The sequence below is a fragment of the Pelodiscus sinensis genome, chromosome 2 (assembly GCF_052426305.1).
Source record: "Pelodiscus sinensis isolate ZL-2025 chromosome 2, ASM5242630v1, whole genome shotgun sequence".
In the NCBI taxonomy this organism is placed as follows: domain Eukaryota; kingdom Metazoa; phylum Chordata; order Testudines; family Trionychidae; genus Pelodiscus; species Pelodiscus sinensis.
The window spans coordinates 178,731,073-179,267,884 of NC_143053.1; the positions used below are offsets into that span (position 1 = coordinate 178,731,073).

At 42.6% G+C, this 536,812-nt stretch overlaps 2 protein-coding genes across 5 annotated transcripts; both read left to right on the forward strand.

Annotated features, from left to right (window-relative positions):
• The first annotated feature begins 80,554 nt into the window (after positions 1–80,554).
• On the forward strand, positions 80,555–421,317 carry MYRIP (myosin VIIA and Rab interacting protein). 4 transcript variants are annotated; one of them, XM_006131818.4, is made up of 17 exons: positions 80,555–81,191; positions 96,591–96,738; positions 249,313–249,534; positions 338,824–338,960; positions 341,797–341,880; positions 344,175–344,272; positions 345,736–345,816; positions 348,923–349,072; positions 362,757–362,934; positions 367,938–368,593; positions 382,768–383,007; positions 402,895–403,089; positions 412,364–412,525; positions 414,495–414,599; positions 414,695–414,755; positions 416,076–416,194; positions 418,379–421,317. In XM_006131818.4, the coding sequence occupies exons 2-17, from the start codon at positions 96,629–96,631 to the stop codon at positions 418,409–418,411; spliced, it is 2,631 nt and encodes an 876-aa protein (XP_006131880.3). In that variant the 5' UTR covers positions 80,555–81,191; positions 96,591–96,628; the 3' UTR covers positions 418,412–421,317. The 4 variants fall into 4 exon arrangements, with proteins under 4 accessions (XP_006131880.3, XP_014433403.3, XP_006131882.3 ...); XM_014577917.3 differs by having other exon boundaries at positions 341,803–341,880; XM_006131820.4 differs by lacking the exon at positions 416,076–416,194 and having other exon boundaries at positions 80,556–81,191.
• A 38,737-nt stretch (positions 421,318–460,054) lies between these two features.
• Positions 460,055–464,967, forward strand: EIF1B (eukaryotic translation initiation factor 1B). Its single transcript, XM_075921854.2, has 4 exons — positions 460,055–460,277; positions 462,189–462,352; positions 463,829–463,930; positions 464,608–464,967. The coding sequence occupies exons 1-4, from the start codon at positions 460,247–460,249 to the stop codon at positions 464,650–464,652; spliced, it is 342 nt and encodes a 113-aa protein (XP_075777969.1). The 5' UTR covers positions 460,055–460,246; the 3' UTR covers positions 464,653–464,967.
• Positions 464,968–536,812: the final 71,845 nt, after the last annotated feature.

A 536,812-nucleotide genomic window follows, 5' to 3' on the forward strand; every position in this document is an offset into this window, starting at 1 on the left:
TTAATAATGGACTTTCTTACATGAGCAAGAATTAACTGGTTCTGGCACAGCCATTTATGACTATGATCTACTGGACTTAAAAAAAATCTCAGTACTTCAGCGAGGGCTTATCCCCAGGCATTTTATAGGCTGAAGCAGGCTATACCCTGCCAGCTTCTTTCTTGTGCTCTTTTCCTTTCTTCACTCTCCCATTAATGTGGCAGTGTTGCTTAGCATTCAATCTATTTAGTGTGAATTGGTACTTACAACAGCTTATTGAGAAGCAAGACCATTATTGGTCATTATTGCCAACTAAGCCACAAATTGGCTGCCTAACCTTGAGAGTCACTTCCTGTTACTAGTTTTAGTCCTCCATGAAATGATTGATATCTGAAGAATTCTGTGTAGCATAAAAGCTTCTCTCTTTCGCCAACAGAAGTTGTTGTAATAAGAGATATTACCTCACCCACCTTGTCTCTCTAATGCTACTGATCTATTTTATATAGATGTTATAAGGTTTCATTTAATTAATGTTTGTAAAAGGTTTTAAAATCTCCATCTGAAAGGCTTTATGAATGTGTATGGCATTATGAATAGGATTTTCAAAAATAGAAGAACTGCAGTTTAGTACAGTTGGTTAAAACCTGTGCAAACCTGGACTGAAGCATCTATAACTCCCGCAGAAGCTGACGGGAGCTGTGAATACTCTGAACTTCTGAAAAAATCTAGCTCCTAAAATCTAATCCAAGGAGTTATAGCTGCCCTGCCTCTCTTGGGATTAAGCCCTTGATTGCTGCATACAATGCTGAGCACCAAACTGTGCGCTCTTGAACATAAAATCCAGCAAAACTCATTAACCCTTACATAAAAAAACCATTGCTAAACCTTAAGCATTCAAAAGTCATGAGTCAGTGCCCAGATGATTTAAAAATTAGATTTTTAATAGAGCGCGAGAGAGAGTTGTGCATTTACACCCATAGAAACAAAAAACTTTTAGGGTTGGATTATGGTGCCACCGCCTGGGAGCTGAAGGGGCCATGCTACTGAAGAAGCCTCCACAAAGAATTCTCTCTAATTATTTTGTTGCTCCCAAGGAATGCATGCATATGGACTATGTGTTTCCCGGTATGCCTGGCCAGCTCTGTGTAGGGTTTGGGGGGGAGGGGCGGGTGAGAGGAGAGAGGCATCCCCTCGATTCCTTCCCCTTTTGGGGTAACTAACATTATGGGATGTGCTCACAGAGATCAATAGCTGTATTCTATCATTGGACTTATAAATGCTATTCAGTAAAAATTAACAGTCACAAGCACCTTGAACTAAGAATTTTCAAACTTTATCCCATCTGTTTAGCTTTAATATCCTTTCCTATTCTTCTCTGCAAATGCTTTCCCCAGACTCCCTTTCCAGCCCTTGAGAGCTTTGAAGAGCCTCATGAATTACTGCTGTACAGTGCTTGCAGAGGAGGCTGCGACAGCAACTTCCTGCATAATCTTTGCTTCTGGTAGAGCATGCCATAGAGGACACGATTTGGCTCAGAGTTTGCAATATTTTTTTATATATCTTGTATGTTCTGTAAGCGCCTTTGGGGAAATAACCTTCCTAACAGAGGGCAGAGACTTGTTTATTCCTTCTCAACTCTCTAAGCCTGTTAACACAGTACAATGTTTGGGGAAAACCTAAGAGCAGGAACACTGATGGAGGGGTGTGAAAGTGGCAGCACGATTATTTCGGAATAAGCTATTCCGGACGAAACGCTGTAAAATAGCTTATTTCGAAATAGCGCGTCTACACACTGAATTCCCATAAAAATAGCGCTGAGCTGTTTCAAAATAGAGCGTCCACACTCACTGGATGCTGAATCGCATTTCAGGTCACCCAGGACCACTTCAGGCAGGGCATCGGGACAGCACTCATTTCCTGTAGCTGCTTCCTGAGGCTATATGAGGCTTGTGCTTAATGGGACTCCCCCCCGTACAGCAGTGTCTCAGGCTCTACCTCCTTGAGGGACAGCAAAGCTTTTTCTTTTACAGACACCTCAGCTATCTAGCCATGGAACAGGAGCTGCCTCTGGGCACCCGACAGCTACTGCAGCTTATGCTGCACCTCATGCAGCAGTTTTTGCAGGCTGCCTCCCGGACTCTGCAGGAACCCAAAGCCTGCTGCGCTGGGAGACCATCATCAGCTCTTTGTGGGCACCACTCATGCTGCTGGGTCCTATTCACCCTCCCCTGTGCACCATGCACCACCACTTCTGGCATCTGGACACCAGTTCAGCAGGTGGGACCGGCTCGTCATGGAGCGGTGGGGTGATCAGCAGTGGCTCCAGAATTTCTGGATGAAGAAGGACACCTTTCTGGAGCTGTGTACTCACCCCTGCTCTCAGGTAGAGGAACACTCACATGCTACCAGCCATCCCCCTCCAGAAACGTGTCTCTATTGCCCTGTGGAAGTTTGCCATGCCAGACAGCTACCGATCTGTCGGGAACTAGGTCAGCGTGGGGAGATTGACCCTTAGGGCCCTGGTCATACAGATATGGCACTCTCAGGCTACTGTCCCAAGAGGATGGTGGACTGCTGGAATGGGGTTCCCTAAGGAAAGGGGGGGGGGAGAGGTGGTTATTGGTGGTGGTGGTAGAAGCCCCCTTCCTTGGAGTGCCACCCTCACAAAGCCCTGCCGGGATGTAAGGTTAGTGGGGGGTTGCTCCTGCTCGAGGAGGGTGAAATCGGGGACCTCCCAAGGGCTCTGGCAACCCTGCAATTCTCTGTTTGTTTGTTTGTCTCCTTCTACAGGTGGTGCAGGCCATCAACACCATGTGGCTGTGCAGGGTCATCAACCTTGGCAACATGGGTGCCAGCTTTGCTGATTTGGCTTCCCCAACTGCAGAGGGTCTATTGACAGCATCCAAATCCCCATCTGGGCCCCCCTGACCACTGGGCATCTGTGTACATCAACAGGAAGGGATACTTTTTGATGCTCGAGCAGGCCATCACGGACTACCACAGCCAGTTCACGGACATCTATGTCAGGTGGTTGGGGAAGACACATGATGCTCACATCATCCACAACTCCAGCATGTTCCTGAAGCTGCATGCTGGCACTTTTTTCCCCGACCGCAACATCAGGGTCAGGGATGTTGACATGCCACTCTGTATTGTGGGGGGACACGGCCTACCTTCTGTTGCCCCGGTTAATGAAGCCCTACACCAGCCACCTTGACCACTCCAAGGAATGGTTCAATTGCCATGCTTAGCAGGGCCCGCATGGTGGTAGAGGGCGCCTTCCAGCATCTGAAGGTACAGTTCCATTGCCTCATCACCCAGCTGGATGTTGGGGAGCAGAACATCCCATACATGGTGGCCACATACTGGCTGTGTCTTCACTGGGCCACTTATTCCGGAATAAGCTGCGAGCTGTCTACACTGGCCCTTGAATTTCCGGAAAAGCAACGATGCTCTAATGTACAAAATCAGCCGCTATTCCGTAAAAACTATTCTGCTCCCGCTCGGGCATAAGTCCTTATTCCGGAACACTGTTCCGGAAAAGGGCCAGTGTAGACAGCCCAGTAGTCTTTTCCGGAAAAGCGCGTCTACATTGGCCACAGGCGCTTTTCCGGAAAAAGGGCTTTTCCGGAAAAGCAGCCTGCCAATGTAGACGCTCCTTTTCCGGAAAAACTGAAAACGGAATAGTATTCCGTTTTAAGCATTTCCGGAAATTCATGCCAGTGTAGACACAGCCACTGTGTCTGTCACAGTATTTGTGAGAGGTAGGCGGAGGCATTCCTCCCTGGGTGGAGGCAGAGGCTGATGGGCTCGGCAAGGCCTTCAAGCAGCCACACACAGCTACCATCTGGCAGGCCCATCAGGGGCTGTGTACATCCAGGAGGCCCTGAGGGAGAGTTTCTCACAAGGACCCCAGTGACACACTCCCCTGGACCTCACCACTAGGGGCCTGTGCATCGCCCCTCTGTGCTTTTCCTCACACACCCCATTCCTTCCCCCCTCCCCTGCAGGGAAAATAAACCACACTTTTTGTTTTGGAAAAAATAAACTCTTTGCTTTTTTATTTGGAGTCAAAGTAACTAGAGAGGGACTGGGGAAACAACCAGGGAGGGAGAAGGGGTGATGGCGTGGGGGAAGAGAGGCTTAGGGCTGAGGCTGGGAGCAGCGCCTGGCTCTGGTGATCCCACTGCCACGAGTGGAGGGAAGTTGGGAAAGAAGTGGGAGGGGCAGGCGCAGGAGAGAGAGAAGTGGGAGGGGCAGGAGCAGGCAGCATGCTGGCAATCAGGGACTGAACTGCCGCACACATGGTGCAACCCTGCTCCAGCATTTCCTGCCAGGTGTCTCACCGCAGCTAAATGTCTTCCTGCCGTCTTGGGTCCAGGGTCTGCTCCAGGGATTGGAGTGCTGCGAAGTGCTCCCGCTGGAATCCGTCCATGGATCTCCTGCGCCGGCTGGTCCCTTGGGGACAGGAGGCTGCGTCAGGTGGTGTTGACCACCCCTGTCTCACAGCTGGTCTGGCTGTGGAGAACAGAGAGACAGTCATCCCTGGAGGCACTGTACCTAAAGCCTTGCCCTCATCTCTGAGGCAAGACCGAAAGGTGTCAGTTGAGATGAAGGCGATGTGCTTGGAGCAAGGTCATGTGGGGTCTAGAGGGCCCTTTCCTGTAGGGGTCCAGATGTCCCAGGGGAGAGTTTCACTACCCCCACATCCTGGGGACAAGCAGGCATGTGAAGGTGCTGGCCAGACTGGGATCCTGCAGGCGTGAGGGGTGCCATGGGGAGCTGGCCTTCTCTCTGTGCCACGCACATGCCAGGTCTGGTAGTGGCAGTGTCCCCGCAGGGAGAAAACTTGTATGCCCAACCACTTGGGGGCGGGTGTTGAGGGGAGGTGTGTATGGGGGCAGACACTCCCATGCCTTGCCACGCTGACCCTGGGAGGGAGGGAGAAAGGATGCCTGTGTATGGCACTGCTGTGTGTGTGTGTGTGTGTGTGTGTGTGTGTGTGTGTGTGTGTGTGTGTGTGTGTGTGTGTGTGTGTGTGTGTCCCCAACCTCTTTCTAGTGATGGAACTTGTTAACTTTCATCCTCACCTGCTCCTGGATGTGGACATGCCCTTTGGTGGCCAGGCTGTCAGCCATGCAGCCATAGACATCAGCATGACAGCGTCTGGTGCGGAAACCTGGAGGTTGGTGTCATCACCCCAAACCTCAATAAGGTCCAGGATCTCCGCACCAGACCAGGAAGGCACCTGTCTTTTCCTCCCCAGGCAGGGTCCTGGGAACTGGCAGATTGCTTCCTGGGAGCAGGGAAGGGCTGGATGGGAACAGCAGAGTCATTCATTTTGAGTTAAGTCGCAGCAGTAGCAACTGCTGGATGGCTCAGATCTGTCAGGGCCTGCTATCTGGAATGATCCCTTTCCCCAGAGGCTGCAACTTTAAGGGATCCAGGGGAAGGGGAGACTACAGTGTTTTGATGAGTGTAGACAGATTGGCAAGCAGAGCACTATGGGAAGGGCTGGAGGCCAATTATTTTGAAATAACTCCAGCCGCTCTGTCTACACGGGCACCGAGGGTGAAAGCGTCACATATTTGTGTAGGCAAGCACAGCCCTCTCTGTGTATCATGGCGTATCATGGCATTGTTCCTCATGGAATGATGTTTACAAACGTCGAAATAAGCCGCCCGTTATTTAAAATTATTTAAAAATAATGGCCTAGCTGTGTAGACACTCACATAGTTATTTCATAATAACAAATGTTATTCTGAAGTAAGGCTGCTGTGTAGACATACCCTTACAAACACATGTTAATACAAGATAGATAGGTCTTTTCTCATGGGGATTAAATTAGTACTTTAATTTCTTGCTCATTCAAATTTGCTCCAGTAGTAACTGATCATGTCATATTTCCAAACCAGCTTCACTAATACAGCACTGCGCCTTGACTTTTTCAGTGCATTTTTCTCTCTTTAGTCTGCCAGTTTTCTTTTGGTAAGTGTAAAGAGCTTTTATGTTGTCTAATAGTACAACGTGTCCTATCAGCACTTCTCTGATCTGTTTATGGAATATTTCAATATTTTATCCTTTTCACAATATTTTGCTGTAGGGCTATCAGGTAATAAGCAGTGAAATTGTACTAGAAGATATAACAAAAAATAGCTTTAAATGGAGGATACTTTAAATGGAGGATACGTTCTTTGATATAAGCATGAATGGAATATTATGTTCTGTTTCATCTCATTACAGCCCCTCTCTGGGCTGGGCTGTGTATATAAATATTATACACACAATTATATAGATATGTTTCCTGCACTAGTTTGTGTGTACCTCTTCTGGGGGGGAGGGGTCACTTCAATGGGGTGATAATATGGGAAATACATTAGCATCTCCCTGCTATTAGAGAAGGTACATATCATCAGCACCCTCCCTAGGGAGGTATAGAGCCCAGAACAACCCCTCCCCTTTCCCCAGGCTCTGCCTCTTCCCACCTCCTGTTGCATCCCTTTTCCCAGCTCCCCTCCCCTCTTCTCCTGAGCGATGCAACCCAGGGAATTACTGGGGATGGGAAGAGCTGGGGCCAGCAGCAGGGGTCAGCCCTCTTCCCTGTACTCACTGTAGCAGCAATAAGCAAAATGACCTGGCTTCACCCTGCTGCACTCTGTGAGCTTGGTTCCCAACCACCTGTCTCGGAGGAGCAGAGCGTGTTGAGGCTGGGGTGCTCTGCTTCCCACTGCCGTGGTGAAGTGGAGTTACCCAGCCGGGAGAAAGTGGAGCAGAGCAGGCTGCCGGGTTGCTACTCTTCCCATGGCTCCTTGCCACTGCTGGTAAGTGTGGGGATGGGCCTGATTCCTGCTGTCAGTGCCAGCTCCTGCCGCTCCCCAGTAATTCCATGGACCTCCCTCAGCCCTGCAGCTCAGGGTCTTAGGCAGCTGCTTCGAATCATCCTATGGACCGGATGGCTCTGCATGTAATCCCCCCATAATACACACAATTGCATTTTTAATGCTATGGATCCCAGCAAGGTTTAACTTAGTTTGGGAAAGCTCCACTCAAGTTGTAAACTTTTAGTTATTGCCGACCTGTATCTGAATTGATCTAGTAACCATGCTGAAAAGCCCTACATCATCATCATATCAATCCTGTGCCATTAGCTCGTTCTCCCTCTTCCTCCCCCAAAAATGTTTAATCACACTTACAAAATTATCTTCAAATACCTATCTTCATTTAAAAACCCAAGTGACCTAAAGTAATTACTGAAGTCATTTTAAGCCTATTGATAATGTGGGAAGAGCAGCTGTCTTAACTTAATAATTTACTGTTGCTTCTGACATAAGCCTTTTGCTTGAGATCAGTTTCAGAGCTTCCTTCATTGTCATTTTTGAAAGATTGATGGCTCATCAGTTGCCTTCCAATCCTACTCTTCTAAGTCAAAGGTTCTTAAACAAGACATTATTTTAGCCTTCAGTTTCTACTTCCTGAACTGCTCTAATATACACCTGGCTGCCCACAGTCACAAGAGACCTTGCCTGCAGCTACTTGACCAGTGAAATCTGAGTGTCCAGTTTGGTTTCACTCCTTGTGGCTGATGTAAAAAATCTGCTGTAGACTGGCCTTTCTCTTACAATTTCAGTCTGTTCCAGTTGTAGAAACAAATGGCTGGATTTACAAGGGCACATGTGCCTGTCACTCTCCATTTACTCACCCATCCCACACTTAGGCATTGTGTTGTGTGTACTTTTCAAACTCAAGCTGGAAAATCACAAGTCTTCTACAAAAGCGGCGAGGAGTCCTGTGGCACCTTGCTGCTTTTGCAGATTCAGACTAACCCAGCTACCCCTCTAAGTCTTCTACAGAAATTCAAGATGACCAAACTGAGATTCACAAGCAGTGATTTATTTTAACCAGTGAATTTATTAGTATCTGATATTTTAAAGAGTGTGGGTTTTTAAAGCGCGTCTTCAAAGTAGCATGTGAGGGATGAGAATTACAGAATAGTCAGTTAAAGGGTCTGGAATCTTTCTGGGGACATTGTCCCACTGATGTGCCATTTTTAATCATTAACGTTTCCAGACCATTTGAAATAGTGCAATCATAGAAATAAAAAAAAAATTGCATGAGTTTGATTGTCTCCCGGATTTCAACATTAGGATTAAATCATAAAGTTTTGCGTCTAGCTTCTGCACATTTTTTACTTTGTGGGACTTCCTGAAATGTAGTACATTGAGCAATGACGTGTGTCTCTTACTGTTATGTAAAACTCCTCTGTGATTTTTTTTTCAGACAGCATAGGAAAAGTAAAATGCTCTCTGAATAGCAATTTGTTTGGATTATAAGGAGAGGGAGAAGTGTAGGCTCTGAGCTACTGCTTGAAAGCAAAGCTAAAATGTATTCAGTGATTTAAATTGCATTGTTTTGTTATAGATCATTACAGGTGAGCGTACCTAGACAATTGTAGTAGGGTAACATCCATGGGCTTGTGGCTGGATGAGAATCAATGTCATGTGATTTTGTATAGCTGCCAGAATCTGGGATTGGATGGCAGGGGGTGGATCACTCAGTCACCCTGTTCTGCTCATTGCCCCGGAAGAAGCTGGCACTTGCCACTGATGGAAGGCAGGATACTGGGCTAGCTGGACCATGTGCCTCTGGTCCAGTGTAGCCATTCTTGAGTATGGAAACCAGCTCTTTGGAATGGAGAAATACTAATTTGCCTTTAACTGAACTGACTGTATGGCTGTAGCTAGGATTTTCAATGTAGTATTGTTTTGTAAACCTTTCAGAATCCTTCACTCTTACATACTCATTTCACTAGAAGTGTGGATTCAGTCATATTTACTAGGGCTTTATTCTACTGTCAGCTGGGATGGGAAGTCAGGATCTGGCACTTGTAAAACTCCCACTGAAATTAACAAGAGATGTTTTCATCCATTCCGAAGGAATGTAAGAAGGAATTCATAGGTGCCAGCAGGGATTCATCACTTCCACACAAACACAAATACCTCAGTCTATTTGAGCTCCTCCTAGACCCTCAAAATGAATTTATTATAGAACTGCTAGGATCTTTGGTTGATTTTTCTGAAGAAGAATCTCAGTTGAAATGCAGGGCATAGATGTATGAAAACCTACCTCCTTATTTAAAAAAAATAACTCAGGGAATCTTGTAATTACTCCAGTTGCCCTCATTCCTTCCTTGTGATTTGGCTTCTCCTAAGCTACGTTACACAGACCTTAGATAAATGATCCCTCTCTTCCTCTGATCTTCTCCTGCCTTCTTTACATTTTATAAGTGTCACTATATTCATAAATCAGTCTCTTACTGACTTTTCCTTGCACCGGATGCCAATAGTTGCCCAGACTGGGTTTGTGTGTGAAGACATGTAGCAGTATTATGAGTGCTGGTATTTTAAATGTTCCTGAGAGCTAGAAACCCACTGAATGAAGCAGAGATATGGTAGTAAAAAATAACTCCTGTGGGTATGAAGAGGACTGCAGCAATGACAAGGCCAAGAACAAGGATTTTTGTATTGCTGCATCCAAAGGAATCTAGGCTGTCCCAACAGCTGAGAAAAAGGCTGATACCTTTCTTAAAAAAAGAAAAATAAGATGCAATTCTCCTTTAAAAAAGAAGGAGACCTTAAAGTTTGGTGACCGTCAAAAAGCTTGCAGGACTTCACCTGATCATTATGATGCATTGATCATCTCAAGAAATTCTGCTAATGACTCCAAAATCAATATCTTGTAATATTTATTGTATCTTCCTTTTCATCTAAAGAACCGAAGATTACGTGCTGTCTGCTGCTGGCAAAGGAGAAGATTGATCTTTTAAACTAGTAAGGAGAGGAAAAAGGCAGAAATTCATAAGTAATGTGCCTCTATGGAATCGAAACTTTTAAAACAAACAAAGTACATTCCTTTCTATAGCATTCTTGAGTCCCATAAGAGCTTTAGGCAAAATATCCATAGCGCTGTTTTACAAATGCAGAAGCTGAAAGATAGAGGTGAAGGGATTTGCTCAAGGGTCCACAAAGTAGCAAGGCTAGTGACCATGGAACTAGTTATAACCCCCTTTTTTCTCCCCGGGTTACGCGGGAGCAGGTCACACTCACAGGTGTGCCTGGGTGCTTGATGGTCTTGACATAAAAGGAAATTCTGAGTACCCCAGTGGTGATGTTGTTTGGTTGGGGAAAACCTATCTACTCCCTTGCTGCTGTCCCTTGCTCATAAAGAATGTACAATGATGGTGCTTCCACCTGGCTGGCCCTGTACACACTTACTGATGTGCTTTGGGAATCTCCAGGAATAAACTTATTCCAGCAATAAACTGGATCTAACTCCAGAACAACAATTACAAATCATAAATTATATACATCTAATAGATTGCATTAGAATGAATAACCTATACTTAACTTAAAGAAACAGGATTTAACAAATTAACAGTGAATAACATCAATTAACGAAGTACACAGACGTAAGAGGAACTTATCTAGGTTGCCATTTGCACTGCCAATATTTATCCCACCCCAGAGTGTGCACACCCCTGGACTCAGAGTCCCAGACTCTTGCTTGCATGGGTGCGCTTGAAGAACTGCAGCTGTAATGGAGATTCTCTGTAGGTAGTGTGTATGTGGGTCCAAGCTATGCAGCAGCTCTGGTTCACCAGGTTGGCCTCTCTTTGAACCTAGAGTTAATCTGTATCTCTGAGGTCTGTCCCAGGCAGCGGTTTTCCAAAGATGGCCAGGATGCAGAGTAGCTTCTAGTCTCAAGTACAGCCAAAGGGCCTCCCCTCTAGGGCAACTCCTCCACAGCAGCCTGGCTCCCTTTTGTTCCAAAAAACAAAGGGAAGAGTTCATAGGCTGCTGAGTCTTCCTCCACACATGTGGAGAGACTCAGATCTCCAAAACAAAAGTCACTTCCTTCCTGTTTTCCTCCAGGGCTCATGGGAATTGTAGTCTGTGGAGCTAGATTGCAGCACACAGGGTCTTCCCAGAAAATAAGAAGAGGCACCTTCAGTAAGTAGTCTAAAAACGTTCATAAAAAATGGTAGCCATTTCACAGGGTTCAAAAAATTTCTATTTTTTCCAAATTTTTCATAATCACTTTTTCAATAGAAATGTTGACCTTTCTCCCTTTCTGCTCACCCCCCACTTACTTAGCCACCATCATTGTGTTACAATTGTGGTAGTCACTTTCATTTATATTTTTTTTCCTTTTGCTGCTCTGTAATTTTCCAAAGCTGAAGAAACTTTGAAAAGTTAGAGTGGTAGAGTTAATCTCATTTTTCTTTTTGCCATTTTCATAGTTAAAGACATTTACAAAGCTCACAGAGTAAAGAAAGGAAAAATTTGAATGAGAAAAATGAAAAAAAAAAAACCCAAATCAAACTGATACCACTATTGTACTCAGTGGTATAAAGGTTGTCGTTTTCTTTTATTTTCTGTTTTGAGGAATAAATCAGAAAATTAAATATATATTTGGGAGTCTTTTAACTTTAAAAAAGAACCAATTTTTCATATTTTAAGATATGGTTTGGATGGAAAAATTATGGCCATCTCTAAGTACTGAGGTGTGAGTCCTATCCAAGGCTACATGCATTGAACTATGCTGCACAGCATAAAGGCTAGAGTTGAGGGTGAGAGTAGAAACCATTGTTCTGTGAACTGATAAAGCAAACTGGTACAAAATATAACTATGGCATTATAATAAAAAAGAAGACAGGCTGAAGCGAAAGGGAGGGAACATAGTCTCCTATCAAGGTCACATTTTCACTGCATTAATTTCTTTTAACCTTTTACAGACAGTGTTGGAAGGAGGAGAGTAAGAAACAGAGGGGGCTCGTCTACACTGGCCCCTTTTCCGGAAGGGGCATGTAAATTTCACGAGTCGTCGTAGGGAAATCCGCGGGGGATTTAAATATCCCCCGCGGCATTTAAATAAAAATGTCCGCCGCTTTTTTCCGGCTTTTAAAAAAGCCGGAAAAGAGCGTCTACACTGGCCCCGATCCTCCGGAAAAAGCGCCCTTTTCCGGAGGCTCTTATTCCTACTTCAAAGTAGGAATAAGAGCCTCCGGAAAAGGGCGCTTTTTCCAGAGGATCGGGGCCAGTGTAGACGCTCTTTTCCGGCTTTTTTAAAAGCCGGAAAAAAGCGGCGGACATTTTTATTTAAATGCCGCGGGGGATATTTAAATCCCCCGCGGATTTCCCTACTACGATAGGTGAAATTAACATGCCCCTTCCGGAAAAGGGGCCAGTGTAGACGTAGCCAGGGAATACAAGATGTTTGAGAGATCCACATTCAAAATGTTACCCTCTTCTCTGTTCCTCTACTCTTCTGGCTGATTTCTAATCCTTTCGCTTATTGCTACTTCCACAAGTATTCTCTTGCTGTGCATGGGATGAGAGCTTGTAGGCCTTGCAAGGCGTAAACTATTGTCCCTGCTACAAAACCCCTTTGCTGTCCGTAGGACTTCTTATCACTCTGATACAGCAGCACCCAAAGAAGTTGCTCAACACAAGCTGGGCATTGAGTAAATACGAATCTTGAAAAAGGGAGAGGACACCCTACTTCTTACCAGGTCCATGAGATGAGCATTGCATACATCCAGAGAGCCTCTGTGGGCCCTGTCCTCTTAAGTGAAGAGTGCTATCAAATAACATTGACTCCGATGTGGGCTAAGAGTGCTCAGTAACAGTACAACGGTGCATCTCTGGGATAAAACCCACTTCATCAGATAAATTGGAGTGGAAGTTACACAAGCAGGGGTATATATATAAAGAAGAAGTTGCTTGTGTTAATTACACAAGAGCTGGGTTGGAGTTTGGGGAAGGGGTGGGGTGGGGTGCAGGCAGGGCCTGGGCAGGCCCTGCAAGGGGAGGGGTTGTCCCGGGCCCTGCATCTGGGGCACTGGTGGAGAGGGTTGCCTTGGACCAGCACTCTCCATGGCACAACCCTGACAGCCAGGCTCTGCTCAGGTGAGTAAAAACATACATAAACACTGTGGCTGCACTGCTATTTTTAGTGTATCATATCCAATAGCTGCCTCCCTTTTGCTGGAGACTTTTCCCATCACAGGCACTGGGGAAAGGCTCTGATGGTTTTTCACTGACATATGTTGTTACACACCACAGAGTGGACATAGCCTGTTTTTCACTGTGGTGTGTAGTTACATATACCCTACATATTGCTGCACCTTGGTATGCATGGTAGACATAGTTTGAATTAGATATCTGAGAAGATTGCAGCCTAAAGTTATACAGCTATCAACCAAATAAGAGTCAATAATGTAATTATGTTGCAAAAGAGCTATATTACTAGAGGACTGGCCTAAAGTTAATGAGGCAGGAATCCAACTCTACTCAGGACGGTATAGCTTTCTAATGGACAAAGCCATTCCCTTTGGTAAGCCATATTTTATGAAACAGACACAAAGTTCAGAGAGAGAGAGAGAGAGAGAGAGAAAGAGAGCGGAAGCACGTGTGTGCACATGAACAAAAGAAGCAGGAACAACAAAATGATAGAAAGTTTAGAACACGTTAAAATTCTCTTCATTTCCACATGGCAAGTCTTGCCTCTAGCATACAGATATTTATCATATGGAAAGAGAATCATTACAGTCAAAAGCCACAGTGCATCCCTGAGAGGAGAATTGTACCCCTTATCTCTTACAAAAGGTTAAGTGAAATAGTTGTCTTTATAATAGAAAAAAAGTCTGAAAGGAGATATGTGATAACTATCTATAAGTATGTAATGGGTTGTCATGAAAAAGATGGATCAATTTTCATTAGTCAAAGAAGAAAGAAAATAATAATGGGCTTAAGCTTCCTGAGAGAAATACATGAGCTGTATTAGGACAATTTTACACCTAAAAAAGAGCACTTGGACAATAGAACAGATTGCCCACGACAATTTGTGGAATAATTTTCATGGGAAATATTCATCAATAGACTAGCAGGTCACACACTTTATTGCTTATGCAGGGCAAAGTGTACACCCAGCCTGACCCCTCCCCTTCCACATCTCTATCCACAGCAGAGTTCTGCAAATGACTGATTTTTTGATAGGTTGGCTAGTTTAATTTTAAAAAATAAATTTTGGTTCAACAAATTTAGTCTTGGGGGACTCGTTAAACAATTTTTTAAAAATAAAATTGAAGTAATTTCAAAACAAAGTTGCTTCAAAGTGAAAACTGTAGGCTTTGGGGGCAATGTGGGTGTGGTGGGGATGGCTTTGTGTACCTGGAAGGAATGGAACCATGGGTGTAAGGGGCGGGGCCAAGGGCAGTCAGCCATTAGCACTGCCCACACTGCAGTGCCTGCTGCCCAGCCCACAGAGCCATGTGGAGCGTCAGAGCGGCACTCTGGCAGCAATTCAAAGGGGCTTGGGGCTCCCGCTGCTACCACAGTAGCTATGGTGCTGGTGGCCAGAAGCTCCAGATTCCATTGAATCTCCAGGACTTGGGGCAATTGCCTCCTTTGCCCACCCTGTCAGTGGGCCTGGTGCCCACCTCTAATCCTAAGGGTCCCTTTGGCCCATCAAACTGATTGTATGGCTTAGTTTTGCTCGGCCAATTAATGGTCTAATTTGCAGGCTAGATTAGTGGTTCTCAACCTTTACAGACTATTATACCCCTTTCAGGAGTCTGATTTCATCTCACTTAAAAATATAATTACTCACTTCCTCATGATGGTGGTTGTTCTTTGAGATGTGTTGTGCATGTCCATTATAAATATCCATTTTCAGACATTCTGCTCAACTAGAAGGACACATTTACCAGCCAATCTTGAAAGATTATTCATGAACTAAATATTAATTACACTTGTAAAGACAGCATTAAAATTACACCGATTTGATTGTAATGTTACTAAATCATTCTAATGTTACTTGGTTATGTTATTTAGTGCTAAAGCTTTAAAAAAAGCAACTTTAGTGATTGTTTGATAGCTGAAACTGTAAGGATTAAGGGAAACTTGATTGCTTATATCCGTGGTCCCCAACCCGGGCCCTTTACGTGCGCCCGCGGAGAAATCTGGGCTGGCCCCGCCCCGGGTGCATGGCTGGCCCCGGCTGCACCGCGCGTGCCGGTGCCGACCCTGACCCCTGCCCCCGGGGGCGCCGCGTATGCCCTTGCCGGCCCTGGCCCTGCCCCCGCCCCTGCCGGCGCCGCGGGCACCCTTGCCGGCCCTGGAGCTGGCCCCAGCCCCGGCGGCGCCGCGCGGAACCTGGGCAGCCCCTGCCCGGGATCGCAGCACATGCCGGTGCCGACCTCGGGCGTGTGGCGCATGCTTGGCCCCGCCCCCAGTCACGTGGCCTGTGAGCGGCCCCGCCCCCGCCCCCAGGCGCCCGGCAGCCCCAAAACGTTGGGGACCACTGGCTTATATTAATACATTACAGCTGTAGCAAGTTATTAGGATGTCCTTTATATGTCTTAAAAAACAACAAATAGACTAGTAGCATCATAAAGACTAACAAAACATGTAGATGATATCATGAGCTTTCGTGGGCACAACCCACTTTGTCAGATGACAAGAGTGTTAGAAGTCCAGATCCAAGAATAAATAGGGGAAGGGGCTGGGGGAGGAAAAAAAGAAAGAAAAGGAGAAAAAAAGTAGGGGAGGAAGAAAAAAAAGAGACCATGAGTAGATAAGCTTCAGAGGGGTAGCCTAGTTAGTCTGTATCAGGAAAAACTTAAACAACAACAAATAGTCTAGTAGCACCTTAAAGACTAAATAATTAAAAGAGGCTGATAAGAACCATTAGCATCTCCATTGCTTGGTTGGTAGATTAAGTATGGAAGGTAGCGTGCGAGCTAGCCAATGTCTTTGTTCTTTTTTCTTTCTCCCCTCCTTTCTTTCCCTCCTTTTCTTTCTTTTTTTCACTCTTCTCCCCCCTCTCCTCCCTTCTTCCCTTATTTATTCTTGGATCTGGACTTCTAACACTCGGGTCATCTGAAGAAGTGGGCTGTTCCCACGAAAGCTCATGATATCCTCTACACATTTTGTTAGTCTTTAAGTTGCTACTAGTCTGTTCGTTGTTTTTTAAGTTTTTCCTATTACAGACTAACTCGGCTACCACTCTGAAGCTTTATATGTCTGTTACTGAAGTTAGTTCAGAGGTTTTCCATGTTCTTCAAACTGCACTTTCTCTTCCAAGAAATTTTAAAGATGTCACAGTGCACTATAGTTCCCATCCACTTATATATGCAATGCTCAGTTTGCCAATGCCCTCAAAGTAATTGTGTATAGTATGTTGAAGCACAATTATGTGAATTTTTAGTATACAGACCTTTGGTCTCTTCTTACTTTAAAGTTGCCATAGAAAAACAAGTTCAATTCAGTGATTTCTCTGACTGAGAATCTAGCCAAACTGTAGCCTTTCCTCACAGATCACCCAGAAGTAAAACTGCTTACAGTTGCATTTCCCAGCAAACTGTACATTTCTGATAAAAGGAGAACTAACTCCTTTTATCCTCAGCCAAAGCAATATCTCCTAGAAATAAAAGGAAGAACAGATTTTTAAAGGGCGCCACACACACCTAGTTTACATTATGATTCAAAATAAATACTGTGGATATTCAAAGATTAACTAGAAGTAGGTGGACCATTTAGCAAATGTGAAAAATTCACTTTTAATGAAATTCCCTTCCATATATATTAGTTCCCATGTAGTCCAGTATATACCTTTATTGGCCACCATGAAAGAAAAAAACACACATTGGACTTCATGATCTCTTGAGGTCCTTTCCAGTTCTAATATTCTATAAGAACGGCCATACTGGATCACACCAAAGGTCCATCTAGTCCAGTATCCTGTTTGTCGACAGTGACCAATATCAGATGCCCCAGAGGGAAGGATCACAACAGATAATCCTTACATGATCCCTCTCCTGTCACCCACTTCCAGAGAAACAGAGGCTAGGAATACCATCCCTACCCATCCTGGCTAATAGCCATTGATGGACCTAACCTCCATGAATCTCTCTAGCTCTTTTTTGAATCCTGTTAAAGTTCTAGCCTTCAGCACATCCTCTGGCCAGGAATTCCACAGTTGACTGTGTGCTGAGTGAAGAAAAACTTCCTTTTGTTTTAAACTTGCTGCCTATTCATTTCATTTGGTGACCCCTAGTTTTTATATTGTGGGAATATGATTATTACTCCAGTGGTACCAGAATGTTTTGTGAGAAAGTGGAACAAGAGAGTTTCTTTTTACATGTGTGATGAGAATGACAAAGAACAGAGGAATAGTGATGAAGAATCCTAGATGGTTTGGTTCTTATTACAAAGTGCAATTGCCAGTAGAGCCTTTGGTGCATTTGGAACTCTGTGTACAAAATCAAAGAGACTATGCAGTCAGTAATTTCTTGGGGAATACGTCCAACACAAAAGACTGGGAGCCACAGCTGTATTTTTAATCTTGATCTTTTGGGGAGATATCAGCATGACCGTCTAAAATATGATTGCATAGATTGAGGTGACTCTGTAACCAATTGTCTGAACCTAGAGTGGTAAATACAGTATAGCGTGCACAATGTTGGGAATAAGAATTGATTGGCATTGTGGGGGGAACAAAGAGGAATCGAAGGGCCACTTGTGTAATTGATTTAATATAGTCTGCTTTAAAATATTGCATCCAATGTGCATATATCTTTAAAACCACTGGTCTCAAGTAACAAAGAATTTTGCTATTCTTTTCTTTCCTCTTAACTGCAGAGGAAGTGGTAATTAAAGTAGGAGGCTGAAAGAGCAACAGGACTGTTTTCCCTAGTCAATCCTATTTTTTAAAAGAAAAAAATAGAGGGGAGCTCAGCTATTGAAGTTATCACATCGTAATGTCATTCAGAAAATGATGGGCCTTCAAAGTTACCATTTAGTGAGCAAGAAGTTTTATCTTGACACCTGCAGGATATCTCTGTTTAGAGCAGGAACAATTTTCACTGATATCTGCTCTGTTTATAGTTTTCCAACTAACGGTTGCTTTCTTTTGGCTTAGATGTTTAAGTGCTCTCTGAAGATGTGGGTAGCACAGAACACTTCATACACTGTTCCACAAGCAGCAATGGAATTTGGCAACTCAATCAATTAAAATCCTAGTGGGAAATGTTCAAGCAGTGCTAGACCCTCTTGGTTCTTAGAAAGAAATTCCACAAAATATCATGTGGTGTGTGGGTGTATTTAACATCTGTTTTGGTAAATTTCTGTGATATATGCCATCAAGTGCCAGCAATGTCCCTCTGCCATGTATACTGGACAAATTGGACAGTCTCTATGAAAAGGATTAATGGATACAAAGCAGATACTCAAAATGGTAACATGCAGACTCTGTTAGGGAATATTTTAACTTGCCTGGGCACTCATTCATGGATTTAAAGGTGGATATTCTCTTGGGGTTTATCTACACAGCAGCGATATTTCAGAATAACTAACGTTATTCTTAAATAACAGAGAGTGTGTCTACAGTACAAGCCATTATTTCAAAATAATATTGAGCTGGAGGACTTCTTGCTCTGACTCCCATAACCCTCATTTCACAAGGAGTAAGGGAAATGGAAGAAAGAGTGTTCTTCCTTCATCTTCCTCTTGTGTAGACAGTGCCAAAAACCGAAATAAACTATTTAGACTTAATCTACGCAATTGGTGTAGCTGAAGTTGTGTAGCTTATTCCAACTTTAGCTCTGCTGTGTAGACGTACCCCTACAAAGCAATTTCAGGAATCAACTAGAAAGAGAGTCCGCAGAATGGACCTTCCCAGGCAAATATGATACTATCTCACACTGGTTGAACAAAGACATGAACTGGATGAGCTGTTATATTCAACACCAAAATAACATCAAAAGCTAAGTATCGGGCACTTACAGCTTACTCTGTTAGCCTCATTTAGCACAGACACTTTAATTGACCTTTTTACTCCTCCTCCTCCTCCCCCATCTTTTTCTGCTTTATAATTCAACCTCTGTGCCTCTTGCTCCATATTTGTCATCTGAAGAAGTGAGTTGTGTCCACAAAAGCTCATGATGCCATCTATATATTTTTTAGTTAGTCTCAAAGGTGCTACTGTATCATCGTTATTTAAGTTTTTTTAGTTACAGACTAACACGGCTACTCTTCTGAGTTCCCAGAGAGTAGTTATCAATGGTTCACAGTCATGCTGGAAGGGCATAACAAGTGGGATTCCTCAAGGATCAGTTTTGGGACCCGTTCTGTTCAATATCTTCATCAACGATTTAGATAATGTCATTGAGAGTATGCTTATAAAGTTTGTGGATGATACCAATATGAGAGGGGTTGCAAATGCTTTGGAGGATAGGATTATAATTCAGAATCATCTGGATAAACTGGAGAAATGTTCTGAGATAAATAGGATGAAGTTTAATAAGGACAAATGCAAAGTACTCCACTTAGGAAGGCACAACCAGTTTCACACATACAGAATGGGAAGTGACTGTCTAGGAAGGAGTACAGGCAATCCCCGTGTTACGTACAAGATAGGGACTGTAGGTTTGTTCTTATGTTGAATCTGTATGTAAGTCGGAACTGGCGTCCAGATTCAGCCGCTGCTGAAACTGACCGCTAGTTCTGACTTACATACAGATTCAACTTAAGAACCCCAAGCTCCCCAAGTCAGCTGCTGCTGAAACTGATCAGCGGCTGATTCCAGGAAGCCTGGGGCAGAGCAACTCTGCCTCGGGCTTCCTGTAGTCAGCGCTGGTCAGTTTCAGCAGTGGCTGACTTGGGGACGCCTGGGGCAGAGCAGCTGGGGTGCTGCTGGGTTGCTCCAGTAGCGCCGCTCCTGGGTGCTACTGGACCAACCTAGCAGCACCCCATCTGCTCTGCCCCAGTCCTGATTCAGCCGCTGCTGAAACTGACCAGCAGCGGCTGAATCAGGACGCCTGGGGCAGAGCAGCTGGGGTGCTGCCGGGTTGGTCCAGTAGTGCCCAGAGCGGTGCTGCAGGACCAATCGGCAGCGCCCCAGCTGCTCTGCCCCAGGGTCCACAACAAAAGCCTGGTCTGCTGGGGGGGGGGCACACTAGCTGCGCCCCCTCCCCAGCAGACCAGGGACACGGGGAGCAGAGCCGCAGCGGCAGCAGGGTGCCGCGCCTCTGAGGCTTTGCTCTGGCAAAGTCTCAGAGGCGAGGGACCCTGCCACGGCTGCGGCTTCAGTCCCGGTGCCCCTGGTCTGCTGGAGACGGTCTCCAGCAGACCAGGGGCACCGGGAGCAGCTTACGAATGGGGCTTTCTCGCCCCGGAGCTCGCAGGCAGCAATCCGCCACCTCGACCTCCGGGGCGAGAAATCCCCGTTCGTAAGTGCGGATCCGACATAAGTCGGATCCGCGAAAGTCGGGGACTGCCTGTACTGCAGAAAGGGATTTAAAGGTCATAGTGGACCACAAGCTAAATATGAGTCCAGAGTGTCACACTGTTGCAAAAAAGCAAACATGATTCTGGGATGCATTAACAGGATTGTTGCAAGCAAGACAAGAGAAGTCATTCTTCCGTACTACTCTGCACTAATTAGGCCTCAATTAGAGTATTGTGTCCAGTTCTGGACACCACATTTCAGGAAAGATGTGGAGAAATTGGAGAAGGTCCAGAGAAGAGCAACAAAAAAACATTAAAGGTCTAGAAAACATGGCCTATAAGGGAATATTGAAAGAACTGGATTTGTTTAGTTTGGAAAAGAAAAAAACTGAGAGGGGATATGATAGTCTTTTTCAAGTACCTAAAAGAGTGTTACAGGGAAGAGAGAGAAAAAAATGTTCCTTACCCTCTGATGATAGGACAAGAAGCAATGGGCTTGAATTGTAGCATGGGAGATTAAAGTTGGATATTAGGAAAATACTTCCTAACTGTTATAGTGGCTAAGCACTGCAATAAATTGCAGACTGCAATAAATTGCATAATTGGAGATATTTAAAGACAGGTTAGACAAACATCTGCCTGGGATGATCTAGATGGTGCTTGGTCCTGCCGTGAAGGCAAGGGACTGGACTTGATGATCTCTCAAGGTCTCTTCCAATTCTAGTATTCTATGATTCAACTTATGTGAATTGAGTGGGGCAGGGGAAAAGAAAGAGAAGACTTTGAAAAGGGCAGTGAGTATTTTCCCTCTAGGGAATATTTTTTGAAAATATCTTGATGTTTGGTCCAGCCTTATCCAGTCCATAAACAAAAGACTTGCTCTTCACGTGTATTTATGTGAGCTTCAGCCCTGGTGCATCACTCTGCTAAGAACCAGCTGGGGTGCTCTGTTTCAGGGGGAGGTGGGACACCCCTGCATGCTGCTGCACTAAGGAGCAGGCAGGTGAAAGGGGCTGTCTAGGTGCATACCTCACACTGGTCAGGGACTGCCCCAATCCTGACTCCCCTCCCACCACTCACTTTTACTGATATTGCTTGTTGCTTTCCCTTGTGTCGCTGTTTGGGAGTGAAAGAAAAGCACACAGTGTCCCTGCACTCCTCTCCCACCTGCTGATGTGGGGAGGGGACAGAGAAAGTGAGTGACTTGATAATGAGTGACAGAAGGGAAATAGCTCTCCAGGCCTTTGTCCTGAGTCCTACACCCCCCAAATCCCCACCCCCTGCCCTGAGCCCACCCCATACCCATGCATACCCCAACCCTCTGCTCTGAGCCCCCTGCATTTGACCCCTCACTTAAATTTCATACAGGTATGTCATAATGCACACACACTCAACTAACTGCCCTGAGCCCCACGGGGGAGGAGGAGCAATACCACAGTACCTGTAAGAGATATAAGTTACTTTCACCTCTTGTTCCAGCTGACGTTATTGCTGCACAGATCAGTACATTCTATCAAGCAAGAGAGGACATGACTTTATCAAAGGCAGGAAAATCATCCCAATTTTTCCTTTCTTTTTGGTGATGCCAACCCCAAATGGTTCCCATGAGCGGCTATGTCTTTCCAGCATATTGCTGTCATTTAAGAGAAAGATAAGGCACATATTAGTGTTGATCAGTTCTAAGTGGGTTCTAAAATATCTAATAAAAGAAGCTGCTTAGGTAAAGCAGTAATTTTAATGTCAGATGACATAATGTCTTATTTGTAAGTAATTTTTTATGGTATCAAAAGGTTTCCCTAGGTGGAGAACAACAGATGAGTGCTAGTGAATGAATACATATTTACATTGTCAGATACTGTGAAGAATGGTGGAGTCATAAGTAGTGACATATTCATGGAGAAATGGTCTGAAATATAATTTTCTGAAAAATGACAGTCGTGTTTCTGGTTAGTATTATAGTAAAAATTTGAGGAAAATACTTACTAGAATAATCATTCTAATTTAATCCAAGGATTTTAAAGCTCCTTATAAACACTTGCTATAAAGGACTTGCAATACTCCTTTGGGTCAGGTTACTATTATCTATCTTTTTACAGAAAGAAATGGAGGAATAGATTGTACAAAGTAGCACAGCTAAGATTAAAATTCAGAAGCTTTTCCACCAAGTCACATGCCCTAATCACTTCTCAGTATAGCAGAGAGAGGAATCAGTTTTACAAATCTAAACCCAGCCTGGTCATGCTTTGTGTTGATCTTTGTGATCCTAGTGATGATGTGTCTAGTTCTGAATGCTTCCTGGTAAAATTTCAGATTTGGGAGTGTGAAGATGATCTTCACAAAGGAGATTTTAGACATCCATACTTTGGATAAAATCTTCTAGATTCTTATTGAATTCTGAACATTATTTGAGTAAATTAGAAAATGAAAATAGTCTTACATGTTATTATACTTATCAACGGCATCCAGAAGATTTTTACATTGTGACATAATCCATTACAGAGGGCCAGTCCACTGTGGTCCATCTCATCTGCTTCCATTCTGGCATTGTACCCAACCCTCACCCCTCACTTTGGGAATGGATGCTATGTGGATAGCCTAGCCACCAGATGCCTGTCTAACACCACACCAAGAACTATTTGCAAAGGCAGGTCCAGAATCTCTAATCCATGAGAGGGTTATGCGTGCTAAATGCTTTCCAAACAGAGAGAGTAACAGTCTCTGCCTGGTGAATTATATATGTCTTATAACGTGAAGCAGTTGCTGCACTGCAGTATGTTATTAATTGTGACTTATTTTACAGTTCTCCCACTCTCTCTTATATTAAATTTTCAATCAGGAAAACAGAGCTACTGTCTATCCATCAAAATTGGATAGGATATCCTTTCAGTCCACTTCAGGGAATAAGAAAAGGTTGTTCAGGCTGACTACAATAAAAGTATGGGGTAGGATTCTGCTCCTAACTCACAGAAGGCTTAGATCAGGGCTACTCAACTTTGGAAGCCCCGGGGGCCACAATGATACTCACAGCACATGCTGAGGGCTGCAACTTAAGTGAGGTTGCATATACATGCAAATATATATGCAAATATATGCAAATAGCTTCTTTCACACTGACAGGCATGAATACAAAGATTAAGGCAAGACTACACAGCACACAGGCCCCATTTAAGTCAGTTCTGCTGCTATTAATAACATGCAATATTTACCCAATTTTCACCCATATGACAGCACTTTTAATGAGCAATGGCAGTCCAGGAATGTAACTACTAAAACGCATATCAACAGAAGACAATTATATTAACTACTTTTTTATTTTGGCTCCCACCTGCGGGCTGTGTTTTGAGCTCCACGTAAATCCAAACTGCATCGCAGGCCACAAACAAATGGACTGCATGTGGCCCACGGGCTGCGTGTTGAGTAGCCCTGTCTTAGATTCTGCCACCTTTATTCGCCTGAGTGGTACCTTACTCCTTCACTTTACACTAGAGCAGCTTGCCAATAGGGACAAATTCCAACCAGAGGGCAAACACTTGCTCTCATGCAGGGAGGTGTGTTGAGCCTCTTTTTTTTTTGTTTTCATCCAGTGCACGGGATTGTTGGCAGGAACCTGCTCCCTGTCAAGAATCTACTTGTTAGTCTATTTCTTGTATAATTAAGGCCCTATCAAATTCATGTCCATGGCAAACATGTCATGGACCATTAAATCTGGACTTTTGTGTACTTTTACTCTGCATTATAGAGTAAAAGAATACAAAAGTACACCCTTATTTCTGTGCTGCTATGGATGAGAGCACAGTCTTCAGAAATGGGCACCCAGCCAGCAGATGCTGCTTTCTGGTCACTCAGCTCTGAAGACAGGTGAAAAGATATTGTGACCTCCCCCGCCCTACACACACACATACAATACGTTTATGATCCCCTTTTGGCTAAGGACCTCCAGTGTGAGAAATGCTGAGTCTTAAGGGCTTTAAAAGTTTGTTAATGTTTTTAAATACAGGCAGTCCCCGAGTTACGCGGATCCGACTTATGTCGGATCCGCAGTTACGAACGGGGATTTTCTCGCCCCGGAGGACTGGAGCGGCGGGACGCTTGGTCCCGCTGCCCGCCTCCTCTGGGGTGAGAAAAGCTGCTCCCCGTCTCCCTGGTCTTCTGGGGGAGCCAGCAGACCAGGGAGACGGGGAGCAAAGCGGCGGAGGACCCGGGTGATCTGGAAGAGCCGCGGGGAGCAAAGCGGCGGAGGACCCGGCTGATCTGGAAGCGCCGCGGTCCGGCCCGGGTCCTCCGCCGCTTTGTTCCGCAGCTCCCTGGTCTTCTGGGGGGGGACGCAGCTAGTGCCCCCCCCCAGCAGATCAGGGAGACGTGGAGCAAAGCCCGGGACCTGTGGTAGAGCAGGTGTGGCGCTGCCGGTTGGTCCCACAGCACCGCTCCTTGGTGCTACTGGACCAACCCGGCAGCACCCCAGCTGCTCTGCCCCAGGCGTCCTGATTCGGCCGCTGCTTATCAGCAGCGGCCGAATCAGGACGCCTGGGGCAGAGCAGCTGGGGTGCTGCTGGGTTGGTCCAGTAGCACCGAGGAGCGGCCGCGCTACTGGACCAACCCAGCAGCACCCGAGCTGCTCTGCCCCAGGCGTCCCCAAGTCAGCCGCTGCTGAAACTGACCAGCGGCTGACTACAGGAAGCCCGAGGCAGAGTTGCTCTGTCCCGGGCTTCCTGGAATCAGCTGCTGATCAGTTTCAGCAGCAGCTGACTTGGGGATGCCTGGGGTTCTTAAGTTGAATCTGTATGTAAGTTGGAACTGGCATCCAGATTCAGCAGCTGTTGAAACTGATCAGTTTCAGCAGTGGCTGAATCTAGATGCCAGTTCCGACTTACATACAGATTCAACTTAAGAACAAACCTACAGTCCCTATCTTGTACGTAACCCGGGGACTGCCTGTACTTATTCACTTTTATTACAACATTATGAAATTTAGAATGTAAATAGCTGAAACCATGAAATTCAAGATTTTTAAAATGTGTGACTGTGAAATTTATGAAAATGGACTGTGAATTTAGTAGAACCATAGCTATAATAACAACCTCCATAACATTGAGGTACTAACCATCTTAAGCCCTGACCTTTTGATAAAGGAGCTTGTAGGTTTAAAGGCAAGCACAGTGTAAGTAGCTTTTGTTTTATGAACTATCTAAATGGTCTGAAACCACTATGTATCAGCTTCATATCTATATTGTGCATATGTTCTTCATCCAGGTTCCAAATTTCTTAGCTTACTTCTCCTTAGTTTTTTTTGTAGTTTATGTCAGCAAAGAGTATTAAAGGGTTCCCGCAACCTTACGTGTATTATCCTCTGGCTGACTTCTCTATTTCACAGCACGGGACAATAAAGATAGGGACCACGCTGCCTAGCTGATCCTATAGTCCCACTGAAAAACAACATTGGGGAGAAAAAATATCTCTACAAATAACTGCTGATCAGGGGAGCCTTCTGTAATAGCAATATATTGCACTGATATCTTTCATGCAAGAATTTCAAAGCGCGTCATAAAAGTATGTTGCGTTGGGAATGTACAATTATTTTAACTCTCTCTGGAATAAAGTATAAGGAGTGAAGTGAAAGAGATCCCCACCTGAATTCAGGAACAGTAGACACAACAGGCGGCAGCAGTGCTTTTCGGGGGGAGGGATAGCTCAATGGTTTGAGCCTTGCCCCCCCTAAATCTAGGGTTGTGAGTTCACTCCTTGAGGAGGCCATTTAGGGATTTGGGGCAAAAAAACTGTCAGGGATGGTATTTGGTCCTGCTGTGAAGGGAGGGGACTGGACTTGAGAACCTTTCAAGGTCCCTTCCAGTCCTAGGAGATAGGCAATCTCCATTAATTAAACAACAGCTGGTATAGACTACAGCCCAATAGGAACAACTACCACAGTTAGATATGGTAGAAAACAGAGCAAACACTTCCAGGAGTAGGTGTTGCAGAGGCTCATTAACTAATGGACACCAAACAGCATAGCGATGAGTATCTGTCTTTCACCATCCAAGATGGGTTAGATCTTGACTTAGTCACCTTTCAGCTGGTAGCTGCTGCTCAGTCAAAGATATAGTGCTGGTCATCTGGGCCATGCCAATACTATCAGGGTACAGCATTATTTTGGAATAACTGACATTATTCTGAAATAACATAGTGCGCATCTATACCACAAGCCTTTATTTCGAAATTATGTCGAGCTAGAGGACTTCTTACTCCAACTCCTGTAATCCTCATTCCACAAAGAGAAAGGGACGTTGAAGGGAGAGTGTTCTTCCTTCGACTTCCTGCTGTGTAGACAGCACCAAAAGCCAAGTTAAACTATTTCAACTTGAGCTACACAATTGACATAGCTGAGGTTGCATATCTGAATTGAACTTTTGCCCTGCTGTGTAGACATACCTCTACTTATACTGGAAAAATATATGTCACTCCGTGGTGTGAAAAAAACAAACTCCAGAACAACATAAATTATGCTAGCATAAGTGGTAGTGTGCACAGTACTTGTTGGCAGGAGATCTGCTCCTGCTGACATAGCTATGGCTGCTCGATGAGGGTGATTTAATTATGCTGACAAGAGATCTCTCTCCCATCAGCGTCAAGCAGCTAATCTTACAGCAGCACAACTACAGCCGAATAGCTCTGCTGAGCTCGCTAGTATAGACATTAGGAATGTAAAAAAGAGTTTAAATAGTTACCCGATCAAACAAGTAAAAATTTAACCTTTAACTGGTGAACCACCTGCTCAGTCACTGATACTCTGATACGGCTTGGGGGGAAGGCGGTGTCCTGCCGGTCTGCCCGGGCAGAGTCTGAGTACCAGGGGTTGGGGTTGGCCATCTTAACTGGCTGGGGCCAGAACACCAGCAGGACCCATCTGGTAAGAATGCCTCCAGGGCTGGGAAGCCACGAGGCTGCTCCCATGCAGCCTGGCCACTTCCACATAGCCAGGGCCAGGATACCATGGGGGCAGGGATGCTGCCAGGCCAAAGACCCGTGCAGCTGTAGCCGGGATGCCACTGGGATACGGCTGGGGATGGAGTCTTGCATGGCCGGGGCCAGGACACTGCTGGACCACAGCTGGACTCCTACCAGTCTGTGGCCAGGATGCCCCTGGAGCCAAGTCACTGCTGGGATGCCCCACAATGAGTCGGAGCAGCTGGGGCCTCACCTGCCGCCCCCATGCAGGCAGGGTCCTGCTGGCCAATGCAAGCACAACCCTGTCTGCTGACCCACCTCTATAGCAGTCTGGACTCAGCCAGGGCTGCTTCAGCCTGCTGTGGTTGGCTGGGAAGCCAGTTACCCAATAAGCATTGTGATAAGCCTAATGCTTCCTAGGTGACTGGTTAAATGGTTAACCTTTTACATCCCTAGTAGCCCTGGGCAGTTCCTTTTTTAATTGAAGTCATCTAAGTTGCTTATCTGTCCTGGGTAAGAGTGCTTCCTCTCAACTATGAGGCCATCAAAGCTGCTCTCCTGGCCTTGTTGGGAATGTGGTTTGTTGACAGTGGTTCCAGGGAAAGCCCCTTTTTTCCTCAGTGCTGCAGCTCTACACCAGCAACTATCCCACCTGGGCAATGTGGTAGCTGAAGCCCAAATCTCAGAGAGTGGAGGACTGATGGATTTGATTAGTCTAAAGCAGACTCAGACAGCAGTGACCTGGGGTCAGTCGAATGTGGGTGGGATGCCGGCATTAGCTTTCTGTTCAGGAAGAGTAAACAGAGGCTGAGTCACTGGAGAGTAAAACATAACTGAAAGAGTCTGAATGCATCAGCGAGCAAACTGAAGGGGTGTCAGTATTTCAGAGGGAACATACAAAGGATGCTTGCCAAGACTGTAGGGGAAAGAGGCCAACCCTTCCTATGCTATGTTCTTCTTGTGAGGGATGCAGCATATGGATGAAATGTGACTTTAGGGAAATCTATATGCTCACCAAGGCCATGCCCAAATTGTTTACCCAGACTCGAAGCAGAAGCCACTAGCCCCTTGTGTTATCTATTCTGTACATGGGGACATGAAGGCATTAACAAAAGTTCTGTCTCTTTCATGGTGTAATGCTGAGGAGATGTGGGGTTGCTGAGGCCATGGGATGGAACCTGAAGGAAGAACAGAAGCTCGATGGTGGACTCGAGTTGAACCTTGGTTTGTGTTGTAGGTTTTGATACAATCCCCGTGGCTCTGTCAGCAGAGACCAGGCAGGTCATCTGTTTTCATGTAGACTCCTGAATCTAGCCTTTGCTGTAATTCCCCTTCAAGCAAGAGACCAACGACTACTCTGCCTAGGAAGAGCTAAAGCAAAATGCAGGACAATGTAGCACTTTAAAGACTAACAAGATGGTTTATTAGATGATTTTTTTTAAAAAGAGCTTTCGTGGGCCAGACCCACTTCCTCAGATCAAATAATGGAAGAAAACAGTCACAACCATATATACCAAAGGATACAATTTAAAAAAATGAACACACATGAAAAGGACAAATCACATTACAGAACAGAAGGGGGATGTGGGGGGGGGGGGGAAAGGAAGGTGAATGCCAGTGAGTTAATGATATTAGAGGTGGGGAAGGGGAAATGTCTGTGAGTTAATAGTATTAGAGGTGATAATTGGGGAAGCTATCTTTGTAATGTGTAAGATAGTTGGGGTCTTTGTTAAGTCCGGTGCGGAGGGTGTCGAATTTTAGCATGAATGCCAGTTCAGAGGATTCCCTTTCAAGTGCAGATTTGAATGTCTTCTGAAGTAGGATGCAGGTTAGCAGGTCATTGAGACTGTGTCCTTTCTGCTTGAAATGACAAGAAACTGTTTTCTCTTTGTGATCTTGTCTGATATCTGTTTTGTGGGCATTAATCCTTAGGAAGAGCTACTTATTGTTTTGGTTTACTGTCAGACTCTCTCTTGGGTTCCCAGTGGGACATTAGTTAGGGTCATAGCTGTTGAACAGGAAACCATTGGTCTTCCAGCCCAAGCTATGCCGCAGACAGAAAAAAGAACATGCCTTGGTCCAACAAAGTCCATGCTTAAGATGCACTTTTTATTAATTTCTCTGAGCTAGATCGTGGCATTTATCCACAGCCCAGAGCAGGGGATAGTGCTGGAACCACACTGCCCAGAATGAGCACTGGGGACAATGTGCTTCAGGCAGACTGTTCTCTGGTGCTGCAACCTGCTCTTTGGATATATACATTTTGCACAGCCCATTAGGCTGCTGCAGAATGCTGCCTCCTTCCCCAACTCTGGGCTACAGCTCTATCCCACAGGCAGGTGCAAGAGGGAAATAGGACTTCTTCTGAGTCACCTTACTCTCTGGGAAGAGCAGGAGTGAGCCATCCCTGCATTTAATGGGTGGGGAGAAGCAGTGACTCCCTGAAAGGTCCCCTGCTCCTGCACAGCTGAGAGAGGGCAACACCCAGCTCAGGGTTGGGAGGGAGTTTTTGGTTCTGCCCAAGGTGAGGACTTGGTATTAGAACAAGATGGGAAAGGCTCCTGCTCATGTTGGCGCCTGTCACAGTATTTGCAGCATGTCTCATTCATTTTAAGAGTCAGTATGAGAAAAAGCGACAAGCTGACTAGCAACCGCTTTGTGAATCTTGTTCCCAGTGTACAATGCCTCGGACATTATTGTACTCTATGTTGGCTAGTCTGCCATCACTTATAACATTACTCTTAACATGGAGACTGTGCAGGCATATTGTTCTAAGTGACAGTGCAAAGGAAACCCTGGGGACAGTCACCCCTCCTGTATTTATGCTGCGCTGTTACAGCTGCAATAGTGAACACCTTGTTAAAAATTAAAAGAAGCGTTTGTTTCTGCCACTTCATTTCAATACGGTGCACTGGCCCCATGTGTTAACGCTCTCCCAGGATGTTGTTTCTGTTTCTTAATAGTTAATTTACCTTGGCGCCTCATCCTTTGTGTCACAGTCAGGATGTCCTTAAAACAAGGTGACAGAGGCATGACAATGCATGTCGAACCAGAGAAGGCCCCCTTTCACACAGTTAGGTTTCACTGACTGATCTGAATTTGAATGTATTCACAGGTGATCCAGATTTGGAAGAGCTTCCACAATGTTTAGGGTACTTGAAGGGGTTTCAGTCTTGTGTTTGGGTTTGGACTCAGCTCTTGTAAGATTTTACTTTTTAAAAAAAGAGTGAGGGGTGTTCATCCTACACCAGTGCTGAAGGTAGGTTAAATGAGCCAATTAACTGCATAAGCTGTACCAGGAGAAGAGATGGGGGGCTCCACAATGCTTAATTAAGGATGAAGCTCACCTGGGCAGGAACAGGTTGGGATTCTGTAAAGCTAAGAACAGACTGGGACTGCAGGGGCAAGTAATTTGTAGTCCTACCTTTGTAAGGGCTGTGTGAGCTCATGTAAGGTGTGGTAAGGAAAAACAGAAGAGTGGTAAACCAGAGTTGCCAGAGATTAGAAGGAAGGGGTAAGACAGAGCCCAGGGCAGTAAAAAACAAGACCATAGTTGTGTGGCATAGGGTCCCTGGTTCCCCTACCAGGTACTGGGCAAGTGGCATAGCCTGTAATTGGAGAATGGAGGAGAGACTTTGATAGACCCCAGAATGGGAGGACTATAGTGACCTGGTTAGAGGGCCAAGTCACAAAGAGGGAACAGCCGAGTCCCAAAGAAGAAGGCTATCTTGACTGGAGGTGAAATTAAGGCAATGGGCCAAGTGACTGCAGGAAGGGTATCTGACCAGTGACAAGCTAATACTCAGATGAGCCGGGGGGGGAAGCATGCCAATGGTGAGGAGTGAAACCCATTGCAATATGATAATGACTCTTTCCCTTTGCTTTACAAGCAGAACTATTATTGCACAAATTCTATTCTAACCTTTGCTGCAGCCCAGTTTAAATCTTTAATATTAAACAGTCTGGTTTAAGCCAATGACAGGCAGAGAATTCAAACCTAAGGCTGTATGAGGAGAGGAAGAATGATCTTGTTGCTAAGGAATTGGGCTGGTACTCAAGAGGCATGGGTCTATGTCCTGATTCTATCACAGCCTGTGTGACTTTTGGGAAGTCATTTAATCTCTGTGCTTCAGTTTCCCATCTGGTAAAACAGGGATAGTACCTGCTCTCTCCCACTCTTCATTTTGTTACAATGTAAATTCTGTCTCTTCAGGTGTGTAGGTACAGCACTTAGCACATTCTAATCTCGAATTCAATTGGGGCCTATAAGTACTACTGTAACTGAAGTAATAAACATATAATGAGGACCTTTACCACACATTGTCAGTAAGCAAAGAGTCTGAGACCCTCTGATTTTTTTTACACCCTCCCATGGTGGTTCAACTTATTTCAGCTATAAAGCACATGTATCACTTGATCTAGATGTATGATGCCTAGCCACTGAAGGAAAAGGATGTTTAAAAGTTCACTGGTGTAAGTGAAGAATAAACTACCAGCCTTACCTTTAAATGTAGTGCTTGGACAAATCAAAGCTGAATAGACAGTGATGCTGAACTACCAGCCCACCAATATGTGAGCTCTTTTCTCCAGGTCAGATTTGAGGCATGGTGCTGAGGCAGTATCAGGAAGCTTTTCACTACAGCTTGCCGGGTGCTGTGTAAAGGACTGTCAGAGTTATTGATGACACAGCATCGTTCCTGACCCTTACATTGACTTCTTAAAGAAAATTAATATCTTGGGCTTCATCATCCTCTCCCTTGAGGAAAAAACTCGTTAGAGAAGCAAAATTAAGTGAAAATCCCTGTGCATAGATCCTGGGAGTTCATGAAGTATCCTCGTATCTGACTGGTGGGATTTTTGTGCACAGTTGTCCCCAAATCAGCAAGATCAGTCCATGGAGCTCAGACTGTTTTGTAGAGGGTCCTATTCATTCACCTTCCCTCCTCCCTAGCAGCACATCTCCCTCTTGGCCTCTTCCCACTAGTGCCCTTGGGCATGTCTACACAGCTGGGCTAAAGCTGAAACCTTATGCAACTTGAGCTACATCAATTGCATAGCTTCAGTCAAAATAGCTTATTTTGGCTCTTGGCACTGTCTGAGCAGCAGGAAGTCTGAGAGAACACTCTTCCTCAGATTTCCCTTCCTCCTTGTGAAATGAGGGTTACAAGTATCAGAGTAAGCAGTCCTCTAGCTCAACATTATTTTGACTTTAAGTCAAAATAACGGCTTGCTGTGTGGACACGGACTATGTTATTTCAGATTAACACCAGTTATTCTGAAATAATGCCTCTGTGTAGACATAGCCCTTCTGAGCAGTAAAGAGTGTAGAGTGGAGCTCTGCAGATGTGTGCTGACGGGGTCAGAATCTATGGCTGTGGATTGTATACAGAACAGCTGTCCCCAACTGTGCCCACTCTGACCAGGTTTCATTCATCCCGAGGTGCTGTTTTGTGGTTCTTCTGCAAAGTGGCTCCATTATTTTGCAAAGGATTAGGGAAGATGGTGACACTTTAGATCTTCTCTTTACTGTCACTGCTTTCAGGCTATTGGAGGAAGGTTTCTCATTTTTTGCTATACCATAGTCACGAGGGATTATATGACCCATTGTATCTGTGTTGTTGTATCTGTTTTGGTCCCAAGACAATAGACACACAAGTGGGTGAGGTAATATCTTTTATTGGGCAAACTTCAGAGAGAGAAATTTATGAACTACACAGAGCTCTTCTTCAGGTAAACTTGAAAGCTTTTCTCTCTCCCCAATAGAAGTTGCAGAGGGGTAGCCATGTTAGTCTGCAACTTTAAAAAAACAAGTAGCTTTGAAGTGCTTTAGAGACTAACAAAAACATAGAGAGACGGAGAGAGTATCATCAGCTTTTTGAGGACAAAACCAACTTCGTCAGATGAGCAGAGTGGAGAAAAAAGGGGAAACCTCAACAAAAGTTGGTCCAATAATAGATATTACCTCACCCACCTGCTGTTTCCTTTGTCAGTTTAGGCTAGGTAATTTTAAGACTGACAGCTGGTTTGACACACATTGATTATCTAATACTTCTTCGGAACCTTGTAGCCAGGTAATAATATGCTCAAGTCTCATGCTGGGAACCTGGCCAATATGCCATTAGAAACGTTCCTCCAGGAAATTAAAAATGATATGCCATGATAAACAGAGAGGGCTGTGCTTGCCTACACAAATATGTGATGCTTGTACCCTCAGAGCATCAGAATCGAGAATTCTAGATGTTGACAATTAACTGGCTGCTGTACCTATTAAGAAACTGTAAATAACTGACAATTAGACTGAGGAATAAGCCCCTGCTTTAGGACAGAGACACCTAGCAGGACAGTCTAGCCTGGACTTGAAAAGTAAGGTCCATGACTATCGTCTACACACTATAGCAAGTATAGTAGAATGAGTCAGTGGGGCAAAGGAAGGCAAGACTACCCTATGCCACTTGCTCAGACAGGGTTCTCTGTTTTGGAGGAGGTTGAGAAAATTATGAGGACCGTGACAAGAACAAAGATTAAGAAGATTTCCATGAACTGTTTGTTATTTCTGTGAGGTACTGTAAATCTCAGTGTGAGAGTCCCTACCTAAATAGCATCAGCCACAAACGGACCACCAGCAGCAGACTAGTGCTCCTGCAGAAAAAATAAACTGGTGGGGGGTGGGCAGCTAAAGGTAAGCTTCTGAGACAGAATGACAAGGGGAAAGAAAAATTTATAAAGATGTGACTGCAGAGAAAGCTAAAAAGGAAGTATGCTCTTGCAGCAAAAATAAACTACAAACAGCTTAAATCTGAGATTTATGTGCACACATTTCAGGAAAAGTATGTTCGGTAACATTTGATTATTAAAATGTCATTGTGCAACTGCAAGAAGTTTATCATAGCAAAGCAGGAGGCAAATGCATCTAGATAAAATGTGCTGCTAAAAGCACATAGTCTAAGAAGTATTGATAGAAAAGGATTTTTTAAATGCTTATGTAAAACAGATAACTAGCATGCTTGAATCAGATCTTGGCTACTTTTGAGCAAAGAATGATGTCCAGTATTTTGTTTTGGAAACAAAAAAAGACCAGGCTGAGGCTACCACATTAATTCTTAGTCTTACTTGTGTCCTAGGCCTATATTCAAACTGAAGTCTCCAGAGGTAAACTAACACATTTCACCATTTCATTTACTTCAATGAGACCAGGATTTTATCCCTTATCCTCACTTCAGATTTCAGCTCTGAGGCTTTGGTTTGGACCCATCTCTAGTAAAGCTATGCCAGAGATCTGTACAATAATATTCATCCGTCTGAGGGCTAAGAACCAAAACAAATCAATATCAGATGAATCATTCTTTCCTTTCATCTGCAGTAGCTGTCACTCCCCAGCACCTCTTATGACTTTGTGGAAGCCAACTAACAGAGAATATTCAGTGTATTTTGTGTAGAGAAGGGAGTTTCATTTTTTTCCTTTCATTTTCCCCAGGTTTGGGCATAAAACTTGCTAAAAAAATTTGAATCTCCTTAAGAAGCCAGTCCTAGGCTTTAAGAAAATACTTGCATATAAAATTCATACTGGCATGAGACCAACAAGCAACTTTAATGGGTCTTTTCCAGAATTATATTGCCTAGAAAGGGTCAGATTCTCATCTGACTTAACCAGTGTGATTCCATCAGCTTCCATGGAGTTATACCTGACTGTGACAGTGTGAGATCGGAATCCAGCCCTTATATTGCACTTTTAGAGGCTGTCACTTTTCTTTCTTTCTTTCTTTCTTTCTTTCTTTCTTTCTTTCTTTCTTTCTTTCTTTCTTTTAAAAGATGTTGTTGAAGATTTGGGATCAAAATTCAATGCAGAGGTTCTAGCTAGAATTCAGTCATACTAACCTCTTCTGGAATATAAAATTAACTCCGTGTTTGAACACAGAAATTGTATTGATGTGTAAGCTCAGTGGTTTGAAGCCCTAAAGCAAGGAACTCACTAGTCAGGCCAGTTGACGAACAGGGTGAAGACCAGCCTAGAGTTGCTTGAGAACTCCAGATGGACATACGCTTCATAAGTGAGCTCTCAGCCAGCGTTGATCGGTGAGAGCCAGAGGAACAACTGAATAGGCCAGCTTCATTTGCATTTGTGACAATCTGGGGTAAAATACAGTTGAATTTAAGTCTGGCAAGGTTATTACACTTGGAGCCTCTGCTCCAGGTTCTGTATGAGGCAATTTTTGTGAATGGAAGGTGCTGCGGTTTGCCAAAGCTGCTGCAGCACAGCTGAAGAATTCCAGGGAGAGCCCTTCCCCACATAGCTAGCAATCAGTAAAAGCTGTAATCACTGCAGCTGAGTTACATGGTAGAGCCCTGGGAGCAGACCAGGGAGCACTCCTCTTTAGGCTCTCAGGATGGACTTGCCTGAACTCTAGCCTCCACAAGCCATGCACAGTAAACCAGGAGTGGGGGTGCAATAGAGGAAGGAAGTGGCTATTGCAGGAATAGGTTGCCTCATTGGATGCTAATGTCTGTAAGTGAATATCTCAGTATTGCTGTGATGCACTAGGAGAGCATGGGAGCTTTGCTTTGTAGATGTAGCCCAATTAATATACTGGCTTTCCCCTCACTCCCCAGTACAATATATGTTGTTTGCACAATGGACTTGGTACTCGCATAGGGGAAATATTGCCTGTGGAGGGTAGAGTGACTAGATAGCAAGGGGGTGAGGTAACAGGGTTCTAGCAAAGACAAAGCCCCTAATATTGGGACAGTCTTGATTAGATGTCAGGTACCCTAGGGAAGGGCTCCCAGGAAACTGTATAGTTCTTCCAGGTTTCTGGGTTGGGACTCAAGCTGGTATGTGTTAGGCTTTCAGAGTGAACCTCAAAATCATTGAACCTGGCCCTTTTTATGGCTGACAACAGCTGGCAGGAGAGTTACATTGATTACTTTCTGACTTCAGACACTCAGTCCTCCTCATTTATTTGCAGTCTGATGGGCCTGATTATCTGAGCTTACTAACAATATGTTCCAGGTTTATTATAATAAAAAATGGCAGCTTTATACACACAAACCTGAAACTGTTGAAACAAAACCAACAAATCACTACCACTTTAGCCTGACTGAGCACTACAGTACAATTTCTTTTTCCTGAAAGTCATTTCAAAGGCACTTCAGCCCTGAAAAATGAATCTGAGGATCTCCACAGTGCATGTTCTGGATCACGTTTTTAAATTATTATAGCTGTTATATTTTTAATTCCTTAATATATATGTCTTCTTAAAGTCACACTGCTTTCAGAGTGGAAATCAGCAGTGAGCGCTAATATTTACAGTTTCCACTGGTTGGGGAAGTGTGTAGAAAGAGAGTGGGTTTTTTTTTTTTTTTTTTTGGTTGGGTTAAAATAAGGAGGTTTATGTGGTTTTTCGAAAAAGGGGGAGGTAACAAAAAAAAGTCCAGACTACTTTCACTTTCGAAAAACCCGCTTTTGAAAAAGCGATCGGAAGAAGAAATTCAAATTAGCACCAAATTTGCATATCTCCTTTTGAAAAAAACCCCCATAATCTAGACATACCCTAATAGGCCAGAAGGCCGGAATTGGTCTGCTACCCACAGGAGCTAGTGCACCAGACTCATTTGCTATAGCTCCTGCCTGGGAGCTAATTCTCCCCCTGCACCTGTCCCAGAACTACTAGCCTACACAGAAAGCTAACTGTTGGCTGCTGCCCTACCCTGACTGAGATTGCAGTTAAACTCCTTAGTGCTCAGCCCTGCCACAGGTTAGAGCCCAGTGTCTCCTCATTGATCACCCTGGACTGAATCACTCTAAGAAGCACTGGAGCAAAGAAGCATAGTCTTCTACCCTGCCAGACAGGGAAAGATTCACAAACCTCCTAGAGTGTTCTTTAATTGTAAAACAAAATGTCTAAGTAAAATGCTGATGCAAGTCTTAAAAAAAGTTTCTATTGAATTTCTGTCACCACATTCTTCCTTTTCTTAAACCCAATAAGATTTAATTTGCTTGTACAGACTTCTACTATCCTTGATAAAAACTTAATTAAATGGATATCATCTCTGAATAATTGTGTGCAGCTCTTTATGGTAGACAGAGAAGAGTGTATATAATTTTTTTCAACTACTTTTAGAGAGAATTGTTACTTGCATTTAACAGCAACTGTCTTTGTGACACTGATCATATTATTCAATATAAGTCTGTGGAAAAAATTTGCATTAAAATTGCTGCTAAGCAAAACTGCTTTTAGAAAACAACACATAATGCATAAATTCTTTAATTGCACGGCTGGGCTTTGTTGGAATGGGTTCTGTAGCTATGCACTGTTTTAGGAATGAGACAATAAAAATATCAGCGCAGTAGTTATTATAAAAGTTCCTCAGAGGATTAGAAGGATGATCCAAGGGGAAAAAAATCAATGCAGTTAGAGTGTTGAATGTTCACTCTCACAGCTCTACAGTAGCTGCAGATCTTAATCTGTCATATGTCAAACTGATCTGTAGTAACTGAGGGTATGTTAATCATTTCTATGCAAATATGTCAAAAAATTGGTGTAAATGATTAAGGCAAAAGTTGCATGGTTAAAAAGAAACATTGGAAAAAGGGATTGGATAATCATCCCAAAACATGAAATCCTTGTATTTTGACAAGTCTATAGCAGTGTGCTTAGCCTATTTAAACACAGGCAGTAAATTTTACTATGATGCTACCAGAATTCTAAATATTTATAAAGGCTGCATTCACTGCTGGAGAGGTTAAAAAAAAATCTGTGAACCTATCTATACCTTTTATAGCATACCTATTTTTAAATTCTCTCAGGACTTTCCCTTGCTGTCATTTAGAGCTTGTACATGTCACATGCTTGTCACTTTTTTTTCTTCTTACCAGAATTTTTAGAGGAAATTCAAGGTGTAAGTAGACAGCAGAGATAATAGATGCACTGTCTTCATATTTTTACAGGAAACAGTTTAAGCCATGCTCTGAATTGGATGTTTTTAATTGTTTAACTTATAACTAGAATTGTATTTTTGAAATTTCACTAATACTATACAGATCAGAGGGAATTCAGAGATGTGCAACAAAAAATTATGAAGATTATGCTGCAAGGATTGGCTTATGAGAAAAGCACATAAGGATTTAATACTGTTGGCCAAATGTTCATCTCCTATAAATCAGTGGTACATAATAGCTGAGAATCTCATCTTGTAAGTGTCTTATCTGAACACGAAACCATTGCACATTAATATGCACAGGTGCAAAATGTACTTGATTCAACACTTTGTTATTCCAGTTTCACACCAGTGCAACTTCACTGAAATCATCATAAAATTATACCCTTATAAAATGTAGGCAACAGTAGTGATTCAGACTTAATATTATTTAAATTCTTGTTTTTTTATGTATAACCAGAAAAACAAGAATCAAAACTAGAATTGGCAAATAGAATGTAAACTGGCAAGTAAAATCCTATTTTTTTATTAAGATAGATGACTATGTGACAGTCAAATTGTGTGTGTTTTATCATGTGTCAGGTTAATAAGCTTCTCAATGGCCAGAATGGCCTATCTCTTACTGACACAACATCTCAGAAAGGGTTGACCTGCAGCAACGTAAAAGTGAACACCTCTCAGAAGGAATCTAATGATCTTTCATTCCATTTTAGATACACTACCATCTCTTAGTTGTTTATAATATTGAATCAAAGATATTTCACATTGAGAAACTGAAATGTTCTATTCCATATATGTCCAGCTGGAACATTTCAAAGGAATGAAAATTCTTTGTGTTGGATTTTTTTCCCCAAAAATGAAAATTTGTTGCAATTGATACACTTCTATAAAACGTTTCACTTGTAACAAATAGGCATTTTCTGACAGACAAACATTCTGCCAAGACAGCTCTAATATAAAGGCAGGATAAATGTAGCCTGGAAGTTCAGAAGAGAGAAATGAGTGTTGCTTCAAAAGCCCTTGGGAGGCAGTTTGACTTAGTGGATAGTGCACAGGACTGGGATGCAAGATATATTTCTCTGTAGCTTCTTTACAAAGAATGTATGAAGTTCTGTTTCCCTGAACACAGTAGAAACAAACAATAGCAAGTGGTTTCCTGAAAAAGACAGAGAATAACAGAAGTTTCCCTGATACTGATATTTTTCTTGAGTGAGTTCTTAGTCGATGTCATGCAGCCTGGTGCCTTGTGGTGCGTCTTCCATTTCCAGCTCTCACTATGTAAAAAGAGCTTAATTTCTCCTCCCATTTAGCCCTGATGAAGGGTGCTTTAGCCCATCTGTCAACTTTAATGACGTCTGTGATTGTCTAGAGAGCAAAGTTACTCACTTGATGGCAACCAATAAATGTGTCATTCTCTCTGGTAAAATAATCTGTTACTGGTGCATTCCTCATAGCAGATTACTCCCTTTTCTGATTGGCTGTCAGTGTGGATCTGTACATACTGCTTCTCTTCTCCCACTACATCCCATCATACAGAGAATGGTGATCTGGGGAGATCACGCATGGTGGTGGAAAGCAGAAGCGTAAAAGCTCCCCTTATATCCTAAGCAACCTATCAGGAGATTAATAATCTTGCTTATAATAGTGAAAATAAAATTAGATTTTTTTTAAAAAAAAATGCTTACAATTATATTAATATATATTGATTTTGACCATTGCTAAGTACATCTCCATGTGTGTTGATGAGGGTGAAAACTTGACCCCCATAGAAATCGATAAATGTTTTGCCATTCATGAATTGCTAGACCCTCCATTGATTTTTGTGGATTTCACCCAGGATGGCTTGATTAATGCCATAACAATTGGTTGGTTTCTCATTAGGGTTTTAGATTTTAAAATTGTGCAGAGTTGTCCTTTGTGCCCATTTTCACAATGAAGCTGAAAATATGAATCCAAAGAGCACTGAAAAGCACTAGTGCTTAGAATATTGGCATTATGTAATTCCAGACTCCGTGTTCACCCATCATTTTAGATGAAAAAAACGCACTATTAAGTAAGAAAGAAATAGTGGAGAGATGATGTTGAGATTTGCTCCACTTCAAGAAAAGCATCTCTCTTCAAACTACCTCCTCCAAAACAAATACACTGCATATAAGTATGGTAGCTGGCATGAACCTAAAAAATGAAAGCTAGATTTTGATCTCAGTACTGTTGACATAAATTCCTCCAACTCAATGGATTTACTCACGATTTATGCTGATGTAGCTGAGATCAGAATCTGGCCTGAAGATTAGAAACCTTTTTAAACTGTATGTGTTTCTTTTTAAAAGCCAGGAGAGCTCAGAATAAAAAACTTGAACTCTGGTTAATAAGCTCTGCTTTATTTTACCTTATTTTGCTGTTCATATGGCTGCTTCAACAGGCTTTGTATTTAAAAAATGTTGGTGTTCTTTGTCTCTTCTCCCACCCTACACGTGCATGTATGCCCACACCACTTTTAATACCTGTCCAAACTTAGATTAGCTTTAAGCATTTGCATAGCCAGTCTTGAAACATAGCGTGGCTTGTTTTTTTCTGTCTTAACAGTCTCTTCCTCTTTAAGGCTATGTCTACATTGGCCCCTTTTCCGGAAGGGGCATGCTAATTTTTCAGATCGTAATAGGAAAATCCGCGGGGGATTTAAATATCCCCCGCGGCATTTAAATAAAAATGTCCGCCGCTTTTTTCCGGCTTTTAGAAAAGCCGGAAAAGAGCGTCTACACTGGCCCCGATCCGGCCCGATCCTCCGGAAAAAAACCCTTTTCCAGAGGATCTCTTATTCCTACTATAAGAGATCCTCCGGAAAAGGGCTTTTTTCCGGAGGATCGGGCCGGATCGGGGCCAGTGTAGACGCTCTTTTCCGGCTTTTCTAAAAGCCGGAAAAAAGCGGCGGACATTTTTATTTAAATGCCGCGGGGGATATTTAAATCCCCCGCGGATTTTCCTATTACGATCTGAAAAATTAGCATGCCCCTTCCGGAAAAGGGGCCAATGTAGACGAGCCCTAACAGTGTTGTTATATCCTTTCATATCATAGAATCATAGAATAATAGAACTGGAAGGGACCTCAAGAGGTCATCGAGTCCAGCCCCCCGCCCTCAAGGCAGGACCAAGCTCCGTCTACACCATCCCTGACAGATGTCTATCTAACCTGTTCTTAAATATCTCCAGAGAGGGAGATTCCACCACTTCCCTTGGCAATTTATTCCAATATTTGACCACCCTGACAGTTAGGAATTTTTTCCTAATGTCCAATCTAAACCTCCCCTGCTGCACTTTAAGCCCATTACTCCTTGTCCTGTCCTCAGAAACCAAGAGGAACAAATTTTCTCCTTCCTCCTTGTGACACCCTTTTAGATATTTGAAAACCGCTATCATGTCCCCCCTTAATCTTCTTTTTTCCAAACTAAACAAGCCCAGTTCATGAAGCCTGGCTTCATAGGTCATGTTCTCTAAACCTTTAATCATTCTTGTCGCTCTTCTCTGTACCCTTTCCAATTTCTCCACATCTTTCTTGAAATGTGGCGCCCAGAACTGGACACAGTACTCCAGCTGAGGCCTAACTAGTGCAGAGTAGAGCGGCAGAATGACTTCACGAGTTTTGCTTACAACACACCTGTTGATACAACCTAGAATCATATTTGCTTTTTTTGCAACAGCGTCACACTGTTGACTCATATTCAACTTGTGGTCCACTATGACCCCTAGATCCCTTTCCGCCATGCTCCTTCCTAGACAGTCGCTTCCCATCTTGTATGTATGGAACTGATTGTTCCTTCCTAAGTGGAGCACTTTGCATTTCTCTTTATTAAACCTCATCCTGTTTACCTCTGACCATTTCTCTAACTTGCTAAGGTCATTTTGAATTATGTCCCTATCCTCCAAAGAAGTTGCAACCCCACCCAGTTTGGTATCATCTGCAAACTTAATAAGCGTACTCTCTATCCCAATATCTACATCATTGATGAAGATATTGAACAGTACGGGTCCCAAAACAGACCCTTGAGGAACTCCACTTGTTATCCCTTTCCAGCAGGATTTAGAACTGTTAACAACAACTCTCTGACTACGGTTATCCAGCCAATTATGCACCCACCTTATCGTGGCCCTATCTAAGTTATATTTGCCTAGTTTATCAATAAGAATATCATGCGAGACCGTATCAAATGCCTTACTAAAGTCTAGGTATATGACATCCACCGCTTCTCCCTTATCCACAAGGCTCGTTATCCTATCAAAGAAAGCTATAAGATTAGTTTGGCATGACTTGTTCTTCACAAACCCATGCTGGCTATTCCCTATCACTTTATTACCTTCCAAGTGTTTGCATATGATTTCCTTAATTACCTGCTCCATTATCTTCCCTGGGACAGACGTTAAACTGACCGGTCTGTAGTTTCCTGGGTTGTTTTTATTCCCCTTTTTATAGATGGGCACAATATTTGCCCTTTTCCAGTCTTCTGGAATCTCCCCTGTCTGCCATGATTTTTCAAAGATCATAGCTAAAGGCTCAGATACCTCTTCTATCAGCTCCTTGAGTATCCTGGGATGCATTTCATCAGGACCTGGTGACTTGCTGACATCTAACTTTCCTAAGTAATTTTTAACTTGTTCTTTGTGTATCCTATCTTCTAAACTTACCCTCTCTCTGCTTGTATTCACTACGTTAGGCACACCTCCAGACTTCTCGGTGAAGACCGAAACAAAGAAGTCATTGAGCATCTCCGCCATTTCCAAGTTTCCTGCTACTGCTTCTCCCTCCTCACTAAGCAGTGGGCCTACCCTGTCCTTGGTCGTCTTCTTGCTTTTAATGTATTTATAAAAGGTCTTCTTGTTTCCCTTTATGCCTGTAGCTAGTTTGATCTCATTTTGTGCCTTTGCCTTTCTAATCTTGCCCCTGCATTCCCATGTTGCTTGCCTATATTCATCCTTTGTTATTTGTCCTAGTTTCCATTTTTTATATGACTCCTTTTTTATTTTGAGATCATGCAAGATCTCCTTGTTAAACCAAGCTGGTCTTTTGCCATATTTTCTATCTTTCCTACACAGCGGAATTGTTTGCTTTTGGGCCCTTAACAACGTCCCTTTGAAATACTTCCAACTCTCCTCAGTTGTTTTTCCCTTCAGTCTTGCTTCCCATGGGACCTTACCTACAAGTTCTCTGAGTTTATCAAAATCTGCCTTCCTGAAATCCATAACCTCAATTGTGCTGGTCTCCCTTCTACCTTTCCTTAAGATCATGAACTCTATTATTTCGTGATCACTGTCCCCTATACTGTCTTCCACTTTCAAGTTCTCAACTAGTTCCTCCCTATTTGTTAAAACCAAATCCAGAACAGCTTCTCCTCTGGTAGCTCCTCTGGATATACTATTCACTAGTTATTTGTTCTCTCTCCTTCCCTTTAACACATGGATTTTCATTAAAATAGTTTATCTTGCCATCAAACATAGTAGTGGCATTCTTTTGTTCCCCTTTAGTCAGCAGTCCCTTAGACTATTTCTCTGGTTCTAGAATATTTTGTCTTCCAAAATGGTTATGCGTCATTACATTTCTTTAAGATTCTTTTTCCTGGTGATCCTTTTTCTACATTGGGTCAAAGCTGCAAATTCCTTGTCTGTGGTTAAAGACTGCTGTTAATTTTTAGTGGCTCTGAATGATTGGGCTCTTGTATAATGCACCAGATTTGTACCAATAAAAGCAAAGTAAATCTAATCTTCAGTGTGAAAATGAATACAAGTTCAAGCATACCTTCAAAGTGCCTGAACCTTATGAACTCTCTACAGTACTGCTGCTGTTCTCACAATCCATGGATGTGCTGCTTATGCAAATATGTGCTTAGACCAAGCAGATCTGTGTTCAAAGATGGGACAAAAAGCTCAGCAGGTTTGCACAATGCAATTGCATATCAGCACTGTAACCATGCATAGGAGTCTGTGTACAGTAGCAACAGGCCACCAAGGAGACTGAAGAGTTCAGTGCTGAAAGAAATCATCTAATTATATAGGCAGTCCCCGGGTTACGTACAAGATAGGGACTGTAGGTTTGTTCTTAAGTTGAATCTGTATGTAAGTCGGAACTGGCGTCCAGATTCAGCCGCTGCTGAAACTGACCGCCAGTTCTGACTTACATACAGAATCAACTTAAGAACCCCAAGCGTCCCCAAGTCAGCTGCTGCTGAAACTGATCAGCAGCTGATTCCAGGAAGCCTGGGGCAGAGCAACTCTGCCTCAGGCTTCCTGTAGTCAGCGCTGGTCAGTTTCAGCAGAAGCTGACTTGGGGACGCCTGGGGCAGAGCAGCTGGGGTGCTGCTGGGTTGCTCCAGTAGCGCCGCTCCTCGGCACTACTAGAGCAACCCAGCAGCACCCCATCTGCTCTGCCCCAGGTGTCCTGATTCAGCCGCTGCTGAAACTGACCAGCAGCGGCTGAATCAGGACCAGAGCAGCTGGGGTGCTGCTGGGTTGCACCAGTAGCGCCCAGAGCGGCGCTGCGGGACCAACCGGCAGCACCCCAGCTGCTCTGCCACAGGCATCCGGAGAAAAGCCTAGTCTGCTGGGGGAGGGGGGGCGTACTAGCTGCGCCCCCCACCCCCACCCCAGCAGACCAGGAAGACTCGGGTGGCGGACCGAGATGCTGCGCGGTCCCGCCACCTGGGTCCTCCGCGGCTTTGCTCCCGGTCTCCCTGGTCTGCTGGAGACCAGCAGACCAGGGAGACAGGGAGCGCCTCTGAGGACGCCGGCAGCGGAGCAGCCCAGGCGCGCCTGGGGTGCCCCGCTGCCCGTGCCCCCCCCCCCCCCCCGCGGCTTTTCAAAGCCTCGGGGAAGCCGGCGGCGGGGCAGTCCAGGCGCGCCTGGGGTGCCTCGCTGCCCGAGCCCCACCCGTGGCTTTGCTCTGCGTCTTCCTGGTCTGCAGACCAGGGAGACGCAGAGCAAAGCCCCAGAGTACATGGGCGGCAGGACTGCGAGGTCCCGCAGTCCGTGTACTCTGGAGCAGCCCCGTTCGTAACTGCGGATCCGACATAAGTCGGATCCGCGTAAGTCGGGGACTGCCTGTAGTTCTGTTGTCAGATAAGGTTCACAGTGTGAGCTTTACTGGGTGCAAATATTGAAGTACAACCTTGGAAACAGTCTCCATGAAGGATGTTAAAAATGAGTATTTTTATGCATTGGAGGTGATAGCCAGCAAGAGGAAGAATCTTTGTATTATATTCCACATGAAACATTGTATATGTACAGAGCCCTGCAAGCTGCTGAAACTAACGTCCCTGATACACACAGCATTTAAATGTGTGTGTGTGTGTGTATTGACACTGATTAGAATATAATTACTCTTGTGCTTAATGTTAAGATTCTGCTTAACTCTTTTGCTGGGCTGAGGACAGATTGTTTGGTATTTTATGGGATTGAGCCATAGGAAATGATATTCTGAATGAAATATAGGCTGTGTTTAGAAAAATGGGAAAACTTGTATGGTTTTTACTTTTTTAAAAAAAGGCAGATAACCCAGGATTTGTTCTTTATATGCAGTGTTCTCCACTTTGCATAGAAACAGTTCAAACAATAATTGCATTCACCACTCTGTGACCACAAACAATTAAACATGGATTTACGATTAAGTCTCCTGCCATAAAGTGACTAATCAAGCTAAAATCCTTGTACAATGGAAGTATATTGAGGAGGAATAAATGTGAACATGGTCACATCAACAAAGATGTGAATTTGCTTTTGGCATTTGTTCATGAATTATGATAGCATGTGATGCATAAATACTGCAAAGAATGTGCACATGGGGATCATGTTATCCTTGCTGTTTACAAATACAAAGGTCATTTTTTTAATAAGAAAAGCCCTGAGATCTCTTATGTGGAAAGTGATTTATCGTTCTGTATCAGACCAGTAGAGGAAGAAGGTGGATGTACTAAAAGTGGTTCTCACAAGCCCAAATTGAAAAAATATATTCCAAATATCATTAAATCAATCCATGTATTCCTTGCTGAAGATTGTAATTCCCTCCTTTAAGTTAAAGTTCTCATGTATGTTTTTACAAGAAAATTTGGAATTAAATTTGAAAAAAAACCAAAACTTTTTCATTGTGCTTGAGGAACAGAGCTGTCAGCTACATCCACATTATGGTGTTTTAGGTAATCCCTAAATACCCTGAAGATAAGGACTGAGTCCTTGGATTTGGCTCATATGCTATGGTCAAACCAACATAAGGAAGAGTGTACAGGACAGAGATGTGCTTTCAGTAGGCTGTGTTGTTGGGGAGTTGCCCTACACAGCATTATGTATTAGACAAATTTCCTAAGGGTTGAAGGCATCATGCCCAGGTATACTGCACTGCTGTCATTTAGATGGGAGGTGAGAGAGGCATGTACAATTCAGGGCAGATCATTTTACAACAAGATGGCTTGTGGTCTTCTAGGCAACCACAGATGTGGATGTTGCTGTGTGAGATCTTAACGTCAGTGAGGAATCCAGAAGCATTCCTAAACTACAGCCTGAACTGATCATATGTGGAAGCGTATCTTCAATCAAAGAAGACGGCAACATAGCTGCAACATGCTTTCCTCTGCTCACTAGCATCACTTCTATCTGGCTTAGCCTCATTATTAGCCAACTGTTCGTCATCTATGAACTGATCTCATGCAAGCACTGGGCCATCTTGGTGCTAGTGGTATATTTGTGTATAGTGAAGGTTGGGTAGAACTGTGTCATCTGGCACTTCGGTTTATGACATCTTAGTAGGTCACTTACTGGCTGCGTGCAGATGTTAAAAAGGTCTAGAGAATTGAACCTGGTGGAACTTTACAAGTGGGGGATCTAATGGAGAAGGTACAGTTTTCCTCTACTATCTTTTTTGGTGTTTACCTCCAGGAAAAGACTTAATTTTAGCACATGTCTCTGGACCCTCACGGTGTCTCTCTCAGGTGGACAATATGTACAGTCAACAGCACTGAATGATGGCAAGGTCCAGGATAGGATTCATCCATTGACATCAGGCGATCATCCATCAAAACCACTAACGTGTGTTTTGAACCATGTCCCGACCTGAATCCAGACTGTGCTGGCTCTTAGGCTGCTTTGGAGAGAGAAACTTGTGTGGCAAGGGCCCCTTCTTCCCTTGCCAGCCTCTGCACTTCTCCCCTCAGCAGGTAGTTGGGCTTGTAGCCTCTCCCTGGGTAGGGAGCCCAGCTTCTCCTGGAGCGCCTCACTCTCCTGCTGTCTCTTAGGTGAGTAGCTGTTGTTTTTTTCTGCATACCTGTCTCTTCTCTCCCCTCCTCCCAACAGGGGAGGCTTTAAAAGGTCTCAGGCAGGCCTGAAGTGGAATCAGTTGACTCTAATAGGCCCAAAATAGCCCTGTCCCAACTGATCCTAATCTGCCTGAGACAATCCTTTGTCCACTGCTCTTGCTTGACCTGTAGTAACCCACTTCTGCTTAACAGGGGAGTTGGCTTTTTGCCCTTCTAAGGCTGCTTTTCCCCCCTCCATTGCAGCCCCCTGGTTTGATTTTTGCTACAGTTGTTATTAGGTCTTTGCCTACGTCCTCTGTGAGCTCGTTTGTGAATGAAAAATTAGATACTGGGTAGTGTTTGACAAGAACAATTGGGAACATAGGTTGGAATCGTTTCTTTCGCTATTTTAGTTCCCCCTCTCCGCCCACACACGTCTGTAGCTACAATCCCTAACTGCTGTTTTCCTACTCCTTATCTATATTTTCTTCATCCTCTCTCAACCCTGGACACGGGGTCCTCCCTGAACATTCCTTTTCGAGAGTATTTTCCTTTCCCTGGGAAGGCCCTATATTCCATCAAGTAATGTGAAAATCAGAAAAGTGCCTCTTAAATATAGAGGGACTCCTGGGGCTTCGGAGGCAAAGCGTAGCCTCTGGCTCCTAGATGTGGGTTCCACTCTCAGAACTGTGGGAATGGTGGGCCCTAATAATTTAATCTGTACCCAGTTAAGGGAAGGGGGCTCCCAATATTTCAGAATTCCATCATCTTTTTGGGCTTATCTTCATTTGCCAGCCATTGGGGACCCTCCTTCTGTGGCTTTTTCCCCCCGTTGGCTCCCTGGTGTCCAGGGGTCTTACTGGGCCTATGACAGGTCTGTGCTCACTGCCAGTCAAGCTCTTTCAAAGATGGGATAGAAAGGGTCTAGGGTCACTCTATATTCTCTCATAAATTATATGTCTAAGCATAGTAAAAAACTTGTCCTTTTGTGTTAATAATTCAGCTAGATTATCTAAGTGTCTGTCTCTTAATGTACCAGGAGCTGCTTCTTAGTGCTCACGTACTAGCTCAGTTACTATTTTTGTTATTTTTAGGGAATCTTTGTGTAGGTGATAATTACATTAAACTATTAAGAAGCTACATTAAATGTAAAGGAAGCAAGAAAAATGAAAATCAAAGTCACTGGAACTGCAAAAACTAAGGTTTCTACAGAGATGTTAGTTTGGGCCAAAGTTTTATTTTTCTCTGGTTCACCTTCACAAGAGGTATATCTTGTACTATGGCTGTTTATATGAATGAAGCAAATAGGATTTGGCCTAAAGCATGTAGATTAAACTGCTTCTATTAACAGAAAATATGTTAAAAGTACCAAGGTCACATGGCAATATGCAGGATGGGCATTTTCATGACATTAATAGACATGAAAGAAATCTTATCATTTGTATTCCTGCCTTTTTTCTTTTAACTTTGCAATCTTAATACTATATGATCAGATTTTTAAATGGCTAAACAAACTCCTATTTTTAAAAGAAAAAGAAATTGCCTGGGTGACTCCTTAAATTTTGTTGCTGCCCTTTGGCACCAACCTTGGGATAAAGAAAACTGTGTTCAGTTCCTGGTTCTGCTGTTTGCTCTTTGCCTGTCCTCTGGTAAATATCAGCCACATTTTCAGATGCATGTGCCTAAAGTAACACAAATTAAGGGTCCATTTCTGGCCACCTAAAGGAAAGTGACTTGCAGTGTGAGTTGCGGATGTCCCAGCCCTCTGGAAACTAAAACACTTTCATTTGAATTAGGAATGGAAAGTTTCTGCCCAAAGCTTTAATAGCCAGCAAAAGTTATCATAAAATGTATTATAACATTGATGGACAAAACACAATATACAGGCAGTCCCCGGGTTACGTACAAGATAGGGACTGCAGGTTTGTTCTTAAGTTGAATTTGTATGTAAGTCGGAACTGGTACATATTGTTGGGGAAACTCTAGCCAAACATTTCTCCAGAGCTCAGTTTTATTCTCCCACACCTCACTTCCCTCAGTCTTTTATTCTCAAGCTGAGGTGTCTGCTGAGAAAAGCCACTCTGCGTCTCCCTGGTCTGCTGGGGGGGGGGGCGCTAGCTTCGCGTCTCCCTGGTCTGCTGGGGGGAAGCAACTAGTGCAGGCATGCCTCACCCTGTTTGTAAGTAGGGATCTGATGTAAGTCGGATCCATGTAACCCGGGGACTGCCTGTAGTTAATACAGAGTTATATGGTCTAAGATAGAAATACTTCCATTTATGGTATTTCTGATGCTGGAGTGCATGAGATTTTCTTTTGAGACATTTGATCATATTGTATGCTCAGGCTATGTCTACACTGGAATAAAAATCGGTGGCACAGCTGTGGCTGGTCCAGGTCACTGACTCAGACTTGCAGGACAAGGGCTTTGGGACTAAAAATTGCCACAAAGATGTTCAAGCGTGGTCTGGAGCCTGGGCTCTTAGACCTCTTCCCCCTTCCCTCCTCCACTCAGGATGCCAGAGTCTGGACTAAAGGCCACCAGCAGATCTATACAGCAATTTTACTGCCCCGCAGCCTGAGCACTGCAAACCCAGATCAGCTGACCCAGACCAGCTGCAGTGTTTAATTGTTGTAGGAATGTACCCTCGGTATCAAATGCTTTTCTCATCCTTGGCAGCTGCAGATAATGCACTCACCCTGCAGGAGGATGGAAGGGGATATTTTGTAGTGAAAAATGTCTTCACTTTCTATTTTTCTGAACAAAAATTCACCCATAAGTGGCTGTGTCTAGACTGCATCCCTTTTTCGTAAAAGGGATGCAAATTAGACATATCGCAATTGCAAATGAAGCAGGGATTTAAATCCCCCCCACTTCATTAGCATAAAAATGGCTGCCGCTTTTTTCCGACTCGGAGCTTTGCCGGAAAAAAGCGCCAGTCTAGATGCGGGATAAGGGATCTTTTGGAAAAGGCTTTATTCTGGCGTCTAGACTGGCGCTTTTTTCTGGCAAAGCTCCGAGCCGGAAAAAAGCGGCAGCCATTTTTATGCTAATAAAGCGGGGGGGATTTAAATCCCCACTTCATTTGCAATTGCAATATGTCTACTTTGCATCCCTTTTACGAAAAAGGGATGCAGTCAAGACACAGCCTGAATGTTTGTGAAAAACAGAAAAAAGGTGCTGAGAACAGGAGAAGAATGTTTTTATGGTTAAAACACAGAACTAGGAATCTGGAGATCTGTGTTCAGTTCCTGGCTGTGCCACAGTCTCTGTGTAACTTGCCACAAATCTATACAGTGAGGCTAATTAAACTTCTTTATTCCCATCCTTTGCGTGCCTTACCTATTTAGACTATGAACTTTGAGGCAGGGACTACTAGGTGTATGCAAAGTGGAGCTTTGCTCTTGGTCGGAATAGCTAGATACTATCATTGTACAAATAAACAGTTTTAAAAAATTATCCAACCTGATATTCAAAAATACTTTTTTACTATATTAGCCCAGCTTTAGTTATGACTGAGAACTATAAAAAAGATACCAGAAGTAGGTAATATAATTGGTTGCACATAAAATAACACTGGTCTACAATTTTTTAGAGATAAAATGTGCTATTTATTATGTATTTTGATGTGCTGAATTCAAATATGACAATTAAAACAACTGATTGGCTACTGTTTCCAAGATATTTAAGTTTTTACATTTTACGTCTATGTATATTGTGTAGATAATAGAGTTTTAATCATAAATTGTAAACCTAGGTCTTTTCATGTGTTTATGGTTGCTTTACATGATAATATTTCACCTGTCCTGTTTATGTAACACTTTAAAAATCAGCAAAAGGGTTATATAAATAAAATTTATTATGAAACAAAAGGTAAAAAACTATTATGTACATAGTTTAGTTCTATTCAGTGTCTACTCGGCGCTTCTTGGCTTGTCTCTTGTATTCATTAAATGGAGCATCTCTTGTCACAGTCCAGCAATAGTCTGCAAGCATTGATGGGCTCCATTTGCCCTGAGAGCGTTTCTCCATTGTTGCAATGTCCTGGTGAAATCGCTCGCTGTGCCTGTCGCTCACTGCTCCGCAGTTCGGTGGAAAAAAATCTAGATGAGAGTGCAAAAAATGTATCTTTAGTGACATATTGCAACCAAGGCTTTTATATGCCTTGAGGAGGTTTTCCACCAACAGCCTGTAGTTGTCTGCCTTGTTGTTTCTGAGAAAATGTATTGCCACTAACTGGAAGGCCACGCAGTGCATGGTCAAATGCATCATCTCGAAGAAGTTCATGAATCTGAGGACCAACAAAGACACCTTCCTTTATCTTAGTTTCACTTAACCTTGGAAATTTTCCACGGAGGTACTTGAAAGCTGCTTGTGTTTTGTCCATGGCCTTGACAAAGTTCTTCATCAGACCCAGTTTGATGTGTAAGGGTGGTAACAAAATCTTCCTTGATTCAATAAGTGGTGGATGCTGAACACTTTTCTTCCCAGGCTCCAATGACTGTCGGAGTGACCAATCTATCTTGATGTAGTGGGAATCTCTTGCACGACTATCCCATTTGCAGAGAAAACAGCAGTACAGTAAACTTCCGATAATCCGGCACCTTTAGGACCCAGGGGGTGCCGGATTATCAGATATGCCGGACGCTGATATATATAATATGCCGGGAAACGCTGATATATATAATAGCCCAATGTCTGTGAGTCTGTAATGCTGATGTACATGGTCCCGCCCCCTGGCCATGTATGTCACTGCCCCACCCCGTCCCGCCCCCCTTTCTCTCCCACCATGGCTCTCGGCTGAGTGCTGCGCCCCTCAGCCAGGCCGCTGCAAGGGAACCAGCGGTGCAAGCGGCCATTTGGGCTCCCCCATGGCAGCCCGGCTGAGGGGCACAGCACTCAGCTGAGCGCCACTGAGGGAGGGCAAGGGGGCTGGGCGGTGACGTACATGGCCAGGGGGCGGGGCCTGGCCATGTACGTCACCACTCCGCCCCCTCCTTCTCCTTCCACCGTGGCACTCGGCTGAGTTCTGCGCCGCTCAGCTGGGCCCCCGCGGGGGAGCCCAAACGGCCACTTGCTCTGCTGGCTCCCCGGCTGAGCGGTGCAGAACTCAGCCAAGCACCACAGTGGGAGGTGAAGGGAGGCGGGGTGGTGATGTACATGGCCCCGCCCCGGCCACGTATGTCACAAGGGTAGGGTAAAAAAAAAGCACCAGACACCCTTGATCGGGGGCCGGAGGGGGGAGGGACCGGCCGGGAGAGGAGTGGGGCTGGCTGGGAGGAGGGGGATGAGGGCGGGAAGCAGAGCTGGGGGGGGTGGGGATCGGAGGCCACGGGACTGGTGGGAAGCAAAGCTGGTTGGGGTGGGAGTCGGGGGCAGCGAGGCTGGCTGTGGGAAATTGGGAGGAGGAACAGGCTGGCTGGGAGAGGGAATCGGCCAGAGGGGAGCCGGACTCACCTGAGCGTGTGCATCCCCAACGGAGACAGAGGAGAGAGAATGAAAGGCAGGAGGAGAAGAAGAGAAAGAAAGAGACGGAGAGAGAGGCAGAAAGCAGAGGAGAGCGGAGAGAGAGAAGGGGAGGCAGTAGGAGGAAAAGAGAGAGAGAGAGAGAGAGACGGAGGGAGAGACCGGAGGCTCAGGAGAGAAGACCGATGTGGAGCAGAGACCTGAAAATCCCATCTTATGATGGGCTAATTGGCTAGTTTCTAAATAGTCTTTTTTGAAATTTGGCACTGCCAACATAGCACCAAATTTTGAAATAGACCACTATTCCGACAAGTCCCTTAATCCTCATGGAACGAGGTTTACTGGGATGTTGGAATAATAAGCCCATTATTTCAAATATATTTTGAAATAACAGGTTTGTTGCTAAAATGCAGAAAATGCTATTTCAGAATACCGGACGTATCCCGAAATAGCAGTGCTGTCTAGATGTACCCTTGGCAACAAGCCCGTTATTTCAAAATATATTCAAAACAACAGGCTTGCTATTCTGACATCCCGGTAATCCTCGTTCCACGAGGATTAAGGGTCTTGTTGGAATAGCAGTTTATGTCGAAATAATCTATGTAATTTGCATAGCTCGAATTGCATAACTTATTTTGAGCTGTGAGGCACTGTATAGATGTACCCCAATCCTAATATGGGATTAAACAAAGTCAAATTGAGGTGAAAAAACTGTAGTGTTGTATTCTCCCTAGATACGGAATCACTAAAACAGATAAATGCTTGTTTTCTCAGACATGTATCTGTGAATGTAAAAAATCCCAATGCAAATATTAGCACACAAGAACATTATGTGGAATTTGGAAAATCCTTGGAGGATTTGAATTCCATAAAGCCACAAAATCGTTTTAGCACCTTGTTGTGACAGTTATAATCTTGCTCCAATTTACTGCATGTTGTTTCAGATTTTTGGGATGAGGTAACAGTTTTTCTTTCCGTTGTGATAACACAGTGGAAAGAACTGATTATACAAAACGTGAGAGGGGAATTACGGTATTTTGTGTTGCAAATGCTTTGGGAGAGATACAATGTCCCTGGTATGTTTTTGTACAGACCTCAGCTCAATGGGGCTCTGATCCTAACTGGAGTGTTTGGGACTTGCTGTATTATAAATATTAAACAAAAATAATGTGAGCACAATTCAATGCATCTCCATGTTCTACTAATTGTAATAACCAACAGTTCTTCCTTTTGGAAGCTTTCTTTTTGGCAGGAAAACTGACTCAATGGGAAAGTCATCAGTGGACTGGCCATTTGAGATGTTTTAAAAATTGTCTGGTAGATTCCATTTGGACATAATCTTTGATATTATCTGTTATGACTACAACTGAGGAAACTATTTTCAGGGATCAATTTAATCAACTAATTTCAGTCTTCTGCCGTTTATGATATACATGAATAGACTTTAGCTTTTATTAATTTCATCATTGGTTTACATATGTGAACATATTTCTGCTTACAACTTACTTTCAAACTGCATGTATTAAATGGTTCAGAGTTTTCACTATTCATAATACTCTTCTTACACTGTGGTTTATATCACCATATCAGACCTATTCTGCTTCTTCATGGATAATATACAAACCTGTATGGTGCTTCAAGATGGCTGCATAAACTCAATGAATACATATTTACATGAATATTCCCATGCAACTATGCGACTATGTATTTGTAAGCATATGTAGCACATATTTCACTTTAAAAGTAAAACCCAGCCCTGGAAGAGGGCTGAGAGCAAAGCCCCACAGCTGAGGCAGGTACTAGCCAATTAGGGCCCAGCTGAGTGGAATATAAATAAAGTCTCCAAGAGGGGAGGAGAGACTGACTGACTCTTGCTCTGGTTGGGGAGCAAGAGGGTCATGGCTGCTACGGAAACTAGAGGCTTCCTGATACAGAGTAGTGCTGGGTAGAGGCAGGCAGAGCTGGGGAGCTCTGGCCTGACTTCATTCCCAGGCTGTAGGACAAGGTCTGAGTATACTAGGGAAAAGGCAGGCAAAGCTGGGGAAGTTCTCATCAGGCAAGCTCCCAGGCTGCAGGGCCTGAAGCAAGGCCTGAGGGTATAAAGGCTGCAGAAGGGCAGCCAGGGGAGGCAAAGGCAGAGGTCCACACCTCCTCGCCAATGATGCGTGGCCATTTCAGACTGCAGTTTGCCCTTTTGGCAGGGGCTAGATGAAGACTGGCAGTGGGTTACTGAGGCAAGATGGACACAGGGGGTTGAGGCTTCCCAGAGGGGGAGGACCCCAGAGTGTGGGGTCACTACTGTGATGGGGCAGGACCCAGAGGTGGAGAAAATACGTTCTCCTGGGCCAAAAAGCTCATTTCCAGGGTGTCCAGCAGGAGGTGCCCGTGGTGGTGAGGTGCACCCGGTTATACCCTGTTATCAGTTGCTTATTGCTTTACCAAACTGCAAGGCTATGTCTACACTCGCGGCTTCTTGCACCAGAAATATGCAAATGAGGCTAAGCGTGGAATATCACCGAGCCTCATTTGCATACCTAATGAGCCACCGTTTTTGCAGAAGAGGCTCTTGCGCCAGAAGGAGCTGTCTACACTGCCCCTTCTTGCGCAAGAAAACCCCTCTTGTGCAATGCCATTACACCAATTATTTTCAGGAGTAACTACATTGCACAATAGGGGTTTTCTTGCACAAGAAGGGGCAGTGTAGACAGCTCCTTCTGGCGCAAGAGCCTCTTCTGCAAAAATGGCGGCTCATTAAGTATGCAAATGAGGCTCACTGATATTCCACGCTTAGCCTCATTTGCATATTTCTGGTGCAAGAAGCCACGAGTGTAGACATAGCCCAACTGTTTATGCTAAAATAAAACATGCTCAGAGTTTCTCTCAGGCTATGTTATTTTTTTTAAAGCTTCAGTAAAACCAGTCCAGCTATCTTCAAGTAGAATGGTTAGGAAATATACATTGTGTTGCCGATGTTAAGTTCTCTCAACCATTTCACTGAAAATTTCTAGTGCCACCATGCTCTAGAATAAGTTCTTGAAATTTGGCAAGGTGCCCTTTTCAGCAGGTGCCCTTGGTTGTCTCTGTGAAAATCCACCCATTGGATCAAGCCATTAAATTACTATTTGTATATGCTTAACTGAGGTGTGTTAGAAGCTGGCAGTTAAATGCTCGAAAGTTTAGGGAGATGGGGTTTGATGGGAGGGGAGCAGAATATGGGTAGTACAGGAAGGAGAGGGCAGCAACTCAGAACATTGTTTTGCTACACCTAATTCTTCATTTCTGAAAGGACTTTATGCTCATGGCATAAAACTAGATATGTCCCTGTGCATCTCTATTTCATGCTACAGCTAAGTGGTTAAGGATGGTCTGGTCATATTTAAACATGCCTCAGCATAGTGGGTGGATTAGATGACCCCTTGAGGTCCTTTCCAACCCTACATCTCTATGTACAGGTAGTCCCAACTGTCTTATTGCAGCTCTCTTCTTGAAAGTGGGTCACATCCCTTCTGATTGAATTGGCCTGGTTAACACTGGTCCTCCCCATAGTAATGTAAACACTTCCATCTTTACATATGTATACATCCCTGCCAAACTTATGTTTCCACTTGATCTGACAAAGCTCCAGCCCAGGAAAGCTTATGCCCCAATACATTTGGTAGTCTTTAAGGTGCCACAAGACTTCTCATTGTTTTTGCTCTTACCTATTCATTGTACACGCTAGAGTCCAGGCTCTGTTCTTTGTGCATGTGGTTTCCATAGTCTCTCTAATTAGGAAGGCAACTGCAGCTTGGGTTACATAACCTTATGTGACCACTGTTCAGCTTCATCAAAGATTTTACCAAGGTCAACCAGCAACAACAGGTTGAAGCCCCAATATCTCAAATATAAAAATCAAACAGATAAATCTCTTACATTGACAGTGTATTTAATACATAATAAAGAAACAGTAAAGATGAGAAATGTTGGATCATGCTGCCTGTATTTAATTAAGCCAGGATTATTTTGAATACCTGGAGTCCCTAACTTTCACTTTCTGAAGTGATTCCTCCCCTTCACCATACCCTCTGTTCCCCAAAAGATTCAGTGTTATAGCTGGCCACATTGCTTTTTGACCTGTGTGTCTCCTGGATCAACAGTGCTCCTTTCCTCAATTGAATAAATTATTTTTTCTTTCCCTCTCCTATTGAAACCGTTACATAGGATATGTCTACACTAAAGCTGAAGTCAACTTTTTATTAGGTCAACTTACAGCCACCAGAGTAATTACTTTAGTGGTGCATGTCCACACTGCTCTCCTGGCGGAGGTGTGTTGTCCTCAACAGAAGTACTTCCACTGACCTAAGAGGTGCAGTGTGGGGAGCTGAGAGGCCAGGCTCTCAGTTCTGCTGATAGCTCTGTGCTGAGAGCCCATCTACCCCACAGGCTCCAGGTGTCCTAGTGGGATGGCCCGTCTCCACTCCCTATTTTCTGCTGGCAGGGAGGACGAAGCCACCTGGGGGCTTCTTACCTTGCCAGGAGTGGAGGGAGAGGGAAATGCCCAGATCTTCAGAAGAGCCAGGGATAGCCACGCTCTAGCTGCCCAGCTTTCTTGTCAGTCTCACAGCTCTGCTTGAGCCATTAAATCAACAGGAGAGCTAACAGCTAATGTAAGTAACATAATGTCTACACGGACACTGCTCTAACTGCACTGACATACGTTCTTCACATCTCTCATGAAGGTCGAATTATATTGGTGTAGTGGGGCACTTACATTGGTGGGACAAGCTGTAGTGTAGACACTGACATAATTAGTGATAGAGATGCAGCAGTGTTAGTCTGGTGTAGCTGAAACAAAAGACAGGACTATGTAGCACTTTAAAGACTAACAAGATGGTTTATTAGGTGATGAGCTTTCATTGGCCAGACCCACTTCTTCAGATCAATATGTGGAAAAAAATCGGCACAACCATATTTTCTTCCACATATTGATCTGAGGAAGTGGGTCTGGCCCACGAAAGCTCATCACCTAATAAACCATCTTGTTATTCTTTAAAGTCCTACATAGTTCTGTCTTTTGTTTCAACTGAGATAATTAGGATGACATAAGGCAGCTTAACTGTTAAGTGTAGAGCAGGCCTAAGTGTGATGATGAGAGGAAGGCTAATACACAGTTAGGGCACTAGCTCAGGATTTGAATCATCTGGGTTTCTGTCCCTGTTTTGCCACAATGCCACTTCCTATCTGACACTTAGCCACTATGTTCCTAAAGTTCCTCATCCATAAAATGGGGATAATAGCATTTCCCTACCTCATAGGGTTATTGCGAGGGAATCGGGAGTGTACAGGGAAACAATTAACAACATTAATTGCATTCTTTAAAGTCTCATAAAAAGATGTTAAAATATAAGAAATGCAAGCTAACATTGTAAAGTTTATTTAAAATGGAAGAAAAATATAGTTTGAGTACAGCTTGACTTACTGGTAAAATTAAATGGGTGTTGCATCAAAGTTTAGAAAGTCAGAACCTAGAGAAACTGGAGATAGCAGTCTTCCAATACTTGAGGCTGCTGTAAAGATGGAGAAAAGCTGTTTGCTCTTGCCACAGAAGTCAGGACAAGAGGCAATGAGTTCAAATTACAGCACAGCAGATGTAAATTAAATCTCAGGAAAAAACTTCCTAACTGTAAGAACAGCAGAACAATGGGGCAGACTGCATAGAGAGGCAGTGGAAGCTCCTTCACCGGAAGTTTTCAAAAGGAGTCTATCTTGGATGGTTTAGACATGACACATCCTGCATTTTAGTGGGGGATTAGACTAGATAACCTTCAGGTCCCTTTTAACCTTTTGGTTCTATGATTCTATAGTGGAAGTAGACATGTAGGTCTTGAGCTACATGTTTTGAAATGTATTTCAATGAGAGAGAGGTTGAACCCATGAAATCCTGTTGTAATTACAGGGGCTAGTTGGAATGACTATTCTCAAACTAGGTTTGTCTTTTGGTGACAGGAAAAAAATAGTAAAGGGTATGTCTACACTACCCCGCTAGTTCGAACTAGCGGGGTAATGTATGCATACCGCACTTGCTAATGAAGCCCGGGATTTGAATTTCCCGGGCTTCATTAGCATAAGCGGGGAGCCGCCATTTTTAAATCCCCGCTGCTTCGAACGAGGTGTACCGGTAGTTCGGAATAGGCACCCTAGTCCGAACTACCTAGTTCGAGCCCCGTGTAGCCGCGCTACACGGGGTTTGAAGCAGCGGGGATTTAAAAATGGCGGCTCCCCGCTTATGCTAATGAAGCCCGGGAAATTCAAATCCCGGGCTTCATTAGCAAGTGCGGTATGCATACATTACCCTCCTAGTTCGAACTAGGAGGGTAGTGTAGACATACCCAAATACAGGAGACCCTCATGATTCATGGAATCACTGTTTTACAATTCTGCATATTTGCGGGTCTTCTGTCCCAGCTGGGGGGCTGGTGGTGAGGCCAGGAGTTGCAGGGAACTCACCATAACTGAACTGTCGCAGCAGCTGAGGTGAGATGCAACTCCTAGTGTTTGCGAATTTCAGCATTCATAGTGGATCCGGGAGTGCCTTTGCAGGAATGCCGAGGGTTTCCTGGAGTTAAATTTTTGTAATTTGGAGATTATACGGTTTATTAAGTGGATGTTGGGTTAATTGTACAAATTGCTAGAATGTTGCTCTGTGACTACTACAATTAATCTTCGTTGGTCCCGTATGAAAATTACCGAGCTTTCTTCATGATGCTAGCTTCTTCTAATTGAATAAAGCTACCATGGATATTCTTGATCATGGTGTTTGTTTTGCATCCCTAAATTATGGGATTAGAACAACTATTATTCTTGTTGCCAGTCAGCTATTATCTGGTTTTAAACTGCTGTCTCTTAACATCTTTTATATGCAAACTTCCTAAGCAATTGAAAAGATGCTGTAGGTTTTGTCATCTCTATGTATCACAGAGAACCTGAATAGTTACTACATGCACCTAGTGTATTTATATACATATAGGTCCAAACTCTTCCATGTCTTCAATTCATGCTGATTTATACATAGTGTGACCCTGGTGAAGTGACATACATTATGCTTACACTAATAATATTTATTATAACATTATTAGCAGTTTTCTTCCTGGACATGGAGCATAATCCTCCTCCCCATTTCTCTCAAAAAGTGAGTAAAGACCTTTTTAAAACACAAAAATGTCCTTTTGGAGGATGGAGTTAGGGTGAAAAGTGTTTTAAAATGATTTTCAAAAGCAGCTATACTTCGATTATTCCACAGAACCCAAGCCAGTTAAGTCAAGATTTAGCTGAGCAACCAATTAACTACATAGTTGCTCCAGAAACAACTGCTGTAAGAACATATTTTAGAGCCTTCTTGTTTAGATTCCTTTTTCTGTTTTGCACCAATTTATGATATGCAGTGATAGATTCTGATGAAGAAAACAGTAAGAAGATATAACTGCAAAACGAGAAAATACAGTGCTAAATTGTCCGTGAATTCAATTTATTTACTGAAGTCCCGGCGGATTTCTGTGAAATATTTTCATGACTGGTTGGAGAATTACACATTCTTTCTTTCTCTCCTACAATGCAGCTATTTATAGGGATTGTTTGGCTTTGTATTTTTAAAGAAAAGAACAGTATTTGACACCCCTTGTCTTTACAGGGAAACTGCAGAAATACAGTTATAAAAGAAAACTTCTTAGTAGCCCACACAGACCTTTCTGGATGTGATTGAGAAAAAAACTACTGTATACAGAGGTATAAGTATAACTAATTTCATTTTTGCAATGCGTGTCAACATTTTGAGGAAAATTATTGACATGAAAAGAAACCAAAGACACTGCCTTCTTTCTTGTTTCTCAGCCATTTACAACCACACGAGTAATGTCTATAAAACATAATACACATTTCAGGGCAAGTTTGCAGCTAAGCATCTGTCTTTTAAAATGTTCCTTTTACATGACTACATATGAGTTGAATTTTGGCATGGCCCACGTGCATTAGGGTTAAGGAGAGGGCACAAAGATCTCCTTCCTCCCCCGGCAGTTTCTCCCTCAAACGCCTTCATGCTTTCACCTATATTGCCCCTTATGCGTGAGAACTCCCCAGTAAAATTGAGGAAGGCAACACCTCATTCTCACTGAAATCCCTGCTTAAGACACACTTCTGCTCTGATGCCTATCTTGTTAATCGTGGCGAGGCTGGTGACAAGCTGCTGTTGTCCCTCTGTTTATGATGCATATTACTGTAGCACCTAGGTGCCCTGGGCATGGACCAGGATGCTAGTGTGTTAGGTGCTGGACAAACACTGAACAAAAAAATGGTCCTTACCACAAAGAGTTCTACCCTTTTCTTTTATCCTACACCTTTTATTGCTACATAAGAACAGCCATCGCGGGTCAGATCAGTGGTGCATCCAGCCTGGTATTCTGTTTTGTGACAATGGCCAGTGCCACATGCTTCGGAGGGAATGAACAGATTCCATGCACTGTCACCCAGTCCCAGCAACAGGCAATCAGAAGCACCCAGACCCTGGGGCTGCATCCCTGATCATATTGGTATGATTGTCTCTGGAGCCTTTTTGAAAAATCACATTATATTGGCTAGTCATATGATAACTCCCATTCTTCCTGTTCTTGCCCTTCACCCAACCTCTACCTCCAATTTTTATTTTTATTTTTACAGTAAAGTCAGCAACCACGGGTACTGAAACAATTTCTATCATGGGTATGATGGACCTCCCCATGCTTTATGAAATGGACTTATGGACACAATTATACATAACTCGAAAATGCTTTGGACAAAATATCTCACGTAGCCTATCAATCTTGATGTCGTAATCCACTGGATCTGTATATCATATTTTGGTGTATGTATCGTTCTTGGGTGTAAAGTTAGGTATATGGAGTATGGTTTTAGAAGTGCAAATGCAAGCCATCAAGGGTATTTATAGGTGGTTACTCAGACACAGAGGGAAACAGCCTATTTTGTCCTTTGAGTCCACTCAGTGCTTGATCTTAGAAAGTCACACAGCCACCCCAACCAAGCTATTGTCCATGTAAAGCTGGAATGTAGAAACAGAATTCCTGTCCAAAATGGAACCCATAAACAATGGGGAGCGAGCAGTTTCTTTGTCTTTGGCTGATATGGCACACCCAAGAGGGTAACTAAAGACCCCAGGGAAAAGGAGACTTCCCTTGTTTGGAGGCTTAGCTGGAATAATAACAATTTTAGGTTGAATTTGTAATAAGCTTGAGTGTTATGTTAGAAGTAGCTAACTGTTTTTTGGTATTTTAAACTTGTAATCTACTTTGCTCTCCCTGTTCTCACTTGTAATCATTTTAAATCCGACTGCTTGTACTTAATAAAATCACTTTTTTATTTACCATCAAGCCCAGTGTAAATAATTGTTACCTGGGGAAGGAATCAGTGTGTACATCTGCCTTTCATTGCTAAATGGGGTTTACCTAAATAATTCATTTGGAGTTCTGATCCCATTTGGGGAGTGATATCTCTGGAAGCTGGGCCCAAAACTGTAATTTCCTCAGACCTGAAGTATTTCAGTGTCTGTCTTGCTCTTTGGGGCAGGGGAGGGAGAGGGGAAGGATGATCTCAGCTCTGTGCCTTTGCTGGAAGCAGACCAGATGAGCTAACCCAGTAGGACAGGGTAGTATGAAGCCCCAGAAACCAAGGAGGTGAGTGTCAGTGGCTTTGTCAGCACTCAGGGAAGCACCCCTATGGGGGGTCTGCTGTGACCTCACCCCGTCACAATGGGATGTTTAGAGTCATGGAACAAACTGTAATTCCTATATATAATGGAAGCCACTTCAAGCCGGGGGTGGCGGCAGCAGGCCTAGCTCCAGCACCTATGCCAGACATGACAAAACACATGACAAAAATACACCATTTCTTCCCCATGTTTGTTTGCTTGCATGTTAGACCTCCATTTGTGTTTTTTAAATGTAAGCTCTCTTTAAGCAGGTCTAACTACAGGTTAAAGTCGACCTAAGTTATGCAACTCCACTTGCATGAATAATGTAGCTGGAGTTGATGTACCTTACGTTGACTTATTGTGGTGTCTACACCTCACTGGGTTGAGACTCTCCCATTGACTTACCTTAAGCTTCTTGTTCTGGTGGAGTATCTGAGTTGATGGGAGTGTTTTTGGCAGTCAATTTAGCAGAACTTCACTAGGTCCACTAAATTTACCCACGGTGGATTGACTGCTGCAGCATCAATCCACTGATAGTGTAGATGTACCCTTTCTGTCTCTACTTAAGAGCAAGAATGTATGTGATTGTCTGTTATACAAAAACATATTCACTTTTTTATTTCACTCTAATCTCTAACTTCTGCCTTATCTTTTTTCACATTTAATGTTTATCTAATGTATATTGTGAACTCCTTGGGGGCAGGGACCAACTCTTTTGAAATCTTTACAAAGTGCCATCTCAAATTAATAATTTAAATAACAGTACATTAATAATAATTGTATTCCCAGCACTGATTTACTATTTGCCCTTGAGTCTTGACTTAACTGTTTCATTTTAATTATCGCAACACCCTATATCACATGGGTATTTTGAAGCTTAATTTAATGAAGTCTTTTGAGGAAAGGTTGCTCTGAATTGAAAATTATTATTTAATTATTCTCTGTTTCACTATAAGAAATATTTTTAGTTACACAATTACAGAATACTTATTACTTGATATATTTCTATTGCAAGCAACAAAGATTTATTTACTTATGCCTTGTTTTTTTTATTTTTTGCTCACAGCTAACAATCCTCTGAAGATATGAACATTGATACAAGGCTTGTATGGCAGGAACCAGGAGCTCTGTGAATCCTTCTTTAATGGGGACTATGCAAACTTAAATATCTCAGTTCCTTTATATTGATTGGAAGAGGCAATATGTCTTACATGACGGATTGGGGGCATTTGGAAACTGAGTTCTGGGCAGTTAGTTATTACCTGCTGAAGTTCACTCTTCTAGAAAATAATAAGTAATAATTTGAAGTCTGATGGTATGGAGCCTGATTTACATCTCACTTCTAGGAGGCCAACAGACTTGCCGAATCCCTGTGCCAGGTATGTGTGGGGGGTGGCTCTGCATTCTAGAAAAGGGCAGGACCTGAGGCAGAAGGGGCAGGGCTAGGGAAGTCAGCTTCAGTGCTGACCAGCCCCTGCCCACGCCCCCTCCTCCAGCAGCATTCAGTCACCTATAACATGCTTTGCGACACTCCAGTGGCAATTTAAAGTGCCAAAAACAAATATTACAAATCTCCAGTAAATATTTTTGTACTGCGGGATAAAAGCCTCAGTACCTCCTGTGGGACCTCAAAGCATAGAACACTAGAACTGGAAGGGACCTCAAGAAATCAAGTCAAGTTTCCCGCCCTAACAGCAGGAGCAAGCACCATCTAGATTATCCCTGATAGAACAGGTTAGATAGGCATCTTAAATATCTCCAGAGATGGGGATTCCACAACCTCCCTCGGCAATTTACTTCAGTGTTTAACCACCCTGATAGGTAGGAAGTTTTTCCTAATGTCCAACCTAAACTTTTCTTGCTGCAATTTAAGCCCACTGCTTCTTGTCTTATCCTCAGAGGCGAGGGAGAAAAATTGTTTTCCCGCCTCCCTGTAACACCCATTTAGATATTTGAAAAATGCCATCGTGTCCCCTCTCAGTCTTCTCTTTTTTCTAAACTAAACAAGACCAGTTCTTTCACTCTTCCCTCATAGGTCACATTTTCTAGATCTTCAATCATTTTTGTTGCTCTTCTCTGGACCTTCTCCAATTTCTCCACATCTTTCTTAAAATGTCATGCCCAGAACTGGACACAATACTCCACTTAGGACCTAATCAGCCCAGAGTAGAGCAAAAGAATTACTCCTTGTGTCTTACTCACAGCACTCCTGTTAATGCATCCCAGAATCATGTTTGCTTTTTTTGCAACAGCGTCACACTGTTGACTCATGTTTAACTTGTGCTCCATAATGACCCCTAAATCCCTTTCTGCAGTACTCCTTTCTAGCCAGTCACTTCCCATTCTGTATGTGTGAAACTGGTTGTTCCTTACTAAGTGGAGTACTTTGCATTTGTCCTTATTAAACTTCATCCTATTTACCTCAGACCAGTGTTTCTTAAATTGTGTCCCGGGGTACATCGGTGTGCCACGAGGCAGTCAGATGTGTGCCGTAGAGAACAACAGAATTCAAAATAGCCACCCTTAAAGGGGCAATTTTTTCTCAATAACTTCCCCCAACCCCACTCTTTTTTTTCCTCAATAACTTTCCCCCCGACCCTTTTTTTTCCTCATAAAAAATATTATTGTTTGGTGTTCCGTGGTCTTAAAAAGTTTAAGAAACACCGGCTCAGGCTATTTCTCCAGTTTGTTCAGATCATTTTGTATAATGACCCCATCCTCCAAAGCACTTGCAATTCCCCCTTACCTTGGTATCATCTGCAAACTTAATAAGTGTACTCTCTATGCCATCATGTAAATTATTGATGAAAATATTGAACAGAACTGGTCCCAAAACTAATCTTTGAGGAGCCCCACTTGTTATGCCCTTCTAGCATGACTGTGAACCATAAAGCTATCAGATTGGTTTGACATGATTTGTTCTTTACAAATCCATGTTGGCTGTTACCTATCACCTTCTTATCTTCCAGATGTTTGCAGATGAATTCCTTAATTACTTGCTCCATTATCTTTCCTGGCACAGAAGTTAAACTGACTGGTCTGTAGTTTTTCTGGGTTGTTCTTATTTCCCTTTCTATAGATGGGCACTATATTTGTCCTTTTCCAGTCTTCTGGAATCCCTCCCAACTTCCATGATTTTTCAAAGATGATAGCTAAAGGCTCAGATACCTCCTCTATCAGCTCCTTGAGTATTCTAGGATGCATTTCAACAGGCCCTGGTGACTTGAAGTCATCTAACTTTTCTAACTAATTTTAACTTATTTTTAACTTTAACTTCTAAACCTACCCCATTTCCAGCATCTATTCCCCAATGTATAAGTTGCACTCATTTTGCACATCCTCAAATGATGGATGCCAATTTGGGACAAACTACTTTCCCACTTAAGTTCATTTACATTTAAATTATGATCAACCTTACAGTTTGTCCATGTGTAACTTTTATTGCTTTTTTGTCACATCCGAGGGCCAAATTCAGTGGTATCTATAAAACGTTGGAAACTGCAGGTGGCTTTTGGTTTTGTTTTCTTTAACCCTACTTTTGCCATGATTAGCTGAAATATTTTTGAACCAGTACCGTTATCCATCAAACAAATACTTTAAAACATTTCACTGGAACAGATTTTGACTTTCTCATTTAGTTTGTCAAACATTCTGTCTAAAGTTTACTATGTACATTAGTTTCATTTTGAGTTATATATTGAAATAGTTAATTATACTATAGCGAGAGTATATTTAACAGTTTAATATAACAATGGAAAAACTTTTCATTGAAGCATCATGGATTAGCTACTATTGGAGATGGGTGGGGATATATAAACTCCCAGGTTTCTATACCTTCTGCTCCTATTGTTCTCCCATGATCTTTTTTCTCTAGACCTTCTCTTAGTTATATACCTTTGGCTGCTAAGGGTAGCTTCAAGTGTGGTCTGAGTTAATACCCTTTCCCACTGTGTAATCTTTCCTAGTAAAACTCACATATATTAACATACTGGATTGGAACAAAAGAGTCTCTACCGCAGTTTTCCATTCCAGCAGTGGTCAATACAAAGTGTTACAGAAGAAAGCATAAAACTTTCATAATGCATCAAATGGTGCAACATTGTAACATAGGATACAATGTATTCCTGAATTCAGCTAACTGATCTTCAAGTGTCTTACAGACCAATTCCACAAGCCAAATACACAGGGAAGAAGTGGAACTATAATTCATTCACAAGTTTGATACTCATGCTAATGGTTTAAATAAGATACTGTATGGCTGGGACATTATCATTACCAAACAATGAAGATACCAATGGTTCTTTGTCTGTATTGTATCTGGTGTTAGTACTCTTCCTCTCTAATTGCCTATTAATGGTTCTTATCTGCCTCTTTTGACTATCCAGTCTTTAGGTGCTTATAGACTATTTGTTTTTCCTGTTACATTCCAGTTCTGCTTTCCCCTTGATATTTTTATACCCACTGCCTCTTCTTGTTTCCCCTCCCTCCCGTTTTTTCCTTCTCTCTCCCCCCCCCCCCCACCCTATTTATTTTAATTCGGGACATCCAACACTCTGGTCATCTGAAGAAGTGAGCTGTGCCCACAAAAGCTCAAGATACCATCTATATGTGGTGTTAGTCTTTAAAGTACTACCAGACTATTTGTTGTTTTTTAAGTTTATCCTGTATAGACTAACTCGGCTACTCCCTGAATCTTTTCTCATGGTTCAGCACTCATACTCTTACATTTTTGGCCAAAGCTAGTGTGATTGTATATGTTATTTGTAGTTCATATGAATGACTAATCTTTAAAAAATATATATTTTAATCACATTAAAGATGTTGGGTAGATGTTATTGATTACTGTAGTAATATAGGCAATGAGTGACCTTTATTTTTATCTCGTGAGTTATTTTCTTCAAACTAATTTGTTACTATGTCATGTTGCACTTGAATAATGCTGCTGAGAGAAATTGTTTTTGTAAGTTTTATCTAAAGTGACTTTTTTACTGTTAGTGAGATGATGTTTGCAGAAGAACTGCATCCAAAAGATTTGTTTTTTTAAAGACACTTTTGAAATTATGTATATGTCATAGACTGGCACCTAGTTTATTAACTCAGACACATGGATTTATTAATACTCTGTCACAGAACATGGTGCTTCTCTTGTGGCTGTGCCTCTACCATGTGCTTTTTGGTCTTGTGTTCCCTTCACCAAAACAGTCTTTGTGCAACAGCCTATTTACAATATTCATCTAGGTTTTGGCTTTCTTCCAGGACCTGGGGCTAACAGAACACTCCCTGTTCTGAGCCTCTGTCTGCTAGGCTCAGAAGCCCTGATCTTCCTTTCCCCTTGCACTTCGCTGGGCTGATGGAGTAATTGGCTCATCCAGGCAACCTGGGTAATTATCCCCATCAGCTGCCTACTGGGGGGACTAATTTAGAGTGATCAGAGTGAGATCCCACCCAGCACTCTGTCACACATTTATAACTATTTGATGTATTGTTTTCTTTCACATGTGATATAATATGAATGTAAATGGAAATATTATCCTAGATAATCTGCCAAGATTTATTGAACACAAAGTATTTTAGCTGAAATCAAACAAATGTACCCTTCCAGTGAACAGCTGCAGCTACTTCAAACTGAAGTTAAACAAGCAAGAAAAGAAGTATGAAAATAACTTTACTGAAAAAACTAATTAGCCTAATACACTACATTCTGCAATGACATCAGAAGTATAAAGAGCATGGTCTGATTACAGCAATGACTCACTGATTGTTGGAAATGACTGACTGGGCCACAACTTGATTAGGATAACAGTACATTCATCCCATATGGTAGGAAGTCTTGGTAGTCTGTACCATCTGGTCCCCTCTCTCTCTCCCCTCCTTTATTTTTTTTTTGAATGTGTACAGCTATTCACCTTTTATTGGCACATCATCTGACATAATGTGCTTGAAATAGGGGTCTGTAGGATACAGCAGCACCTCCAGACTTGAAGTGGTTTCCATTAGACACAGGGTTTATGGTTTGCACTCCCACTATAAAATTGTTCCAGCACCCTGTAGAACTAATCTTGTTGGGACAGATGGGAGGTGGTGAGTAAAACATAATTTGTGAATTTATCATGTACGTAATCTACCAGTTACAGGGTTGAGCTGCCCCACCAACAGCATAACTATCAGCATTATATATCATTGAGGACTTACTCTGTACCAGTTGATGTTAATAAAAACATCAACAATTTGATCTTTATCTTCAATGGAGGAAAAAGATCAGTGGCATAGACTAAGAAGATTGTTTGCATTTTAGGAAGGTGTTACATAATAAACTTTACATATTTATAGGCACAGTAACTTCAACAGCAATCAGGTGATACAGCAAATTAACTTTGACCCTTGTAATTACAACCATATTAGGCTCTGAGATAAAATGTATATGTAATAAATCATACTATAAGCAGCACAGATAACTCACAACCTACTTTGACAAGGTAAGTAACAAAAATACATTCAAACAGTCCAGAAAGATTTTGGTAATTATTTTCTGTATTCTCTCTCACATGCTTCCAAAGTAGCACTTTAAAGACTAACAAGATGGTTTATTAGATGATGAGCTTTCGTGGGCCAGACCCACTTCCTCAGATCAAATAGTGGAAGAAAGTAGTCACAACCATATATACCAAAGGATACAATTTAAAAAAATGAACAAATATGAAAAGGACAAATCACATTGCAGAACAGGAGGAGGATGCGGGGGGGTGGGAAGGGGGAGGAAGGAAGGTAAGTGTCTGTGAATTGCTGATATTAAAGGTAGGGAGAGTGGGATGTTTGTGAGTTAATGGTATTACAGGTGATAATTGGGGAAACTGTCTTGATAATGGGTGAGAAAGTTCAAAGACTTGTTAAGTCCCTGGTGGTAAGTGTCGAATTTTAACATGAATGACAGTTCAGAGGATTCCCTTTCAAGTGCAGATGTAAAAGGTCTTTGTAGCAGAATGCAGGTGGCTAAGTCATTTAGAGAGTGTCCTTTCTGGTTAAAGTGGCAAGAAACTGTTTTCTCTTTGTGATCTTGTCTAATATCTGTTTTGTGGGCATTAATCCTTTGGCGAAGTGTCTGAGATGTTTGTCCAATGTACATAGCAGACGGACACTTTCGGCACATGATAGCGTAGATTATATTTCTGGATGCGCAGGAATATGTGTTCTTGATCTTATAACTCACTTGGTTAGGTCCAATAATGGTATCAGCAGAATGAATATGTGGACAAAGCTGGCAACGGGGTTTGTTGCAAGGGAAGGTACCAGGGTTGGTATTAGTGTGGTATGTCCTGTGGTGGTTGGTAAGAATCATCTTGAGGTTAGGTGGTTGTCTATAGGAGACTATGGGTCTGTCTCCCAGAGCCTCTTTGAGTATGGTATCCTGTTCCAATATAGGCTGTAGTTTCTTGATAATGTGTTGGACAGGTTTAAGTTGGGGGTTGTAGGTGATGACAAGTGGTGTTCTATTGTTGGTTTTCTTGGGTCTGTCTTGAAGTAGATGGTTTCTAGGTATTCGTCTGGCTCTTTCAATTTGCTTTTTTGTTTCTCTGGGTGGGTAGTTGAGATTTATAAATGCTTGGTAGAGATCCTGAAGCTTCTGGTCTCTGTCAGTGGGGTTAGAGCAGATGCGGTTGTATCGAAGGGCTTGGCTATAGACGATGGATCGTGTGGTGTGTTCTGGATGGGAGCTGGATGCATGTAGGTAACTGTATGAGTCAGTGGGTTTTCTGTAGAGAGTGGTGTCTAATTTTCCATTGTTGATTTGTACGGTGGTGTCCAGGAAGTGGATCTCTCGTGTAGAATGGTCCAGGCTGAGGTTGATGGTGGGGTGTAGGTTGTTGAAATCTCTGTGGAATATCTCCAGTGTTTCTTGGCCATGTGTCCAGATCATAAAGATGTCATCGATGTACCGTAGGTAGAGGAGGGGTGAAAGGGGACGGGAGTTGAGGAAACGTTGTTCTAGGTCAGCCATAAAGATGTTAGCATACTGTGGGGCCATGCGTGTACCCATGGCTGTGCCGCTGATCTGGAGGTATAAGTTGTTCTCAAACCGGAAATAATTGTGGGTGAGAACAAAGTTACATAGGTCTGCTATCAGGTTGGCAGTAGTGTCCTCTGGGATAGTGTTTCTAATTGCTTGTAATCCGTCTTCATGTGGGATGTTGGTATATAGAGCTTCTACATCCATGGTGGCAAGGATGGTATTATTGGGGAGGTTATCGATGTTTTGTAATTTCCTTAGGAAGTCAGTAGTGTCTCGGAGATAGCTGGGGGTATTGGTTACGAAGGGTTTGAGAAGAGTGTCTACATAGCTGGATAGACCAGTAGTGAGCGTGCCAATACCAGAGATGATGGGACGTCCGGGGTGCCCAGGTTTATGGATCTTGGGAAGTAGATAGAACAATCCTGGTCGGGGGTCAGAAGGTGATTCTGTGAGGATTTGTTCCCGAGTAGCTGTGGGGAGGCTTTTAAGGAGACAGTGTAGTTTCTTTTGGTAGTCCAAGGTGGGATCAGAGGGGAGAGGTTTGTAAAATGTGGTGTTCGAGAGTTGTCTGGTTGCCTCCTGGTTATAGTCGGCCTTATTCATAATGACCACAGCACCCCCTTTGTCAGCTGGTTTGATTACAATGTCCAGGTTGTTTTTGAGACTCTGGATGGCATGGTGTTCAGCGCGGCTAAGATTGTGTGTCGCTTGTTGTCGTTTGTGAATAATGTCAGTCTGTGCGTTGTTGCGGAAGCTGTGTATATAGAAATCCAGATTGTAATTCCGACCGTCAGGGGGAGTCCATATAGAATTATTTTTCCTTTGGTGTTGGTAGGGGGGATCTGGTAGATCAGATTGATGTTCAGTGGTGGTTTGGAAATATTCTCGGAGACGGAGGCGGCGAAAAAAAGCCTCAAGGTCACCACAAAATTGTATCCAGTTTGTGGGGGACGTGGGGCAGAAAGAGAGACCCCGGGACAAGACAGACTCTTCTGCTGGATTGAGTTTGTAGCTGGATTGGACCTAACCAAGTGAGTTATAAGATCAAGAACACATATTCCTGCGCATCCAGAAATATAATCTACGCTATCATGTGCCGAAAGTGTCCGTCTGCTATGTACATTGGACAAACATCTCAGACACTTCGCCAAAGGATTAATGCCCACAAAACAGATATTAGACAAGATCACAAAGAGAAAACAGTTTCTTGCCACTTTAACCAGAAAGGACACTCTCTAAATGACTTAGCCACCTGCATTCTGCTACAAAGACCTTTTACATCTGCACTTGAAAGGGAATCCTCTGAACTGTCATTCATGTTAAAATTCGACACTTACCACCAGGGACTTAACAAGTCTTTGAACTTTCTCACCCATTATCAAGACAGTTTCCCCAATTATCACCTGTAATACCATTAACTCACAAACATCCCACTCTCCCTACCTTTAATATCAGCAATTCACAGACACTTACCTTCCTTCCTCCCCCTTCCCACCCCCCCCGCATCCTCCTCCTGTTCTGCAATGTGATTTGTCCTTTTCATATTTGTTCATTTTTTTAAATTGTATCCTTTGGTATATATGGTTGTGACTACTTTCTTCCACTATTTGATCTGAGGAAGTGGGTCTGGCCCACGAAAGCTCATCATCTAATAAACCATCTTGTTAGTCTTTAAAGTGCTACATTGTCCTGCATTTTGCTTCAACTACCCCAGACTAACACGGCTACATTTCTATCACTATTCTACATGCAAGGCACTACATTTAGCCGTTTGGAATGGAAATCCATCAACCATATGAAGAAACTCGCACAGATACAGACAGACATCATCTTTCTATCCAAGTGCAAGAAAATGGACATCGTACCCAAAGGACTGAAAGTGAACAATCCACTAAGATCAACATACTTCACTGACTACAGTGAAAGACTCTGCCTCACACTATCCAAGAAATTAAGAAACCACCTGATAAGTATTTTATACAAGAAACAGAAAACCATCAAGAATGACATTTCTAACTTAGATCGTCTCATCTCAAGACAAACATCCACACCGACTGACACCTTGCAAGACTTTTGTTCCACCAGACAAGAAATCTACTATACACACTTCTATTCCCTACAACAAAGAAAAGACAATAAATTTTCTAACCTGCTCCATACCACTGGCTACAACAGCAACTGCCTCAACCCACCGAATAATATTGTTAACCTCTCCAGCTACAAACTCAATCCAGCAGAAGAGTCTGTCTTGTCCCGGGGTCTCTCTTTCTGCCCCACGTCCCCCACAAACTGGATACAATTTTGTGGTGACCTTGAGGCTTTTTTTCGCCGCCTCCGTCTCCGAGAATATTTCCAAACCACCACTGAACATCAATCTGATCTACCAGATCCCCCCTACCAACACCAAAGGAAAAATAATTCTATATGGACTCCCCCTGACGGTCGGAATTACAATCTGGATTTCTATATACACAGCTTCCGCAACAACGCACAGACTGACATTATTCACAAACGACAACAAGCGACACACAATCTTAGCCGCGCTGAACACCATGCCATCCAGAGTCTCAAAAACAACCTGGACATTGTAATCAAACCAGCTGACAAAGGGGGTGCTGTGGTCATTATGAATAAGGCCGACTATAACCAGGAGGCAACCAGACAACTCTCGAACACCACATTTTACAAACCTCTCCCCTCTGATCCCACCTTGGACTACCAAAAGAAACTACACTGTCTCCTTAAAAGCCTCCCCACAGCTACTCGGGAACAAATCCTCACAGAATCACCTTCTGACCCCCGACCAGGATTGTTCTATCTACTTCCCAAGATCCATAAACCTGGGCACCCCGGACGTCCCATCATCTCTGGTATTGGCACGCTCACTACTGGTCTATCCAGCTATGTAGACACTCTTCTCAAACCCTTCGTAACCAATACCCCCAGCTATCTCCGAGACACTACTGACTTCCTAAGGAAATTACAAAACATCGATAACCTCCCCAATAATACCATCCTTGCCACCATGGATGTAGAAGCTCTATATACCAACATCCCACATGAAGACGGATTACAAGCAATTAGAAACACTATCCCAGAGGACACTACTGCCAACCTGATAGCAGACCTATGTAACTTTGTTCTCACCCACAATTATTTCCGGTTTGAGAACAACTTATACCTCCAGATCAGCGGCACAGCCATGGGTACACGCATGGCCCCACAGTATGCTAACATCTTTATGGCTGACCTAGAACAACGTTTCCTCAACTCCCGTCCCCTTTCACCCCTCCTCTACCTACGGTACATCGATGACATCTTTATGATCTGGACACATGGCCAAGAAACACTGGAGATATTCCACAGAGATTTCAACAACCTACACCCCACCATCAACCTCAGCCTGGACCATTCTACACGAGAGATCCACTTCCTGGACACCACCGTACAAATCAACAATGGAAAATTAGACACCACTCTCTACAGAAAACCCACTGACTCATACAGTTACCTACATGCATCCAGCTCCCATCCAGAACACACCACACGATCCATCGTCTATAGCCAAGCCCTTCGATACAACCGCATCTGCTCTAACCCCACTGACAGAGACCAGAAGCTTCAGGATCTCTACCAAGCATTTATAAATCTCAACTACCCACCCAGAGAAACAAAAAAGCAAATTGAAAGAGCCAGACGAATACCTAGAAACCATCTACTTCAAGACAGACCCAAGAAAACCAACAATAGAACACCACTTGTCATCACCTACAACCCCCAACTTAAACCTGTCCAACACATTATCAAGAAACTACAGCCTATATTGGAACAGGATACCATACTCAAAGAGGCTCTGGGAGACAGACCCATAGTCTCCTATAGACAACCACCTAACCTCAAGATGATTCTTACCAACCACCACAGGACATACCACACTAATACCAACCCTGGTACCTTCCCTTGCAACAAACCCCGTTGCCAGCTTTGTCCACATATTCATTCTGCTGATACCATTATTGGACCTAACCAAGTGAGTTATAAGATCAAGAACACATATTCCTGCGCATCCAGAAATATAATCTACGCTATCATGTGCCGAAAGTGTCCGTCTGCTATGTACATTGGACAAACATCTCAGACACTTCGCCAAAGGATTAATGCCCACAAAACAGATATTAGACAAGATCACAAAGAGAAAACAGTTTCTTGCCACTTTAACCAGAAAGGACACTCTCTAAATGACTTAGCCACCTGCATTCTGCTACAAAGACCTTTTACATCTGCACTTGAAAGGGAATCCTCTGAACTGTCATTCATGTTAAAATTCGACACTTACCACCAGGGACTTAACAAGTCTTTGAACTTTCTCACCCATTATCAAGACAGTTTCCCCAATTATCACCTGTAATACCATTAACTCACAAACATCCCACTCTCCCTACCTTTAATATCAGCAATTCACAGACACTTACCTTCCTTCCTCCCCCTTCCCACCCCCCCGCATCCTCCTCCTGTTCTGCAATGTGATTTGTCCTTTTCATATTTGTTCATTTTTTTAAATTGTATCCTTTGGTATATATGGTTGTGACTACTTTCTTCCACTATTTGATCTGAGGAAGTGGGTCTGGCCCACGAAAGCTCATCATCTAATAAACCATCTTGTTAGTCTTTAAAGTGCTACATTGTCCTGCATTTTGCTTCAACTACCCCAGACTAACACGGCTACATTTCTATCACTATGCTTCCAAAGAACTTTTCAATACTACTTGGCTACGTCTAGACTACATCCCTTTTTCGGAAAAGGGATATAAATTAGACATATCGCAATTGCTAATGAAGCAGGGATTTAAATCTCCCGCGCTTCATTAGCATAAAAATAGCTGCCCCTTTTTTCGGCACGGAGCTTTGTCGGAGGAAAGCGCCAGTTTAGACGCTGATCTTTAAAAAAATAAAGCCTTTTCCAAAGATCCCTTATCCCTCTTGAAATAAGGGATAAGGAATCTTTCGGAAAAGGCTTTTTTTTTTCAAAAGATCAGCGTCTAGACTGGAGCTTTTCTCCAACAAAGCTCCGTGCCGAAAAAAAGCAGCAGCCATTTTTATGCTAATGAAGCGCAAGAGATTTAAATCCCCGCTTCGTTAGCAATTGCTATACGTCTAATTTACATACCTTTTCCGAAAAAGGGATGTAGTCTAGACGTAGCCCTTATGTAACTAATAGTGGTAAAAAGATATATTCAAGTTGAATCTGTAGCTCACTACCCCAGAAAGAAAAAGGACACCATTATAATAAATATAAAATCTGATCTTGTTTCAGAGGCAATTGCACGGAGAGAAAATGAAAATTTGTAAGCAGCAAATTTGTTAGGGTTTTCTCGTAAATCAGGTCTTTGTTAAGCTAAATTATTCTCTCTCTCACACACACACACAATTTCAGAAACTTTGTGTCTGTGTGTCCATCCATCTGTTTGTCAGAGTCTATTTGTTCAATAATTCCTCCTAAACAGTAAGAGCTAAGACCAGCTAATTTGTTATGCAGCTTCCTCTTTTCATAACTTAAAAGCAAGATCAGGGTTTGGTTGTGGTAGGACAATGGGATGTGCTTGGAATGTGATTGTTTCTCATAAAATAGAAAGGGAAGGATCTGGTAGGAGGGACAGTTATACTATAGAATGACCACGGGGGGGGGAGAGGGGCAGCAAGAGGCCAGAGATGGGAACCAGGACAGCTATAACCCCATTGAGCCAGCAGTGGGGCGGGGTGGCAAAAGGGACAGCTATCTACTATATATTTCAGAGTGTTTGTGTGTGTGTGCCTGACTGTCCCCTGCTGTGCCCAGAGCAGCTGCAGTGGCTACGGACAAGTGCTTCTCTCCTGGCCCCAAGCTGCTGCAGTGAGAGAGGGCTGGGGTTGTCCTCTCTCCCCAGGAGAGCCTGCATACTGAATCCTTGATCTCCTGCCCCCATCACAGAAAAACGATTTACATGAAGAAAAACAAAACTTATTTGAGTTAAGGACTCAAGCAAGGCTGAGTAAATCTTCTAGTGAGTATGTAAATGTGTGTGTGTGAATTATATAAAATAATATGAATGCTACAGCTCCAGAGATTACTGTTTTGTCTGATCATGTCATCCTGAAGGCACGATGTATTGTAAGACTCTTTACAGCAGAGAATGGGACATGGTGTTTTCTGACCAGTCAAAATGCCAAACAAATCCCCCTTCTGTTCTGAAACTTGATTTGTCCTTTTCATATCTGTTCATTTTTTTAAATTGTATCCTTTGGTATAAATGGTTGTGACAATTTTCTTCCACTATTTGATCTGAGGAAGTGGGTCTGGCCCACGAAAGCTCATCACCTAATAAACCATCTTGTTAGTCTTTAAAGTGCTACATAGTCCTGTTTTTTGTTTCAGCTACACCAGACTAACACGGCAACATTTCTATCACAAAACATTAAAAAGTGAGCTTTGAAGGCAAACATTGAAAATATATAGTTGCTCTGACCAGTGTTCCCTGTAAGCTGAGCACTGGGCGGCCGCTTGGGAGAGATTTAAATGCCTCCCCGGGTGATTAGCAGAGCACCTGCAGCCAGCAGCATGCATTTCTATTGATGGTGCATATCTGCACATTTCTTTGTGCACATAACAAAATGTTCTGGAGAAGAGAAAGCCTCACACCAGGGAAAAGAGGGAAGATTCTTTCTGCTTCCCTTCCTTCCACCCCCATTTGAGTGCCACTCTTAAAAGACATAATAGGCCCAAAAAAAGAGATATTGGTAGAAGCAAAGATAAAAGGGGTTTTACCATCAAGTAATGAAAATCTGCTCTGTACAGGTCTTCATAAGATGATAGTGACAAATATTTGAGTTTGCACTGTTTTTGGCCATTGCTGTAATACAGCACTATATTTTTCTAGTGTAGAGGTGGCCAGAGAGTCTGACTTTGATCCATGAAGGGACTTAAGCTTTGTGATGCAGAATGTTGCAACCCCTAACTCTTAAGAAATTCATAAAAACAACACTGTACTCTGTAAAGCATGGATCAGGTGCCTAGGCTCCTTATACCAAGTGTCACAAAATCCTGGCTGTGGGCCATCCCCAGCTGGGGTGATTGCACAAGCTGGCCTGGGACTCCTGGTGGGCTGGGGGAGGGGGGGGGAGGTGGCTGTATGTTATGGCCCCAGACTCTGCCCCTTCCTGCCATTGCCCCATCCTCTTCCTCCCTCCCCCCCATGGTATCCTGTTCCCTAGGACGCAGCTTCAGGGATCATGGGAGGTGGGGAGCTGGCATCATGTGGTGGCAGCAGCTGTGCCCCTCTGTGCTCCCTGCTGAGGCAGGAGCCACAGGGAAACAGAGTGAGGGCACTTGCCCAGCATGCTCCACTTCCCCGTGGCTCCTGCCACCATGGGGAACACGGGGGAGGAGGGGAGTAATGTTGCTGCCGCTGTGCACCAGCCTCCCCTCGCCAGTGACCTGCAGAAGATGGGGCCATGGCAGTGGAGGGTGAGGTGGTGGAGGGAAAGGGTGGGGCTTGGGGCCAGTAATGGACAGCTCCCCTTCCCAGCCCATTGCGAGTCCCATGCTAGACTGTACAATTCTTTCAGCCGGGGATGGCCTGTGGGATGAGAGTTTGAGACCCCTATCTTATACAATGATCAGACAGGACTAGGTGCCTAAGAATGGGGGAACCTCATAAGCCAATATGCCACACAGGGAGCTGTCCAAGCTAGCCAATGGGAAATGCTGAGGAGAGGGATGTGCGCCTGAAATCGGCATCTGTTTCTGCTTGTGTTCCACAAATGGGAACGATTAGAAACCAAATTATTTTTGTGAGAATGAGTTAGATGCCTGTCTCACTCCATAAAGGAGAGCTGCTGCTTCTTTTATAACTTTTAATTCAGATAGTAGAACATTTAGCTGGCTTGTGGAAGAAATAGCAGGGCTAACGTGCCATTTCTGATAGGTAGAAGGGATTTGAACAGGAGTCTCCCACATTTCTCAGAAACATGTACTAATCACGGAGCTATAGGATGTTCTGCTGTTAAGTTCCCTCAGTCTCTGCAGCTGAAGCTGTTGTAGTCTGGAAAAATAGTGGGAGAGATTGGAGAAAGGAGGGCTGCACCCTGGGTCTTCCATCTCTCATGTGGGTATACTGACCATCAAGCTACAAACTTATTCTCTCTTTCTGGCTCAAGGACTATTTAAGTGTTTTATCTACAATGGAACTACTTCAACATGGAAGAGAGACAGGCACTCCCATGTCAGAATATCACAGTCCAATGGTTAGAGTATTTGACTGAAAAATGGGCTGCCTCTTGATCAAATTCTTTGTCTTTCTGAGGGGAAAATTGAATGTGTGTGTCCTAAAACCCAAGCAAGTGCTGTATCAGTGGTCTCAAGTTCTTAGGTGGGAAGCACCATTCCCCTCCCCACAGGTTTTGAATAGGGCCCTCTGCACAAGGAAGCCTCTGAACATAATCTTTCAGTAGAGCCATCCTGTCCATTGGATGGTCTGGAACAGCTGCCTCCAGGGCTTTGCACTTTGGGGGCTCCACAGGGCCAAGGGCAGGGTTTCTGGGGACCTGGTGCCAAAAGCAGCTGGTTGGTCTGCCTCTGCATTCACCAGCAGCCGCAGGAGCCACAGGAAGTGAAGTGGCTCAGCCCCAGCCTGCTCTGCTCCTCTCTTTATCATGGTAGCAGGAAACATAGGAGCACGTCTGGGAGCTGGGCTTGGGAGAGCAGTGTGAACGGTTTGATCTGCTTCCCACTGCTGCTGTGAGCAGTGTGGGGAGGGGTGGGTTGACTCCTGCTGTCAGTGCTAGGGCCCTGGCAGTCTCCCAGGTTGTGTCATTTGTGGGACGGGGCTTAAGGGAAGGGGTGAAATGGAGGCAGGGAGGAGCATAGCGGGAGTGCAGCAGGGACAGGGCTTGGGCAATAGGGTGAGGTGGAGCAGGAAGAGTTGGGGCATGGGTGGGGTCTAGGGCAGAGGGGAGGTTATCTTGTGCTCCACCCCCCCCCCCAAAACTGGCCTTTCCATAGGTCCTAGTATTCAGGGTGCTGCTGCCCCTGTTTTGAGGTGGTTTTCATCATGAACACAGCTTTCAGTTTGGGTTCAATGGCTCCAGCACCGCACAAATTGTTCCAGCACCACTGGGCCTGTCTTCCTCCAGTTTCATAACTGAGACAAGTCTCGAGGTACCAGAGGGAGGCAGCTATGTGCCTGCTTGGAAGCAGAAATTTACATGCATAGGGGACTTTTAAGGCAGAAACGTAGGTGCCCAGTAACGGTAGGTGCCTCCTGGATTAAGTGGCAGGCGAGCAGGCATTTTGCTTAAAACGGGGATCCAGGTGCCTAAGCACCTTTGTGAACCTGCAGTGTCCGTCCTTTTCCTAACACCTGCCCATCTCCCCCCTGCCGACCCCTCCAGCTCTCCCACCGCACCTGCACCGAATTCATCATCTTTGCTTTGAGCTAATCCGTGTCCTCGCTCCGTGGGTTCCTTCCACGCATTTCCCGCGTTGGCAGCCCACCGCTGTCTATTATATCCTGCAGGAGTGGGGTGAGATGGGGGAGGAGGCAGTGGGAGAGCGATGGTGTCAGTCTTGACGGCAGCTTTAACACAAGGGAGTATTTCCCCCCCCCCCCCTCCGGGGTGGGAACTGACAGCCCGTGTAACCCCCGTGCCCCGGGGCGCGCTGTGCACCACGCAGCGCCTTCCCTGCTGACTGCAATTGCTTCCCCCGTCCGCCCCCTTGCGCGCTGCAGCGGCATGTGCCGCGGCTTAGCTGAGGCGCGCGCCAGCCCCAGGCTTCGCGTGGTTCCAGCGCGCGCGCTGTGTTCCTCATCGCTCCCCCAGCCACCCCCGCCCTTGGGAGAGGCAGCTTGGTCCGCGCGCGCGCGCCCTGGCTTAGTTCCTCCTTTGCTGCCCCCCCCCCTCCTCCTTCCAGAGCAGGGGCCGGCGCTCTGCCCTGATTGGCTGGCTGGGCTCGGCCAGGTGTCAGGCTGAGCGGCGCGGAGAGGCCGGGTAGGGCGCGCGGAGGGGGGTGGCTGGAGCCGCCTGCAGCCGCAGCGCCTTGCACTGCAATCCCAGCCCCGAGGGACGCGGGGCCGGAGCCAGGGGGAGCCCAGCGCTGTCCCCTTCTCCCGGCGCGCCCCAGGCGGCGGAGGCAAGCAGCGCCCTGCTCCCCAGCCCTGCGCTCTGCCCTGCTGGGTGGCTGGCTGCAGCTGGGGGCACGTCTCCCGGGCTCCTGCAGAGTTCCCTGCGGCGTGTGAGGGCCGGCAGCGCTGGAGGGGAGCCCAGCGGCACCGGCTAGGGGAGGGTTTCTTCGCATGGCAGTTCTGGGGCTGATCGCTTCTTAAACCAAAGCAGCGGACCAGCCCCTTCCCCCCCAGCTCTACAGTGCGGCCAGAGGGGGGAGGCACTGAAGGACTTGTAGACCCGGCAGGATCAGCTGCAGCGGGAATCGGTGTGTTTTTGCTGGCGCCTGTGAGAATTGATCAGTGAAGTTACGGCTCTGCTTCCATCTTGCATCGTTGTGAGTGTGAGCACTGACAACTGTCCAGCTCTCTGCCTGCAAGCCCCACCGTTCGCCTGTGTACGTAATGCAGCGGGAGAGGAGATGTGTCTTGTGTCGGGATTGGTATTTTGATGCAATTGCTCACTTGGAAGCTGCTGAGCATGGCTTGCATGCAAGCAGCTCCTCCGGTTCCCAACTGGGGACTGGAATGATGTACAGTAGTTTTCACTAACTAATATGACACGGGGCGCCTAGAAGGGAAGGGCTGGGATGACTGGGGAAGGGGAAACGTGTGACATAATCCCTGTTTTCTCCCAATTCGTGTATCTCTTCCCCTTGTCTTGCCTGTGGCAGTACTGTTCAGCCTGAAATTTTTTGAGCTTTCCTTTTAAAATAACTATTGCAGGTGAGTCCTTAATTAGTGACACTCAATTGGGATGGCAATGGAAGAGGATGTAGTCTGAGATGTTATCCCCTGGGACAGAGAAAGAGAGACTGAGAAATGCTTTGCCGTTATCTGGTCTAAGAAGAGGAGGGAGGCTGGGATTCTTCTAAAGATTTGAACTTATTTTGCACTTATCCTAAAGGGCAAAACCAGACTCTAGCCATCCTCATTCATGTATGTAGGACTCTAGCTATGCATTATTTGTGTATCTATCAGTTTTCTCTGGTTCTTGGATCTTTCTTTATCCAACAGCATAGAGATCCTGCTCTTTCCCACCTTTATGAAAACATCATTAGCTGATTGAACAGATCATGTCTTCTCTGTGATTTAATTTATTTTCATTAAAATGTTAAGATTTATTTGATTAATGGCCAGATGTGTGAATAGCAGGGCAGCTTTTTAGTGACATTGTTCAAACACTGCCATTGCAGTTATTAAAAATAAACAGAATATTTTACTTTTGATCTAACTTATGAGGCCAGTCTGTACTGTATGATTGTAAGATATGTAGCTCTCTCTCACTGCATCCTTTTTGCCAGTATACCATATAGCACCATTTTTTTTTAAAGCTGAAGAGCACACATTTTCCTAGTATCAAGGTCAGAATATTGTGACTACTGGGGGAAAATACCATATGGCTTAGGTTAACTTGTCTTGGAGAATCTAATTAAATAATATTGAGTTTTGGGTTTTTATTTTAGAATAATGTAACCAAGTTAGAACATAATATGAAGTAAAATACCTTAAAGTGTGGGTGTCTCACTAAGAATATTCTCATAGATGTAAACAGTGCTCAGAGATTTGTATGGAGAAATACCTGGGTTTATTTTTCTTTTCATAACCACATTTTCAAAAAAGGAGGTGAAGTGTCATCTTGACAGTTCTGGAGCCTGGAATCTTTTACTATTACTATAAATATACAATATAGGGACTGGTAGTAAAAGGTCTCCTTTGCCTTCTTGACAATATGTCTCAACTGTATTCTGGAAGAACTGCCCATAAGTGTTAGTTCAGTTTCTATAGCCACACAAATCTTTGTGGTTCTTTTGAGACTGTCAGCAGGTTTGTCAATTAATGACAGTTTGGTGTCTTTGTTTTTGGTGATGTAGCTATCAGTCCTCTTTCTAGCGGTCTGATGAGTCAACCCATTCATTTCCTATAGCGCACTGTGCAGTCATCCATCATTTAGTAAAGACACACAACTTGTAAGTGAAAGGTTCTGTGTCCTGTTACAAGTCCATTGAAGGGTACCAGTGCCCTGTTTACAGATTTTTTTAATGTATGTAATTATATCAGGGAATGTGTATTGATGGCTCATGTCCTTACAACATCCAAAATATGCAGCCATTTACCAATCTTCTTGTGGAGTCTGACTTATGGTGTGTTAGAATGCAGACTTCAAGTGTGCACATGAAAACTATTTTTTAAAGGTGGGCAGTACTATGCAATACATACAATACAGTGTGCTTAAAAAAAATAGCTACCTCCTGGAGCAGGTGGATGGATCTTCTTTGCGTTCCTGTGAAGTCCTTTTTTAAAGCTGTCTTTTTAGACTCTAATGTTCCTTATGAACTGTTTCCATTATAACCTGCACTGCATGGAAGTAGAAAAGGGCCACGGAACATGCCAAAATGAGGATAACTAATAATGCTTTGTTTCCTTCCTCCCCAGGCTTCCCTCTCCCATCTCTACGACAAATTAAAATATGATTAAAAATAATAGTGACGTTTACCAAGTTTTTTGAAAAAATATTTTTTATAGAACTTTACCACATCTGAAATAAAAGAAAATTTTAGTTTAATGTGCTCAAATCAGGGAGCCGAGGTAATTTCCACCCCAGAATACTGAAAGAGCTGGCACCTGAAACTGCTAGTCCAGTTGTAAGGATTGTAAATAAATGTGTCTACTTAGGGATAGTCCATAAGTCTGGAAAATAGCTAATTTTACCTGTGTTTAAGAAAGGGGGACAAGTGACCCACGCAATTACAGAGTTGTTATCCTACTGTATGCCTCAGTAGTATGCAGGGCTTTAGAACAAATTGAGAAAGGAAAAAAAACTAATTCATAAAAGTAAAGGGGGAAATAGCACAACATGTGTTTATTAAAGGTAGATCATGCCAGTCTAATGTGAGTTCTTTCTTCCTTTGAGAAAACTGGTTTTTGTTAATAAAAAAAAAAGAGAAGTGTAGTAGATGTATTATATTTGAACTTCAGTAAAGTATTTGACATGGTACCACAAGGGAAATTCTTAGTTAAACTAGGTAAGATGGGGATTACCGTAGACAGTGTAAAGTGGATAAGAAATTGGCTAAAGGGAAGAAGGCAACAGGTTCTGCTGAAAGGCAAATATATCACACTGGGGTGAGGTTACTAGGCAAGTTCCTCAAGGACTATTTCTGAGATCAATCTTATTCAATATTTGTATTAATGATCTTGGCACAAAAAGTAGGAGTGTGCTAATGAAATCAGCTGCTGATACAAAATTGGGAGGCATCTTCAATACAGAGGAAGATTGGAATTTTATACGGGAACATCTGATTGACCTTGAAGACTGGAGTGACAGAAATGAGATGAAATTCAATAGTATAAAGTGCAAGACATGCATTTATAGTCTAATAATAAGAATTTCTTCTGCAGGCTGGGGGCTTACCAGTAGGAAGTGACAGACGAGAGACCTGGGGGTGTGAGTCAATCAATGTGATTCAGCTGTGAAAAAGACAAATGCAATCCTAGAATGTTTCAGGCGATGTATTTCCAATAGCTAGAGAAGTATTAATTACATTATAGAAGAGACTAATTTGGAATACTGTATACAATTCTGGCTAGCCATGTTCAAGAAAGAAGAATTTAAATGGGAACAGGTGCAGAGAAGAGCTGCTAGGATGCTTGGGAGAATGGAGTGCCTTTTTATGAGATGAGCTTAGCTTGTTTAGTCCTGTTCTATAAATAAATACCAGGGAGAGCCAAGAGCTATTTAAGGTAAAGGACAATGGTTGCAATAGGAAAAAATTCAGGTTGGAAATTAGAAGCAGGTTTCTATTTATCAGACAAGTAAAGTTCTGGAGCAGAGTCCCAATAGGAATTGTGAGAGCACATTACTTACCCCTGGTCTATAGTAGGGGATAAGTTTGAATTAAGAGGCAACTTCAGCTATGTTAATTGGGTATCTTAAGTCAAAGTATCTTAACTCAAATTTTAGTGCCATCCACACTGCGGAAAGTTGAAGGGAGCACACTCTCCCTTCAGCTTCCCTTACTCCTTGTAGAAGCAGGACTACCGGCATCAGTGGGAGCACCCTCTCAGTCTGAATTTGTGTGTCTTTATTAGACCTGCTAATTTGAACCCTGGAAGATCTACTGCAGCTGCTTTGATCTCATCTGTAGTGTAGACATGGCCGTAGTGTTAAGGGAGCGCAGGATAAATTTGAGTAGGATTATACCATGATGTTGCTTTTCAGTCTCAGGGCAGGCTCAGTAGCTTTAGAGCTTATTTCTGGTTTGTTTCATGTTCCTACAAGTTCAGGGTTTCAGCTGGCCAACTGTAGAGGTCAGGAAGGGATTCTCCCCACCCCCAGTGCATTTTGGAAACTCTGTTTTTGTTTTGTTGTTTTTGCTTTTAAAATCTCCTTCCACTGACACCTCAGGGACAGCCAATGCTGGAGGTTGATCAGGGAGAGCCAGGACTCTAAGGTGGCATTGAGCATTCTCTTCCCCAGGTGCTTGGTTGACTTGTTCTTGCTCTTGTGCTCAGGGTCTAACTGATGACCATATGTAGGGTTGGGAAGGAATTTTCCCATAGCTCAGACTGAGTGACCTTGGGGTTTTTCCATCTTCTGTAATGTGGGTGCAGGTTGCTTGCCTGGATTATCAGGGCATATCTTTCAATCATTTGGGTGGCCTCAGGCAGTTGTGCACCTTAGCTGTGCCTATTCTCTACCTGAGGCACATAATACCCTAATCTTTGTGGGCTGTAATACTCTGGTCTAATTTTGGTTGTTGGATGTGCTTTGTGGCTGTTGAGTGGTGTGAGTGTCCTGTGATTTACAGAAGGTCAGTAGAAGATTTGGTGATCTGTTCTGACCCTGTGACTGCCTTGGGGAGGAGGGGAAGGAGCTAAATGAATGCCAATTGCAAAGGGCTCCATTGTTATCACCCTGGAATCTTGTAAGTGGAACAATAGCTACAAGAAATAGAATGTTTGAAAGAGTTTTTTTTAAGTGCCCAGCTGATGCTGAAGAAAATCTGTGCGCCCAATACATAACTGCTCATAAGCAATTCAGCCAAGTAAAAATATGACTCCTGTATTCCTGCCAAAATCAGCAAGACCTATTGTGATATGATGAGTAACTGCTGGCTGAACAATTAAAGCTACTTTAACAAGCACACCCAATTCCCTGGGCGTTTCAGAAATGTGAAGGGTCAAATTCATGCTTTGGACAAATGCACACAAGTCCCTTTTGTAATTTCTTGGCAGAATAGCTTCCTTGAAGAGGAGAAAGTGTGGATTAATTTGCTTGAGGAGCCTAAATAAGTCTCCCAATCTTTCCTTAAGATAGATTCTACACCTGTCATTAGAACACAGAGAACCTACCTTTGTTTACTTGGTATATTTCTGTAGACTTTTGATAAGCGTAGTCCATTCACAAGTAAAGGCTATTGGCTTACATGTGCACTACTAGCAACCTGAAGATGATTATGTTCAGGCTGCATAACTAATCCATCCATGTTTTTTGTCACAAAGATGGTTTCAAAAGGAGTTCATTGAACGCTAGGAAGAGGAAGACAAATTGGGCAATCTGAAAGAGAGAGAAGTGTACTACCACTTTGTTCAAACCATTTGAGAAACTGAGATCAGTCTGAGCAGTGCAGAAAAAACAGATGCAGGGAGAGTTGTGGTATGCTCTAACCTTGCATAACCCTCAGTTGCAGGGGTGGGCAATAATTTTTGATGGCGGTCCACTCCAACATTTTGGTAAGTGGTCAAGGGCTGCACTTTTCTATGGAGGGAGTGTAGGCTCTGAGATGGAGATGGGTACAGAAGGGAGCTCAGGGTTGGAGACTAGGGTTCAGGAGGGGTGTGGAGTCTGAGAGGGAGTTCGGGTAGAGGAGGGAATAGTGATCTGGGGCAGGAGTTTGGGGTGCATGGTCTGGGAGGAGGTATGGGTATAGGAGAGGATTTTGGCCTGGGGGAGGGCTGTAGGATGGGATGCCGGATCTGGGTGGGAGTTGTAACCTGCAGCAGGCAGTGAGGCGTGGGAGAGGGTGGTGTGCTAGGTGCAGGCTCTGGCTGGTAGGGGCTTACCTAGGTGGCTCCCAGCCAGCAGCCCAGTGGGACACTCACTCGGGCTCCCTGCCTGCTGCAGCCCCAGGCTCAGAGTGGCTGGCTGTTCCATGTGGCTATCTGTGCTGTGTGCCAGGGTCGGGAGAGATGGCAGGGGCAGCACACCAAGCCTCCCTCCCTCTACTACATGCGTGATGCAGAGAGGCACATTGAGTAGCCAGCCACTTGGAGTGGCCTGGGGCTGTTCCCTGCCTGAAAATCCTGGGGGGGTGGGGTGGGCCAGATTCAGCCCATGGGCTATCTCTTGCCCACCCCTGCTCTTTTGGGAAGGACACACATGCACAGACAAATTTTTTTCAGTTGATTTGTACAGCTCTAACAGGTGGCTTAATGTTGCCCACTATTTATGGATGAGATATGATACAGATCTATAATTGTGAGCCCATATTTATCTTTATTGAGTAAACTTCACTCTCAGCATAATAGATTAAGGTATTGTATTCTTTGAAGAATGTTTGTTATGATACTTGGATGCAATTCTTATCCAAAGTTCAAATGAATGAGCAGCATCTTAAATACTTGATACTCTGAAAATGTGTTTTGTAAACTGGCTTAGTTTGCTACCTAAAAGCTGTAGCCGAAGACAAATAAGTTATTTTTTTTAGAAGACTACATTAGCATCTGACAGGTTAAGCCAATATCAGCAATATTTTAATGATAGGCTTTTAGATTTCTCAGAAATGATTCTCGAAAAGGGAATACATTAGATTTCTGGGCCACCATCATTTCAGTAGCAAATGTGTGTTTCTGATGTCCTATTCGCAAAGGGCTTGTTTGTGCAGATCTTTACTCATGGGAGTAGACTGCAAGTTAGTTAAAAAGAAATGAGATCGCTTTACCTTTTGTTATTGATATACTTTACTTATTGCTACTCATTTAAATTAAGCTGTTATTGTTATAACTTATAGTGCAAAGCCTGCTGTTTCTGCCCCCCCTCCTGGGGAGTTGGGCATGCAACTACAACAGAAACTGAGAAGCATCAGCTTTATGGATTTTTTTTTAAACCGTTTAAACAGTTACACTTTTACATCCCTATTCTGGATAAATCCTTGCTGGACACCACTTGATATGCCCTTCTAGCTTCATTATGAACCATTGATAACTACACTGAGTACTCATTTCTAACCAGTTGTGTTTGGGAAGACCATTGGAAACCATAGCAAAAGCCTTACTAAAGTCAAGATAGATCACATGTACCACTTCCCCCTATCAACACAGCTATTTATCCTGTCAAAGAAGGATATTAGGTTGGTTTGACATTGTTTACTATTAACAAATTTGTGATGACTCAAACTTTAAGGACCATCATGATAGTCTAGTCTGACCATCTGTACATGTCATACCACAGAACCTCACCCACACCTTTTAGTAACTGACCCATAACCTCTGGCTGAGTTAGTGAAGTTCTCAAATGATGATTTAAAAGACTTCAAGTTACAGAGAACCATTTACTCTAGTTGAAACCAGCACTTACCTTATTTTCTTCTAGGTACTAACAAATTGCTTGACTATCTTTCCAGGGACTGAAATTAAAATGACTGGTTTATAATTCTCTGGGTTATCCTTATTCCCCTTCTTGTAGATAGGTACTGTAATTTTCCTTTTCTAGTTCTCTGGGATCTCGGCTATCTTCCATGAGTTCTCATAGATAATTTCTAATTACTCAGATCTCTTCAGCTACTTCCTTATGTATTCTAGGATGTATTTCATCCAGCCCTGCCATCCTGAAAACATTTAATTTGCCCAAGTACTTTTAAATTTGTTCTTTTCCTATTTGAGCCTCAGATCCTACCTCATTTACATTGATGTCCACTGTGTTAGTTGTCCAGTCGCTGCTAAGTTTCTTGATGCAAATGGAAACAAACACGGTATTTAATTCTTTGGCCAACATTGAATTTGTGTTTTCTGGAATAATACATTAATATTTGAAATTATGACATTACCAGAAAAAAGTGTTATAGAACTGCAAAGTACAGTTATTATCTGGAAAGCTGTTGTTCTTTGCAGGTTGACAGAATGTGGGCAGGTCATAGTTTATGTATGGACTCTGACATAAATCTAATTTGGTTGTAAGTTTCCAAAAACAGTGCAATGAATTTTGGAAGATAAAATTTGGCACCAAAAAGGCAAATAAATAAATTAAATAAATTGACAGCTGTCTGCTTTTTCTAAAGCAGTGAAAGTTAGTTTGATTTCTAGCTGTTGCGGTGATTGCCTGAAAACATCACAGGCTGTAACACAGAGGCTCTTCCTAGCATTTGCTGAAATTGTTTTGATTATAGCTTTATTTCCTTTTTGGACGATGTCATGCCCTTCCCCAGAGGGGGAAAAAAGGAAGTAAAATATTTATTGGGAAATTCAGTAGGTCTTATTGTGGGAAGTTTCTGATTTCTCATTAGAGAGAAGGAGGGGGGGGGGTTAATCTGTTTGTTTTCAGGCCTTCAGAATGCAGGTATTTATTTTGGGGGGTTCAAGTTGCATTAGGTATGTTCAACTTCAGTTCTCATTCAAACCACCAAAAAAAAGTTTCAGCTGTCTTTTTTTTAATTTAAAATTGGAGCTATTTTGATTTTGACCATTTTTAATTTGAGTTTGCCCTGTATTTCTGTTGTCAAACATGAATTTTTTGAATAATTTGTTTGAGTGAAGTAAAGTAATATCTTCTAAAATGTATTGTCATATTGGACCTCTGTGATGAAAGGATAAAGTTTTCTCTGATCCCACTGAGGCGCACCAAAAGAAACTACATCATCTACTCAATAAACTACTGGAAGAAGGATAGGAACAGATTCCCACAGACACACCCCTAGAGCCCAGACAAGGGAAATCTGGGTTGACCTATCATCTCAGGCATTGGTGTCCTTACAGGACTGTCTGGCTATATTGACTCCCTCCTCAGGCCCTATGCTATCAATGCTCCCAGCTGTCTTTGAGACACCACTGACTTTCTGAGAAAACGAGAATCCATTGGTGATCTTCCTGAAAAAGCCACCCTAACTACTATAGATATAGAAACTCTACACCAACATTCCACACAAGCCATCAGAAACTGTATCTCCGATGATGCCACGGCAAAACAGGTTACTGAACTTTGTGCCTTTGTTCTCACCTGCAACCATTTCAGATTTGGGGATGATTTAGATCTTCAAGTCAGAGGCACTGCTATGGGTACCAGCATGGCCCCACAGTGCACCAGTATTTTTATGGCTGACATAGAATAGCCTTTCCTCATCTCCTGTCCCCAAGTACCCTTCTTCTATTTACACTACATCAATGACATCTTCGTCATCTGGATCCCTGGGAAGAAGGCCCTTGAAGAATTCCACCGGGATTTCAATAGTTTCCACTCCACCATCAATCTCCACTTGCACCAGTCCACAGAGGAGATTCACTTCCTAGACACTACAGTACAAATACCTGATGGTCGCATAAATACCACTTTATACTGAAAACCTACTGAAATGCACCTAGACCCCATACCAGAGATATTGTGTCTGCTGTACATACCTACATGCCTCCAGCTAGCCTCCAAAACACATTGCATGATCCATTGTCTACAGCCAAACCCTAAAATAAATCACATTTACTCCAATGCCTAAGATAGAGACAGCACTTACAGGGTCTATATCAAGAATTCTTAAAACTACAATACCGACCTGGAGAAGTGAAGAAACTGATTGATAAAGCCAGGAGGTTACCCAGAAATCATTCAATACAGGACAGACCCAACAAAGAGAGCAACAAAACACCACTAGCCATTTCCTTCAGTCATCAGCTAAAACCTCTCCTACACATCGTCAAGGATCTACAACCTATCATAGGTCTCACTCTCTCAGACCTTGGGAGCCAGTCCAGTCCTTGCTTATAGACAGCCCCCCAACCAGAGGCAAATACTCACCACCAACTTCACATCTCACAACAGAAATGCTAATACAGGAACCTGTCCCTGCAACAAACTCTGTTATCAACTCTGTCCACACATCTACCCTAGTGACACCATTGCAGGACCTAACCACATTAGCTATACCATCAAAGGCCCATTCACCTGCACTTCTACTAATATTATATATGCCATTGTGTGTTTAGGCCTAAAAATGTAGATTCAATACACTTTTGTGTTGTTGAAACTGCTAGTACAATTTGTGACTGTTGATATAGCTCGCTTATGACCTCTTTATGACATTCCCAGCAGTTTTATATGTTTTCTTTATTTCTGAGACACGGCTTATCAGCAAGTAGACTGGTCCAATCCTTATTTGAGGTTTCACTCATTCAGGTATATTTGTGTTTGGAGATTTCATGAGCTATAAGATGATGTTCCAATTAATCATCCAATCTTTCAATTTCAGAGGTGTCTGAGGTTGATTCTTGACATCATTAATGTTTATTTATCAATGAAGCACTTCCTATTTTTGTCTGCATTTTAGGTTACCTTTATCCCTTTCTAGCATTGGGAGTTGATGTCTAGGATCAAGCTATGATACATACAAGACAGATATAATTTTCAAAGATTTTTTTTTTTAATTTTCATGGAAGTCAGTAAGGATTCAGTAATTGGTTAAGAAATGTTTGTTTCCAATTGGCATTTTAATTAGGCACCATAAAAGTCACATCTGGCAGGACAGTATAAGACTGCATTTTTTAATTTAAATTTTAATGTCTACCAATATTGTTTGGCTTCTCATTTTTACAGAAATATTGTTCTTTGTAAATTATGCCAGAGACTGTACATTATTTAAGTAAGTTTTTAAATGCAGACTGCAAGGTGTGGATAGAATACTAAACTCCTTTCATTGTTACACCTAGGTATATTTAGTCTAGCTGCTTCAGCCATAGGAATGAAATCATTCCAATCTTGCTTCATACCTTCTTGAACTTCTTCCCCAAATTATTCTTAAGCTGTTGGTATGTATAGAATCGCCCCTAAGCATATGTTTACTTTACATACCAACAGTTCAAGAATAATTGATTTTAAATAGTCAAGAGGTGCATCTTTCCTTGATTTCTCTCAGAGATAGAGTTTGAAGAACAGTTTGTCTTGCAACAATATGCTGAATCATTGGACTGGAAAGGACGTTAAGAGGCCATCTAGTCCAGTTCCTTACACTCATGGCATGACTAACTATTATCTCTAGACCAGTGGTTCCCAAGCCTTTTGATACCGGGGACAGGCAAACCCATTCACAAACTTTTGGTGGACTGGCAACATTTTATTTGCATATTCCTCCCCCCAGTGCCAGCCCTAACCCTTAGAATGCCTCACCCCTGTACTATCCCCCAGCGCTAGCCTTGGACCCTGGAGTCCCCTGCACCCAACCCTCTCCCACCCATTACCAGCCCCCCCATCCCAAATGCTTCAGTGCCATCCCCCCCATCCCAGAGAGTCCCCCACACCACTAGACCCCCCCAAGTACCAGCCTTCTGTTTCCAAAGCCCCAGTGCAACCAATCCCCCCGAGTCTCCCCCAGTGCCAGCCCTGCCCCCATAGCCCTCCCCACTAGTAATACAGGCTCTAGAGCCCCCAGCATTAACCTCATTCCTGGAACCCCCAGTTCCTGCCCTGCCCCCCTCACCTAGCTCTGTGCTGCTGCCTGCGTGTTTGCGGCTCTGGGGGAGGGGGTACACCGCCCAGCGCCTCCCCTCCTGCCATGGCTATTGGGAGCGGCATGCCCTGCCCCACCTCTCAGCCAGTCAGTGCTGGACAGGGGCTGGGTCTGCTCCTGGCCGCAGAACAGCAGTTCACTGTGCGGCAGGAGGGCAATGTGGGAAGTGCTCTTCTATGGCTGGGAGGAGACCCTGCCCGGCACTGGTTGGCTGACAGGTGGGGCAGGAGACGCCTCTCCCATCAACTGGAGTGAGAGCAGTGTACCCTAGCCCAGGGCCCCAGAGCTGCCACGGCCCAGCAGCCAGAGGTCTCGGCCTGGCAGCGGGCTGCAGTCTGGCAGTTGGGAACCGCTGCTCTAGACCATGCCTAATAGTTGTTTGTCTTGCTTACTCTTAAAAATCTCCAATGATGGAGATTCTACAGCCTCTCTAAGGATGTAAAATCCTATTTAAAATGTTAATTGGTTAAACTATTGTTTAACTGGTGCTCTGGCCAGGGCTGGGCCACTGGTTAACCAGTTACCCTTTTACATTCCTACTCTCTAGGCAATTTATTCCAGTGCTTTACTACTCTGACAGTTAAGAAATTTGTCCCAATGTCCATCTTAAACCTTCATTGCTGCAATTGAAGCCCATTGCTGCTTGTCCTCTCCTCAGAGGTTAAGAGTAATTTTCTCCCCCCTCCTTGTTACAATGGTTTTCAAGTACCTAAAAGGTTATGTCTCCTCTCAGTCTTCTCCTTTCCAGATAAAACAAGCCTGTTTTTTTCAGTCTTGCCTCATGCATCATGTTTTCTAGACATTTAATCATTTTTTCTTCTTCTCACAATGTTCTCCAATTTGTCCACATCTTTCTGGACACAATTACCAGTGCGAAGGAGAGTGGAAGAATTACTTCTTGTGTGTTACTTACAACACTCCTGCCAATGCATCCCAGAATGATGTTAGCTTTCTTACACTATGGACTCATAGTTAGCTTATGGTCCACTATGATTCTAAAGTCCATTTCCACACAATTTCTTCCTTAGCAATCATTTCCTATTTTGTGTATGTGCAACTGATTGCAAAGTACTCTGGAAGAACATTTGTACATATTGAATTTCATCCTGTTTACTTCAGATCATTTCTCCAGTTTGTTCAGATCATTTTGAATTTTAATCCTGTCCTCCAAAGCACTTCCAAAGTTTGTGGACAATACCAAACTGGAAAAATTTGCAAGTGTACTTTCTCTGCCACTATATAAATCATTGAAGATATTAAACAGAACTGGACCCATACCTGATCCCCGTGGGACCTCACTTGTTATGCTCGGCCATTATGACTGTGAACCATAACTGTGGAAATAGTTTTCCAGACAGTTACACACTCACCTCCATTTAGGTTATAATGTTATGCTAAATTGTGTAGTAGTGCAATCCGCTTTCACAGAAATTAGTCTTTAACTTGTTTTGTGATCCTCTCTTGAACAGTGGCTGCTACAGTAGTAATTTCGTCTCATTTATTTTTAGCATTTCAGTGTAGGTTTCATCCCTAACCCTTCCAGAATGGAGTCAACAATTTTGCAAAATCCTGAACCCTCCATTAGCTTCAGTAGTCTTCCATTTACAGTGACTGACTGTAGGTGAGCATCCAGTAAGGTTGCTTAATCAACTGTTCTAATTGCCTAAGGGTATGTCTACACTACCCTCCTAGTTCGAACTAGGAGGGTAATGTAGGCATACCGCACTTGCAAATGAAGCCCGGGATTTGAATTTCCCGGGCTTCATTTGCATAAACTGGGCACCGCCATTTTTAAATCCCTGCTCGTTCGAACCCCGTGCCGCACGGCTACACGCGGCACGAACTAGGTAGTTCGGACTAGGCTTCCTAGTCTGAACTACCGTTACTCCTCGTGGAATGAGGAGTAACGGAAGTTCGGACTAGGAAGCCTAGTCCGAACTACCTAGTTCATGCCGCGTGTAGCCGTGCGGCACGGGGTTCGAACGAGCAGGGATTTAAAAATGGCGGCGCCCAGTTTATGCAAATGAAGCCCGGGAAATTCAAATCCCGGGCTTCATTTGCAAGTGCGGTATGCCTACATTACCCCGCTAGTTCGAACTAGGCGGGTAGTGTAGACATACCCATAGTTGTGAATGTGGAATCCAATGTATCTTGTGTTGTGAGCTTCTTGGATATGGGTGGTTCAAGATAATTGTGATCCATCTATATCATTTTTTCCCCTTAAGAACTTGCAGATTATTCCTCAGGGCACCTTTTGAATGTGCCTTTCCAGGTTGGCAGCATAGTTCCCAGACATGATGCTGGTTTCTGAACTTGACAAATAGGTATCTTACTTACACGGTCATATTTTGAAGAAAATTCTATGGGATTTTGTTGGTTTCTCCTTATGATTAACTCTCAATTGCTGTAATGCATTACAATAGAAATATAATTACTATAAATAAATCAAAGACAATAACATATCCCAGTTATGTATTTCCAGAATTTAATTAAGTATGGTTGTGTGTTAGCTGCGAAACAGTTTGGAGAGAGGTGATCTTGAGTCTTTACTGATCCATGTAAAATAGTGATAGAAATGTAGCCGTGTTATTCTGGTGTAGCTGAAACAAAAAACAGGACTATGTAGCACTTTAAAGACTAACAAGATGGTTTATTAGGTGATCCATGTAAGTTTGTTGCTTAACTTTCAAGTTCTTGCGGAGCTTGTTTTGACTCCTCTTTTCCGAATTCTAAGCTGTGGCTCCCACCTTTCTCCCCCCCCCCCATGTGTAGACGTATAACAGCTAAAGTTTCAAGTGATTACACATTTACACAAATGCCCAACAGTTAACATCCCTAGTATACTGTGGAGCTGTTTAGGCAATTTAAAAAAATCTCCTTTTCTCTATGTAGATATCCTAATCCTTGATGAAAGAGATCCTTTTCTTTCCTTCTGTGGATTTTTGTTTGAGTGAGACCATGTCCAGAATCTTTTGTTGATGATCCTAGAAGCTGTAGAGTATTATAGTCTTGCTCCTCTTCGTATGCCAGCAAATCTGTTGTTTACACTTCCTGTTTTTAATTTGAATCTGTTTGTACTTCTGTTACAAATTTAATGCTTGTTTGTTGCTATTCAATTGAAAAGTTCTCATATCCAGGCCTCAAATATTTTATTGAATTTTCCTGTTTTTATGTTCTCTTGGTCCCATTATTTGGGTATTTTCTCAACTCTTTTGCTTTTCTGTGTCTTTTAAATTGTAGTTCTATTTCTCGCTAGAGCTCATTAACTTGTCTGGCATTATCCTCTAACTCAGATGTTTGTCTCTGTTCCTTTGTTTCTATAGATATAGTGATGAGTTATTTGTTCAACACTTCATCTTTGTTTTCCAATCTTCATAATTTTACATTTAAGGCTAAATTTAAATTAGTAATTATTTACTGCATTGGTTTGTGGTGAATGTTCTACTCTGCGTATTTTCTTTTTTTCCCCACCTATTTTTTTATGCAGATTTGTTCAGGGTATACCAAATTTCTCTTAGGAATGTTACTGAAGGCCAGTTTTATGAAAAACATTTCTAGAGGGATTAAGACCAACCTGGTAACTTGAGGTATTCACTCTAATAGGGCAAGGCATTCAACAAGCATGGATCTCATTTCTCCATAAGGATCTCTATCAGAATTTTTTAAAAAATCCTATGATTTTCTTGGAAATAAAATTTTATTTTATTGGTTTCCAAAGTCTACATGTAGTTGATTTGATTTTGAACTCTTGGATTTTCTAAATATCTTTCTGATCATAGTATCATATTACTTGTGGGTAAAGTAGCATCTCAATATTGCCATTTACTAAGTGAAGAAGTGATAATTGATCATTTTTAAAAATAACATTTGAGTTTCAATTTGAAATCGAGTTGGAATGAAGGAAATTAACGGTGGTGCACAATCCCCCATAACGTTTGTGCAGGTTAGAGGGTTAAAAAAACTGCATATAGAGAATCGCTTGTCCTCTGATGTTATGGCCGTAATAGTCCTTTATTTTATGCAATCACTGAAGTCTAGTCAATGCTTTCAAGTTGTTCACTAGGTACTTTGCTGCCTTTTTTATTTCAGGTACCGCTTTATTGTTCATATCTAGGATAGAGAAAATAATGGGGAGGAAACTGGATCTGTCTGGTTTGACTGATGATGAAGCAGAGCATGTCCTTCAGGTGGTTCAACGAGATTTCAGCCTTCGCAAGAAAGAGGAAGAGAGGTTGAGGTAAGAGATTTTTATTAAAATATATTTTCATGTTGGTTGTTCTATCTGGATAGTGAAGAAGATATTTATTGAACAAACTGAAGGAACTTGACCTTTCAGCATCCACAAGAAATATTTTTCACATTATGCAACTAGATGTATTGAGCACACAAGATTTATTCTGGCTTATAATTTGTCGTCAGAAGCAGTTATCTGATTAAATTCTATGACTGATTTCTTTTTAAAAAATGTTTGAATACATTTTTCATGTCCTAGCAGGAATGTGAGTTGGTTGATGCAATAGCTTTCCCAGACTTTTAGCTTCTGTAGAAAACATGACTTGCTTATTCTCAAGAAGAAACTGAAGTGCCTATCTATACTTTTTGCATGCAATTTCTTTTGCCCTAATACCAGTACGACAAGAGGATACTGTTAGGGTTGTCAGGTGTCCAGTATTCACCCCGATAGTCCAGTATTTGCAGGCTCCATCCAGTTAAAAAAAACGGGAAATACTGGACATGTGAAATGTCCGGTATTTCCTGTTTTCCTCGGACTGAAGCCTGGCAGTGACAATTTTCCCCTGCCACGTCTGGTGGGGGTGGGGGAGTGAGGAGCGCGGCAGAGTCGTAGTGAAGGGGAGCAGGAGGAGGCACTTGCCGGGCACCACGCTAGGGGGATGCCGGGTTGGGGAGAGAGCAGAGTGCATGCTGCTCTGGCCCACGTGACCAGCAGAGACCCAGGACTGGCCATGTGATGCCTCCCTCAACACCAGCCGTGGCCAACCCGTGGCTCGCAGCTCCCTCCAAAAGTGTGGCTCATGAAGCCACTCCTGTGTGCCTCCCCCCGAACGTCCCTCCACCAGCTCCCCCCCTCCCCCAGCTTCCCTGTGCTAACTGGGTCAGAGCTGTGGGGTTTTAAAAATGGCACCCAAGATGGTGGCCATCTTATAGGGACAGCCTCCTTTTAATTTTGTTTTGCTCGACAATTCTGTTCTGGGGGCTCTTTTTGTTTTTGTTTTTTGGCTTAACAACTTTGGTCTCCCCCTTTCCTCCCCTTGACAGAATTTTTTCCCAGTGTTTTTTTTGGGGGGGGGGGGGAGAGGGGAATTTTGGTATTTTTTGTTAAACCATCTGGCAACCCTAGATACCATTATTTATCCCCTAGCATCTCAATGGACTTAGAAGAGCAGGAAGTTGCTTACGAAAGATATGAAACCCAGCCTGTATGTTATATAAATGGAAAAAGAAATCCTTCTTTTGATTGTGATTTTATTTCCTCTGCTATTCTCTGAAATAATTATTACTTTGGAACAGTTGGAAGAAGGAGGAAATACATCATCATACTATCAGAGTTCATTTTGAGTGCACTAGCACTCATGGATCTAATGGATTAGAAACTTGATTGAAATTTCAAAGTGTTAAACAGTTTTAGGATAAAGGGGGATGAATAGAGCAATAGACCCCTTCTTTTACTGAGTGCCCCTTCGTTCATTGGTCAGACGCAAGATGATTGGCTCTTGCTTTGTACAGTCTGTTAATTATACCTAGCCTGGTGTATATCAGACCTCTTTCCCCATTTTTAGTCACTTGAGGCTGGTTTCCAATGTAGGGATGATAAACCCAGGCTTATTGGTTACTCCAAATGACTATACGCAATATCCCCTTCCCCTTCCCTGTGGGATGCTCAAGCTCATCTCATTTGATGAAGTGGGTTTTGTGAGTGTGAGGGTATGTCTACACTACCCCGCTAGTTCGAACTAGCGGGGTACTGTATGCATACCGCACTTGCTAATGAAGCCCGGGATTTGAATTTCCCGGGCTTCATTAGCATAAGCGGGGAGCCGCCATTTTTAAATCCCCGCTGCTTCGAACCCCGTGCAGCGCGGCTACACGGGGCTCGAACTAGGTAGTTCAGACTAGGGTGCCTATTCCGAACTACCGGTACACCTCGTTTCACGAGGAGTAACGGTAGTTCGGAATAGGAAGTTAGTCCGAACTACCTAGTTCGAGCCCCGTGTAGCCGCGCTGCACGGGGTTCGAAGCAGCGGGGATTTAAAAATGGTGGCTCCCCGCTTATGCTAATGAAGCCCGGGAAATTCAAATCCCGGGCTTCATTAGCAAGTGCGGTATGCATACATTACCCCGCTAGTTCGAACTAGCGGGGTAGTGTAGACATACCCTTAGTTATTTATTAAAATTATTTGCAAAAAAGCTTTTTTCCTTTTTTCCAATATCATTTCATCATCCATTATGTAGGAACGGTGTAAACCTTGACTGGCTGGAAAACTTATCTTGTTTCACTGAAGCATCTTAAATATCTTTTGGATTCTTTGCTGTAACCCTCTTTTTTAACTATTTGTAGCAGTCTCCTAATTAGTGATTCTCAAACATTTCATCATCTCCTCTCAAATTTCCAAACCTGTTCTTACACCTTCTAGTGAGTGATTAAATGAAAAAGTAATAACTGAACAATGTTTAAGGTGACCAGATGAAAATAATCTCACTTTGTGCTGTGTATACAGTATATGGTTGGCTACTTCCACTCCTTTTGTATCTGTGCAGTTTATTTTCTCATGATCTAAAACTTAGGACCTGTGGTATGAATAATTATTATCAGCTATTCCTGCAGGTCAGATCTCCCCAGCTCATTTTGTAGTTTCTTTTCTTGTATGTTGGTGGAATATTTTTTTTGGTTTAATTTGGCTACCCTACTTCTCTTTTAGACTCATCAGCACATTTCATCATCGTGGCTTATAACAACATCAAAGAAATAGCCAACAAACAGACTTGTTAGTAACTAGCTTTGTTTTCTGTGAAACAATGTAAACAGGCATAGATGTACAAAAGGAACTGTAGGAGGAGTCTGTTTTGTGTGCATTGATTCTTTGGCGAAGAATTGATTCAGACACTTCGCCAAAGAATCAATGCACACAAAACAGACATAAGACTCTCACAGAGAGAAAGCTGTTGCTTGCCACTTCAGCCAGACTGGTCATACCCTCAATGACCTTAAAACATGCATATTGCTTCAAAGAGACTTTACCTCCAGACTTCAACGAGAAGCTTCAGAACTGTCATTCATGCTTAAATTTTACACTTTATGTATGGGTTTAAAAAAAGACTCTAATTATCTCACCCATTACAAAGATAGCTTCCCCAGTTATCACCCCTAATGTCATTACCTCACAGACACTAACCTTTCCCCTCACCCCCACTCTGTTCTAAAATTTGATTTGTCAATTTCACATGCGTTCATTTTTTTGATTGTATCACTTTGGTATATATGGTTGTGCCGATTTTCTTCCACATGTTGATCTGAGGAAATGAGTCTCGCCCACGAAAGCTCATCACCTAATAAACCATCTTGTTAGTCTTTAAAGTGCGATATAGTTCTATCTTTTGTTTCAGCTAGACCAGACTAACACGGCTGCATCTCTATCACTCTTCAGATCATTGGCATACACGAGACCCATTGTTCTAAATAACTTACACAGATAAACTAACTGTTGTTTCCAGTGGGAATTTTTGGCAGTTTCCTCTGTGTGGTTTACAATTAGTGCTGCTGCAGACATACTAGCAATAGGAAAAGTCCTAATTTTTATCAGTTTGCCATATACCATCTTTCCATAGTGTCCACAGTGAGGGTGGTGGGGGTGGACAACCAGAGGTTCTTACAAGCGCCTGATTATTATGTACGTTAGGCTGTTTACATTGCCAGAGTATAAATGAAACTCAGATCCTGTATAAACAATGAAGAAATCATATGCTTCCAAGATGCTGTGTACTGACTGGGCGGGTGTTCCAGTTAAATGGAATTTGTCTGTATGAAGAAGTTATTAAATGAAATGTATCCTCCATTTCTAAGTACTCTATTACAGTTTTTCAACTGTGACTAAAAGTGCTGAAGCCAGTTTTCCCTATCACTGCCAATTTTATTTTTACACTTCTGAACAGAGGAATTATTAATCTCAGTGTAGAAAGGGCTAATACTCTTAAGAGTTTTCTGACTACTCTTCTTGCTCTACCTGACAAATAGCCATACACATGGTTAGTGAAAGGCTTTGATAATGCTGACAGTTTTCAGAAAGTTGGCCGAGGTGCGTGGAAATGCTAAGGTAGATGGGGCAGGGGCGACTAATAGGAGAAAGGGGGGAGGCACCAACTAAAGAGGAGGCAGGGCATCTTTATTACCCATGTGGCATGCATTTCAAGGACAGCTACATTATTCAGTTGTCTGTCCCATTGGTGACTGGAGGTAATTTTTTAAGTCTTTTGAAGCTGGAGAGTGATTTCAGGATGGCATGGGCACTGTATGAAGGATTCTTATGCAAATAACTCCACGAGCTCTTTTCTTGATGTGTAAGCTTGTATGTATTGTTGGGATTATATTTTGCCATGTACATTACTTTGCATTTAACATTGAATTTCATCTTCCATTTTGTTGCCAGGTCCCCCAAGTTTTGTGAGATCCCTTTGTAACTCTTTGCAGTCTGTTTTGGACTTAACTATCTTGATTAATTTTATAACCTCTGCAGACTTTGCCACCTCACTGTTGACTCCTTTTTGCAGATCATTTACAAATATTTGGAACTCATCCTAGACCAGTACCTGGGCACCCTACTATTCAATTCTCTGCATTCTGAAAATGGGCCATTTATTCCTATCCTTTTGTTTTCCTTATCTTTTGCCTGAGAATGCTTTCAGGATCTTCTAACACTCCTCCTCTATGTATAAACAAATTCCCTGCCCCAGGGGTGGGAGTTGTTACCAGCACAGATACTCACCACATTCCCCACTCACGCCTCTGACTCCTGGGTGTTGCTGGGTCCTTTCTCCCCTCTCCAAGACTAATAGGGGTATGTGACCTTTGGGGGGGGCCCTCTCATGCATCTCCCACTTTTACCAGTGTTAGGTCATGGAATTTGTATTTCCCACTATCATGCAATGTGCAGGATTCTGGGTCAAGCTCAGTGGTGCAAGTGGGCTGTATGGTCCAGTATGCCGTACTGGCAAGTTATTTGTATGTAGTACAGTGTACCAGCAAGACACTCTGCTGGCCGTCTCCACTGGCTGCCATGTCTTTGTGTACAAGGCTGAAGCCTGGGGGTGAAGCTGGGAGCCGCTGACATTCAGCTCCTTTCCCCTCTGCCCTTCCCAGCAGGGAAAGGAGCCGAAATCCCAGCCTGTCCCCATCTCCCCAAAGCCCTGTACACAGACAAGGCAACTCTGTAGAAAGGGAGAGGAAGGTGCTGGGAGTTTTGCTCCTTTCCCTGTTGGGAAGAACCATGGGATAAGGAGCAGAACTGTCCCCAGTCTCTTCTCCCCCCAAGTAATGTGGGATAGGGAAGAGAGGGGTAGACCATGAGGGCACTGGGCTGGGGGCAGGGTGAAGTCATGCGTGAGGTCATGTGGCCCCACCCTCCCCCCCTCCCCCCGGCTAGTGTACCATCCCCTTCCTGTGCCAGTAAGAACTTCTCTTTGCTTACACCACTGGTCAAGCTAGACCATAAAAATCAAAATAAAAACCAAACAACCACATTCTCTTATCTCATCATGTTACAAGAGGGTTTGGTATATGTACTGTATGTGTCACAGGTCTTGGGAATAAAATTAAAGTCTTGTTAACCTGTGTTTACAAAGCATCTTCTGTGTAATTCATTTCCTCTATTGACAAAATGCCAAGTCAAACACACTGGCAACTAACTGTCTGCTGAATCAGTAGAGGTGTATCCATATAGCTCGTTCCTACAACAGCTTTGCTTCAAGCAGCTTTTAACAATATAGATTTTCAAGCTCCTTTCCGGTTTCCAGCCTGGCTGTGTCTGTGGGTGTTAGAATTCCAGAAGATGACTTGGATTTCTGAATACTGAACTTTGTTTCCTTAAGTAGTTTAATATAATCAGCATCTATTCAGTCCTTACATGGATGAGCAGGGTGGGAGGGCACAAAGAGGACTCTTTACACAGATTTTACAAGCATCAGGTATGATTCCAGTCCCTGAGGTCAAAAGTGCCTAGGAATTGCTCCCTTGCTAAGTACTCTGGGTATGCAGAGAAGGAAGGTGAGACAAAAACTGGCTTTGCTTGCCCTCCTTCAATGCACTAGTCCTCAAAGCAGCACCTGTGTACCGAGCCAAGAAGGACAGCGGGTCGTTTTAGATGGCTGCATTCTGCATGATGGGGGCGCTTTAATTAATCCTCACACCAGTCTTATGAAACAGGTAAATAGCCCTCCCGCCCCAACAGAGAAGTCAAACTGCACCTAAGGCAAAGAGGTGAAATGACCACATGACAAAACTATAGAAAACTGCAGTCCACACACAAGCATCAACAAGTTACAAGCTCCTGTTACGTAGGTTTCAAACAGGCAAACACAATGTGTATTACAAGAGTAAGATTAACAGTTGTCAGTAATTTAATTTGCATATTAAATTTACTACTTTATGCCATTGTTTTATAGCCCTGTCTCAAGAGCAAAGCTTAATATTTTAACTGAAATCCCCATAAGGTTTTCTCACATTGAAGTTGCTTGTTAAAAAGTAATTAGTGATCTGGATACATTCTGCCTACGAGCTGGACAGCTAATGGCAGTTCTGGCAACAGAGTCAGTAAGGTCAGACTCTAAAGTGCTTTTAGGAACTGTTATTTGTCATTAATTGCAGGATATGCTGTTTTGAAAGTGTGCTGCTTGCAAATAATACTGTGGGATTAGACAAAATTGTAGATATTTCGCTGATGATATTAACATATGTACACACCAGCAATACATCTGTATGCTAATTCATATTCAACTTATTTCCAGCCTTCTACAATACACTCTAACCTGTCAATAGGTTTGATTCTGCCGAGGAAGCAGTATATGGATTCAACTGATTAATTATTGCAGTGGGCTCATTATCCTCCCTAGACATCAGAGAGGTGATGGTCGCTTTGTACAGAGAGCGGGGGCTAAAGTGTGGGTTGGACAGTTCTTTATTAACTTCTTTGGCAATGAACCCAAACCCAAGGAAGAGGGTAGAGTTTTGACTTAAGTTTATGGACATAAAAGTTTTGGAAAAGCATCTTCTTATGGGTGTTGATCTTGCAGACTCATAGTCTACCTGAGTAGTCCCCATGGTTTAAGTTCAATGAAGTCAAACAGTTAATTGTTCTCACCTTTTTAAAGATCAAACATTTAGGATGAAACATTTTTGGATACACAGTGGTATCATTTTATTATTTTGCATTTCAGTCTAGCTGGAGAAGTCAATTAGTAAATTAGCACTTATTGCTTCATTTCCAATGGGAAAAATATCAACTTTATTTTAATAAGTGGGTTGTGCCCATAAAATGATACTATCTATATATTTTTTTGTTAATCTCCAGTGTGCTACAGGACCATTTGTTGTTTAAGTTTTTTAGTTACAGACTAACACAGCTACCCCTCTGAGACTTTATTTTAATGTGTGCCTTAGTTCTATTGGCTGGACTGTTACCTGGACTAACTGTAAACAACTATGCAGGGAAGTAAGACACTGGTAACCCCTTCATGGCTCTGTGGCTGTGTCTACATTGGCACCCTTTTCCGGAAAAGGGATGCTAATGAGACAAGTCGGAATTGCAAATGCCGCAGGGGATTTAAATATACCCCGCGGCATTTGCATGAACATGGCTGCCGCTTTTTTCCGGCTCGGGGCTTTGCTGGAGAAAAGCGCCAGTCTAGACAGGATCTTTCGGAGAATAAAGCCTTAAAATTAGGAATAAGGGATCTTCCAGAAAAGGCTTTATTTTCCGAAAGATCCCGTCTAGACTGGCGCTTTTCTCCGGCAAAGCCGCGAGCCGGAAAAAAGCGGCAGCCATGTTCATGCAAATGCCGCGGGGGATATTTAAATCCCCTGCGGCATTTGCAATTCCGACTTGTCTCATTAGCATCCCTTTTCCGGAAAAGGGTGCCAATGTAGACGCAGCCTGTAAGTATTCCCCTCAGTACAGATCCAGACATAGGAGGAAACATGGGCATGCAATTACTACCTCCTATTCCCACTTCCAGCAGATGGTGAGGAGAAAGTGGGGCAGGGAGAGAGTGGAGACTTGGCTGTACTCCTCCAGTGTTGCAGCAACCAAAGCTAAGGGGGAAGTAGATTAAAGCTGGCAAATGAATGCCAATGAGTCCCCTATCCAAGATGACCCATCCCTGGAACTGGCTGGAACTGTGACCCCCTGATGAAATATAATTATTTCCAGTGTGCTCATGGAGCAGCACAGCTGTAAGGCATCCCTAAGGGCTGCCTAAAGGCTCAATCTAGCCCTCAGTAGTAGTGATGACAATGTCCATTACACAGTAAATAAAAGGAATTTAAACACCCTTTGAGGTAAATTTTTCAAAAGGTGCATTGGAAGGGTAAAACTGGCAATTGACATCTAAGTGGCACATGTGATCACTTTACCTTTCTCAAGAGGTTGATACAAGAGCAAATGAACTCTTAGCCCCTCAAGTAGCTTCTGTAGCGTGTCTTCGGGTGGGTAATGTGGACTGGTGATTGCGTTTTGAGTTCAGCAAGTAATTTTCAGCATAATTAAATGCCTAATGGTGTCTCTGTACTTCAGTGCAGTACAGTATTTGCATATGTAAGTCACCATGATAATTGCATTTAAAAGATATTTGAGCCAAATCCTGTGCCCATTGAAGCCAGTGAGAGGATTGACATTCATTTGAAAGGTGCTGGAGGAGGACCGTTCTTTGTCATGTTCTGTTTCCTACAGATCATATTAGGAAAGAACACTAGGGTGTGTTTTGAAATAATTTTAAAGTGGCTTCCTGATTTGTTTACTTGATTTTGAATTAATATTTACAAAGTTTGCTAATATTGGGGGCTAAATTATAAAATATTTCACTGTATCCACTAAAAGAAAGCACTTATTCAGATGAATAACTTGCTCTTATTTTGAGAGAGAGCTCAGTAGTCAAAACTATATCTCACAGCCCAAATGGAAAAATAAAAAGTATAAGCAGCCACATTTGTCTCTCTAAACCCCAGCAATCTCTTTTGTGCACAAGGAAAGTGGGAGGGGATGGGGGGGAGGGAGGGAATAAAGGTGTTAACGCTGCTATATGGCAAGAAGGATTTTAATATTTCATCTTAGATATTTTCTCTGTGTAGAGCCGGATCTCACTAACCTGACTGATAGAACTAATCCTCATTCACATGCATAGCTCTGCAGATGGGACTACTTATGAGTAAGGTATGCTCTTTTGAGTAAGGCTTTGTAGTATCCAAGTCTACAGAATTTGAGCACATTGACAGGTGTTATTGCAGATATTTTGAATATAGAGTGCCGTTTAGTAAGACAATATTTTACTTTATCAAAATACATAATCCAGAGTGCCAGCCATAAACACTCTGACTGGAAACCTTACTCGGTATTACTTTATCCAAACTTTTTTACTTGAAATTTAGTGCAATTAAGAAAAGTCTTTTATTTTATACATTAAAATGTTTACAAACCTGCAGAGAGACAAGGTCGGTGAGGTCATATCCTTTTACAAATCTTGATGATTATCTTTTAATTCACAACAGCTAAGATTTTGTCCCCATAATGTTTGAGGCAGAATGGGGGGTACCATAGTGTTACAGTGCCATTAAAATTATAGTAAAGGCTAAACTTAACTGTTTCTATAGCAAGACTGCACACCCTGGCTAGCAAAAGCTTTGGCTTGTTTGGAGGGCCATGCTTTTAACTAGTTTACTCGACCATCAAGTCTAGGTCATCTGATTTACAGTTGCCATATACAAAATCTAACTTGTAAGTAATGGTATCCCTGTTCATGTTTTTTTGTTTTACTGTTTGTATTACTGCCACAGATTTAAGTAAAGCATGCCAAACAGGTGCAACATAACAATAAAAAGAGTCAATTATAGTAGACTTCTACCAATGTGCAGTATTAGGACATTTTATATGCTATGCTGTAAGGAAATACTAATTGTAAATGATACTTGTCAAGGCTGTCAATATTGGTAGCATGGTGTTGTATTTAAAATTTGTTTTTGGTGCTAGAAGGGAATTATCAAATTTTCTCAGTTTCTATAGCAACACGATAAATGTTGCTATAGAATTCTCTTTGGTTGCCTTGATCTGTTTGTGGGTCTGCTTGGAGTGATACGACTGTATCCTAAATGTGCTCGTCTTTGACACTTTCTTGGAAAATTAAGGTCATTATTCAACCTTTGGAAGTTTGTTGATTTCAAAACTACCTTGGTGATTACAATGAAGCTTTTTCATCTGGCTCGATTTCATAACAATTTCATTATAAATGTTTACAGAGAAATATTTATATAATAGACAATAAGGTCTTAAAAACAAGCCATTATGTTCAGCTGTTGCCTTCCTTATACAAAAGACATTAAACGAAACAAGCAGCCCCAGAAATATGCCAAAGGAAATAAACAGAAAGGTACATTACAGTGATATTGATGTGAAGCCGAACTCAGTGCTGTCAATTGTTTTAATTAAAACTGTAAATCAGGCTGAGTAAGTTGCTAGTCTTTGGCTGTAGTTTTAAAAAATAAATCTAGGTTTAGTTACTTTGGGGACCCTCATATGGAGAAGTCCCAGGCCTTTGTGAAGTTGGTTTCTAATCATCAGCAGGGGCAGGGCCAACAGCAGTACTAAGGTGCAGTGCACTGAAAGATGGACAATTAGAGACAGATTGTAGGAACGATCAGCTGGCTTGCACTGCTGTCTGTTTATATACATGTAACCCCCTTTTTTCCTCCCTGGGTTACTCGGGAGCAGGTCATACTCACAAGTGTGCCTGGGCTCCTGATGGTTTTAACATAAAAAGAGATCCTGAGTACCCCAGGGGTGATGTTGTTTAGTTGGGGAAACCCTATCCACCCCCCTTGCTGCTGTCCCTTGCTCATAAAGAACTTATAATGGTGGTGCCTCCACCTGGCTGGCCCTGTACACACTTAGTGGTGTGCCTTGGGAGCCTCCAGGAATAAAATTATTCCAGAAATAATCTGGATCATCTTGCTCCAGAACAACAATTACAAATCATAAATGGTATACATCTGATAGATGACAGTAGAAAGAACAACCTTTACTTAACTTAAAGAAACAGAGTTTAACAGATTCACAGTGCATAACACTAACAAAGTACAGGCAGTCCCCGACTTACGCGGATCTGACTTACGTCGGATCCGCACTTACGAACGGGGCTCTCGCCCCGGAGGTCGAGGTAGCGGATTGCTACCTGCGAGCTCCGGGGCGAGAAAGCCCCGTTCGTAAGCTGCTCCGGTGCCCCTGGTCTGCTGGAGAACGTCTCCAGCAGACCAGGGGCACCGGGCGGGTTCCTGCGCTTCTGAGGCTTTGCCAGAGCAAAGCTTCAGGAACGCGGGAACCGCCGCTGCTGCCGCTTGAGACCGGGTGCCTGTGGTCTGCTGGGGACCGTCCCCAGCAGACCACAGGCTCCGGGACTCAAGCGGCAGCAGCGGGCGGGTTCCCGCGCTTCTGAGACTTTGCCAGAGCAAAGCCTCAGAAGCGCGGGATCCGCCGCTGCTGCCGCTTGAGACCGGGTGCCTGTGGTCTGCTGGGGACGGTCCCCAGCAGACCACAGGCACCAGGACTGAAGCCGCAGCCGCGGGGGGGGGGGTCCCGAGCCTCTGAGACTTTGCCAGAGCAAAGCCTCAGAGGCGCGGCACCCCGCTGCCGCTCTGCTCCCCGTGTCCCTGGTCTGCTGGGGGGGGGGCCGCGGATAGTGTGCACGGATAGGTTTTGTCTGAAGTCATAAGAGTGTGAAGTATAGAGGCGCACTAAGGCATTGCCCTCTAGAAACATAGCTGTGCTCACAACAGCATGTCTGGTGAAGGCACTCTATACAGGCAGTCCCCGACTTACGCGGATCCGACTTACGTCGGATCCGCACTTACGAACGGGGCTCTCGCCCCGGAGGTCGAGGTAGCGGATTGCTACCTGCGAGCTCCGGGGCGAGAAAGCCCCGTTCGTAAGCTGCTCCGGTGCCCCTGGTCTGCTGGAGACCGTCTCCAGCAGACCAGGGGCACCGGGCGGGTTCCCGCGCTTCTGAGGCTTTGCTCTGGCAAAGCCTCAGAAGCGCGGGAACCCGCCCGCTGCTGCCGCTTGAGTCCGGGTGCCTGTGGTCTGCTGGGGACGGTCCCCAGCAGACCACAGGCACCAGGACTGAAGCCGCAGCCGCGGGGGGGGGGGGGTCCCGCGCCTCTGAGACTTTGCCAGAGCAAAGCCTCAGAGGCGCGGCACCCCGCTGCCGCTGCTGCTCTGCTCCCCGTGTCCCTGGTCTGCTGGGGGGGGGGCCGCGGATAGTGTGCCGCCCCCCCCCCCAGCAGACCAGGCTTTTGTTTTGGACCCTGGAGCAGAGCAGCTGGGGCGCTGCGGATTGGTCCTGCAGCACCCGCTCTGGGCACTACTGGACCAACCCTGCAGCACCCCAGCTGCTCTGCCCCAGGCGTCCTGATTCAGCCACTGCTGGTCAGTTTCAGCAGTGGCTGAATCAGGACGCCTGGGGCAGAGCAGCTGGGGTGCTGCTGGGTTGGTCCAGTAGCGCCGAGGAGCGGTGCTACTGGAGCAACCCAGCAGCACCCCAGCTGCTCTGCCCCAGGCGTCCCCAAGTCAGCCGCTGCTGAAACTGACCAGCGCTGACTACAGGAAGCCTGAGGCAGAGTTGCTCTGCCCCAGGCTTCCTGGAATCAGCGCTGATCAGTTTCAGCAGCAGCTGACTTGGGGAAGCTTGGGTTCTTAAGTTGAATCTGTATGTAAGTCAGAACTGGCGGTCAGTTTCAGCAGCGGCTGAATCTGGACGCCAGTTCCGACTTACATACAGATTCAACTTAAGAACAAACCTACAGTCCCTATCCTGTACGTAACCCGGGGACTGCCTGTACACAGAAATAATAGGAACGTATCTAGCTAGCATTTGTACTGTGACTGTTTATCACATCCCAGAGTACGCACTCCTCAGGGCTCACAGTACCATACACTTGCTTGTGTGGGTGCGCTTGAAGATTTTGCAGCTGGAGTGGATGATTCTAGCCTCCTTCTGTGTGCTGGGTGCAGAGTAGTACTTCTAGCCACAGGTACAGCCAAAGGGCAATTGGAAGCAGACTGCTAGATTCCAGTGCCAAAGGCTCTGAATCCAAGTCTGTAGCTGCAACCTAACAGCTCCTGGACTGGCTAAAATTCCTCCACAGCAGTCTGGCTCCTTTTTTCCAAAAACAAAGGGAAGAGTCCACAGACTGCTGAGAGTCTCTTTCCACACACATGGAGAGACCCAGACCCCAAACAAAGAGAAAACTTCCTTCCTGGTTTCCTCAAGGGCTCATGGGAATTGTAGTCTCTGGGACTAGATTGTAGAATCTTCCCAGAGAATAAGCAGAGGCACCTTTAGTAAGGGGACTACATACATTTAAATATATATCTAAATTCTTTCTGAAACCAGGAACTAGAGTAATAAATAGTGGAAGGAAATAGTATTTTATTATTAATAATCAGTTAACTTTTGCCTGATTTCCCACTTGTTTGCCCTGCCAGTGAGTGGAGGGTGGGAAACTGCCCAAAACATGCTGCAAGAGCAGTCAGAAAACCACGAGAGGATAGTATTATGAATTCTATAAAAAGATAAGAAGGAGATGGGTATCTGCCCAAAGGCTGAGGATGATGGGATATAGATCATGAGATAGGACAAGGAAGAGAATCTGGAAGAGAATCTGAAAAGAGCAATTGCAATAGATTGGAGAGGGTAGAAGTCAGAAAAAAGTGGATCTACGATAAAGTTATTAGATTTGGAAACTGACTCCCTAACATATTCCTGCAAAATTTGCCTATGTACTATGACAGGGTCAGAACAGAAGGCTATAAAAAGTATTGGAAGGGAGATCTATAAGCCTCAGACTGAGGAGATCTCTGTTCCCAGAGTAACAGGGAGGGGCTGGTTTAGAACCAGCAGAAGCAATCAGGGACAGTGGAACACCTGGGGCTAATTGACCAGGCCCGCAAAATCAGGCCAGTCTAGGCTAATTAGGACACCTAGGGCGTAATTAAGAAAACCAGTTCAGAATGGCTATAAAAAAAGCTTTGCCTACAGTTGTGGTGTGTGTGTAGCTGGGAGGATGGAAGAAAGCGCCGCTGGGAATAGGAGGAAAGGAGACAACAACTAAACACTAGAGCTACGGCTATGCTGTGAGATCTTCCAGCAAAAAATATGCTAATGAGGGACTCATTTGCATGAGTCATGATCTCATTAGTATATTTTCTGCCATTTCTTTTTGCGCAAGGGGTTTTTGTGCAAAAAGAAGCAGCGTGGACTTTTTTTTGTGTGCAAAAACCACGTTTTGCCCAAGATCTTTATGCCTCTCCCGGGCATATGGCAGATGGATCTTGCGCAAAACAAGGTTTTTGCACAAAACACCCTGGTCCACACTGCATCTTTTTGCGCAAAAACCCCTTGCACAAAAAGAAACAGAAAAAATATGCTAATGAGATTGCGACTCATGCAAATGAGTCCCTCATTAGCATATTTTTTGCCGAAGATCTCTCAGTGTAGACAAAGCCTAGGAGGATGAACTGGAGAGAAGGAAGGTTCTGGGGAAGGTATGGGGAAATAGCCCTAAGGGTCTTGGAACTGAGGATTGCAGGTGTTGGGGATTCACACAGGCAGCTACTATTACAGGGCCCTGGGCTGGAATCAGAAGTAGAGGTTGGGCCCGGGTGCCGCCCTCCCTCCCCCCCAACAACCACCTCCCTGTTTCCACTCTGGGAAAAGGATTGTGGAGTTTATTCTCCGTTTTATCATATGCTGGCCAATGATGAAAAGAGCTCAACAAACAACGAACTAAAACCCTAGGTGTGGTGCCTAAAACTGTGGACCGCTGTGAGCCTTTGAGGCAAGCAAAATCTGCCAGGAAGTGCAGGACCCACTGAGTTTTCATAAGAGCTTTGTCATAGTATCTATTACATGCATAGAACCAGTAACTGCCAACATTGATTTCCCTTTTATGGTTGCCAGTTGAGAAACTTTGGTTCAAAATGTGGTCATGAAAGTCTTGATACAGGAACATACTTAAGATCATGCTTAAATTAGTCCCTAGTCAGGATACCAATTAAGTAAAATTTTAAGGCCCATAGACAGGCCATGGATCCTTTCTTGAATTGGGGCCAAAGGTTTGCTTTGACTTAGAGAAATTTGTGGGATAAGCTCTACACATATCTGGTAGAACAAGTCAGTCTATGTCCTATTGGCAGTAGGGATGTGAATGTATAACTGGTTACCTAGTAAGTATCACCTATACCAGGTGATGCTCACTGGGGACTGGTTAACCATTACCCGGGAGCAGCTCCTTGCCTGTGGCCTGCCATGGGCAGAGGGCTGCTCTAGCCCCATGGGGGTTGAGAGTCGGCTGCCCCACGTTTGGGGGCATTGGGGAGTGGGAGCAGAAGCTGGTAGCCCCATGGCCTGGGGGTTATTCCACCTAGGCTGGAGCAGTCCCTGCTGGGATCCCTAAGGTTTAACTGGCTAGCTGAGATTAACCTGGATTTTTACATTCCTAATTGGCAGTTACTGTGCATTTGTCTGTGCATCTGAGATTAGAATAGGCCCTTGCATGTTTCTGTGAACTGAACAATAGACGGTTATGTGATAAAATGACTTTAATATATCATGTAGCAGCCTGCCTTCTCATGGTTGAAATGAATTACACTAAATCAATAGGATATTCAAATGTCTCTTTTTATTGCTTTAAGCCCTGGACTCTTATGGTTGTTACTATATGGAAGAGCAGCATGACTCAAACATATTTTTATGGTAGTATTAATTTAAAATTAGAATTCAGAAAATATTTGAACCTGATTTGTTGACCAGTGTTTAAGCTCCATGATAAATATGGAAAATTCTCTCCATCTCTCATTGAAAAAGTTCTATGAACAATTAATCTCCGACTAGAGCTGTGTATCAGTAAAGAGCTCAAATACAGTGAGCTTGGTCCTTCATGGAGGTCCACTGGGTTTATTTTGGGGAGACTCACTGGACTTAAATTGCCATAGAATTGTCGTAACTCTATGGATAATCGACTTCAGTGCTTTTTGGTTATTTCACTTAGAAGCCTGTGATAAATATTGGACAATATCAGTTGCTGTTAGAGTTGGCTCTCTCAGTACGTTTGCCTACAAGGGAAGGCTGGAGACAGCCTGACTGGCTAATAACTTGGATGATTGTTCATCCTTTGCTTTCTCTAAAAAAAAACAAACAGACCAGGAGACCAAAGCATAATTAAGGGTTGTTGGTAGCATGTATTCTCTTCCGGAGATATACATTAATCCAAGTAAATAAAGATAAGAGAAATTCTTACTTGGCTTTCATCATACATGAAGGGTATAGGGTCCATCTTGTTGGAGCCCCCTGTGCATGCAAACCCTTTGATGAAACTGGATGAAAATCAGGAAAAGTGAGCATTTGCTACTTTCTGCCATGATACTGTGCACCTGGAACCAGAGAAAGGATCACAAATCTCCGCCATTGTATCTGAAAAGATGATTAAAGTCTCTTTGAATGAGGAACCATTGAGATATTAAAGCCTTCACAAGGTGGCCTGTATTTCTTTGGCAAAACAACCCAGACAAGATTATTTGGGACTTTACAGAGGTGGTATTCCAGAGGAAAAGCAAGACATCTCAGTCTCGCTCAGAGCCATTGCATAAGAATGAGAAAAGCTTAATATAATATTGTTTGATAGATATGATATTTTCCTCCAATATTTTGGGAGATCTTAGTAGTTTATGTATCACTATGGGCTGGGGATTGTATGTAATTCCAACAGGTAGTGGTACCGCAGCCCTTCAGGAACTAAGAACAGGGAGGGGTGACTGGCAGATTCATTCAGGCTATCGCAACTCCCGAGAAACATCACCTACTGGAGAAGCATGTACTGGTTCATCCTGGATTCACTGGAACATGGAGAGCAAATACAGGTGCAGTTGCCATGAACTGTTACTTCTCCTTCTAACCTGCTGTGTGTTGGCACCTGAACACTTCATTGTGAGTGGGCTGCTCTAAAGGCAAACTATTTGAATGTGGGGGATCATCTAGATAGAAAACTATTCAGTGGTTCGTCATGTTATGTCCTTTTTTTCTTTTAGTCCTAGCAACAACTTTATATGTTCCCTAAAATTACAGCAAATTGAGTTTAAGAAACCAAACTCAACGTCCTGTGTACAAAAACAAAAGTGCGCATTCTAGAAATAAGAAATGTAATCAGGAGTTGATTAAAAGCTTTCTTGTTGCTGTTTGCATCCATCCAATTAGTAATGTAGATGTAATCTAATAAACACCTATAGCATTTTTTAAAGTTAAAGAACAGCCTTGAATTAGTATAATTTGAGTGACCTCTGGTATGTAAAGAGTAATTGCATCTCCTGCTAATTTAATGTATTTGATTTTTGAGTTCATAGACTCCTTACAGAAAACTGGACAACTTCTTCTGTTACACACATTTAACTCCACTGCAGTTATGAGATCAGAGTCTGTCTCAGTGTATTCCCACAGGAGAGTTTTTGTTCACTTTTGTGGAAAATCACTTAAAAATCTAGATGCGTCTTATACATTATCTGTAAGTTACTGAATTAATTCAGAAAGGCAGAAAGTAACATCCATGTTTCAGAATAGTTCGTTCAAATATATTCTATTGAACTCACAGTTCCTGAGACAGATTTTTTTTCACATGTTCCCCTTTCCTAGTCTACTCATTTCAGTTCTGACAACATCTATGCACACATTCTGTACCTTTATATCCATTGGTCCTGGGCTGGTAGATTGCATTTTGTGTCTGGATAGACAGCACCAATAGACACCACGAATTTTTTTGTCACCATCTGGACCTTCATTCCTTTTTCTCAGACTCTTGTTGATAGTGATATAAATAAATTCCTCTAATCAGCACAACCACATTCTGAGTGTGCCTAAGTGGGTGAAGAATCTGGAGGATGATGGCTTTTGGAATTAGATAATCACAGGAAATCTGGTAACAAACATTTTTCCCTCTGGTTATTCTCCCTTTAAAGTGGGATTGACTTGAGCCTCCCAAGAACACCAGCTTCACAATCTTGACAACCTAGTACATAGTCCAAGAATGACCTAATTTTAAAGAGATATTTAGATTTAATATGGTTAAAATAGTATTTGTGAGAAATAAGATTCAGAATTGAGTCAGTGAAGAGGAGATTCTGGCTGTCAGTCCTGACTAAATGGGCAAGATGTGTACCTGCATCTGGTAAAAAAAAAAAAAGTGTGTCCCTTAATGTCCCTGGGATTAGGGTCAGAAGGTAAGACCCTTCTATTCTGTGCATTTACCCCTCCTGAATTAGCCATTTCTTTCAAACTGGTGTTGTTTGTTCTGCTGTTTTTAATAGACATGACAGCACTAAAGACAGTAGCCTTGAGAAGTGAAGACCTGAAGCAAAATGCAGGACAATGTAGCACTTTAAAGACTAACAAGATGGTTTATTAAATGATGAGCTTTCGTGGGCCAGACCCACTTCCTCAGATCAAATAGTGGAAGAAAATAGTCACAACCATATATACCAAAGGATACAATTAAAAAAAAAGTGAACACATATGAAAAGGACAAATCACATTTCAGAACAGGAGGGAGATGCGGGGGGGGGGGAGGGGGAAGGAAGGAAGGTAAGTGTCTGTGAATTGATGATATTAGAGGTGGGGAGAGTGGGATGTCTGTGAGCTAATGGTATTAGAGGTGATAATTGGGGAAGCTATCTTGGTAATGGGTAAGATAGTTTGAGTGTTTGTTCATTCCTTCCCGGAGAGTGTCGAATTTTAACATGAATGACAGTTCAGAGGATTCCCTTTCAAGTGCAGATGTAAAAGGTCTTTGTAGCAGAATGCAGGTGATTAAGGCCTGGTAGAAGTAGTTTATAGGCTGACCTAATGATTAGCTCTGTCTATGTTTTTTGTTTCAGCTAGACTAGACTAACACGGCTACATCTCTATTACTATTCTATGTTTTTTGTTTTTGTTAAACTCTACAGCAGCCTACAGCACAATCCAGGAACACCTGAAAGCATTTTGCTGGCTAAGCTTTCTGGATAACAACGCCAAGAGTTTTCTCTCTAGCTTAATTGGTCTTTACTTTAATTGGGGAAGCAGTTCCAGACAGCCCAGAGCAAAATCTTCCTGTCATCAGACATTATAAAAGAGATTCAGCAGAGCTTTCACTTAATGCATGACTCTCACAAGCTTCATAAAGCTGAATTTCTTAAACATTTTTTGTAGATGGACCCCTTTTCAAATGCAGTGTTAAACGCAGACCCTTAACTGAGAAACTAATTGATAAGAGTAAATGTGTACTTTACATAAACATGTGCTGTTAATAATGCTTTTAAGAAAAAGAGTATGAGAACTTACAGATATCAGTGAGAGGGGCAGCCTTGCTTCTTACTGAAGAGTCTGTTTATGCTTGATGTGATGGTTGATATTTTGAAGACCCTCTGTGAAGTTTCTAACAATCCCTCTTGAGTCTCAAGACCCAGTTTGAAAACCACTATCTTAACAGAATGGGCAAGAGTTTCGCAGATTTCTAATTATTACAAACAGAAATCCATTTTTGCATACTAGGCGGGATTTTCAATAGTGCTCAGTGGGGCCTGTTTGCTCCCATTGAAGTCAGTAGCGCTGATGATTTGTGAAATCAGCGTTGTGCATTTTGATACCCCTCCCTCTTATGTATCTTGGAGAAGAGACCTGTGTGTGAGTGTGAGTGTGAGTGTGTGAGAGAGAGAGAGAGAGCCTTCTTATACTTTGACTAATTTCTAATAAGGCTGCAGGAACAAAATTCTTGGGGTTCATAGGCCCTTGGCTGTGGAACTGCCTACAACACATTTTACTTCAAAATGCCTTTTCCACACGCTTGTCTTGAAAAATAAGCACAGAATGACCCAGCAAAATTTACTGGGAGTAGATAGTCACAAGTATGAAGGGCATAAACCTAGAGAAGGACTGAATAGTGCAAGGATGGGCAATAATTTTTGGCAGGGGGCCACTCCAAGAATTTGGAAAGTGGTTGAGGGCTGCACTCTTCCATGATATTAATGGAGGAGGTGGGGGATCTAGGGGTGTGTCGACACACCCTAGGATGGAGGTTGAGTGCAGAAGGAAGCTTGGGCTAAGGAGGCAGTTGTGACCTGGGGCACTGGACTGGGGTGCAGAGGGTTGGATTGTGACCTAAGGCATGGAATGGGGTACAGGAAAAGGTACAGGGATTTGGATTGTGAGCTAGGGGAGGAGAGGACTGTGATTGGGGAGGGGGTATGGGTACAGGAAAGGGCAGAGGATTTGGGTATGTGGAGTAGGGGGCAGAAGTGGGAAGGCAGAAGGTCGGGGAAGGAAGGTGCTGGGGTGCCAGAGGCAGCCTCTGGCCAGGAGACTTACCAGCCAGCAGCCCATTCCTTAATCAGCCTCCCTGCCTGCTGTGCCCCCGCACAGGCTGCAGCCATGTGCTCTGTGAATAATTATTAGGAGCCCCTTGTGCTTCATGGCTGCCAGTTATTGAAAAAGGCAGTTCCCATTGGCCAGGTGCTGCCCCACAGTCACATTTCTGATCCACATGCAGGTGGGACGAGGCAAGCATGAAACCTGCCTGTAGCTCTCCACAGTGTTGTCAGGCCGGATCTGGTGGCTTGGTGGGCCGGATCTGGCTCATGGGCTGTATTTTGCCCAGGCCTAGAATAGACACATCATGTATCTTCAAAAGGACAATACTAATGTGTATTATGTATAGATGGATTTTTTTGGGTATATCTCATTTTCAGAGACTTATGTTAAGAATTTCTTTAAAGTTTTGTGTAGTGGATGTAAAAATGGCGGGGGCGGGGGGGAGAGAGAGAAGGGAGGGAAGAGTCTTCCAGGCTTCCTTTTTGTATATACAGTATGGGTAGTGTATATTATACACATTACTTGTTATATATACTATGTATACTATAAAGCGTATGAATAAGTGTGTGTGTGTGTGTGTGTGTGTGTGTGTGTGTGTGTGTGTGTCCTATAATGATTATCTCTTTACAGTGTTCTCCAGTGTGCTTTAATGTAGTGCTGTTTGAAAAGGTACTACATTAAAGTGTATTAGGGAAATTTCAGCATGCACCAGCAGAATCTACACAGACCAATTAATGCACAACATATTAGAACACTTCAGAAATAATGTCCCAGTAGTTAGTTGCTGCTTTGTGTAGACTAACTTTTAGATGTAAATAACTATTTCTAGTGTTTATTTTATGAACCTCAATTTATTTTGTGTGTGAGACAGAAGTCCTATAATTCCTAAATACTACACTGACTGATGCATTAGAAATTGAGTGGACTAGTAAATCACACCATATTAGCTTGATTTAACAATACATAGTTGCAGTTATTTTTAGAAGCAGTCTTGATGCTTTTTATTGGGTGGAAAAGTAACTCCGAATCCCAAAGCTTGTTGCCTTTTACAGAAGAGTAACTATTTATTTCTACTCACCCTGTGTGCTTTACTTTTAGACATTTCACTCATTCTGTGTGGAGTGATTTTCTTTAGACTTGTTTGCTTTCAGCATTTTACTATATTTTGTAACAGGGATTTGAGTGATTTGGGTCAAGGGAAATTTGGAAAGAGAAAGGAAGAAAAGGGATTAAAGAAGGAAAGTGATTTTTCTCAGATACTTTCATTTTATGGAAGCAAGAGCTTGGATAGATTTCCCCTGGTCCCTGATATCCAGCTTCTCATCCACTGTAATCCCCAGGTCCTTTTCTTCAGAAGTGCTGCTTAGCCAGGCAGTCTCTAGCCTCTGACAGTTCATGGGATTCTTCTGTCCTAGGTATAGGACTCTGCACATGTCCTTGTCAAATGTCAGATTTCTTTTGGCCCAATCCTCCAATTTGTCTAGGTCACTTTTGACCCTATTCCTACCCTCCAACATATCTACCTCTCCTCCCACTTCAGTGTCAACCATAAGCTTGCAATCCATGCCATCATTCCAACCATTCATAAAGATGTTGAACAAAACTGGCTCCAAGACAATCCCTAGAGCACTTCATTGATGTAGGGTGCCCACTAGACAGCAAGCCACTGATCACTACCTGTTGAGCCCAATGATTTAGCCAACTTTCTGTCCACCTTATAGTCCATTCATCCAAGCTATACTTCTTTAACTTCCTATCAAGAATACTGTGGGACACAATATCAAAAGCTTTGCTAAAGTCAAGGTATGTCCTATTCATTGCTTTCCCCACATCTACACTGCCAGTTCATAAAATAGAAAGCAATTAGATTGGTCAGGCATGACTTGCCCTTGGTGAAACAGTGTTGACTGTTCATGACCACCTTCCTCTCCTCCAAGCGTTTCAGAATGGATTTCTTGTGGACCTGCTCCATGATTTTTCTAGGGAGTGTGGTGAGGCCGACTGGTCTACAGTTCCCTGGGATCTCCTTCTTCCCTTTGTAAAAGATGGGTGTTACATTTGCCTTTTCTCAGTCATCCGGGACTTCCCCTCATTGTTTCAAATATAATGGTCAGTGGCTCTGTCATCACATTATCCAACACTCTCAGCACCCTGGGATGTATCAGATCCAGCTTCATGGACTTTTGCATGTCCAGCTTTTCTAAATAGCCCTTCACCTGTTCTTTCACCGCTAAGGGCTGCCCATCTCCTTCCCATACTGTGCTGCCAAGTGCAGCAGTCTGGGAGCTGACCTTCTCTGTGAAGATGGAGGCAAAAAAAAGTATTGAATACTCCAGCTAGAACGAGGGCAACTGAACCCATGTAAGGTCACCAAAGGAGAGGAAGGATGCAGGAAAAAAAAAAAAGCAGTGGGGAGGCGTAGACAGGACCCTGAGGGGCACTGACAAAGTGGTATAGTCTATTATTTAATCTTTTCTTTGTGACATAGTAATAGAGATGTAGCCATGTTAGTCTGGTCTAGCTGAAACAAAAGACAGGACTATGTAGCACTTTAAAGACTAACAAGATGGTTTATTAGGTGATAAGCTTTCGTGGGTCAGTTTGATCTGAGGAAGTGGGTCTGGCCCACCTAATAAACCATCTTGTTAGTCTTTAAAGTGCTACATAGTCTTGTCTTTTGTTTCTCTTTGTGACAGTTTGTGTTCTTGCCCAGTTAGCATTTTGTTTCCTTTCCCAAAACTTGAATGTACAGCAAGTAACACCTTGAATCATATTTGCATATCCAGCAATGGGAAGATGCCCACTTTGCATGCATAGACATTTGGATAGTTGCATATGTAACAAAGGTGCATTTCTAGCTTCAGTTGGCTGCCAGTGTAAAAGTGAATGAGGAGGGGAAAAAAGACTAGATAGGATTATGTAGCCTTTTTGTGTCCAAAATCATTCATGAAATCTAAAATATTCCATTCAGAATGCTTATAACTTGCCTTCTGATAGTTATTTTCTAACTGCACCTTATTTAGTTTCAGCAGCTGCTTAATGCACGAATCAAACATGTTAGTTTCTTTGTGGGATTTAAAACCTCTGTGTGGACTTGATTATCTGGGTTTTAAAGTAAAATATTGGAGTATAAAAATATCCTATCTTCCTAAAAGGATTATTAGCTCTCTCTTCACTTCACTTGTTAATTCATTTATGCTAGGCTGGTTCATTGCTGTGTTCTCTCTTCTGTTTTAGACACACATGTCCCAGTTTTCATTTGTCCCAGCCCTGTTTGCAGCAGGATTAAGGGGGAAAACAAGGAAAGAATGTAGCTTTAAGCTGTTGTGTTCCCCATTTATGAAACAACTGGAGGCTTACCTAGGTCCTAGTGTAAATAAGAGCAATCATAGGGCTGCTCTAACTCATGCTTTGACTGTCAAGGCACCAGGAATTAGAGAATGTCTGAAATGCTGGAATGCAAAGGCTATAGCAAGACATGGAACAGGGCCCCTATATTAGTTTGCCACTTTCTAGGAAGACCCTTGCATAGGGTATCAGGGCATTTCTGCTACTAGGAATTGGGTGCCCCCATTATAACTCTCTGGTAATCCTACAGTGACAGTTGGCCTAGTGGCACTAGATGGGAATTCAGGAGGTCTGAGTGCTGTTCCCAGCAATTCCCTGGCCTACTAAGTGACCTTGAACAAGTCCCATTGCTTTTCTTTGCCTCAGTTTCCCCATCTGTAAAATAAGGCTGACAATGCTGTCCATTTCTGTAAAGTACTTTGAGATGGATAGCTGTGAAAAGTGCTCTGTAAGAGTGAGGTATTCTTGTAATAATTAGCCAAGAATCACACAGCCAAGGTGGAATCCATACCTCAGTGTTAAGGGCTGTGGGAGACTTTCAGACAAAGGAACAGAATTCCATTTCAGGGCAAATCTATACCAGAAAACCACTTCTGGTGTCAGGCTAGCCTTAGCTGGCCCCCAAATCCCAGCTCTAATCATCCCCCCATCTGATTTTTCCCTTCCAGCCCCTCTTCTTCACCCAAAAGTTAATTTCTGCCCCTGCTCACACCCTGCCCCCTCCTCCCCAAGAGCAATGAGAATAGGAATTTGGACATCAAGACATGGATTCTGCTCCTTGTGTTTCCATTGAATGACTCATCTGTGTTTCATAATTTTACCTATGAAAACTCATGATGATAATATTTTTGCTGGTCTGTAAGATACCACAGGACTACTTGTTGTTCTTAGAATAACCTGAGCAAGTCACAAAACTTTGTGTCTTAATTACCCTACCTGTATACAGAGGCACCTTAGAGACTAACAAATGTATTTTATCATGAGCTTTTGTGGGTAAAACCCACTTCATCAGATGACTTGGAGTGAAAATTACAGAATCCAGAATATATACAACAGCAAACCTGTCTGTTGTAGGACCAGTGTTAATGACGCTAATTGAGTCAGGCTGGCTGTGTCCCATTGAGAGTAGTGTCACCTTTGGTACAGTGCTCAGATCCTTGGATGAAAAATATTGTATAAAGGTAAAGTATTACTCTCTCCCTATATACCATAAACCTATTAACTACCCATGTGGGGCTTTTTTTTCAAATTGTAGAAAATGCATTATCAAAGAAGCCTAATTTATTCTGATATACGTTATCAGAAGCTATGCAAGAATATAGTTATACAGTTCCTCATTCATGTCTCTTTCATAGTTCAGCTTGTTTTGAATTCTTTTAAAAAAGGACTATATGCTAGTTAAATTATTTTTTCAATTATAAAGGCCATTTAAAATTCTTGAAATAATTTTGATTTTTTTCCTAGACTGGCATACCCAATAATTTTATCTACTGTAGTGTTCAAACCAGAGAATATAGATATGTAAATTATAACCAAGATTTCCTTGTGGTCACAGGAATGTGCTCCCATATGAATACAATTCGTTGCATTAGAAATTGATGACATTTATTTAAGTTTTTGAGAGCTTTCTTTCTTGAATAAAAGTTCATAGTAAAATGTCCTGGTTTACTGTTTTCCTATAATATTAATAGCAGCTTTCAAGTTTTATATTGTTTTGAATATACAGCAACGTGAAAGACAAATTGGTTTCACAAATATAAAAATGTGTTTCTGTACAGGAATGCAGTTTTCATTTGTTGATCTTAAAATCAAGCAACAGGAAGTAAAATGGTGGATTAGTTTATATTAGAACAATGTACTAACATTTGGCTCAGAACTCAGTGATTGAAATACTGAGTAGGGTCCGAAGCAGCAATAACAGGAAATTTCCTGTTGCATTTAGACAGCATGTTGGACTAATCAGTCCAGCCAGGCAATGCTCCATTCTGGGTTCCATTGGATGTCTTGGCTGAGATGACTGTAGTCCTACTTAGCTTCACGGGCCACAAAGTTTCAGCAGACACGAGGCCAGGATGTGATCAGAAAACTCACAGACCTGAGTTTAAAATGTGGGCCATCAAACATTCTTGGGGACAACTGGCATGCCAAAAGAGGCTGAGGAAATGGTGTCTCTGTCCCTTCTCATCTCTTAAATTCATTGTTCAGCAGAACTGATCATCCATTCAAGGAATGGGAGCTGGCAATGATTAAGAAAATCATGTATGTGCAAAAGGATGCACATTATTTGTTGTTCATTTTATGGATATAACTGGATATCCAATTTAATGTCAGATGCCAGTGAGAGAGAGCTATATTTATCAGGAATTTGTATGATAGAACACAGAGCTGTCATTTTCCTTCACGAGTCTTATTTTGTTTAAAACATTTGCTTGTAGCAGTGTCAAAATCGCTATTTAGACAAAAATAAATAATCTTGAAGCAGATGATGAAACTGCTGTGATTTACCTATCATGTTCCATGTCATCCTTTAGATTCATGCAGATAGTTCTGAAAACAAGACAATTATAGTTCATTTCATCAATGTTTTAGTAGATTTAGATTATCTGAGTGCATTTCTCTGAAGTACTTTTTTTTGGGAGAACTGCTTATAGCAAGTGTTGACTAATCATTTAAAACCTTGTTTTCTTTCTCTCCAACCCCTTCAGTTTTTCACTTCTAAGTATTTTCTGCTGTGGTTATATCTTCAGACACCTGACGGGCATTATCTGGGATGTGAAATGTGTATTTTTTTTGTGTGTGAAAAGTGTTCATCAACAGGTGATATGGTGTCTATTTTATCATCTTTGGAGAGAGAGCATTTGAGAGCATAACGATTGTCTTGTTTCATTCAGATGGTGGTTGTTGGGTGATTAAGGGCACTTAGGTTACCAGGTAGCTTCAGAAAAAACACCGGACACACTTGATGGGGGAAGGGGGAGGGACCTGCCAGGAGGGGAGCGGGGCTGGCCGGGAAGGGGCGGGGGGGGGGGGGCAAACGGGAAGAAGGGCTGTCGGGGGAGGTGGGAGTCGGAGCAGCGGGGCTGGCCGGGGGAGATCGGGGGGTGGCCAGCGGGAAGCAGAGCTGGTCGGGGGGCAGTCGGGGGCAGCGGGGCTGTCCGGGGGAGATTGGTGGGAGGGGGAGGGGGCAGCGGGGCTGGCTGAGGGAGATCAGGGGGGCGGCTGGCAGGAAGCGGGGCTGGTTGGGGGGCAGTGGGGCTAGTTGGGGGAGATTGGGAAGAGGAGAACCGGCTGGCAGGAAGCAGGGTTGGCCGGGAGGGGTTCGGGTTGGTTGGGGGGAGCGGGGCTGGCTGGGGGAGATTGGGAAGAGGAGAACCGGCCAGCAGGAAGCAGGGTTGGCCGGGAGGGGGTCGGGTTGGTCGGGGGGGAGCGGGGCTGGCTGGGGGAGATTGGGAAGAGAAGAACCGGCCAGCAGGAAGCAGGGTTGGCCGGGAGGGAGTTGAGCACACGGTCCCCGCGGTCTGGCTACGGCTCCACAACACGCGTGAACGGCGCTCAGGAGCATGGACAGCGTTTCTCCTCCTCCTCAAGGTGTCACTCCTACGTCAGATGCAACCAGAGGCTCCAAGCGCTGATCGCGCCCCTCCTCCCAGCCACTCTGCCCACCCCTGCCAGGCTTCCGTCGGGCGCCCAGCTGGAAAACCAGAAAATACCGGACATTGCACATGACTGGTATTTTCTGAACTTTTTTTACCGGACAGAGGGCCCCAAAACCTGACTGTCCGGTTGAATACTGGACACCTGGCAACCCTAAGGGCACTGGATGAGGCACGCCATGTGATAGGCATATGGAGGATCCATAGATCTTGAGAAGTGCATTGTGGGCATATTGATCATTGAGTAGTTGAGATATGTGGTGCTCGGCAGTGGCTGGTGCATCTTTGTGTCCTGATTCGTTGGGAGCTTGCTTCTGATGATGATGAACTTGGGAAAAGTGAGGGTTGTTTGAAGTCCAGAAGTGGGGGGCAGGAGTCAAAGAAGATTCCTTTCAGGATGTGGCTCCCCCCTCGAGTTAAGGGTTTAATAATAATCCATATGCATTCCAGTGTGGGGTGGTACATGACAACTAGGGGTGTGCAGTTGGAGGCCTCCTTCTCCCTCCAAATGAAGCAAGTTCTCCCAGGGCATTTGCGTGTCTTATTCTGTGATGCAATCTGCTTCTCTGCTAGAGTGTTCTTGTTTGGTGAATGTGGTTTTAAGTGTTTTATTTCTGTATTGGCTTATCTAAGTAGCTGAAATGCTAGTGGTGCAGTAGGTATTAGAGATTTAACCCATGTAACTAATGGTATCTGGAATCTTCTTGTATCTCAGCATTGTATTTTGAATGTGTTTTATTTTTGAAGTCAGCATCAGAAACTAGATAAATAGTGGTATGTAAACTTTGTTGTGGCTTTTTTATTTTAATGGGATGGTTTTCTCATCACTGTTTTATGTACTGTTATTGATGAGGAAGCTGTTTACTGTGTTCCTGCAAAACAATCTAGAAAAAAAGATTAATATACTGTGAAATATAGTGTTATAGAGGAGGTCTCAGGTACCATTAAGGTTGAGCATCTCATGATTTCTGTTACAAGCTCCCTATTTTCAGAGTTTTATAGACTGAGCATAAAAATGTGGGCTAGGGTATGAAATTTGGACTATAAATTTCTATCCCCAAGGTGAATTAGTTATAATTAGATATTTTATGAATTGTTTGGGGGCAGTGGTGGTGAAAATTTGTTTACTTTCCTTAAAGTAATATGGCAGAATTCTTTGCTATGTATAAAATGATGATTGCATAGTATTTGTCATGTTCTGCTTTGAGTTCGTAGTTATGAATGGATTATTCATATATTCTTTGGACAACTCTAAAGTTTATCTCTACAGTGCTACAGACCACTTGTTGTTTGACTGCGAACAATTTGCTCGTTTTCTTTACTGAACATATCAGTCACACTGTAGCAACTGACTGGCACATGACCGTGGTCAAACCACTTATCTGTTTCCTCATCTGTAAAACAGAAATGATTACTTCTGGAGGAATTTTGCACTACTATGCATGCACATATTTTATGTGCTGTGCCTATTTTAAATTTTTAGGAGGGAGAGTGCGGGCGAGAAAATAACTTCTGCTGAAGAGTTTTTGTAATTTCACATTTTGCCCACCAGTGGGTGCTGTGGGGCTGGGACAGGGCTGTGTCTCTTGGCCAGCCCCAACTACAATAGGGAGGAGGGAGTGCCTGTCTTCTTCACAGGGCTTGTCAGGCCAGGTTAGGAGACAGTGACAATGGAAAGACTGTGTGTGTCCGCTGCTTGGTCAGATGGGCTTATAAGGGTTGTGGGGAGAGGCTAATCTAAAGCAGGGACTGAATGGGTGGAGAGGTGCTGGGCTGCAAAGACAGAGGAGGAAGAGGACAAGAACACAGGAGGAGTTGCAAAGCTATAGAGTGAAAGGGGGCATGGCTGAGCTCCGTATTTTTTCCCACCCATGGCCAACAATACTCCGAAGTTCACATCCAGGCTACTATCTTGCACTTACATCCCTCTCCCACAGCTCTGCTACCCCTGACTCCCAGAGGCCTTTTCACTGCTTCTGAGGGTTGCAGGAAATATGGTTTTGTACTGTAGTTTAAATGACTTATTAATCAGAGTTCTGTATTAATATACCTAGTAAGGAATCTATTTGTTTAAAAAAAAAAAAAAAAAAAAGCATTTTCTGAATCTTTTTTTGTCTGCATTATTACAGATGTAGTTGTTGATAGGGATTTTGAAATAAATTACCAAAATAGTTGAAATTGGTATGATTTATATTGAGTTATTTTCACAAATTAAATATACAGATTTTTGAAGAATTTTAAAATAATGTGTGCAGAATTTTTAATTTTTTGGTACAGAAAGAATTCCCCCAGGGATAAATGACGTTGACCTACTTGAGAGGAAATATTATGGAACTTAATTACTTATTTGTAAAGAGATGGAGAATATAGTATCTTTCATCTGAGGTTTTTTTTTACCTGTATTTGCATATAAGGAAAGAATCCAGTGGCCCAAAAAACTTCATCTCTATCTCTTACTTAGTAAGAAATGTGTGTGCATGTTAATTTAGCCACATAATTATATAAACATCCTTGTGTTTAACTAATTCCAGATATGGTAGGTTCAGAAAACAAGCTCAGGATTCATTTTATTTTCAACCACATTTAAAAACTGCAAAAATTCATCATTTAGGATTCTGATCCTGAACCCCTTAATAATATGAATAGTTCCACTGAAGTCAATTTAGGGGAATAGGATCCGCAAGATTGGATTGCGACTGCTCACTCTTGACAGAATGTATATTAAACAAATTAGTATTACCAACCTCAAATGTTCAAAACTAATGATTTCAACAAGAAGAATTCTGGATTTTTTATTCTTGGGGATTCTTCTGGGCTATGAGCCTTTAAGATACATTAGGGGTCCCATTTTCATGCTTTTCTCCACAAAAATGAGTTCTAGAAACTATGGGCGTCTGGTGGCTTAGGTGACGGAAAGCTCTGCCTCCCAAACTGCCAGCCTGGCCTTACCTACAGTCTGCCCAGAACACCTCTCTGCCCATCCCCGGTGCTCTGGGGAGGTGGGAGGTTGAGTAGCGCTTGGCATTCTGCCCTACTTCTCTGCCCCTCCTTTCCCCGGTGATCGGGGAGCTGCGCTGTGTGCATGCTCCCCTCGCCTCTCTGCCCCTATCTGGAGCTCTAGGGAGGTGGGGAGAATGCTTGGTGCACTGCCCCGCTTCTCTGTCCCTCCCCAGTGCTCCGGGGAGTCTGGGATGTGCTTGGGCACTGCCTCCTCTCCTCCCATGAGGTGGCTGTGCTCGGCTCACTGTCCCCCCCCCCCCCTCCATTCCCTCTGGGGGCGGGTCTTCAGCAGAGGGGGAGGGCTATAGGTGGGGCTGCGGGCCCTGACCTCAGCAGCACCAACCACCCATGCTAGAAATTATTTTTTTAAAGGATATGCAAGTATAGGGTCTCATTTATTCATGTCTCCAAAAGTTAGGGCTTTACTAAAATACCAAGTATTGCAAAACTCATGGCACAATCACAAGAGTTGGGAAGATCTCCATCAGGAAGTAGAGAGAAACCTCTCAAATATACAATTTCTTTAGTTTTTTTTTAAATTTGTAATGTGACTGCAGGGTTGAGTTTGGCCTACATGATTTCAGAAATAGGACTGTGCTGTTCTATAGATTGACAGGACTTCAGTTTCCAGAAGTATCACCTTTCCTGAGCACTTAATTGAGGAAAATAGAAAGATAATGAAACTTCTCATTCATATCTTTTTGGTACTTCTAGAACTCATTTTTTTTAAATAATATTTTGATTCTTAATTAATAAAGGCATTAGGGCCTTCTGACTTGAACAATTAAAAAACAAGATTGAGACACTTTAAAATATTTATTACTGCATGCTGTATATGTAGATTGTTAGTTTAAAATATTACTAGTGTGACATCAATAAACTTCTAGATTATATGAAAGGACAGCCCTTTACAGCATATCAAGAAAATAATTATCTTGATTCACCACTAATTGTAATGGGTGTACACTGCTGTAAAATTAAAGTAATGCAGTGATGAATCAGGTCCAGTGTATATTTAGTTGCCAAATATGTATTGACACTGTCACCGTTTAAAATGTGAGTCTCATGTAGACTCAAAAAGCTGAGTGCAAGATTCCTGAGGGTTAGGAGAGACTGGTAAAATTCAAGCTTAATAGAACTTAAAAGATGGTGACTGATAGACTTATTAACCAAAGTTGATTTAAAAATCATTTTACTTGAGAAGGAGAAAAGCCTGAGCATGGCTTGTGTTCAAGGTTTGTGGGGTTTTTTCTTCCATCGAAAAATATTATTTTAAAATAACTTAAGTCAAAATTGCAGGCAACAGCACTTCTTGTAGGCAGCAATGGCAAAGATTTCATAGCTCTTTTTGTACAGATTCCCATAAGAATTGTGGGCTCATGATACTTTAAACGGACATACAGTGCTTTCACTACGCGTCATTTCCTTTTCTGTAAAGAGTTTTTTATAAACTGTACTATTGTTTTAAAAGGTCTGTTAGGCTGAGTCTTTTGGGTCAAATCTTTAATCTACTATATATTTGAGGCAGTTTGTGTTTCTATCTGTTCATTCACCCATAAGTCTGTTTGTTCAAGACCTTCTCCTAAATGGTAAGATCTAGGACCACCAAGTTGGTAGGCAGTTACCTCTTATCATAACTTAAAGCAATGTCAGGGTTTGGTTGTGCCAGGAAAATGGGATGTGCCTGGAATCTGACTGTTTCTCATAAAATGGAAATGGAGGAGTCTGATAACAGGGACAGTTACATTCCAGAATGGCAGCAGTGGGGCAATAAATGCTCCAGCCCCAAGGACAGCAGCTGGACAGTGTAGTGCCAGCAGACCTGTCCAAGGGAGCAGCCTCACACCTAGGGTTGCCAGATGGTTGTAACAAAAATACCAACCCCACCCCCCCAAAAAAAAAGGAACACCGGGAAAAAATTCTGTTGAAGGGGGGGAAAAAAGGGGAGGGGGGAGAGACCAAAATTGTTGAGGGGAAATTTTTTTTAAATAAAACAGCATTCAAACAGCATGTCCCCTTTAAGAGTGAGTGCAGGGATAGGAACAGGGGAGCGGTTGAGCACTAAGACCCAGGGGAAGCCCCTTGGTCGGCAGCCATTTTGTGCCGTCAGCCTTGCAGAACCAGGTAAGCATGGGGTTGTGGTCTGGGGGTGTTGGGAGATGGGGGAAACTTGGGGGGGGGAAGGGGAGGCCGGGCACTGAGTGTTTGTAGGGTTGCCAGGTGCCTGGCATTTTCGCCTCCTGGCTGGGGAAAAAAAATCAGAAAATATTCTCTGAATTTCTCTGAAAAATATTCTCTGAAAAATTCTCTGATTTTTTTTTTTAGCAGACAGGAGGTGAAAATACCGGACTGTCCGGGTGAATACTGGACACCTGCAACGCTACCCACACCTGAAGGCCCTTGACCTGACCCTAAACCTCCCACCTCCAGCCCCCTGCCCTGAAGGACCCAGCAATGCCAGATCAGTCTTGCAGTTCTTTAATAATAGCACAAAATTAATATCTTAAAATGTCATACAAAAGGTTCTTCCAGCTGTGTTGCTCCATTTCCCACTGCTGGTGAGTGCGAAGGGAAGTCCCTTTCCGGAAGTCCCGTTGTGCGCCCATCCTACAGTAATTTAATCTAGATCCCATTTCCCTAGTTTACTTTTGAATGCCATGTGGGTCTGTGACAAAAGTCTTATTAAGAACCTAATAGCCACATTGGGTCAGACCAGTGGTCCATTTAGCCCAGGCGTCCTGTCTTTTGACAGTGGTTGAGGCCAGATGCTTAGAGAGAGTGAACCATCCCTTGTCATCCAGTCCCAGCTTCTGATAGTCTGAGGTTTTGGGACACTCAGCTTCCCTGATCATCTTAACTAATAGCTAATGATAGTCCTATCGTCCATAAACATAGCTAATTTGGATTTGAACCCAGTTATATAAAGTAGGGAGGTTAGATAGCGGGTAATAGAATAGTTGACTTACCGCATGATTTCTTAGCAGTTAATCAACTAGTCTGTAGTCCCCAGGGGCAGGACCGGCAGCCAGTGTGCTCTGTTCCCACTCCTGGGGAGTCTCCTGTTAAAAAACCTGCTCCCCTCATGGACTAGCTGTCTGCTGCCCCACACTGTTGCCTCCAATACAGAGGCAGTAGCATGGGGTGGCAGCTGCCCTTGTCTGTGGGGGTCCAAGCTCCCCATGGACAGAAGCTGCTGGGGAGGCTGGGCGGGGACAGAGGCTCTTTGTGGGGAGCTCGAACCCCACATGGGCAGAGACTGCTGCCATGAAGCAACCTCTACCTGTGGCGAGCCAGGGCCTCTGATAAAGTCAGCAATGTAGGGTGGGGGAGGCGGCACCACAGAGCTGGTGCTGGGGGGAACCAGCTTTTAAGCCGGCTCCCCACAGCACCGGCTCCTGCTCCCCCCCTTGCTGCCTCTGTATCAGAAGCAGCAAGGAGGGAGAATGTGAGTAGTCAACAAAGAATAAGCCCAGGCTTATTGGTTAATTGTCTGGTCAACTACTCATTGACATCTCTTATATAAATCAAAATATATCTACATACATGCACGCATGCACGCTGCTTTCAGTCATCAACTGGGGCAATAACCCTGTCAAAGAAGGAAATTAGATTGCTTTGATATGCTTTGCTCTTGACACATCCCTAGACCCTCTTTGTTTCCCCTTTTAAAGATAAGTACTATGTTTGTCCTTCTCTGTTTCTCTGGGACCTCACCTATATTCCATGAGTTCTCAAAGATAATTGCTAGTGGTTCCAAGATTGGTTCAGTTACTTCAAGTATCATAGGATGGATTTAATCAGGCACTGCTGACTTGACTACAGATAACTTATCTGAATGGTCTTTAACCTGTTTGTTCCCTGTTTTGGTTTTCATTCCTTTCCTTTTGTTGTAAATATTAATTTTCTTGAGTATCCTTCTTAGTAAAGACCAAAGCAAACGGGCATTAAAGTCCTCAGCCTTCTTGCTGTTGTCATTACCTTCCTTTCCAGATAGAGGACTTACACTTTCCTTCAGCTTTTTCTTGTTTCTGATGTTTTAAAGAACCTCTCCTTTTGCCTTTTATGTCCCTTGCTAGGTGTAACTCATTTTGCATTAGCCTGTCTGATTTTTGTTCTACACATTTGTACTGCTCCATAGTGATTTCTATATGTTTCCACATTTTGTAGAATCCTGTTGCATTTTTCAGGTCATTAAAGAGCTCTTGATGGAACCAGACGTGCCCTCTTTTCTTTGCATTGGAAAAGTTGAGTATTTAATGGTCTACTGGAACTTTTAAGGCTCTAGGACTGTTTCATCTCTGGCATGATTAGATACAAACATGATGGGTCTGAATGAGATTTGCCCTCACTCTTTCCATAACTGAATTTGATTCATTACATCTAATGAATCCCTGCATCTAGTAATTGTTTAGCTCTTTCAGAAAGGCAGGGTTTTTTTGTCTGGCATCATTTATAAAGTCTAGTCAGGTTCATATTGCTCATGTTGCTGTTATCTTCTGGATTTTTATACTTTCCTGTATTTTACTTGGTTACTAAAGGTTGAAGGAACACTTTCTGACATATATCTACCAGATGCTTTCTCAGTTCGCACATATAATTCTTTATCCCAAATTGTTGCTAAAACGCCAAAGGTTCAAGTCCATATTATCTTCATGTAAGTTTCACAGCCTCCCCCCTCAGATACTAATTTTGATATGCAATGTTCTCCAGAGATTAAAGGATGCCTCAAAAAACTGCAGCATCCAGATCCTGCTTTTAAAAAAGATCTATGAAAAGTGACAAGCTGTCCATAAGTATATATGTTGTTCCCTAAAAATCTACTTAGGACAGTGTCTCTGCTCGGCTTAGCTTTGACATTGGCCCCCATGTTAAAAATAGAGTCCAGAGTGCTGAATTCTACCCTGTAGACGGAATGCAAATCATGAATTCCGTCACTTTCATGGCTCATCTAGTAATGGTTCATCTAATAAATCTTGACTCTCAGTTTATCACAATGTTGATTAAATGATTTAAAATAGTAGAAAAGGCCTGTCAGAGTAATTTGGTAATCTTTCTAATTAAAAGAAGTGAGCTGTACAGTAACTCCACAGGTATTGAGAGGGGCAAGGCAGAAATGCAGCAATTTATTTTGTGGGCATTTATACTTAACTGATTAAATGGGGGCAGGAGAGGGAGCAACCTCTCCCCCTGCTGCAGCTGAGCTGGAGTGGCTCCCCCCTGTGGTAGAGGGGCTGTTTTAGCCTAGCTGCTGTCTGGGCTTGGAGCCACAGCAGCCCCACATGGGTCTAGTGGGGCTGGAGCAGCCTCCGCAGGCAGGGGGCTGCTCCCTAGGTGCTGGTTAATCATTACCCACTAAAGGTGATGCTTAACAGTTAACTGGTTACCCGTTAACATCCCTACTTAGGACACATTCCATTCATTTATTTTCTTTTGACAGCAATAGTCCAGCTTGTTTGAGGCACTGTCATTTGACAAAGTGGGTGAGGTGATGGCTTTATCTATAATTAAATGCAGCAGCATTCAGTGAAGATGCTAACTACACTGATTGGCAGTCCTCTTCTGCCAGTATCCGCTAACAAGTTACACTGGAATAGCTACATCACTGAGCCCTGTTGTCAAGGCTGTTCACCACTTTGTCACTCCTAGTGCAGAAGATGGGGGGCCTGCAAAAGACTTTAAAATACCCTGCCATTAAAGGCTTCTGTTTAAAACTCCCCAAGGTCAGATTTCCCTAACCTTGGATTGGTATTGCTGCCATTACCCGAATGCAAAAACCGCTTTGAGAACCCAGGAAGATGCATTTGGAGATTTCTTCCTGTGGGGAAGAAAAACCGCGAGTATAGGATCTTTCGAAAAAGGGTTTTATTTTCGATCAATCCCTGTCTAAAGGGCCGTTTTTCTTTTGAAAAGCCCTGTTTTGAAAAAAACCCATGGCCGCCATTATGCAGATGAAGCATGAGAAATTTAAATCCCAGCTTTATTTGCAATTTCGAAGTGTCTAATTTACATCCCTTTTCCAAGAAAAGGAATGTAGTTTAGACACAGCCCAAAAGTTTATTGGATCAACTTTTATTGGTGAGAGAAACAAGTTTTCAAGCTTATCCATCCAAATGTATTAATCCAGAATATGGTTTTCTATGCTATGGGGTGTCTTTTTCTTATGACTGTCAGTGGGGATGTGCAAGTTGTGGGTGGTATCATCAATAGTGTGAAATAATTCTTTGACATGGAGTCAGCAGAAGAATACTACTTGTGCAGAGGTCAGCAACCCTTTCAAACCAAAGAGCCAAACTACATCAAAATTCACAAGTGGTCAACAAAGAGCTGTATAAGAATACCCATTTGCATGACTGAAGATATACAGCTTATTTTTGATAACTGACATAATGATTAATAATAGCATAAATGAAACATTGTACGCACTGACTTTATTTAATGGGCCTTCTGCTGCTGCATCTTTTCACACATTTCTTTGAAGTTTACATTATAACTGGTCAAATCCAGCTTCATGTACGCATTCAGGCTGTCTTCTGTCAGTTTTATGGCAGGAATCTGGGGATATGGGGGCGCAGGACTTTGGGGGTATGGGAGTATGAGGGGCTTAGGGCAGGGGGTTCAGGGGTATGATGGACTCAAGGTTGGGGTGGGGGTAGGGTGCAGGAATGTTATGATGCTGCAGCCAGATGGGGGCTGGGCCCCAATTGGTGACTTGTTAGCTAGGCTTCATTTTTAAATAAAGTAAAATATTATGCCCAACACATAAGGTTTCAACATTGTCTTTATTTATGGCGGGGGTGGGGAGCCATTTTTGGGTCGGAGCCACTGACCCACAGAAAAATCACTCGGGGACCAAACGAGTGAGAAGCAAAAATCCAAGTCCTCCAAAACCCCCCACCCTTCACTGTTTTGACTCCCAACTAAGATACCTCACTCGCCTGGTGCTTCATCCCCAGGGGAGCAAGGGGCAGGGAGGACTGAGGTTCAAGGCCTCAGGTCGGATTAACTCTTCTGGGGTTTCAGGGTTAGTGGATTTTGTAGACCCTCCCGAGGCTCTGGGGTGGAGCAAAAAATGAGAGGTCCAGTGTTCAGGACAGAGTGGCCAGTGAGTGAGATAGGGATGGGCATGCAGGATCTGGATGGGAGGTAGGGTGCAGGAGCAGGCTAGCAGTGGGGTATTTGGCTACGGAGTGGGGGTAGGTGTCTGGCCAGGGGCAGGGGACAGGAGTAGGCTCAGGGTGCAGTGTCTCAGCGCAGTGGGGGTGGATGGGAGGTGCAGGGTCTGGCAGCATTTTTCCCCCATAGTCTGTAACAGGGTTTATTCATAGTAACAGTCACTCCCACGTGGCAGCCAGACGCTGCTCCACATGGGTTACAGAATAACTTAGCAGTCCAAGGGCCGAGTGTGGAATGGAGGAATGCAAGGAGTCCGGCCGGTGGCTCTGGGCAGGCCGGCCAGGGTCAAGCCCGCAAGCACCAGGAAGAAGGTGCTCAGGACGATGATGGACTCCAGTGGCCCCACGGGGCTCTCCGGCTGCCCCACACGGCTCTCCCAGAGCATGGCGTGCGCAAGTTGGAGGCGCAGAGTGGTGCATGGCGCAGTGGGGACATGCCCAGGGCAGCAGCGGGTCCTTCATGGGCAAAATGGTAGGTAGGTCTGCTTTGGCGCCCCATGCTGCTCTCAGGTTCCCTGTCCCAGACATGGCTTCCCTTTGCTCCACTAGCTGAATTCTGGCCTATGGAGCAGTGTAAAACGCCCCCAGGCAATGAGTATGTGCACTGCTTTGTTCCTTCATCTGGAGGAGTGGAAGGGGAGCTCGCATGTGTTTATGGAGTAATTTGTGGTTCCAGCTTTTCCCTAATTGCACGGTGAGGCTCGGGGTTTTCTCCACCTCTCCACCCATGCAGGAAGCCGGCATCGGCTTCAATCTTGTGAGCAGCATGAGGCTGTAGCACCAGCACAGACTCCCTGTTGCGGAGGGGGGAGCTGAGCTCCAGTCACGAGCCATATTTGGCTCCTAAGTGAGGCATAGATGGCTTGTGAACCACAGGCTGCCGACCCCTATTCTGGTGCTACATATGTTATCAGTTGGGTGGTGGGACAGAAGTTCAGCTTTGTGGAGAGCACAGATAATTCAGCTGCAGAAGTTAAGGGGAGTCATGATAAACTAATGGTGTGGGGGTGTCCTGTAGTGATGTTGCAGTGAGTCCTGGGGCCTTTGTTTCTCCAAGAAATTGTGGGCTGTGGGTTGTGAATTGGTATAGTTGGTTCCACATTTAGTTTTTGTGTTGGATGGCTGTCATCAGGTTTGTGATAGTTGTTCTGGGTTTCTTGCATGCGTTCCAGATAATTTTTATGATTTTTGTGTTTGGTTTTTTTCTTTTATGTGTGGAAACGTGATAATTTCTAGCTTGACTGTGTCCTTTCTGGACTCTCTTATGTCCAGTAGTGGTTCCTTGGTATTCTTGAAGTCCTTTTGAAGAACCTTCCCTTATCTTCCTTCACCTAACTTACCAACTGCCCATGGTAAAGTGATATCTTTTATTGGACCAATTTCTGTTGATGCAAAAGACAGACTTTGAGTTTACAGAGAGCTCCTCCTTTTCAGCTCTGGGAAAGGTACTCAGAGTACCACTATACACTTCCGCCTCAACTTTCTCTCTCTCTCTCTCTCTCTCTCTCTCTCCCCTCTGCTCCCCTCCCCCCCCCCCCCCCCCCCCGGTGACTGATGATGTGTAAGCTGTCCACTTCACATTGAATAGTGCTTTTTGAAATGTCTTAACTACTATGCTAAACAATCTAGTCCCGCTTTTCCACCTTGTACTTAGGTATGACACTCTGAGTACCTTTCACCTTGAAAGCTTATCATTTTTACATAAATTATTTTCAGTGAAGAACTATACTTATAGCTGCCTGACATCCTAACATATATTATTCATATAAGTCAGATTGGTTTTACTAAAAGATAATTGTCTTTGGACACTATAATATTTCTTCATTCATCAGCTGCAGTTTCTGTATGAAGCCAGAGTACTGAGGCTTGCTTTGGACATGAACAGTAACTTGCATACCATGGGTTGTCCCTTGGTGTGATATAAAATGAGTTGTGGATTTTTTATTTTTTTTAAGTGGACGTAGCCCTTATTATAATAGGTATTTGTTTTAGGGGTGTGTAAACCCCAAGAAGATTACCTAGATTCCTGGGGCTCTGTCTGCTGGCAGCTCAGGGAGAGGCATTCTGAGTTTGCCTTGGCTCCTCCTCCCTATCAAGGACAGAGTCCGCCCAGGAAGCCATAGGTAGTGAGATGCCCCTCCCAGAGAGTTCAAGAGGGGGAGGAGAAGCCACTGTTGGAAGAGTCTGGAGCCAGCCAGGACAAGGGGAAGGCTGGCTGTGTGGGAGCTAGTAAGCCCCAGGCCTGCATGCAGGGTTTCCCCCTGAGAACTAGCCTCTAGGGACCTGAAAGCAAGATCCCTCAGCTGGGTTTACTTTCTCCACTGTTGATTCCCAGTTTGTAGAGTTTGCTGTGAAACTTCCTCAGCCAGGCTGAGTTTGCTTTCCAGCTCCCTAGGTGAGACCAGTCACCACATGGTCAGCTCTGTTCTGTCTGCTAGTTCAGGGCTGCTGCCTGCTGTGTGTGTGTCTGAATGTTGGGGTAGGAGATTACAGTATGAATTTTAGTGCAGTTGTAACTTGCACCTTGAGCCTTGCACCCTTTTGTGGTGTGGGGAAATTCTGGGACCAAAGCTGCCTGATTCCTGCCTGAAGAGACCAGCCCCTCTGTATTTACTGAGTCCTCTCTGAACCTGAGGCTCATTCATAGAGTGTGTGAGTGCACCATTTTTTAGTTAGGGAATTTGTTTGGGGATCTTATAATCTGCTGCATATTAAACCTGTGGAGGAATTTACCACCTTCTCTCACTTGTGAGTCCTTTGGGCTGTACTGGGCCCAGTCAGCCTCACTGCTAAACCACTGCAGAGAAGAATTTTGTGGATATAAGTCATCAAGGGCCCTAACAAAGTACATGTACCAAAGGGGCACTAATCATACAGTTGCTGGGCACCAGTGAACCTAAAATTAGTGTTTTACCCTGTTATGTTATATTTGTTTCCTGTTTAATATAATTGTGTTTAATATAGTGTATGTGTTTGTGTTATTTTCTGGGAGTCTCCAACTATCTGGCAAGTACGTGGGGATTACCCTGGGTTAGAATTTTCCTCCCAAGCTGCCCTGGTGACCCTGCCAGAAGGAGTGAGGGGGGTGGAGGCACTGCCAAATAAATCCATCGGAAAAAATTAAGTTGAGTGGGTGGCGGGATCCAGAAGAACCCAGACCTATCCATCAAAACCTGTAAGGAGATTGGTTTTAAAGAAGGTAACCAAGTGGAGAGGGGGTGCTACAGGTGTAAAAATCCCATTTAATTAGTTAACTGGTTAAACATTCTGTGGCATAGGTGTGGGCTGCTGTGGCCAGGCTGGATTGCCCCCTACCTGTGGAACAGAAGGTTGCTTTGGCCGGGCTGGGGGCTCGCCATGGATGGGGGTGCAGCTGTAGCCCTGCCAGGTCACTGATAAGCATCGTCTGATAAGGATGATGTTTACCAGTTAACCACTGACATCTCTACTTTATTTCTCTTCTATCAAATTGAATATTCCATTTGCATTAGGGAGAACTATCTGACTCAAAGGAGTTAAGAATACAAGAACAGCCATACTGGGTCAGACAAAAAGTCCATCTAGCCCAGTATCCTGTCTGAAGACAGTGGCCAAATGCCAGATGCCCTAAAGCAGTGTTTCTTAAACTGTGTTCCATGGCACACCGGTGTGCCACGAGGCAGTTGGAGATGTGCTGCGGAGAACAGCAATTCAAAATGGCCACTCTTAAAGGGGCAGGCAACCTTTTTTTTGGGTCTAACTTCCCCCCAACCCTTCCCTCCCAACCTTTTTTTTTTTTTTATTTTTATTTTTTTGCTCAACAAAAAATCCTTGGTGTTTCTCATAAAAAAAAATTGTTTGATGTTCCTCGGTCTTAAAAAGTTTAAGAAACAGTACCCTAAAGGTATGAACAGAACACGTACTCATCATGTGATCCCTCTCCTGTCACCCATTTCGAGTCGTAGACAAACAGAGGCTGGGGACACCATTCCTACTCATCCTGGCTAATAAGTATCGATGGACTTAACCTCTATGAATTTATCAAGTTAATGAATTAATTTGGAACAGGCAGACAGAAGTGTTTTGCAAACATCAGAAAGAGCTGGGTGTTTTTCCTTCACATATTTGCAAGTGGTTTGTTGTCTGATTTTGGAATATAGCAGGGACAGATGTTTGGAAGGAAAAAATATAGAAGGAAGAAGAGAGAAAATTCTTCAGTCAGAAACTGTGCTAAATAGAATGTTGTCTGAGAAGAACATGGACTATGTCTAGTGCTTGCACAAAAGGCTGATTTCTTTCTTTAAAGAAATTATGCAATATTGGAATTGTGGTGATTTTTAAAATGTAAGTTGTATGACCCTTTGCATTTTTTAAAATTCTCATAGAAGACATTATTTGCTAAATTTTCTGTTTCAAAAGTTGTTTTGACAGTTCTGGAAGCAACTCCCAATATTCAGACAGTAAAGTGTTTCAGTTAAACATGAATAATCACAGCAGTGGTAGCAGCTCACCAGTCTTCACGTACACAGCTTCCATCCCCATACTACCTTATTACTATTTATTGTGCAGGCTATCAGCTAGTTTGCAGTCAATGTGAAGCTACCTATATCCAGCCTGATTTGAATTCAGGGACCATCCTCAGCTCACATTTATTATTTTAAAATCATGTATGCTTAGAATGCACGTTCTATGAGCAGCCTTTTTCTGTTTTTCTTCAAAATGTCTTTTTTACAGGAAGAGGGACAGAAAACCGAGAGAGGCTGGTGTTCTGGGTGTCACTGTCAACGGTAGCTTGAGAGCTTGCATGTTGATCAGGAAAAAAATGATGAGGAATCCTGTGGCACATTTAAGACTAACAAATTTATTTGGTGCCACAGGATTCCTCATTCTTTGCTGAAATAGACTAAAATGGCAGTCCCTCTGAAACATGTTGAACAGGAGCTACTGAACCAGGCTGGTATTGCTGACTCCTACGTGGCATGGTTGCATCAGACACGCATCCAACAAGCTTCTGGGAAAGCCTTGGAGGATAATGAAATGTTCATTTTGAAATTTGTCTCAAAAATCCTTCCAGTTCTGAAGGGGAACGTTTTGTATATTATTGGGAAAGGAATCCACTTTGTCATAGCCAAGAGCGGGCAAAATACAGCCAAACATTTGGCTACTGCTGGGTGAAAGCACAACCATCGCTTGTCATAGATTGTCATAATGGCATTTTGTATCTTTTTAATTTAAACTAAAAAATTCCATGATCTGATGCAATGTGACTGTATAGTACTGAATTGCCGTCTCCCATCTAAGGCGATAAATGAAGCAACTGAACCTACCTTGCCCTGCCTCATTAAGGACTTGATTCTGAGAGGTACCAAGTGTCCTTAGTGCTTATTTGCTTCATTGGAAGTTAAGTGCTCAGCCCCTTGCAGGACAGACCTTATTTATTGAGAGAACAGATGTTGTGATCGCTGCCTTATTCAGGAGAGATGTTGTTAAAGCACACAAGTTAACCTCACACAGTCCCTGATTACAAAATATTTTTACTTGGTTCTGATTAGCTTACCTAAAACTTGAGAGGTACAATCCATGAGAGAGTCTCATGCACATGACTAATAGACTATAGTACTAGTTGGGTTGACTCAACATAAATACTTTTAGTTTGCCTGCCAGACCAAATAAAAATGTTTATTTTCACATAAAAGCGACATTAATGTGTGTCCACCTGGACTGCCACCAGGAGTTGTAGTTTGAGTGCCTCACACTCCAATATGTTCTCTCTAGACTAAGGCCTGGCTTGCTGGCTGGACTACGTCTTGCATAATGCAAGATGGTCTCCCCTTTGGTTGAACTGCTGCATTGCATGATGGGAATATCATGTCCGTGGTACATCATGGTAGATTTACGCTGTGTGACGGTTTCCTCCATGCTATACTTTATGAAATTGGCTTATGAATATAAATATGATAACTTGAAAATGCTGTGGACAAAATAGCTCATGTAATCTATCAATTTTTAATGTTACTGTCTGCTGGATCTCTATAGCTTATTTGGGCACATGTAGTATTCTTGTATGTAAAATTAGAAATATAAGGTATGAGATTGTTTATGGTTTTAAATGTACAAATGTGAGCCCACAATGGTGTACCCAGAAGCTTTAACAGCTGGGTGATTGACTTGAGATCAGCCTTGTTTGTCCTGTAAGTCTAAGCAGTGCTTGGTCCTAGGAAAATGCATGATCATACCACCTGGTAGTGGGATACCACTTTGATCAGGTAATTTTCCATGGAAGGTGGGAATAGAGAGCAAAAGATTCCCACCCAGGGATAATCTATAAAAACAATGGGAAGCTATCTTTTCCCTTTATCTTTGGCAGGCCAGGGGAATGGCCCAGCACACTAAAAAGGCCTATTTGAGATGCAAAGTTTTCAGTCTCTTTCTCTTTGTCTGGCATGACACACTCAAGAGAATATCCAGGGACCCTGGGGAGAGTAAAGGATCTTCCCTGGCTTGAAGGTTTGTCTAGAAATAAGAACAGTTTTAGGGTAAGTTTGCAATAAGATTTAGTGTGTTACAAATAGCTATGCATTTTCTTTTATTTTAAATTTCTAATTTATTTTGCTCTCTTTTCACTTGCAACCACTTAAATCCTACAGTTTGTACTTAATAAAGTCAGTTTTGTTTACTATCAAGCCCACTTATTGCATGGGGGGAGGAGGGGAGCAGTAAGTGTGCATATTCTCTTTCATTGATAAAGAGTGAACATCCTCATGACTTTCCTTTGTGTAATACTTAACTCATTGAAAGATGGATTTATGTGGGGTTTTGATCCCTTTCAAGGGTTGTTTTCCTAGGTACTGTACCATAGACCTGCATTCTCCTTGAGTTGAAGTGGTTCAGTGTTTGCATTTCTCTTCAGAGGTGGAGGTGGAAGGGGTTACCCGGACTCTGTGCCTTGTCTGGGGGAGACCAGAAAAATCTATCTCAGCTGGAAAGGGTGGTGGGGAGCTCCAGAGAACAAGAAAACGAATGCTAGTGGAATAGTCAGCAAACTGTGGGACAGCCCCAAGAGACCTTCTGTGACCACATCCCATCACATCCACGTTAGACATTTTCAAATCAAAGCTTTTCAGAACTTTATGAAAAAAAATATTTTGACTCTTCATCCAAAATCAGGACGAAAAACAAATGTCAAAATAACAGACTGTCCCACTTGCTCAGGATTCTGATTTTTGGCCAGCTCTGGTTAATAACGATCATTGGAATGACATGTTAAAATTTGGTGTACTAGAAAATCATATTTTTTTTACAGAACTTTGTTCTAGTACGAAGGGGTCTCTTGTTTTGAAAGTAATCTACAGCCTTTGTATCTATCCTCTTTAAGTTTTGATGAAGAGATTTGCTTTCTTTCTCTTCACTTAGCACTGGCTGATTTATGTCTTGTGATAACTTCATATTTTACTGACATTAATCTTGCTAAAGCTTATTAATCAGCATTATTAATGCAAGTCTTATTTAATATCAAGAAGTTATGGGAGAATATAGTGTGAGATTTTTTTTTCTTTTACCAATGATGAGTCTCTTGAAACCTAATGAAATCAATTTAATTAAAATATTAGTTAGTTAGAATTCTTTAGGCGCTTCAAGCCTTAGATGACATTGAGATGTGCTCTAAAGAGTTTTGTATTTGATGTGGGCAACAGTAAATCATTTAATAAGACTTTTGAGGCCTGATCACTCTGCAGTGTAATGTGCAGTTTAATTCTGAAAACTGGTTATGTTAAAATACAGGGACGTCCCTAGCAGTTCTGGTGCTCTACCCAGCCCCCATGAGGAGAGGGCAGGGGGGACAGGCCTGTGCTAGGGGCTGTGGGAGCAGGAGCTGTGGGGGTCAGAAGCAGGGCAGTTGGATAGGGGGAAGCAGGGGTCAGGCCTGCCCCTGCATTCACCGGTGGTGTTGGGAAGCAGAGTGATCTGGCCACAGCCCAGTCTGCTCCCTTGGCTTCCAACTGGATCACTCGGGGGAAAGGGCTTGAGAGAAGGGAATCCTCTTCCCCTCCCCTCAACTCCCTGTCACTGGCAGCATGAACTGGAGTGACACAGCTGGGAACAAGCAGAGTTGAATGGGTCTGGGTCACTCCGCTTTCCACTGCTGCTGGGCAGTGCAGGAGTGAGCTCAACACCTGCTGCTGGTGTCAGGACTCTCCGGGCCTCATTGCTCTGGGGAGGAGGCTTGGGGGAAGAGCTGGAGTGGGGGCAGAGCAGGGTTGGGGGCTTTAAGGGGTGAAATAGGGGCAGAGAAGACGTGTGTGTGGGTGTGGGGGGGTTGTCTTGATCCTGCTCCCACCTCTCGACGGTCTTGCTGGGCGCAGCCTGTTGGGGAGGGGGCAGTTAGGGGATAGGGCTGATTCCCAGAGCCCACAATGCCGCATGTGGTGTTCAAACTGCAAAAAGAATACCACGGGAGTTTTCAAACTTTTTTTCCCTCATGATCTCAGTTGAAGAAAATCATTGATGCTCACTACCCAGCATCATCTGACCAGAGTGTGGGTTTGAGGATGAGAGCTTTGGGGTGTAGGCGGGGGCTCTGGCTTCTGGGAAGATAGCAGAGCTGGGGCAGGAGGGGTCTTATCTTGAGTGGCTCCTGATCAGCGGTGCAGCAGGGATGCTAAGGCAGCTTCCTGCCCCTCCTGGCACTGCAGACCATGCTGTGCCCCAGAAGCAGCTAGCAGCAGGTTCTAGCCAATGGGCGTGCGGAGCTAGTGCTCAGGGCAGGGGCAGTGCGAAGAGCCCTCTGTGCTCCCTTTCCCCTTCTGGGCCTGTTGCTGGATGATTCTCAGGTAGCCTGCCTAAGCATCCTCACTAGGCACCTGATCACCCAGTGCCTGACATCCACAACCCAGTACTAGGTCACGACTTGTAGTTTGAAAACCACTGGCTGTAGTGTACCACGGAATTTGGAGCAATTTGGTGGGCCAAATTTCATGGCACCCTATACAGCTGTGTATTTGGTGTATTGGTAGGGATGGCCTTGTTAAAATGACATTTTCCTACTTCACAGATAAAGTTCTTGTGCATATTCAGTCCAGTGTATTTAATATGCCTTCACTTCTTTTGTTTTTACTCTTGTTAGTCTTGCTGAGACAATGAGTAAACAAGGGTAAACTGATTATATTCCTTCTTGTGGATCATCTTCCTACCTATTGCTACGTTTCAACTGGTTACATTTGTGCAACCTTATCTAAAGCAATCCATTTCATGGCTTGATTTTCAGAGATGTGGAGCACCCACAAATCCTTTTAAATTCAATGGGTGCTGTGGTTCTTTGCAACTCTGACAATCATGCCAGATAAGCATAATTAGGCTTTCTGAACTGTTGTTACTGGATCCCTAGGCTGAGTTTCTGAGATAGCAGTTAGGAAGCCCAACAATGATATATGTAGTTGTTAACTGATCACGCGTTATCTGGAAATTATTGTGAGAAGATGAACATGGACCCACAGCTCCATTTTTACAGTTTCGTTCTGAAGGAAAAAATACTCTGTATAGGAATAAATGCAGACAATTTTAAATATTTCAGAATTTCTTGGTGATTGTCTCATGTGGTATTATTAAAGCGCATTAGCATCATACAGACAAAAAATTAAGCTAATTCCTGATCCAAACTGCTGTACAGTAATAAGCCCTTGCTAGCTGTCTTTAGAACATGAAAATAGTGTTTTATTGTTAGGAACTAATGAGAATTTTTTTACTTCACTGAGCTCAATTGTATTGTAGATTGTGAGAGTCTATAGTGAATCCAATTCTGTTTGATGTACTCGTTCCTTTGGAATTGTATACCTGAAGATGTATGTAACAAAAATCTCATAGCACTCCATTATTTAGCAGTGGTGTCCCTGGTACATTAGAGCAGCAACTGGACTAAAACCAGGCTGATTAAAGTCAAGGGTGTTCCCTGTGGATACAAGATCCACATGCACAGAGCTCTTTTAGAGAGTTAGAGATGATTCTAGATAGCAAATGGTCTTATTTAGCTAATATGAGCTTTTAAGTGGTGGTATATGAATGCTGAGCTATATATTTTAAGTTTTGTTCTGCACATTTTTTAATTTTCTTTACAAATTCAATAAAATATTTATTATGAAAGCGGTGCTGCTGCTGCTGCTTTCTGGAAAACCTGGGGAAAATATGAAAATGGAGTGTTTGTTTCTTATAAATCTGTTTACCATCAGTATGGCATCATAATCCTTAGAATAATCTTTTTGACAATAGCTGGTTGTGATGGATTTCAGGAATTAATGTAAGTACTTTTTAGACCTAATAAGTTTGATAGTAAACTTTTGATTTCTTTTCATGTGATACAGAATTTGAAGAGCTATCTTAAGTATGATAAAACATTTCATAAAGTCTTTTAATGCAGAGGTAGCCAGTCAGAGGTGTTTAATGAGAGTGACTAAGATGCTAGACCTCGCCCCCAGACAACAAATCCAGGTGGCATTCCTTTGAAGTTATGCGATGGCACATTTTAACCATATTTACATACACAGCCATGCTCCACGGTGTGAAATACACAATATAACAACTTCTGGTATAGCAATGACACAGTGTTTTACAAATAGACTGTTTGATAGTTTTGTTGAGAGAACATAATTTTTTTTTCAAAATAGAGAACAAATTCACTTAGTCTAATTTGGCATCTCTTAATGCCTGGCACCCTAGGGGACCATCTTGTTCGCCTCTATGCTCGGGCTGGCCCTGGAAGTAATACTGCATATGGTAAATGCTTCTACTGCTTTTGAAAACAGTTTTGAAAAGCAATGCCAAATAGTGTATTTTTGCAGTTTGCCTTTACGCTCCTAGTCTTTGCCTAACCCTTCATGGTCAGATGTTGTGGGACTGGCCTATCAAACTGGCTAATGGAGTTGGTCAAAAAATTGGGATCAAAATTGCAAACAGGTTTTTTTTTTTTTCTCCATCAAAAATATTTTGACACTCAAAAATTTCAAACTACTCTCCTAAATAGACCTAAAACCACTCTGGGCTAATACATAAAGCTGATGTGTTAGTTGGTTACTGTAGAAGGAATTACATTGTCATAAACAGAAGATTATAGTATCATTCTGAAAAGAACAGCAGGTTATTTGTTTGCTGTACAATGTTATATTGTCAACTCTGGTTTGATTTGGGGTATGATAAATCTGGGCCTTGTCCAAAGCCCATTTTAATGAAAGCTTTTCCATTAATCAGCCCCATATCATTAAATTGAGGCTGTCATGGTTGAATGAGGCAGTTTAGGAGGGGTTAAAGCTATCTTTTGTTGCATGATGAACTCCAGTCAATACTATTAAGTTCAGTGTTTAGATATTGCAGATGAATATTTATTTCAAAGCCAATTGTTACTACATTTGATTTTAGTTTTCTGGAAATCTTTGTTGGTTTTATATTTAATATAAACTGATTTTTACAACCTTTGAAATGTGGACATATTTAAATGTGAGTATCTTTTTAGATATAATCCCAGGTATAGGGCTAGTTATTGGTTAAAAAAAATCTTCATATTCCTAATTTGCATAATTGAAAATCCCTATTACAATTTTTTGTCCTCTGGTTCTGCAAAGCCAAGATCCACACCCATAAAAACCTGTGTGCTGGAAATTCAAGTCATCCTTATTGAAAGCATTGACAAAAATCTATTTGGTATAGAACTAATAATGAAAAAAGGTCTAAGCCGTTATTGTTTATGTCCCTCAGTGTGGGATTGTTCTCTAACATTTTTCCTAGTGCTTTGGTCAGCTTAAAGCACTGTGGTGCAGTTTATTCAGTATTCAGATTACTATTATATTAATTGGGTGGATTATCAAAGAGTTACACAAAAGAAGGAAAACTAGATGAAAATCCAGTTGGAATACCTGTTTCAGAACGTCAGAAGACAATATTGATGGTGGATTAAAGAAATCCAGTAAAATATGGGGGGGAGGGGGGAACGCTCAACCTTATATGAACCATGCATAAGAAGATTTAAATTACTAAATTTTTTAATTAGTTTAAGTATTTAAGAATTTACGTACTTCAAATGAATACGCATTTAGCGCGGTAAATATAAAACTCTCCCACTGCAAAAGTTATTACATTGTGTCTCATAAATGAAGGTGGTACTGGTATAATTACAGCTAAAATAATCATTCTGTAATGATCTTTTGTAATGATCACCTGATCTGAATAGCACCAGTGGGCTTTGTTGCATTCATGCTCAGTGAATATTAGTTTGTAATAGGGATTTTAGTGAGTAGTGAGGTAGGCACAAGCTTATCAGGTAGTCCAGTGGAGTACTCGACTACTTGCTTTCCCTCCCCCTTTCTGCCCCTGTAGGAGAGGCAGCAAGAGGGGGCGGAAAACAAGAGCCGGTGCGGAGGGAGCCAGCTTAAAAGCCCGTTGCCCCAGCACTGTCTCCTCAGCCTCCTGTCCCCCCTCCAGCTGCCTCTATCAGGCGCAGCCCCTAACCACAGGGGTCCCAGTGGGCAGCTGGGTCCCTCTGCGGCCAGGGGCTGCAACTGCCAAGCAGCCCCTGTTCGTGGTGGCTGGAGTTGGCCGTGCGCAGAGGCTGCTCCGGCAGCAGCCCTTGTCTGTGGACAGCTCTGGCTGCCCCAAACGGGCTACTGCCAGAGCAGCCTCTGTTCATGGCGGCCAAGGCTGGCTGTGGCCAGGGGCTGCTGCTGGAGCGGCCCCTGCCTGCGGCCAGCCCTGGCTGCTGCAAACAAGGGCTGCTGGATTCGGTGTGAGCTGGGAGCAAGCAGTCCCAGCTCACACTGGCCTGGGACACTGCGCCTCTGCATTTCAAATGTAGTAAGAGCCCAGTGGCTCTTACTACATTTAAAATGCAGAGCTGCAGCATGGTGGCTCCTGGAGCCAGCACGAGCAGGGACTGCTCATTCCTGGTTCCAGCTGGCTCTGGGAGCTACCCCTGCTATGGCTATGCAGAGCAGCCCCTTATCGACTAATCGTGTAGCCGATACAAATTGTATCAATTACACGATTAGCCAGATAACCACAATTTAACATCCTTAGTTTGTAATAAAAATCCCAGCTTCCTGAGTTTTTATTTCTATATCAACGAAGAACCAAAAGGAGTTCTTACCCACCGAAATGAAATAACACTGTTTGACTTTCCAGTCTCCTTTTGTCCTGAGTTTTGAAACTCTAGTCATTATGATTAAACTTAGCTTTCTACTTCTAAGTATTTTCAGTCTGAATGATTTCTCCATTTTGATGTTTCTCTCCACTTTTTCAACCTCATTTATGCTTTGGTTTCCTTGCTTTGGTATTTACTAATTTTCTTTCTTCTGAGAACTACGTCTGACTGTGGAAATGTTCAGCATATGCCCTTCCTTCCTCCAATTGTAACTGTGCTGTGTTTTATAAGTAAAGCCAAAATGCAGACTTCTGAGTTGAAAAGTTATTTGATCCCTCAAATCAATGACAGATGATCAGTTAGTTAAAGACGTTTATAAATCTGCTCTTAAAAAGAGACAAAAATCACTTTTGGTTTTCAATCTATCTGATAAGGATTTGGCCATGCAGCTTGGAATAGGAGTTAGGGTTTTTGTGCAACAGTATTGCTTTGGAAATATACTCTTGAATATACCAGTGTTCTGGGGAAGCATTCACTTTTCTAGTTGAGTCTCACCCTTTGTGTCTGGAGAAAGGTGCGGGTTGTCTACCTCTGTGGTATCACTTCATCCCAAGTAAGTAGATAGTCCACATGCAGAGGGGGCCAGGTCACCCTCTCCATTCTGGCGAGCCACCAATGTTCCCTCTAATCTTTTCAGTGCATATGCAGAATAGTTTTTTTTATATGCACTGAGGCATGTGCCAAAAACTTCCAGGGAACACTGCTGTCCACCAGCAGGCTGCACTAAGTTCCACTCAAATTTCCTCTACTGCAATTTTGTTCAGTCTCTTTTGGGGATCCACCTTTATAGGGGGTAATAGGCTCATCAGGAAGTAGAGAAGGCTCAGGCAGTATTACTCCAGTGGATTCCTGCTTCCTGTCAAGCCTGAGGGAGAGTCAGAAGAAGAGGTCTGCTGAAGCACTGGGCTTGTGTGTCTGCTGGATTTGGAACATTCAGAGGCCAAACTGTTGATCTGCCAGGATCACCCTAATCAGTTGACTGATATGAAGATAACTCCATAATGGGAATCACATAAAATTTTCCTCCTTCCAAGGGCTCTTCCTGCAGGTTCTTCCACAGGGAAGAGTGATTGTCTCTTTTTTGTAGAAAAAAATATTCTGCCAGGTGTGCAGGGCTATCGGTCTGTTACAATGCTGCTAAAAACAATGTGCCTGTTGCTCCTAATTCTCAGTGTGCCTTGTACAACTTTATACCTGTATTTATCTCTCAACCTGCTTAATCCATGGAAAGCATGTACAGCTGGGAATGTTTATACACTATTAAGCTGATGTGAGACTAGTTAGTTTTTATCTGTAATATGCAGATGGGCTGCATTTTATGATCTCAGGATGTGGACTGTTTATGAGCATTCCTGAGGCTATTAATATAGTAGGCTTCTCAGATTCCATGAATGTGGAGATACATTTGCCAAGACCAAAAAGGTCTGGAGCAATAATGCTGCTGCTAGAGTAAGTGCACAGTGATCAGACTGAAAACCCACATGTACAACTGCTAATATTTGTAGAGCTCTTTTATGATTGTGTATCTATATATTATTTGCTTTCTTGTCTTTATTCTTGATTAGATGGGGGGTGAGGGGAACTAGGTGATAAATGAGACACTGTAAGAGTTCTTAATGAGAAACTTGGCTTTGAATACTTGTCTGCACTCTACCATAAGGACCTGATTTGTGCTGTACAGGCAGTCCCCGACTTACGCGGATCCGACTTATGTTGGATCCACACTTACGAACGGGGCTTTTCTCGCCCCGGAGCTCACGGGTGGCGGGTCGCCGCCCGTGTCCTCCGGGGTGAGAAAAGCTTCTCTCGGTCTCCCTGGTCTGCTGGGGGGGGTCCAGCAAAGCCGCTGGACCCCCCCCCCCCAGCAGACCAGGGACACCTGAGCAAAGCCGCCACCTGGGCGGCTTTGCTCCTGTCCCCCTGGTCTGCTGGGGGGGGGGGGTCCAGCAAAGCCGCTGCACCCCGCCAGCAGACCAACGGGACAGGAGCAAAGCTGTCCAGGCGGTGGGGGTCCCGCTGCCTGGGTGGCTTTGCTCCCGTGCAAACGAGCGAAGCCGCCCAGGTGGCGGCTTTGCTCGGGTGTCCCTGGTCTGCTGGGGGGGTCCAGCGGCTTTGCTGGACCCCCCAGCAGACCAGGGAGACAGGAGCAAAGCCGCACAGGTGGCATCCCGCCGCCTGTGCTGCTTTGCTCGGGGGCAAAGGAGCAAAGCTACACGGGCGGTGGGGTCCCTCCGCATGTGCGGCTTTCTCAGGTCTCCCTGGTATGCTGGGGAGGAATTCCCCCCAGCACCCCAGGGAGATAGGAGCAAAGCCGCATGGGCAGCGGGGTCCCTCCGCCTGTGCGGCTTTGCTCGGGTCTCCCTGGTATGCTGGGGGGAGGGGGCGCAGCTAGTGCGCCCCCTCCCCGCCCCCAGCAGACCAGGCTTTTGTTGCGGGACGCCTCGGGTAGAGTAGCTGGGGTGCTGCCGGGTTGGTCCCGTGGGAACCTACCGGGCAGCGCCCCAGCTGTTCTGTCCCAGGCTCCAGATTCAGCAGCTGTTGAAACTGATCAGGCTGATTCCAGGAAGCTGGGGGCAGAGCAACTCTGCCTCCGCTTCCTGTAGTCAGCCCCTGGTCAGTTTCAGTGGCAGCAGCAGAATCTGGAGCCAGTTCCTACTTACATACAAATTCAACTTAAGAACAAACCTATAGTCCCTATCTTGTACGTAACCCGGGGACTGCCTGTACTTGTGAGGATAATGTCAGTTTGGATCTTCCCCCCAGCCCTTCGCCCCCCCCCCCCCCAAAAAAAAAATTGGAGATGCTTATTTCTTTTAATGTTTTTGAAATGTCAGCAGTAGCAATACAGGGGACAAGGGCTTGTATACTGGAATAATTATATGTAAGTCAATTAATTGATTCTGGATTTCTACTAGTATATTTGACATAATGGAGTAAGACCTATGGAGTGATCCTATGGCTTATAAATGAAAGGAAGTTAATCATATCAATAGAAGTATCTGTTAAGCTTGACTGGTGGAAATGGCTCAGTTGAGGTAGATGAACTTGGGTTTATAGAAAGGCCTGAGCCTTTTCCACCCAGAGCTGTGTAAGGAGGGCCCAGTCTGCCTAAGCCACAGGTCTGTTTCAAGTGGATGTGTACAGTAATTCCTCATTTAACATGTGCCCGCTTAACACGTTTTCGCAATAGTACGATTCTTTTTGGGGAACGTTTTTTGAATTACACGACCGTCCCCGTAATAACATGATTTTCCCAGCTGGCCCATTGCCGGCAGCTGCGCGGGGCTTCCCCCTGCCTCCCTGCAAAGCGGCGGAGGGTTCACTGCTCACCGCACCGTTCCCCGGTGACCCCCCCCCTTGCTGGATGCAGTGCAGGTCCCGACTGACCCATCACAGGGGCATACTCCCAACCCAATCCCCCTCCCCTCTCCTCCCCATCCCTTCCCCAGAGCCAAACAACTCCCCTCCCTGCTGTAACCCAGTCCCCTTTCTCCCCCAACCTTATGTCCTGGTCCCAGCAGACACCACCGCTTGAAACGCAACCCCCACCTTTTCCATTATTTTCAATGGGAAAATTGACCCCGCATAACACGTTTTCACTTAACAGGATCATTTTCTGAAACATATCTATAGTATTAAATGAGGAATTACTGTATGGTGTTATGTAGGCATGTTTAAATAATTTGACTGAATAACATCGTTTAAGTAATGGAACAACTATCTGTCTTTTGCATTTTTCAAAGACCAACATTGTAACTTTGTAAAGTTCTTAATGTACTGGGTGAGAGCTGGACATAGCTCATCAAAATGTTACTCAGAGAAGGCTAAATTTCTATGAAGTTCTGACAGGACTGAATCAGGAAAGGGCTAAAGAAGAATTCTGATGTAACTCTCCTCATCAGCTTTTCTGGTTGCTAGTTTAGAAGACTATTGGAAGATAGTCCCTCTCTACCCGCCCATAAGAAGGGGGTGGGGAGTGGCTCTTGGCAGCTAATGGAAATTAAGCAAATTAACTTATTTCAGTGACTACTAACCAGGGTCAGGGGAACTCAAAGATGTCTTAGAAACCACCTTTTCACCCCTGCATTGCAATCTGAGCTGCATCAAGAGCTTTTGGGCTATAGTCAACATGAATCTGGTCCTGTGTATTATCAGCGGAGATCTCTCTTGTTTAGTATTTTGCATTGTTCAGAAATGGTCAATTACAAAGTAAGTAAAGTACAGGTTGAACCCTCTAGTCTGGCAACATCTGTGGTCTGGCATGATTTCAATTAGCCGGATGTCCACTTATCGTAGGCGTGGCCAAGTTTCCCACAGTCCCAGAAAATTTGTTTATGGCCACAAGTCCTGGCTCTCTGTTCTGTGATTTTATTTAGCTCTAATTTACCTTTAAAAGTCTTTCAAGATTGCTGGACTAGAGAGTTTCAACCTGTACATCTTAATGAAATATTTTCTCTTTTGGGCTTAAAGGGGAAAAGGAAAGGTCATTGGAAACTAGAATTAAATGAGATGGATGCAGAAGTATTAAAGCACCTTATACTTATTGAAAACTGTATCTTAAAACATTTTCTTGTGAAGAATCTTTAGTAATGCAGTGTATAAAATGCAGTGTATAAGTATTTCCTTAGTGCATTTGGAAAATGGTTTAAAAAAGTGGACAAAATGTACAATTTCAAATGCATAATAATTAAAGTTTTGCAGAGCTGCAATTTGCGACAACAGTTAGATTAGGCTGAAACTGTCTATTGATGTTATGTTTATTTCACTTTGTTTTCCAAATGCCTTGTAACTTTCTTTATTGGAGTGTGGAATCTGCATTGGTGATTGCAGAGATTTGTTCATTACTTTTGATGAGAAGTGTTTGCATGCCACAGTTAGTGCATTCTGAACTTGCTGCATTCAGAAATCAGTAGAAAAGAGAAATATATATATTTTTATTATTTACCTTGATCCCAGTTATAATTTATGAAGGCAAAGATGTTGAACTGTTTAGGAGTGCCAGAACTTACCCATGAGTCCCTGCATCTTCCATATGAGAAACACCCTGCGGTCCTTCTCCCTCTTTCACACCTGGTTTCCTCCATGATCCAGCCTGTGTCAGGTGGTACTCGCCTGTAGAGCTGGGGCTGGGAGCTACAGCTGTCTAATCAAGTGGGGAGGCAGCTCTGCTAAGTAAGGGCGAGCTTGGGTGATGACCTGGTGTCTCCCTGGCTTACAGTAACTGGACTATGAGTATTTCGTCCACTTTTTAACAGGATTTTCCTGTTGCAAGCCAAACACTTGGCAACCCTAAAATTGTGGAATAGCTGCTCTACATAGTAGCTCAGGGCAACATAATTATAATGCAAAGGTTTGATATGCTGTTTTAAACAGTAGTAGCTCCCCTTTTCAGTGTGAACATATTTGGGAGAAGATGAGGATGGGAAGATCGCATACTGTGAGATGGTAATACGGTATAGATTGCTCGACTGAAGAGTCCAGAAAAAAATATAAATGGGCTGTGAGATTCTTGGAAAACGGCAAGTTTGTTCCCTCTGATCTGTTGTGCATTGCAGTTGGAGATAGTTGTGACCAACTGGTGGTCATGTTTCCTGGCAACCGTGCTTTGCTATTTTCCTCTGCTTCACGGGAATCTCTTTGATTCAGCAGAAGACTTAAGCGGGGTACTGAATAGGCATGGATTTAAGCATGTGTGTACTTTGCTGAGTTTAAGCTATGATTCTGTTGAGGGGTCTGCAACTAGGTGGGACCAGTGCTACCACTTACTTTTTGTACGGTTCATATATGGGAAGTGGAACATATGGCCCTTTGAACTCCATTAGTGCTTCGTTCCTGCGTATTTGAATTCGCAGCTGTAATTACTTTTGTAGCATTACCATGGCAGAGCTTCAAGAACTGTAGTTACTGATTATTTTAATACAAGGTCAGTATATAATCTGAAAAGCTTGTAGGTGGCCTTTATAAGATAAAACCAATTAGTGCTCTGAACAGAGGCAAAACTGAACAAATGAATATATTTTACAAGTAGGGAACTAATTTAGAAAATGTAAATGGACAAAATGACTGGGAAGAAACTGTCATTCTGAAGTAGTTACAAACATTAGATTGACACTCTTTCCCACCTCCCCCTTCTCTGGTTTCAACAGCTACTAAAAATTACCATATTTTTGTGCTTCATTGGTGTCTGCATCATCAGGGAAGTCAGCACATTTTGAGTTTGGCTTCACAGTTCTAGTATATAATGGTGTGTGTGTGTGTGTGTGTGTGTGTGTGTGTGTGTGTGTGTGTGTGTGTAAAAAAAAATTTCCTGAGGGTTGACAGAGTGATGTCATCACGTCATCTGCATCCTCATGCTGCTGCCACTGCTTGCCGTGCCCAGCCTTAGCACTGTCCCCTCTGGGCATGGGCTGCTCCAGCTCCCACTTCACACCCTGGGTGCTGTGCCGCAGGGGAGGAGCTGCTGGGACTGGGTCCCCTCCACCATCAAAGCCAACCCTCCGCCATCTGAGATGAACCCCTCAGCCCTCTCTGGGGCATGTCGGGTTCTCTCGGCCATCCGAGCTCACCTTCTGCCATCTGAGCCCACCCTCCTCAGGCTGCGCCAGGTCCGCTTCACCATCTGAGCCTGACCCTTCCCTCCTCCCCAGGCCGTGTCAGGTCCCTTCCACCATCTAAGCCTGACCCTTCCTCCCCCTCCTGGGGCACACTGGGTTCCCTCTCCCATCTGAGCCCACCCCCACCCCACCCTAGGCCGCACCGGGTCCCCTCCACTATTAGAGCCCCATTCCCCTTCCCAACTCCTTCACCATTTCCACTGAGACCCCACATCTCCAGACCACTCCTGTTCCCTCTCCCCTGGCCAGACATCTATCCCCGGAGAGAAGGGGGGTTGGTGAGCATAGTGAGCAGGGGGCACAGCCCCCCTAGTATAATTTTAATGTAACTTGCTCCTTTGCACCAGATGTCCTGTTGTTGTTCTCCTTCTCACTGTTTTGGAGTTGTTTCCAAAAAACTTCCTCTGTGCTGAGAAAAATCCAAGGTGGAGAACATGAATTTGTAACATGAATTTCATGTCAGGAGAAAGATGAAAGATACAACCACCTCTACGCAGCAAATTTAAATAATGATTCCCAAACTGTATTTGCATTCCTCTGAACTAGAAATGTTGGTCTTTGGTATTTCAGATTGTAAGCTCTTAAAAGCTGCAGTTCATAGAATACTAGGACTGAAAGGGACCTCGAGAGTTGTCATTACTGTTTGCACAATACTTAGCACAATGGAACCTTACTTGTTTTGCTTATGTTTGTATATATGAAATGAATGCTTATATCAGTTGCTTTATGTCTCACAACTATTAGAGGCTATAATCTCTTTAAAATAATTTCTTCCTCATGTTTTTTCTGGATCAGAAATGCACTGGGAGTTGTCAGATTCTAGCCACCAAGGGCATAATCATGTAGGTAGGATTTAAGGAAGAGAGAAAATATCAAAGGTAGAAGAAGTAGTCAATATAAAGAAAACATTCTGTAGGTATTCTGACCCAATTTAGAAAGATAATTGAGTATGTTCTTAAAATTAGGCACATGCTAGAGTTGTGTCTCTTGATGTTAATGGGCTACTCAAATGCTTCGATTTAGTCATGTCCTTGTTGAATTGAGACTTTAATCCATGTGGTCTGGCTTTCAAAGGCTTTATTTTTATTAACAGATTCTCTTGAAGAACTTGCAAGTGCTATCCATTTTATAGAACGGATTGTAAAAAGGGATTTAAATTATATGAAGTATTGACAAAAGTTCAGCCAATGAGAATATTACCATATAAAATGTTTAATGGTCTGTGTCCTTGTGAATTCCCCTGTATTTTACACTGGTGTAAAACCACAAATTTTAACAGATTTACTCCTGATTTACATTGCTTTAAGTTGAAAAGAGTATTTTTCCCAGTTTTCTGAACTTTCAGTACTATTTCTTAGCTACTAATTTGGTTTCATCCAGAATCCCTACTGATTAATAAAAATTACTCTCTAATGGTACTAGATATGTTAGAAAGCTCTTTGTGTTTTTCTTAAACCAGTATATTTATGTTGTGCAGACACTCCTTATTTATTTTAGCATTCTTTTATCTTTTTTTTCTTTTAAAGTGTCTTCTCACTTCAGTGGTGCCATTAAATGCAGGAAATTGAAGTGAATTACACGCTGTCAATGCTTTGAACCAATTGGAAAAGATGGCTTATCTTTCTATGGACATGCCCTTAACTGTTACTTTACTCGTGAAAGTAAAACCTTTCTAGCCCTTTAAGGTCTAGATCCATTAAGAACAAAGAGAAACAATTTAATTCAGACATTGGAAAGACAGCCAAAATCTGTTTGTGGTAAGCACGATCTATGGTACATATTTTGAACATTGTTAAATTCAGGGACAAAAATCCTCTGCTCTACTTTATACCGCGATGTGTCAGACAAGTCATACAATTTCATCATATTCCTGTTTACCTACTTGATAAAGGGGTGAAATGGCCTATACATCAGTGAAGTGGAGGATGTATTCATGTTTAGTAATGCATTTTGAGATCCTAATGTGACGGGAGAAATAAATGAAAAATGTAGTATCATGGTTTTTATAATAGACAGGACTATGCAGCACTTCAAAGACTAATAGTGAGTGTTATTCTCAAAAACTGGTTCAGTTAACAGGATGCTGTCAAGTTGGTAGGTCTACAGTGTAATGTACTATAAATTTGCATGTTTATTTTCACTTTCCTTCTACTCAGGGCCGGACTGAGGCATGGGCGAGCCGGGCAGCTGCCCAGGGCGCCAACCGATGGGGGGGCGCCTAATGGCATCTGTAAGGGGCGCGTGGCGTCCCTTACAGCTGCCATCAGGCGTTGCGCACCCTGCTCCCACAATGCCAGCCCGGCGGCGCCGGCCAGCAGCACCCTTCCTCCCACTGCTGCAGGGCCCTGCGCGGCCCAGCGTGTGCGCCAGCAGCGCTGGCCAGGCCGGGCTGGGCAGCGCATGCGCCGTGTGCCCTGCTTCTACTCCCTTAAATTATTTTTTTCAAAGGCTGGAATTCTTAAAAATGGATTTTTACTTGTATTTTTAAGTGGTTCTACAAAAACAAACCTAAGTTACTTTGTTGTCAGTTTTTATCCTAGTGCTTGGAGACTGTGTTATAAATGTCATCTTAATATTATTTCTCTGGTAGCATCAACAGTATCAGCTGGTACTGGGGCCCCATTGTACCAGCTGCAATAAAAACCACACTAGGACAGTACCAATCTCGAAAACTTACAATTTGATTGGAAAAACTTAAAAAGCAACAGCTTCAGAGGGGTAGCTGAGTTAGTCTATAACTGGAAAAAACTTAAACAACAACACATAGTCCTGCAGCACCTTAAAGACTAACAAAACATGTAGATGGTATCATGAGCTTTTGTGGCATAACCTACTTCTTCAGATGAATGGTGTTATTAAATGTCCAGTTTTGAAATAAATAGGGATGAAGGGGGAGGGGGGAAAAGAAGGGAAAAAAGGGAAAGAAAATAGTCAATTAGAGTCTCCATGCTACATGAAGCTGATAGAGAAGTTGCAAATTGTTCTTACATACCCATTGTTTGGGTTTTTTATGTCATTAGGGTGTGGAATATAGTGGGCCATCCAGCCAGTGTCTTTATACCTTTGGGATAGGAATCAAACCTGTAAATGAACTTAAGTTCCAAAGCTTCCCTGTGTATTGGCTTGTGGAATTGGCCTGAAGGTGACTTGGAGATCCATTAATGAGTGCCTGGGCAAGTTAGAATGTTCCCCAACAGGTTTCTGTGTGTTACCTTTCTGGATATCTGATTTGTGTCCATTCATTCTTTCCAGTTTGGCCCATATACATGCCAGAGGGGCATTGCTGGCATTTGATGGCACAGATCACATTAGTGAATGTGCAGTTAAATGAGCCTCTGATGTGGTGGCTGATGTGGTTAGGTCCTGTGATATCGCTTGTATAGATGTGTGGATTCCAATTTGATTGGAAGAAACCTGCTTTTGTGAGATGCACAGAAACTGATGTGGATAAAAGTAAAAGAGCAAGGTTCAATTTTCTCTCTGTTTTTATATTCTAGGTGAGTGTAGTGTAAAAAAAGAATCCAAAGATAAAATAGTGAATAAATGACACATAATACATAATAACTGTAGTAAAGTAGCATGTAGGGACATTAAAATAATCGATGCCATATGTTCATACATACTCGTGAAGTTTAATTACATAAAACATTACTTAAGTAGATGACATTGTCTTCATTAAATTTAATTACCAAATGTGAACTTCTAGAATAATTCTGTTCTTTCAGTGTTTTTAATTAAACTAGAAACAAATAACTAAATCACCAGTGATAAAGCTGTGTGATAGCCAAAAAAATCTCACTTTAACTGGGCGGTGTTTCAGTTTGCGATAATTAGTAAAATATGTGAAGCATATTTGCTCTGTAGCCTTTCAAACTGAAGAAAACAAGAAGCCGACATAATCTGTATTATCTTGAGGCAAGAACAACAGATGTCACACGGATTGCAATGGCAAGAGAACTGTTGAATGGGCAAAATGTCTGAAATCAACAAAATAGTCCTTGTTATATTGACAAATACATACTAGATCCCCTTCTTTTAGATGTACTTTATGCCTTTAATGCTGCAAATATTATTTTGTTTAGCCCTTTCCTTTATATTAGCATTCATGAGTTTAAACACTGAGTGGTTAAAGGCAATAGTAATGGGCTTTGAAGCTTTTCACCTCTAGATTACTGGTTCAAATCCAGCCCTAGATGATAGTAAGAGATTATAATGATGCTCTGACAGCTGCTCTATGCCCAGTCTTGAAATGAGTTGTTGGTCTCCATCCAAATCTCGTGGACAAGGGCCCACATCACAAAGTTCACAGTCACTCTTAGCAGTTTTAATGTAAAGGGCAAGAACTGAATATACATCTAGAGACTTTAATCAGTCCCTGGCCCCTTAAATGGGATCTTTGCTTGTGGCCAGGAAGCAGTTACACCCAATCACTGGAGTGCTTCAGTGAATTTGTGCCCTGAGTTTTTCTGTATCTGAGACTTGAACTAAGACTCTTTAGTTCTGTGCACAGCAGCTCTGTAAAGTGAGCAACATAAGTGTCTTTTGTGACCATCCCAACTGGAGCTGGGCTGATAGGGTTGCCAGGTGTCTGGTTTTTGCCTGGACAGTCTGTTTTTTCAGGCCCCCATCCGGTTTAAAAAAAAAACCCAGAAAATATTGGGCATGTAAAATGTCTGGTATTTTCTGTTTCTTTTGGCTGGAAGGCCGGTGGGGACAATCTTCCCCTGCTGCGTCTGTGCTCAACAAGTTTGGTCTCCTGGGGTTTGTTTGGTTTTTTTTTGCCATGTTCGGGATTTTTGGTGAAAGCATCTGGCAAGGCTGGGGCTGAACTTGTCTCAGTTGAAGCTGTTTGAATCTGCATATAGGGTTGCCAGATGGTCTCCCAAAAAATACCGAACACACAGGCTAAAAATGTGTCAAGGAAAAAAAAACTACCCACACCGAACACACATCCTGTATGGCTACTACCAAGAGCCACCAAGCTGGGAACAAAGGAAGGGGGGCAGAAGAGCGAGAGCTTCACAATGGGAGCGGTGGGGGGCGACCACGGGTAAGAAGGTGACTCCCTCATAGCCAGGTCTTTGGGTGTCCCAGTGGGAAGAAGCAGAAATTCCACCCCAGTCAGTTTTGGCTGAGAGTCCATGGAAGGCGCCTAAACACAACTACAAAGAACCTGTGGGCTTCTCTGCTGGACTGCAGCGCCACAACATGCTTGAACAGCGCTCAGGAGCAGGGACAAGGTTTCTCCTCCTCCCCAAGGCATCACTCCTCCTCAGACGCAATCAGCTGAGAGCTCCCAGCGCCGATTGTGCCCTGCCTCCCAGCCACTTCCACTGCTCCTGCCCGGCTTCTGCACTCAACCAGAAGCTCCCAGCGCCAATCGTGGCCCCACCTCCCATCCTGGGACTCCCTTTGGTTGCCTGCAAAAGGCTGGAGGGGGTGGGGAGAGCAGCTGGGAGTGCTAGCCACTTCCCCCGCCCCCGCCAGGCTTTTGCACGCTCCCACATGCTCCCAGCGCCGATCATGGTCCCGCCTCTCAGCCACTCCCTCCGCCCCCGCCAGGCTTCCATCCGGCACCCAGCCGGAAAACCAGAAAATACTGAACATTGCACATGTCTGGTATTTTCTGAATTTCTTTACCGGACAGAGGGCTCAAAAACCAGATGGTCTGGTAGAATACCGGACACCTGGGAACCCTATCTGCATATCTTCTAGCATTCAAAATAAATTAAAATATTTTAACATGATACATGAACAGATGCATTAAACATCATATTTGTGGAAAAGCTAGTGAGTTTGCTTGTGTAAAAATCAGTTATTAGGATAAGCTGTGACTGAGGCAAGGCTGAAGGAATTGGGCTTGTTTACTGTGGAAAAGAGAAGATTGAGAAGGGACATGATAGCCGTTTTCAGGCATCTGAAAGGGTATCTCAGAGAGGAGGGGGGAAATTGCAGGTATATAACTCTAATGGTGTCTAAAACAAACATTTTGCTGTTGTATAAATTGTGTAGCTCTTATAAGGTGGGTCAAATTTCAGTGAGCCTTTCTGATTGGATTAATCTTATAGATGAGCGGTGATGTTTAGTTTTTTTTTTTTTAATATACTAAAGACTAAATTGTTTTATTGACTTATTCCAGTTTATTTTGGTGTTATGTGAGAAGAAGTTAGTCCTACTATCCCTATAAGGCCATCTTAGGGATTAGAAAATGAAGTGTGTTCTGTCATCTTATTGTTCACCCTACTTACATCACTCATCCTTTAAAATTTGGATTCTGGAGAACAAAACAAGTGAAATTATTTAGTTGTTCAAGGCAAGTTAAACAAAAGAAAAGTTATAAAAATACAAGAAAAATGTGCTTAAAGTTTCCATGGCATTTAGAGATAGTCTTCTTGAAAAGAAAAGCTTCCTCCTTTGGGTTGAAGTATTTGAAAAGAAATAAATAAACTTCTTCACTGTGTTTTTGACATACATTTTTAAGTGATGGCTGCATGCGGAAATATTAAGGGTGCTTTAATGTTTGTTGTATAGAATATGTTGCAAATTGTGGGTTTTATGTTTTGTAAACCTGTTTTCCGTTGTGAGAATTGAGATTGAAATCTTCCTGTCTGAATATAGAACAGTCAAAATAATTTTGTTCTTGAAAAATTGTGAAGAATAGTAAACCAGAAGCAGCACAACCACCCTCTCTGTCACATAACCCATGGTCTTGGCTTCATCTTGACTATCCCCCTCCTTTGACCCACTTGTTGCTCCTTTCTACAGCATGTCCCCTTTCCTCTCTGCTTATTCTAAAACTCCACTCTAGGCACTGGTCATCTTGCACCTTGACTACTGAAATCTCCCTTTCTCTTAACCAGCCCCAAATCCAGTCAAAACAGTGCCACTAAGGTCATCTTCTTGCCTTATCACTCTCATTTCCATCTTTGGTTTCTTCCATTGGCTCCCACTTTTCCAGTGCATCAAATACAACCCTTTTGTCCTTCGTTCCAAGGGCCTTCATTCCTTATCTGATCTATTATCTTATCATAGGGTCAGTTCCTGCCTTCACGCCTCAATGGTTTTGGCCTGGATTACTTGGTTCTTTACTTCCCTGCCAGTCATTTTTGTACATTCTCCAATGCTGCTCTTTCTGAGTAGGGAAAATCTCTCAGTCAAAATCTATAAAGCTCATCTCTGTCATAATGCTACAGAAAATTGCAACCTGATAATGTCTAGGCAGGTTGAGAGTTGTGATCACTGTTCTCTGACTGGCTAAGAATTGTCCACATCCTATTATTTAGGTTTGTTAATCCACGTCTCCACCCTACCTTGCCCTGCATGTTAGTCCTGCCTACATACCTGTTAGGTTTTATCTTTTGGACTATGGACTTTTTAGGATGGGATATCATTTATTGTATGTTTATACAGCACCTTGCACAATGAGACCCACAATGGTTGAGACTTTGAGTCACTACTACAAGATATGCGTTCAATAATATTAAAGAAGCTCTGCTATCTGGAGTGTTTGGCTGGCATCCTCACTTTAGAAATAGAGGGAGGCAGCCAAAATGTTGTGCGTGCAGGACCAGAAGGTGGTGCTTGGGGACAAGGGTGACTAGAGCCATCCTGACCTATATGTAGAATGCACAGTTGTTTGCCACCCTCTGAGCTAGACCATTCTGACAGGTGCTCGTCTAAACTGCCCTTAAAAAGCTCCAGTGAATGGCATTCCACAACCTCCCTCAATTAATGTATTCCAGTATTTAACTATCTTTTACAGTTAGAATGTCTATTCTTGTTAAATTAGTGACTTCCAAGTGATTTTCATGTATCTTTTGTATAATTTTGGATGTTCTGACTCAGTGTCAATGCCGTAATGTATTACTGTCCTCTCTGAAGTATAATTGTAAAGGAAATGTTTCAGAAAGGCTAGAACTGTATTTTTATCTTGTGTTCTCTCTGTTTTCTAAAGCATACTTTGCTATTATCTAATGTAATTGCTGTGTAGAATTAGCATTCAGTAAATGATATTGAAGACATTTGTTTAATAATCCTTTGGAATATTTTTCATTGCAAAAACAGTTGACTTGCAAAATATTATTATCTTTTGTATTACTGCCGACAATGTGTTCTTAATACCATTTTAAATTTTAAACCAGAATTTTAAAATAAGATTAACCAGCATGCTAAGCCATTTTGTCAGTGTCATGCTCCGTTTTTAATAAGACAGAAACTTGGTTTTTATGATTGAGTCTTTTGCTATGAATTCTATTAATTGAAAAAATTTCTTTTAGCAACAATTCACAATATGAATTTAACTTGCAGTAATTCATAGAGAAGCTCTTGTGAGAGAAGGAATTCTCCATTTCTTGCCCTTGGTAGTGTTACACCTTGGTTCGGTGATGTGGTGGAAGCCTCAAGGGTTAAAGCCGATTACCCAGTGAAAACTACTGGATGATGGTGTAAAACAAATGATTTTTATTAAGTGGAATGATTCTTTTATCAAAACTAATGATTAGAAAATGGTCTTTTTAACTAACAATTGCCTAATGCTTTTACAGGGTAGAAAACTTGAACACAACTATACCTAACTGATTACAATTCCTAGATTACAATTTACTTATATTAAATCACTATCTCTAATTCGCTTAACAAAAATACAAAAACAAAGACAATATAATGACAATAAAAACTCCGTCTAAAGCCAGCCCCTCTATGGTTATTTTAGGGCAGCTGGTGGAGTTAGTCATAAATCTACTTTTACAACTTAACAACTCCTGGACTTCTATTTCTAACACTTATACTTAACCTAAATACAACACTACTACACAACACAAAATTATACGATTTACACAGTGTGGTTAACAGAACTTAGATACACTTTACAGAATTACACAGTGAAATTAACACAATTTAACTATTAATTAAACCAATAACTAATACATTTAAGCAATACTTACAAATCCAGCATTGATAACAACACAAAGACACACTAGAACTTGGAGCATGCTCAGGACTCGTGCACCCCTATATTTGACTCGAAGGGTGGGAAGGCAGCCTTAGGGTGATCAATCCTTTAGCCGGGCAAAAAAAGATACGTGCCCTTAATACACAGAACCTCCGTCGAACAAAGGGGTTGAGGGTCTTTTATTACATAACCTGATATCCGGTACATAACGTGAAATACTGCCCTATAGGATTTTTCATGATGCCCGCCTGATGGCCCCGTGGACAGTGCTGGGTGTGGGCATGGTTAGTGTGCATGGCAGTTGCATCTTATCTCCCTATGCCTACCTCCCTGCTTTCAAGGACTGGTCAAGAGAGTCTTATTTATCTCTTGCAGCTGTGTTCTATTTTTTCATGCTCACTTCCCTGTTCTATGATGCCTACAAGGCCAAATCCCGTTTTACAGAAAGCTGCATTGTGCTTCCCATGCTTCTCTGAGTATCTCACAGTCTGGGTTTTCTGTGAGGGGCCTTGTGTGGCAGGATGGGCTATACGCGAAGGCCATGGACAGAAAAAGCCTGCTTTCTAACAGGTAGTTAATAAGGAACGTGGAACCTTTAAACTTACTTAATGGAGACTTCAGGTTTGTACTCCTCCAGAAGCCTGAATACAACCAGTGCTTTTTTTGTGACAGTACACACCGGTACAGTGTACTGGCACCTTTTTTTGGGAACAATCGCACCACGCCGCTTTTCTCCGGCACAGCCCACAACTGGCCCTGGAAGCACTCACGCTGTGCCACTTTCTCCCGGCACAGCTCCCAGCCTAACTCCTTCTGTGGTAACAGCAAGATGAAAAATTTGCTCTTTGCTTATGCGTATGTTGACATGATATAGGAAGAAGTGTGGAAGAGGTATTTTTCAAATTTATTTTCATCAAGAAATGAGTACCGGCACCTTTCTCCTTCCCCCCCCCGCCCCAAAAAAGCATTGAATACAACTATAATTAAACATCTGAAAATCAGGAAATAAAAAGTTAAGGTATAGAGTTTGAAACTAGGGATGTTAAAGTCTAGTCTACTATCCGATAAGCATTTGCTTATTGGATAGTCTTTTGACTAGTCTATTTCCCTCCCTTCCCCCAAATTGCTGCCTCTATGAGATAGAGACAGTGGGGGGGGGGGGGCGGGGGGCGGGGCAGAGGCACTTCAAAGAGGCAGTGCTGCACAGCTGTGTGGTGCTGCTGCTTTGAAACCCCAAGGTGGCATTTCACAGGGGCAGCAGTGGAGCCTGGGGTCAGCAGTGGACTCCCCAGCTGATCCTGGGCTCTGCACAGCATTTCCGTGGGTTCCGCTGCTGTGGGGAGCCCAGGATCAGCTGGGAGTCACCAGCTGACCCCCCCCCCCCCCCGGGCGCCACAGCAGCTGACCCTTTGAAACGCCATAGGCAGAGCCCAGGGTAGGTTCCGGGGAAGTGCCGCACAGAGCCCGGGGTCAGCTGGGAAGTCCTCAGTTCATCCCAGGCTCCTAGTGGCATGCAGCGTAGCATGTAGCCCGGGGTCAGTGGGGGACTCTTGTGCATTTCAAAGCAGGCACCTGTGTGCAACCCAGAGTCAGCGGGATTTCCCGCTGGCCCCGGGCTGCATGCGGAGTTCTGCATTCCTCCTTTGAAATATATAAGAGCCCCACCAGGGGCTCTTGTACATTTCAAAGGAGGAATGTGGACATGCCTATCGACTAGTCAATTAACCACATTTTAACTTTCTTATTTAAAATCTGAAAATATTAAGCTGTCCTGGGATTAATATCAGGAAAACTGTATTCGGTTACTTTGTAATGTCTGTGTATTATTAATTTATGAATTTTAAAAACATTTTTGTTTTTAAGTAAAATGGTATATAGTGCATTTTAGCTTTTTTGAAAGATGTGAGAAAGAAAGAGAGGGAGGCCTGGACTGGAGATAGACCTCTCTGTCCACATGGACAGCAGCTGAACTGATTTAAACACAGTCATGAAAGTGTGCCTGAACTGTGACAGGCAGGGAACATCATGTAATGGTGACACAGGAGTTCACTTTCATGTGTATTGAATCTTTGCCCTTGGTATATGTGAAAATACATACATGCATGTCTTCAGGACTGCAGGCATAACTTAGAGGCTCACATTTGAAAACTTAATATGAAATTTACCCTTATGCAAACAGGCAGCAAACTTGTGTGTAACTTTTATTTCTGAGATCTGTTGGTGCTGTCTTCTTCCTTGATGACCAAAAGACAGGGCTTGTTTAAGTGGGTAAACAAGTAAATTCCACAGACTATTGGCCTCCGGTTTGAACGGATAAAGCACATACTGCTGACGCAGAGAACTACAGAATTATAGAAATGTAGGGGTGGAAGGCACTTTGTAAAGTCATCAAATCTAGCCCTTTGTGCTGAGGCAGTATGCCCAGACCATCCCTGACAAGTATTTGTCCAGCCTGTTCTTAAAATCCTCCAGTGATGTGGATTCCTCATCTTCCCTTGCAAATCTATTCCAGAGCTTAGTTGCCCTTCTAGTTTGAATGTTTTCCCTAATATCTAGCCTGAATCTCACTTACTGCACATTTAAGCTCATTACTTCATGTCCTACTTTCAGTGAACATAGAGAACAATTGATCAGTCTTCTTTCTAACCATCTTTAATATATCTGAAGACTGTTAAAAGGCTTCTCCCTCCAGATTCTCTTCCATGGTTCTTGTGGGTCCGTTTTTCTAAAACCTTTTATCATTTGTTGCTTTCCTCTGGGCTGTTTTCAATTTATCCAAATATTTCCAAAAGTGTAGCCCATAGAATGTGAAATAAAACTACAGATGGGCCTCTTTAGCGCAGAGTAGAGTGGGACAGTTACCTTCTGTGTCTTACATAGGACAGTCCTTTTAATATACCCCAAAAACTGAGCCTTTTTTGTAACTGCACCAGCCTAATTCATATATTCAATTTGTGATGCACTGTGACCCCTAGAGCCTTTTCAGCAGTACTACCACTTAGTAGTTCCCCAATTATCACCTCTAATACCATTAACTCACAAACATCCCACTCTCCCCACCTCTAATATAATCAATTCACAGACACTTACCTTCCTTCCTCCTCCCCCCCCCCCCCCCGCATCCGCCTCCTGTTCTGAAATGTGATTTGTCCTTTTCATATGTGTTCATTTTTTTTAATTGTATCCTTTGGTATATATGGTTGTGACTATTTTCTTCCACTATTTGATCTGAGGAAGTGGGTCTGGCCCACGAAAGCTCATCATCTAATAAACCATCTTGTTAGTCTTTAAAGTGCTACATTGTCCTGCATTTTGCTTCTACCACTTAGTCAGTTATTCCTCCTTTTGTGATTTTTGCATTTGATTTTCCTTTCAAAGGGAAATACTTTGCACTTAATTGAATATCATGTTGTAGAATTCAGACCACTTCTGCAGATTGTCAACATTCATATGAATTCTAATCTGATCCTTCAAAGTGCTTGCAGCTTGTCGTTAGCAGATTTTATAAGCTTAGTTGCCAGTCCATTATGCATGTCTTTTTATGCATGTTCAATAGTATCAGATCCAGGACAGACCCCTTTGGTACTCCACTAGATACCTCCCCCAGTTTGATAGCAAACCATTGATAACCACCCTGAGTACAGTCTTTCAACCAGTTGAACACCCACCATATAATAAATTCATCTAGACCACATTTCCCTAGTTTGCCCATGAGAATATTTGGGATTGTGTCAGAAGCCTTATTAAAATCAAGATATATCATGTCTACTGATTTTCCTCCATTCACTACGCCAGTAGCCCTGTCAAAAAGGAAATTAAGTTCATTTGTCTTAATTTGTTTGTGATAAATCCATGCTGGCTATTCCTTATAACCATATTATCCTCCAGGTACTTACAAATTGATAAATAATTTGGTCCGGTATTTTTGTCAAGTGTCCCAAATTAGACTGCTGGTGTATAATTCCCTGGATCCTTTTTGTTCCTCTTTTTAAAGACAGGTGCTTGTTTGCCCTTTTGCAGTCTTTAGGACCTCCATGAGTTCTCAAAGACGATTGCTATCAGTTCAGAGACTGCTTCAACTAGTTACTTAAGTATGAGGATGAATTTCATAAGGCCTTGCTGATTTGAAAGCATCTTATTTATCTTAATACTCTTTAATCTGTTTGTTCTTTTCCCCACTTTGGCTTAGATCCATTCTTCCTTGTTGTTAATATCAGTTGTGTTGAATTCCTATTAACGTTTTTCACGAAGACTGAAGCAAAACAAAACACACAACACCAGGGCTGATATGAACGGATCTGGAACCAGTGGGTTTTCAAGTAGATTATTTTTGTGTTGATTTTATGCTTTTAAAGCACTTATGCTTTTGAACTTTGATAGTCCTCCTCTCTCCTGTCATGCTGCCATAATTGCTATGAACAAAAGCTCTTAAACTGGAGTTTCCTCATTTTGAATAGAATAAGAGTATTGCTAGAATAGTGTGCTCCGTGAAAGGTCTTTTTGTCTGCAATTTGCTGTTGCGTGTGCTTTGGGTTGGTAGATCCTATTTACTAACTCTCATATCTTGTAAGATCTGTATGTTCCTCAAGACATTTAAGGAAAGGGTGGGCTGAAGAGTGTAGGACATTTACTACTTTGTTGTTATAGCTGTTGAGAGAAGCTGAATTTGTGGTGCAATTTAACATTTATCTTACAATAATGCTGAGAGGAGTCATGACTGGGACTTTATTGACAGTACAGATGAAGAAGCAACTTCATTCTATCTTCTTGTACATTACTGTGAATTTTTATGTTACAATTTAATATTCTTATAAGAACGCTATTTTTTTAAAAAAAGTATCTAAATGTCAAAATGAGGCAGTACTCTGATTCCAACCCCAGCTTAATTGTGCACCCTCATCCTGCCCATCATCTACACTGATAGTCTGTCCTGATCTACTGAGTACAGTAAGTCACTGTACTTGCCCACACATAAGCCCAGTTTGTAAATTATACCATAAATCATACTTCTATGAGTGAGAATAAAGGTTAAACTCACGCGCTGCCTTCAGTATGTAGGCAGAACACCCACTGATGACATTCATAGAGTTCTTCCCAGGCTGAAGATAGCATCAGTTTTAGTGTTTTTTTAAAAACTTCCTAAATGTATCTTGTATATATTTCAAAAAACTTAATTCTCTAAAAGTCAATTTCACCTTTGTGTGCACTGCCCCAAATCTTTTTACATTTTGCAGTAAGATGTGAGCTACGCTGTTTCCCCACCAAAAGGCTAATATTCCACATTGGCTTTAACATGCCTATACAGGCAGTCCCCGGGTTACGTACAAGATAGGGACTGTAGGTTTGTTCTTAAGTTGAATCTGTATGTAAGTCGGAACTGGCGTCCAGATTCAGCCGCTGCTGAAACTGATCAGTTTCAACAGCGGCTGAATCTGGATGCCAGTTCTGACTTACATACAGATCCAACTTAAGAACCCCAGGCATCCCCAAGTCAGCTGCTGCTGAAACTGATCAGCGGCTGATTCCAGGAAGCCCGGGGCAGGAGCTTCCTGTAGTCAGCCACTGGTCAGTTTCAGCAGCGGCTGACTTGGGGATGCCTGGGGCAGAGCAGCTGGGGTGCTGCTGGGTTGGTCCAGTAGCGCCACCGCTCCTCGGCACTACTGGACCAACCCAGCAGCACCCAAGCTGCTCTGCCCCAGGCGTCCTGATTCAGCCGCTGCTGAAACTGACCAGCAGTGGCTGAATCAGGACGCCTGGGGCAGAGCAGCTGGGGTGCTGCCGGGTTGGTCCAGTAGCGCCCAGAGCGGCGCTACAGGACCAACCAGCAGCGCCCTAGCTGCTGTACCACAGGCGTCTGGAGCAAAGCCACGGAGCACAGGGGGCAGCGGGACAGCCCAGACGCGCCGTGGCTGTCCTGCTGCCCTCGGACTCCGCAGCTTTGCTCTGCTTTGCTCCCCATCCCCCTGGTCTGCAGACCAGGGGGACGGGGAGCAAAGCGGCTGAACACGCAGGCAGCGGACAGCCCAGACGCATCTGGGCTGTCCGCTGCCCAGGTGCTCCACCGCTTTGTTTCCTCTCCCTGGTCTACATAAGTCGGATCCACGTAACTCGGGGACTGCCTGCATATAAATTATACAACCCTAAGGCAGTTACAGTTATTTTGTATTTTCTTAGGATGCTTTACTAGATTAATTTTTCCAGATTCCTGATTGTGGTTTCATAGAATTAAAAAAGTAAAATTTTTGCGACGATGCTTGTAGCTATTTGACACACTGTTGCTAGATGTTGTGGCATGTACTGTATAAAATGAATGACAGTTACACAGTTCTGTCAAGTATGATGGACTATAGTCCCATCTTTGCTTATAGTGGTAAGGCAGGTAAGAATCTGATCCAAAGTTACCTTTATTTTTTTACAGTTTATTTTCATGCATTTCTCTGTTTTTGTTTTGTTTTGTTTTTTTAAATCTTACTGTTAGTCAGAGGTACGAGCTGGCCCAGTGGTTAGGACAGTAACCTGGGACTTGAGAGACTTGGTTCAGGACCCTACTCTGCCACTGATTTCCTGGACAGATCATTTAGCCGTTCTGTGTCTCCGTGTATCCCACGTGTAAAACGGGAATAAAAGTGTTACCCTACCTCGCAAAAAGTGTTGGGAGGATAAACTTATTAATAATGGCTGTGAAGATCTCAGGCTATGTCTACACAACAGATTTTTTGTGGAAAAACAGTTGTTTTTCCTCAAAAACTCGTGGAGCGTCCACACCTCAAGTGTGTTTTTGCACAAGAGAATTGAAAGAACAGAGGGGTTTTTGCACAATTGGTATTCCTCTTTCTGTGAGGAAGAAGCCTTTTTGTGAAAGAGTTCTTTTGCAAAAAGGTGTGTGTGTGGGGATGGGGAAGAGGAGGAAAAAGGAAAGAGGAAAAAGCACAGGTGCCCCAATGACCATTCTGCACATAGCAGTCAAAGCTTACTTTTGAGAGAGTGTTCATGCAGTCTGAACGCTCTTTTTTACAAAAGTGCATCACTTTTTTGATGCTCTTTTGCAGTGTGGACGTGCTCTTGCGCAAGAAGTTTTTGCAGAAGATCTCTTTCAACAAAAGCTTCTTGTGCAAAAAGCCTGTAGTCTAGATGTAGCCTCAGATACTATGGTAGTTAGTGCTAAATAAATACTGAGAGAGTAATTCCAAGTGTGTGTGTATTATAATTAAACAAAAGACAGCAGTGACTGGAAAAGATGTTGGATTTGGAATACCATAGACTTTTCCTGGAGCCTGTTTTTGACAATTAAAATTATGGAATTCTAGATGCAAGTGATTTTTTTAAAAACAATATTGTTCTTTTTCTAGGTGGAAATACAATATGGCTACAAATTCTTCCCTCCCGCACTGCTCCACATTTACCAGTAACCCTCATCAACTAGATTAAGGATTGTGAGAGTAATTGGTTTGGCTTTTTGCAGCATGTGTGAATTTCATAAAGCGTAAGAACTTTTTCATTTCTTTGGAAAGGTCCTTCAGGCAACTTTTTGTCTCCATCTGATCTGGAGGGCTCTTTTCACTCTATCCAGTTGTAAAGAAGGATGACAGGACTGCTCAGATTTCTTTGTAGTCCCTTAAAGTCAGGTTTACAAAATACAGTCCAGATGTATAATGAGCCTTTCAAAACAAACTAGTGGCTGAGTATGTTCTGTAGCATTTACTGCTCTATAATTAGAAAATAAAAAGCCATTTGGCAATGGATTATTTTTCTAATATCAATTTATTCCAAGTAAATATTATGTATTTCTAAATTATCATCAATATGGTTAGAGAAAAAATGTAGTAGCAGCAGCAACTAATATACTTTTGTTTTCATGGTGTTCTGCAACAATATATTAATTAATGAGAAACCAGGAGAAACCAGCTAGCTTGTAGGCACAATTCTAATTGTCTATATGAATGAATTGCAGTGGGAATCTCTCTATAATAATATTTATGTAACTATGCATATGCCCAAAGGATTCATCATTAATGTTTTTTACATTGATCGCCAAATAAAGTAAGGATAATTTGCAGCTTTTCCTACTTCTTGGCTGTTTTTTTGGGGGGGGGAGGGGGGATATTGCTAACCTCAAGAGCATACTCCTACTCTTGTTGAAGTCTGTGAGAGGCCTTGGCTTGTTTGGGAGTAGGATTGGGACTCAAGTTTAATATCAATTTGACATCTGACATGCCCCCTGTCTGGGAGCTATTATGGTCCAATCCCAGCCTGGTTCTAAACTCATTCGATGTCCCCTTACATGACAGTCAGTATCTATATAAAATTTCTAACTGTTTGTCTACATAGAAGCACCTAAAAGTGGAAGCATCCCAGATTAGAGACCACTTAAAAATGTACCATAGTGAATGCCCCAAGATCTGAGGGGAATGTGAGAGAATCAGGTTTAGAATTCAGGAGTTCCTTATTCCTAGTTCCATGCATAAGTCACAAGCATAAAGAAATGAAGAAAGAGAATTTTCCCTTGGTTTCTTGGATCAGAACAAATAACTTATAGCAACATTTCTCAAATTGGTTCTGCGGACCCAAGGATCCGCAGGCCCTGCTGATCAACTCCTCCTTCCCAGTGCCAAGGCAGGCTTACCTGCCCTGTGCGGCTCCCGGAAGCAGCCACCAGATGCCTGTGCCTCATGGCACATGGGTGGCCAGGGAGGCTCCATGTACTGCCCCTGCCCGAGTACTGGCTCCACAGTTCTCATTGTCTTGGAACTGAGACCTATGGCAGCTGTGGGAATGGAGCTTATGGGCATAAGGGTACTAGCATGCCACGCCTCACTGTACACCCCTCCACCTATGGGCAGGAGGGACTTGGTGGCCACTCCTTGGGAGCCGGGGTAAAGTCTGCCAGTACGTCAAACCTTTTCCTTCATCTTAAACATCTCATCCCCAACTCCACCCCTGAGCCCACATGCCCAGCCAGCTCCCTCAACCCCCCTACACTTTAATTTCCTGCCCCACCCCACAGTCCCTTCTCACCCCCCCATCCCTTCCTGGACCTGCACCCCATTCCACCCCACCCCCAACCTTCTATCCCAGCCTGGAACCCCTCCTACTGCCCCAACCCCTCGTCCCTGACTCCAGCTTGGATCCCCAAACACACCCCAGCCCGCAGCAACTGTGTGCACCCTATCCCTCATCCCTGCCCACACTCCAGAGTCTGCAACTCCAGCCTGAGTCCTCCCCCCATCTCCTGCACTCTAGTCTCCTGCCCTAGCATAGTGAAAGTGTGTCAGGTGGGTGAGAGCAAGCGACAGAGCGAAGGGGGATGGAATGAGTGACACAAAGAGGAAGGATGGAGTGAGCGAGGGTCAGGGCTTTGGAGAAGTGGTAGGGCAGGGGTGGGGCAGAGAGTCTTTGAAAAATAGTGAATCAAGATGGAAGTCTTCAGGTTACTAAAGTTTGAGCACTGATGCTCTGTAACACAAAATAAATATATAAACATAGTTTCCCTGATAATAGGAACCATTAATATTTAATTAATTACTATTTTAAATCATTCTGTGTTCTAAATTTGGACACATGGGATACACTAGGCTATAAAGTTTACCAAAACTGGTTGAATTCCTAAAATCAAGATGATTTTTTTGTTTGCTTTTTTTCATTTTTCTGTTGTCATTGACCAAGATACGAGTTGTCATTTTACCTTTCAGGTATTTATGCAATAGAACAATAAATGCTGCATTACCTGGGTTATACACACTACAGAGCAACATTTGTTTGTAAAAATCTGTTCCATTGAAATTAAAGAAAATCAAATTGTTGAGCTTGGGTTTTGCAAAACTGTGGAACACATGAAGTTTAAAAAAAATTACTTTGTTAGATTGAACGAATGTCCTTTAACATTCTTAAGAGCTTTGTTTTGTAGTTGAGCGGTAGAAATAGATACGGTGCCCAAGGTAATTTGGTGTCCAGATAGTAAAAATAACGTTGACTCTTAAATTATTAATGTTGTCTTGCTACCAGTGACAGGGTTTGATAACTCATTTCCAATAATTATTTTCAGTAGTTATGTTTTGCTTTAGGTTCTTTGTTGTTAATGGAATTTCACTGGGCTTGCACAAATATGCTTATTGTTAACGGAAAAGAAAAATAATTCTCAGATTACGATGACATTAAATATTTACAGCAGGGTAACATAAGCCTGAGATCGATATAGCATTCCTTTGAACAGAGAATTGATAACCTGATATTTGCTATCTGGCAGTTTTCCCCTTAAGGCTTAATGGCTTGAAAGCACATCAGTGGCAGACAGAATGAATACATGGTTAAGAGACAAAATAATGAAATGAGAGTCTGGAATGGATGCAAAATTTTGGTCAATAAAATAAGGGTTTAGAAGATACTGAAGGTTGGGTGGTGGCTTGATAAAAGGTGGTGATTATTCATAGAATCATAGAATACTTAGAACTGGAAGGGATGTTGAGAGATCATCAAGTCCAGTCCCCTGCCCTTCCCCCCCCTCCCAGCAGGACCAAGCTCTGTCTATATCATCCCTGATAAATGTCTGACCAGTGTTTAACCACCCAGACAGTTAGGAAGTTTTTCCTAATGTCTAACCTAAACCTCCCTTCTGCAATTTAAGCCCATTGCTTCTTGTCCTATTATCAGAGGCCCAGTTCTTTCAGTCTTCCCTCATAGATCATGTTTTCTAGACCTTAAATCATTCTTGTTGCTCTTCTCTGGACCTTCTCCAATTTCTCCACCTCTTTCTTGAAATGTGGTGCCCAGAACTGGATACAATTCTCCAGTTGAGGCTTGATCAGCACAGAGTAGATCAGAAGAATAACTTATTGGGTCTTGCTCACAACACTCCTGTTAATGCATTCCAAAATCATGTTTGCTTTTTTTGCAACAGTGTGACACAGTTGACTCCTGTTTAGCTTGTGGTCCACTATGACCCCTAAATCGCTTTCTACAGTACTCCTTCCTAGACAATCACTTCCCGTTCTGTATGTGTGAAACTAATTGTTCCTTCCTAAGTGAAGTACTTAGCATTATCCTTATTGAACTTCATCCTTTTTACCTCAGACTATTTCTCTAGTTTCTCTAGTTATTATTTTATTATCTTTTCATATTTCAGTGTGCACTTATATGTACCATTCTGTGTGGAAGTATGTTTCTGTGAGTCTGTGGAATATAGTCCTGTTCTCCCATAAAGTTTGTGCCAGACCAAGGAAGAAAGTGAACAAGCTGACACACAAATCAATAGAACTAAGTGTAAGATGTGCCCCTACCCCAAAGTGTGGGGGAAAAAAAGCTGAAATGAGCTGTTTTTGTTCTGTTCACTGGGCAAATATGGTTTGACAGTGTAGTGCTGTGATAGAGCTTTGGCAGGAGAGCCCGGTGGATTACTGTTCAAGGACAATTCAAGATGAAGTTTGGGAATAGTCTCGAAAGCCCAAAAGATTTGTGTTTGTACAGATCCCTTGGCCCTGCAATATTCTGTGTGCAGAGTGCAGAATGCCTTTTTGAACTTGTTTGTTTATGGCTATGTATCTTCTAGTTCTCAGGTATTGTGGTAAGTGTTGTGGTACTCTGTTCATGAGCTTCCTGGTATCCTAGTGGAAGAATTGTAAGGTATGTAAACCAATACAAATGTGCCTTTGTGATCAAAGGGGATTTTTGCTTGTGGCCAGGAAGCAGTCACACACAATTATCCGAGTGCTTCAGTGAATTTGTGCCCTGAGTTTTTCTGTATCCGAGACATGAACTAAGACTCTTTAGCTCTGTGAACAGCTCTGTAAGTGAGCATCTTTTGTAACCACCCTAGCTGGTGCTGGGCTGAACTTGTCTCAGTTGAAGCTGTTTGAATCTGCATAACTTTTAGCATTCAAAATACATTAAAATACTTTTTCAGGTATCTAAAAGGGTGTCACAGGGAGATTGGGGGCGGGGGGAATTGTTCTCCTTGGTCTCTGATGACAGGACAAGAAGCAATGGGCTTAAACTGCAGCAAGGGAGGTTTAGGTTGGACATTAGGAAAAACTTCCTAACTGTGTGGGTGGTTAAACACTGGAATAAATTGCCTAGGGAGGTTGTGGAATCTCCATCACTGGAGATATTTAAGAGCAGGTTAAACAGACATTTATCTGCTGTGAGGGCAGGGGACTGGACTTGATGACCTCTTGAGGTCCCTTCCAGTTCTAGTATTCTATGATCCTTTGCCAAACTGAAAATAGAAATGGAACCGCACCATAAAATGACAGACCGTGCTGCTACTTTCCTTCTGTTCTGGTCATCTTTCATTCCTCAAAATGTCCGCTGTTTTGGATAGGGCCCTGATAATTGTTTACCACAGAGCATCCTCTGAACAGTGCCACACAGTCACTTGTGAAATTTCTAGAGAATTTTTACAGGGAGGCTCTTCACATACCCATTGTATTGGCAGTTGCTAGAATTTTGATGCTGGATGCTAAATCAACCAGGCTGTTTCCCTGAATATAGGTGGTGAAAGTGGTCACTGGTGCAGAGGAAGCAAGTGCACAGACTCAGGGACATCCTCCTAGTGAGGAAGGTACTGAAGCACATACTTAGTTTTGTTTTACATATGATAAATGTAATACAAAGCATGTCCTTCGGTACTTCCTTAGATATTGGACCTATGGATCTCTCAGTTTTTAAAATGCTGTTAAATTTCACACACTATTTTAGGAATCTGTAGGCAGTCATAAAACTGAGAAAAATCTCATCATTTTCTGTTGTCCCTACTGTGTTGCAAAGCTATGGACAGCATCAGAAGTATCTAAGGGAGAGGATCAAAATAACCAGTAGGAGGATTAAACAAGAAACCTCCCCTTTCGCTTTCACAGCAGACAGTGCTGGAGATCTGGCTTTAAAGACTTTGTCTACACTGGCAAGTGAGTGACAAAGGTTTTGTCATTCACAAGTGCTTAACCCGCCCCTCCCCAATGATAATAGCTTTGCCTCCAGGAGTACTAGTGTAAACTCTGCTTTGTCAGCAGGATTGCTCTCTTGCTGGCAAAGCAAATGCCCCTCTTCTGGGTGGAAGATTTTTGTCATAAGTGGGGATAAACAGTGTTTACACTACCTTACTATTGGCAGCCTGCACCCCCCAGGAACTTTAAATTCATTTCCTGTGTCTGTGGCACATTGTGTAGTGGTCGTCATGCTGTCTTCTGAAAGAAACATGGGTGTTGGCTAGTGAGTCAAATGCTCCCCTGCTTGGAGAAACGTGGAGCTTTTGGATCTAATTGGTGTGTGGCATGAAGAATTGGTGAAATCAGAGCAGTGAGTGACCCATAGGAACTGGGACTCATATGGTCACATTTCTCAAGCCCTGGGTGAGAAGGGGTGTGAGTGAGACACACTACAATGCAGAGGCAAGATCAAGGAACTTCTGCAGGCATACCAGAAGGCAAAGGAGGCTTATCTGTCCGGTGCTGCATCCAAAACATGCCAGCTTTATAAAGGACTGGACGGACTCCTGGGTGGGGACCCTATGATCAAACCTTGGGACACCTTGGATAGTTCTCAGCGAACAAAGGCAGAAATACTTGACCTGGATATATAGACACAAGTTGATGATGCCAGGGCCGGATTAAGTTCTTCATAGGCCCTAGGCACTCTCCTAATCATAGGCCTTTAGATTAGATTATATATAAATGAGAAATACCCTATCGCCTATGCACCTAATATTGCCCACTTTAATTTTCATTCTTGAAAGTGGTGCACTATGTGAGCAATTCATGGTACTTCATGCTAAAATAACAGCCATTTTGATGTATACTGCAGTTATATTTAGGATCTTCCTGATAGTTAATTGGCTGATACGGGGAAGTAAGGGGATGTTGCTACTATAACGGTATAATTTGATTTAGCAGTTTTCTTTTCTTTCTTTTGAGTCCATTGTGAATTTTTTTAGGCCCTTAACTTGTTCATAGGCCTTAGACCCGTGTTTCTTAAACTGTGTTCCGCAGAGAAGAGAGTTCAAAATGGCCTCCCTTAAAGGGGCAGGCAATTTTTTTTGGCTCAATAACTTTCCCTCTGACCCTTTTTTTTCCCCAACAAAAAATCCTTGGTTTTCCTCATAAAAAAATGATTGTTTGGTGTTCCTCAGCCTTAAAAAGCTTAAGAAACACTGCACTGTGCCTATTGTGACTAATGGGTAATCTGACCCTGGATAAAGTGATTGAAGAGAGCAGGATGTGAAGGTCAGTCAATCCAGTGTGGCAGGCAGAGCGGAATTGTTCTTAAGTCCAAAGCAGACTGTGAGAAGTTACAAAGGATTTCTATGAACCTGGATGACTGCAATGGCCGATAAAATTTAATGTTGATAAATACAAAATAAAAGATGTGGCAAACTATAATCTATTCAAAATGATTGAGTCTAAATTATCTGAACCCATCAATAGTGAGATCTTGGAGTCATTATGGATAGTTCTCTGAAAACATCAGCTAAAAGCTAACAGAATGTTGGGAATCATTATGAAAGAGACAGATAATAAGACAGAAAATCATGTTGCCTCAATATAAATTTATAGTACATCCACATATTGAATACTGCATGCCTATCTGGTCACTCCATCTCAAAAAATATATGGTTGTTCTGATGATCAGGGCTCAACAAATAGTGTAATCTACTTGCCAATGGCAAGTAGATTACACCCCAGAAGAGCCAGCGCGGAGCGATCGGCGCATGCGCAGAACGCAGAACCGTGCGGCTGGTGAGCAGGGCTCGCCACTGCTCGGCGAGCCCTGCTGATGATATTCTTCTATAGATGTATATACCCCTGCTGAAACCCACTAATCCCACTTTCCTCCCAGACTGAGAGAACACCCAGGAGTCCTGGTGGGAGTCTCTCTCCACAGAGTTAGTATCAAACTAAGAACAGACATTAAAATTGTAACTCTAACTGTCCCTTAAGTGATTTGCCACAAAATGTCAGAACATATTGTTTTCAGAACTAATGTTTATTTAATTTTCTTTCTTTTATACTGGAATAAGATACAGTGTTCCTGTCAGCTAATTGCTAAGTTACCTGCCAAAAACCCCTAGGCTATGTCTAGATTGCATCCCTTTTTCGTAAAAGGGATGCAAATTAGACGTATCGCAATTGCTAATGAAGCCGGGATTTAAATCTCCCCCGCTTCATTAGCATAAAAATGGCTGCCGCTTTTTTTCGGCACGGAGCTTTGCTGGAAAAAAGCGCCAGTCTAGACGTGGATCTTTCGGAACATAAAGCCTTTTCCGAAAGATCCCTTATCCCTAAGGGAAAAAGGGATGCAATCCAGACGTAGCCCTAGAGTTTAAGTGCCTAAGTAGTCCTGGGAATCATGGTTAGAGTTGCCCCCCAGACAAAATATGAAATGGTGCCACTGAGAGGGATAAAGTTCAGTATACACTGGGCTGGTTGAACTAGGCTGGCAAAGCCCTCTAATGAAAATGCATGTAAGCTGGAAGCAGTTGTTCTGCCAGCATTGTTTTACCACTTCCCGGAAGAAAATTAGGTATGCTAAGACCATGTCTACATTACAAGGGCTATACAGGCAGTCCCCGGGTTACGTACAAGATAGGGACTATAGGTTTGTTCTTAAGTTGAATTTGTATGTAAGTCGGAACTGGCTCCAGATTCAGCTGCTGCCACTGAAACTGACCAGGGGCTGACTACAGGACGAACCCGGCAGCACCCCAGCTGCTCTACCCGAGGCGTCCCGCAACAAAAGCTCGGGTGTCCCTGGTCTGCTGGGGGGGTCCAGCGGCTTTGCTGGACCCCCCCAGCAGACCAGGGAGACCAGGAGAAGCTTTTCTCGCCCCGGAGGACCGCCCGTGAGCTCCGGGGCGAGAAAAGCCCCGTTCGTAAGTGCGGATCCGACATAAGGCGGATCCGCGTAAGTCGGGGACTGCCTGTACAAACATAACTATGGTTTTCTAGTTAAGCTGACATAACCCAGTAGTGTAGATGGAGCCTACACAAATGGAAGATTTTCTATCCCTGTAGGTCTGGAACACCATCTTCCTAAGACATGATAGCCAGGTTGAGAGAGACATTCTTCTGTTTAACCTTGCTGCATCTATGTCAGGGGTTGGGTTGGAATAGCACATTGTTCGTGATGTGGAATTTAAGTGTACACTAGGTCTAAAAAAGTTCTCTTCTTGGTATAGTTGTATTTACACAGGCGGTTTTGCCATCATAACTATATTCGGTAGGACTAGAGGCTGTGACTGTTCTCTACAGTCCTATCCAATTTAGCTATGACAGCTAAATTTTGTTATTCCAGCCAAGCCTTAATTTCTAAAATTCATATTAGATGAATGCGTTTCAGTCATACAGAGAAATCTTGACCTTGTTCCTCCTTATAATTACAACATGAAGCCGTACATATCTTCTGTAGGCTTTAGGTTGTTTGTAATCTTAAGTATAATGTCCTTCATTCCATGTAAAGCACCATGACAAAGACATATTCTGATAGCAGAATATGTTATTCAGACTAAAAAGGTGTAGAGGTTTGATTATAATCTGAAATATATGGGACTCCATCAAGTATCATAACAAAGTCTTAGGGTTTGCTTTTTCAATAAGAGTAGTAGATTTTTCAAAATATGGAGCAACGTGCAATTACTTATTTCAAATTAGAAATGTGCTTTGACCTTCTCTGCAGTAACACTTGGCTTTTAAAAAGCTTCTTGTAGGAAAAAGAATAACAGTCATCTTGGCAAAGCTTTCAATGGCAATTCAAACAGAATGAATGAGTGGCAAATAATTAATAGTTTTGCTGAGATACATAGTATGTTGGAAGTTAAAAGCTTTAATGAAACAATAAACCAAACTAACTCCTTTTTGGCCAGTGTCAGTAAGTTATACAAATAATTGGATGGGCAACACAGAAGAAATCTAATAAATGCAGGTATATCTAAGAAACATTCCAAATTAACTGTGTGCATAGACGTGCACACGGGGTGTGCCGGGTGTGCCCAGGCACACCCTAATGTTTCAAAGGGCCACCCTGGTGAGCTGGGGAACGGATGCTGCGCAGTGTTTGCCACGCATGCGTGGTTAAAACCGGCGGGTCTTAGGACTCCACAGAAATAGGTGGCAGGGAGCAGAATCGTCACCCCACCTCCCCAGCAAGTGAGGTAAATTTAAACCCTGGGTGGGAAGGTGGGGGGTGGACGCGGCTGGGCTTGGGGCGGGGGGGCTCGGGGTGGGGACCGGGGTCGGGAACAGCACGACTGGGCTCGGGGCTTGGGGCCCGGGGTCGGGAGCAGTGCGGCTGGGCTCTGGGCGGGGGGGGGGGGGTTAGGGTCGGGCTCAGGGCGGGGAGCAGTGTGGCTGGGCTCGGGGGGGGGGGTTGGGGGCAGGGTGGCCTGGCCCGGCCCGGGGGTTGGGGGCAGCGTGGCTGGGTCGGGACAATGAGGCTGGCCTGGGGAGGGGAGAGGAGGCAGTGTGGCTGGCTCCCCCCCCCCCCGAGCTGCTTCCCATTCCCCCTTCCTCCCTGCCCACCCCTTCCTCCCTGCCAACCCCGTGTTCCTCAACCCCCCACCCCCAGATCTGCTTCCCACCCCCCCATCTTCCTGGCCAACCCCCTCACCCCCGCCACTAGAGGCTCCCAGTGCCGATTGCGCCGCACCTTCTAGTCATTCCCCCCGCCACGGCCAGGCTTCAGTCTGGCGCCCAGCTGGAAAACCAGGAAATACCAGACATTGCATGTGTCTGGTATTTTCTGGATTTTTTTTTTTTACCAGACAGAGGGCCCAAAAACCAGACACCTGGCAACCCTATGAGTCGGACCCGGTGCAGGCACCAAGTTATGGGGAGACTGCTGGAACTTTGGAAACCAGAGACTGCGGGGTGGGGGTTTGTGGCCCAAAAGGGGGCTGAGAAACTTAAGAGACAGAGTAGGGGGAGCGCCAGAAGGGTGACAGTCAGGGTGACCCTAGAACTCTGTTACAGACCAGCTGTCAGCTGCTGGAAGAGGAGGGAAAAATAGGGGGAAAGGGTCAGAGAGGAAGGGGCTTGTGCTGAGGGGAGGGGGGCAGGTCAGGAGAAGAAAGGAGAAGGCACCAAGGGACAGAGTGGAGGAGAGAAACAAATGCCAGGGGACAAAGTGGAAACAATGAGAAAAAGGGCAGGAGGGGAAGTGTCAGTGAGAGGGGGGACAGGATGTTGCTTGGAGAGGAGAGGGGAAGGGCTTTGGGGGGCTAGAGGGGAGAAGGGGAGGTCCTGGGAGAAGGCTTGAAAGGAGGGGTGGGCATGAGGAAGACAGGGATAGACAAGGCATGTGTGAGGGCACAGGAATGAGGGAAATGGGGGCAGAGGGTGGTGAGGGGGTAGGCATCAGGGAAAAGAGGGCAAAGGGGGCAGGGGCAGTGAGGGAAGGGGGAGGCACCAGGAGGGTGCAGGGGTAAGGGAAGGTGCAGGTGCCAGGGGATTCTGGGGGTGAAGCAGAAGGGCAGACACCTGCAGGGGAGGGACCAGCACCAGAGGAGAGAGGCAGGGCAGGTGTGTAGTGGGAGGTGTTTGGAGAGGGGACGAGGAGGAGTAGCTCACATGATCAGAGTGGGGCTACTGGAGGAGTGGGCATGGGGGGGAGAGAAGGGCTGGTGGAGGGGGGCAGGTCTCAGGAAGGCTGAGGGCAGTGAGAAGGGCAGGAGTCAGGACAGCAGAGGTGGGTGAGGGGTTTGGGGGGGACAGCAGGCACCAGGGGAGCTGATGGAGCAAGGTGAGGAGATATGGCAGCAGAGGGAAAGGGTAGAGGTTCATAAGATACTTATTAATAACTTGGGTGCCACAGTGGCACATCCAAACAAGCCACAAACTCAGTACTGGTTCACAACACAAAATTTATTGTGCTCATGAGAGGAAACTCTTAGAAGGGACACTTCCCCCAGCCTCTCCCCCCGACCACCCGAGGTAATGTCACACATATTGGGTTAAAGGAATTGAAGGATAGTTGCATGGGGAAGGGGCTTGGTGAGGGCCAAACTAATCCCCTGTTGGTAAGAGGATGGTGGGAAAAGTCCTGGGGGGGGTCACATGACACCTTTTATTTCTGATCATGTGTTCATATTGCCCCAATGGTACTACCCCCAGAGGCGTGGCTAATGGGGTTTGGAGGATGTGACTAATGGGGGTCAAAGAGTACATTTTAAAAAAATTCTTTGGGTGCACACCCTAATGAAATGTGCTGCGCACGCCTATGACTGCGTGTGTTTACAAGATTTTTTTTATAATGTTCAAGGCCAAATATATTGTGGAATCAGAAAAGGAACTAACTGTACATAAAGATTAAGAAGCACATGACAGGGACCAATAGTAAGAATGCAGTGTTTGGGCAACCTGCATCCAAACCAGGTCATACCACAAATGTTAGTGAAATTAAACTATATATGGTGGAGAAGATGGAAGATTTGTATGAGAATTTCATCTTTGATATACATGTATCACACAAAGCCATCACATGATGTTTTTAGGATTACTAAATATTTATATGCCTGCATAATATACTCAGAATGATAACACTACAGTGCTAAATGATGCAGCATAAACATGGGCAGTGGGTGAAGCTTCCCCTTGGAGGTGCTAGACCTTGTCCCACCTCTTCCAGCCAAGAGCCATGATGGGTGGAGAATTATCATAAGAATGGCCATACTGGGTCAAACCAAAGGTCCATCTAGCCCAGTAAAATGTCTGCTGACAGTGGCCAATATGAGATGCCCCAGAGGGAATAAACACAACAGATAATTATCATGTGATCCCTCTCCTGTCATCCATTTCCAGGCAAACAGAGGCTAGGGACACCATTCCTACCCATCCTGGCTAATAGCCTTTTATGGACCTACCCTCCATGTATTTATCTAGTTCTTCTTTGAACCCTATTTAAAGTCCTAGCCTTCACAACATCCTCTGGCAAGGAGTTCCACACACTGACTGTGCACTGAGTGACGAAGAACTTCCTTTTGTTTGTTTTAAACCTGCTACCTATTAATTTCATTTGGTGACCCCTGGTTCTTATATTGTGGAACCAAGAAAACAACTTTCCTTACTCACTTTTTCCACGTCAGTCATGATTTTATACACCTCTATCATATCCCCCTTTAGTCTCCTCTTTTTTCTAAAATGAGAAGTCCAAGTCTTTTTAATCTCTCTTCATATGGGACCCATTCCAAACCCCTAATCATTTTTGTTACCCTTTTCTGAACCTTTTCCAAAGCCAATATATATTTTTTTGAGATGAGGCGACCACATCTGTACACCGTATTCAAGATGTGGGCATATCATGATTGTATATAGAATCACTAAGATGTTCTCTGTCTTATATTCTATCCCCTTTTTAATGATTCCTAACATTGTTTGCTTCTTTTTGGCTGCTGCTGCACAGAGTGGATGTTTTCAGAGAACTATCCACAATGACTCAAAGATCTCTTTCTTGAGTAGTTGTAGCTAAATTAGTCCCCGTCATATTGTATGTATAGTTGGGATTATTTTTTCCAATGTTCATTTTTTTACATTTATCAACATTAATTTCATTTGCCATTTTGTTGCCCAATTGTGGGACTCCACTAGTTACTTCTTTCCATTCTGAAAACTTACTGTTTATTCCTACCCTTTGTTTCTTGTCTTTTAACCAGTTACCAATTCATGAGAGGACCTTCCTTCCTATCCCATGACAACTTTCTTTACTTAAGAACCTTTCGGTGAGAGACCTTGTCAAAGGCTTTCTGGAAATCTACGTATACTATGTCCACTGGATCCCCTTTGTCCACATGTTTGTTGACCCCTCAAAGAACTCTAATAGATTAGTAAGGCATGATTTCCCTTTAAAGTAACCCTGTTGACTTTTTCCTTCAACAAATTATGTTCATCTGTGTGTCTGACAATTTTATTCATTACTATAGTTTCAACTTATTTGCCTGGTACTGACATGAGACTTACCAGTCTGTAATTGCCAGGATCATCACTAGGGCCCTTTTTAAATATGGGCATCACATTAGCTATCTTCCCGTCATTAGGTGCAGAAGCTGATTTAAAGGATAGGTTACAAACCATAGTGAATAGTTCCGCAATTTCACATTTGAGTTCTTTCAGAACTCTTGGGTGAATGCCATGTGGTCCAGGTGACTTGTTACTGTTTATCAATTTGTTCCAAAACCACCTCTAATGATACCTCAATCTGGGACAATTCCTTAGATTTGTCACTGAAAAAGAATGGCTCGAGTTTGGGAATCTCCCTAACATCTTCAGCTGTGAAGACTGAAGCAAAGAATTCATTTAGCTTCTCTACAATGGCTTTATCATTTTTGAGTGCTCCTTTAACATCTTGATCGTCTAAGGAGGCCCCCACTGGTTGTTTAGAAGGCTTCCTGCTTCTGATGTACTTAAAAAACATTTTGCTATTACTTTGAGTTTTTGGCTAGCTGTTCTTCAAACTCATTTTTGGCTTTTCATATTCTATTTTTACATTTAATGCCTCTTTATCTCTCACTGCTTTTTACTTGGTTGTTAAGACATGGTGGCACTTTTTTTTTTTAAATGAGTTTTTTAATTTGGGGAATACATTTAAGGTGGGTCTCTATTATGGTGTCTTTGAAAAGTTTCCGTGCAGCTGTCAGGGATTTTACTTTTGTAACTGTACCTTTTAATTTCTGTTTAACTAACCTCCTCATTTTTGTGTAGTTCCCCTTTCTGAAATTAAATGTCTGAGTATTGGGCTGCTGAGGTGTTTTTCCACCACAGGGATGATAAATTTCATGACATTATGGTTACTATTTCCAAGTGGTCCAGTTATATTTGCCTCTTGGACCAAATCCTGTGCTTTACTTAGGACTAAATCAAGAATTGTCTCTATCCTTGTGGGTTCCAGAAACTCCTACTCCAAGAAGCAGCCATTTAAGCTATCAAGAAACTTTGTCTGCATCTCATCCTGAGGTGAGGTATACCCAGTCAATCTGGGGATCATTGAAATCCCCTACTCTTATTGAGCTTTTTTTTTTATGTTAATAGCCTCTGCAATCTCTCTTAGCATTTCATAGTCACTATCACTGTCCTGATCAGGTGGTTGATAATATATCCCTATTTCTATATTTTTATTATTAGAGCATGGGATTACTATCAATAGAGATATTAGGGTCACAAATTCTCCAGTGCTGTCCCTTGGTGGTGCAGGGTTTGCCTCCATTATGGTTCTGCCCATGACTATAAAGTATTGCCAACACATCATGAAAAGAAGCTCTAATACCAAACCAAACTAGAAATTTTTTTTTGTGAAAACAGAATGTGTTGGACGCATCGTAAGTCACCAAAGATTCAGAATCCAAAGCCATGGTGTTTTATTTAAAATATGTATATATTTGTGTGTATTTGTGCTTTTTGTAGTTTACTTCTGATCGTTATAGAATTTCATAAAGTTCTGTGGTGGTAAGTTTTCTGTTACAGAATGAGTTGGCCCTTTAACCGTGTACTGGGTTCTGTCTCCCCTCTGACTAGTTTACTTTTCCGTCCATGGGTCACATGACAGATTAAGTGCATCCCTATGCAGGGAGCAGAATAGATCCCAGGCTAGCCGGGGAAGATTAAGGGCAGCCTGAGTTCCCTCCAGAGAAATGCACAGAGGAGGAAGGTTGTGCCAGGTTCCCCCGTGGAGAGAGAATTTCTCTTGTTTCCAGGTAAAGGGCTTGGGGAACCGCAAGTTTGCAGGCTTTACCATGCAAAACCTGACCCAGGCACGTTGAAGAGTTGTGCACCAGGAGGAGGATAGGTGGAAAATATGTGGTGTTTTGAATTGTTGCATTAATAAACTACAGGTTGGACCTCCCTGGTCCGGCACTCTTGGGATCTGACCAGTACAAGACAAAGGAGTTTGTCGGACCAGGGGAAGTTGGGGTAGGGGAGGTCAGATGCCAGCCTCCCCACTGAGCTCCTCTCCCTGGTCACCGGCTCCGCTGCCCCAGGTCCTGCTAGCTCTGGTGGTCCCGCAAGCTTTGCTGCCTTCTGTTGCTGTGGCACTTTCGTCTAGCAACAAGGACCATGTATGTTGCTGGACCAGAGAGTCCAGGACCACAGAGTTTCAACCTGTAGACTTCTAGAAGGGTAAGGTTATTTTGAAGAAGGGAAATTGAGGCAGTGATTGGGTGTGATGCTGGTTTCGATAAGATCGAGCTGTAGCTTCCTTGCAGGGCCTATCTTTTCTAGCCTCTAGTACCCTCTCTGCTAGTTGGATTCTCTGATCACAACTGTATCCAATCTGAAAGATTTACCTGTCATCACAAGTCAGAAGTAAACATTCTGCATCTGTAGAAAGGTTTCTAGCCCTTGAGTTTAGGGTGGATGAGCTGAATAATTCTGAATTCCTGTGCAAGGTCATAGAAACAGATTCTTTTTATATCTTTAAAAGAATAAACTCTCTTTATGAACTGAGCAACTCTTCTGAAACAAATATACATGGGCTACTACCATTTTAATGGTCCTTCAATGCAAGAGTTAGTTTGAGTTTTATTTCTCTGCAGAATTTATCTTCATTGGACAGACATTATATTAGTTCTTTACTGATTTATGTTAAAACTCCCAAGTCGTCTTTCTCTGTTAAGAAGCTCTGACTAGCCAAATGGCAAAGAATGTTTAATGGAAACAAATTTTTCAAATTTTTTTTCCTTTTCACCAGTATAGCCATGTTGGGTTTTCTGCCACAGGGGACAATTGCCGAATCACCCTGTGGGCCGTGAAATGTACTTCCTGAATAATAGTCATTGAGCAGTCATGGCATAAGACTGTATGACCCCAGCAAGTAGAATAGTGATAGAGATGTAGCCGTGTTAGTCTGGTGTAGCTGAAACAAAATACAGGACTATGTAGCACTTTAAAGACTAACAAGATGGTTTATTAGATGATGAGCTTTCGTGGGCCAGACCCGCTTCCTCAGATCAAAATGATTTTGATCTGAGGAAGTGGGTCTGGCCCACGAAAGCTCATCATCTAATAAACCATCTTGTTAGTCTTTAAAGTGCTACATAGTCCTGTATTTTGTTTGACCCCAGCAAGGCAGTATTTTAGTGAGAAATGACATTGTGAAGTTAACGGATGATATTACATAAATGTATGTGAAAGGTAGCTAATGGAAGTAATACATTTCTATTTGTTAAATGTTGAGGAGAATGCATTGCTTGAAATTATTTTGCTCTGGCAGTGTTAACAATAAAGCAAGCTCTCGCCACTTTTTTCTATAAATTAATTGAACTGGAATAGTCTTGAAGTTCATAAGATCTATTCATATAATGCAATTTGAGAGAAGCAGGAATCCTACATAACAGCTTTTAAATGTTATACCTGGATAAATGGAGAGCTTCAGGTTTTAGTACAGTTAAAACCCCCCAAATAAATTTGAGCTGCTTGTATAGATAAGCAGCAGCTTTGACTTTTTATAATATGTAGCTATTGTTTTTCCTAATTATACAAATATGAGTTCCAGTTATACAAAACTATGTGCTCATATGGTAATGGCGTGACCATTACCTGTTTAAGCATTGTGAGCCTATATAGTACAGATGTGCAAAATGTTAAAATAGCAAAATTTTCAAAAGTTGTTTTGCAAATTGGTTTGGCTAGATATTGTGCATAGTGCATACAAATCTTTCCATATGAGAGAGAATTGCTGTAGTAATCGTGCATTGGCTTTTAAAGATAGTGAGAGATGCTTGCATGCTTATTTTTGCAGTCACACTTCTATTATGTCCTGGTCTAATACTGCGTTCATTCGGAATATATAAAGAGATAATATTTTCAGTGATGTTACACATTCTCCTCGAGCTGAAACTTTTTCTTTATGTGAAAACAATATTGACTGAGTCTAGAAATTCTGCTATTATTTAAACACTATTTTCCTGCAGTTATTTGCATTTTTTGAATAAATGAAATGCTTTTCTTAAAAAAAAACAACTAATTTTTATTTTGATGTTGAGCCATGTATCTGCATGGGTAAAATCCATTACTTTGTAACTAATGGAATAGTTAACTTCTCAGATGGCTAGCTGTTACAGTTGGACACAAATACATTGATTATACTTTGGCTTTCCTTCTGGCTTCCCATTCTGGAAGACCAACTGCAGCATCAATATTATACCACTGAATTGAAGTGCTTTAGGGTATAGAGTCAGTGCACAGTAAAATTAACAAGGCTGTGCAGTTCTAATCAATTTTGCGGTGAAACAGCTACAAGTGTGCATAGATACAGTTGACGGGCTTGATTTTTTAACCAGTAATGTGCCATCTGGTAAATATCATAATTGGCAGACTAGTTTTATCAACACTTAATGTTCAAAAATCATGTCAGCCCTCTACCCCCCATTATGAGGGTCCAAAAATTTTTTTTTTTTAATTTCTGGTTTTTGAGCCTTTTTCTCTATGACCATGAGCGCTATAAACTGCTTTTAGTGAAATCTTGAGTATCTCATATAATCATTTGCATCCAGGAGCTGGGGCTTTAAGCAAAGTGTTGAATATTGCAAAATGTACAAGATAGTGTGGGAGTTGGGCAGTGTTGCAAAAAACTAATTGTAATGCTTATGCAGATTAGGAAGCTAAGGAATAAGTGTTAGGTTTGTCATACATGTAGGATATTCATAGTTTAACCTGGACTAGATATGAACGTAAGAGAAATTCAGCCATTTTGTTATTTCCTTTTGAGATTTTTGGATTCATTAAAACCTAGAAGTCAATGCAAATTGTGAAGTATTGCAAATCCATTCGGATAAAAAGCAAAGTAGTGTTTGCAAAACCCATAGAAAGTTAAGCCAGTAAGCTTTACGCTGTTCTCGTTATTAATTATTCCTTCCAGGTTCTTTGTAATTGCCAGAGAAATCTTAGTTTATCCTACTGAGTATTGTAAAATTAATTATGCCTCTGTTTTGACCCTCTTTCTTAGAGTTCCAGTCAATGAAGCTGCCATAAGCAATTATGGATATTGATATGTCACAAAGTAATAGGAAAAATACTTTATTGCAAACTACTAACTACCAGATATTTTACCTCTTCTCAGTGCAAAAGCATGTGTTTTGATTTGCACTGTTTACTTTTCCCCATCAGTTCATTTTTTAGGTGGAATTGGCTAGATGTAAAGAAGCAGTTCAAAAAAGCAGTGCTTTTTTTGTGTAAGGAAAAAAAAAGGTGCCAGTACTCCAGGGGAAAAGTTGAGCTCTAACTCGATGTGCCAGTACTGTGTACTGGGCAGTACCGTGACAAAAAAAACACTGGCTATGTGTATTCTAATTTATTGTGCAGAAATATTTTATATCTGATTAGAAGGATTAATAGTGAATAGTCCATTATTTTGTGTTCTAGAAAGTATGTTATTGTTGTCACACCACTTCCTAGTTTGCTTTGGTAACTCCATCTGTCATGTTCAGATCTGTATGTCAACAGTTTATGCACGTTCAGTGTATGTGCCCTCAGGATGTTCATTTCAACCACCTCCAGTTAATTATGGTGGTATTGCAAAATCATTTAAGTGCCAGAGCCCCATTATTCTAGGCTGTGTACAAACACACACAAAACATCCCTCCCCTGAAGAAATTACAGTTGAAACACTAATGAAATGTTGACACATTTTATAATGTATTAGGTCAAATACTGCAGCCCTTCCTGAAGCAAATGAAGTTGGTATACATTTTGTCTGTGTGTATGTAAAAACTGCATAAGGGCTTCAATATATGGTGAATCATTTATGTATTTATAAGGGACTCACATCTTAGCACTGTGACAAGGCAGGCTAAAGAGCTTGGTAGATGGGGAGAGAGGCAGCCCTTAAAAATAAACAGCAATGGCCCTGGCTAATCAGGGGCTGCTGAGACAGGGCTGCTATAAATCAATTAAGGGTCAGGTGAGCTGATTCAGGCTGCCACATGATCTCTTTAAAAACCTTCCCTGTGGGAGAGGATAGGAGAGAGTGGACACTGAGTTTGGAGAGTGGAGGTTGAGAGGAACAAACAACTGATAAGGAGATTCGGAGGAGCTGAGCAGAACAACATCAGCACTGCTCAAGGCTGCAGGAGGAGTTACGGGGCTCTGACAGGGAGTGTTTGGAGGCTCCTTTCCCCCCAAGTGGCCAGAGGAGGACTGTTTACTCAGCCCTGATGTGCCGAGGCATCGGCCCCAACACTCCATTGTATTGCCAAGGGACAGAAAGCCAAACGCTAAAAAAGGTGAGTGAGACTTGTACCGCAGCCCCTAAACTGTGAGCTAGAGGGCAGAACAGGGGTCTGGGACTGACCCAGTCACAGCTCATATAAACCAGTTCATATACTGCAAGCCATTACCCTGGCTGTCTGATCCACTTTCTTCTCTTTCATTGAATATCAGTTTCTACAGCAGAATTTAATCCCTCCTAGGTAGCTTTTTCCATCTCATTAGCCATAAACCGATTTCAGTTTGGTTCAAAGCCATCATATTTACATTCTCTTTTTAAACTAGCACATTCATATGTATTCTCTTATACATCTTAGTTTTATGGTTATTCTCTGAATGAAATTGCTTCCGAATAATCTAATTTTTGTGATCTACTCAGGAGATGCTTTCATCCTGTTCTCAGAAATTGATCAAAATAACTTTCTTGTGCTTAGAAATTTTGTCCTTTCTAAAGGCCAAGCAGCATGGGGATTGAGTTTCTTGTGGTCAGTGAGTTTTATTTTATTACCCCAGATCTCAAATGAATAGAACAAGTGTTTGTGTCCATCTTCTACTCCATGTATGTGGGGAGTAGACCGTCAACAAAGTCTGTGTCCTTTGATGTTTCATGAAGGCTCATTTGAGTCAGTGTACCTCCTTGTGTGTGGAACCAGCACTTTACATTAATGAATGCTTCTTCCCTGTTTGGTGAATTACAGAGGCTTACAATGTAAACACTCAATAAGATTAATACCACGGGGTACAGCTGTTGTGAGATCAATACATTTAGCATCTCACAAGCATTTCATCAAATCTAAACACTTACACAGTCTTACAAATTTAATATCTGCTTCAACAATACTAATAGACTAGTTTCTAAGTCTAGGCGTTGTCAGTGCTCAGTAGGGCCTAGGAGCCTTTGGCATGAGTTGGCATTCTGCCAGCGTCACACTTCTATCATCTCCTGTGTTGTTCCCATTTGTCTGTCTTAAAACAGTGGGCTTGGTGCTAATATTTGTTGTAGGGTCACCAGTGTAGTCGGGTTGGGATTTACTGCCATGGTGTCCTAACAGTTCTCTGGCTCCATTGATGAGGATAACCAGAAGGCTGCTTGTGTGTGTGTGTGTGTGTGCTCAATGATGTGTGCAGTGTTGATTTGCACGATTAGTCACTACTGCTGATCTCAAGAGAGCCCCCAGAGACCACAAATTAGAATTGAAGGTGCCTGGCCAGGTTTATTGTTAAGCAAAGTACAGTCATAGTTGTCAGTAGACGCTGCCAAACCACTACACATAGTGGACTCAGCTCATCAGTGAGAAACTCCCACTGCCCTCTAGGTCATTCTAAGACTATTCTCTCCCCCCCGCCCCAAGACACCACTTTATATACAGGTACAAACTAGTTAGACATCACTCCTGATGTATCAGGTTGCCACCCTTTGATGTCAGTTTACCACCTTCTGATGCTACATAGATATCGCCCATCACCCTGTACTCGTGATTTGATTAGATCTTTATCTATCATACTGTCATTTTAGACCCTTTCCTGAACCTGAGTCTGTATTTGTGGGGAGTGGGTACCAAGGTCTTTTTTAATGAGCTGGTGGTACCACGTGCTTTCAACTTATGACCAGTACCAGTTGCTATTCTATATCTGGGCTTATCACCAATTAGTGTTTTGCACTCTCAATTCTGTTTGTGCTAAGTTCTGTGAGCAGGGGCCTGCCTCTTGCTCACAGCTTAGCTTTTCTTTGTTAGCCATGTTTTGTCCATTGTTAGCTAGGCCTCAAACCAGGCCTGTGTTACATGGGCTTTTGTTTTATGCCTTCATCTTACTACAGTATTATTTACATCTCTGTAAATCAAAAGCAACTCCACTGGCATCAGACGGATTAGATTGATGCAAGAGTGGAATTGCTAAAAATTTTATTCATCACATTTTATTTAATATCTTGACAGAAAATACATTTCTCCTTTCCATTCAGCACTTTCTGATCAAGACATTATTTTTACACAAAAAAATCACATGCACTAAAGAGTCTGGATTGCAGGCCTGATTGGAATGATTTGCAATTACAAGCAGAATATGCTCCACTGTATAAGCTTAAATCATTACGCCTCCTATGACATAATGTGAGAAACTTGTGCCATTTTTCTTTTGAGTAGAAATAAAGTTCTGCTCTAGCTGACAGTCAGAAAATTCATAGGAGAGAATGGATGTGAGATGAATTTCCTTAAAGAGGTTATACAGTTCCAACTGTTCTGTGAACAGCATTTGTCTTCAAATAAGCTACTAAAGGAATTTTGACAGCTATATCCTTCCTATTCACCTTGGTTTGACAAAATCCTTCACTTGTGAAGGAGGCTACTCAGGGCAGGTTGGGTAGGGAAAACTAATGTGGCAATATCCTTTAAAGATATGTTACAAGCTGTTTTGCTCTTTTATCTTAGTTTGAACATACCTAAGATGGGGTATGTCTACACTACCCTCCTAGTTCGAACTAGGAGGGTAATGTAGGCATACCGCACTTGCAAATGAAGCCTGGGATTTGAATTTCCCGGGCTTCATTTGCATAAGCGGGGAACCGCCATTTTTAAAACCCCGCTGGTTCGAACCCTGTGCAGCATGGCTACACGGGGCACGAACTAGGTAGTTCGAACTAGGCTTCCTAGTTCGAACTACCGTTACTCCTCATTTCACGAGGAGTAACGATAGTTCGAACTAGGAAGCCTAGTTTGAACTACCTAGGTAGTTCGTGCCCCGTGTAGCCGCGCTCCACGGGGTTCGAACCAGCGGGGTTTTAAAAATGGCGGCTCCCCGCTTATGCAAATGAAGCCCGGGAAATTCAAATCCCAGGCTTCATTTGCAAGTGCGGTATGCCTACATTACCCTGCTAGTTCGAACTAGCGGGGTAGTGTAGACATACCCATGTACTGGGATGGAATTGTGTTTCTCCTGTCGAGTGTGGTTTTATCAAGGGTTGAAATAAGATAGCCAATGCTGTATTTTCCTCCTTGGTATTAATACGTTTGGGATATTTGGTGAAAGAAGGGAGGGATGCACTGCGTCCATTCTTCAGAAGGCTAGTCACCGTGGTGCTCAATTGGTGCTGCTCAACAAGAGGTGGAAGCTATGTTGACGGGAGAGCATCTCCTGCAGGCATAAGTAGGAGAGTTAGATCATTTGCAGTGTGAGTTTTCACATGATAGTATAGACAAGGCATAAGTGTGGAAGCTTATATGGTGGCTGTTCTGTGTGCCTATTGGTATGGCAACCACATAGTTTCATCATGTACAATCCTATAATACATTTGGAATAAATATGACACACACCAAATCATCCTTAGCAAAGTTGCAAGGGAAGGAGAAGTAGACTTTGATAGTGTTTCAGGCAAGTGAGCAGGAATGTAGTATGTCACCAATTATTTTATATTCTTAGCATCTATTCTTATCAAGTCAAATACTTGTGTGCCTGTGATTCTATGGGAAGGTCAGTATCCAATTATGATCTTAATTTCATGTGCTTTAAAGTTAATATTCCATGTCTTTGAACAAATGGGTGGTTTTGTTGTTTTTTTTAGTTCAAATAGAAGTGAAAAGTGATAAACTGTCAATTACATAGCAAATTTAATTTATTCTGCTTTGCTTCACTATGAATTTATCATTTTCCTCTTAATGCATCTCCTATGGACTGTATCTACTAGGGTCTCAGATAATACAGTTCTTGAAATGCCTAAAAAATTGGAAGACATATTTCTACTCTGTCACCATCATATTTCGTATCTGTCTCAAATAGAAGCCTGCCATTGACCTTTTTTCTCACTGTATAATTAACTTTCACTAGAAACAAACAGTATTGCTTTTTATTTACTGCAGGTGTGGGGTACTTTTTTGCGTAAGGGGTCACTGACCCACAGAAAAATCAGTCAGTGACAAGCAAGAAAAAAAACCCAACCAACCAAAAAAAAACCCAGCTTGCTGACATGGGGTCTAAATGAGAAGGAAAAGGACACTCACACCAGAGCCTAAAGGAGCCCAGACTAGGGTGAGACCGCAGGGGGGAAGGGGCTGAAATGCCAGGGTGGGCTCCATATTCCTCGGGGGAGAGGAGGGGAGACCGTATTCATGCAAGTCGGGGGCTATATCTGGCCGAGTATGGAAATATGTGCTAGAACATATAGCATTTTTGTTTCATAGTGCAGTAGGGCTTCAAGATATTGCTTGCTAAGGGGATTACTCCCAAGTTTCTCAATGGAGGTACTGAATACTGAGCTCTTTTGAAAAAGCTTATCTAAATGGCATACAGCACAGCAATCTTAGCTGTAATTTAAATATTGTTCGAATGTTGCACTAGATCCCAGTGCTGATTCTCTCATGAGATGGAAGTACTTTGTGTTACTCTGTAGAGCCATATTTAACACTGTGTCAATGCTGACAACTTTGGGATAGATGTTCTGCTGTCCTGTGCCAACGGCATGGATAGCGCGCGCACATTTTTGTAAAGCACTTTCAGGGCTATAAATAGTGAAAGATGTATGTCAAGTATTTATTAATATTTAATACGTTCACTTTACCCCCTATTGTAATGTTTGAAGTAAAGCTGAGAACTAGAATATTGCTAGCTAGTGGAACTTTATGTCTTCTCATCAGGAATAATATAGATCTGATGTTCAGTAGAGATTTTTATAGTAATGCAAAGGAACATTATGAATTAGTAATTGGGAATGGTCATTCTCAGCATGTTAATTTTCTGCTATCATAGGTGAAAAGTGTCTAAAGCATGTCATCCTAATTATTAGAGGGGTAGCCGTGTTAGTCTGAATCCGCAAAAGTGGCGAGGAGTGTCCTGTGGCACTTTATAGACTAACTGAAGTGTTGGAGCATAAGCTTTCGTGGGCAAAGACCCACTTCGTCAGATGCATCTGACGAAGTGGGTCTTTGCCCGTGGCACCTTATAGACTAACTGAAGTGTTGGAGCATAAGCTTTCGTGGGCAAAGACCCACTTCGTCAGATGCATCTGACGAAGTGGGTCTTTGCCCATGAAAGCTTATGCTCCAACACTTCAGTTAGTCTATAAGGTGCCACAGGACTCCTCGCCGCTTATCCTAATTATTGTAATTTATTGGACTGCATAGGAGTAAATAGCTTGACTTGTACCAAGAAAGGGTATTATCAGAATTTACAGCAAAAGAGAAAGGTATTCATGGAAAAAATTACATGGAAAAAGTGTTTAATCTTATAGTAGCTATAAGTGTTCCATCAATCTCTTAGATACTTATTAGACCCTATCTCCATAATATTTGAGTGCCTCATGGACTTTGACATATGTAACCTCATAAAACCTGTGTGAGGTAGGAAAGCATTATTATTTCTATTTTACAGGGGAGAGTTGAAGCACAAAGAGATTAAATGACTTGCCCAAAGTCACATAGGAAGTCAGTAGTGGAGCAGGGAATGGAACCCCAGACTCTTAAAACCCTGATTAGTCCCACATGATGACTGGACCATCACCTTCAAATCATGTACTGATAGTTTCTATATGCTCTTTTATCGTAATACAAATGTAGTTGTGGTGGTATTTGCTTCTTACCTACATGAATGTGCTTCTTACCTACATGAATGGTCTTGTAGCTTTGTTTTCTAGTTAGATGTCTCCAGAGCCCCTCGATGTAATCCATGGTTTCTTGATAATTATTCTATATTTCGTGTTAGACCTGGCATTGTAAATGGATACAAAGCTTTGATCAGAAAAGTAGGGAAAGTCAAAGGCCTAATTTTGGTGCACATTTGTCGACTGCAGGTTTTTTGTTTTGTATTTTTCCTTTTCTGGAAGTTACAATAAAATTAGGCTGGAAGGGGGGGGGGGGGGAGTTAAGCCATATGAAACCATAAAGGCTTCAGATTTGGCATCTGCACAGTCAGTTTGCTGGTATACTGCACTCTGAATTTTGGAGTAGTTCTAGAGAACTGTGCTTAAGTATATGTTAGGCCAAAGGAGTTCTACACTCAGTGCTCTGTTGCATTTCTCTTCCATTTTTTGTTTTGAGTCTTAAGGTGTGTTCTAGACATGATTGAACCAATGAAACATGAGACAGATTATATATACTATAAATGTATTGTGAAGGTCTCTGACATTGGTTGAAATATCAAATCTCTGCAGCAAATTCTTGCATAAAACACCAACTTTTAATCAGCATTAAACCACTGCTACTAAACTATTTACTGTATTTTATTGGGTGTAAAGGGGCATTATAGGAAAATATGCCATGTAGACTTTAATAATTAACTTCAAAAAATTGATAAATGAATCATCTTGTATTTCATTTACTATAATTTAGCGTTTGCAGTGATGTAACAATGTTGGATTCAGGATATTAGAAAGACAATATGGGTGAGGTAAGAAGAAGCAGATGTGTGTAAACTTGTCTCTTCCACCAACCCAAGTTGGTCCAACAAAAGATATTTCTCCACCCACCTTGTGTCTATAATTTAGGATCTCATTGCTTACTTTTATTTCAGCAATATACCATGTCAAAGTTATACACAATAGAAATTTATATAATTTATCCTCATAAACTTGTAAGTAATGCAAGTGCCAGTCTAATAATACTATTCTAAATTGTAACCAGCAATTTATTGTAATGATGGTAAAATTGCTAATAATGTATTTATCACAGGGCTTCGTAAACAGTAAGAGTCAGGCTCTGTAACGTATGTAATTATTTGAATAATGAGTTTATAGTTGTCCTGCTGTTCAGAGAGATTGAACTAAGTTCTTAAGTGCATTTCATTTGATATCTTTGCTACAGTAGAGGCTGTCATGCACCATTTCATGGTAAGTACAAACACACCAAATCACACACACCATGAATTAGCACTCATGGTGTTTGTGAAGAAAACATCTTCATCAGAATGCCAAATACCCTTTTCTAATCTTGTATTTCTAAGATTTGAGGCATTCTGTTGACCATTTTGCTGAGATTATTGAATATTTATCCCATATTTCCAGCAGTTATTGACACTGTGTGGCTCCATGGATTTCACTATTATGTCTTATTGAACCAGACACAAAGATGGAACAGGAAAATTAAGAAATGTACATGACAGAAGCTGTATATTCTATGTATGTAAATACATCCAGCTGCTCTTTTCTCACTAGACTCTTTCTGATAGATCACTTTGGCTTGGTCTCTAAAACACCCAGAAAATGTTTTGCTCATCTTTTCCTTTGTTCTTCTTTTATATTAAGTCCTTCCATTTGCATCATTCAAATGTTTGTTAGCACTCACAAGGCTGGCCTACACTAAAAAGTTAGGTTAATTCAGCTGTGCCACACAGTGGGTGTGTCTAGACTGCATGGCTCCGTCGACGGAGCCATGTAAAGTAACTTACTCAACATAGTCAATGAAGCGGGGATTTAAATAATCCCCGCTTCACTAAAATAAAAATGGCCGCTGCACTGTGCTGACAATCAGCTGATCCGGCACAGCGCGGCAGTCTAGACGCGGATCGGTCGACAAGGGAAGCCTTTGTCGACTGCTCCTGTAAGCCTTGTGAAACGAGGTTTACAGGAGCGGTTGACAAAGGCTTCCCTTGTTGACCGACCGGAGTCTAGACTGCTGCGCTGTGCTGAATCAGCTAATTGTCAACACAGTGTGGCGGCCATTTTAATCAAGCGGGAATTATTTAAATCCCCACTTCATTGACTATGTCGAGTAAACTACTTTACATGGCTCTGTCGACGGAGCCATGTAGTCTAGACACACCCAGTGATGTGAGAAATCCACAGCCATGAGCAGTGTAGTGAAGCCAGCCTGACCCCCAGTGGAGACAGCACTAAGACAATGGAGGAATTTTTCTCTTGGCTTAGGTACTACTTCTCAGAGTGAGATTACCTACAGCAATGAGACAAGTCCTCTTGTCAGTAGAGGGAGTGTCTAGACTTAAAGCATCTGCTGTGTTGCTTTAACATTTCAAGTATAGACAAGCTCCTAAGATTTACTCTCAGTTTTGGCCAGCATGTAATTAAACATGCAGTAAATTAGACATTGATTACTGAAACAAGTCATGGAAGAAATTGTTGCCATCTATCTTATAAATGGAACAATCAGCCCAATTGATTAGACATTTTAATTGGTTAAGGGAAACTGATAAAATGGTATTTAATGTTTTGTGGCAAGCTCAGTGCTTAAGATAATCTTTAATCTATATCTGGTAGTTCTATTAATATAAGATTAATTTTTATATATATATATATGAATGTCATAGTCCTCGGTGAAGAGCACTGTTGAATTATACTTTACAGTTATTCTGGTAGTGTTGTATAATTCTTTCATAAATGGTAGTACAATATCCAATCTTGATATAAAATTTGCCAGTGATGGAAAGTCCATCACAGCCCATGGGTTTCATTTTTCACTGCTTTAGTTCACACAACTTGACCAATCACAAGTTTTAAAGGGCTGAATGCGAATGATATCCCCTTTTATTTAGCAGAGTTTATAGTGTTGTATAATTCCTTCATGAAATGATAGTACATCATTTACTGGGCCCCTAGACTCTTGCTTAGTTAACTGTTCCAAAGTGATGCTGTAAGCATTAAATGAATCATTCCTGGAACCAAAACCCTCTGTTTTTTCATAATTATTTAAGTATAGCAGAAGATCATGAACATAAGGTTAAAATGCTAGGCAGCCAGTTTGCAACTATCTGATGAAGCCTAATGAGCTCCAAAGTGATTTTTCCAGGAATGGGAAAATAGCAATGTGTTGCTCATTATTGAGGACATTCACCTTATCAGCAGTGCTGGAAGATTTCAGTATGTTTTTGGCAAACAGATGATGATATTTTATAACAATTGTTTGAAAAAGCCTGAGGATAAATGCTTATGTGATGGTGCCATTCTGCAGTGACTACAGAAAAAGGCATCAGAGGGGTAGTCATGTTAGTCTGTTCCAGCAACAGTGACGAGGAGTCCTATGGCACCAAAAAGGCTAACAAATATATTTGGACATAAGCTTTCGTGGGCTGGAGTCCATGCCCAAATAAAGATTTGTTACTGAAATATGTTAGACATATTGTAGAAATCAGATTTATTTTCTCACTTATGTTTCCCAAAATGTAGTGTGTCTGCCCCCTTGGGGTGAGTCATGAAGCTCTGGCCCAGTTCTCAGTTGATTTTGGAAAGTGGTGGAGGGCTGCACTCTTCCATGGAATTAATGGAGGAGGTGTGGAGTCTGGGATGGAGGTTGGGTGCAGAATGAAGCCTGGGGTGCAGGAGGGAGACTGGAGTCTGGGAGGGAGTTTGGATGAAGGAAGTGGTTGTGACCTAGGGAAGGGAACTGTGGTGCAGGTTTTGGGATGTGACCTAGGGTAAGAGTGGATTGTGATCTTGGACAGGAGATTGGGGTGCCAGATCTGGGAAGGGGTATGGGTGCATGTGGAGTTAGCAGGGCAGGAGTGGGGGGCAGAAGGTTGGGGAAAGGAGGGGCTGAGGTGCCAAAGTAGGTTCTGGCCAGGAGACTTATCAGTTAGTAGCCAAACCAGCCTGCTTGCAGAGTTTGAAATGTTTCTGCCTGCTCGCCATGCGCCTGAGTGAGTTAGCGGGAGGGTGGCTGCCTGTTATTCAAACAGGCAGCTTCCATTGGCCAGTTTCTGTCCAGAAACTGGCTAATAGGATTGTGCTGGGGGCGGTAGCAGCATCTGAATCTTCCCCCATCCCCTCTGGACTTAAAGAGAGAGTGCCCCGCAGCCGAGTTTCTGAGTGGTGTGCAGGCCTGTGGGGCAAGCAGGGAAGCCTGCCCAGGGTTCCCTACTGCCTCCATGGGCTGGATCCGGTGTCTTGGCAGGCCGGATATAGCCTGGGGGCCGTATTTTGCCCAGGCCTGCCCTTGAGTGTGACCAGAATGTGCAATGATGCCTGCCTGAGGTTGCAGGAAGACTGACACAATAGGTGTGAACTGTCCCGTTCATAGGGTTGCCAGGTGTCTGGTTTTGAACCGGACATTCCAGTATTTGAGCTTTGTCTGGGAAACAAATTGAGAAAATACCAGACATATAAATGTCAGGTATTTCCTAATTAAGTTTATTATTATCAGGAGTATCAATACGTAGTTGCGTACTGCATGAGTGTGTCTACCAGCCAGGCAGTACGCAGCTACTCAGTAGAGAGGAGGGGGCCGGAGCAGGTGGAATCCACGGGGCCAAACTTGCCCATGCGCTCCGCTGGGATTGTGTACAGAGATGGAGGGGCATGCATGCGACCCACTCACTAATCTAGGTTGTAATGGATCAGTTTGCAGAATCAAGGCCTTGCATGGCTCAGACCTTTTTGTTATAAACTCTCAGAATAGTTATAAATCAATAAAAGAAAGATAATTTGAGCTATTTTTGAACATCATTAAAACATTCTCCTGCTTTTGTCAAATGTCAATAGTTCTTTTCACTTCAGTGACTGGTGGAGAATGTGTTTGTAACTGGCGCATGGACAAAAATAAGATTTTTATGCAGGCTGTTGTATTTTATGCTTAGAGGCATGTAGTTGCACAGGAAAAAAATGTTGAAGCTTAAATCTGTGCTTTTAAGAGTTGATGTAATTTTGGCAGTGCTTTCTCCTTTAAAAGTTAAAGAAGAAGAAGTTTGTCACCTTTGATTTTGATGAAGCTAAACTTTTTAGGTCATGTCCATATAATGTGAATGAAAGGCAGAGTGGTAAGGGTTTATGTGGTTCATAGGATAATCTTGTGTCAGTCTTTTTCTGACATTAAGTAAAATACTGTGATATTGCATTACATTCACCTTTAACCTCCTACCTTTCGTATATATTCTTACTAATTTTAAGCATATTTGGAAGCTATCATTTTTACTGATAAAGAGACCAAGGTGATATAACGTTTTATATCTGAACTTTGTGTTAGTCACTAATCATTAAGATTGTACCTGAAAATGACAACTGTTTTAACATATTAAACAGAGAAAAGTTTGAAACTCTCAGAGAAGGCGGATATTATTAGCTCATTTTTGGGGGGTAAATTTTAATAAAAAAGCCTCTTATGGTATTCTGAGACCCCAAAATACATAAAACCTCTAATATGCAGGCCCTCTTCACATACTGATTTAAATAAAGTGACAGTTTCATATATTATTCTAAAAGAAGGTTTTGTTAATCTAAAAGAAAATATTACATTCTTGATATATTTAACTTGGATTTGAACCATAATCTGAACCATAATCTACGTTTTCTACTGCAAGTTTATCTGTGAACAACTCAAAATCTTCACCAGTTATATAGAAGGCCATATTATAATTAACATTCAAAATTTAGATCTAATGAAGAGTTTGAGGAGTTCTGTGTTCTCGAAGATACTTGCAAAGCAAGGTTTTTTTTATATAGTTTATATATAAAATACATATGGGGCTTGATTCACCATTAATTCTGCCTTTATAACTCAATTGAAATAATTTATTAGGGCTTTCAGAAAGCCTTTGATAAAGTCTCTCTCAAAATTCAATTAAAGAAACAGGAGATATCATGCAGTGAAGGGCAAACTACAATTATGGATAAGAAACTGTATAAATGACTGAAAATAAAGATTAAGAATAATGAATGGTGAATTTTCAATATAAGTAAAGCAGCTGGTAGCCACATGAGTCCATAAAGTGCCAGTGTTGTTTAATATATTAAGTAATGATCTGGAAAAGAGGGGGCAAAATGTGCAGAAGACACACAATTATATAGATTAGTCAAGGTCAAAGACTAGGTGAATGAGCAATGGGGGTGGGAGATAGTTGAAATTCATTGTGGACTTAGGGTTGCCAGATGGTTTCAACAAAAATACCAAACACCTCCTTCCCCCTCCAAAAAAAACCACATGGGACAATTTCTGTTGGGGGGGGGGGGGGAGCAGGAGCAGGGGGAGACCAAAGTTGTTGAGGGGAAAAAAAGGACCCTAAGAATTAAGCCAAAAAATAAATAAATAAAATAAAACAGCATTAAAACAGCATGGTCCCTTTAATTGTGTGCAGAGTCAGAATAGGGATAGGAAGAGAAGAGGTTGAGCACTAAGACCGGGGGAAGGCATTGCTTCCCCTTGTTCAAATCTTTAGGTTTTTTGCTGGTGACCATCTTGTTTTCTTGGTTGAGCCAGAAGGGAGCTTCCCTGTGGAACCAGGTAAGCAGGGAGTCCGGAGAGGGCGGGGGGCTGGGCCTAGTTGCTGAATGTGTTGTAGGGTTGCCAGGTGTCCGGTATTTTCGTCTCCTGGCAGGGAAAAAAACAGAAAATACTGGACATTTTAGGTGTCCGGTATTTTCTGAACTTTTTACCAGACAGGAGGTTAATACGGGACTGTCCACGTCAATACCGGACACCTGGCAACCCTATGTGGAATTATGCAAGGCAATTATATGATTCCTTGCTCAGGTCACCCAGAACTCTGAGCCTTTGTGTTACCACTTTGCCTCAGCAAGAGTGAGCTTCATTGCTGTGTAGCTGTGTCTCATCTCTCTGATACATCAGTTTGTCTGCTGGGCCACCAAACTCATCAGGACTCAGCCAGTTCAAACCTTGCCTTACAGGTAAAAATCAGTAAGTTCCCGAGAGAGATCTCTCAGCAGTTTCCAGTCTCCTCACAGAAGTTGCTAAGTTTACTACTACCATAAGGACAGGGAGCACACCCAAGCCTGTTCAATCAGCTGTAGACCCACATTTAATTTCAGTACAGGCAGTCCCCGGGTTACATGGATCCGACTTACATTGGATCCCTACTTACAAACGCGGTGAGGCAACCCCACACTAGCTGCTTCCCCCCAGCAGACTAGGGAGACACGAAGCTAGCGCCCCCCCCCCCCCCCCCAGCAGACCGGAGAGACGCAGAGTGGCTTTTCTCAGCAGACACCTCAGCTTGAAAATAAAGGACTGAGGGAAGTGAGGTGTGGGAGAATAAAACTGAGCTCTGGAGAAATGTTTGGCTAGAGTTTCCCCTACAATATGTACCAGTTCCGACTTACATACAAATTCAACTTAAGAACAAACCTACAGTCCCTATCTTGTACGTAACCCGGGGACTGCCTGTATAGTAGCACTGAAATAGTTTTATAATACAACAAGAATAAGTTAATTAACAAAGAACAGAAGTTTAAGTGATTAAAAGAAGAGTGAAAAATATGAAGTTACCCCCACCCCCCTCAAAAACCCTCTAACCCCAAACAACTTTGCTGTCCAGTGACTAAAATGTAACTTCAGCAAGTTACAATCTTTGTTAAAGCAGGGTTATACCTATAGTAATTTACCAGAGACTTCAACCCCCTTGGCGGAAGGATCCACCTTTCTTAGATTTCAAGAGGTCTGGCCACTTGTGTCCTTCCAGTGATGGATGTTGAAATGACTTTCTATTTCTGCTTATGTGAACCTGAGACCTCTGAAGCAGAGTATAGGAGCCTCTCTCTGAGCTAGAAGCCAGCTGGTTCTCAGTCTGTGCTGTAGAGGTCTCTTGATCTTAACTGTTGCTGTGGTCTAGGTACCACTTGCATTGCTCAGTAACCATACGAGGTGTGTGGGTTACACAGACATAGGTGAGAACTTGTGTATATAACAGCTTTCATATGAAGAGATATTGAAGAGACCAATATTATTTACTTTAGAGAGGAAATATGATAAAAGTATACAAACTAGCATTATTCTTTCTGTATCCAACACAAGAACCAAATTGAAAAGTTAAAATTTAAAATTGATTTAGAAATGCTTTAGGTTGTGGAACTTATTGTCTCAAGATGTATTTGAGGTCAACGGCTTATTCAAAAAAATAAAGGGACATTTATCTGAATAACAAGAACATCCAGAGTTAAAATAGTAAAGCTCAAAAAAGAGTCAAGTTTTAAAAGGGATATAAAAACTTCCCTGGAGGTGTGGGGGAGTAGAAGAAATAGTCCTTGTTGGTAGGTGGTTTCATAACCACCTAGCCTAGTTGGATAATTGCGCTAATCCTGTATGGCAGTTCTCATACTCACTCACGAGGGCTGTAAATCTAGCTCATTCACAGCCGTTCAACTGACTAAAACGGAATGAAAATAAAAAGGAAACAGTAGTAAGTTTAATAAACAGAGTTACAGTGATCAAAATGAGAGTTAATGCATATATGTATAAGCTTCAGTGTCTATTTCTGGGAATATAGACTGCAGCCTTTTGATATTCTAGAAATATAAGGTTTCAATTGTTATGCATTTTAAAAGAAAGAGCTGGGTCAAATGTAATTCTGAAATTAAAGGGCGTGTCTAGACAACAGCGGTTTTTTTTAAAGTGGCCTTTTTTTCGAAAAAACTATACCTCCATCTACACTATTGCTGTTGATATAAAGTTGACAGAACGCTGCGGTTTTGTTGACAGCGGTAAACCTCATTTTACGAGGAAGAACGCCTTTTTTGACAGAGATCTGCCAAAAAAAGGTGTGTGTGGACACGGAGCAAGTTCTGTCCAAAAAAAAGGCCTCCAGGAAGAAGTCCTGGTGGACAGTCTAGCCTTTACCTGTAGAGCACCTCTTTGGTTCCTGGCTGCAGCCTCTTAAAGGCACAGGCACCCAGACAGGCCTTACTGTCAGGAAGCTAGCCAGAGCACCTGTGCCAGCCATGTCCCAGCCTCAAGGCCTCCCTTGCCCTTCTCGGGACACCAGCCTGGTCAGGGCTAGAAATTAAAAACCTCCTGGAGCTCTGGTCCCAGGAAGAACCCCTGCAGACACGCCACAGAAATGCAGACATCTATGAGCACCTGGCCCAGGGACTGGCCACCAAAGGACATCACCTCTGCACCATGGGACAAGTGAGGGCTAAGGTAAAAGAGCTGCGGCAGGGATATGCCAAGGCTCGGGACCAGAGCTCCCGCTCGGGGGCAGCCCACAGAGCTGCCCTTACTACCAGGAGTTGGAACAGATCCTGGGTTGTAGGGAAGCCCAGACTCCACTGTGCGTGGAGGTGTCCGGGTTACCCCACCACATCGTGGACCGACCCCTGAGGAAGGAAGACCAGGCAGGAGAGCTGCACCAGGAGGAAGAGGAGGCAGCAGGGACTCTCTCCCAGGAGCCAGTCCTTCAGACCCCAGAGGCTTCCCAGGCGTCCGTGGACAGCGGGGAGGGAACATCAGGTGAGTGCTTTGAGGGGTCACTCCACACGGGCGGGTTGGCAGTGTGGGAGAGCCATCTAGTCCCATTGCCACTGTGGGGCCCCTATGAGGCTTTCAGGCCGCTGCCCAACTCACACGCAGTGTCACATGTAATACCCCTGAGTCTCCTGTCCAAAGGAGAGCCCCTGACAGCAACAGCATGCCCTCAGGAACAGCAGGGGTGCACACAGACAGTGATTGTCTCCTCTTCTTTTACTCCACAGCCAGACCCTCTATCCAACAGAGGAGCACCACAATCCTGGACACGTGGCACCCGCAGGCACTGGTGTGTGTACACAGACACAGACCTGTTGAGGGATCACGTAATGGCCCTGCAGGACCTCAACAGGACCCTCCAGCAGAGGACAGAGGCAGAGGCCGAGTGGCACACCAGGCTGCTGGATGAGCTGGTTCAGCAGCGCACTACCATCTGTGCCACAATGCGGGAGGTCTTTGCCTTGCCTGCCTCTGTCACGGGCGCCGCTCCTCCAGCACGCCAGACCCCTGCTTCCCCTGTCCCCCCATTCCTCTTCTCCCCCCCTTTTGCCCCCAGCCCCTCCTGCTCCCGAGCCCTCACAGGCCCAACAGGTGCCCGTCCCTCCTGCCCAGGCCTGGACTGGCTCTCACTCCACACGATCCCAAGGCCGTGGCAATGTCAGGATGCAGGAAGGTGGCAGGACTCTGCAATCAGGGAAACAGCGGCCTACTTGAGCTCCCTCCCCGCTCCAGGTTTTCAGTCCCCTACCACTCCAGTTAAAGGGTATTTCAGTTATTTTACAAAATCTTTATTTCTGACTGACAGATTTACTTTGTTTATAAACAGTTGTTTACAAACAGTGGAACAGTAAAAAAAGAAAGTTTTGTTAAACAGTTCACACATTTTCTTTACTGCTAGTTTTCTAATAAAACAAATTTCAATTTACAAAGAAAACCGGGTCTTATATGTCTTCTTAATGGGAAGAGAGTGAGAGTTGTGGAGGGAAAGGTAGGGGTGGGCCAGGCCAAACCCCCCATGGCGGAGGCCCTGGGGTGACTCAGTGGGCTCCTTCTGAGAATCTCTTCCTCAAGGCCTCTCGGATTTGGACACCAGCCTGGTGAACCTGGCAGATGGCAGCTGTCCAGGGCTGTTGAAATTGCCTCTCCTCGCCATCAGGACCTGTCCCCCACCCCGGCAGGAAGGCCTCCCCTTTCCTCTCCACCAGGTTATGGAGGGCGCAACATGTGGCCACCACCTCCGGGATGTTGCTTTTGCCCATCTCCAGGGCTGTGTCCAGACTCAGGGGTTTTTTCGGAAAAAGTAGCCTTTTTTCGAAAAAACTTCACCTGCGTCCAGACTCAAGCCGCGTTCTTTCGAAATTAAATCGAAAGAACGCGGCTTTTCTTTCGATGGCGGTAAACCTAATTCTACGAGGAAGAACGCCTTCTTTCGAAAGTTCCTCTTTCGAAAGAAGGCGTTCTTGAATGTAAATAGGGCTTCCTCGAAAGAGAGCATCCAGACTCACTGGGTGCTTTCTTTCGAAAAAGCAAGCCGCTTTTTCGAAAGTTCCGCGTGTAGTCTAGACGCGCTCTTTCGAAAGAGGCTTGCAGTCTAGACATAGCCCAGGTGTGTGAAGAGGCAACGGAACCTCCCTTTCAGCCATCCAAAGGCGCATTCCATCTGGATGTGAGCCTGGCTCAGATAAGTGTTGAAAAGCTCCTTGCTCTCATCCAGGAAGCCGGTGTAGGGCTTCATGAGCCACAGCATCAGGGGTTAGGCTGTGTCGCCCACTGTGCACACCGGCATCTGCACATCCCCGAGCGTGAGGTGCTGCTGGGGGAAAAATGTTCCTGCCTGCAACCTGCAGTACAGGTAGGAGTTGTGGAATATGGGGGCATCATGTGTTCACCCCGACCACCCGACACAAATGTTCATAAAGTGTCCCCGGTGGTCGACCAGGGCCTGCAGCACCATGAAATAGTAGCCCTTCCTGTTTATAAGCTGGGCTGCTCGATGGGGCGGTGTGCGGATTGCAATATGTGTCCCATCGAGGGCTCCTCCGTAGTTTGGGAAGCTAAGGGCAGCAAACCCAGCAATGATGTTGTGCAGGTCCCCGAGATGGATGAACCTCTTCAGCAGCTCCGCATTGATTGCCCTCACCACCTGCAGCATGAGACAAACAGACACAGAAACCAGGGAGTTAGGTTACTTAAGCACTTGGGAGGAGACTCCTCCCCCCCCCCCAACCCACCCGCCGTCAGGATGCCCCCTCTCCCGCATCAGTGCAGGGGTGACCGAGGAGAGGCCTCCAAGTGCCACTCCATCCCCCACTCCCTCTTGCCCTTTTGTGGCAGTCCCCCTTTCTCAACCCCCTCCCTCCCACTCAGCAGGGCCTGTCCCCCGAAAATGACTTACCTCCATCAAAACGGCACCAACGGTAGAGCTCCCCACTCCAAACTGGTGTCCCACGGAGCAGTAGCTGTCGGGGGTGGCCAGCTTCCACAGGGCGATTGCTACCTGCTTCTGCAGGGGGATGGCAGGCTGCAGGTGGGTGTCCTGGTGTTCCAGAGCAGGGGCGAGGCAGGCACACAGATCTAGGAATGTGGCCTTCTGCATCTGGAAGTTGCGGAGCCAATGCTTGTCAGCCCAGAGTTGAATGACGAGCTGATCCCACCAGTCCGAACTCGTCTCGGGCCTCCAAATCTTCCTGTCCCCAAAAAAGTTTGGGGGCAAGGACAGAGCTCCTACATCCTGGAGGAAGGTCTCCTCGGTGTGTTCCTGGTCCATATGGGGCAGGAGATTCATGACAGAGTCATGCAGCTGCAGCAAAAGCTGTAGTATAGCAGTGTGGGGCCATCGCCTGCCCAGGGGCGGCTCAGGCTCCATAGTCAAAAACACAGTGAAAAGTACAAAAAAAACCCTGCAAATAAACTGCTGTGGTGTCCGAGGAAGAAGGGCAACCAGAGCCAGGATTGCAGCAGCTTTGCTTTCCCTCTAGGAGGTAGGCAAGCCAGAAGCAGAGCAACGGCTGTCCAGGGAGAACCCTTTAAGCACACGTCTCTGCAAAGGGCATGCAGCAGCACCTGGAAATAAAGGCTGCCCTCGTGCCCTGCCAGAAGCACTTCCGAGGGCCTTCTTTTTTTGATAGAGCGTCCAGCAGTCTATATGCTCTTTTTTGAAAAAGGAATCGATTTTTTGATCTGCATAATATAATCTAGACGCTGTTTTTCGACAGAGGCTTTTTTGAAAGATACTTTCAAAAAAGCCTCTGTGGAAAAAGGCATGCAGTCTAGACGTAGCCAAAGAGTTTTATGTGCAGGACAAATGGAACAGCTAGTGAGAGAAATTGCAATTTGACTTTGCAAGGCGCAAAAAAAAAAAAACAGTTGTAGAAATTTAACTTGTGGAAATATCCAAGGCTAGATGGCACTTGAAAATCCTAGCTATGAGACAGCCATTGAGAAATCCACTAGGAGTGGGGGAAAATACCGTGTTTGAAGAGCACCAGCAGCAGGAACACATGGTTCTGTAGGCACAAGCCCACCTGGCACCATCCTGAGAGGTAAATATTGTGGTTGGCATGAAAAATAACTGTTTATCTAACACTGCTATTCATATTATTACGATTAATTGCAATACTGGATACACTGCCACCTTTGCAATACAGTTAAAAATGCTTGCACAATTTAAGTTACGTCTGCACGTATGTTGGTGTTTGTGGCATAGACAGGGGCAGCAGGTTTGCAGACATTTTGGTAGTGTCCAGAATGCTCGGTACCCAAATTCCACCCTCTCCCAATCTGACTAAGGCTTTGAGAGGGAGTTTGGATGGCGGAGGGGTTCAGACTGTGGGTATGTCTACACTACAGTTTTAATTCAAGATATCTTAATTCAAACTAGTTAATTCGAATTAAGCTAATTCGAATTAATGCGCCTACACACAAAATGCAATTCAAATTAGCATTTTGCTAATTCAAAATACCGCGTCCACACTGAGTGGACACTGATTCGGATTTAAGGCTGGCCGGAATCAGGTCAGGGGTAGGGCATCAGGTCAGGAGTGTCTTTGTGTGGCTGTTGCCTGAGGCTATCTGAGGCTTCTGCTTAAAGGGGGACGCACGCACGGCAGCCGGTTCCCACATGTCCCTGCTTGCTTGCCTGCCTGCCTCACTGAGGGACAGCAAAGCATTTGTGTCTCGGTGTACTCTGGTTGCCCTCGCTCAGGACACCACAGCACTCTGCAACATGGAGCTAGAGCTGCCCCGGGGCCCTCTGATGCTCCTCGTGAACATGTTGCTGTGAGCTTGGCTGCACTTTGTGCAAGCTTCCATCTGGGAGCTCCATCGGGGGGCTGTCAGTATCCAGGAGGCCCTGCGGGAGAGCTTCCACCCTGAGGAGCACTCAGAGCCCCTCTGGTCTGCCCCACTGGAGGCTTGTGCCTCATTCCTCCCTCACGTCCTTTCACTTACCCCTCCCTAACTCCCCTTCCTGATGTCAGATAAAATACACGTATTTTCATGAACACAAACTCTCTTCATTTAACAAAACTGGCGGAGAGGGGACGGGGAAACCTGGGAGCTGGAAGGGGGAAGCAAGGGGAAGGAGGGGGAGGGGAAGCTCAGGGTTAGGGGTCTCGCTGGACCACCTTGATTTTCATGTGAACTTGCTCCTGGGATCGCATGTGGCCTTTGGTGGCCAGGCTGGCAGCTATCCTGCTATAGATGACCGCATTCTTCCATCTAGTATGGAAATCATGGACGTTGGGGGCATCCCCCGCCAAACCTGAGTAAGGTCCATCCTGATCTCCGTCTTGGACCAGGAAGGTGTCTGCCTTCTCCTTGCCCTGGCAGGCTCCTGGGAGCTGGCAGACTGCTTCTGGGGAGCGGTGGAGGGCTGGCTGCTAGTGGCTTGCTGGCTCATGTTTTGGGGCCACTGGGTCAGGGGCAGTGACTGCTGGCTCTGGACCGGCAGGCTTGGAGCTGGCACAGGCACTGTGGCCAGAGTCTACCCCTTTAAGGGCTCCGGGGAGAGTGGGTGGGGGAGGGGGGAGAGGAGTGTTCTTGGTTGAGGCTGGAGTGGCCAACAGGGCATCCTGGGAAGGCTGGAGGCCCTCTATTTCGAAATAAGTGACTATACAGCACTTATTTCGAATTAGGTAATTCGAGTTTGGTGTTTCTCCTCATAGAATGAGGTTTACCAAATTCGAATTAAGCCCCCTGCTATTTCGAATTTAATTCGAAATAGTGGTTTGCCTGTGTAGACACTATTAAAGTTAATTCGAAATAATGGCTCTTGGAGGGAGTTTAGGTGCAGGCTCTGAGATTAGGCACTGCCAGGGCTCTGGAGTTTGCATTGTAGACAGGGTGCCCTGGGGCTAGGGCCAGACAGGGCTCCCACCAACTCTCTCCCAGCTGGCCACAGAAAGCTGCAGGGCAGGTACCGTTTTCTCTCCCCCCCCCCCCCCCAACGCCTTGGCAGCACACTCATCCTTTACTGTTGTCACTGCACATCCTCTAAGGGCCCCTCTCAGGTCCATGAAGTTGTCCCCTGTACATGGTGTGGGCGGGTTGGTGGGTGCCATCATGTATCCATCTCCTCCCCTGCTGCTGCCCCTCATCATAACCTCATACTGTAGGGGATGAGGGTATGGAGCTGCCTGTTGCCCAGCGTGGGGTAGGAGTTGTGGCTGTGGATGGGAGGGGGTGGTATCAAGCTGCCCCTCACTGTAGTCTCATACTGGGAGGGGGAGATTGTTCTTCACCTCACAAGGATGCCATTTCAGATTTTGATGGAGGGGCAACTTTAATCATGATTCCAGAGGCTATTTAGGCACTTGAAAACTCTAGTTTTATATCGGATAATTTAGCAATTAGTTGACAAGAACCCTGTATCTAATTCCTATATAAAAGAAAGACAAATAGTAGATCCATAACATGTTCTGACATCTTGTGGCCAATCACTCAAGGGACATTGTTAGGTTTAGATTTTAATATACAGGGTGTCCCCACTATAAGTCGCCCTGGTATACATCCATTCCGCACTAAAGTCGTCGATGCTTGTAGGAACTGATGAGTTATATGTCCTCCCATTCCCCAAGTAGCACAACCCTCTCCCCCACTATTTGTGCAAATGGAAGTCAGCTGCAGGAAAAAAAATCCCCACTTTAAGTTGTTTTGCTATAAGTCCAAGTTTTTTTGAACGTATCTTGGACTTATAGCAAGAACGGCCTGTATATTCTTATTTTGTTAGTAACTCTGCAAGGACGGAAAGACTCCCTCAGAACTCCTGAGTTCTAGCTCAGCTCTGAGAGGAGAGTGTAGTGTAGTGGATTATAGCAAGGACAGATACATCTGGGTTCTGTGTCAGATCATCAGAGTGGCCATACTGGATCAAACCAAAGATCCATCTAAGCCAAGTATCCTATCTTCTCCTGTCCGGCACCCTCGGGACTTGACCAATGCCAAATCAGAGAATTGTCAAACCATGGGAGGTTAATATTGTCTAGCAGCTTTACTGATACTTCCACTGCTTTACTGGGCTCTTAGAAGACATGTAGGGGGTAAATTAGAGCTAAATAACAGAACAGAACACTGAGAGCCAGGACTAGTGGCTGTAAGCCAACTTTATGGGATTGTGGGGAAACTTGGCCGCAACCATGATAACTAGACATCTGGCTACTTAGTAGGGTTGGACCATGGATGTGGCTGGACCAGAGAGTGCCGGACTAGAGAGGTTCAACCAGTATTTTTTATTGGAACCCTGTTATGGTCTTGACCTTCACAACATCCTCTGGCAAGAAGTTACAAAGGTTCACTGCAAAGAAACACTTTCTTTTGTTTATTGTATATCTGCTGCCTATTAAATTCATTGAGTGACTTGTAATTTTTGTGTTATGGGAAGGAGTAAATAACTTTTTTTTTTCTTGCACCACACCAGTCACAATTTTATATTTCCTCTTAATGCATCTTTCTTGCAAGCTGACAAGTCCCAGTCATATTAATCTCTCCACATATGGAAGCTGTTCCATGCCCCTAATCATTTTTGTTGCCTTTTTCTGAACCTTTCCCAATGCCAAGATATCTTTTTTGAGATGAGAAGACCATATCTGCACACAGTATTCAAGATGTGGGTGTACCACAGAGTTACACAGAGGCAATAAGAGACTCTTTGTCTTACTCTCTCCCTTTTTCAGTGATTCCCATTATTCTGTTTGCTTTTTTGACTGCTGCTCCACATTGAGTGGATGTTTTCAGAGAGCTCTCAACAATGACTTCAAGATCTCTCTCTTGAGTGATAACAGCTGTCCTTCCCCAAGACTTTCACCCTCCTGAACATCACAGAGACTGTCTGACTGCAGGTAGAACTGTTTTACTGTGTTCTTGAAAATCTTATAAATGTACCTCTCTGCCTCCCTCAGCTCCTCCAATTCAGCCATTCTGGTTTCCAGGAGCTCCTTGAACTGAATGGGCACACATGCCACCTGCCCATAGGGTGGATGGACAGCAATCATACATGCTACATTGGGTGCATTAAACAGGATAACCACCACACTGTTGATGGGCTTCTGCCTGCATTCTCTGTTTAGTCCTAAAGCTTATCCATTCTTGATGTTTATTTTTTTTTAAATCAGGTGGCTTTGGTTTTAATTTAAGGAAATTTAAATTTAAAGAATGTTAAGTGTGTCCAGCCCCTCTCAATCTTCTTCTAAACTCCCTAGCAAAACTCTCCTGTTAGCCCACTTTTTGTTTCTTATCTTTTGACTGGAGCATCTGACAATGCTTTTGGACTTATCTAATGATCCTTAGTTCATTTTAATTACAAGCCTTTTGTTTCCTTAATCAACCTGTCTCTGTTTATAAACCAGCTCCTAGCCCCAAAGGCTGTACAGTACTTGCTCCCAGCTTCCCAATTTATCACAGTCACACTTAAGCTGTGTTGCAGTTAACATTGCTAGAACCAGGCCCCAGGTCGTGAATATTCATGGTTCTGGAATACCTCTGGTCCTTATAACTTGCCGCCTCTGGGTACAGACACTGCATACCCAGGTAACATACATATAATAGCAGCATACATGGTGAGGCATATAGGTTAGGTGAGTAGCGTGCTCTCTATGCTGGAACCCTAGATATCCTGCAGATCTCTCTATTACCCTAGCAGTGCCTCCTACATCTACACTGCTGGTTTTTTGCAATTTTATCCCACTGCTCCCTTACTGCAGCAAAAGGCTCTAGCTGTGGGGAAAGGCACTGGCAGGGAAGACTGCTCCCTGCATTCCTCCCACTGCATTCCCCTTGCCAGAGCCTTTCCTTGCTCCTGTGAAAATATCTGACAGCAGTTTTCTGCTGCTTTCCTCCCTTCTGGAGCCGTTCACTGCTGATTGTAGCTAGGCACCACAATAAGTGTGGACACAGCCTGCTTTTCGCTGCAGTGTGCAGATCTATGTGTACCTACCTGCTGCTTCAAGGTGGACAAGAAAACTAAGAATTTCAGGTGCAATATAGTCAAGAAGTTATAACACAGTAAAACTCAGGACACTGACAAAATGTGATTTCTTAAGCATGCTAGATGATGTTTTAATGAAGGTTGTTGAGAGTATTACTGAAAAAGCACAGAAAAGATTAATAGTGAAGTATCAAAAATAATTTTATGTTTTAAATACCACTGCTTCATTGCTTTTATTTCCTTTTAAAATCAGTGGTAATTAAAAAATGTTTAAAATGGTACCGGTGCCAAGTGCAGCAATGTGGTTTGTTTTGTACTGACATTGAGTTAATGAGCATTTTTGCTAAAGATGAAGTTTCCTATTTTGAGATTAAGATGGCAGTGAGAAATAATACTTTTTTTTTAAGGGTTAAACAGCACAGGTAGAATAGAATGGGAAACATGGCTGCTCACATCAGTGTAATGTGATGTGACATAAGCATTATGCCTTAGAACATCTCCTAAATCAGTGTTTCTTAAACTGTGTTCCGTGGTACACCGGTGTGTGCAGCGGAGAACAACAGAATTAAAAATGGCTGCCCTTAAAGGGGCAGGTGACTTTTTTTGGTTCAATAACTTTCCCCCCTCCCCACTCAACAAAAAAAAAAATCCCTGGTGTTCCTCATTTAAAAAAATTATGTTGTATGTCATTGCCTATATCAAATACAAGTAGACATGGACAGATTGCATTTATATCAATTAAATGTCAGAAAAACTCAGTTTCATAGTATGCACACAAACTGATATCATTTCTATCAATAATAATTGAAATTTACAGCCAGTTTATGTAGGAAATGCTGTATGAGAAGAGTTAGAATTTGATTTAGGGATATTTTTACTTTATATTTTTGATGTGATATTCACAGTTTGTGTTTTGATGGTTTAAAACTTTAACTCTTGAATATCAACATCTACTATTATTAAATAATCATCTAAACCCTCCCGTAATTTCCCACAACTGTGAAAATTTAAACCAGTGCAAATAGAAGAATGCTTAAAATCCATAGTTTAGTGCAACTCTGCAGACTGAAATTGTCAAAAATCTAACAAAAGTCTTAAAATACACACCAATATTATCAATTGAAATTATAAAAAAATCGAATACTCCAAAGTCTAAAAACAAGTCGCATTGCAATGCCAGAGAACGAGCGAGAGAGAAAGAAAGAAAGAAGGAATAAGAAAATATAGCTAGAAGATTCACATTCAAGGGCATTTCTCTATTTGACACATACATACTGTAGTCAATTGCTGGGGCTTGAAAGGCAGCAGGAGGTTGTGTGTTTCTGTACTTAGGAAGGCTTTGCATCCATTTGAGTTGTCTTTCAAAAACATACTTTTAACATCAGTCTAATGTCACTTTGTGATTTTCCTGATGACAGGGGTAGTAGAATGACTGTGCTTTTGAGTAACAATTCAGTAATGGAAGCATTCCAACATCAATTCTAATTTCTAAAACTCTGTACTTTTTACACTTGGTGTGATTGACCCTATGACCCAAGAAGAAAGTTTAGGAAAGTGGAGAAGATTGAGTTGGTGAAATAAGATTTGGTTTAGTCAAATATCTAGCAACAAATGCATATATGGACATGGACTATGGTATTTTAATTTTATACTTTATTCTGCTGACAAATCTTACATGCAAACACCTGCTGTTGTTTGTATGTATGTATATGACTAATGTTCTGCCTTTCAACTGTATTTTAGCCTTTTTGCTATAATGTAATATGAGCCACTGCCATGCAGATTGGAGCCAACTAGGAATATACTGAAAAAACGCTTCTGATTTAATTGTGCATTGTAATGCAAACAGATGTCCAAGTCAGACACAGAAGGTGAAATCTGTGTCCAAGTGAAATCAATGGGAGTCTTGCCAATCACTTAATTGGGACCAGAGTTTTTCCTTCATGTCTGGGATTATTATATTGTAAAAGAGTAAATATGCTGTATTTTTCTGTAGTATATATTCTTCCTCTAATAGTATGTACCAGCATCACTGGTGGTAGTGATAGACCCATTAGAAACACCTGCGAGAGATAATTAAGATAAAATGCCTATAAATGTTACAAGCTTTCACATATTACAGTCAGCCTGTATCCCAAGGATCAATTTCTATTGTACTTGCAAAACATAATGTATTGTGTAATGTAAAGTTATTGGGGTTGGAGGGTGGAGAAATTTCATTGTAACACTACTTTTATTATGTCACCTTCTTTAGAAGACACGCGTTGTGAGTGGTTTTAAATAATTTTTAAATGGCCCACGCATGTTCCTATTGAAATGAATAGCAAAACTCCCATCAACTTTAGAGATGCAGGATCAGGGCCACAATAGGGCTACATCAAGACTGCATTGCTTTTCCGGGATATCTTTGGTATCCCGGAAAAGCAACACCACATCCAAATAATACGTCTGCTTTTCTGAAAATGTTTTCAAAAAAAGTGGATGCGCTCTTTCACCATCCCTGTAAACCTCATTCTGCAATGCATAAGGCATGTGTCAAAAGAGTATTTTTTCCAAAATTTGGCGCCATGTTGATGCACTAAATTTCGGAAAAGCCTCTTTCAAAATTTAAATCGGAAAAAGATACATAATTTGCATACCACATATTGAGCATCTTTTTCCGATTTAACCCTGCAGTCTAGACATAGTGTAGGACTCTGTAGGGCATAAACTATACTACATTATTTTCTTTTTTTCTTCAGTTTTTTTGACAGTGCAAACCATCAAAACAAAATTTAAGTGATTTGTTCAGCATTAAACATAATTCCCAAGACAAAATACAGCCATATACAGTATGTACTATGGCGTGTAGTTGCGTTTTTTTGGTTGTTCTAATTGTACTGGCACATAATACATATTTTAAAATGTTTGTGATGTACATAACTTACTGCTATATTTGTATTTCTTTGATCTTCTACAAATTCTCTATGTTCTCCTGATTAAATAATAAGTTGGGGGACTTCTGCAGTATAGTTAGTAAATATTTTATCATTTAGAATTTTGAAACCTCATTATGTTTTGAATCATGCTTTTTATTATTTTTCAACACCACACAGTGGAGGCAGTTAAGGATGTTTACTGCAGTGCAGCATTTACTTTTAGCTAGGTATTTGCAATGTTTCTTATATTTAGAATAGTAATATTGTAAGTGCTATGGAAAATAACTACTTGGTGTAGTAGTAAATATCCAGTTTTTAATGGTATATGACATAGCTGATTCTTTATAGTTATACAGTATGAATGGTCATAGCTCCTGCTTGAGAAACTTATGCTAAAATTTTCAAAAATTACAACTAATTGTCATTTGGGAACTCAACCTGAAATATTTTAAAATAATCCAATTTGCTAGATGATTCAATATTTTGTATACTTTTGTCATATTTCTTTTTAGTGAGGTGCTAATTCAAATATCCAGGATAAAAAGGTAGGTGATTAACAATGTTGATTATTTTACTTCTCTTGTGAGAAAGCAATCCCATACTGTGACATATCATTTTTATACTGTGAAGGGGTAGAGTTTGGCAGATACTACTACTGCTTTTTTCTTAATCAAGGAGCCAGTTCCTGGAGCTTAGCAGAGCCATGGACATATTTAAGCTCTGTTGAGGTGAGCCAAGGTTAAAGAGCCCCATGAAGCTTGTACAACAGGGATAATCATATTTTAATAATCTGCACAATCTTCTGTGAGCAGCATCTAATTTTGGTGACTCAATGGGGCAGAGCTTGGAAGAGTCCCATCACCTTCTTTTCCATAGTTCAACCCCCTAGTGGTCTTAACTACTTACTTGGGATATAACTTATATAGCTCAGGGGTGTAAATAAGCCACCCCCATGAGTGAGGTAAGTTACAACAACCCACATACCAGTGTGGACAGCACTATGTGAATGGGAAAGCATCTCCTGCCTGACATAGCTACTCTCTCTTACACAGGTGGATTTATTATCTTGACACGTGAGCTCTCTCTCATTAGCTTTGTGTGTCTTTGCAATATGGCGCTACAGCGGTGTAGCTGAATCAGTGCGGTGGCAACATTTCAGGTGTTCTAATGTTAGACTAGCTATTTGAATTTGTACCAGATATGAAGATACCAGCATAATGAAGGCAGAGTGTATAGGAATAATATTGTCATGTGAAAACTGAGCTCTCTCATTTGGGGAATATGGAGTTTAGATTGTTTATTCACTTTTTTTTAAAGTAGTTACACCAGCGGTATATAGTAGTGAGAAACAAAATTCAAATAATTTCTCAAGTTTAGTTTACTTTGATAAATGAACTTCTGAACAGAAATAAATAAAAATAATCTTTTTTGAGGTATTTAATCACTTCCTTTTATGGGTACAAATAAGATGTAAAGAGAGATTTAAAAATAGCATTAAAATTTTTTTTTGTTTGTTTATGGGACATCAGTCCAGCTACCTGGGCTTCCTTTTCTACTTGCATGAACAGGTTGGCTAGGGGATCCATTTTTCACTTTTTTAAAATCAGAGGCATTTACAGTTTATTATACAATACAAAGTACCCAGTGGCCAGCAAATATGTAGAAAACTATTTTATTCTGAAACAGCTTATAGTCTGAATTAAGGATGTTAACATGCAGTTAATTGACTAGTCGATGGAATTTCCATCGACTAGTCGATAGGCACTTCCGCATTCCTCCTTTGAAATGTACAAGAGCCCCAATGGAGCTCTTGTACATTTCAAAGGAGGAATGCGGAACTCCGCATACAGCCTGGGGCCAGCAGGAAGCGGGGGCTCTTGTACATTTCAAAGGAGGAAGGTACCTCCCTTCAAAGGAGGAATGTACCTTCTGGAGGCGGGGGTTCTTGTCCATTTCAAAGCCATGGAGCCCGGGATCAGCGGGGGACTGCATGACACTAGAATCCTGGGGTCTGCTGGACACTCCCCAGCTGCCCCTGGGCTCCCCGCAGCTACCCCTTTGAATCGCGCGCAGATGTGTGGTTCAAAAGGACAGCCTCCACACAGCTAATCTGTGGATCAGCTGGTTGGCAGCTGTCCCTTTAAACCATGCATCTGCACAATTCAAAGGGGTAGCTGCGGGGAGCCCAGAATCAGCTGGGGAGTCCCTAACTGATCCTAGGCTTCAAGTGGCATGCAGCGTAGCATGGAGCTTGGGGTCAGTGGGGGACTCAGTCACCCACTGATCCTGGGCTCCATGGCTTTGAAATGCACAAGAGCCCCCACTGGGCATTGTTGTGCATTTCAAAGAAGACACCCACGTTCAGCCCAAAGTCAGCGAGACTTCCCGCTGGCCCTGCGCTGTATGCAGAATTCTGCATTCTTCCTCTGAAATGTACAAGAGCCCGCTTGTCCATTTCAAAGAAGGAATGCGGAAGTGCCTATTGACCTAGTCGACTAGTCAAAAAACTATCCGATAAGCAAATGGTTATCGGATAGTCGACTAGTCTTTAACATCCTTAGTCTAAATAAGAAATCACCTTTCTCAAATTAAAGTAGTCTACTTAGAAATGTGAGCTGCACACTTGCTAGGCAAAAATGACCATTAAAAATGGGATGAAAAGATTAGAGGAATAGTGAAAATATTCCTTTTTTGTTGTTGTTGTTGTTTTCTTGTAGTTAGGTTTTTTTTATCCCACAATAGCTTTTAGCTAGGAATGGACCCAAATCATTTAGATAGAAATTTAGAATGTTGAACCTCCCTCAAAATCTTGGAATGTTTCAGAACTGTGATCTTGGTTTGGATCATTATATTGCTGTCAGGACATTTAGATTCTGATTCTTCTGAGTCATCCTTGTTTTTCGGGAGGTATTTGGATTAAGGCAGGGGTTCTCAAACTTTGTGATACCCTCTAAGTTGCTTGCGACCTCCTTCTAAATTGCTCGTGACCCCCCGGGGGATCGGGATCTACAGTTTGAGAAACACGGGATTAAGGGTTTTAGTTCAGGTCTGTGACGGGGCGGACAGGCCCCACGCTGAAGGGCAGGGAGTAGCCCAGGCCCAGCTGGTTGAGAAGGCCCCGCCCCTCCAGCCCTGCTGGGCATGCTCCCAGCTCAGCCTGGGTATAAAAGCAGAGAGAGCCCTGCAGCAGGGGAGGCTGCAGGGGGATTCCCCGCCGAGCGGCCAGGAGCTGTAGGCCCTGCCTAAAGGGCCCTGGGCTGGGACCAGTGCAGAGGGAGGACCCGGGTCCCCCTACCACCCATTTTCCCTGCCCTGGACAATCAACCCCTGGTCCAGGAGAGGCTTCGCTGGGTGGCTAGGCCTCAAAAAGCCGTATTTACCCCGATAGAGGGGCACTGACTTCTGAACCAGGCTGTTAGAGCTGGATTTACCCCGATAGAGGGGCATTAACTTTGGAACCAGACTATTAGAGCCGGACTTACCCTGATAGAGGGGCATTGACTTTGTGGCATAGCCAAGGGGGGAGGGGACGAGCCCCACAACAAGGTCCAATTCCAAGTTAACCATCTTTTCTTAGGAGAGCCAGAATCCACTTTCAGCAGAGCTGATCTGCTTGTCTAGGAATCTCTCTTCTCAAAAACAGGATATGAAAAGTTCTGAAGAGATGGTAATTGGCTGCAGAGTCTTGGGGGCGAGGAAAGTGTCTTCTGGATACTACCTGCTTCACAGATATTATCCTGCTGCTGTCAGAGTGCTGGACTGAAGTTTTGATAAGCAAGAAAAGGAAATTTTATCCTTGTGTAAATTACATTTCTCCTCGCAGGCTACAACCATCTGGATCCGTATCCTGTTCGTCTGATTTTTTTGGAGGGGGCGGATGAGAGGAGGTTAAAATAGCCTCCTTCTGGCTTTTGTTGGGACTTATTCTTGCCTGATAAAATAATGGTTGTTTGAATGTCTGTGGCTATTATAAAGAGCTACAAAGTCAGCAATTCCTATATTTTTCTCCACTAACGCTGGTAAATCTGGTGATTTTCATTGTTCTCCCTGTGTTTTGTTTATGCAAACGGATCAAGGAGCCCAGGTGCATGTGTCCAGCTAGAAGTCGCAGAATATGAGTATTTCCATATTTACATGGAACTAATTAAGTGTATCCAAAGCCCAGGCTGGTTTAGGGCCCTTCTCAAATCATGCAGTTCTTTTGAGATGTGTCTTGACTCTCACATCTTGACTCTTCTTCTCATGTAAATCTTGCAGCTCCTTTTCTCATCCCCATCCATCTCCTCTACACTCCATTGCAGGTATTGGGTCCCTACCATTTCTAATCTTCCAGTCTCTGCTGCAACGCTCTCCCTTTCCACATGCTCCATCATTCTCCCCACTCCCCGTGCACTTTCTATTGGCCATTGTATGCTTAGGTCCAACCTGAAAGATCCTAACTGATTATAGTGCTGTTGCTGCTATTGAACTACCACAACTTACTGTCCCATCCCATAAATCAGAGCTGGCCAGTCCATAGAACAGTTGCCCGGGCTCAATGTTTTGAGGCACCCCCTTGGCAGCCCTGGCCCAGGGGAATAACTTAGGGGCCTGGCATAGAGTAGCAACAGAGATCAGTCCCTTCCTCCCTTCCTCCCTCCCCCCCCCCCCCCCCCCACACATACACCCTGCACTAACTGCAGTGGCAGGAGCTGAAGGGACCCACCAGGCTGTTCCACTCCGCTGCCCATCTCCCAATCCACTGCGCTCCGCTTCACCATGCTGGCGGCAAGTGGAGCAACCTTGCCTCAGGGACAGCCCTGCCATAACCCCTGCAACTCAACTTTGTATTCCTCAGTTCACCGACCTAGCACTGTGAGGTAGGTAGCATAGCCCAGGAATCAGCTTTAAGGCCCAGGAACCACACCCTCCCACTGTTTCCATGGTCCCAAAGGGGGGCAAAAGGGGCAGTTGCCCTGGGCCTGGTGATGGCAAGGATGCTATTATGGCAACAATGGTACCCAGAGCCCGAGGCCCCTTTAAATCTCCACTGGAGTGCTGCGTGTTACTTGCAGCTCTGAGGGCCTCAGGGGAGGACTGCACTATTCTCCAGCGGCATGGCAGGCTAGCTGTCCCTGGCCCTGCCCCTTCTGCCCAACACCCCACCCTTTTTGGGAGTGCAGAGTCAGTCCCTCCATGTCCCTCCCCCCCACACACACTTTGCCCGGGGGCTTGTGGAGGCTGTTGGCTCTCCTTCCCAGGTCATTTGCTCCCCCTGCATTGCATTGCATGGATCTGCAGTTTTGTAGTCTTTTAAGTCCTCACCAGGAACTGGGGATTCCATACTTCATTTGTTTGTGGGGGGGGTTGTTTGTTTTATTCAGCGAGTAGCTATGTGGTGATAACATTTTTTTCAGTTTGTTTTGTTTGTAATGGGAAGCTGTATTTTGGAATACTATACTATTTCCTGCAGAGAAGGATCTTGCAGAAAAAATACCATTCCTTAGTTGCAGTCAGCAGTTATTTATTAGCAGCTCCTGTGTGATTAGTCCATCTGGTATGAATTATTAAAATAGTAATAAAATGAAAAACACTATTTCTTGGTTGGATGGTAGAAGGCTTCAAACTGTGATTTTTAAAAAGTGACTTCGCTTCTTAGGTCTTCTTTGTTCTTTCTTGTCTTAGGCAAAGCTTTTCTTTAATTATTAAACATATAACATTCTCTCAGCCTGTCTGTCTTTCTCTGGTTTGTACATACATAAATCCGTTCATCAGATTTCTTTAAATATTCCTTTCTTGCTCAGGGGAAGAATCCTTGTTGTAAGGAATCTGTACATTTCAGTTTGTTTTTTATAGTTCTCAAAGATACTATGTATAATTGACTATTTGCTTTAGGCAAGAATCTGCAGAATTGTTTTTCCTGTCAGTCAAAGTTTTTAGAGGGTTTTTTTGTGTTTCCTAAGGTTGAAATGTTTCTTTTTCTTGTGCATTATAGCTCAAGTGGTAGAGGTTCCTACACTAAGCTCCAGAGGGCCCAGGTTCAAATCTGGCTGGCGGTGGTTACAAGTGGGGCCTCAGCTGGGATCTCGACTGAGTCTCTGAAGCATGTAACCACCACACTTAGGCTATGTCTACACTCGCGGCTTCTTGCGCAAGTACAGCTGTTCTTGCGCAAGAATCTGCAGAGCGTCCACACTGCCCGCCCGCTTTTGCGCAAGTAAATTTACAGTACGGCGTGGTAAGAGAGGGCTCCTTGCGCAAGAGCTATGCTCTTTTTTGACAGGTATAAGCCCTCTTGCGCAAGAGGGCAGTGTGAATGCTCGGCAGGGATTTCTTGCACAAGTTAATATATCCTACAGTAGTAATAATATTCACTTTTATATATTGTTTTTCACCTGTAGACCTCAATTTAAAAAGAACCCCCCACTATGTGAATATTTACGTGTACTTTCTTCCTCCTTGATAAACAGAAATTGCTGGCGATTCAAATGTGCAAGCAGCCTGAAGTTGATTAGTCACATCTTGAACCTGCATTTATGGGGAGAGCTTGCTCATGGGTCACATTCTGTTGCTATGGTTGACTTTTGGCATCTTGATACATGCGCTATTGCTAACCTTACTGTCGCTAATATTTTCCCAAGATACTTGTTCTAGAGCCAGATTGTACATGCCATTGTAAATGTAAATTGTAAAGGCTTGGCATTATAGAAAAATAAATTTTAAATTATTATTTTCTACATTTGTAGCTGGTTCAGAGAAATAAATTTATAAAATATTGGTGATTACAAAGTGGCACCATGACAACACCATACATGTTCAACATAGAGGAGAGAGAGTGGAATGTACTGTTCTACAGCACCCATTCTAGCTAGTTCAAAATTGTATTCAGTCATCCTCACCTGAAAGGATTCTTTCCCTGTCACAGGGCCCTGAATGTGGAAATATTCAAAGAAAGAACATATTTTCTTCATGACTCCCATTATCTCCCAGGAAAAACCACCACTTTCTAAAATAAAAGAAGCTGACTTTTCCCCTTGCCTATCCCAAGAATTAGAAGAAAAGATGTTTGTTTTTCAACCTGAGGGCTCTTTGGTTAATAGGGTGAAGGAGAGAACCAGAAATAAAAAGGATAATGTCATACACTTTCAAAGGTCTCTTCTATAATAAAAATACCTGAAATGGAGATATCAGGTTTGAAAACAACGTCACAGACATCGAACAAGCCAAAGAATCTATCCTCAGCAGCCTATGCCTTCAGATTTTGTCCCTTTCCCAATAATAAGGCTTTTAAAATATCAGTTGATTTAGTTAAACATTTAAAACAATTGGAAGGGAGATCTGTTCTTGTTTTTGCCTTATGAGAGGCAAAATCTATATAAAACTTGGTGACTCTTTGCCTTCAAATGCAAACATGTAAAAAAGCTATTTGATGGAACTAAATTAAGTAATGTAATTATGAAAACGAATATGTACTAGATTGCCATGCACTAGAATTTTAATTAGTAAATTATTAAGAATTACAGAATAAAATGTTTCATATGAAGGAACTACAGTCACTTGGAGTCTAATTAAATACAATCTGTTGTCATAAATCTTTACAAATTTCAGTTCTGAAGGAATATCTTTATAATCACTAAATCATCTAAGTTTCAAAGTTCTCCATTTACAGTCCCCTTTATTAATCAGCCCTCATGTAAATTGTGCTGATCACAACACATCTTCCATTCTTCTCGTATCCTGGCCTTCTTTCTCCATGTGAAGCCATGCCTTTTCACAATAAAATCTTTCTATCTCTTTGGAGATAGGCCAAGAGGTCATTTCAGTTCCTTGACTCAGCAACAGCGGTAGACCATTGATGGTCAGTGAGTCTCATTATGTGCCTGACACTGCATTTTACTGCACTTGCTTTCAACAATGTCCTGCACTCCACTTTGCTTTCTGACCACTTCGCTGGGGACTCTGTTGGACATTGGAATCCCTAGAATGCTTCTTTCCATCACCCTTTCCATGACAGACAGTTATTTCCATTCTATCTTTGTTGGCGCCCATGTTTTGCTGCTGTAAGGCATTGCCAACGGTACTGTTGAGTTAAAGGTTTGGCATGTGTTGCTTCTCCCCCCCCTTCCCTTTTACAACATACTTGATGGAAATGAATGTGTGCCAAGCAACCTTTTTTTCTTTGAAAGAATATGCTTTCCTGATAATGGTACATGTTAAATTATTGGTACAAATAGATTTATTATTCAACTTCTATTTGTTCTCCCTTGACTATTTATTTGGACTTTTAGCAAGGCATCAAACTCTGTACATTTAATTTTAGAGCTATTCATTTTCAGTCTGACTTGGCTGCTTTTTGTGTTGAATTATTGCACCATTTTCTGCAGTTTGATAGCATTTTCAGAGATCAACATGATATCGTCTGCAAATTAGAGGTGGCATCAACAGAGGGCTGTTTTAACCGATTCCACCCTTCTGATTCATGTGCGTCATTATCATTTTGAGGCAAACTGTGAAGCTTTTTAGAGCAACTGCATCTCCCTGCTTCTCACTTTTTTTGACTGGACTATGAAGGGGGGGGCATTGAAGAAAGTTAGATCCATAGTGCAGTTAGTTTGCTTCCTTTTGTAGTTTGATGTGGTTTGTGTCAACCCCTGCTCTGCAAGAACTTTCAGCACTGCATTAATCTCTAAGGTGTGGAATGCTTTTTCATAGTTGATGAAAGCACTGTAGAAAGGGAATTTGTATTCCCTTGAGCACCCCAATAGCTAGTTTATAGGGAAGACGTGGTTCATTGTGCTGAAATTACTTTGAAAACCTGCCACATGCTTTCTTAGCTGCTGCTTGTCCAGACTGAGACTTGGTTTATTATTTTGACAGAGTTTGCAATCATGTCAGAGAAGGCATATTTAGATGATAGTTCTTTAGGTCTTCCTGATCACCCTTCTTGTACAGTGAAATGGTGTTAGATTTCTTCATTTTGAATGATATTTTCTGCCTTTCCAAGTGATGACCAAACCTCTGAGCAAGAGTTTTCAAGATGTCATGGCCTCCGGCTCATATCATTTCTGTTGCTAGTCCATGGATTTCCTAGAACTTTTTCTTCCTTCATTTGGTAAATTGCTCTTAATTTCACACAGTAGGTCCTATGCTTCAGGGTAGTAGTAGATTGATCCCCTATCTAGAGAAAACAAGTCCCAGTCTAGTTGTTGACCTAAGTGGTTCACTATAGTTTTCAGTCTAACCACTTTACTTCAGGGGGCAAGCTGTAGTATGGTTTTGCCACTCCCGTCATTGTCATGGGGGGAGGGGGGAACTGGAAAAATCTCCTACTCTTTAGTGGCCTCTCTGGACATTGAGGCAATAGACTAGATTTCTTATCTCATTCACTTCCCCTCTAGTAGGGGTTTTCATCCCTTTAGACCTATCCTGTATGAACTTATCTAGTTCTTCTATTAACCCTATTAAAGACCTGGCTTTCAAAACATCCTCTAGCAAGGAGTTCCACAGGTTGACTGCATTTTGTGAAGAGGTTTCCAGAATCAAGTGAGCCAGATTAATCAGGACACCTGGAGCCATGGTTGATACTGGTTCAAAAGGGCACCCTTTCTGTTAGCTCACTGTGCACAAGGAGGTGGGGAGAGAAGGTGCTATGAAAGGTCTGAGAGGAGCAAGCACAATCAGGTGCCAGGAGGAAGAGCCTGCAGTAAGGAAGGTGCTGGGGAGGGCCATGGAGAAGTTCCCTAAGGGATCGTAGCTGTCATACTGCTGATATTAGTGACTCTGCAGGCAGATGCTATCCCATGGTCCCTGGGCTGTAACTAATTGTAGAAAAGGGATCTGTCCAGCCTCCTATCACTTGGAGGGGCAGTTGAGGCTATAGAGTTGGGTCTCCTCTCTTTTCCCCATGCTAGCCAATGATGAGGGTGGCTCAACAAAAATCAAGCTGACGTTCTAAAAAAGTGTCTAAAGTAAAGGCTGCTGTGAGCCTATGAGGTGAGCAATCCACCCGAAAGTGCAGGACCTGTCAAAGCAGAGGAGGAGTTGTCACTATTCATAAACTCAGAAAATCAGGTAGAGTTTGAAGACAAATTCTTATTCTGTGTATATATATATATCTCTTATGATGCATTACATGTAATCAAACAAACAGAATTTCAGGATCTCATGGATTATGAAGTCAAGTTTCTAAAAAAAGTTCACACTCACTACCTCATTAACATCAGGGGGGAAAACTTGAACTGAGAATCTGTACATGCTGCTTCTGAATCCTAGTAATCACCCACAAAATGAGCATTAACATCCCAATCTTTTCTGCAGAGGATATGGCTAATTAGATCAGTACATGTCTGTTATGAAAGCAGTAGGGATGGTGGGTGGTGTAGGAGTCTTTATGCTATCCTCTTTGTGATAGGGTTATCTTCTTGAAGCTAGGTATACCAGCTCCATTATCAGAATTCACCGTAATACACCAGAGGGGAAGATCACAAAGAAAAAACAATTTCTTGCCATTTCAACCAGAAAGGACACTGTCTCAACGACTTAACCACCTGCATTCTGCTACAAAGACCTTTTTCATCCGCACTTGAAAGGGAATCCTCTGAACTGTCATTCATGTTAAAATTCGACACTCTCCGTGGAGGATTGAACAAAGACCCCAACTACCTTACCCATTACCAAGATAGCTTCCCCAATTATCACCTCTAATACCATTAGCTCACAGACATCTAACTTTCCCCACCTCTAATATCATTAACTCACAGACACTTACCTTCCTTCCTCCCCCCTCCCGCATCGCTTCTGTTCTGAAATGTGATTTGTCCTTTTCATATGTGTTCATTTTTTTTAATTGTATCCTTTGGTATATATGGTGTGACTATTTTCTTCCACTATTTGATTATTTTAAAGCATTCTTTTCTGATGCAGAGTTTTGGGAAGTTATAGGGGAGTCAGAGAAGCAAGAAAGGACAGACGGTTATTATTTAATGACAGTAGATATTAAGATTCAAAATGTTAAAACTTAGATAATTTAAATACATTGTCAATATCAAAGGTTAAAATATACACAGTAAATGGCCTTAAATCAAACTTTTAAGATATTTTCAAGCGGCGTTTTTCTTTAAGCTCTCTGTAAATAGCAACTGTTATGTTTTTTGTGTGTACAGTGACATTGATGTTTACTGACAGTTGTGCTGACTGATGATAAAAATCTAATCCTTTCAAGCCTTAGCTAATACAGTATAAGACATTACATTCTTAAGATGACCAGAACACAAAGGAAATCATTTTATATGGCATTATAGTAAATGCAGGACTTTGAAACATACATGATTCAGTGATTATGAAGATTTTGCCTATTTTGGTAAATTTAAGCCAAGGACTATATATTTTTGCACACTATACAAACTATTCCCCATTCATATTATATTCTTTAAAAAACAAAGATTTGTAAAACTAAATCACAACGATATTTCAAATAACTAATTCTTGATAGGTGATAACATGAAACTGAATCCACAGAATGCCTTTTATGTTTAATACACGTAGTGAAGCCAGTGTATTGCCATTGTCGATAGTCATTTCTCACTTTTACATAGTGCTTTTTAGCCCTAGATTTCAAAACATTTTACAAAGGAAGTCAGTATCTTTATCCCTTTTTACAGATGTACAAATTGAGGTGTGGATGCTCTGTGGGTTTTAGTGCAAAAATGTCTGGTTTTGTGCAAAAACCTTGTAGTATAGACATAGCCTAAATGGCTGGCTGGTCTCTGCTCCGGATGCTGGGGAGGGAGGCAGGAAACTTCATGCATTCCCCCCACCCTTGCAAAATCTCTCAGCTCCTGTTGGCTAGTTTCCAGCCAATAGGAGTTGAGAAATTTTGCTGAGGGCATGGACAGCGTGTGAAGCCTCCCTCCATCCCCCACCCCATGCCTGGAGCACAGCCATGTAGAGCAGCTAGCCAACTAGCCTGGGACTTCAGCAAACAGGCAAAGAGCCTGCCTCAGGTTCCTGCAAGACTGCAGGCCAGGAGCCAACTAGGTGAGCACCTTCCAGCGAGAGCCTGCCTCTGGCACCCCACCCAGTGGCAGCGGGGCCAGTCAGCAGCCAGGGTATCCTGTCCTCAGCAGGGAAATCCCCAGCAGTAGTGGGGTGGCAGCAGCTAGGGGAACCCCAGGAACCCTTCTGGCAATAGGCAGATATCCCCAGCCTTACGAACACCAGGGAGAGAAGCCAGCAGTGGGGCAGCCAGTTCCAGCAAACTCCCTGGCCCAGGAATGCTCAGGTCCCAAGGGTGCTAGACCAAGGAGATCCACCCTGTACATATAAACGGAATATATAATACAATGCAGGAACATTTGAGAAGACAAGTGCTAATAATGTGAAGAACTTAAGAATTTGACAAGACAAAATAAGAAGTAATGATTTTTAGTCCAAATGCTTCAAGTATACGGTCACTTTTATACAGGTTCCCTAAGTATATGTATAGCCTGTTATTAACCCTTGCAAATGACAGCAGGGAAACCAAAAGGCAGAGGGAATCTCTGAGGTTTCCCTTGGAGGAGATTAACCTCCAAATGTTTTGAGAGGCAGGGGAATTTGCCATCTCTTTAGAAAAGGATGCAGAGCTGGACCACAAACTCAGCTGAACCGTAGGGAGTTAGAGTGAAGGTCAAGTCTATCTGTGGGCTCTTGATGGCTTTGACAGAGGCTCTCTGACTGTGCACACTGAGGCTCCTTACTTGCTCCTCGGAAGCACGATTCCAAAAGAGTCTCACTGACAGACTGCCCAGAGCTCTCCCAGAAAGGGCTCTCCCATCACTGACAGGGCTAGAGTAGGGATGTAAAGAATTATTTAAAAATGTAACCGTGTAAGTGCTAAAAATCTTAGTGGTTACACAATTCCATGTGCTGTGGGCTCTGCAGTATAAAGCTTATATACAGCGATGCCTCCCCAGGAGTGGGACCAGCAAGGGATGCAGCGACGCCTCCCCAGGAGGGGGACCAGCAACCTCTGCTGGCTTTGCTGCGAGTTCTGCAGCTGACTTTCCAGGAGCAGGACCGGCAGCCCCTTCCAGCCCCAATCCCAGGGAGCCAGCATGTAACCTGTGGCAGGGGGCCTGGGCTGAGCATGCCATGGACAGTGGCTGTGCCAGCCAGCTGGAGCAGCCTCTGTCTGTGGTTGGTCTCGGGGGGCTAGAGCAGCCCCTTGCCAGATCCGGGCAGGTGGGGAGCTTCTCTAGCCCCTACTGGTTAACCATTTACATCCCTACGCCAGAGCAACGTTTTATTGAAAGTTCAACTGCCCAGCAGGGTTGGGATACCCAGCGTGTAGCTGCCCGTTGGGGCTGGGAGTCTCAGTACCTCTGTGGAGCAGTAAGCCACAGTACACATGGCTACCCAGCAGGTCTCGGAGACCCAGTGCGGTGTACGTGGCTGCCTGGTGGGTTTGGCAGGGCAGCTGGAGGTGGGGAGCCAGCCAAGAGGCCAGGGGCTCCAGTGTCAAGGGTCCAGAAATTACCTCCCCCTGGACTGGCAAAATCTGTCATCCGGGACCAGTCAGGTTCCAAGGGTGCCGGACCAGGGGGGGTCCAATCTGTATTAGTTGGTGCAGGGACTTATCCCCAAGTAGGCTACATCACAGGTGAGTAACCCCCTAACATTTGGACTACAGCCAGTATCTCTTACTGACTGATCTAGAGCCAGGACTTGAATCCAGGTCTCCCACAGCACGTGTGTCCCTAACCACTAGGACCTTGGCTGGTCAAATTTAGAGAGACCATCATTCCATGCTGAACCTGAGGACAGGGGCAGATATAGGGCAGGGTGAGCAGGGCGGCCGCCCCAGGCCCCGCGCTTCAAGAAGCTACACGCATGCGCCATGGCGCCACCGCACATGCGCCGTGTCAAAGGGGGGGCCCTGTGAAATTATGCTGCCCTGGGCCCCGCAAAATCCTCATCTGCCCCTGCCTGAAGAATCTTTCCTAGCAATAGTTTTAAGGCAGATATGTTCCCATGAAAAGTTTTTGACAAATTATCCTTTTCTGAGAAGTCCCTTTATTGAACAGTTCCCCAACAACTCTGCTCATTATGCTCCTCAGCTGCACAGGGAGCATTAGAACTGGCGGGGAATGTGGCCAGTTCTAAATTTGAGCACAGAATTACAAAATGATTGGAGAAAACTTCATTCTTTGTATATATTTGTTGCAGGGTGGCTGGCCCCAGTAAATGAAGTAGGGTCCAACTCCCCATGCTAGACAAGTGCTCTCATTTGGTCAATTTAGAGATCAGGATAGCAACTGAAAGCTATCTTCTGAATCCTAGGGGGCAGAGATACTCAGGGGCTATGTCTACACTTGTGCGATCTTGCGCCAGAGATATGCAAATGAGGCTAAGCGTGGAATATCATAGAATCATAGTACTGGAAGGGATCTCGAGAGGTCATCGAGTCCAGCCCCCTTCCCTCAAGGCAGGACCAAGCTCCGTCTACACCATCCCTGACAGATGTCTATCTAACCTGTTCTTAAATATCTCCAGAGAGGGAGATTCCACCACCTCCCTTGGCAATTTATTCCAATATTTGACCACCCTGACAGTTAGGAATTTTTTCCTAATGTCCAATCTAAACCTCCCTTGCTGCACTTTAAGCCCATTACTCCTTGTCCTGTCCTCAGAAACCAAGAGGAACAAATTTTCGCCTTCCTCCTTGTGACACCCTTTTAGATATTTGAAAACCGCTATCATGTCCCCCCTTAATCTTCTTTTTTCCAAACTAAACAAGCCCAGTTCATGAAGCCTGGCTTCATAGGTCATGTTTTCTAGATCTTTAATCATTCTTGTCGCTCTTCTCTGTACCCTTTCCAATTTCTCCACATCTTTCTTGAAATGTGGCACCCAGAACTGGACACAGTACTCCAGCTGAGGCCTAACTAGTGCAGAGTAGAGCGGCAGAATGACTTCACGAGTTTTGCTTACAACACACCTGTTGATACAACCTAGAATCATATTTGCTTTTTTTGCAACAGCATCACACTGTTGACTCATATTCAACTTGTGGTCCACTATGACCCCTAGATCCCTTTCCGCCATGCTCCTTCCTAGACAGTCGCTTCCCATCTTGTATGTATGGAACTGATTGTTCCTTCCTAAGTGGAGCACTTTGCACTTCTCTTTATTAAACTTCATCCTGTTTGCCTCTGACCATTTCTCTAACTTGCTAAGGTCATTTTGAATTATGTCCCTATCCTCCAAAGAAGTTGCAACCCCACCCAGTTTGGTATCATCTGCAAACTTAATAAGTGTACTCTCTATCCCAATATCTACATCATTGATGAAGATATTGAACAGTACGGGTCCCAAAACAGACCCTTGCGGAACTCCACTTGTTATCCCTTTCCAGCAGGATTTAGCACTGTTAACAACAACTCTCTGACTACGGTTATCCAGCCAATTATGCACCCACCTTATCGTGGCCCTATCTAAGTTATATTTGCCTAGTTTATCAATAAGAATATCATGCGAGACCGTATCAAATGCCTTACTAAAGTCTAGGTATATGACATCCACCGCTTCTCCCTTATCCACAAGGCTCGTTATCCTATCAAAGAAAGCTATCAGATTAGTTTGGCATGACTTGTTCTTCACAAACCCATGCTGGCTATTCCCTATCACTTTATTACCTTCCAAGTGTTTGCATATGATTTCCTTAATTACCTGCTCCATTATCTTCCCTGGGACAGACGTTAAACTGACCGGTCTGTAGTTTCCTGGGTTGTTCTTATTCCCCTATTTATAGATGGGCACAATATTTGCCCTTTTCCAGTCTTCTGGAATCTCCCCTGTCTGCCATGATTTTTCAAAGATCATAGCTAAAGGCTCAGATACCTCCTCTATCAGCTCCTTGAGTATCCTGGGATGCATTTCATCAGGACCTGGTGACTTGCTGACGTCTAACTTTCCTAAGTGATTTTTAACTTGTTCTTTGTGTATCCTGTCTTCTAAACTTACCCTCTCTCTGCTTGTATTCACTACGTTAGGCACACCTCCAGACTTCTCGGTGAAGACCGAAACAAAGAAGTCATTGAGCATCTCCGCCATTTCCAAGTTTCCTGTTACTGCTTCTCCCTCCTCACTGAGCAGTGGGCCTACCCTGTCCTTGGTCTTCCTCTTGCTTCTAATGTATTTATAAAAGGTCTTCTTGTTTCCCTTTATGCCTGTAGCTAGTTTGATCTCATTTTGTGCCTTTGCCTTTCTAATCTTGCCCCTGCATTCCCGTGTTGCTTGCCTATATTCATCCTTGCCTATATTTGTCCTAGTTTCCATTTTTTATAGGACTCCTTTTTTATTTTGAGATCATGCAAGATCTCCTTGTTAAGCCAAGCTGGTCTTTTGCCATATTTTCTATCTTTCCTACACAGCGGAATTGTTTGCTTTTGGGCTCTTAACAACGTCCCTTTGAAATACTTCCAACTCTCCTCAGTTGTTTTTCCCTTCAGTCTTGCTTCCCATGGGACCTTACCTACAAGTTCTCTGAGCTTATCAAAATCTGCCTTCCTGAAATCCATTACCTCAATTGTGCTGGTCTCCCTTCTACCTTTCCTTAAGATCATGAACTCTGTTATTTCATGATCACTGTCCCCCATACTGTCTTCCACTTTCAAGTTCTCAACTAGTTCCTCCCAATTTGTTAAAATCAAATCCAGAACAGCTTCTCCTCTGGTAGCTTTTTCAACCTTCTGAAACAGAAAGTTGTCTCCAATGCAGTCCAGAAACTTATTGGATAGCCTGTGCCCCGCTGTGTTAGTTTCCCAACATATGTCTGGATAGTTGAAGTCCCCCATCACCACCAAATATTGGGCTTTGGATAGTTTTGTTAATTGTTTAAAAAAGGCCTCATCCACCTCTTCCACCTGGCTAGGTGGCCTGTAGTAGATTCCTAGCATGACATCACCCTCATTTTTTACCCCTTTTAGCTTAACCCAGAGACTCTCTACACAGCTTTCTCCTACGTTCATCTCCACTTCAGTCCAAGTGTGTACATTTTTAATATACAAGGCAACCCCTCCTCCCTTTTTTCCCTGTCTGTCCTTCCTGAGCAAGCCGTACCCTTCCATACCAACATTCCAATCGTGCGTCCCATCCCACCAGGTTTCTGTAATACCAATGATATCATAGTTGTATTTATTTGTTAGCAATTCCAGATCTTCCTGCTTATTACCCATTCTTCTCGCATTTGTATATAGGCATCTAAGATACTGATTTGATCTTGCCTCCCTGTTGTGCCCTGACCCTCCTTTCTCCTTGCCATTATAGGCCGTAGTCCCCCCCCATTTCCAACCCATCTCCCAGTCCCACACATTCAGCACTTACCTGTGGGCTTTGCTCACCTGTCCCCGTCGAACCTAGTTTAAAGCCCACCTCACAAGGTTAGCCAGTCTGTGTCCAAACAAGGCCTTCCCGCACCTGGAGCGTTGAATATCGCCGAGTCTCCTTTGCATACCTAATGAGCTGCCATTTTTGCAGAAGAGGCTCTTGCACTAGAAGGAGCTGTCTACGCTGCCCCTTCTTGCGCAAGAAAAACCCTCTTGCGCAGTGCCGCTATGCTGATTATTTTCAGGAATAACGGCATTGCACAAGAGCCTCTTCCGCAAAAATGGTGGCTCATTAGGTATGCAAATGAGGCTCAGGGATATTCAGCGCTTAGCCTCATTTGCATATCTCTGGCACAAGATAGCACCAGTGTAGACATAGCCAGTGAGTGGGGGAACCTCAATGAGTCAGAGCAGGCTGGTTCAGCAGAAGGAGCAGGTCAGAGCTACCAGGGACCTGGGGTCATAGTTCCTGCTAAAGTGTGCACCTGCACATCCACACAAAAAATTCTTCCCCCGCCCACCTCCTCTGAAGAGCTGCGCAGCAGCACTTGCATGGCAGGCAGCTGTTCCAGTGGGTGGGGTCAGGTGAGGGAGCTGCTGAGGTGGGGGGCTGGGACCTAGTGTGGCAGGGGAGGGGGAGAGGCCTGCTCCAGTAGCTAGGGCTGCCAGCCTGTTATGGCAGCTGGGACTGGGACCTTCTGCATGATGGGGGAAAGGGGGAGGGAGCGTGTTTGCTCCAGCAGCTGGGAACAGGACATGCTGCATGGCAGGGGAAGGAGAGTGTTCTACTCCAGCAGCTGGGAACGTGGCTGTGTTAACAGATTGGGTGCTATAGTGGCAAACATCCGAACCAGCGCACATGACCTCAATATTGGTGCACAAGCCAACACTCACTTCGCTCATTGTTAGAAAATCAGAGGGAACACTGCCTGGGGTCTGCGGAAGGTCTCAGACAGAAGCAGACGGTTTCTCCTGGGGAAAGGCCAAAGGAAAGGAGAGGAGTAAGAGGGGTTTTCTGGCTGACTTCACCATGCCAAACAGTCAGAGCCAGAAGGCAGGAGAGGGCTGAAAGCAGTAGAAACAGACACAGAGGGAGTTGCCTGCTGCTTCTAAGTTGGGGCAAAGGACTGAAGAGGATTGATGGCAGGGGAGGAGCTTAACTGCTGATCTATTGAGGGCCAGCGAGCTGGACCCAGAGTAACCCTGAGAGGGCCAGAGAGTTGCTCCTCTAGCAAGGAGGCTTCCGGAGAGAAGCTGCAGGGGGCCGAGGGTTGCTGGCAAGAGAAGACTTGGACTCCAGTTGGAATGGCTAGTGCAGTTGCCCTGGTACAAGAACAGGAGAGTATTATACTGGAGAGCTCGGGTATGGTGAGGGGACACCAAGGTGCAATGTGGGACTCAAGGGCTGTGTTTTGCATGTACAATTTGGTCTGTTAGGTGAATGTGTGAGTATCCATTTATTTTAAAAAAAAAATCACACAATAGGCTATATTTGTATCTTTCCATGAGGGCTGTGTTTATTTATACTTGGGAATATGCTTTAGATTATTTCTGGGGGGCCCAAAAGGTGGGAAACAGAGGCACAATTGTCATGCTGTAGCCTGTCAAAAAGGGGATGCGCCAGGCGAGACTGCTGTAGGACAGTCTTGCTGCTGGTCTGTCACGTAAGGTAATAAAGCTGCTTTTGTCCATTTGTGCCTCAGCGTAATCCTCTGATCTTCCCTCTTCTGGTACTATAAAAGCTGCTTCCTCAGCAAGCTGTTCTGCTTATCGTCCTGCACTGTCTGGTTGATGGGTTAAGGGGCACCTGCTGGACTTCCACATGCCAACTTAAGGAAAACAACTGTTTATTGGTAATGAAATGGGTAACAAAACAAATCTCCACTGGCAGGGAGTTTGAGATGCTCAATGTATCCCTGCCACAATGATGTATGTACCTGCATTCTCTCTGATCGGTGTGAAATCTTTCCTTATCTGCCATGCCTGTCCTCTCTGCTAGTATAACTTTAATTCCACTTTTAAATAAAAACAATGATCTCAGTATTAGAGATGGATCTGAACCAAGAACAAACACCCCAGCAATCTTAGTGTTCCAATTTCAGGTTCTGATTCAGATTTCAATCAGCCAAACCAAAATCCCACCTCCATACTCAAAATCTGGTTCCAAATTTTGTAGTTTGAGCTGGTAGGTGCACAGATTCTCCTCTGCCTTAACCTCAGATTCCCTCTGCAGATTCTTTTGTGCTGTGGTGCAAATTTTGGCAGATTGGTAGTCCCTGGAGCTCATAGATTATGCAGGCCTTGGTAACTTTTTTCTAATTTAATTTTTGACATTGCTCTTGGGTTGCAGATGCATAATATCACCTGGCTTCTTATTTCTGAAGAACAGTCAAGTAATTATTTTACAGTGGGTTGCATCATGTTTTTCTGGACTGTGGATATTTATGCACATCAGTATTGCAGTTATTTTATTTGAGTGGTCAGATTTTTTTTTGTGACAAATGATACAATGTTCTGATGCAGAATAAGATGAAAGATTGAAAAGTACAATAAAATAAAAAGATTCTGTATGACAGCAATACATTTGTCATTTACAGACGTGTGGTGAATTTGGAGCTGTATGTGGACTTGGATTTGGGGATGTTTACTGTAGGACTATATTGGGTTATATCAGGGTTTCCCAATCTATGGGTCGGGACCCAAATGAGTCACCATTACATTTCAAAAGGGTTGCCAAGTGTCTCCCAAGGTGGCTCTGCCCCCCTTGTCACCCTGTTTAATTACCTGGGGTCACCAAATCTTCCTGAATTGTCAAAATGGGTCCCCATCTGGAAAAGGTCGGGAACCGTTGGGTTAAAATCAACAGAGTTGTTGGGAAAGCAAGCAGGAGTGGAAATAGTGGTTCAAGATAAGTGACTAGGTAGTAAACACCAGAGGGCACCAAGAGACAATGTCCAAGTTACTAAGCTGTGACAATTCTGCTTCCTGACTCCAGCTAAATTACAAAACTCATTTTGCCATGCTGGGAAGCAGAAAGGTTATAGCAATTAAAGGGCATTTGTTGGGGAGCTGTTCCAACAGAGAGAAAAATCCACTAACTGTCATAATTTTGCCATGCAGAAAGTCCCTCCCCACACAGTATTAGAAATATAAAAGTATTGAGCACTGGGGCAGTGATATAAAGAAGCAGCTAAATTTAAATCACAGTTTTGAGCATTTTTCTTTAGCACTATACTACAGATGTTGCTATGGAGAATATTACAATATCAGGATGGGAAAATGTATGCTGAGATTCTGAGTTACACAGACTGGTAACTGGGGTCAAAAACTGCTAGTGTAATCAAGCACAGCTGCAAATGAAATTAATTGCAGTTTACTTGCTTACTTTAGCAGAAAATGTAACACTTTGTGGTTAGGTTAGAGAGGCAGGAAATCAAGCAAAAGATGGAAATAGTTAAATGTCAAGGGATCAGTCAAAGACAAGTGGAATGATAAAAGATATAGTACAGTAATTGTAACCACCTCTGGGTGGATTAGAACCTACGATCTCTGGAACTTAAAAGCCAGCTGGCTCTCAGCTTAGGCTGTAGGTCTCCATTGTTCTTAGCTCTTGTTGTAAGTGGTCTAAGTGCTACTACATGGACAATGAACCATTCTAGGTGTGTGGGTTACATAATGCAAAGGAAAAGATAACATGTAAGCTATAAAAGGATATTAGAATTGCAAAAAAGCATGAAGCAAAGAACACATTTCAGGTTGGAAAATGGATAGATTACATATAGTGAGATAGAAATAATATAAAAAATATATATAAATGTAAATGTTCATATAAAGGGTAAAAACCCCATAATTAAATCTTCTCTAGGATATTAAAACTGCAATGGTACTATGTTACTAGGTGTCGCAGGGCTATCGAGGCCCACTCCATAAACAATCTGTAGACTGGCCCCCACCCTAACCCAAAGTTGCTTGCTGGCTCTGTAAGGCAGGGCTGGGCAGCTCACCAGCCAGAGTCTCTATTAAAGTCAATCACAGGCCCTTTAAGGCTGGGTTGAGTGGCCCACTGAGCCAAATCATGGGGTGGGGCTGTGCCCCAGTAGGGGGACCCAGGCTGACCCTGCTCCACCGGGTCCCGGCCCAGGGCCCTGAGACTGGCAGGACAGCCCCACCACTCCCTTGGCAGGGAATCCGTCTGAAACACACTGGGGATCCCTGGGTGGGAGAGGCTGCTCTGCACCCTCCCTGGGCCTCTTTCTACCTCTTCTAGCAGGGTAGTTTCCCACATGCTCACAGGGTCCTCTGGTATATCAGGGACTGCTTCTTCCTCATAGTTGGCAGTGAAGATGCCCCAAATTGCGCTAGAGCCTCTGCTTTCCTCCCCTTGGGCAGCTAGCTGGGGCCTGTCAGGAGTTCTTCTCTGAGGTCCTTCTCCTCCCACAGTCAGCCCAGACTGGGGCCGCTCTCCAGGCTTTTATACCCTGGGCTGCAGTCTGAGCATGCCCAGTAGGGTTGCAGGTCCAGGGTTTTTTCAGCCAGGTGGTCCTGTTTAGGCTCAGCCTTCATAGTGTGGGGCTGGTACACCCTGTCACACTAGGTCTTTTGGAGTTTTAATGGGACAGTATATTGTACTTTATAGATGTATTATGGGAAGAAAATATAATATGGATAAAATATTTTATTAATTAGAACATACACTTTATAGGGATTTTAATTTCAGGAATTACTACTTTTTAAAATGGAAAAATTTTGAAATGATACAGCAGCTGAATGGAAATACAGGTTGAACCTCTTTAATCCAGCACCCTTGGGACCTGACTGGTGCCGAACCAGAAAATTTACTGGACCATGGGAGGTCAATATTGTCTAGCAGCATTGCCAACACTTCCACTGCTTGCTGAGCTCTTAGCAGACATTTGGAGGTAAATTATATCAAAATAGCAACACAGAACACTGAGAGCCAGGACTGCTTGCTGTAAACCAACTTTATAGGACTGCAGGAAACTTGGCCGCAACCATGATAAGTGGCCATCTGGCTAGTTAAAATCATGCCAGACCACAGTTGCTGCCAGACTAGAGAGGTTCAACCTGTAGTGAATACTATTTTAAAAAGAAAGGCAATCCCATGGTGTTTTAATTATGGAAATGTTAATAGTGACTCCCTGGTTAAGATTGAGTCCCAGTTGTATAAACATGAACATCTTAAACTAAGTTCAGAATATTTAACTACCTGGGTCTCAGTCATGCAAAGACTTTGCTTTAAATGGGATTACTCAGTTTAAGAAGTTAGGCATGTGTGAAAATCTTTGTGGAATTGGGGTCTTATCATTGAGGTACAGATGCATTTGGGGGGAAGTTTTTGTTTTTAAAACAAAAACAAACAAACCTTTAGTTAAGGGAAATTAGCCCAATTTTTTTTATTTTTTTTGGCATGAATCTCGAAGTCCCTAAATCTGGAAGAACTATATTGCTTGGATACAATACACTTCACATGATGTACCATAATTTTCAGAATAATCTATTGTACTAGAGCAGTTTATTATGTAGAAAGGAAAGCAGCTAAACTTTTTTCTTTTTGTTTCAAGTCAAGAAAGCGATTGAATAATGTGTCATTCGTCAAAAACTAGAGTAAACAATTTTATATGTGATAGCAGTTTCAAGAAGAGAGAACAAGGGAATACATATAATATATACTTGAAAAACAGAATATTTGTTCTATCTATTATACAAAATATATTACAATCTGAATGACAGGACAATGATTTCTGCGTCAAATATTAGTGATTACCTTAGCCACTCAAGCTTTGCTCTAGAGATCCAAGGAAAATCCCCAAAGAAAAGCTTTATAATTTTTAGTACCTGTTTCTTCTGTATCAAGAATGTGGTGCAGGAGGAGAGGACATATAATGTATTTTGGAAAGACAGAGTAGAGAGTGGCAGCTGCTGATGCAGTGCTCAGCTCTGAAGGCAGTGCTGCTGCGAGTAGCAGCACAAAAGTAAGGGTAGCATGATATGATATTTCCATCCTTCCTTCTGCACTGCTGCTGGCAGCAGAGCTGGACAAAGTACTATGTACTTAAATGGTTCTGTTTGAATTAATGTTTAACTCTTTTTCGTATTTAGTGAGAATTGCATGTTGATATTTTTAATCAGCAAAAGTATTTTGTGTGACAGGAGGAGATGTATAAACAACTACAGACACACACAAGACGGTTGCAATCAAATTAAGTTTAAGAACTACTGTTCTAATACAACAGGCCAGTGGAAAATGGGGCAAAATATGTCTGTTTAATGATTTATAGGTTTATATAGGAAGGAGGACCTTGAAATAATGTCAGTATATTATTATGTAATTACAATCTGACATGACTGTCATTTCCAATTCATTGATTATAAAAACGAATCTGATGGCTGTACCACCAACTGGAAAAACAGCTCCCTTTTTAAAGAGACAGGTACAATGTCTGTATGGTGGAGGGAAAAGCATGAATCATTCATTTGGTGAAACTGCTTTCCCTGGCTGTGAAACTGTTATGAGATTAGACTAGAGACTAACACAACTGGTGTGGGATGGATGTTGAGCACGTTTACTCACTTCTGATCTTGGTACAGGTTAAATCTACTTTCTCCCTTAGCAATTGCACTGCTTTCTGCACATTTCTAAGATTACGGCACGTTAGGCATGCTGACATTCATAGGGCCCATCTGCAGTTTAATTGGTTCAGTAACTATTAGCTGTGAGGTTTCCACAACTTGGCCTTCTTGTTAGTCTTGAAAGTGCTACATAGATCTGTCTTTTGTTTCAGGTAGCCCAGACTAACACGGCTGCATCTCTATCACTATTCATTATATGTATTTTATGATATTTAATGAAAGATACAAAAGCTTTTGTATTTATACTCCCTATTATCTGGAACATGTGTAAATGAACAAAATCCAATGTTTTCATTGAACTGGATTTGAAAAAAAAGAGAGACTGTTTCCTGAATCCATGGTACATTTGTATTCAGATAATGATTTTAAAGAACTAAATCAGTAAGGTGTTAGCATAATAATTTCAGTTGTTAGACATGCAGTATTTCAATCTCATAATATGAGTTTAGTCAGCTCTGGGCATTATTTCTACATGCCCTTTATGGAGGGGTATTACATGCGGAACTTCCAATCCTTCAAATGTCATAGTAAATGCTTGTTTTATATTTAATCAGTCATTTATATTTTTACATCTCTTAATCTTAGAAAAGGCAAATGTATTTTATCTACAGGCTCCAAAATCCCAAATTATCCTATAAGACCTTTGTGTTAACTCACTGGTTATGATTCCTCTGCTTCACTTGTTGCTTTTATTAACAAATACTAGTACTACTGACACTCCAGCAGAAAATGCTTCAGGTAATATTGTCCTGGCTTGAGCTAGATATATTGGGTGGGATTTTCAGCCTATTATCAGTCTATATTTAAAATCCCAGTGACTTTAATGAGGCCATTGTTAGGGCCAATGCTAAGCTTTTTGCAAATCACATCTCTTGGGCCTAATTTTGATTTATCTCTCTATATACCATTGCAATGCCATTGTATTGCTGACTGCAGGATTTACTCATAATTTACACGAGTGTGAATGAGCAGAATCAGCCCCTTTATCTCTATGGGTATGTCTACACAGCAAAGTTATTTTGAAATAACAGCCCTTATTTCGAAATAACTTTCCTAGCGTCTACCTAGCCAAGCCGCTATTTTGAATAAATTTGAAATAGCGGAGCACTTATTTTGAATTTGGTAAACCTCGTTCTATGAGGAATAACGCCAAATTTGAAATAGCTATTTCTAAATAAGTGCTGTGTAGACACTTATTTCGAAATAGGGGGCCTCCAGCCTTCCCAGGGTGCCTTGATGGCCACTCCGGCCTCAACCAAGAACACTCCTCTCCCTCTCCCCAGTGCCCTTAAAGGGGTAGACTCTGGCCACAGTACCTGTGCCAGCTCCAAGCCTACCAGTCCAGAGCCAGCAGTTGCTGCCCCAGACCCAGTGGCCCCAAAACCACAGACCTCTGATAGCCTCAGGCAGCAGCCCCACATAGTAAGTCCTGACCTGGTGCCTGCTGGAACTGGTTCTGAGTGATTCAGAGTCCATTCAGAGTGGATGCGCTATTTTGAAATAGCAAAATGCTATTTCGAAATGCATTTTGTGTATAGACGTGTTATTTCAAAATAAGCTATTTCGAAATAACTATTTTGAAATAAGATATTTTAAATACTACTGTAGAGTAGACATATCCTACGGTATTTCTTCTCAGTTACTAGATGGAGTAATGTCTAGCTGTGATGTTCTGATTTTGCTGAAGTCAATAGGTGTTCTGCCATTGACTTAAGTACAGAGTTCTGTAGGAAATAGCGAGAACCAATTCAAGGTTGTTTGCGGCATTCACAGAGGTACAGCAGCTGGTGGAGTGCTGCTTCCGGGTCTGAGAAATGAGCACTGACTGCCAGGATTACATAGTAATGCAGGCTTAGGATGACGAGCAGTAGCTGCAGAACTTTTGGATGCATAAGGTCAAATTCCTGGGTGTATGCACCAATCTCGCCCCTTCAACCTAGTGACAGGTAAACGAGAGCAGCATTGAGAGTGGAGAAGTGAGTGGCAATTCCACTGTGAAAACTTGCAGCTCTGGGTTGCTTCCGGTCAGCAGGAAGGATGAATATTCAGCAAAGGAGTTCCCAAACTGCAATGGTGCAATAGACAGCATGAACATCCCTATTTTGCCCCAGAGCACCGTGTCCCACAGTGTATCAACAGAAAAGGCTGTTTTTCTATAGGGCTACGTCTACACTGGCCCCTTCTCCAGAAGAGGCATGCTAATTTCTAACTTTGGAATAGGGAAATCTGCGGGGGATTTAAATATCCCCCGCGGAATTTAAATAAACATGGCCGCCGCTTTTTTTCTGGCTTGGGGAAAAGCTGGAAAAGAGCGTCCAGACTGGCACGATCCTCCGGAATAAAGCCCTTTTCCAGAGGATCTCTTATTCCTACTTGCAAGTAGGGAAAAAAGCGGCGGCCATGTTTATTTAAATCCCGCGGGGGATATTTAAATCCCCCGCGGATTTCCCTATTCCAAAGTTAGAAATTAGCATGCCTCTTCCGGGAAAGGGGCCAGTGTAGACGTAGCCTAGTTGTGCATATTTTAGTGGATCACTGGACATGTTTCATAGACGTCAGTGTTGGCTACTCAGGGAAGGTTAATGGTGCTTCCAACTTTAAGAACACAAGACTCTTCATAAAATTGCAGGCAAGGACTTTCTTTCCCAGTCGGTGGATTACCACCGATGGTACTGAAATGCCAACAGTGACTCTGGGAAACCGAGTATACTACTTGCTCTGTAGGCCCATGAAACCCTATCTCCACTGCTTCAACAGTACTAAGGAACAACACAGCGACTGGCTCAGCAGGTGCAGAGTGACCTGGAATGCAAACTCTCATGTCTAAGCTAAGGCTTATAATGTGATGTATAGGAAGGATCGGATAAGACTAAAAACCTTTTAAAGCAACCTAAAGTTATTGGATCTTTGGAGCTTGCATGTGAGCTGCAGGAGAGTCCCAGAGTTGCCTTTTAGTCTCTGCCCTGCTGTCCTTTCCTGCTTTATGATCTATTCCTGGAAATGGGCCAGTTTACAGAACTGATCCTCAGGCCCATCAATATAATGTCAAAATGTTGTTGGTGATTCCTCATTTTCTATTAGGTGTCTTTGCTTCACCTTTTTTTTTTTAAAGTATTTTCAATAAACCTTAAGCAGTTGAGCAAGTACCTTATTCTGAACAATGCCTCCTATTGGCTGCCTTGAAGCTTGACAGTGATTTAGTGACAATAGCATGTCAGTAGTAAAGGGGAAGATACTGGCAGTATTGCTAAGCCCAAGCATTCAAATACCACAAGGCTGGCTTAAAAATCATAAAGTTAAAACATTTTTAAATTGTGAGTGTTTTTATTTGCTTTCTGGTTTCTGAGCCTGTTAGGGTGCTTTTGTTTCATGTTTTCAATAGCAGGAGCTGCTATTTGGCTGGCTATGACAGCATAGGCAGGCCACTACCAAATTTACAGACCATTTGGATTAATTTAATGTTCATAGGATTTTAAAAATAATTAATTTCGTGATTTCTGCTATTTAAATCTGAAATGTCGTTGTAATTGCACGGGCCCTGACTCAAAAAGGAGTTGAGAGGATCACAATGTTGTGGGGTGTGTGTGTGGGGTTGGGTGGGAGACTGTTATCCTTATGCACTGCTGCTCCGGGTGGCACTGCCTTCAGAGCAGGGAAGTGGAGAGTGGCAACTGCTGACCGGGAGCCCCGTTCTGAAGGCAGCACCTCTGCCAACAACAGTGCAAAAATAAGGATATCATGGTGTGGTTTTGCCACCCTTCTGCACACTGCCTGCAGACCTGGGGCCTCAGTCAGCAGACACCACTCTCTGGCCACCCAGCTCAGAGGGTGTCATTACAGGAGTAAGGGTGTCATGGTGTAGTATTGTCACCTTTCTGTGCTGCTGCTGGTAGGATGCTGCCTTAAGAGTTCGGCATCCGGCCAACAGTGCTACTTTCTGACTGCCCTGCTCTAAAGGCAATGTGGAACTAAAAGTAGCAATATTGTGACCCCTCTAAAATAACCTTACAAACCCCTTGCAATTCCCTTTGGGGTCAAGACCATAGATTGATAAATGCTGATCTCCCCCATGAAATCTGCATAATATAGGCCAGATTTCCCAGGAGAAGAACAGATTTCACAGTTTGTGATCAGTGTTCTCTCTAAGCTGCATGGCACCCCAGCTACACAGGTGATTAATCAGGCCCAGTCACAGGCCCAGGGCTCTGTGCAGGGAGCTGACTGACAGGGCTGATTAATCACCTGTGAAGTTGTGCTGCCCCACAGTTGAGAGAGAACACTGATGCTTTTTTCCTAGATGCAAGTTAATTATGGCCCTACTTACTATGTACCTCTAAAAATTAGAGAAACAAAGAGTCGGTCACTTTGATCAATTCCTCTACGACTGTTTCCGAGGATCATTCCCTATGTGATTGATTGTCCAGTCTAGATTCAAAATGTACAATGATTCATAGATTTCTAGTCTGACCATCTGTTTATCCCAACCCAGGTGATTCCAGCATTAAGCTCTTAACTTTTGACTGAGCTAGAGCAGTATTTCTCAACCTTTTTAGTCTAGTTACCAGACCCCTAACAGTAAGGACTATAGTACTGTGCACAAAGAAAATCATATTTATTAATGAGAACTCAATTGCCTCCCTATTATACTGATGATAGAACAGATTAATATTTGGAGGAGGATCCTATAAATAAACTGATGTTGTATCACTTTTACAGATGAGTAAAATGAAGCATGGACAGTTTAGTGATTTGTCCATAATAATCCAGCAAATAAATTGCAGAACTGAGAAGAAAATCCAGGAGTGCTGACTCCCAGGCTCATTCTTACCGCTAGCTATAGCTCTTCCATCAGAAGTATAATAGTATAGCTGTATTCTGTTTCCAAATTACAGGTATCTATAATCCGTATAATCTGATTTGCAGTAGACCTGTTCAGAGCACCAAGATACTGCTGTAATAGATCATAAAATTTAATATTAGGTAGTCAAGCTGCAAATCTGGCCTCTTTCCTTATAAAGCTGGATAAACTCCTTTAGGACATTAGCAGCAAATTGAAGCATGGCAGCAACAATGCATGTTTTTTATACATTATAGAAAAAGAAAAGAGGAAGGAGACGATAAATCAAAATTCAATTGAGAGAATTACACCAAAATCATTATGCTAAATAATGTTCCTAAACTGGCTTTTGTGTAGGATGACATGCCAGCAAAGTCCCACTACCCAAAGCTGTGATTGAAGTTAAATACATGTTTTTTTACACAAATTGTCACAACAGTGCCTTTTGGTTCAATCAGACGAATGATTGAATACATTTTAGTCTGATGATGTAAGTGAACATTTCTGTTTCCTAAAATATACAATTGTAAAACAAATTTTTGTGTCAGAGTTAGATTTCAAAGTTGACCTTTTGGATACCTTTGTCTCCTTTGCATTAAAGATTCTTATACATGAATAACAAATTGGAAAAGAAAATTTTGGCCTGGGGAGGGGGGAAGGGGGAGAGGGAGGCTTCCTTTCGCCCTTCCCTTTGAGTGGTAGTGTAACAACTAGCCACAATCTAGCCCTTGACTACTGCAAATGGTTTTCTTCCCTTTATTTTCCCCGCCTTTTAAATACAGTCTTCATGTTCACTCTTTAAATATAATGAACCAAATTAATTCCTAGCATGAGCCATTGAGTTTGTGGAATTATCCCAAGAAATAATTTGGACCTGTTTATTCAGGCTAAACAAACTGTATTCCCTTAACTTGTCCTTGTAAGTGATGTTCCCATGTCTATGTGAACTGTAATATTTCTACTGGACACTCGAAGAAATAAATTGCTCCTGGAAATCAAATATATTAAATAAAATAAGTCTTTTCTTTGGCACTGCATAGGTATTCTTTTTATGCTTGATCTGCTTATGTGGCATAACTGAGCAATACTGTATTCTGCAGCTGCTCCAAGATGGATCAATACCCCAAGAGGCTAACTAGGTCCATGGTGTTAAATATTCAAAACCTCTCAAGTGCATGCAGAACTCAATTTAATACCAAGATCTGTAGGTTTGGAAAATATACCCATAACTTCTCTGAAGTAATTGCATGCCTTTTAGAGTTAACCTTATAAGCAAATTTTAAAGTTATTCACAAAATGGGCTGTTTTTACTTTGAGTTATGAATTTGAGAGATGGAAATGGCAGCTAGAAAGATGAATTGTACAGTACTCTGGGATTTTTAGAAACAGTCCAAGCTTTGTTTACAGTGATTTATATACTGAATCTTAAACCAATTTCCAAATGCACAAACATATTTTTATATTTTCTTTTAGCAATGTTATAGTACTTTAGAAATCAAAAAATGTTAGTCACTGAATCATGAGTGTTTTCCTGTATGTTAATCATCATGTCCTTCTGTATATGAACTTTTGACATTGTCCTGGGTAGTCCTAGTCATACTAACTTATCAGTTACTAGAAATGGCCAAGCTGTTCTTTATATCTCTGTATTATATAAATGTAGGCTATTTTTATTTAGGAAATTGGTCATGAAACAATCCTGATTTTCTTTTAGTGTTTGCATTGATCTTAAGTATTGGCTGAATCATTTCAATGACAATTTTGCACCCTATACATTGTTTACAAACTGCTCATTTCAATTACAGGTTGGACCTCCCTGGGTCTGGAATCCTTGGGACCTAAGAGGTCCCAAAGCAGGGAGTTTTCCAAACCAGGGGAGATCAAGGCTCCCCTCTCAGCCATCACCCCCACTCCAAGATGCCAGCCCCAGCCACGGGGCTTCGCTCCCGACCCTGGTTGGGGCTGCGCTCTCTGCCACCAACTCCACTGCCTCCAGCCCTGGCTAGGACTGCACTCCTCTCTTCCAGTCTGGGCTGTGCTTTTGGCCTCTGGGCTCACTGCCACCAGTCCAGGCTGCACCTCTGATCCTGGCCATCCCCACTCTCAGCCAGGCACTGTGGTCTGACAATACCCATGGTCCTGCCGGACCACAGAAGTTGCCAGATCAGAGAGTACCGGATGTTAGCGTTTCAACCTGTACATGCTTTTTGTGGTCAGTCACTCAAGTCACATGGTATTGTTTCTGCTCTTTGAGTGGATGACTGATCATAGAATAGAAAATAATGACTACCATGTCTGTGGTCTGAATTTTTGGATAAGTAAACATTTGTGTTAAAATGCATGGGACTTTCAGGATTTGCAAATATTTTCTTTAATAACCAGCATTTGGTCTAATATTGAAGTTAAACATGTACCGTATTTTCCGGCATATAAGGCGATTGGGCGTATAAGACGACCCCCTAATTTTCTAGTTAAAAGATAGGTTTTCGTCTTATACTCGCCGTATAAGACTACCCCCCTTAAGAGGCCAACCGGCAGCGCCCCAGCTCCCCTCCGCCTCCCCGGCTTTGCTCCCGGTGTCCCTGGTCTGCTGGAGACGGTCCCCAGCAGACCAGGGGCACCGGGAGCAAAGCCGCAGCTGTGGCGGGGTCCCGCGCCTCTGAGGCTTTCCCAGAGCAAAGCCTCAGAGGCGCGGGACCCCGCCACGGCTGCGGCTTTGCTCCCGGTGCCCCTGGTCTGCTGGGGACCGTCTCCAGCAGACCAGGGACACCGGGAGCAAAGCCGGGGAGGCGGAGGGGCGCTGGGGCGCTGCCAGTTGGCCTCTTAAAGGGGGTAGTCTTATACGGCGAGTATAAGACGAAAACCTATCTTTTAACTAGAAAATTAGGGGGTCGTCATATACGCCCAGTCGCCTTATACGCCGGAAAATACGGTACATGTTTAACTTCAATATTAGACCAAATGCTGGTTATTAAAGAAAATATTTGCAAATCCTGAAAGTCCTGAAAGGCTTTGCTCTGCCCTGCTGCCGGAGCCCCGCCGCGGCTTTGCTCCACGTCTTCCTGGTCTGACCAGGGAGACGCGGAGCAGCTTTTCTCGCCCCGGAGTACACGGGCGGCGGGACCACGAGGTCCCGCAGTCTGTGTCCTCCGGGGCGAGAAAAGCCCCGTTCGTACCTGCAAGTCGGGGACTGCCTGTATACCCGGCGTATAAGACGACCCCTGATTTTTGGGGGATGTTTTTTAGCATAAAATGACGTCTTATACGCCGGAAAATACGGTAATTAAAGTGATTGGCTGAATTGGGGCTCTTTTGAATAATATAACCCCATGAATCAGATCAAACAACCTGGGGTTTTTTAAATAGTGTCCAACCAGCTCTTCCATCTTTGTACAGTGGTTTTCATCTTCAAAGCATTTTAAAAATTGCAGTGACTGGAAACCTTATTGATTGTTAACCCACTTTTACCAGTGAAGAAACTGAAGAAGATGGTCACATTCTCCTCTCAGTTATATTAGTTTAACTGTAAAACCATTCAGTTTGTTCTAGAACATGGTCCAGAGAGTTGATGATTTGCCCCTGTGCACAGTCTGAGGCATGATTAGAATGCAGAAGATCTTGATCCTCTGTTCTGTGGCCATTTCTGTCATGTATTTTTCCCATAGCAAGTTTTCATGGGGGCTTGATGCGGTTGTTGGAAGGGGCTGAATGATGTACGGAGAGAACACCAAATGGAATGTTATTTTGATTTTGTCTTTTTGTGTCTTCTTTTCGGTTGCAGTGAAATGAAGCAGAAACTCGATGAAGAGGGGAACAAGTGCAGCATCCTTTCTAAGCATCAGAAGTTTAATGAGCACTGTTGCATTCGCTGTTGTTCTCCTTTCACTTTTCTCATCAATAGCAAGCGGCAGTGCCAAGACTGCAAATACAACATCTGCAAGAACTGCAGCTCCTATCAGAAGAAAGACAAGGCATGGCTTTGCAATGTCTGCCAGCAGGCTAGGTGAGTACATATTGTACCACGGCCGGGTATAGAACACCTGGACTTGACCTTTCCTCCTTTGATATAGCTAGCTGAATAGCAGCAGCTTAGATGCCATGGCAGCATGGAAGACGTGTGAGCTAGCTTTCAAATACATAGTTTCCTGGGCAACCTTGTACAGTCTATGCTGCCAAATATGCTGTGCTACTGCATTGCCATAGTTAGCTGAGCTAGCTAAATCAAAGCTAGCTCGGGCACATCTACACATGCTAGCTTTTACTAAAGTGTGGACTTGTTCTAAGTGTCTTCCTGCTGAATGTAGCAAATAAGGTATTCTTAGGCCACAATGCTACCATGTCATTTCATATTTTTATAGGTGCTCAACTAAAAAATCATTAATACTGCAGTGATTTCTTTGATCACTTGTATTCAGGAATTATCTTACATGGTTAATCAATGCAGTGATAATTTACTGTAGTTTAATGATAGAAATGTAGCCGTGTTAGTCTGGGGTAGTTGAAGCAAAATGCAGGACAATGTAGCACTTTAAAGACTAACAAGATGGTTTATTGGATGATGAGCTTTCGTGGGCCAGACCCACTTCCTCAGATCTGAGGAAGTGGGTCTGGCCCACGAAAGCTCATCATCCAATAAACCATCTTGTTAGTCTTTAAAGTGCTACATTGTCCTGCATTTTACTGTAGTTTAAGGCTGTGTTCCTATAGGTTACAAATATACAGAGAAAACCAAAACTTAAAAAGAATTGTGTACATTTTGACTGTCACCATACAGTTAGATTTTTTTTTGACATATTCTCGTGACCGATATTGTATGTGCTGCTTTAGTAGCTCTTGAGCCCTCTCTGCACTGCGCACCTGCGCAGTACATTTACATTAGATTTCCTCATGTAATGTAGGTGGGGCTTCAAGGAAGGGGCGGGGCAGTAGATCTTCGCCTGTTCTGAGACTTAAAAAGTGATCTTGGGTGTAAAAAGGTTGGAGACCACTGCAAGTACCTTCTGTTTGGTTATTGCAGCTTGAGAGAATGGGAATGGAATGTTGCTGCTGTATTTTAGAGTTTGGTTTCAAAAGCTTAATCCTTATGAAATTTGTCTAATTTCGAACTTGAACCTTGAAGTAAATTATCTAGAATTTCTCACAATCTGTTCTTTACTTCCTCAACTTTTTGTTGAATATTAAAACCAAATGTTTTTGGATAGGAATGACTTTTAATGGGATTTTGTGCTGATACTTCTATATTTAATGGTCATATCACTATTTCTAACTTTTAGTTTGGACAAAATAAGGTTATGCTATGAATCCATTGACACACGTTTTTTTTTCCATTTTGTGAAACTTCAGTGATGAAATACCCAAAATTAATAAAGATGAGGGGCACTATATAGACCAGAACAAAGTTCTCTTATTTGTGCTGTACAGATGAGTTCAGGCAAATTGGAATCTCTACACTCAATCATTATAAAATTATATGAACTGAAACTACTAAAAAACTTTCAAAAATACCAACATGAATCTCAGGTTGACTGCCATATGTAGACATCAACTGAAAGGTTTTGTCATAAATTGTGTGAAGCATACAGTGAAGTGATGCAAAAGGCACCAAAATACTACTCTATTTCAAAGTATCCTGCAAAATACAGTTATTTTAAATGTTCCTGTCCAGATACCAATGATACAGCATTTATTAGTAGCATTTTGTGCAGTGTTTTGTTTAGGGTTTTTGTTTTGTTTTTTTACTGTGAATTGATATTTACATCTACTGCCTCAGGAAGATAGTAATGTCCAACACCAGCAGCCAGCTCATGGATCTCAGTATCACATGACACTGGCTCTGCGATGGGTAGCACTAGTGTTGCAAGGAGATCAAGAACATAACAATCAGACTCCTCCCTTTTTATGCAAATATACATTCATATTAGAAAACACTTTTTGCACTTTCAGCCTCATCAATATTTTTTACTTTTAAAGATAATGGGGATCAAAGGCCTTGTTTGTGCAGGATGCTGCAATGTTCTAGGATTGTGACTTCAGGTATAGTCCTCAGTTTGGGGTGATGCCTAAATGACATTAAACCAGGAGCTCTAAATCATAGCTGCATCTCCAAGCCACGGTTCTTTTTCTACATCCTTTTTGCTTCCTGGGACAGTAATTTACTGACAGCCTACCATGATAGGTTACTGGCTCAATTACTTTAGCCAAAGCTATGCTTGTTCTTCACCCCACCCTACCAATCTGTTTTGGGGAGGGAGAAAATGGACAAGTAACCATACTTGCTTCTGTATTGATGTGTAGGGATTGGAAGGAGTTCTTACTCTTCCTTATTCCTGTATTAGTGTGTTTAATCCAAGGGCAGGTCTACACACTGGGGAAATGTCAACCTAATTTAGGCAACTCCAGCTATGTGAATATTTTAACAGGAGTCAACCTACCTTAGGTTGAGTTACTGTGGGATCTCCACTGCAAGGGGTTGATGGGAGAAACTCTCCCGTCAACTTCCTGTATGCTTCCAATTCCGGAGGAGTCTGGAGTCAACAGGAGAGATCAGTGACTGATGTTGCAGTTCTTCACTAGATTCACTCAATTGACCCCCTTACCCCGGGAGCGATCAATTGCCACAGCAAGTGTAGAAAGCCCCATATTACAGCAGGCCTATAAAATGAAATATTTCCCAGTTAGTCCTTCTGAAATTGTGCAATAATTTGAATGGATTCATTGCATGTACCTGGTAATTGTTTTTATGATATGTTTCATTTATTGTACTTTTATCCGAGGAATAAAACGGAGGCCCTGCATTCCTGAATCACAGGAGTAGTACCACCAAAGTTGGCAGAGCTTCTCATGTGGATAAAGGTTGCAGAATTGGTCTCTTGTTTAATTCTGCTGAAATTAAGCCCTTAATGTAGCCTAGGTTTTTTAGATATATTATCATGATTGTTATTATTTCTAATGTTGACAAGTTATGAAAGCACACTGGAGACTTATAAATTAAAATATTTATTGGGGCTCTGTAAAGGACAATAAATTGATTTATTCACATTAGGCAGGATGGCTTTAGTGGGGGTTTTTCCAAGTGAGTAGAAATCTCAACTGAGCAGTGCGCTTAGAAAACAGAATGAGCCACTTTCACTTTGAAAAAAATCTTATAAGAATCATTTCAAATTTTTGATGGTGACTTCATTATTCAAGAAAGGTGTCAGTTTGACATTAATGGAGATGGAAGTAATCTCCTATAAGAACAGGCAGTGCACATCTGCCAGTGCACATCTCTTGTCCTGTAGGGACCATCTCTGCAGATGAGATGTTTCCATGCTCATTCCACCATTGGCTCCTCTCTTGAAGCTGCCGGTCAAGGCACAATTGCTGCAAGTTGTTCTTGTGAAGTGGATACCATTCTGTTAGGGTCTAACCTGAGACCATAAACTTGTTTTAGATAGGCTACCGAGTACTTTTAATATAATAATGGTTTTTGGTCTGCTAATCTGGGCTGTGTTCAAAATGGTAACCTAGAGGTGAAAGGGTATGCGTCACATACCAAACTCACAAGCCATTGAATGCCTAAATGTATCATTTTAAAACTGTATTTACTCATAATTGCTCACTATAAATGCTGATATGGGGGAGTTAGCAAATACCTATGGTCCTTTGGTCACATACTTTATTTCAGAAGTATAGTACAGTGCAAAGGATTAATGGTCCATTTCAACAGAATTATGGTCAGTTCACACCCTTTTTACAGTGCTGTTCCATCAGTACAGCAGGACTTTGAAAGGAGAGAAACATAAGGAGTATCTAAGCATCTTTTATATATTAACTTTTTAGAATGACACTAGTTTAGTTTAAAAATAGAAATGGTCTGCCACCTCTTTTTCCTTCACTGTGAGACTGAAGATTAATCTGAGTTACCATGTAACTTACTTCACAATAAATCTGCAGTCTTGATCCCACACTCAATAATGCTTCTCACTGCTACTTGATCAAAAACAGCTTGAGATTCTTGCAATTGGAGCTTTCTATTCATAGCTGATACCCCACACTGAAAGAGTACATGCCAGGAAAACAAGCAACTCAGGAAAGCAGTTTGAAAATATAATTTGTGGAGGTTTTATAACAAATCCTTGAGACGCTTGGGTGGGCTTTATGGTTGAATCAAAAGTCTCAAGTTGTGTGCTGGATCCCTTGCTAAGCCCAGCCATCAGGTGTGGAGAATGCTGAAGGGGCAGTACGTTCAAACCAAAGGTGCAAGGGAAGGAGAATATTCCATTGCTCTAAAAACTCTCAACTCTTCCCTCTGGCCAATGCATCATACACTAATAAATACCCTGGAACACCGTACAATTAAATAATTATATACTTAAGCCTGTTTCCGCATGGAAGGCTGTCTGAGATGATATCCTGAGGCCCCTTCCAGTCTGATATTTCTGTTGTTATATCCAAGAACTAGGTTAATAATGTTAAGCACTGAAACATCAGGAATGGCAGAATTAAGGTTTCTTTGTGCACTCTCCAGACATTAGGAAAAGAAAGGTGTTAGTAACTGGCAATTTTGATCATTAGAAACATGGGCAGCTGGCTTTGCAATGACTGGGATAACTGTATGGTGACTTGCCTGCCTGTTGTGAAGGTTAGGGATCACATCTAGATAGACTTATGTGTAGTGTTGGGGAGGAGCCGGTGGTTGTGGTACATGAAATTACCAGTGACATAGGGAAGGGTAGGAGAGAGGTCCTGGGGGCCAAATTTAGGCTGTGAGGAAACAGATTGAAATTCGGGATCTCAACGGTAGCATTCTCTGAAATGTTTGCAGTTCCATGCGCAAGGCCAGAATGGGTTTCAACTAAACCAAAATGGAACCAGATTGCTAGCATTTAAAATTAAAAAGTTCATAGAACAGTTTTTAAACTAAGGTCTGGGGAAAGACTAATGGGTGGGGAGGAACATATGGATTGGACAGAGACATCCTTTAGGGGAGGATCTTTTAACAGAGATTCTCTATGTCCTAGTAAACAGGAGAGGATGAAAGGTAAGATATGGGTAAGATCAGATGAGAAACAGTCAGATAAAGAGTCCCATTCATTTACATCAGGTAATGGCAGACAGCTAAATAGTGACAAGTCTTTAAAGTGCTTATATACAAACACTAGAAGCTTAAATAATAAGATAGGTAATACTAAGATATCCTCATATTAAAGGAGGATATTAATATAATAGGCATCACAGAAACTTGGTGGGATGAGGATAATCAATGGGACACTGTCATACCAGACTACAAAATATGTTGGAAGGACAGAACAAGTCATTCTGGTGGAAGCATGACAATATATGTGAAGAAAGCATAGAATCAAATGAAGTAAATATCTTAAATGAAAAGAACTGTTCCATAGAATCTTTATGGATAGTAATTCCATACTTTAATAATATGAATATAGCAGTAGGGATATATTACTAGCCACCTGATCAGGATAATGATAGTGACTGTGAAATGCTAAGGAAGATTATTGAGTTTTTATTTGCATAGCCTCTCTGATAATAGGGATTTCAACTATCCCCATATTGACACCTAAAATGACTGCTTCTTGGAGCAGCTGGTTTTGGAACCCACAAGAAAAGATGCAATTCTTGATTTAGTCCTAAGAAGAGCGCAGGATCTGGTCCAAAAGGTGACTATAGCTGGATCACTTGGAAATAGTGATCATAATATAATTAAATCTAACATCCCTGTGCTGGGAAAAACATCTCAGCAGCCCAACACTGGCACTTTATTTCAGAAAGGGGAAATACACAAAAAGGAGTAGGCCAGTTAAACAGAAATTAAAAGGTACAATGCCAAAAGTAAAATCCCTGCAAGATGCATGGAAACTTTTCAAAGACATCATAGAAGAGGCTCAACTTAAATGTATACCCCAAGTTAAAAAACACAGTAAGAGAACCAAAAAAGTGCCACCATGGCTTAACAACAAAGGAAAAGAAGCACTGAGAGATAAAAAGCCCTAATTTAAAAATAGGAATTCTAATGAGGAAAATAAAAGGCATCATAAATTCTGTCAAATTAAGTGAATTAGGAAGGCAAAAAAAATTTGAAGACCTGCTAGCCCAAAATGCAAAAAGTAATAGCAAAATGTTTTTAAAGTACCTCTGAAGCAGGAAGCCTGCTAAACATCCAGGGGGGCTCACTGGATGATCGAGATGCTTAAGGGGTCTCTGGAACATGGTTCTCACAGTGCCTCCGGAGGTGATAGCCTCCTTACAATGGTGGACTCAGGAGGTGGTGGTGTGCAGTGGGTTACCTTTTTGAACTTAGATCCAGTGGCCTCTCTACCTCCTCTGGCAAAGTCCATGTGGCATCTCTCTCCACCTTCCATGTTGGTTCGGCTGGAGTTTCCCTGTTTTCTGACCCTGTGGTCAAAAGGTTCCTTAAGGGTTTGGATAAGTTGTATCCCTCGGTTAGACCCCCTCTCCCTGCTTGGGACCTCAGCCTCGTGTTGTCTAGGCTTGTGTCACCCCCTTTTGAGCCGCTGGCCATGTGTTCTTTGAAGTACCTCTCTATGAAGGTTGCATTCATTGTGGCCATTACGTCGGCTCGCAGGGTCTCGGAGTTGAGGGCATTAACTGTAAACCTGCCCTACCTAGTGTTTTCTGACAATAATGTGAGGCTCGGCCTTCATCCGGCCTTTTTCCCCAAGGTGGTGTCACCATTCCATTGTCCCAAGAAATGTACCTCCCGGTTTTCTTTCCAAAGTCCCACGCCTCTCCTAAGGAGCAAGTGCGTCATTCCCTGGATGCTAGACGTGCACTAGCTTTCTATATTGATAGGACTAAACCCTTTCACAAATCCACACAATTGTTTATCGCTGTCGCTGACAGAATGAAAGGGCTCCCCATATCGACTCAGAGGTTGTCCAATTGGGTCGCAGGGTGTATCAGGGATTGTTATGCCTTGGCCGGGAAGGTCCCGCCCCAGGTTACAGCACATTCCACCAGGATGCAGGCGTCCTTTAGCTTTTGGGGCATAGGTTCCAATCACTGAAATCTGCAGGGCAGCCACATGGTCGTTGCTCCATACCTTTATGGTGCACTACGCGCTGGCACAGCAGGTCAGGGAGGACACAGGGGTGGGCTCTGCAGTCCTCAGCTCTGTATTGTAAATATGTATGTTTTATCAGTGTCACATTGCACTTTCTACAGTTTTCTGTGTTCGCTTGGCTGAATTAATTTGTTTGGATTGTTCAACTTTTGTGGACTTCTCTTTCTGTATGCTCCGACCCCTCCTCCTTGAAGTGGGGTTGGCGTGGAAGTCACCTAATTCAAATGGACATGAGCAACCACTCGAAGAAGAAAAGAACGGTTACTTACCTGTAACTGTTGTTCTTCGAGATGTGTTGCTCATGTCCATTCGACTCTCCCCCTTCCTCCCCTTCGTCGGAGCGTCCGGCAAGAAGAAACTTAGGTGGGGCAGCACCGGCAGGGGTACTTATGTCCCGCCATGGCGGCGCCACTGCAGGAGGCACCTTGCCGGCGCTACGGGTACTGCTAGGGAAAACACTCCAGAAGACACGGTGCACACACCTAATTAGAATGGACATGAGCAACACATCTCGAAGAACAACGGTTACAGGTAAGTAACCGTTCTTTTCTCCAAATTTCAGTTTGTTGATGTACCCCCCCCCAGACTTCTCTCAAGGACCTCTAAGGGTACTCGTACTACTGGTTGAGAAACACTGGTCTACACTAGGGCTATGTAAGTTACCTTACATCGACATAGCTGAGGAAGTGTCTTCACTTAACTTTGGCACCTGCCAACGTATATGCTTCTCTGTGCCAATTTAGTAACATCAGTTCCCCAAGAGGCAAAGTCATGGTTGATGTAATTAGGTTGTCACAATGCAGTGTTACTAGCTTTCTGAAGCTGACTCACAGTGCCCCATACTAAGAGTATAATTGATACAAGTGTTCCTGGTAAGGACGTGCAATGTCAACAAAAGGAGCCAAGTGTGCACACCCTCAAGTGATTTAATAACTGAAGTGACTATATGCTGGCGTAAGTTAGGTGGACATAATTTAGTTGTGTAGATGTGGCCTGAAACTACTAATTGGGGTGAAAATTACTACTAACTGTGAGGAACTCTGTCTTTATAATAAACGCTGATGTGCTAAGGCTGGCCTGAGTCCACTACCTCATTTCACATAGGTCATTAGGGATAAAGGATTTTGACTGAACTGGAACTGATTGGACTTGGACTTGGACCTGGGACATATAGCACAAGGGTTTTCTCTCATCACAAGTTCTCCAAACCAACAAATGTTTAACCCTTTTTTAGAACAAATTTTCAAAATGGATTCCTTTGTGTGCATGTGTGACTGTGTGTGTAAAAATTTAGAATTTACATGCACGCAGTGTAGTGTATTTGGATTTCTAGCTGTGAATTCTGTCATTTGCACAAACTATGATACATAAAAATTATAGGACATAAGTGATTTTGGAGGGCACATTGAGAGGTGAGAATCACCATTTTTGACGGAAAGCTCCATGTATACAAATGAAGGTAGGAAGTGAAAACCTTGGAAAATGTGGGGTGTAATATTTATTTTCTTTCTTTTCCTGTCAATATTTAAAGTCTATCTATCTTGTAAAAGTACAGGTTAGTTATGCATTCTTTCACTCGGTACACAACACTCAAATTATCATAGGTAACTATTGCTATTAATTATTAATGACCCATGAAAGTTAAAAATTCAGTGTTCAATATTTAATTACCGGTATCATGTTTCTGCATATTTTGTCTTACTAATAAAAGAGTATTTTTCTCTAGGTTAAATTAGTAGCCATCTAATAAGTTACTTCTTCCATGCATGTAAAGTCAGATTCTTCGTGGTTTGCAGTATCCATTGTGTTTCTTGGCCTCTCCTGCCACTGTGGGGTCCTGTAGCATCTTGATTCTGTTTTGATTCTGTGGACAGAGCAATCAGCTAAATATATTCTTTTGTGGGAGGCACCCATAAGACAGCATTTAGCCAGAGCATTTATCCACAGAATGCTTTTTAGTTCAGCTTAGTACAATCAAGCATTTTGAAGTAATGGATATAAGGTTAACTGATATTGACATATGTTAGTTTTTATTAGCTTACACAAGCTGAGCCTTCAGTTTTCCTCACATTACGTATGCAACCATTATTCCCTGACAAAACTTAGAAATTAGTAGCCCACTTTAGAGAATCCTGACATTATTAACCCTTACAACAAAGGCAATTCTCAGACTGTCAGCCAGACTCGTTCTTAGGGGAAACATTGTGTATATAGTGTGCGGTATGCTTGCAATCTCACAGAGATGATGCCCATAGAGATATCTTCCGTTCTAAAACAAAATTATCTCTGGGTACGTCTACACTTGTTCCCTAGTTAGAACTAGGGATGCAAATGTAGCTGAATGAAATTGCGAATGAAGCAGGGATTTAAATATCCTGTGCTTCATTAGCATAATCTCACTCGCGCGCTACTCTGCTTGGCAGCTGATTTGAACCAGGAAGTGCACTCCAGGATGCGGTAGTTCGAATCAAACCCCTTGGTTCGAACTAATGTTACTCCTCATTACTCCAAAAAATGAGTAACATTAGTTCGAACCAAGGGGTTTGATTCGAACTACCGCATCCCGGAGTGCACTTCCTGGTTCAAATCAGTTGCCGAGCAGAGTAGCACACAGGTGAGATTATGCTAATGAAGCGTGGGATATTTAAATCCCCGCTTCATTACAATTTCAGTCAGCTACATTTGCATCCCTGGTTCGAACTAGGGAGCCAGTGTAGACGTACCCTCTAAAGGGTCTTATTGAGAGAACCACAGGACTTGTACAGCTGAAGAGCTGGTTGACATATTTCAGGATTGTTAGTTAATTAGAAATTAATTGACCTTTAATATGCTGGATTCATATTTTTAGAGGCAAATCGTGAGCTAAGGTATCTCGGGCTACGCACCTGGACAGTTCTATGGGATCCAGGAAAAAAGTTGTCTCTCCACCACCAGAATGCAAAGTGATCATAGAGAGACCTGTAGGGGCTACTGCATACTCCCTTTTAGTGGGGAACACTGTATAAACTTGCCAGTTGTGTGCCAGTCCAACCTATGCCCACGAAGTGCTAAGCAGAGTAGCTCTGTGCAGAGTCTAGTTCTGTGCTGCATAGGCAATCTGCATTCATTATGTAGAATCCTAACATTCTCTCCTTCTCCTGCTTGGGTCAGAGCCCTTCATGGTCCCTTAGGATATTTTCCTCCAAAAACATTTACCCTGTTACATGTAAACACTTCTCAAGTTATATATGCATATATTTAGAAAGGATATTAAATGCCATGGTTGGTACAGGTGGCTTTCCCTTGAAAATAGAATTGGAAATACTTCAGACTTGTAATTCTAGCTGTGAAAGAGCAATATTAACTATGGCTTTTTTATAGCTAATGTGCTTTGCAATTAGGAGGTAGTGTCCTCTTAAAAGGCTCTTCTGTTCCCACAAGAATAAAAAAGGGAATTTAATTTGTCATTTAAAATATTTAAACACAAATAAATCCTTTGCTGCTCCTTATTCTTCAGACACATCTTTCACTCGGATAGATAATGAAGCTTTTGTTGCTTTGCATTTTTAATATGAAGCTAAGAAATCACATGTTTAGATTTTTCATGAGATGGACCAAAACTCATACTGCTTCTATGAAAAAGATGGGGAGTAGAATGAATGTCCCCTGTCTACCTGTCAAAGGCAACTGCACACTTAATTGTATGGAGAAAAGGGGACAGATTGATTTTTTTTTATTTTACTCATTTTTCTCCGAACCCCATTGAAATGAATGCATGCAGATTTCTTACACTGTTTATGGCAGCAGAAACTAAGACAACTTGTTCCCCACTGTGCATATGATCTCTGAAAGCCTTTCTTTAGCTAAATTCTCTGAAGCTGTTCTTTAGATATCTTACATTTGTGAGTCCTGTGAATTTTAACCATCCTCACAGTGCCCCCCAAAATTTGTGAGTAAGTGTATTGTTTGTGTAAGTAAAAGACTACTCACGTTGGCCTCTACAATACCAGTGTTTCCTCCCCCATACTGTATCCTACAATACCAGTGTTTCCTCCCCCATACTATATCTGCTTATTGTACTTCAAACATGTCTTATAGCATCCCTCTCATACTAGCTCAAGTACTGCCAGTTGACATGTATAATGATTTTCTGTCCACAGTTAAGAGGCAATGATGTAACAACCAGATCAGTTTCATTTATGACCTAAATCAGGTTTTGAAGTGCTGCTTGTTTCATTTGTCTCTATACAGACAGAATTCCACCATTATCTCAGAAATCTCTTCTGATATGACTTTGGCATTCAGTAAAAATGTTACACTAAAACAGTGGTGGGCAACCTGCGAGCTGCTTGCATTCCACTGGGGTGTGATGTATGGCCTATGAGACATTTTGTTCACCAGTGCCCACTGACAAGGTTGCCAGATTCCAGTGGTTTCTGTCTGTGTCGTTTTTTCCTTACTAGTATTAGTAAGGTGGCACTGCATAAAGCAGTGTCTCTTAAACTGTGTTCCGTGGCACACCGGTGTGCCATGAGGCAGTCAGAGGTGTGCCACAGAGAACAGAATTAAAAATGGCAGCCCTTAAAGGGGCAGGCAACCTTTTGTCACAATTTTTTTTTTTTGGCTTGGTGTTCCGCATAAAAAAATTGTTTGGTGTTCCTCGGTCTTAAAAAGTTTAAGAAACACTGATATAAAGTAAGCACATATGAAGGTAGGTAGATGTTGATTACACACAACATTGACTGTGAGAGCTGTGCACTGCCTCGTCATCCAGTCAAAACGTTCAATTGGTACAGCCCGCAAATTCTAGGCATACAAGCACAATTAGCGAAACTACCCTGTCCCAGGAGACCATCTTGGTTACAACAATCTTGCAGCCCACTGAGATGGAGGCCAACTCATGCAGCACACTCACTAGCCTAGGTTGCCCTTCACCTTCACCGCCCAAAATAAAACAAAAGAAAAAACAGGATGTTGCTTGGTAAGTAATTTACCATTTTTGTTGGTATTTGATCATAGCAAAAAGTGTTTCTTGTTCATTCTCAGGATAGTGAAGAATTGGACTCACCCTGAGCCGCAATCCTCAGACCTAGTTTCATTTTTTTAGCAAACAGTTTTCATTGTTGGTATTTTAGTCAGTAGAATTGCTTAGGGGAATGCACATGTTATGACTTGGGTGTTAGATTTTTGTCCCAACTGGCTGGTGAAAGTCAACGGGGAATTGTTAGGCTGAAAAGTGAGTTAATGATCAGCAGCTCTCTTAATTCTCATTAATTATGAGTTCAACAAGCCATCTCTTGACACAGATAATCTCACTTCCTTGATTTGAATTTTCTACTCTTGGGAAAAATTGTGACAAAACTGTCCCAGCAATATCTGGACTCCTCAATAGGACTGATCCATTGACTGATCAAACAGTGCTTTAAAATATTTGCTCATTACTGATATTTGATCAATAATTCATTTACAATATTGACAATAATAACCAAAAAGACAGGTCTATTCTACAGGCTAAAGACAACCTAAGTTGTACATCTCCAGCTACATGAAACATTTAGCTGGAGTTGACATAGCTTAGGTTGACTACCAGTGGTGTATACATCTCACTGGGTTGATAGGAGACACCGCAGGATATTAACTTCAAAGTGTGGGTTTTTACATTTGATAGTGGGAAATCCACAAACTTTGTGTTTAGACAAGAAAGCCAGACAATGCTGTGCTGAGAATAGTTGCTGGACTATTCTTAGCTATAAAAAGGAACCCTGCGAGTGATTCTGCATCTCTGGACTGATGAATTCTGGCAGGGTGGAATTCTGAGGGCCTTTAGAATGGCCGCATAGATCAGACCAAAGGTCTATCTATCCTGTCTTCCAACAGTGGCCAATGACCATTCCCCAGAGGGAATGGATACAACAGTGTCAGCCGACGGTCAGGCAGTGTGTGTGTGTGTGTGTGTGTTACACCCAAGTCTTCAACTGCTGAGACACAAAGTCTCGTTGCAGTGGGCAGCCTAGGAGGCTGGAGGGCGTCCCGAAAAAATAGTTTAACGTCTGTGACTTTACTGCTAGGACCGGGGTCCCGTTGCAGAGGGCAGCCAACAGGCTCTCAGACGCCCCGAGTTCCTTCGCAGCGGGCAGCCTTGGGGAAAGACTGAAAGGTGCCCCAGTGGATTGTGCCACCTGGGTGTGACACAAATCCAAACGCCCAAGCTCTCCCTATATCTGTCCCTAATGACCGGCTGAAGTTCTTTTAAATTGTGCTTGGTTCTATTACAGCAACTGAAGGAGTCAGGTTAAAGCTTAAACAGTTACAGGTTTATTGAGGAAGCTTATAAATCATATGGTTGCAATGGCTATTGTTCTATTTCTTAACTACTAGCAAAGTATAGATCTTAAAAATGGTTACAAAGAAGATAAAGATAGAAAAATAGAAATAATGGTACCAAGTAACAGCTTACTCTTTCTATGTGTACACTTAAGACAGAGGACCACATCCAGGTACAATTTTTACCCCCTTCTGTGCCTCTCGACTCCAGCATGTCAGGCCAGGGCTGGTCCCTCAATTCCTAGGAAAGATGAAAATACGAGGTGGGAGTCCCCATAGAACCTCGGGAGGTCAAACACCTAACCCAACCAGCAGGTAGAGGGTAGAATGACACTCAAAGTGAGTGTGTGCTGGGCCTATCTTATATACCCATGGGGTCACGTATTTCTCTTTCTTGTCTGTCATGCCAAATGGGGCTGGTCTGTCTTCTGTGAGACCAGTTCTTACAAGGGAGTTGTGAACTTAATTTACACTTGTAAGAGAGAATTGAGATGATTAAATTGGAAGTACAGGACATTGTTTTTTCAGTGGGAAATTCCTCTCCCAGGGACTGTGTGTGTTCGAATCAACATAGGTGCCAGCCTGACACTTCTTGCAGCCTCGAGCTTAGCTTATTTCCTTAATCGTTACTCAGAGTCAGAAACTTGCATATCCTGGTCAAAGCAGATCAAAGCTTAATGGCTATGCTGATCTTCTTATTGTTCCTTCTCTGCTCTGTATACAGACATCTCAGAGGGCAAGCAAGATTGTTTGAGATGGGGGGGGGGGGCTGCCTGGCTACAAACAGCTAGTGATCAAGTGATGCATCCCCTGTCACCCATTCCCAGCTTCTGCAAACTGAGGCTAGCAACACTATTCCTGCCCATCCTGGGTAATAGCCACTGATGGACCTATCTTCCAAGAACTTACTTAGAGGAAGTGGCCGGAGATCCCCAAAGCCATTTTGGATACCCCTGAGAAGCTTATGGAGAATTAGCAGAGACATCATATATTCACCTTTAAAGGATTTTACCTGCTTTAACTTCACAATAACTCTAATTTCTTAACTGATAAATCCTTAGTTATTTTACAAGAGAAATTAACTACAATATTGCATTTAGTGTGAGATCAAGATAATTCAGTCACTTGGGGAAAGGTAAGGGACTGGCCCTTTTGAACTTGGGAATGGCCAAATGTGTGTCAGGCCCTCCGTTGGGAGAGGCAAAAGAGGGCAGTTTTCTTTGGGTCCACCTATTGTAAAGGACTGGGGCTGCCAGCCCCTGCCACCATTACTGCGGCATGGTGGCTCCTGAGTCCTGGGTCCTTTAAATTGCCGCCAAAGTGCCCCACAGCACGCTCTGAGAGGATCGAAGGAATCGGGGGAAGTGGCTGGTGTGGTGCACTCCAGATGGCGCTGAGGGCTGGCTACTTCCAGCCCCCGCCTTTCCACCCAAGGCCCAGCCCCTTCAGGGAGCGCAGAGTTGGGGGTCTCTCCACCTTGCCTAGGGTCCTCCTGGTTGTTGGCTCTCCTGATGTGGATTGACTTTTGCTTTTAAGAATCTTTCATTGCAAAATCTTGGTTGTGTGTGTGGTAAAGTAGTGTCTGGAGAGTCCAAGGACTGTCTGTGGTGCCACAGTAAGATTAATAAAGTGATCCAGGTGTCCATTCTTGTTATTGGTTTGGTGAAATCTAATAGAATTAATATTACCACCAGCTGGAAGTGTTTGCTCTGTTTTCTGAGTTTGTCCTGAGATTGACATTCACAGCTGTGAGCCACTCTGGGCAGCATGACAATAAGATTAAAAGCTTTATTAGTTATAGTTTAATGACTTAAAATTATAGGTAGTGAATGAGTTTTGAAAGGAGACATTTAGGACAAGGCCTGACTGGCAAAATTGTGGTTTTTGTCAGTTCTTCTTTTGTCTATTTAAAATACTGTCACTGGTGACAGAAAAAGTAACATGTTGTGCTCGAAGTTTTGAATTAAAAACACACAAACCTGCGTAAATAAGAAGCCTTTTAGTGGGAAAACCCAGAAATATGGTGACACAAAACACATCACATGAAAGAAGCCTTAGAGCAAAAATGCAGAAGTTGGGTAAATTGAAGCCTGTTATGTGTAATGTATAGATTACATAAAACCCAAAACTTCATATGCTAAACACTGATTAACTTTTCTCTAAGTAATATGTAAGGTGTATATGTATAAAAAATTCAAGGGAACAAGGCCCAATTTGGGGGGAACTATACTAGCCCAGAAAATGAAGAACAAGATTGAAGGATCAGGCAAAGAGATCAGAGGAGATGATGACCATCATGGAAAACAGAAGATCTGCCCAGTGCTTGATATCAGAGGCTAACATTGGTAACTTGGGCCACCTACTGATTGTGTCTTGTTTTGTTATAGTCTGGCATACATATACATTCAAATAAGTGATAATTTTGTCTGAAAATGTATAAATAAAGGCAAAATTTGATTGTCTCAATCGGATAGATTCATGACTGTTTTCTCATTGTACTCCCTAAGACTACGGCTACACTGCCATTTTTTTCCAGAAGAAGATATGCAAATTGCGTTCACATTTGCATATCTTATTCCGATTCTTTTTGAGAAAGAGGTTTTGCTGCTATTTGGCCCCATGTAGATGAGGCCACATGTCAGGGGAAAAACCCTCTTTCGCAAGACCCCTTATTCCTCATAAATCAAGGTTTACAGGGTCTTGCAAAAGAGGGTGTTTTCCCGACATTTGACCCCATCTACATGGGGCCAAATAGCGGCAAAACTTCTACTGTAAAAAGAATCGGAAGAAGATATGCAAATGCAAGTGCGATTTGCATATCTTCTTCTCGAAAAAAGGCAGTATACCCGTAGCCTAACAATGCTATTTTACATATTATATTTTTCTTATCAGCTTTCAAAAGTGGCCTGTGTTCAGTAGTTTTGCAAATATGTTCTTGCCATCTGACCACGTATAACTACAATTTTCTGTATTCTGAATGGACTGGTTCAAGCAATAAAGAGAATTTTGAGTTCTGTATCCAAAAGACTTGATTAAAAAGAATGTTAGTATGAATTACTTGGCGGCAACATGCAGTCCCTCTTTCTTCAACAGCAGTTGTTTGAAGAGTCTTCTTGCAAAGTTGAAGGGCTTTGAGACATTTAATAGTAAATGTCCATCACGTATGATAAGGCTACTCACTGTGGAGGAAACTGAGGGCCGTGTGAAATAACACTGAAAATGGCTATTTGTACTAGTTTGTTTTTGGAAAACCTGACAATGCTTTTCACTTTTGACATACAAGAAAGTTGTCAGATCTTCAGCATCACCAGTGAAAAATTGAGTCATTTGGGCAGCACATCCAGTACATGTGAATACTTGCAGATTTATCAGCAAAGCCCAGGCGGCTTTCTTATTAGTCATCTTGTTGGTCAGAACCAAAGTAAACTTCCATGGACCCAGTTCATTGATTGTTTAAACTGGTCAGCAATATTATTGGCTACGTGCTGGTGCATTGGAATGAGCAAAACACTAGGTAATTGTTACCATAAAATTGATGACACCCTCATTGCAAATACCACTCTATCAAAAGCTAGAGATGTGAGGAGCTGATGCAGTAAAGATGTCCACTCTGTTTTACATCATCCACTTTGGCATTCAAAAGATTCCTGCAAGTCATTTCCTACTTGGCACTGTGTAAATTGGACACAATTTATTAAAAGAATTCTAGCATGTAAGAATTTTTTACTTAATGAAATGATGTATTGATGGAAATTGACCTCTAGCAAATATGTGTCAAGTATTTTTTCTAATAATCAGACACTTTGTCCAAAAACCTCCTAATATCAATTTGATGAACATCTGAATTCTTTTCAGAAGTAGGAGTTTCTGATGCTAAAGCAGATGGAGTAGCAAAATTCTTATTAGCAGATGAAAAAATTGAATTAGTTTAACTTTCATTGACACGCCTCGCTATCTTCATAAAAAGACGCCAAGCTTGGTGATACTGCTGCCAAAGACAAAATAGAAGGAAAATGCACAAAAGCAAACAAATCTTGAGCAGACCAGTTTTTCCTTCCTTGCTGTTTCACTGCAATCATCCATCTTTAACAGTAGCTGGACACAAATCACAAGAATTCAATAACTGTTTCTCCATTCTATCTACATGTAATGCATACTCAGAAAAACAGAACTTGCATTTAGTTTTAATTTTGTCCATGTTCGTGGCTACTAGAAAATTTGCATACACGTGACTTTTCCTTTACTGCATAATTTTGTGTCCCTTATTAATATCTCTCTACTTCCAGCATGCTCTCTAGATTATGAAGTTTCTATTATATTTCAACCAGTAATTCAGTTCTAAGATGCCACCCAGTCAAAATGTTTTTGGTTATATTGACCTCTCAAGACCCTTTAACTCATGGGAAAATATTGCACTCCTGCATGTTCTCACATTTCAGGTGGCTGCATTGATATTTAATGCAATGGAATGTCTTTTGGAATATATAATGGAGATTGGTGCATATATGAGACTCAACATAGACCAAATGAACTAATTATTTTATGATAAAAGAAATAACCGGTATTCTGAAAATTACAGCAATATCCCTAACTGAGCCTCCCTTCAATGTGTTGTGACATTTCCTGACCTTGGGGATTTTTTAGATTCCCAATGACCTCCGGCCTACTGAGGTAGCAATAATTGGGAGGAGAGCTTTTGATATATGCAGTGAATTATTATCCCAGAAGCAAAGAAGGAATTAGCTGAATGCCACTCTTATTCTGACTTGTGCCAGTGTGACAAAAGGTTTATCCCACTTTAAATAAGCAACATCTTCCTGTTTTAGCGACGAGGAGTCCTGTGGCACCTTATAGACTAACTGAAGTGTAGGAGCATAAGCTTTCGTGGGCAAAGACCCACTTCGTCAGATGCATGTGACTCCTCGTCGCTTTTGTATCTTCCTGTTTTGAAAACTAAAACTGTAGATGTGCTGCTGTCAGCTGAAAAGTCTGGTGCACTTGTGCAAATTGAAGAAATTTGTTTCATAGGTTTTGCAGAGAATTTGATAAAGAGCTATTGAAAGCCTGCAAAATCCTTCCTGCCTCTCAGGTAGTCAGTCCTCTTTAACTGATGGCACTGTATACATCTAAGAAAAGCATCCCAAATGAAATTTCTCTGTATGAAAATACTAGCATATTACCCAATGTTTCTTGGGTCCTTAACTCAATTACGTTTTTTTTTCCTTTTTAGGAAAATAAAAGGAAAATGTACAAGCTTTATTTAAATGATTGTTGTTTCTCAAAAATACAGTGTTACTTTTATAAAGTTAATTTTATTTTGGATATCTTAAAAAGGGTTTTTTTTTTAAATCTGTTTAATGTTTTCAGTAATTTTTAAAAAATGGGAATTACATCAAATGTATTTTTTCTTCATCCCTATAAACTCTTATCATTTGCTATGTTTGAACAAAAAAAAGGCTATAGTCGATTTGGATTCCAATAACATTGTCTTCTAGTTTTCAAACCTTAAGCATTGATTTAGCAGTGCCAAAACAGAGCACTACTCCAAATATCTCCATTTTATCTCTTTTCTGTGAGGCTTATTGAAAAGCAGTCCTATTGCAGATTCATTCTTTTTTTTTCCTGGCTCATCTTAGTTCAGTGTCTTTCAGCATTCACTCAATTATGTCAGTTTTGAAGACTGTACTTGCTTTAGTGATTCTGTGTCTCTGCCGTTTGATTTTATGAGATGCAATTCCATTCCAGGTGTTAAATTACAATAAGAGGAAACTGTATACTGAATTTGGTGGTCCTAGGTCCTAACTGTTTAGGAGGAGTTCTTGATTGAAACAGACAAGTTCTTGAAAATATATGGTAGATGTAAAAATCCCACTAGCATCTGATGTAAAGAAAAATGTTTGTGATGCTGAATTAAGGTTTGAATGCTTCCCTCCTCCCCCAACATCTTGTGTACTCTCTGGCCATCTGAGGCTTTCAGCCTGTTGAAAAGATGTCTGTGCGGTGGGATTCATTTTGAAGCACAATGAATTGTGCCTTTAAGTCTTGGGCTTCTGGATGTGCTGTGACCTATGTAAAACTGGCTTTCTAGTGGCAGGTTTATTGCGTTCTGCTTCAGGGAGCAAAAAACTGTCACTAGCACTAGAGACTGAGATCTAGAGCAATCTAGAGACTGAGATTGCTGCATGCACCAATTCTGAAGTCACTTATTTAGATTCCTCATGAATACTTGTCAGGAAATGTTTTGCTTTTCTGGGTTTAACTTAGATGCTTGCAGTTATGCAAATATACTGTTTTATAATTTAAAAAGTACATAAATCTCTGCAAATACTCTTTCTGTATTTGAAAGATGAGAAGTGTTGTTTGTTTTAAGATGAAATTTAAAGTTGTGTTCTGTAACATTATTTTCAAAAGATAATGTCAACTCATACAGTCAAATTGTCACTGCAAGACTATGGTTTAGTTCCTAAATTGTGCTGAATCTCATGACTTGTTTGAGTGGTGTGATGCCAACACATATCACCTTTAAATTATACAGAAATCAACACTCATTTCCAAAATGATTTAGATGTTTCAGTTCCACTGAGTGTTTTCCTGTGCCAATGCCATAGATTTCAGAGATGCAGACCTGGATGATATATGAAGAACAGATGTTTTAGTTGAAACGCAATCCTAGGGGAAAAAATATGAATATATTGTTTCTTGTTAAGGAGTAACGAAAATTACCTTAATGGGTATATAACAAGTATAAAGATAAGAACATAAGAACGGCCGTACTGGGTCAGACCAAAGGTCCATCTAGCCCAGTGGCCAGCACCAGGTGCCCCAGAGAGGGTGGACCGAAAACAATGATCAAGCAATTTGTCTCCTGCCATCCCTCTCCAGCCTCTAACAAACAGAGGCCAAAGACACCATTTTATCCCCTGGCTAATAGCCTTTTATGGATCTAACCTCCATGAAATTATCTAGCTTCTCTTTAAACTCTATTATAGTCCTAGCCTCCACAGCCTCCTCTGGCAAGGAGTTCCACAGGTTGACTACACGCTGTGTGAAGAAGAACTTTCTTTTATTCATTTTAAACCTGCTACCCATTAATTTCATTTGGTGTCCTCTAGTTCTTCTAATTAGGGAACTAATAAATAAGTTTTCTTTATCGGCCCTCTCCACACCACTCATGATTTTATAGACCTCTATCATATCCCCCCCCAGTCTCCTCTTTTCTAAACTGAAAAGTCCCAGTCGCTTTAACCTCTCCTCATATGGGACCCGTTCCAAACCCCTAGTCATTTTAGTTGCCCTTTACTGAACCCTTTCTAAGGCCCAAAATATCTTTTTTGAGGTGAGGAGACCACATCTGTACACAGTATTCAAGATGTGAGCGTACCATAGTTTTATACAGGGGCAGTAAGATATTCTGGGTCTTATTTTCTATCCCTTTCTTACTAATTCCTAGCATCCTATTTGCCTTTTTGACCGCCTTTTTGAAGATGGTTTGCAGATAATTACTTTCATTTACAGTGTATACAGACTATGATTTTTTCCCCTTCTAATAGGGTTACCAGGCAGTCTTAAAAAAAATACCAGACACACTTCACAGGTGGAGGGAAGGACCGGCCAAGAGGGGAGCAGGGCTGGCCGGGAGGAAGGGGGGGGGGCCAGGAAGCAGAGCTGACGGGGGAGAGGAGATTGGGGGGGAGCGGCCAACGGGAAGCAGAGCTGATCGTGGGGGGCGGGGGCAGGAGTTGGGTACAGCAGGGCTGGCCAGGGGAGTTCGGGAGAGGAGAGGAGAACTGGCTGCCGGAAGTAGGGCTGGCGGTGGGTGCAGCAGGGCTGGCCGGGGAAGATCGGGAGGAGAAGTGGGGGAGAACCAACCGGCCATCCTGGAGGGGGTGGGCGTGGAGAAGCATATCAGCCGGTGGGGAGCGGGACTGACCCTGGCAGTGCAGGTCTCAGGGCGCTCCTGCCTCCCAAATGGTCCAGGCGAAGTGCAAGTTAGTCCGGCTGCGGCTCCACCACGTGCTTGACCAGCGTGCAGGAGCATGGACCGGGCTGCCCCTCCTCCTCACACGCAACCAGGGCTCCCAGCGCCGATCACATCCCGCCTCCCAGCCACTGCCCCCGCCAGGCTTCCAGGCGCCCAGTTGGAAAACCAGAAAATACCGGACATTGCACATGTCTGGTATTTTCTGGATTTTTTTTTACTGGACAGAGCCCCCAAAAACTGGACTGTCTGGTAGAAAACCGGATGCCTGGCAACCCTATCTTCTAATAATAAGCAAGAGTAAGATGACACAAACACAGTGCATGTGCTGGTTAAAGCTTCGAGGCCTGGGTTCTATTCCCAATTTGTCATTCACTGTCCTGTGCAGTGCTGAGTAATTTTGAAGCCTCATTCTATCTATCAGTAGTTTGGAAACACTGCACATCATCCACCCCTTTCTCTCCGTTAGCGCCAGACTTCTCCCTGCTGTGCACTGCCTTCTTTGCCAGCATATCATCATTGCCATGGAGGGATGTTTCAAGGCAGTGCAATTTAGGCTCTTTTAAGGTGGACTAGAGGATTGGGTAGACCCAGAACCAGGGCAGCATCAGGATTAAAGTTCCATTCTCTTCGTGTCCCAGTGCAAAAATGGAGGAACACAGAACATGTGCTTCTGTCATACAAATTGTTTAGAAGAGGAGCAGCTAGTAATTTTTTTTTACAGCTAATCATTGGTGCATCGACTTGTAGGAGCAAGTGTTTTCTAGCTTCAAGCCAGTTCATAGATTAAAAGGTCAGAAGAGACCACTGTGATCAAGTGGTCTGACCTTTTTCATAATATAGACCATAGGACTGACTTGAATAATTCCTGTTTGAAGTAGGGCGTGTCTGGAAGAAAAACATCCAGTCTTGATTTTAAAATTTTCCATGATGGAGAATTCACCTCAGTCTTTAAGTTGTTCCATGGTTAAGAACCTTCCATGGTTAAAAAGTTATGACTTAATTCCAGCTAAAGCTTGTCTAGCTTCAACTTCCAGCCGTTAGATCTTGTTATACCTTCATCTGCTAAAATGAAGATCCCTCCATTATCAAACTTCTGCTTCCCATGTAGATACTTATATATAGATGGTAATCAAGTTACCTCTTAACCATCTCTTTCTTAAACGGAACAGATGGAGCTCCTTGAGTCTATTCCCTGAAAGGCACATTTTTCTAATCCTTTAGTCGTTTGTGTGGCTCTTCTCTGAACTCCCATTTTTCAACACTCTTCTTTTCTGACAGGTACCAAAACTGGACACTCTATTCTGATAGTAATGACATCAGTGCTAAATACAGGGTAATATGATCTCCCTGCTATACTTGATATTCCCCTGTTTTCTATATCCAAGGATTGCATTAACCCTTTTGTCTACACTATCAGCTGAGTATCCACCATGAGCCCCAAGGCCTTTTCAGTGTCACTACTTCCCAGGATTGTGTGTCTCATCCTGTAAGTATGACATGCATTTGTAGGTAACTTTGGGAAACTCTGCTTTAAGTAGTAATTCTCTCTGTTCATAAAGTAACTGGTACCTTAATCTTATGCTACAGCTGTGCATGAAGCCAAGACATACACACAATCAAGAAGCCCTTCTTTCAGTCTTTAAAATTACTTGCTTCCACTGAGGCATAGCTCCTCTGAGAGGAGATGCATGTTCTATGGTGCTGAACACCATGTATCAAATCCTTAGAGCTTTAAAAAAGAAATCTACACACTATTTCATATGGGAAAAGATTATCGTTTGATGTGTATCTTTCAAGTCTGCTCCATTCATAATTGTAACAGAATAACTGTCTACAAATATCTGCTATATCGTCTCAAATCTGACCACTCACCTCAGAAGAATAAATTTAGCAGCTACTGCAAATCAGTCTTTAATAGTCTGGGAAAGGCTAAAATAATTTCTCTGTCATCCCTAGTGGTAGGATTTATTAGGGGAGAGATGCATTTATGACTACTAATGTAAACACCTGCAGTGTCATGGGACATCACTTTGTCTAACTAAACTAATTTAAGCCATCATTAAAATTTGTGTGAAGCCTGCTTTCTTGCATGGAAGAGAGACATTTTTAGTCTTTATTGAATTACTAATTACTAATCTATCCTTCACTGTTTCATAAAGGGAAGGAAATTCTTCATTCGCATGTGAAGCTTTTTTCAAGGATGAAATGCTATGAAGTGTTCTGATTTATATAGTTAATTGCCATAAATTTTGGGAGATGTGCCCGCATTTCTCCTACTAGAATTATACAATAAAATTAATTTTAAATTTTTATTTTTTTTGTTTTGATTAGGGATGTTAAGAGGCAGATATTTAACGAATCAAGTCATCAATAGAATGTTTATCAACTACTTGATTAGTTGATAGGCAGCCCAGCTCAGCCCTGGCTTATACAAAGTGCAGGACCAAACCCCTCTGTGGCTCTGCAATTAAAAATACAGTAGGAGCTGGAGGAGAGGAGGAACAGGCTTTTAAATTGCAGAGCCGCAGTGGGGTTTGGTCCCGCACCGACTGTGAGCTGCGACTCAGCCAGGCTTCCTGCCCAGCTGGCAGCAATCCCTGTGCACAAGGGTCCCAGTGGGGAGTTGACTGACCCCTGTACACAAGGGGCTACTGACTTTCAAGCTGGCTCCCTCCAACATCAGCTCCTGCTTCCTCCCCACTGCCAAGGTGCTGGGGGAATGCAAGTAGTTGATTCGACTACCTGAGACGCATAGGCTTATTGGGTAGTCAACTACTCCCTTACATCCCTAGTTTTGACAAAGCCCCTACTGAAAGTCCTTCGAGTTATCATATTTTGTAAGAGCACTATGTTTAAATGGTTTTCCTTGTGTACTTAACATTTGCTTTTCATGAGCCAGATTTAGACACAAAAACATTGCAATGAAATATTTAGACATCCACAATGTTAGTATCAGGAGAATGAAAAAAAAACTTGAAAACCAAATCTGTCATTCATAGTCCTGTAATAAGTTCATAATTTTGGCAGTCTCCTCCTGCAGACAAATCTCTCCTTAGTTTGATTTTACAATCTCCATAGATTTGCAACTTGTTCATCACTGTGTCCATATACAGAAAGAATGTCTATTAACTTTTATAAATCATTCCTTGTTATGATTTTCTTAGGTGTGCATCCATAAAACTAAATTATTCTATGAATAATGCATACTTACGTGGTCTTGTTTTTTCATTGTTTTCAAGTGAATAAATATATAAATAATCTTTTGAAATCTGATGGTATATTATGGAAGCATCAACTGTGGTTTGAAGGTTAAGGTAGAGCTGAATTTTGCATTTTAAATGGGGATTCAGCCACATTATGATGTGTAAACAGCATATTTACCACCACCACACACACACACCCTCCCCACAAAAAATTATAGCACTTACTCTGAGAGTGCAAAATGAATTTTATAGGATGTTATGTCGATTGATATGAATTAAAATTATTCATTTATGAAATCTAGTACCCTGTCTTCAGACTATTTTTGTCACTAATTATGTTAATACTTTTCAAACTTCTCGTATAGTTAAATTACTGTAATATTGTGCATTGCATATATAAGAAGAATGTTTTGTTAAGTTTAGCTGTCTTTTTTTCCTTTAGGGTATGTCTACACTAGCTCCCTAGTTCAAACTAGGGAGGCTAATGTAGGCATTCAAAGTTGCAAATCAAGCCTGAGATTTAAATATCCCGCGCTTGATTTCCATCTTCACCATTTTTTAAATTTACAAGTCCAGACTAACTGCCCGTCGACACGCGTCAGGGACCCGATATTTCGAATTAAAGCCTTAAATCGAACTACCTGTTATTCCTCCTGCAAGGAGGGAAGGGATTGCAGGAAGGGAAAGGAAGGTCTCCATGCCTAACGTAGTTGAATAGTGCCATAGATAACTAGATTTGATCCATGTTTTTGCCACAGAGTTTCTATGTTCCTAAAATAAACAAGTGAAAAGTCAGAAAGTCCATGTTCTGACATCATATTGATACCCAGTAGTGATCAGCAGTAGTGAGAACCTTTAGATTCATCATACCATCTGTCACTTGAACTAACAGAGTAACTGATAGCAATATCAAGCTTATCCATATGGACCAGCCCTAGAGGGACATGGCACATATAGCCAGTTTGTTTTGTTGATAGAAGGCAGACTCAAGAATCTTGGGTTCCATTCCAGACCCTGGAAGGGGGTGTGCTGTAATGGGCATGGGTTTTTCTGCACGTAGACCTCTTCCACCAGTTTCCAATCAGACCATCTCCCTGTTCTGTGTCCTGAATTCTTGGCTGTTCATCCCATTCTCCTCACCTAACCAGCCTAAGCCTGTACTCCTCATATTTCTTATCCCATTCTCAGTCTCCTTGTCTAGCAAGTCCTAGTCTCTCCTCTTTGGACACCCTTTACCCAGTATTCCAACACCCCCTCCCAATTCCTGGCCCCTTGTATGCGATGCTCTTGCCTACCTCTTCCAGTTTAGGCTTATAACTTGGCTAAATGTGGGAAAAATTTCACAGGGACAACAAAAAGTACATTCTGGAGACCAAAACCATCCCCCTCTGACAACTTTTAAGGCCATATGCCAAAATAGATGGGCACTAGATATTCTCAAATAAAAACGTTGGAAGCCATTTAACATGAAAAGCAATGTGTCCTTCCCTGCCACCTTCATCAGAAACAGCTGAAACATTTTGGCCGGAACTTCCTCTTAACACTTAGATGTGGCAGACATCTGGCATAGAAAGAGACTGCACTATGGTACTTAGGAGAACTGAAAAATATAATTTTGCTTTTTACAGTGCAAACATTTGTAATAAAGAAAATGAAGTGAACACTGTACACTTTGGATTCTAAGTGAAACTGAAATCAATATATTTGAAAATTTAGAAAATATCCAAAATGTTTAAATAAATGGTATTATATTATTGTTTACAAGAGCAATCAATTTTGATTAACTTTTTTAATCACTTGACAGGCCCAGTTATTTTTATAGTTTCAATTATCTCTATTTAATTCAGGGCTGATTCTAATACATTTGTTTTATTCCTTGGTTTAACTATAGCACCTTTTTATGCTATGGAAAATGATTGCATTGTATGGAGAGATTATCTCTTCTGTGCATTTGTTCAGTTTTTTTCTTTCTTATGACTGGCTGCTGTGAGGGAAGTGTAGAATGATGCTATGTTGTCCTGCAGTTGTATTACCTTGTGCTATAATTTTTTGTCATTTGTCATTTTTTTTCAGTCTCCATAATACAGTCATGTCAGGTCACATTTGTAGGGAACGCATCCAAGAAACCACTAGGGTGCTGCAGGAAGTGGCACTGGTATTTCAGTAGCTGAAAAGTAGTGTGCTGTCTTTTTTATTATTATCTGTTAATGGATGAAGATTAATATCTAGTGAGTATGTTTCCTGTGACAATAATGTCCGTACTCCTTGTCTGTTAACGATCAGATCGCTGCAATTTAATTGTTATATAAAGATTTTGTTTCAGTTTAGAAAGCTTCTTTATCTGAAGAGAGAGTTGATCAGGACTTCAGTCTCTCTGTGCCTCAGAGATCCTTCCTTTACACATTTATAAATGCTTCTGGGCACGTTTTGCCTCCTGCTAACTATTTGTACAGTCCCTGGCATGATGCCCCACCCCAATACAATTTAGGGCTGAGAGGCCCTATGGTAATACTGGAATAGTTTATAATAATGACACAGTGGTAGTTTAATAAAAATGTTAGCAGCAGCACTCAATGTGCAGCAGCAGTCAAAAAGAAAACAGAATGTTAAGAATAATTAAAACAGAGATAGAGAATAAGACAGAGAATATCTTATTGCCACTGTATAAATCCATGGTATGCTCACATCTTGAATACTGCATACAGATGTGGTCACCACATCTCAAAAAGATATCTTAGCATTAGGAAAAGTTCAGAAAAGGGCAACAAAAATGATTAGGGGGTTTGGAATGGGTGCCATAAGAAGAGAGATGAAAAAGACTGAGACCTCTCAGCTTAGAAAGAAGGAGACTAAGGGGAGATATGATGAAAGCCTATAAAATCATGACTGGTGAGGAAAAAGTGAATTTACCTGTTCCCATGACATAAGGACTAGGGGTCACCAAATGAAATTAATAGGTAGCAGGTTGAAAACAAACAAAAGGAAATTTTTCTTCACTCAATGCACAGTCAACCTGTGGAACCTCTTTCCAGAGAATGTTGTGAAGGCCACGACTTTAACAGGGTCCAAAAAAGAACTAAATAAATTCATGGAGGTTAGGTCCATCAATACTTGTTAGCCAGAATGGGTAGGAATGGTGTCCCTAACTTCTGTTTGTAAGGGGCTGGAAATGGATGACAGGAGAGGGATCACTTGATGATTCCCTGTTCTGTTCACTCCCTCTGGCGTTGGCATCTGGCATTGGCCACTGTTGGAAGACAGGATACTGGGCTAGGTGGACCTTTGGTCTGACCCAGCATGACTGTTCTTATGTTCTTAAATTCCCTTTTTTCATTTTCCATGAAAATTGTTCCTGCCTCAAAAAGACTTTTTTTAAAAATTTCCATTTCACAATTCATCCTTCCCTTTAGGAGACTCAGCATCACAACATGTTCAGCCTTTTCATAAGATATATAAGGAATAATGTACAGGCAGTCCCCAAGTTACGCGGATCCGACTTACGTCGGATCCGCAGTTACGAATGGGGCCGTTCCTCTCCCTGGTCTCCAGCAGACCAGGGAGAGGAAGCAAAGCGGCGGAACACGTGGGCAGCGGACAGGGCTGTCCGCTGCCCACGCGCTCCGAGGCTTGGCTCTGCTTTGCTCTGCTTTGCCCCCCTGTCCCTCCCCCCCCCCCGGTCTGCAGACCAGGGGGACGGGGGGACGGGGCAAAGCAGAGGCAAGCCGCGGAGCGCGCGATCAGCTGACAGCCCAGACGCGTCTGGGCTGTCAGCTGGCCGGGCGCTCCGCGGCTTGCCTCTGCTTTGCCCCCCGTCCCCCCCGTCCCCCTGGTCTGCAGACCAGGGGGAGGGGGGGGGCAAATCAGAGCCAAGCCGCGGAGCGCGCGGTCAGCTGACAGCAGGTCTGCAGACCAGGGGGACGGGGAGGCAAAGCAGAGCAAAGCCGCAGAGCACGCGGGCAGCGGACAGCCCAGACGCGTCTGGGCTGTCCGCTGCCCGCGTGCTCCGCCGCTTTGCTCCACGTCCCCCTGGTCTGCAGACCAGGGGGACGGGGAGCAAAGCAGAGCAAAGCCACGGAGCCCGAGGGCAGCAGGACAGCCACGGCGCGTCTGGGCTGTCCTGCTGCCCCCGTGCTCCATGGCTTTGCTCCGGACACCTGTGGTACAGCAGCTGGGGCACTGCCCAGAGCGGCGCTACGGGACCAACCGGGCAGCACCCCAGCTGTTCTGCCCCAGGCGTCCTGATTCAGCCACTGCTGGTCAGATTCAGCAGCGGCTGAATCAGGACGCCTGGGGCAGAGCAGCTTGGGTGCTGCTGGGTTGGTCCAGTAGAGCCGAGGAGCGGCGGCGCTACTGGACCAACCCAGCAGCACGCCAGCTGCTCTGCCCCAGGCATCCCCAAGTCAGCCGCTGCTGAAACTGACCAGTGGCTGACTACAGGAAGCCCCTGCCCCGGGCTTCCTGGAATCAGCCGCTGATCAGTTTCAGCAGCAGCTGACTTGGGGATGCCTGGGGTTCTTAAGTTGAATCTGTATGTAAGTCAGAACTGGCGTCCAGATTCAGCCGCTGTTGAAACTGATCAGTTTCAGCAGCGGCTGAATCTGGACACCAGTTCCGACTTACATACAGATTCAACTTAAGAACAAACCTACAGTCCCTATCTTGTACGTAACCCGGGGACTGCCTGTATTCCTCAGTATTAGGTAGTAAATTTGTAAATTCCAACACACGGAACCCTGATCTGCTGAAATCTTCAACTACAAGATTGAAAGTCAATTGATTTATGTCTCTAGAACTTCAAAAGGGAATTATATAGCCTTAATGTATTTACACAGTGGGATTACTTCAACTGGGTTCATTAGATAGGTGAGCATAGCTTTCTCCACCATTATAGACTGAGATGCGGTAAATTAAAAAAATAAGTAGAAAACATTTTAGTAGTAATGATGGTAAATTAAATGTTAACCCAGTAAAGGAAAACAGGAAGTGAAAGAAATCGCAAACAATAGAGAATGTAAAAGCTTTAAATTAAAGATAGAAGACTTACTGTATGAACTGTATCTTTTCTAAAGAAAAGAGTTAAGAACAAGAATAGAATAATATAGAATCTTTACTATAAATTGTATTTTTAGACGTTACATTAAAAATAAATTTAATTTTGCTAGAGCTGCTATAAAGAACATCTTCCCATATACATTCCAGATCTCCTTTGAGTCATATTGACTAGGATGATAGCTTCATGTCAGTGTTACTGAAATAGTTCCCTCATAAATACATAATTGATATTATTTCTAGGCCCAGTGTAGTGGATTCTGGCAGAATAAGTGTACAGCACATAAGTATTTTGAAAACTGAGACCCAATAACTGAACATTATTATTTCCATAACTTGCAGGCATGTTCATTCATTATTTTGCATTTTATGAATGTCAGATTTTAAATGTAAGTGACATTTATAGAGTTAAAACCAATAGGTTTGCATTTTTATGTCTCAGAAGCCACATAAAAATTGCAGCTGTAAGAGCAAACTACTGTTCCTGTTACACTCATAATAAAACATAATTAATATTGAAAATTGTAAAAATCGTATTTATTTGTCGTATTTCATACCTTTAGTTCACATTTTATGTTTTTTTTCCTTCACCATTTTTTTAAATGTATATTTGACTTAAATAACCTCTTGTACCCTGCCTTTTAGCCATGCTGGCTTATTTCTTGCATTCCTGCTGCCTCCCTTACTAGAGGGGTATCTGTGATTCTTATAGCGTGTTTAAGTAGCTTCCAAATTTCCCTTTGAGAAACATGATCCATAGCTCTGACACTTTGTTCACAGCAGACTTGTTAGTTTATAGATATAGGCAGGTTCTGAATGAGCTCTCCCCTGACATCTTAGTGATGATGGGGAAAAGACTTCAGACAGTGTTTGCGTAGACACCCTTCTATGAATAGCTGTGCAGCAAATGGAAATGCTTTGCCAAAGTGATCAGCTTTTGTTGGTTTTGGGTTGCAAATCACTCCTAGCATTAATTAAATGTTATCTTTATTGAACAAGAAAAGGACATCAGAACTGTGGTTAGCATTGTCTGGTTAAGGGGATCACCCTTAACTTAACCACAGTTGCTAAGCAGGGGGCAGGGATGCCAAATGGAGGGGAGGGGGTTGAAGACAGGTGTTTCTACCTGGTAGTGAGAATCCGTCAAGAAATTTAGGGGCCCAATACATTATGTTTGTTGGCATGCCAGACACTTCCATTTCACTTTATTTAACACAGATGTTGCAATTTTGTGTAGTGTCCTCTGAGCATGGGGTCCTGATAGAATTGTGCCTGCTTTCCTCCTTGCATGAGCCTCACATCCCAAAATTAAACCATGATGCAGGAAGTTCAAATATTGTCAGGGCTGTAATGTTTTAGTACCTGTTTGTTGCGTTTCAGAGCAAACTTGTCAATGCATCATCACTCCCATTTCCAAAAGAAACAAAACCAGTGTATGAGCTTATGTCAGATCCGAATGTTTTCTCTTTTTTCATCTTTCTTTTGAAAAGTTCTCCCTCTGATGGAGGACTTATTTTTCTATTGCTATCAAAGAGTGCATAGCTGAGGTTGGGCAGCTAAGACATGAGCTGAAGAAAAGAGAATCTTGTATTTATGGGTCTGTCTTTCTCTGTGCATTGTATATGTCTGTGTGGGACTGAGAAATTCCAGACAAGTGAAGAATTCCTAATTTCTATATTCCACGAGAACAGAAACTAGTCCTGTTTCCCTGCTTCCGCCAGCCACTCAACTCCTTATCCCCAGAAACTATTCTTTACCGCTTGTAAGAAAATACTGAAATGACTCCTATATGGACTTTATTACCAGCTGTAAAACTTTTATTTTATTAGATTAATATCAAAATTTCACAGGTATATTTAGCTATGTTTAAGATTTGTAAAATTCAAGAAATAGTATAGGTTTAAAATATGTATGATTTTTGAGAGAATTGTTTCAGGTATAATTCTTCAATGAGTAGCAAGTTGCATAAGGAAATTATTCTACTCAATTTAGAGGAATTTTTTAATCATTTCCCAATGAAGCTGTGATATTAAGTCTCATATTATAAAGTAGTGGGGTTACTCATAATATTGTTTGTTGTTATAATATTAATAATGTTTTCTGATCGTTCCCCCAGTGTGTGAGGCTCTGTCCAAATACATAAGAAGACAGAATCCTGCCCAAAAGATTGGACAATTTAAGAACACAATACTGTAAACTTTTAAGAAAGCTTATTCACATAATTACATTCAATCGTAGACTTAAAAGTTTTCAGTACAGAGCTTTATGAAATTTCTACATTTCTTTCCATGTTTCCTTTCTGAGACACAGCACCTGTTTACTACTGGAATTATACTTTGAGTCTCTGTCATCTCTGACTTTTAAGTATATTTTCTATCCAGATGCTTCAAACTTCATAACTCCACATGTGCAAATATGTAAGATTGCTAGTGTTTGGATATAATGAGTCAATCTAGCAATAAAAAATGTTTAGTAATTTGGAAAAATAAAATTTCCCTATGCATTGTTAAATGGGAAAAATAAGAAAGGAACCCTATGCACTTTGGTGTAATAATTCCCTTGAAATAAGTCAGGTTATTTTTTTTTAATTGCAGCATAGGTAATGTAAGAGTAAACAAAGAATTTTGAGAGATTTTTCATTCATGGTGTAATGTATCATAATCTGACATTAAAATAGCATGTGAAGGATTTTGGAAAGGTGTAACATCAATTTCATTAACAATCCTAACAGATAACCAGTTAGAAAACTGACCTTTCAAAATGTTTAATTTCTAAAGCTCTTTATTTGGGGGACCCTCTACCTAATCAATAACAGGTTGCCTTTCGAATTAAATTATGATAATTTTATAATGTTACATCATTTGTCATTCTGTTATTTTTAAGTGCATATGGGATTGCGTCTGTTAAGATAGTACTGTCCCATTTCTGTTAATGACGCACTGGTTTAGATGCATGCCCTTAATTTAAATTAATATTAACATCTTGGCATTCGGGGACTGCAATAAATGAGTGCAATTTATACACCAAGGAGGTAGAAAGTGATGTATTAAAGGCAAGTAAAAGAAGGAGATAAGATGTATTTAGATGGCATCTGAATGACATTTCACAAATAATGGGGGAAAATAACACTCTTAAATCCTCCTGCTAGTTGCTTTCCTGGTCAAAAATTTTCAAAATTTCCTTTTTTTAAACTTGAAAATAAGGGACAACATTTTTGCAATTTATTTTTCCATTTTTCACTCAGTTTTATTTAGTACCTACTGAATACCAATCTATGTACATTTGTAACCAGCTTCTGCTATCACATATGTCAATGTGGTCCTACTGTGAGGGCAGGGGACTGGACTTGATCTCTCTGTGTTGACATTCAGAGAGAATAAATGAATTATTTATTGGCACCTGAGTGCTCCCAAACCAGGGAGTTGGCTGGACCAGGGGAGGTCAAGGCTCCCATCCCAGCCACTGGGTTCTGCTCCTGGCCCCTGTCATTAAGCTTCACTCTCGGCCACTGGGTTCTGCTCTGACCATACTCTGTCTCCGCTCCCTGCTACCATCTGCCCAGCTGGACCTGCACTCCATGCTGCATCCGACACACTACTGCCAGCCGGCTGGGGCTGAGCTCCCCACCACCAGCCCAGACAGGGCTGCACTCCTGACCTGGGCGGGCCTGGTCTTGGTCCAGCAATATCTGTGGTCCTGGCGGAACATGGATGTTGTGTGAACAGAGAGTCTCAGATTTCAGAGGTTCAACATGTACTTTTTGGAAACAGTGCTAGAATTTGCAGGACTACTACTGTGCTTGTTAGGGATGTGAATGGTTAACTGGTAAGCATCACCTTTACTAGGTGATGCTTGCTGGTTGCGGTTAGCCAGTGGGGGCTGGAACAGTCCATCTCCCAACATGGGCAGGGAGCTGCTCCAGCCCACAGGGGCCTGCCACAGGCAGGAGCACTCCAGCATCTCCAGAGCAGCCCCCACTCGCAGCAGCACCTGTCCAACTGGAGCATCACAACACAGGCAGGGGTGCTCCAGACAGGGGCAGCCCATGGATATGGGCAACCTTGTCTGTTGCTTAGGGCGCCCAATGATGACGTCATGCCATAGGGCTATGGAGGCGGGGGTGCCGATCACGCATTCCTCCTAGGGCGCCAGTTGCCAGCAGCTCTCCTCAAGCCACTCCTGGCTCCAGATTGGCCAGAGCATCTGCTGCCCATCCCCATGTAAGCCTTTAACTGGTTAAACATAATGTGTAGCCAGTTAACTGATGAAATGGGATTTTACATCCCCTAGTGCAATATGGAGAGGTCTTCTGGGGCAGGGTACATTAACTCGTACAGATATTCACCTAGTTTTACAACAGGCTACATAAAAAGCAGTAGAGAAATCAGTACAAACTAAAATTTTATATAGACAATGACTTGTTGATACTGCTCTGTATCCTATAAACTGCACTGTAAGTACAATATTTATATTTCAGTTGATTTTTTTATAATTGTATGGTAAATTAGAAAGCAAGCAATTTTTCACTTTTTTGCATTTTAATTTCTGACTTCGTATGCAAGTCATTTTTAAGTGAAGTGAAATTTGTGGGTACAAAAGATAAATTGGACTTCTGAAAGGGGTACTGTAGTCTGGAAAGGTTGAGAGCCATTGGTGTAAGTGTTGCATATTTGTGGAGTTCAGAGAGCTCTGAATTGAGTGATGAAAGATTTCCAGGGGTGGTATTTTTAAATGGACGTGATTGAAGCGATCGTAATTTGAGCGGTAAGGAGCAAATAGAGTCTTCATTTCTCCCCCCTCTAAACCCATGTGGCCCAAGCCCAACCTTATTTACACTGTCTTGGGAAGGCATGGAGAGTTTGTGTGTAATACCACCATAGGTGTGCACAGCACATTTCATTAGGGTGTGCACCCAAAGAATTTTTTTAAATGCACTTTGACCCCCCCATTAACCACACCCCTGACCCCCATTAGCCACGCCCCTGGAGGTAACCCTCTCTGGGCAAGATGGGCACATGACCAAAAGTAAAAAGTGTTGTGTCCCCTGACCCAAGGACTTTTCCCACCATCCCCCTACCAATAGGGATTAGTTTGGCCCCCACCAACCCCGCCCCCCATGCAACTATCCTGCAATTGCATTAATCCAATGTGTGTGACATTAATGCGGGGGTGGAGAGGGTGGGGTGGGGGAAATGTTCCCTCTATAAGAGTTTTCTCCCATGAGCAGAATGAATTTTGTGTTGTGCACCAGTACCGAATTCATGTGGCTTGTTTGGATGTGCCATTGTGGCACCCAAATTATTAATAAATATCTACCTTTCCCCTCTGCTGCCATGTCTCCTCCCCTTGCTCCCATCAACTCCCCTGGTGCCTGCTGCCCCTCACCCTCCTCTGCTGTCCAGTCTCCTGCCCTTCTCACTGCACTCAGCTTTCCTGAGACCTGCCCCTCCTCCACCAGCCCTTCTCTCCCCCCTGTGCTCACTCCTCCAGTAGCCCCACTCTGATCATGTGAGCTACCCCTCCTCATCCCTTCATCTAACACCTCCCTCACCTTTCTCCTCTGGTGCTGGTCCCTCCCCTGCAGGTGTCTGCCCTTCTGCTTCACCTCCAGAATCCCCTGGCACCTACAACTTCCCTTACCCCTGCACCCTCCTGGTGCCTCCCCCTACCCTCACTGCCCCTGCCCCCTTTGCCCTTTTTTCCCTGATGCCCATCCCCTCACCACCCTCTGCCCCCATTTCCCTCATGCCCTTGTGCCCTCACACATGACTTGCTCCAACCCCACCTTCCTCATGCCTACCCCTTCTGTCAAACCTTCTCCCAGCACCTCCCTCTCCAATCCCCAATGCCCTTACCCTCTCCTCTTTCAGCATCACCCTGTCCCCCCACCACTGACACCTCCCCTCCTGCCCTTTTCCTCATTGTCTCCACTCCCCCCACTAGCTTTTGTGTCTCCTCTACCCTGTCCCTTTGGTGCCTTCCCCTTTCTTTCCCCTCTCCCCTCCCCCTCCGTACAAGCTCCTTCCACTCCTTAACCTTTCTTCCTCCAACCTCCCCCACCGCAAAAGCCCCTTCCTCTCCCACCCCTTCCTCCTATTCCCCCCCCCCTTACCTTCAGCTTCTGTCTTACAGCTTGCAGGACTGGAATCAGAGCCAGCCCAAGCTGCAGGACCGGGGAGGGACACTCCCGGGGAGCCATATGGTATTGCAGGGCCTGGTGGGGGCGCCCCTGGGGCACCGTGCAGTGCTGTAGTGTGGGGCGAGGACGCCCCCGGTGCTGCAGGGCAGGGTGCCACGCGGTGCTGCCAGGACAGGCAGGGGCGACCCCGGGGTGCCACGCAGTGCTGCAGTGCCGGGCACTGCGCGGTGCTACCGGGTGCCTCAAGGGTGCCGCACCGTACTGCCGTGCTGGGTGGGGACGCTCCTGGGTGCCTCAGGAGTGCTACGCGGTGCTGGGCAGGAGCATTCCTGGGCACCTCAGGGGCGCCACGCTGTGCTACTGGGCCGCGCGGTGCTGCTGGGCCGGGTAGGGCCCAGGGCGCAAAAATGGCTCAGGCTAGCCGGCCCGAGACATTAGGATGTGCCTGGGCACACCCGGCACACCCCGTGTGCATGCCTATGAACACCACAATTGCCAATTCTCTGGATTTTATTATGATAATTTGTTTTTTCCTTAAAGCCCTAGCTTCTGGAGTCATGGAAATATTCAGGAATCTGTGTTGTCATTTAAGTTTCTGGCTCTCATGGTTTTGAGAAAAGCTGCAAAACATGAACATTAAAGCTACAAAAGCAGAAGGAAAACAAAAAGTTCTCGATATTGATTATTTCTTAAAATGAAATGACTTTTAAGCCAATCTCGTAATTTTTGCGGCTTGAAATACTTATTACATAATATAGCAATGACAGCCTATTATAAGTAGCAGCTAACCAAAGTCCCATTTCCCCACTGCTAGGCTAGAACCTGCCTTCCAAAATAGAGTGTGAACTTTGGTCTGTGTAGTCACACCCCACAACTTTACACGACAATGACAAATTCTGTTCTTGAAGACTATATGGGAGGAAGAGTATATTACTTCCAAATAGGGTTGCCAACCCTCCAGGATTGATCTGGAGTCTTCTGGAATTAAAGATTCACTTAAATTAATGACTATATCGTGTGACAAAAACTCTAGAAATACATCCAATCAAAATTGAAGATCCTGCTTCCAAAGCATTATGTAAGCATGATTATTTCAACATGCTTGTGTTAACAGCTGCCAGCAAATAACAGTATGTGCCAGTAAATTCTTAATTTGCATAGGAATTAGCATATGCAAATAGGTTATATAACTGAAGAAAAATCCTTTCTAAAGGGAAAACAAATTTCACTGTGTGGTTTCCAGTCTATTAGCAAGAGAAGTAAATAAAAACTATTTTCAAGCTGATTTTTAAATTGATGTCCCTTTAAAAAAAAGAGGGTTAAAAACTGTATAAGTGTAGCTTTAAGGCTGTACAGTTAAAATTTTTAAAAGTCTCTTAAGTCTAACAGTTGACAGTGTCCCTCTTAAAAATGCTTCTGACTACAAACTATTAATTATTAGTAAATCACACCTAGGGTGGCTGTATATGGCAAAGGTTACAGAGAAAATAACATTTCTCCTGTATACTTTTAGTTTGTTTACTTTGTGAGTTTATGGTCACTGTGAATCTTGACACTGTTTTCTCTGTTCATCCAGTTCTCCCATGGGCTCTGGGTTTGAGTCTGTCCACACAGAGCCACTTGCAGGAGTTAGTTTCCCATTTTCTGAGTGTTTGTTTGTTTGTTTGTTTGTTTGTTTGTTTTTACTTCGCAACAGGGGAGAGCACACATTTAAATGGACAATTTAGGGCAAGTTTCACATGCTACATTTTTGACTCTCAACATTTCAAACAATGTTCCTTTAATATGCAATAAAAGCTTTGTTATCAGGAATGTTGAGGGAATTGGACGGAGTGGGGGATTACTTAGTCAAAAATTTTGGTTAACTAAGAGAGATACTTGCCAATGGAATACCAGTTTTTAAAGAATTAGAATACAATAAACATTGTATAGGTATTCACCAATCCAGCAGTAGTTCTTGAAGCACTTAGGTGTATACAGGTAATGTTTTCTATTTCAGTAGGTAATCTTATGATACTACATACCACTATGGGCAGTGCACGGTGTACACCCAGTCCTCTAAAATACCCTTAATGCTAAGACTATACCAAACATAATTTTATCTTTGATGATTCTGAAGGATCTTCAGGATTTTCCACTGCCTCAGGGTCACCATTATCAACATCAGTTATCACTGTATGTATGGAAGGTGTAAGTGATTGGGCTGAATCTGTAATGGCCCAATGACACACCCTGGAAGTAGGGTTCCCAGGTGTCTGGTTTTGAACCGGACAGTCCAGTATTTGAGCTTTCTGTTCAGAAAACAAATTGAGAAAATATAAATGTCCGGTATTTTCTAAATAAGATGTAATGTAGATTGTGATGTAATGTAAAGTGTGTCCGGTATTTTTGTTGAAACCATCTGGCAACCCTATCTGGAAGCTGCTTTTTTGAATAAATCCTTGATACCTGCTTGTTTGCTTGTTTTCTGCATCTCTTGTATAAAAGCAGGATGCAGAATGGGTAGCTGCATAATGTGCTGGGTGGTGTCCTACTCTCAGTGTCCAGTCCCAGTCACTAGATTGAAGATTTGTATTCTGAGGTATCAGAAATGCCAGTCAATAGAGTTTTTTGATTGGTAAAGAGCCAGCTTTTGCTTTACTACTGTTTGTAATAAAATATACCCCACATTACAGGACATGCAACAAACAATGTGGTGTGGCTGCTATTTGAATCTTAATTTTTGCATTTCCTGACGTTGGTAATTTTAACAGTCTATCTTTTAATTATATATATGACTCCCATTGTCATAGCATCACAATGCCTCACAATATTTAAGGTATTTATCCTTGCAACATCCCTGTAAGTGAGGAAAATTCAACACCCCTTTGCTGTCAGTGAAAGAAGCTTCTGAGTGTTTGCATTTCTTACTTCCCCTCACACCCCCTCCTTTTCTCAGATTAGCACTCCAGCAATTCTTTTATTATTCTGCTGCAGGCTGTTTCACTCAGAGTGAACTGCATTTACTGGGAAAAGCAGCACTGTTTAAGAGGAAGTGTATACACTGCGCCTTCCCTTCCACAGAATTGTTCTGTCCATTATTTAATAATCTTTCAGGACACCAGAATGTCTTTTTTTTTTTTTTTTTTTTTGCCTGCTTGCTTTCTTTCACCTGCACATTTCATAAATCTTTAGATTAATAATGGGCAATGTGTATGTCCTGAATAGACTATTAGGACAAAAGTAGGAAATGTACTTCAGGTTAACTGAAAAGAATGAGACGCATCAGGAATAGAACATTAAAACTCCCTCAGGTAAACCTGCTTATTTTATTATTTCTTGTTGTATTTTCTTGTTGTATTTAAAGCATCAATATTTCCTGTCTTGAGTGACACTTGCCTATGATGACTTCATTCATCATGCTGTGCATCTGTCTATAACCCTGCCCTACAATTCTTTCAATTCATATCATTAGCATGTATTTTATTCCTCATATCAAGGTTATCATTCAGCATTTAATGTGAAATGGATGCTAAATTGGCAGAAAACATATGTCACAAGAGTTTAAAATTTCAGTCCTCCACATTCAGGAAGGATATTTTTTTTAGAGAACGTTTGGAATTAGCTAGGGACAGCTTTGTTTTTAGTAAAGCTATACTAAATTAGCGGCATATATGCATTGTGATTTTAACAGACATTTTGAAATAACACATTTTTCATCTACGTTATTTTTAAAAGCAGGGAAGGTTAAAAGAGGGTTACAAAACAATGGGAGTAAAATTATTTTCATGTTTTATTTACTTGTATTTGAGCAAATAAATTAAAATATGAATACCCGCTAGAGTGGTGTAACCCCAAACAGTGCAGCACTCCTCTAGTACATAGGTGCCAGAAAGCAAAAATAACTAATTTACAATAGTTATATTATCCATGTTGAGACACATGCTCAAAGCAACTTGAATACATGGTGAAAATAAATTGTTTTTTTTTAAAAGATCAATTTTAATAATCCACAGTGTTACTAATCCAGAAAAGGAAAATTTTGTTTAATATGATATTTGATTTTTATCTTGACAGTATTTTGACAGAGTTCCTGTAGTGCTTCTAAAATACTCTTTTTACTTCCTATTAAATGTAGTAGAGGAGAGCAACAGTAACTAAAAATAGTGCTGTCTTGGAGTAATGATGTAAGAGCTAACATGAAATCTTATCAGAATTACCTGGGCACCTTTATTGTATAATAAATTCACATTCTACTCTGTGGAATGAGTCAGTGATGATATGATATACTGGCTAATGAAAAGCAAGCCGTAATTCCAAAGTGACCGAAAGATTAAATTTGTTATTAAGTAGCACACACCTTCTGGGGGTGGTGTACTGTCCCATCTAGTGGCACCAAGATCATTGACAGAGAATAAGTCTGGTATGCAGCCATAGCTAAAAGCCAGCTAAATAAAAGTGAAAAGTGCAGCTAAAGTGGAAGGTACCACACATTTACAGAATTATAATGACAACTATTTTTAAAGAGCCAGAACATCCTCAGTTTTCCAGCTATGGATGTGGGTATGAATACATATTTTGTATGTAGAACCCTGCAAATTTGTGGGTATCTGCTTTATATCTCCAGGTATTGGCATCCACGGATGTCATTGTAGATATCCATGGCTCACTTTTGCAAATACAGATGCAGATACACATTTTGTATCTGCACAGGGTTCTACCAGTGCACTTTTTTACTGTATGTGTTGTTGTTCTGGAAAATAGTTCTGTGTTTCCAAAATATTAATAAATAGACCAAGTGTGAGAGGATCAGCCTTCTGTTCCCACTGTCCAATTAGGGCTTGTTTGACTGGAGGAAAGGGGTGCCTTTCAAGAAAGGACTATTGGACAGGACACCTGTAACTGCTGCCTGGACACAGCAAATTGAAATCTGAGCTCAAGGCTCGAGGGCAAGCCCAGGGAGCAGCCTATGTGCAGCCACAATGGATTTTGCTCTGTGCGTGAAAATCAGCCAGGGTACGTCTAAACTACATGGCAGATTAGTTTACTCAGCAAAGGGAAATGAAGCGGTGATTTAAATAATTGCCGCTTCATTTAAATAAAAATGGCCGCCATGCTGTGCCGATCAGCTGATTGTCGGCATAGCGCGGCGGCCTAGATGGGGATCTGCCAACCCCAGAACCCTTCGTCGGCAGATCGTTTCACGAGGCATAATGGATCTGCCGATGAAGGATTGTGGGGTCAGCATATCCCCGTCTACACTGCTGTGCTGTGCCAACAATCAGCTGATGGCACAGCGCGGCGGCTATTTTTATTTAAACGAAGCTACGATTATTTAAATCACCGCTTCATTTCCCTTTGCCGTCCTGCCTAATCTACATGGCTCCGTCAACGGAGCCATGTAGTTTAGACACACCCCCAGAGTCCAAAAGGAAGGAGGTATCCTGTTTGACTGAGGAACTGAGGCTGGTGGGATTGCTAGTTTGCTGACACGATAAAGAAGACTATTTATCAGTGGTGCTGAAGGAACTTCAGGGTGAATTTCTGCCTGTCCAAAAGTTGTAAGAGGGTTCTCCATCCTGAAGTAAAGAGTGGCAGTTTGGAACAAACTACCAGAGCAAGGAAACTCCTACCACAGTCATTAAAAAAAATCCTTATACACACAGAAAGAGTATTTAATTTCTCTTGGGGCTTATAAATTAGACAGTTGAATACTCGGTATCCCTTTCAAACATAAAGTTAAATATTGGGTTATAGTAGCATATACATTTAAAAATGGCTCCTTATTTCCACTTGCACTTGCTGTTTCGATGGTGGGAGGCTGACATCCACCAGAGGTTTGAAATGTTTGCATAGCACACACCTGCAGGTTTAAAAGTTATAAATTATCAGTGGAGTGTTAAATATGGAGAAAAAAAGTGAAGCCCGGTGGCATGAAAAGGAAGCTGTTAGTCAGAGATGAAGCAGCCTCAATATGAAAGCAATTAAGCCAGGCCTTTGCCACATTCAGATTGCATTACAGGCAGTCCCCGGGTTACGTACAAGATAGGGACTGTAGGTTTGTTCTTAAGTTGAATCTGTATGTAAGTCGGAACTGGCGTCCAGATTCAGCCGCTGCTGAAACTGACCGCCAGTTCTGACTTACATACAGATTCAACTTAAGAACCCCAAGCTTCCCCAAGTCAGCTGCTGCTGAAACTGATGAGCGCTGATTCCAGGAAGCCCGGGGCAGAGCAACTCTGCCTCGGGCTTCCTGTAGTCAGCGCTGGTCAGTTTCAGCAGCAGCTGACTTGGGGACGCCTGGGGCAGAGCAGCTGGGGTGCTGCTGGGTTGCTCCAGTAGCACCACTCCTCGGCGCTACTGGACCAACCCAGCAGCACGCCAGCTGCTCTGCCCCAGGCGTCCTGATTCAGTCACTGCTGAAACTGACCAGCAGCGGCTGAATCAGGACCTGGGGCAGAGCAGCTGGGGTGCTGCCGGGTTGGTCCAGTAGTGCCCAGAGCGGGCGCTGCAGGACCAATCCACAGCGCCCCAGCTGCTCTGCTCCAGGGTCCAAAACAAAAGCCTGGTCTGCTGGGGGGGGCACACTAGCCGCGCCCCCCCCCCCCCAGCAGACCAGGGACACAGGGAGCAGAGCCGCAGCGGCAGCGGGGTGCCGCACCTCTGAGGCTTTGCTCTGGCAAAGTCTCAGAGGCGCGGGACCCCCCCGCGGCTGTGGCTTGAGTCCCGGTGCCTGTGGTCTGCTGGGGACGGTCCCCAGCAGACCACAGGCACCGGGACTCAAGCGGCAGCAGCGGCAAAGCCTCAGAAGCGGCAGCAGCGGCAAAGCCTCAGAAGCGCGGGAACCCGCCCGGTGCCTCTGGTCTGCTGGAGACGGTCTCCAGCAGACCAGGGGCACCGGAGCAGCTTACGAACGGGGCTTTCTCGCCCCGGAGCTCGCAGGTAGCAATCCGCTACCTCGACCTCCGGGGCGAGAAAGCCCCATTCGTAAGTGCGGATCCGACGTAAGTCAGATCCGCGTAAGTCAGGGACTGCCTGTATTGAAATAATCCATAAATATGAGATTTCCCTTGAAGATTATTTGGAAAGTTCAAGTTGTATGCAGTGCATATATCCCCTTGGGGTTTTATCCTGTGATGTGCTGAGCACTCCTGCTATGTACTGAGTGCTCTCTACTTCCTGTATTCACGGGAAAGCTCAGTACTTTTCAGGATCCAGTCCTTAGTAGTTATTCATGAAGCATAACACAGCTGTGCTCCATAAATGGCCCTGATGCCCAGTTTATTTCTGCATGTGATTCTAAGAATATGTCAACACTGCAATCAGATGTGTGACTGCATCACCTGTAGTGTGGGGCAACACTTGCTGCAGCCACTCCTCTGATCTCAGGGTAAACCTAGCCTATCTGTTTATATTAATGTATAGTTTGGGCTCTGTGCCCTTCCCTTTTTATGACCCTCTAACCTGCCAGCTAAGATCAGCTCGGGTGTTTGAACCTTTGCACACCTCTGCCCCTGACAGAGCAACAGTGATTTGGGGGAACCTGCAAGAGCAGTAGATGTGACACCTAATCTCCCCCCCCCCCCAGAAGAATTAAGGGGAAGGTTTGAGATGGGAACTTCACAGAGTTTTCAGGCCCTTATATTGGTATTTCCACAGAGATGCACATCTCTGGCCTAGGGGTGTGAATCGGTAATCCTTTCTGGGTGATGCTTACCAGTTCACTGTAGCTTAGAGGGCTGCTCCAGGCCCACTGCCCCTGTGCAGGGCAACCAGCTGGCAACCCGCCCTGCGTGGCTGGGGCTGGGAGCTGGCAGCCCCCCCATGCAGCTGGGATCAGGGGTCAGGAGCCCCACAGGCTGGGGGCTGCTCCCACCATGCTGGAGCGGTCCCCTATGCAGAATCCCACTTAATTAATTAACTGGTTAAACGTTAACAGATTAATCAGGATTTTACATCCCTAATCTGGCCAGTGGGCCTGATTCTGCACCATATAAATTAGTGGGTATTTTGCCATTATCTTTAGTAAGAGTAGGATCAACTTCTTAAAGATTTCATTGTCTGCTGTAAAATCTCAGGAACTACATGATGGTTATAATTAATCTAGTACTAAAATATCATCTTGCAATAATACCATCAAAGAAATAAGTAGAAAAGGAAGGTTTATTCATGGGGCCCGTGGATTATAAACATTAGTAATTTAACATAAATTAATTTGTGAATGAAATAATACATTTTATAGACATTTCAAAATTCACAGCACTCCTTTGATTTATATTCAAAGTAGAGATGGTGATTGATCACAGTTAATTCACACAATTAACTAAAAAAGATGAATTACTATTAAACAAGAATTGTGATTAATTGTACTGTTAAACAATAGAATACCAAAATAAATTTATTATATATTTGTGGATGTTTTCTTCATTTTCAATATTGATTTCAATTACAACATAGAATACAAAGTGGATAGTGCTCATTTTATATTATTATTTTTATTACAAATCTATGCTTTGTAAAAATGATAAAAGAAATAGTATTTTTTTAATTCACCTCACACAATAATATTGTAGTGCAATCTCTTTACTATGAAAGTGTAACTTACAAATATAGGATTGATTTTTGGTTTTTTGGTTTTTTTTCGGTTACGTAACTGCACTCAAAACCAAACTAATTTAAAACTTTAGCACCTACAAATCTACTTAGTTCTACTTCTTGTTCCACTGATCACTAAGGCTTCATATACACTGCACTGTTATTTCAGAATAAGCTATTCCGGAATAGTTATTCCAAAATAGCTTATTTCAAAATAGCACGTCTACACTGCAGGGAAGCCTCAAAATTAGTCTGAGGTAGGCTTCCCTAATGTAAATGTTTATCTCGCAGCAAGGGAGATTTAGGTTGGACATTAGGGCTATGTCTACACTACAGGCTTCTTGCGCAAGAACTTTCTGCAGAAGAGATCTTCCGCAAAAAGTTCTTGCGCAAGAGCGCATCCACACTGCCATGCGTTTTTGCGCAAGAGATGTGCTTTTGTGCAAGACAGTGTCCACACTGCCATGGACACTCTTGCGCAAGAAAGCTCTGATGGCCATTTACAGAATGGCCATCAAAGCACCTGTGCTTTTTCCAATAGGGGTTTCTTGTGCAATAAACTGTTGTCCATCCACACATGCCTTTTTGTACAAGACCTCTTCCATAGGAAGAGGAATATCTATTGCTCAAAAAGCTCTGTCTTCTGACAATCCACTGTACATTTTCTTGTGAAAAAAACACATTTGTAGTATGGACGCTCCGAGTTTTTGCGCAAAAAACTCTGCAGTGTAGACATAGCCCAGGAAAAACTTCCTAACTGTCAGGGTGGTTAAATGCTGGAATACAGAGGTTGTGGAATTTCCATCTCTGGAGATATTTAAGAGTAGGTTAGATAAATGTCTATTGGGGATGGTTTTCAGACAGTACTGGGTCCTGCCATGAGGGCAGGGGACTAGACTCGATGACCTCTTGAGGTTCCTTCAAGTTCTAGTATTCTATGATTCTGTGATTTAGAACCCCAGGATAAATAACATAGAATGGCCCTGGTGAGGGTCTATTTTGCAATAGCAGAAGTGGAGTGTCTCTACACGCCTTATTTTGAAATATCTATTTCGGAATAGGCATTTTTCTTCATAGAATGAGGTTTACAGATGTCGGAATAAGCCGTCCATTTGTTTACATTTATGGAAGATACTGCTGTCTGCTTCTTATTTACAATATCACCAGAAAGTGAGAATAGGCATTCATATGGCACTTTTGTAGCTGGTATTGCAAGGTATTTTCTACAAGACATACTGATGATGCCCTTTAAAAAAATAATGCATTAATTAAATTTGTGACTGACCTGCTTAAGGGAGAATTGTATATCTCCTGCTCTGTTTTACCTAAATTGTGCCCTATATTTCATGTTATACCATCTTATTCATTTTAAGAACACGTTCACAGCAGATTTGACAAAATGCAAAGAGGGTACCCATGTGAGATTTCTAAAGTTAGCTACTGCACTGGATCCAAAGTTGAAGAATCTGAAGTGCTATCTAAAATCTGAAAGGGACAAGGTATGAAGCATGCTTTGAGAAGTCTTTAAAGAGCGACACTCTGATGCAGAAACTATAGAACCTGAACCATCAAAAAAGAAATCAACCTTCTGATGGGAGCATCTGACTCAGATGATGAAAATGAACATGCATCAATCTTCACTGCTTTGAAACATCAAGCAGAGCCCATCATCAGCATGGGCACATGTCCTCTGGAATGGTGGTTGAAGCACGAAGGGACATATTAATCTTTAGCGCATCTGGCACACAGACATCTTGTAACCCCAGCTACAACAGTGCCATGTGAACACTTGCTCTCACTTTCAGGTGGCATTGTGAACAAGAAGCAGGCAGCAATATCTCCTGAAGATTGGAACCAAACTTGTTTATCTGATGATTGGCTGGACAAGAAGTAGGATTGAGTGGACTAGTAAGCTCTAATGTTTTACCTTGTTTTATTTTGAATGCAGGTTTTTGGAAAAAATTCTATATTTGTAAGTTTAACTTTCATAAACAGATTGCACTACAGTACATGTATGAAATAGAATGGAAAATACTTTTTTACAGAGCAAATATTTTGCTTTTTTACAGAACAAATATTTTCAATAAAAAATAAATTTTAAATCTGTGACTTGGTATACAGGCAGTCCCCGGGTTACGTACAAGATAGGGACTGTAGGTATGTACTTAAGTTGAATTTGTACTTAAGTCGGAACTGGCGTCCAGATTCAGCCGCTGCTGAAACTGACCAGCGGCTGACTACAGGAAGCCCGAGGCAGAGTTTCTCTGCCCCGGGCTTCCTGGAATCAGCTGCTGATCAGTTTCAACAGCAGCTGAATCTGGACGCCTGGGACAGAGCAGCTGGGGCGCTGCTGGGTAGGTCCCCGCAGCGCCGCACCTCAGCGCTGCGGGGACCAACCCGGCAGCACCCCAGCTGCTCTATCCCAGGTGTCCCCAAGTTAGCTGCTGCTGAAACTGACCAGCGGCTGGTTCCAGGAAGCCCGGGGCAGAGCAGACCAGGGAGACGCGGAGCAGCTTTTCTTGTCCCGGAGGACATGGGCGGCGGGACCGCGGCGTGTCTGGGCGGTCCCGCTGCCCACGTCCTCCGGGGCAAGAAAAGCCCCGTTCATAAGTACGGATCCGACATAAGTCGGATCCGCGTAACTCGGGGACTGCCTGTACTGTGCTGTAACTGAAATCAATATATTGGATGTATTCTACATTTCCAAAACATATTTAAAACAAATGGTATTCTATTATTATGTAACCGTGCCATTAACTGTTATTATTTTAATCTCACGATTAATCACAATTAGTTTTTTAATTGCTTGACAGTCCTAATTACAAGGCAATTACTGTAAACATTAAAATAATAAGTGAATTTAGGAAGAGTTTGAATGAGAGACTTTATTGTATAAAATCAATAAATGTTGGAAAAGTTATTGAGCAAGATGCTGAGTCTTTAATAAACTGAACTGATTTTATTGTCATCAATAAAAAATTACAATGATCATGGATTAACTCAATCAGACCCTAATACAGAAAAGCACTTAAACGTGTACTGAAATGCACCCCTTTTTAAGATATAATGTAAATAGGTATTTAAATTTTTTTTTTAATTAGGGATCCTTTTTTAACTGGGGCCTCCAAATCACAGAGGTCCATGTCAGGCTATATTCCATTGTGAGCAGGCTTCTCAAGAAAGCTGAATGCAAGGATAAAATATTTCTTTTCATAGTGAGTAAATTTAAAAAGGAAAAACTTAATGTTTGTTCATTGTATCCACACAAAAGTAATATGTTTAATCTCTGTTTCATAAGGCAGTACATCTATGTCAGCAAAACAGAAAATTCGTTTCACATGCCATTTCACAGGAAAAAAATATGACTCAGAGTTCAGACCTACTTGTACATTCTTAAAGAAAGAGCAGAGATTAAAAATAATAGCTACCAAGCAATGGAAGTTTCAGTGCTGGGTGGGGTGGGAGCTGGAGGACAATCAGTCCACCTGCCTAGATATTAAATTTTATATTATTCATTATAGTTATTTCCCAGCAGATGACAAAATATTAATTATGATGAGCTGAGAATTTATTTGAAGACACGGAGAATAGGCAGTCCCAGCATGCTCTCGAAACAGGGAATTGACATTAGTTCTGTTGCGTTGTTCCAATAAATGTCATAAATTTATGAATGGTAAAGGTTCTCTTTACATTGCAGTTCAATGTGCTATATCTCACTGGCCAGGTATAAACAAATTGTAAAATTGATTTGATGTATACCTGCAGACCATGCTACCCAGTAAAGCAAAATTGTCTGTTAGATGCTATTTATGTCAATTTAAGTTTGAGAGGGCAAAGCTGATGCCCCGCAAAATATTAAGCAGTATTGTTGACAGTCTGCCTAATGACCTGATCTTATCTAACCGAAGTGAGTGACAAAGGTCCCATTAAACCTCAGTAGTGCAGGATACTAAGAGCACAATTCCATTCTGTTTCTGAACAAATTTTTAATTCCTGGTGATGGGCACATTACAAAGTATACACTAACTAGACATAAAAATAAAAATAAAATATAGGAGACTTGTGAAAAGATTTCCATTTTACCATCTCTTATATTTCTGGTGGCCTTGACTAGAAGAATAAGTGGGTATGTTGAGCTAACTCATTAGATGTTAAGTTTATGTGGCATTCATTTTTCTGTCACAAAAATTATCCTTGAATAGGGAGAAAAGGATTTTTATTTGTGGAGATTTCAGGAGTAAACAGTGAATAAGACAGTGAAGCCTGGCTTCATATCTGAAATGAAATGTTAACTAAATTACTTAAAAATCAATTACTGAATAGCAATCATTGCCTATAATTCTTAATGTTGCCATGCAGTGTTTCCTAAATGAGCTACAAGTACCTAAAATTACAAAATTACATGCCAGAGTATTAGGAAAACTTGTCTTTTAATGAACCATGTCAACAGCAATGCAATTTTTAGTTATCTGTTCAGGTACTTTTGCTCTACATTAAAGATTAAGAAAAAAATGTTATGCTAATTATCTTCACACCATTAGACTTTTATGGTATGTTCTAATTAATGAAGGTGAAATCAAAGAAGTAGAAGCTCTGTCAAGGAAAAATGCTGTCTTTCTCTCTTGCTGTCTCACTCTTGATTGTACAGCTTTGTATTAGTGTTGTTGAGGGGGGGGTTAATTGTGATATCAAAAACACATTAGGAGTAAAATATTGGCAATATGATTTGTCAAAGAGCCTGATTAAATAGGTGGGATGTTTGATGGTGAGTCAGGTGATCTGAATTCTGTATTTTGGTCCCGACACAATCCCACTGCATAATTTTGGGCAGATTACTTAAACTTTCTATGCCTTTGTTTCCCCTACTGTAAAATTCGAATGGTAATGCCTGCCCATCTTTTTAATGTGTATAGAGATCTACTTGTGGAAATCACAATATAGTGCTAACAAAGCTATAATCCCTGAAAATACTGCCATCTCAGTTTTTGTAATAGAAGGCTGAGTACCAGTTCTTTTTTAATGCCTGTTGCTGCACATTTGTAATTTAGATTGCTACAGTGATGCCTTCATGACACATCTCCTGTTTATTATGTTGTATGCATTGGGCCAGACCCTACATGGTATAAATTGGTCTAGCTGAATTAAAATCAGTGAAGCTACTTTGACTTACCCAGCTAAGGTTCTGGCTGATGATTTCTGCATAATTGGCTTAAATGTAACATAACCTTTCATTATCTATTAGCTTATTAATGAAGAAATTTGGACTTAAAATGTGGGGTACTGAGGGTTAAAAATGAAAACTATTGCAGGCAGTGATTATTTATACTTTTAAGTGTACTGGGTTACAAGACTCTAATAACAGTTGTGAAGTCCTCCATCTATTCTACTGCAGCCTATAAAACAGTAAATGCTCTAAAGAGTAATGGTTATTCCTGAGCTAGAGAATAAATAACCTTGACGTTTGTCATTTTTGTAATTGAATAGAAATTGAGTAAGCCATAAATGAAAAATATACACTTGAGACACGGATAACTGACATTATTACTATTCTCAAGGCTGGCCAATGTGATTTGAGTGGAGAACTCCGAAAGCAGCAAAGAATTGTTGATTGTAGAAAAATGAATCCTGCTGTTTCCTCTTTGTTTCTGTGTTCTGAAGTGCCAGGGTGCGCATAAGATAGTGTACAAATGTTGGGAACAAACTGAATTTTCGAATGGATCAACTTATTTTTATTTGTCATGTAACCTATGACGTACAGTTCCCTTGCCATGCTAGTTGGATAAATGGTTGTGTATGCCTTCCTTTAAGAAGTGCTTGGTTTTAAACCTTTGTAATGAAAATGATCACATTCCCCTAATCCTCCTCTACAGGCTTTCACACTTCATTTCATTATGCTCGCTATTAGAACACTCATTGTACACTGCAGAAACTCATTCTCATATGGCTGTTAAAATAACACTCCATAAGAACTGCCTAACCAGTCAGAATGGTGGTCAGTCTGAGTAGATCTGTCTCTGACAATGACCAAAACTACACATTTTCTGGGGGGAGAGGGGTATCCAGACATCCTGCAATGGATAATTCTGAAATAATTCCTAATTCTGTCAGTTAATGGAGTACCATGAAGCATAAAAGTGTGTAGTCCTATTTATAAAATAACCCTCCCCCCATTTACTGTGTCTGTGGTTGTTCTTATCACAGATATTAATGTCTAATCCTTTTTTTCACACTTTGGCCTTAATTCTATCTTGTGGCAAGAAGTTCCACGTGTTCCTTATGTATTGCATAAAAAAGTATTTCCTTTGATCAGTTTTAAATGATACATTTCCATTTCACTGATGTCCCCTTATTCTTTTATTAATAGCATTTATTCTTTGCGTGGCCATAGTGCTTAGGAATCTTAATATGGCATCTTAATGTGGACTCTCAAATGCTCATGGGTGGTTTATAGTTCTGTCAGCAACTCTTATGAGGCTTGACATACTACACCTAACACGTTGTTGTCATGATAGGCCCAATGTAGCATGTAATATACCATTGGAAAACTTATAACTTACTGGTTATTAATGTTCTCGAATGATGTATGTACAGGTGTGTACAAAGAATTACAGTTATGTGCTAGCACAGGGGTACTCAACATGCGGCCCAGGGTGCGGTTTGGGTTTATGGGGGGCTCAAGACATGGCCCGCAGGTGGGGTCCTTTGAATATGGCCTCCACTGGGAACATGCTCCATAATGATGAGTCAAAATAATGGTCTTCTGTATGTGTTTTAGTAGTTACATTCCTGCACTTTCATTGCTCATTAAACATGCTGTCGTATGGGTGGAAATTAGGTAAATATTGCATTTTGTTAATATCAACAGAACTGACTTAAATGGGGCCTGCGTGTTGTGTAATCTTGCCTTAATCTTTGTATTCATGCCTGTCAGTGTGAAAGAAGCTATTTGCATGTATATGCAACCACACTGCGGCCCTCCGCATGTGCTGTGAGTATCATTGTGGCTCCCAGAGCTTCCAAAGTTGAGTAGCTTTGTGCTAGAAACATGTTCTTAAAATGTGTCTGGCAACCAATGCATATACCCAGTCTGCCCTAGACAAAGAAATGTGTATTTGCTTGTCTGGACCATCTAGCTTTCAGACAACTAAGGTATATTTACCTAGCAGGTAAACAAAGCCATTAACTTAGTGAGATAACCTCTAAAGTGTAAGGACAGGGGATCTGAATCTCAAACAAGTAATTGAATCAACTGATTGTATATCTTATAAAAGTGTATCTAATAAAGTATTTTATGAATGCTAATAACATTACATTAGAAATTATGTATACTCACCCATATTATGCTTTGAAATCTGTAACCAAACAGAGAAATAATTTTTTTGCCAGACAGCTGAAAATGCAGATATCAACCTGTCCCAATGAAATTAAGCAAGGTGTGACCAAAATCACCGGAAGCCTCATTTCCATACAAATCAGCAGTGGGATGAGAAGTCCACAGTAAGAGAAAAGCAGCATGAGCACATCCTGATTCTGGGGACAAAACAATGATTGAGGAAGATATAACAAAGGAGAGAGTAGAAACTATCTTGGCCTCCCTCACTGGACAAACACAAGGGGCCAGAGCTCTGACAAGCTGAGAAAGATGTGTCTTTTAACCAAAGGGTTTGAAGTCTCTGGAAACTGAATATAGGTGAAAAATATATCCAGATGAAAGATCTTTGCCAAAGCAAGTAAGGGGAAAACCTGGTACTTTTGCAAAAAAAAAAAAAAAAAAAAAAAAGTCATGTCTGGAAAGAAAAAGATTAGTCAGAATCTGCCTTGAAACCAAGGCTGTAGCTTGTTGAGTTAAATCTTAACCAGTAGAAAGCATATTTTACTTTCGTTTGATTGTAACCATTTTGTCTTTATCCCTTGTAGTTGAACTCATTGAAACCCCGCTCATTTTGTTAATTGTTTGACTTTTAATCTAAATAAGCCAAGTGCTGTGTTTGCATTAAGGTGATTGTTAATCCCAGTTAAAGTAATAAACTCTGCTTTGGTGTCTCATTAATTCCCAGAGTGTTCCAGGAGAGGGCTCAGTACTTCAGGGTAGGCAGTCTGGGGGAAATCCAGAACTAAGAGTACTTTGGCCTCATCCTGCAAAAAGTCCTGCTGGGACTGTTGTGTTGCAGCCAGCAGCCTACTTTATTGGTGTCGTGGCTCGACAGCAGAGCATTTAAGGCAGCCAAGGTTACAGTGCAGATGGTGACCCTTTACTGGGTTGGATTGCACCTCAGAACATGTGACCTAGTCATAAGCCAGGACAGCACTATAAAACAGAACAAAAGCACAGCCTTTGCCTCCAGGGGCTTACCATCTCAGTATACAAGAAGACACAATAAAGGGAGACAGGCAGACTGATGGGAATGCAAGGAAATAATGAGACGTGATTGGTCAACATGATAGACAAGGGTCTAAATACAACAGCAGCTGAATCATTATCAAGTATTGTGTTGGCATCACAACAAAGGAGAGCTTTGAGGGGGGGATTTGAATGTGAATGACGAAATAGCTTTGCGGATACCTACTGGGAGCGCCTCTCAGGTGTCGGGGGCAGCCTGGGAGAAGACACAGTGATGTTTGTTGGAAAATGTAAGAAGTGGGCAATGGAGGCTGGTGTCATTGGCCAACTGTAGTCCAGCATTAACAGCTCGATAACAAATGAGACATGTGGAGGAGGGTGGGGTCTGGCTTTGGAGGGCCTGGAAAGCAAATACACATATTTGTGTTTTAAGCAATAGAGAAAGGAGAGCCAGTAGAGGGATATGAAGAGAGGGATAACGTGGTCAAATGACAGGATACTAGCATGATCTTTACAGCAATACTCTGAATGGTACAAACAGGAAAGAGGTGACTGTAGTTAGGATGTGAGGTGATGGCAGCTGGGATGAGTAGTTTAGCTGTAGGGAGAGGTAGGTAAGGCTGTATCTTAAAGATGCTATCCGGAAAGACACTAAAAGATATAGCCTGGATGTGAAGACTTGGAAAGAGGTGATGAGGATGATAACCAGGTTAGGGAATGGCATGATAAGATGGCAATGTTGGCTACAGTGACCAAGAAAGAGGGGGAGGGTTTTGATGTGAGTGGGAAGAGATTAGGCTTTCTGTTTTAGCCACATTTAGATTGAACTAGCGGCTAAATATCCACAAGGATTAGATGTCAGAGAGATACACTGAGATGTCAGTTTGGACAAAAGGACACAGGGCTGAAATGAAGAGGTAGATCTGTGAGTTGTCCACATAGAGAGTAGCTTTATTTATGCTGATAGAGGAGACAAAATCTGGAGTTTAGAACAGATTGGAATTCCCTTTTCTATTAGCAGCAAGAAACTATGCGGAATTATGTTGTGACTTCCTGCCCTGCAAAAGTCTGCAAATAAAAAGAATATTGTAAACTTTATAATGCAGACATTATTATTTCATTGCTTCATTGAATATTTAAACAGAGTTAACAAAAAAGAATCTCACAACCCAAAATAAAAAATGAGAGGGCAGAGAAATAAGCTTTACTCCAAAAGAGTCCAAAAGGTTTAGGACCTTGCGTAAAGTTCCCTGATATTTTTTATTTTAAATCTGCCCTTCCCCTAAATCAAGACAGCAGTGCAAAGGGAGGGAAGGGAAAATCAGGTAGGTGAATGATGAAAAGGTGGGGTGGGGGATTGAAACATTTTGCATAAATGGAAAATCATTCCCGTAGAATGAAATTAATTTTCAACTTTTCAAAATTTTTCATGAAATGAAAAAATACATTTTTTAATCTGAGTCAAAATATAGGATCACCATTTGTAGGGTGTACAGAAGTTTGTTAAACAATACTTTTTAAAATATTAGTACGAAGGGGGAATCTATTTATTTCTAAGATTTGCCAGACCTAATGTATTTCTGCATACTTTTTCTCAGCATCACAGCGTACAGCCATATCAGCTTATTGTATGAGATATGTCTTAAGATAAGCAGACTTGATCTGAGTAACAGAATGCATGGTTCAAGGATGCAGGTTTTGTTGTTAAGACTACTCTTTTTTCCTCTGAGTCTCAACTGAATCAATGTCTCAGATTGATAAGGACCACTGTGGTGGTAGAGGTTTTGTACTCCTCCTATGAATGTGATGACTTGGTATTATGTCAGGGAGAGGTACTCTCTGTGCTTTATTTAGTGTAAGCTCTGTGAAGGGAAAGAAGTGTTGTTTTTAAATTCTGAAGAAACTTTACTAGAAAAAGTTTCTTTAATGTTTGCTTGACAAACAGCCTGAAAATTGCAAAGTACTAACAGACCCTATATGCCTCTGATGAAGTGGGTCTTTGCCCACGAAAGCTTACGCTCCAATATATCTGTTAGTCTATAAGGTGCCACAGGACTCCATGTCACTTTTGCAGATCCAGACTAACACAGCTAACCCTCTGATACTAGACCCTACTACTGTAAGTCAGAGAGGAAAGCATCCATAACTGAGAAGAGTGACTTTTGCCCCAGTGAAGCAACCAATGAACAGATTAATTTTTTTTTTTGTGAACGCGGTGTTTAGGTTAATGTAGCTTATGAATACTTATCGAACAAACATGTATGGTGCCATTAGAAATTACTGCTGAGGAATGAGAGGGGCAAAAGGCAGCAGCGGGAGAGGAGAGGAGAAAAATTAGATTTGTGAAAACGTGTCTCAAAAACATTCCATTTGTTAATATAAATTTAAAAGCGCTCTCTTGACTGATTTATGTAGTATTATAGCATGCTCCTCATGAGTGAGTGGGCCATTCCAAATGGGGCTCAGTAGCTGTTTGCAGCACTTGTTTTCTGTTAAACATCTTAGGAGGACTACTTAAAATTGCAAAACAGATCGAGAATTGGGAGCAAGTTACAGGGTTGACAGGAAATAATACCCTACTTCCAGTTTGTAGCATTTTTTTCAGTTGACCCATCTAGTTAACAGAATGTACAGATTTGCACAAAACTGCTGAGCAAGCTCTGCTGACTCTGTGCAACAGGTGTCTGTCCTTGATGCCGCTGAAAAATAAGTGAGGGGTTTTGAAGTGAATCCCCACAGAGATGAAACAAGAAAGGGAAATTGTAGATGTTCTGCAGGAAATTTTAGGTACAGCCGGATTTAGATAGAGAACGTAGGTTAAAAAGATTATGCTTTGGCATTGTTATTAGAGATATCAATGAAGCTAAAAAGGCATGTGAAAAGTTGGTATCTAAGAAATTTATATGGACAACATTGCCATAGTATGTCAGCACCTCATAGTCTTTAATGTATTTATCCTCACAATAGCCCAGTGAGGTAGAGAAATGCTATTAGCCCCATTTTATGAAGAACTGAGGCCGAGAGCTTCAAAGATATTTCAGTACCTAACTCCAGCTAAAATCAAGGTCACCATGGAAATGTGGTAGAATAGGGAATTGAAATTAAGTATCCCAAATCGTAGGCTAGTTCTCTAAACACTGGTTCATCCTTCATTAGATACCGACACAGACATTAAAAAACTTTGAAAGAAAATGTGATTTTGTGAATAGGCGAGAAGATAAAAAGTTATTTTAAACTCCCCCTCAGTAGTGCTTCTAATGAGCTTGGCATCTTTATGTACCTCTTTTGGTATCATTTATGCTGCTGCTGCTGCTTCTGTCTTATTTTTGAATGTGATCATCTGTTTAAGAAAAATACCATCCTTTTTGAGGAAAAGTTGCTTCAGATGTTGGTGTGTGTCCTTTGCTGGGATTGGATGATTGTTTCAGCTCTTCATTATCGCAATTACTGTTTTAGCTACACGTCTCAATTCTCCACTGTCTGTTATGCACATTAACAAAGTCAAAATTGCTCCATTTGGGGATTTTACAAGACATACTTCTGTTCTATAAACATGAGGGCTGTGTCTAGACTGGCAAGTTTTTCTGCAAAAGCAGATGCTTTTGCAGAAAACCTTGCCAGCTGTCTACACTGGCCGCTTGAATTTCTGCAAGAACACTGACGATCTCATGTAAGAAATCAGTGCTTCTTGTGGAAATACTATGCTGCTCCCGTTCAGGCAAAAGTCCTTTTGCGCAAAAGCTTTTGTTCAAAAGGGCCAGTGTAGACAGCTCAGATTTGTTTTGCGCAAAAAAGCCCCGATCATGAAAATGGCGATCGGGGCTTTTTTGCGCAAAAGTGCGTGTAGATTGGTACGGACACTTTTCCGCAAAAAGTGCTTTTGCGGAAAAGCGTCCATGCCAATCTAGATGCTCTTTTCCGCAAATGCTTTTAACGGAAAACTTTTCCGTTAAAACCATTTGCGGAAAATCATGCCAGTCTAGACGTAGCCGGGAAGTATGATGAAGAGATAGTCTATCTAGGCAAGAATTGCAACTTTTTTACACAGTCTTATTTCTTAATCTAGAAATTAAGTAGAAAACTAGTAGGTCCAACTGAAACTAGGATATGTGGACTAATCTGTATTAAAATGTAGTCTGGACAATAGGACTAACATCTTTATTGGCTTAATTGGCTGCAAGCAATTCTTGCTTTCATGATTCATCCAGAAGATGGACCCTCATCTACAGAGTGCTCTGTAGAAGCATCTTGGGGTATTTGTTCAATATGGTTTCAAAAGGAAGCTCACATAACTGAATGCCTTTTCCTGAAGCATATAGATCACTACAAGTCTTCCAGCCAAATATTTGCAAAGTGCAGCTCTTCTTTTGTCTTTACTTGCCTCAATTAACTCAAGTGACTTCACTCAAATTAGCCTAATTCTAGTATTGGCCACAATATGAAATAATACTCAAACTACACAGAGGGTTGGATTAGTATAATAATTGGACTAGCAGTTGATGAGTTGTGCTAATTCAAGTTTATAGTTTGTAGCAGTCTTCCAGTTGCATTACTAGTTCCAGGATCAATAGCACTCTAGTTTCAATCAATATCTATAATGGGACAAACTTGAGTTTAAAGCACCTAACTAAAGCTAGAAACTCCTGTGTGAATGGGAGCAGGGTTAGGGCAGCACTCAAATTATACCTTGCGAGCTAATATTGCTGAGAAGAAAAGCCCACCGCAAGTAGGTATGATCACTAACTGATCCAACTGTGGAGGCATTTCTGCATTGAGATAAGTTAATTTTGTCTGTTTCTTTTTGTGTGCTTGTGTTTGTGCTCCAAATCTCATGTGATGATGATAATAGCTTCAAGTATTGTTGGAAGTAAGTGTGGTGACCACATTAAACTCTGTTGGAACAATGAAGATGTGAGGATAAATACACAAATAAAAGCAAAGAAGTTTGGGATTAGACAAGGATAAATTGGATGCAATGGAATGCTGACTGTACTTGTGATGTAACAGACTACCATTTTGCTGGCATTTTATGCTCACTGGTGTGAGAAGAAAGCCACTTTGACAGTGCAGCCACCAGCTTTAAAATGTTTTTTGGGGGGAGGAATAACAGATGGAGTGGGAATAGGGTGAGCAGGGGAGGGACCTTGCTAAAAGGACAGAGCATGGGCAGACAGGAGGTGTGTGGCAAGGGTGTTTGGTTTTCTGCAATGTAAAAATTTGCAACCCAATGGGCAAGACATAAAGTTTATTTAGAAAAGTGAGAGATGAAGACAAGTTGATTGAAACTTGATAGCACTGAAGTGGCGTGAAGAGCTTATGTTCATTCTTCAATGGATTAATATTGGACAATGAATAATCCTATTAGATGAATAAGTGCAAATGATTATGATAAACTTGTCTGGTAAAAGATCCTTCTGAGCTTGAAGGTAAAACTTTAATTTTGTTTTTCTTTGTTTCCTTCCTGTCTTCGGATACTGGAACTTGTGATTTATCTTCTATTCGGTCTCAGAGGGGGAGCTGTATTCGTCTGTATCTGCAAAAACATCAAGGAGTCTTGTGGCACTTTAGCAACTAACAGATTTATTAGGGTATAAGCTTTCATGGGTAAAACCCACTTCAGGTATCTCCATATACTTTCCTTGCCTAAATTGTACTTCAAACAATGAGATAGAAGTCATATATTACCAATAGTCAACAGTGTTTCATAATATGGTTCACTTGCGTCACTCTGAGGAATGAAAGTCATATAAATGGCCTCAAGAAACACTGTCTGTTCTTTCATAATCCCCATTATTCATTTGTTATTCTGGGTCACTTAACAATGATTGTGTCTGTGTGACTCATTGTAGTGAGTTTGCAATTTTTCCTCTTTTATATCAGCAATATAACCAAGAGCAGTCTCACAGTAGGTGAAAGGCCATGTCTAGTTCTGACTGATGTAATGTAATGTTTGTAATGGAGAGGGTCATACACAGACGCAATCCCTTCTTTATGTATATTGTTTGACGTGTGCCAAATAACTAGTTAGTGAAGGGGAAAAAGGCTGCACTTTTAACATAGGTTTTTTCCCCCTATGCAAAGGTAATAAACAATAACCTTTTATGCCTAATCTGTCATTTGTATTAGGAATGTCCTGGGTTAACCAGTTAATCAGTGAACATCACTTTTACCAGATGATGCTTAAAGTTAACAGGCGGTCCAGCTTGGCTGGAGCAGCTCCCCACTCACCCCCAGTGCAGCACAGTTGGCCCGACCTGGGCCAAGCAGCCCCTCCCATCCCTATGTAAGCGGTTAACTGGTTAAACACAATGTTTAGCTGATTAACGGATTAAACAGGATTTTATATTCCTAATTTGCATAGTACTGTTAAATAAACAATGTGGGAACAAAGATCTAATTTTAATTTAGAAAAGCAAGAATACTGAAACTCAAAGATGAGTTTTATCCTTAGCATAACTTGTCAGGGTGGATGGAGTATTGCAGGGGCTTACGTAAAGCGCTGATTTTATTATTAGCAACAAGGTAGCTTTGCCCCCAATTCACTTGGGCAATTCCAAGGAGCTCAGTGGAGATGTGCCAGGCCAGAATTTAGCCATTGTGTGCTCCACTGTTTCAAAATAATCGGTGAACATATGGCACAGTGTGAACCTTAACTTTAAAAATTCCTGCCCAAAAATTTGTCAGATCTTTTTACAGAGTTATGGTCTGTTGTAGAGCTTCATAGTTTGGGTCTTTCCCTGATGATTGTGTACTCGATAAAGATTTATTGGCAGCCTTTTACAAATGCAATTAATGTTTGAGTGTGGGTGCTTGCCTAGAGATTAGGTAATTGTGTGTGTTCTGAACTTGGTGGAGTTTGGTGCCTATTACTGTCCATTATTCTAATGGGGTTGTCAGGCATATATACCGGGGCTCAATCCAGGAAGGTGCTGAGGATCTGAGAGCCTTTGGCTCCTATTAACTTATGGAAGTTTTGGCTCTTGGGTCCTTGTAGGATCAGGGCCTGGTTAAGCCTTTGGTGCAGGGATTTGGTTTTGTGCAGTATAATTGTGAAGTATAATACTGAAAGCCCTATACAAATAATACTGAAAGCCCTAATCAAATAACAGCATTTAAAAATCATATGAATAGTGTGCTGATTAAATTTTCAGTGCATGCAAGCAGAACACCTGTTTTTAAGCCTGAAATAACGCTCTCATTTAAATTGTCTCCACATGCCCTAAAGAACAAGAGCAGAGGAGAATGTAGTTACAAATGTAGTCTCCTCTCACACTTTTAGTTTGCGCATGTCTAATATAGCTTGTTGGGAAAAATCAAACATTTTTGTAAGAATTTGCAGATTCATCAGAAACCTGCCTGGTTTCCTGCCAGCACGCCTGCAGGGCTGTTCCACAGCTTACCTGGGAGGCTGCTGGGGAATTTAAGTTGCCAAGGTCTATGGCCCTAGATCCGATACTATGCAAACTGCCTTGGAGTCAGGAAATAAATTTTGACAGTCCATGGCTCTAGGTATACCATCATGTGGACAACTTTCGAGTCAGGTACCTCAGGGCTTCCATACTTCTGGGCCAGCGTGCTTAGCTGGCCTGTCCAACACCTTTTTTTTAATGGAAGTTAGATTCCGCAGAGTTGGAATTTGACATGCAGGCCTCATACTCTGGACACTTTTAGGAACTGGTGAACTGAGAATCAGCCACTGAGGAACTCTAAACTAGAGAATGTGGGAATCCAGGAAAACAAAGTCAAAAGGAAGGAGGGAAAGGGGCGAAAAAGAATGTCTGTCTAAAGTCAAAGAGAAGACAAAAGTTCAGTTTAAGAGACCCAGCTGAATATGAGGCAGAATTGTCCTCTCAGCAGATTCCATGGGTCAGGTAGTTTACCTCATTAGGTCTTAAAAATGTAATATTCCTAAAGCTAAAACAGGCGCAATGGCCTAGAAGCTCTTTGAGCAGTTAATGCCTTAGATATACCCCCATAAGGAAAATTATCTCATTTCTAAGCTATTGATAATAAAGCAGTTTTCTCTATCACATGCGCTCTCCTGCATTAACCACAATAATTGCCAGCAACAGTGTTTCCTCAGGAAGATGTGCTGATGAGAGGAAAAAGCCAGGCAGCACTTTAGCACAATCTCCCTAGGACTTTGCTAGCCAACATAGTCTGGAATTCATATGGTTTGGTGGTCTTGCACCCTTCCTATTGTATGGATCCCTGAATTTTTATCCCCTATTCAGAGAACTAAAAGTGGTCTCAAGAGGTCAAGAAGCCCAGCCTGTTGCTCTGAGGCAGGACCAAGTAAATCTAGACCCATCTTTGACAGGTGTTTGTCCAACCTGTTCTTAAAAATCTCCAGTGATGGAGATTCCACAACCTCCGTAGGAATCTTATTCCAGAGCTTAACTTTCCTGGATATGTCTACACTACCACCCTAGTTTGAACTAGGGTGGTTAATGTAGTCATTCAAAGTTGCAAATGAAACCCGGGAATATATGGTGCCTTTACACTTTTAACTCCACTGCCTCCAACTTCTGGGAGGAAGTAGACATTGTGAAGAAAGCTGAATTAGATTCACGGTTGAGTTATATTTTCCCAGTGGATTGGGCTGATTTATCTTCCACAATTACACATAACATGTTTGAAGTCAGTGTTTTTTGTAGCCATCAGTACTTGATATCTTTCTGTATCAGGGTTTTGTTTCTGAGTCCAGTAAAGTTAATGAATCAGGAAATAAAGTTGTCCTGTACATTTTTAATGTATTGCTATATTTTGTGTGAATGTGCAAGATTTTTTTTCTTGGAAGTCCCACAAACATGTTTCCCATGCTGGGGGGGGACAATCCGGTATGAAAGGATCCTGCTGGTGGAATTTCTCAGGAAGAAGGTGGGACTGCAAGACTACACTGTGGAGCTATTTTGGGATACCGGAAGTATCCCAAAATAGCTATTTAGTGTCTTTAAAGCAGCCCTTTATTTCAAAATAGATTTTGAAATAACAGGTGCACTATTCCGCCGTCCCTGTAACCCTCATTCCATGAGAGTTAAGGGACATTTTGAAATATCGCTTTATTTTGAAATCTGGCACTGTGCAAAGAGCACCAAATTTCTAAATAAGCTATTTCAAAATTACCTTGAAGTAAGCTACACAATTTGCCATCTATATTAAGCATATCTTCAGTGATGTTATCTGTAATACATTACAGTAATTGTGATCTTATAGTCTCCAATGCAAAGGCTCTCTTAAAAAACAGAGGAGCATATTTCCAGTTTAGTGTATTGTGCACTTGTGACTCATTAACAGAGTTACATAGACGCACTGAATGCAGATTATGGCCCAAAAAGCCTGAAAATTCTGTTGCTTTATTTTTCTATTAATGGTTATTGAAACTCATGGGAGCCTGTTAAGCTGAGTCAGCTGATACACTGTAACTTAATTTCACAAATTGTCAGTGCATACAGCTTGCCACCAACCATCATAAAAAATAATGTTGCACTTACTGGTTCAGAAGCTATTCCAAACCTTTTATCCAAGCATTGTAGTTAAGAATGGAAATCACTTTAAACAAAGACAACCTTTAATGTATTTGCTCATGCTTTAAATTAATTCAATGATTTTTTTAAATAAGATTCTGAAGATGAAATAATATTGAGCAAAGAAAGCACATCTACCCACTGTTTCCATAAATAAAACATGTTTAAATGTGAAAACTTGTTGCCTCATTCCGTGTGTGTGTGTGTGTGTGTGTGTGTTTTCTGTCTGTTTTCTTTTTCAAATGATAATTATTATTGGTTATTATGGGGCAGCTGCATGAAAACAAGGTCTTTGGTGAATAGTTTTTGTCCTCGCTGCTTATTTTTCATGTGCAACCATAAGCCTTTCTTTGCAAGCATAATCCTCTCCACAGTAGCTAATTATGATGTCACGAACAAAGGATTATGATTTCAGATGGGGAAAATAAACAAATTAACTCTCCATCAACAAAGATTTGGACTAAGCTCTCTTTTGCACCAGAGCAAAGTTCAGAGTAGTTGAAATGTTGACATTGATTGTGGGTGGAAACCAGGGCTGTTCTTACAATTTATGGGGCCCTACGCGAGTTATCTGAGGTCTTCTCAGCTCGACTTCTGCTGGGACTTGGGGCTTCCCTGGGGCCAGAAAAGAGTAGTGGAGGATGAGAGCTCCTCTCCACTCCCAATGTGGCAGGAAAGAGTCCTCAGTTCAGTGGTTGTCTGGCCAATAGGAGCACATGGGCAGGGAGAAGATAGCCCTGCTGCTGGTGGCTGAAAGAGCAGCCAAAGGAGGAGATGCTGGGGAGGGAACCAGTGGATGGTGGTCAGGTCTGCCCTTAGGCACACAAGTACATGCAGCTGCATAGTGGCACTCAAAAATGTGATGCCCCAAATTTTCAGGTGCCCTACATAGCTGTGTGTGCTGTGTATGCCCAAGGAAGGACCTGGGTGGAACAAATATAGCTCTAAGCCACCTTTTTGCCTGCCTTTTCTAAGGCCTAGCATCGATGCTTTTCTGATTTGTTACCATTTGTAATTGCACCTTGGGAATATGCTAGTGAAGTTCTCCAAAGTAAAGCATATTTCATCTCTCTTCTGTTCCCAACACTATTATGCCAGCTGGTGTCATTGCTGGGTATACTAGCTTTATGCTCTCTGGGTTCCCCCATATCAAGGTGTGCCCATTTACCTTTTTTGAGAGCTTTCTGGCTGCTTTGCTGTGCCTGAGTAGCATAAAGCAGGAAGAAAGAGTATCAGGTCTCCTATGGGTATGTGTGAAGGGGCTGATCCTCTTGTAAGTTCCCCTTTGTGGCTAAGGGCGAGTCTGCAATTCCTCTGCCTGGCTGGTCTCCCCAAAGGCTTTCGGTCTGTGGCCTGGGATCAGTCTTCTTACCCCCTATTGTGGTTGCTGGAGGTTGGGGGGGATCCAGGCCCACCCACTCCTCTGGGTCCTGGCCCAGGAACACTGTAAGTAGCATTTGCCTGTTGCATATTAATAGAGTCTGTTGCTGTCCCGTTCCCTGGCACTTTCCTAGGAAGCTGCTCCGTCCAGCCCTTTCTCTCGGGCTTTGCGGTCAAGTTCTCCCTGGACACCGTCCAGGGTTCTGCAAGGTGTTGCTGTTTGTTAATGGCTAGTCTTCAGCTGCTGCAACTGGATTCTGCCCAGGTCTGAAATCTAGCTCCCACTTGGAGCTATCTGAAGTACTATTGTCCTCCCAGTCAGCCCTTAGGTCTGCCTGGGGTGAGGTCCAGCAAGGAACTGCCAGGCCCTGGTCCAGCAGCTTCTTTTATATCTGCTGGCTGGGCCCTGATTTGCTGCCAGAAAAGCAGCCGCTCTAGTCTACTTGGAGGACTTCTTTTCTGCTCTTCTTCCTGGGGTAGATGGAAGCAAGGCCTCCAGCAGAGGCATCGGGTCTAATCCACCCTGACACAGTATGTTAACATCCCAGTAATTTAGTTGTGAAATTTTTACTATAGGGTTTCATACCAGGAAAGGTATTGAAACTACAGTTTTTGGTAATCTGTAGGGAGTGGAAATTGCTGATAGTTATTTCTTTGATGCAGTTTAGTTTACTTACAAAGACTGTACAAAGTTATTTATATCTGAATGCAGAAGGAATCAAATAGGAGGAAATAGATTCTTTTGGTCATAGCACCAAGAACATTCTCTTCAGCTTGCACACATCATCTTTCCCCATCTCTGAACCTCTGAAACCATCTGCACTAAGTGTGAACCTCACACTTTTTTAAATGAAAGCTGAGTGTTTCACATAATCATTTGGCTTCAGAAACCGAGGGTCTAAGAAGTACACTGAATAGCACAAGTCTCTCAAAGAAATTATATGAATTGGTAACAGTAGCAAGGTGATGCTGCAATAGTACTAATGCCCACCAGTATGAGCTGTTTAAAAGGACACTGATAAGTGGTAAAGGGTGCTGCACCGCCCCAGTTAGGCTACTGGGAGGCATGGGGGGATAGTAGGGACTGAGGTGGGAGAGATGAAGAGAGAAAAATATGCAAACAATAATTGAACATCCCTTTAATGACTAAAGATTTTAACACATTCTGTTTGTAATGAAGCAGGGATTGCATACACTTGAATGTTTTCAGACTGCTTTCAGATCAAACACCCAAGTCCTTTGAGGACTCTTTTTTCCCCCCTAAAAGTGATACTAATGATTTTAAAGTCCAATATCTCAAAGGTTACTGCCCTGTGTTAGTACTTCAAAATTAAATGGCTTGTCTTGCTAGGTTTGTTAGAATGTTTTAAAAATGTGAACTTAAAAGGTTACTATTAAAAGTGTAATTACACTTCCTATTACTTTCTTGATTCTTTATGATTTTTAATGTGCTGATTAGTACTCTGTGAACATATCCAAATCTTTTCCTGATATTGCGGAATTTCCCACCAAAACTGTGTTGTCATATGTTTTCAGACCATTGATTGATTGAGGAAATTTTTGAAGAAACATTTGCCTTGGATGAAACCGAAATGATGAAAGTTAGCTCAAGACGGGGTGGGTGTTGCACAGACATCTGTGCATCTGTGACTTACTGTTGTCACAAAGGATGGGATAGCAGCCATCTTTCAGAAATGTATTCTGTGAGTTGTAAGGCAAGAGTGTGTGAGAGAGAACGAGAGAGTTCCTATTCAAACATGTAGACTAGCACATTACATAGATACTTTTGGTATTGTGGTGGTACATGGAAGACGAGAAGGTGAGCAGGGAGGAAGGATAAGAGAAGGACTAGGAAAGCAACTGAAGATGTTGATGCTGTGAGAGGAAAAGAGGCCTTGCTAGCTCTGCAGCTCCCATTGGCTGGGAACCACAGTCTAAGAGAGCTGAGGGGGCTGCTGCTTGGGGTAAGTACCAACCAGCTCCTCCCCATGCTCCACCCCCAGAGTCTGAACCCCCAGCCAAAGCCTTCTCACCTTCTCCCCCCTCTGCACTCCAACCTCCTATCCCAGCCCTGATTCTCCTCCCATGCTCCAAACTCCTCTGCCCCAACCAGGAGCCCTCTCCTGCACACTGAACTCAGCATTTCTGACTCCATCCTGGAACCGGCACTCCCAGCTCAGACCCTGTATCCCTTCCCACACCCTAAACCTGGCCGCCACCTGGGGCCCCCTCCCATGTTCTGGACCCCTCATCTCTACCCCACCAACCACAAACGCCCTTCTGCACACCAAACCCCTCATTTCTGGACTTAACCTATAGCCTTCACACCCAGCAGAGCCCTCACACCCTCCTGCACCCCAATGACCCAAAGCAGCCCAATGAAAGAGAGGGAGGGTGGGGAAAGTGAGTGACAGAGAGAGGGGGAAGGGAGTGGAGATGGGGCATGGGAAGAGCGGCAGGGTAGAGGTGTTCAGTTTTGTTGAAGTAGAAAGTCAGCAGCCCTAATGTCAGTTAAATTGTATCTCTGTACTAAATACCTACTCAGAGCCCAGACAAGATGCAGGGAGGGAGCTGGCTTGGCACTCCCAGAGGAGGCGGGGACTAGAGTGGAAGGGGCACAGTTGGGGTCAGTACACCACGCCCCCTTCCTTCCGCCAGCCAGCCCTTAACACTTCCTGGAATGGGCCACATGCTGCTCTGGCAGCGATTTAAAGGGTCCGGGGCTCTGGCTGCCGCCACTGCTGCGGTAGCAGCCCTTTTGAATTGCCAAGCCCTGGGGCAACTGCCCTCTTTGGGCTGCCCTCGCCCATTGGTGGGCGTGCTCAGAGCAGTGAATAGTGGATAATTTGGACAAAGCCAAGCTAGAATACCAGAGATAGCACACACAGTAGTTTGGTGCTGATGGACACAGCAAAGGCATCTTGAACACTAGAGGCCAGTAGGTCTGAGACCCCACGTATAGTCTGATGTCCTCCAAATAATATTGCGCCACGTGCAAGTTGTGTTGCTGCTGACTCCTCCCTATCCCACTTAATGTGTGGACATGAAATAGCTTTAAAAACTCAGTCTAAATTAAACAAGCAGGAAGAATGTTTAGAATAAAAGCTGATGTTCTGTTCATAAATCACGCTCTATGCCAAAGTGTCACAATATCTGTAACATCACTCATTTTTTCTAATCCTCTTCCAGTCTGTTTACACAGTGGCGACCTATTCAGACTGAAGCTACCTTCCTTTCAGTGCTTCTGCAGGTTAAAACTGAGCTCTGATGTTAACTAAGTGTAGCGTTTAAGTGGCTTACTAGAAGTATGGTTGTGCACTCAACCTTTCAGAATAGGCTGCAATTTGTGGATGTATAATTTTGAAACTGTATCAAAGCAAGATTGTAATAGAGGGGAGCTTTTACATAAATGTCATGCTGCAGATGGATCTGGAGGGCGATGCTGCATCTGGAGATGATGCAGGGTGTGGGCATTTCCATTTCTCCCTTTTGTCTCCTCATGTGCATAGCTGCCAACAATCAAATGCCAAAATGTTAATATTATGATCTTGTTTATAAACCATGATGAAAGCATCAGCTTGGAATGACAACTGACTCTTGAATAGCGATGTGAATGTGAAGGCTTTTTGATCATGTTAGCCAAGGGTACTTTTAAAAATGTGGTTTTGGTGATAAAAGGGGCACACAGTGATTTATTGAGCAGTGGGCTCTTTCCATGCTAGAAAATATTAACAATTGAGCAAGGAAGCTAATTTAAAGCATCAGTCACTAAAGCCACAAAGTTCTCAGTATTTGGGCTTCCAGAGAGACCAGGGATTAGACAAAGGAATCTGTATGATAAAAGCTGGAAACATATTATATAATTGTGAACTTCCAACCAAAAATGAGAATTCCTTGTTTGCCAGATTGCTGTGTGAGCAGAGCTCTACTGGAAAAAGTGCTAAATTTGCTCAAAGCAGATTATCATTCTTGAATCAAGCTTTTCATCTCTCATTACATATTCAGCCATTTATAGTTCTTGTCCTATATATTAACAAAACAATCTGCAAAGCTGTGGGACGTGTTGCTTCCAAACCCTGATACTCTGTATGTGTATTAAATTTAAAAAAGTAATTGTGGATATTATCATGCTAACTAACTCTGACCCTTGATCTCACAGAATGTTGTAATTCATACTTATATAAAAGATTTTGCAAGGACTACTTTTTTTTATTCTTAGGGAATATCTACCCTGTAATATCAGCTTGGGTTGTGCGTACTCATATTAGCTTTGATGGAGTTAGCATTCTAAAAATGGTAGCGTAGCTTAGGTAGATATCCGGGTGACTACCCTGTGGCACCACCTGTACTACCATGGCCATGTTGCTATTTTTAGTGTTTTATCTTGAGCATTTCTGTTGCATGTACCTCTGTCTGATCTGGGAATTACGCCTCCAGACCCACTATAGTCATCCCCCTTGATACATAATTGTAGGGCTGTCAATTTAATTGCAGTTAACTCACACAATTCACTCAAAAATTGATCATGATTAATCACGCTGTTAAACAGTAGAATACCAATTGAAATGTACTAAATAGTTTGGATATTTTTCTACATTTTCATTATTTATTTAAACTCTGACATGGAATACAAAGTTTTGAGTGCTCACTTTGTATTAATAATTTTTATTTAAAAAAATGCATAAATAATAAGCATTAGTATTTCTCATTTCACCTCATACAAGTGTTGTAGTGCAGTCTCTGTAATGTGAAAGTTTAACTTACAAATGTAGATCATTTTTGGTTACATAACGGCACTCCAAAATAAAACAATGTAAAAAACTGTAAAGACTACAAGTTAACTCAGTCCTACTTCTTGTTCTGCTGGTTGCTAAGAGAAACAAGTTTGTTTACATTGATGGGAGATACTGATGTCTGCTTTTTATTTACAATGTCACCAGAAAGTGCGAACAGGAATTCACGTGGTCCTTTTGTAGCCAACATGGCATGGGCTAGATATGCTAAACATGTATATGCCCCTTTGTTTCAGCCACCATTCCAGAGGCCATGCTTTCATGCTGATGATGCACCTAAAAAACCCAGTACATTCATTACATTTGTGAGTGAACTCTAACGAAGAGAATTGTACGTCTCCTGCTCTATTTTACATGCATTCTGCCATATATTTTGTTAGAGCAGTCTCAGATGATGACCCAGCACGTGTTCATTTTAAGAACACTTTCACTGCAGATTTGACAAAATGCAAAGAAGGTACCAATCTGAGATTTCTAAAGATATATACAGCCCTTGACCCGAGGTGTAGAAATCTGGTGTATCTTCCAAACTCTGAGCGGGACAAGGTGTGCAGCATGCTTTAAGATGTCTCAAAAGAGCAAGACTCTAATGCAGAAACTACAGAGCCTGATCCACCAAAAAAGAAAATAAACCTTCTGGCATCTGACTTAGATGATGAAAATGAACATGCATCAGTCTACACTGCTTTGGATCATTATCAGGCAGAACAAATCATCAGCATAGATGCATGTTCTCTGGAATGATGGTTGAAGCATGAAGGGGTATATGACTGTTTAGTGTACCTGGCATGTAAACATCTTGCAGTGCAAGCCACAACAGTGCCATGTGAGCACCTGTTCTCACTTTCAGGTGAACAAGAAGCAGGCACCATTATCTCCTGCAAAAATGTAACCAAACTTGTTCATCTCAGTGACTGGCTGAACAAGAAGTAGGACTGAGTGGACTTGTAAGCTCTAAAGTTTTATGTTTTATTTTTGAATACAAGTTTCGTACATAATTCTACATTTGTAAATTCAAATTTTATGATAAAGAGATTGCACTTATACTACATGTATGGGATGAATTAAAATATTATTTTTACTGTGCCGCTATTTTAAATAAAAAATAAAGTGAGCACTATACACTTTGTATTCTGTGTTGTAACTGAAATCAATATATTTGAAAATATTAAAAATCAAACATTTAAAACAAATGCCATTATTATTTTAAAGGGTGGTTAATCAACATTAATTTTATAATTGTATGATAAATCACAAATAATTTTTAGTAATTTCACAGCCCTAATAATTTGAATAGAGCAGTTGCTCACATTGCAGTATGTTTTGTTTTTTCTTTTTGTTTAAACTGTATCTTATCTGAAGACTCCAATAAGATATTCTAAGTGTTTTTATATTTCATAAGAAGAAAGATCGTCTTGTGACTGAAGCATGGAATTTAGAACAAGAAAATATTTATTCTGTTTTGTTTTTCATAGTTCTTGTGTAATTATGGGCCAGTCACTTCGCTTCTCTGTGCTTCGGTTTCTCATATATGAAATGTGGGTGGTAATATTGAGCTAACTGCCCTATTTTTTTTTTTTTTTGGAAGCTTAACTAATATTTATGATCCATGAGTGAAAGGTTCTATAGGAGTGAGTTGCAGTCTTATTAAATCTTAATTTACTTATTAATATATGTATGCAATCATTAAGGTTGCACAACACTTCCTATTACCCAACATTATTTATAACTTTGGCAAGCAATAATCAGTCTGACATTTTCCTTGCAGCACATCTGCATCAGTCTGCATTTTGTTGGAACTATTTTTGGTGTACTCTTTATTATAATCAAATGAGTTGTAATACTCCATGAATAATAACTATTAACTGATAGCGCTACCAGTCAAATAATAATAATGATGATGATTACTCAGGCATTATTATTCATTGTATTATAATAAATACACAAAAATGTATGTGGTGTTTGCTTTCTTCGCTGGTTATTAACACTAATATAAGGCCATAAGCTCTTGTAAAGGAATATGGGGTTCAGGTTTGGACCTAGTTATTCCCTCTAAGCTGTGCGCCTGCGTAGCTGCGCACTAAAAATTTTAGGTCCACTCATGTCTTTTTAAGAGCGGCACAGCAGCACTCACCTTCCTGCTGGAACGGAAGGTGACTGGTGGTGGCAGCCGGTGACCTGGTGGGTTCCTGGCAGCGGGAACAGGGTACAGACTTTTGCCCAACAAATTATGTTCTTCTATGTGCCTAACAATTTTATTCTTAACTATGGTTTTGACTAATTTGCCCGGTACCGACGTTAGACCCACTGGTCTGTAATTGCCAGGATCACCTCTAGAGCCCTTTTTAAATATTGGTGTCACGCTAGCTATCTTCCAGTCAGTAAGTACAGAAGCCGATTTAAAGGATAGGTTACAAACCACTGTTAACAGTTCTGCAGTTTCCCATTTGAGATCTTTTAGAACCCTTGGGTGAATGCCATCTGGTCCCGGTGATTTGTTAACGTTAAGTTTTTCTATTTGTTCCAATAGAAGTTCCAAGTTTTTCTATTTATTCCAACAGGGGGAAGAGAAGAGCGGGTGCAGGGGTCAAGGAGGATGGGGGACGGTAGGGCCAGCCCACAACATTTTGGCACCTGAGGCAGGGAGCTCATATGACACCTCTATGCCCTCTCGCTTGGGCCAAAACTTTGAAAGGTCTCAATTCTCTGGGTCCCAGTGGCGCCCCCCTCACAGTCTGGCATCTGAGGCAGCTGCCGCAGTTCGCCTCACGGTAAGGCCAGCCCTGCGCGAGGGGGACAGGCCCCCAAAGGGCTGAGGGGAGTGAGAAGTGCAGGAACCAGGACAGCAGAGGAGAGTGAGGGGTGGGGGGCAGCAACAGGCACCAGGGGAGCAGACGCGGCGAGGGGAGGGTGGAAGACATAGCAGCAGAGGAAAAAGGGAGAGATTTATAAGATATTTTTTAATAACTTGGGTGCCACAGTGGCACACATCCGAACAAGCACACATGAACTCAATACTGGTGCGCAAGAGAAAACTCACTCCACTCATGGGTGGAAAATCTTAGAAGGAACATTGAATGTAAGTATAGGTTATGAGCCATCCCATGCTTACAGCCTGTAGAGCAGCCAGTAGTTCTATCTTGGGTTGTGATTGTCTTAGTTATAACTAGTCCTGGCAGCAAAATATACTTAGGACTGGCCACAAGTGGGCTGTCCCTTTAAAAGCAGATTTTCCTTTCTGGTCTTTCAGGACACATCCCTGCAGCCAAGGGAGAGGATTTACCCTAGGAAGGAGCAAAAACTGGTATTAACCCATGTAACCATGTGGAAAGACTTGGCCTGGAGACAGCTAAGGTTGCCAGGTGTCCGGTATTGGCCCAGACAGTCCAGTAATTGCGTCTTCTGTCTGGTAAAAAAGAACAGAAAATACTGGACATGTAAAATGTCTGGTATTTTCAGTTCGTCTCGGACGGAAGGCCGCATGGGACTCTCTTCCCTGCAGGTCTGGTGGAAGCGAGGGAGTATGGGGATTTAAAGGCGCAGAAACGTGGGTTTTTTTGGTGCGGGGTTGGTTTTTTGCTCAAAAACTTTGCCCCCCCCCCCCTTTTTTTTTTGTTCTCAAGAATTTTGATCTATTTTTTCCCCTCCATGTTCGGTATTTTTAGTGATACTAACTGGCTACCCTAGCTCAAAATGCTGAAGGATCCTTTATTTTGTTTGGACTTTTATTTTTCCCTCGAAAGGGATTCCTATTATTTGGTCAGAGGGCTCAGTTCACCCTTCCAGTTCTGGGGAAGACCACCTCTGAGGGGAAACTGAGACAGCAGTTGCATGCTAATGCTAGACTGGCTTATCTGTAGTTACAAGGCTCTCTTTGCTGGTTGTCATGGTCATGAGAAGTGTGGAGGTGACTAATAAATGCCAACAAAAATAGACTTTATTTCTCTAGTTTTCCAATTATTCAAATAGCTGAAAACAAACATTCAAAGTAAATTTGCTCATATTTAGAGTCCCCTTTGGCGAGGCAGGCTGGGATTAAAATCTCATTTGTATAATTTATAAAGGCTTTGGGAAGGTTCCTCATGGTTTTCAGCTGTAAGCTGGCATTTAGCTTTTGACAGGCTGCTAGGCAGCTTACAAAATAAAGCTTCCAGCTTCAGGATCCCAGCTGAAAATGTCTTTAAAGCTTAGACAGCAGAGAAAACCAGTCCAGAGAGGGAAGTACATTTAAATATAGTACATTTTTAATTAGTGGTTTGAAGAAATAAGTAAAAATACCAGTTCCATGTGGTTTGCAGACTTCCTAATGACATTCTGCCAGCAAACTGTGCAAAACCAGAAGGTGTTAGCTAGGTTTCTTAGGAACAGGAATAGACCCACTGTGCACATACAGCATGTTTAGTTATGCATTTGTATTTAAAAAGCACATAAAAGTGAGACTGCAACATATATGTTACCCACACACTGGCCTCAGGTCTTAACTGCACCCAGTATCTGCAGGGCAGAACTGAAAAGGGGGACTCATTTCCTACTTCCCGTTCCTTAGGCTGTCCGGGGGCTGATTTGGTCTCTGGTGTAGTTTAGTATCGTCCGGGTGCTCTAAAACTGCCTGGGTAGCAATACCTACTGGGGATGACTGGAATTGAGTATTCCCCTGTATATGCCTCCTGCATTTGGAATGCTCCTAGTATTCCCCCTACACTGAGGACTTCAGGGAGTGGATAGGAGTCATCAGCTTTTATCTTCTGGGGCCCAGAGTGGGGGCTCAGTGCTAAGTCCCATAAAATGTGTGGAGTATGCTATGAATAGTGAAGTCTGTTGAATGAGCATCATAAGCATTTTTCCTACGCAGTTTTCTGCCTCACACAATTTGTAAAGCTTCAGATGTCCATAATTGCGGTGGAATATAATATCTATGCTTTCCATAAGCAGACTGCATCTTTTTGCTTTGCAAAAGCTAAAGTTGCAAGGTGAGACCTATTTAAAATGAGGAATTGAACCTGAGTACATTTAATATGAGAAATCAAAGCAAGAAAAAAGTATCTCTTTATATTAACAAATCTTGAAATGAGTCCTGGTTTTTCTTAAATATTGTGTGAAGGCTTTTCTCATCTCCATTGCTGGGATTTCTGTTTGTTAGAAGCATTCTCCTGAAGAAACAGTCTATAAAGCAAATTGTTGTCTTTTTGGTGTTCTTAAGTTCTATGTTTTTCTAATCAGGATTACAGATTTAATTTGCATGGTTTATCCTTGGCTTTTTTTTTCCCCTGATGGAGATGATTTTGTATCCGTTTTGTGAATATTTTCTTGCTTAATCAGCTGCACATTTTTGTTCAGATGTTTTTCGAGAATTTAAAGTTTGCAGGAAGACAATGCTTCTTTAAGGTAATCTGCATAACTAAGTCTCTGTTTTGCTGCTTTGTTTGTATCTGCTATGGTAATAGAAAACATTTCTTACGTCAGAGAATGATGCATTTCTTCCTATATCGTTATCTTCATTTGACTGAAAAATGTTTTAATTTCGTTAACATTAATGCAAAAGTTTTGTGACCATTTATAATGTGAGTTTATTAATATAAGTATTTGTGTTCTATGGCTCAAATGCAGAAGCTTTTGCATGATTATAATTGCTAATGCATATGTATCTGTTTCACTTCATGAGACAGATTCATAAGGAAGCAATCTTTAATGTTAGATATAAAAGTAACAAACATTTTAAAAAAGAATGTATAGCTGAGGATTTTCAAAGTCTTTAGTTTCTTTTTTAATGCTAGAGTTTCTATAAGAGTTTTGAGTTATAGATTTAATTTTTGTAGCTCTGCGTATTTGTTTTCATTTTAGAAATCCTATTAGTATGATATATTGACAATCAATTTCATTTTGCTTAGCAACGAGAGATAAGAATAAAAGTTCGTATGTGGGTCATAGTCACAGAATACTACAACTGGAAGGAACCTTGAGCCATCATCAAGTCTAGTCACCTGCACTCATGTCAGAACCAAGCACCATTCTAGACCATTCTTGACAGGTGTTTGTTTAACCTCCTCTTAAAATCTCCAATGATGGAGATTCCACAACCTGCCTAGGTTCCAGTGTTTAACCACTCAGGCAGGAAACTTTTCCTAATGTCCATCCTAAATCTCCATTGCTGCAGTTTAAGCCCATTGCTTCTTGTCCTATCATCAGAGGTTAAGGAGATTAATTTTCTCCCTCCTCCTTGTAATAACCTTGTAGGTACTTAAAAGCTGTTGTCATGTCCCTGCTGTGTTCTCTTTTCTAGACTAAACAGACGGAATTCTTCCAATCTTTCCTCATATGTCATGTTTTCTAAACCTTTAATCATTTTTCTCTGGATGTTCTCCAGCTTGTCCACATATTTCCTGAAATGTGGGATGGTTTATCACTTTTCAGTTTAGTTGGAACAAGGGATGTAAGCGACTAGTTGCTTCTCTCCCCTCCCCCATCCCCCTGCCCCCTTCCTGCCTTTATCAGTGGAGCAGGAGCCAAAGATCTAAGTGCTGGGGAGAGCCGGCTTAAAAGCTGGTTCCACCCAGCACTGTCTCTGCCAGGGGCAGGGGAGGCAGAGGCATGGTGGGGAAATGGTGCAAGCAGGGACTGATGCAGCCCCCTCTTGTGCCAGTCCCGACAGTTGCGCTTCTGCTTCTGAAATGTACAAGAGGCCCGCAAGGCTGAAGCGGCCACAGGGGCTCCTGCTACATATCAAAGACTAAAGCTGCAGTTCCCCTCTGCTCTTTTGCCTTTTAAATGTAGTAAGAGCTGCGGGCAGCTCTTATTATATTTAAAAGGCTGAGACACGGCTCCCTCTTATTGACTAATTGAGTAGTTGATGGAAATTCCATCGACTACTCAAGTAGCTGATTAATTGAAATTTAACATCCCTTGTTGGAACATACGTTTTGGTTCACATTTAGTTGCGTTTTGCATGGTTCAGCTTCAGTGTAGCAGAGCATGGTGTAGAATACTCCAGTACTATTTTAGTATTATTTCATGTATGCAATTTGTCTACAAAATGTCTATATGTCTGAGAAACAGCATTTCTGTCCCAGGAAAAATTGATATTTTGAACACTTGTCTTGAATTGAGACACAGTCAAAATTTTGAAATTTTTTACAAAACAAAATTTTGGGGAAAAAATTGTGAATCAATTGAAGCATTCTGTTTTGATGAAATCACAATGTTTTGTTCCAGTTTAATTTTATTTATATTCTCATTTATAAAATACATTTCATAAAAATGTTGCTTAGAAATGAAAAATCAAAACATTCCATAATGAAGAAAAATAACCTTATAAAAAGGTTTTTATAAAAAAACAAAATTAAACACAATTTAGTCAGAATTGACAGTTTTCCACAAAAGGTTTTAAATTTCATGGAATGGTATTTTCCAGGAAAAGCCATTCCATCAGAAAACTTTCAACTAGCTCTAGGACTATCCAAAGGTTGCCAGCTTAATGGTGGTAAATTTGGCACCTGAACTGCACAGTTATCCAAAAGCCTTAAGATTTTGGTTTTTTTTCACTTGTTATAATTACTTTTTGTAATTATGAACTGCACTAGATATGATTGAGGTTTTTTTTTTAAACAAGTATTGGTTAGTGACTATGTAAACACCACAAAATAAGTAAAGAATGAAAAATAAATATTTTTTCGTACTATATCACCGTAGTTTTCTCCTGGATGTTTTGTTTTGTTGTTGTTGTTGTTGTTGTTTTTAATGTTTGTTTCAATGTTCAATAAATGACAATAATTTGGAGAGGTTTTTGTTTGCTTTGTTGGTTTTGTTTTTAAGACCTATCTATATTGAACTGGAGTCCCCAAAAATTGGTGCTCCTAAGTAATTGAAAAGTCCACTAAATCTTAATATTTTAGATAAATATAATTGTAGGAACAAAAAAGAAGTATGCAAAGCAACAAGGCAGTCTCATTGATTAGTGTGCCTTCGTTGTTCTGCGATTTGAATTGTTTTGTTTGGGCAAAGATTTCCAAATGCCCAACATCTAGTTTATGTATTTTGCTAACATGAAGTAGTAACATTAATCAGCCTTGTGAAAAAGCGTGTTTTAAGAAGGAATTTAAAGTATGCAGGCATGGCAGGCTGGGCTAGAGAAAAGAATCAGAGTTCAGAGTGCAGTAACAATATAGAATATACCAGAGCACAGGCAGTCCCCAACTTACGAATGGGTTACGTTCTGAACACCTGATCGTAACTCAATTTGGATGTAAGTCGGAAATACCCTTAAACGCACTGCCCGCGCTGTTCGAAAAACTTGATGTACATGGTTCTCAACTCGAAAATATTATAATGGGGTTAATGGGAGGTTGGTTGTAAGTACGGATGGTCGTAAATCGGTGTGTTCGTAAGTCAGGGAGTGGCTGTATTGGTTAAAAAATACCAAAACCTTATTTGTGTTTCCTGGCTCCAAACACATGATTTAGATCAAGATTACAGAAGATTATGGCTCAGCAAATGGCACAGGTCATTCTCCACTGACTCCAGTGGCTGTTGTTACATAGAGGACCAAATAGATGAAGACCTATGGATGAAAATGGGAAAGATAAAGGGGAATAAGGTTACTTTTGCAACTAGATGGAGGAAAGCGAACCCCAAAACCTTACAGTGAATGGAAAGTTTATATGTATATCAGAACTTGTGATTTACTTAGCCTGACTAGCTGGTTGCTCATAGGTGAGAGAGTTTAATAGGCTGGCTGTTTTCATTTTGTTTTGATTTTTTTCTGTAAAGGGACATTTTAGCCCCTGAGGGAAGAGGAGTATCTCTGCCAGCCAGAGTCAACATTCAATCTGCTGTTATTGTTAAGAAATCAGTATTTAATTCCCTCTAATAAAAACCGGAGCTAAAAATATAGGTTTCTTATCTAACTGGTTTTCAGTTTTTGTCACATTTATTTCATATATTTTAGACTTTATTCCCTAAGGTACAGGAATCCATGTAATTCTCAATAAAGGGAAAGCGTCTTAAGTGTGTCACGTTGTTGCAGGGTCCTCTCCTTTCAAAAGTATAATTTTTCAAACTCTCAGCCTCAGGAATATGCTGGTATGGGACCTAAAAGACCAGAGTCCACACCGCATTACTCCAGTGTATACTGGAGTGACACAGTGATGAACGGGGCCCTGTAGATGTCTAGAGGTGTTACATATGGTCAATGGCAGTGAAAGATATCATTTAATTAGGTGACAAAGTGGTTTTACGCAGGCAATAATCTTTGCTAACCTGGCTCTCTTGCAAAGCAGTCATTTGTATTTTCTGTCAATTTTTTCATTTCCTGGGTCAACTCTCAATGACTAAACATCAGTTATTGTAAAACATGAGTACTTTTTTCTGGTAAGTACAAATGGGAAAAGAATATTAACCAATGGCTGTAGTTGCTGGTAGTGTAGCAAATATCTTACCTCATACATAGTTGTCACAAAAGAATACTGGGTCACAGTGGTTTTGGGCATGGCCTCCTTTCTGTGTCTGTGTTTATTTGGCTGCTAGTACACAGTAAAGACCTAGGGTGGAATTCTTTTATTTGCAGCACAATGCACTTGATGTGTTGTCTAGGCAGGGCATTCTTTTTTTGCTGAGTTGCACATATTTTTTTGAACTACAAATTACAGAATGAGTGAGGCATGGTGTGTGAGGTAGGTGTGTGGTGTAGCTCGAAATCTTATCTTTCTGACTTTGTCTTTTGTAACGCAACTAAAACAATACTACAAACAATGAATTGTATATCTTTTTAAATTAAAACTTAAATTATGTTGATGAAGCCAGGAATCAGCCTTTGAGAGTTTGTTTTATTCAAAGAGTCTGTGTCACACTCTGTAGAGGCAGATACCTTATTTTTGGTTTATACACGCTGATTACCTTCTTTTCAGAAAATTGAGTCAAAGTTCCAAAGAACTGGACTCTCACAGTTTTTTAATGTAACTGAATAATCAAACTACTACCTTAGGGAGTCTTGGATCTTGCCATCCAGATACACTTATCTTGTATTAGATGGTCACTTACACCAGGAATCACATTAGTGCATATTGAACCTCTCTAGTTTGGTGCACTCTGGTCTGGCAATATCTGTGATCAGCAGGATTTGAGTTAGCTAAATGTACTATTATCATGGGTGTGGCCAAGTTTCCCACAGTCCCATAAAGTTTGTTTATAGCCACCAGTCTTGGCTCTCAGTGATCTGAGCTATTATTTAGATCTAATTTACGCCTAAGGGTACGTCTAAACTACATGCCTCCGTCGATGAAGGCATGTAGATTAGTTTATTCGAAAAAGGGAAATGAAGCCACGATTTAAATAATCGTGGCTTCATTTAAATTTACATGGCTGCCGCGCTGAGCTGACAAACAGCTGATCAGCTGTTTGTCGACTCAGCGCGCTAGTCTGGACGCTCCCCTGCCGACATAAAAGCCCTTTATCGACCTCCCCGGTAAACCTCATCCTACGAGGCATAACGGGGAGGTTGATAAAGGGCTTTCAGGTCGGCGTGGGAGCGTCCAGACTAGCGCGCTGAGCCGACAAACAGCTGATCAGCAGTTTGTCGGCTCAGCGCGGCAGCCATGTAAATTTAAATGAAGCCAAGATTATTTAAATCGCGGCTTCATTTCCCTTTGCCGATCTGTCTAATCTACATGCCTCCGTCGACGGAGGCATGTAGTTTAGACATACCCTACATGTCTTCTAAGGGTGTGTCTAGACTACCTAGTTTTGTCGACAAAAGTGGACTTTTGTCGACAAAACTATACCAGCGTCTACACTACCGCTGACAGAACTCAGCAGTTTTGTCGACGCTGGTATACCTCATTTTACGAGGCATAACACCTTCTGTCGACAGAACTCTGTTGACAGAAGGTGTTATTGCCTGTAACATTGCGTCCAGACTACGGAGTTCTGTCGACAAAGCAGCTTGCTTTGTCGACAGAACTCAATGTGTCTGGACGCTCTTTGTCGATGGAAGTTTTGTTGACAGTATCTGTCAACAAAACTTCCGTCGACAAAACACGGTAGTCTAGACGTACCCTAAGAGTCCAGTAAGCAGTGGAAGTGTTGGTAATGCTGATGGGAGGAATTCACTTGCACATCTCCTCTTCATAGTGTGTGGAGAGAGCATTCAATAAAGTCTTCTGAAGTTCCACACTAGTTTGTCTGGGGTTGACGGGCCTTCTTTGTCAGGCAGGACCTAATCTGTTCTGTGGGCCCACAATGCACTCTAGTTAATGCTTCTAGAGATTTACACAGTATTAGAGATGTGCAATGCAAATGCTCAACCATCACCTTACAGTAAAGGATATAGTTTTTGTAAGTGAGATTAATAGTTTACAAGCATTCAGTGAAAGCCTAAACACTAGGCACATTTTTATAACTCTGATACATCTACGTGGAATTTTTCTTCACTTTTGCAGTGACACTAGTGCAGCTCCCTGCTGCTTATATCTAAGGGGGCGCTAGTGTAGAGCAACTCCTGGCATTTTAGGAACTATCTCTTGTAACCCATTCTCAGCAGAGCTTAGATGAGATGAGGGAAAAGGCTCCAGCACCCTATCTCTGCCAGTGCTCCCACCAGAGGAGCCACAGTAGAGAATTTGAAGAGAACTTCTAGAATACAGGCAACTTGAAAAATTTCATTGCCTGTGACTGTTAATTTCCTTTTTTAATGAGTAAGAAAGCCGGGAATAATGGCATTGCACAAGAGGGTTTTTCTTGCTCAAGAAGGGGCAGTGTAAACAGCTCCTTCTGGCACAAGAGCCTCTTCTGCAAAAATGGCAGCTCATTAGGTATGCAAATGAGGCTTGGTGATATTCCACGCTTAGCCTCATTTGCATATTTATCTGGCAAGAAGCCATGAGTGTAGACATAGCCTAGGCATTCCAAGAGCAAACTAGATATCTTCTCTACTTGTTTTTTGGACTTTATAGGCCATTTGCAAGGTACCTATTAGAGGAGACCTTACATCTATTTTGTGCTGCCTTAATCTGCCTCATGGTATACTTTCCACCACTAAGGGCCCTGTCACCTGGTTTACACCAACATAAACATGAAACCTAATAATGACAAAAAAGTATACTGATACTGCGTAAAGTGAGTTAGACATCTCAGTGTGGCTTCCTAGCACAGAACCCAATGAGGTAGTAGGCAAAATTGCTAGCAGTCTCAGCAGGGAGAGTGGGGGCTGAATGGATATTAAAACTTAATTATTCTCTCCCTAGTATAGGTGATCTTTTTGAGGCAGGATTAAGGCGTGTTAGCAGGGTAGCGTGGGGAAGCTTACATTGCTACTTTCCACACTTAACCTATTCTGTGAGTAGACCGAGAACTTAATTCTCTGTAATGTCAACATAGCACCTTTCACAGTCAGCAAATCTATGCCAAAAAAATTTTTTAATGCAAAACTACCCTCAACATTAGCTTTGTCCTGCCCTGGTACTAATACGCATTACTCTTGCAAACCCGGATATTAATCTGAACTTAGCTCAGCAATGGATATTTAGAGCAATGAGCATAGGCAGAGCAGTCATACGGAGCTTAAGTGTTCGATTCATATTTCTGTGTTGAATGAAAAGGGAGAAGGAATTGCATTCTTAAAGCAGAAGCATGGTTGCGTTTGCTTATAGAAATGTTTGAGTGAAGTCTTTCAAATGTTCATCCTATGATCGTAAGTAAAAATGCATTAGATCTCATCCCTAGGGAATTTTTGTTCACAATACAGTCCCACAGCACTTGTAGTTGTTCCTTTTCAGGAGCGAGTCTGCAATGGAGTACGTGGATGTTGCTTGCCAGGACTGGGGATTGTTGACAGAACAGTGAGGAAGCATCTACGGGACCTGTTCACAATATGCCCAGATTTATGCATTGCTCTGAGCCTGTTATTTTATTAAAAAAGCGGAGAGGAGTCCTGTGGCACCTTAGGGTATGTCTACACTACAGCGCTAATTCGAACTAAAATAATCCGAACTAACGGATCCAGACTAAAAAACTAGTTCGAATTAGCATTTTGCTAATTCGAACTAGCATGTCCACATTAACTGGACCCGGAACCGGGGTTAAGGATGGCCGGAAGCAGTGCCGGCAGGGCATCAGATGAGGACTTAGAGCATGGAGATGCTGCCTCAGGTTAGCCGAGGGCTGTGCTTAAAGGGACCTGACCCCCACCCCGGACAGACAGTTCTCAGGGGTGCCCCGCTTGCAAAGCAGTCCTGGCTTGGAGTGCCCTGAGTGCCCACACTGGGCACATCACAGCACTCGGCCATCAGACCGGCTGCACTTGCCGCAGGCTGCCATCTGGGGAGAGGGGACATATGGGGGGCTGCAGGAGAACTTCCAACCGCAGAGCCAGCCCAGTCCTCCCCATCGGGGGCTCGTACCCCATTCCTCCCTCACCTCCTTCCACTTACCCTTCCCTAGCCCCCCTTCCTGATGTACAAAATAAAGAAAACGTGTGGTCAAAAATAGAATCTCTCTTTATTGAACAAAACTCGGGGAGACTGGGAAAAGGAGGTGGGAGAGGGGAAGAGAGAGGGTGGGAGAGGGGAGGGCAACTAAAATGATCAGAGGTTTGGAACAGGTCCCATATGAAGAGAGGCTAAAGAGACTGGGACTTTTCAGTTTAGAAAAGAGGAGACTGAGGGGGGATAGGATAGAGGTCTATAAAAGCATGAGTGGGGTGGAAAGGGTGCATCAAGAAAAGTTCTTCATTAGTTCCCATAATAGAAGGACTAGAGGACACCAAAGGAAAGGAATGGGTAGCAGGCTTCAAACTAGTAACAGAAAGTTCTTCTTCACAAAGCAAAGAGTCAACCTGTGGAACTCCTTGCTGCAGGAGGCTGTGAAGGCTACAACTAGAACAGAGTTTAAAGGGACGTGAGATCAAGTCATGGAGGTTGGGTCCATGGAGTGGTATTAGCCAAGGGGTAGGAGTGGTGTCCCTGCCCAAAGTTTGTGGAAAGCTGGAGAGGGATGGCACGAGACAAATGGCTTGGTCACTGTCTTCGGTCCATCCCCTCCAGGGTCCCTAGGGTTGGCCGCTGTCGGCAGACAGGCTACTGGGCTAGATGGACCTTTGGTCTGACCCAGTATGGCCATTGTAAGCTCAGGGCTCAGGGTCGGGGGTCTCAGTGGACCCCCTTGATTTTCATGCACACCTGCTCCTGGGTGGCCAGGCTGGCAGCTCTCCTGCCCTAGACGGCCACTTTCCTGTGCCTAGTGCGGAGGTCATGGACGAGGTCTAAGATGTCCGCACTAGACCAGGCGGGTGCCCGCCTCTTGAGGTTCCGGGCAAGCTCCCGGGAGCCGCCAGCCTGATCCCGGGAAGAGGGGGAGGGCTGGGGGGCATCGGGTGGCTGGCTCGATCCGTGCCAGGTACAGGGTCTGCTGGCTGGGTGCTGGCAGGCTTGCACCTGGCACAGGCACCGTAGCCAGCCCGTGCCCCTTTAAGGGGTACGGGGCCGGGAGGGGGGCAATAGAGTTTCCCTGGTGTTGGCCAGAGTGGCCACCAGGGAAAGCTGGGGAGGGCTAGCCTCCCACTAATTCGAATTAAGGGGCTACACAGCCCTTAATTTGAACTAGTAAGTTCGAACTAGGCTTAGTCCTCGTATAATGAGGTTTACCTAGTTCGAACTAAGCGCTCCGCTAGTTCGAATTAAGTTCGAACTAGCGGAGCGCTAGTGTAGCGCCTATCAAAGTTAATTTGAACTAACGTCCGTTAGTTCGAATTAACTTTGTAGTGTAGACATACCCACATAGACTAACTGAAGTGTAGGAGCATAAGCTTTCGTGGGCAAAGACCCACTTCGTCAGATGCTTGTAGAGGAAATTTCCAGAGGCAGGTATAAATATGCAGGCCAGGATCAGGCTGGAGATAACGAGGTGGATCCAAGCAAGGAGGATGAGGCCCACTTCTAGCAGCTGATCTGGAGATGTGAATTCCAAGAGAACAGAAGCTGCTTTTGTAGTTAGCGAGCCATTCACAGTCTTTGTTTAATCCAGAGTTGATTGTGTCAAACTTGAAGATGAACTGTAGCTCAGCAGTTTCTCTTTGAAGTCTGGTCCTGAATTTTTTTTGCTGCAGGATGGCTACCTTTAGATCTGCAATTGTGTGTCCAGGAAGATTGAAGTGTTCCCCTACAGGTTTTTGTATGTTGCCATTCCTAATATCAGATTTGTGTCCATTGATTCTTTTACGTAGGGACTGTCCAGTTTGGCCGATGTATATAGCAGTGGGGCATTGTTGGCACATGATGGCATATATTACATTGGTAGATGTGCAGGAGAACGTACCAGTGACAGTATGGCTGATCTGGTTAGGTCCTGTGATGGTGTTGCTGGTGTATATATGTGGGCAGAATTGGCACCGAGGTTTGTTGCAAGGATTGGTTCCTGAGTTCGAGTTATTATGGTGCGGTGTGTAGTTGCTGGTGAGAATATGCTTCAGGTTGGCGGGTTGTCTGTGGGCAAGGACAGGCCTACCTCCCAAGGCCTGTGAAAGTGAGGGATCATTGTCCGGGATGGGTTGTAGATCACTAATGATGCGTTGGAGAGGTTTTAGCTGGGGACTGTAGGTGATGGCCAGTGGTGTTCTGTTGGTTTCTTTCTTGGGCTTGTCCCGTAGCAGGAGGCTTCTGGGTACACGTCTGGCTCTGTCGATCTGTCTCCTCACTTCCTCGTGTGGGTATCGCAGTTTACAGAATGCTTGTTGAAGATCTTGTAGGTGTAGGTCTCTGTCTGAGGGTTTGGAGCATATGTGGTTGTACCTCAGTGCTTGGCTGTAAACAATGGATCGTGTGGTGTGTCCAGGATGGAAGCTGGAGGCATGCAGGTAAGTGTAGTGGTCGGTAGGTTTTCGGTATAGGGTGGTATTGATGTGACCGTCACTTATTTGTACCATGGTGTCCAGGAAATGTTATTTTATTAGTGCCACATTCTCTCTCTCTCTCTCTCTCTCACTCACTTAAAAATCAATCTCTCATACTCTGTCAAGCTTTTCTTTATTAACAGAAGTTGACTGATCATTTTTCATGTATTGTCGTAGTATTAGTGTGAAACCCACAATTTTGTTTCCATTAAAAAAAAGTCTTTGAAATGTGATTCACCTTCCTAATGATTTTATGTAACATAAATAACGGCCTTGGATGTAGAGCTGTTTACATATACAGGAATAATTGACTTTGTAGCACAGAACTATAGATAAGAGGGGGGGAAAGTGCTTCAATATAAGATTTGGTGGTTGCTATGATGTAGCTTTTCATAATTCTAGACACATAGCAAAGCTGTCGTTGCAGTATGTAGAAGAGTCATGGCTTTAAAGTACAGGCCAACATTAAAGGATTTTGAAATGAGCAGAAAGTGTCCATATTTCTTTTGTGAATAAGTCCTTTATTTTGGTATCCATAGGGATGGCTATTCTCTTCCCAAATCCTTTCTCCACAGTAGGAATCAGCGGGGACATGATTATTTATCTGAAAGTTAAGAGGCTGAAAAGCTTTAGGACAGTCGTTTCAATTTGTTATAGAATGCATGCAGAATAGATCATAGGTTCGGAGTTGTTATGTCTCCTATCACAAAGGGGAGATTATAAGGTTCCTTGCACATTCTCAACCCCCAGAACTCAGGAAGTTTCAAAACTGTTCTCAGTTTTGACTTTAGAACCAGATGTGGTAGTTCAGGCAAGCAAGTGTGAGAGTATCTTCGTTTTTATTTGTTCCCTAGCTTGGTGAGGGAAATTTTTGAGTAAAGGTTTTTCATTAGAAAGCATGGATTAATCTAAACCAAAACTTTTTACAGGAACATATCAGTTTTAACTAAACTGTTATTGGAAAAGATTTCTCGGGTCCAAGGTGGTATTGAAAGGGGTGGGATATGAGGGAGAAGGAGAGAGCTTCATCCCAGAATAGCTTAGGGGTCAGGAACTCACCTGCAAAGTAGAAGATACAGTGTCCCTGGTCTGGACCAAGTAGTTCAGAGACTTCAACCACCGCTTGATTCAAACCATCAGATGGAGGCAGCAAGAGGGGGAAAATGAAGATACTTCAAAGCGGCAGCACTACTCAGAGCCCCGGGTCAGCCTGGGATGAGCTCTGAGGCACTACCACTTTGAAATACCGCCCCGGCCTTTCAAAATGGCAGCGCCATGTGGACCCTCAGGGTCAGCTGGGGAGTCCCTAGCTGATCCCCAGCTCTGTGCAGCGCTGCCCCTTTGAAACACATCAACTGTTCAATTAGTTAATTAAACACTACTTAACATCCTTAGTTTCATCCAGTTTAGTCAACTGCAGGCAAGTTGCTATTGTGGTCAGTGGTACTCGATGGTGCCGACACATGTAAAAGAAACTGCATGGATACCTGACTTCTGTTCATGGATAGACCGTCATCTAATGATATCAGTTCATTTTCCATGCTGTACTTCAGCTGAAAGGTGCACTGGAAAGGGTCAAGGAGTTCAATGCAGATTGAACGAAAGTTTTTTTTGTTACAAGGTTTTCAATCACTTTTTCCATAAAAAATTATTAGAAACAGCTATAGTTGGCAAGATTGTCAACTTGAAAACATGGTTTCTTCAGTATTAATTGAATAACTGCTCATTTAAGAGAAGGAAGCATTTGAATGCTATCTTTATCAGGGAACAATCTCAACTAATAACCCACCCATTCTCCTCTTCCGTACACATGAACTTGATTTTACCGATCATGAACGTGATGTGTACATGTCATGGATTGAAGGCCAAAGCTTCCAACAGTCCAGAATATTAGTGGACAAATCCGAAACTCAGCAAGAGGAGACTTAGCATTTTCATCTATCTGATGCAATTCTAATACATGGAGGCAAACAGTCCAGGTTTCATAACTGTGGATCCATAAAGAAGAAACTCTGATAGCAGGAGGAAATGCTGGAAGGTTGCCTGAATACATGCACTGCCAAGCACAGTTCTGCTAATCAGGACTTGACAGACGTTCTAAAATGGAACAAAATGCTTTCTTGGCAGCCACAGCGTAAGGATTCAAAAGCCCTCTACAATCAAACCGATTTGGGCACAATGACCACCACTGGTCCTCTGACACTAGCCCATATTTGTCATCTGTTGTACAGCATGTGCGTATCAAGGTGATCTGTGAGGATGACTTGTAGAAAACAGATTTTTGGCCAGCTTTGCCAGGACCTATATCAGTCTTAGTATTCTTTTTATACTAATGGGCTGTGTCTACACTGGCACCCTTTTCCGTAAAAGGGATGCTAATGAGATACTTCGGAATTGCAAATTCCGCGGGGGATTTAAATATCCCCCGCGGCATTTGCATGAACATGGCTGCCACTTTTTTCCGGCTCGGGGTTTTGCTGGAGAAAAGCGCCAGTCTGGACAGGATCTTGCGGAAAATAAGCCCTTTTTCGGAAGATCCCTTATTCCCTTGATCTTCCAGAAAAGGGCTTATTTTCCGCAAGATCCCGTCTAGACTGGCGCTTTTCTCCGGCAAAACCCCGAGCCGGAAAAAAGCGGCAGCCATGTTCATGCAAATGCTGCGGGGGATATTTAAATCCCCCGCGGAATTTGCAATTCCGAAGTGTCTCATTAGCATCCCTTTTACGGAAAAGGGTGCCAGTGTAGACACAGCCATGGAGTATCTGTATTACATCAACTCTCAAATACCCCAGTCAGGCAAATACATGGTAAGAGAAAACTGCTGCCTTGAATTTGGCTGAAGATGAGACGTATAGAAAGAGGACACTTACGTGCCATATGTACGTTTTCTTTACTTATTGTTTGCAGCACTGCAACTGATATGATTAATCTATGGCTGGACTCTGATGCAAGAACTCAGTGGAAAAACTGCCACTTATGTTTCCACTCTTCATTATCAGGTTATTGGTATGCTCTGCCTATAAAGGTTTTTGAGTGGTAACCTATACATGGTCTAGAATGTAATAGACTTTTTTGGTGCTATTCCATTTAGCACTGTAGGCATCTCGCTGAACACCTGAGACTGATGGGAATGTGTTTGTGAAACTCCTGGATCATGTATTGTTTGGTGGGGTTGGTCAAAACATAGAATATATGGAGATAATTAACAAACAAGATATAACTAGCAAAACTCCCAAAGAAAAACACAATTTCTTGTCACATGATGTGTATTAGAGAAAAATTGTCATGTGCCTCATCATATGCAAAGGAAACAGCAGTACCCTAAAGAAAATAGGCCTTACGATTACATTCTTTTGAGATCACCACTTTATTTTACTGTGTTTTTATATTGAATCCCAGAGACATTCCAAGTGGTTAATACTATTTAAGATTATTAGAGTTGTGTCAGGAGTGAATTACCCCATCTTAGTCTAATAGTCCATTAAAAAAAATTCTCTTCTTGATTGCATTTTTGAAAATCATAGCAGGGGGTTGCTGCGTGAACAGCACTTCTGATAATCACCTCATAGTTAGTCTTAGAAGGCTAACTTGGAACATCCAAGCTTCAAAATCTTGGTCTTAGGAAAGCAGCAGATCACCTTAATTACATACGAAGTTCTGGAGTGTAAACTCCTTGTCTTCTACTTTGTATGAGATTTGATCCTCCCACTTTAGTAATTGAAAAACATTATTACATGGGGAGGAAAACTGTCGCATTTGCATCCATGCTATACTGTGTCACATCAGAATATACAGTCACTTGTCTGCATGTGATCTGACTTGATGTAAGTAGGTGCAGCATAACATAAAATAAACTCATGTGACAGTATACAACAGAGTAAGTCAGATCAATTTGTGAAAGGAACATAAAAAAATTGATTCAGACCCATTAGTGCAAACACTGCTTTTCTTTCCTGGGGTAGGTCAGCTTTAAGTTACAGCTAGGGATTCACACAGTCCTTTCCATGTGGTACCCATTTCTGGGACTATGCCAGTCAGCTGTGTGCTGCCCACAATCCCTCTGAGCAGACTTTCTGCTGCTAGCCCTGCACCCTTGCTTACACATGTGACAAGGTTTCTAAGCAAGGGTCCATTAGCTGGTGGCCCCATAATAAAATGTAATCATAAAAGGGCCTGATAATAGCTTGCCTCATCATCTTGGTCTTTGGGGACCTAATTCAAAGCCCACTGCAGTCTCTAGGAGTCTTCCCATTCAATGGGATTTGGAACAGTTTACCCAAAGAGAGCATAAGGTTGGCTTCTTTTTGTTATTGTTTTCCCCATTCAGAGCTAAATGTGGTTTCCATGTTGATATTTGAGAAAAGATTTAGAATTTTACACTGTCTTCTGACTGCTTGTCCTCACAGTTTTTACTCTTACACATTCCATTATGATGGCACTTTCACTTTATTAATTGGAGACTTTGAACCAAACTGCAACTTTAAATGTTTTCCAGTAAAATTTTCTTCCCATTGCTGATTGCTTGAAACGAGCTCTTTTATGTAAATGTTTGGATGATGTACGTTTGGAAACAATATATTTAAAAAAATTTTAATCAAAGAGAGAAAGAGAGCTCTGCATGCCTTATAATGTCTTAACCCACTATGGAAATAACAGTTAGTTATAAATCCTTGTAAATATTAAAATCTTTTAAAACAATACACTCATATGTTGTTCTATAATACCGTGGGTGGCCTTTCAAAATGCATTTGATACAAGTGTTAAAATATATAATAAATTATTTTGATATGGTAACAAAACAAATTACTACTGTAATTAGAATGATCTAGCAACATTTCCAGTACAGTACTTATTTTGCCATAAAAACAAATTTCTTCAAGCTAAAACCAAGAAACTGTGTTCCTAAACAAAAATATTATGCTTTAAGGCTTTTGATTTAAGAGATCAGGAGATATAATTTTTAGAAGGACCGGGTCAATCATTTGTTTTCATTTGATGTAGAATCATTCTAAGCATTCTGAAATGTTGTTCATTTGTTCTTTTAGACTCCTAAGGACTCAGTCGCTGGAATGGTATTACAATAATGTGAAAAGTCGCTTCAAACGTTTTGGTAGTGCCAAAGTACTGAAGAATTTATACAGAAAACATAGACTGGAGAGTGGAGCTTGTTCTGAAATAATAGGTACAGTACAGTTTTAATTTCTTATAGGCTCATCCACATAACTCACGTGATGGAGAAAAAAGAAAATTAAAATTTTTCTGAAGTATTACAGTAGAGGAATATAAGGAGTTAAATATCTAGAGAGTTGGGCTAAGTTTGAGCTAGTTAAGAGTATCCAAATTTACATTTGTTAAGACAAAATTCTGCTCTCGGATGTACAAAGCAAATCTCAGCTCAGTTTCTGCTCTGTGTGTATGAGCTTAGGGCTCCAAAAGGTCTGTACAGATAATGAATTAGAACTGAATTTTGGAGTTGAAGTTTTCCATTGCACTTTTTGCAAAATTTGACTAATGAAGGCCAAATCCTGCATTCCATACCTTAGTTGGAGTTTTTTCTGTTTGCCGTAGAATTTGGCCCCATGTGCACTGCAGTGGCAGCTAACATTTTACATTTCTCAAGTAAATGGGGAAGAACAATGACAAGGGCAGAGTCCTGTACTTAGGATGGAAAAATCCCATGCACTGATGCAGGCTGGGGACTAGCTAGCTAAACAACAGTTGTGCTGAAAAGGACCTAGGGATCATAGTGAACAAGAAGATGGATATGAGTCAACTGTGTGGCCTTGTTGCCATGAAAGCTAATGACATATTGGGCTGCATTAGTACCAGCAGATCGAGAGAAGTGATTATTCTCCTCTATTTGGCACTGGTGAGGGTGGGCAAATTGGAAAGAGTCCAGTGGAGGGCAAGAAAAATTATTAGGAGACTGGGGCATATGGCTTATGAGGAGAGGCGGAGGGATCTGGGTTTATTTAATCTGCAGAAAAGAATGAGGAGGGATTTGCTAACAGCCTGAGCCATCAACTACCTAAAGAGTGTACTCAGTGGTGGCAGATGGCAGACCAAGGAGCCTCAAGTTGCAGTGGGGGAAGTCTAGCTTGGATTTTACATTAAACTATTTTACTAGGAGCATTGGGAGGGGTGAACCAAGGGCTGGTGGGGGGGAGAGGCGATCTCCAAGTTCCATTCTTGATACCTGAGTGCCAAGTTGATGGTGTACAGCCCCAGCGTTCCTGGCCCTTCCGCACTGCAAAGGTGGGTGGCATGCAGCCCCTGCCTTCCCAGCCCTAGAGCAATGGGAGAATAGGCTGCACACAGCAACCGATCTTCCCAGCCCTCCAACGTGGGGAGAGTAGATGGCGCATAGCCTCAGCCTCTGCAGCCCCGGAGCAGCGAGAGGGTGGGTGGCACGCACACTGCCCTCAGGCTTCCTGACTCTGGAGTACCAGGAGGGCAGGCAACCCCAGCCTATCCGGGCATAGGGAGAGTGGCAGTCCCAGCCTTAGCGCAGCTGAAGCCGAGGCAGCCCTGAGTGGAGGGAGCTGCACTGAAGTGGGTGAGCCTAGGAGCGGAGTGTGGGTAGGGCCACACCTGGCAGTTTGGGAAGGTTGCCTCTGATACCCGCCAACCATGACTAGGAGGGTGGTAAAGCTCTGGAATGGGTAAATGCCTAAAGAGGGGAGTGGAACCTCGATCCTTAGAGGTTTGTACGGCCAGGCTTAACAAAATGCTGGCTGGGACGATTTAGTTGGAGTTGATCCTGCTCTGGGCAGGAGGTTGGGGTTGCACTAGATGACCTCCTCAGGTCTCTTCCTACCATAATCATCTATGATTCTATAAAATGTGGACATTTTACTATCAATATCAGCATCTCCCCATAAAACTAGTAAGTGAAGATATTCCGCGAGTTTGGGGACATTGCTTCCTTGCTATCTTGCTGGCCCATTTACTGTAATTGATTAGCAAATAATTCAGAAGCAGAACCAGTCTAGTCTTTCTGAGATGATTTGCCTCTGCTGGGCCAAATTCAACCTTATTGTAATTCTTTTGAAATCTGTACAGAGTTTGTGTTTTCTACAGGATTTGTATTTTTCTTTTTTCCTCTTTCTCTTTCTTTCTTTCTCTCTCTCCCTCCCTCCCACTTGGAAAACAAACATAATAGACTGTGTCCCCCTTTGTGAAGGCAACTCTTGGTAGTTCTTCTTATACTACTTAGAAGTATGTAGGTAAGGACAGGAGAATTGTCCTAAAATATTCCATTTCGATAGGTTGCTTTTTGCTTTTTTCTCCTTATCAAATTTTAAAAAATTAAAAAATGGAATGTAAAGATAAAAGTGGTTATGCTACATTTAGTGGGTGTTATGCAAGTGGAATTAAAAAATTAATTGAAATATATGCAGAAAATTTAAAAGTTATAAAATTGATCTCGCAAAAACTAAGCATTCCTTATTCTCGAGAATAGTCTAATACAATTATGCCTTTAAACAAGACTGCTGTCATAAGAGAGAATGTGCAGGAAATACAAGAAAGGATGTGCAAGGTACAGGAGACCTTTCTGAAGAACCTCAGCATCCAAATGCCATTGCTAACTTTCTTTTTCTATTTTCAGTGTGACTGTAAGATAACCCTCTCTTTTCATTTGAAGATCAGTACAGGTTTAAATGTCTGGGTTTGTTTTATTTATACAGGAGTGGCCTGTTTCAAGCCCTAAATGTCATGTTAAAAGCAAGCTCACTGCAGTTGCTTTCATTTTACAAGGTCTGCATTTAAGGCACCTCATCCTCTCTCTCACTTCACAAGCAGTTTTCTCCACACATGATTTACAAGCCCTATTTGAGAAATCTTTCATTTAAAAGCAATAACATTTTGTATAACAGCTGGAATTCAAACAAGAATTTTCAAACTACTCCTCTATGCATGTGGTGTAGTTAGAAACAACACTACTTTTTGAAAGTGTACTTTAACCTAATAATATATTGAGCATTCATACATAATATGTGTTTTACTGTCTTTTTGAGGAGAAGGAAGCTTTTTTGAAGGAAGCGTAGAAAATGAAGGAAGCGTTTGTGGCAGTGACTCTACTTTCTACAGACAGACAGAAGGTAACTCTAGTAAAAACTCATTTGTTCTAAAACTGAGCTGCTACTGATTGAGTTATTCGATAAATAGCATACAGTGCTGGAGATCCTCCAAATCGCATTGGTGCCTGATTATGAAAAGTGTCAAGGATCACTTATCTTTTAATTAAAACCTTTAGCAAATTACCAGAGTTTCTGGGTTCACAGGGCAAATGCTAGACTTTATGGCTACGTCTACACTGGCGGCTTCTTGCTCAAGATCAGCTGTTCTTGTGCAAAAACTTTCCAGATGTCTACACTGCACATGCATTCTTGCACAAGTAAATTTACAGTCTAGAGTCGGAAAACAGGGCTTCTTCCGGAAGAGTTATTCCTCTCCCCATGAGGAATAAGCCCTCTTGTGCAAGAGCTCTTGCGCAAAAGGACAGTGTAGACAGGCAACATGAATTTCTTGTGCAAGAAACCCCTATGGCTAAAATGGCCATCAGAGCTTTCTTGCGAAAGAGAGCGTCCCCACTGCCATAGATGCTCTTGCGCAAAACCACATGCCAGTGTAGACGCACTCTTGTGGAAGACTTTTTGCACAAGAACTCTTCTGCAAAACAGTTCTTGCGCAAGAAGCTGCCAGTGTAGACATAGCCTATCTGTTTTACATCTTGCCTATTATGCATTCACTTCAATGTGGAACACATAAAGGGAGGGGCATTTCTTGATTAGGCCTAAGTGGAGCACCAGATCTGGTCCAAGAGATGAATTTAGCTGAACTGCTTGGTAAAAGCGACCATAATGCGATTAAATTGAATATCCTTTTGGAGGAAAAATAACAATGAAACCCACTACAGTAGCATTTAACTTCAGAATTGGGAACTACACAGAAATGAGGAAGCCAGTTAAACAGAAAATAAAAAGAACAGTCACAAGAGTGAAATGCCTGCAAGCATTCAAAAATTTGAAATCAGATCCTACTGAGGAAAATAGAATGGAACATAAACTCTGGCAAGTCAAGAGTAAAATATAATTAGGCAGCCAAAAAAAGAATTTGAAAAGCAAATAGCAAAAGGCACAAAAACAAACAGCAACATTTGTTTAAAGTATATCAGAAGCACGAAGCCTCCTAGTCAGGGGCCATTGGATGATTGAGGCTTTAAATGAGCACTCAGAGAAGACAAGGCCATCGCAGAGAAGCTAAATGAATTTTTTGCATTGGTCTTCACTGCAGAAGATGGGAAGGAGATTGCTACACCTAAGCCATTCTTTGCAGGTGACAAATCTGAGAAACTGTCCAAGATTGAAATGTCAATAGAGGAGGCTTTCAAACAAATTGATAAATTTTACACTAATAAGTCAGTAGGACCAGATGATGTTCACCCAAGAGTGCTGAAGTAACTCAGAGATGAATTTGCAAAATTACTAACTGTTGTATTTATCTAGCTCTTAAATCAGCCACACTTCCAGATGACTGAAGCATAACTAATGTAATTCTTTTTTTTTTTTAACGGGGCTCCAGGGATGATCCTGGAAACTATAGCTGGTGAGCCTAACTTTAGTACTGGGGAAACTGGCTGATTTGAGGGATAGGCTAAAGCAACACTGTTGATAAGTTGTACGGAACAGATTCGATAGAAGAAGAGATTTAAAAGGCTCAGATTGTTCAGTTAGAAATGAAAAGCCTAAGAAAGGATATGATAGAGGTTTAGAAAATCATAAAGAGTGTGGAGAAAGTGAATAAGAAAGTGTTATTTACCCCTTCTCTTAACACAAGAATTAGGTCACCTGATGAAATTAATAGGCAATAGGTTTAAAAGAAGCACATGGAAGTACTTCTTTACAGAACACACACAAAGCCGCTGGATCTCATTTCCAGAAGAACAGTGAAGACTAAAAATATAATTGGGTTTCAAAAAGAGTTAGAGTAGTTTGTGGAGGACAGGTCCATTAATAGCCAGTAGCCCCGGTGGTCAGAAACAGAACTTCATGCTCTGAGTGTCCCTGAATTTGAGACTGCTAGAAGCTGGAAGTGGGCAATGGGGGATGGCTCTCTCAATAATTGCCCTGTTGTGTTAATTCCCTCAGAAGCATCTGGCATCAACCACTTTTTAAAGACAGGATTCTAGGCTAGACGGACCATTGGTGTGATCCAATAAGGCCATTCTTATGTTCCTATGCATCTTGATCAGCTTTGGAGTGAGGCCTCACGTTGCATTTCTGCAGTAGATTGTACCAAAATTCTAGATCTAAGAATTGCTGAAGCTGAAGAATCTTGGTCTGAATTTTGCAGTTCAGCATAAATGTGGGTATTTTGTTTGCTTTTTGACTAGGACATAGTATGATGGATACCCTAGCTGTGGCCTTACGTGTGGCAGAAGAAGCAGTAGAAGAAGCCATTTCCAAGGCAGAGACATATGGTGAAAGCCTGGTAAAAAAAAATTAACTAGCAGATTTGTTGATATAGATGTAGATATCAGTGTTTTCTTTATTCAAGTAGCAGTGGAAATGTGAATGAAAATCAAAGAAAACATAATGCAGTAAGATAATGTATGCTGTTTCTCTGAACATTATTATCACGTGTATGTTCCACTTCAGAAATACAGGATAGTAAAATGAATTAGTTATGGTAAAAGCTCTGTTATCCATGAATCTGTGAATGGGGGGAGCCAGTTAATTGAATATTGTGGTTAACTGAAAATCATGCTTCACCACTGGAATACCAATGTTCAAAGAATTAGAATACAATAAAATGAGTAAAGTATAAAATAATACACAGGTTTTCACCAATCCAGTAGTAGTCCACTGCAGCATGGTTGTTTGTTTCTTGAAGCACTTAGATGTAGACAAAGCTTTCTATCCAGTAGGTTATTTTATGACACTACATACTACTATGGAGCAGCGTATGATGTACACCCAGATCACTAAAATTACCCGTAACACTACAACTATTCTGAACATAATTAATTGTTTTTGATTCAGCAGGCACTTCAGGATCTTGCAGCGCTTCAGGGTCATCATTATCAACATCAATTCTCATTGTAGACATAGAAGGTGTAGGAGATGGGGCTGAATCTGTAATGGCCCTATGACATACCTAGAAGCTGATTTTTTTTTAATGAATTCATGATTTCAGCTTGCTTGCTTGCTTACTTGTCTTCTGCCTCTTTTGCATAAAAGTAGCATGCAAAATGTGCAGTTGCATTATATGCTGTATACTAATTCTGGATATTATATTGGAGATTTGTATTGATATCAGAAATGTTGGTTAATTGAGATTTCTGGTTGACTGAGGGTACGTCTAAACTACATGGCTCCGTCGACGGAGCCATGTAGATTTGTTGTTTTGGCAAAGTCAAATGAAGCCGCGATTTAAATGATTGCAGCTTCATTTAAATTTACATGGCTGCCGCGCTGAGCCGACAAACAGCTCATCAGCTGTTTGTCCGCTCAGCGCACTAGTCTGGACGCTCCCCTGCCGACATCAAAGCCCTTTGTCGGCAGCCCTGGTAAACCTCATCCCATGAGGAAAAACGGGGCTGCCGACAAAGGGCTTTGATGTCGGCAGGGGAGTGTCCAGACTAGCGCGCTGAGCGGACAAACAGCAGATCAGCTGTTTGTCGGCTCAGCGCGGCAGCCATATAAATTTAAATGAAGCTGCGATCATTTAAATCATGGCTTCATTTGACTTTGCCTATGTGTCTAAGCTACATACCTCTGACGACAGAGGCATGTAGTCTAGACACAGCCTGAGTGTCGGATAACAGAGCGTTTACTACATTCAGTTGTTTCTGCATACAATGCCAACTAGGATGTTACTCATTTTTCTTGATCTTGTAAAAGTGTCATTTATGTATGACTCTATAGTGTATATAAATGTTCATCTTGGTGCAGGACAAACAGAATGAGGCTTGTTACTTACGGGAACATAAGGAGGAGCTGATTGAAGAGCTTGCCACTACCATAGTGCAGAAGGTATGTTATGCAGCTTTACTGTTGCAGATTGTATTCTTTGGCACATTAAATGGCTAGAAGACAGTCCTGAGGTTTAGCAAGGTTTGATTTAACTAACATAAGATGAAACTTATCATAAAATGATTGAACATGCATGTGTGGATGAAAAGAATATCCAGAAGAGGAAAAGCTCAATGGAAAATATCCTGCCTCCTGCTACAGCTGCTCCTAGGAAATTGGTTAAAAGGCTGTTTCTCCTGGACCATCCCAGCCAAATTGGAACTGTTGGCAAGTTGTCAGTAGATGCCTGATGATGAGATTTGTTTCACTCTGGACTAATTTCCTAGACTGTTACAAATCAAAGAGTGAAAAGCACACATGTACATTACATAGAGCTGTTTGAGTAATCAGGAGGGGGAAAGATTTGGAGCAATCTGAAACAAAACATTTCCAATTTTCTTGGTAAAACAAAGTGCCAAACATTTCATTTGGGGGTCAAATGAAACATGTTGTTTTGATTTTAGGACCTTTTAGCTGCTTTTTAAAGAAGGGAGATTTGGAAATGTCATTGGAGGAATGAGGGCAGGGGGAAGGAGTGTTCTCCTTTGTAGCCTTGTGTCTGAAGCATTCACCTGGAAGGTGTAGACTGGGATTCGGATACCTACTCTGCCTATTTGGGGGCTGCCTATTGTGGGTGAGTGCCCTAACCACTGGGTAATAGGGTAACAAGACATATCCTATTCCTCTTGCTGTTTTATGAATAGCATCTAAGTGCCTTTGTGAATCTAGCCTGAAAATAAAAACTTCTGGCTGAATCTCTTCAGTGAATTTGTATCCAAAAATATTTCATCAAGCTCAGATATTACAGAAAACTGTCCTACACTGGCAAGTAGATGGATTTGATAATCTACTCGATCTTTTATTGTCTGTAGTTGGAGTAGATTTTCAAGCACTTAGATGAGAAATGGAGGTAGCTATAAAAATATGTTTAACAAATGAATGAAAGAGGAAGTTCATGGCAATGAATATAAATCAGAAGCTAGCAATTACAGACAAGTAATAGGGAAAGCAAAAGAACACAGGGGAAAATCAGTGGCTAGAAGAATTAAGGACCCAAACAAAGTGATTTAAAAAGTAGATTAGAAACAAAAGGAATCCTAATTATGGTATTGATCCACAACTAAATAAAAATGGTAGAATTGTCAATAATAATGTGAAACAGGTCAAAGTGTTCATCTGCTTTTCTCCAAATACAGAATGCCAATATTCATTGATGTGGTCATACCAATTGGTGATTCTTTTCCACTCAAGAAGGTGTTAAACAGCAGCTGTTAAAATTGAACATTTTAAAATCAGCATGTCCAGACAACTTTCCAAGAGTTTTAAAAAAAGGCAGCTAAAAGACGTGTTTACTGTTATTATTGATTTGCAAAACTTGTGGAATGTTGTGGAAATACCAGGAGACTGAAGAAAGCTAATGTTGTATCAGTATTTTAAAATAGTAAATGGGACGATGGCAGTTACCATCCTGTTAGTCTCATATTGATCCCAATCACAAGACTTGATTAAAGAACTGAAGGAGGGTAAAATAAGTAATTCAAATCAACACAGGTTTATGGAAAATAGAACCTGTTAAACTAACTTGGCATCTTTTTTTTTGGTAAGATTTCAAGTTTGGGTTATAAAGGTGATAGGATTGATGTAATATACTTAGCTTCTATAAGGCATTGGCTTGGTACCACATAGCGTTTTTATTACAATGTTTTAGTTTTTATAATTAACATGGCACACAGTAAATGGATTAAAAACTGGCTGTTATGTCACAAAATGTAATTGTAAATGGGGAGTCAGCATTAAGCAGATATATTTCCAGAGGGGTCTTGCAGGGATCAATTCTTGTCCTCACAGTAGATGACATTGGTATCAATGACCTGGAAGAAAACATAGAATCATCACTGATAAATTTTGGAGATGACAAAAAATATATAGGGGAGAGGTAAATAATGGACAGGAAAAGTCCCCAAGACACAGCAATCTGGATCGTTTGATAAATTGGATTCAAGTAAACAATATGCATTTCAATATGGCTAAATATAAATATCTACATTTAAGAACACAGACCTGACTTATAGGATGAAGGTCATGGTGGATAATGAGCTGAACATGTGCTCCTAGTCCACTGTTCTGGCCAAAAGGGCCAGTGAGTTCTTTGGATGCATATACAGAGGAACCTCAAATAGGAGTAGAGAGGTTATTTTCTCTCTACATTTGGCGCTGGTGCAACTACTGCTGGACTATTGTGTCTAGTTTGGCATCTACAATTCAAGAAAGATGTTGGAAAGGATTCAGAGACATCCATGAGAATGATTAAAGAAATTGAAATCTTGCCTCACAGTACTACACTCAAGGAGATCAAACAATTTTGCTTACCAAAGAAAAGTTTAAGTTGTGACTTGATTATAGTCTTGAAGTACTGGCATGAGGAACAAATATTAGTTAATGGGCTTTTCAGTCAAGCAGACAAAGGTATAACAAAAACCAATTGTTGAACACTGCTTAGGTAAATTCAAACTGGAAATAAGCTGTAAACTTTAACTCTGAAAGTAATTAACGATTGGAACAATTTACCAAGGTTTGAAGTAGTTTTTCCATCAATGGCAATTTTTATGTCAAGATTAGATGTTATTCTAAAACATATGTTCTTGTTCAAACAGGACTACATCCAGGAAAGTTCCTGTAGTATGCAGGAAAGCAAACTAAATGAACGCAGTGGTCCCTCCTAACCTGAGAATCTATCTGTGAATCTAAGAAAATGGTGCTTAAGCACCTAACTCCCATTAAATTCAATAGGAGTTAGGTGTGCTTTTGAAATCAATCCTGAGCATTTATTCTATGATTCCATACCAATATTTGTCTAGTTATGCATTCTTTTTCATAGAAAATATATACTTGGCTCCCAGATACAGATCACATTATAAATATCGTTGGTGGGGTATAGATTTCCATATTGTTTTATATCCACTCCAGTGTTCCTACAGATATCAGATAATGACTTCCCTTAACTCTCTTGTGTACTATGGCTCTAGCGGTACATTCCAATAATTTTTTTTTAATTTCAACCCTCTAGATTATAAGAAAGCAAAAAAGTAAAACTGAGCAGCCAGAGGCTGATTTTGATTGGCTGGAGTCCAGGAGCAATGGTCTGGCATCTGTTGCTGTTTCAGATCAGAGCATGCTGACTTTTCCAGGCAGTCGCAGGGGATCCTACACATTATGGGTGAGTGACCAAACTCAACATCTAAATGTTCTGCTGCAAGAAATTGGCAAATAGAGGTAATAGAGAAGGGTGTGCTGATTAGAATGATATATGCAAATACTCAAAGAATAAGCATTAAAACCAAAGAGTAAATGTTGTTTGCATACCACACACTGAGGAGATGTGGGGCCCTGACTGGATTCTGACTTACACTGGTGCAAATCAGAAGTTCCTCCATTGAAATTAATAGAGTTAGACCAGTGTAAGTGAATAATGTAAGTAACAGTCGCCTTCAAGAGAGGAAATCAGCTCCACAATCCCTGGTGGTTGGAGTACATGACTAGAAGTTAGCAATTATGGTCACAACCATTGTATTCTGTGCACTTCCTAGACAATCAAGGAAAGTGCTCTGTGCTCAGAGGAGCTCACATATTAAGAACAGATAGGGAAGTGTGCAGTAGTTAGGAAATAGGAACAACAGGGAAATATTTTCAGAGGGGAAGCTCTAGCTAAGACCTCTAATATAAGGTCCCCGAATGATTTCACATTAATGGAGGATCACTGTAATTGAGCTCTGCTCTGGCATAGCTCTTGACCACTTCTGAAACACTCCCCTTCTCTTCCAACATGATCTATGCATGAGTGTGGGTCTGCACAACCTCTGCCGGCTTTGTCAGTGAAGCTTTCCTCAGTACAAGAGGAATGTTCTTTTGGTCATTTTTGTTACATTTTTATCCTCTTGGCATTGATGTAGCAGGCCACAGAATGCAGGCCAGTGAGTGTTTTCATTATTGTCAGTCATAATCACACCAAACAGATGTTGTTGTTTCTGGATAGTAAATGTTCAGAGTCATTTAGAAAAGCATCAGTCTGGCACCGCTGCCCCCACTTTGTTTTTTCACAGGGTGGACATAGACTGTGTTCTAGAGTATCCTCTGGTCTTAGAGAAATGAACGAGTTTCAAGCCATTCTTTTCCAATGTATATACTACTGCTTTGTCCACTGAAGTCAATAGGATCAATTCCAGTGATTCCACTATGCTCTGGATCAGCCAGACACAGGATGGGTGTTTTAAGGCGTTAATATTGAGACTTTCTGTACACACTCTGATTGTGCAAAAAGATGCATACACAGTTGTATACCTACATTTTTTTCATTGCAGACATTGAGCCTATTTTGCAGTAGAGACCTTCTATTATATTTGGGATGGGGGGAGGAGGGAAGCAATTATTAATGTTTACCATTAAATCAAAACTTGTCTTAGCTTCAGTGGAAACAAGATTTGGTCCTTGCTGCTTTTTCTCTAAAATAAATGTTTGGAGATCGGTTTGCTATATTGTGATTCAGGTTAAATGTTAATTTCTTGTTTTGTGAGCTGTTAACACAAGCATAAATGCTAGTTTTTATTTTGTTTCCTAGCTCTCTAAACAAATAAACTAAACACAGCTGCAGAGTACCACTTAGTTTCTACCTTACGTTAAAGAGTGTTTTCTCCTCTTGCTTATTTTCTCAGCAAAATGTCCTTAGCACCTGCTAAGCAGAGAAGAAAATCTACACAGGCTACAATAGTAAGATTTTTGGTTATAGCAGAAAGAGAAAGTGGGTAAAATAAGCATCAGTATTTCCATTGGCTTGAACAGTGTGAATAGGTAGTGAAAGGTACATAGTACGCAGGAGAGAGACAGGACAGCTATTTTTGTGTAATGGAAAATGGGCAAATTACCAAAGGTGCAAAAAGTATTATCCCTAGTGTATGTAAGATTAATAAGACATTACATTTAGGTAGGATGATAGACTAGGTCACATACAGTTGCTTAGACAAATGGCATGCTACAGCAGAAGGCATTAAAAATCCACATTTTCCATCACAACACAGTTCACAGAGGGAAATTGTAGTCTTCAATACCACTGTGTGTTAAATGATGTGAAATACTGATATTTTAATGTCAAACATGGCATATGTCTGACCCATGTCTGCTGAAACTGCCACTGGGTGGTCTGCATGATCTCCCCAATTATACAAAATTGCTTGCTTCTAAATAATTGTTAGTTTAATTAAGTCGGCATTTTGTAGCTCCTATATAAATGGTGTATGAATACAGCCCAAACTATAAATCAAGGGTAACAGAGTAAACAGAAACAGGCTGTATGACAGAAGACTGTTTTGATTTTGGGAAAATGTGCTGCTCTCCCGATATATGAATTTTTAATAGTAACTGTTCTGAAATATTTTACTACAGTAATTGCTTAATTTGTGAATATAATGCAGTAACACTAGCTATAAAATACCTTCTTTCTTCCCAAATTTCCTCAGGGTCCCATGCCAATGTTAAGTTGCTGATATAATGCTGAATGTTGTCTTCCTTGAACCCCATAGAAAGAGCTAGATGATTCCATCTGTTTGTCATTAGCACAGTATAGAGCAATTACCATAAATGCAAAAAGTGTATTCATATTGTATGCCAAATTGATAAGACATTAAATTTAGTCAGGAGGGTAGATGTCAGGAATTTTGAACAATGGCAGGTTATACTGTATCCTTTCAATATTTTCAATTATTATAAATCACTGCAACTTAAACCAAACAACTATTTGGTGTATTGTACACTTACTTTAATTGATGAAATGCAGGCATCCCCGGGTGCTATACGTGCTCTTTATTTTATGACTACATTAATGCTAATGTAAACAGAAATTAATTCATATTTTAGAATATTTAAAACAGCTAAGAGTATGGGAAGGGGAAATATTTAGTTAAAATCCACACTATTGCTTCTTCCCAAGGAAAACAGAAATGTACCATTTAAGCTAACTTTCTGACTACAGTAATCAGAAGTTGAACTGTTGAAAATTGTGGTTCCATTTTGGTTCAAGTTCATCAACATGTACTAACTCTGGTTTGGTTCAGGTTCATACAGTAGGTTAGAGTAATGATTCAATGGCCATTTTAACCACTTTGAACTTGTTTGAGCTAGTTCACATACATTTCCTGCAGATTAGTTGGACACTCTTCTGTTTGCTTTGTAACATTGAGTAAAAGAATATAATGATACATATTTTTTCACTGTCAAAAATATTTGTTTAAACAAATTATTTGCGCACACTCCTAAAACATCCTTCAGAACTCAGTCATATTTAATCACTGAAATGACAAATTGAATTTCAGCACACAAAATGCCCTCTCTCCATTGTCTTGCAAAGGAGTAAGCCCTTAGTGGGGGGGGGGGGGGGAGGAAGGAAGTGTTTTGGGAGTTGTAGTTCCCTTCTCTGGGCAGTCCTTTACCTGGTCAAAACAGACAAGGTAACTACCAATCCCAGAACCTGTCTATCCCCTTTCTCTAATCTCTTTCAATGGCTGCCCAGATAGTTTAGTTTCCCCCACCCTGCTTTCCTCTGGAGTGGAGCAGAGAAGAGACCCTCAGCACACCCAAAAGACCCTCCCTCAGTGCCCAATTGTTGAACCTGGAAATTTGAATGTGTTACAAGTTTTTGGTTTTGGGGGCTTGGTTCCAGCTCACATACAATGAGACTCTGATGTTTTCAGTTCAGATTCATTTTCCAGATCACTCAAAAACCCTCTGTTAGCTGGTTTTAATTCCTCACAGGGAGGAATACAATGTACTGAGAGTTATTTATTTGTTTAAATTATTTATCTGAGGGGGGGGGGGGGGTAAGGGTCCATAAACCTAAAGACTGTACTTGGCTCTTAAACAAAACACTCATTGAAATCAGTGGAAGGTATAAGTGTTCAACACCTCTTAGCATTTGTCCCAAACATTGTACAAAGCAGTAAAACATTTCAAAGACAGTATAATGAAATGGCTCCTGTGTAGCATATATAACAGAGCAAAATAGCTGCCTTAAGCAAAAAAAAAAAAAAAAAAAAAAGGATTGCAAAGCAGGAGATATGCCAGCTAACATTAATTTCACATCTTTTAACTTCCATACACTGTAAAACATGCTATAGAAATACATGTACAATGTATTGTGTAAACATAAAAACACAGAAAATATAAACAATTTTAGACATAATGTGGCATCTCTTATTTAGAATAATTAAAACACATTCCAGAAAATGTTATATAGACATTCTCCCAACTAAATGGATGTTCCACTTACCTGAGAGCCAATCACCTGAATTTCAGAGTGTGGGCTCCTGTCAGTTTCCTCCCTATACCCTGGTCTATACTAGGGCTTTATTCCAAAATAACCCCCTTAGGTCGAATTAATAAGCAGAGCATCCACACTACTAAGCCTGTTGTTTTGAAATAATGAGCTGCTTATTTCAAAATCTGTACTCCCGGCTTTCCTCAAGGAATAACACTAATTTCAAAGTAGTTATTTCGAAATAGCAGTAGTGCGGTTCTGCTATTTCGAAATAACTACCATCTCAGAGTAGTCCAAACAAATTACTCCCCAATGCTTCCTGAGGCTCTAAGTTGAGGTAGCGCATCCACATTAACGGGGCCTGCCTCAGACTAATTTCAAGCTTCCCCATAGTGAGGACACGCTATTTCAATTTTGTTATTTCAGGAGTTGTTAAATTGATTTTAATTATTTTGAAATAGTTGCCTTGTATAGGCATGCCCTATGAAAGTCTGCAGCAGCACCTACTCCTCCCAGAAGCCCAGCACAGAAGATGACATTAACAGCAAATTACTTACTTTTGAAAAAGGGGATTTTACAAAAATAATTACAAGATCCTCATCTCTCAGTTAAAGGACTGTATCAGGTGAGGATTTTACCTGTTGGCTCTAGATGCAAAATAAGTGAGGGATGAGAAAATAAAATACAAGTGAATTTCATTTTCCTAGAATTAATTGAGAAGCGCTGGGGATATTTTTTTATCCTAATTTTAGTTGCCAAATAGATGAGGTATATTAAGTGATGAATAAACTACCCATTGCTGCTGCTGCTTTTTTTGGAGGGGGGAAAGGCGAAAAATTGGTATATTTTTATCTCACCTAGCAATATTCAGATAAATAAAAATAATCCTGTTGATCCCATGTAAATACATTCCAAAATATGCCCATAGAACATTAACCATTTATCCAGAAATTGTAAGAGCAGTTTTAAAAAGCTGATGTTACTTACACTGATGGTTCTTTTTATGACAAACCAGGATTCACTAGCATTTACTCTCCAGTAATGTTATATAAGTGAGCTTTATAAAGTATACATCTATATTCATTAAGAGCATGTCTACACAGCAAGGCTTAACTCAAAATAAGATATGCAAATTGAGCTACGCCAATTGCGTAGCTTATTTTGAAATGTCTTATTTAGAAATTGGGACTGTCTACACTGCACTTATTTTGAAACAAAGCACTCTTCCTCTGACTTCGCTTACTCCTCGTACAAGGAGAGTTACAGGAGTTAGAGTAAGAAGGCCTCCAGCTTGACAGTATTGCAACTGAGCTGTGTAACCCTACCCTAAGTGATAAGGAGGCATTGTGTGTAGATAGTCAGTGCCCCTTCAATTAAGAACCACATGTCTTACTTTTCCGGAATTCCCAATGGCCTAGTCGGTGCATAGAAAAAGCAGTTCCATTCAAATACAGTCAATTCAGTCCATCAAAAGGAACTATGGTAAGAGAAAGAAAATTGGAGTGAAGATGTGTCTGGGTTTTGTTGGTTTTTTCCCTAATTATATTCTTGCAGCAGATGCCACTAGACAGGATTTTACAGGAAAAGAGTAGACTCATCACAGCGAGGTGTCTGAAAATTTCTGTCAATAGAGAATCTTAGTTTCCAGTCTATGCCATATTGCACTATATGTCTATAGTGATTTGCATCTTGCAACAACCAAGGAAGGAAACATTATATGCCAGTCAAATAACTGAATGACATGTTTGGATATAGTGCCACCTGCTGATATATATGTGTATTGCACTGAATTAAGGTTGATGTACTTCAGAAAATTACTCCATTGTGGCTAAGAAGCTTTGCAGTTAGTTTTTTAAAAATGTAATCGGTAGTTATTGATCTGCTTGGAGAAACAGAACTTTTGGCTAAAAAAGAAAAAAGAACCATTTCTCTTTGTAGTTTGGCATGTTAGATGCATCAGCTGCTATTCAGCTGAGCCCACAGCAAAGAGCCCATTGCCATAGATCATGCAGACACTTTCTGCCTTTAATAGTTACGGATATTATAATTATTTATTTGTATTACTGTAGTAGGTAGATGTCCTAGTTATGGAGCAGGATTTCATTGCACTAGCTACTGTACAAACATCATCCAGTCTTTTGCCGTTAAAATCCAACTTTATACAGTGGGATACAATTTTTTAAAAGCACACAAGTTCAATTTTCAAAAATCGACATGGGGCCTAAATCTTATTGAAAATCAGCAGGGCTAAGGTCAGGTTTTAAAGGCATTTAGTTGCCTAAAAATACAGATAGGTGTCTACTAAGATTTTCCAAAGCTCGTACATGTTTAACTCCCGTAGGTGCCAACACCATTAAAAATCTGTCCCAAGTCACTTTTTTCAAAATAGGACTTACATGGGGGAGTTATGTGCATTACTGGAATGTGATTTCTAAAGCCCACTAATGTGTTCCTCATTAGTCAATCTGTGTAGACTCTGTAGGTTTCCGAGGGAACTTTAATATAGTGCTGTAATGCATGTACTAAACTCAAGTAACAATACTTGGCATGGGGATGCTGCAGGACCGAGGAGAAGGAATCTTATTCCTAGCTTGCAGAGTCACTTTACAGCCACTGCTGTAGATTCAAGGCTTCAGTAGCCTCTGCTTTGGGATACATCTCCCTTAGGTGGGGCACATAGCTAGTGGGTGCAGATATGTCCCGGTCTCCTTTCTGCATGTCTGTATAAGGAAACTACATGTCACACAAAGACATGAGCCCTTACCTCCTTATATTCCATCCCATTGTGTATAACAGTGTGGTTCATCTGTGGTCAATGGCATCTGTAAATAAATGCCTGACTAACAAGGTGCCCTTGGCATTAATTGTGGAGGAAACTAAAATAGATTCCAAATCATCCATGTCTTAGAACCAATATTACAGAAGCAGAATGAATTGACACATGCTCGAGCTAAATGACTGTTTCTGTGTTCTGAATGCTGAAGAAGCCATTCAGCTTTGAAGTACTTCTCAGCCAAATGTGTTCTGTTTTGTTCTCCTCTAAAGAGACGCATCTTTTCCCCCCTGTCTTCCTGCACTGGAGCTGAGTGATGACTCCTTTTTGTCTATAGCTGTCTGGGTTTCTAGTGCTTGCATCAGTGATTTTAAGTGTTACTCCTGTGGAACTTCTGTTTGTCCATATTTCAAAAACAAAAAAAACCAGTGCTGCAGTTCTGCCCTTCGCCCAACAGAGGGAGCTTTGATACCAGAAGAGTGGCAATTCCAGCAGAAAATCCAGTACCCTCAGAACCTTCAGAGCGGAGCTGAACCAGTGAATTTGCCAGACCGGGAGAGGTCAATGCTCTCCTGCTGGCCACTGGCCCCTACTCCCGGGGTCCCCTCCAGGCCATCTGCTCCAGCGACTCGGCTCCACTTCTGGTGCAGCATTGGTGCCAAATTCCCCAAGAGCAAACCTAAATTTTCCTGTTAGTGATCTGAATAAAACATAATCTTATTGCCTAGCGTCTAACCCCAGTCTGAAACTGACTTTAGCAACATGAAATAGCTTCATAAGGGCTTTTCGGCATGGAGTCACACCTTTTAATTGAGGAGTTAATTGGAGCTTTAAATGAAGCCTCATGGAGCGCTGGTTCTGCAGCAAGCTGTTGGGTCTCTGCTGGCCACCCTTCCCTTCACAGATTGGAATGTTGAATTAGGACATGATGGGTGGGGTGAACTTGTTCTCCTTTGAGCTGCATAAGGCCTTCTTCTGTCCTAGAGCCCTTTGAGATGCCTTATGCACCACTTAAGTCCATATCAGCCCTACTTCAAGAATTTAAATGGTGAGAAGGCCATGTGCTGGGTGTTTGCTGAGGAATTCATTTCTCCCTCCTGGGGGAGGGGGAAAGAGAGAGAGAGAGTTGTGAATATGGGCATGGCTGTAATTGTGTGATAAGCACCACCATTTTTCAAGGAAGTAATGTTCCTCAGGCATTTTTTTTTTTTTTTTTTTTTTTGCACTGCCTCTAGACATTTATAGAACAGCCATGGCTTTAAGTTTCTTTGGACAGCTAATTCATTGCTCTGCTCAAATGCAAATACAGCAAAGGCGAATTGGGAAAGATCACAGAAGCCAAAGAAAATCAAGGGCTGGGAAAAATGACAAAATAATACTTTTCTGTTCTTTTTAGAACAGTCTTGTAGTTTTGTGTTTATTCCCAGTTGGATTTATCTGAATCTGGTTCCAAGGTGCCCTGAAAGGAAATGCTTTTGTCTGAACTTTGGCTGTTCCAGATAAACAAGTGAAAATTAAATGGCTGTATAGATTGGCTTCACTTTGCCACAAAACCCCACTAACAAGGTTTAGATTGAAAAAAATCTGCACATAGGTCCTTGCAGACTGGAAGGCTCATGTTACTATTCCTTTTTTTAAATTTTAGTATTTCTCTTCAGGAAAATTCAGTGTATATTGTCGATGAATTAATGGGCAAGGAAAGCCTTAAAAATATAATTTTGCTTTGATGATCTGGGAGGCCATCTCTAGGAATTGAGTTAAGGCTCTCATGTGTTATGCCGACCAGATCTCCAAAGAAAAATTCATCAATCATCTGTCTTGGTAGTGAACCAAACTATTTGTTAAATTACTTATTTAATCAGTGAAGTCGATACAGGGAAGGTATAACTGCTTAATTTGTTAGCCTGTCTCCAGATGATGACGCACATAGTTTGGCCATATAGCATTGTTGATCGAAGATTCGATTCTTTTGGTGCTATGACATTATGCTTGGCAAACTGGTAAAAATTTTACTGGGGAAAACATTCTATCACCACAATACGTGGTTTCTATGCTAGGATTTACTGGTGTATCTATACTAATATAGCTGTTCTAGTAAACCCATTCAAGATGTGCTCAGAATAAAAACCTACCTAGAAAGACATTTATCTTAAGTGAGAAAAGATCAGGGATCAGCACACACTGTTTTGAATTCTGGTCTATATAGGTTGTTGTACAACTCCCATCACTGTAACAGCTGAGTGATTTTACGTATTTTACATATCTCCATATATGGTCATTCACTGTTAACAGCTGCTTCCCAAAGACATTTTTGTCTTACTGAAAATTAAATTTCATACAAGCTGCTCCATTTGGCTTAATTATTATTTTTGGTGTTACTCTTCTTCCTGTACTGCAGCTGCTCAGATATTATTTGGGGATTAATAGAGTAGTTTAAATTGCTGCAGATTATACATCTGCTTCTGTGATTTTATTATCAATATTTGAGTTTTCATTTAGGATTTAGAAATAAGTGAACTTGATGCACTGAAATATTGCATAAAATACTGTGCTGACAATCCTTTTGAATAAAATGAAAGCTTAGTTGTTTTCTTACTACAAAGCTGGTTTAATATTTTTTAACTTTTAAAACAGATGAACTGATTATATTTGGCTCTAAATTTCTGCTATTATTGATGCTTATCACTGTGTTATCTATTTTTATCTATCAGGAATTTGTAGTATGGGGTGATGGAGCATTAAAAACAATGGTACAACCACTAAGACAATCTCACATACAAAAAAAGACATACTTTCTTAGATATGCAAGTATTGTGTAGAGTTAATATTTTAATTTTTTAATACCTTTTCCATGCTTCAGAGTAGTTTCCTTTAATTAAAAAATATATTTCCTTAGCCCAGCTTTTTATAATTCAGCATAAGCTAATCTTACTTGTATTCTACATACAGATGCAGTGGCACACGTTTATTTTCACATGTTCCAGATTTTTGTAATAGATGTAAATGCCAGTCAGTGTAGCTCACAGGTTCTTTATATCATGTTATCAATTGGGGTCTATTAACACGTGCCATTGAGCTGAAACTATAAGCTCCAGTGTATCATACTAGAACTTGTTACTTCTGCCAATGTAGAGCCCCAATATTACAAGGCCATTACAATTATACAGACGGTTGAACTCTAGGACAGTAATTCTGGCATTTTCCCAGATCCTCAGAATCCTGAAGCCCCACTAATCCCTTCTTGCTTGGTTCAGTGCCTTTTTACTAATTCCCTTCTGAAATCATAGAACTAAGCCAAGAGTACTGAATGATCCATAATTACTTCCTCTGGCATGGGGGAATCCCTCTGGTGTAAGGATACATCCAGCAGCGGCCTGAGGCGGGCTGTGGCAGCTGGTGCCCCAGGCAGAACGTGCAATCAGCACCCCTGCCTGCACAGCCGTCAATGGGCCATCAGTGGGGGGACGTAATCATCGGGCACCCCGGATGCCCCATGACGTCATCATCGGGCGCTGTTGAAGGCGGCGCTCTAGGTGACGGCCGCGTCGGCCTCTATAGCCACAGGCCACCCTTGGATACATCTGTCAAGAGGGGATGTGGCCAGTGAAACAGTATTTGGTAATCCCTAGTCAGCATAGTGTCTCCCATAAGGCTGCTACAAACCAATGAGACTTAGACCAGCACTGATGCTGCCCTGGGGGTGAATTGGAGTGGGGTAGAATAAGTAAACTTTGCCACCTCAGCTGTGCGAGGCAGATCTCTGATAAAGCTGAGGTTCTGTCCCTTTCAGATTAATAACTTTGGTCAAGTATTTGTACATGAAAAATCCCAAGCCCTAAAAATGTCACCACTCCTTGTATAAAGATGCCACAGATCATTGACGCAACCTTGTAGACCAGCGGTTCCCAACCTCTTCCAGATGGGGATCCATTTTGACCAATTATCACCTCTAATATCATTAGCTCACAGACATTTACCTCTCCTCCTCATCCCCCTTCTGTTCTGAAATTTGATTTGTCCTTTTCATATGTGTTCATTTTTTTTGATTGTATCCTTTGGTATATATGGTTGTGCCAGTTTTCTTCCACTATTTGATCTGAGGAAGTGGGTCTGGCCCACGAAAGCTCATCGCCTAATAAACCATCTTGTTAGTCTTTAAAGTGCTACATAGTCCTGTCTTTTGTTTCAGCTACACCAGACTAACACGGCTACTTGTCTATCACTAAAAACATTCTGTAATTGGAAGCAAAATTACCTATTAAAATTATGTAGCTAAATGATATCAACTGATAATGAACAAAATTTTCAAATTCAGTGCCTGAATTTAGGTTGCTTTATCCACATTTCTGCACCTAATAAGTGGCCTGATTTAAGAGGCGCTGAGCACTGTGCAATCCCTGGGAGCTGCAGGCACTCACCATCTCTGAAAATGAGACAAAATGTGGATGCCTAAATATAGACACATAAACCTAACTTTAGGCATTCAGGTTCTAACATTTCCAGCAGAGTGCCTTGGTATCCCACCAGCCCCCTGAGAGGGTTTGGGTTTTTTTTTTTTCCAAAAATTAAGACAGTATTTAACAGCGATGCCTCTGGTGGAAGAAGCGGGGCTAAGGGCAGCCAACTCTCAGCACTTCCTGGACCTCAACTCTCACACACCCTGCTCCTGTCTGAAGCACATGGCATGGCACTCCTGCTTCCCCAGGCAGCCCTATCAGCCACCTGGAGTGCGATCACGTGGCACTGTGGCGGTGATTTAGAGGGCTCAGGACTCGAGGTGTCGCTGCTGCCATGGCAGCCAACCTCAGACCCCTTTGAATCACCGGGCCCCCAGGGCAGTTGCTCCCTTTTCCCCTCCCCCATCAGCAGGCCAGGGGCCCTCACTCGACCCCACTGTTGTATAATGCCATTCTCTGGCAGTAGCTAAACCTGCTTATATTGTTCCTAGCTAAACCACTTTCCCCACAGAAATGGACGCTCTGTTCCATCTCAGTAGTACCTTGGCTCATAACTTATATTCCCTTTGAATGGTTTACTATAACAGCCCCTGTGTTAGAAATGGGGAGCAAATACAGTATAGGAATGTGTGGGCTCCATTGGCTGGGCACAATAAAACAGATCTACTCTTGGATTGTGTGAATTCCCTGCAGGCAGAAGAATCCCAAAATTAAAGCTGCTTGAGTTTCAAGTTTATTTTGGCTTTTCTGGGATTTTTTTTCTCATTTTTTTAACCTGTTAAATTTGGCACTACTGGGAACAATAGATCAGCATGTTCTGTATCATTGGTATGGGTTCATCCCTGGCTAACACATAAGTAAACTGATGCTTTCAAGCAACATGCCCAGACTTATACATTATCACTGCTTCACCTTGTTAACTACTTATAGTCTTGTGCATAGAAATACAAACAAGTCCTGCCAGCCTTAGAGGAAGCAATAGCATTTGAAAGGTTTATAAACAAACTGTCCAAACCTCAAAATGTTATTCTGAACTAATCCATTTCCATTCTCAAGCTATTTCCATTCCCTGCACATCTTTGACGTGCACTTATCCAAGTATCAGAATATTTATATTTACTGCTAATTAGAATGAATGAGGGCTGTCTAGTAAGTACCTCACTTTGTATTATTTTATTATTAACATTTGCACCGTAAAATGATAAAAAACCCACAAATGGTATTTTTCAGTTGACCTCATGCAAGTATAGTAGTGTAATCACTTTATCGTGAAAGTTGAAATTACAAGTGTAGATTTATTTTAAATTTTTTTTGGTTACATGACTGCACTCAAAACCAAAACCATGTAAAACTGTAGTCTACAAGTGTGCTCAGTCCTACTTCATGTTCAGCCATTCGGTCAGAAAAACAAGTTTGTTTACATTTATAGGAGATACTGCTATCTGCTTCTTATTTACAGTGTCACGTGAAGGGGAGAACAGGCATTTGCATGGCATTTTTGTAGCTGGCATTGCAAGGTATTTGTGTCCTCTGTGCTAAATATTCATAGGGCCCTTCGTGCTTCGGCCACCATTCCAGAGGACATGTTTCCATGCTGATGATGCTTGTTAAAAAATGTGTTCATTAAATTTGTCACTGAACTCCTTGGGGGAGAACTATATATCTCCTATTTGGTTTTACCCACATTCTGCCATATATTTCATGTTATAGAAGTCTTGGATGATGACCCAGCACATGTTTTGTTTTAAAAACACTTTCACAGCAGAGTTGACAAAATACAAAGAAGGCACCAGTGTGAGGTTTCTAAAAATAGCTACAGCACTCAGCCCAGGTTCAAGAATCTGAAGTGTTGTCCTAAATCTGAGAGAGATGAAGTATGGAGCATGCTTTCAGAAGTCTTAAAAAGGAGCAACACAGTGATGCGGAAACTACAGAACCTAAACCACCAAAAAAAAAAAATTTGCCTTCTGTTGGTGGCATTTGACTCACTTGATTAAAATTAACTAGCATTGATCTGTTCTGCTTTGGATTGTTATTGAGCAGAACCCACCATCTGCATGGACGCATGTCCTCTGGAATGATGCATAAAGGAACTCGTGAATCTTTAGTGCATCTGGCACATATACCTTGAGATGCCATCTACAACAGCATCATGTGAACATCTGTTCTTACTTTCAGCTGGCACTGTAAACAAGAAGCAGGCAGCATTATCTTCTGTAAATGGTAACCAAACTTGCATGTCTGAACGATTGTCTGATCAAGAAATAGAACCTGAATTTTTTAAATTGCTTGACAGCCCTAGAATTAATTTTTCAATAGTTGGCTACTGCTATTTTTAGATATTGTTCTTTGAATTTTATTTCAACAGAGGTCTCAGTCTGCATTTTCTCTGACTAGTGAAGAGACACCAAGCCAAGATCTGGACCTAGCATCTTCTATGCCTGAGATTCTTTGGAGACAGCAGAAAGGCCTAATCAGAAGACAGAGGGAACACAAATTGTCTGCATTGCCCAGCTGGAAAAGTGTGGACAGACTGAATGAAACAAGTAAGTATTTATATTAGCAGTATGATACTTTATTCTGTTATTCCTGTTGAGCAAATTAAACTTGAAGTAAGAGACCCGGTCCTTCTATTGAATTCAGTGGCAAAACTTCCATTGACTTCAGTGGGAGCAGAGTCAATGTTAAAAACAAAATAAGATACTAAATTTATGATACTTAAATGACAGTAATCGAGCAATGGAATTAATTATTTTATTGCTAGTTTTCCCCTGAATAAGGACTTGACAATTTGGCCCTTGGTACGTAAAATAACAATAAAGTATTAGTGAGCTAATGTAATACTTATTGCTGTGTAAAGTTCTGTTCCAAATAACTTGTTCTCATTCATATAGAAAGTGTTATTCTTATGGGTTGAATTCCTGTCCAAAGCCTGGATTCAGCAAAGCATTTAAATGTACTTAAATTTAAGCACCCACTTAAATCCCACTGACATCAACTACACAGTTATTTAGTACTTGACAATTATTTAACCATCACTTAGTGACAAGTTGATACAGTTATTTTGGCAGGGGCCTTTGCTCTGACAAGTTCCTGTCTGTCATCTGAGTTCACAGCTGAGATAAAACACAGCTGTCCTGTAGAGTCTATTTTATATTTAATAAGTATTGCATTAACTTGTGCAGTAAACCTACCTAGTTTAGCAGCTTTTCATTAAAACACCCAACTTGCAAGAGGATCCCAACTAACAGCTGAATATGCTAGTAGCAAAAAACCAACAGTCTGATTCCCCACTGCCATGTACCTCCATTAGTTATTAAATCCATGAAAAGTGATTGTAAAACTCAACCACCGTCAGTTAGTAGTGTTTACATCTACTTTGCAACAACTTTGTACAGATGTAAATGCTGTACCAGGGACCAGGCAGCAGTGAAACAAGCTCTGAATTTTCATATACAAATTTAAATGATCAGTTTCACGCTGAGAGAATTTTTCTGGCCATTCTCATTTGTCCATAAATAATTTATAATGTAAGGCACTGTGACTACGCAATTTGTGCTTAATATCTTTTTTCTGTCAGGCAACTGCCTTTTGCTTTATGTCAGAGGTTTCTAATAAGCCACATTTGACATCATTAGCTAGAGAGAGAGAGAATCAATGCTGCTTTTTGTTAGTAACTTCTCTGTACGTTGTTGCCTTCTCCAGCTATTGCACTAACTTACTTCACCTTTCTAATCAACAAAAATAAATGTTAACAAATTCAGCTCTGCTGCAAGCAGTATCTACTCAAAACAAAGGAGCATGAACTTCTGTGTATGTTTTGGGAAAATGGGCAGAAGTACAACTAGATTGTACTGATACTGAATTGTTGAGGTTCCCCTGAGACACATTTGGTCCTGCAAGAACTGCGTTCAACACCAGACTCATCACTCAGGATTCTTTATTTGTTGATTAGGCTCAAGTGTAGAAAGGGGTATAGGGCATACCACACATCCAAAGTTACAAACAAACCTCTCTCTTCATGTGCATGTACGCATTCTGTTGCCTTTACTACACATTGCATCACATGTTTTGGTATTGACATGGTCATTTGGGTATGTCTGCACAGCAACATTATTTCAAAATAGCTTAGTCCACTTCTACACAACAGGCAGTTATTTCAAAATAATATCAAAATGCTGTCAAGTTGGAGGACTTCTTACTCCAATTCTTGTAACCCTCATTGTATGAGGAGTAGGGGAAGTTGGAGGAAGAGTGCTCTATTTCAAAATAAGTGCTGTGTAGACACTTCCAATTTCAAAATAAGCTACACAATTGATGTAGCTCAATTTGCGTAGCTTATTTCGAGCTCTGAATAGGAATCAATCCCTGTACAGCACTTCTTGTCACTGAACAACTTACTTGTTACCTCATTTTACCTTTCAGGCTTATTCACCATTACCTTGTCCATTGATAGTGGTTCTCTGGCTGTTCCCCCTTACGTTAGGTAGAACAAAGACATCCTGTTTTTAGTCTATTGATCCATTTACTTTCCTAATACTGTGTCCTAAGAAACAAAGCCAATCACTCATGTCAGGACTAGAATACATTCCACTGCTTTTATTTATACATACATACATACATACATACATATATATATATATTGACACACACACACACACACACACACACACAGGGCTTGACGAACGGCAGAACGGCAGCAAAAACCGCTCGCCAGACCCGTACTGAACATGTGCAAGAGCCGCATTGCGCATGCGCGCACCGCGAATGAACGGGGCGCGCGGCTGAAATCTACTCGCCATGGGCGAGTAGATTGTATTGTTTGTTGAGCCTTGTGTGTGTGTGTGTGTGTGTGTGTGTGTGTGTGTGTGTATATATATATATATATATATATATATATATATATATATATATATATATATATATATATATATATTTTACCGTCACTTTTATTTGCATTTTTTATTTTCTATTCTTTCTTTTTTAAGTTAATACCCAGCAGCACATTTTTAAGACCACGGTAGTTGTAATTATTTGAAATACTATTAACACGAGGACTAAAGTACGAAATCTCACCTTCTGTGATATATCTCACAGTGTAAGCTTACTTTGCCTTTAAAACATATTTTTTATAATATTAATTTTGCTTTTATTTTAATTACATTTTTTTAAAAAACTGGTACAATATATCTAAAAATATGTAGTACCATAAGAAATATAGTTGAACAGAACAGAGGCTAATTAAAATAAAATTCTCTGTTCCATACCAGAAATACTTTTTTTTAGCCACCACACAATACTTGTCAGCATCACCAGTTTGTACTTTACCAACATCCCAGTTTCTTAAGCCTACTGTGCAGTTTGGAGACTGTTCCCTCAGGCTGTGTCCAGACTCAGGGGTTTTTTCGGGAAAAGTAGCCTTTTCCCGAAAAACTTCCCCTGCGTCCAGACTCAAGCCGCGTTCTTTCGAAATTAATTTGAAAGAACGCGGCTTTTCTTTCGATGGCAGTAAACCTCAATTTACGAGGAAGAACGCCTTCTTTCGAAAGTTCCTCTTTCGAAAGAAGGCGTTCTTCAATGTAAATAGGGCTTCTTCGAAAGAGAGCATCCAGACTCACTGGATGCTTTCTTTCGAAAAAGCAAGCCGCTTTTTCGAAATTTCTCCGTGCAGTCTAGACGCTCTCTTTCGAAAGAGGCTCTCTTTCGAAAGAGGCTTGCAGTCTAGACATAGCCTCAGAGTGATCCCACGTACAGGTAATTCTGTCTGTAAGATATTATACCTGAATATGGTCCCCAGAAGCAAACAGCAGTACAAATCTGTGACCTTCCAGACCTTGCATTGTCTTGCTACAGTATTTGAGGAGGGAAAACAATCTTCTACCACACCATGTAGTTAGCTTGGTTTCACTTATACCTTTATGGTATTGGATCGTGGTTATTTTTCTTACTTTGCACCAAAAGGTGTCACTTCTTTTGTACCAAATTTTCAACTTTTCAATAGTAGTAAGACAGGGCAAGTTTTCTCAGTTTATATTTAGCCAATCCCATCATGAGATTTAGATCTTCAAAAATTGATTTTTTTGGCAAGAAGCATAATTACTTCCTGAGACACTAACTCAGTTTCTTTCAAGTCCCGTACACTCGGCCAACACCAGTTGCCCCAGAGATGGAGCTGGCTCCTGTATTAGTAAGGCACAATACGGGATGCCCTGCAGGTAAGGTGGTCGGGTGGTTTCTGGAGTGGCCGAGGGAATAGGGCATTTGCCTGGGGGAGCGCAGGGTGGTGGGCTTGAACCCTCCCCTCCCTTCCCGCCATTCTCCTTCCCCCCCACCAACACCAGCCTCCCAAGGGATGGAGCAGGCAATGGCATTAGGATTTCAATAGTATTAAGATTTGGGAATGAAATAGGCCAAACAGATATAAATAAACAAACAAAAAGCCTGCTAGATATTGTAAGTTTAATTACCATTTTGTTAGTGGAATATTCTGGAGTTTGTTTTGCTTTAGTTTTTATTTGTCATTTTGTTTATGTCCCAAGAGAAAATTCTTCCAAAACTTAAAGTATAGCTACTATATGGTATATTTTATTCCATAATTATATGTTCGGGGGGGGGGGAAGTGTCAAATAACATTCGTAATCTTGAGTTCCATATATTTATAAACATAAATTAAGGGAAGAAAACAAGATGCATAAAAATAATATATTTTAAATGTAACTGTTCGTGTGAAAAAGATGGTTTAAAACTTTAGGATAGTAGCTTGTATTGTCTGGCCTTTTAATGATTAATCTGAACAATCAGTTGTGCCTCAGAAAGGAATCTGTATTGCAGATTTATTTTGATTCGGTATGCTAAAAAGAGTATGCAAAGCCACAACAGTGTTTAGTTCTGCAGTCATTATGAGAAATATGAATAATAAACCTAACAGATGTTCAGACTTCCCATTCAAAGACATTTCATGTCCTGTGGACAATGGAATCTATATGTAGAAGCAATATGGACTTTACATTTTGAGTAGATACATAGCATTTGTTGCATATTTTTCTTTTCTGAATTTTAGAACGTTAGCCTTAAATACCAGGCTGCATAGCCTAACCTTGGACCCTGTTGTCTCATATATTTTAAAAAGATGTCCCACAGAATTCTGTGGTGACTTCTGATTGAAATGAGAAAATCAGGAAGGTCCCCAATTCAGGGTCTGATAGAATCTATGTAACATACTACCACATGCTCATTTTTTGTCTGCTATTATCTTGTGCTTGTCCCATTATACGGTATATGTCTACACAGCAGAAGCTGCATACACACTAGCCTACTTGAGCTAGCTTGAATCCAGCTAGTATGGATAACAATAGCAGGAAAGGCAGCACTTGCAGACCTTGGGCTCATACCCAGTGCTGCTAGACCACAGATTTTGCTGTGTAGACATACCCTTTAGAATGGGCAGTCTCTGCTAAAATCTGTATTTGACGGTACAAAAGTCAGCCTGTCCCACTGAAATAATAAAGTAGTAATTGGGGGGGGGTTTGTTCTTCTTTTAATGTCATAGGCCCACCTCCTGTTTTACAAAGCACTGATGGGAACTGGGTGGCTTTGCAGAGCATTTCATTGCATCGCCCTCGAATGCTTGCCAAACCAAAGAGCCAAGTATTCAAAGCGTTGGAGAATGAATCCAGTGTCGTCTCTGCTTATGACGAGATGGGCTCAGAGAGTGAGGATGACTACGACTGGAACGTGGCCTTGAACAAGCTGCGTCGGAGGCCCAAGCAGTTGTCAGAAGAGTCATATTGTACCGATTCCCAGTACAATACAGAATGGGTTTATGGCAGTGATCAGTACCAGACAATGACCTCACCTTCATCTGGGCTGTACACCAACACCGAGACGATGTATTCTGATTCTGAAACATCTTCAGTAAATTCCTCATGGGAGGCTAGAGAATCTAGCAAGCTTCCCTGGCAACAAAGGAGAACTCAGAGTGACAAATCCGGAGTGGAAAAAGCACATTTGCATGGAGAACTGGATGTAAATTTGAATCCACAGGCTGACAGTTTAGAGTATTCAGATAGCAGTGGGACTGAGGAAGTCCATTATGATTTAGAAAAGAGGTCTAGAAGGTGGAGAAAGAGCAAAATTGTTGCAGAAGAATTAAGTGAAGGCAAAAATCACACGAAAACCCACAAGAAGAATTTGAGCATAAATCAGGTAACTACATTTGCTTATTTGGGAAGCTTTGAATAAGCAAAAATGGGCAGCGGGGTTGCACACTTTGTCAATAATGGCATTACCTGTTTCTGAGTCACTGGTAATTCAGATGCTGATCTTAAATGTCCGAAGAGGTAAAGCACAAAATGGGGATTTTAATTTACCTACTACAGACCCACCAAATCACACTTGGGCTCCTTAAGTTCTTGTATATAATGTGTAATAAAAAAAAAGCTGTGGTGTCATTGGAGATGTCAGTTTGAGGGTCATATGCTGGAGGTGTCATGCTGCTAGTACTAAAACATCCTTGGAATTTCAACATATTAGAGATGACAATTTCCTGATTCAACTTGACTCAAGTGTTGCAACCAGACAGGGATTCTATATTAGGACTTCATCTTGACAGATAACAGAACTAAAAATTAATTGTAGTTTAGATTCAAGTGGTCATGACCTTAATCCCATTTAAAATATGCAAAAAAGAGAATGTCCAAACCAGCAATATATACTTGGTGCTTTAAAAGACCCAAATTCACAAGGCTGAAAAGTTATGGGTCAAATTTGCTGGGAGGAAGAATTTGATCAGAAAAATATTAATTATAATTGGGAATTGTTTAAGAACAATTTATTAGATGCCCAAAAATACAATTGAGGAAGCTATATTAGTTTAAGAACTGATCTTGCTTAGAGGGATAGCAAAGGCAGCTATAAAAATATAAAATACAATATAACAATGGAAGACAGGGGAAGTTGATAGTGATTGATATAAATAAGAAGCTAAAAATTGTAGAAAATTGTTAAGAAAAGCAAAGGAACGCAAAAAGAAAATTATGGCCAGCAGAGATAAGGACAATACAAAGTAGTTTAAGTATATTGGTACAAAAAGTATCCTGACAATGGAATTGATTCATTACTAGAAGAAATGGTACAGTTATCAGTTATAATGCAGAAAAAGGCAGAAGTGTTAAATAAATGTTCCTGTTCTCTTCTGAACAGTTACTGTTAGTTCTCAATAAGTCTTAGAACAGCAGGGAAGGTTCAGCAGACTTGAAGACAGCTAATGTTGTGCCAATATTTAAAAAGTCTAAATGGGACAACCCAGATAATTATAGGCCTGTGTAGCTAATATCAATCCCATGTAAAATGAAGGAGCCTCGGATATGGGACTCAATCAAATAATAAAGAATTAATGCCAGTTAACATGACAAAATATATCCTGTCAAATTAACTTGGCATCTTTTTTTGACATTATAAGTTTGGTTGATAAAGATAATAGTGTTCATGTAATAGACTGCTGTGAAGAATTTGGCTTAGTACTACATAACATTTCAATTAAAAAAAATTAAAACAATATATAGTTAACATGGCAAACATTAAATGGATTAAAAGCTGGATCAAAATGCAGTTGTAAATGGGGATTCATCACTGAGTTCTGTGTGAACAGGACTATGTAGCACTTTAAAGACTAACAAGATGGTTTATTAGATGATGAGCTTTCGTGGGCCAGACTCACTTCCTCAGATCAAATAGTGGAAGAAAATAGTCACAGCCATATATACCAAAGGATACAATTTTAAAAAAATGAACACATATGAAAAGGACAAATCACATTTCAGAACAGAAGGGGGATGCGGGGGGGGGGGGGAGGGGAAAGGAAGGTGAATGCCTGTGAGTTAATGATATTAGAGGTGGGGAAGGGTAGATGTCTGTGAGTTAATAGTATTAGAGGTGATAATTGGGGAAGCTATCTTTGTAATGGGTAAACATTTCTATCACTATGAGTTATGTGTGTTTCTAGTCAGGTCCTGCAAGTAGCACGTCAAGCTGCAGCAATGTGCAGATCTTGTCTGGAAGTGTACGAGCTGCTTGCACGGGCTAATGTGCCCACAGACAGCTGCCAGTGAAATTGTGTCTGCCCCAGCTAGTGGGGCTGAAGATAGCACAGCCACACCAGAGGAGCTGCCTAGGCTAAGTGCTGGCTCTTGAGAGTGGCAGCCTGACGTGCTGCTGCTTTTGCCACTACAGTTCTTGGACTGCCGTTGGCCATAGCCCTGCTGGTCTCACTCATTGTCTCCCGGCCGCTCTGTGGATTTCCGTATCCATGGATACAAATTGTGCATCCACATACAAGCCTCCAAAGAGACGGTTAAGAAGTGACTTAATTACAGGCTATAAGTATCTACATGGGGAACAAATATTTGGCAGTGGGCTCTTGAGCCCCGCAGAGAACAGTACAATATGACCCAAAGGCTGGAATTGGAAGACACAAATTTAGATATGAAATAAGGCGCACATTTTTAACAGCGAGGATAAGTCACCTTTGGAACAATTTATCAAGAATTCACCATCACTAGCCATTTTTAAAACAAGAGTGGACATTTTTTCTAAAATCTCTGCTCTAGGAATTATTTTGGGAAAATTGTGTGGGTTGTGCTATTCAGGCATCAGACTACATTACCATGATGGTCCCTTCTGGCCTTCGAATCTACGAACATTGTACAGTACGAAAAGGCATGTCACAAAATCAGCCCATACTCACCAACAGCAATGCACAGATCAGATACAGGAGAAAAAGCACTTTCAAAATTTGTATCACTCTTGTATCAGAATTGAGTAGAAAGCAATGTGATGCAGAAACTGTTATTGGTCTTTCCTGTATATTTGTCATTGCCTTCCCTATCACTTCCAGACAATGGAGTGGCACTACTAATACAGTACAATACAGAGGCTGCTATTTTAAAAAATAGGATTTCCCAATATTTAACACACAGTGGTATGTGGATAGCTGCATTTTTCTCTGTTTTTGGAATGGGGAACAAGTGAGCTATCTCAGACAGTATTGTTGGGTAACTGCTGGGCAAACATCCTTTTAATGGAGAATGCTGGTGTTGATTACTATGGATAGAAAAGTAAAAGCTGTTACTGAATTTTAATCCAAGTAATTGCTGTTTTTCATTTCCTGCTGCACTGTATTTAGGCACTGTGTGCATGGATGGGAGTGTCTCTCTCATGCTGCTTTTGTAAGGATGTTGTCATTCATAAGAAAAAGAGAGAAAATTGTAAATTGATTGAATGTAATAACTCAGGTTCACAAATAATTAGCACATTTGCAGAGAGCAAAGTCTTTTTCCCCAAAGGACAGTTTTTATAACAAGAAAGTAAATGCAGGACATGTCTGCAAGACGTATTCAGTAGTTAACTAGTATTATAAACTCCTTGGGACACTGAGCTCTGAGCATACGCCATTTCTACACCACAGCCTATATTGGCAAAACTTGTCACTCAGGAGTGTGAATATCCCAATGCCTGAGCAAGAGAAGGACATAATCATTCACATGCACAGCACTATTTACAGAGGCTCAGAGATCCAGGGCTGGGAGGTTCAAGGGCTGGCAGCTAACTCCCTAGAAACCCCCCTTAAGGCAGCTCAGCCCTCTGGGAGCCCAACTGGCTGACAGCTCCAGCCACAGTGTAAAGCAGAAAATGTTACAGAGGTTTCTGGAAGTCATGAATTTGATGCCTTCCATAACCTCAGCGAATCATTGTAGCCTTAATTCTAGCCAGGCCATATTCATTTAACCAGAATTACATCACACTGAAATCATCAAGTGTCATGGTGAATTCTCCATCACTGCATATTTTAAAATCAAAATGGGACATTTTTCTAAAAGAACTGCTGAAGAGATCATTTGGAGGAAATTCTCTGGCCCCTGTTCAACTAGATGAGCATAGTGGCCCCTTCCAACCACAGAATCTATGGATTTTCTTCCTCTCTTGCATGTTTTGCCTGTATCTATGGGTGTGTGTGTAAAGTGTGTTTTAAAGCCCTGCATATCAGATTAAATGGAGTCTTTAAAGTCACTGAGCACCCCTGGAAACATTTTGTCTGCCAACAGAGGCAGAATACCTCGGGGGACACTGTTCAATAGGGAAACTATGTGCTTCTGATTTCTAGCCAATGCAGAAAAGCATTATCCTTTGTCCCTGCACCAGAGCTGCTCACAAAGTGCAAAATGTGGGATTCTGGTTGGCCCTGTACACAGGAGTGAAAGGCAAGAAAGGGCTTGCAGTGACTCCCCACCACCCCCATATCAGTGCATACAGATGCAGAATCTGACCCCAAATCACATGGGTATAGTAAAATGTGGGTGCAACCCAAATGAGAGACAGAAACAAAATACAGAAGTGAGTGAAGAAATGCAAAATAATTTGCAGGTGTTGGGCTTTTTTCTAGTAAATGTGGTTTGTGCCTTCAGTAAAAAGTTACTGAAATCCCTGGTTATATAAGGTATGGTGTCCGGTCAAGAATAGGATGGCGAGTGCAATTACAACATATGAAGGACATTGCTGGGATTGAAAAAGTCTAGTGGAGGGCAATGAAAATAGGATTTTTGGACATTAATTACAGTATGAAGAAAGGTGAGCCAGATTTAGTCTCTATCGCTTAAAAAATGAGAGTAGAGGAGTTTCAGAAATCTAACCTAAGCCAGAAGTAATGCACTGATACCAGTGAAATGATTGAGGCTAAAGCTGAGGAGCAGTTTAACATCAACAGTTTTTTTCCTACTTACTGTATAAAATAATAGAAGATTTATCCCATGTTGCTCAGATCCTTAACTCAGATACGTTCTGTTTTTCTTCATTTAAATCATTGTTCTGGAGTGAGGCTGGAGATGAGGGGTTCAGTATGCAGGCTGCCCCAGAGAGAGAGGACAATCTCACTGCAGCAACTTGAGGCCCGCTGAAAAGCATCTGTCCATAGCCACTGGGGGAGAGGTGCATGTTCCCTGGCTGGGGGACAGATAAACACATAGACAAACAGATAAACTCTCTGAAATATATAGTAGATAGCTGTCCCTTTCCCACAAAAGTTTGTGCACAACAAATTATCATACTTTGTATTAAAAATATGAAACAAATGATGAAATCTGTTTTATTGACCTTTTGTTTCCATTTTCAACAACCTAACCACAGAGAAAGTAATATAGTAGTTATCATCTCTACAGAGCAGACTAACTTGGGTATCTTGGTTGGGAAGTACAACCATATCTCTTGTTATAATTATATTTGTAACTGATAGTCTTGAAAAATTAAATGCATTCACACCACCTATTGAATCTTCAGCTTTAACATCTCTTTATATTTTTTTAGATTTTTAATTATAATGGGGTTTAATCCTTGTATGATAAATGCTACAGTACCTTGATTGCTTTAGATTAATTGGACTTAAGTTAATTAAGTCAGCTAATGCTCTTAAAAATGGCATTATCCATTAATTAAAATCTTGACATACAGTTCTATGTTACCTTGACAAAGCCATAAATGGTCTGGATATAGCATGTGCTCTTGAATTTCTAGCCCCACTAGATGGCGCATGTGATCCATTTACTGGAAATACGAATCTTCTAAGTGCAGACATTGAAAAGTGACCTGTAAAGTGAACATTTTATATAGTTTCTTTCCAAAGACAATGTAGTTACTCAATATTAGCAACACCCATTTTGTGGGATTTTTCTTAATTGGTTACAGTATAATGTGGGTTTATCTTTGCAATTTTAAATTGCTTTGTCTCGGAAGGTTCTAATTTGAATGTTTTGGTGGGGGATTTTTTAGTTTTAGCTCCATCAAGAAGTTTGCTTTTTTCTTTTCCTTTTTTGTTTTGATTACACTGACCTGTTGATGATTTTACATGCAGTTATTTGCATAATGTCTTGTAGGAAAGGTGCATTTAATTCTCTTCCACAATTAATAGTTGAGAAGCTATGGGTCAAGTCCTATTCTCAGTTACACAAGTGTAACTGATCAAATGTGACCCTTTACCTATTTGCAGAATCAAGTATTGACACCTGCCCGTGTGAATTTTTGCATTGACTTTGAAGATGGGGCATTATGTGGTATAAAACAAGGCTAGATTATGTAAACTACTACACAACATAATTCTGAAGATATCTTTTCACTTAGGATAAAAGGTATATTTTTGTTTGTTTGTTTGTTTGTTTGTTTAGGTTGACAAGGCCCTCAAAGTAACCTGCTTAAAAATATAGTTGATTTTAAAAAATCCAGAAAAATGTATCATGTCATCACAAAACTTTGACTGTAACTGGGTTTAAAGCTCAGTGTTTCAGCCAGGAAGCCTACAGACAACACAATAACCACATGTACAGCACTGAACCATAATTTTCTCTGCACTAAAGCAAATATAAATAGTCAAGCTACTCACAAGATAGCAGCAGGCTGAGTGGGCGGAGGAGATGGCACAGTAGACATACCTGGGTCTGTTAACTCAACAAACTCAATCTTCTAAGACTGTGTCTTGGTTGGGGGGAAAGGATGTCCTTAACTGAAGTCAGCTAACAGGAGGTGAATTCTAGGGAAAACAAGTTTTTAGCTTGTACACAATGTAGCACGTCAAATGAAAGACTAGTCTTGAACTTGGCTTGATCGCTTGTGTGGAAACTCTGCATTAACTTACAAACACCCTTTCTTTCTTCTTTATGAAGACAAGGCACCTGTGGGCTAGTTGGATGGGTTGTTCTGCTAGGCCCTGATGCAAGGCACTACACATGGGAGTCAGAAAGACTCCCACTGACTTCAGTGAACTTTCTATCAGTTCCTTAGGGCAAGTGTTTTAAGTGCCTTCGGTTCTTGATTTAGAAGACAGACCATATTTTTAGTATCTTGTCACAAATTAATTCTACAAGCCAGATATACAGAGAAGCATTGGAATTAGAATTCATCCGCAAGTTCAATTTGCATGCTAATGGACTCAATCCTGATGAAGGCTGGTTGGGGCACTATCTAATTAACTTTCAATAGAGGTGCAAACAGCTCTTTGTGTAAATTCCTGTGTCAGGAAGGATTCTATCAATTGACTTTGATTCTTATCTGCTTCATTTTAATACCCAATCTTCAGATACTTACTGATTCCCTTAACCCCATTTTCTTTGTTCCCTGTCTCCCAGCCCCCTTTTTTTCCTCCCCCCTCCCTCCTATTTATTTTGGGTCTGCACACCCTAAACTCAGAACTCAGGTCATCTGAAGAAATGGGCTGTGCCCACGAAAGCTCATGATACCATCTACATGTTTTGTTATTCTATAAAGTGCTATCAGACCAATTGTTGTTTTTTTCTGAACAGATTAAGTCGGCTACCTCCTGAAGTATTTTTAGTATCAGGAGGAAATGTGGTCCAGTCAAGATCAATTTGGATTATTTAAACTGATTTGTGAATTTCATGCTCTTGAATATTAGGATGCAATAGTACTGGCTTGTGCCAGGATAGTATAAATTAGGCTCCAATATATTCATGGATATTTTTAGTACAAGTCATGTTCAGGTCACAGGCTATAAACAAAAATTCACACCTGTGACCTGTCCATGAGCTTGGGACCTCTCCATGACTTATGCTATATATATTGCTGACTAAATCTTAGGTGGCTTAAGGCACCAGTACTACCACTGCTTCTTGGGACTGGCCTGAGGCCCCACTGCTGCTCCTGCTCCTGGACCGCTGCTCCGTGACAGCAACTGGGACTAGCTGCCTGGGACCATCCAAGCAGCAGCCAGTGCAGCTGACCCTTGGTCACCTCAACTGCTCAGGTGGCCGGTCGAGAAAATCACGGAATCGTGACTAATGTGATGTCTGTGAAAGACTCGCAGCCTTAAGTTTAAACACTGTTTAAGATCCTGTTGTCAGGCTTGCTTTGCCACTGTACCTCAGTCCTAACAGGCAGCACCCTCTAAAATTCAGTCCGAGCCATTTTTTATTAGATTGTGGCGAATCACATGATGGATTTGCAATACAAAGTGTTCTAATCTCTCTTGCAGTACATGGAGACCACTGATGTCTCATGTCCACTTGAGCTCTTAACCAGTGTTTGAAAACAGATTTGCATATCTGAAATATTAGTGCAATGATTCACTACACCCACAAATTAATTATAACTGTCATTACTCCAAGCTGTAAATTCCTGGATTTGGCAACAAACTCTGATTTGTTATAGAAGCTGAGACAATATGAGCCTGTGCGTTCTATTGCAAGTCAGACAGACATTCAAAATGTTTCTGAACTGTTTCTTTTTTCACTATTCCTGTTGATATTTTCCTAAGATACGTGTGTAAGTGTTTGGAGGCAGGAGAGGAGAAGAAGTTTGAATTAAAGGAATGGAAGGAAATCAGTGTTTTAAACATACAGGCAGTCCCCGACTTACGTGGATCCGACTTATGTCGGATCCCTAGATACGAACGGGGTGAGGCAACTCCCGCACATTCGCAGCAGCATTCCCGGGGCTCGCTCACCTGGGTCCTAGGATCCTCCTCCTCCTCGGGCCGGCTCCGACTGGGGTCCCGCAGAGCTGCCGGGCAGAGGAAAAGTGCCTCCCCACGCCCGCTGCCCCCCCTCACCCCCCTGCCAGCAACAGGCTGCCCCCTCCCCTGAGCAACAGGCTGCTGAACAGACAAAAGCAGCCTCTCTGCCCCTCCTCCCCTCTATACATGCCGGGCTCCCGGAGCGCAGCAGCGTCCCCAGGGCTCGCTCCCCTGGGTCCTAGAATCCACCTCCTCCTCCTCTTCGGCCGGCTCCAACTGGCCTCTGCCTGCAGCAGCTGGCCACAGGGACAGGGATCCCGCAGAGCTGCCGGGCAGAGGAAAAGTGCCTCCCCACCCCCGCTGCCCCCCCCCCCCCGCGGCCTCGCATCCTGCACGCCTCCCCCCTCCCCCCCTGCCAGCAACAGGCTGCCCCCTCCCCTGAGCAACAGGCTGCCGAACAGCAGACAAAAGCAGCCTCTCCGCCCCTCCTCCCCCTATACTTGCTGGGCTCCCTGGGCAAACAAAGACTCCACCAAAACAAACAAAGTGCTGGCCTCATTGTGTTAGCAAAAAAAGGACCCTCCTCCTAGAACCCTGGGTGGTGTGTGGAAATAAAGCTATTAGCTCAAAGCATGGTGCAGAGCTGTTTGGTATTTGATGAGTTACTCCTTTAGTCCTGAGTTTGTCACAGGGACAGAAATAGATGTGAAATCTTCTGAACAGGGGAACAGACAGCAAAACAAACATTAGAGGGGAGTTAACCTTTCCCTATGCTATCCAAAACTAAAAAAAATGTTTGGCTAGAGTTTCCCCTACAATATGTACCAGTTCCGACTTACATACAAATTCAACTTAAGAACAAACCTACAGTCCCTATCTTGTACGTAACCCGGGGACTGCCTGTACTGTGAGTTCTCTTATAACATTGTAAAATAGGAAATATTTCCATGTGAGACTCTGTTCCTTAGATGCAAACCCATCTTGTTCAGAACAATTGGGAAGTTTAATTAGTAAGAACTATTCACTATGCAAAGATGGGGACTTGGGGGGAAAATTAATTTAAATCCATTAAAACCAAATGGAGTTCCCTTCCATCATGGCAGCTGTTTTGCACCAAGAGGGGTACCTGATCCTAACTTTCAGAAACAACCTTCAGTTTTATGGGTGCAAACTATAACATATAAGTGTCTACCTGATTTCCATTATTAGAGAGTGGCACACTATCATTTGTGCTCAGAAATAATTGCAGATACAAAATTGTGAAAGGGCTTCACAGCAAGGTAGGATTTCCTTCATGAATGAGAAAGCACAGTCAACACACTGTGTCAGCCAGTCAGTAACACTTTGGTCAGGTTTAAGAGAGAAGTATCAAAATTAGCATCGTTTTTAAGATTTCCAGGTGGTAGATAAATCCAGGGAATACTGCATCTGAGAATGCAAACACACTACCGCACAAAACAAATCTACTGTTCGGTTCCTTATGAATTGAAGCTAAGAATCCAGATTGTTAGTCTCCCCTGCATCCTACAATCCTGTCACAGTGGGAGAGTACAATGTAAATAAGATTGCCTAGCTTGTTTTGCTCAGTGTCGTAATCTAAATTATTTTCAGTCTTAGAGTTATTATCATCTACTTATGCCAAGTGCTGTGAAGTTGCTGCTTTCGGATTAGAATCTACACACCGGAAAAAGCAGAGCAGCAGCGGGGGATGCGGGAGAGGGATCTTGGGTTGATCGGGTAGAAGCGGGACAAGCAGCTGTTGCTGCTGCTAGGTCCCTTGGTAAAAGCAGAGCGGCAGCGGGGGACGCGGGAGAGGGATCTTGGGTTGATCGGGTAGAAGCGGGACAAGCAGCTGTTCTGCTGCTAGGTCCGGTGGTAAAAGCAGAGCGGCAGCGGGGGACGCAGGAGTGGGATCTTGGGTTGATTGGGTAGAAGCGGGACAACCAGCTGTTGCTGCTGCTAGGTCCCTTGGTAAAGGCAGTATGTGTGTATGTGGAGGTGGGGGGAGTACTATCAGTGAGTGGAACACCGGAACTCCTACTCACTGTGAGGATCGGAACAAATCCCCATACACACTGTGAGGACACGTGGCTCCTGTGTGTGACTTTAAGTTTAAGAATTCAATCTAATATCAAAATTCCCCATGGATCGTTGGTTAAAAGAAGGAACTTTAAAGAGAAAAGTGAGTACTTCAAACTCCAATATTTTTACTGAAACCAGCAAGGAAAATACTAAGGCTGCTCAAGTTAATTATGAAAAATTTCAGCTGACTAATAAGAAACGCAGGTATTGTGAGGACTATTTGGCATTTGGATTCACAAGCAATGGAAATGAAGATGCTCCAGGTGCCTAGTGTGTAGTGTGCAACAAAATATTATCTAATAGTTGTTTAGTACCTGCTAATTTGCGAAGACATTTTGAAACAAATCATCCGGAATACAAAGATAAAGTCATTAGTTTTTTTAAGCAAAAGCTTGAATCGCTTGAAAAAAGTAAACTCTTCATGTCAAAAATTGCCAAATCTGATAATGAAAATGCAACAGAGGCATCTTACAAAGTAAGCTATCGTATATCGCTCGCCGGAGAAGTACACACTACTGGGGAATCACTCATAAAACCATGTGCAAAAGATATTGTAATGTGTATGTTGGATCAGGAGTCTAGTAAAAAAGTTGAGGCTGTGCCACTATCAAACAATACTGTCACACGTCGTATTCACGATCTTGCTGCTGACATCGAGAAGGAGCTTATTTTTCAGCTGCATTTATGTGATGCATATGCATTACAATTAGACGAGTCCACTGACGTTGCAGGTCTTGCAGTTCTGCTTGTATTTGTCCGTTATGATTTTAATAGTTCTATTGAAGAAGACTTACTTTTATGTGAATTTTTGCAAACCAATACAACTGGTGAGAATATATTCAATTGTTTCAATAACTTTATGAAAATACATCAAATAAGTTGGGAAAAATGTGTTGATGTGTGCAGTGATGGTGCCAAAGCAATGGTAAGAACAGTGGCTGGCGCTGTAACACGAATAAAAAATGTAGCACCAAACTGCACCAGCAGTCACTGCATTCTCCACAGACACGCTCTGGTAGTTAAGAATATTTCTCCCTGTCTTAAAAATGTGTTGGACGAAGCAGTACAGATTATTAATTATATAAAAACTCGACCATTACAATCAAGACTGTTCAAAATTATGTGTGAAGATATGGGTAGTCAGCACACAGCCCTGCTTCTACATACAGAAGTCAGGTGGCTATCACGAGGAAAAGTGCTGGTTAGATTATTTGAATTGCGTCATGAGCTCTCCGCAAATCTGATGGATCACAAATTCCAGCTGTCTGATCGTTTAACAGACTTTTTGTGGTTATCGAGAGTTGCGTATCTTGCCGACATCTTTACAAAACTAAATGAAGTAAATCTGTCGCTGCAAGGAAAGAATGTAAATATTTTTAATGCGAAAGACAAAATGTTGTCATTGTCACGGAAGCTACAGTTTTGGATCTCATCTGTAGGACGAAATGATTTGGATTGTTTACCAACTCTGAATGATTTCCTTGAAGAAAATGGATACAAACTTGATGAAGATATTCGCAGCGACATTGCATATCATCTCCGCGATTTATACATGAACATCATTAAGTATTTTCCAAACATCAAAGACAACAATAACTGGATTCGAAATCCATTAAGTTTAACAGAAAAGCCAGTCAGTTTTTCTACACAAGACTATGAAAACCTAATTGAAATCGCTTCAGATGGCCAATTAATACAAAAATTTAAAGACGTTTCTCTGATTACATTTTGGAGTGACTTATGTCAAAGTCAAGAATATTCATCTTTATCAAGATGCGCAATTCGTCAGCTGTTACCCTTTGCCAGTACATACTTGTGCGAAACTGGGTTCTCGAACTATGCAGCAATGAAAACGAAATACAGAAATCGACTGAATGCTGCACCAGATATGCGAATCCAACTTTCTAGTATTAAACCAAATATAAAAAGAATTTGCCAAGAAAAGAAGAAAAACCACTCTTCACATAGAAAACTATGAATATAATTAATATTATTTGATAGTTTTATTTTTTGTACATATTTAATATGATTTTTGTTGAATATAAATGAATGGTGTTATATTCAATATGTTGAATTTAAATGAATGGTGATCTCATGACCGTATTTAGCATCTTATTACTACCAATTGTGGTGTAGTGGCAGTCTGTGTGTGTTTGGGTGTGTCTTTTTTTTTTTTTTTTTTTTTTTTGCTCGACAAACTTAATCCCTGGCTAGGGGGTTCCTTGAAATTTTTCTGAGTTTTGAAAGGGTTCCGTGGTCAAAACAAATTAGGAAGCACTGCATTAGATCACAATCTGTGTTCCCTCTAAACTGCTGAGCAGCACAGCTTCACAGGTGATTAATCAGCCCCTCCCAGTCAGAGGCTGATTAATCACCTGTGAAGCTGTGCTGCCATGCAGCTTAGAGGGGACACTGATCACTACTGTGTTCTGTTTCAAATAATTCCTGACACTTAGACTATGTCTACCCTTAGAGTTAGGTGCGATTCCCAGCTCAAGATGACATACTTGGGCTAGCTCTGATTAAACTAGTGCACTAAATACAGAATGTAGCCATGACATCACAAATCACAGGAAGGGCCAGCAACTAGAGTATGTTAGGTGGGTAGGTAATTGGGGCATATGGACTGTTCACCACTCATGATCGAGTGGCTACATTTTTAGGGCAGCATTTGGATGTGAGCTAGCACAAGCAGGTCTCCTTCTGTTGGGAATTATATACCGCCTGTTGAAGTGTAGATGTAGCCATAATACTGGGGAATTGTGATCTCTTGTGTCTTCTCATCCCTACTACAAAATATGAAAAATTCCATTTTAAATGATAATTTTCATTGCTTAGAAGTGTAACGTGTGGGGCACTCATCCTAGCAGAAGTACTTATTTTATCACCAAGATTGCCATTGTTGTTAACTGGAACTACGGGTGCTCTGCACTTTCAGGATCAAACTCTAAGAAAAGATTGCATCTAAAGAAAGGGTAGGAAACCTTAGGACCCGGGGCTGCATGTGGCCCCCGTCTTGCCTGGATCCGACCCCGGAGGCTCAGGGCTCACTCCAGCATTCCTTCCTTCCCATGCTGACACTGCAGCCCCGCCCCTCCCCAACTCCCTGTGAGGCTGGAGCACACAAAATCTACTATCCTGGGCCCCGCTAAGCTCTGGTGTGTGCAGCAAATGTGGGGAGTCTCTCTCTGTTTCTCAGGTGCTGAGCCAGTGAGGATTTGTGGGTTGTTTTTTGTGAGTTTTTCCTCATTTGTGTGTGTGGCCCCCAAATGATTTTTCTGTAGGGTCAGCAGTGCCCATGACCCACAAAAGGTTTCCCACCCCTGATCTAAAGGTTAAATTTGTTTCCAATAATTCTTAAAGAAATAGAGTAGATGCATGTGTAGTTTATCAGGCTGGGATTCAGTACTGAGAGTAAGCCACTGAACTGCCCTGTGACCTTGTGCAAGCCATTTTACCTCTATGTCTTACTTTCCTCATCTGTAAAATGACTGAGGATGATCCTGTATGGCTTTCTTTATCCAGTATTTTGGTGAAAAGAGCTATATATGAGAGAGCTCCCTCTGTGCAAATAATAAAATAATTATTTATGGACTTGCTTCTGTTTTTCATGTAATGTGGAAAAGAGAACAAACGAGAAATATCATCGTCTTCTGAAAGTAAATATGCTGGGCACATTCTACACAGAGATTTTTAATGTAATATTTTTCTAGGTTTCCTGCTGAATAAAGTATATTTGTAACCTTTGTAGAAACCTTGTAAAAACCTTTTTTGATTTTCATCATAGTTTCCTGAGGCTGTATCGGAAGCTGATGTCAGCAGTGAGGATCGACACCATAAAATCAAGACAGACCTTATCGAAGAAAAACTTAAATCCAAGTTATTTGAACTAGCTGCTAAAATGAGTGACAAAGAAACGTCTTCTGGTGAAGAGCAGGAGTCAGAGCCTAGAACAGAATCGGAGCACCAAAAGGAAAGTTTGTCCTCAGAAGAAAATGGCAAAAGCATTCAGGAAGAGTTGAAGAAGGTAAGTGAAAGGAGAAGGGAAATAATAGCTTAGAAACTGGAATCCCAGAAGAGGAGACTGGAAAGTTACCCTGTATATAGTCGAACCAGGAATAAAGTATATAACATTGTCTGGGAACAGCAAAGAGTTTAAACGGTCTCTTGATGAAAGTGAAACTCAGCCCTGCAATCCTTGTCCAGTCAAATCTTCCATTTCCATCAGTGAGAGCTTTGCTTATGGAAACCCTGCAAGACCAGGTCAAATGAAATTGATTTATTTAGCCTCTGATTCTCTGCTCACATAAATCAGTGTAGTTCCATTGGCTTTAATGAAATCACACTGATGTGCCACAGTAGAGGCTTTAATGCTTTGTTTTTTTCCTAAATATGTCTTGCCATTGTTTTTTCACCTCTGTTCATTCAGTGGTCAATGGAAACCTTTTCAGCATTTACCTGCTCTCCTTTACACCAATGCCATAAGTTCTCCTGTTGCCTCTCTATCTAGGTATTTTTTTTATATATGTCTCTGTCCAGCACCGTAATGTCTATTGATTCTATTTTCTATCTGATAATAAGAGCCTATATATATCAAAATGTTATCTAGATTCTGAAATTCAGGGTCGCTCCCAAGAGAATGTGCTTGATCCATTGTTTGTGTGAAGTGTACCAAAATCCAGAATCTAGGCTATGTCTACACTGCGGGGAAAAGTCGGAAAAAGATACTCAAATTGCGAACCACGATGTGCATATCTTTTTCCGCTTTTCTTCCAAAAGAGGCTTTTCCAATATTTGGCCTGTCTACATGGGGCTAGATGTTGGGGAAAAAAACCCTCTTTCAGAACATCTCCTCTTCTTCATAGAATGAGGTTTACAGGGATGCCAAAAGAAGTGTCTGCTTTAAAAAAAAAAAAAAAAAAAAAAAAAGCAGATGCGTTCCTTGGATGCAGCAAAGCTTTTCCAGGATACCTCTGGTATCCCGGAACAGCTCTGCAGTGTAGACATAAAAGGATATTTACCACCTGCTTTTTTGTCTGGCTTTATTTGCACATATTGTCATGTGGTCTATACACATGCACCTGAATACATGGTAGATCTCTGCACCTTGTAATATACTAGCCTCTATTTTGATGATATCCTGCTTTTCAAACATATAAGCTAAAGTCTTATAGCCTGAGTTCTTCATGAAATGTGCGTATGGTTTAGCTGATGACCAAGATGTTTGTATACGTGTAACACTTCCTAGTATATCTGGGATAGAGAGGCACTTCGGTATCACCTGCCTTTAGTGTGAGGAAGCCTTTTCTGTTTTTTTCTGGGAGTTGGCTCTCTAACCCCTCTGGCTATGGGCAACAAACCCTTGCGCACTCTCTACCACATGTTAGCAATAGACTTTGAACCCTATAAGCGTCCATCTGAAGTGACAAGCCCCTGGTCCACTCTAATTCACAAATCTGCTGCTCCCAAAGAAGCAGTGGACATCATCGTACCAACTTCCCTTCAGATCACTGATCTGTTTAACACACCGAAACACGAATGTACCTGAAAACAAGTAAAAGATTATTCAATGAAGTATAGAGATTTCAAAAGTAGAAATAGCGAGTCACAGTAGCGGAAACAAATGATTACATGTAAAATAAAATCATAACTTGTCATCTAGAGTCTGGTCTTATCCAATGAAATTTAGCTCACCCAACCTCTTTGCGATGTTTTCCAGACAGGATGTTTGTGCTCCCCCTTTCATAATACAGAACGTACTGATAGTTTGTCTCCTTGGTGAAGGGATTACCAGGGTATCTCGGTACACCTAGTTTTATACCCCCCAAATCCATTCTCTTTACTGGCAAAATGAAAACCCCTGCCCTGATGTTTTTGTTTATTCCTGGAGATCTTTTCTTCTATGAATTCACAGTCTCTTCATTTAGGCTCAGTAATGCAATGGACTTGAACTATGAGATACAGAATACACAATGACCAGCCAGGGAGAAAAGTGTCCCTCCCTGCCTGTACAGGGGTGTTAATGTCTGGTGATCTGTCTTAACCTACACTTCTTAAGAACATAGTTCTCATTATAGCTATTGCAATGATTTTGATGCTGAGATCAGATGCTTATTAGATTACATGCCACTCTTTGGCAAACATAGCTTTCATTTATTAGAAAGTGTGTGTTCCGTGATTCACAGCCCTTTACTTTATGGATCTACTGAGAAGGAACTGAAGTTGTTTTAGAAACATGTACGTCATATAGTGAGGAAGGGAAACTAATGATTTGTATTCTGGGCTTTTTTTAATTGGCTGTAGTTAACATAGTTACATTTCAAAAATCAATTTTTTGACAGAGAACCTGAGAATTATTCTTTGATATTTGGGCTTGTACTGTTACCTCGATAATATGGGGGTATACTTCTGTGAATAAGTTTATAGACCTCTAAAGCCACAGGAGTGCCCAGGTTTTCCCTAATTTTAACCCTGAACAGATACTGGATTATTCATTATTATTATTTTAGCGTTTTAAATTAAAGAACGCTGTTTTTAAAAACTCCAAAGAATGTCATGTTTTCCTATAGTACTATCTCTTCAGGAAGAAAGAACAAAAAATGAACAAAATGAATGTCCAGCATTCCTAGCTAAGTGCTTTTCTGCTTTTAAAAGAAAGTAAGGCTCTTCGGATTTAGTCATCCAAGCCTGTTGAATATGTTCTTTTGTCTGTAATGAAGTCAAGACTTCTCAACACTATTCACAGTCATGGCCTCAGAGGAATTTATAGCAGAACTTACTGAAGCCCCACTATTTAGAAAATGTGAGCTGAATCCTTTCTATTCTTGGCAAGTATTTCATTGATGTTATTTGATCACTCTTTCAACTATTTAGGTAGGTGGCTGACCAACATGTTGCAATGAAATACTGAAACTAAGAAGATAGATTAGATGAAAATTCTTCTAAATTGATAACATATTTGTGATAGACAAATTATATAATTGATACGTTAGTAGATGAAGCTCCCCACTGGGAATAAAATAAAAAAAATACAATTTTCAAAAATGACTAAAAATTGTTGATGCCTCAGATTCTAGGTGTTCCAACATGAGATGCCTTAAAGAGATCTGATTTCCAAAAGGTGAATGTTCTCCTATGTCTAAAAATCAAGCTCTTTTTAAGGTGTCTGAAGTTGGGCACCCAAAATCATTAGCGAATTTTGAAAATCTTAAACTGAAATACCAGATGTCAAAAGTGGTCACAGAGTTTCATATGACAGTGCTGAACATGGTATCTACTCTGCATGTTTAAAGCATGTGACTGGGTGACTAGTTGGAGCCACTGGATGTAGAATTGAGCACCCTATTTTGAGCAACTATACTTGAAAATTGGGTTGTATGTGAAAGAGATAATTTATGAAAGATGAGGCAGGAGTGGGTGGGTAGCTTTATATGCTAATGACATCTTCAGTGTTGCCAAACTTGAACATTCAGGCTACAAAAAAATCTTGAGATTGTCTTAAAATCATGGTATTCTTAAAAACACATTTGGGGATTCTATTTATTTGCTTTTTGGTTTTTGAAACATTTGGGTTCATATTTTCAAACTTTTTTCCTGTAACCATGAGAGTTAAATCCTTTAAAAAATATTGGAATCTCATATAATTCCATGATTTCATGAGCTGGTACTAGAAGAAAAACACATATCAAGAGACTGGCAATATAATTCTGAGAATTGGCGACATTAAGTCTTCAAGCTACCAAAATGTTGGTATTGGCTTCAGTGGATCTTGGTGAGTGCTCAGCACTTCTGAAATCAGGTAATTTACATTAGGATGGCTAAATATGGATTTAGGAACCTAACTTTAGGACACAAGTTTGAAAATCTTGACCTTGGACAATATTGTTTAATACATGTAGCATGCCTGAAGGTTTATTCTCATACACAAACATTCTTTGAGCTCATTTACTCCTTGGGAAATTCTGAGCCACTGTGCATATGTGTAATTAAAGAGTCACATCTTTTTAATTTTTTTTGCATACAAAAATATGTTGCAGTTCTGCCTTTTGTCCACCAGAGGGTGGGGCGGTGCTAGAACTGAGCTACAGCTCCCTGTGAAAAATACCTTCTGCAGTTCTGCATCTTGCCCACCAGAGGGCGCTGTGATGCTAGAGCACTGTAGCTGCTCCCAGCCATCAGGGAAGAGAGAGCCCTAGAGCCTTCTTCACAGCACCTGGCCAGGAGACAGGGACCATGTGGAGACAGACAGCATGGGGCTGCTGGGATGGGGCGTAGAAAGAGGCTTATAAAAGTTAGTGGAGGAGGACAGACTGGGATAGAGGCTGAATGGGAGTGGAGGTGACAAGGGTAGGGGCTGAACTGGAGTGGAAGTGTAGGGCTGCATGGGCAGAGGAGGAGAGAGATGCAGAGCTACAGACAGAAGGGAAGTTCCTAAGTGGGGACACAGAGACACATGGGCACAGGGGGTGAAGGGACATGTGGAGATGAGGGGAGGAGATCTCTGAGGGGCTTAGGGACATGTGTACAGGGCAAATGTGCCTGAGTAAATGGGATTGGCTAGGGGGTCAGCTAGGGTCTGCATGGGGGAAAGTCCTTAACAGTCCTTCCCCACCCTCCCTAAAAAACCTTGTTCCATACTTTTCCCACCATATTTTGGCCAAGCAGGAGGCCATTGACAGGGAAGACTAAGGCCTGGTCTACTCTGGGAGTTTACGTCAACGTTAGCCGCATACGGTCAATTTTTCTAAACAGTGACTCTACGCTGCCAAGCCTATTCTGTCAACTTTAAAGGCCGCTGAAGTTGATTTTGGCACTCCTGCGTTTCACAAAGAGTAACGCAAAATTTAACCTTACATGGTCAAATTCAGGGTAGTATAGACGCAGCGTTGAGAAAGTTGAGGTTCTTGGTCTCCGGAAGGCATCCCATAGTGCCCTGCTCTGACCGCTTTGTCCAGAATTCGCTTTCCAGGTGAACAGGAAAAGCCCCAGGAAAGTTTGAATTTCATTTTTTGTGTGGCCAGCATTGCGAGCACATCTCCTAGCAGGCAGCACACCGAGCAGCACAAGTGGCCATGACTGTTGATTGTCCCATACCTGCAGCACTACATCGTCCCATCAGTCTGTGCTTGTCTGACAGCATCAGAACCACTGTCTCCAGAGGATCAAATGCCAGCTGTTTTTCCAATTTGCTGAATGCAAAGGCTTACCTGTACAGAGTGCCTGTGGCACCCTGAGACGGAGATTTCTCCTCGTACTCTTCCTTGTGGAGTGACATGCTTATGCTCTCAAAATACTGCACCGTTAGACTCACCAAGGAACACGTCAACATCACAATGATTTGATACACAACAAGATCCACAAGGAGGGCCATGCTCGCACTGCTATGGCATCTGCGTGGGTACCCAGGGCCAAAAAGGGGGTGAAAAGACTATTTCATGTTGATTTCAAGCAAGGGAGAAGGAAGCGCATTATGGGACGCTAATAACATGAACCTATAACCATCCACTGCACAGTTTGGGTCCCAGCGTTCACCAGGAGCATAACACAGAATGCAAAGTGGCACAGACAGTGTGGGATAGGTACCCACAGTGCATCACTCTCAAGTAGATAGCAGTCTCTCTATATGGATATACTTACTCTAGTAAACAGCCCTGTGTAGGCAAGCCCTGAGATACATTTTATAAGTATTTTACACTTATATGTGATACACACAGAATAATTCTTGCACATTGGTACATCATGAGATTTATATTATTAATAATAATAATAATAATTAATTATTAAGACAAACATCTTTTACCTGAAAGCACTTCATGCATACAGGATCATAGAAATGTAGCCATGACAATGGTGGAGAATGACCATCATCTCATGCACAAAATACTGAATGGCTATGTGGGATAAAATATTTTCGCTAAAGATGCCAGGGTATACAACACCTATTCTTCCACAAAGAGCCAGGAGATTTCATTGCTCACGCTGGGTTGATAGTGCCTTGATTTTAAAATTCTCAATCCAGCAAAGCTTTTGAGCATATGCGTAAATTTTAAATCTGTGATGAAGTAGTTCTCTAGATTTGGGGCTTAAAATCTCACACTACAAATCCCCACCAAGTAAATGACATAGAGCTATTTTTACCTAATCAGGAAGGATGAAGTTGATTCTTAATAGGAGCCTATGATTTCAGGAATTTTAAATATTTCAAACTAGGACACTTTTTGGGTATGCCTGTTGAGATGCTAAGCACTTGCAACTCCACTGACTTCTTTTGGGGTTGTGGTTGTCCAGCACATTTGACAATCCAATTCAAGTCATGTCAGCTTAGATACTCAAAACTCATGGTCACTTGTGAAAATTTAGTTCAAAGTAATCACCCATGAGGGTCAAGCCATAAGGGTCCAAAAATTATAAATGCAAGTTTCTTGTTTCTCAACATTCTTACAGAAGTCATCTGCCTGGAACCACTTTCTTTAGTGATGATGCAAATCATTAGGAATTTGACTCTTTGTAGATGTCTCAATACAAAAGGTTCACCTTATTGAGAAGGACATTTTTAAAAGTCATTTTATTCAGATACATGCACTGGATGCACACACCAAAGTGTGCAATGTAACAAATGAAAAAGTACAGAATTCCAGGAGACCTTTGTCAACTGACAGGGGCAGGGCCCAACAAGGTTGTGGATTCACTTCAAGACAGAGTCGATTAGGGATAGATAGTTGCTTTTATTAATCTCACTACATCACTACTATTACAGGCTTAATACTGCCAGATGGTTACATAGCTACTGCAAAGTAATACAAATCAGCATAGGCAAAGCAATGCATAAAAAAGTAACAGGCACTTGGAAATGCTTATGCCCTTTCAGGTCTGCTGGGAGTCCTGTTCCGGTTCCCTCGCACCCAGCCACAGTGGACGTGGCTCCAGCTAGGGGGATTCAGGACACCCTTCGAGGTCTAGATCCCTGTTGAGACTCAATTGGCATGGGACTTCCTACACTAGTTATACTACAGTTGTTTACCTGGTGTGCACATACCTGGCTCAATGTCATTCTTATCACTCTTATGGGCTGAGACCGAGGTCAAACTTGTTTACTGCTTAGTAGCTTCCCTGCTCTAGGCATGGGTTAGAGCTGATAAAGCCCAGCTGCTGTTTGGGCTTGCAGTGTCCCACACTATGCTAAGCTGGGTACAGCAGGGATGGAAATTTCCATCCCAGGCCTGCTAAGCTGAAGGACCCACATATGACTTTCATGTGACAACCTTGGCTTACCAAAAACAAACCACCTCCTTGCATCTTGAATTTATTTCATCAGCATCTGATAGAACTTGCCAAGGATTTAAGAAGTGATAAGTCTCAGAGGGATAGCCATGTTAGTGTGTATCTGCATAAACAATAAGGAGTACTGTGGCACCTTAATGAATAATATATTTGTTTGGGCATAAGCTTTCATGGGTAAAAAAACACTGTCAGATCTGACTACGGGAAACCTTGTTTTTTAAGAAAGTGAGGTACAGTGGAGTCCGGATTAACCGCCACCTGGTAATCCAACACTCTGCTTTATCCGACTCTGCAGCTCCTGGCGGCAGCAGCAGCTTCTCCTAGAAAGCAAGGGAACAGCTGATGCCACTCCTGTTTGCAAGCATCCCGGCGGCAGCAGCAGCAGCAGCTTCTCCTAGAGAGCAAGGGAACAGTTGAGGCCGCTCCTGCCTGGAAGCGTCCTGGCAGGAGCGACAGCAGCTGCTCCTAGAGAGCAACAGAACAGCTGATGCTGCTCTGCAGGGACTTGGTCCCCAGCAGGAGTGGCATCAGCTGTTCCATTGCTCTCTACCGTAGAGTCTGTATCATCCGACATATTCGGGAATCCGACCATGTGTCGGTCCCGTTTAGGTCGGATGATAGGGACTCTACTGTATTAATATTGTTGACCCTGCAATTACGCACAATATTTATTTGTTATATAGTTATAACTTGTTGCCAAAAGAAGCACAGAAATCTGTTTTCAGGGGCCAGTCATATGGGTTCAAAAATGATAAATGCAAGTTTCTTGTTTCTCAACATTCTTACAGAAATCATCTGCCTGGAGCCACTTTCCTTAGTGATGATGCAAACCATCATTTCATGTTTATTTCACATTCTCAATAATGTATCTTGAGAATCCAGACATTTTGCAATCTTTAATCAGCAATGCTACTCTGAATCTTGCAAATAAAGAAAATTAGGCAATGATTTATTTCATATATTTTATTTATACATGTTAAAATATAAGGATTTATAGTATTCTGTATTCATCTACACCTTATCCCTTATCTTCATTCTATAGTTCTCTACAAGCATGTTGTTTTAATCTGTTTAGGAATTAATATATCTTTTCTGCCTTTCTATTTAATTGCTGACCAACTACATAGGAAAAACAAAAGGCTTTTGATCTTCATTTAAAACTTCAGGTTTTATCCTCAGTACTACAGCAGGTGAGAGTGCTTTATTTGTCCATATTTTCCTTACTCCGTAAAAGGGACTCGGAAACACGTTATTGAGGGCTTCCACATTTCCAGAGCATATTTGTTCTCTGTACAAGCCAAAATATTTTTTCTATCGGGTTTGAAAACAGATCTGAAAAATCATATTTGTTTGTCTGGCTCATGCCTCATCACTGATAGAAAAGATTATGCAATCAGAACTTAGTGGACAATTTGTCAATGCTTCATGAAGTAGAAAGTAGTCATCTTTATGCATTTTTTTTACCACTATTAAAATCTTTTAAAAAAATAAATAGAAAAGATGAAGATTCAGGTAAGGCAAAATGCTTCAGACTATAACTACATTTAAAGGCCTCATTTTTTCTGCCTTCATTTTTTACAGTTAAGGCACTATGTAATAATATACAGTTTTAAAGGGCTTTCTCCACTTTTTGCTACTAATGCCTCACCATTATTGTTCCCTCGTGATCAGTGTTTGAATCTTGGACTATCTGAATCAGATTGGCAAATGGAAAAATTGTAGAGAGTTCAGCGTTGTGTAGTTTTTGTAATAATCTTAATAAAAGTTGATCTTCTAAAATCACTGACATATAATATACAGCTAAACAAACTTACCTTACATCATTGTGGTCCCCAAAATAGACAAGATACAGAGATCCATTTTTTTGGATGAAAGCTTGATCCTTAATGCAATAAAATGAACCGCTCATCCTTTTCTTTTCTTCTTGTTTTATACCCTTATTTTACCATTCATTTTTTGTTCATCCATTTAAATGTCCATTTTCTAGATTCCTTTAGTAAAAATCACAGAAAATATTTCTTATCTTTTCATTCCATATATTCAGTATTTATAAACATGTGTTCATTTTTAGATAATTATTGAATTATGAGTGCCTTGTATAAGATTTTAAAACATTCTGTTTACAATTTGTGGCAGAATATTTTATTTGGAGAAAATAACCTTGCTCCTTATTTTGTGGCAAGCTGATCCAGAAACAAAGTGTTAGAACTAATTAGTAGTAATTTCAGCATTTATATTGGGAAAGTGATTTAATTTTATAATAAAAATAAATTCTAATACAGAGAAGTATCACAGTTCAAAAGGAAGACTAAATTTTCTCTAACTTTCTCTGTGTTGGAGAATATCAGTGGAATAGTATGTTATCAGAGATATTTTGCTAAATAAGTGTTCGGATTTCCTTTTCACACTTGAGTGGCAGTGCATCCCTCTAGCAGGAAAGGCTACCAGGAGCATATGTCACCTGCCCTCTGCAGTCTACACAGCATTCCAATAGAATATTAAATCAAATTCAAGATTTCTGTGTTTCTCTTCATGGCACAAAATGATAAGGGCCTAGGATACCTAAAAAATCACCTGACGCTCCAGATGAGGAATGCGGTGAGTGACTTTGGTCTTCAAACTCAGTGGAACTATTCACCACAAAGGTAAAACTCATCTGTGCAGAAGATAGTTTTTTATGGCGCATACATTTTTATACACATTTTTGTATAAAAGCCAGAGTGGATCTTATTGCTCTCAGCAGGTGACTCAGGAAAATAGACCCCCTCAAACTGACTTGATTACCTTTTTTTTTTTTATAAATGAGATTACAAGTTCAGTCGATAAAGGCAGTAGTGTTGATGAAATGTACTGACACTTGGTAGCCCACAACATTTTGATTTAAAAAAGTCTATAAAACTAACATGCCATATGTTAAATGAATTAAAAACTGGTAAATTGATAGGTTTCGAAATGTAATTGTAAACATGGAATCATCATTGAGCGGTTTCTGGTGGAGACCTGCAGGGACTGGCCCCTGGTACTTTGCTGTTTAACATTTTTACCAATAATCTGGAAGAAAACATAAGATCAAATAAACAACATTTACAGATGACACAAAAATTGCAGAAACGGTAAGCAATAAGGAGGGAAAGACACTGAGGGTATGTCTACACTACCACCCTAGTTCGAACTAGGGTGGTTAATGTAGGCAACCGAAGTTGCAAATGAAGCCCGGGATTTAAATATTCCGGGCTTCATTAGCATCTTGCCGGGCGCCGCCATTTTTAAAGCCCCGGTAGTTCGGACTCCGTGCTCGCGGCTACACGCGGCACGGAGTAGGTAGTTCGGATTAGGCTCAAGGATAATAAAATTTCCATCAAGGATCCCAATGCAACATCACAAGCGTTGGGTGACAGTGATACTGGGTCAGCCTCTAGTTTGTCCTTCTCTGGTGATTCCTCCCTGTTCCGGTGCTCTTCCTGCTTCCTGTCCTGGGGTGTTGCTGGTTGGCTGCTTTCTCCCTCCCAGGCTTTGGGCTAGTTCTCGGGTGCTTCCCTATGTGAGGGTCTGCTTCCTGTAGGCCCTCTTGTCTCGAACTCTAGATACATATACCCTATTGATCTACCCCTCCCTTCCTCCTGAATAAAACCGCACACTTCCTCTGCCTCAGGATGAAGTCTTAAAGGGACTGTGCTCTTTAAATCCCAAGGAGATTAGACATTCTATGAAACAAAACTTTTCCTTCTCCAAAAATTAAGACAGATATTGATTAAAGAATAGTCACACTGCAGAGAGCGTGATGAAGCAACTCAAGAATGGGGCTGATAACGTGTGCACTAGCAGTGATGAAGAACCTAGTCAATACCATCAGGTCATTAGTGTTGGAACCTTTTGTTCTTTTTCCCTTTTATGAGCATCGTGTTGATGTGAAATTTCCTCAGTTGTATCATAAATCACAGCTGTGATGTTGTTTTAAGGAGAGATGTTTGTATTAGAGGCTGAAAGTTGTGACAGTGACAGTAAAAATACTAGCAGCTGGCTCCAAATATAAGGAAAAGGAGGAGAAAAGATTAGTGCTAATAATGGTGAGCACTTCTAAGAGCCATGGATCATAATGTACATAAGTTCAGGAGAAGAAAATCTGGTATGGAAGTGTCCTGAATTGTATGTAAGTTCCGGAAAAGAAACCCTGCTACGGAGCTGTCCTAGAACACAGCTGAAACATACGTGAGGATGTGCATGCTTGCTGGCTCACAGCTGTCTGGACTGTCTGAACTGCTTTGGTTTTGTCCTAATGATACATTTGTCATGGTACTGCTGGTTTATTTCCATTTATTAGCTTTTACCCATGAAGCCAATGCTGTGCTACAGAATTGTGCTACAGAATTGTGGCATGTCTAAAAAAGCAAGGACAAGATTTTATGGTTTGAAAGCAATCTGATTAGTTAGGGGAGGGAGAGGGGAGAAAGCAAGGTAGACACCTCTTCCAACATAAACTGTTTTGTAAAATGGAAGCAATCCATGGTGGGGGGGAAGGGATTAAAAATGCAATATGGAGAGTGGTTCATCCTAGCTAAGAGAAGACTGACAGTGATATCCCATCTCCTCTGCTGTCATTTCCTAGTGAGGAGCAGTGTCCTGATGAATATGATGATAGCTCCAGAGGGGAGGCCAACAAATTTAAAATATCACCACATAAACTTGAGTCCTTTGACACCAGTCAAACAGACTGAAACCGGAAGAGCTTGGAGCTTTGTGGCAGATGAAAGCAGAGGTGATTCATTGGCTAGATGCAAACTGGAAGCTCTAGGCAATAATTATCAGCCCACTGTGGGTTTTTAAAAATCTGGTTCACTTGAAGAGTTTGCAGATGAGGTCAGGGAAATTGAGCTTCTTTTTCACAGACCCAGGAGTTATGTGGTAAAGGACCAAAATTGCAATAAGAGCTTTAGAGTTGCCGTTAGTGATTTCTGTGATGAGCTAGAGGACAGAGAGAGCAAGGTAAAATCAGACAAAAATGAAGAAGAAAGAGTGAAAAGGAGAAACCTTAAACCCAAGCATTGAAAGAAGATAAATCCCAAATTGAAAAAAAAAGTAGCAAAAAAGCCCAAAATCTAAAAGAAAAAGAAAAGGACTAGTAGGAAGTTAAAGAATAAAGAGAGAGACAAGTTTAAAGGCAAGAAAAAGAAAATATGGAGAAAGAATCACAGAACATTATTAGAGAGTCAAGTGACCGGGATAGAATAATCCTCTCTGGTGGCTCACGTAGTCTACCTTGTCCTCTAGTTAAACTAAAGATTATTGTTAGACCACATTTTCTTTTTGCTATTAACTTGTATTAGAAGTTGATAATAGAAAAAGTGCTCACAGTTTAGGAAAGGTGCTTTTGAAACTCAGAGTTGAGGTTTGCCAGAAAATACTTAAAGGTCTAAAGGTGATGGTGGGAAGGGGTGGGGCTTGGGAGCTGTAACAGACAGCCCCTCACCCCCTGCCTGCCAGGACTCCTGGGCCAGATTGTGCAACTGCTCCAGCTGAGAATGATCCATAGGCCAGGAGTTTTAAGACCTCTGCCCCACAGCCTCCTAACTGGGGCAGTGAAGCAGTCCAGCAGTATGGGGAAATAACAGACAGTCTGCAGCTGCTGGTGGAAGGGCTGGCTAAGTGAGTAATCACTCCAGAGGCCTCACATCATTTTGGGTGGGGGGCATAGTTCAGGCAGCTTCCTCAGCAAGCAGTGACTTACTTGGTTTCCCTGGCAGTCTCTGTAGAAGTCAGGCAGGTAGCCTGGGTTCCCAGGCTTTGCCATCAGGGGCGTTGCAGGGACATCTGCAGTAGTCAGCAATTTACTTCCTTCCACCTCCGTCCCTCCACTCCACCACACACACAGGTCTGGTCGGCCTCCCTTTATCTGAATTGTCCACTCAGAGCATGCACATCAGGGAACAGAGGGTGTAGCCTCCTGCGTCCACAATATTTTTGTCCACCCCAGTGGCTCAGTGCCAAGTTGGTACACCCTATCCCAGTCACTCCTAGGGTTATTTCTAATAAAGCATGTCCATTGTAGCTGCATGTTTTTCCTGGTGTCCCTCGCGCCTGCCTCAGCTCTGTAACGCAACTCACGTTTGGTGAATAAATTGAGACACTGTCTATCTGTAACAGAATCTTTAGAACAAAACACAGCATAGGTGAAAGAAAAATTATTAAAACTTAGCAAGAGCTTCCTACCCTTTGAAAAATTGTATCTAATATACAGGGATCCTTTTTCAGTGTCTGTTGTTACAAATTGAAAGAAGGATGAAAAACGGCCTAAGAATTAGATGCTGATTCTATCGTTTTCTTTACATATGTTATTTCATTAGATTTAAAACTCCTCACTAATGAACATCCATCCAGAGTTGTGTGTGCCTGCAATATAAAAACCACAATAAAGAGGTGCAATATTGTAAATGTAGACATTAGCTGCAGCAAAAGAACATACCGTAAAATCTCGAGTATAATCCACACTTTTTTCCCCGTTTTTTTACGGTCAAAGCCGGGGTGCACATTATACATAAGAGCTATTTTTTTAAAGTTTTAAACTCTCCCTCCCATCCACACAGAAACTTTCCCGCGGCACGAGGGTCGCAGCCCCACCAGGCTCCCAGATAAGGCGCGGAGTTGGCTGCGCCGCCAGGCTGCAGCACCCTGGCTCACTGCCTGCCTGGTGCTCCTTCAGGCTGTGCCTGGGGGCCCCCGTGGCAGGCGTGAGCGCAGCGCGGTGCGAGCTCAGCTGGGCAGGGGGACTCCGTGGCAGGTGAAGTGAGGAGCCATTGGCGCCACTAGGCTGCATCACCCTGGCTCGCTGCCTGCCCGGTCTCGGCATGGGCAGCTGGGCAGGGGACCCCACGGCAGGTGTGAGCTCATCTGGGCAGGGGACCTCACGGCAGGTGTGAGCCCCTTCCTTCCTATATATACCGTAAAATCCCAAGTATAATGGGGGTGCACATTATAGATCAGAGTTTAGTTTATTCAAGAATTCTGACGTTTAAAAGGCAGGTGTGCATTATACTCAAGATTTTACAGTATTCAAAGCCTGTAATTTTTTTCCTGAACTCCCATTGTCTTAAATTGTTTCAAACTCCGTGGAACAGATTCTGATTTCAAGTACAGATGTTAAATTTTAGAGACATTTCATTAAGCTCTGTTGAAATCAATGGTGTTATTCCAGATTTATACCAGTATAAGTGAGATCAGAATCTGGCCGAGTACTTCCAAAGTGCGGTTCACTTTAGTTGCTCTGCTCTAGATATTTGTAATACAGATTGCCTACGTGTCTGTCTCAGCCATATAAGTTATATGACTGAGAGACAAGGCAGAGGTAAGAGACTTTATCATGGTGTGATGGCTGTCCTTTTGCATCACGTGTAGGAGGCAAGGATGACTCTTCTTCCAGTAGTAAGATGAATGAGGCTTATAACAAATGTCAGCCAAGAGAGCCTTTTATCAGTTTGAAATGTCCACCTACAAACATGCCATTGTTGGGTATGTGTCTATGAATTTTAGGAGAGTATTACTGTGTCCCATAGCTTTTTAAATATTTTTCACTAAGGAAACTAATCTCATAGGGTATGTCTACACTAGCCACCCTAGTTCGAACTAGGATGGCTAATGTAGTCATTCGAACTTGCAAATGAAGCCCGGGATTAAAATATCCCAGGCTTTATTTGCATGTTCCCGGGCGCCGCCATTTTTAAATGCCCGGTAGTTCAGACTCCCTTTCCGTGGCTACACGCAGCATGGGCTAGGTAGTTCGAACTAAAGTCCCTAATTCGGACTACCGTTACTCCTCATTGCAGGAGGAGTAAAGGTAGTTCGAATTAGGAGCGTTAATTCAAACTAGCTAGTCCGTGCCATGTGTAGCCGCGGACAGGTAGTCTGAACTACGGGGCATTTAAAACTGGTGGCGCCCGGGAACATGCAAATAAAACCCAGGATATTTAAATGCCGGGCTTCATTTGCAAGTTCGAATGCCTACATTAGCCACCCTAGTTCGAACTAGGGTGGCCTTGTAGACATACCCTTACTGAATAGTCTGTTATCACATTAGTGCCTAGAAATTTAGGTCAGGATTGAATCTAGGTTGGTAGGCACTTTACAAACACATGATGACATGATACCTGCCTCCTAAAAATCTTGCAGTCCGAAAGGCATAATCTAGATCTTTGGATCAGTCTTTGTGAGATCAGAAGTAAGTGAGGGCTTGGTCCTGTAAACACATGTTTTAATGTGCTTGCTTTCAAATACATAACTACTCCTATTGATTTCAGTGAGACTACTCTCATGTTTTTAAGTATGGCACATGCTCAAATATTTGCAGGTTTGGAGCCTTCATTAATCAGCTGCAGCTCCATCATCTTCCTTGATAATGAGCAGGGCTTGACAAGCAGTGGTGAGCCCCACTCACCAGCCACGCAGTTTGGCACGCTGCGCATGCACAGACCATGCTGCGCATGCGCTGATCATGCTGCAGCACCGTGCCGGCTTAAAATCTACTCACCCCGGGCGAGTAGATTGACTAATTTGTCGAGCCCTGATAATGAGGACATGTTCTGTGTCCAAAGGGTGTAATTTTAAGACAAACACACTATACTCTTCATATATAAAAAAAGCTGAATCCCTGCATCAAGTGCAAACTTTAACTGTACACACAGGTTACATGTTCTGGCTTTAACTCACTGTTAACTGTGGAACTTTGGGTACATCTACACTGCATCCGTAGTTCGGACTAGGGATGCAAATGGAGATGACCGAAGTAGTTAATGAAGCGGGGATTTAAATATCCCGTGCTTCATTAACATGATCTCGCTGGCGCGCTAGTTCGAATCACAGCTGATTCGAACCAGGAAGTGCGCGCTGGGACGCATTAGTTCGGACTAAAGCCCTTAGTCCAAACTAACGTTACTCCTCAGTACTTCCTGGTTCGAATCAGCTGCGATTCAAACTAGCGCGCCGGCGAGATCATGTTAATGAAGTGCAGGATATTTAAATCCCCGCTTCATTAACTACTTCGGTTGTCTCCATTTGCATCCCTAGTCCGAACTAGGGATGCAGTGTAGATGTACCCTTTGAGTGATGTTTCCATAATACACAATGGAATTGACACTTTGAGAATAATATTGCCATTACACAGCCCATGAATAGAGCTCCCATTGACTCTGCTGGTTGAGGACGGGTAAATAGCCCTTACTGATAATAGCATCATTCTGTGAGCGGTAATGTAATCATTTATTTTTCTTTCTTGGAGATATGGTCCCATCAAAATTGATAGGATATCTGCACCATTAATTAAAATAGGTCTTTGCGGTTCCTGCTCCCTTTTACACAGAAATGTTTTAAAGAGAGTGACGGAGTTTTAGCATCTAGTTAGCAACCACACTCAGGTCAATCTTTAGAGAAGTCAGGGACTCTGAATCCCTTGTCTGTTTATCTCTGGATTTCATATTTTGTTAATATTTTGGTGAGAGAGGGATACTTATGGCTGACTTGACCATTATTAACACAAGATTTAGAGTTGCCTTGCATTTTTTCCAGCCACGGTTGCTAACAGCTATAGGAAGCTTTACAGAAGTTCCAGCTGTCTCACAATGAGAGCTGTTAGATCTCCTGCAGGAATTCCTTTTTGTGCACAGCAACAGTGCCTAGTCACAAATCTAGGAATAAAAAGTCATGTACATTTTCACAAAAGAATTTTCTGGGCATTCATCCCCCATCCTACCCACCTCTTTCCAACTCCAATTTAGGAAATTTTAAATTTTGAAACTGGAATAATTTTGACCAGCTCTAGATTGGGCCTAAGAGGTCCTAGGGGACTCTAAATTTTTAAAATTTGGTTTTGATGTCTCTATTTGGCAGTTATTAAAACTTACCATTGATTTTCTTCAAAATCCCTGCCAAGAGAAAGGTGAGTTGTAAATGCCCTTCACTAGGACATTTTCAGGAAGTTTAGAATCTGAATTTAATTGTTTTTGAAATTTTTTAGAAATTTTAGCAATCAGAAATATTTTAAAGTGAAAATGAATTTTGTTTATATGTAATAATTTCCTTTGAATTAAACATTGCAGCATTCTTATACTGCATGAGTAGATTCTCCAGGATCTTCTAGAGAAAAATAGGAAGTCACAGAATCTATTACTTCTGTGTGTCCAGCTACTGTATTTTCAGGATACATTCACAGACTCTGCCACACATCCAAACATTCTGTACTACTGTTAAGACAGTTTACTGGCTTTGTTGTTGCTTTGGCTAGACTGATTTTGCAGCAGATCTAAAATTTTAAAAAACAGCAGAATTACAGTTGCTATTAAAAACTTTCCTCAGAAGTCTAGAAATTTCTGAAATGAATCTCTCTTTCCTTTAATCTCTTTTATTGTTGTTCAGTAATGTATTGAAATATTATTTTGCTTCAAATCTTTGATACTCTTATTCCACAATAAGAATGTTTTTTTTCCAATTCAGCTAATACACTTTAGAAACAGATTAAGCTAAATCAGAAAAGGGCACTTTTATCATAACTATGTATATTATAAATTATAATAGCCGCCAAACAGGGAGCTATTGCAGAATAGCTGTTCTGGTTACTATCTCCCCCTGTTGACATACTCTCAAAAACTTAGACTGAAAAACTTTAAAGAGCTGGAATTTTATACATAATCCATAATAGCAGTAAGTGTTACAGATTTCCCCCCCAAAAAAACCCACTGAATTCAGATCTGCAATTCCTTGAAACATATGTCAATGCAGTATACTTTGAAGAAAATTCAAGACCTCTGTCCACAATCCTTTTTTGTCTTAATTAATAGGATAGAACAAGAAAAGGTACTTGTGAAGGCAAATAATAAAAGCAAAGTAATATTGATTTCCTCCTCCCTCCTATTATTATTGATCTATTTTAACCTAATTGGCACTTCCAAAAATAAATGGAAAAAACACTAGAATCTTAAGAGAGGTGCAGGTAACTCTTTGTGATTCAAGTATTTCCGCTCTGTACAGAGAGTCCTTACCCTGTTTGTTAATGACTGTCTCTCGCCTCCCTGACAACCTGCAGACCTGTGACCTTTTAACGAACTGCCTTTGCTTTTGTTCTCATTCTCTTTAATCTCAGGCCTCTAATTTTTCCCTGTGATTTAACTGAATAACAGTACTAAAAATGACTTAATGTATGGGTACAAGGAATGAGTCCATATATGATCCGAAAAAAAGAAAATTTTCAATAAGACAAGGATGCTTTTTTAAAAAAAAAATGTACAGCTACTTTAGCAAAAAAGAAATAAAGTAACTTAACTGTACTGGAGTTGACAGGAAACAAAAGAAAATTATTTCTGCTGTTTTTCATTGAATGTGAAAGTTTAATGCGACTTACTTTTATTAAATGACAATAATATAAACATGTTAAAATGTAAATTCAGTGGATTATCTTATCCTACAGACACTTTGCAGGGGGTAAATTTACACATGCTCCATAACACCTGCATAATGTTCCGTGGCTTGGGAATTAATAATTAACTTTTAGTAATTTTAGTAGTAGTTTTACTTCAAACACGCCTATAAATAGTTTCACTGAAGTATTCCCATATCTTTCCATGAGAAATCAGTGGGAATATCTGCATTGATTTAAGGGAACTTTATCCCATGGTGTCCAACACACTAGCCACATGTGGCAATTTAGCCAGTTGAGTGTGGCTAGTTGGCTTGAACAATGTGGCTATTTGGCCGATTGAGTGTGGCTAGTTTGCTATAGCAGTAGCCAGTATAGTGGCTTCAGAACTGGTTGTACACCATGGCCCCAAGCATTTGCAAGATTAGATTAAGTTCCTGTCCTCACTGGTCCCAAGTTTTCTCTCATCCTGGTGTAAAATAGGTATAACTTTATTACTGTCGTCAAAGACGTTATACTGGTCTAAAACCAATGCAAGACTAATCAGAATAAGATCTATTGTATGTACAAACAAGACTCGGTAAAACAGGGATGGAGAAGATACACAATTTTCTATGCTAGTTAAAGTAATTGTTTAATAAATATAGGAAGCAGATGAGAAGTTAAACATTTTTATTCTGATTTTTAAAGTGTCCTTAATTCAGCCTCTTTTTTGGGAAACTGACGATGGCACAGTTCCTAGAAAACTGTTATTTTAATAGTCGAATGAAAATGATCCTTCCTTGTTTGTGAGTTCAGTATGATAGATGTTTATGTATCCCCCATTGGGCCCATAAATCAATGAGCCCGCAGTTATTTGCCATTATACATGTGTGGGCAAGTTTTTAAAATCTGAATATAAGTTCTGCCACCAAATAGGTGCATACGGACATACTGATTTTAGAGGGAGTGATGTGTGTTGTACATATTTGGGGGTAAAGTTTGGTCCTTTTTATTTGAGCCCTGAACTAGAAAATGTATGGTAAAAGCAAAAGAAAATGTGTATAGTAGTGCCACATTCCAATTTTAAAGGTGACTATTTAAAATACATGGCTTAACCTCTTTGTTCATATGAACTCTGCAGGTATTCTTTTAGAAGGCATGCTTCAAGTAAAGCTACGGATAAGACACTCTTTCCATAATTATATCTCCATGCTAACACAGTGCTGTTTATTCCTATCTACTCTTGTAACAAAACAGAAGTACTCTGCTGTCTCTCTCTGCAACATATCTACAGAGGTCCTAAAAGTCATCAATGCCACGGAGGAACTGATAGCAGAATCCACTGGTCCCAGTGATTTCCCAGCAGAGACTCATAACAGAGGGAGAGAGGCATTTCCACTCGGTACAGACCCTCTCAGACTGGATGAGCAGCTCACCACACTGGAAGAAAATGTAAGAGTACAGTATCACTATCACATATAGCAAATTGTCATCTTTAGAAGAAAAAAAATGGCTTGTGGTATATTGTGACCTAAGCAACAGCATGTTGTGTTTTGGTATTAATGTTGTGCTTAACAAAAAACAACTTGTTTTGAAAGGATCATTGGCTATTTTATTTATTTATTTATTTAATTCCATTTTGGAAACATTCCTAATAATAGGAGCAAACTGATCATGTGTTGGGTTTATAGCGTTTGTAAAATTATCTTATTCTAAAAAGAAACGTAACCCCTTAAAGGCAGGTGGTGGCCTGACATGTGACCTTGGCAAGCAAGCTACCTCAAGGTCTCTGCACAACCCCCTTGCATATGAAATCAGGGCACAAAGGTATGCAGGAAGACAAGGAGTAAGAGCAGCCTTGGCTCCGCTGCCACCCCCAGCACACCAGTCTGAGCTGATAAGGGCCTGGAATAAGGGGAAATGGACAGCTGTGGCACCTAGATGCTGCTTCTGGGGTGGTGCAGCTATGCACTGCCCCATGACATAGAGCAGACTGGAAAACCACAAATTAGTCCTAAAAATTTCCTAATCCCTCAGAAGAATTCCTTCTGTTCTTTGGAATGAGCAAGTGGTACCCACCATCATCCAAAGGAAGAATTTTAACTATTTGTACGCAATGTTCCTTCTAATTTTTTTCCCTCCATGTGTGGAATACATTTTGTCATGTGCAAATGTGCACCACCTGTATAAACACATGCTGCCAGCTGTAGGCGCTCTGCTTCTCAGCTCGGAGGCATTTGAATCTCTCCTTGGTGGCCGTCCAAGTGCACAGCTTATAGGGAACTCAGTTTATACGTCGTCATTAACTCAACGTTCTGGGATAATAGTTCTTTCATGCCTCCCAATCGTGTCTGTCTTACTTAGCTGGTATTTAGACTGCTGTAGTTTGTCCTCTTTAGAAACTTGTAAAGTTTAATAGGAATCTCAAATATTCCATTATAACAATTAAAGGAAGTAGACACCTGCTTTACTCACAGACTGAAAATCCATAAAGAAAGAAGCTCCTCCCAGTGGTTGAATTCACTTCATCCATGTTAGACTGTCCGTTCTTGTGGTCGGGCACTGTCTTCTGGCTATGTTTGCACTGCACCTAACGTGATGGAATCCTGGTCCATGCTTGGGACTTGTTGGTTTCCTGATAATGCAAATAATACAAATACATTTGAACTAAAGTTACATCTACCGCCCGCCTTCTGTTCTTGCCAATGATCTGAAATAGTGGCTGCTGCCCATTAGCATCACTTGCAAAGGACATTGAGCTCTCTTGTTACCACATTTGCCCATTACTCTGAGGTATGCTCATCTATTAGGGTTACTCTAATAGGGCTGGGGAGAGGTTAATAATTCTATCAGTGTGCTGCTTGTGCTACTTGTGCTCTCATATGGAGCTGAATTCTCCCTGCTGTCAATCTCCCCCCATGCCTCCTATGTTCCTCAGGGTGTTACGGACTAGTCAACTATCAAATAAGCATTTGCTTATCAGGTAGTCAAGTCAACTAGTTGATTTCCCCACCCCCACACACTAGCTGCCTCTATTAGATAGAGGCAGCAAAGGGGGGGAAAGGGAGGTACTTCAAAGCATCTCCATGCAGCGTTAGCCCTTTGAAACGCCGCCGCATTTGAAACACTCCGTGTGGTGCTGCTTTGAAACACCAAGTTGGCATTTCAAAGAGGCAGCACTGCACAGCTGAGCCCGAGGTTAGCTGGGGACTCCCCAGCTGATCCCAGGTTCCAGTGTAACGTGCAGAGTGTGGGGTCAGCTAGGGAGTCCCCAGCTAACCCAGGCTCCACATGGCATTTCAAAGTGGCAGTGCAGCATGGAGCACGGGGTCAGTTCCCAGTGACCCCAGGCTCCAGGAGGGCGTTTCTGCTTGGAAATGCAGAAGAGCCCCTGCTGTGGACTCTTGTACATTTTAAAGTTGGCATGCTGCATGCAGTCTGGAGTCAATGGGACTTCCTGCTGGCCCCAGGCTGCACACAGAGTTCCGCATTCCTCCTTTGAAATGTACAAGAGCCCCAGCAGAGGCTCTTGTACATTTCAAAGGAGGAATGCAGAAGTGCCTATCAAGAAGTCGAGTAGTCGATGGAAATTCCATCGACTACACAACTAGTAAATTAACCACAATTTAACATCCTTATCCTCAGGACGAGGTTCTTCCCACTTTAGAAACACATGGACACTCACACCCACTAACAGCATGTCTGAGAGGAGTGGGTAATCAGCACTCACAAGCTGACCCCTTATATGTCCCTGGACTCAGCAGACTGAGTTTAACAGCAATGCCACGCTGCACCCTCATGTGCCTTTGGACTCAGTGGACTGGATTTAATAGCACTTTAAGCTGCCATCCTCATATGCCTCCAGGTTCAGCACCTCCCTATCCCCATTTTCACACCACAATCATTCTTCTGGTAAACCACATGATGAGAAAACCCCTCAGGATTTTTGGGCACTACATGGATCTTTAGCTTAGGTACAAGAAGCATTGTTGCAGAGTGAAAGGGGAAGCCAAACCAATACCCCTGAGAAAGAATGAGGGAGAGAGAAAGAAAAGGAGAGAAAAGCAACCACCTTAACAATGAAAGTGATTTATTTCTGGGTGGTGAATATATAGATGTATGAGGAGCCAAACACACAAAGCAGTTACAATATTAAATCTAAATTGAAATTGATTACAAATGTTAGGGTTAGCAAACCATATAACCGATTACATAAGGCAGGGTCAGGAGGCTATGCCTAGAGATAGATGGGAGTAAGGAAGAGAGAGGGAGAGATATATCTCACCACTTTGTAGAGCTTGCACTGATCGGGGTTCCCAGATGGTGATGGTAACTGGGGGTCCAGAAGGCAGGAGACAAGCAGAGCAGAGCCCTCAGCACGATCAGGCAGGAGATGATGAAGTCTCAATGGAACGGATGCAGGGTTTACATCCACCCTTGAGCAAGGGTAGGCATTTTTGTAGGGACAGGACAATGGTTCACAGAGGACACTGGATTTGTTTATGGGTAAACAGAGGTGAGACAATAGAGAATGATCATGTCTGGCTATGGATGATGTTTCTTGAAAAAGCTCACAATGCAACTAGGAAGTTTCAGTATTTTGGATATCAATAGGATACATTACTAGAATTGGTCTGATAATGACTAATTTGGGGGTTAGCAGGCCTGGGTTCATTAGCATCTGGAGCAGAGATTTCCCATCAGGCAGTGCTTTCCTGCTTTCCCCATAGTTCTCTGCGGTTTCTGCTTTGGAAGAGCTGTTCTCCACTCTGTATGCTAATGGAGATGTCTCTCTGTTCTATCTTCAATGCAGACTAAGCTGGGGGTGTTTCCTTAATCCTATTACCCTTGTCTGGAGGAGGTTAGGTGTGTCTTCCCCTGCTTTTTTATTGCTTTGTCTTTGATTCAAGCAGAGGCCTGGGGAGGGGGATTGTTTTCCAGGAGTATCACTCCCTGGCTCCCTAAGAGCACAGGGCTGACAGGTGGCCATGCTCTAGTTCCCCAGAAACACAGAGCTGGTAGGTAACACTCTGGATCCCATAACCCCTTGCCCCGACTGGTTCCTCACCTTGTTCAAATGCTGCCATTTTATGGGTCTGTCTACACTGAAGCTGGGAGCGCTCCCTAGGTTAGCAGGGTCACAATAATGTGCCAGAATTGCTCCATGGACTTTCCAGCTCTGGTAGGGATTCAGAGCCCAAACTCTATGTGAGCTGGAAGGTCCATATTGCTCTGATGAGTGCACTAGCTCAAATTTTACTGGCCGAAGCCCTGCTACCGCATGATGCAGACCCACCCTCCTTTGGCATGTTGAGAACATTTCCTCCATGGTGAGCCAAGGTCCTTGTGTGGTTGCTCTCCCTGTACAGCCCAACCCTGGAAGTCGGTGGTGCTAGGAGCTTCGTGGTTCCTTCTGCAACAAGGCCAAGTTCACCACTGCAATTCTATTTCGTTTGAACACATTTGAAAGGGTGCCAGAAAATGAAACTAAACTAAAGCATGTGTAATAGAAATGCCTAAAGTGTCCTTAAATCAGTTTCCTGGCAGGGTTCAATTGATTTTGAGGTACATTAATCAGTGTAATGAACTAGCAAGTTTAGAGTGTCAGGAAATGTGGACATTTTAGTCACTTAAAATATTTTAGTGATTTAAGCTTTCCGTCCTGCATTGGGCTCCTCTTGTAGCAGATCCCTGTGCCTGTGAAGAGCCCTGATGACTAGGAGAATGAGAACAGACTGAAAACTGGAAGCCGGATTGTGCTGTGCCACAAGAGTGGCTGGAAGAGGAGGTGGCCAGTTTAAAAGATTTCCTCCCCATTGTTTTGCTCCCTATCCACGAATAAACAGTGACCTCCACCATTAACTTCCACAAAGATCCCCCCCACATCTCTTTGGGATCCATTGAGGCACAGGGTCTTTTGCATTCACATCAGTGGTGACTTTCCTGCTCTGTGACGGTACCACCCGAGTCACGATGCCAGGACTTTCCCACACTTGCAGCACTTCCCAGAATTTTCCTCTGATGGGTTCCCCAGCACAGAGTGGCTCCACAAGAGAGGCATACAACCTCACCCTGATTTCACTTTCCTGCAAAAGTCATTCAGGCTGCAGTGCGTGGGCAGAGGGGAGGGGAGATGCACATTATCCACCTTCTCCCTCAAAATCTTGGCCCATTGAAATCAGTGTCTACATTTCCATAGGCTTCAGTGGGCCAGGTTTTCACACCTCATATCTATATACGCAGGCTTGAAGAACCATCTTTAAATCCAGGACTTGTGCCACAGAGTTAATTGTTCCATCTTCTCAAATGCAGCTGAAGGCAGAACTGATCATACAGGATCTCTTCTGCACATGAGCTGGGCTTCAGAAGAGACCCAGGATTTTTATTCATCACTAGTAATTCTCCTTAACAATTATTGGGAATTAGGTGTATGAATCAAAGGGGAGACTAGAGAACACACGTTTCTGCTAAACACACAGGAAGAGCCTTACATGTTGTTTGCAATAACTGAATGCCTCTACCTTATGGCTGAGTTTGGTTTATAAATTTAAATGTATAGCTCAGTGTTTCTCAACCTGTGGTACGAGTACCCTCAGGGGTATTCGAGAGAAGTCTGAGGGGTACGTCAACACAACTGAAATTTGGAGAAAACTGAATTTTTGTTTTAAGTTTTACAGCGCTTTATTATTTTTGTACTTTTTACACCCCAAAATCTCATTGCCTGCCTGGCTATGATTAAGTTGTTTAAACAAATGTGTTGCAATGGTAGAAAAAAAATGTGTGTCTGAAAACTGTACGTACTGGGGGCATTTATAATTTTTTTTAAAAGGGGTACTCTATTACAAAAAAAGGTTGAAAACACTGGTATAGCAAAATACATATTTTAGAGGGAGATTTTCAAAAACATAAAGAGAAGTTAGCCCAACTCCTATTGAAAATGAATAGGGTTTGTTTGGGTGCCTCCCTACTCTCTGTGACTTTGAAACTCTCCCCGGCAGAGCTGACAATGAAATCAAATTTCAACAAAAATTGAGGGTGGAGGAATTAGGAAAACTTTGTGAAAAATATTTCTATAGTCCAAGGAGTTCTGTTGTCCATAAGCATATTTCCTTGTGAAAAATGTAACCTCTTGCACAGTGAATTTTGCTATAACAGATGCATTTTCTTTAGTTTTCTGGAGGATTTGTAGAATTGAGTATTTCCTTTTTTCCCCTCCTCCTCCTCTTGGAGCTGCATGTATATATTTTGCAGAAAAGAAGTCAGATAAAAAGTCTCTTTTTAATCTAAAATTACCATGTGGCAAATGTTGCACAACAAAGAGATTGCTTTGAAATTAATTTTTTTTTTAAAAAATCCACCAAAGCATGGAAATTCTTGTTTGTCAGAATGTTCATCTTTTAGTCATTCTTTGCCTTAAAGGCTTCAACCAAGATATCAAGGAAGGCCACTTCTTCCCAGCAAACCACATTTTTCAAGGATTTAGCCTACATGCTGAAACTTGCCATTTTGGAGATTCACTTAGTACAAGACAAAGTGTTTTAAGGTTATCAACACAGTAACATAGGTGTAAACATAGGTGTAAACAGGTTTATACTCAAAGCCATGGTTTTCAACTCGTGGTCTACAAGCCCCAGGGGTCCATGAACTATGTCTAAAGGGCCCACAAATGATGTTTGTTACCATAAAACAATGGCCAACAGACTATGTCTAAAACAGGGGTGGGCAAGAGGCTGCTAGCAGGCCCGCCAAGCCACCAGATCTGGCCCGCGGCTGCCTCACTGGCACCCTTAATACAGAGCAGATGCAGCAACTTTAAACAGCAGGCTAATTGGTCTGCAAGCTGGGCGGGGAGGAGAAAGTTTTGTGTGCTGTCCCCACCTCCTTGCAGGATCCCCAAGCTCCCATTGGCCAGTTTCCGGCCAATAGGACCTGAGAAATGTTGCTGAAGGCAGGAGCAGTGAATGAAGCATCCTTACTCCTCCACTCCTCCTCTTCTCCTCCCGCCCTCGCCCCCCCGTTCCACTGGAGCAGAGCCACATGGAGCAGCCTACAGGCAGGGAGTCTGCAGAGCTGCTGGTTGGGAGCTGCCTAGGTAAGCATCTCCCAGCTAGAGCCTGCCTCTGGCATCTTACCCGCTGTCTCTCCCACTGACTATCTGCCCCAGGCCATCATCCAAACTCTCTGTATCCCGTCTCCTCATCTTCTCCAGGTCACAACTCCCTCCTAGACCCTGCACCCTCTCCTACATCTCTCCCCCAGGCCAGAATCCTCTCCTGCACCCATAACCCCTCCTAGACCCTGCACCACAAGCCCCTTCCTCCTCCTTCACCCAAACTCCCTCTCAGGCCCCACACTCCCTCCTGCATCCCAGTCCTCTATCCCAAGCTCCCTTCTATACCCCACTCGCTGTCCCAGACCCCACACTGGCTCCACAGAAGTGCAGCCCTTGACCACTTACCAAAATCTTGGAGTGCCCCCCCCCATTAAAATTATTGCCCACTCCTGGTCTAAGATTTCTGAAGGTGTCCGCACCTTCATTTGAAATGTTTTAGAGGTCTATAAATGAAAAAAGGTTGAAAGCTACTGCCCTATAGCAATCTTAAACCAATTCAAGATAACTCATTTATGTATTTATTGGGGGTGGGGCAGGTAAAATTATTTTGTTTTAAGGAAAACACAGTCTAGTGCAAATAGTTAGAAAACAACATTCACTGTAGTGGTTCTCTAGCACTTTTGGTACATGCCCCACAACATGGCCCCTGTCTGTACTAAATGTTTGTGAGATTTAGAGCAGAGACTGAACCTGAGGCATTTTGTGGTGCTGTTACTGCTGGGCTGGGGGACTTGAATGGGGGTGTGAGGGAGTGATGCTGCTGTGAGGGGCAATGGAATTTCTGCTGGAGGTTTTTCACCCTGCCTGGGCAGTGCTCAGCTGTGGGACCCAGAAGCCAGCTGTTGCACCACGCTTTTCACTTGTGGTGTTTTTGTAATCATTTAATCCTGGGGGGATGTTGAAATACGTGGCGCTGTTGTTTAGTTTCCTTCCATTATGCAGCAACCATCGTTGCTGGGATTGTGTGCTGGTTATTTAGGGAATGAATAGAAGATGCTATATTGTCATGTGGACTGGGGAACACTTAGGAAGAGCACTAAGCAGTAGATGCGTGTGCCCTACCAAGGAAAGCCAACAGCTTGACAGCATGCTTGATTCTCTGGGTAAGAGGAAAGAAAGTAAATATAAATAGACCACTGTGATTGTGGATGATCACTCTGAATAGCTGGCTAGGAAACAGTCTAGTAACGGTTTCTCCCTGAGATTGCTGTGCAGGGAAGATTCTTTTAAAAATTAATTCTGACAGAATTGTAGTGATACATTTATTTATCACAAATATCTTATAAAAAGGACAAATTATCCATGCCTTTGCCTCCCCACTGCCAGACTGCTAATACACTGTGCATAAGGGTGCCCCATGACTCATTCAGAAACGGAAGCTAGTGCAGAATTTGGCAACTTGCTTAGCAAGTGGTATGTTTAGAGGGGAACACATGGACACCAGTGTCCGAGATCTACACTGCCTGCTTTGTGGTCTCCAGATATAATGTGAGGTGTTGGTTTTAAGATATAAAGATTGATGTAAATTGGCACCAGCCTGCTTGAAAATTTTCCCTGTCCCTTGCCACTGCTGAGGTCAACAAGGACACATCACCTAGGACTCCCCATGTTACAGAAGAGAGGGAGCAGCTAGCAGAACATTCTCTGACACAATGGAATTCCCTTGACTATGGAATTTGCCCTCTTCCACTTTCTACCAAAGTGCCTTAATTGGCTGACCTTCAAGACACACTGCAAGCCCATCTATCTGCAAAGGTTTGTTATTTGGATCGTGGGTGGTGAAGGATGAGTTACAGTTTGCTGTTTTGAGTAATAATCAAGTTAATTGAGTTTACTGGGTCTACATGCTGATATTCTGCTGAGTGATTATTCCTATTGTATTTGTCAAATTGTCTTGACTTTGTGTGCAGACATTTTCATTGTAAATTTAAATATATAGATAATGTGATTTCATAGTAGGCCTGGTTGAAAGTTTTCCATCTAAATTACTTTTGATAGAAAATTGCTATTTTGTGCAAAAAGTTCAACTTTTCATCAAACAACTGAATATCTGAAAACCAAAATGTTTTCAGTTTTGGACTGAAAAAGTTTGCATTTCAAAATACCTCTACAGTGCCTCATGGGAGTTGTAGTTTGGCTGTCATCCGCCCCCATTTTCCTCTGTAGCCAGATTCCCCAGCCAGACTACATCTCCCATGATCCATCACAGCCTGGATTTCTACCTTGCCCCATGGTGGTTTGGCATATGGTGAAACTGTTGCAATAACTGGAAATGTAGCCAAGCTAGGTACCCTTGACCATGGAGAAAAATGGGGTCATGACTGCAAATATACAACTCCCAGGAGGCACTAGGGAGCAATTTCCAATTCAGTCTTTGCATTTGCAGTCTAAAGTTTCCAATTGTTGATTTGTCACCAAAAAAAGTTGAAATTTTCCACAGGGGGAGAAAAATTCCAACCAGGTGTATTTCTTAACTGTGGTGCATGCCAAGACTTTGGAGACTGGGGGTGGTTTGGCTTTCATCTTTTTCTGCCAATAGTCTGTGGTCTCTGTGAGTTACATCATGAATTAAAAGCAATCTGGCTTACTCTGTACCCTGATTTGTATCCTTAGGTGTACCTGACAGCAGGCACTGTGTACGGGTTGGAGGGTCAACTGAATGAATTAGAGGATGCAGCACGTAAAATCAACAGTGTTACAGCAGAATCAGAACTGGCCGATCTGGAGGATCAGGTCGCCACAGCAGCAGCACAGGTTCACCACGCAGAGCTTCAGGTGAAGAAATTCACTCCCGTTATGTTTTGAAGGACAATGCAGTAGTGTGCTGTCATGCTTAACTATTTCACTTATTCGAGCTTATCATCACTGTGACACAGATTCTCTCTGCATCCACATGGCTTAATTAGCTGGACTTCACTTTTTTAGTAATCCAAACATATGCATCCATATAACAGCAGCTGAACAGGGTGTGTTGTGTGGGCCATATTTGATCACAGATAGATATGCAGGAGGAATCCCTTTCTTTCGACCAGAGATATTGGCTCTAATCCTGCTGCATGCACGTCCGGTGGCTTAGGTGGGAGAAAGCTTTCCCTTCTCAAACTGCCATCCTGGCCCCGCCCACACCCCGCCCCGAGAATGCCTGCTGTAGGCATACTGGGGGTGGAGTGTTCCTGCCCCTAGAGCCTGCCCCTCCCAGTGCTCTGGGGCGGCTCACACCATGCCGCCACCTCCCTTTCTGCTGCTGCTGGGGATGAGACAAGGCTTGGGCCAGCTCGACTACCTCCCTTCCCGCTGCTTCAGGGCCAGGGAGACTTGGAGCCACATGGCCTCCTTTCTCCCCACTGCTCCCAGGCTGCGTGTGTGGGGGGGGACAGGGGGAGGGCTTGGGCCGGTTCAGGCCACAGTCGCCTCCCATCCCACTTCTCTGGGGATGCTGGGGCATGCGCGTGCTCTTCCCCACCCTGTGATGATGGGGGGGGCACTGCTCCTCCCCTCCCCATGGTGGAGGCGGAGCTTCAGCAGAGGGGGTGGGACTGGGGGCCTGCTTCCCACTGCCTCAGCTGCATTGACCACCCAAGTCCTGCTGTTACTTTAATCTGAAAAACGCAGATTCACACCCAAGTTCAGATTCATGCCCAAGTTCCATTGACAGTGTGCCAACATCTTCATAATCACCATAATCATAATGCTAGATTCTATGCAGTACACTAAATCAGCTGGTGTTCATAGACCAGAATGAGAGAACTGTAGCCACACAATGTTCCTGTGCTGGTTTTACCACCTCCGTTCTGAACAGATTTCTAAACTGTTTCATAGTACCAACATATACTCGGTGGCACATTTTTATGAGCAAACTTCCATTGACTTCATTCAGCAGCAGTTGCATGAATAAGGACTGAGACCTGAGGATTTGTCCTAACTACTAGATAGCGTTATCTTTGTACTGGCTTGAAATGTTAGTTTGTAGTAAAAATGTAAATGGGAAAAAAGACAGCCAGACAAGGTGTCCAAGGAAATAAGTTTGTACTTCAAAATATTAAACATCATCAATTCTATTTGGAAGTATCTTCCTAACAATATTAGCAACTGAGATGTCATCTGTCATCAGTGTGCTCCTGCACATGTTATCTGACTGCAGAAGTCTGATGATTTCTCGTTTCTCTTTCAATTCTATCCCTTTTTGCATAATTTGTTTCCTCTATCTCCATTTCTGCCTACTTTTTTCCCAAAGTCTTATTTAATTGGCTGTTTGTTTGCTGCGTTAATACCATGTCTTTACGGAGTTATTTTAAAATATAAATTACAGAACATTTAATGTAGAAGATTTCAGTATTGTTACAAAGAAACCACTTTTTTTCTGTGTTCAAAAAAATAAGAACCAATGTGAAATAGTAAATGCATTATAAAATAAAGACAAATTTAATGACACAATTTGAATGAAGTTAGAATTATACAGCTATGAGTCATTGGGCACTGGATACTGTAGCAAATTGTCCATAGTGATAGAGAATGTGAGTACAATGCCACAAGATCATTCATTTACTCCATGTAAAGAGCAATCATCTTTTCTAATATGTGACTGTCGTCTTTGGCACTCAAGACTAAAGAACACAGCAGTTCAATGGCTCAGTTAGATTGTCTTGCAAAATTACTGAAGAAATCAGTTGTATGTTTCTTCATATTTCAGTAATTTTGAAATTTGTTTCTCCTTGTTTTTTTTAATGTATTGTGTTGCTTTAAGATTTCAGATATTGAGAGCAGAATTTCAGCTCTCACTGTTGCTGGCCTGAATGTGGCTCCATGTGTTCGCCTGACAAGAAAACGGGATCAAAAGCAAATGAATCAGGTGCCTACAACATTATGCAATTTTACATGGGGAGGGGAGAAGATTTTACTTTTTTCCTACATTAAAGCTTAGTAAAACATATGTGTTTTTCACAGATGCAAACAATAGACACCTCAAGACAGCAGAGGAGAAAGCTTCCAGCTCCACCAATAAAAGGTGCCCCCCAATGCATTCAGCTTATTTTATTTATTACGTTATCTTCTGATTAAACTATAGCGTACATCCTAAAGAGAGCAGCTAAGGGGAATTAAATTACAAAGTGAATACACTGACAATAAACAGTACCCCAGAGCTACATGTACATAACATAAAATACTGATTTGGCCCTTTGGTAGGTGCTTTCACTTCCTCATTTGATTTAATTTGCTGCCATACGTCAATGGGGACAAAAGCAGAAGACTGGCCAAAGCAAATGAGAAATGATGACTGTGTGACCTGAAGAGATCCCCAAAGGGGTATTTTGGAGCCAGTGATGGTTACAGTCAACAGATAGAGCAATCACAACATGTTAGTTAGCAGAGACAGGGCTAGCCCAGTGGGACCCCCCACCACATAACACACAATAAAAAGTGAATAGGGGGCCACCTTGCGCTGCTCAGGGCCTTAAGTAATTGCTTAGCCTGCTTATGCCGAGCACCAGCTCTGCTCGTTAGCAATAGATAAACTCAATTCACAGCATTATTCTGGGATGAAATGATGCATGTGTCAGGAAGGCACCTATGCCATAGACAACAGTTCCCATTTCTTGTTTTAAAAATATTTCTAGTTTCTGGAGAATGCATGCACTTGTTTAGACTTTATTGTAAACACTGGAAAAGCTTACTTAAGGCCTGGCTCCAGCAAAGGACTGTTTAATAAAACATATAAATGTGAGCTCAATTGAAGCACATTATAAGTGTCTTGCTGAATCCACAGCTAATGGCGTAGGAAGTTTTAGGGATAGGGTTGAATTACCCAGCTAATATACCTTCAGCCCAATGTCATACTTTCTCCCTACCACAAATTCAACTTAAGAAACATATCTGTTGAATTCATCTGTAACTTATGGCTCAATGGCATTATGCAATTATTTAGTGTATACCCATGAAGATGTTTCTGAGCTAGATCTGTCTTTCCTTTCCTGTTTAGTCTATGTTTCCTAGTTTTTCACTGCGTACCTTCCAATTTTGTTAACTTTTCAGTGGTGTGAAAATGCCTCTCTCAGACCACTTCTGGACTCAATTCACCACTGCTTTATTCTAATTTTATGCCATTGTAACTCCACTAATGGAAATGAAGTAATGTGATAGCGAATCAGGTTTTCTCCTAATTTCAAAAACCTCTCTTACAGTATCATAGTCTTCCAGTTTCCATTTAAAGTAAATCTAACTTTCCTCAAAACCAGTTTAAGTCTCTAAAGAGCTAGATTTGCTTTTTCAAGTCTGTTTCTTGGTTCAAGTTATCACGTAAAGAATGTTCCCATTTTCCCCTCCCCAGGTGAAAATATTGATGCTTCTCCAGTTACTACTGTTAGAACATTTAACAGAAACTTTATGCTCCAAGGATCTCTAACACAAAGAACTAAAGAGAGAAAAAGCACTGCCAAGGACTTGATGGTAACATCTGAGAACAAATCTTGTTAAAACTGTAAAGAGCAAGAAATACAGATTTCTCATTTAAAGCTAGATTGTCCCTAGCCCTTACTCGCCGCATACAAGACTAAGGCTCCTTTCAATCTCTTGCTCAGACAGAAGAGCTATTCAAAATGCGTCTCTTGACATGGTGGGTGGGGAAAAGAGGAGGAGGATCAGGGACTGGTCATTTGATACTCCCCATTAACCGCAAATGGGGCAAGGAAGGGCTTAGCTCCACCCTCCATCTTGCCCATTGTAGTAGCTGGCCCAAGAACCTTAGGGAGAACTAGCTAGACCCGAGGAAGCCAGGAGTGGACAAGGAACTGTACCTCTTTAAGGAGCTCCTCCTAGTGGCTTAGTGTAGTCTGTATCTACCTAGAATGATAGAACACTAGGGCTGGAAGGGGCCTCGAGAGGTCATCGAGTCCAGTCCCCTGCCTTCACAGCAGGACCAAGCACCATCTAGATCAGTGTTTCTCAGCCTTTTTTTTTAAATAAAGTACTCCCCATTACGTACAGTTTTCAGACACACAATTTTTTTCTACCATTGCAACACATTTGTTTAAACAACCAGGCGGGCGATGAAATTTTTGGGTGCAAAAGGTATAAAAATAATAAAACGCTGTAAAACTTAAAACAAAAATTCAGTTTTCTCCAAATTTCAGTTGTGTTGACGTACCCCTCGAGACTTCTCTCGAGTGCCCCCAAGGGTACTTGTACCACTGGTTGAGAAACCCTGATCTAGATCGATGCTTGACATGTATGACACATATAAACTGCAAATTCTCTGGGTACGTTTATAGCAGTGGTCTCCAACCTTTTTAAATGTGAGATCACTTTTTTAAATTTAAGTGAAATCCAGGATCTACCTCCAACCCAAATACCCTGGCCCCGCCTCCTTTGTGCCCCTTCTCCAAGACCCCGCCCATGCTCACTCCATCCTCCCTCCCTCCCCCATCCTTCTTCCCTTTCACCAGGCAGGGTCAGAGGGCTGGGTTGTAGGTTCTGGTATTAGGCTAAAGGATTTGGAGTGTGAGAGGGGCTCTGAGCTGAGCCCTGGGGTAGGAGTTGGGGTGCAGAATGGGTTTTAGGGTACAGGTTCTCTAAGGAAGTTTGGTTCTGGAGTGTCTCAGGGCTAGGGATTTGGGGTGCAAGAGGAGGTTTCTGACTAGGGCAGGGATTCAAGATGCAGGCTTCAGCTGAACACCACTTCCCTCAGGTGGCTCCTGGGGAGTGGTGCTAAGGCAGGCTCACCCCTGCCCTGGCCCTGCACCACTCCCAAAAGCAGCCAGTAAACTCCCTCCATGTCAAGCCCTGTTGTGCCTCCCTCCATTCTCTGGAGAGAGAATACAGGGGGAAGGAGGAACACCTTGACATCAGCGCCGCCTCCTCTCCCTTCCCTGCCCTGCCCTGCACAGCAAGTGGGAGAGTGGGGGACAGTTCCAAGGAAAAGGGTAGCAGATGCACAGCAGTTGGGGGAGGAGCAGCTGAAGTTCTGGTGTTTGGTAGCCTCTTAGCCAAACCAGTCAAGATCACCTGTCAGAGGCTCCAAGATCTACTAGTAGAGCCCGATCTACTCTATATTACAAATATAAACCATTTTTTCAAAATCCTGTAAAAATAGGCAGAATTAATAGACACTCCCCAGCCCAGACATGTGCGGCAGGCACTGACAGGAGCAATGCCACAATATAATAAAGTAGAAGTGACACTCCTCATATCTCACCTTCTTACATGGAAATGTTCAGCATAGGGATTTAATGTGATTGAAGTGGCGCACAGCCCACATACTGGCTCCCTGCACAGGGGTGAAGTTCATCCCTGCATTAACAAATTGAGATCCTGGCCCCATTGAAGTCAATGAGAGTTTTGCTGTTGTTTTCGGTGGGGCCAGGATTTCATTCACAGAGTTCATATCTAAGGACTGGCAACAGAAGGTTTTGCTCATCTCAACAATCAGGAGAAGACTTAAATAGTGGACTATTCTTTGTGCTGCTTGGGGTGTATTTCACCTAGAATAATTGGTGCATATGATAGCTCACTAGACTGGTAAAAAAAGCCTTGATGGTTCCCTTTCATTGAAAAAGCTTTATTAGCATTCTACTCTATACATGTTTTGTCATTATGAAGTATTTTGTTAATGTTTTCCTTTTCTCTCCATTCTAGGAACCAACCATAGGATCTGCTGTAATGTACTAGACTTACAAAACTACTGCCAATAACACACTGCCTAAGGCTGTACACTAGAGTGCCTTTATTTAACAGCCATTGTATGTCCAGTAGAAAGTGGACCTTGGAGAACCCACAATGCCTCAACAATAGGGCTTTGTTTGGATACCTCACTGAGAAAGCTGTCCAGCATTGTGGTCTGCTAATGGAAACTCTGCCTTAAAGTTCTCATGAGGCTCCAGAAAGGATACTGAGTTTCATAAGCAAGGCTTCATGTTTTAAGATGCACTTTTCCCCCCATTGATTGTACTAAGTATATTGTCTTTAAAATACAATGTTTTGTATACTTAATTCAACCATAATTGTTGGTCAGTATTTCATGTGAAGAGAAAGGTAAAATAAAAACCTCTGATCCCTGTTTACTGGCAGGTGTGACACTGAGTTTAGTGTTTGTCAGGGGCAGCCCGTGACTATAGGCGGACTTGGCCGCCGCCTAGGGCGCTGCCTTCAATGGGGTACCCGATGACGTCAGTCCATTGACGGCCCTGCAGGTGGGGACACTGTTTGCGCGTTCCACCTGGGGCGCCAGCTGCCGTAGCCCGCCTCAGGCAGCTCCTAGTGTTTGTATATCAGTTCCAACATCATTTTCTGAAAGACCCTCTCTATGCTGATAGAGCAGCTTTGGCTGAATTATTATTCTGTCTTCAGACCTGGGCTCTTTGGATGTTAAAGGAGCAGTTTACATTTGCAATAGGCTGGCACATTCCACCATAGCATACTGTGGTGGGGGACATGCATGTATCATGTCTACAAAAAGATAAATTCTGAATTATTATTTTGGCATCTGGATGCATCTGATAACCAGTGCAAAATCATTACCTTGCACTTCTATGCTTAGAAGCATAATCTGTTTTAGGATGTGTCCTAAATATGTGTTACGCATAGCAGGTGCATCTCTGAATGAATCATTACCAAATGTTCAAAATTACAAAATTGAAGTAAAACCAATGCTGTGAATGAATACTGTTCGAAGACTGTGCTTCCCGAAGCATGTTTTTAAATAATAAGGGCTGGTAAAAAGGCTCTTATACAGGTGCTAGGAGGGGGAAATAGCACACGAGGGCACCTCACTTCCCCTCCCTTGCGTGAAGCATGGAAGGGCCTTTCAGAACTGCAGTCCCTTTGCTTTGGGGAGCATTGGGATTGCTGTCTCCTGTAAGCTAGAGGAAGCAGAGAGGCAATGGAGCTATGGCACTGACCCACAGAGTAGCCTCCATGCACAGAGAGTGCTCAGCTGGACTAAACAGAAGTGTAGTGGCAGAAATGCTCTTCCTGCACCCCCAAGAGGCATTCCGCTTCCAGAAGCGCCACTAAGAGCAGCACCTCTCTGTACCACTCCCAATGCTGGTCATTACTTAATGGGCAGTTCAGAGCCCTAAGGATCAGTTAGTTTAACTACAGATATCTTGAAATAAATTTAAAAATATGCAGTAATGTAAAAGTGGGGGACATAAAACAGCTTATGCCTGATTCAAAACATTATGGCCAAAATTTTCAAATTTGGGTGCCAAAACTTAGACACCTAGGTTTACATATAGGCTATCTAAAGAAGAGCAGCCTGATTGTCAGAAATGATGAGCATCCACAACTCTCATCGTCTTCCTCTGTAATTCTGCATGCTACTGAAAATTGGGCATACTCTGGAGATAACCGATTGGCAATTTGGGCCTGAATACTGAAGAGATAGGATAGTTTTGATTTGTCATTAGGCTTGGATTCTGCACAAAAAGTAGGAAGCAATTCAGACCTAGTGTTCATTTTCTCCACGCCCATCCAGACCTGTGTAGAGTAGCCAGATAAATGGTTCCCATTTGAACCTTCTTCATAATCTGAAGTCTCCTCACCAGTGCAATTGGAATTGGTGAGGAGAATTGGATCCAATTAGAAGTATAGGAAGTATAGAAGTATAGCCATATTCCCAAGAAGTGAATCTCCCCAATAGTTCTGTTGACATCTGTGGAACAATGGCGAATTAAACCAGTTGAAGATCTAGTCCATGAAGGTCACTCTGGGCCAAATAATGCCTGTGTTATTCTCATGCAGTCCTCATTATCTTCAATTTATTTGCACAAGTATGAGGACAGAACTTGTGTTTTAAGTATACAGTGTGTGTGTGTCTATATAAAATACATATATATGTGTATATACACACACACACCATCTGGTGAAAGATTAAACAGAGTAAGATGCCTAATATATTTTTTCATTATTCAATCTCCATCCTGTAGACTGTTCTCTTATACGTGTGCAATACATTCCCAGATTTTTCTTTATGCAGGTAGTGTGTCATGAAATGTCACTAATAGTGGTTGGTTTACATATTTGTCTAATAAGCTAATACTGTGTGTATAATATCAATTCAGAAACGACTAATTTTAATAGAATAATGGCTTTTGTTCTGTTAGTGTGATTTAAAAAAACCAGACTTGGAGTAGAATGTTTTCTGTAAGAGGCATGAAAAGCAACTACTGTTGTGTTACATTGTTAAGTTGTCTTTGACAAAAATGTGTATTGTGTAGGTATAGCAAAACAAAACAAAAAAAAAACACCCTGCCCTGCTACAAAGTATTTGAATTTTTACAGATTTACTTGTGCCAAATATGTGCAAAAATTTAATTTACTGTTTTAAAAAATCATAAAAACATGTTACAGCACACAAAGAATTATTTTGTCATCAAGTGATTTCAATCTTTAGTGTTAATATTTATATTAGATTAATTTTTATAAATGAAAATATTTTAATGGCTAAAAAGGACTATATAATCTATTTGATTAAGCCTGAGTAAAAGTAAAGCTTGCCTTGTTGTTGTTATCTGCATATTCACCAAGAATTATTGTTAATAGAAATAAGAGTAAAAGCAATTTGTGAAAAAGAATGCCTTTTCAGGGACCTGATTCATAAACAAAAATAAATCTACTGTTGTTTGGATTTCTGTGCACTTCAATCAAGAAAGATGCAGACTGCACTGTCATACATTTGTATAGAATGGTAGGTATTCCACTCTGGCCATGTAGGAACCTGCTGTACACAAATGACCACTTCATTGGTTCTTTCACTGCTATGCAGCTCAGAAAAGGAAGGCAGTATACCAGTGTGTGAAATGCATTAATTTAGCCAGGGAAGACTAGAGAGAGACAGTATGTCTACACTGCAGAGTTTTTCCGGAAAAACTACACTTATGTCCACACTGCAATTGCATTCTTTCAACAGAAAGCTGAAAGAAAGCAGGAGTATTTTTTCGACAGCAGTAAACCTCCTTCTACGAGGAAGAAACCCTTTTTCAAAAAAGCTCTTTTGGAAGAAGGTGTGTGTGGACAGGGAAGAGGGTTTGGGGTTTTTTTCGAAATAAGAGGCCTCTAGGAAAAAGCACAGGTGCCCTTGGTGGCCTCTCCGTCCATAGTAATCACAATTTAAATGTGAGATAGCATCCAATCAATGTAGACGCTATCTTTCAAAAAAGCAGATCACTTTTTCGATCCACTTTTGCAGTGTGGATGTTCTCTTTTGAAAGAAGTTTTTCCAGATCTCCTCCAGAAAAACTTCTTCTGAAAGAAGCCTTAGACATAGTCAGAGAGAGATACTTCCATTTATATAGATTTTAGAGAAGGAAAGAGAGCCCTTTAAGAATGTATTCCATCTTTCTAAACCATGTGCATGTTGTACTAAGTACTGTCCCTGAACAGGCAAAATTCCCATAGTTGTCAGCAGGGATTTAAGAGCTGGGATGGGGAACCTCAGGATTTGGTTCTTTCTAAAGAACCATAGCACCTTTGTTTCCTGTTTCCCTGTTCTACTATGTCCAATGCATATTTCATGCTATGTGGCAATTCAACAGTACACATCTTCCAGCCCGCTGGAAGAGAGGGCATGGCTGCAGTGGTGCTGAGCTCCAGTCAACACTGGCTGCCAGAATGCCTCACTGAGTGCTGATAGCTGGTGCCACTCTGGATTCTTCAGGCTTGGACCAGTGGCTCCCGTTGAGCATCTTGCCTATTGTGTCTGTCCTATGTGGGAGTCTGAAATGCTGGTAAAGTTGGGACCAGTTCTGGTACATTGTTTCCCCTACCCCATTACAAAGTCCCTGAGTAAACTCTTGACTTTCCTCTCAGCCTAGGTACTTTCTGTGCCACTACTGCTAGTGAGCTTACTTTAACAGTCAGCTGATGACCACAGTGAGCTCCCTAGTTAATCCCAGCTGATTTCTGTGTCAGTTCATATACCTGCCTACACTCATGCTGCCAGTGTCTTAGCCTGTAGTGGAAGTTAGGCAATTGGCAACTAAAATAGCATCAGGAACTAGAATGATTCCAAAAGGCTCTTGAGAGGTTATGTTCCTCCAACAGGCAAAAATGTGATAGGATTATCTAGGAACTCTGTTTTTGATTAAGCTAGGCATATGATTCTGGTATAATGCTGACAACCCACTGTATTGCCTAAAACACTCCCATTTTGTTAACTTAGGTGTGATAGAGGCTTCAGTGCTGGTGGTGGTAGAGTGGCTTTTTATTATTTAAACAATAGAGTTGTCTACCACAAATTATCATTTGTCTGAATGACTGATTTTAAAAACTGGAGTCATGTTTAGTTCATAAATTATCCACACAGTCTTTAAAAGGTAACTGTAATAATATGTGATTCATGTCACACTTGATGGCTACGTCTACACTGGCCCCTTCTCCGGAAGAGGCATGCTAATTTCTAACTTTGGAATAGGGAAATCCGCAGGGGATTTAAATATCCCCCGTGGGATTTAAATAAACATGGCCGCCGCTTTTTTTCCGGCTTGGGGAAAAGGCGGAAAAGAGCGTCCAGACTGGCGCGATCCAAAGCCCTATTCCGGAGGATCTCTTATTCCTACTTGCAAGTAGGAATAAGAGATCCTCCGGAATAGGGCTTTATTCCGGTGGATCACGCCAGTCTGGACGCTCTTTTCCGGCTTTTCCCCAAGCCGGAAAAAAAGCGGCGGCCATGTTTATTTAAATCCCGCGGGGGATATTTAAATCCCCCGCGGATTTCCCTATTCCAAAGTTAGAAATTAGCATGCCTCTTCCGGAGAAGGGGCCAGTGTAGATGTAGCCGATGGGAATAATAGTGGATGTACACAGCAAACAGTCTAAAAGCGAGCCACGAGTTGAAATTCCTTGGCACAAACTATGGGTCAAACAACTGAAAAATACAATCACATCGGAAAAAATAATATCCTGCTGCTGGCAGCCCACATTTCTGACTCCGAATTAAGTTCATTGGCTAAATTATTTGCCCTGATTAATTCAAACCCTGCGACTTTGGAAGTTATTCATGAATGACAACTAAAAACATAAGCTTGAGCTATTATCTTCTGAAGTACTCTTCAGGAATTAAGTTTCAATTCTAGTTCATTAGCTAAATAGTAAATGGTCTTTTCTTGATCATGAGCCACAACTTAGAACTGCTTATAATTTGATCTGATGTATTTTTGGTGGCAAGAGTTGCTTATCAAGATTAAATATGTTGTAATTAGCACTGATCATATAATTAAAGTTATATAATTAACCAGTATAGCAATGAATCACATTAAGCAAGTAATAATGGATTATTTATGTAATTCAATAGGAATTATTTTAGGTACAATGCTTGGAGAGTGACTTCAATTTTTTAACTTTCACAAAAAATCCCAAACATGGCAGGGAAAAAAATTGGTTGAAAGAAAAAAAAAAGGGGGGGGGGGTGAGAGGACAAACTTGAGAAAAAAAAGTCACTGCACCTTTAAATTCCCACACTCCCTGTTCCCCCTGCCAGATGTGGCAGGGGAAGAATGTCCCCGCCAGCTTTCCATCCAAGAAAAACAGAAAATAGCAGACATTTTGCATGTCCGGTATTTTCTGGGTTTTTTTTAACCAGACAGAAGACATGGTTACCAGACTGTCCAGGCGAAAACTGGAAACCCGGCAACCCTATCTTTAAGGCAGGTGCTCAGTAACACACACTTAGGCTACGTCTACACTGCAGGCTTCTTCCGCAAGAACTGTTTTGCGCAAGAGTTCTTGTGCAAAAGGTCTTGTGCAAGAGTGCATCCACACTGCCATGTGCTTTTGCGCAAGAGCATCCATGGCAGTGTGGACGCTCTCTTGCACAAGAAAGCTCTGATGGCCAGTTTAGCCATAGAGGTATCTTGCATAAGAAACCCCTGTTGCCCATCCACACTGCCTTGTGCAAGAGCTCTTGCACAAGAGGGCTTATTCTTCGTGGGGAGAGGAATAACTCTTGCGCAAGAAGCATCTTTTCTGATGCTTTACTGTAAATTTACTTGCGCAAGAACACACATGCAGTGTAGACGCTCTGCAAGTTTTTGCGCAAGAACAAATGTTCTTGCACAAAAAGCCTGCAGTGTAGATGTAGCCCCATAGTAGAACGCTGTAGTGCTGACTTAAGTGAGTCTTCATGATCAGGGAGTCAACAGAATTGCCTGGCACCTGGGAAAGCTGAGGGTAGGGCCTCTGGCAGAAAGGGGCAGAACTGGGAGCAGCCTGCCCTCAGCACCACCAAGAGCTCTCTCTGTCTGTCACCACTGCTGCCCTAAGGCAGTTGCCCCTTTTGCCCCATTCCCCCATCAGCAGGCCTGCTCAGGAGCCGGTGCCTCCTGTCTCCAGAGATGGGGTACAGAGTGGGGGGGGCCACTCTGCAACCAGCACCCTGCCCCAGCTAGCAAGAGGGTCCAGGATCACTGAGCTGCAACAGGATGGAGCGACACTGGAGGGGTGGCACCTGCCATCTCTCAGCTAGGAGGCCTATGAATGTCTCCTGCATGGCAGGACCCCTCCAGGCCCTGCGCAATAGCTCCTTTTGCACTTCCCCCATGAATAGGTCTTCCTGTGGCCTTCTTTTTCTTCTTAAAAAAAGCAAACAAAAGTCTACCTGGTTGTAGAGTACACCTATATCTATTGACTATGGGTAAATACACTGAGATGTTGTCATTCACTGAGCCGTGGTTTATTTTTAACCAGCATTAACAACTCGCTTTGAAATGTGACAGAAGAGTTTGTTGGCAGGCTAACATAGAGCATGTTTCATGGAGAGCTGATTCCAAGCATGAATATCTTTTGGTTCTTGCACAGATGTACCTTCACAGTCACTACAGTGGCATTAGTGTTATGGGAGAGGAGAGTGGAGGGGAGAGAGAGAAGGAAGAATGGTTTGTTTAGAGCAGGAGAGGAAGTTTGTTAACAGCAGAGTTTGCATTCAGCATCACTTTTCAGGTTGGATCTTTCTACCTGAGAGTGCTTCTTTTAAAATGTTACGCAAGAAATAAACCAAAGACATGTAGGCAAAGGCAGAACAAAAAGAATTTTATCGCGTATGTGAAGATGTGGAAAGGGGAGAGAAAATTAAATTCAACTGAGAGTAGGAAGTGAGTTTAGTTACAGCTAAGAGAAGGGAATCACCACCAGCCATCATCTTCTGCATCCAGTGCCTCTTGCTCCTGCAAAGCTTTCACTATCAGCTCCAGGCTGCTGAGGCCAGGCCTCAGGCTCCTATGGCTGCTCCTTAGCTGCCTTTTCCCAAACCGGCCGATAGGTCGGACCCCACGTTCCACATACCAGAACGGATCAATCTCAGGACCTGAAAATCAAAGCATTCAGTCAAGAAGCGCACACTGAGACAAGGAGTGAACACCACTCAGCCTGGGTCCAGCATCTACTGAACAATGCCAGAAGAATATCTAAAAAAAACCATAAAAAACAACAAATAGTTCTGCAGCACCTAGAACATCTACAGTGATACTACACCATCAGAAAAACACAGGAATAACTAACAGTACAACCGTAGGAGTTCTAAACATCAATCTTCTATTGCCTTTAATGGTCATTCTCCATCTATAGGGGTGGTAGGATAAAGAATCAGGTATGGCCAAGATCGTTCCTATCAAAGAATTTCTCCATATTTATGAACCTGCAGTTCTTACTCAGACAAATCTCCCATTGAATTCAGTAAGGGCTCTCTGGTTTTTCTAATAAAAAAATGGCAGGCATGTAATTTTCCATGCAAGTAACCACAATATTTTTGTAGAGATTGTAACCACCTCTGACACATGCTTGCTTTGTGTGTATCTGTCTGTACAAAGACAAGAGTATTCAATTAAATGTCTACTGAAATAAGTTTAAGCCTGATCTTGTACCCTTGTTTAATACTGGCAACAGCCCCTGGGAACTTCAATGGGAGCTTTGTCTTGATTTAGTTATTTCAATGCACAAAGCAAACTATTGACTTGCATGCAAGACCTAGATCTGTACCAGTTTCTACCAAAACTACCTTGGAGGTAGAAAACCCACAGCAGAGGAAGGTTATAGTTGTGGGAGCTAGTTCAACAGGGGCTATATTGACCTATGTATCTGAGATGTCTCTGCTTACTGGGCTTTTCTAGCACCGTGACCAATTTTAAAACTGCCCTCCTTCAGCAGAAGTCTTGAAGGGAGGTGGCAATATTAATGTTTGCCCTCCATTTAAGTTAATACCACTCCTCCCATCTTCCTCCTCACCCCCATAGTTTGCTAGCTCACTGTAAGCTCACTGTAGCTATTGGCATCAGCATCGGTGCCTAGTGACTCAGTGCATGTGAAATTCCCTTCACCCACTGGAGCAAAACCCATTTTCTTTTTAAGTCTCTTCCATGTAATGTCTAATTTACATGACAGTGCACTCAACCAATCCTGCCAAATAGGCTGTTATGTACAAGGTCCTCACTAAACGGAATGGGTTCCAAAATTGGCCATTCTAAATCAAATGTGAAAAGCTGGTTGAAAAATTTGATGGGACAGTTTTCCAAGGAAATACTGCTTTGCTGAAATAAAAAAACATTCTTGTGGGAGCTTGTCAACTTCAATGGAAAAATTTTCAAAAACAATTCAAAATGGAGTATGTTTGGATGTTATTTTATTCTAACTAGTTTTGTTGCAGCTTAAATAACTTATACACAATATTACATGTTTTGACATCAGAACATTTCAATGTTAAACTAAATATTGACAAAACATTTCAGAGGCAGCTTTGATGTTTCCAAGTTGCAACATGTCAAACATTCTATTACTTTAAATATTTTGAGATTAACTTTTTATCTGAATTCAGAATAAAAACAAGTTTTGACATATCAGACTTACCTACAGGAGAGAAATTCCATTTTTCACCAGCTCTAATCACATATAAGTGTTTTGCCATGTACCAAAAAATAAATGGCTCATCAGTATAAATGTGATATTTATGGAGACGCTTCACTAGAAAAGCCTTAGTCAAGAGACGTGGCTGAAGAGTACTCTGGTTCCAATGATAAGATTCATAAATCCACTAAGCTGCTGAGTGGATGGAAATTAAAGCTAACTCCTTCAAAGTGCTAACCCTTTGCTAATGAAATTCTGTTTATGGCTCACACTTTTACATGGCCAATTTGTAAATTGCAGGATTTTTTTAAGATCAGAATTCTGTTCAATTGTTTCAGGAGAGGGGCAAGATTTAATTAGTACAAACATTCAGCAGGGCAAAAAGATAGAAATGTTAGACATAATCATAATGATGGGACAGATACTCCAGAAGTATCATAGGAATGTCAAGACTGAATGTCATTAATTTCATTTCAAGTGCATTCCCTAGTTTACACAGATATCTGAAGGACCTGACATAAGGCTGCAGAATCTGTGCTGGGGCATTTTGCTTCTTTAACAAGAAGAGTGAAAAATTCCTTTCCACAGTGGCCACAACTTGCTCCCTAAATATAAAGGTACTTTTAAAAAACGTGTGGTATAAATAAGATTACACACCTTGGCTACGTCTACACTGGCTGCCTATTACGAAATAGGCATGCTAATGTAGCACTTGGGAAAAGGCAAATGCGCGGGGGATTTAAATATCCCCCGCGGCATTTGCATTTTCATGCCCGCCGCTTTTTTCCGGCTTGGAGATAAGCCGGAGAAAAGCGTCCAGACTGGCGCGATCCTCCGGAATAAAGCCCCATTCCGGAGGATCTCTTATTCCTACTTGAAAGTAGGAATAAGAGATCCTCCGGAAAAGAGCTTATTTTCCGGAGGATCGCGTCCAGATGGCGCTTTTCTCCGGCTTATCTCCAAGCCGGAAAAAAGCGGCGGTCATGAAAATGAAAATCCCGCGGGGCATATTTAAATCCCCCGCGCATTTGCCTCTTCCCAAGTGCTACATTTGCATCCCTATTCCGTAATAGGGGCCAGTGTAGACGTAGCCCTTATTTTTGGAGTGCTCAATTTGACATCCTAATTTTCAGATAGTGCTGAGCAACTACCTTCTGAACATCAGACCCTTTTAAGTTGTCACAAGTGGGCAAACAAATACTGGGGCTCCCAAAATCTCGTCTTTAAAATGTAGAAAGAGATACTTTGGCAGGACTCCATTCCCATCACTCAACCCCCTTCCCTGCCCACAGAATCCCGTGGCCACACAGCACCCACTGAGGGAATTCTGAATAGGGATGTTAGATATTGATTTAATAACCATGTAACTGCATCAAATCTTAGCAGTTACATGATTATTCGATAGCCCCTGGGGGCGGGACAGGAAGCTTGTGCGCTCTTGGCCCCACTCCCGGGGAGCCCCCTGCCACCACACATGGCTGTGTCTGACACAAACACAGCAGCATGTGATGGCAACAGCCCCTATCTGCAGGGGACCCGAGCTCCCCACAGAAGTTGCGCTGGCATCCCACGGAGAAGCCTATCCATGGACAAGCCTGGGCCCACCACAGACAGAGGCTGCTCTGCAGCAGCCTCCTCTACCCCTCCTGCCGCACTGCTGCCCCTGATAGAGGGCAGGGGGAAAAAGGGGGATTGTGAGAAAGCAGCACCGTGGAGCCTATGGGAGGCAGCAAGGGCGGGGGAGGGGGACAAGCAGCTCTGCGGAGCCAGCATGCACTGAGAGCTGGCTCAAAAGCCAGCTCCCCACATGTATCAGCTCCTATCTGCTCTCCGCCTCATTCCCCGATTTGTGCCTCTAATAGAGAAGCAGCAGCACGAGAGGGGTAAACGTCTCCACGGGAGCAGATACGCATGGGCAGCTGGTTTGAAAGCCGCTTCCCAGGTGTACCAGCTCCTGCCTGCCCGCCTCTGTGGCAGCAGCATCAGGGTAGCGGGGCGGGGGATTCCATGGGATCCAGTGCTTAAAAGCCAGGACCCCATGAGCACCAGCTCCCACCTCTCCCACCTTGCTGCATCTTATACAGAAGGCAGCAAGAGGGGAGGGAGTGCATGTAGTCGACAGAATTAACTAATAAGCCCAGGCTTAATGGTTAATCGTGTAGTCAACTACATATTGACATCCCTAATTCTGAGGGGCAGGAGGAAGAAGGGTTCATAAATAGACACTAACATTCTCCTTCCATTTTTGCTCTCTTCTATCCATGGTAGTGGAAGCAGGAATTTATCTCAAAGCTGCTTGTCAGGATTTCCCCTCTGATTGTATTTGGTTCCATATAGAAAGAGATAATGCTCTTTATCTAGCCTGGCATCAAAGCAGTACAATGACTCAAATAGTGGAGATGAATTCTCCCCAATGCTTTAGATTCCACTTTTAAAATTCTGTGACAGACACCCCAAACGATGTTTTATTTGACTAATCTTATATATTTTAGAAATGTCTGTCTGTGTCTGTTTGTTTGTTCAAGAACTCCTCCTAAATGTTAAGAGCTAGGATCACCAAATTTGATATGCAGCTTCCTCTGATTATTTAAATCAAGGTCAGGGTTTGATCGTGCCAGGATAATGGGATGCGTGTGGAATTTGATTGTTTCTTATAAAATGGAAAGGAAGGGGTCTGGTAGGAGGGACAGTTATACTGCAGAGTGACCACAGGGGGGCAGAAAAGGGCCAGAGAGGGGGACTGGGACAGATAACATCCCACTGGGCTAGCAGGGGGTAGAAGTGGAAAAAGCGACAGCTATCTTCTATATATTTCAGTGTGTGTCTGTTGTGTGTATATCTGTCCCTCAGTTGGGAGACATGCACTCCTCCCCCGGCTGTGGCCGCTGCAGCTAGAGGTGCTTCTTACCTGACCCCAACCTGCTGTGGTGAGAGAGAACTGGCATTCTGCTCCCTCTCCCCAGCGCAGCCTGCATCCTGAATCCTTCATTCCCAGCCACACCAGAACAATGATTTACATAAAGAAAAACAAAAATGTATTTGGGTTAAGGACCCAGCATTGCCAGGTAAATCTTCCATTAGAGTAATGAAATAGAGCATCATCCCATTCACACTAAGTAGTAATGCTACCAACATGGAGAACATTGCCCTCTACATCTTCCTAACATTATATACACACATCTGACAAGACTGTCCATGAGCCCCACACACACACACATTTGAGTCTGGAGTCACTCAGTGGAAACCAGTGGAGTTGCACTGTGCCCAGTCAGTACAAGAGGAGAATCCAGTTTGCAGTGGGCAGCATGGGAGAAAATAAAATGATTATTTGGAAGACCAGAAAGTCAGTCCTTACTTCTGTTGTCTATCTGATGGTTAAAGGACCTGCGCTGGCCTGACGTAAAGCTGAGTGATACCAAGAGCACCAGCATGTAGACTGTGATCAGCTTTAAGTGCTTGGGCTGAGATGAACAGTGAGGACGATGAGACCCCGCCACTGCATGCCACATGATGGATCAACTGTAAGGACACTGGTATAAAAGAAGGGAACATGGTATAAGGTGCACAATTAAAGAATATCATCAGTTTAAAAAAAATTAGATATGACAGTAGTTACCTGGGAATACAGCTATTCCTTTAACAACTATTTAAAAAATCTCAAAAATACAGTGACATTGATACCAGGGTCAAATCCACTGAGCAGGAAACCAGGATCGAGGATGTTCTGAATTCTGTAAGCAGTGCTGCCACATGACCATTAGCAGCTTCTTTGCCTGGACAATGGGTGTAACATTTACCTCCCTCAGAAGTGCTGAGAGTTGTCAGTCAATGACTATAAACAGCTTTGGAGATGTGGTATAGGATAGGGATGTGATTGTTTAACCAGTTAACCGGTAGGGGCTGGAACAACTCCCCGCCTGCCATGGTTAGGAGGCTGCTCCAACCCCACAAAGTGCCAACTGCAGATAGAAGCTGCTCAGTATGTTTAACTGGTTAACTAAGTAAATGGGATTTTACATCCCTAGTATATAAACACTTGCTGTATAAAGGTTTTTTTAAACAAATACAGGTTTTGTTTTCCATCATTCCTTTGCACAAAAATGCTCATATTGAATGTGAAATATCCAGGTATTTTTATTGTCCTAAATAGGACTAAATACCCATAAACGATTAGAATACACTCTAGATCTTTCTCTAGTGCTAAGTACATGCCTCCTTGAGTGCCTGAATGTGCAGTGCAAAATGTGTCCCTTTGTTTTTATCTTCTGATCTGATCTTGTTGCATTTATAAAAGACATTTCTTTCAATTCACTAACATTTGGTTTGTCAACTAATTCTTCTGTTCAGAGAGAGCTTTCCAGGTGACAACTTATGGTTTGTTTAATGAAAGTTTCCACTGATTGCCTAAGGACTGCATTCTACAGACATCAGGGGACAAAAGATGGGAAGTAACAAGAGAAAGAAAGTCTAGAAGTTAGAATCTAGAAGGTAAGGAATTCTAGGTTCTGTACCCACAAAGGATATTCATTCAGAGGGCTTGGGCAAGTCACTTAGGGTATGTCTACACTACAAGTTACTTCGAACTAACAGACATTAGTTCGAATTAACTTTAATAGGTGCTACACATACAAACCGCTAGTTCGAACTTACTTCGAACTAGCGGAGCGCTTAATTCGAAATAGGTAAACCTCATTCTACGACGACTAACGCCTAGTTCGAATTAAGTAGTTCGAATTAAGGGCTGTGTAGCCACTTAATTTGAACTAGTGGGAGGCTAGCCCTCCCCAGCTTGCCCTGGTGGCCACTCTGGGCACCACCAGGGAAACTTGTCTGCCCCCCTCCCGGACCCGGAGCCCTTAAAGGGGCACGGTCTGGCTACGGTGCCTGTGTCAGGTGCAAGCCTGCCAGCACCCAGCCAGCAGACCCTCCACCTGGCACGGCACAAACCAGCCACCCGCTGCCACCCAGCCCTCTGCCTCTTCCCGGGACCAGGCTGGCAGCTCTCAGGAACCTGCCCGGGGCCGCAAGAGGTGGGTGCCCACCTGGTCTAGTACAGAGATCGTGGACCTCATCCACGACCTCCGCACTAGGCACAGGAAAGTGGCCGTCTAGGGCAGGATAGCTGCCAGCCTGGCCACTCAGGAGCAGGTGTGCATGAAAATCAAGGTGGTCCAGTGAGACCCCCGACCCTGAACTTAGAACATAAAAACATAAGAACGGCTGTACTGGGTCAGACCAAAGGTCCATCTAGCCCAGTAGCCTGTCTGCCAACAGCGACCCACACTAGGTACCCTGGAGGGGATGGACCGAAGACAATAACCAAGTCATTTGTCTTGTGCCATCCATCTCCAGCCTTCCACAAACAGAGGCCAGGGACACCATTTCTACCCCCTGGATAATAGCACTTCATGGACCCAACCTCCATGAGTATCTAACGTCTCTTTAAACTCTGTTCTAGTTCTAGCCTTCACAGCCTCCTGCAGCAAGGAGTTCCACAGGTTGACTATTTGCTTTGTGAAGAAGAACTGTCTGTTACTAGTTTGAAGCCTGCTACCCATTCATTTCATTTGGTGTCCTTTAATCCTTCTATTATGGGAACTAATTAAGAACTTTTCTTTATGCACCCTCTCCACCACTCATGCTTTTATAGACCTCTATCATATTCCCCCCTCAGTCTCCTCTTTTCTAAGCTGAAAAGTCCCAGTCTCTTTAGCCTCTCTTCATATGGGACCTGTTCCAAACCCCTGATCATTTTAGTTGCCCTCCCCTCTCCCACCCTCTCTCTTCCCCTCTCCCACCTCCTTTTCCCAGTCTCCCCGAGTTTTGTTCAATAAAGAGAGTTTCTATTTTTGAACACACGTTTCCTTTATTTTGTACATCAGGAAGGGGGGCTAGGGAGGGGTAAGTGGAAGGAGGTGAGGGAGGAATGGGGTATGAGCCCCCGATGGGGAGGACTGGGGTGGCTCTGCGGGCTCCTCGGGGTGGAAGCTGTCCTGCAGCCCCCCGATTGACCCACCCCCCTGGATGGCAGCCTGCGGCAAGTGCAGCCGGGTTGATGGCCGAGTGCTGTGATGTGCCGAGTGTGGGCATTCAGGGCACTCCAAGCCAGGACTGCTTTGCTGTCCCTCATAGAGTTAGACAAGCGAGTGGGGAACCCCTGAGAACTGTCTGTCCGGGGTGGGGGTCGGGTCCCTTTAAGCACAGCCCTCGGCTAGCCTGAGACAGCAGCTGCACGCTCTAAGTCCTAATCTGATGCCCTGCCGGCACTGCTTCCGGCCATCCTTAACCTCGGTTCAGGGTCCACTCAATGTGGACATGCTAGTTCGAATTAGCAAAATGCTAATTCAAACTAGTTTTTAGGTCTAGATGCACTAGTTTGAATTAGCTTAGTTCGAATTAACTAATTCAAATTAAGTTAGTTCAAATTAGCGCTGTAGTGTAGACATACCCTTAGGAACTTAACTCCCATTGATTTCAATGGGAGTTGAGGGTCTATGTATTTGAGGATCTGGAACTTAGTTTCCCTACCTCAGTTTTCCTGTTCATGAAGCAAGAATAATATCTACCTTATATGGATGTGGTAAAGTTTAGTTTAACACCTAGAACCCGGCATCCACTGAAGTCCATAGTAGAGATGTTAAAATCCAATTAATCAAGTAGTCTTGAAATATAGCAAGAGCCGGGTTCCCTGCTGTGCCTCTGCCTCCCCTGTCCGTTCCCTCTCCCCCATACCACGGAGACAGTGTTGGGGGGAACTGGTTTTTAAGCTGGCTCCATTTCCCCCAACCCTTGCTGCCGCTGATATAGAGGTAGCAAGGGGGTAAGGAAAATGCGAGTAGTTGACTCGACTACCTGATACTAGGCTTATCAGGGAGTCAACTGCTCTTTTACATCCATAATCCATAAGAGTCCATTAGAGTAATTCCATTATCTACAATAAGTATATGATTGGGCCCTAAAATCGTCAAATTCAAGGTGCTATCAAAATGCAAAGCATAATATGCAGTGCGGTAAATTAATGTTTATTGTTGGAAGCACTTCTTAGGCATTCCTATTCACCCTATGAATATTTTACTAGACAGAGTCAAAGGCTCTTGTCCTCCAAGTGTACAGGCAGTCCCTGACTTACACGGATCCGACTTATGTCGGATCCGCACTTACGAACGGGGCTTTTCTCGCCCCGGAGCTCGCAGGCGGCGGGACCGCCCAGAGCGCAGTGGTCCCACCACCGCATCCTCCGGGCCGAGAAAAGCTGCTCCGGGTCTCCCTGCTGTGCTGGGGGGGACTCCCCAGCACAGCAGGGAGACCCGAGCAAAGCCGCACAGGCAGCGGGGTCCCCCGCCTCTGCGACTTTGCTCCTGTCCCCCTGCTGTGCTGGGGGGGAGTTCCCCCCAGCACAGCAGGGATACCAGAGCAAAGCCGCACAGGCGGCGGGACCCCGCTGCCCATGCGGCTTTGCTCCTTTGCTGCCGCCGCCTCTGCAGCTTTGCTCCTGTCTCCCTGCTGTACCCAAGTAGGAATAAGAGATCCTCCGGAAAAGAGCTTATTTTCTGGAGGATCGCGTCCAGACTGGCGCTTTTCTCCGGCTTATCTACAAGCTGGAAAAAAGCAGCAGCCATGTTAATGCAAATGCCGCGGGGGATATTTAAATCCCCTGCGGATTTGCCTATTCCCAAGTGCTACATTAGCATCCCTTTTCCAAAAGGGGTGCCAATGTAGACTTAGCATTCATGAGCATTAAGCATTAAGTGACAACAGAATCTGTTCCACACTTACATGGGTATATCTATAGAGTGTCTCCATATTTTTTAGTGGAATTACTCTGAATCCGAAACCGACTATCACCTTATAAGGAGTCTCAGGCTATGTCTATACTGAAGAGTTTTTGCACAAAACCACCTGTTTTTGCGCAAAAACTCACAGAGCTGTTTTTGTGCAAGAAAATTTACAGTGAATTGACAGAACAGAGTGGTTTTTGCAGTATAAGTATTCCTCTTTCTAGTGCATGGACGAGAAACGGGGGGGTTTTGCACAAAAATAGCCTATTGAAAGAAGCACAGGTGCCCTGGTGGCCATTCTGTTAATGGCAATCAGAGCTTTCTTGTGAGAGCGCATCCATGCAGTCTGGATGCTCTCTTGCGCAAAAATGCATTGCTCTTCCGATGTGCTTTTGCGGTGTGAACGTGCTCTTGCACAAGAAGTTTTTGCAGACGATCTCTTCCGCAAAAAACTTCTTGTACAAGAAGCCTGCAGTGTAGACATAGCCTCAGAGTCTCTCTCTCTCACACCATGACATTATTAAAGCTGTAAACGTCAAGGTAGAACATTTCTTGGGGACTATTAACTATCTTGTTGGTATCTCTTTACCAGCCTCCTCACAGTCATTTATTCCCAGAAAAGTTTGTATTGTGGTCATTATTGCTATATAATGAAAATATTAAAAAGCAAAAAGTATTCATACTGGTTTGAGTAATGCAGTTGGGTTTTTTGGTCTCTTTGGCATATGTCTACAAAGTTAGTGTCTTGATTCAAGCTGGCTATGTATATATCTGAAAAGTAATCCTAACCAGGGTTCCACCCAGCACCCCTGAATACTTATTAATTTAGCTCTGGGCAGGAGCAGGGGTAATATCCCCATTTTACAGATGCTGAGGCACAGGAGTCTGACTCAAGCCTGCAAAGGTGGAAAGCACTCAACTCCCTGTGAGTTCTGTGGGAGATGAGGTCCTTCAAAAAGGTTATGCTTAGCACCTTGCAGAATCAATCCCTAACTGCTTGCCTTACTGCCACAGTGTGTAATAGACATGGAACATGAACCCAGAACTGCCTTAGCCCTAAACCCATCCCCCTCCTAAATTACACTGGGTGAACTGTTAATCTTTAAAGTCTATCAAGAGTATTAGTCATTGACAATAGAAATAATTTTACCCCTGAGTTTTTCGTTACCAATGTTGGCATCTCCGCTGTAAGTCAGCCCCCACTGCCCAGTTGCATCACATGGATAAATATCCTGGAACATAAATAATTGAGGAAATAGTTCCAGGGAGCTACAAATCCAAATATCAGCTGCAGAACTGGAAGGGTCAGTGGCAGGCACCCTGCACAAGGACTGAGCAGGAAGAGTCTTAAGGTAGCTTCCTTAATACAGCCCCTGCCTCCCTCCAAAGGGGGAGAAGAGCAGTTTGAGTGCGGGGCAGCTCCCAGTGCTGCAGCCGGCGGCTTCCCGCTCCTGAGCCAGAAAGTTACAGCGCTGCAAAGTGCCAGTGTAGGCTGGGCTCAGCTTGGGCGGCTTGGAGCCGGAGCCCGACCCCGCAGCTCCTGGCAGCCGCCTCCCTGCTGAGTTCATGGGCAGCTGGGCAGCGAGTCCTGCACAACCGTGAAGCTTCAGCCCCCCTCCGTCCCCTAAAAGGCGGGCGCCTCCCCGCGCCCCGCTCCCCCAGCGCTGCCTCAGCCCGGCCCCGCTGACACCCGAGCCCGCGCTCTGAGCGGCGCACTCACCTGTCCCCGGGGGCTGCGCGTGCGGCGGCGGCGGCGGCGGCTCCCTAGAAGCCAGTCCCGGGGCTGGGGTGCAGCGGGGCGCTTTATAGCTGGGGGGGGGGGCCGGGCCGAGGGGACGTCAGCCGCGTGGCCGGGCTCCATTTAAATAAGTGCGCGTGGCGCCACCGGGCAGCCCCCGCGCAAGGGGCAGCTCCAGGGCGGGGTTACAGCAGCACCTGGCTGGGGCGCTTGGCCAGCCTGCTGGAGCCGCTCCCCCCCCCCTTTCCCAGGCGCGAGGGGGGAGGCGCCTGTGGCTCGGGGTGGGGAACTCAACTGCCCCCTCCCCCATGGAGCAGCAGGAGGGCGCCTCCCGGTCCCGCATCCCCGAGGGGCCACAGAAGCACTTAGCCGGCGGGAAGGAAACAGCCCGTGCCGGGCCCTGGGGAGCAGCATGATCCCAGCCCTAAGTGCTTGTCCAAGGCCACCCACATCTAGGGGAGCCACCAGGGCGGGACTAGGACAATGGTGCAGCGCCGCCACCGCCCCACCTTCCTGCTGCCACCTCACCCCTTGCTGGGAGCCGCTGCTCTGAAGCGGTTTCCTCCCCAGGCCCGCATTTGGCAGAGGAAGAGCTGATCAGCCCAGCTCCCTTCTCACCAAGGCTATGTCTACACTCCAGGCTTCTTGCAGCAAGTAATATGCAAATGAGACTAAGGGTGGAATATCTCCCAGCCTCATTTGCATACCTAATGAACCACCCTTTTTTTCAGAAGAGGCTCTTGTGCAAGAAGGAGCGTTCTACTCTGACCCTTCTTGTGCAAGAAAAACCCTCTTGCACAACACCATTACACCTATTACTTTTCAGGAAGAATGGTGTTGTGCAAGAGGGTTTTTCTTGCGCAAGAAGGGGCAGTGTAGACACTCCTCTTCTGAAAAAAATGGTGGCTCATTAAGTATGCAAATGAGGCTCGGCAATATTCCATGCTTAGCCTCATTTGCATATTACTTGCACAAGAAGCCACGAGTGTAGACATAGCCCAAGTGTTCGGAGATCTACAGCCACCAGGCTGTGCTGTCCTTCTCCCCTCCCCGTCCCCCACACCACTGGCCAGTCCCTCCCATATGCCTGACTATCTAATCACTTCCTTTCATAGCCTAGGCTGGGGGCGTGTCTAGTGGTCCCATCCCAGGGACTATACTTCCACAGCTGCCGAACTGTAATGCTTGAAACTGGAAAATCTCACTAGTCAGACATACGCTTTTGGCCTTTAGTCTGCAAACTACTGCTGTGAATTAAGGCAAGCCCCAAAGTACTTATTTTAGCAATCAAGCACTTGCTTAAATGCTTTCCTGGACCAATTTAGTAGAGCTCTGCATGTGGTAGGATCAACAGAGTCTATCAATGGAGTCTCCAGAAAGGGCATTTACACTGTGTTTCTTAACTAAGGTGCCAGTGTCCTCATTGATCAGGGTGGGTAGTGTTACAGATATCTCCCTTTATTTCTGTAAGCCCATGTTTGATTTCAAAACTGAAGTTTTACATACAACACTCTGAACAAGGTTCAAACAGGCAGGCATATCTCTGATAATGAGTGGTCACCAGCATACCCTCTCAGAGGATGACAGAGGCCCAAAGCCACTTTGAGTTTAGAGGTCCCCGCCCTGCTCCAGCCCCCGACATATCTAACTTCTCATCCACAGGGTCCTACTAAAAACCAAATGAATATATGAAAATGAAGATCTGAGATTTATTTATTACCAATTAAGTCATTGGACTAATAGCATGCATATTAAAAAATGTAATTTTAATTGTGAGTTTCCACTGCAAGCAAATCTCTTCATTTTAGGAATGGTTTTCTGACTTTGTTGTGCAGAAACTCATTTGTAATTGAAGAAAATTCTAATTTATGTGCAACATCACTGTTAAGGTTAAGCATCGCGAGTCCATTCAACTCTCTTGTCCCATTATAGAATGATAGTTCTTTACTTGTTTTAACACATTGAATGTTCATTCATCTGAAGCCACTGATGCTGGAAGATTGACAAAAATTACATAATGCAATTGTAATATTAGAAAATACAGTCAATAGGCCAAGATCAAATATTTCTTGAAGCAGTTCTTTTGGCTTGCAGTCTGATTTAAGGTTGGTGGAATGTATACATTTCAGAAAGACGATCTCACCACACAGATCTCTTGAAATTTCATTGTGGTACCCTTGTTGAAACTAAATATAGATCTTCATCACTTAGTTCTCTGAACTCCAAAAGGAATCCAAAAAGAGTACAAATTTGTCCCAGTGACTCAAATGGACATGAAAGACCAGATTTGATGGAGTCAATAATAACACCCAAAAAATGACTCAATAGTGCCTTTCAACATCAGATTGAGATGTTAGCAGTAATTGAAAACTCAGATGAAGTGTCAATACCCTGTGCTACTGATTTGGACTCAGAAAGGATTGCGTTCCATTGATCACAGATCTTTTGAATATCTTTAAGAAATCATTCAATGATATCTCAACATCTAATGTAGCACTGTGTTCTTCAATTACAAGATTAGGTTTATGGATCATTTTTAGCTGCTTCATCCACATGCATTCAAATTTGGATGTATACTTCTGAATTGACTTAAGCTCAGTGCAAGCTTGTGTTGTGAGAAAGAGATTCAAACTCACTTAAAGCCTTTCTCACAGAGTCTAAATGCTCTGCAACTGGTTTAACACCATCAATTCATGCTGACCATCTTGTTGTCAATATCCTGCGAAGGGAAACAGGCAGATGCTGCTTCAGAATTTCCCACTTTCAAAGACTGCTACTGAAGAGGTTGTACAATTGCTAGATTGTTCCAAAGTATGTGATTGCTTCCAGTGCACATGACCTCAATATTGGTGCACAAGCCAAAACACACTCCAATGACGGTTGGAAAATCTTAGAGGGAATATAACTGGAGGCCATTACTAAGCCAGGCAGCTATTGCTAAAAGTGTTTGCTGTTAAGAAAATGGACTAAATTGGCATTTTGAACCACTTTCCGATTCTTAACAGCTAGCAAAAAGAAATTTTGCTCTGCTGTGAATATATGCAGAGGAGTGGAATTATATGTCTATGCAAGCACACAGAGACAAATCTGGAACTGAGTTAGGCTCTAACAGTGCTTCAAATTTGGTAAGTTGATTAAACAGTACAATTCAATACAGTGACTAGTTTTTAGCCAGTTGGTGAAAGTGACACCCTTTCACTGTAGTCATTTCCAGGAAGAACTGAGCAGCCTTAGCTATGGGCAATTGGTATGGTGCTTATACCCCAATTTTTAATGATATTTCCATAGAAAAGTCTGACTCTATAAAACCCTTTTCCAATATCCTATATAAATTATGTGGGACCATCAGGATCACATCCAAGGAAACCCCGGCAAAAAGTTTCTAGCTATGTTGATGTTCCTCCCTCTTTGGATGTGTAATGAATAAAAAAACACTACTTTTACATCCCTATGTGTGTTTGCATACATTGCTTGGACACACACACACAGTGAAATGAAGCTGAACATCTGCTCTTCATTTTACTAGGTCTCCAATAACTAGAGTCTTCCAAGGTAGAGAAGATCTTAAATATCCAAAATTAAACAATTACCTCCAACCCCCTTTCTTTGTATACAGTACAAAAATGCCTTTCAGGAGTGCTAATGTAGACCAGCTACACACATTTAAGCAAATGTGTACTATAAACTTTCTAAAATAGGGCTAATAAATATTCATAACCTCTCAATTTGAAAAGGGTACACTAATGAAGAAATGGAAATAGATCTAAAAACAGGAGGAGGAGTGCTTTAACAAGAAAAATCCCACAACATTTGCCAAGTATTGAAATCCATTGTACATTAATGTTTTTTTTATGGATCTGCTAAGAAAATTCAAGTGTTTGGTTTGCTGCAGTCGTATTGTTGCTTATTTTGCTGCCTATATTAAAAGCTGCACTCTTGATTCTCAGATGTCAGATTGTTACATGAGACCAGATATAATCTGATATAGGGAAATGTACTCTGTGTAAGTTCACTTCACCCACATAAAATGAAAATGTTATATCAATTAACATTCTTCCATTTAGCAAAAGGTGCTCAGTTCCTTTCTCCAGTGCTTGGATATTTGACAAAGTATGCTCCTCATCTAAGTTATCAAGATTTTATTCAGTCTAATTAAAGATTACTATTATGAAATACTAAAGACATTTGAAGTTTGCAGAGTACTACAGAGCTTTCTACACATGGCAGTCAATAATTCACACACATGTACTCCTATACTACCTATTTTTAGAGCACTGTCTGATTTTTTTTCTAGGAGGATATGTTTTCCCTTTACTTTGTGAGGTTCACTGTGTATTCCAGAGCCAGTATCTACTCTTCACTTTCACTAATTATGTGTATGTTCATGCATGCTAAGATTCCATTTCTGTTTGGTTTATCCTCTTTGTTGGTAAAAGCAAAGGTTGCACTCCACTCTACTTCAAAGATGTTTTCTCCTGCCATTCTCCTTCTGTTCATTTTCTACTGAATGCCTGTTTCTCTCTACTCAATTAGGCTGCTGATAGCTAGGAGAAAAAGTCTCCCACACCATTGGAAGCTCCTAGGCTTCCTTTATTTATTTATTTATTTTGCCATGTTGATTCTCCATTCAATTTTAAAGCTTTAAAAAAAATCAGATCTATTCCTTCCTGCCCCCACCTTACTTCTCTCACTCTGCTCTTCTTATCTAATTATAGCAGATAATTCAGTAAAGGTGGTCTGGACCTGCCAGCCTCTATTTTTATTATTCCACAGCACTAAAGGCATGGGGTACCTCAAGGAATGTCTCTGTTGTATGAAATCAACAGATAAAAATGGCATTGTGCTGTTTCTGTGCCAGTTGGTAAAGTAGTGATACAAATTAAGGTACTGCTGTAAAATAAAACATAATGTGATGCTTATTAATGAGCAGACTACTGTTTAAAATGCACTTCTTTTCATGTCTTCAAGCACAATACAGTAGTGAAAGCATAGACTGAAGTATTCTTGAGCAGTCAAAATGAACTATGTTTCAATCAAAAGGCATGTTGAAGTCAAACCACTGACCACGTTATAGGTGTCAAATCCTTAAACAGAAAGTTGACTCTGGGGACTTAAGTTCAGGAGCTAAATCTAGAGATCCTGTGGGAAATTCCTGCAGTAAGATTGATAACTGGAATGTGTTCCAGTGAGCTATGGAACTGCAACCTTTAGCCAAAGTTATCGATCTAGGATTCATTTTTAGGTACATAATTGGCCTGATGCCTAAAGGTGCTGAGCCTCCACAAATACCTTTGCAGTCAGGTGAACCTGCAAGTGGTCTGCTCCTTTGTATATTAATAATATACAAATCTAAATAATAGTCCCCTAAATTCATAGCTAGGCTAACTGTAAGCATTCAGGTTGAAGAAAATTGGCTTTTATCTGCAGAATGCTGTCATTTTTATACAATTTCTAGAAGCGAGTGAGCCCCTTTCAGAATACTGCATAAACAATAAGAACTTCTGTGGCACAGGACTTCTTGTGGTTTATGCAGAGTCAGACTAACCCGGCTACCCCTCTGATTCTTTTCAGAATACTGTTCTTCTGGGAATAATGCTAAAGTGTGGGAAATGCCTATGGATCCTCCACCCTTGAACAAGTGACCTTGTAGAAAACAGAGAAATAAGGGAAGTCTGTACAGCTATATTTCCGGCACAAGGTTTCACAGGTCACACTTGACTGGTTATTTATTTTATAGAATAAATAAAATCAGTGCAAAGGACAAGAAATTACAGCATGACTCAAGATGAAAAACTCACAAAACCATTGACTCCTAAATGTTACATTGCTTTTATATATCATGACTGAAAAAACACCTTTTAACACTGATCTGGATGCAACATGCCTGAATTGCACTGTATATTCTTAGGAATAGTTAGCACCCTTGCTGTGACCAAAAATGGAATCAGGGTAGCTATGACTTAACTCCAGTGAGGTCACAAGACAAAAGACTTTAGTAAATGACAGGACAACGGATACTGGTGAATCATCATATGTGTTATGATACTTGGATAAGACCATGTGATTGATAGCTTCCCAGTCAGGTGCCCTCCCTTGCCCCTTTCCCCAGCCAGACACCCTCCTCCCAGCCTGCTCTTGCACCCCACCTCTCACCCAAATCCTGCACCCCCATTCCTATCCCACTCACTGGCAGCCTGATCCTGCACACTTGAACCCCTCATTTTTGGCCCCCCCCGAGCGGCTATGTCTACACAGCAGCATTATTTAGAAATAATATTAGTTATGTTATTAATGTTATTCCAAAATAACAAAGAGTGTGTCTACACAGCAAGCTATTATTTCAAAATACTGGCGAGCTAGATGACTTCTTACTCCAAATCCTGTAACCCTCATTTTGTGAGGAGTAAGGGAAGTCGGAGGAAGAGTGTTTTTCCTTCCACCTCTTGCTATCTAGACAGCGCCAAAAACTGAATTAAGCTATTTTGACTTAAGCTACGCAATTGACGTAGCTCAAGTAGCATAGCTTAATTCGATTTTTGCCCTGCTGTGTAGATGTGCCCAGCCTGAGGGGGGTCCACAAAAATCTACTAACCCCAGAAGAGTTAATCTGGCCTATAGGAAGCCCTGAATTTCAGACCTCCCACCCTTCTATGGGGCTGGAGCACAGGGAAGTGAGGTGTCTCAATTGGGGGCCACATCAATGAGGGTTAGCAGTTTTTGAAGGGTTTTGTTGTTGTTACTTCTCACTTATGTGGTCCCCAACTGATTTTTCTGTGGGTCAGTGGCCCCCTGACTCAAAAAAGGTTCCCCGATCCTGCCATAAATAAAGACAATGTTGAAACCTTTTGTGTTGGATATAAATTAATATTGTTATTTAAAATAAAGTTTGGTAAACTTGTGACGGGCCAAGCCCGTCCCTCCTCCGGGGGAGCGGAAGCACCAGAGGCCCCCGGCCCGGAATCTGACCAGCGCAGGCCCCCCCGGCGCTGTTGCGCATGCACCCTGAGCCGCGTGCCGCGTTCAAAAGCGGCGCTGGCTCAGCTGAGAGGGGAGAAGGGCCGCCAGTCGTGCCGGGGCAGCCGGGGAGGATGCCGCCAGACACGCCGGGACAGCCAGGGAGGAAGCAGCCAGACGCATTGGGACAGCCGAGGAGGTGGGAACTGCCAGGGACGCTGGAGCCGGTTGGCCCACAAAGAGGAACGAAGACGCCAGGAAGCTGACTCCCAAACGGGGGCTTCCTCCACTGGGACGGGAGTGGCAGCCTCTCGCCCCCAGGAGGGAGATTCGACGGTGGAGCATCTAAGCTCGTAGGAAGCGGTTCCAGGATGGAGGTGTCGTATGGGACAGCGACTAACCCCTGAAAGGGGTGGTGAGTGATCGACATGAGGCTCACCGTTCAGGTAAGATCTACCTGACCTTACCTTAGGGTCCTGGGGCTGGAGCTCAGGAGCGGGGGAGGGCCCGAGTTCCCCTACCCAACCCAAAAGTGACTATTGAGAGAGACAAAAAGGCAGGACATGGAGTTAGACTCTTTTATTTTCCTCGCCTCCCACTGCTGAACTCTGGCCTACGCGGGGAGGAGGGCCACCCAAAGCCCAATAGTCATGGGGGAAGGGCCATTGCTCAAGAAGGAGGGGCTCCCATGCTCAGGGGTCCGACCCCGGTACGCGGGTAGGCCCTTCGGCGACTCACGAGCCTAGAATAAACTTGGGATCGGATCCCTTGTGTGGCTAACAAGGGTGCCCCGATCCCACATTCCCCAGGGAGGGGGAGTGGATACGTGACAAAACTAACGTGAGATAGTTAAAGCGCTTAATCTGTTTAATAATTTAGATTAATATTTCCTTTCTTACTGGTTAAATTAAATCATTCTCCCTAGCTACAGAACTAGCAAAATGGCTCGGACATAATTAAATAATTAACCATGAGTTTCCATTAGCAGCTGGTGGTCTGCAGAAAGATTTGCATTTACTGTTCTTTGCAATACTACTCTACAGCAGATAACAGGGGAACCCCAGCCAACCCTCTACTCTGGGTTCCAGTCCAAGGCCATTCAGTAAATAATTAAAGTATGTAGCTACACCCACTTTACTGCTCTCTTCCCTAGACTACTTCCTACCAAGCTTCTGATTTTCTAGTCTTCCTTGTCAAACTTCTCTCTCTTATACCCGCATACCTTCTAAGTAAACTAATCTCTCTCTCTCTTTCTCTCTCTCTCTAAATGAAGGAAGCCTGGCCTCTAGAGTGGAGCACCCTAGTTGGCAATGAGCAGTCTTTTAGCCCAGCTTACTGAGAAGGGTAGAGAGCCAATAGACAAGGCAGAGTCATTTAGGCATAGAGTGGATAAGCTACCACCCCGGGATGGAATTGGAAGTAGGGGGACCAAGTCCCAGCCCATGGCACTAAGTAGCAAGTATTCCCATCAATGGATCAACTGGGGTCCTATTGCAAAACATTGACTCATAATGCAACAGCACAACCAAACTAATATCTGGTTTCCCTGGGCTACTTCCTACCACTGTCAGTTGGCAGGGCTCCACCATCCATGAGCCCTCAGTGTCCTCTGTGTAAACATTGGACAGCAGTCTTAGCAGCTCTTCTTCAGAGCTGGTCTCCTCTGGGGAATCAGTGCACAACATGGCTCAAAAACAAGTTTGAAATCCTGCAGCAGACTAGAGATATCTGCCTCCTTCACTGAAGGGACCACCTTTTATACCTCCTGCCTCCTCCCCCGCTTCCAGCATGGGGGTGGTGCTGTCTTGGCTCTGCCCATCAGGTAAAATGTTGTGGTCTCTCCTCATCAAGCTCATATTGGGTTCTGGGAGATGGATAGGCCCAAACATGGTCACAGCTAAAGGACCATCCCCCAGCCTACAGGGAGGCCCTCCTGCTTAAGCTGGAAGGGAGGCCATTTTGTCTCAGCAATATCATCATATTCGTATCATTTGAGAATCTGGCACATATTTTGTACCTACCTGGAAAAAATTGCTTACATGCCTACTACTGCATACAGAAAATTTACATAAAGTCCTTGCGCATATTCCTACTGTGGCACAGGATTTAAATGCTATCTGGAGCAGGTACCAATGATTTTCAATTGACATGAAACAAGGAATACTGTATTCTCAAATGAAACAAAAGACAGGACTATGCAGCATTCTCAAATGATCTTTTATCGGCCTGGTTGAAGAGAAGTAGTGCTAAAGGGCTTGATGTGTAGAAAACTTTCAATTAAGTGAGTGGATTTCACTCTAATTTTCTGTTGTTTTACTTCTGGACATAAACATCCAGATATTTCATTAACAGTATTCATTTCCAGAGGAAGCATGTTAAAGAATGTTTGTTTGTTTTTCTTTGATAGCCAAGCACCATCTAGTGGATAAACCAGAAGTAAACTCTCTGGCTTCATGTTCCTACATACCATTGAACGCATCTACACAGCAGGGCTTAACTCGAAATAAGCTATGTAAATTGAGCTACGTCAATTGCGCAGCTTATTTCAAAATTGCTTATTTTGAAATATGGGGTGTCTACATAGTGTCAAGTATAGGTTCTCTTGGCCAGGCCTCCCGCATATAGCCGAGATCCACCTCCGCAACCTCACCACGTCACATGGATAGCAACAAGGCTTATCTACCAATAAAATGGAGCTTGTCAGAGTCCAGCACTCAACACCATATATGGGCATCACACCACACCCAGACCACACCCATGCCACTCCCAGAGCACAAATAACACCAAATATGGTAATAGGCAAGAACATAAAAACCTCTCAGCCCTTAGCTCGGGGAGGACTCCCGAATATTGGAAGACAGAATCTGAGTATGGCTTAAGACTGATCACCCAAAGGCCGCCTCCCACCCACCGAATATAAAAAGGGGTGTACGAATCTCGAGCATGCTCCGATTCCTTGTGTGTCTTTGTGTTGTTGTTGCTGAGTTTGTAAGTATTTAATCTACCCTCACTGTTGTTAAGTCATTTAAAAGAGACAGGTTAGAAAATATATTGCTCTGTGGTAACTTTTACCCTTGCTATTGTCAGTGTTAAAGAAACAGTTTTTTTAAATGTGTATATATTTGACTTAGCTGTAACTTAGGTAAGGTTTTAAAAAATTGTTGTGTGGCAAATATTAGGTAGTTGCTCATTTAAGTTGTTCAGTTTAATAAATCATTCCTTCTTTGATAAAACTTGTTGTCTTGCCATCATTCGGTATTTTCACTGTGTATTTGGCCTCAAGCCTCTGGGACTTCTGCCATTTTACCGAACCAAGCACCAACATGGCGTCACGAACAGGATGTGGCGAGTGTCCCTGGGCAAGCAGGCCCCCGAGTGAAAATCCAGAAGATGTGCTTTGCCATTTAACGTATCATAAATTGGAAAGTAATGAAAATAACAACCCCTCGATGATCTTTAATATAAAAGTAGGAACTGGGCAAGCCTCTAAAACATGGGCAACCCCCCTAACAATGCCATCATTAGGGTGCTTGCTACGGACGCACCATTCTATCATGTTCTATCCAGAGGATGAAACTAAAAGCCCCACCTGTGTAACAACAGGATCAAAGAGAGACGAAACAGACCCGGCGAAGCTTTTGACTGCTGCGGAAAAAATCTTAAAGAAATCCGTTGGCCATGTGTCAGCCACCCTCCCAACTACCCCCGTTACCTGCGGTAGTCCAGGACACACCCTCTTAACAGAATTAGTCCAAAAATTAGAAGAAACTTGAGAACAAAGGAAACTAAAGCCTGATAAATTTAAACCCGAAAGAGTAGCAGAAGTTTTGTGGGTCATGTTTAAAAAGACCCTCCGGAAATTAGATTCAAGCCACGCCACGCTAAGTTTTGCCGCGTGCGGCACTCTGCAGAGGGCCAAGGCTAACAATTCCAGCCCAGATGTAGATGTGACTCCAGAAAAGGAAGCTGAGCCACCTTTTCCTTTTTGGGCCTAAAAATAACCCCCAACCAGGCCATCATTGAAAGTCCAGACATCTCAGATCCTGAGAAATGGGTCGCAAAAGCACCCACCTTAAAAAAGGAAGTCCAAAGCATTCTAGGAGTTTTAAACTATCAGCGACGCTTGTTTCCTCCAGAGGCCGCACATGCTTTAGCTGTAATTCAAAAAACCATAAGGGGGAAACGAACAACAGTAAGCTGGGGGAACCTGCAGCATACTGCGTTAAAACAGTTAATAAGTTACATTAAAGCCCCCCGGCCACTGTCCCATTTTAATCCAACTTTAGATGTCAAGGTACAACTTAATTGGTCCCCCACACACCTCACAATGGAAGTCCTTCAGGACGACCAATTAGTACACCAAGCCTTAAAATCACTTCAGGGACCTGAAAAGAATTATGGATTGTATGGCACCCTATTATTAGCATTACAGTTTGCTGCAATGTGGGGAAAAAATCATTGTGGAATCCTAGAAGCCCCACGAGTGGACAGCCTTAAGTGGCTTACCACAACACCCCCTCCATGTTTTAACGGAACGCAGTCCATGTGGGAAAAACTCCTTATTACAGCCACCACCGTATGGCTCCAATGGGATAAAAAAACATTACCAGCACCTGAACACACTTATCAAAAGAAGCCTATATTCATAGAATCAAAACTAGAACCCTGGATTTTTACAGATGGCAGTACCAAATTGGGCCACAAGTTAGGCTACTATTGTACAAAATGTGAGCAGTTAGCAATAATAAACCTGCCCCCTGATACTGGAGCCCAAAAAGCCGAAGCCATCACAGCCAGTGAAGGCATCTTGCATGTAGTCGCCAGTCATCCTAAAGGCGTAACACCCATTTTGGGAACTGACACCATGTATAATGTTAAAATCTTAACAGGGACCGGAACGCCTTCAAAGCACCCCGAAATTTGGGAACCCACCATAGCTAAAGCAGCCGCACATAAGAAAACATGGTTCATTACCCATTGTCCATCCCACAAACCCGATACTCATTGGGCACACACGTGGCTAGATCAATGCCTCCAAAGTGAAAACCCCGAAACATGGGAGGCACCCACACCAATAAAATCAGCAAAAATAGATGAGAATAATAATACAGTTAGTGACTAGCTTAGCAGTCCCAGCGAATACATCAGCTTTAGCTCAATGGCTACATGCTGAATGGGGACATTGGGGTCCACAAACCAATTATAATGAGTATAAGCGTTATGCCTTAAGTAAAAAGCCCGATATTTCTCAAAAAACATAGCAACAAGTAAGTCACAACTGTTTATGTTGTCATCAATATAAAGCCATGAACCGGGCTACACATAATGCAGAGACCTTTCAGGTGGAATACTTTAAACCAGGTCTGACATGGCAGGTTGATCTCCTCGGTCCCCTCCCGGGGGCAAAACAATACCCCAAAGCACTTGTAGTGGTCGATCTTGGTACACAACAGTTGTGGTGCCTACCTATGAGGCGAACCGATGCCTCTACAGTTGGGTTAGCAATTATTAAATGTATAAGCCATTGGGGAATTCCACACGAAATCCAAACCGATGGAGGCCCGCCATTTAATGCAAAGCAGCTAGAACAACTATTTGCAAAATTCAATATCTGTCACCATATTCACTTAAAATACCACCCTGAAAGTAACAGAGTCGTAGAATGAAAAATTGGTACTTTAAAGCAAGGACTCCGATTAGCCAATACAAATCCAGACTTTAAAGGAGGGCATCGAGTCCTAGATGAGGTTGTGTTGTGTATTAACCGATCTTTTTCCAGATGGCCTGATATCCAAACGGCCACACCACCTCAGTGGACTCCAAAATACCACCCGAGTGACAAGGTGTGGGTCACGGAGCCTAATGCCAGTGGTACAAAACACCCCATATCTACTGTCATCAAGCATGTTGGCCAGTACCCCAACACCTATTGGGTCCAAAACCAAGACAATGGAAATCTAGTTTTAGTTCATCATAATTGGTTAAGTAAACGATCCTAACAGCGACCAAGTCGCATATGTTTTGTTTTTCAGGATAATTCATCAACCATCGAGGAATGGATGAACGCTTACGCAGTCCAAGGAAATGTAACAGACTGTTTAGTTTGTTCCCTTCCAGTTTGCCATGCTGGTGAATCCCCATTTTTTGTTACACCCATTTATCTTAATTTTTTAAGCTCATATCTGAATTGGTATGCAAATATGACTCTATTTTCTTTTCCCACTCGAGCAGCCACCCTAAGTTCCCTTTTGTTAACATTACCCTATACCACTGATCTACCACACGCTCAGTTTTGCATAGATTTCATAGAATCATAGAATCATAGAATAATAGGACTGGAAGGGACCTCGAGAGGTCATCGAGTTCAGCCCCCCGTCCTCAAGGCAGGATCAAGCTCCGTCTACACCATCCCTGACAGATGTCTATCTAACCTGTTCTTAAATATCTCCAGAGAGGGAGATTCCACCACCTCCCTTGGCAATTTATTCCAATATTTGACCACCCTGACAGTTAGGAATTTTTTCCTAATGTCCAATCTAAACCTCCCCTGCTGCACTTTAAGCCCATTACTCCTTGTCCTGTCCTCAGAAACCAAGAGGAACAAATTTTCTCCTTCCTCCTTGTGACACCCTTTTAGATATTTGAAAACCGCTATCATGTCCCCCCTTAATCTTCTTTTTTCCAAACTAAACAAGCCTAGTTCATGAAGCCTGGCTTCATAGGTCATGTTCTCTAAACCTTTAATCATTCTTGTCGCTCTTCTCTGTACCCTTTCCAATTTCTCCACATCTTTCTTGAAATGTGGCACCCAGAACTGGACACAGTACTCCAGCTGAGGCCTAACTAGTGCAGAGTAGAGCGGCAGAATGACTTCACGAGTTTTGCTTACAACACACCTGTTGATACAACCTAGAATCATATTTGCTTTTTTTGCAACAGCATCACACTGTTGACTCATATTCAACTTGTGGTCCACTATGACCCCTAGATCCCTTTCCGCCATGCTCCTTCCTAGACAGTCGCTTCCCATCTTGTATGTATGGAACTGATTGTTCCTTCCTAAGTGGAGCACTTTGCATTTCTCTTTATTAAACCTCATCCTGTTTACCTCTGACCATTTCTCTAACTTGCTAAGGTCATTTTGAATTATGTCCCTATCCTCCAAAGAAGTTGCAACCCCACCCAGTTTGCTATCATCTGCAAACTTAAATTTGTCAGGGGTACCCCGCGATGTGCAGCAAAATGCAAAGTTCCAAATTGGTCCACCTATCGATGTCGGTTTTCAGCACAATTGTGCCTTTTATATGAATATTTCGGGCATTTTTAACTCAACCAATCACAATGTCACTAAGGATTGGTACAATAGCACAAATAATGTTTTTGGCTGGAATCTAACTAGTGTTTTGTATTATGATGAGGACCAGGAAATTGATTTAGATGTTACTCCTACCCCTGTCCCCTATCCTCTTTTGTTTATAAATCGGAACTTTGTGTGCCAGGTAAAACCAATCACCATAAAAATGGTAGCCTACGTATAACCCCCTTTTACTCGCTGCATGGAACTAACATAGCCCTCGTAGATGCCAACAAAGGATCTGATCCCTGGTGCAGTGACTATTCTCGCCTCCAGTTGTTATATCCGGGACATTTTTGGCTTTGCGGGAGTCGAGCCCACTCTCGACTACCCACCAACGCAAAAGGACGTTGTACCTTTGGTTATGTAACCATCCAAGGAGGAGGCATTATGTACGAGGCTCTACTCAACCTCGGTTTGTTGGTCGTGATAAGCGCAACGGGAATTCGTTTTGGTCCCCGATAAAAACTTGGTTCGGGAAAGTGACAATGGTGACCTTCACCTTTAATCCCATTGGTAATCTTTTACTGTATGAACGTTTGGTACTGCAATCCCAGGCCATTGAGCGCCTTGGAAATCAAACAAATAGAGGACTTAATTTGTTATCAGACAAGGTTGAAGAAATGCGTATATATGTTATGCAAAATAGATTAGCTCTAGATTATTTGTTAGCAAAAGAAAATGGATTTTGTAAATGGTTAGATGAATCACAGTATGGGTCGATGTTCACAGACAAATGCTGTACGGAAATTAAGTCGATAAAGCAAAATGTGAGCGATGTAATTGAAAATATTGAAGAAATTGTGACGGACGTTCGAGAATCGCGCACCTTTTTTGGGTTGGGATGGCTAGCCTCTTGGTTTGGTCTTGGAAAATATAAAGAGATATTTGTGTCCTTCCTCTTCAGTCTAGTTGTAGGATTGGTTCTGCTGTGCATTTCGTGCGTGGTGATAAAAGCGTGTATTAACAAAATCATACAACACGCCATGATTGTAGACAGCTCCAAACCATTGCTATCGACAACCGGTGACGATGATGAAGAAGATGAATGTGGTGTCTAGGCCGCTCGGCCATGGCCACGGGGGCATGTCAAGTATAGGTTCTCTTGACCAGGCCTCGTGTGTATAGGCGAGATCTACCTCAGCAACCTCACCACGTCACATGGATAGCAACAAGGCTTATAAAATGGAGCTTGTCAGAGTCCAGCACTCAACACCATATATGGGCATCACACCACACCCAGACCACACCCATGCCACTCCCAGAGCACAAACAACACCAAATATGGTAATAGGCAAGAACATAAAAACCTCTCAGCTTTTAGCTCGGGGAGGACTCCCGAATATTGGAAGACAGAATCTGAGTCTGGCTTAAGACTGATCACACAAAGGCCGCCTCCCACCCACTGAATCTAAAAAGGGGTGTACAAATCTCAAGCATGCTCCAATTCCTTGTGTGTCTTTGTGTTGTTGCTGAGTTTGTAAGTATTTAATCTACCCTCACTGTTGTTAAGTCATTTAAAAGAGACAGGTTAGAAAATATATTGCTCTGTGTCATGTTACTGGATCTTGAGGGGAGCAGCCAGATCACTGATGCACCCATAGATGGGGGTGTTGGCCCCAAGAATGGTATAGAAGGGGGCCATGTGAGGTATTGAATAGAAGCTTACTGTCTGCTGATCCTGTGTATGCTATTTATGTGAGTGTATAATGTCTGTGTGAGTAGGTAGGAATCTGTAATCTGTGTGGAAACTGAATATTTCTCTGCATGTGGTTGAGCAGTGGGAAGAGCCTGGCCTATGGACATGCTAATTAGTGAGGCCCTGTCGGACAATGGCACTTGATGGGCCAAGGACACACCTAAAGCATGAGGGCGGAGGCCTAAGAGCTGCAGCAGAGAGAGGCTGACGGCCAGGAGACCGGCTGCGGCCAAGGAGAGGCCAGGAAGGATGTATAAAGAGGCCATGTCGGGGACTCCATTTTGTTCTCAGCTCAGCACTTAATCCCAGAGGCAGCATTGCAGGGATCGATGAGCCCGGAAGACCTATGAACCCATCCTGATGCTAGGATGTGCAACAAGAACTTTTTAACTAGCAGCTGTAACATCTCTGCTAGAGCCTGCATCGAGGACTGGGAGTTTCGATGCATGTAATGTATGATTCTTTAGCAACCTTACTCTCATGCTTTTCTTTCTTGTGATAATAAACCTTTAGTTGTTAGATACTAAAGGATTGGCCCAGCGTGATTTGTGGGTAAGGTCCAAAGGGTAAATTGACCAGGGATCTGTGGCTGGTTTCTTGGAACCGGACAGAACTTGTTTGGGGTAGGTGGGATTGGGTGCTAGGACCCCCCACCTGTGTATGAGGCCTGGGGCCATCTGAGGCACGGATATTGCTGAGGTGTTGGAGGGGTTTTGCTCGGGAGGCTTCAGGCAGGCTGCTGGAGTGCTCTGTGGGACTGGTTTGTGGCCTGTTTGGAGAGGTCACCAGTCTGGGGACTGTAAGGAGCCCCGAAGTTGAGCAATTCGCCCTGAGCGGACGCCCTCAGCTGTGCCCAGACATGGCCCGGTCCGTCACACTCTGTGGTAACTTTTACCCTTGCTATTGTCAGTGTTAAACAGTTTTTTTAAATGTGTATATATTTGACTTAGCTGTAACTTAGATAAGGTTTTAAAAAATTGTTGTGTGGCAAATATTAGGTAGTTGCTCATTTAAGTTGTTCAGTTTAATAAATCATTCCTTCTTTGATAAAACTTGTTGTCTTGCCATCATTCGGTATTTTCACTGTGTATTTGGCCTCAAGCCTCTGGGACTTCTGCCATTTTACCGAACCAAGCACCAACACATAGCACTTATTTCGAAATAGAGCACTCTTCCTCTGACTTCCCTTATTCTTCGTACAATGAGAGTTACACAGTCGGAGTAAGAAGTCCTCTAGCTTGACAGTATTTCGCTATTATTTCGAAATATCTGCCTGTTGTGTAGATGGTACTACGTTATTTAGAACTAACGCTAGTTAGTTCAAAATAATGTCACTGTGTAGACGTACTCATTGTAAGCTTCAATGAGAGAACCTCCAAAGCTTTAGAGTTTGGATAAGACTATACTTGTGAGTTTACAGAGGCATAGCTGTATTGCTGAGCTCCATCACTGTATGATCGCTAATCTAGAGAATCTGTGCCAGCAGGAGAGAGAGCTCTCCCACTCAAGGCCTTCCCTACCAATGCACAAATTATGCAGCTGCATAAGGCATCGCAAAATTTGGGGAACCAAATTCCCCCAGGTGTGTTAGGCCACTGCACACTGTTGTATGCAGTGTTGCAGGCTCCAGTGGCCAACTCCAGTCTCCGGTCCCTCTGCATGCTGTGCCCAGCAGAGTCATCTCTAGTGGGGTACAGAGCTGGGACGCACTCCCCCGCTCCACCCCACTCTGGGTATGTCTACACTAGCTCGTTAGTTCGAGCTAGGTAGGTGAATGAGGGCAACCGGAGTTGCAAATGAAGCCCGGGATTTAAATATCCTGGGCTTCATTTGCATGCTCCCGGGCGCCGCCATTTTTAAATCCCCTTTAGTCCGAACTAACTGCCCGCGGCTAGACGCGGCAGTTAAACATTAATTCAAACTAACTCCTTAGTTCGAATTAACTGTTACTCCTCGTGGAGTCGCCTAGGTCACCCAGTTAAATGGGACGCCAAATGGTGGCACGATATCATTGAGGGGTTTGGAGGTGGGGGCGCTGATTGCTTGGTTCGCCTAGGGCGCCAGTTGCTGGCAGCTAGTCTAGGGCCGCCACTGAGCGTAGCTGCAGCCATTGCTGCAAGGGAACACAAAGCCAGGTAAGGTTCCCCCTCATGCCCAGACCCCCGCATTCCAATCCCATCACTTCCGTCCCCCCGCAAGACCCAGCATCCCCAGCTTGCTCTGAAACCCTCCCTTGTTCTTTTACTCTCTCTCCTGGCCACATACTGCACCCTCCCTTGTTCCTGCTCCCTCCATCTGGCCAGACAACCCTACTCTCAGCCTGCTTCTGCACCCTAGCTACCTCCCAGATCCTGTACCCCATCCCTATCCTACTTGCTGGGAGCCCTGTCTTGCACACTGTACCCCATATTTTTGTCCCTATCCCAGAGCCTAAGGAGGTCCATAAAATCCACTAACTCCAGAAACCCAGAAAAGTAAATCTGGTCTATGAGAATCCCTGAACCTCATTTTCCCCCTTCCCATCACCACGTGAGGTTGTGGCAATAGAGGACTGAGGTGTCTCAGTTGAGGTCACATCAGTGAGCGTTGGGGCGTTTTCGAGGAGTTTTTTTGCTTGTCTCTTGTGTGGTCCCCAACTGATTTTTTTGTGAGTCAGTGACCCAGACCCAAAAAGGGTTCCCCACCCCTTCCATAAATAAAGAAAAAATTGAAGCCTTTTGTTTTTGGACAAAATATTTTACTTTATTTAAAATGAATTTTGATAAATGATCATAAGAAAGTTAAAATTCTTAATCTGTTTAATAATTTAAATTAAACTGTTCTAACTAGCTGCAGCTGGTTCAGATAATAAGGTCACCGTACCCAGCAGGGTAGTTCTTAACCCTGCCCCTTCCGCCCGAGGCCCTACCCCTTCCAGGTCAGCGTGAGGCCACTTCCAAAATTTGTGAAGTGGCCCCCCCTTCCAAAATTATTGCCCACCCCTGAATTAAGTCCCCTGCTTGGGGCTTGTGCTGATCTTCTGCACAAGGATGAATGTCAGGGTTTGCTACAGTATATAGGATTTTTCATACATGTAGCAGCAAATCTAAAGATTTAACAATTGTTCCTAATTATGCCATAGTGTTTTATTAGTCATGTAAAACATGACAACTGAACAAAGGTGGAGTAAAATGCTAGCATAGGAATTACTAATTGCTATTCATCCCAACTAATTGTTTAACCAGATCTTCCAAGTGCTATATTTAAAAAGATGAAGTTATGAGCACGATAATTAGAAATAATGTTCTTTTACTGCACCTTAGTTGTTAGGTTATACATTAATCATGCAATTATAGCATTAATTTGTCCATAATAGATCATCTGTTGCTTAAATAGTAAAATACAGTAGAAGTGAGTGGTTGTGATTAACGCCCACTTTGGGTGTGCTAGGAGGTGACACTTGTGGTATCCAAATATCTCCTGATAATATCTAGATTAAAAAGCTATTTTTAACCCTTTCTGTGGTAATCCTCAGTTCTAACATATGTACAATCATATCGGTTGAGTTTTTTTGGAACTTCATGACATACATATCTAGTATGACCCACATAAATAGAAGTAGGTCTGTCACCTTTGAGAGTTTGTTGAGTGGCACTAATGTGAACACTAGGACTTCACGGAGGTATGTTAACATGTCACAATGCAATATGACATTTTAGTGAACTATCATTACATAGCATTGTTAGATCATCATATAAAGACAAACACAGGTTGTCACATGGCATCAGAATGCAGTCTCAGAGTTTGTTGTTACATCTGTATTGGAACACAATCACAGAGGACGGAGAATTTCCATGGGGACAGTTTATGCCATTTCACCATCATCACATCAGGAAGTCTCCCAGATACATTGGCACATTTTGCACAGCCCTTAAATATCTGGGGTCGCAGGAATGTTCCACTCACAGAACTCCATTAAAATCAGGATGGTGCTGGAGACAACAGGATCTGCAGGCAACAGCGATCAGTGTGTGGGCCTGACATCTTGCAGTGTGTAGTGGGGCAGAGTGGCCGCCCACTGGTCTGGAGGCAGAGGAGCCCCTCTGGGAGGCCTAACCAGCTACACAGTGAAATATCAATATATAGGTGTTTTGTATATTGTTTGAATGTGTGTGTGACATGAGAGGTACAGAGTTAGATTCTGACCTTGAATAAGGCTAATTTGTGCTACTGCAGCACAAAGCAACCTTATAATTGACCTAATCAAACATATTCTCTTGGCATGGGGGATTCCTAGATGGTGAGGTGATGTAGGGGTGCTGGAACAATTTTTATAATGGGAATGGTGAAAGTCATTGAACCAAACTGTAAATCCTGTATGTAATGGAAACAACTGAAAGCCATAGGATTTTGTAGAACCCCTAGTTTCAGCATGTACATAGCCAATTCAGTGCCACAATAAGAGTGTGATGTGTTGTAGATGGGGCACGCCATGCTCTGGAAATTCGGTTGGTTCATAGGCCTTGTTTCCCCACAAATACATAAGGCATCTTCATTTAGTATGCACATATGTCAATGTTGAACATTTGCTAATGTTGCTGAAGTTGAGATTAAAGTTTTGCTTTATAATGGTGTGAAAGAGATGTAACAGGTTTTGAGAAGTGTGTGCTATCTTTTGAAATCAGAAGATAATTTCATGTGAAGGCTGTGGAATCTGTGATAGCAGTGTAAACCTACTTGAGGGATGTGAGGGTCCATTTAAGGATATCACATAACTTGGCATTTTCTTGCTTCTGTGGCTTGTACTTTGGACAGATGTTACACTTAACCAAACTTAACCCCTTTAAAATGAACTATTTCCTAATAGAATTGATGTCCGTGTTTTTATCTTTTTTTTTTTTTTTTTTTTTACAAGAGAAGGATATGAAGAGGTAGATAAAAAGGCCTTCTCTCAGTTTTTCTTATTACATATAGTGACAGGAAGGGATAGCTCAGTGGTTTGAGCATTGGGGTTGTAAGTTCAATTCTTGTGGAGACCATTTGGGGCAAAACTCAATGACCTTTTGTCCCTTCCAGTTCTAGGAGATAGGCAATCTCCATTATAAAAAAAATAAAGGAAGGGTTAATGAAATTGCAGCATCGGGCAAGAGAAGGGGATGTTGTGTTGAGTTGAATTTTTGGAGAGGCCCTGCAGTTACCAAGAGTGGACCAGGATATATTGTAGGGAAGACAGGAGCTCACACTCTAGTTCTCGGCTTAAGCCCCCTGGAGGTTGCCATCTCTGTTCACACACAATAGTCCTCTGCTCACATTAAAGGGAGGGAAGTGGAGAATAATTGTGAGGGTATCAGTAGACATATCACTGTCTACCTCATTCCAGCACAACAGTGCCTGCAGTTCTGGGATGGTCTCATCCTGTCTGAGACATAATTATTTCTTCAGTTTATGGTCCAATTTATTACAGAACTGGAGGGGAAGGGGATGTTAACATTTTTTCCTGAGGGCAGTTTGACTTCAGTCTTATTGTAGGGTATATAAGCATCATTTTGAAAAAGGGAAAATTAGACACTAACAGTCATTAATCACATTGCTTAATTATAAGTAACCTTGTTTCTTGAAATGTGCATTAGGCACTAGTTTACAATAAATTAGCTGCATGGAAATACTGGAGGATATTAAAGAAAGGATTTGTTAGATAGAATTGTCAACAACAACAAAAACCACCACCAACAAAACAAAACCAATGAGCCACTCACCGATTTTTTTCCCAAAAGGACCTATTTTTAATTAACTTTCATTCATAAGATAAATAACAGATTTACTTGCAAATCTTCATAAATGTAAAAATTTATTCACAGATTCTGAGCTGTAAATTTGGTTACATACACCATGTTCTTTTCACTAAAACAAAAAAGTGTCTGCTTAAATGACACACTGAACCTAGCCTCAATTGTAGGAGTGTGGTCATGCCAATATAATAATATTGCACGGAATGACGCCTTGAGGCATGAAATAAGTAGCATATAGTCTGTGTACTATTCCCCAGGAGGGTATGTGTGTGTATTTTGCAGTATTTATGCTCCAATGGGATGTGGGGGAGGAGTAAACTATGCAGAATATACAACTGCACCGTACCTAGACTGAAGAGTAGAGGATGAGAATGTGGCCTAGAAGTATCTGTCTCTCAGGAGTGGTGTAGGGGGGAAAAGGGAGATTTCATAACGTTTAGTCCGCAACGTAGGGGAAGGCTAATAGGTTAAATATTGCACGGCATGGGTTGTTTGGCGGAGGGAGCTGTATACTATGAGACACACATTGCGCCGCCCAATGTCTCTCACGAGAGCCGCCTGCAGAGCGCTCTGCGCTAGCGATCCTCGGGAAGGCGAACCGCGTTGCGGTCTGTGCGCCCCTCAGCCCGGGGCAGGGAGGAACCCGAGCGCCTTATGCGGCTGCTCCCCCGGGGGCAGGCGGGGGGTCCCGCAGCGCCCCGGCACAGGCTGGGAGGGCGCGCAGGGCGAGGGGCTGCGCAGGCAGCGGGCACGCGGCGCTAGGTCTGTGGGACGGGGCGACACATCCCTCCAGTCTAGTGTCCCCCCCCCCAGCCCGTAGGGCGCGCAGCCCCCCCCCTTGCACTGCGTGGCCATGCCCCGGGCGGGCGGGGCCACACACTCTGCCCCGGGGGGTGTCATCGTCTCTCGTCCCTGTTTGCAGCGTCCCACGCGAGCCCGCACTCTCGGGGCGGGGCTCTGGGGAGAGACAGACACACCGCGGGGGGGGCTAAAAGGGGAAGGGGGGGAACGAAGCGAGCCGGGCCGCTGGCGTCGGCGGCGCGGTGCATGCTGGGCGCTGTAGTTCCCACGCCGCTCGGCGGCGGCTTGCTGCCCGCTTGGGAGGACTCCGTTCCCCAGGATGCCCCGGGCCGACGGAGGTCACGTGCCCGAGGCTGGGGCACGGGATGGGTATAAGAGCGGGCGGCCATTTTGCGAGGGGAGCAGTCGCTGCTGCCGTTGCCGCTCGCTGCCCGGCCCGGCTCCCTGCTGCCGCCCCTCCCCCCCAGCCCTCGCGGTTTGTTTTCCCTCCCTTCTCTTCTCCCTGCGGATCCAGTGAGACGTGACCCGGGCGGACCCAGCCGCGGCCTTCTCCCCTGCTCAGCGCCTCCCCACTGAGTCGCATGTCCACTATCCAGAACCTCCACTCCTTCGGTGAGCCCGGCCCGCCAGCCCCGCTTCCTCCGGCCTCGCCGCGCCGGCCCCTCAGGCGGGTGTCCGCTGCCCCGCGGGGGTGCGCTTTGCCGGGCGTGGGGGGGGGGATCAGACTGGTGAGGGCCGGTCTCAGGCCGGTGTCCTTGTCCCGCTAGGGCGGGGGCGCTGCTCTGGCGTAACCCCCCCCACACACACACACTCAGTCCGCCCCCCTCCAGCATCCCTGGCAGTGCCCGGGCTGGTCCCCTCCGTGCTGCGCAGCGCCACTGAGCGATCGCCCCGCTCTCCCCGGCCTTGTAGCCACCCCCTGGGGCTGCCCCGGCACCGGCTTGTCCTGGGCTTCCCTTCTCCGCTGTCTGCTCCCCTTCAGCGGGGAAAAATTTGCCTGCCCGATCCTGCCACATGCCCTGGTTTAGCGCCGTCCCAGGCATTCGCCTGCATGGCTCGTGGGGTGTCGAGAACTCTTAAGTCCTTCAGGAAGGCTTTCCAGGTTCTGGTGCCATGCTGCCTCGGGAATCCCAAATTCTGGGCACGGACGTGAAATCCCTGTTCTGGTCCACTTGCCCCAAGTTTTAAACCTTTCTTATGTGTATTCCCACTGTCTTTTAATGAGATACTCTGTGGATTCATCTGTGATCCCGAATCTTTGGATTCTTTAGCAGGGGTGTGGAGAAAAGGGAACCAACTTGTCTCTCCTTCCTGCTAGTTCCTGACAGGCCAGAGTTGGGCCTGCTGATCTCGATGCTTTTAATCCCAAGCCATTGGGCCTCTTTTCTGTGCTCTCCCCCCTATTAGTAGTGGCAGGCCAGGGCTGTCTCTTGCCTTCTGCCAAGCTAGTTTGCTAGTGCTATTTGGCGTGAGCCTTCCTTCTCTTGGAGTATTCTGGTTCTGGAAGTATTGGAGTTGTATAGGTAGGTAATTAAGTGATGTTAGTAATTTTTGGACCCCAAATTTTGATGGATTTGATGCCTTAAAATGCCCTGAACTTCAAAACATGCAAGCTAAACACCTTATGAAGTAATTTCTGTAAATCTTGACCTAAAGCTCATTACCTACTTTAGCTGAAGAATGATATGTAGCAAGTGAAGGAGCTGTTTGGGAAATATGCAGGTCTAATCTAAATTGGCTAGAAAATGTATATTCTGGTTTCTCTTTAGATGGTATAAATCTTTTGCCTTTGTTTGGAGGTGGAGAATACAAACTGATTGAGGGAAAACAGGAAGCATTTTTTTCTTTACCCCTTCTAAAAACAGTTGGCTCTTCTTCCCCATGCTTCAGTACAGTTGAAGACTGTCTCAATGTTGCTGTTGTGTAACCGGCCAAAATTAATTGCATTGGCTTTTTGCCTGAAACTAGGCACCAGTTGTATTGGGCAAAGTGTCTGGTATCTGCCAGTGTTTGTTACTATGTCTTGAAGACCATTTTAGCACCATTATATACAGTTTTTTTAAAGTATGGTGACTCTAACTAGCACTTCTCACTGGTAGGGAAACTTTTTCAACAGAAATAATAGTTGACAGCCCTTGTAAGCTGATGGAGTTCTGAGTGAAATGAAGTTTTAATATTGCAGTTCTTGGATTTCAGGGTTTATGGTTCAACAAGTAAACAGTTTTGTGCCATATCTATTTAATCTGAACAGATTTTGAAGAGAAAGCAAATGTTTAAGGTGTCAAACAATACAGTAAGTTAGTGATTTAGTGTGAGCTATTATGCAGTTCTATTTGGGATAAAAGAACAAGATTTTTTTCTGTAAACTCTGTTCCCTAGGAACAGAGTAATAAGGTTCTCCAAGAGGGCCCTTCTCCCTAAGCATAGCTGAAAAATTCTTAGTGCTCTGGATTTATTAAACTTTTTCTCATATGTGGAACATTATCATATTTCTTACATAGTAAATTGTCCCTTTTTTTGCAGACCCCTTTGCTGATGCAACTAAGGGTGACGACTTACTCCCGGCCGGGACTGAGGATTACATTCATATAAGGATCCAGCAGCGAAACGGCAGGAAAACATTAACTACTGTTCAGGGAATTGCAGATGACTATGACAAAAAAAAACTTGTGAAAGCCTTCAAAAAGGTAAAGCTGCTTGCTTGATGTAGAAATCAGAATGTAATACCAATTTCTGAGACTTGAGTATTTTGTTTGGGCTTTTGGCTACATGTCTGCTTCTTTTTCACATTTGGCTAAGAGCCAGCAACAAGTGTCTGGCATCATTGTTGATTTGGCAGACTTAAATCAATGACATAAATGTTCCTTTTAGCTTCAATAGGGGGTGATGCCCCCTGCTTGCTACATAGGCCACCCCTCTGTCCCCCTTTGGTGGTAAGCAAACCCAGCTCTCCCCCACAGGGGGCCACACCAACCCTGGCCACTTCACTCCTGGGCTCTCAGGGGAGCCACCCAACTAAAGCCAGCCCTGGCCTCCCCCCCCTCCCTCTCCCTGGCTGGAGGGGGGCACACCAGGGCTGGCTGCAGCCAGGAGGAAGAGGGTTGGGGCTGAGCTGGGGACGGCACCAGCAGTTCCTTGCTGTGTTGGGGGTCCTGATGCTCTGGGAACGAGAGGGTAACTGCTGCCTCCAGCTACTCCTCCCCTCCACGGTGTGCACACATCTCCATAAGCTGCCTTCGGTGCAGTGTCTCAGTTTTCTCTTCTCGCTCCCCTGCAGGAAGCTGGTGCTGGCGCACTTAACTTTGCGGGGGGAGCGGCGGTTCCAGGCTGGGTCCCAGAGCATCTGGGCCCCCAGTGCAGCGAGGAGCCGCTGCTGCTGCCCCTTGGTCCTCTTTCAGGGGGACCAGGAGCCCAAGCTGCAACGGAGACGGGGTGGGGGGGGGGGGGAGAAACCTGAGCCATGGCCACCTCTTCCCTTTCTGGGGACTCTGAGGCTGGGGGGGCAGGGTGATGTAGAGTGATGTAATGACATCACTCTGTACCCCTGCAGAAAAAACTTTCTTTAATCTATAGAGAGATGGCACAGCAATTTTTGGATTGTAGTGAGAATAAATGTCTAGTTTCCATTTTTAAGAGTTTCATTGGAAACAAATGGCAAATTGGACAGCCCAATCTTACATGTTAATTTCCTGTGCTTGACTTTCCTTGTTTTGTTTCTAATATGTCTAGACTTCGGTAGATGGTTAATCTAAGCTACCCATTGAGTTACATTTGTAGTGTAACGCAAGTCAACATATATTAAATGCTCTTACCACACTACACTTCGTTGATGGGAAGAGCAAACTTCAGTCAATGTAGTGGGTCTTCACTGGACCTACTAAATCAACCCTTCCTTGCATTGTTGATCCCCTGGTAATTGTAGACAAGCTCTAAGTGTTTGAGGGCAGTGTGTGGAGGGGATAGGGCGGAGACAGGAAGGGAATGCAGCTTGCCAATTTAGTGTCACCAACTAGCTTCTGTACTGTCTTTGGAAATCAGAATAGTTTAGTTTTAATTTTCTCAGTCAACACAATTGTGGATACTTGCTGCAATAATATCTTAAACAGCTTGTTGTGAAAGTACATAGTAAAGCATAGTAAGATGTCTCACAACACGTTTTCTAGAAATTTGCTTGTAATGGTACTGTGATCGAGCATCCTGAATACGGTGAAGTTATCCAGCTTCAAGGTGACCAGAGAAAGAACATTTGCCAATTCCTCTTAGAGGTGAGTGACATCAGACCATTAGCAGTATTCTAGCGTCCTCTGAAACTAAGGAAGACTTTCATTGTTAATGGTATATTAATTTTTCTTTACATTTAACCAGCTGTTGAACCTATAATACAGTTCTTAATACACTGACCTGAAAGGACAAAACCAGATTCTTACAGTATTGTGATAATGGTGTTGATATGTTCTAGGAATCTAAAGTTTCAAAATGTTCTTGCACTCTGTATTAAATTAACAATTCCCATTCTCTGGGGAAATTTTTGCCTCCAGTTGTAAAAGCAAAAATGTTTGACAAATATAACTGATACTGCACTGGTGCTGTGGAATGGAGGAAAAATAGCTTTTTTTCTTGTTATAAGGCATGTTCTATTAGGTTTTTTTTAAAGCAGTTCAGATCAGAAGGATAAACAGAGTAAAGGATTGAGCTGTTCTACAGTGCTTCTAGTAACCAGGATCCTAAATAAAAATTAAGGCATATAATTTTTTGGCAGACTTCTAGAGAATTCTCTCATTTGATTCCGAAACCTGGAAAATTGCTGTGAATCCTTTATTGTACCAATATCTTTCCCCTTGATGCATGAACTTCCTAGTCATGTCCAATGACTGATGCATCTTTTTATCTGGTGGTGCCTGAATGAGCAAGCTTTAATGAAATTTGTGTTTTTCTTTTGCAGATTGGCATTGTCAAGGAGGAACAGCTGAAAGTTCATGGTTTTTAAAATGTGCATTATCACATGAAGAATTCTGCAGATTTTGTTCTTACTCGAGCTGACTAAACTGAAATGGGTCTTTGCAGTAAATGGACTTGCCACTTAAAGTTTTATTCACATTTGCATGATTACCGAAAACATGTGGTGTATAGACTAGAAACACACAAAAAAATTTCAGTAAGATGGTAATGAAGAACTTTGAATTTTAACACATTTCCAATGGAAACATTTTAGTGCTGATTGTTGAGTTTATGACTTTTCACCTGACTGATTTACATGTTTTTGTTGTATTAAAACCATGTGTATGTGTTGCAGCTTAAAGAAGTCTATTTGTTTTTTTTCCTTGAGTGTTTGGAACACTTAATCAAGCAATAGTTCTGATTTAGTGTGATTAAGCAGCCCTGTGGCAAATTTAGTTTACTGAGCATCAATTAAACTGAGATCTGCATAATAAAGTGTTATCTTATAACTGAAACTAAGTAAATTAGAACGTCACAATCTCTTCATAGTTGATGTATTTGAATACCAATTGGTAGTTCATACAGTGAAGAACTGATCTTCATTTATCACTCTAATCAGTACATTCTGGAATACTAGTCTTAAAGTGAAGAAAACTCTTGCAAGCATTACTGATTGCTTAGAGCAGTGGTCTCCAACCTCTTTAACCACAAGATCACTTTTTCAGTTTAAATGTAATGTAAGATCTACCTCAAACCCACCTACCCTTGCCCTGCTTCCTTCCTACCCCTGCTGCATCCTTCTGAGGCCTTACCTGCTCACTCCATCCCCCTTCCTCCCCAAACCTCATTCACTTTCACCAGGCTGGGGTGCAGGCTCTGGTCTTGGGCCAAGGGGTTGGGAGTGTGGGAAAGGCTCTGGGCTTGGCATTGGAGTCCAGGAGAGGCTTCTGGGTGCAAGCTGTGGGAAGGAGTTTGGGTGCAGGAGAAGGTTCAGGGCTGGGACAGAGATTCAGGAAGCAGGCTCTGGCTGGGCCCTCTTTAACTGAGAGAACCCCACTGCTCCACCACCAAGCAGCTAAGGCAGGCTTACTCCTGCCTTGGTCCTACACCACTCCTGGAAGCAACTGACATGTACACCAATGGCTCCATGGCACCATGTGCTGCCCCTCGTTTACACACACAGCCCACAGCTTCTATGGACATGGCTCCCTGTTGATCAATGGGAGTTGCAGGAGTGATGTTTGCAGGCAGGAACAGCATGAGGAGACCCTGTACTCTGCCTTTTGCAGGGACATGCCATCCATGGCCAGGAGCAGCAATTACAATAGGGATAGTGACTCCAGTCACCACAAGGTAGGCATTTTAGAGCTCACTACTCAAAATAATTAAATTTAAGAGTAAGAGAAATAAAAATGATGAAATGCACAGACCAATCAACCCACTTTGCAAGTAGTAACAACTGCCACCTCCCCTCCCCTGCTATGTGTTGGGTCAGGAGGCGAGTGAAGGATGGACTGTGTTTGTGAGAATGACAGACTGTGTGAGAGTGACAAACTTGCATTGCCAAGCTTCCACCATCCCCTTCTCTTTGTGTGGAGCTAGGGTACAGGAGTAGGGAAAGGAAGGACACCTTGACATCAGTACCCTCCTCCCTCCCATATGCTGCACAACAAGCAGGAGGCCATCTAGTTTTCATTGAAACTTAATTAAAGGGGGTTCAGTTTATATCTGTTCATATAAAAGTTTCCTATTGAATACACAGAGATCAAATCCTTTCTTGGGGAAGACGTGTATCTTCAGAGTAAGTTCCTCAGATATGTTGAATCAGAATATGACAGTTGTAGCTGAAGGCAATATGTCTTCTGTTCTGCAGCATCACATCTCCACACCAAGTGTACAAAAATATTTGGCCGGCTTAAGCTTCCATGTACAAACTTTAGGATTATCAGGAAGTCACTATCAAGTACAGTTTGTAGGAGCTGCAGAGCTATACCAACTACTCATCAGGGATGCAAGTTAGTTTGAAAAGCAAGCCCTTGAGGATGAAATAATGTTGGATTGGTGCAGGTCTTTAACCCATTTCCACCAGCCTACATCAGATATCTTGCAGTTGAGGCTAATAAGTAGGGTTAGGGATCTGCATTCTAACTAAATGATAGTTTTGAATTATATTGGCTAGTGTGGGGGATGGGGGGAGGAGGGATCCTACTTTTAGTGATTTCATTTTGGGGTGAAGGGGGAGGGGAGGGGAGATACATTTACTCTAGTAGACAGCACAACTTTTCCAGGCTAGCTACATCACTATCTACTGTAGACATGGGCTGGTAAAGAATTATTAGCAAACCTAAAAGTCATTTTATATTCTCCAGGGTACGATCTTGACTGTTGTGTTCCTTTAATGCCCCAACCTGAGGTACCTTTTACTGTACACTTATAAACTATGAGAGATGCTCTCAGCCTCTAGCATGTAAAAATTACTACTAGCCGAATTATGAGAATTCTAGACAGCCACCTCTGAATTACAGTACAGCACTACACCAGAACATTCCCATTTCTGGACTTGTTCTCATTTTGTATTGTCCAGGTCTTTCTTGGACAACACAAGCTCATTTTTAATAGAAAAGGATATGCACAAATCCTGTAATTCCAAATGGAAATTTCAAAACTTTCAAAGCAAAAGTTTTAACAATTACAGTAAGATTTTAAGTGATTACAAGAAATGAAGCATAAGTCATTTTTTTTTTTGCAAGAAAATAAATGGTATGCCACCATCTAGAAAAGTACAATATCATGCTTGTGCAATTTACTACCTGGATGAGTTTCAGCCATGTCCACCCACCCCCCCATCTGATTTTCCTTTCCTTGTGTAGCAGATGGTACAGACAGAGAAAGAGGGGAGAAGATGATTTGTGTTCTCTGTTCTCGCTTATTTTCCTCTTGAACCTCGAGGAAAGCTGGGGATGATTTTCAAAGAGAGAGGCTGTTTTCATAAGAACCTTCAGCTGTTCCTTGACTAAGCTGTACATTTCTTGCTTACACTCTTCTTCCTGCCAATGAATGGCTGCTTAACCAAGTGATAGTCCATTTGATTATGTTGACAGCAGGCTAAGGCATCAGTTATGTCTTAGGAACTGATTTGTGCATGCTTTTCTACTTATCTCTCAGTGCTGTCATGCAGAAAAAACTTGGCATTCAATGTAGTCACACTTTACCAGGCCAGAAGTCAAATTATGAGTGCCTAGTGAGGTAGCATTTGAATATACTTTATACAAAAAAAAAAAAAAATCAGTCTTGCAGAATGGGTGAACATAGGGATACAGACTGTCTCAGCATGTTAGCCAGATTGTGGCTCCTAGCTGCAGATGGCATTCACTGGATATTTTGAGAACTCTTTACACATAGCGATTAAGACTTTTTATTACCATATTTTTTCCCCTCTGTTTAAAAGCTAGTGTGGCAGAAACAACTTGCTAAGTTTCTATCATCTTGCTAGAAATGTGTGTGCGGTTGGATGACTTCATGAGAATCTGTTTTGACTTCCTATTAAGTGGGGGGGGGGGGGGGAGTAAATAATGGTTTTGCTAAAACTTAAATGACTAAATTTTAATACGGTATTATATGAGAAAATTACACCCATCCCAAAAAGTACAAATTAGGGATGTAAACAAGTAGTTGAGTATACTATTAACCCATAAACCAAGATTTATGGGTTAATCTTGACTAGCATCCCCCCCTTGCTGCCTCTGTATCAGCCTCTGTGCCACCTGCCTCCCTCCCCCCGCCTGCCTCTATCAGAGTCAACCATGCATGGGAGGGTGGAGGGGACATCTCGGGCAGAGGGGTGGTCTTAGGCAGAGGCTGCTTCGCAGCAGCAGCCCCTGTGCATGTGGTGTCCGAGGCAGCAGTGCAGGGTGGCCTGTCTGCACAGGGAGCTGGTTTTTAATCTGGCTTTCCTTGTGGACTGGCTCTTGCCTGTTACCCTGTGCTGCTGCCTGTCATACAGAGGCAGCAGCATGAGGTGGCAGGCATTCCCCAGGAATGGGGTCAGAGTGCACTGGCTGCCAGCCCCACCCTCGGGGACTATAAAATAGTTGAGTAACCGATATGAATTCTTGTGGTTACTCAACTATTCTATTACCTGCTATCTAACATCCTTAATACAAATCAATTTCACTGACCTTATTTTTTAAAACTAGACTGGTGACTTGATAAGATTATAACTAGATTTTCATTGGAAATTCAGGATTTATTCCTATCTTCAAAACAACTTCCACCATGTTTTCATTGTCATGTCTCACTGCAAAAGCAATTTTAAAACTAAGTTAATTGGTGGGACAATTACTGGTGTACTGTCTCTACATTTCAAAGATTTGTTTGAGAAGTGGAAAGAGTTCAGAAAAACTATTAAAATTATTTGAGGCCTTGAAATAAAGAGCAAGTTGAGTGCCTTGATGGAGTACAACTACCTACCTGTCAAAGATTTAATAGCAGAGAGCTCTTTAATATAAACATAGACTGCGATGGATTCTCAATTTCTAAGTCGTTTAATCAAGGCTGATCTTATAAAAGATGTGCTTATAAAAACGAGAACATTTGCCATTTTATAAGCATTTATAAAGCTGTCTACACAGCTCCTTTTTGCGCAAAAGCCTCTTGTGCAAAAACGGCCCCTAATTAATTATGCAAATGAAGCGTGGCAATACGCTAATCTGTGCTTCATTTGCATAGACTTTTGCGCAAGAGAGGTGCAGTGTAGACGTAACCTTCGATCAGGGGCTATGCATTTATTTTCTATTATTGGGGGCTATTGTCTCAATAGCTTAGGCTGTAATCTAATGCCAGAAAGAAATAGAAATTGCATTTTTAAACTGGTCAGTTTTAAAATACTAAGGAAACTCCCACAAAACAATTACATCAGCGGCTGGGGATACTCAATTTTCAATACCAGGTTTAACTTTACCCTGTTCTTCCCTGATCAATCTCTGCTATCCTAATTACAGCCTACATACTCCTATCATTGTAAACAAAACACTACATACAGACTTGTATATTCCAAACCCACCATTAAGTAGAGAGAAAACTAGATGCCACTCTTAGGGTATGCCGTTTTTCTGACAAAACTTGAGGAACGTGCACACTGCAATTTTGTTCAGCAAGAAAATCGAAAGAACTGAGGTTTTTTTCCGGCATTGGTAACCTTCATTCTATGAGGATGAAGCCTTTTCGCGAAAAAGGCGTGTGTGGACAGGGAAGAGGGAGTTCTTTCGGAAGAAGAGGAAATATTGCAGTCTTCCAAAAATCTTGTTACCATCTGTGTTTATTTCCAACTCTCCTTCCACTCAAAAACCCAAACAAGCAATTTTTAGTCATTTTCGATGCCATGACATTGATCATGATAGTCCCAGCAAGGATCAAAATTTCCCCTACCTAACCAGTAAGGTGTGTGAATATCCTTAAGATGATCCTTACAGTTAGCACAATTTTTTTCTTTTTTTAAAAAGTTTAATCCTCCTTACGTTCACGTTCCTTTAATCAATGTCTTTTAGGCATTTATACAAGCCCATGATTAATTATGTCTTAAATGTTAATGTATCTGTAAGCCTGTGTGGTTTGTTGTACACAAGTTTCCATTGACAATGTGTTGATTATTTTTAGAATTAGTTCGAATGTTTATGTAAACTGAGTAAGGGAGAAACTAAATAGAACCATTTTGTGTTTACTGATTGTTACACAAAATCATTTTACATCCTGTTTCTAATATACATGTTGAAGTGTTTATATCTATTATATATTTAAAGTGTGTGTTTGTGGATTGATTTGTGCAAAATAGTCATGCTTCGGGATTACCTATAGATACCAAATTTTGCATAAACAATCCTGCCACTTAAATTAGCTGTAAGCACTACTTTTTACACCAGAATCTGCTGGATGAAAGGTTTAAATAATTATTTTTGTTTTTCATTGGAAAAAAATCATGACATTATAATTAGAATTCATAAAAATATTTGCTAACAAAATTAAAATCGAGTAATCTATTCAACTGTCACTTTAGTGCAAAGAAAATGTTTACTGTTACAAATCACAAAATAATTCAAATTAGTTATGGAAAGAGTAATGGAAGCTTTATGAGTTTCTGATTCAAATTTACTGTGTATGGTAATTAATTCAATAAAATAAGTAGTGTTTGAAGTTGAAATCCTACAAATTCAAAACTGTTTTTACTTCACTTTTGCAAGCACATTAATAAAAATTCTATTACATATATTTAATTTCTTGAACTTTCCTATAAGGATAATCTACATAAAATGACTTTGCTTGTTCAACAAAGGACCTCATTGCTAGTATTTACTATTTGGTACGCTTATTTCTGTTTGTTACATTCCTGTAATTGGTTACTTCATGTTATGTCTTAACCATTTTTCCAGTAATGCTAGCTAGCTGAGATAATGCAAGACTATCTAAAAGAAATTGTACCAGTGTTGTGTTATGTAATGTACATTGTGTTAAAAAAAAGTTTGCTATTTTTAAGTTAGATTCTTTCTTGGAAAATATGGTTAACATATATCCTGTAATATTTAATGTAGTACTTGAGTCTTGTGCAATCTGTTTTCTGAATTGTCTTTTATTATGTAACAAAAATACTTAAATGGAAGCAGAGTTTAAGTGTGTAATATACTTTTCAGTATGAGAAGCAATTATGTTGTGGATTTAAGTTTTAATTTGCACTGTTAACTGACTTAAGTAGCTGAGAATACTGCACCATCGTCCGGAATGATTTCACAGTTCTAGAACAAGGCTCTTGGCACCGTGTCCAGGATGTTAGGTAGAGGAGGATCATCTAGCATTCTGGACAGTCACAGCATTTGTACACAAAGTAAGTATTGGCAGTCTGAGTAAGTCTGTTCACAGCAGACTCTGTTTTCAAATCTATATTGAGTCTGTATGCGGCCATATCTCCCTGTTAAAAATGAGCTATCAGTTTGGTAAGGTGTCCATGTTAAATGGTCTTTGCTAGGACTATAGCAAAAAACCTGGTCAAATAGTTCTGCTGCTTTACAACAGTTAAGTCAAGTCTTTGGACAGGGTCGTAAATAAGATCACTCTGCTCCCAATTTTGGATATTAGCTGTCTTTGTGCTTATACGGCTTGACTGAGGTCACACAGGAAGTCAGAGCTGGAACTCAGGCATTCTGAGTCTGTCTAGGGTTGCCAGATGGTTTCAACAAAATGCCGGACACACTTGGCATTACATCACAATCTACATTACATCTTATTTAGAAAATACTGGACATTTATATTTTCTCAATTTATTTCCCCAACAGAAAGCTCAAATACTGGACTGTCCAGTTCAAAACCGGACACCTGGCAACCCTAAGTCTGTCCAATGCTTTAACCACAAGGGTATCCCTTTCAAGTAAGCACCTTTAACACATGGGTGTTTTGCTGCCTGAATACCAACATAAGGCATTATTGTGTATATAGCAGTCATGCTTATTGTGTATATAGCAGTCATGAAACTACTGTACAGCAAGAAGAGTAAGAATCATTGTTACATGTAAATCCAAGACTCCTGTTGAGAGCTACTGTGTTTGTCTGAAAACCTACCTGGATTTTTTTACTGACAAATCCATAGGATCCCAGCCCTGTTGTAAAAGAAATGCAGAGATTGGTAATGTAGGAAATTGCTTATGCAAAATGTTGAATAATGGACTAATCCTCAAATATCATGCATCCATATACAACAAACATTGGCAATACTTTTGCATATCCTATTGTACAACCTTGCTAAAATAGCCTAATGAATTGTGCTTGGTGTATGCTATGTAGCGGTAGCTGTATATATTGTCAGTCTGTTGTAACATCTTTTTACTCAGAACCAAATCTGGGCCAGGTCCAGGTTGCACATGATGTAGGAGTGCTTCCTAAGATGCTTTATAAAGTTATAAGTAGCATATTACAAGTTAATAATTTATACATTTTTTCAACAGAATTTCAATATGGTTATTTAATATGGTTCCATGAATGCCAAGAGGATGCAGTATGAGTAAATTTACCACAATTAATATTAAACAGAATTTGTTGCATATTATGAAGTGGTATAAGAGTGTATAAGGATGAAGAAAAAATACACTTGTTGGAATTCTCATTGAAAAATTTACTAAAATTCACTTAAAAAGCTGAGTTTGAAAGACAGTATAAAAATCCTCTATGAACATGACTCGAGAGAGTAGCAAAGACATGACAGAGTAGTCTGCCTCTGCTCTCACATGAAACTTAAAAACAGGGTGACTATTTATTATGACTGCAAGGAAAACCTTAATAGTGCAAATCCAGCAGTTTAAAAAATGAGAGTTAGTGAGCAGTAATATCATTGAAACCGTAGCGGAGCTGTTGAAAGCGGAAAGATTGAGAATGTCCCTGTGAGTGAGCTATTTGTGTAAAACAAAGGAACTATAAAACAAGGGCAGAAACATGATTTTTAATAATGGGCAGCTTGACAGCTGGAGAAAACATTACTCCATACATCTAAGAAACCTGTGTGGGCAGACTACTGGAGTTTGATGGGACTGGTGAATTGAAAAGAGACTGCTTCAAAAGTTCTCTGAGTCAAAGTCACTTTCCACTTTCTTTCTGCCCACTACTCCCTCCTAAGCCATTACTAAGAAGAAAGGGGTAAAATTTTCCTCTGTCTTCTACCAGATGCTGGGCAAAGATCGGGGCTCTCTTGTTTGTCTACTTCTCTTCTGGGAGAGAGCTGGGTCTTTACATTTCTCCTGGTTGCTACCATCACCTTCTTGGTTACCTGAAAAGTGTTTCTGTCCCTTTCCTCTCATTCCCTCCCTTTCTTTCCCCCGCCTCCTACAGTTCAGTCCCCTTCAGATGCATGGAACACCCCTCAGCCTGACCTGCAGAAGTGGCCTTCTATCTTCAAGTACAAATGAAATGAAGATACTGGGACAATTTGTGGCATCTCTTACAGCCTCTTTAATTTCTGCTATTTACAGGATATTGGGGGTTTTTTGCCTAGTTAACTCAAATTATTATCTATATTCAAATTAATTCTCAAATTAGCTTAATTCTACATCATAACATTCAAGATGCACAGGGTGGTTGTATTAACTGTTCACAGGCAGAGCTAATTTGAGGGGTAGCTAATACCCCCTAAACAGCCAGCCTAATTCAAGTTAAAAGCACCATCACACTCTAGTTAAGGGATTCTCTCTGTGGAAGCGCCTCAAGTTGGGGCAACACATGAATTCTAAGTCAGATTAATTCTGCCCTGAAGATAAGTTGTTAAATCATTTTCCTCTCACACACGGGGCTTCTTGAGTCAGATTCATATACTTTGGCAAAATCCAGAAATTATGAGGTTCACCTCATACTTTTGGCCCCCTTGCCTGTACCCATCAGTTATTAACTGTTACTATAAAATATATGTGAATTTGCTGGCATTGCTTAAGCCCGTGGTCCCCAACACGGTGCCCGCGGGCGCCATGGCGCCCGTGGGGGCATTTCTCTGCGCCCGCCAAGTGCTCAGGGCTGGCCTGGCCCCGGGCACGTGGCGCACGCGCGGTGCCGGAGCCGCCCCGGGTGCGTGGCGCACGGTGAGCGCCGGCCCCGGGGACGCCGCAGATTCAGCCCCCGCGGCGCATGGGGGGGAGAGAGCGCCGGCTCCGGGCGCGCGGCGCTTGGGGGAGGGAGGGGGGAAAGAGCGCCAGCGCCGGCCCCGGGCGCACGGCGCTTGATGGGAGAGCGCCGGCCCCCGGAATGCGGCTATGGGGGGGGCCCGCCCCCGGCTATGGGGGGGCCCGCCCCCGCCTCACCCCCCCGCCTCACCCCCCCGGCGCCCGGCGGGCGAACGGCCACACCCCCTGGCGCCCGGCAACCCCAAAAGGTTGGGGACCACTGGCTTAAGCCTTCTCTCTGCAACATTGTGACCTAAATAGCCAGACTCCTGGCGCATACCCAGTTTTCCACTACAGCCCTCACTAACGTGTTATTAATTACTTGAATGGAATATGGTCCAAAAGTTGGGTTATATGTGTGTTATTAATTATTTAATTTTAACACTGAAAACAAGTCTGTGTTGGTTTTGCTGTGGTTGAGGAAACCCCTTTCCTCATGTGACGTCCCAATCATTGAATTAATTGCTCTCCTTAAATGGATATACCCTAATCTCCATTTACCACACTTAGAGAACTCGGGCTATGTCTACACTCGTGGCTTCTTGCGTGCGAAATATGCAAATGAGGCTAAGCGTGGAATATTGCTGAGCCTCATTTGCATACCTAATGAGCCACCATTTTTGCAGAAGAGGCTCTTGCACCAGAAGGAGCTCTGTCAACACTGCCCCTTCTTGCGCAACAAAAACCCTTTTGCACAATGCCGTTATTCCTGAAAATAATCAGCGTAGTGGCATTGTGCAAGAGGGGTTTTCTTGCACAACAAGGGGCAGTGTAGACAGCTCCTTCTGGTGCAAGAGCCTCTTCTGCAAAAATGGCAGCTCATTAGGTATGCAAATGAGGCTCGGTAATATTCCACGCTTAGCCTCATTTGCATATTTCTCATGCAAGAAGCCGTGAGTGTAGACATAGCCCCTGGGTCCAGCCAGACCAGAACAGGATTTGGGGAGCCTGCACAGGAACATGTCTGGGCAGGGGTAGTGACTGTGTCCAATCTAAAGGAGCTCCACTTACCAAGCCACTCTCACCAGAATGGAAGTACAGCAACTGTGAAGGCTTCTGCAGAACTCTAGGTTCTGCTGTTACTTCTTAGTCAGGATGGTGGGAAGAGAAAACTCTCCCAGGCACTCATAGCCCTTATATTCAAAATCTGTGAGATGCCTCAAAACAATTTACAGTGAGGGGAATAGAATAGCATTATAAGTTTATTTTACAATAATGAGCTGGTTAATTTTAGAATTGAAAATGAAATGGTTTTAAACTTGGTTAGGGACTCAATTAAATAACCTACATAGACATGCACAGAGACTATAAGCTAATAGTGAGTAGACAATATATTTATATGCTTAGATCTTTGGAGCAGGGACGTTATATGTGTAGGTAAAATGTCTAGCATGATGGGGAGGCCTAATTGCTGAGCAGGGTCCCTAGGCACAATGCACTTGACAAATAATATTCACGATTAGAATACTCTGAGCAAAAACCTCTGAATGCCCCCAGAACTACTGAGGTAGAGCAGGGGTTATGCTGGTATTGCTTGTCTGATTCTACAAACCTCCTCAGATAAGACTCCTGTTACAATCAATGGGAATTTTGCCTGAGAAAAGCAAGCAAAATTCTCCCCAAAGGTAGTAGATGCTTAATTAGGAAGGATTCCTTAACAGTGGGTGGTGGCTGCACGTAGAAGGCAGCATTAGTATTACAGGTGACTGACACTATTTCCTAGAGAAGGATGATTCTAGCTAAGGCGGCTTGTTTCCTTCCACCGAGAAAAAATATGCAGTAAAATGGTAAGGTTCATGAAGGCCCAATACTTTTCCACAGATGTATTTACATAAGAACATAAGAGCAGCTGTACTGGGTCAGACCAAAGGTCCATCTAGCCCAGTAGCCTGTCAGCCGACAGTGACCAGCACCAGGTGCCCCAGAGAGAGTGGACCGAAGACAATGATCAGCCATTTGTCTCCTGCCATCCCTCTCCAGCCTCTGACAAACAGAGGCCAGGGACACCATTTCTATGCCCTGGCTAATAGCCTTTTATGGATCTAACCTCCATGAAATTATCCAGCTTCTCTTTAAACTCTATTATAGTCCTAGCCTTCACAGCCTCCTCTGGCAAGGAGTTCCACAGGTTGACTACACGCTGTGTGAAGAAGAACTTTCTTTTATTAGTTCTAAACCTGCTACCCATTAATTTAATTTGGTGTCCTCTAGTTCTTCTATTATAGGAACTAATAAATAACTTTTCTTTATCTGCCCTCTCCACACCACTCATGATTTTATAGACCTCTATCATATCCCCTCTCAGTCTCCTCATTTCTAAACTGAAAAGTCCCAGTCGCTTTAACCTCTCCTCATATGGGACCCGTTCCAAACCCCTAATCATTTTAGTTGCCCTTTTCTGAATCCTTTCCAAGGCCAAAATGTCTTTTTTGAGGTGAGGAGACCACATCTGTACACAGTATTCAGGATGTGGGCGTACCATAGTTTTATACAGGGGCAGTAAGATATTCTGGGTCTTATTTTCTATCCCTTTCTTAATAATTCATGTTTTAGTCACTGGTTAGCTAAATTCGTGTGTGTGTGTAAGTGTAAGATTTATCCAGAATATTGTGTGTGTGTGCGCGCGCGCGCGCACGCGCGGCGCTCAAGTTTTTGTTTTTTGGAAAATAAACTGAAAATACACATGCTTAATTTAAATCATTGTTCTGGGGTGGGGTTGGGGATGAGAGGTTCAGTCTGCTCTTGGTCAAGGTGAAAAGCTTTGGGCAAGGTGCAGCTCCAATGGCAAAACAGGAGGTACATGTCCCCCAGCTGCAGCAGGTCAAGGTTTGTCTGCCCCCTATGCCCCCCTAGTCAGAGTGAGGAATGCAGCAAACTGAACTTTCTCCTTGCTCTAGATGAAGAGGAACAGGCAGCAACATTCCTGGATGAATTGCAGGGGGGGGCTTCGACCCATCATGCTCCCTAAGGGGTGACTGGAGGGTGGAAGGCTTGAGTCTGGGGCAGTCCTGGATGGAAGGCAGTGCTCCCAGCCAGCCTCTTTCACCTGCCTGGTGAGTATCTCTTTTCTGTAAGGTTTTCTAAAAGCAATCCCATTCCAGGAACATACCATTTTCCTGCCTAACCAAACCCTTTCCTTGCTTTGAGGTATGATAAGAGGAAGCTGTATGCTGAATTTGGTGGTCCTAGCTCTTACCTTTCAGGAGGAGTTCTTGAACAAACAGAAAGCGGCACAGATAGACACTCTCTCAAATACATAGTAGATAATAGAGGGGGCCCAAAGTAAACACTGTGTTGTAGGTGAGATCTCATCCCCTGGCAAAAAGAGGGTGGTTCCCTGCTACATTCAGAATGTATCTGCATGCTTCTGGAAGTACCCAGGAATAAATCCAGTAGAAAATAGGCTGTGCAGCAGAAGAAGCTATTTCGTATTCAGAGGAGGAAGCACCCCTTGCAAGTAGCTGCAGAGTGAAAGGCTAGGGCACTGGCAGTTAGAACACAAAGAAAGCCTTCTCTTCTACTCACTCAGAATTGTAATATAGAATGGCACAGCCTTATATAAACAGGCACAGTAGTTTTGCTAGGAGAAAGACAAGACACATATGACTTGAAATGTTCTTCTCTTTGAGTGGTTTCTTTGCTTAGTTCTTCAGGTGAAAAAAAACCACACTTTTGTTTCTAATACCCTTTTACAAAAGATTTCTCTGTACTATTTTTCAGGCCACCCTAATACACGTGGCATGAAGCAGTTATCCAAGAAGACGTTAAAAATCCAGTTTCGAAGGGATGCCTGTGTGAAGTGAGTGAGAATTAAGGGTGTGTCTACACAGAAACCTGCAGGTGTGATTGCAGCACCAACCGCAGTTAGCTTTGATCAAGTTAACTAAATAAAGGTGGCATAGGCCAGCCCACCGGCCAGTCTGGGACTGTGGGGTATGTACTTCAGTAGCTAACCTGTAGCATGTAGCCACGCTACTGCTTGAGGGAGGGTAAGCTAGTTCAATCACAGCTAGCTTGGTATGCCTATGTGCTGTCAGTCCCCGTAATACACGAGGTTCGAAGGGATGCCGGAAAGGATGAGACTGCAACTGGGGGTTTCAAAAAGCACAAACTGATTTTATTTTGATGGCGCCAGACAATCATCAGAACAAAAATTAAACAGATTGCCAGACAACACAAAACAATTCCCTGAGGCTTTTCTAAATCACAATAATTTCCAATAACTGCCCAGGGGTTAGGAACAGTTGAATTAACACTGGTATTATCCATAGGGCTGAGTATTTACACAACTTTATACAAGGAAACAGTAAAAAACCTAAACCACAACTATTTATAAACTAACTTAGTAACTTTTTAGCCACTGTCACTTGGCAAGCAATAAGGACAACTAAAAATCAATTAGGATAGGGATGATGGTGGTGGTGGGGGGTGTTATACCAGTTCTGGAGACAGCAGGAACACAAGTACCGGTCACACGCTCATAAACTGTCTCCACTCGGGTCGACCAACTCGGAGTACGCTCAGTAAGACTCAAGAGCGGGGGGTGCAAGGCGTCTGGGTGATCAGGCCAGGCGTTCACTCAATGCGAATCCCCAGTGAGAGAGGGGCTGCCTGCCTGTTTTATTGCCTGTGAACTTATCACCCCATAGGTTGGTTTTTGCTGCAGTGGGTGGAGTAGCAGGCCTGAGCACCAGTCAGCCCATTAGCTGATCTGTTACTGCAATGGGTGGAGCGAGCAGGGGAAGATTATTAATTTACATGCCCTTATATGGAAAACACTCCACCTCACAGACAGAGCCCCCTATACCAGCCTCAGAGGTATTACAGGCTATGGCTCCCTGCGACGGGCAGCCATTTCTGATGTTCTGTCTCGGACATGTGCCACAATCCCATCTCCCGCCGGCTGTCTACTCTAGACAGAGCTTTGGAGACATAATTCCAGACAGTGTGTCAATTTTTTGATTTCTGTAACTCATAGAAACCCCAGCCAAAACCAGGGTCCCCATTGCGATAGGCAGGGGAAACAATCCCTGTCCTGAGATGTATGCTTCCTGATCCAGCTGAGAGCCATGTTCCTCCAATAGAGTATTTGTAAAAGTTTCTGTGACTGAAACAAAGCAGGTTATCGCTGCAAATGGAATTCAGAGACTCTCTTCCAACTTCTGCTTTCCATGATTGCTTGATGATCTGGCAAAATGTCTGCAGGAGACAAGAAACCTGTTCTCCTACTTCCTTCTGGCGGTGTAAATCAGGAGCAATGGCACTGAAGTCACTAAAGTGATTATAGAGCAAGAGACAAGGGAACGAGGTTGAGACCTTGGTTTAGGGTCTTATGGTCCCGACACAGGGGAGACTCCCATTGATTTTGCTGACTTTTATTTTTCCCTTATGACCATAAAATACAGGCAGTCCCCGGGTTACGTACAAGATAGGGACTGTAGGTTTGTTCTTAAGTTGAATTTGTATGTAAGTCGGAACTGGTACATATTGTAGGGGAAACTCTGGCCAAACATTTCTCCAGAGCTCAGTTTTATTCTCCCACACCTCACTTCCCTCAGTCCTTTATTCTCAAGCTGAGGGGTCTGCTGAGAAAAGCCGCTCCGCGTCTCCCTGGTCTGCTGGGAGGGTGCTAGCTTTGCGTCTCCCTGGTCTGCTGGGGGGGAAAGCAGCTAATGCGGGGTTGCCTCACCCCGTTTGTAAGTAGGGATCCGATGTAAGTCGGATCCATGTAACCTAGGGACTGCCTGTAGTCCAAAACTAGATTTGCAGAGGCAAAAGCTGCATGCATCACTAAACATCATGGCTGTGTCTACATTGGTTTTGTGCAAAAGCAGGTGCTTTTGCACAAAATCATTCCATGCTGCCTGTCTACACTGGCGGGGAGTTCTTGTGCAAGAACACTGATGTTCTAATGTGTGAAATCAGTGCTTCTTGCACAAGAACTGTGATGCTCCCACTCAGGAAAAAGCCCTCTTGCGCAACTGTTCTTGCGCAAGAGGCCAATGTAGACAGGCAACATGAATTTCTTGCGCAAGAAAGCCCTATGGCTAAAATGGCCATCGAAGCTTTCTTGTGCAAGAGAGCGTCTACACTGGCACAGATGCTTTTGCGCAAAAGCACATCTCTTGCGCAAAGGCACATGCCAGTGTAGACGCTTTCTTGAGCAAATACTCTAACGCAAAAACTCTTGCGTTAAAGAGTATTTGCGCAAAATCTTGCCAATGTAGACGTAGCCCCAGTGTAACAAGTGTGTGCCAGCATGTTGGTTTGAAATTTACAAGAAATTACAACAACTAAGTTTAAATATAGCACCCTCGTGGTGCATAAATGTGTGTGCTGTCTTTCCTATTCTGTGCAGGATTTTCCCACTTGCTATGTTTCACTTTCAAATTTAGTTGTCATGGATGAGAGCCTCAGCTGGTATAAATTAGTATAGTTCCATTAAATTGGTTCCATTAAATTCCCTTTGTTTTTGAAGAAAAAATATTGTTTTTGTTTAATTTGGTTTATCCACAAATTCATTTTCATTCAGACAGATTGCAAACCTCAGACTAAAGTAAATTTTTAAACACATGCACACATACAGTCACTTATATTGATTCTCCCGTATTTTTGTGAATCTGTTTTGTGTAAACTTCTCTGCTATATGAAACATCAAATACTGTTTTGAGTTTTCTGGGGTCTGCACACGAATTCTTCTGAAAGTAAAATAATATTGGTATTCAATTGATATATCATGTTAAATTGACATTGGCCAGATCTTCAGCTGATCTGAATGGAGCTATGCCAATACGGCTACGTCTAGACTACATCTCTTTTTCGTAAAAGGGATGTAAATTAGATGTATTGTAATTGCTAATGAAGCAGGGATTTAAATCTCTCCCGCTTCATTAGCATAAAAATGGCTGCCACTTTTTTCCACACGGAGCTTTGCCAGAAAAAAGCGCCAGTCTAGATGCTGATCTTATGGAAAATAAAGCCTTTTCCGAAAGATCCCTTATTTCGTAGAAAGATCTATGAAAGGACTTTTGCCTGAATGGGAGCAGCATAGTATTTCTGCAAGAAGCACTGATTTCTTACATGAGATCGTCAGTGTTCTTGCGGAAATTCAAGCGGCCAGTGTAGACAGCTGGCAGCTGCTTTTGCGGAAAAACTTGCCAGTCTAGACACAGCCTATGTGTATGGTATATATTGTTAAATGTGGCTCATTATTTAATGCTTGGTGCCTAAATTACGTGGATTAAGTCTTTGATAACTTTTGTATATACGGGAGCTCAGTATTTTATTGTTAATGTCTTATGAAATTTATCTACCACACTTTTTACTGGCGGTGCAGTGCTTCAGTTTAAATTTAGTGCAATGTTATTGCAACGTTATTTTGAACTTGTAGATGGAATAAAAAATTAGTCTTGCAAAGAGTTTACAGTTCAGGACCACCACGGGTGATGGGTAACTTTCCCCTTGGGGAGGCTGGCTCCCTGACCCCCCTTCTGGCCGAGGTCCAGTCCCCACTTGATGCTCTGAGCCTCCTTCCCACTATGAATTTGGTTGGAGCCATGGAGGGGAGAAGTGGGGCTGAGAGCTTAGCCCTAGCCAGGGTCAAGCTCTCAGCCTTGGCTGGGACCACAACAGAGCTCTCTGCCCTGACTGGAGAGCAAAATTTGGAGCCTATCCCTCATTCTGCCCTTTCTCCTCTAGCCTCCACCCCCTCTTCTGCCCCTACTTTGCTTGTTTCTCCCTAAGTTTCCCCCTTTTGGCCCACCCCCACTGTGAAAGCTCCTACTGTCCTGGGGTCATGGCAGAGGAAAGATTTCTCAAATCTACCACTGCCCCTGACAGTGCAAAGTTGGAGGAGGCTTAGCCTCCTCTGGCTTCCATTACATGCAGCCTATGAGGATTTCACTCCTGAACTTCTCATTATGGATTTCAGCTTCTCCGTTCTTATTCTCTCCTAGTTTGTATCTTCTTATGTTCATTGCGTGTAATAATGACATATTGTGACTGCTATCAGTCATCCCTGCAACTCTCAAAGGAATGATTGGTATTCCTGCACTGACATCCATCTGTGAAGCCAATGGTGCTGTGCAGAGCTATGCTAGCTGATGATCAGCCCTGCAAAGGATAATGCTATAGTTATTCCATATCATTTAAAGGTAACCAGCACCCCCTATTTTTTAAAACCAAACTGCAGTTTATTTAAACTTAGTCACTGTTCGTGATAATAGGGTATGTTTGGTCTAAGCAACTAAAGTTTTACAAATTAGAAGTATAATTCAATACTTATTAATTATAGAGATACATTTAAGTTCAAATCTTGCAACAGATCAGAGCTTTTGTAAAAAAGGATAGATTTTTCTGTTGGTTTTTTAATGCTTCTAAAAAACCCCCTATTTTCCCCATGACTCAGATACAAATCTTCCCTTTCACAATTAATCACATATTACATGATTTAATTTTGTTAAATAACTATGTTTGTAAACAGGGAATCTGCCATTTCTTGTAAATTTCCCTAGGTGGCGATACAGACAGCAGAATGAGGTAAATAATAATAGAAAAGACAAGGTATGCCAGAAAAATACTCAATGCAGAATTTAGATTGTGAGAACAGGGACGTAAGTTTTTGGTTGCATTCTAGTAAAGCTGCAGTTCAGTTATGAGAGGTGGTAGGAGCAAGGGCACTGGGATCAAATGCTTACAGAGGCCACTAGAATACTATAGTTTTTTTTTTTTTTTTTTTTTACACAGGATGTCTTCCAGTGGAAAAATAGCATATGATCATATAATTAAAGGCTGAATCAAACTATATATGCACAAAAGGGCAGGTTAAAGGCTTGACTTTGCATCCTTAATAATGTTCTTCCAATATAGTTTTTTTACATATAATCAGTACCAATGCAGGAGGATGGAAACCTTTCTCCTGTTCTATCCTGCCTCCTTTAAATCAATCTAAATCAGTGGTTCCCAAACTTTTCAGCATCACGCCCCCGTTTTGATTTTTGAGAAACCCTCACACTCCCCCATCCACCAACGAAACTTGTTGAGCAAAAAAAAAAAAAAAAAAAGGAACTGATGAACTGATCAGGGCTGAAACAAGAACAAGAACAGCAAGGAGATTGACCGGGGGCTGGGTCGGGACACCTTGCACCCCCTCTGGAATTCCTTCACGTCCCCTAAATAAAACATTGTTCATACTCAGTTGTCATTTGTGAACAGAAAATACAAATGTGGAGCAGGGACAGGGATAGTCCATAAACCAACAACAATACTGTAGGATTATCCCTGTCCGACAGCCCTGATGAGCTGGGGATGGGCAGAGGCCTAGCTGGCTAGAGAGCTGGCAGGAAATCTTGCCCTCTGCCTGCTTTTATCTCTCCTCTGATTGGATGATGGGATTGCCATACTGCTCAAGCTGCCGGCCAAAACACTGCTGGTAGGAAATTGCATGTGGGTATTTCCCCAAAGATAAGCGTTTGAAACAACCTATCAACTAGGGGAACCCCTAGCACACAACTCTTACACGTCCCATTTGAGTGGACAGTTTGCCCCAGAGAGGGCCGCAAGCTTGGATGGGTAACTGCATGAAGATCTTGTTTAGAACTGAGTGCTTTCTCTGAATGAAATTCCTCAGGCGTGGAAAAATCTTGGCTAGCAAGTGCTTACAGTGATATTTACTTCCAGAATTTTGCCTCAGAGGGGATAAAATCAACATATTTTAAGATGGAGGCTGGCTAGGGTATTAATTTATATGGCTAGTTTCCTTCCACTGGTGATGAAAATAAGTTTATCCTTTATTAGCCTGAGTCAGAGCCTGCTGTAAGTCAGTGGGAGACTTTTGATGAACTCCAATAGGCTTTGGGTAGAAATGGTGTCCCTAGCCTTTGTTAAGGGCTAGAAATGGATGACAGGAGAAGGATCGCGTGATGATTACCTGTTCTGTTCACTCCCTCTGGGGCCCCTGTCATTGGCCACTGTCGGCAGACAGGATACTGGGCTAGATGGACCTTCGGTCTGACCCAGTATGGCCGTTCTTATGGATAGGCCCTATCTGAAGAAACATTGCAAGACTCCAGAACTTTTTTCTGTGTTGTATTTTTTTTAGAACGAAATTTATTCACGGTATGATTATGCAGACTCAACTACAGTGTGTGTCAGGCACATAAAGAGGTTCCTATATTCTTGTAACAAGTTGAAATTGCCAGAGCAGGGCTTTCCTCCAAGGAAGAATAGACAGTGCAGCTGGATAGTTTGTGGACATTTGCTTTGAAGTTAATATTCTGTTTCCTATGCATACACAGATAATCTAGTTACACTATAACAAAATAACAATCATGGATTATAACAGAGAGAGGTAAACTGAAGACATTGTAGACAGTTTTATTAGTTTCCTGCAGTATCTTCCATCTTTGATCTTAAGTCCACAGGCAGCGGGTGAAGTCTCCTGCCTCTTCCACCCACTCTGCTCCACCACAGTAATGGCTAGTACTAGGATTTCAGGAAGTCACAGAACAGGGCATCTGGAGTGATTCATCCTTATCTTCTCCTCCATTGCATCCCTGACCACCATAGCTAATAGACATTGAGGTTATGTCTAGACTACATTCCCTTTTCAAGGAGGAATGTAAATGAGGCAAATTCAACGTGCAAATGAAGCACAGGATAGATCTATCTATCTATCTCCAGGATATTTATATCTCCTGTGCTTCATTTGCATATTTGCATCCAAGTGCTTTTTCGAAAAAGGGTTTTTCAAAAGTGAAAGCGCAGTCTAGAAGTGGTTCTTTCGAGAAAAAAAAACCTTTTTCGAACAAACCTGTACTCATTTTTTCAGGAGTACAGGTTCTTTTGAAAAAGGTTTGTTTTTTTTAAAAAACCCCTGTGCTTTCACTGCGCTCGGACGCAAATATGCAAATGAAGCATGGGATATTTAAATCCGCTTCATTTGCACTTTCGATTTGCGTCATTTACATTCCTCTTTTGAAGGAGGAATGTAGTTTAGACGTGTCCTGAGTGTCAACTTGTCTAGTTCTTTTCTGAACCCAGTTCTATTTTTGGCCCTCAATGTCCTAAGACAATGAGTTCCAAAGGTTAATTGTGTGTTGTAGCAAAATACTTCCTCTTGTTTGTATTAAACCTGCTGCCTATTAATTCCATATAATGACTACTATTTTTATATTGTGGGAAAGGGTTGTAAGCTAGGCCAGGAGGGGACTGTGATCTTGGGCAGGGATTTGGGGGGGGAGGGGCAGAGCTGGGAGGGAATATGGGTACAGGATGGGGCAGACGATTTGGGTATATGGAGTGAGGGGCTAGGGAGCTAGAGGCAAGTTCTGGCCAGGAGACTTACCAACCAGCAGCCATTCCTGAATCAACCTCCCTGCCTGCCAGTGTTCCCTCTAAGCTATGCAGCTGTACAGCTTCACAGGGGATTAATCAGCCCTGCCCTGTCAGTCAACCCCATGCACAGAGCCCTGAGCCTCTGGCTGATTAATCCCCTGTGAAGCTGGGCTGCCGCACAGCTTAGAGGGAACACTGCTGCCTGCCCTGCACAGGCTTCAGCCTTGTGCTATGGAGCCCCTTGTGCTTCATGACTGCCTGTTATTGAAGCAGGCAGCTGCCATTGACCAGTCTCTGGCCAGAAACTGACCAACAGGATTGTGCTGGGGGTGGGAGCAGCTCCTAAAGCTTTCTTCCCTCCTCTCCAGATTCACAGTTTTTAAAGAAAAAACTCCCCGCAGTCACATTTCTGAGCGGCATGTAGGTGGACAAGGCAAGTGGGGAGTCTGCCTTGGGGCTCCCCACAGCGTCCGCAGGCTGGATCAGCTGGCTTGGTGGGCCGAATCTGGCCCACGGGCCATATTTTGCCCAGGCCTGCCCTAGGCTGTGTCACGTTTAAGAGGCCCCATAGCATTGGCAAAAAAAAGTGTATAACAGAAAGGACAATGAAAATAGAAATAACGTTTTATATTTGCAGATATCAGTACACAGGTGAGGATGCAATTAAAAACTAGTAATTTTTTTGTATTTAGAGACCCCTCATAATCTGAGGCCCTACCTATATCTATCTTAGTTTGTCCATAAATCCAGCACTGTTTGGAGGCATATTCAAGGGGTGGCAGTGCTACAGATTTATATCGTGACATTAGGATATTTTCTCTTATTTTCTATCCCTTTCCTAATAGTTCCAACGTTGTTAGCTGTTTCCACTGCTGTGCATTAAGCTGACATTTTCAGACATCTATCCATGGGGGTTCCAAGGTCTCATTCCACTGGACTAAGACACCAGTCGTCATCAAGTGGCAGCAGCATTTGGTCGCTATAGAAGACCCTCACAATTTGCAGAATCGCTACTCCCTGTTCTGCGTATTTGCATGTGTGTCCTGTCCCAGCCGGAAGAGTGGAGGAGGCCAGGAGCGGTGATGAATTCCCACAGGTGCCTGTTCCTTGTGGTGAATTCCCTGCATCAGCTGGGAGCCACAGTGAGTCAGAGCCATGGGGAGCTGTAGGGAACTCACGGAGGCTCCCAGGTCCTGTGGTGAACTCCTCATGGCTCCCAGCCCCCGCACTGAGCTCCCTGTTGCTCCTTTCTCCCATAGTGAGTTCCTTGTGGCTGCTGGGGGGCTGCAGTGAGTTCCCCATTGTTGCCAGGGACCATGGTGAGTTTGACAGTCGTGGGGACCCCCGGAGAATTTACCATGGCACCCAGCCTCTGCGGTGAATTCCCCACAGGCAGCCAGGGGCCGTGGTGAGTTTGGGAGTTGCAGCCCCTTGTATTTGCAGATTTTGCCATTCATGGTGGTGCCAGGAACACATCCACTGTAAATGGCGAGAGTTCCCGGTGTACTGCACTGGGTGGATTTGAACTAGTGACCTAAATTAAGAGTAAAGACTCCTTTAGGGAGCCATAGTTTATTGATTGGAGCATAAGGCTAAGAGTCAGGAGGCCTTTGTTCTTTTCTTACTCTATTTCCCCTTGGGGAACCACTTAACATCTGTGAACATAAGTTATGCTACTTATAAAACAGGGATAATAATGCCAATCTTATTGGAGCACTATGAGATTCTCAGATGAACTGAACCAAGGCCTTTCATATTGTTTACAGCAAGTTCCATAAAACTCCAAATATGAAAGTAAGTGGAGTTCATGCTGAGTATATCATAATAATGATGATGATACAGCAGAACTTTTTGTAGTATGGTATCTTCGGCTACGTCTACACTGGCACCCTTTTCCAGAAATGCTTAAAACGGAACAGTTTTCCGTTATAAGTATTTCCAGAAAAAGCGTGTCTACATTGGCAGGATGCTTTTCCAGAAAAGCACTTTCCGGAAAAGCATCCTGCCAATGTAGACACGCTTTTCCGGAAAAAAGCCCCGATCGTCATTTTCGCGGAAAAGACTACTGTGCTGTCTACACTGGCCCTTTTCCAGAACAGTTTTTTCGGAAAAGGACTTTTGCCTGAATGGGAGCAGCATAGTTTTTCCGGAAAAACACTGAAAATTTTACAGTAGATCATCATTGCTTTTCCGGAAAAGCAAGCGGCCAGTGTAGACAGCTGGCAAGTTATTCCGGAAAAGCAGCCTTCATGTATATATTAGTCTAAGCATTTAAAATTTCAATACGCTGTACAACATGGACAGCAAAATCTCCAGTGTAAAAAGAAAACACAGATCTCATTGTCAAATGTAGTGTTTGTACCGGGGGGGGGAGGGTATGTCTACACTACCCTCCTAGTTCGAACTAGCGGGATAATGTAGGCATACCGCACTTGCAAATGAAGCCTGGGATTTGAATTTCCTGGGCTTCATTTGCATAAACTGGGCGCCGCCATTTTTAAATCCCTGCTCGTTCGAACCCCGTGCCGCGCGGCTACACACGGCACGAATTAGGTAGTTCAGACTAGGCTTCCTAGTTCGAACTACCGTTATTCCTCATGGAATGAGGAATAATGGTAGTTTGGACTAGGAAGCCTAGTCCGAACGACCTAGTTCGTGCCGCGTGTAGCCACGCGGCACGGGGTTCGAACAAGCAGGGATTTAAAAATGGCGGCGCCCAGTTTATGCAAATGAAGCCCGGGAAATTCAAATCCCAGGCTTCATTTGCAAGTGCGGTATGCCTACATTATCCCGCTAGTTCGAACTAGGAGGGTAGTGTAGACGTACCCTGTAGTAGTTTCAAACTTTCTGATCTCCACTTGGGGGAGCTAGATAACTATTTTAGGGTGTGCTTATTTTACTTCATTCAGTATTTTCTACTTCTGTATGTTTGTCATGTGATAAGTTTTTCTTGAAATAATGTTGTTAATTCCAGCCATGGTTAATAGGGACCAGTAATTAGCTACTAAATAGTCTGGGAATAAAGCAGCATACATAACAGCGGCCTTTGGAGTGGGTGGGGGCAGAAGAACTACTGGAACAAAAACATGGAAAGAGCATCAGTACCTATGTCCTATTTGCATGCTCACTGATTCAGTTCTATCTTGGGAGCCTATCATTCAATGTAGACCACAAGGGGGGGATGCAAGCCCCCCAAGTAAGTGAGGAAATCTAGCCTTCCCCCGAGTAGTCAGAGCATGGGGGAGGGAGGCTTGGGCAACACGCCAGTCCTGCCTTCCCCTAGCTGGCTAGAGCATGCTTACTTGAGGGATCATGGGGGATGCTTTCATACCCTTTACACCCCTATCCCTGCATACATACCTGGTCAATTTACACCAGGTAAGGCCCTGTCACTGTACTACTATTCATCTCAAACAGCAATGGGAAGACCTACCCTGAACATTAAGAACATATCCCAGAAGAAGAAATCTACTGCAAGTGGAGGATTAGAAACCCAGAGTCACATGTTAAATGAAAGGAATATTTTTCTGCCTTAAATACCAGACAAGAAATAGATCATGTATTCAGGTTATTAAAAATATAATGTTGTTAGTAGGTTTGCAATCCATTTTTGTGAGTCTAAAACCTGAAGTTGAACAAATATCCATTTAAGACTTCCCAGGTAGGTTCCATAAGAGGAATTTTTACATTAGGAACTCTCCTCCTTTGCTGCCACCAAATGTACTGATGAAAAAGCCACAGAGGCTCACTTCAAGCAAAAATACGATCTCCAAGAGTGTGATAATGATTTTGGTTTCCGTAACAAATTAATCCCAAAATGCTGTATGTTTGTTATGCTTATTTAGCTGGTTCCAGACAACTTGAAAAATCCTTTTAGAAGAATACACCATTAAAGGGACTTGGTGAACAAGAGAGACTATATGACACAGCATGACAAAGTTCATTCATCCTTCAAGTGTTATGCATTGCACAATAAGAAATAGAAAAGAGTTCAGGAGTTGTGATGTATAAAAGTATTAATTTGGCAAAGGTAGCTTCAGAAGCTGCTGGACTCAGTCTCCTGATTTTACAGATCTAATCAGCAAGCAGGGACTTGGTTTATTGTTTTAACTTGTCTTTCACTGGTAGGGTGCACTATTAACACTTGTTATCCTAACTGGAGAGTTTGGTAGATAGTCCCTGGATATCCCACAGAACTCTCTTTATAATCAACACATTCCAGTTCAGTAAAGCTTTTTGATGTTGTTGCCTTATCCTTAGGAATTGATCAAGTTATGGTCTGCAAATAATGTTGCTAAATTATCCATTTTCTATTTCTGACTCATTTGTAAGCTGATCCTAATTCCTGGGAATTCAGTTGTAATTATTCACTGAATAATTTCAGTTTGAGCTATGGCTACTTGGTACCTCTGAAAATGAGGCCAGTCTTATTTAGTTGTTTAAATAAGAGAAGTTGTAGGATTTTTTTCCCTATGGAAACTTTTAACAAAAAGGGGTGAAATCTAAATTTCTCACTGAAAAATTTTGACTTTTTGCAGAAAAGTCAGCCCCCAAGCCATTACAATTTAGAAATGCCCCTGTGTTGCCTCAGAGGATTTGTAGTTCAAGTGCCTTGTGCTTCCAGTCTCTATTGTGGCCATGCTCCCTTTTCAGTTGTTCTGTTTCTTTAACATCCTCTTCCCAACCCCCCCCCCCCCCCAACTTCCAGTAAAAGCAGACACTGAAGGCGGGGGGAGTATTACTTTAATTGAAAACCTAATTTTCCATAAAAAATAATTTCAATGGAAACATTTCTGTCAGCCTTGCTAAGTCTGGAATTGATTCCTAAATGTAGTACTTAGATTGGAAAATTTTGGCTTAAATAGTTTAGGAGCCAGCTACTCCAAGGCACACAGTTCTCTTTCTGACACCTCAGCAGGTCCATCCTTAGGATTTATGGTTTTATGCATGGTCATCCGGTATAATGGGGAGGTGTTGCCTTTCCAACTGCCAGCTTGCTTCTGCCCACATTCCACCCCCCAGAATGCCTACTGTGGGCACACTGGGGGTGAAGTGTTGTGGCCCACAGTAGGCATTCTGTGTTCTGGGGTTGGGGAGGTTGGGGCTGCACACCACCTGCCCTCCACATGCTCTGGAATCAGGGAGGCTAGGGCCACATGGTTGCCCGCCCTCCCTGTGCTGGAGGTGGCAGGCTGCCCCACCTCTCCGTGATGGTGGGGGGATGGGGAGGTGACTTGGCTCTCATGGAGGATGGGGCCTCAGCAGACGGGGCAGTGCTGGGGCTGGGGGCTTACCTGGTGTTATGCTTATAAGAAGCACATGGGATCTGTTTCAGGGGGAAAGTCAATAGGCTGCATTTATTACAAATATAGCATAGAAATGAAAACACGCATTAATTCACACACACATCCGGTAGCTGGTGTCATAGTTACCAGTTGTCTTGGTGCTCATGCCATCATGGTCAGTTAGGCTAGGCATGAGAAAGGCGTTGAGTTCTATCAGTTACTATCTGATGTCCAAAGTTGTCTTCCCAGCAATAACCCAAAGTTTCATGGCTACGCACCCCATTTTTATAGTTGTGAGTTCCAACTTTAGTCTATGGGTTTTGCAGTGTCATGCTGAAGTCATTTAATTATGAATTGGTGTTTACCTCAAGGCTGCTTCCATTGTCATGCTCCATCAGATCCTGGGAGTGACTGCAGCTGGTTTATCTGGTTCACAGGTGTATGCTTTTGCTTTAGGGGTGTCAGTTCTGCCCCTCTTTGGCCATCTTGAATTTGACCAATGCTTGAGTTCACACCACCTTGTTAACCATTTTGATCATCTGGTGCCTTCTGTCCTTTTCTTCACACATTTTACAGAAAGGACAGTTCATTTCAAGGAAAGCAATTTCTCTTACAAAGGAACAGGCAGATTTCTTATAGATTTACAAAGTTAAAAATAATTTATTCTATCAACAGTTTCTTACTAGCTTAAAATATATTTTGCATTAGATATAATACCATTACTCTTCTTGATTGTCCTAGACTGGGTCACAAAAACAGCATATGCCAATTCAGGAAGGGGACTCCGATGGACTCAAACTAGGAAACCTGAAGATCTAGAGTTTGCAGACGACTTAGCCCTTGCTTGCGGACAAATTAGAGCATATTCAAGAGAAGACAGATGCCCTACAGGAAACAGCTGAGCATGTGGGCCTCAAGAGAAGACCAAGTTGATGCGCATTAACAGACAGGAAGATGAAATTACAATCAAAGGAAAAGCAGTGCAAGAGGTAGATCAGTTTGTATACTTGGGGAGTGTTATCAACAAGAATGGGGGAACTGAAGAGGACATCAGTGTGAGAATACGAAAGGTGCAACAAGCTTTTGCCATACTGCGACCAGTCTGGGACCCGTGAAATCAGTGCTGCTATTTGGCTCGGAGGTGTGGCGTGTTGTCCAGAGCAACACTAAGAGAATTCAGATGTTTGTCAATAAATGCCTTAGACACATTCTCCAGCTAAAGTGGTACGATAGAATGCCGAATGAAACCTTGTGGACCAAAACAAATCAGAAACCAATGGAGGTCCACATTAAGAAGAGAAAATGACGATGGGCAGGCCACATCCTGCATCAGGACTGTGAGGAATGTATCATGAGACAAGCGTTCGACTAGAATCCAAAGGGAAAAAGGAAAAGGGAGCTTCCCAAACAAACATGGCGACAAAGCTTCCTGGATGAAGTAAAAGCAGCTGGCTTAATGTGGGATCAAATCAAGACTATCGCTAAAGATCACAAGAGATGGAGAATGACTGTGGAGGCCCTATGCTCCATTAGAAGCCCAAAGGACTAATAGATAGAATATAATACCAAGCAGCTGCTATAAAACAAAGCTTATGAAACAAAATCTATATAACCACATAAAGCAGAGCTATAAAATAAAGCCTTTATTAATATCTGCCAGGCCTACAACGGGGCCCTGTGCAGTACTATTAAACTAGTGCCCCTATATCCAAGGCAGTGGGAGGTGTGTGTGTAATTTTTTAGCAATGTTATTTTATAATCTTCAGCAACATAATAAAATATTTTAAAAACAAATTTTAATTTAAGGTCCCATAGGCATTGGGATGGTGCATATTATACACCTACACTTTATTCAGATGCATTATAAGGTTTTAATCCAGCCCTTGTTTAATAGTGAAAAAAGTTGTTGGGCTCATGCCTAAAGTAAAAAAGGTTTCCCCCCCCCCCCCAGTTTCAGCCCAACAAACCAACAAGAAACACTTTTTAACACCTAAGGAGCTGTTACAATGGCTCTGATTCTAAACTTAAAGTTATTACAAAAATATTCTCTCTCCAGAGATTTCTGTAGAAATGAGCCCACAGTCTGCTCTGTAATTGTGAGCTAGCTAGCCAGGAGTTAGTTAGTACCTAGGGATTTGGAAGGCTTGCTGTTACTATCCACTAAGCCATATTAAAAAATAAGATCTCACGTATAACCATTACCTTCTTTCAATTCACAAGTGGTGGTTTTGAAAATACTTTCTCTGACTTACCTTGAACAACTTTTCCATAAGAGGCACTTGGCAGGGCTGTATCCCTGAGAGGAATTTTTCAATTCAGGCACAGATAATTAAACCAAATAGCATTTTTCTAGAATGTAAGATGACGCTTTTCTCTGACCTGACAAGACCCGGATAGAGCTGTTACCATTCCTAGTTTAATTCCATCAAGACTCATTCCAGTGCCTTATTCCCCAGAAAGGTCCCAGCTGCTGCCCACATTTTGTGATGAGGGGAAGGAGATTAACTTTTTTCTTGTCACTTGCTTGGTAGAGAAGTTGTTGTTTTGCCACAGACAATAAGAAGAAATCAGACCTCACAAATCTTTTTATGGCCTAAATGAGCTACAGTGAGAAGCAATGGAAATGGTAAAATGGTGTGGCTTTGTGGGGTCCTATTGTGTGTGGGTTACAGCATGACAGCAGAGGTTCTGGGTCAACCATATCCTTATTCCCATTAAAAGGAAAGACTCTGGATTCTAGATATTTAGGTGTGGCTTTTCCTGACCTAGTTCCAAGGCCCAAGTTCAAATCAAGGTTCTTGAGCATGCCTGTGGCCCAATTCTACAAACACATCTGTGAGGAAATTTACTTCCCTGAGTCATCCCACTAAGCTCAATGGTGATATCTATGTTGCAGCTGGGAACATAGAGGCTACGTCTACACTGGCCCCTCTTCCGGAAGGGGCATGTAAATTTCAGCAGTCGTCGTAGGGAAATCCGCGGGGGATTTAAATATCCCCCGCGGCATTTAAATAAAAATGTCCGCCGCTTTTTTCCGGCTTTTAAAAAAGCCGGAAAAGAGCGTCTAGACTGGCCCCGATCCTCCGGAAAAAGTGCCCTTTTCCGGAGGCTCTTATTCTTACTTTGAAGTAAGAATAAGAGCCTCCGGAAAAGGGCACTTTTTCCGGAGGATCGGGGCCAGTCTAGACGCTCTTTTCCGGCTTTTTTAAAAGCCGGAAAAAAGCGGCGGACATTTTTATTTAAATGCCGCGGGGGATATTTAAATCCCCCGCGGATTTCCCTACGACGACTAGTGAAATTTACATGCCCCTTCCGGAAAAGGGGCCAGTGTAGATGTAGCCAGACAGATTTGTGCTAGCTCCACTTATGCTAAAGCTATTACGAATAGCAGTGTAGACATTGTGGCTTGGGTGGCACATAGCTCTCAAGCCCACCTGACCTCGAGGGGGTCTGAGCTTGCGTGGCCAGGCCTGAATTTCCACTGGAACTCTAATATCCGCACTGCTATTGTTAGTGTGTCTGTCTGTCTATCTGGGCTGGGTGGCTACTCCCATGAGTAAAATTATGCGCATGCTTAAGAACATGCAGGATTTGGCCCCTTAGCTATTTTGTATCATGGCTGATCCTTTTGTAGTAGGTTTCAGAATCTTTTCTTCCCGCATCAATCACCTGCTTCTCTTGCCTACTGCAGCCTAATGAATCAGTTTTTTGTTTTTAAACATCAGACCATTCAAAGGATGTCATTAGTCTAGAAGAATGCCATTCAAAGCCTGGACTACAAAAGGAATTCTTTTATTAGGGTCATTTATAGGGAGTCACCATCACAAGATACAGCTAGAACGGCTTCTGTTTTCTGACATGTTGAACATGACATATTGTTTGAATTGCTTAGACCCTCTTCTTGGGATCTGGGTCTTGAGCCATGGCTTAGATTACAATAAAATCATTTCCCCAGTGACCAGGTAGGGCACAAAAACCCTTGAACAGCACTACTTTAAAGTCAGACATGGTGAAAACCTTGCCAGTAGACTGAATACTGGTGAGGAGGGAGCCACCAGCTAGCTAGTTCTCTGGACAGAGTGGTGCAGTATAACTTTCTGAATGAGACCAAGTTTAGACTTAGCCCTGTCAGCAGCTAAATTGAGAGGCAAGGGACAAGTTCCCAACACTGCTCCTGGCTCTCTGAAGCCTTATCCTTGGGCTGGTTAACTTTTCAGTCCCAGCCAAAAGCAGGCCATGTAGGTTAACTCTTTCAGTTGTGGTTGACTAAAAATGATGTCCCCCAATCTATAGTTAAAGTTGTAGAGGAAAGTTCAGGCCATTTTTGTTTAGATCTAAATTTTGGTATCTCACTTTAGGCACCCACACTGGAAAAGTTCCCTACACTCTCAACTTCATCTAGAAATTAATGCCAGCTAGTGCATAGTGCTTGACCACAGGTATAATAGACCTACTTGTCCTCTTCACCTTGCCTGGATCTAGCCAGATGAATTTTTCAACTAGATCCAGCTAGAAGACATTTCCATTAACCAGAGCACAGGGAAAGGAGACTAATCTTTCTTTTTTCCTTTTCCAAATTATAGAACTTTTGATAACTTTTAAATAATAACAGGCATTGAATGTTCTCCCCCAACCCACTAGCCACTTTTGATTGTATGTGTGTGAGGGGGTTCACTCACCACCACAGCACCCCCTGCCATCTGTCCTAGAAATTAGCTTCTTTGGCTGGCGGGGTACCATCCCTCAGGTGGTGTTCCCCCTCTTTCCTCCAGGCCACGACAGCCTCTTCAATACACTGTGCTCTGGCAGTGCCCAAGTCAGTCTCTGAGCTCTCCCGCCCTTTCCGGGGGTTGTTGTATCTTCAGCAGGCCATTATTCAGGCCCTGCAGTCTGGGGGTTTGCTTGACAAGCTGCCCTATCTCCAGGGAGCCTCCTGCTCCCCCAGCAGCCAGGCTCCCCCTGCCCTCCCTGGGAGCAGCCACCCATGCTCTTATATAGCTCCCAGCTGGGCTCTAATCAACTAATGCAGCCTCAGCTGGGGCTAAACTCCCAGGCCCTGCTCCAGGCTGGGGTTTGCCCTTAAAGGGCCAGTGCAGGGCAAACGCCCTGTCACAATGTGCAATGGGGTTTTATGGCAGTGTTGCAGGCAGATAACTATGAAAGCAGATTCCACACTATTACTCCAGGTTCATTTTATTCCACGTAACAACTGCCTTCTTACTGCCTATAAGCAATGACTGATCATCAGCGAGGCAGATGTTTTTTAGTGGCACATAAACTATATGTTATAAAACCAGCCTTGACCAGTCTATGTGCCAGATTCTGATCTTGATGGAAATCTGGAGTAAAACCAGTGACTTTAACAAGAGCAATGAGGAGTCCTGTGGCAGCTTTAAGCTTAACTGAGGGTATGTCTACACTACCCTCCTAGTTCGAACTAGGAGGGTAATGTAGGCATACCGCACTTGCAAATGAAGCCCGGGATTTGAATTTCCCGGGCTTCATTTGCATAAGCGGGGAGCCGCCATTTTTAAAACCCCGCTGGTTCGAACCCCGTGCAGCGCGGCTACACGGGGCTCGAACTAGGTAGTTCGGACTAGGATTCCTATTCCGAACTACCGGTACACCTCGTTCTACGGAACGAGGTGTACCGGTAGTTCGGAATAGGAATCCTAGTCCGAACTACCTAGTTCGAGCCCCGTGTAGCCGCGCTGCACGGGGTTCGAACCAGCGGGGTTTTAAAAATGGCGGCTCCCCGCTTATGCAAATGAAGCCCGGGAAATTCAAATCCCGGGCTTCATTTGCAAGTGCGGTATGCCTACATTACCCTGCTAGCTTGAACTAGCGGGGTAGTGTAGACATACCCTGATTTATTTGGGCATAAGCTTTCGTGGGTAAAAACCACTTCATCAGATGCATTGGATTGGAAATTACTGAGGCAGGGAGCTATATCTGTACTAGTATATCAAAAGAAGGGGGATACTTATCATCAGGGTGGATGTAGCTCACTTCTAGCAGTTGATAGACATCCACCCTGACTGAAGTGGCCTCATTAACATAGTCCTACACTTGATAAGTAACTTGGGGTATGTCTACACTACAAAGTTAATTCGAACTAACAGACGTTAGTTCGAATTAACTTTGATAGGCGCTACACATGCAAACCACTAGTTCGAACTTAATTTGAACTAGCGGAGCGCTTAATTCGAACTAGGTAAACCTCATTCCATGAGGACTAACGCCTAGTTCGAATTAACTAGTTCGAATTAAGGGCTGTGTAGCCACTTAATTCGAACTAGTGGGAGGCTAGCCCTCCCCAGCTTGCCCTGGTGGCCACTCTGGGCACCACCAGGGAAACTCTTCTGCCCCCCTCCCGGCCCAGGATCCCTTAAAGGGGCATGGGCTGGCTACGGTGCCCGTGCCAGGTGCAAGCCTGCCAGCACCCAGCCAGCAGACCCTGCATCTGGCACAGCTCGAGCCAGCCACCGCTGCTACCCGGTCCTCCGCCTCTTCCCGGACCAGGCTGGCGGCTCCCAGGAGCCTGCCCAGGTCTGCAAGAGGCAGGCGCCCGCCTGGTCTAGTGCAGACATTGTGGACCTCATCCACGACCTCCGCACTACGCACAGGAAAGTGGCTGTCTAGGGCAGGAGAGCTGCCAGCCTGGCCACCCAGGAGCAGGTTTGCATGAAAATCAAAGTGGTCCAGTGAGACCCCCGACCCTGAGCCCTGAGCTTAGAATGGCCGTACAGGGTCAGACCAAAGGTCCATCTAGCCCAGTAGCCTGTCTGCCGACAGCGGCCAACACTAGGTACCCTGGAGGGGATGGACAAAAGACAATGACCAAGCCATTTGTCTCGTGCCATCCATCTCCAGCCTTCCACAAACAGAGGCCAGGGACACCATTTCTACCCCCAGGCTAATACCATTCCATGGACCCAACCTCCATGACTTTAAAGAGAAGTTAGATAAACTCTGTTATAGTTCTAGCCTTCACAGCCTTCTGCAACAAGGAGTTCCACAGGTTGACTATTTGCTTTGTGAAGAAGAACTTTCTGTTATTAGTTTGAAGCCTACTACCCATTCATTTCGTTTGGTGTCCTCTAGTCCTTAAATTATGGGAACTAATGAAGAACTTTTCTTTATGCACCCTCTCCACACCACTCATGCTTTTATAGACCTCTATCATATCCCCCCTCAGTCTCCTCTTTTCTAAGCTGAAAAGTCCCAGTCTCTTTAGCCTCTCTTCATATGGGACCTGTTCCAAACCCCTGATCATTTTAGTTGCCCTCCCCTCTCCCACCCTCTCTCTTCCCGTCTCCCACCTCCTTTTCCCAGTCTTCCCGAGTTTTGTTCAATAAAGAGAGTTCTATTTTTGACCACACGTGTCCTTTATTTTGTACATCAGGAAGGGGGGCTAGGGAGGGGTAAGTGGAAGGAGGTGAGGGAGGAATGGGGTACGAGCCCCTGATGAGGAGGACTGGGGTGGCTCTGCGGGCTCCTCAGAGTGGAAACTCTCCTGCAGCCCCCTGATTGACCCACCCTGGATGGCAGCCTGCGGCAAGTGCAGCCGGGCTGATGGCCGAGTGCTGTGCTGTGCCGAGTGTGGGCACTCAGGGCACTCCAAGCCAGGACTGCTTTGCAGGCGGGGAACCCCTGAGAACTGTCTGTCCGGCGTGGGGGTCGCGTCCCTTTAAGCACAGCCCTAAGTTAGTTCGAATTAGCACTGTAGTGTAGACATACCCATGCTTTTTCTTTTGATATACTGGTAGATAGATAGATAGATAGATAGATAGATAGATAGATAGATAGATAGATATGCGCCTCTGTAATTTCCACTCCAATTTAACTGATGAAGTAAGTTTTACTCCACAAAAGCTTATGCCCAAATAAATCTGTTAGTCTCTGAGGGTATGTCTACACTACCACCCTAGTTTGAACTAGGGTGGTTAATGTAGGTAACCGAAGTTGCAAATGAAGCCCGGGATTTAAATATCCCGGGCTTCATTTGCATCTTGCCGGGCGCCGCCATTTTTAAAGCCCCAGTAGTTCGGACTCCGTGCCCGCGGTTACACATGGCACGGAGTAGATAGTTCAAATTAGGCTTTCTAATTCGAACTACCGTTACACCTCGTGGATCTAGTGGAACGAGGTGTAACGGTAGTTTGAATTAGAAAGCCTAATTCAAACTACCTACTCTGTGCCGTGTGTAGCCGCGGGCACGGAGTCCAAACTACCGGGGCTTTAAAAATGGTGCCTTAGGTCTCCTTATTGTTTTTACAGATACAAACTAACACAGCTCTCTTTCTGAGACTTCTAACAAGAGCATCTTTTGTGTTGAAAGGTAAAGAACATTCTAAATGGATTTAGTTGAACAGTGTACATTTTAAAAAACATTCTTTTAAGGTTGACTATAGCCCAGGCCACTTATGTGCAGCGCGAACTTCACAGGAACACAAAGCAGTTTTAAGTTCTATCTGGAACTGTTTAAAATTAGCTTATCTCCTCCTGAGTCCAGGCACGCTGAGCTGCTGCAGAGGCTGGAGTAAGCCAGAGGGACATTAATTTAGGGGGAGTTACAGGAGCTGGAGAATGGGACAAAGTCTAGGAAAGGATATGGGAAACTTGGATAAGGGGGCAGGACAGTGGCAGATTCATGGATGGAAGAATGGAATGTTGCCTAGCCTTGCAATGAATAGGAATGTTTTTGGGGAAACGGTAATGGGAGGTACTTGAGGGTGCAGGTAACTGGTGAAGCATAGGGGGATATTCATAGTGCTGTAAGGAGAAACATTACAAGTGTTGAAAAAAGGCAGGATGTTGGGCTAAAAGGAGGGTATGGAAGGGCACATGGTGATTACATGGGAGTAGGATACTGTGGAAAAGGCATGGAACCAGATGACATGTAGAGAAGCCAGGTTAGTCATTGAGGAGAAGGGTGTATGGGATTGGGAGAGGCAAAGACATCAGTTAGTTAAATTAATAAAACCACTCTATTCCATCAACACATCATCCTGTAGAATGACAGCATAGCTTAATGTACCTTGGACCTATATTCCCCTTGAAAAAATCTTACTGCACTTAAAAATGATAACAATATACAGCATATAACCATAATAAACACCTGTGATGTGTGCATACTCCACCTGTACTGAACCAGGAGGGGTTAAAATCCTGTGGGCAGAGGAAGGTCCGCCCCTCCACCCAGGCAGGTGTTCTCTCCCAGTCGCCTCTTTGCCTAACCTGGAAAAGAAATCTGAGTTGACGTGGGCCTTACCTGGCCAATGGAATACGCAGAAATCATAGGGTTGCAGGGAGAGGTACCACTGCATAACCCTGCGATTCGTTTTGTTCATGTTATTGAGCCACCGGCGGGGTGCATGGTCTGTCACGAGCTTAAATGTCATTCCTAGCAGGTATCAATAACCCATTTTACTGCTAAGGCCTCTTTCTCAGTTGTGGAATACTTCGTTTCCCTTGAGAATAACGTCTGTTTTAGGAATAAAACTGGGTGTTCTTCCCCATCCACCACTTGGGATAGAATTGCCCCAAGACCCACCTCTGAGGTATCTGTGTGGAGTATGAACCCCTTTGAAAAATCAGGGTATACTAGGACTGGTTCTTGTTCTAGTCATCTCTTTAGTTTCTGGAAGGCTCTCTCACATTGGTCCGTCCATTTCACCTGGCGGGGTTGGGAGTTCTTTGTTAAATCCATAAGTGGGGCTACAATCATTACAAAGTCCAGGATGAATCTCCTATAATAGCCAGCCAGATCCCAAAACTGGCTTATCCACGCAGCTCTTCTGAAAACCAGGCCTGTGCGCTCTCAAGTCGAGTACCCAAACACTGAGGCACTCCAAATCAGAAGGCATTGCTGGCCTAAGTGACCTGCTTAGGCTCACATAGGAAGTTCATGGTAGAATTAGAAACTGAACTCAATTTTCCTGCGTCTCAGTTTAGTGCCTTAACTACATGACTACCCCTTTACTGCTTTCCTAAATGGAAAACAGAACTATGCTCTAGGTAGCTAAAAAGTCTTAAAAGTTTTGGATGGAAATTAATTTTACCAAAGACCTGCTATATGGTATATAAATCTCCAGATCTTTCTAAGGCTGTCCAAATGCAGAGTGGATGACTCTTGAAATCCATGCGATGGTTATTGGGTTCAAATGTATTGGATTCATAGCAGGAATTACTGGATGAAATTTCTATGGCCTGTGTTAGTAGATCAGTCTAAATGATTACAGTGGTCTCTTCTGGCTTTAAAATCTAGAAATAGCAGTAGTTCTTCAGGCACGTCTTCACTCGACGCACTGGAGATTGATGTTCTGGCACTTGATTTAGTGAGTCTAGTTTAGTCTATACTAGACCTGCTAAATTGAACACTGAGGGCAGCTCCGACCAGCAGCTATAGTCCTCACAATTTTGAGGACTAAGGGAAACCAATGGGAGCATCAGCCTCCTGCAGTGAGGATGGTGCCAAGCTCAGCTTAAGATAAGTCAAATCCAGTTACTTATTCTAGGTAGCTGGAATTGCGTACTTTAAGCCGACCTTCCAGCTCTAGTATTGACTTGACCTTATAAATGACATGAAGAAACATGACTGAATGTTGGCCTTATTTGCATACAAATGATTGTTAAACATTCCTCTGTATGGTTCAATTATTTGCTGTATCAACCTATAAAAGTATACTGCAATATGACAAAATTGATCAGCAGTTTTTGGTTGAACAAGCAAATGATTAGGTGCTAGGCAAACCTTTAATATAACAACAATATTCTTCTGGTAATGGTGAGATGGTGATAGAGCCAACAGCATGAAAAAGTTGAATACCCACTTTATAGGAGTTTGACAAATTAGAGCCCCAAATAAGTACTAATTTACTGTGTTAATTACACAGCTGGGGTATTGTATTTATGGGGAAGTGCACCATAGCTTTTCACAATATTCCATGGATTCTAACTGAGAAGCTATTATTAAAGTTCATGGGATTTGTACAACTGACTTCCAATGCAACAGAAAATTACTTCTAGCTGCCTCTTTCTTTTGGCTTAATAAATGTAATAAGAATCAAATGATTTCATATCCTCACAGAACTTTATGTCACCCAGTACCAACATTAGGTGACAGTATACGTAAGAACAGCCATACTGGTCAGCTCAATGGTCCATCTAGACCAGTATCCTGTCTGCTGACAGTGGCCAATACCAGATGCCCCAGCAGGAGGGAACACAACAGGTGATCCTCATGTATCCCTCTTCTGTCACTCATTTCCAGCCAAAGAGAGGCTAGGGATACCATTCCTAGCCATCTTGGTTAATAGCCATTGATGGCCCTAACCTCCATGAATCTATTTAACTCTTTTTTGAACCTTGTTAAAGTCCTAGCCTTCACCATATCCTCTGGCAAGGAATTCCAGAGTTACACTGTGGCTATGTCTACACGGCCAGTTTTGCTGGCATTGAGTATGCAAATGAGGCATGGATTAGCATATCAATGTGCCTCATTTGCATAATTTATGCACACTGTTTTTGCGGGGGGGGGAGTAGTGTGGACGGGTTTTTTTTACGCAAAACCCCCGTTTTCCGCAAGATCCTTACGCCTCTCCCACCTCAGCCCAGCGGGGGGGCTCTTGTGCATTTCAAAGCCATGGAGCCTGGGGTCAGCGGGGGACTCAGAGTCCCCCTCTGACCCCGGGCTACATGCTGCACTGCATGCCGCACAGAGCCCAAGGTCAGCTGGGGACTCCCCAGCTGACCCTGGGTTCTGGGGAAATGCCATGTGGAGCCTGGGATCAGCAAATGCTTATCCGATAGTCGACTAGTCCTTAACATCCCTACAATAAAGGCTGTGTTATCCAGCATTTTGGAAGAAGGGAGGGGATGCCAGTTAATCAAATATTCTGGTTAACTGAGAGTTCTACTTGACCAACAGAATACCAATTTTCAAAGAATTAGAATACAATAAAATAACTTCAATATAAAACAGTACACAGGTTATATACTGCACTGCAGAGTGGTTGGTTTCTTGAAGCAATAAGGTGTATACAGGTAACATTTTCTATATAGTAGTTTATCTTATGACACTACATATCACTGGGGGAGAGGGGAGGCAACAGTGTTACTGGGCCCCTGGGCAAGATTTGGTGGAGGGGCAGCTCCACACTTCCGGAAAGGGCAGAGCCTTGGTTGGGAAGGGCTGGGCCAAGCAGCCAGCCCTCAGCGCTGCCCAGACCAGTGTGCCTCCTCAGACCTACCCAGAACACACTGTGCAATGTTCTGGCAGTGATTTAAAGGCCCAGGGCTCTGGACACCACAGCTACCATGGTAGCAGTGACAGCAGCTGGGAGCCCCAGGCAGTCTTGCATCGCCTGGCCCCGGGGCCACTGCCCCCTTTGTTCCCTCCATTGGCAGGCCTGCATATCACAATAGGGAGCACATGGCATACAAATAGCTCACTAAAAATGCACTTAACACAAAAACTACACTGCACACGAATGATTCACAAATGAGTCAGAAGGCACTTCAGGCTCTTGCAGTGCCTCCAGATCATCATTATCAACATCAATTGTCAAGGTAGATAATTGTGCCGGAGAGTGGGCTGGATCTGTAATGACCCGATGACACACCCTGGAAGCTGCTTTTTTGAAAAAAATCCCTGACTTCAACTTACTTGTCTTCTGCCTCTTTTGCGTAAAAGCAGAGTGCAAAATGTGCAACTGCATAATGTGCTGCCCAGTGTCCTAGCCCTGCATATGAGATTGGAGATTTGATTTGGAAGATATCAGCAATGTTGGTTAATTGCATGCCAGATAAGAGAGCTTTTACTCTATATTGTGGGAAGAGGTAACCACCCCTAATATGCATCCATCCACGACATGAGATCCATGCCTGAGATGGCTGTGCCTCTTGACACTTACACCACCACAGTTACACTCTGGCTAGGTCTACACTGCAGGCTTCTTCTGCAAGAACTGTTCTGTGCAAGTGTTCTTGTGCAAAAGGTCTTCCACAGGAGTGCATCCACACTGCCATGTGCTTTTGCTCAAGAGATGTGCTTTTGCGCAATAGCGTGCATGGCAGTGTAGACACTCTCTTGCGCAAGAAAGCTCTGATGGCCATTTTAGCCATCGGGTTTTCTTGCTCAAGAAATTCATGTTGCCTGTCTACACTGCCTTCTTGTGGAAGAGCTCTTGCGCAAGAGGGCTTATTCCTCATGGGGAGAGGAATAACTCTTCCGGAAGAAGTCCTGTTTTCTAATGCTGTACTGTAAATTTACTTGTGCAAGAACGCGTGTGCACTGTAAACGCTCTGCAGGTTTTTGTGCAAGAACAGCCATTCTTGCGCAAAAAGCCTGCAGTGTATACGTAGCCTCTATGTTTAGAAATATCAGCTCAGAGTTAGCATGTGTATGGCTCCTTAAACTGGAATATATACCTCCAGCTTGAAATGTAGAGATACTCTGTTAACATATTATATATATATGAGGAGGTTGTGTGCATGCATGTGAGTGCATGTGCATACATTCATTGGCATTAATTACACATGGAAAAGGTGCACCTCTAGAATATATTTTGTTTTGAAGCTACAAAGGATTTCATCTGTGTTGCAAAGTGCATCATTTTACAGAAGCAGGAAAATATGGACTGTAGTGTCCAAAGTTCGCAAAATTAAAAATTATGATCAGGTTCCATGTGCCTTTGGTAAGTTCTGCAGTTTCTTTTTATCTCATTGCAATTACAAAGCCAGATTCATTGGTACTTTTAGCGAAAGTTGCAGGAAGTGGGCCTAAATGGAAACTGCATAACACTCCTGAGTAACTAGTGTGTTCAATGCCAGCCGCGCTAGGTCTCTGGTATGTAGGATGTGGCCAGGAAAAAGAGGACAAGGCCATGCATGCACCCAGCTTACCCTGTCTTGTTGTAACAATCCCTATGGGATATTGGCATCAGATTGCTCTAAAGTAAACTGGAAACCAAATGAGGATTCGGCCTCAGGAATGTTACACGCCACCTTTGCTTCTCCGTCTGGGCTTATTCATGCCTTAGAACAGGGGTTCCCAACCTGGGGTACGCATACCCCCAGGGGGTACGAGAAGCTTGTCAAGGGGGTACTGGGAATATTTGGTAAATAACTTAGATTATCCTAACTGAAATATTCCAAAAGTAGAAGTGTTAGTGAAAAAAGTTGTGGATTCTAGAGTCTAGAATTTATTTCCTTTCATATTGAATAGGGGGTACGGAAAGGTTTACTAAAAGCCAAGGGGGTACAAGGACCGAAAAAGGTTGGGAACTCCTGCCTTAGAAGGACCATAGAACAATGGTGATCATGTCTTATTACCATTATTACTATTTTATGTATTGAGTGCTGTCAGTGTGCAGGACAAGACAAAGGAAGACCTATCAGTTCAGGGAACTCATAATCAGTGCCTCGCAGACATGGGTCAGAGACACCGCTTGTGAGTTTGTGTAGTGACACAGCTCTATTTTAGAGGGCTTGGTGATGAACATTTTTACAGGAAGAAACGTCTTTGTACAGAAGATGAAGGAGAGAGTTCCGAGAGGAGGGGTTGGTAAGGAAGAAGGCACAGAGATGAGCAGGGGATGGGGGAGATCAAAAGGGGCAGTTAGAAGGAAGGCTTGGAGTATGTGTAAGTAGAAGGTGGAAGAAGTAAGCAGAGGCAGGGACATTAGCTTTGATGAAGAGTTGAGAAGCTTAAATGTGATGTGAAAGGCATCATCTTGTCTTTAAGGGACAAAAGCTATCGTCCTCATCCCTAGTTGACATGCTCTCATTGTTGCTTTGGAAGAACATTCAAATAGATTCAGACTCCTAATGGGAACAATAGCTCTTCAGCCATTCAAAGGTATTTGAAGGACAACAGAAACAACTAAGAGTACGGAACAGCTTCTGACCCAGAGAGATATTGTGTGTGTGTGTGTGTGTGTGTGTGTGTGTGTGTGTGTGTGTGTGTGTGTGTGTGTGTGTGTTAGAAGTCTATAAAAAGTGAAGTGGAGCACATCCAACATCGTTTAGAACTCTCAACATATCTGTGGTTATAATACTGCTGTAATCAGGGTGGGGAGATGGTAAATAAATTGTCCCTGGCCCTTTCCCCCCATCACACCAGCAGCTGGGAGGATGAGTAAGATCTCTTGGCTGGCAGTCCGTCACAAGACTACAACCCTTTTCCCTGAAATGATTTTCCCAGGCTGGTTGCACCAGCTTTAAGGTTAGCTTGCACCAATGCTGCAGTGCAAAGCAGCCAACACTGTTGGAAGAGCTGGCCCCCTATTGTAGTTGGCAGGTAAATATCTTAAGAAGAAAATCCACCCCTTAACAAGGCCTATAAAGGAAACATTGACTGAGAAAAGTCAGTTTCATCTTTCAAAGTTGCTGTTGTTCTTGACGTTCATGTTTAATAGTCTGACTCTCACTTATTTTTCAAAGTTGTTTTTTTATTGGCTCTAAATTAGATCCCTAAGGGACACTGGCTCTGAGAGCATGAAAATGAATATACATGCAACTAAGCTGAAAGAAAAATAATGGAGGGCAAAAGAAGTCAGTGGCGCTGGAATTATGCAAATAAGTTTGTAAAGATTCAGGTTTAGGAAACTGTATGTGATTTTCTAATTCACTTTATTTAGCCATCAAAAATCCTTCTTGTGCATTTTTCCAGTAATAAAATCCTTCAATTAAATAACATCCATAATATTCCCCCTTTCTATTTCTCCCTTCAAATAAAACTCTTTGAGTGATATCAAATAATCATAAGCAGCAAGAATTTAAGCTGAGAGGAGAGATGATGAATATGGTAAGCAATGCACTAAGCAATTCATTGACAAATAATTTCAGCTTTTGACATGTTCTGATCCTATTTTCATGGCTGTTTTTGCATCTTTGTGTAACCCCCTTTTCCTCCCCGGGTTACTGGGGAGCAGGTCACACTCACAGGTGTGCCTGGGCGCCTGGTGTTTTAACCAAAAAGAGATCCTGAGCACCCCAGTGGTGATGGTGTTTAGTTGGGGAAAGCCCTATCCACCCCCTTGCTGCAGTTCCTTGCTGGCAATGAATGTAAAATGGCGGTGCCTCCACCTGGCTGGCCTTGTACACACACTGGTGTGCCTTGAGAGCCTCCAGGAATATACTCATTCCAACATACATCTGGATCTAATTCCAGAACAACTACAAATCATATACATCTAATAGAATACTTTAAAATAAACAATCTTTACTTAACTTAAATAAATGGGGATTAACAGAATTAGAAGTGAATAGCTTTTACAAAACACATAACAATAATTGATGCTTATATAGCTAGACAACAGTGACCCCACCCCAGAGTGTGCACACCCCTAGACTCAGTCCCAGACGCTTGCGTTGGTGTGCTGATGTTGCAGCTGTAGTGAAGATTTGGTCCAGGCGAAACAGCAGCTCTGTCCCAGGCAGCACTTTTCCAACAAGGCCCAGAAACTTACTGCCTCGTGCTGTGCCTATCGGAAGCAGCCTGCTAAAACCCAGTTCCAACAGGCATCTAGTAGCTGCACTCCAACAGCCCCTGCACTGGATCAATGTCCTTGACAGCAGCCTGGCTCCCCCTTTGGTTCCAAACTCAAAGGCAGAGTCCCAGACTGCTAGGCCTCTTTCTTCAAGCACATGGAGTCCTCCCTTCCTGTTTTTTCCCAAGGGCTCATGGGAATTGTAGTCTGGATTGTAGCACACAGGGTCTTTTCAGAATAAAACAGAGGCCCCTTTAGAGTAAGGGGACTACATTTGTTTTGGAGATAGTCTTCAATGTACAGATGAAAAAACCCTTTTGCTTGGTGTGAACTATTTCTTTGTTCTGTGGTTCATCTACGTTTTGTTAACTCAAAACTGTACTCTTCCATCAACTCATCTAGATATTTGCCTAGTTTTGCAACAGGCTACATAAAAAACACCAGCCAAGTCAGCGCCAAACTAAAATTTCATACAATGTCTTGTTTAGATGGCTCCATATACTGAGAGGTAAGCACAATAGCTGTAGTCTAATTGCTTTATTTTATACTCGGAGGCTACGTCTAGACTGGCATGATTTTCCGAAAATGCACTTTTTGCGGAAAAGCGTCCGTGCCAATCTAGACACAGTTTTGCGCAAGAAAGCCCTGATTACCATTTTTGCGATCGGGGCTTTTTTGCGCAAAACAATACCGCGTTGTCTATACTGGCCCTCTTGCGCAAAAGCATTTGCGCAAGAGGACCGAACGGGAGCAGCATAGCATTTCCGCAAGAACACTGACAATCTTACATGAGATCGTCAGTGTTCTTGCAGAAATTAAAGCGGCCAGTGTAGACAGATGGCAAGTTTTTCCGCAAAAGCAGCTGCTTTTACGGAAAAACTTGCCAGTCTAGACACAGCCAAATGGTACAAAATGAGAAAGCCAATTCAATACAGAATTTTTATGTCTGGTTTTGTAAGCAAGTCACTTTTAAATCAGGTGAAACTTAGGGGTGCATGAGACAAATTAGACTCCTTAGAGGCATCTGGAAAGGTTGAGAGTCACTGGTCTATGGAATTAGTAAAGGACCACATTATGCTATGTCCTCCATGCAATCCTACTGAGCTCAACTCCTCTCTGAGATAAATTGAGTTGCCAAGGTGCAATTGAGAGCAGTATCTGACCTAAGGAAGAACAGCAGATGAATTACCCCTTTTTGAAATAATGAGACAATGACACAACAAGATGTGGCCTTCATTCTTGAAGCCCTTCTTCACAAGAAGGTGATGGGGCATGGAATCCTGACTGATGATAACACCTGACCTTTTTAGATTTTGTGTAATTATTTGAAAGGCTGAAGAAAGTGAATAAGATCAACAACAACAATCTACCATGCTAATATATAGTACTGAGGTAGACCGCATTGAAGTTTGTAAACGTGGGCGGATCTGAATGGAATTTCATGGGACCAACAAAAATTCCCTTCTAAAGACCGAATTCTTGCAACACAGAATGGAGGTATTATAACTTTTGGGAAAAATAGTCCCAAGAATCTTTTGTAATGAAAATGTTAACCAACATAAATATAGCTACCCTCCTAAAAACCTATAAATCACAGTTAGTGTGTGTGTGTGTGTGTGTGTGTGTGTGTGTGTGTGTGTGTGTGTGTGAAATGAATGTAAATGTGGCAAAGTCAAGTGGTCAAAAAGTTAAATGCCAAAGTAAAGTTCCCTGTGCCACCTTAATTTGGCTCTGTTGTGCATATGCGGATAATATGACCAAGATTTGTAGTCATCCTGGTAAAGAGATCAGCATTTTTAACAACCACCAAATTCATATGGGAAAGAAAAAAAACTGCCATTTCTTTTTGTAACAGAGCACTATTCAGGGCAGTATTGTACTGTACTGTTCATTTTGTCACCAGGGACTCACTATATTTCCCAGTCTCTCTGTGGTAATTAAAAGTAGCAGCTGATGAAGGGATTAATGTCTATATCATAAAAATTACTTGACCTGGGCTGTTGAAGATTAATTATTAGATTATAGAAGATAAGAAGGATCTTTCCAATAAGACACTTTTCTCCTTTTAGACTATTCATGACAGCTCCCATAATGAAATTGTCAAGATATAGCTAGCTGTCAGTTATCTTCAGATTAAGAATGTACATTATGTTGTTTTGAAAATTGATAACATTATTTGAAATTACATTCAGCAAGTAGATATTCTTCCCCCTTCATAATAACGTAATTATTCCTTTCACATTAAAATGGAAAAAATTGAATTAGAATGGCTGAGAGATGAATGTACTAAGTAGTGACATTTCTGTGATATTGTCAGAATACCATTAATCCATCATTGTCTCATCTCTGTCGCTAAATATCTGTAATTGTCTGTATAGGCGAGTGGCTGACGCCACACTGACTTAATGTACCTTTTCCACACCTGTACATAATTCATCATTTGGAAGCTTATTAGGTCTACTTTAAGATCTGCTGTCAAATAGTGCCATTACTATAGAAATAGTGATAAACAATGACAACTTTGGAGTATTTGCATTCATTTCTGTTAATGTATTACTTCATAGATAAAATTGGATTTCTTTGTGACCTTAAAGCATCACAATAGTCAACTTCATCATATAATCATCATTATTATCATCTTGTTCATGATTACACACTCTATCGAGAGTGCATAGATTACTAAAGTCTTCATTGCATTGCCATATAAAACAACCTTCCCTGTGCACGATTGTGTGACAACAGAGGAGCGACCCCTACTGGAACAGACACTGAATGTGCAGTGTGATTTCTTTGTGGCATGCTCTCGGATTCTTTCATCATGAGCTACCAGCTGGTACCCTTTATCAGTGGTTCCCAACCTTTTTGTTACAAGGGGCCAGCAAACCCATTTACAAACTTTTGGCAGACCAGTACCAGCCTCAGTCAAAAATGCAGAGGCAGAGAAAAAAGGAAGTAGAATGTTAAGAATAATTTTAAAAGGGATAGAAAATAAGATAGAGAATAGTTTATTGCCTCTATATAAAACCATGGTGTGCCCACATCTTGAATATTGCATACAGATGTGGTCACCTCATCTCAAAAAAGGTATATTGGCATTGGAAAAGGTTCAGAAAAGAGCAACAAAAATGATTAGGGGTTTGGAATGGGTCCCATATGAAAAGAGATTTAAAAGGCTTGGACTTTTCAGCTTAGAAAAGAGGAGACTAAGGGGGATATGATAAAGGTCTATAAAATCATGCCTGCTGTAGAAAGAGTGAATAAGGAAAAGTTATTTACTCATTCCCACAATATAAGAACTAGGTGTCACCAAATGAAATGAATAGACAGCTGGTTTAAAACAAACAAAAGGAAGTTTTTCTTCATTCAGTGCACAGTCAACCTGTGGAACTCCTTGTCAAAGTATGAGGTGAAGGCTAGGACTTTAACAGGGTTCAAAAAAGAGCTAGATAGATTCATGGAGGTTAAGTCCATCAATGGCTATTACCCAGGATGGGTAGGAATGGTGTCCCTAGCCTCTGTTTGTCTGGAAATGGGTGACGGGAGAGGGATCACATGAGGATTACATGTTGTGTTCACTTCCTCTGGGGCATCTGGTATTGGCCATTGTTGGCAGACAGGATACTGGGCAAGATGGACCTTTGGTCTGACCCAGTATGGCTGTTCTTATGTTATTATCTTATATTCTTATGTTAACATTTTATTTGCATGTTTAATGGGCAAATGATAAATCTGCAAATAAAATGTTACTGTCTGCCAAAAGCCTAGACCCCAGTGCCCTCAGTGCCAGCCTTAGCCCTTACAGCCCCCACCCCTCCACTACCTCCTAGGACCAGCCACTGACCCCACGGTCCCCTGCACCCAACCCCCCCAGTGCCAGCCTCCCACCTTCAGAGCCCCTCAGTGTCAGCCCCCCATCCCAAACACCTCAGTGCCAGCCCCCATCCCTTACAGCCCCTCACCACCAGACCCCTCAATAGCAGCCTCCTTTTTCCAGAGTCTCATTGCACCCAACCCTCCGAACCTTTCCCCCAGTGCCAGGCCCCAATATTAGCCTTGTCTCCAGAGCCCCACCCCCCCAGTGCCAGCCCTTTCCCCAAACCCCCCACTACCAGCTCAGCTGCCAGAGCCCCCAGCACTAGCCCCATCCCGCTCACATAGCCCTGCGCTGCTGCCTGTGTCGCAGTGGCTCTGGGGAGCTGGGGGACACCACCCAGCGCTTCCCCTCCCACCATGGCTGTTGGGAGAGGCGTGTCCTGCCCTGCATCTCAGCCAGCCAGCATTGGGCAGGGGCGGGGTCTCCCCCAGCCACAGAAGAGCTCTTCCTGCAGTGGCAGGAGGGTCTCACGGTGTCTCCTTCTGGCCATGGAAGAGCGCTTCCCTGCGCGGTGGGAGGGCCACACGGAGCAGCTCCATTCACCCCTCCCACCGTGCAGAGAAGTGCTCTTCTACAGCCAGGAGGAGACCCCGCTTCTGCCCGGTGCTGGTTGGCTGAGGGGCAGGGCAGGACACTCCTCTCTCAAGAGCCGCAGCCCAGCTCTGGCTCCCAGAGCTGCCGCAGCCCGGCAGCCAGAGGTCCATGGCCCTGCAGTGGGCCCAGTGGTTGGGAACTGCTGGCTCTATTTCATTTTTGTCTGTTCCATCTTGATAGAACAGTGAGAAGAGGGACATAGGCACAGATCCTATGGGATGAGCCACTGTAGAACAATGGCCATTGGAACATCATCTCTGCATCTTGCTAAGGACAGGGCTCTGTAGAAAACAATTTCAGCACTGATCACTGCTGTGACTATCCCTCCCTTGCCAGACTGAAATTTGGACTTCTTGGTTATGTCAGCAAATATTTTGATGCCAGATTTCTTGACTAGGCTGAAGAAACTACATGTCCAGTCAGAATCAAGTGCACTTCTCACAAATCTATTTGGTCTTCACAAACTTCTATTATTTTCATTAGAGACTCTTGTACATCTGATATTATCAACCGTCCAATAGATAAGCTGAGTAGCACCTCTGGACGCAGCAGTGTCAAATGGGTTTGTCATATTGTTTGACATAGTTGGTCAGATCTGTAACACTCATCCCTCTTCAGTGCAGAGACAAGGATCTGTGCGTGGCTTTTGTATTCACTACTTCTAGTTAAGTGACTTCTTTCTCTCTTAGCACTTTAATATTTATAAGATGGAGTTGTTTATTGTCATCACTAATACTAATTCTGAGCTGTACATAATTGTCACTGAATTAAATAGTTAATTTCTAAAATATTTCAAAGTCTAGTACTGAATGCATAGACAATCGCACATTAAAATCTTCTACTACGCAGACTAGATGCTACATTGTATGTACAAAAGCTGACAAATGGAGAAGCATTACATTAGGAATTCACATGCTTTTGCATGCCCTTACTTTGCTTCATGGATAGATGTAAACTACTGCTACTGGTGTACAACCTTCAGCATGAGATTGATTGGGTCAGCAAATTTCAATTGAAAATATAAAAAACTATTATAATCATTTGTGAGATACATTAACAATTAAGAATACACAATGTGAAAACATTTCATCTTAGTTTATTGCAAAATATTGATATTTACATGCCAAATGGCTCCATCATTTCTGGGAAAAAATACTTGGCCATGCAAAGCCAACTCAAATCTTACATTGTTGTGTAGTAATTTTGACCAATACAGTAAACACGCCATGAAGATTTTGAAATTAATGTAAACAGTAAAAAACATAGTTATCATATTGCAGTATTTCTGGAACTGTGTAAAAAAATACATCTGATTTTGAGTACCATTGTTTCACCTTGCTGACAGGCTTATGGGACTAATTGACTGCTTCACAACATACTTCATCCAAACATACACACACAAAAAAGCTTTTAAATGTGTGGGTGAGCAGATTTCACACCAAATATATTCCCCTTGTGGGCTTCTTTTTAGTTTTGTTTTGAGCATATACATCGAGGCTACGTCTACATTGGCCCCTTCTCCGGAAGAGGCATGTTAATTTCCAACTTCAGAATAGGGAAATCCGTGGGGGATTTAAATATCCCCCACGGTATTTAAATAAACATGTCCGCCGCTTTTTTTCCGGCTTGGGGAAAAGCCGGAAAAAAGCGTCTAGACTGGCGCGATCCTCCGGAATAAAGCCCTATTCCGGAGGATCTCTTATTCCTACCTGAAAGTAGGAAAAGTAAAGTTTATACTCCTGTTTTACAAATAAGGTGTTTAAAAACTGCATTCAGCTATGCTATGCTGGAGCTTCCTCTTACCCGAGTTAGCTTCAGCTTGATTGACATACAGAAAAATGAAGGATCCAAATTGCCATCCTTGCTGACAGGGTCAGAGCCTCTTCGGTTGTAACTGTTCCTTCAATGCAAATGAAAGAAATGCAAAACTGCAATTTCAAGTGAAGCCAGTGGGATTTCAGATAAGGAGGTTTTTTTTGTGAAACACTGCCAATCACTTCCTATCTAAATGTTATTTTTAATGCTGTTTCAGTAGCATAAATCCACGAGTAGTTTTTAATCATGCTGCCATAACTTAAATTTGTTTGTATTGGCTTAAAGTGTTGAAGCAGCCAGTTGGTCTATCTTACGAGCACTGGAGCTGCTAATGTCTCATTGGCACTGATCCTATGTATCTATATAAGTGGAGTGGAAATTTCCACTAAATAAATGATGTCCCAGTGTTCAATTCGAGTTGTATGGGTGTCCATCAAAAAGCTGAGTGAAATTTCATTTTTAACATGGAAAACATTGCAGAATATGTTCTGTGATGACATGTGTGCCCTGTCTCTTTTCATAGTAGTGTGAAGGGATGTGGGAGAGACAGGGATCGTATATGTCCAGGTTTTCCCAGACATCATTTCTTTTTTGAGCTTCCCTGAGCTGTCTGGGCAGATTTTTGAAATAACAGGAAATGACTGGGTCGAGCTAGGGGTTGCAGAGCAAACAAGCTGCAGCTCAGAAAGAGCCTGATTGGTCCTTTCCTGGCCATCTGCAGCTGACTGGTCCAGTCCTCTGCAGGCCACAGCTGCTGGATCTGGCCCATCGGGACTCCAGGGCCAGGGTGAGGTGATTCCACAGAGAGTCACTGACAGCTGGTGCATTATCCTGAGCTTGCACCAGCTGCCCTGCCATTGCGACAGGGAGTGACACTGTCCCCCTCACCTCCAGGGAGTAGCCCTGCTGCATACCGTTCTGTGTCCCCCAACTGTACCCCCCCCTCCTCCTTTGGCAGTGCCCTCTTTTTGGGAACCTGAAATATGGTAACACTAGACACATTCGATATCATACATAAAAGCACATATAACTTGAGAGTCCCGATTTATTCTGTGACAGCTGCTGCCTAAGTGGGCACAGATATTATGTTCTGCAGCTGTCTAGCACATAACTGCATGTTAATGGAAGTTCTTCGTTTTAGAATTCGTTTTTAACTACTCTTGGAAAGTTCATATTAAAACATTAAAGAACAGTAAAGCTGTTAAATCATAGTTAAAGTTGCCATCAGAACTATTATGCTATCCTTTCACATGCAGGCAATAAGATTGAGTTAGATCACTGGGCTGGATTAGTAAATGGCTTGCTTCCTTCCATTCTGTTTTGTGACCACCATGTGCACTATACTGTGCCCTTCACTGTTGCACTGTAGACTCCATCTTAAGCTGGGATGCCCAGGAAGTGTTAGGAGAAAAATTCTCTGCTTGGTTTAAGGCTAACAACGTGAAAACCATTAAGGGTCCTCAGTGTTGATCATCTTCTATTAAGATGGAGCCACCCCTGAACAATAGGCTGGCTGAAGAACATGGGAACTACTGTTCACAGTATACACCTGGGGGCAGAGGAAAAGCTAACAGTGGATTGAAACTGCTCATGAGGTTATCTGACAGAGGAGACCAGAACAAATTTGAAGTCATCCCTCCAGCTTCTAATGTTCCCATGAATATCTGCGGGCCTGGAAAGGGGGCATGACCACACAGCTCTCTGACTCCCTTCCGTCAGAGGGAAGTTTTCCTTCTCTTTGGACCTTTTATATGAAGTTGGTTCCTTGAAGTAGAATTGATCTGCTCCCATGCAGTGACTAGTCCGTCTGTGGGGATTTGAGGGGAAGGGTTAAGGGGGTTACCTAGCTTGTGGATTTTTGTTAGGTCAAATTGCGATTCCAACAGAGGATAACAGTTTGCTTGTTTACCAGATCAGTGGTTGGGGTCACCAGTGTCATCAGTCAAGCAGGATCGTCCCGATGAGCTCCTGACAGGTCCTCTACTTTATCAATGATTATAAGCTTTCGGCTGTGTGTGTGTGTGTGTGTGCGCGCGTGTGTGTGCGCGCATGCTCCCCTGTCTAACGCATTAACCATGTGAAATTAGTCAACACGACAGAATCCGAGAGAGCTCCCCAGAGACCACAAATCAGATAAGGATTGAAATCACCGGAATAGGTTTATTGCCAAGTGAGGTACAATGCTAGCTGTCAGCAAACAGACTTGCCCCACTGCATCACTATACATATGTACATCATGACAATGGACTAACATGCAACTAAATGCTCTGGATTCTAGTGTCCCCCACGATTAGTCGACAATCACCCTTTGGGGTGCATTTTTATACACAGGTACAAACAAGTTCCACATTATTCCTGACCTATAAGGTTACCACCCTCTATTAGCTTGTTACCACCCCTTACCTCATAGAAGGGGAGAGTTTCCATTGCTATCCATCATGCTGTCAACTCAAACCCGGTCCTGCACCTGGGTCAGTTTATTTGTTATTTGTGGGGTGTGTGCTGGTACCAAGATGTTTCTTAACAAGGTGTTTTGTTACGACCCTCCTGGAATGTGCTTTCATCCTGTGCCTACTACATCTTAGGTATGAGTGTTTCTGTAATATCAGCCCTGATCTTGCCAATTTCTGTCTGCCTCTTGCTCACAGCTTAACTTTGCTTTATATTAGCAAAGTCTAGGCCTCAGGCCTCATACGGCTTGTGATACGTGGGTTTATGTTTCAGGCCCTCTTCTTACTACAGCCCTGTGTGAAATGAGTTCACCAGCCTCCAGCAGCTGCATGTCCGCATCACAATTCATCTGATGAAGTGGGTCCTTTCCCACAAAAGTTTATGCCCTAATAAATCTGTTAGTCTCTAAGGTGCCACAGGACTCCTCATTGTTATCACAAAATGGTATATCTACATCAGGCATGTCAAACTCAAAGCCTACCGAGGGCCACACAAATGAAAACAGATAGCTTTCAGAGTCACAGGGCCATTCCCAATTTGTCAAGCAAAAAAAAAAAAAAAAAGTACTTTGTCAGAAAGTCATATTTATTTATTAGATTATGTATTTTAAATTTAACACTACTGCCCTATTATGTCTTGTGAGTTTTTTAAGCTTAAACTGAACTGATAAGTAAATTAGCACAATTGTTTCACTCCAGCTTGTTGATCTCTGGTATGGTTTCCTCATTTATTTTTACTTAAGAGGATTATGGGATTTTTTTTAGTTCTAAAAATTCAGGTCTGTCCCAAACAATAAGGGACAGACACATAACTCAGAATAATTGCTTCAGCCTGGCAAACAATGACCTTTGAATTTTCTTTAAAGAAACACAGGCTACGTCTAGACTGCAAAAAAGAGTGTCTAGACTACAATCAGTACTTTTGAAAAAGCAAGCTGCTTTTTCGAAAGAGAGCACCCAGGCCATCTGGATGCGCTCTTTTGAAAAAGCACAGTTTGTATTACATAGCACCTTTTTTCGAAAGGGCACTTTTGAAAAAAGGCATTATTCCTCATAAAATGAGGTTTTCCGCGGTCGAAAAAACTGCCGCGTTCTTTCAATTTGCTTTTGAAAGAACGCAGCAGCAGTCTAGACGCAGGTAAAGATTTTTTGAAAAAAGGCCACTTTTTTTGAAAAATCCCTGTAGTCTAGACACACTCACAGTGTTTATAGTTAAGTCCATAGAGCAGAAAATGAAATAAGGATAGGTAAAATGTAAGATAGATATCAGGTTTGCAAAGTGGAATTGATAAGCAAACAGCCAAAACAATACAACAATATTTGTTTCTAAGAAGCAGGAAGTCTATGAGAGACATTGTTGAGTCTGCTAGACTAGCAGAGAGTAAACAGAAAATTAAAGGAGAATAAAGACATTGCAAAGAAGCTAAGTAATTTCCTTTCAACAGAAACAGTTCCTCAACTTCTGTGGATGTATTTAAGATGAAGTGCTAGAACAAAGTGATAAATCTCAGAGCAACAGGGGATTCATGTGTTTGGAAGAAATGTCAGAAGGAACTAGGTGAGCTACTAATGAAGTTAAGCAATCTCATCAAAATAAATTCTTTCCTAGAGGACTGGAGAGTGGCAAATATTGTTTTCTATCTTAAAAGCACTAGGAATGCATCTTGGAATTACAAAAAAGAGCATAGTCTTGAATACCAGGACCAATGGTTGAAACCCTATTTTAAAAAACAGAATTATTAACACTGTGAAAAGGGAGTAATTGGCATAGCTGCTGCAAAGACAGACCCAATTTTCCTGTCCTTTTGACCAGCTTCACACACACACAAAAGAACATTTGCTCAATGCATAATAGATGTTAAAAGGGGAAGAGGGAGAATGAAATCATTAAGGAAAGGATTTCACTGAATTACTAAGAAAAGGAAATAACACTGAAAGTATTGTAATGCCATTACAAAGATTAATGGGTCACCCCTCACCTGGCTTCATTGATATCTTTTTACATTTAATTAAATGACAACAAATTTAAAATTGATAAAAGGACACTTTTTTACCCAATTCATCTGTGGAACTCACTGCCATTAAATAGCAGTAAGGTCAAAAGTTTGTAAGATTTTTTTAAAGGATGAAGGCTTATTGATAATGAGAACATCTAAAATACCATAGGTAGGATAAGCAACAGATTAAAACCCACTCATGTTTCAGGTCATAACCCAGCCACAAAATGATGGGAGTGAAGAAACAACATTCCCTCGCTGGGGATAACTGTCCATTGTAGTTTCTTGTGGACATATGCGAACACACTCCCACTCCATCCTGTGAGACATCTTGTATTGGCCATTTTTGTAGCTAGAATACTGGACTAGACTAGAGGGTCCCATTGGCTGATTTGGCAATGCCTAAATTCGAAGGAAATCATGACAAATATTAACACAGTACAGTTAGATATTTAAAACTCAGGACATATGAAAATTAAACTGGGAACCACAAATCAGACCCTTGCATGTGTCTATATTACAGTACTCTTGATTCCATTCAGTAGAAAAAACCTGTATGCTATCATATTATTTGAGAAACAGTATGTGACATCATACAAATAACAATTGTATGTTTGTACAAGGGGAAGAGCTAAAGAGCTATGGTCCAATGTCTCCCCCCTTCTCCAGAGCCAGGCATTCCCAGCCACCCACAACCTAATACCTCCTCACCCCTCCCCCAGAGCCAAGTACTTCCAGCCCTCTCCTATCCTAATGCCTCCCCCAGAGGCAGGCACCTCTCAGCCCCGCAACCTAAAGCCTGGGTTCAGGAGCTGCTGTTGTCATGTTGCTGCTGCCGCCACACTTCCTTAGGCCCTAGGGCGGCGTGAGCATAGCAGCCAGCTGTGAGCAGGCTCTTGATGCCTGCAGAGTGGCTGGCTGGCTGAGACCACATGCTGGGGGGCGGGCCATATGCAGAGTGGCTGGCTGGCTATGACCACGTGCTTGGGGGACCGTGCACAGAATGGCTGGCCGGCTGTGAGCATGTGGTGGGGGCCGTGCACAGAGCTAAATTAAAATTAAATTAATGGAAATTGCCTACCTCTGAGAACTGGAAGGGACCTTGCAAGGTCATTGAGTCCAGTCCCCTGCCTTTACAGCAGGACCAAGTACCATCCTTGACAAATTTTTGTCCCAAATGGCCTCCATAAGGATTGAACTCACAACCCTGGGGTTAGCAGGCCAAGGCTCAAACCACTGAGCTATCTCTCCCCCAGCTGAGGGCTATTTGCAGAGCTGCCCAGCCGGCCAGCCTTGAGTAGTCGCTGCAGCACCCTGTGCAGAGCAGCCAGCCAGCATGACCTGCACTTGGTCACGTGATCCGAATGGCCAGCAGGCCGCACTTCAGGCTTTCTCAAAATGTACTGGCGGGCTGCAAAAAACTTCGATGGGGCTGCATGAGGCCCTCCAGATGCCAGTTTGACATGCCTGATATACACTATGATAAAACCCTTATAGCATGGCTGTGCCTGGCCCAGGCTAGTTGATTCAGGCTTGTGTGGTTTGGGCTACAGGGCTATGTAACTGCAGCGCAGCCTGTCAGGTTAGGGCTGGAGCTCAGACTTTGAGATCCTTCAAGTAAGGATGCTAGAGCTCAAACATCTACACTGAAATTGTATAGCCCTGTAGCCCAGACCCCATAATCCCCAGTCAATTGACTCAGGCCAGCCACGAATCTTTTATTGCAGTGTAGAAATCCCCACAGGGTACATCTAAACTACGTTCTTCTTTCGAAAGGAAATATGCAAATTTGGTGCTATTTTGCATATCTTCTTCCGATCGCTTTTTCGAAAACTTTTTTTAAAGAAAGCAGTTTAGACACAGCTCTTTCGAAAAAAAACCCCTTTTTCAAAAGGACCCTTTTTCCTCAAAAAATGAGGTGTGCAGGGTTCTTTCGAAAAAAGGGTTGTTGTTTTTTTCGAAAAACCCGCATCTAAACTACTTTATTTTTTGAAAAATCCGCTTTCAAAAAAGCGATCGGAAGAAGATATGCAAATTAGTGCCAAATTTGCATATCTCCTTTCGAAAGAATAACGCAGTCTAGATGTACCCAGAATGACCAACCTCACTGTTAGGCTCATTTGTGAGGGTGTGGACTGAACAGGCAATGAGACTGAATTGTTCTTTCATTGGCAAAGGATGTTGTCTCCATGTTAAGGCTAAGGCAGCCTGTCATGGTGAGAAATGGACCCTGCCTTTGCCAGTGCTCTAGCTACACAGGACACTTCACTTAGCAATCTGATCAGTTTTGGATTGTTTATAAGAGCTTAGTTAAGTACACTCAAATAGTGTTCTGCTACCTTTCCAAGTATTTAATCCCCTGTGAATAGCTTGCAGGAAGCATTTCATATTGTTTTTATTGTCTTTGTAGAATTTTCATGCAGGGACTAAATCGATAAAGCTTTTATAAAAGAAGCACGTCCACCATTGGAGAAAATTACATAGCAGTGATATAAGTCCCAGCTGCATGGAAATTCTTTCAGAGCAAAGACATGATCCCTTTGAAACTGAATCAAAGTCTTTTGGTGATAGAATTTCTACTTCCCAATTTATGAAAGAAATATTTTATAATTGAAGGGCCTCTCTAGAGATTTTTGCTATCATCTTTCTTGTCCCCTCCCCGACTTCTAAACTACATTAAGAGCAATACATCTTGTTTGAAGTGTGCAACTTCTCTTTTTCAAAGATGCATTGAATATTTTGCTGTTTATGCTGCTTCTGGCAATAATGGTATAGCCAAGGATCCAAAAAGTGAAGTGTGTGGTGCTTTCTGAAAAGAATTTTGCAACTTATACAGTACCATCATAGGGGCTGCAGCTACTATAGCTTCATTGTTAGGTATTTCTAATAAGCAGAAGGAAAACTCTGGTTGAGGCAGATGAGTCTGATCTTATGAGGGTTGGGGGAAGAACAGGGAAGCAAAATAGTCCTGTAGCTTTCTAGAGACCTGGATGGAATTTTGAATGGAATTTTCAAAGATGTTATGTGCCCAAGTTCATTGAAATGTAATAAGACCTGGGCTCCTGCCTTTCTTAAACACTTTTAGGAATCCAAATTCTAATACCTGGCTCAATCAAATGATTGCAGGACTACACTGTATCTTTGTATATGTAAATAGTTAAGGTGCTAGAAGATGGTGCTCAATATGCAGTAGCAAAGTTTGACCAATAATACCTGATGTGCACTGCAGATGGCTTCCTCAGGCTGGTCTTTATACCATCTGTAAAATGGGGCTAATTAAACGTCCTTGTCTCGCAGGGATGTTGTGAGAATAAATTCATTAATGGTTGTGAGGGGTTCACATATTACCATGATAGAGGCTGCAGAAGCATCTAAGTGGATGGGCAATACAAAGTTAAGGTGATGTAGCAATGATGCTATGACGTTTTAGGTGACATAAGCAAAAATACAGAAAAGGCACTGGTATTTCTGTTTGCATAAGGAAGTTGCCTCTGGCACCTGTGTGCTGCATTCATGTGTACGCTCTGTATTAGGACAATGAGCAAGTAAGTCAGAAAAGGTTCACTCAAGGCCTGGACTCACATTTTTAAATGCTACAGGTATGTCTAAACCAGTGGTGAAAGTAACTTAAAATTTCTTACAGATACTGTCCTTTTGCAACCTGGGTCCCTGCAAGCTCTTTAAATAGTTCCCTGCTGGCTTTTGCTGCAGCTTAGCCAGCTCTTGCTGGAGCTGCACACCAGGGTGCACCCGCTTACTTTCACCTTTCATCTAAAGTGCAGTTAACCTGGGGTTTAGCCCAACCCCCCACGACCAGCCGAACAGATAAACCGCTGATGCTAGTTTGGAGGTGCTCTAAACTCAGGCTAGTTTAACAGCCAAGGTCTGAGTTAGAATCTAAGCTCAGCTTTAATTCAGACTGGACCTGTTGACTTTTCAGTGAGGATGCAGGCTTAATCATCCAATGCCTTCCCCCAATTCGCCTCAAAGCTTAGACAAGTTCTCCTACAACTGGCACAACTGAGTGGAAAAGAATCCCAGAACATCTCCACACAAAGATCCCTCGGATATGTCCCAGACACACCCAGGTGAAAGCAGAAACATGGAGATTACAATGCAGGTAGAGCTGTGCTGTGGGGATATTTACAGCCTGGCTAGGCTACCCCAGGGTGCCAATGACCGAGGTTCACTGCACGGTGTTGACATAGCCTATTTACTTGATTCTAAACATGGGGTTCCGTGGCGAGACTTTAAGGAGGAATCACAAAGTGGCAGGAGTCAGTGGAGCCTGGTGGTGGAGGAATCCACATCCTCCCTGCTCCAACAGGTTCCAACGCAGGACCTAGTGATTGCCAGGTCAGATATGTGGCCTAGAGCAGATGTCCCTCCACAAGCCTGTTCTCTGGGCCATTCCTCCACCCCTCCAAAGTTACAGTAGAGTCTGATTATGGACTCACCAAGTTAGTGGGGAAGGGGTTCTCCCTAGTAGTGATCAGAAGGCTCTTCTCCATCAATGGCAGTCGTCCACTCCTGCTCTCCACGGGGGCCTTCACCTGTTTGGCGGCAAGGTCTGGTCCAGTTGGTGTGAATCGGCCACACCCTCTCTACAGCAGCTAAAAAATAAAACTGCTCCATCGCTCTGCCCACCCTGACTCCACCGGGCTGCTCCCTTTTGAGCTCTGCCTCCAATGTGAGCATACCCTGCAGGCAAAGTTCCCTCTAAGCTGCGCAGCATCAGCCCCACAGCTGCTTAATTGACCCTGCCCGGTCAGGCAGATCCGTGCGTAGAGCCCTGAGCCCCTGGGGCTGTGCTGCAGCAGCGTAGAAGCAATCTTGCCTACAGGTATGGTTGGGTGTGGCCTTCTGGGCCTAGAGCCACTCATTTACTCTTGGTTCCCCACCCCAGCATGTGGCTTGTACCCTCTTACACCATGAATCAAAGGAATGTTGTTTGACAGGCTATAGCATCATTACTCCCAGCTTGAAATCGTGAATAAATAACATTAGCCATATCCTAACAGGTCTTAGGTGTAGGTACATTTGTCTTCCTGGAACTCTATTTCTGCCTAAATCTGGAGTTTAGTTGCATAGCATTTATTTTGCTGTGTTATTTCACATGGAATTTAGACTAATTAGACTTGGTTGGTCACCTGCATTCACTGTTTCCAGATTTCATGGAGGTCAGCACAATGTGGGTCATCCAGGTCACCATAATAATTTTTAACTTTAAACCAAGAGCAAGACGACGATTGCAAAATATATGAAACCCATTACAGAAATGGTAATATTGTTTCTTCTGAATTGCACTTAAATCCAGACATCATCTCCTCTGTAATTATATATTAGGTTACATAGCGCGGAATAGGAATTAATGTGACAGATCAAGGTGGGAACACTCAGAAGCAAAGCTGCCACAGTTAGGGATAATTTATAGGAGTATGAAGTTTATAGTGTACACTATCATACTCTGTTACTGCTTTCAGTAACCAACAATTTCTATGTAAAATGGGATAAATTAGGTGTGGAACAAGAACATTAAATCTGAATTTTCTTGCTTTGGCTACATGCTTACGTGAGAACTTTATAATAAAGATGAAGAGGGGAGTATAATAAAGGGAGGCTCAAGTGGAAAAAAATGTTAATGCACTCATATTGTTTGGGGTTTAGTATATATTTTATCAAATGGTTGTGAAACTACATGTTGTGCTAGTATGTAAATGTTGTATTGAAATTTCCCTCCTTTCTCTTTTTGATTGAAATGTAATTTACATGCAGAATGTTTTTACTTCAGTAAATCAACTGACCTTCCTTTTTAATGCCATTGCAAAGAGAAAGCAGGGAAAAAGAAATTAGATAGGAAAAGAGAAGATATAGGCATAGGAAATCTTGCTTAAGCTTTGCCATGCTGATTTGTGGGAGTTTTGGTTTGAGTTTTGTAATCTAATAAACTCATAAGTAGAGCTGGTTTTTCCATTCCATGAAACATTGAAAAATGTTCTTGTTCTGAGGCCAAGCACAGTGTGGGGAGCAGCTGCCCCTATTACCAGTGCCAAGCACCATGTGGAGAGTGACTGCCCCGGCCTCCTGGGAACAGCAGTGGGGAAAGGAGGACACCAGCAAGTCCTCCAGTGCCAGTACTGCTCCCAGCCCCATCCCTACAAGGCAGGGCTGCTGCTGAGAGCTGGAGCAGTTGCAGCTCTGTGGAAGGACAGGGGACAGGGCTGGAGGTTCTGCTCCTTTTCCCTGCTGCAAGTCTCAGGACCTAGGAACCACGGCAGGGACAGGAGCAGAACATGGGGCCACTGGGTGGCCCCATGCCCACAGCTCCTCTGGCATGGCCATACCACCTCTCCCCTCTGCCCTGTCCCCAGATGGCTTTTGCTGCTGTACAGTCGGAGGAGACCCTATGTGGAATTGTTGAGAACGGTACAGCTACACCAGAGGAGCTGTCAGCATGGAGCCATCCAGCAGCTCTACCTTCATCTGACTCTCTTTCTGGCCTGGGGAATACTCTTTAATAAGTATTAGCAACTATTTTATTGGTTTTTTTTTTTAAATGTTTGTGTGCAGCAGTTTTTCAAATTTGTGTTAACCATCATGTCCCCTCTCCTTTGATTTGCCTGATAAACCCTGGGTTAAAATTACCCAAATGAATATGCAAATATTCAGGTAAATGAATTACCATAATAAATACGCAAATAGTTCAGTGCCGGTCTACCAACAGTTTTGGAATGAGTTTGCCAGTCCATGGTATAAAAAAGGTTGGGAACTAGGTGACAGGCACAGAAAGTGCAGCAACACCCTTTTGTCTTGGTGATCTGGCTTTGATTAATGTTGAAGAACCTTAGCAATCTACAGAAAACACTTCAGAAAACACAGAAAATATATCAGATCAATAAGACTCACACAGCATAATGTGTGTGTAGCAAGTTGTAATCAGAAAGTTGTATCAGTGATAGCAAGGCGATGTAGTGACATGAAATTGCTACCGCAATAGAAAGTGGTGTTATTGCAATATGAACACACTAAGAGACGGCACATAGACAAACACATTAAACTTACTCACACAGTAATGTGCAAAAGCTTCAGGGGATAGCCGAGTTAGTCAGTACAGGATAAACTTAAAAAAACAACAAATAGTCTGGTAGCACTTTAAAGACTAAAAAACATGTAGATGGTATGAGCTTTCATGGGCACAGCCCACTCCTGGTCATTTGAAGAAGTGGGCTGTGCCCACGAAAGCTCATAATACCATCTACATGTTTTGTTAGTCTTTAAAGTGCTGCCCGACTATTTGTTGTTTTTTAAGTTTATCACACAGTAATGTTAGTGTAGGAAACAGGGAGATGTTTTCTGGTGTCCCTGTGGCGTAGTATGTCATAAGATGAGACCCTTGCTTACTGTGTACACAGAGTATATAGGCAATACTGTGATATGTGATGGAAGGCGGCATGTTTGCTAAACCAACAGAGATGCATGCAGCAATAAATACCTTCTCCAGCAACAATGATTCCCCCCACCACCACCTCACCACCACGAATTCTCCATATGCAAGACACCAAACACAAATAACACATGATTCAGCATGTCTCCTGGGGAGATTCCTACGGTTCTTCAACTGATCTTAATGCCTAAGAGAAATGTCTCAAAGATGGGGAAGAAATCACCCATGTTGGCTAAGATGCAACTGCCCCATGAACCATGTACCCAGAAGCAAATGATTGAAGATTCTAAGCACTCATAACCCAAGAAAGCCTGCTAGGCTAAGATACCTTAGGCCTGTGAGTATTGCATGTATGGGGGCAGGCTGGCTCTCTGAGACCTTGAAAACTCTGCTGTATTTTGAGTCACTCTAGATCAATGGTAAGCACCAACAAAAGCACCAGAAAAGTTGTCTTTCTTCATAGCACTGACAGGATGTTTGCAATTATTGTAAATAACAATAGAATAGGAGGCTCAGGGCATAGCTACATTAGGAAATTATTTCAAAAGAACTAAATTCAAAATAATAACTATTTTGAAATAAGCTTATTCCCCCACGGAAAGCAGGAGTACAGATTTTGAAATAACCAGCCCGTTATTTCGAAATGACGGGCTTGGTAGTATGGATGCTGTGCTTATTATTTCAAAAGAAGGGGGTTATTTCAAAATAACTCCCTAGTGTAAACAGGGCTCAGAGGGGTAGCCGTGTTAGTCTGTAACTTTTAAAACAACAAGTAGTTCTGTGGCACTTTAGAGACAAAAAAAATATATAGTATCATGAGCTATTGTGGATAAAATGCACTTCATCAGATGAGTTGGAGAAAAGAAATAGGAAATAAAGCCTGCATGTGTGTTCATAAATTTCTCTCCCCGCAACTCACTCCTGGAATGCAGGCCCTGTTCAGAAGCTGAGACAGTCCTGCATCACTTGTAACTTGTAAGCCAACCTTGGTGTATCATCATAACCAGGGCTTGCCAAGCGGTGGCAAGCCCCGCTCACCAGCCACGCAGTTCGGCACGCTGCGCATGCTCAGACTGCGCTGTGCGGCTGTACCGGCTTGTAATCTACTCGCCATGGGTGAGTAGATTACACTAATTGTCGAGCCCTGAGCATAACTTACAGGAGGAAGGAGTTCAGCCTTAAATTCTTTATCCTTCGTGATTTTTACCAGAATTATAACAGTACTTGAACAGAGCTTTTGTTTCTGGTATCAATTATACATCTACAGGCTTAGAAGCCTCCAAAAACTGGAGGAACTTTTTAAAATGAGCCTGCTCATGACTACTACAGCTGGATGAATAATAATTGCAGAATATAGTAGCCACCAAAATTGCTGCTTTTTCAAATAATGTATTGAACAATTTTTTTTATGAATTTAACCAGCCCTGTAGCTGCCTGTGTCCTAGTCATTGAACAAATCTGATGAGTGCTGGGATATGTATTGAATAAATTATTCAGTTAGTACTGGTAATATTTTTTATATTAATTATTCAACATATTTTCTCATGGGTATTTGACCAGTGCTACTTAATACACATGATTTTTCCCAAGTTCTCCTGACTCTGTTTAGCCTTATCTGCCATCACAGTGTATTTCACTGACACTTTTAAAAATTTCTGTTGAATGTTGATTAAGATCAGATTTGAAATAAACACCTACACTAGGGCTTCAATGACCATTCCACGTCCCCACAGGCCTCTCATGTGCAGAGAGTGAGCCCAAGTATGCTCTAGGGTGGTTTAATCTATTGTCTAATACAGTGGGCCTGAATCTCATTTTGCTAAAGATGCTGATCATCCAATTGCCAATTCCAGACTGCAGAGAGGATCATTGTTTCATCAAGTGCTGTGTCCTGCCCACACCTCGCTAGTGAAATGTAATTCTTTACACTTTCACAGCCTGTGTCATGCAATCCTTGAAACAAATGCTGCAGATGTTTTGCGTGTCGTTCTTTCCCTTGTGAGGCAGCTCAGCCGAATATTTTCAAAGGGCTGAGTTCCCCTCCTCCTTCTCTCGAGATTTGTTCTTGAGTTGGGAGTGATTACATGGCAAGGCAGTGGGCATGCTGTGAGTGCTGCATATTGTAACAACAAAGAAGCATGTTTCTCACTTACCGCATCTTCTCCCACCCATTTTTCTTTCTCTCTTGTCTTTTGTTGTACATTTATATTGTAAGCTCTTTAGGTCAAGGGTTGTCTTTGTGTGTGTGCATGTAGCAAGCCCATCCCAGTGGGGTTCTGATCCCTGTGTGGCATTTTATTAGTGCATGTAATAATACTACACTATTGTCTTAACACTTGCCAGCCCTACCCAGGTGGTGTGAGGCGTAATGTTTCTGAAAGACCTTTGGATGAGCAATGCTATACAAGTATAATGGATTGTCATCCAGAGTTTATTACCATTTCAATGAGGGGTGTTACATCCACCCTCCCATGTGTCTGCAAAAGGCGGGGTTGACCTGTTCATTAGGAATTGAGGTAGTTAGAAGGAGCTGCGAAGAGACCTTGCCCACCACAGGCACCACTGCACCTTCCATGAAACTGGAAATTGAAGGTTATTTAATTTGAGATGAATTTATAGGACAGAAGACAGCCTTAATTACAGGTGACAAACTTGTCATCCATCATAAGGGCCACAGGCACTGGTAACACCTTAGTCCCGCCTGTTCTTAGCCAGTGCCAGATAATAATCAAGTCTCCTGTGGGCTGTAATACTTTGGTCTGATTTCAGCTGTTGGATTTACTGTATGGGGGTTGGTGGTGGCCTGTGTTTATATAGTCAGTCAAGACTAGGTGATCTCTTGGTCTCTTCTGGCCTTAACCTAATCACTCTGTCAGAAAGGAGACAGACCAGTTGTAGCTTTAAATCCATCTCCCTGCCAGGGTATAGCTGCCAATGCTTTGTTCACTATGGTTACGTCTACACTGGCATGATTTTCCGGAAATGCTTAAAACGGAACAGTTTTCCGTTATAAGTATTTCCGGAAAAAGAGCGTCTACATTGGCAGGATGCTTTTCTGGAAAAGCCCTTTGTCCGGATAAGCGTCCATGGCCAATGTAGACGCACTTTTCCGGAAAAAAGCCCCGATTGCCATTTTCGCGATCGGGGCTTTTTTGCGGAAAAGACTACTGTGCTGTCTACATTGGCCCTTTTCTGGAACAGTTTTCCGGAAAAAGGACTTTTGCCCGAGTGGGAGCAGCATAGTTTTTCCGGAAAAGCAGCTGATTTCTTACAGTAGATCGTCAGTGCTTTTCCGGAAATTCAAGGGGCCAGTGTAGACAGCTGGCAGCTTATTCCGGAAAAGCGGCTGTTTTTCCGGAATAAGCGGCCCAGTGTAGACACAGCCTATAGTTTTAGAGGCCCAAATAGTTCAGTTTCCACTCCTTCCTTGGGCAATGTTTTTGGTGTGTTAAGTCCCGCCTTAGCTTACTGCTTCTGGTTAAAGACCAGGCTGAGGGTGCAGTTGTGAATTAACTCAGTTTTTTTAAACATTGGGCCAGTCTCCCTGACCTGTTAAGTCTACTTGACATTGCCTTTTAACGTAGACCATCATCTTTGCTTACACCTGGTTTCATCAGCAGTGAAGGATTCCACTCCACAGGGGAACGGGAATCACCTGGACGCATCGAGCCATCCTCACGGCTCTATTGCCAATCCCACCCCAGTCCCCTGTGCAAGGGTGGGGGACATTGCCAGAGCCAGCCAGAGCACTGCACTGCCCCATTGATTCCCAGCTGCCAGAACAACCTCAGGGGCATAATGTAGAGCAGATCAAATCTTATTCTGTGTTGCACTGGAGACAGGGCTGATTCTTGAAGGCCTCAAGTGAAATGTAGCTAAATCCACCTTAGCCTAAACTCCAGTTCGGGAATCTTTAATTCCTGGAGACTCCCGGGCAATCCTGGAGGGTGGCAACCCAACTCTGCCTTTGCATTTTTTCATATTGTGAAGGAGATTCGCCCAGAACTGTTACATGTTTTCACATGTGGTACTTCTGGTTTTTGATAGCCATGAGGTACATTGCTGTGCATTATTCCTCTACCTGGGTTCCTCAGTCTAAGTTCTGTGATCTTTCAAACACCAGCTTACAGGAAGAATATATTCAAAGCTGATTACTGGGACCAAGAAACACACAGTTTTAACACAGTTGCATGCATAGTCATATAACCACAGTAACTTAAAATGTCTTACAGATACTGACCTATTGCAACCTGGGTCCTTGCCAGCCCTTTTAATCACTCCCTGCTGGTTTTTGCTGCAGCTCAGCCACCTTTTGCCAGAATTGTGCACCAGGGTGCACCCGCTTACTTTCACCTGTGGTTGTATGACTATAACTTAGTTACATGACATCAGGTCCTAGTCACACTATGATTTGAACTATGTAATCCTTGGGTCAAGGGACAGTTGTGTTGTAATCAAGTTCCCCAACTTGTTTGGGCTTTTACTTTTTTTTTTAAGTGCAGATGAGCCCTGATTGGAATTTCTACCTGATCCCTTCCTTGTAGAAGGGAGACACAGTGAAATCAGTTAGGTCACTGGCTTCATTAGGCTCTGCTAAACTCCTAGTACATGCTTCCTATCCATTCTCAGATATGATTTGGGGATTATTTTAAACCATTGCCCTGTGATATGTTGGCACAAAATATTGCAGTTATTTTAGCTAGAGCCCTGTTCAAAATAGTTTGTATAATTTTTCCTCCACAAACGTGGATGAAACTTTTATAAAATAAAACAGAAACACTAATCTTTAGCCCCAAGCATGGAAAATTTCAGCCCCAAAGTTAAACATTTCTAACAACCCCCACTCCCAGCAATGAGTGAGTAAAATAACCATTAGATGAGAAAATGTTTGGCTACCTTTATGACACTTGCCCTCTAGATGTCTGCTATAATTAGCCCATGTCACATGGCTTAACATACTATATCACAAGTCAGTGAGGGGCAACCTAGGCTAGTGAATGGCTGCTTGAGGGGCCCTCCTTCATCTCAATAGTCCACAAGTCTGGTGTAATCAAGACGATCTCCTGAGATAGGGTAGTTTTGCTAACTGCAGGTCCATATCTAGAATTTGCAATGTGCCGACTGAACTTTTATAATATTGTTAGGAAAAAACGTATGAAAACCAGCAGAAACTGGCCATCCTGAGTATGGGCAATAATAAACAAAATGTCTTGTGGGCCACACATAGAGCCCCAATGGGCCACATGTGTTCCTTGGGCCATAGATTGCCCACTATAAGCACCGGTTATGATACATGGGGATGAACAAAGCTCAAAAAAATCTGACTAAATATGACACTGAAATAAACATTGGGTCTGTTCCATTCAGAATTCCAGGGCCCATAGTCCAATAAAGTCTCTGATCCAAAGGCCAATGAAGTCAATGAGAGTCCTTTAATTAAACTCAATAGTCTTTGGGGCAGATCCCATGTGTTTTTATAGAAACAATCCTCAATTCGTCTGAAGTTTGGACAGCCTTTACAGCTCCCCATAGTAGACTATTTTTTAGGTCCCCATACTTTGTAAGTACAAGGTCAAATAAAACATACTATGAATACACATTTACAACAAAGTGGTGTGTTCTTTCAGGAGTGTGCTGTTTATCCAAATAAACTTGTGTGGTGCCCTCTCTTAATCAGGAGTGTCTTGACTGAATGTTCAATTAGCTTTTTATTAAAACATGCCTATACTGAAAGAGCCCCTAGAAAGTACTAAATAAAACTCACAACATCCTGCCATAGCATACACTGCATCCAGTAAAAGCTGTAAAAGCTGGGATAGCTATTCTGAGTCTCTCTCTTTTTCCAAAGTCCTGGTGAGGAATCTGGAATGGACCACAATATTATAACAACACTCAGCATCCAAATTTTGTGATTCAATATACCCAATGCATTACCAATGTACACAAGATTTCATGCAGAATTTGACCTAGAACAATAGTTAACTTTATAAAGCCATGATATGTAACATTATGGCTACGTCTACACTGCAGGCTTCTTGCACAAGAAGCTTTTTGCGGAAGAGTGCATCCACACTGCAAAAGCTCATCGGAAAAGTGATGCGCTTTTGCACACGAGAGTGTCCAAACTGCATAGATGCTCTCTTGCAAGAAAACTCTGATTGCCATTAACAGAATGGCCACCAGGGCATCTGTGCTTCTTTCGATAGGCTGTTCTTGCACAAAAAAAACCCTGTTTCCTATCCACACATACCTTTTTGCGCAAGAGCTCTTACACAAAAAGGCTTATTCTTTGTAAAAAGATACCACAAAAACCCCTCTGTTCTGTCAATTCACTGTACATTGTCCTGTGCAAAAAAGTGCTTTAGGTGTAGAAGCTCCATGAGTTTTTGCACAAAACCAGCTGTTTTTGCACAAAAACTCTGCGGTGTAGATGTAGCCTCAATTACTGAGACTGTAAATGTAAAATGACAACTATCATGAAAGTATATGCTTTCCTCAAGATTTAAACAGGAAGCAAAAAATTCACTAAGGCATCCAAAACCAAATGCAAGTTTCATCTAAATGTTAAGACAAGATATCATTAAATATAATCTTTCAAATATCATAAATGCATTGAATGCATTTCCATATATTTTAACCCTCCATAAAGCATAAAGATTTCTATTATCTAATATTTTGGTACAGGCTTGTATTACAATCTTCAGGTCTCTACTGAGCTGACTATTCTAGCAGTTCATATTAGATTCCAAGATACAGGAGAATTTGTGTTTGTATATTTTCTATCCATTTCTATTAACTAATTCCATCTGATATATGCGCCTGTTAAAGATATTACATAATTGTTCTTACAAAGAATACCACACATTTTTCATTTCCTGAAACAAACATGAGAATTTTGTCTCAATTAAAGATCCAATCTTATATAGAACCCACAAAGAAATAAACTTGTTTGTGATAAATTTTGTAGGATCTTTCCCTAAAAGTAATATATACTGTCAAGTGAAATAAAAATGATTAGCCACAGATCTAAGCGCTACATTTTATTGTTTTTATACAGCTTCCATTTATGAAACTAAGTTGAATATGTCTTTCAAAGAAATTAGGAAGATCAGAAACATATTGCAAGCAAAGTACTGAATAAATTGATCTGAAAAGTTACACATTCACTAGTTAAAGACAATTATCAGGTAGCTTTAATGCAAATAATTCAAATGCAGAAATTTATAATGTAGAGCTTAAAAATGACCCATGGGTTGTTTATTTGCAATCCTGGAAAATGGTATCTATTAATTTCTTGGGAATTAGTTATCTTTTTCCATCATAGCATTTATTATGTGTGACACAGCTAATTACGAGTGCAAGGAGAGACAGTAAAATCAATTCTTTGTGTGAATTGATCCTACTACAAAAGTGAAATTGAACTGTTTCTTTTATTTCTCCAATGGCAAGGCTGCCTTCATTTTTCTTATGCTGTATGTTTCTATAGGTTCATATACTCTAATTTCACATAAGATGAATAGAATCAACCCTATAATAAAAAGATCTAGATAAATAGAAAGGAAACTTGCCATGTAGACAAACAAGCAGAAGCAAGGCATTCTTGTTGCAATAGATTCAGGAAAGGCATTTAACAGCACAGTGTTGCATGATTTGTAGAGCAGAATGACACAAAAATATTTAATGGACTTTACCCTCCAAAAAACAAAGAAATATTTGACATCAACCATCTTGCTAGAAAGAGGAGTGGTAAGAATCTTATCTTCAACCAAGACTGTAGTTTTGTTAAATGTCACTAGAAAGCATGTTCACTTTTATCTGTTTGTAACTATTTTTAACTTTATGCCTTACACTTGAACTCACTTAGAACCTCTCCTTTTTGTTAATGTATTACTTTTAATCAAAACAAACTCAGTGCTGTATTTGAACTGAAGTGGTTGTTGACTCCAGTTAAAGCAACAAACCACTGTGTTGTGTCTCTTTACAAGAGCAACAGATCTAAATGTTCCAGTAGAGGGCTGGACAATTTGGGTCTGAGGTGTGTTGGGCTCAGTTGTCTTGTACTAAAACTGGTGGAGTGAGAGTTGCTGGACCAGAGCTGTGAATACATTGCCATTCAGTGCATGCGTGTACACTGACTGAATGCATTCAGATGAGGAGCTACAGCAGCAGAGCATTTTAAGTTATTCAGGGTTAAAGAACAAATGGTGACAGTACCTTACACTGGTGTGGGTTACGTCCCATAATACGACACAGGTGAATAGAGGAAAGCATGATTGTGGGATTTCACAGGGACTATTCACTTCAGTTCAGCAAATAGTTCATTGCTGATCTATATTAAGTACCTCATATTAGACAGAATTTGCTTGAGGCAAATAGAAACTTTCTTGGAGAAACAAGCTGCATTTCACTTACAAATACCTTATGGCATCTTGCCAAAAGCACCTTCTGGGGCTGTACTGTTTCCTTTCTTTCCCGTTAACATCAGGCTAAACGTACTGTTCTGAGACTCTGGCATAATTTTCCAGCTGAAATCCAGTCACTTAAGTTATTTCTCAAGCATCTACAGAGGAAGCAAGCTTCAAATGGCAGGGGATTGACTGGATAGCTCAATAGGTCTTCCCAGCTCTGATTTCTATGACGTTGTGAAAAAGCACTCTGGAGAATTTATTCCTTTTCATATCACTCTCAAGAGAGCTATATTTGTACCTGCTCATATAAACAATAATACTGAGGGGAAATACACAGAAACTTTTCTCACATGCTGCAGTCTTACAAGCAAATAAAATATTTATGAGGAAAATATAGGAGAGAATCACCTCATCTAATAAAATATTGAAAAGAGTCTCAGTGGAACTTTTCAAATATTAATTGGCGAGGTTTGTTGGGGTTGAGGAAGGAAGATGGAAGCAGCTGGTACTATTTTCCAGGAAACGTATCTACCTTGCTGCAGTTCTTTTTCTATCTTTTCTGCCCGAAGGTCCCTGGCAACTTTTGAATTATTTTTCTTTAGTCAATGCAGCTAACTTAACTGATTCCACCAGCCACCTCTGTATCAAACTCCTGTGTCAATGGCCACCGTGTGGCATCTCATTAAGGATAAGGGAAAGTGGTTCAAATAATGAAAAAATTGACCAGAGCTTTTGCCAACAGCGGAAACTGAATCAGGAACCAAACGTTTGGAGTTAGAAAGAGCTTAATTTGTAAAGAAATTATTAGTTTAGCTCCCATTAATGCCGTAGCCATGGAGAGTGTAGCATCTTACCAATTTAGTATCAAAATCATGGGAGCTGCTGCACTGATGAACTGGAGAGAGAAAAAGGAGTCCTACTGACAGGCCTCACTGACAGCACATTCAAAAGAAGCAGCTGCAGTGCACATCAGCTTGCAGTCCTTGAGCAGCACAAGGCAGTACTGGGAAAGGTGTGTGCTGCTGTAACAAGTGCCACTGCTGAGCAGGCTCCCCCTTCATTCATGTAGGCATTGCCACTGCTCCTGTGTCACAGCGGCTTTGTCCTCAGCACTCTGCTGCCTCCCAGCTGTTATGGATCCATAAATACACCAACATCCCTTTGCCCACCACTGAAATGCAGCCACCTTTGGGGTGGAACACAGCAGCTGTCTAACAGCGCACAGCATCAGTACCTAAGGGTATGTCTACACTACCCTCCTAGTTCGAACTAGGAGGGTAATGTAGGCATACCGCACTTGCAAATGAAGCCCGGGATTTGAATTTCCCGGGCTTCATTTGCATAAGCGGGGAGCTGCCATTTTTAAATCCCCGCTGGTTCGAACCCCGTGCAGCGCGGCTACACAGGGCTCGAACTAGGTAGTTCGGACTAGGCTTCCTATTCCGAACTACCGGTACACCTCGTTCCACGGAATAGGAAGCCTAGTCCGAACTACCTAGTTCGAGCCCCGTGTAGCCGCGCTGCACGGGGTTCGAACCAGCGGGGTTTTAAAAATGGCACCGGCCGGCTTCATGCAAATGAAGCCCGGGAAATTCAAATCCCGGGCTTCATTTGCAAGTGCGGTATGCCTACATTACCCCGCTAGTTCGAACTAGCAGGGTAGTGTAGATATACCCTAAGATAATATAACACACAAGCCAAATGCCTATGAGCTAAAGTGTCCCAATGCTGTGGAGGGTTTTGTGACAGCCTGTTGACTTCAGCTTGCCATCTAGACCAGTGGTTCCCAACCTGGGGTCTGACAGTACAGTAGGGGTTCCACAGAAAGTTTAAAAATAAGGGCCCACCAGGGGACTGGGACTTTCCGCCAGGTGATTCTCACCCGGAGCTTGACGTTTGCAACCATTTGTTCTCCCGCCACCAGCTGTGCTGCCATTTACGCTCCAGCCCTCTCCCCCCTCCCCCTGCGGTGGGCCCGATCATTACTTTTCTTTCCCTTTTCTTTTCTTTTTTGCCACCAGGGCTCCATGCCTGGTCAAGGGCGGAGTGCCAGGGCAGGAGCTGCCTTTGGCCACGAGAGCCCCCTCATTGTATCTTCCGTGGATGGGCAGAAGACAGAGGGGGCAGGAGCCGAGGAAGCAGTGCGGGCCAAGAGACATGCCGCTGCCACTTCCCACTGCTCCCCTTGGTCCAGAATGGTGAAACAGAGGGACTGGGAGCTGTCAGGCTCCAAGCCTGAAGACGTGCCATGTGAATAAAAAAATCTCATCACGCCAGCGGTTTTCCCAGATAGGCTGGGAAGTGACCCTGAGAAGTGCTGCAGATTTTGCTGTACTCTGCTAGGACATTTGTTGGCTTGCAGAGTCTGGGTTTGTTTGCTTTCAGGCACAGAGCCTCTCAGCTTCCATTGGTTGTGAACAGTGAACAGCAGCAATGGGAGCTGAGAAGCTCCGGACCCTGCAATACGCTTGTCCCTCAGCCTGCACTGAAGCTGATAAGCTGCGACTGTATCTGGAGTCAGTTTATAAATGGATCGGTCACTTTTTACCCTTTTTTCTCTTTTTTGAAACGATCATGTTACGTGAATACGACACCCTGCTCTCACTGTTCAAAAGCTATTAGAGTGGTGGGAAGGGTTTAGTTGGGTCACTAGCAAAAATGGATCAGTGGATCCAATAAAATTTTATTCAGTGACAATATATGGCACCTCAAAATTGTTACTTTTCAATGTGGATACACTGTATTATCTTTCAATACTACTATATTTGTTTAGATAACACAAACTATTATACATTTCAAATGATTATCAAGTAATGGAATGTTTGA

What these genes read in the sequence shown, in the direction of transcription:
- MYRIP (XM_006131818.4), top strand. Translation starts at nt 96,629, where the DNA reads ATGGGGAGGAAACTGGATCTGTCTGGTTTGACTGATGATGAAGCAGAG. An exon ending in AGAATTTGAGCATAAATCAG is followed by an intron (nt 368,594 to 382,767) that starts GTAACTACATTT and finishes TTTTCATCATAG; the next exon opens with TTTCCTGAGGCTGTATCGGA. An exon ending in TTCACCACGCAGAGCTTCAG is followed by an intron (nt 412,526 to 414,494) that starts GTGAAGAAATTC and finishes TGTTGCTTTAAG; the next exon opens with ATTTCAGATATTGAGAGCAG.
- EIF1B (XM_075921854.2), top strand. Translation starts at nt 460,247, where the DNA reads ATGTCCACTATCCAGAACCTCCACTCCTTCG. An exon ending in TTGTGAAAGCCTTCAAAAAG is followed by an intron (nt 462,353 to 463,828) that starts GTAAAGCTGCTT and finishes CACGTTTTCTAG; the next exon opens with AAATTTGCTTGTAATGGTAC. An exon ending in TTTGCCAATTCCTCTTAGAG is followed by an intron (nt 463,931 to 464,607) that starts GTGAGTGACATC and finishes TTTCTTTTGCAG; the next exon opens with ATTGGCATTGTCAAGGAGGA.